At 40.6% G+C, this 487,587-nt stretch overlaps 2 protein-coding genes and 1 pseudogene across 11 annotated transcripts; 1 reads left to right on the top strand and 2 right to left on the bottom strand.

The window, feature by feature from the left end:
- Window positions 1-1,869: 1,869 nt before the first annotated feature.
- LAMA1 (laminin subunit alpha 1) lies at window positions 1,870-155,769 on the top strand. Its single transcript, XM_073331559.1, is given in 64 exon segments — window positions 1,870-1,917; window positions 1,920-2,154; window positions 40,491-40,661; window positions 41,001-41,113; window positions 52,469-52,711; window positions 54,779-54,958; window positions 57,621-57,710; window positions 58,985-59,102; window positions 60,241-60,419; window positions 61,472-61,577; window positions 62,062-62,222; window positions 66,958-67,098; window positions 68,192-68,365; window positions 71,151-71,252; window positions 75,417-75,628; window positions 77,013-77,124; window positions 78,065-78,175; window positions 78,996-79,123; window positions 79,687-79,773; window positions 80,034-80,245; window positions 81,658-81,764; window positions 82,861-83,041; window positions 84,751-84,887; window positions 88,670-88,906; window positions 92,787-92,930; window positions 93,316-93,495; window positions 94,075-94,260; window positions 94,941-95,068; window positions 96,883-97,003; window positions 97,126-97,263; window positions 99,355-99,476; window positions 100,761-100,847; window positions 101,131-101,324; window positions 101,881-102,023; window positions 108,387-108,485; window positions 109,594-109,705; window positions 109,877-110,039; window positions 114,740-114,950; window positions 115,194-115,310; window positions 115,396-115,559; window positions 116,722-116,860; window positions 118,358-118,451; window positions 118,994-119,110; window positions 123,218-123,400; window positions 123,731-123,885; window positions 125,476-125,619; window positions 127,208-127,341; window positions 127,653-127,803; window positions 128,356-128,480; window positions 131,351-131,501; window positions 132,383-132,527; window positions 136,790-136,931; window positions 138,511-138,625; window positions 138,837-139,007; window positions 140,192-140,343; window positions 141,047-141,232; window positions 141,750-141,954; window positions 143,176-143,288; window positions 144,222-144,411; window positions 146,325-146,483; window positions 147,182-147,335; window positions 149,075-149,208; window positions 151,790-152,012; window positions 155,328-155,769. Coding segments are annotated over 64 exon segments (9,522 nt in total). The 5' UTR covers window positions 1,870-1,884; the 3' UTR covers window positions 155,489-155,769.
- LOC140908045 (U2 spliceosomal RNA) lies at window positions 90,485-90,614 on the bottom strand (annotated as a pseudogene).
- Window positions 155,770-156,336: 567 nt separating the features above from the next.
- ARHGAP28 (Rho GTPase activating protein 28) lies at window positions 156,337-247,981 on the bottom strand. 10 transcript variants are annotated; one of them, XM_073331552.1, is made up of 16 exons: window positions 247,710-247,794; window positions 215,064-215,178; window positions 197,932-198,029; window positions 195,593-195,795; window positions 191,006-191,223; window positions 185,534-185,621; window positions 183,944-184,101; window positions 179,981-180,146; window positions 179,776-179,867; window positions 177,991-178,068; window positions 173,100-173,262; window positions 171,064-171,146; window positions 169,171-169,368; window positions 167,869-168,012; window positions 164,163-164,287; window positions 156,337-160,375 (listed from the first exon to the last, which is right to left on the bottom strand). In XM_073331552.1, the coding sequence occupies exons 3-16, from the start codon at window positions 197,943-197,945 to the stop codon at window positions 160,192-160,194; spliced, it is 1,914 nt and encodes a 637-aa protein (XP_073187653.1). In that variant the 5' UTR covers window positions 197,946-198,029; window positions 215,064-215,178; window positions 247,710-247,794; the 3' UTR covers window positions 156,337-160,191. The 10 variants fall into 10 exon arrangements, with proteins under 10 accessions (XP_073187653.1, XP_073187654.1, XP_073187655.1 ...); XM_073331553.1 differs by lacking the exon at window positions 247,710-247,794 and adding an exon at window positions 215,258-215,615; XM_073331554.1 differs by lacking the exon at window positions 215,064-215,178 and having other exon boundaries at window positions 247,710-247,759.
- Window positions 247,982-487,587: the final 239,606 nt, after the last annotated feature.

Raw genomic sequence — 487,587 nt, 5'->3', positions numbered from 1 at the left:
TGAATGAATGAAAGACAGGGTCTTAGAATGGAACTGCTCTAGCAACCTTAACTCTGTGCTGTTACTGTGTCCTAGCTCTAATAAACACTTAAGACCATTTAAATGTCCCAAATTAAGAACATCAGAAAAATATTAATTTATAAACTCTTTAAAAATCAGCAGAATAAAGGTGTATAGTAAAATATTTAAAATATTGTTCTGTCCTTCAAATTACTTCCATCGCCACATAAATGTTAGGAATTATTATTAATAATGATAATAATAAAGGCATCTTTGTTACATTTTATGTTAATGTTGTTTAAAGAGTTTATTTAAATGTCCTATTGTTAATGACCTGTTGTATCTTGATACTAAGCTGAATATTTCTGTAGTTAAACCACTGAAGTCCTAATTACTGATTTGACATCTCAATATAGAAAAACATATCTTGTGAAAAAATAAGTAGTGAAAAGAAAACAAGTCACAATGTTAGGAGCTCCACTGTACTGTAAGTCAAAGAGTCAGACACATTTTTGATGGAAAAGATCACTTCCTTTGAGTGCAGGATTGATCTCCACTGTGTATTCTTCCTTGCATTGCCCAGTCTATATAACCTCATTATAGTGTGTATGATAACACCCATTGTTTCATGTTCTCTCTCTGTGTGCGTTTGTGTGTATATAATCTTCCTACTGTATTTTTCCACTCCATGCATCCGATGAAGTGGGTTTTAGCCCACGAAAGCTCAAATAAATTTGTTAGTTTCTAAGGTGCCACAAGTACTCCTGTTCTTTCTGCGGATACAAACTAATACATCTGCTATTCTGAAACCAGTCTATTTTTACATGTGGAAAACAACGGGGTTTCCACCATTTCCTGTTCCTTAGATTTCATTGCCAGAAAGCTTTCTCTGATATTCAGCTTTAATGACCCCTTTCTTAACTTTATTACTCTACTCCTTGTTACACACTTATTACATATATTTTACTAGCAATCACTTGTTGACTACATGAGTAAAATGATATATTTTTTTTAAAGGGGATGCTGAGCTTAAATAGTTAGAGGCTTACAGACACTTTTATTAAGATGTTGAAGTAAAAAGAAAACGGTACAGAGTTTAAGCATAGACGCTTCTGGTTATCAGGGAATAAGGTACAGATTATCAAGGGGTGTGAAGTTTCGTTTAGGAACAGGTGGCGTAAGGAATACATAATCTGCAATCTCCCCCATTGAGGGTAAAAGGTTAATGGGTCAAAGTACAGACATTGAGATATGGGGGTATGTTGTTCATATAATGGCTATGTTCAGGTGTGGAGTATAACCAGTGGGTAGGATGAGGAAGATGGATTTACCCTCATTTGGTGGGATTTAATGTTCAGTGAGTTTATGGTTCCAGTTCATATGGTCCAATGGAAAAAGTCTCTCTGTCCCTTTCTCGTAGTCGATGCACGATGTCGGACCGGCTCACACCTCCTGGTACTGTCGGTGGCTGGGGATGTGTTCGATGTAGATGTCCCTGGACCATCGGATGGCGTCGGAGACCATAAGGCGCCCCATTGAGCCCTGCCTAGTGCTACCCTATTTCACCCTCTCAGGAGCTGGGCAACCTTTCCCCACATGGAACTTACACCCCGCCCCCCAACTCAGCGTCTCCTGCTACCACAGCTACTGGTGGAGCAAACCAAAGAGAGGGGGGTTCCAGACACAGTATTAGCTCGGAGAATCAATTCCGAAGCAACGCTGGATCGGAGCTTCACGCCGGGGAGGCTTTGGAGTTTGGGTGCAAGGAACGTGCCCCTTTTACAGCCACCAGCACTGGCCCGCTCCCTCCCTTGAAGCCCAGGGCTCTGCCGTAGCCTCCCCTCTCGGAGAGGTTTGTGCCACGCCCTCTCTCCGCGCCTGGCTATGGAAGGCTCACTCGCTGTGCAGCCTTGGGGGGGGGGGGGGGGGAGATAAGAAAGGGTGAGAAGGGAAGGGGAGAGGTGGGTTTTCCTGGAGCGGGAGGGAAAAGCGTAAAAGAAGCATTTGCTCCCCAGGGCAAACACAGCCGCCTGAGGTACCGCTGCTGCTGCATGAGCCGCGGGGGGGAGATGCCCTGCTGCTGCTGCTGCTGCTCCTGCCGATGGCTGCTGCTGGCGTCTCTGCTGTGGGCGGCAGGGGAGTGCCAGCTTCGAGGTGAGAGCCCGGCAACCCCCAGCCTGGGAGATCAGAGCGCAGACCGGGGGGCGCTTGGCGGAAGCCGCTGAAGGGAACTTGTTGCACGCGGGGGCTGTTTGCGCTGGCTTTGGCCGGGCCACGCTTCCGCGGTGGCTGCGCCGCTGGCTTTCGGGGGAGGGGGACGGGACGGGCTCGGAATTGCTTTCTTGAATACTGTTCTGCAGCTCTGCTGCCAATATCCCGAAAATCGGAAGCTACCCCGGCCCCTAGGAGGGTTGGCCTCGGCTGGGGACGGAGCAGTAAAGCTCCCCGCCAGGGTTTAGCGTGATCGGCTCCGGACTAAAATGCAACTTGCCCTTGTCTACACCCGCATCGTGAAATGTATCAGACTCGCACTTCGGAGCACACGGTGTTTGGCCTCGCCTAGAGTCCGACAGACCCGAAATGAGGGGCCTGAAGAAGAGCATGGTTCAGTGTCTCTTGTTTTCTCCTTCAGTCCTTGATCTCTCTCCCTCCCCATTCCCGTGAGCTTTTTGTCCTCTTCGCCCTTTTTTCCCATCGCCCCATCTCTCCCCAGCCTCTGTAAATCACAACCCCCGCCCCGGTAGCTCTTTTATCTCCTCATCTGCTGGCACTGGGGGTGGGGGCTGCCCGGCCTCGCTGCTGCCGTGGCAAAGGGGCCGCCCCGCGGCTTTGCAGCACCAAGGGGCTCTTTGAAGTGAGGCGCGATCCGAGGGCAAGGCGCCCTGCCTCCCTCCCTCCCCCGCCGCCGGGGCGACTCGCCCCCTCTCGGGACGGGCCATCGCGGGTTCCTGGAGCACTTTTTAAACTTCTGTTGGAAAGCCCGGCTGCTGCCCCATCCCCCTCGGAGCAGTGACACGCGGGCTGGGCGCTGGGAATGAATGGGGCGGACACTCTCTCCGCAAAGCCCGCTTTGCATTGTCTCCTAGGAGAGGCAGCCAGCCAGAACCAGGCTCCTCTCTCTCCCTGCCCCCCACTCGCCACTCGGCTGCTTGGGGCTCCGGGGGCTATTGTGAGCCTGCCTAGCCCCTGGGGCCCGCCTTTTCCCCTCCTCCCGCTCCGCCGGCTGGAAAGGGGACGGGGCAGCCGGCTCTGGGCTGCCAGTGAATCAGCCCGTGTCCCCTGGAAAGGATGGCCTTTAGCAAAGTCAGAGGCTCGGCTAGGCATTGCTATTGCCGAGGGGAAGCGTTTAGGGGACCAAGCCGGTATACCAGGGTGGCTTTGCGATTATTAATTTATCTTTACCTTTATAAGGAGCCTATCGTGGTATCTGGGAAACTACACACCCTTTAGATGAGGACACAAATACTTATGTGCCGCTGCTGTTGACTGGGTGGGTGCAGAGATTAACCACGGTGCTTTACTCCCCCGGGGTCTGAATTCCTTATCATTTTAGGCGTAATATTTGCCACTCCTATAATCCCCCTCCCCCCTTGAGCATCACTGCAGTCGATGTTTGACAGATAAGACGCGGTCCCTGCCCCCAGGTACTCTTAGTTGGAGGAAGAGGGTCCGGCACAAAGATTTCCTCACTTTTCCTGGTGTAAATCAGAAGTAGCTAACTCCATGTATAAGTGGAGCTGAGCGCATAAGAGGAGGTCAAATATTAGCTGGCAGTGAAATAAGCTAGTGCTGGTCAATTTCAAAAATGGCTTTTGCAATGATTCTTTAAAAAGCATTTTAATAGTGAATAACTCTGCCCAGAGTTGTAGTAGGTTTGGTTGCTTGTGGCATCTCCTTCTGTTACTTTTGAAGTGTTGCTTGGCAGGTCATGCCCAGAGGCTGCTGTCTGGTCTAGGTCCCATCCCAGAGGGAAGTAAGACCTATAGACTGTTTGCTTGCTTTGCCCTTCCCAAGAGTTGCAGCCTGTTTACTGCTTTGCCCAGCCCAGGGGGCCAATTCCCCAAGTGCAACTGCCTGCCCCAGCCAGGAGGTTGCAGGGCTCTAGACTATTTGCTTGCTTTGCCCTTCCCTGTTAGTGGTTGGAATCACTGCCTTTATGAAGGATGCATGCTGCTTTAGATCTATATTAAAGCCTTTTTTTAACATCTGGAGATCAATCTAGTCTCCAGTCCCAGTTTCCATCTCTTGATTAGACACTGGGGACCTTAATAGGAGAAAACTTAGCTGGAATAGTCTCTGTATCTCTACCGTGTCCCCTCATTGAGGAAAGTGACCAAAGGATCTTCCTATTCCTGATTCTCTTACCATGCCCTCACCTCAGCCCAGCCTTTGGCCTACCCCAAACTCCTTTTGCCTTTTGTTGAGCTGGGAGAACATGGATCCCTCTCCATGATCCGTATTAGTTTTAACCTCCACACCCACCATCCCCTTTACACATCAGAACTGCACTGGTTTTGCTGGCAGGGATCCTACAAATTCATGGTGGAAAGGGCCGTTGTTCCCTAGTGACTAATGTTAAATGCTTTGGTAGTCCATGGGAGCAGGGTTTATTTACATAAACTAGACAATTGCTATATGAAGAATGAGGACTGAAGTCTTTTACACATGTAAATTGGAGTAATTATTCAGCATTATACTCTTAAGCTTACTGGAGTCATCTGTTAGAAGTCTTTGTTTTTCTAATAACTTTCTCATACTCTTTCTTTAGGTCTAAGCTCACCAGTGAAGATTTTTTTCCCCTTTAGAAAGTTAGAGAGAAAGTTACAGAGCCACTATTATTTCTCGAGTTCTGGGGACTGTTTTGCAATGGTGTTAGTTATGGACCAGAAACTCTCATCTGGGGCTTGATCCAGCTCCCAGTGAAGTGAGCGGCAAAACTCTGATTGATTTTAGTGGTCATAATTAAGTCTCTACTGAAGAAATTAATTAGAAATGCTGGCTACATGCTGGATATATGTAGGACTTAATTTTCCTAAATGAAATCAGTAAGCTGAAGTATGGCATTCAAGATAGACATATGTTGGCATCTGGAAGTTTACACATTGCAGATGTGTTTATTACCATGATTGTACATTCAAAACTTCTGTTGCCTGAGTAAGGCATGCAGGATTGAGCCCAAATATATGTTGTCAAATTCTGAATCCATGTATATGTGAGAGCATTGAGTAAATTTACCTGTACTTCTTTAGATGACCAGTCTATTTAAAAACAAACAAACCAGTACAAGGCAAGGCAAAATCTATAGCTATGTTATGGACATTTAGGTAGAATATATAAGTGCAATTCATCAGGACATTTAAAATGTCAAAGTCTTTCAGTATTAACTGCCATTTAAAGTATATTAGCATATAGTTTTAACAGCATAAACAGTAATAAAAATATTACACTTTTACAAGAGGGCAAGTAACTGTGAACGTGGAAACCCTAAGTTTCACACACACAAATTCTCAAGGGTCAGATTGCAAAAACTTCTGTAAATTAATGCAACGGGTATATTATTAATATTTCAAATAATGTTTTACACAGTAATCTGAAGACTTGCTGATGAAATGTATCTTGACTTTATGTTGGAGATTACACATTCCATCAAATTTGATTGTAGCTAAACCTCATCTTGTCAGTTTTATTTAGTGGTTACTGTACTCTTCTTTCTTTCGCTTGGTTGTTTCTGTGTTTCTTTTTCAAAGATTGGGTCAGAAAATCATTCTTTCCATTAGCTTACAGATTTCTTTGCATGTTGATATGGATGATACCATTAAAGTGGTGAATATCAGAACCCATCTGGTGGATAATGGTCTTACAAAAGTTTAACATTCCATTATTTATCTCATGATACTAATCCAAAAAAATGCAAGGAATGTTATGGCAATACAAATGATTGTATTACTTTTGGAGAAAGTAAAAACAGCTGAAGTTCAGAATATCTATACTTTTTAATATCAAGGGAATCTTAAAACCTGGTTTGTTGCACTGCTGGAAAGGTTTGAAAGACTAGACCACAGTTGGTGCTGAGATCACAAAACAAAAATTAGCTTAGAATGCCCATGAAAATACCATTGATAAAATTATCTCTTCAGCATTTCCTGCTTTTCAGTACATGTCTGCATATTTCCTGACAGCAAATCAGGAAACTATAGAATACAATAGTTGTGTTGGTTTGTCAGAAGATTCTATTGTCTCCTGTGTAAAAAAGAAACACAGCATGGTAAAGAAAATTCTGTGGTATAGTCTTTCAATCAGTAATCTAAACACTGTTATGTGTAAATTTGAAAGGTTTCTTCCATATAAGATGGATATTTTACATACACATTAAATTTATTAGGTATTTTGGTAGCATATCTATCCTAATTTTTCCTCTTGGTTATTGAATGGCAAACACTGATTATAGAGACAAGGTGGGTGAGGTAATATCTTTTATTAGACCATCTGCTGTTGGTGAGAGAGATAAGGTTTCAAGCTCTTACCAACAGAAGTTGGTCCAATATAGTATGTTACCTCACCCACCTTGTCTCTCTAATATCCTGGGATCAACATTGCTACAACAACACTGCATACAAACATTGATTAGGTAATTAATGGACCTAATTCTTTTTATTGAATTGGATTTCCCACTACTTGTCAAACTGTTGTAGTGTTACTTCTGTAGATTCAACACCCAATCTCTCAATAAAGAAAGCAGCTTTTTTATAGGCAGGTAGCAGTGGTGACTTCCAATGTGATTACATTGTAGATTGCAGCTTTATTCAGCTGCATGTCAGTGGGTCATACCTCAACTCATTTTTATGAGTCAGAGTGTGTTGCAGTAACCTTGCTGTCCATGGACCTGGGAATTTGGAATCAGTAATTTAGGCCTTTTCTCCATTCACAATCATCTGTGCCAAATGAGGGAAGTCTCTGTATGCTATCTAGCACACACGTATAGGCACATACTCTTCCTTGTGCATAACTACATGCTAGTCAAATGCATGTTTTATATGATGACAGGGTCACTTTCAGACCTTCACAAAATTGTGAATTTTATGTTTTAATTTGGAATTAATTTAAACCAACTTTTGTAACACTTTCAAAAAAGTCAATTTGAACTTTCAAGATGTGCTGGACAATATGTCCCTAAATATTGCATGGTGCAGAATGAAAAAGCATGTCATAAGAATTTAGGAATTGCTATACTGGCTCAAACTAGTAATCCTTCTAATCTCGTATTTTGTTTCCAGCAGTGGTAAGTACCAGATGTTTCACAAGCAGGTATAAGAAACCTTGTGTTATTTGATGATGGACTCCTAGGGAAAGTTTCTTTCTGAATGCCAGTAGTTGGCTTATGCTCTCCAACAGGAGAAATTATATCTCTTCCAATGCTCTTGTTTATTTTTTAACATTTATTATTGTAACTCTAGATATGGTAATTCTGGATATGCTTTTATCCATATAAATATTATATACTTTTAAAAATCCTGTTAAGATAATACTAAAAGAAGCTGTAAATCCCTTGACATCTGGAAAAGAAACTGAGTGCTCTGTTTCAATCTATATGGGAATCTCAGAAAGGCAGTAGTGCAAGCAAACTGCAGTTAAGAACAGTGAAATGATGAGCTAAAAAGGTGCGATAAGTCAGGGACAGAATGACAGGTTTCAGAGTAGCAGCCGTGTTAGTTCTGTATTCGCAAAAAGAAAAGGAGTACTTGTGGCACCTTAGAGACTAACCAATTTATTTGAGTTAATCGATGTTCCATGATAAGACTGAAAACCCATGTATCTTCTTACAATAAAAAACAGTTGGGCAGAAGTATCTGATGTACAGCGGTCTACAATGCTCAGTGCCCCTCATTATCACTGGTCTCAGAGCGTCAAGTACAAACTGGGACACTGTGTGTGTGTGTGTGTGTGTGTGCGTGCACCTGGGAGAAAGAGGGCCACAACAGCAACCTCAAGTTCTGGTGTTAAGGGCTGTGCACTTTCTTTTACAGAAAATGGGCAGGTAAGGCCTTTGTATAGTGAGCTTTTTAGTCGTGCATACTACACAAGTCCCACTTTAATCTGCCTACCTATCAGGTAGTCTGATGTAGTGCTGCTTCACTGTACTGTACATCCCTTCGGAATGTTGCCTCCATGTGTGCAATAAAAATATATGGCCCATAGACTGATATTAAGCAGCATTCTAATATTTTGGGATGAAAAAGAGCACTGGTTTGTAAATCTCAATTAACTGCCAATTTTTATCACTCAGATGTTCAGTTTAGGGGGGAAAAGAATCAGGAGATACTTCAGCTATCCACGGTGACTGAAATAGAACAAGATACACTCCTGGATGAGAAACTTTCTAAAATAAAACATTAAATGCGAGCCCTAATCAGTGTATCCTTAAATGTCAAATTTTGCTCATATTATTTCTTTTACATTTTCCTTCTATTTTATTTTAAAAGAAAGCCAAAGCTAAAGAGCAACATGGTCTTTGTTCTACCCACAGAGTACAAAGGTATGTGAAGGAGAAAAATCTTGTGAATGCATTCTAAGTAGGCTGAAGATTAAGATAAAAACCCACTTGTCTGCCATAAATATTTTTTTTCATGCCCTAAAGGCTGAAAAGTGTATCTCCTGTAAATTATCAGCATATCTTGATTAGTTGTTGGTATTTACAGCACTTTCACACAAAGCAAGGATCTTCAGACAGAGCCTGTCTCCTTTTTTCTATGTCTTTGTTTATAAAGGGATAAAAGGCTGAGTCATTCCATGCTGAGATGGCCTTCCTGATGGGACAAAGAACTATAGTATCTATAGAAAGAAAAGGAGTACTTGTGGCACCTTAGAGACTAACAAATTTATTTGAGCATAAGCTTTCATGAGCTACAGCTCACTTCATCGGAATGCATCCGATGAAGTGGGCTGTAGCTCACGAAAACTTATGCTCAAATAAATTGGTTAGTCTCTAAGGTGCCACAAGTACTCCTTTTCTTTCTGCGAATACAGACTAACATGGCTGCTACTCTGAAACCTGTCATTACGTATACTATCTATGTTAGAGAGAAGCTCTGCAAAATGAGAGAGCCTAGTTCTTCTTTGATTTAGAAGAGTTTTCATTAGTTTATAGTAACCTGTAGCACAGTTGCGTGAATACTCTCAAACTATGTGTGTTTGAGGTCCATTAGTGATCACCTTACATCTTACTGTAGCGGCTCATGTGGCGCCTCATGGTCTCGGACACCATCTGATGGTCCAGGGACATCTACATTGAACACCTTCCCGGCCACCGACAGTACCAGGAGGTGTGAGCCGGTATGATATCGTGCACCAACTATGGGAAAGGGACTGAGAGACTTTTTCCATTGGACCATATGAACTGGAACCATAAACTCACTGAACGTTAAATCCCACCAAATGAGAGTAAATCCATCCTCATCATCGTATCCACTCATTATACTCCACACCTGAAAATAGCCATTATATGAACAACATACCCCTATATCTCAATGTCTGTACTTTGACCTGTTAAACTTTTACCCCCAATTGGGGAGATTGCAGATTATGTATTCCTTACGCCACCCGTTCCTAAACCGAATTTTGCACCCCTTGATAGTCTGTACCTTATTCCCTCATAACCAGAAACTTCTATGCTTAAACTCTGTACTGTTTTCTTTTTACTTCAACATCATCTTAATAAAATTACATCTGTAAGCAATTCTCTACTTTTGTGAGCTGCCCTAGAATGCTGATACATGCAGGTACCATAGAATGGGCACTGAATTTTGGTCTTTTAATTTCCAGTTCTTTTCAGTGGGACTATTTATGGGGTACTAGTTCATATTATAAAGAGCAGGCAGCTCTGTCTTAGTGTATAATGACTAATGCTCCTGCTACAGTAATTACTTATACTATTTCTTTTTAATTAAATGTTGTATTTGTATGCTTTTGCAATAATGCTGCTCTGTTGAGAAAAAAATGGCATATTTCCACTTAAATCAAAGTTCATGATACATTATTGTCAGGCATTAAAAATAAGTATGAATGTAAAATTTTACAGGAATTAGATTTAGGAAATTAGAATTAGGAAATAGATTTATTTTATAGTTAAATTGATTACACTTAAAATTTTACATGAAAACCAGAAGCCATGTAGGAGCATAGCTATGTTGATATAATACCATCAAAACATAAGCCTTCAACCCCCCCTTTGCAAATGGGTAGATGCAGAAAATGTAGGGGCCAATCCCTCTATAAGATTTTGTTTTTCCCATGAGGAGCCCCCAGTGTGTGGGCAGACCCCTATAATTTTTTTCCTGTTTGCCCCTGACAGGACAATGTGGGTAGGTCTCTCTGAGTCATGGTTTTTATCAAAGGAGAAGATGATCTGGTTTTTATAGTATTTCCTGTAAAACCCTGCTGGTTTAATCTCTGCTTGATTCGATGAGACTTTTCTATAAGTGCATGCACACTGACTCATTCTGTCTTTACCCACTTTCACTCCTGGCCTAAGCCTTCCAAGAGTGGCAAAAGCCTATAAGACACCCACAGAGGACACCTACTGAGTTGAGGAAAAAGGAGCATGCCACAGAGTTGATATTTCTCTTTCCCTTCTATGCTTCTCCCAACAGCCATGTTCCATATTGGTTCTGCTACTTTCTTCTTAGACTCAGACTTTAAGGTCAGAAGGGACCATTATGATCGTCTAGTCTGACCTCCTGCACAACGCAGGCCACAGAATCTCACCCACCCACTCCTGTAACAAAACTCTAACCTATGTCTGAGCTATTGAAGTCCTCAAATTGTGGTTTAAAGACTTCACGGTTCAGAGAATCCTCCAGCAAGTGACCTGTGCCCCACGCTGCAGAGGAAGGCAAAAAACCCCTTCCTCTGCCGATCTGTCCTGGAGGAAAATTCCTTCCCGACCCCAATATGGCGATCAGCTAAACCCTGAGCATGTGGGCAAGACTCACCAGCAGACACCCAGGAAAGAATTGTCTGTAGTAACTCAGATCCCAACCCATTTAACATTCCATCACAGGCCATTGGGCATATCTACTGCTAATAGTTGAAGATCAATTAATTGCCAAAATTAGGCTATCCCATCATATCATCCCTTCCATAAAATTTATCAAGCTTAGTCTTGAAGCCAGATATGTCTTTTGCCCCCACTGCTTCACTTGGAAGGCTGTTCCAGAACTTCACTCCTCTGATGGTTAGAAACCTTCATCTAATTTCAAGTCTAAACTTCCTGATGGCCAGGTTATATCCATTTGTTCTTGTGTTCACATTGGTACTGAGCTTAAATAATTCTTCTCCCTCTGTGGTATTTATCCCTCTGATATATTTATAGAGTGCAATCATATCTCCCCATAGCCATCTTCTGGTTAGGCTAAACAAGCCAAGCTCTTTGAGTCTCCTTTCATAAGACAGGTTTTGATTCCTTGGATCATCCTAGTAGCCCTTCTCTGAACCTGTTCCAGTCTGAATTCATCTTTCTTAAATATGGGAGACCAGAACTGCACACAATATTCCAGATGAGATCTCACCAGTGCCTTGTATAATGGTACTAATGCCTCCTTATCCCTACTGGAAATACCTCGCCTGATGCATCTCAAGACCGCATTAGCTCTTTTCACTGCCATATCACATTGGCGGCTCATAGTCATCCTGTGATCAACCAATATTGCGAGATCCTTCTCCTTCTCTGTTACTTCCAAGTGATGCGTCCCCAGTTTATAACAAAAATTCTTGTTATTAATCCCTAAATGCATGACCTTGCACTTTTCACTATTAAATTTCATCCTATTACTATTATTTCAGTTTACAAGGTCATCCAGATCTTCCTGTATGATATCCTCGTCCTTCTCTGTATTGGCAGTACCTCTTTGAGTCATCCGCAAACTTTATTAGCACATTCCCGCTTTTTGTGCCAAGGTCAGTAATAAAAAGATTGGTCCCAAAACTGATCCCTGAGGAACTCCACTAGTAACCTCCTTTCAGCCTGACAGTTCACCTTTCAGTGTGACCTGTTGTAGTCTCCCCTTTAACCAGTTCCTTATCCACCTTTCAATTTTCATATTGATCCCCATCTTTTCCAGTTTAGCTAATAATTCCCCATGTGGAACCGTATCAAATGCCTTACTGAAATTGAGGTAAATTAGATCCATTGCGTTTCCTTTGTCTAAAAAGTCTGTTACCTTCTCAAAGAAGGAGATCAGGTTGGTTTGACATGATCTACCTTTTGTAAAGCCATGTTATATTTTGTCCCAATTACCATTGACCTCAATGTCCTTAACTACTTTCTCCTTCAACATTTTTTCCAAGATCTTGCATACTACAGATGTCAAACTAACAGGCCTGTAGTTACCCGGATCTCTTTTTTCCCCTTTCTTAAAAATAGGAACTATGTTAGTAATTCTGCAGTCATTCGGTCCAACCCTTGAGTTTACAGATTCATTAACAATTTTTGCTAATGGGCTTGCAATTTCATGTGCCAATTGCTTTAATATTCTTGGATGAAAATTATCTGGCCCCCCTGATTTAGTCCCATTAAGCTGTTCAAGTTTGGCTTCTACTTTGGATGTGGTAATATATACATCCATATCCTCCTTCCTATTTGTCATCCTACCATTATCCCTAAGCTCCTCGTTAGCCTCATTAAAGAGTGAGGCAAAGTATTTGTTTAAATATTGGACCATTCCTAGATTATCCTTAACATCCACTCCATCCTCAGTGTTTAGCGGTCCCACTTCTTCTTTCTTTGTTTCCTTCTTATTTATATGGCTGTAGAACCTTTTACTATTGGTTTTAATTCCCTTTGCAAGGTCCAACTCCACATGGCTTTTGGCCTTTCTCACTTTATCCCTACAAGTTCTGACCTCAATAAGGTAGCTTTCCTTGCTAATCCCTCCCATCTTCCACACGTTGTAGGCTTTCTGCTTTTTCTTAATCACCTCTCTGAGATGCTTGCTCATCCAGTTTGGTCTACAACTCCTACCTATGAATTTTTCCCCCTTTCTTGGGATGCAGGCTTCTCATAGTTTCTGCAACTTTGACTTGAAGTAATTCCAGGCCTCCGCCTTTAGATCTGCAAGTTCTTCAGTCCAATCCACTTCCTGAACTAATTTCCTTAATTTGTTAATGTTAGTTCTTTTGAAATCAAAAACCTTAGTCACAGATCTATTTTTGTTTATCCTTCCATTTAGTTTGAACTGAATTAGCTCATGATCGCTCGAACCAAGCTTGTCCCCTACAACCATTTCTTCTATGAGGTCCTCACTACTCACCAAAACCAAATCTAAAATGGCATCCCCTCTTGTTGATTCAGCAACTACTTGGTGAAGGAATCCATCAGTTATCGCATCCAGGAAAATCTGAGTCCTATTATTATTACTAGCACTTGCCCTCCAGTCTATATCTGAGAAGTTAAAGTCTCCCATGATCACACAATTCCCATTAGTATTTACTTCATTAAAAACATTAAAGAGGTCTCATATCCAGATCGGATCCCGGCGGTCTATAGCACACCCCAATCACTATCCCAGGGGAGGCTCTAGTAGCTTTCTTCCCCAATGTGATTTTTGCCCGGACAGACTCTGTCTTATCCATTCCATCACTTATTTCTTTACCGTCTACCTCATCATTGATATACAATGCTACTCCACCACCTTTGCCTTTATTTCTGTCTTTCCTAAACATCACATGCTCTTCAATACCTGTAGTTCAGTCATGACTACCATTCCACCATGTTTCTGTTATCCCTATAGTGTCTGGTTTCACTTTCTGCACCAGTAGCTCTAGTTCCTCCATTTTGTTACCTAGGCTCCTCACATTGGTGTGCAAACATCTTAATTTTTGCTGTTTGGCCTCGCTCACATTCTTTACCCAATTAGGCACAGACATTCTACTGCCAGTATCACCTATTAGACTGGTATGTACACTGCTCTTCCTCCTTATGTCCATTCTGCTACCCACGGCTGTATCCTTTTTTACTTTGTTTTCTTCCCTCTCAATGTTAAAATCCGGCGTGGAGATTACCTGGACATCTCCCAACCATCTCCCCCAGATTCCTAGTTTAAAGCTCTCTTGATCAGTTATGCCATCCTAGAAGTCTATTTCCCTCCTTACTCAGGTGAAGTCCATCCCAAGAGAACAGTCCTCTGTCCATGAATGCTTCCCAGTGGCCATAAATCCCAGCCAGGCATATTCTCCCTTGATACATTCCAGCGAGAATCCAGCCGTATCATTTGTTCCCACATGAAGGACAATCAGTGGATTCTTTCCCACTCCCGTTAGGATCCTCTTCAGCCTCAGGTCCACGTCTTGTATCTTAGCACCTGGCAGACAGCACACCCTTCTGTTCTCTGGATCAGCTCTTGTTACAGGCCTGTTGTTCCTCTCAGCCTGTCATTCCTCTCAGGAGTCCCCAGTCACGTAGACATGCCTTTTCCTGGTGGTGGTGCGATTCTCCAGTCTATCTCCTGTTCCCTCTGGCTGCAAGTCCTCTCGATTCCGATTGTCCCTTGCAATCCTCTGCAACCCATCCCGTATCCTCCTGGGGCTCATATTTGGTGTTATCTCCATTGACTCTTGCCCTGTTCCGATAGGACTAGCTGCTCTTCTCTTCTTCCTTGCCCTCTCACCTTCAGTGACCACCTGCTGTGCCCCTTCTTCATTTTCCAACTCCGCAAACCTGTTCCTGAGCTCTGTTTCTCCTTCACTAGCCCCTCTTTTCCTCTGCCTGGTTCTCTTAGTCACATGCTTCCACTGTCCACTTTCCTCACCCAGCAGTCTCCCCTCAGAGTTCTTCGGTCCTGCTTCCATCTGCAAGTCTGAGCTTTTCCCTTCAGTCTCCTCATGTCTTTGCTCCATCATCCACTCGAACCCCCTTCTAAACTCAACCAGAGTCTCCACCTGCATCTCCAATCTTCGGATCTTTTCTTCCATCACCTCTATCAGGCGGCACTTCATGCAGATGGAACTCTTTTCAGGAACCCCCTCCAGGATCATGTACATGCTTCAGCTTCTACATCCAGTCATCTTCATTGTGTCTTCCACTACTTGGGTCACTCCCACTGCTGCCTCTGTATTTGTCATCACCTTCTCACCCAAGTCCTGTTAGTAAATACCTTCTCCTCCAACAGAACTCCCACTCAAACTCCTCCGTTTACAGCTCTGTTTGCTGGCTCCTGTGCCGCTGCAGCTGTCTGTCTGTCATTCTGTCTTTACCCAGTTTCACTCCTGGCCTAAGCCGAGTGGCAAAAGCCTGTAAGACACCCACAGAGGACACCTACTGAGTTGAGGAAAAAGGAGCATGCCACAGAGTTGATATTTCTATTCCCCTTCTGTGCTTCCCCCAACAGCCATGTTCCATATTGGTTCTGCTACTTTCTTCTTGTGCAGACAGTGGGTAGAACTGAGTTTCTGCAGTGGTTTTATGAGCTTTAACATATTAAGATTTTTTTAATGGTTTATTAAACAGTAAAGGTCCTTGTCAAGGACATTCCCTGACCAATTTCCGGTAAATTCAATTAAAGCTTTGTGTTTGAAGACAGTTTTACAAATATAAGATATATCATTTTGTTGAGCTCTTTCATTGTTCTGCGAGACCCAGCCCACCTTTTGATTCCCACATGAGAAGTCATCATAGTTAAGCAACTGCCTTCCTGAAATGAAGGCTTTATTTCCCCCTCAATTCTGTCTTTGTTTTTACTGTTAGCTGTAAGTGACCTTGGAGATAGACTCTAGAGGATGCAGAGAATGTGTGTCTATCGTATTTGTTTAAGCTTTTCTTTGCTATCAGTCTGCAGTGATTTAGGCTGGCTTGGTGGGAAGGAAACAGGATGAGAAGAGAGTCTCCCGTGGTCAGTGTATCCAGTTAATAAATTGAAAAGGCCTTTTCTCAGAGGTTGAATGAAATTGTCTTCATCTCTAAAAGCTTTGAGTGGCCTGTGGATTTTTTATTTTATATAGGGTACTAACTGTATCAGCACCTTTATCAAACATTGTACTAATATATAGATCCCTTGAGTCCGATTCACCACTGCATTAACCTCCTTTTACTCCCTGTGCAACTACATTGCACTTACAACAGTGTAAAATTGGAGTAATTAAGAAATGAATTGAGCTTTTAGTCTTCATATATTGAAATTAGGTGTTCCCTGTATCCTACTTCTTTTCTCTAATGCTGAGAAAATGACAGTGATTTTAGGAATTGGGAGATATTCTGCATAAATTAGAAGCACACATTTAAAAATATACAGTGTTGGAGACTTACCAGTTGTTTCATCCAGTAGTTTCATTTTGTTTGAAGAAGTCTAGACAATATATTAATAAGTCTACTGTTATCCAGTGCTTCAGTAACTGACAGAATGGTGGCTACTAGAGAACAGATATAATGAAGTTTGCAAAGCACAAAGTGTGAAGTATTGCATATTTTTGTTCCTTTTCTTAAAAGAAAAAAGTCCTATCAGACCTTACAATTCCTATTTTATTACTCACCTTAGAAGATGCAGCCCAATGACTTATACTGGAAATTTCACCAGTGCCAAAAGACATTTAAGAATAATTTCACTGTAGAGTTAATTCCATAAAGACTTCAAGGGGTCTGGTTTTTGAATTGTGATTGATCTGTATAACACAAGTCAGACACTGGATGGAAAAAAATACAGATTTCTTGAAAAAGGAAAATCTTGGGTGAAGAATGTTTCAATTTTTCCAAAGTATATTAGTTTGTTAATATGACACATTAGGAAAATATGTGTGACGTTTTAAAAATATAAAGACAGATGAAGAGTAGTATAGAAGATCAGCATAATTCAAAAGAGCTTCCATACTTTAGGTTTGATCATTAACACATTTTGTCGTTGGACTGTACAAGTAATAGACTTAATGGGCAAAATCCTGGCTCTAATGACATCAATGGGAAAAGTCCCATTGACTTCTCTGGGACAGGAATTCACCCAAGGAACATAAATGCAGATAAAATTAACATGAAAAGTTTTAATGTTCTCTTTAGATTTATACTGTTGGAGATTTTAGTTTATTTACATTTATGAAAGCCTCCATGCAGAGTTCTGGGGATTGTGCCACAGCTGAAAACATAATTCAACAGATCAAATAAACATTTTAAAAGACCTGTGTGTAAATCAGCCGTTGGCCTTTTCATTGTGATGGAATTGCCCAGGAGTCCAGCTCTTTCAGGAATAATTGGCATGGAGCTGTTTGATTTTAAGCTTTTCTGTACTAGTCAATGGGCCTGAATATGAACTCATTTACACATTTACTCATTAAATCAGGACTTACTTAATGGAATGACATTGGTACAAAGACAGAATTAGGCTCACTTCTGGTTTTATATGACTATACTTTCATTGACTTCAGTAGAGTTACTACAGATTTGCACTAGTGTACGTGTATCAAGACAAAAATTACTTGACCTGAGGTAGTTAGTGAGCATTAAACAACAGTAGTGGACCATTATTTGTGCTTCTTTACTGACATATACATTATGGCAGCCAAGTGGTGGAAATTCTACCATTCTTGTGTTAGCAGTTGGTTTGTGTGAAGTGTAAAGTATTTTGTTCATGGAAAAACTTACTAATATAAAACATGGAAAAATAACATACTTTGCTATCTGGCTTTCTCTTGTTAACTCTCCTTATTTTAACATATAAGAAGTTGATACACCTAGTTTATCTCTTGTACCAGACTGTAACATTTAAAAATTAACTTGTTCTCCTCATAACTCTTATTGTCACTCACTTGTTTCTATTGTATTCTTTAGCTGTAAGTGTAATGCTATGTGGAGTTTTTTCTTTACTGTGAGTTGTATGTGTGTGTATACACACGAGCGCACACACACACAGTATTCGTCTTTTAAAGACAAATGTAATACATTTAATTGTACTGTATCCTAATGTCTCTAGTGATCCTGGTGTTTCTACTTATCAGGATTAGAAGAGCTAGATGAGGGAAGTTTAAAATGGAGGTTGTTTGAGTTGTGTTAGGATATACAGAAAACCTGGTTAAATCAGAGTTGTGAAATCTATGCTGTTTAAAATTCTAGGATTCCATTAATTTGCCTATGCTGATTGCAAACTGCCTATCATATTACCACTATCTGAAAATACTTTTCAAAGAACATTGAAGAGCCCAGAGTTTGATTTTTTTTTAAATCAGTGTAACTCTGTTGATTTCAGGGGAGTTACTCTGGGTTTGCCAATCTGTAATTACTGAATAATTGTTCATATCTTCCTCCACCCCCCCTCCACAAAATAAATAAATAAATATAAACCACTAAGTTCACGATTCAGTAAAGTACTTAGGCACATAACCTAGATTTAAGCATATGTAGGCTTGTGGACTTTAGTGGGACAATTTATGTGCTTAATTTAAAGAGTAAGAAATATTTTTTAAAATCACTTGAAATCTAATAAGCCTGTGCCTGTTAATGGGTTAGTGAAAATATCAGTATTCCATCATGCTTTGTGACAAAAAATGAAATGTTTTTATCAAAAGTTATGAATGTAAATTTTTAGAGCCATTAGAGTTTGACAAAGAACTGTTAATCTCTTAGCCAGAAAATGCAAAAAATACTAATTCAAAAATCAGAGTAACGTGTAGGTGCTTGGAAATAAACACTCATAATTTTTATCAAGATTCATAAAAATCAAAATCTGAATCTTTTCAAGCCTAATCATAGTTTGTCTTATTTGAAGTATGCTTATAGTGTGCCTGCCAATAGCCTACTGAATGAGTCTGTCACTGCCAAAGGCACATTTGGGTCAAATTAATCCCCGGTGACTTCAGAGTGATTACACCAGGGATGACTTTGGTCTCCTGTATATTGCATCAGAATTGTAATGAGGGAAAATGATTATTCTATGCAGTGTATTGTGCAGATTTCCTGTGATGTTTTCTAGAGGCACAACAGGCCATTCTCTAACCACTAGTGATCAGAAGTAGGTCTTGATGGGAGCAAATTGCCCTACATCTACATGCTGGGAGGTTTCTTGGGCTTTTCTCTGAGTCAACTGTCCACTGTCAGAAACAGACACTGGATTAGATGTTTGTCAGCGTTCCCTCCCCACTCTGAACTCTAGGGTACAGATGTGGGGATCCGCATGAAAGCCCCCTAAGCTTATTTCTACGAGCTTAGGTTAAAAACTTCCCCAAGGCACAAATCCTTTGTCCTTGGATGGTATGCTGCCACCACCAAGTGATTTCGACAAAGAATCAGGGAAAGGTCCACCTGGAATTCTAATTCCCCCAAATTATCCCCCCAAGCCCTACACCCCCTTCCAGAGAAGGCTTGAGAATAATATACCAGCCAAATAGGTAAACCAGATTCTTAAAAAACAGAACTTTATTATAAAGAAAAAAAAATAAAAGAAGCACCTCTGTAAAATCAGGATGGAAGGTAACTTTACAGGGTTATCAGATTCAAAACACAGAGGATTCCCCTCTAGGCAAAACTTTAAAGTTACAGAAAACAGGGATAAACCTCCCTCTTAGCACAGGGAAAATTCACAAGTTGAAAACAAAAGGTAATCTAACACACCCTGCCTTATTTACTTACTCTTTTTGCAATATTGAGACTCACTTTAGAACGGTTTATTGGAGAAGGAGTTTTCTGACCTGATGCTTCTCTGCTTCCCAAGAGAACACAAAAACAAAGAGCACAAACAAAGCCTCCCCAGATTTGAAAGTATCTTCTTTCCCCATTGGTACTTTTGGTCAGGTGCCAACCAGGTTATTTGAGCTTCTTAACCCCTTATAGGTAAGGAGGAATTCTAGACTACCCTTAGCTGTATGGTTATGACAGTGTTCTACAGGTGTGATCCACTACCACAATTCCTATGCGAGACTTGTTTCAGTTTCTCTTTTTTTTCAGTCAAAATCTATTGGTGAAAGCTGGACTTGTTTACTCGGTAGTTCAGAAGACAGAAATCTCAATGAATAATATTTTACATATCACATTCTCCTATCCTTCTCCCCACAAAGAGAAACTTTAAATGGAGAGTGTTTATTATTGTGCCTTTCTGTGTGGAAAAGAAGCCTACTCACCCAGCACTCAAACAGGAATTTTTTGATTTTTAAAAGTAGAGGTTTGGGTCAGTGGATGAATGGTGAACTTTAAGCCAAGCTGTATTATGATTAAAGGGTGAATAGACCCCAAGTCCCTGGAAGTGGCACAGTATTATCTGATTTTAAGGGAGTAACTAAGTAACACATAGCAACTGATGCAACATGTGACATTTGATGACAATCTTTGTGGGTAAAGTTGTATATCCTGTACTTTGGTAGGGAGGAAGCGTTGATCTAGTGACAGGGAAGGGATTAGAGGGCTTCATCAGTGATGTAAAGATGACCCCCAGAATGATGTAGTGGACTGTAATCCCCCTGTCTGAGAGAAAAGCAGTTTGGAATATGACCGAACAAAGAAGAAATTCAGTGTACCATAGAGCAGGAATTGATATTTTCCTCCTATTAAACATGTGTAACCTTAAGGGTACTGTTCAGTCCTTGATAAGCGTTTGAAATCGCTATACAAAAAATGTTCACAAAGTGACTTGTAACTATATTTTTTTAAATGTACAGAGATGCCGAGCTCTCTCTATATGCACAAGATCATGTGCAATTAATTTATGCAACTCCAGCAGGAACTAAACCAGTATACAATTCTACTTTAAAGTAAAGTGCGAAAATGTAAATGTACATTTTATTTTGGAAACTTAGCCATTTTCCTGCTCTTCTCTAGTCACTGTTGTTTTAAGAAAATAGGAGAAAATAGTTGAGCAAAAAAGGGGCAGGACATATTTTACTTTCTACAACCAAGAACAGAAGGAGGCTATGTGTAATATATATGCTAACTGGTACCTTTGAAAAACAATTCACGGGCATGATTTGTGGTGTCCTACTCTCTCGCTTTTTGCCCAATTATTAGCTTCTTTCTAAGAGGGGAGATTTTGACATCAAAGATAAGGGAATGATGCAGTGATTTCATATACTATTAAATTTTATTTTATTTTACAGTTCTCTGGGCCAGGTCCTGAGCTGTGCCCATTTATACCCACTGAGGCTCTTGCCCTCTGTCTCAGCGCTTATACAGACTTACTGCTGCTTGAAGGAAAACTTTATTCTTCTTTTACATCTGTAGAGAACATGTTTCAAAAAACACCGATCTACAAGATGATTTATCGTTTTATAGCGTCATGCAGAGACACTACCACTTGAAACAGTTACTGATTCTTATGAGATTTTCCACTTATTTTAAAACTTAAATTTAATTTACACTGATTATTTAGTGTCGTGTTCTCGAAAGTAGTAAGTTGAAATTAGAAAAGTTCAAAATATTGTATACACAAAATATGCATTTACATTGTTACGTATGACTGTTTAATAACTCGTTTACATGAATCTGATAAAGAACATTACATGTTTTATGATCCCTCTGAAGTACTGTCACTTTTTGTCAGCCCTGGGTTCTCCTCCCAGGGAGATGCCAATAGGTTTGAGGGTTACAAATACCTTCCCATTCCTTATGGATAAATGAGAGGAGATATCCCGATTTTTTTTTTTTACCCTGTGGTAATATGGAGTCACGGTACAGGAGAGGTTGGAAACTACTACTTTAAACCTTTAAAATTCTTGTCAAAACTCTTGTTTTCAAGTCTTTGTGGTCCTTATTTCTGTGTGTTTGCAGAATCAGGCATAGAGAGGGAGATTTGCATCGACTTCAGTAGAAACAGGTTCAAGCACAGACTGTTGTACCAATAAAATAAAAGCCAGCAGGATCTTATTAAAGGGAAAAAGGCAAAATACCACATTTATTGTGAATACAGAAAGAATCATAGTAAGCAGTTACTTATAGTTATAACATTCCATTCAATCTCATATTTATTCACACACACACACACACACACACACACACACACACACACACACACAGGTTCTGCAAGGTTGTTATCATAGTTACCAGCCTTAGAGTTGCTCATGCCAAGCCACTGGCCAGGTGGCCTGGACATGAGGAGGGAGCAGGGCCTTGTCAGATGCTCGTCTGATGCTCCTGGAAGTTGGTTTGCAGAATCAGACCCCAAAGTTCTCACTTTTTAGAGTCCATTTTTATAGGAATTTCTTCCTATGCCAGTCTATGGGAATTGCTTCATCATGCTGTTGCTGAATCAATCAGCAGATGGCACATTTCTGACGGCTCCGTGTTGCTAGATGTTATCTTGTTCTTTGGTTCTCCCATTCTTGAGGCTGTTGGGTGGATTGCAGTCTGCCCTCCGGGGGTCCTCTGGTTATTTCCACTTGATGCCTTCTTCAGCAGATGGACACTGGATTCTTAGGCTGGCACCTCCCTGATCATTCAGTTATTATCCACACCAAGCATCCATCCACATCCATCCTCTATCTCTATTTTAATCACAATTGTTAATACAACAAAAGGGCGGGGAGTCTCTGGGTGCTGTTTCTGTTGTTAGAGTATTGCTTTGAGTCTCTCTCTCTGTGAATTGCTTTGAGAACAGACTCTGTCTTAGAACGTACTAACACAATTAGCAGCTTGCAAGTTTCACACATAGAGGGAGAGAAACAGTACCAAAAACCAAGAGACCTCTTAATTAATAATACCCTGGAATTTAAACTATGGGGAATCAAACTCATTTGTGATTTTAATACAGAACTTCTTTAATATGATCCAACAAGACAGGATTTTCAGGATATAGAGAAGACGGTTGCCCCTTGGGTTGAAGACCAATAGCAGAAAACAATGTGTGCGGTAGGATAAATGATGCCTTCCCCAGAGCAGTAAGCATAGGGGAGTCTCTGTGGGTGAACCTCTAATATTTCAATGTATTTATATTTAACATAAAAAACTAATTCCAATATTTTCAAACTTCTGTGCCTAATAGGCATGGGATGTGAATGCTTAGCACCTTTGAAAGTCAGGCTGCTTTTTTAGAGGCCTAATTATTGAGATGCCTAAGTTTATGGCATCCAAGTTTTAAAAAGCTGGCCTAAAACAGGTCTGGCAATATGGTCAGTAAGTTTCCTATTGTTCAAAGTCTCATAATTCAATGGTAATATAGAATGAATTGTTAGGTAAGACCCCTTCACACCCAGAATGTAAGGAGAAACTGACAAACCGTTCAGTAAAATGTTTTAATAGCCAGATATCACGTTTACTAGTAGTTTTGTAGTGAAAGACGTTCTGGAGTTTAAGGTGACTTCAGGGATGGGGGGGCGGGGAGAAAAAGCTAGTGCTATTGTAAAAAGAATCGGAAGATATACGCTCCTCAGCATGTGGAAAAATAAGCAAAAACTAATTTCATGGTCTAGCAGGTTTGTTGTTCCCTGGCAAGTTGCCTGTCCATCATCCTTTGGCTCTTCTACTTTGGTTTAAATACTATTACTACTTTGGTTTAAATACCAGAGAAACCATTTCCAGGCAGATTCTTGAACAGTGCTCATGGTCTAAGAATCAGTACTTACAAGAAATGAATTAAGAGTAGTTTGAGGGAAGGAATACTGAAATGATACTTTGTAAATGCATGGCAGCTGTTAAAATTGTACCTGCAAATTAGCTAACTTTTACGTCCGATCAGATTATCTGATTTTGCTTAAATGCTGACTTTTTGTTCTTGTTTCTTCCTTCGCATATTCCCCCCTAATGTGTTACTGAATTGTTGTGCATCCAAAAAAGGAATTTAAAGGGTTTCTTTTAAATTAATAATTTCTAAATGCTGCTCACTGTGTACCTTATGACAGGTTTCAGAGTAACAGCCGTGTTAGTCTGTATTCGCAAAAAGAAAAGGAGTACTTGTGGCACCTTAGAGACTAACCAATTTATTAGAGCATAAGCTTTCGTGAGCTACAGCTCACTTCCTCAGATGCATATCGTGGAAACTGCAGCAGGCTTTATATATACACAGAGTGAGAAAACCTGGATTTGTGCTGGAAATGGCCCACCTGATGATCACTTTAGATAAGCTATTACCAGCAGGACAGTGGGGTGGGAATAGGTATTGTTTCATATTCTCTGTGTATATATAAAGCCTGCTGCAGTTTCCACGATATGCATCTGAGGAAGTGAGCTGTAGCTCACGAAAGCTTATGCTCTAATAAATTGGTTAGTCTCTAAGGTGCCACAAGTACTCCTTTTCTTTTTGTGTACCTTATATAGCTCTTTTAGATGCACTGATTTTATTACAGAAATAGCACCAAATATGCCTTCCCCACATTTTAGTGGCTTGCTAACAGACTTTTCCAAAATTAGATTTACAGATGGAGCAGTTTGTTGTCAGTGATAGAACAAGTCCAGAAAAGAATCTGAACTACTTGTTAACACCCAAACTTGCCCATGTGCTGCAATGCTATTGATGCAGTATGATTGATGGGAGAAAGAGGGAAATGGATGATATTGAGATAATAAGCAATGAAGGTTTTCCCTTGACTTCAGCGGGTATTGGAGTAATTCCCATATGACTAACTTAGAGGGAGGAACACTGACTAGCTAATTTAAAAAAAAAAGGAGTACTTGTGGCACCTTAGACTAACAAATTTATTTGAGCATAAGGTTTTGTGAGCTACAGCTCACTTCATCGGATGCATGAAGCTGTAGCTCACAAAAGCTTATGCTCAAATAAATTTGTTACTCTCTAAGGTGCCACAAGTGCTCCTTTTCTTTTTGCGAATACAGACTAACACGGCTGCTACTCTGAAACCTATCTAATTTTTGCATGGCATCCATCAGTGTAGTATCTGAACCATCTTGTAGAGTATCTGAGTATCCTGGCTAGAAAGACAATTAGGGAGGCCACAAAGTCTTATTAGAGGGTTTGAATGTAATTTGTCATTTTAAGTACATTCATATCATTTATTTTAAAAAAGCCCTAGCTGTATTCACATTTAAAAGCTAGACTTCAAATTGGACTTTGATATGTACAATTGATTTACATATCTGAAATGTTTGTTCATCACCAACAGAATCATCAATTTCTTGGCTAAGATTTCATCAGAGAATGAGTCATTCTCCAGATTTATCTTTTCTTCCCCATTCCCACGTCTGCCTTATTGCCCAACCATTCTCTTTTTAATATGTTCATTGTATCTCTTACTAGGCACATCTGCAAATTCTTCTTTAAGATGATAAAGGGATCTGGCACTGGTAGCAGCTCCAATATTTAAGTTGCCTAACAGTTCCCATCATAAAAGAATCTTGCCACCTTTTTTCTGTTTTGTTTTGAGAAACTCTTAATACTTTCACTGCTGTTTGATCAGGCCTTTGAAATTTGGAAAAAGCCTTGAGGCTACAGATGCATTTTGTTTTCTCTGTTCAGGGCAGAGCTATACATTGTTTAAAAACTCTGCTTTTTCCTCTTTCTTTATTCCATCCCTGAAAAATGTTTGGGCATTTTTCTAAAAACCTGGGCCGAAGCTGCTGTCTTAGCTGTGGCACACACTGCACTGAGAAAGCCTTATACCTCTAGTGGTAGATGTTTGTGCTGAGGTCCCATGTTCAAATGTTGATTTGAATTGAAACAAGGCAATGGGGGGGGGGGGGGGGGAGGTGAAGTACATTTCATCTAACAAATGACAGAAAGTTAGAGGCAAAAGAATAGATTAGACTATTTTCCCTTAATTGTGAAGTGTTGGGTCTCCCCTTCTTGCAATAAATACTGTGGGAGGGAACTAAAGAGGAGGACCTCTATGCAAGGATCTACCTATGAAATTCTTCCCTGGGCATTCCATCATGAGGATGAGATTTGCCCTTGCTCCCACACTTGTAGTCTCCCCAAGCATCTGCGCAGATCCTGGGGAATCAACGATGTGTCAGGACTTTCCTTTCCTGCCCCCCCACCCCCGACAGCCTTCTCTACTGCCTGGCAAGGAAAGAGCACCCCCAGCAGGGGATTTTGAGGTGGAGGGGTGCTCAGCAAGGAAGGCACTACAGCCTCAGGTTATATGACCTTTCCTGGGGAATCCCAAAAAATCCAGAGTGGGGATAGGGGCTGCCCACCACTGCCAACCCCCAGACAGCCCAGTGCCCATGTTTCTCCCTTTGCAGATCTCAACACCTTCTGTGGGGTTCTATAGTGAGGAGGATATTGTGGCAGAGGCAGCTAAGCAGGAGTCACACCCTCCCATGCATGGATTTTTGGGGTACAGTCTGACCCCAATGGAATAAAACTCTATTTTCCACCTGCTGTAGAGCGCCCCTTTTAAAAATAAGGTCATGTTCTATTGTTTTCTGCTTTGAAATGTGGTAGGGGAAGAGACTCTCAAATAACGTTTGCATTTTACACCAGGGAAGAACAGGTTGTTTTCCTTTAGTAAACTTCACCAATAAACAATTAAAGCTTAATTAATATAATTTATTATTTTCCATTAGTTTTCTGTCATTTGTGATGTCAAGTTCACTTTTTAGCCCACCGACTTGTTTAAAAGAATTTCACAGTGTTTTGGACAAATTTACTTTTTTCTATAGTCTTTGTTATATTCTAACTTTGAAATAGTTGGCTGGCGTTTGAGAGTTTGAAAGAAGGCATGTTGTGAACGGCATAACTGTTGCCTTGAATGTAGAGAAAAAGCTTAACCTTCATGACCCATATATATATGTGGGGGGGGGGGGGAGAAATGGTAAAGCTGACTAGGATCATTCTTGAACAAACAACATCGTTGCTAACTTCACTTTCTATTTTCAGCTTGAATTTGAGATAACGCTTTTTCTCTGTTATGTTGCAACGTTCAATTGCTTTCAAATGCATTTCCAAACACTGTGGCATTATTCAGCATGTCGTCTAACCCAGTTCAGAGCATGTCTAGACAACACCAGTAGCTGCCAATGCCTTGTCTACATTAGCTCCCTTTGTTGCTGCTAGGGATGGAACTGAACTGTTGGTAGCAACAGTGTGACATTTTTGGCAAAAAAGCCTTTTTTGTCACTTACATTGGAGTTGGGGAAGAGGGAGGGAGAGACCTAGGTCTTCTGAGGTTTGTTGGTATTCTAGCAGATTGCAGAATTCAAATTAAAGTGTTTTTGGCATAACTAATGTGGTGAATTCTCTGCAGTTCCCTTTGAAATGCCTATCAAATTATTACAATGCAACCTGCAAAACCTTTTACAAATCTGAGAACCATAAAGCTGTCTGCAGAATGTACTAAAAAACATCCTGCCTGGGTCTGAATGGAAGCTAACCCTGCATACAACTAACTTTGGTCAACTGACATTATACTAGCCAGATCTGTTCTATGATATTAGAAAGAACTACACTGGAACAATGTAGCCATCTTCAGGGGATGGTCATGGTCTGGTTTGGGGTTTTTATTTTATATATAAAGTTTTAAAACTCTACTATGTATTAAAACCAACCCCTTATCTGAGCCTCTGTGGGGCTCTCTCTGTTTAGGGTGACCATATTTCCCAAAGTAAAAATGGGACACTGTGTGGGGCTGGCCTGAACTGCCTGGCATCACTGCTTGCCCGAGCGTACACTCTGCCCGCACGGGGCTGGCCTGAGCACACCCCTCAAGGATCCCCTGCCCCCATGCCGACCGGGGGTGCCTGAGCCCCACGCTACCTGAGGTGACAGCCTGAGCCCTGCTGGGCTGATGATCAGTTGGCAAGAGCAAATGGGACAAATGCCCATTTTTGCCAAAAAAGTTGAGATTTCCGGGACAGGGCTTAAAAGGGGACTGTCCTGGCCAAAATGGGATGTGTGGTCACCCTATCTCTGTTGCTCTAATGGAGATTCAGTTAGCTGTAATGTTACAGCAGAGCAGTCAACTTGTGTCATGTCAAGACTATTACTTTTTATTAAACTGGTTGAATATAATTGGTTACTTGCTGTTTTAAGCACAGTGTGAATATTGTGGTTTGAAAATAGGTTAAAGCCACCTTTGATGCAAATGTTTGTGCAGTGGCTGTACAAACTGGAGAATAAGGTAGACCAGACATTATAGCATGAAGCTCTTGCTTTGTATTGCTGTAGAAAAAGTACAGAGGATTATTTTTTGCAATTATCTGCTGTTACAATTACCAAATTTCTGTGATTTTCACCATTCCAAGGGGCAGTTCTGCAAAGCTTCACATCTCTGAGTCAGGATTACTCACATGAATAAATGTTACAAAATTGGGCCCTTAACTACTCAATAAGAAACTACTCAATAAAAAAGGTCTGGGGAACCTATGTCACTGCTGGCATAAATGATATAATTTTACTAACTACAATGGGGGAATCTAGCATCCAGACTCATAGGTTCAATACTTCTCTTGAACTTAGTAAGTTAGAAATTGGAGCAAGGAAGAACAATTAAAGCTAAGAGCTGTACTTTGGAAAATTGTCTTTGAGAATTGTATAAGGAATGTGACCTCAGCTTGTGAAGTATAATACTGTTCCACATTTTATACATTTTAGTGGTCTTTAACATTTGATTGCTTTTTGCCCTTTATAATCCTTTGTTTTCCTCCAGTGCTTGAAAGTCTCTGGAACAACTGCTGCTGTGTATTCTGTGTAAATGTTTTCAATAAATGAAAGATCTACTGCTGGTGAACAACTTGAACATCGCCTCTTTCTTATAAATTGCTGACTGTTTTACATTTTTAGAACACTAATTTGTGAATGAAATTAGACCCCTTCATGTATTTTTGTGCTCTGAAAACTGAATCTGTAAAAAAGGCCCATTGTTACTGCTGATATCAGTTCCCTATGTTTTTCCAAGTCACATTTGCTTTATTCATTGGCAAATTCTCTCTTTGTTACTGACAGCACAGAAAGGGCAAAACAATTGTGGGGAAGGGGAAAGGAATCAACTGGCTACCCCGCAGTATGAATCAGTAAAATTCCTGGCAAAGATCTGCTTTGAATCTTTATTGTATGTGTTGATATACAGTCCAGAAAATATTATGTCATTCTCTTGATCTAATTCCTGACTGACTGCAGATAATTGCCGTTGTCTTCATGTCCCAACAATTCTTTGTTTTCTAATTCTGGGATGCATAGGTTTTGTCTTCCCTAAACCACTCAAGCTTTCCTGGAATATAGGACAGAGGCCTCAAATCAATTATCCCTGTCTTGAGAGAAGCTATCTAAGACTTAAATGGTCCCTATTACCATAGAATCTGAAAAGTTAATATATTTATCCTCACAAGACATCTGTTAGGTAGGGAACTACTATTATTCCCATTTCACAGATAAGGACAGAAAGAGTTGTCCAAGCTAAAAAGTCCCAATCTTATTAATCTCTCCTCATACGGAAGCTGTTCCATACCCCTAATCATTTTTGTTGCCCTTTTCTGAACCTTTTCCAATTCCAATATATATTTTTTGAGATGGGGTGACCACATCTGCACACGGTATTCGAGATGTGGCATACCATAGATTTATATAGAGGCAACATGATATTTTCTGTCCTATTATCTATCCCTTTCTTAATTAGTCCCAGCATTCTGTTTGCTTTTTTGACTGCTGCTGTACATTGAGTGGATGTTTTCAGAGAACTATCCACAATGACTCCAAGATCTCTTTCTTGAGTGGCAACAGCTAATTTAGACCCCACCATTTAATATGTATAGTTGGGAGTATGGTTTCCAATGTGCATTACTTTGCATTTATCAAGATTATATTTCATCTGTCAGTTTGTTGCCGTCACCCAGTTTTGAGAGATCCTTTTGTAGCTCTTCGCAGTCTGCCTGGGTCTTAACTATCTTTAGTAATTTTGTATCATCTGCAAATTTTGCCATCTCACTGTTTACCCCTTTTTCCAGATCATTTATGAATATGTTGAATAGGACTTGTCCCAGAACAGAGCCCCATCCTTCCTGTATAGGCTCCCCCTTTCCCAAAAGTTTCCCCAGTTCCTAATAAATGTAAACCCCTCCTCCCTACACCATCATCTCATCTGCACATTGAGACTCTGCAGTTCTGCCTGTCTAATTGGCCCTGTGCATGGAATTGGGAGCATCTCAGAGAATGCTATGAGTGTTACAGTAACTGAGCCATATAATATATTTGCAAACTTGCCTTGTGTATCTGAGCCCTGCCTACCTGGAAAGAAACTGCTTGTAACATGAAAAAATAATTAATACTATAGTGGTATACTTTATGCAAAATGGCGCACAATTTATAAGACTTAAGACATTTATAAAGTACATGGTATTCAGGGCTTGGTTTTCAGAAGTGCTTAGCACCCATAATTACAGCTGGAGTTAATGGACGCTGTGGTGGCCAGCATCTACAAAAAGTCTGGTCCTTATGTGACAGAAAAATGCATATAACAGTACACTGAAGAGCCACTAAGATCTATCGGAAAACTTTGAAAATTCTTCTAATTAGGCATAATTCTACCTATATATTGTATTTTCTACACCATATATCCCTGTCCTGTTTTTATTAGTAGGAAAATAGTAGGAAGACCTACTAACATTCTTTATTCTCTTGATGTCATACCTTTCATTTCCATGTCAATGAAATGTGAAATTGCAAAATAGAGAATTATGACAAACAAAAGGACCACCAAAAGAAAGTGTGCTTTTAAGAAATACATATCCTGTTCTTGTACAAGAGCCCTTAAAATAATATTAATAATTAATAGTAATAATCATAATTAATAACATAATTAACGTGACCGATATTAATCCTTTCTATTAGAATAACGTTTTAAATTTTTACATATAGTAATCATAAGGTCTTGGAAATGGATGCTTGCACTCTTGTCAGTAAAACTTTTGTCAGTCAGGAGTGTGAAGAAACACATACTCCTGACTGACATAAATTATGCTGACAGAAGTGCCGGTGAAGACAGTGCTGTCGGTGGGAGATGCTGTCCCGCCGCTATAGTTACCGCTGCTCATTAGCAACGGTTTAATTATGCCAATGGAAGAGAGCTCTCCTGTCTGCATAGAGCAGCTGCATGGGAGGTCTTAAGCTGCACAGGTGCATCGATACAGCTGTGCTGCTGTTGAGTCTCTAGTGTAAACATAGCCTAAATAATATTACATAATCTGTGTTTTACAAGATGTGTGATATTACTGCCAGGCATCATTTTGGAAAGAACTGTAATACTGGTGGAAACTAGATGAGCATTTTCAAAGAATACTTGTGCAGTCCAGGCATTAGCAGGCTTCTATAAAAATCAGTATTTACAGCTGGCATTTATTTTGAAGGATAGTGAATACATAATGAGTACTGATAAATCTTTACCGAGGAATGTGAATGAAATCAAGACTCTCTAAGGCTATGTCTACACTACGCAGCTTTTAGCGACATGGCTGTGCTGCTACTGACGTGTCACTAAAGGGCACGCAGTGTAGCTGTTGTATGCCTGCTGACAAAAAAACTTGCAACCCCAACAAGCAGCAGTGGCTTTGTCGGCAGGAGAGTGCTCCTGCCGACAAAGCGCTGTTCACACCAGTGCTTGTCGTGGACCAAACTTTTGTCTTTTGGGGGTGTGTGTTTTTTTTAACACCTCTGAATGACAAAAGTTTGTCTTTCACTTGCCAGTGTGGAAAAAGCATAAATTGAAGTGTAGCATTAGCATTAGAACACAGTATTAGGAAATTAATGTTGAATTTTTCAGAGCTAACTAGGAAATGTAGACCCATATCTCATTGAAATGAATGCGAGTTGCTTGACTAAATCTCCTAGTCAATGTTGAAAATCTTAACATAAAGGTTTAATTATTTTGTCTGTTATAAAACTGACTAGATGCAAAAGAGATGAGGCTCTATCTGAGATGAATACTTTGTATGTGGAAGGTGCTCAGATACTATGATGAAAAGTGGCAGTATCAAACCTCTAAGATAGATGCGGTTTCCTAGACCAGTTTGGGTCTATAAGGCTGTATGGAGTTATGCTATTTTGCCAGCAGGGGGAGGCAGGTGAAACTGAAGTTTAGAATTCCAGGGCGCTCAATCCTCTTTAACCTTGTTTTTCTCTTGGCAGCAGCAGGCTTGGACCCATTCTTGCTTCTTGGATCTAAAGAGAGCTTTAAAACAACGCTGACTATGAGTATAATGTAGGCTTTATACACTGCTCAGTTAAGCCCACTTTCTGTGAGGCTGTATGCACAGACAACTGAATGGGAAGTCTCCTGTTGAAGCGCTGTGGGTTTTTGAGACTCCGCCTTTTTGTCCTGGCTATCTCTCAACACAATGAATAAAACAGCGAAGTTTAAAAAAAACCTGATATTTTTTCTGATTTATTTTGATTTTCTAAATTAAACTTAACTAAAATGGGAAATTACAACCATCTGTCCAAAGAGCTAAATTCCCTTAAATCAAATAAAACCAATACATTCATTGTGTCTTGCGCTGCAAGCTGAGAAGGAACGGGGATTTTTCATTCTGTGAAAACTTCTGAAATTTTGAACCTTTTTTGTTCCTCAGTGGAATGGGGAAAAAAACCTCACAATTTTGTATAGAATGGTCCTCCAACTGGCCAGGTGGGAAACTGCTGCCCAGCTCCCCAGGGACTCCTGCCTGATTTCCATTGGAATTTTGGTATGATCTCTCGGAATATTTTGATGAATCAGCATTTTCCGATCTGTAATATCTATACAGTAGTTACTCTATTGGGACTTGTGACAAAGGGGTTTCATGTAAGGTAGTGGTGCCCAACCTTATTACACAGGAGGGCCACATAAACCTAAGAACAACCTTGTGTGGGTCAAATAGATTCTACATATTTTAATAAGATTTAAAGTTACCTTTATTGACTTATATTTTAAGTTCAGCTTGTTGTGTATGTATTCAGACAGGTAGTTTCTATGTATAGTATTGTCTATTTACCCACTTGTGAAAACTAAAATGATGAAAACATGACAACAAAATGCTAATGAATTGGCTATTTGTATATTGTGTTGAACCAGTATATGGCCCACAGGCTGTAGGCTGGGCGCTCCTGATTTAAGGGGAATGTGGAGTACTACTACCTGGGTAGCCTAATAAATATACCTTCTGGGTACTGGGGAGTGCGGCAAGGAGTGCCCTTTGCTACACCCATAGAATAGGTACATTCACCTTCCATGCTCCATCCTTCCATGCTCCACCCCTACCTTGTTCCAGGCACACATGCTCAACCTGTGCTCGGAACTTAAAACCTATATAGCGGCCTCCTGAGCTGGATGCACTGAGGAGAGAGGGCTACGTGTTTGCTCCCTGGGCATTTTTCTTCTCTCCCCAGTGCTCCCATACAGGAAAGGTTATAACCTTGTAGTGCACTGAACTGTGTAAGTAAAACAGATCATTTCTATCCTGGGTGCCTGAGGCTGCAGGTTTTAGTTGAGTTTCAATACTTTTGAGTTTCCTCTTTGCTAGAATGAAAGCATGTTTCACGTTAATATTGAGTATTTTTTCTGTTATTGCCTTGCTCAGCTCCTTTTGTTCTCGAGAGAGGAACAAGACAAAGCTGTTCTTTATTTCTCTACCTCTTAGTCATTGATGCTGAGCCTGGGGGCATGAAACAGTAAAACAATTGGAGGAGCATTTGGTTGACCCCACTGGTGGCTCAAAACACAAGGGAAATTTTCAAAGCAGTGTGTGGGCAGTGCATGTTCTTTGAAAATATAATCTCCTCAATGGGCGCCCAAACTGCCTGGATGCTCAGGTTTTATTAGGCATCCAGCCACTGGCACTTTCTGACTTCTGTATGCTCTCCAGGTGCTACTGTTTCCTTATTTTCAGTTCTCTGCCTGGTCCTAGGTCACTGCAGACACTTCAGTGATCGTCTCATAGGACACCTGTGGCATCCAGAGTCACATTATAAGGATTAAAGAAACAAACAAAAATTGGAATAGATTTAATACCTCATACTTCAGGGAATAAGTCAACTTCTAATTATTGGGGTTAGTAATTTATTCTATTATGCCCACTGCAGAGTTTATTGTGCCTTCATCTGAATAATCTGGCACTGCCCATTGTTGAGGCCAGGATCAGTACATTGATCCAATATGGCAATTCCTGTGTTCCTAGGCATACAATTCCTGAATAATTTGGTGTGGGGTGTGCATATCTATATGAAAATGATTTGTAGTCTGTAATCCTGTGGATCATGGCATTTTAATAGTGCTCGAGGCACAAAGACATCTGATTGGCTAACATTAGTTGTGTTCCTGACAATTCTCTGAAATGATTTGGGGGCAAGAATGGCAAGTGCAGTGGTGACCCTGACTGGTGTAGTGGAATGGGGGTGGCACTGCAGGAAAAAAGGGATCAAGATTTGGTGACCCCATTCGAGGGATCCGCTACCTCTGAGTGCTGTGGAGCTGTTCTTTCTGTGCCACAGCAGGCAAGGGTTTAGAGCGGTGAGAAAGAAGCAAGGGCAGTGTCATAAATATAAAGGGAAGGGTAACCACCTTTCTGTATACAGTGCTATAAAATCCCTCCTGGCCAGAGGCAAAACCCTTTCACCTGTAAAGGGTTAAGAAGCTAAGGTAACCTCACTGGCACCTGACCCAAAATGAGCAATGAGGGGACAAGATACTTTCAAATCTGGACGGGGGGGAGGGGGGAACAAAGGGTTCTGTTTGTTTGTGTGTGTGATGCTTTTCCCGGCAACAGATAGAAATGCAAGCCTTCCAACTCCTGTTAAATTAGTAAGTAATCTAGCTAGAAAATGCATTAGATTTTCTTTTGTTTAATGGCTGGTAAAATAAACTGTGCTGGAGGGAATGTATATTCCTGTTTTTGTGTCTTTTTGTAAATTAAGGTTTTGCCTAGAGGGATTCTCTATGTTTTGAATCTGATTATCCTGTAAGGTGTTTACCATCCTGATTTTACAGAGGTGATTCTTTTACCTTTTCTTTAATTAAAATTCTTCTTTTAAGAACCTGATTGATTTTTTCATTGTTCTTAAGATCCAAGGGTTTGGGTCTGTGCTCACATCTACCAATTCGTGAGGATTATTATCAAGCCTTCTCCAGGGCTTGGCGGGGGGGCGTATTTTGGGGAAGACGTCTCCAAGTGGTCTCTTTCCCTGTTCTTTGTTTAAAACGCTTGGTGGTGGCAGCATACTGTTAAGGACTGTTAAGGACAAGACAAAGTTTGTACCTTGGGGAAGTTTTAACCTAAGCTGGTAAGAATAAGCTTAGGGGGTCTTTCATGCAGGTCCCCACATCTGTACCCTAGAGTTCAGAGTGGGGAAGGAACCTTGATGTAGCATGAGTGGATTTGCTGCTCCATAGGTTTATTGGCCATGTTCCACTGTGGAAGGGAAGTGCATTTACTGAGGGGCCCTGTGGCAGTGTTGCCACACAGCAATCTCTGTGTGTGTGTGTGTGTGGGTGGATTCCTTCTTTCCTCTAGTCCCTGAAGAAAACCACTTGGGCTGTGTGCTGAGTTAAGTATTTGATTCTTAATTCTTCTCTGTTATTCAGCCAAGTCATCCAGCATTTTTATGGGTCAAGCATTAATGTGAAAAGCTCTCCCACATCCAGATTGCAATCCTTGCTACTAGGGACATCTAGTTCTCTTTTCTTGCTTGGTAACACCATTTTGGTATCAGCTGCTCATTTCTTTAGCCTCCTTGTGCTAACTTTTATTGATGGGCATGAACAAAGGCAAAGTCATTACGAACAAGAGTGGTAGGCTTCAAAACTGCCACCGTCTGAATATTTAGAGTAAGAAGTACATTTCAGTTTGGTATTAACTTAGTATTCCAGGTGTAGATCTTATTCAAGGTCAAATTGGTGTATTTTGAACACTATTCATTTCCTGATACTGCACAGTGTTTTGCTGTGGGAACCTCTCTTGTTATGGACAAGTGGGCAGCTGAGTAACTGAAGGAGAACAAATGAAAGACAAAATTTGTGTTATTATGTAAAGGGCTGGACAATGATCAGAAGAACCATGTATGCTTGTTTAGGTTAACAGCAGGGTCTCTTTCTTCCTTGTTTTCTCATAGTTGTCACTTTTAATGTGGTGGGCACTAACTCCTGCAGCTGTAAAGCAGAAAGGGGGGAAAGGAAAAAAAAGAACAGACAGCATTATTAAATAAAGATATTCATTTCTATGTGGGATGTTTGTCTACAATTGGGAAATAGACACAATCCCTCGTTAATTATTTTAGCAAATGAAATTCAGTCAACCAATTTAAATTGTATAGCTGGGAAATTCATCCTGCAAAATATACACAAGTCAACGATATAATGGACTCTAATCGAATAGGATAAAACAACAAGAATTGCATATGTGAAACTTCCTTTCTTCCTGAGGAGAATATATTTGATAGATCTAATTCAGTCTATTGTGCTGGATTTTAGTGAGAAAAGGTTAAGTTAGATCAATGTCTTTCATAATCTAGACACAGTTGCAGACTGGTTTACTTTTATGAAACACAGTATCTTTATCCAGACGGTCAGTTATCTTATGGTGCCTTAGATGCTGTAGAGTGATGTGACTTCAAAGTTACCCTTTTGCCTTTATTGGGCTCTCTAGTTCTGACAGCATCTACCTGCCCCCAAGACTGTAAACAATGGCATATTTCACTGATTCTTTTTGGCAGAGTAGGGGTGGGAGAGAGTCCTTGAACTCATCACACTGAGTAGCACAAGAACACTTTAACTTAGAACGGAACATTCTAATATAAAGCTGTGAAACTCATATCTGGTTTTGATTGATTTGTACTCATGGAGGGCTTGACCTTGCTGACTACGGAGCAATTCCTAAACTCCTTCAACTCCCACCAAATTGCCAGTGGCCAAACGTATCTATAGTTTAACTTCATTGGTTTGAAGGATAACCAGAGATTAATTTGGCCCATTGGGAGTTGCGAATACTCAGCATTGCAGGATCAAACCCTGGGTCATTTGCTAAACAACAACTTTAGCTCTGTTACTCTGTTTGTATCTTCAGAAAGACCCACCATGTGATCAACTGTCACAGGTTTCATTATCAGTGTAATTATGGCTCTGAAACCAGTGAAATGTTTGCTTAGGAGGAATGGGGGAGGGCTGGAAGAGGTTCAGCTGACGCACTACTTTGCTACAGTTTTTGAACTCAATCCTAATGTGACTTGAGGTTTTGGAATGAAATTTTCACACAGCACCTCTCTTTAGTGCCTTACTTTTTCCTTGGCACAAATCCATGGATTTAAGCTGTGGATGGAGGTCATTGAGGGTAGGTTGTGTCACATGTAATTGTAGCCAGTGTAATGAATGACCCTGGAGGTGACAGAAAGCTGATGAAGGCTGGCTGATATTGGGAAGCCTAAGTGATTGACAGCAAATACTGAATGCTAGAGACTTCTGATTACTGGAAAATGATGTAAATGAGGAATATTTGTCTAATCCTCTTGCCTCATCCATATAGGCGCCATCTATATTTCTCAGAAAAAAAATAAAAGGAAGGGCAAATTCTTCTTATGCTTATACCAGTAACTCAGGAGTAAAAGCAGAGTAAGTGAGAGGAGGATCAGGACCATATTCAGCACATGGCATGCAAAGATATCAATGAGACTGACAAATTTTCAGTGTTACAGAAATGCCCATCTGCTGCTGATTAAAACATCTAATGAGAACAAGAAATAAGGACTATGTTTGATTCAGCTTATAGCTTCTCTCCCTCCTGTCCTCTTTAATGTTTTGAATACAATACAGTTGAAAACACATTGATCACTGTTCAGATTGTGTTTCAATACATTAGGATTTTGCCACATTTTGAGCTGAAGTTAAGATTTAAACTGAACTAAAATAGTTCCTTCAGGCTTTTCATGGGAGTGTAATTACCATACAAAGACTCTTTGGTTAAATTGCAGTCATATTTAGCTCTGCCTTAGAAAACCAAAACACTGCTATTAAAAGCTTTCCTCATACGTGCTGAAGAAACTTGAGAAACTAATGAAAGAAGGCATATGTTATTGGGAATACAATTGAAATTATTTTTATTGAAATAATCATGAATTTAATTCTTTATAACTGGAAAAAATAATCCCTTCAGGACCAGCCTCAGAAATAGCCTCTCTGGTACAGCAGTAAAGACATGATTGCTTCTGGCACTTTTAATATGCCATATCTGATCTGGGAGTAGGGTCTTAGTTGTGGCCCATCATTTTTAATCTTTAAACACAGCCTTGAACTCCAGAATTGTTTCTCTTTCCCAAAGTTACTTCTGATTTTAACGTCTGCAGGGGAAAGGGAGCAACTTGCAAATCTCAGCCTGATAAACACAAACAGTATTATCACAAACGGTATTATCACCTTGAAGTGAGTTTAGTTTGCTTGAGTACATTTTATAGAGAAAAGTTGGAAAACAGAAAAAAGGAACTAAGGGGCTGTAACAGTGACTTACCTTCTCTCTGTCAGATGTAGCTACTTTTTCAGTTTTCTTGCTGGGAGTGTAGTTTAACCCTCCAGCTACACCAAAAATCTACTTCTGCCAGTCTAACAAGAGTTCAGATCCTTCACCCTGTCTTTTTCCAAGGTCATAGGCATTCCCCAAGGGTCTATCTATTTTCCCCATTCCTAGGGTACAAAAGCAATACCCCTCAGAATCCAAAGGGGTGTTAAACCATCTAAACTCCAGCCTTAGGGCCCTCAGCCATGAAATAGCATCAGGTCTAGTCACCAACTCTCTGCCACTTTTCTTCCACCAAGGCTCTTTTCTAACTCTGCCAAAGTCCCTTAATTGCCCTCTAAAGAGTTAGCTCTTTCTGGCCTTCAGGTTCTAGCCAAAATAATACCTCCTCCTCATGGTATCATATTCAACCATCTGTCTGCATGTCCAGTCCCTCTCCCTAGGTTTTCCCAAGCCATTTCCCTAGTGCTCCAAACTCTTTCCTAGTCTCTCAGTAAAAAAGCTCATGGCAGATCCCAGTACCCACCTGGTGGCTTAGTTCTTATACAAATAAGCACCCTGTTCTTATATCTGCACTCTTCCCAGCATTGTTCATTGTAGTGTCCTATTATTCTCGTTCTCAAATTCTCATACATTTTACATTGCCTCTGGGAATTATAAACCCCCAAATGCTTTGGTTCTGTGCTGAACAGGGAATAGGGTCATGACATTGTAGCCTGCCTTAAAGGGACAGCATGCCTGTTACAAGGATAATTGTGCTATAACAGCAGAGGTTAGATTTCGCCACCCACCCCCATACCAGCACTACTGTAGTGACCTTTGGTTTTCTGTAGAGTTTAAGATTTCATTAGAAAAAAATTTATTAGCTATTAATTTGGGGATGGTAACTTTTCAAATATCAGTTATTACACTGTTTTGCTGTGTACGAAGTTGGTCTCTGTCCCCCTCTAGTGATTGGATTATGGTTAATGATCCTCTATTACCTTCAAACTAACAATTACTCCTTTATCTCACACAGACAACTTGTCCAGGGGCCTTGTTCTGAGTGGAAGCAATAAATGAGTGGTGCAAACTGTCCCCATTCATATCAATGGTTTGTTCTGAAGCAAGATGGTGACAGTATAAACCATTGTTTACCACTCATTTACAATTTCTTGGGCCCAGAATAGCTGGAGCTCACTGCATTCCAGCTCATACCTTCTCTCTTTCCAAACACGTGCCATTCTACTACTATGCCACAAACTGCAGAAGATGGGAGGCAACATATGAAGAATCCTCCTTATGCTTTATAGGGCTGCAGAAGAGCAGAGAACCAGGGCCTAAAATTCAATCTTTAGGGGGATGTACAGGAGCTCAAATAAAGCTTCGAGGTTCAAAGTACATTGCCCAAGTCATTAGTATTTCTGCATCTGTGAATTCCAATTAAAAGTCACCTTCCACAGAAATGGGGTACCAGTTATGTAAGTCTTATACCTAGGCACTTTAAATTTGCCTCTTGGATTTCATTTGTTTATACTGTGAAAATAGGTTTCAGTTTCTGCCCTTAAAAATAACTATTCTTCAGTGGTGGTCCAGATATGACATGGAATGATAATGCTATTGCACTCTTACACTATCTGTAAGACAATGCAGAATTCATTTCATAAAGGTAACTTATTCTCAGCATATCTTTTCCATTTTCCAAACTCTCTAGGACAGGGATTCTCAAACTTCATTGCACCATGACCCCCTTCTGACAAGAAAAATTATGAGACGACCCCAGGAGGGGGGACCGAAGCCTGAGTCTGCCTGATTTCCATTGCCATGGGTGGGGAAGCCAAAGCCAAAGCCCGAGCCCCACTGCCCTGGGTGGGGAAGGGATAAAGCCAAAGCCTAAGGGCTTCAGCCCCAGCCAGGGGGCCTGTAACCTGAGCCCCACCGCCTGGGGCTGAATCCCTCAGGCTTTGGCCCTGGGCGGTGGGTCTCGGGCTTCAGCCCCAAGCCCAGCAAGTCTAAGCTAGTTAGCTAGTTGCACCCACTTTGGAGTCCTGACCCACACTCTTGAGAACCACTGCTCTAGGACATACATGGTGAGGCAGACATTTGCTGTGAAACCCCATATGACCGCATGTGTAGCCAACAATTTTTGTTTTAATCAATCGTCTTATTATATGATTGGTATTCATTTTTGTTTTTTAAGGTTTGTTTCCTGCTATTTTAAATCTGGCTAGCCATGCTCATATCAACACCAATGCCACCTGTGGTGAGAAGGGACCAGAGATGTTCTGCAAACTTGTGGAACATGTGCCGGGCCGACCTCTACGCAATGCACAGTGCAGGGTGTGCGACCACAACAGTGCTAACCCCAAAGGCAAGTTTATGATGTTATATCTTTTTGGTCCCTTTCCACACTTTCACAGGTCTGTGTGTAAGGTACATATCTGCCATGAATACCTATTAATGTTGGTCTGTATCATTGTGGATGGAATTGACTTTTGTGCAGAGTGCCAGCATGAGGCTGAAGTACCACTTTAGCCTTGAGGATAGGCCTAATAGTGATTTTCTGCACAGGGGTCAATTTCACCCTAAACATGCTTTATGGATGATTGTTATGAGGAGAAAAATATTCAGCATGCAGCTTAAAAATACTAAGAAAAAATAAGATAATGACATTTATTCTTAAGAGAATTTTTCTGTTATTTAAAAACAGAACAGCACCCTATCTCCAATGCTATAGATGGTACGAATAACTGGTGGCAAAGTCCCAGCATTCAGAATGGGAGGGAATACCACTGGGTCACCATCACCCTGGATCTAAGACAGGTGAGTAATACCAGATGTGTAAAAGAATTTATTTTCTATGTGACATAAGCCTAATAAAATGATTGCAGCTGTACTTGATAGTTTTTAGGGACCCAGACAATTTACAATTAATTATAAATAGGTACTATACAGTCATTACAGCCTTTAGATGAAGGTAAGATCTGATGGATCAGTCTATTTAATTTAAACAACCATGTTTTGTCAGTCAATCAATTTGTTTAAAAGCATATTACTTTGACAATGATGCTGTTGGAAATTTTAGTTGGGGTTGAAATGGGAATTAAATTGTCTGTTTACCAAAACACATACTCTCCCTTGATGAACATGGGATATTTTAATAAAGAGAGTAAACGTTTTGGAGTAAGATCTAGCCAAAAAGTGCTTGGAGGCAATTGTAAGATAACAGAGTGCAGTACGCAGCCTTTGATCTGCAGTAAGTACGATAATCAAGGTACTGGATTTTGGAGGAAGTAAGTAAGTTAGAGAGTGACTTTGGCTTTGAGAATAACTGAACATAAGTCAATCATTGTTTAATAGTTCTCAGAATGTAAACTTTTCAGTTAGTTTTACATTATCTAATTTATGAAAACTTTTTCATATTGTTTCTGTCTTTGAGCTTATTTACATTAAATACAAAAATGTGGTAATACAATGTAATTGTTAACAAGAAGTTCAAAGTCATGTTTCCCAGAGCAACTAAACATGCAAGTACACAACTTTTCATGGATGAATTCTCAGGAATAAAAAATGATACACACATGCGATGGGACTGAGATAACACTGCTGTCAGAACAGTAGCTTTTGGATTAATTGACTGTGGTCTTACTTTGCAACTTAATATTTCACTAACATAGCTTATGGCAATTTTTTTGCCTGCCTGCTCCTCCTCTCCCCCGTTTTTTTTTTTTTGGTAAAAAAAATTGCCTACCCTTAACTTTAGCCTTTAAATGATCCCATTAAGCTCTGATGCTGAACCATAGGGTAAAAGAAGGCTTATTTTCCACTTTTTGCTGCTTCTACTGGTATTGGTTTTGATCATCTTCTACTCAGGAGGGAACTCCAGAGAAGAAAACTCTGGGAGAGTCCATTGTGGAGTTTCCCCCCAAATTGTTCTAGGGCCTAGGGCTTATACCCCTGATTAATGAGCAATAGTCCTGTGCCCACCTAACCAAACTCAGAATCTGGGGAAATCACAGGAGACCAGGTCTATCTGTGGTGAAGATAGTTCCTTGGCACTGGCTCGGTGGTTTTCTTACAATGCAGCTTGGAGTCATGCTGCCAGGTTCCCCCCCGCTCGGGCTGGCTCTAGGCACCAGCAAAACAAGCAGGTGCTTGGGGTGGCCTATTTCTAGGGGCGGCATTCCAGCGCCGGCCATGCTGCCCCTAGAAATGTGCCCCCGCCGCCGCAGCTCGCCTCCGTCTGCTCCCCCGAGCACGCTGCCGCTGCCACCCCACTTCTCCCTCCTCCCTCCCAGGGTTGCCATTTCGCGTGGCAAGCCTGGGAGGGAGGGAGGAGAAGCCAAGCGGCGGCGTGCTCGGGGGAGGCGGCGGTGGTGGAGCGGAGGCGAGCTGGGGCGGGGAGTGGTTCCTCTACCCCCCACCATTACTTCCTGCGTTCCCCCCCACCCTCACCCACCTCCGCTCCGCCTGCTCCCCTGAACGCGCTGCCCCGCCCTCTCCTGAGAGGGAGGGGGGAGAAGCGGAGTGGCGGCGTGTTCAGGGGAGAAGGTGGAGTGGAGGTTAGCGAGGGCAAGGGGTTGCGCGGGGCTGGGAGCTGCAGGAAGCAATGCGTGGGGGGGGAAATGCGGCATGCCCGGGGGGGAGGTGGTGCCAGGGATTTGGGGAAGGGGTTGGGAAGGGGCGGAGTTGGGGCGGAGCTGGGGGTGGGAGGGTGGCACAAAAAAAACCGGGGGCGGTCAAAATTTTTTTAGCTTGGGGTGGCAAAAATCCTAGAGCCGGCCCTGTCTCCTGCACCTCTCCTAGGTCTGAGGCTCGATGAACCTTTTGCCAGCTTGTCCAGAGGGCTTGGATTGCATGACAGGTCTCCACAAAAAAGATGAGAAAACCAATTTCAAGGAACAGTTGGTTATTTTTTAAAAAATGTGCTTCTGAGAGTGTGTGTAAAATGTCAGGTTTCAGAGTAACAGCCGTGTTAGTCTGTATTCGCAAAAAGAAAAGGAGTACTTGTGGCACCTTAGAGACTAACCAATTTATTTGAGCATGAGCTTTCGTGAGCTACAGCTCACTTCATCGGATGCATACCGTGGAAACTGCAGCAGACTTTATATACACACAGAGAATATGAAACAATACCTCCTCCCACCAGCAGGACAGTGGGGTGGGAGGAGGTATTGTTTCATATTCTCTGTGTGTATATAAAGTCTGCTGCAGTTTCCACGGTATGCATCCGATGAAGTGAGCTGTAGCTCACGAAAGCTCATGCTCAAATAAATTGGTTAGTCTCTAAGGTGCCACAAGTACTCCTTTTCTTTTTGTGTAAAATGTATCAGTCTTCAATGAACCTTTTCATTGCCCAGCATAAGTTCTTTGAAAATCAGGGCTCACTGATCCTTAACACCACAAGGTGGGTTGGTAACACTAGAACACGTCTAAAATCATGGAGAAATTCTGCTCATTGACAAAATGCAGATTTGTGAATTACAGTTGTTAACAAGGTTTTGCCAGGACTCTCTGGACCATTATGCAATGCAGTTTTGAAATAGAAAGCTTTGAAATAGAAGCTTTGTCTGAGATGCTTTAAAAAGAAGCAAGGGCTGAGCTAGAATTTAGTTTTCTGTTTAATTAGGAAGCAGCACAGTATTGTGGAAACATAATCACAGAATATCTTTTGTCAGCTACAGAGTATTTAGATGGGAATTTCTTGTTATTTGCCTAGTTTGCATTGTATTTGGTTTGTAAACAGGAAGGAAGTAGCAGAAGGGGGCCTTAGCTTTTTGTCCTCCCATAATACTCTGCCAAATGGCTTTCCCATAATATTTGTACTCTGAAAACAGACCAGCTGACCTGCCCTCTTACTCCTTTATTCTCCCTGGTCTATGCACTATTGATGGTGCCTCAAATACATATCTTTTCTCTTCTGATACATGCTCAGATTCGTTAATTTGGTTTGAGAAGTTTCTCCTCTGAGAAGCCTTTCCTCTGTGTTTCCTTAGAGCAATGGAAACAGAAAAGACATTTAGGGCTATGTAACATGCATGTAAATTACTACTCCACAAGGAAGGATTTTGGTTAATAAAGATTGCTTGGGGTCAATGAGTTATTAGAGCACTGATTTGTTCATTTGCTCGAATGTTAATACTGAGCAAGTCGGTGCAAGTAAAGGGTAACAAAGGAAACTTAATGCATGCATGAATAATTTTAGGGATTTTTGGTAAATGTTTATTTCTAAAGGTTGATTGTGAATGGATTAGAAATATTCTCTAGTAGTATTTTGAATTTTCTATTTTAATGAATATTTCAGAGTTTTATGAGGAATCAATGTCTGTAACTATGTACATTGCTCTCTGTGGTTAGTATCAGTACTGTCAGTTACTTTCTTTAGATTCCAAGATTTGTGCCATATATCTCCCATATCTTAAATTAGTTTCAGTTTATTTTTGTTTACAAAACTTAAGTGTTTTGTGATGTGAATAACTGTTATTTATCATCCATTCTGTTATTTTATAAACCTTAATAAAGGCAATTAGGGTACAGGGAGCAGGGAGGGTTGGATAGGGGGTGGGATCCCGGGGGGAGCAGTTTGGGGTGGGGGGTCCCAGGAGGGGGCAGTCAGGGGACAAGGAGCAGGGGAGCTGGATGGGTCAAGGGTTCTGAGGGGGGAAGTTAGGGGGCAGGAAGTGGGAGGGGGCGGATAGGGGGTGGGGACCAGGCTGTCTGGGGAGGCACAGACTTCCCTACCCGCCCCTCAGGCCAAAAAGTTTGCCCACCCCTGGTGTATAGCTTAGTGTTGAGGCATGCTATACACCACTCTGCCTCAACGCTGGGGCAGCTGATGTAAATTGTGATCAGTCCACTGAGGTCAGTTGACACCAGCTGAGGATTTGCTGCCATGTGTTCACTGGGTTCTATTGGTGGGAGCTTCCAGGAAGCAGAAATAAAAATCAACTATGTTCTAGCTTTCACCTGTGTTTTTGTAGTCCAGACACAGCTGGGCAGAACAGCAGGGTGACAAATGCTAGTTAAAAGAAGAGTGCTGGCTAATAAGATGGTTATATTGTTCGTTAGGTCTTTGCCTTTTTGGAATCTCTTTTTTACATGCAGAAAAAGTTAAGCATTTTGTAGAGCTAGCCAAGTGGGTACTTTATAAAACATCAGTACGCAACATGGATCATAAAACTAGGTACACAGTATTATGGCATATCTCTCAGCCTGTCAGGACCCAGCTGTATGATGCTTTATATGTCTATAGATATATACATATGTATGGCTATTCTCGTAGCTGAAGTTGTGTATCTTAGATTGATTCCCTCCCCCCTGTGTAGACCAGGCCATAGTTACCAGCCTTAAAGTTGCTCATGCCAAGCCACTGGCCAGGTGGCCTGGACATGAGGAGGGAGCAGGGCCTTGTCAGATGCTCATCTGATGCTCCTGGAAGTTGGTTTGCAGAATCAGACCCCAAAGTTCTCACTTTCTAGAGTCAATTTTTATAGGAATTTCTTCCTATGCCAGTCTACGGGAATTGCTTCATCATGCTGTTGCTGAATCAATCAGCAGATGGCACATTTCTGACAGCTCCGTGCTGCCAGATGTTATCTTGTTCTTTGGTTCTCCCATCCTTGAGGCTGTTGGGTGGATTGCAGTCTGCCCTCCAGGGGTCCTCTGGTTATTTCCACTTGACGCCTTCTTCGGCTGATGGACACTGGATTCTTAGGCTGGCACCTCCCTGATCATTCAGTTATTATCCACACCAAGCATCCATCCACATACATCCTCTGTCTCTATTTTAATCACAATTGTTAACAAAGCGAGATAAATACAACAAAAGGGCGGGGAATCTCTGTGTGCTGTTTCTGTTGTTACAAAAACAGAATGCATCAGATGAAGTGAGCTGTAGCTCACAAAAGCTTATGCTCAAATAAATTGGTTAGTCTCTAAGGTGCCACAAGTACTCCTTTTCTTTTTGCGAATACAGACTAACACGGCTGTTACTCTGAAACCTGTTGTTACAAAGTATTACTTTAAGAACAGACTCTGTTTTAGGATGTAATAACACAATTAGCAGCTTGCAAGTTTCACACAGAGAGGGAGAGAAACAGTACCAAAAACCAAGAGACCTCTTGAATCTTTATGTTGCTTTAAAACTGGTGGACTCTTTTAACAGATGTGTGGTGTTCGCCCTTATCATTATTTAGAACATTTGTTGATTGAAATCAACCGAAGGATCAATATTGTAAAACAAAGCTAATTCAGGAATTTAGAATCTTTTTTTGGATTGAGATTACATCGTGCTATAATGTCACTTTAACTTCTTTGAGTAAAAAGCAGAAAGCACTCCTTCATGGGTTTCTGAGTTTCTTATAGGAGCCTGAAACGATCATAGTTTCTGAAACAAATATTGAAGGGTACAGGCTGATGCTAGGAATGTCTCCCAGCACTTTCTGTTTGTTAAAAGTTTGCATAAATTTAGTTTAGATTTTTTTGCAAGTAAAGTCTGAATCTTAAGCATAACAGACTTTTCTGGTAACAAGGTTTAGTTGTACTTACAACGTTAAGAAGAGTGGATTTTGCCATGTATTAAAAAGGCATAGCATTGTTACCCTTTGTATATCTTTTAACCACAAGCCTTTTCAAGGCATTTTGAAAAATATACTATTCTCTTTTCTAAATTCCCTTTTTTGGAGTTTCAAGGTACATGTTTCTGTGCTCTTACCCTGAAGGGAAGATTTAAAATAACTTATTAAGACTAGTAGGAACCAGTCTGCAAAATCGAGTGCATACTTCAGGGCTCATTTATTGTGCAGTCTTGTGCATTATGTGGTAGGCATCACACTACTGTGGTTTTAGCAGGATATGCAAAAGGACAGTTAATAAGATCCTGAAATTCAGTAGAGTGTCTTAATATTCACTTTTTGGGAGTGAATTGGCACAATCTGGTGAAGTTTGGATTAGGAAGTAGATTTGAACTTTCCAACTGGTCCCTGTTTATATAACCAATAGAAGACTCCTGAAATTTGGGGACATCAGAATTGCCCAGGTTAGGTTAATCTTTTATACTAGTCTTTCATTTCTGGTTTGTGGGGCTCAAGTACTTTTGGTTACAAAAGAAATAGGGCTTTGTGGCCTCGTTTTGCAGTAGTCTCCATTTATGCAAATCAGAAAACTACTGCACCACTGGGAGTTCTTATGCAATAGAGGCCTGGAGCTAAACTTGCAGAGAAAGGAACAAGTCAGGATTTTAGAGCAAAAATCTCTGGAGGAAGTTCAAATAGCATCTGCTGCATTGGCTATTGCCAGTCCAATTAGTCTCTCGCTCTCCTGAGCTGTGGAATGTGCAAAATTGCATGAGGATTAGGTTGGTAAAAGTTTACTTTTTAGTTTAAAAATGGCAATAATTCTGTTTAAAGAATGAAAATGCACCTCATCCAGCTGGGTCTGTGTTTAGGGAAACAAATAATACCAACAGTTGCTGGCAATTTTGGAGAATTGCTAAGCAAAACAGAAATTAGTGATAAGGTCCTTAGGGCTTATTGCATCTACAAACTTGTGACTCTTTTTAGTACAAGGTTATTTGTTTGGTCTTTGCCCTGGGTCCTGAATGCATGTAAAATGACACTTTCCAATCCATAGTTGCCTGGGGATCACTAAGTTGCTTTGGCTTGCCCTTTTTACCCTTGTAGTCCAGTGAGGAAATCAGTTCTGGGAAAGTTGCAAAGTCAAATTAAAATGCGCAAATGATTAGCTCTCACAGCACAGCTGTGCAAACTAGTTTATCATGAGACATTAGTAGACACAGAATGATTGAAAGGGTATGTGCGGAAGCTTGTAAATCACCAGCAGTGTTGTTAACCTTAAGAGTTAATAAAATAAAAAAATCTTGCTGGAAAATATTCTGAGAATTGTATAAAATTATTTTCATTTTACAGGTTTCAGAGTAACAGCTGTGTTAGTCTGTATTCACAAAAAGAAAAGGAGTACTTGTGGCACCTTAGAGACTAACCAATTTATTTGAGTATAAGCTTTCGTGAGCTCAAATAAATTGGTTAGTCTCTAAAGTGCCACAAGTACTCCTTTTCTTTTTTCATTTTACAGAGTTTGCAGTATAGTAGCCACTCAAGTTGGGAGTGGGGAGTGTTTGCAGAGACTAGAGAGCCTCAGGCCTCACAAGCCTCTGGATGTTGAGGTTCTGCAGGGATGGGACCACACACATCTGTGGACACTGAAGATGTCCATATAGATGAATGTGTCTGTGTGATGCTTCATTCATGCTTCTCCCTGGCAGCACAGCCTCTATAGGAACTATGCGGCAATGACTGGATGTCTCATGACTGCTCAATAGCAGCTGGATCTGTATTAACTCTCAGATTTCAAATCTGGGTGGTGGTTCAGAGTGTGGCCGGTCCCCTGAGCCAGCCTTAACTTGAAAAATTTGTGTCGTCCCTTCTCTATGAATCCCCAGTGGAGAGGCATCCACAGAGTTTCAGTGAGGGGGAAACAGTGCTATGGAGGCAGCCTCTCGATGCAGACAGGGGTAGCAGGAGCACTCCTGCCCTTGGTTATCATATTTTAAGAAGCAAAGATATATAAATATCAAGATGGTATAAAAATGTACAGTATGGCATTGCATTCTGTTACGATATTTAATACAAATATTTCTCATTAAGAATTCAGTTAAAAATCTTTTTTTAAAAAGCGGCCAAGTTTTCCTGTGTTGTTGATGTTTTGTGTCCTCTGAATTCACTTAGGAAGACAGAATAGAGGTGAGGGCAGGGCAGGGGACAGGCCATAGAATTATTTATTTGAGTGCTATGGTAACACCGACAGACCCCGGTCATCGGCGGTAGGGATCGAACCTGGGGCCTCTGGAGCTAACTGGCTGTTAGGTAAGGCTGTAGAACAGACTCACTTTATCTCTCTTGCTAAGTGGTCTCTGTGCCACTAGATGGGGCAGAACACCACACCCAGGAGATGTGTGGGTTACATACTTCCCGTAGCTGAGGAAGCACGCCCTGAGCTTCAGAGACTTCCCAGTTGAAATCCTGGATGAGCCCACACTTGTAATACCGACAGACCGTGGTCGTTGGCAGGCGGGCTCAAACCTGGGACCTCCGGAGCTTAGTGCATGAGCCTCTACCACGTGAGCTGAAAGTCAACTGCCTCTTAGCTAAGGCTGTAGAGCAGACCCATTTTCTCTCTCTCTCTCTCAGGGGTCTCGGTGCCACTAGTTAGGGCAGAACACCACACCCAGAAGGTATGTGGATTACACTATGTGTTTACATGGAGTGAAACCCATACGCTCCAATGGAGAAAGATTGGGAGAGGAACACATAGGCTGACTCTGCATATGCAACCACATTTTCAAAACCATCCAGTTTTTTTGTGGTACTTCCATTTTTGGATGCCCAACTTTAGATGTCTTGTGCCTGATTTTCAGAGGTGTCAAACATCCTAAGCTCTTATGGAGGTCAACTGGACTTCTGGGCACTCAGGACCTGTGAAAAGCAGGCCCCTGAGGTCTCAAGTATGGCACCCAAAATCAGCTGCCACGTTTCAAAGTGTTGACTTTAAATAACATGCACTTTATTACAGTGAACAATATAAGTTCATAACCCCTGTGAAAATTCCTTTGCTTGACTGAGCCCCCTCAAGAAACTTCATAATCAAAATAGATTAAACTTGCATATTCTTGTAATATTATTTATTTGCATTCCCATTGCAGTGACTGTAGTTAGTGTGATGAAGGGTAACTTGTTATTGTTGCTTGTTGAAACTGGATTTAAAACTAGCCACATCAGCTGCAGTTTGGCGAGACTATAACAGGTTTAGAAAAAACCCTGTGTAATCAAAAGTAGCTCATTTGTTGTTCAGCCAACCGTGTAATAAGCAAAGAGGCAGTTTAGTTGACTATAGCCAACAGTGAGTAAAAAGAAAAGTATAATGGGTTTCAAGTAAAGCAAAGGGAGTGAATATCATTTTTTATAGTTACAAACAAATTTGGGGTCCAATCTACAGCCTTTACTCATTGGAGCAACTTAATTGACTTCAAAGGGAGTTGTGGATGTTCTGCAACTCTCAGGATAAGTCCACAAAACCCTTGAAGTTTTGTTTGTCTTCTAAAGTGATCAAAAATTCCCTTTCAGGGACTTATACTGTACCCACTGAAATAAATGGCAAAACTCCTATGGACTTAAGTTGGAGCAGACAAGGACTTAAGTGCTAATACCCCTGATTCTCCTTTTACATACACCAGGTGTAACTCCATTGATGTCCATTATATCAGGATAAAATCAGTGTATGATCAGAATCAGGCTGCTGTGTATGGAACACTGAAGTTGCCCAATTCAGCTTCTGCTCAATTTCCGTTCCCTTGCAAGCTGAAAGGAGATGTTAGTATATGATTTTCACTGCAGGAGCCTGTTGGTAGCAAATAACATTTTCAAATGGGACCCTTCAATGGACTAGGAGCCTTATATTCTTATATAGAGCCTTATATTCTTGGTAATCACTGACTTTGTTTGGTTTTTAAAACTGTACTGTAGGAGAGAGGGTTTAAAACTCTGTAGATTTTTCTCTTACTAATTATGAGCCATGATCATGGTTCTCTTCTTGCTGACACCAATGCAAATCACAATTAACTCCACTGAAGTCAGTGGTCCAGATTCTTTGTTGGCGCAAAATAGCATCTTAAGCTCCACTGAAGCCAGTGAAAGTACGCTTATTTACACCTGATGAGTATCTGGCCCAAAGAGTAAAACCGGTGTGCAGGAGAAAAGAATCCGGTCCAGTGGGTATCAAGGTATAAGAAGATATTCACACCCAAAGCAAACCTGATCAAATTTGTTTTATTACTAGTTTAGCATTGGCGGGTATGAACTGCTCCATTTTGGCCAAAATTATTTTCTCTCCCACACCCCCCACTCCAACCAAATATAGATATATGAGAGAGAGGCACCTGAAAAACAGTTTGGGAGTGGGGGCAGTGTTCAAAAGCAGTTGACTAAATTGCCCACATAGTGATTAAATAACGGGTTTTTTTTCTGTCTTACTGTGACTTTGTAACATAGAGAGAACATTAAACTATTGGCAACTATCTTATCAACCTTCAAAAACTTAATTTATGCATTAATGCATTTAGGCTGTATTCTGGAGTGGAAGAGGGGTGATGGAAGTACTGTGGTGTGAGCAGGGTGCGGTGGAACTAGACCCGATGTACTTAGTGATCCTGGCTGACGGAGTGGATCCTTTGGAGCCGTTATCCATTGGCACAAGTTAGCTGTAAGCCTGCTCTAACTTGCACTTGGGACTGGTTTGGCTCCTGGCAGTCCACAGGATTGAGGGCTGGAAAGGTGGTATAAAAAGCCGCCTCTCCCCTTCCCCTCCTTTCTCTCAAGTGTGCTGAATGCTGCTGTAGTGCATCTGAGGATCTGGCTTTGAGTATAAACCCGTAAGAAATAGTTCAAACTAAGATGCAAAATCTATAACGATTTGCCATTCTTAGTCTGAGTAGGGGCATGATGCCATATGTGTATTGCTCATCTTGTACTTTACAATCTTATTTATTTACCTTTCAGTGCTTCTGTTTAGATAAGGATATTGCATAAATGACTTCACATCTACTGTAATATATCTGCAGATGCACCATAGGATGAAAATATTTGGGAGGAAATGCACAGAAGAGCTTCCATACAGGGCTTTAAAAACTGAACAGAGTGTAAACACTTTTTACTGAGTGGATTAATGTCACCAGACAAATTTAAAATAATGGTGTCCCATCTGCATATGCTCAGAAAAATTCACTGTAGAGAGTGGATGCCACCAAAGCTGTGAGAAACATATCCAGCTATTCCTGAGCTACTATGGATCAAAAAAATATTTCAACTCAGTATCATAAAATGATGCAATAAATATATCTGGTCACTTTCTGCATGGGTCAGATATTAGAATTTTGCAACAAAGTGATTCGCACTTCTCGTAAAACCAATGACAAATTGTGTTGATTTTTGTCAAATATTTGTACTGAAAGCTTTATTCAAAGTTGCTCCTAGCAAATGTTACTGAATTCCCAGGCAAAATACATAAACTTCTTAAAATGTTCATTTCACAACCAAATTGACCACTTGGTGCTTATTTTTTATGGTAGTATCAAGTGTTAAAAGTTTCTGCTTGAATTTTGTTTAGATCTTTCAAGTTGCATATGTCATAATCAAAGCTGCTAATGCTCCCCGACCTGGAAACTGGATTTTGGAACGTTCAGTGGATGGCACGGAGTTCAAACCATGGCAGTATTATGCAATTAGTGACACAGAGTGCTTAACTCGTTATAATGTAACACCAAGACTTGGGCCTCCTACTTACAAGAGAGATGACGAAGTGATCTGCACCTCTTATTATTCCAGGCTAGTTCCATTAGAACATGGAGAGGTATGCTGTCTGTTTTTGCACTTGTCATTTGTGAGCATGAATGAGGACTAATTGCAAGTTTCAGAAATTTTAAATTACAGTTGCACAATTTATGCCTTCCAACATTGTCAGATGCTTTGGATTGTTATGATGCCTTTAATGATAGTATCTCTGTTTCATTTACCAATATAACAACTTAAAACAATGTGAGGAAAAAATATCTTTGGCTCTGCGTATTCTAGTTATAAACTCTTTGATGTCTCTCTTCACATAATTTGATTATGGCTACTAATTGTGAATTAGGTACTTTATCTTGAAAGAATAAAGCATAGAGACTTTATGTACATCCAGGTGTTTAATTTAAAAAAGAACATCTCTTATTTAGGAGCACCTGGTTTTGTAAGATAAAGCTGCAAATGCTGTCTGAAATGCTCTGCTCTGCACAGCTGGAATTGGAAAACAAGCCCTGGCATTGTTTCAGGGACAGAGCATAATTAAAAGAGCTGTGCATTGTGCAGGCTCACTGTTGATTGTTCTTTCTTTAACCAAGACTATTCATGGTACTTATGTAATTTATTTCAGAGAGGCAGCAACATAATGAAATGATGCATTAAAATCGGTGGTTAGTCTATTGTGACAAGTCCTCCTTATGTGGTAATAAACCCAGTCTTGGCCTATGGAGGTTGCTAATAACCCTTTGTTTAGTAGAAACCAGTAAATTCTCTTCTAATCTTCTAGATTAAAATAAAATTGGAGTACGCACAATTAAGGATTGAAGTTTTACAAACATTGCCTTTTTCACATTTGAAATCCCAGTTTTGGCCCCCACAGTGAAAGAAAACCTGATGAGCCTTGGGTGATTTTAAGTCAAGCATATTTGAATCAAGTATTTATCATAGGGCTGTCCAGAATGGGTGAAACTGGACACACCGAAAAAAGAAAAGGAGTACTTGTGGCATCTTAGAGACTAACCAATTTAGTTTTGTCTAATGCAGCAAAAAATGTTTCAACAGAAAAAAAAAATTAAATAATATTTTAAAAAAATATTACTTCTGTAATAAGGGAATATATGGGCTTTCTGATGACCTAGCCCACCAATTAAAGTTTCTCGGTGTGTCCAGAGTAACAGCCGTGTTAGTCTGTATTCGCAAAAAGAAAAGGAGTACTTGTGGCACCTTAGAGACTAAGCAATTTATTTGAGCATAAGCTTTCGTGTAAGGAGTACTTGTGGCACCTTAGAGACTAACCAATTTATTTGAGCATAAGCTTTCGTGTAGCTCTTGAAAGCTTATGCTCAAATAAATTGGTTAGTCTCTAAGGTGCCACAAGTACTCCTTTTCTTTTTGCGAATACAGACTAACACGGCTGTTACTCTGGACACACCGAGAAACTTTAATTGGTGGGCTAGGTTATCAGAAAGCCCATATATTCCCTTATTACAGAATTAATATTTTTTTAAAAAAATTTTTCTGTTGAAACATTTTTTGCTGCATTAGACAAAACTAAAAATATAACTAAAAGAGAAAATATAGGAGAAAAAACCTCTGTGTATGAGGAAATATACATATAAAGAGAACACAGCTAATAAACCAAATTAGTTATGAAAAAGTGAACAGCTAGTTTTACATCTTACCATATAAATCTTTACAAATTGCACAAGAGACATTCTGTGAGGGATAAATTCTGTACTCCTTTCTCATTGTCAGAGTGTCTTCCACATCTGTGAGCAGAAGGGTCCCAGATCTAGTAGATCCAGACTAGTGCATAGAAGGCAAGGAATGATCTTCAGCATGCTCCTTCTCCCACCCCTTTCTTTTGACCCTGCAGAAGTCCCACCAAAAGTGCCCTATAGACATTGGATTCTGGGAATGGTGGTTCCAGGAGGATGTGACTCATAAATCAGGCAGTTAATATTATTAATACTGAAATTGCGAACAGTATGCAGAATTGATTTGATATCTCTGATACATTGTACCCAATAACCCCATTTTGTTTGTGGGTTTTTAAGTCTTGACAGAAAGATGTTTTTTTTTTTTATCATAACTGGGTTATAATTAAGCATATAGTGAAGTCAGTCCCTCTCTCTAGATTCACACTTCATTGATCAATGGTAGACCTAGTGCTGATGATCCTTCGCAAACGCTGTTGGAATTTACCTCTGCACGATACATCCGTCTTCGCCTGCAACGTATTAGAACCCTTAATGCTGACCTCATGACTCTTAGCCACCATGATCCTAAAGACCTTGATCCCATTGTTACCAGAAGGGTAAGCTGATCTTTTGTATCTATGGTTCACCACACCGGACAGTAAAGGCTAAATACTGTCCGTCTTGATGAAGGACTTGAACCTCAACATTCACGATAAGTAAGATTTCATGAGGTTGTTAAGTAAACGTTGCCTTCTCTGTAATGTTACTACATTGCCTGCAGGGGACAGCTATTCCCAAGAAAGATTTTTCAAAGCTGTTTTTTTCCTTCAGATGAATTGCCATTTAGCTACTAACCATGAGGTAGCATTGCTAACATTTCATCAGCAAAGGTAAATATGTGATTTATTTGATGAAAATGTCACTTTAGGCAAAAAGTAAATATATGAGTTACATTTCATGTTAGTGTACAGTAATTTTTGGTGTATTAAGTATTTCAGTTGCTAATGTGTTGATACATGAAATATATTACTAGAAAACAGAACCCGGTGTGAATTACAGTGCTGTCTAGTGGATGGATCCTTTTGCCAACTTGTCTTTAAGCCCAAGGGTATTTATTAATATTAATATATACCATTTATATAGAACTTGGAAATATTATCTGATCCTCACAACATCCCTATTTTACACTTCCCTGAGACACAAAGAGGTTGAAGTGACTTGCTCAAGACCTCACAGGGAGTCAGGGACGCAGCCAAGAGTAAGTTCACTGACTAGGGCACGCTGCCTGTGAAGTTTAACTGGATGCAGTAGTATACAAATTAACTAGTGAGTCCCTTTCTTCTTTATAATTTAGTTGTTTGTTCCCCTTCTTTATTTGACCATGACACATTGGGTAAAACATCAATGATTTAATGTATTCACTTGCTAAAGTCTTTTGATTGTTTGTGTGACTATACAGCATGGAGGGCCTCATCTGTTGAGGGGAGGGGAATGTGGAGAGTATCTCCAATAAACATTTGTACTGTGCAAACAGAATCAAGTCTAGACCAGTAATACATATACTTGGTGCTTTAATGGGGCCAATTTCACAAAGGTGAAAACAATTATGAGTCAAGCTGGGAAGAAGAATTTAATCAGGAAAATGTGAATGATAATTGAGAACCATTTAAGAACACTTTATTAGATGCCCAAAAAGCTACAATCCCACAGGTTGTAGCGAGAGAAAAGGCAGTGCCACTAATTTTTAGTTCTGTTCCTCTTTATCTTAGGACAAGGTCTAACAGAGCATTCCACCATGTTGGCTGCAATACTTTCTGAGTTAGGAAATTGTCATTTATAATGTTTAGAAATTCCCAGGGTGTTTAGTACTCGCAGCTTGAGACCTCCAGCATATGTCACTCCAGATGAAGTCTGCTATGATCTCATACTCTTTTTCCCCTACACATTATAAATAGGCGCATAAGGAGCGGTCATCCCGTTCCCAAGTATGATTTGGTGGTCTTTAGCAGATACCACCTAATATCTTTGCGCTTTAGCTGTTAAGATATTGATCCATACTCATTCAACATTATTTTTTTTGAGTGATCAGTGACTCAGAAACAGGTAATGCTATTTTTGACTAAAAGCCCCCGCCTTTTGCTCACTCAATACTCCCTAAACAGTTACAACCATTGATTTTAACATACCAATTGTGTGAATCATCTCATCAGATTTCAGTAATACCAATTAGATCGAATTTAAGATAATAAATGAGCAATTCCAATTCCTCTTGTTTATTACCCAGGCTCCTAGCGTTGGTATTTAGGCAATAGACTATAGAGGTATACTGTCCCCTTATAGTGTAAGGAGTCTCTGTTCAACTGAAGTCACTGAGGCCTTTCTGCAGATCAGACCAAAGAAAGAAAGAAGAAAAGGAGCTAGCTTGCTCCAGCTCCTTTCAGAGAATCAAAAAAACCTGTCAGTAAACTGGTCTGTACACACAGAGCACCTACTGCGTCTGTCCCAGCAGCCTCTAGGGGCCTTAGACTTGAGTGTCTTGAACCCTTTCCCCAGAACTCTTGGAAAGACCTTATTCACAATCCCTGTGAAGTGCCTGCCAAACGTGCTTACACTGAAGCTGTAATTGAACCCAGCTGCATCATATCCTGCCTCTTTCTTGTTCTGAAAATTAATTCCTTCCCTGCTGTCCAGATACATGGGGCTTATACACATCATCACACACAGCATCTGGTACTTCGCTGTCCTACTGTTCCTTAAGCTAAACATTTGAGCAGAGCAATACAGTACATCAAAACTAGCAGCTCAGAGCTTGTGTGAGGGAAGTTCATGAGTAGGTTTTGAATGAAAGTTGGGAATCCCCAGTTTTGAGAACATACAATGCCAGGATTTAAATTAAATTAAAATTCAAGTCTACAGGTTGTTATGTTGCTACCCAGAAAACATTCTGTTAGGTCATCTGACATCCCTCATGGCAAAAGTGGATTTTTGAAGTCATATTCTGGCTAAGGCACAAGTGCAAAGAACCATTGAAATCAAGGAGTTGTGCATGCTTATCCATAATTAGAATTTGTCTCTTAATTTAATAAAGACTACAGGGAAAAAGATCTAAAAATTTGCAAAATGGCAAGCTTGCCCAGGTTTCAGATATCCAATGTCAAATTGTTTGGAACATATCTGTTCTCAGATCAATACAATATTGATATTTTATTGTCCTTTAGAATTTAAGAGAAACCTGAAATGTTTCCAACTCACTTCCTTTTCAAACTTATTTTTGTCCAGTATTACTATTCAATAAAGGATATCTCTGTTGGTGGCATGTGTATTTGCTATGGCCATGCTCGAAGCTGCCCACTGGATGAAACCACAAAGGTATGCTTTAATTATTTTTATTTTCACAAAACAGTCTTTTGAATAAAAAGTTTAGTTCTTTGCACAGAGAGAGAGAGAGAAAGATATTGTGGGGAAAATCGAAGGGAACATATATAAATTCTGGCCTCGATTCAGCAGGTATTTAAAGCAGGTTCCTAACTTTAAGCATGCCCTCACTTAAAGCCGTGAATTGTCCGATTGACATCAATGGGAGTAATAGTCTGATTAAAGTTAGGCACACACTTAAGTACCTTGCAGAAATGAGGCCTAAAAGCTTGATCCTGCAAATACTTATGCACTTTACACATGTAAGTAGTCTCATGATTTTGATGGGAATACTCACATGAGTAAAATTGCGCAGGTTAAATCTTTGCAGGATTGAACCCTTAATGTTTGATCCTTTAAATACTTTGTGGGTGGAACTCTCATTGACTTCAGTGGGAGTTCAATGAAAGGAACACTTACAGAATCCAGCCTCAGGTACATATGGGGAAGGACACTCCAGTTAATAACTTTTGAACAAATGAGGGGCAGAATTGCCCTCCAGCACAGTTCTCTTGTTTCATATTTTCTACAGAAAATTTGAATTGGTGTTAATATCATAAGTGCAGATATAGATGTTTTCCCTTTTGTCCTCTTCTTCCGCTCACTTTTTGATACAGCTGGATAATCACATATATGGAATTTCAACAGAGAAAATGTTCACTGATAATATTACTTCATATTTAATCTTAAGGTTCCTTTGAGTAAAGCTATATATATATATATATATATATATATGCTACAGGCCAAGTTTTGCAATCTTTACTCATGCTGAACTCTGTAGAACTACTCCTCTGAGTAAAGGGCTGTAAATTCAGGCCTATAATATGTTCTTTTATTCTTCATTCTGTCTACGTGCTGTAATTTTCTTCCCTTCGCTATCTAAACTTACTGTTCTCAGGTAATGCACTTTGTTTGGAAGTGAACTCTTTTTGTCTTAGAGCCTAAATTTAAACAATGCTTTTGAGTGTAGCAAAGGCACTAAAGACATGATCCTGCAGCTCTCACATGGCAGAGTGATAGGACTTGCTCCGATAGGATAAATACCTGAGGAAGGGCCTCTCACATCAATAAAGGTAGCCGGACTGGGTTCTAGCATGTCTATAAAATTGCAAAACAGTTGTGGTATTTAAAATTCTGTGGTAGAGTAGATTTGATATTAGTCACTCGGTTGAGTTTTCAGGACCTTGGTAAATGGCCTATTTTTTTAATTTCTACAATTTCTTTTTTAGAAACTGCAATGCCAGTGTGAACATAATACATGCGGAGAGAGCTGTAATGAGTGTTGCCCTGGTTACCATCAAAATCAATGGAGACCAGGAACTATTTCTGCTGGCAACAAATGTGAGAGTAAGTAGTTACAAAAGTTGGGGTGCTTAATGGGTCCGTAAATGTTGACAGTTTTGTTCAATAAGGACCTAATCCAGTTCCCACTGAAATCAATGGAATGACTAGATCAGGTACTAGAAATAGTAGTTTTCTTAAAGTGAAAAAACAAACAAACCACACACTAGAAGTGGAAGGTATGGTCAAAAATCATAAGATGATAATAATTTGGATTTCCTTTGAAATAATAATATTTTATTAGATACGATAGATCAATAATAATGTTGAGGCTGCGGAAATGACATTCGTAGATGATCAGACAGAAGAGACTTAGTGTTTGACTGTGCTACAATGAAATTTAACACTTTCACATTGGTAATTATGGCTGCTGCTTGTTGCTTAAATATTGTTACATTCCTAATTCAGTCTTAGTTAAACATAGTCATTCTTACAACATGAAGACTCTGAAAAAGCAATCTAAATGGCCAATAAATTGCAAACTATGCTGAATGTCTGATAAAATGGCATAGGCTCTCCCAATAGTTGCCTATTGGCACACATTGCTAAGATTTGTTAGCCACATTTTCTTACTTCACATCTTTAATGCCTGGAGCAAGCCACAGACATTTAGGAGCCTATTAGGCATAGTTCATTTTCCAGTTGAAGCAGCCCGGCTAGTAGAACCTTTAGAGACTAACTGCATTTAGAGATGTAGAATATTTTATTAGTATACAGGCCCAAGTCTCCTCTCACTTAAATATGTTTTACACTGGTGTAGCTCTAGTGACTTCAGTGGCATTAGTCACTGGTATAAGTGAGGAGAGGAATTAAGCTGATAGTCTTCAGTAAAGTAGAATGCTAAAGATGTAAGAACACTTACTAGTAATTACACATGTCACTGAGGGGTGATAAGGTTGGGTTAACGTGAGCTACAGAACACCATTAAAAAAAAATGTTGCTAACACTGTGATTGTTTTAAAAGTTACCTGGCCAGGAATGAGATAAATGGGTATTACTGTTTTTGTACAGCACAGCCAAGGCAAAGCATCTGACATGGATTGCTTTACTGTTCTACTTGTATTTTTTACTCTTTTTATTTTGGATGTGCTGTAACTGTTAGAAAATGTAAATAAAAATGTATTTCTTTGCAATTTCTTTTTAGAGTGCAACTGTCATAACAAGGCAGAAGATTGTTATTATAACCAGGGTGTGGCAGATCAGAATAGGAGCATAAATATTCATGGACAGTTCATAGGAGGTGGAGTCTGTATAAACTGCACTCAACACACTACTGGAATCAACTGTGAGATCTGTGCTGATGGATACTATCGGCCATATAAAGTAAGATTTCTCAAACTACAGCTGATTGCTTTGATTAATAATAAATGTCGTCATATGCGTATTTCAATCCATTGAATGTTATTAAATTTAATTTCCACACTTAGAGTGTGACTAAAAATTGTAAAGTCTTAACTTCGTAGCTCAGATACCAGTCTTGCAGTTTCCGAGTAAATTTAGGCTGATTCTCTAGCATGTTGAAAGGATAGTCCCAATTCCTTTGTAATTAAAGATAACTCTTATAGTCATATGTGATTCTTGTAGAAGTGATGAGCTATTGCAATAAACAGTATTCTTCTCAATATTTCATTTAGTAAGTATGTATAGCATATGCTCTTTTTGGGCCCATCTACATCTTATATCTTATAGTGACTTTCCAGTCAGTTGTATTAAAGTAGAAATTCTGTCCCTGCCCTCATTCATCAGATACATAGATACATTTGTTACAATCTGGCTAAAAAGGATAAACATCACTAGAAAATTAATTTTGTTTTACTTCCAGCAATCTAGGTAGGTTTCCTTACGTCTGGACGTACTGTGGCCAAGTGAGTAACCTCCTGTAGCAAGGACATTTACTCTTCTCAGTATGGAATTTTCTGTTTTCCAGATAAGGCATTGATTCAGCAAGTTCATCCACGGGGCACATTAGGGAGCTCAGGTCTATGTTCTCAAGCACAGGTGTGAGTGGAGGCCATGTATAGTTCAAGTATAGTTAGGTAGTAGGCACAGTCCTTCACAGAGAGAAGTAAGTCTCATGTTGCATGTACCCCTGCTTCCTTATTCTAAAGAGCATTGAAGAGATACCGGCTTAAGTCTGATTCTTAGCCAGTAAATGACTTGTGTGCTTATGGTTCCAGATTGCCTTAGTCTGGCCCTGAGCCACCTTGAAGCAAGGGGATGGCTCTCAAAGAGAAATTTAACCTCCATTAAAGAGAAAATCTCATTGTTATATGAAGCTTTAGTTTAGTTTCAGTGGCAAGAAACAGTGATGAATGTTTACTATTTCCACTAATTAGTTTACAAATATGACAGTTAAAATGTACCATTTGTTTCAGATTTCTCCCTATGAAGATAACCCTTGCCATCCTTGTGACTGTGACCCATTTGGGTCTCTGAGTTCTGACTGCATTAAGGATGATGATCATTCTGATCTTCAGCATGGTAAGGGACAATGAAATGCTTTTTCTGTAAACTTCAGGTGCCCAAGGGTGAGGAAACATTGTGCTGTTAAGGTATCACATTAAAATGCCAGTAAATACCCAAAAAGGGAGGGAAGACAGGAAATAAAACATGCTACAGGAGTATAAGATGCCTTGATCCTGCAACTTCTTGTGCATGGGTAGAGGCCTCTGCTCATTAATAACAAGTTACAGGATTGGAGCCTAATACTGTTACATATATTAGTTCAAACAGTGAATTGATACAGTGGATTTTTTTCCTGGCAGAGGTTCTGTGGGTCTAGTACTCTAACACGAAAAAAATATGTACGGGGTTGGTAATATCCCAGCTATCTGTGCAAAATGTGACTAGAGCTGTATAGCTTGATAAAAGAGACAGTTACATTGCTTCTCCCACTATTCCATATTTCACCCCCAGTTTTCTATTAATCCTTCTTTTTTTTTCATTATCATTTTTATATTTCAAGGGACTCAGCCAGGTCAGTGTCAATGCAAAGAAGGTTACACAGGAGAAAAATGTGATCGCTGTGCATTTGGCTACAAGGGCTACCCAAGCTGTGTGCACTGTAACTGCAGCCTGGTTGGAAGCATTAGCGATGACCCTTGCACAGAACCTTGTCTTTGCAAGGTAAGTGACCTGCTGAGTCTCACTTTGATTTACTGTGAAATCGGTAGCTGGGTTTGTAAGTGCAGTTTTAATAAAGGAAATTACTTCATACTTTTGTCGTATATTATGTCATACTTTCATAGCAAGTAACTGCGATTTAAACATTGTCCTTCTGACAGAGATTCGAATGAGAATTAGCAGCATATTTCTGTTATCGTAGAGAAGCTGTGATAAGCTGTGTAGCATGACTCTGTATATTCCAGATAGAAAGTTCCATATAAAAGCAAATGCCAGACTGCATAAGAACAACGTGTGTGTGTTTTGTGGATAGGTTGGTGGTGGTCTTTAAAGTACATCATTCTTATTAAAAAGAAAAGGAGGACTTGTAGCACTTTAGAGACTAACAAATTTATTTGAGCGTAGGCTTTCATGGGCTACAGCTCACTTCATTGGATGCTGTAGCTCACGAAAGCTTATGCTCAAATAAATTTGTTAGTCTCTAAGGTGCCACAAGTCCTCCTTTTCCTTTTGCGGATATAGACTAACACGGCTGCTACTCTGAAACCTATCATTCTTATTGAGCAGTTAAAGGATATATTGAAAACATTTAATTTATACTATGTATTTCTATATATTTGAAAAAAAATTGTAATAGTTCTGAAAAATTAAATTGAGACCTATACCTAAAAACTAATTTTATTTTAATTATTTAATTACAAAACATAAACTGTAAAATGATGTTTAAAAATTAGAGACCTGGTTTGCAGACTATTTTCTTGGGCAAATGCAAATTTGTAATATCAGTGAATGTAACTTCCCATTAAATTTCATGCACATGTGGTTTCTGCAAAACTTTGATGTGAAAGTTTTTATATTTGAAGACGTTACACTTAATTTTCAGCAAGCAAAGGTAGCAAATTGTTTCTTTTGGCCAGGTATGACACTAGCCAAAAAACAAGCAAACAACAAAACAGTGGTTGACATGACAATTTTTGTAAAGCTGCTCTGACCTCTTGCATAATTTATCTGATCTAAAACATTGAACACATGAACAAACAGAAAGTCAGATTGCAAATAGGAAGCAGCTTTAGTGGCCAAGTTAAATAAGAAACACTAATGGCTGCTTTACTCTGGTATAAATCAGAAGTAAAACATATGTAGTCAATGAAGTCAACTGGTTCAAATTTGGACAAGAATCAGGTGTGTTTTCTGTGCATTGGTGGAATGGACTTAACATGTGGCCTTCGGAAAGTTAGATCACTGAGAGCAGCAGACAACTAGCCAAAGGGCACTGGGAGTAGCAGGGGTCCAGAACTGGGTGAGAGGAACGAGTTTTCTGCCCCAGAAAACAAGTAGAGATGAGGAGGGCCACTGCATTCTAACTCCCCGGAGACTGAAAACACAGTATTGACAAACTCCTCCAGTTTTAGCAGGAGCTTTGTGATATTTTGTATTTTTCTTGACAGCCCAGCTCTTGGAGTCATGTAAATAGATAAGTATCACAGCTTTCATTTTAAAAAACAAAATGTCTAGCCCTCGTGCTTATAGAGAAAAACTTGAAAATGTGACCCAAATGTACCCAAAAGACTCAGAAACCAGATGGAAACCCAATGTAAAAACCAGAATTTATTATTTTGTACAAAAAAAATCATGATTTTGAAGCCAGTCTCATGATTTTTCAGCACTTGTGTTTGGCAATTTTACAGACAGTAAGAAGGTAGTTGCACATTTGGATCAAAGTAATGGCCTGAAAATCACCCTGGGTTTTCCTAAGGTTTGCAAAACTCAGCAGTGGCATAGGTTAGTAACAAAAGCATGCAGCATGCCTTTTTAGAATGTTTGTTATGAAAACTTCACACAACTAATTCATATCCATGGGAATTTACAGGTGGTGATCTGGCCAACAGGAGGCTCAGGCATTTTGCTGAGGGTTGTGAGTGACTAAATACCGACTACAAAGGGTCATATTCTGTTCTCAGTTATACCATGGTAATTCTGGAATCAGGAGTGACTCCACTGACAGAAATGGAGTTAATCTGGATTTAACTAGCGTAGCTGAGGGCAGAGTTACTTAATACTCTTTATTTGTTTCTTCAACAAAAATTGTCTGTCTATGGTGAATAAATTGCTCAGCAGTGTTTTTTTAGGGTCTATAGGAATTTAGTTGAAGGGAGGAAAATGGGTCCTCTGTTCCACAAATACAATAGGAATACATTAAGGAATTAAAATAAAAATATTTAATATAAAATCAAGTAGGATTTCACTTTCAAAGCTATATCCTAGTTTACAGTATACCAGTATCTGTGTATATGACACCTCATGCATATCAAACTGGATTTACTGCAGTCGTCTTCCTTGACAAATAGTAGGGAGTGAAGGGAGAAGAATGCGAACAAGAATCTTCCATATTTTCACTATTGGAAGCATGTTTCCATCAGTAGGATGTATAAAAATGACTTTTTCATATGACAAGTCTGTGCAAACAGTAGAAATAAAAGCCCAGATCCAGTTCTTGAGCTTTGACTAAACTACATGTGCTGCATGTTGAGAAAGTGGTGTGCTAAGGTAGCTGTAAGGCAGCTGTATGCTACCTGGGTCCTGGAGTGGTGTGACTGCTGGGATAATCAATGGTATAATCAATCAGTCTCAGGGCTGCTCTACTTTATGCTAACTGCCAACATATCAATGCAGATATTTAAATGATTCTCCAAAGGGCAGTTCCGGTGCCTGGGGATCATTGAGATATAGGGGTGCCCTGACAAATAGACCTTTTGCCATAGCTGCACCACCTATGCTGTGAGGAGAGCTTATGTATAAGCAACTCTGGCAGCTCTACACCACTCAAGCTAAGTTCCCTCTAAGCTGCGTGGCTGCGTAGCAGCCTATTAAGCGCTGCTTAAGGCTGCAGCAGGAGAGATGCCTCTCCCACAGCCCAGGACTTGCTGTGGCTGGGGGAGAGGCGCCCTGGCCCCAGCCCAGCCCTGGCCCGGACCTGTCAGGGGAGAGGTGCCTATCCTGAAGCCCCAGCCCTGGATCTGCCGCGGCAGGGAGTGGCTCCTCTCCCCCCTAGCCCAGGTGCTGCTGTGGGGAGAGAGAGCTGGGGAGAGTCCTCTCTCCTGGTTGTAGCCCTGGGGCAACCTTCACCCCAAACCCCTCATCCCTGGCCCCAGCCCCGAGCCCACACCCCCAGCTGGAGCCCTCACCCCTCCACTCCCCCCCGCATCCCAACCCTCTGTCTCATCCCTGAGCCCCCTCCCGCACTCCAAACTCCTCGGCTCACCCCGCCACATGAATTTTATGTGAACCAATATGGAGGTGATGTGTCATTCCGCACATCTGTGGGAAAAATTAGAGGGAACACTGTACCCAAGGATTTCTTTAGGCAGCTGAGTACCCGGCCCAATGTGTCAACACTTGCAATTATCAGTGCAATACCCCAGATGTCTTGTAAGGTTCAGTGCTGTTGCTATGGTACTGAAAAAGTTCTTGTTTTAAACTGGCTTTTTCTACTGTGGCCCAAAATCACAACCTTTTTATAGCTTGTGCATAGTATGGTCCGACTTTGTAAATCTTTGGGCCTTATCCAAAGTCCACTGACGTCTGTGGGAGTCTTTCCATTGACTTCACTGGGCTCTGGATCAGGCCCCAAATCCTGTGCTGCAGGTGTGAGATGCTCATTCTCATACCATACATACCATATTTCTTTTCCTACATCAGTAATGCCAAAATTCAATTACACTGCATTTCTTGACTGAATACCGAATGAATTCTATGCTGATTATTTCAAATCCCGACTGCTCCAGATGTTTTAAGTAGAACTGGACAGAGATACTCTATTTCGTCTAAAATTTGGTTTCATTCTGATTCAGAATGTAAACCGAAATGTCTAAAATTCTGTAAAAAAGAGGATGAAGCAGACATTCCAAACCAGCGGAAAAGACATAGAAATTGGGCTTGTTTTGGCTTAATCGGCTTGTGAATTGCTTATTGGCTAGTTTTTGGCTGGTAGCTTGTTGCTTGGTTGGCGTGTAGCTTGTTGCTTCTTTTTTTTTGATAGGCTCCTGGCAAGCAGGGGCAAGGGGCAAGCAGGGGCAAGGGGTGGAGAGAGTCAGGGTTGCACAGCGGGCCTACCACAGTCACAGACTGCATGCTGGGGAGGGCGGGGGGATCTAGTCACATAGAGTGTTGAGGTTCTTAGGGATTGGCTTGTTTTGGCCTTGTTTTGAAATGTGATTAGCTTGATTTTTGACTTATTGTGAAAGTCGGGATGTTTATTTAGCACATGAAATTTGGCAATGGTGGGATGGATCCTGGCTCTGGGGCAGTCCATGCGGTGTGCTTTCCTGGAACCATGGCTCCTGAAAGCCCTGGGGTTCCCGACTCAAGGGCAGTCTACCTGGTGGGCTGCCTGGAGGCTCAAACCCTGGAAACCTGGACTTCCAAGGAGCCAGATGGGTGAGCTGGTGGGGAGATTTCAAAACCTGTCTGGGTTCTCTCGCAACTTAGCTGAAATTGAATCATCTGTGTGGAATGTTTTGATTTAGATAAATCAGGAAATTCCAGCAAAACAGTGTTTTGTTGGAATTTTTCTGACCAGCTCTCGTTTTAAGCTCAGTGAGACTTATTCAACATATGCCTAGTGTGCTGAAGTCTGCTTTGTTTTATATCTTCCTGAATGCTGTTATACCTAAATTCCATCTAATCTACAATATTTACTACCAATGTAGTGCTGATATAAAACAAATGTTATTCACAGGAAAATGTAGACGGCGAAAACTGTGACCGCTGCAAACCAGGATTCTACAATTTGCAAGAAAGGAATCCTCAGGGCTGTACGGAGTGCTTCTGCTTTGGGGTTTCTGATGTCTGTGACAGCCTTGCATGGCCCATCAGTCAGGTAGACTACTATGACGGTGACCTAATGTTCCATAAGATTCCCTCAGGCAGTTGCAGAAATGTGTTTCTGATTTCCTCTTAACATACAGCCCATCTCACTGAAAATTCTGGAATCCACACAGAGGACTGGACTGTGGCTGTAAAATCACAATCCTGAGGTCTGCTGACTATAAAGGAGCCCAGCCCCCATTGGAGCTGCTGGAGTCATTATACCCTACTCAATCCCAGTGCTTTTGGAACTACTGGCTATTGTAGTGCCTGCTACACCCTTTGAAAGAGAGCAGTGTTCACTCTCCTTGCAGTGGAAAAGCTTGTCCGGGCGGTGAAGAGGGGAGCCAAAACCATGCCCTGACACTCCTGCTGATTGGAGCCTACTGCAACTGCAGATGTCAGTCTCATGCAGTCTTTTTGCTAAGGGAATAAAAGGACTATAAATGCCACTAGCTCCCGTGCAGAAGTGCAACGAGAGGAACAACTTCCTTGGGCACTCTTTTCCCCACCTTCATCCCTTGCGTAGTTTGCAGGATTAGTCAAAATCTAGCACCAAAAGTTTTGTGTACTAAAAAAACAGTAGAAGAAAATACATCATATTCTTTTTAACTCTCTCCACATCTCTCTGTCTTTCTACTGACCGAAATTCTAATGTGTGTGTATAACTCTTCCCCTCAGTAGAACTGGTTCCTATTCCTGACTCTTCCTCTGTGTCCTTGGACAAGTAGCTTTTGGTACCTCAGCTATCTGTTTGTAAAATGGGGGAAATGGACCTGTATTTAACTGTGGGTGCAGTACTTGTCAAGTGTTAATGAGATCTTTGAATGCAAGGTGCTACATCAGTGAAAAGTATTATCATTTGTTCATTCAGTTTATACTCTTAATACAGTGAACTTGCTTCTGCACTCAGTTACGCTGATGTAATTCTGTCCCAATCCAAATGAAGTCTGCGGCTTAACACTGGCTAGAAACCCCTTTAGCTAAGAGCAGAATCAGGCCCTTCATATTTGTATTACTGTCACAAGTGAAGTTTTACATATAGTGATGACTTACCCAGTGATGTAGGTCTGACTTCATTAATTTAGCTTTCTTCTTTTTCTAAGGTGTCAGATATGGCTGGGTGGCTGGTGACTGATCTGTACACTGAAAAGAGGTTGGAGCCCCAACAAGGCCAGTTTGCTGGACCCCATCAAATAAGTGTCAACAACACGGCAGCTGTGAAAATACTGAAATCCACTTATTACTGGTCAGCACCTGAGCCATACTTAGGAAATAAAGTAAGTTCCCAAGTAAAAAGAAGCTGACTTCTAGTCCAGACTCTTCATATTTTTTTTCTTGCCGTATTGCTCTAAAAAGCTCTGTGTAGCTCATTAACAGTAGTTGTAAACTATCAATACTGAAAAGAAAGTTTTCACCTTTAATGAACACTGAATACACAGTAAATTCACCTAAATATGTTCAACAACTTTTTTTTAGTTTCTCCATTTTTTTTTAATATGGAACGTTATTATTTTTCAATTGTAATGTTTGTTTAATAAACATTGTCACCTGTAGTTTGTCATTTCATGCAATCTGTAATTGTTCTATAGACACTTTGTTTGCAGTGTTGTTGCAGCCGTCAGGGTCCCAGGTTATGAGAAAGACAAGGTGGGTGAGGTAACAACATCTTTCATTAGATTAACCTTTGTTGGTGAAGGAGAAGAGCTCTGTGTAGCATGAAAGCTTCTCTCTTTCACCTACAGAAATTGGTCCAGTAAAAGATATTACCTCACCCACCTTCCCTCTCCCAAAGAGACTTTGTCATGTAATGTAAAACAATTGAAAATTACATGTTAGAGGTCAGTGAAGTGGATCTAAAGGTTCCTGCCGATGAATCGTGTACATTTGGAAGTATTACATTTTTATCTGTAAATGTTGATTTACTGCGCGCGTGTACACACGCACACCAATGAAAAAAATTTCCATTGATAATAATCAAAATTTACATATAGGCTCAGTAAGCAAAATACTGCTTGAGAGCTGATTATAGTTCGATTTAAGATTTTTTTACTTTGTGTATTTTGACATGTGATGTTGACAATTTGTGTTTTAATGATCATAAAGCTTTAACTTTTAAAATCTCATTGTTGCCATCATTAAATAATTACGGTCTCTGACCCCCCCAATTACCCAACTGTGAAAATTTAAATCTATAAAAATAAAAAATGCTTAAAAAGAAACATCAATATTATCAGTCAAAATTATTTATGTATGTATGTATATATATACACACACACATTTTGCCAAACCTAATCATGAATATCATTTTGGTTCCACATGATGAAATTTCTGTTTTTTCAGTTTGCTTTTTAAAAACCTAAGCAATCACAAACAAAAATATATTAAAAGAATGTTATTAAGGTTGCAAAGTCAAGCACTCATGCAAGAGGTCTTGTGAAGACAATAGGAATTAAAAATTGCATACACACAAGGGGCCAAATTAAGTTTGCACAGGGAACCTTGATCCTGGCATTTCCTAACTTTTGAGTGTTTGACTTTGCAACCTTAATAATATGTACTTTTTATCTAATTTTTTGTGTGGGTAATTTATAACTAGAGTAGGTATAAGACATTGAGACCAAAATTGCAATTTTCATGATAAATATCAAGTCCCAGCTCCAGTGCATGGGGATGTTATAGCTCCTCAAATGAAAGGACTCCAGAACTGATGTAGGCAAAATGGCATATTTTTCCCTCGCCTCATTCTTGGAAACAGCTGAAGTGTTTTGACTGAAATAAAAAAAGGCAACCTGATGCAGATGTCTAACATGTAAAATTTCTGCCTAAACAGATAAAGTTTGGCAAAATTATCAGCAACTAAAAACAGAGTCTTATAATGGGAAGTGTCAGGCAACCTTTATAACAGATGTTGCTATCAGTCCCACCTGTAATAACAACATAAGATTTCTAAAACTGAAATAAATCAGTGATGGGGAAACAAAGAAAAAGAAAGAAAGCTAAAGAAAGAGGAAACGAAAAACCAACAAAACCCCACTGTTTTGACTGCATTTTGTGTGTAGGCAGTTTCCTTGTTTCCTGTGTATAGGCAGTTTCTCTGTTGCTGAAAAGACACTTTTATACCTAAAAACAAAATAACAGAAAAAAACACCTTACTAATATTTAAAAAATGGAATTGGAAACAAATTATGGACATACTATTTGAAAGTGTCTCTGTCAGAAACTGGAATTTTTATAAATTATTAAAAAACCAAAATAAAAAAACCTCTCACAATATATCTTTTTAAGTAATTAAACCAGACACATACATCTATTTGATATTTTATTTTATTAAACTATGGCAAGTACACCCAGTCATCCATATTAAAACAATGGTTTTGTGTGCCTCGACCTTATTACGTTCTTCATACAGCGATGAAATAAATGGCTATACTACACAGTGCCTGTGCATAATGACCCAAAAGTGCCTAGCTGGAAGATACATTTTGTCTAATTCAATGGTTGGTGAAATTCTGGTCTCACACCAGTCTTCTACTGATGAAACTCCATTTACTTCAGTGGGGCTATTCTCCGTTTCTACTGGTGTATGTGACAGCAGAATCAGGGCTAAAAGGTCCAAATGTTGTTTAAAAAAGAAATAGGAATGCTGAAGATCTATCAGAGAGAATGTTTCAAAAAGTTTGAATAACTTCAGTACACTGTGCCCATTTGCTAAAAAGTAGTCTGAACTTGTGATGTTTTTTGGAATTCATACTGGAGGCTTTACAATGCACTGTTTAATGCATCACTGCAGTTCTATAGAACCTGCTGCTAGCTTTCACAAATTGCACAGCAGGGATCCAAGACTTCTGTAGATATGGGGACATGCCACGTTACACTTCCAGTGACTTTCACTGTTGTGAGATGGGGATCAAACCCTTTCTGTGTAAACACTGCTGAAGTGATCAAAAGAACATGCCATATCCTCTGTTTAGTTTGCTGCATGTGTGTTGTCCTTGTCAGCAGCTATCCTCCCACACTGATTGCTGTTAATTTTCTTTTAAGATTTGGATTTTATAATTTCAGCTCACTGCCTTTGGTGGGTACTTGAAGTACACTGTGTCTTATGATATTCCAATGGAAAGTGTGGACAGTGATATGGTATCTAATGTGGATGTTATCATTGCGGTAAGTTTTTTATTTAACTGGGCTTTCCCCAAAAATATAGAGGAATGATGGTATGCAATGCTAGATTAAAAAAAAGAAAATAATGTTTACACCAGTTTTTACCTTAATTATTAAAGGTCAACAAAATGTTATTGCTCAACTTCCTAATCTTTCCAATCATTTATTTTTAATCCTGGGCACTCAGTCTCTGACTACCTTTAAATAAGTACATGTTAACATAAAATTTATGGAGCTGAGCAAAAGTGGTGATTACTACATGTACAGAGCTCTGTTTACACCAGGAATTAAAATAGGTTGTTTTCTTATTTATAAAAGAGATTTATTTGTTTATTGGTTTAGATTTATGTAATAATTAACAAGATGCCTACACAAGATCTCTAGGCACTCACACACTGAATCTTAGAGCATAATGCAGTGGAGCTGGGCAGGGAAAGTTAATTCCGTTTTGCAGAGGATTTTGATATTTAAATTTTGGTTTCGTTTTGATTCAGAATGGAAACCAAACAGTTCTAAATTGTCTGAAAGGGAATGGCACTCCAGCTATGAGACAGTCCACATGGTGCTGGAAGCCCTGACAACCCTGACTCCAAGGCAGTCCATGTGGACCTTGGGAGTCCAGGCTGCCAAGGAGCCACAAGTCCGGCAGCTGGGACTCGCAGGGCTTCCAGGCTCTTGGCTGTCCAACAGCCCTCAAGGTAGGCAGCCAAGGAAACCTGATAGACAGTGTTCCATCGGCTTCCTGCACAGGTTCTGTCAGAACTTCACTGAAATCCAGGCATCTGCATGAAACTCTTTGATTTTGACAAATCAGCAAATTCTTATGGAAAAAATGGTTCATTGGAATTTTTCCAACCAGCTCTACTCAGCAGTGCTAAAATAAATCGTGCTTTCCATCCCCCATCATTCTTGAAACATACCTTCAGCTCTTTCCAAAAACCCTATCAAGCTGATGGCTCTTCCAAGCCTGCTTGGAAGTTCACCAAATTTGGGTTATTTTGAATGAAGGAGAGGAGCAAGTTCCAGAGCTCTAAAGTCCTTATAGAGAATGCCCTGTGAGCAGCTCCATCTCCTTTACAATATAAGATATCCAGCTGAAGCACCTCAGTTGTTCTCAGTTGTGGATTTATATTGTGGGAAGTAAAGCAGTCTTTCAGGCAAGTCCCAGTCCATTTAAAGCTTTCTAGGTCATAATCAACACTTTAAACTCTACCCAGAAACTAGTAGGTAGCCAGTTGAGATCTTGAGCCACTGGTGATAAATGTTTGCAGCGAAGTGCTCCACTCAGTAAGTGAGCTGCAGTCTCTAAGTGAACATCTACACAGCAAGGAGAAGCCCGTGGCAGTGAGCCTTAGAGCCTGGGTCTACAGTCGCACTTCTATGTTAAAAATAACGGAGTAGATGTTCAGGCTTGGGCTCTGAAGCCTAGCGAAGGGGGTGAGCTTCAGAGTCCAACCTCCAGCCCAAGCCTGAACATCTACACATCTATTTTTAGCGCCGTAGCACAAGCCTAGTGAGCCCAAGTCTGCTGCTTGCTGTATAGATGCCCCGTGTGGATACAGATTTATACCTGTGGATGCAGATATCTGCGGATATAAATTGGTGTCCACGGAAGCGCAGGGCTTTCCCAGGAGTCACAGCAGCAAAAGTAGCAGAACTGTACTACCCCCCAGCCCCACCCACTGGGGCGGGCTCCACGTTCACTGGCAGCTGTCTCTGGTTGCACGCTTGTGTTAAGACAGGAGTCGCAGACAGCTGCGTGGAAGGGACAGGGGCAGGGCTGGGGCGCTGGGGATGGTACAGCTGCACCAGAGAAGCTGCCAGCGCAGGGCACTGGCTCCTGTGAGCAGCAGCCCCATGTTCTGTTCCTTTCACCGCTGTGGTTCCTGGGAGAGCCCTGCGGTTGTGGATACTGATTTATAGTCAGGGATATCCTCATCCACGGATATAAATTTGTATCTGTGTTGGGCTCTATGTATAGACATACCGTAACTGGCTTAAAGATGTATCTCCATGTAAAGCACATTGCAATAGTCATTTCAATTTAGCTACATTTTTGATTGTGTAAAACCTGAGATAAGAATGGAATAAGCTTCTTTAAAATTGTCCACAGGATCTGCTGCAGAGGGTTGAATGTGTCATGGTCAGTTGTTGAGAATGGCAAATCTGTGGCTTTTTGCTGGCTTATATGCACGAATTGTAGTGTGTGCGTGGACAGATGCATGCCCATCATGTCACATAGGGTGATCAGACGTCCTGTTTTTATAGAGCCAGTCCCTTATTTAAGCCCTCCTGCAGGTGTCCTGTCTTTTTCTTAAAAACAGGCAAATTGTCCTGTATTTTCATCTCTCCCCCATCAGTACTGGCGGGTCCTGCTACTCGCTGGATCCCTGTTTGCCAACCGCCCGCCCTCCAGCAGTGAGTGGGGGGGTCCAGTGGCTGACTATGGGGGTGGGTGTGCAAGGCTGGTGGCGAGGCAAAGATGCAGTGCATGGGGATGGCCGCTCTCTCTGCTGGTCCATCAGCAGAGCTCTTGCTGTGTGTCGTCTCTCAGCCAGCAGGCCCCTGCCTGCCATCCTGCTTCTGGCCAACGCTGACTGCGCACTGCGAGCTGCAGTGGCTGGTGTGTGTGGACAGGCACCAGGGAGTGGCCAGTTATGTGTCTCCTTTGCTGCCCACCCATCGGCCCTTTACGTGCTCCCCCTCTTGCTGTCCTCTCCCTGCTTTGCCCCTTCACCCCCACCAAACCCCGCTGTACCTCCATACCCCCCGGGTGGGGCGTATCCTGCTCCCAGTGCTGTGAGGAGAACCAGCCCATGGTCAGAGTGCTCAGCTCACCAGCAGCCTGGCCAGTAGGTTCCTTCCTTCCCCCACTGCTTCTGGCTGGGCTGACGCCCTGGAAAAGCCCAAGACCCTCTGACCTGGGGCGCTGGCCAGGAGGAGTGGAGCCCTGTGCGTGTCAAAGCCCCGCACAGCGCTGGCATGGGGAAGCCTCTCTGCTCATCAGCTAAGCTCTGGAGTGGAGAGGGGAAGCAATTTACAGCCTGTTCACCCCCCGACCCTGCAAGCATCACAGCAGCCCCACAGGCGGAGGCTTAGCACCCTCTTCTCTTACCCCCCAGCCCTGGGTCCTGACCCTAGGGAGTATGGGGCTGTGCTGTCCCCTAGGTACCCTCGCCTGGCTGGTTTGCTGAAGCCCCTGCAGTCAGGTTCCCTGGGCCCTGGTGCACAATGCATCCTTAGAGCTTAACCCCTTCCTCCCCGTGCTGTAGCTGGGGGACAGGAGGCGGCTGGGTTATGTCAGTGGCCAGAAGCAGCCTGGAGGTGTTAGCTGCCTTTCCACACTGTGTGGGCAGGAAGGGACAAGCTACTTCCAGTGGGGGGAAGGAGGGGGAGAGAAAAAGAAGAGATGAGCTCAGCAAAGACATGGGCCAGGTCATCCCTCTCCCCTGTGTCTGGAAGCATCTTCTGTTCCTTCCCTCCCGTAGAGTGCCAAAAGCTGCTGCTGGCCACATTCTGGTGTGAACCCTGGCAGAAATCTGGGCACACATTACCCACCGCCCCACACACACACGTGTTGTGTCAGGAAGACATGGTGCCAGGTACCAGGAGAGGCAGGTCGGTCCTGGGGTCCCAGCATGGAAGGTGGAGAGTGCCGGGCAGGGAGGGTTGGTCGCTTCTCTCCCCTGCCACCCTGTGAGAGAGGGGTGTGTGTGTGTGTGTGTGTGTGCTCTCCTTGTGTGAACCCTAAAGCCTTAAAGATAAGGTAAATAAAAATAATCCAGCTACGCAGTATTTCTTTTCAGTCAACTTGATGGTAATGTGAACATTTGTACTGCACAGTTCCATTTGATTGCCATTGAACTCACTTGAATACAAATAATTTTACCAGGTGACCCGTATTCAGTATAGGGAAATATGGTCACCCTAATCATGTCATACTGTCAGGCATCTCTACAGAGACCTTGCAGTTTATGAATGTTTACCTGTGAAGTGAGCAGTGAAAAAGTTTAAAAAACAGTTACTTTACAGGGTTTTTTGGAGTGCATGGAAAGTAGTAGCTTATTGTGTGGACTGAAAATAAACATCATTGTTAACTAACACTTACACCCTAGCACCTAAACTTAAACCTATCCCTGTCCGTTAATGTATCTGTTTTGATTTCAGGGCAATGGACAGATTTTGAGCACCAGATCTGAGGGGCTGTCATTGCAACCCTATGAGGAGTACTCTAATACAGTGAAGCTTGTGTCTGAGAACTTAATAGACTTTAATACAAAAAAGGCTATAGATCGGGACAGGCTGATGACTGTTTTAGCAAATGTGACTCATCTTCTGATCAGGGCCAATTACAACGTTGCAAAAAGAGCCGTATACAGGTGAGTGAAGAGAGAAAATTCAGATTCATTCATATGCCTTTGATAATTTTAGGTATATTAAACATCATTGACTTTGGCACTATTCCTAAGGTGTTGGCAAAAGATATTCCATTTGAAACCTGATTTTAATTTCCTCCCAAAGAATTCCTTGTGAGCTGAATTGTCTCATGGTTGGTCTCATCCCAAAATAAATATTTCTGTCATGTGTTTAAAAAAAAATATGCAGTTGATTCTGAGTTATCCTGTAGTGGAAACGTTTTCAGTGTAATAAAGAATAGCCTACAGCATCACTGCAGTGACACTTGTCTCTAGGAGGGAGGGTGTTTTGTTAGAAGGAAACACCTTCTGAACACTCAATAGAGTTGTTTTATTTTGGGATGTAGGAAGCAAGCCCAACATTGGCTGATTTAAGGTGCTGGCATGGCATGGCATCTGAAGGGATGTTAAAGGAGACCCATCTGCAAGGTAGCACTTGCTTCTTTCCCTGGGCCCAGCCAATGGCCTTCCTCCCTCCTACCTTAATATGGTAGTATTTTTGAGTCACCAAATTTGGGTTTGCTAGTTGTGCATGAAGCAGGCCAAGCTGTTTTGGCACCCGCTCTTGTGGAGTGGTAGTAAATGTGTTCAAGGCTTGGCCTACTCATGATTCTGGATTGGCTACACAAGGTTGTTCTGATCACCCTGTTTGTGGTTGGGAAGGAGTGCCTCCCTGTGGCAGAATGCCTTTGTTTGCATTAGGGGGTTGTGCCTTCCTCTTTACACATTGGTTGGAATCAGCGGGCAAGGCTGATACTACATTAGTGATGTGTAAATACTTGAGGCATGGTCTAATAGATCGAACATACAAATGTTGGGTTTTTTTGTTTCAACTCTGTGATGAAGCCATTATTTTAGCCTTACATCCCAGATTCCTGGGTTAGTTTGGAAAAATGGGGCAGGTTAAAGTTATTAACACTGGAAGAGGATTATCTTAATTACTGGGCAAAAATCTGAGACTACCCAAACAGTTGTGCCTGGTTTTCCTGAGCAAAGAAGAAACAGAAATGCAAATATTCAGTTAAGGATACCGTTTCCCCACAACAGAGGGCAATGAGGTGCAGTATTCATGCTAGGATAACACAGATAATGGGACCACTGCGGGGGCTTTGGCCACTGTGTTTCAGTTAACAGCTCTTATTCCCATCTTGAAGTTATTCGATTTATAAATAAAGTTCTTGTCTGAGTCTTTAAAAACAGGGATTTTTGTCTGGTCTTTATTTGACATCATCCTGAAACAGCACTTAGCAATGTTCTCTCCAAAAGATTTATTGATCAGAGCAAACCCTTCTGTTTATAATGAACATTGGGGAAGCAAGTGCTGTGATGGCTTTCTGTTTGGTCACAGGCTGGACTCTGTCACTCTGGATACAGCAAACGCTAATGCTATCGATCTGTCATCAGCAGCAGAGGTGGAACAGTGTGAATGTCCTCAAGGTTACACAGGGATTTCCTGCGAGGTAACATCTCAGACTGTTTTATGTGTGCCCAAAGTGTGCACATTTTAAAACCATCTAATTATTACAAATTGTCTTTAATTACACTGTCATGGAAAAATGTGTTTTTGGCAAAACGTTATATATCCAGTTTGACATACATACTGTATTTTAACTTCTCACATGGGGTCAGCAGCCTACTCTATATACATCATAAGTGTTAGTGTCTAGAGGCACTATATGGCATCATAATGCATTTCCTTAATTTTATTTGGAAACACTAAAGGTTAATGATGTACCGGAGAACATCAATGATGGAGCTGAAAGTAGCTGTATAAGCTTCCCTAAGTTTGCTATGGTGCGGTAATTGAGCCTGCAGTTATACAAAATTCCATTTTCATTTTGTGACATTGAATTGTCAGCGCTGAGTTTATTGGAGAGCATTATGTGATGAGGGAGGCAGCTTGGTGACTAGGCATGGTGAGAACATTCCAAGCATGTGATGAATCATATAAGAAGGCATGGACATACCGCCTGGGAACAGGAGACTATTGAGGATGGCATCAGTGGCAGAGCAGAGGGGAACTTTTTAGCAAGTAATGCCAGTGCGAAGCACTGGTCTTTTTGAAAAGCACCACTGGAACTTCAATGACTATGCAAAGCAGACAGAACGTCTGTTTCGATTGTCTCATAAGAAAGAGTCTTACATATGTAACTGCACAGAACTTATTTTACCTCCTTCAAGTGGATGAAGGGCTGAATCAATGTTTTATAGACCTGATTCTTATCTTCTTTACACCAGTGCAAATCAGTGATATCAGTGGAGTTACAACCATATACAGTACCACAGTACTTCCAGTGTAAGTGAGAGCAGAAGCAGGCTGTATGTTTTCAGAAGGGGTTTCTTTAATAATTCTTTAACATGTTCTTTAACACATACTATGCTGTATTTTTTTTTCTTCAGTCCTGTCTCTCTGGGTACTACCGTGTGGGTGGAATACTCTTTGGAGGTATTTGTCAACCCTGTGAATGCAATGGCCATGCATCTGAATGTGATATTCATGGTGTTTGCTTTGTAAGTCATCTTTCAATGTGTTTGTGTTTTGAGCATCTTTTTAGGAATTATGAGAGCATTTGGCTATGGCAGAATGTGCAGTTTTACAGTATATTTAGATAGAGCAATGGTCACAAGAACATTCTCATTGCAGAATTTACTTCATTGTTTATTGAATGGTGCTCTCAATGGGTGTAGTTACATAGTCCATTCCAGTCTTATACTTGAAATGAAGAATATCGGTGGAACTGGTAATAGCTTTAGAATCATAACTAAGATAAAGAAATCCTTTCCCCCTGTGTGTTAGCTAACAAGAGATCAGTCCCTCCCCCATTCATGTCAATGGTAAAACTCCTATTGAACTGAATGGGAATAGAATTATGCCACAATGTAGGGCAGATTCTGCCCTCAGATATATTTGCAAGTCCACTGAGTGACATTAGTGGGAGTTAAGCATTTCCTTGTAGGGGGAGGATTTAGCATTCAGAAGTTTTTCTGAATTTTAAACCAAAAAATATATAATGGCTATAAACAAGAATGAAATATGTAATAGGCTTGTTGTTGCACATGTATACATTTATCAGAATAGATTTAGTTTTGTGTATAAGTAATGCTTTTGTCTAATGAGATCTAGGGCATTCTAAAATGTTGGAGGGGGTTTAGTTAGAAATTGTTGTTATTGATGTGGACAAACTAACTTTGTTTTCAATGGTCTGCTCTGTTCTTCATGTCCTCTCCTTGAATCTTAATGCAATGTTGCATAAAGACTTATGCCGAGATCCCTCTGGGGATGAAAAACCATCAAGAACAAATATGAAAAGATTTCTTCCATGTCTCACAGGCTTGTCAACACAACACTACAGGACTTTCCTGTAATCAGTGCTTGCCAGGGTTCTATGGAACTCCATCCCGAGGAATGCCAGAGGACTGCCAGCCATGTGCCTGCCCACTAAGAACTGATACAAACAAGTAAGCTGCTTGCCTAAGATTTTCAATTGCATCTTCAGCAACATCAGCTGGATGGTGGACACAGAAAGGAGGATAAAGAAAAGGAGGATGAAATCCAAAGGGGAGGAAGAAAGACATGAAAGTAGAGGAAAAATGTATCCCATTAGAAATACCTTGTGTCAGGCAGACAGAGGAAGGCCAAATTCATAGGTGAAGCTCGGAGAATCTATGTTGGTGTAATTTACACATTGAGGGGACTGGAAGAAGATGCAAGTTACACGGGCTTAGATTTATACTGGATTGTGGCAGGAAGGCCCTGGTTCTTGTTTACGTTTGGGCCACATTACTCCATTCTGGCAGAGTAAAGAGGCCTTAGTATAAATGAGAATCAGGACAAAATCAGTGTTGAGAATCAGTGTTGCATCGGAAAAGTTACGTGAGGTGAAGGGACATGATAGGTTTAATAAGGAAAGGGCCAGACTTTAGGAAGCTAAAAATCGTAAATCTTATTCATTTGAAAACAAATTAGAGAGTTTTGAAACTCTTTGCATTGATAATGACCCCCCTCAAAATATTCTTGATAGTTTCAGTCCCACCTGCCACATGGACAATAGAGGTGAAGTTATCTGTGACAAGTGTCTACCAGGCTATGCAGGATCACGGTGTGAAAGGTATGTACTGCAATGTTGGGAAAAATCTGTATCATTGTTATCCTCAGACAGATATCTATCTATCTGGGGAAGAAGTGTTTACATCAAGTGTATGAGAATACTCCTGAGAAAATATGGATTTTCCCCTCTCATTATATCTCCATTTGGTTTTATTCAGAGGATCTTTGGATAAATATTGATCAATAGTAAAACTTGCTAGGTGGGGTAACTATTTGACATGCCTGCATTCAGTCTGATACAGCTTTCAACCTATTGTACAGATGTGCTAATGGTTACTACGGAAATCCACTGGTGCCTGGAGAGTCATGTGTTCCTTGTGACTGCAATGGCAATATAGATCCAACAGAAGATGGCCACTGTGATGCACTCACAGGAGAGTGTCTGAAATGCGTGAGAAACACTCAGGGCCATCACTGTGAAAAGTGTGCTGATGGGTACTATGGGGATGCCGTGATTGCTAAAAGCTGTCATGGTAAGTTCTTACTATTATGGTTATAATTGAAAGCATCCAGAAATGTAGCAGGCGCCTCACAGAACAGACAGAAAAACATTATCCCTGTTTTGAAGAGCTTATAGTCTAGCATAAGATGTGTGATTTGACGAGTCAGGGTAACAAAGCGTAGAGAGGGCTTGAGTGAGCAAGTATTACAGCAGTGAGGTTACATTGTTACCCAGTTTACACTTAAGCTTGTGCATGTCTGGCTGATTCACTGCTGGGGGTCATCACATAAGAATTTGATGAAATGGGCAGTGCCAAAATGTATTAGGTGCACCTGACCTTGTGCTGTTGTTTGTATTCAGTTAGTGGGCCACTCAGCACTGACATTCAAGATACCCGTACCAGACACTTCCTGTCTTGGTGTGTTGCTTGTGGAACTGGAAGAGCTGTAGAGGTGGCATACTTCTTTCCTAGAGATGGGAGACACTCACGTTGCTAAACAGTAACGGCTCCGGCTGATTTAAGAACAGCAGTGACTGGATCAGAGAGACACTTGTGGACAGTGGTATTCCTCTGTCACAAGAATGCTGGCCATGACAGACACCTGGCCAGAATGCTGTGGGTGTACAGCAAGGGGGAGTGTTTAAAAAAGTAATGTCCACTTTCAAAGCAATAATGTTAAAACTATAGCTTGAATACTGTATGTAAACTACAGTAAAGTAATAAGAGATCTGACTACAAAGCAAGTTACACACATCTAAAATTTCCAAGCAGAGATAAACTGCCCCTACCCTGTAAGAAAAAATAGTATCAGAAAAATATTTTTTGCAACATGTAAGTGTGCAAAGTCTATGTTCTTTCTGATTATGAATGCAGATTCATTGCATACATTCCATACATGTCAAATATATCTTTGTGTTCACAGAGCTCAATACAGGCACCAACATAACTCAACTGTGTAAACTGGGAATCATAAAGCCAGATTTTGCTGTTGGTTACCCAAGTGTAAATCCAGAATAACCTCACTGAAATCAGTGTTAAACTGAATTTACACTGGTATAATAGAAGGCAGAATTTAACTCAAAGAAATTTGAAATGTACATGATCTGATAGGCCATCCCTTGCAAATGTAGGATTATGTGTTCCGTACAATATATTCCTGGTGTGGGGAGAAGAGAGCAAATGTAAATGAGCACAAAGTTGTAATTTTATGTCTAGTATTTGGGTTCTTCAATAGGGTACATCTCTCTGGTTTACTTTGTGCATCTCTGCTCAATACTACACAACTTTTTCTGTTTAGTTTGACCCATGTGCACATAAATGTATTAACCCATGGGAGACAACAGTCGGATTTGTCCATTATATAGAGATATGTTGTTCTGTATAATAATGAATTCATATCCATAGGCATTAATACACTTTTATTCTTCTTTCTTTAACATAAGTCTGTGAGTGCCATGTGAATAGCTCCCTTTCAAACATTTGCCATCGTGAGACTGGCCGATGTCACTGCAAACCAAATGTGATTGGACCAAGATGTGATACATGCGTGGTAAGAAATGAAACCCCCTATCACCAATATACATTTTTTAACATCAGGTTCAAAATGCAATGGCAAAGAGGAAATTTTTGGCCTAGTTAAATGCAAAGTGAATAATATCATTGCATATAAAGGAGGTCAGAAGGGGAAGGTGATGTCTTTGTCAAAAGTTGAATTGAATTTCAGCCAGCTAGCTGTTTACAGTGTTGTATTTAGCTCACACACTCTGATTTCCTTCCCCACCCCTGAAGAAGAATTCTGTGTAACTTGAAAGCTTGTGCCTTCCAGCAACAGAAATTGGTCCAATAAAAGCAATTACCTCAACTACCTTGTCTCAGCCAACTAGCTCTCATTCATGCTGTGATGCTGGAAGAGATGTCTGCATTCTCTAGGCTGGATGACATAGAAATATAAAGTTGAGCATTGTCAACATACTAAAAACACTTCAGCCCATTTCTTCTTATTAAGTCTCATAACAGCCTCACATACCCACTGAATAAGAGTGGTGACAGCAAAGAATCCTGTGGCATTCCACCTAAGAGAGTCCTACCTAATGAGAGAACTTTAATCTTAATTTACTTGTCACCTTTTATGTTGTTCATTCACTGTTTGCATTTTTACAGCTTGGACAGTGAACCAGGAGTGGGCCATTTCACTGTATAGTCCTGATGCATTAACAAAATTGTGCTATGACTGGACTTTCACCACTTCAGGGAAATGTTTAAATGAAAAAAAAAAAATCCAAAACTGTACACTGAAAAACCTTGGGAATATCTCTTTAACAGATGAGGTTAGAAGATATTAGAGCATTTCTGGCCCTGAGCATACTATGATAGGCCTTGTGTCCTCTAAGGTAAAGAATCTTTCCCTCCTCTGGGTCTTCTGAAGGACGTGGGATCATTGAACATTCCTACATATAGAGGAACAGTAAATGAGTAATGTTGGGGATTCTTCTACCCCCTCTCGCAGCCAAACAAAGCCTGCAAACGTTCATGCAGGTCAAGCGGCAGGAGTGGATAATATGAAGTGATCAAAGGGAGAGAATACTTTTGCATTTTCAGTGTGTTTGGAAATTTAGCTGAAACGTGGTTTCCTTCCTGTCCAACAGAATGGTTATTATGGCTTGAATACTGGACTTGGCTGCCTTCCCTGCAATTGCAGTCAATATGGCTCAGTCTCCGAGGATTGTAATGATGAAGGACAGTGTCACTGTGTACCAGGAGTGGCTGGGGAGAAGTGTGATCACTGTGCTCATGGCTTTTATGCATTCCAGGATGGTGGCTGTACACGTAAGCAGTAATCTGTGTTCTCCTCAGAGTTTGTTTCACTTTGAGGATTTCTTTCAACACAGTATTTTATGTTACACTTCAGAAAAGGTCAGTTTAAGAAATATTCACAAATCCTTGACAATGGAATGGTCCCCTCATACTTCTGCTAAACAGATTTTAAAAAAACCCTTTTTGGAGTCTTTGTAAGAAGAGATGACTTTTAAATATCAAGAAATAATAATAATAAAAAAAATTGCTAGAGAAATGTACAGTTTTAAACTATTCGGCAATCTCTTGCCAAAATGTCTCCATTCCTCCAGAGAAAACAGAAAGCAACAATCCCCTTTTCCCTCTTTGCCCCCAAAATGTAAACGCTAAAAGTGAATAATGTTATATAGTTGTTTGCACTTCTTCTCTTCCCCTAATTTTTTTCTGCATTTCCTGTGTTACACAACTTGAGGCTACATCACTCATTATATTTCCAATATCACCACCTGGTTGTAAAACAACTTTTAGCCATAGTACGATGATAAAATGTTAATCCAAAAGTAAGCAAATCCTATTGCAGACCAGTATGCTAGACGGTTCATTTCATACACACCATAACCAAAGGAAAGTCTCCTTGTATCTGACTGAAAATAGCACCATTGTGTCTCACAGAATACAATAGTGGGTAATATGTAATGTGAGGAGATAGTGTAGCTGTATATATTTTAGGAATTAAAGCTGGAATTTTCAAAGGGACCTAACTCTCTTTGAAAATTCCAGACTTAAATCTTTGTATATTAAAAGACCCACAAACATTCAAACGGATCTCTTAAACTCTGTATTTTTTGTAGTTTGAATTTACATTTTTCATAATATTTAGGATAGTTAATATATGCAAGTAACCTATCCTGATACTAATTTTTTCTAAAAAAAAAAAAAATCCCATTATTATAGTCCCTTAAATTATGCATGTCTAACAGTCCCTCCAATTTTTATAGTATGTTTTCAAACATTACCCTACCTCCTGATAATCTACAATTTTCTATCTGTCAGTCCAGGTTCTTCTGTTGATGCCTATCACTGTAATATTTTAATAACCTAGGGCAGATTTACTGGGCCACATTCTGATTTCCATTCCACACCACACAGATCAGAATCTAGCAGCAGCAGGCCACTGGAGAATTCTCCGAGTGGAGTGGAACACTGCACTGGTGTACAGCTGGCAGCGCCAGCTGCTCTGCATTGGAGATCAGGGGGTTGCGCTGGGCGTGGGGAGTTGTTCCACACCACTCCATTCTACCAATCGTCTACTAGCATATAGTCCTTTAGGGACCATATGCCCATGATGTGAGTCAGAACAGCCCCTAGGACTGGTGCAGACCTGCCCACAGTCTAACTGGCTCACTGATGCTTCCCCTCCACCCCCTCTTCCCCTTCCCTGCACCAAGCAGAACTCTGATACAGAAGAGAATCTGGCCCATTATTTAAAAATTTATTCATAGGAAATTCTATAGGGTTCATCATTGTATCTGAGCGCTTAAGCAGATGAAGGAAAAGAGTTGAAAAAGTAAAGGCTATGGAGTCTATTCTGCTGTCAACACTCCTATGAATAGTATTATTCATGTGCATCAAGAAGAGTATCACTGTAGTCACAGCAGCTGGAACTCACCTTGTTGCCCAGCTGTGGTGAGAAGAGCCCAATGAATGGCAAAACTAATCATTTGGGCCTATTTCTCTTGCAGCTTGTGATTGTGCTCATACTCAGAACAACTGTAATGAGGATTCTGGTCAGTGCATCTGTCCCCCTCACACGCAAGGACCAAAATGTGAACTCTGCGAGGACAATTACTGGGGTCTTGATCCTAAACATGGCTGTATGGTATTGTATGCTTCCTAAAATCCTGCAATTATTTTAAGAAATTCACATTGCAGTAAGGGATTTGCCAGTAAGTAAGTTGGTCAGAAGTGGCCTCAAGTTTTGAATGCCTCATTCCTGGTTGCCTGATTTGAGTGGAAACTGCTGGGCACTCAACAATTTAAATCGGTAAATAGGCACCTACATATGGATTTAGAACCCTAAGCTTTAGGCATCCATCTTTGAAAATCTTGGTCAGAGTGTGTGCTTTGGACTACAGCACAGGCCCTATTAAAAGTATGCCGTATGCTTTTTGTCTCTAGCCAATGGTGCCGTAGCTTTGGAATCTACAATAGTTACTGTCAGTAGGAAATCTGGTTACTGTGCTATAGAATAGACATGATATTGTGCTTCTAAGAACAATCAAATCTAGTACGTCTGACCTCATTCATTTTTAAAATAGCTAATGTATATTGTGTGTTTCACACTCAGGTCATTATATAAATATTATTGTCTGTTAACGAATTATTTAAGCATTAATAATTTGCTTAGAGGTCTCTGTTGCCGAGTTAGTCCAGTGACCAGTGCAGACTGACTAATGTCATTACTGCCATCATAAAATTAGATTAACATTCTATTTAAATCAATGTTATGGGATGATTCCTGTTTCATGCCTGGAGAAGTAACTCATTCCAAGTGCTATGGTGATGATTAGCTTGAATGGCACAGCATGGAATGTTGAGCTCAGAAGATTTTAGTCTTTTTATTGCTCCAGGAAGGACCTCTTCTCAACGGACCAATAATGTAAGCTAAAAATTTATAATGAAGCAGTGCAAATGCTAGCTCAGGGCAGTTCCCGTGGAGCAGTAACCAACTGGGAGAGTATTCATTTTTAGGCAATTAACCTCAACCAGTTAATTCCCTCCACCCCTCGGAAAAGGCACTGGGCCAAGCTTTAATGTAATCATAACATGTCTGGGATTTCAGTAAACACAGTCCCATAATTTTGTACTAGTTGACTTCAGTGGTGATTCTTGTGGATGAATTGCAAGGACAATAAACCTGAAAAGTACTTCCAGAATTTAGTACTTCATAGAATTTATGGACAGTACAGCAGTCAGTCCAATTGTTGCATTTATTTAATTTAAATTTTTTAAAAATCAGGATTGTAACAAATTACTGTAATCTTTCAGGTTTCAGAGTAGCAGCCGTGTTAGTCTGTATCTGCAAAAAGAAAAGGAGTACTTGTGGCACCTTAGAGACACAAATTTATTTGAGCATAAGCTTTCGTGAGCTACAGCTCACTTCGTCAGATGCATTCAGTGAGAAATACAGTGGGGAGATTTATATACATAGAGAGCATGAAACAATGGGTGTTACCATACACACTGTAACGAGAGTGATCACTTAAGGTGAGCTATTACCGGCGGGGTGGGGGGAGACCTTTTGTAGTGATAATCAAGGTGGGCCATTTCCAGTTGACAAGAATGTCTGAGGAACGGTGGGGGGTGGGGCAGGGTGGGAAATAAACAAGGGGGAATAGTTTTACTTTGTGTAATGACCCATCCACTCCCAGTCTCTATTCAAGCCTATGTTAATTATATCCAGTTTGCAAATTCAGCAGTCTCTTGTTGGAGTCTGGTTTTGAAGTTTTTTTGTTGAAGAATTGCCACTTTTAGGTCTGTAATCGAGTGACCAAAGAGATTGAAGTGTTCTCCAACTGGTTTTTGAATGTTATAATTCTTGACGTCTGATTTGTGTCCATTTATTCTTTTACGTAGAAACTGTCCACTTTGACCAATGTACATGGCAGAGGGGCATTGCTGGCACATGATGGTATATATCAAATTGGTAGATGTGCAGGTGAACGAGCCTCTGATAGTGTGGCTGATGTGATTAGGCCCGATGATGGTGTCCCCTGAATAGATATGTGGACACAGTTGGCAACGGGCTTTGTTGCAAGAATAGGTTCCTGGGTTAGTGGTTCTGTTGTGTGGTTTGTGGTTGCTGGTGAGTATTTGCTTCAGGTTGGGGGGCTGTCTGTAAGCAAGGACTGGCCTGTCTCCCAAGATCTGTGAGAGTGATGGGTCATCCTTCAGGATAGGTTGTAGATCCTTGATGATGCCTTGGAGAGGTTTTAGTTGGGGGCTGAAGGTAATGGCTAGTGGCGTTCTGTTATTTTCTTTGTTGGGCCTGTCCTGTAGGAGGTGACTTCTGGGTACTCTTCTGGCTCTATCAATCTGTTTCTTCACTTCAGCAGGTGGGTATTGTAGTTGTAAGAATGCTTGATAGAGATCTTGTAGGTGTTTGTCTCTGTCTGAGGGGCCCTCAGGTTCCCCCTCAGGTTCCCCTCTGCCCGTCCCCCCTTTCCCCCCCGAATCTCCTGCTGGTAATAGTTCACCTTAAGTGATCACTCTCGTTACAGTGTGTATGGTAACACCCATTGTTTCATGTTCTTTGTGTATATAAATCTCCCCACTGTATTTTCCACTAATGCATCCGATGAAGTGAGCTGTAGCTCATGAAAGCTTATGCTCAAATAAATTTGTTAGTCTCTAAGATGCCACAAGTACTCCTTTTCTTTTGTAATCTCTCAATAAAGCCTGCAATCTCATTGATTTATAACAAGTTCTTGCTTGCTTGTTTGGCAACCAAGTTTTAAATCTCTACATCGTCAGCTAATATTCTGAATATTTGGTGCAGGATTGTGCCTCACCTCTGTGTGTGTTTGCTGAGCCACAGGAGGAGTTGGGAGGCACAGACCCTCTGGGGTCTCCCCGTCGAGCGGTGTGACTTCACACCCCGCCAAATGGGCCAGTGCCTTATTGATACAGTTGAACACATAGCAAACCCTGGAAGTTTTCTAACTGACTTCCCAGGCTACAAAAATGGAATGTTGCCTTTTCATAGAACCATCACAGAAATTATGCACTCCTTTCTGCTAAACTCTTTGCATTTCTCTTTCTTCTATTTTATAAATTACTTTAGTCCTGGCACCAAGCAATACACTCTGGGCTCAATCCTCAGCAGCAGTGAGTTTACACATGGCACAGCTAAGCTGTAAAGCACCTTTCTGCTCCCCATTGTAGGCCAGCCTGGGCCTAAAATGGCCCCTGGTATAATTTAGTGCAAGCTAAATTACATCAGCTGCAGGTAGTCACTGCTCCAGGCCAGGATCTGGTGCAATGCCATTCACTCCTCCTGGTCCCTTCCAACCTCAGGTAAACTCCAACGCACCCCTGAGGTGGAATAAGGGAGTGAAGGCCATCCAGCCAGCGCTGGCTTTGTCCTACCCCAGGAATCCCCTATATTAGGGGGAAATCTTCATTTGCCCCTTCAGGGCAGCTTTCCGCAGTGGTCAGCGGCACTAAACAGCCAGAAGAGGGGTCAAGGATTGAGTAAAAGCATAGTCAAGTTATAAGAGTACAGTGTGTTTCTCTTTCCTACAGTGTAGTGATTTATACCTTAGCTTCCTTTTCTTATACTTTTGCCATACAGGTAGAGGTTGAAGTAAATGCAAATTGGTGCCTGTATTTAAAAAACTTAGTGGTTGTATTTAAACACAACTTTTCTCAATTTTTACCATATATTATTAGAAATATCAGGTTTTTTCTTTTCACTGCTCCCCATTTAGGAACCCTTGCTTTATATCAGATATCATTGTGTAATAACTGTTGGCAAATGTTGCTTTCTTTATATTTGCCACTGTAAACTGACCATGCAGTTTGTTATAACAAAATTGTTTCTAAATATCTACTGTACATGAGCTATGAGAACTTAAAATTCTTTCTTATTTTTCTTTTTAGGCCTGTGACTGCAGTGATGTCGGTTCAACCAGTCTCCAGTGTGACTTACAGACAGGTCAATGCCAATGTAAAGATGAATTTGGAGGAGAAGATTGTTCTAAGTGTGCCTTAGGCTATAGGGACTATCCAGATTGTGTTTCCTGTGACTGTGACTTGAGTGGCACCAAAGCAGACAAATGTGATGAGAGTCAAGGAGTCTGTAGTTGTGAAGAAGAAACTGGCATTTGTGCCTGCAAGGTATAATATTCAACAGGAGTGAGAGATTGCTGTCTTTTGTTTGTTCCATTGTTTTAAATTGCCCTATAACTTTATTTTTAGCTTATTAGACATGATCCTGCAGTCCTTTGCATAGGCAAACCTCTCAAAGAAATAAATGGGGATTTTTCTGTATTAGGAATCCAGGATCAGGTCCATATGTATGGTCACCCATAAAAGGTAGATTCTAGCTAGCTGGAATGAGGAATCCTTGATAAGCTTAAAAACTCCCACAGTACATTCCGACAGAACAATGATTGGATTCTTTATAGTCTTGCATAGGATTTTGAATTTTTCACAACTGCAGTAAAATTGCAGTACTGAATTCACATACACAGACACAGGTTTGTTCTCTTTATTTATTGCAACTGGGTGAATGGCAAATCCATGTGTTCTAAAAATAAATTTTACAATGTGGGTCAAGAAGATTTCGGTGACAATCTTTTTTATGGTGCACAGTGCCCTCTGGGACATCAGCTAGTATTGCAGATCAGAAATGAATGATGGTACATTTGTTTTATTTTCATATTTCATTAATAGGCTCCTCTCTATTTCATAATGGGTACAAAAGCCCATTATCATAAGACAGAAGGCTGGCTATGAGTTCTGAGAATGTTTGTTTGTAGGTCTTATTAAGCTTATAGTAGTTTTGCCACTGACTTCAATGGGGACCAGGATTTCACCTGTTATCTATGTAATGAGCTTTTCAATAGCAAGAATATCACACCAAAAAGTTTTAATTATGCAAGTTCCTTGTATTCCATTTTTATTTAATGTTTTATTTCCTGTGTGATTTTTGCCTCATCAATAGCATAAATAATAACAATTTTTACCCAATAACTGAAAATAATTTTTTATTCCATATTTTGTCAGAGCATCTCTGGGAGGTGTATTACACAAGAGAGAACCAATTCAGTACAGAAAAATTGTTCTAACCTCATTAGTAGTGCAGAGATAGCATTTCAACCCAAGGCCAGAGAAAAATACATTGTCTCATTCCAAGACACTCTAGGGAGTTTGTGCTATTGGTATGAAACCTTCAGAATGCATCATCTGAATGGATATAGTTGGGAGAACAATTTCTGATGAAGGTGATGGTTTAGTAATATACAAGTACATCCCCCCCTCCATTCTCCATTTTGGCAGATAATTATTGCTTTACCCACTTTGTAGAGATAGCTATTGCATAGAAAGCATTTATACATACAAGCCTGAATCAAAAATAACTTATTTTGATTAACAAATTAGTCTAATAAAATAAAAACTGTTATTAAAACTAACGTTTAAAATCAAAGTTTACACAAGTTAAGAAGGAAGATATTATACATCTGGGGTCAGGCTTGGGTTATGAGAGATTACAAGTATTGGTTACAAGGTTCACAAGATACATACATAGTATATAACCAGCATAGACCCAGATTGGGGTGCAAGAGTTTTTAAAGTGTCACTGAGTACGTGATCTCGGGTATGCTACCCATAGAATATATTTAGAGTGCAAGTCAGTACTGGTGTAATGAATTCAACTGATTCTATTTTTTAACCACAATAGTCTCCCCCGAGGGAAGACGCACCATTCCTGGAGGTACTGCAATACCAGGTCGATGAGTGGAATGGATGGAGCAAGCTCCTATTCCATATCCTTGTTCCAAAAATCCATTTAATATATAGTCCTCTATTATGACTTTGCAATTCTACAACTTCCTTCCATCCAAGGATATCAAAGCACATAAAAAAATTAATTAGTTAAGCATCACAAAATACCTGTGAGATAGGTGTCTTAAGTAGTATTATCCTCCTTGTACAGATGGAAAAATTGAAGCACAGAAACATTATATTACTTGTACACAGGAAGTTTTTATTGGAGATGGGACTACAACAAAGATTCTGACTACTAGACCTGTTTTATTACCATAAAAGCTTTCCCCCTCAGAAATAGATCAAAAAAGCTTTATAAAGATTGGGAGAAACTGACTAATGTAAACCCAAATCCTTTCATATGATGTAAAGCTACTAGGCAAATGTAAAACTTTAAGCTTTCTCCATTGCAACCAAATGCACTCCTTAAAAGATATGTTTAAATACAGTGGAGTCGCATCTTACGTGGGGATTAGGTTCTAAAGTCAGCGTGTAGGGTGAAAATCGCGTATAGTCAAAATTACCCTTGAAAATCCTTTAAATAGCAAACCGGAGTGCTGCAACATGGCCAGGAGCATTGTCTACGATCAGCAACACTTTAAAGTAAAGTCCTTTCTCTTCAAGGTACCGCTTGACCTCCGGAGTGAAACACTTGTGGAACCAATCCAGAAATAATGCTGCCGTCACCCAAGCCTTTTTATTTGATTGCCAGAACACAGGCAGGAGATTTTTGTTCTTGCCTTTTAGGGCACGGGGCTTTGCAGCCCTGTAGAGCAAGCCCGGCTTTATTAAATGCCCAGCTGCATTGCCACAAAACCACATAGTCACACGGTCTTTAGCTGCTTTGAAGCCAGGGACTTGTTTTTCTGATTTTGAACTGTAAGTGTGGTTGGGCATTTTGGGCATTTTTTTCCAGAAGAGCCCAGTCTAGTCAGCATTAAAAACTTGTTCTGGAAGGTAGCCCTTTTCTTCTATGATTTTCTTTAATTTTTCGGGGTAGGCTTTTGCTGCCTCTTCATTGTCAGATGCAGCTTTACCAGTAGTCTGCACGTTTTTGAGGTTGAAGCGGTTCCTAAAACTGTTAAGCCAACCTTGGCTGGCTTTGAATTCCTTCTCATCACAAGGCTGTCCCTCTTCAGTGGGAGGTTTGAATAGTGCGTAGAGGCTGTCTACACTACCTGCTCGATCGGCAGGCAGCGATCGATCCAGCGGGGATCGATTTATCGCTTCTAGTCTAGACGCGATAAATCGACCCCCAAGTGCTCTCCCGTCGACTCCTGTACTCCACTGCCGCGAGAGGCGCAGGCAGAGTCGACGGGGGAGCGGCAGCAGTCAACTCACTGTAGTGAAGACACCGCGCTGAATAGATCTAAGTACTGTACGTCGACTTCAGCTTCGTTGTTCACGTAGCTGAAGTTGCATAACTTAGATTGATCCCCCCACGAGCGCGTATAGTTGAATTCACGTAAGTTAAATGTGCGTACGATGCGGCTCACCTGTACATAGATATTAGTGAGATCTATGATATCACCCTGTATCCCCAAAATGTTAAAGATGTGCCTGTGCCAGTAGAATTAGGGATATAAATATGCCGAGGAGGTGAACATCTACATCTAAAAGTCAGTAAAGATAGAAAAAAGTTTTTCTCCATATAAGTGAAAGTGGCCACACTCAAAAGAGTTGTAGAAATGGGTAGAAGGCCTCTCTCTTAAGGCTGCTGTGAAGGGGGCTGATCAGTGCCAACTGTAAGTTGTGTTGGTTTTTATTTTTAAAGTGAACTCTATCCGTTAGGAAGCAGATTGACCCCACTAGTTCATTTCACAGAAGCACATCCAGGGTCAGATTCTGCCATCCTAACTCACACTGAGCAATACTCTTCTCTGTGAGTCATCCCATTTATTAGAAACAAAAAATTAACTGAGAGTCAGTTTTTTTCCATCTTTTTCTAAACTTGTGGCTGCTAATTTTTACTAGAATATTCCAATGTTTTATTTTTGCTTGAAAATAAATTAGCTGTGTTTAAAAAAATGTCAGTAATGTATAGCAATGGAAAAATTGCATCTACTGCACAACTGCTACTGTCAAGTAACACTGAACAGTCACAATACTTGTTATAAACTTGTTGCTACACCATTTGTATAGCAGGGAAGCATTGCCTTTCTTAAAAGATCATCTTTCATTCAACTTGCAGAGCAATAAAATGTAAACATATGTATTTTTTCTCCAGGAAAATGTATTTGGGTTTCACTGCAGTGAATGCAAGACTGGAACCTTTGCTCTCCGTGCTAGCAACCCTTTAGGATGCACTCCATGTTTCTGTTTTGGGCTGTCAGAGTTTTGCTCAGAATTAGAAGACCATGTGAGAATTCCGGTAAGTAAAGCAATTTAAACTTTTGGGTCCAATTTTCTTCCACCACAGTGACTTGAATTAAATTGCATAGTTCTGTCATTCTGAGCTGAATTTGGTTCACTCTCTCATGTATGTAAAAGGTGTGGGGAGAGTATGGAAGAAGAAAAAGTTTAGTTAAGAAAGCTAAGCATTGGTATTCCTATTTCTAAAAGCACATATTAAACTTCTGCAAAAATTTAAAAGATAATTATAAAGATTGTGTCTCCATTTTTGTAACATGGCTATAGTATTTTTATTCCTCCTAAACAGAGTTTTAAAAATCTCACATAAGCTGAAACTGTTTATAGTACATTAAATTTAGATGAAATAATATTGTGGGGTGCTTCTATTGTTCCTGGTGTTGTAGGTAACCTTAACTCCAGATCAGTCCATTCTGCATGTGGTTTCTCAAAGTAACCTCACTGGAACAGTTGAGGGTGTGTTTTCTCAGTTTTCTGATGTTTTACTGGATGCCACAACTGTCAGAGAACACTTGAAAACTGAGCCATTTTATTGGAGGTTACCAGACCAGTTCCAGGGAGACCAGGTGAGATATTTCAGCTAAGAACATGAGTAAGTGTCATTTTATCATAATGGTGTCTTATCCTGATTGCACATGTTTCTGAGTTAAATCAACTATTGCAATTAAAGAGTTGAAACATTCTGAATTTAAAGTTGTCAGATTTGTAGCATATATAACTATCAATTCACACTGTACATCTTCCCATGGGGTTTTACTTGTCTCTTAAGTCTGGGGGCATCAATACTTTATCACTGTGGTATTTTTCAGGGTTAGTATGGGGAAGAAATGTTGCTGATAAATAACCTGAAAGAGACTTCAACCATGACATTTTATAGAGAAAATAGATTCTATAAACTTTTAAAACTGAGGAATTAAATGAAATTTCATGGCACACCTTGAAACAGCGGAAGCCTAACAAAGACACATATGACTACTTTTTAGAAATGCGTATTTAATTTTGTTGCAGGATTTTTGAGTTTAAGTTTATAGGTTTTATAGCAAATTCTTCAAAGAACTGACAGATTTAAGTCTTCTGATGGCAGTGATCTATTTTCAACCGGTATCCTTAGAGAGAATAAATTCAGTAATGTATCATCCAAACAGCTCATGGCCTATGGAGGAAAACTGAAGTATATTGTTGCCTTTTATGCTTTGGATGGCTTTGGCACGTCAAACTTTGAACCACAGATTCTGATAAAGGGGGGTCGCACCAGTAAATTGGTCATCTATGTGGATATCTCTGCCCCACAAAATGGAGTAAGAAGTGAGGAGGAAGTAGAAATGAAGGAGGTGAGCTAAAACAATTTGAACAAAGATGGCGTGATATAGGGGTGATTATATAGGTGAATAAAGATGGCCTTTTCCAGAAAAAAATATTTATGTTGGTGTTTTGATAAATGAATATCTGACTTAAAATGAAACAGTGAATAAAGCCCTTGAAGTAAAATGCACATTAAGAGAAAAATGGCTGACTAATGTCACTTCATGAAAATAAATGGGGAATTAAACTGAAAGTTAGTTTCTTCACTTGTTTATTTAATGCTTTGAAAATGCTGATTATGGGAAGCTTTTGAAAATTAGATTGAGATCTGCATTAGCAAATGAAATGCCCTTGAATGTTGTTTTCCTGGGCCAGTGTGGCAGTTTAGTGTTATTGTGTTGCTCTGTCAGAAAGGTTATCAACATTTGGGTTTGACTCATAGCCTGGCAGGGACTAGGAATGTGTTGGGACCAGTATGCCAAGTCCAAAGGGAGGAAAGGAACACCTCATATTGCTCTCTGGCAATCTCTTGCTGCATACGTGTTCTAGAATGAGATGCACTCAGCTTCCTTCGACCAGATCACCGCGATTAATGACTGTATTTCTCAAAGGGTGGAGGGATGAAGGGGAGAGATTGTTGCCTTTAAACAAGTATGTGGCCATGAATATTTCTGATTTAATTAATGTAAATTAATTCTCTTCCTCCTAGCATGTGTGGAAATACTTTAACTCTGTGTCTGAGCAATCTGTCACACGTTCTGACTTCATGTCAGTGCTTAGCAACGTTGAGTATATCCTTATCAAGGCATCATATGGCCAAGGATTACAGCAAAGCAGGTAAAGCATCCTCTGAACCGGCTGTATTAATTTTAGCTTACCCTAGGAATAGCCCTAACTAGGCTTGTCAGATTTCAATTTTTATTTTTCTATGGAGAACATCGATGTATAATTTTACACTTTTTATCAAATTAAAATTTTCACAGTTGTGTAAACTGATGGGTTTAAAACACTTCTTTAAAATGTCATTGATTACAATTTTACTAGTTTGTGGGAAATTATGGTGGGGTCAGACTGTGAGTGGTCGTGGTCAGACATTAATTATTCAATAACAGTAGACAATGAGATTCAAAAAGTTAAAGCTTTAACATAAAGCATAAGCACCTATTGCCTTGAATAGAAGCAGGATCTCTTCTAAATTCCTTCATTTTCTGTGAAGTGCTAAGTGTCACTGTTGCTTGTATTAGTACGAAAGCTCATAAAGAAGCACAATGACTTGTCTACTTGGACAGCAGAGGCACTTATATATCCCCTAAATCAGGGGTGGGCAAACTACAGCCCGTGGGCCGGATCCGGCCCATCAGGGCTTTGGATCTGGCCCGCGGGATTGCCCCTCTGTGGTGCCGCAGGCCCCGTGCTGTGCTCAGAAGCGGCCGGCAGCACATCCCTGGGGTCCCGGGTTTGTGTGAGAGGAGAGGCCAGAGGGCTCCGTGCGTTGCCCTTGCCTCCAGGCACTGCCCCCCGCAGCTTCCATTGGCTGGAAACGGGGAACTGTGGCCAATTGGAGCTTCGGGGGAGGTACCTGGAGGTGTGGCAAGGACAGTTCATGTAGCCCTGTGCCCCCCCTCTCCCAGGAGTTGCGCAGGGACGTGGTTCCGGCCACTTCCCGGAGCGGCGCAGTGTGGGACCAGGGCAGGCATGCAGGGAGCCTGCCCTGGCCCCGGTGCACGCCACTGCCATCCTGGAGCTGCTTTAGGTAAGTGGCGCCGGGCTGAAGCCCGAACCCCTCCTGCACCCTGTCCCCCAACTCCCTGCCCTGAGCCCTCTGCTGCACCTTGCACCCCCAAGTACCCCAATTCTCTGCACTGAGCCCCCTGTCGCACCCCACACCCTTCCTGCACCCCGACCCCCTGCCCTGAGCCTCCTCCTGCACCCCAACGCTCTGTCCTGAGCCCCCTCATACACCCTGCACCCCTCCTCTGCCCCAGTCCCTTGCCCCGAACCCGTTCCTGCACACCACACCCCCTCCCACCTCCCGCACCCCAACCCCCTGTCCTGGCCCTGCATACAATTTCCCCACCCAGAGGTGGTCCTTGGCCCAAAAAGTTTGCCCATCCCTATCCTAAATGAACTGTCTCCCATCTTACTCTTATGGTTATTGACTGACTCACTGCAGTACTGATGCATTTCTATACTTTTAATTTTCAAATGAAAAACAAGCCCTTCCACGAGAAAATAAAACATGAGTTTTATTGAATGTGAAAACGCTGGGCCTGATTGTACGCTGCCCCACTACCAGTGTAAAACACGTCCAAATCAGAATGATAGCATTTTACCCCCTAGGCTTTGCATTCACTTTGAACTAAAAATGGTAGAGAGATGATATTTTACCACATGCATTTGTCTGCTAGGAAATAAGAGCATACTTAACAGAGATGGGCCTTAACCAAACCCCCACATCAGTACATTCCTGAATTTTGAAAAAAATTATCTCTGCATCAAAACTCTGTGGCTTTGACGTGCCGAACCAAAATATCTGATCCAAACACCCTTGAACTTTACAAAAGTTTGGATCTGAACTTTATAGCTAGGGTTCAGCTTTATTCACTAATATATTCATGTTCTCTTACTCTTCATCTAAACATTTCCTGTAGAATTGCAAATATCTCAATGGAAATTGCAGTGAAGGCTGAGGAGATGCATTTGGGCAGAGAAACAGCACATCTCATAGAGCAATGTGAGTGTCCTACTGGCTATGCTGGACTCTCATGTCAGGTACGCAGCTGCTTATCAAACAAAGTACCTTTCGGTGTGTCTGTATTTCTGATAAAACATCTTAAAAGATATCCCCATATTTTTTTCTTATTCACTGCTCCACCCCACATCTGCCCATGCAGAGCTGTGCGTCGGGGTACTACAGGGCGAAACATGTAGATCTGAATGTAAAAGAGCCTCGCCAAATGATTGCACCTTGTGTGCCATGTCAGTGCAACAACCACAGTGAGACCTGTAATCTGGAAACAGGAAAGTGCCTGGTACGTACATTTCCATTGCTCTGTTGGTTTTGCCAGAACATCCAACGTCCATAGTCTATCCACTCAGGAAAGAATTTCTAAAGCATATGAGGCTGTGACACTCCAGTGGGATACATACATTTAAAGGTAATAATGGAAAATATCAGAGGACTTGTCTTCACTATGGGGCTAAGTCGACCTAAGTTACGCTACTCCAGCTACGTGGATAATATACCTGCAGTCGATGCAGCTTAGGCTGACTTACCCTGGAGTCTTCACTCTGCTGCGTCGACGCTCTCCGGTTGACTTCCCTTACTCTTCTCGGACTACTGGGGTCTACCGGAGAGTGCTCTGCTGTCGAATTAGTGGGTCTTCACTAGACCTGCTAAATCGATCCCTGCTGCATCGATTGCAGCAGTGCGATCTACCTGTAGTGAAGACCAGCCCTCAGTAATACTACTTGTTTCCTTCAGTGAAATCACTGAATGTCCTCAAAATTATGAAATTCCTATTATATGTTATTGTCTTGTTTTTTAGTATGTCCCAGACAGTTGTTTACCTATTTTCTCTTTTGCTGCTGAGATTTAAAGGTCCAGTCCTTGGGTCTTGCTGAGCTGAGCATAGGCACCTAACGGTGGAAGATGAAAAGTAGCAATATACTGGCCCTCACCCCCAAAACTGTACAAGGGGCAGACGGTCTTTTGTAAGAATTATAATTTTCTCTGTTATGTTTGGTTTTGAAGTAACTTGTGCTTTCTTTTCAAGGCTGGCTTACTTTCTTTGAATTGCATGTTAAATTCACATTTACAAAAAATATTTCCTACAGTCCCTCAGGCTTGTTAGCAGTTCTTCTTTGCCAGGCCTAACCCAACTCTAAAGCTTGAGTCAGAAAGCACCTTGGGGTTCACCGTCTTTTTAGTCTAAGACCACAAATTATAGGTCCAAAGTTTGTTACTCCAGTAAATGTCAGCCATTCCTACCCTCAACCTCCGGTTGTGTGTACAAGTAACCCTCTTGGAAGATTAATGTTAATTGAGTTTCAGTCAGAAGGAGAAATTAAAAAAAGGCACTCATTTTCTTTCTGAAGCCCAAGCAATTCACTTCTTTAAAACACCTGATCTCCACTGGCCCAAGCAGCAAGATCCCTAAGGCCATTTCTGACCTCTGCTGGTCTCAGACTGAGGGGTATCTTGAATTACTACTGTTCACTAGCCTCAACTAGTCTTCTAGCTAGTCTTTTACTAGACAATGCTAGTCCTCCAGCCTCAGAGGATTTTGAATTGTAAAAGTGGGATAGAATAAGTCAGTTAAGTTGCTTGCTAGATCCAGCTCTGTCAAACTCAAGTTGCAGTGGGGGAGGTTTAGGTTGGATATTAGGAAAAACTTTTTCACTAGGAGGGTGGTGAAACACTGGAATGCGTTACCTAAGGAGGTGGTAGAATCTCCTTCCTTACAAGTTTTTAAGGTCAGGCTTGACAAAGCCCTGGCTGGGATGATTTAATTGGGGATTGGTCCTGCTTTGAGCAGGGGGTTGGACTAGATGACCTCCTGAGGTCCCTTCCAACCCTGATATTCTATGATTCTATGAAATAGAAGGGTTTGTCTAGCATTGCCTAGTAGAAGAAGACACTATATAATTTATAATAATATATTTTCTTTGCTATCTAATTATGTATGGACTAATTAAACAGTGGGTGTGCAGGCTTCATTTATGAATATTTTGTCATTCACAGTTATCATGATTATTGAAACTTTGTTTTAGTTCTAGGTAAGCCAGTTGAATTTTCCATCAGGTGCTCATTTATTTTAATAGCTTTTTCCCCTAGTACCGTCATTTCCTGGCCCTAATTGAATTAATAGTAGTTTATATCAAAAACGTCTGAGGATCAGGAAATAAATTAGGTCAGCATGGTTGGCAGGGCACTGAGGGGAAATAAAGCATGCTTGTGATCGACTCATTTGTGGAAATACAAAATGATCTTCAGCACAGAAAATGCTGGCTAACGGTGATATTAAAGATGATTAGTAAAGACTGCACCAATTTATTGATTGGAGAGATGATAAAATTCCTGTTGCTGTTTTAAACTGTGTGAATTTCTTGTTGTGTACCAGAACTGCAGAGATAACACAGCTGGTGAGCACTGTAGTGTTTGTGCCCCAGGCTACTATGGGAAAGTAATTGGATCTGTCAATGACTGCTCTCTTTGTGCCTGTCCCAGAACCAACCTGACGAGGTAACCAAACATTTTGAACTCTGATGTGCATTTGATCACTACACTGATGCTTGCTAGCACCCTGACAATAAAGGGACCTGTCTTTATTATATCTCCTTGCTTGCAGGGGTTTGTATGTCATCTATTTTTTTCCTTGTATAGGGCTGAACCTTGTACTTGGGGTTATCCAGCCTCAGAGGATTTTGAATTGTTAAAGTGGGATAGAATAAGTCAGTTAAGTTTTTTGCTAGATCCATGCTCTGTCAAATAGAAGGGTTTGTTGGAGAGGTCTTGTTTCTGACATGCACTAATTTAAGCCTAGTCCCACTTGGTACTTTAAGCTTCTAAATGTGAATGAATGCCTTTTGTGTGAGGTTTCCCCATTATCTGTTTTACAGAGGGACAATTCATCTTATTTTGAAAGAGAAATTACTGTGTATACACACAAGCTCTTTTTCCAGAAACCTCAAGCTTGAAAGGCAATATGTACGGATGACTGAGCTCAAGCCTGGGACCTAGGAACTACTGAAATCTAATCCTAGTCCGTGTGAGGCTTTGGCTATGACAATCAACCTCCTACCTCACTTTCCCCACCTGTAAAATGGGCAGGGATAATGGTCCAAAATGACTTATGATCTGCACATCAATGTGTGCTGGCACAGATCCTGGCAGAAGGCCCACAGTGGCACAGAGTATCCCTTCTTGTTAGGGAGCCTGCAGCATATTATCTCTGCCTAAGAAGAGAGCAGCTAGTGTGGTCTGGCTCAAGAAGACAGGATAGGTACCGATTTAGAGCTTCCCTTTGGCGTCTGTCATCAGCATGGCTCCAATGAAGCCCTGATCACAACTTAAACATGTCTTTCCACAGCAGAACAACTGAGGGAGGATGACAGCAGAAACACTGTCCTCCCTCAAGCAGGGATGAAATTCCTCTGGGGGGACAAGAGGCAAGATTTAAGCAGCTCCATCACGGTGAACTGAGCTTAATATCGGGCTGTTTGAGTGAGCTTCTTTTATATTGAATACATAACACGGGCTTTAACCTTTTAGTGAAGTATATAGGTTGAGACTCTAACGTAGTACACAGTTACCAAAGAGCAATGAATTTATAAATATTTCCAAGATACACAAAGATTTCACAGCACAAACTCTATTACACTACATCACAGTGAATGAACGACACTGCAGCGTACAATATTTTGTGTTTTAAATGTCGTGTTCACCTGGTAAGACTGCAGATGTCTGAACTTGTATGGTCTTGCATTTGGGTTGTATCTGTTATTTAGCAACTCTTTCTTCCTCTAGCTTTAGTCCCACTTGTGTTCTGAAAGATGGTCATGATTTCCACTGCGATGCTTGTCTCACTGGATATGAAGGGCAATACTGTGAAAGGTGAGATACATTTACGCTCCAGGAGGTTTTTGACAAGCCCTACACGTGTCTGTACCTTTAATGGAGTACTCAATTTGCATGTGATGCTTTTTTATAAAAAATGGAATTGCTTAGAGTGATTTGTAGATTATTATACATAGACTGATAATTACAAATATATTATGTGCCTCAATCACCTATACATGATCTTAAATCAGCTAGTGTTAATGAAAAAGAGAGGGTTTTTTTGCTAATAGATTTTAAAATAATTTTCAGTATCCCTTGTCCCCCTTGTCCCTTGTAGGTGTTCTCTAGGTTATTATGGTAATCCTGAAATGCCTGGTGGCAGCTGTCAACAATGTCAATGCAATCCAAGTGGCTCGAGTCACAATAATTGTGATCACATATCTGGACAATGCCTTTGTAAGCAGGGTGTGACAGGACAACTGTGCGATGCATGTGAACCCAGACACATCCTTGTGGAAAACGAATGTGTTTGTAGGTGTTTTTTCTTGTCTCTCACTGGGTTTGTGGTGGTCAGGTGGCATTTGTGTGGGTGTGAAGTGCTTGGTAGTAAAAAAAAGAGAGATCAGGCTTGCACGTTAACCTACTTTTACGCTGAATTACTAATGTAAGGTCAGTTTCTGCCTGACTTTTACATGACTGGTCAGTGGAGCAGAGGGGTGCAAGGAGCCAATGAAATTACAGCAGCATAGAATATGTTTCGTTGGGCCAGATTCTCTCTCCAAAGCAGTATGAATGCATCAACTTCAATGGTATTAGTCTGGATTTACACCAATGTAAGTGAGGGGATCTGACCCCTCAGACTTACACTAGTGTTAAACTGGTGTGGTGGGGGTGGTGTGGTCAGAATCAGATGCTATGTTTTTAAAACATACTACAGAATGTACAATATTGCATACTATCAATATTATTTGTAGGCTTTCTTAACACACAAAGTAAATGTATGTTATATGTAAATTAATGTTTCCTTTTCAACGAATGCCTTTTTATCGTAACATTACTCCCTTTTTTTTTAAAATGATTTCTTCAGCTTGCAATGATGACTGCACAGGTGTTTTATTAAATGACTTGGATCACCTTGACAAAGCCATATTTTCGGTAAACTTCACTGGTGTTACCTTTGCACCATATGGGATATTGGCAGATGTGGAGAATGTAACAAAATACCTGAAGGTAAACAATAAATAATGGAAATATTTACTGATACTTTGTAAGCAAAACTTAGGGCTGGTTCTGATCTCACTTACTTTGGGGTAAGTCAGGAGTAACATTCTTAAAGTTAATGGCTTTAGAATGGTGTCTGGTATAAAACTGGTGTACATCAGATCAGAATAGGACCATAAATTTGCCTTCAGAATGTCAAACTTTATTCCCTGAGCCTCCCCAGATGTCTATATAACATTGTACCAGTTTTCTTGTGTCTAATATTTAATAAATTAGAGTATTTAATATATATTATTGTACCACATTACCATGCCCATGTTTCACCTTTATATTTTTAGCCAGATCCTCAGCTGAAGTCTATGGAGCTACATTGATTTACTCCAGCTGAAGACAGGCCATTTGTTTTCAGTAGAACAGGGATAACCTTGAGGGACCTGTACACTACAGGAAAGTAGAAAATCAAGTCATGAACTGGTTTCTCCGTTGGTCCCATTGCTGAAGGTAGTAAGGGATCTGGCAGTGAGTTGTTTCTTCCCTAATGAGCCCTGCTGCTGAAGAGGGTAATATGACCTGCCTGTCCATTACAGAGCTTGCATGGGACACGTTGGCTGCTTGCTTTGCTTATGCTTGCCTGACAGTAATAGGTGCTTTCCTCCGTGACCTATACCAGGAAACAAATACAAGATAGGATTTTTCAGAATGTCAAAAGATTTCAGTCCCAGAACTGCATGTTATTTGGGCTTCCCTTAATCCTCCCCACCATTGAACTGAATATACCAGGGGCTGGCAAACTTTTTGGCCTGAGGGCCGCATCGGGTTTTGGAAATTGTATGGAGGGCCGGTTAGAGGAGGCTGTGCCTCCCCAAACTGCCAGGCTTGGCCCGGCCCGCCCCTCCCCCCCCCCCCCCGAGACTCCTGCCCCATCCATCCCCCTCCCGCTCCCTGTCCCCTGATCTCCCCCGGAACCTCCGCCCCTGACTGCCCACCACCACCCCATCCAACTCCTCCTCTCCTTCCTGACTGCCCCCCCGGAACCCCTGCCCCATCCAACCACCCCTTCTCCCTATCCCCTGACTGCCCCCTGCTGCCCCATCCAATCTCCCTCTACTTCCTGACTGCCCCCACCGGGACCCCTGCCTTCATTCAAGCCCCCTGTTCCTCGCCCTCTGACTGCCCTGACCCCTATCCACACCCCCTCCCCCTGATAACCCGCCCCCTCGAACTCACCCGCCCTCTATCCAACCTCACCACCAGCCAGACTTTGGGAACTACAGACCTTCACCACAAACAGGGCGATTGTTTTAAAGGAAGAATTTGATTGTAAGTAATAGTAATGACGCAGAAAAGAAAACAAGAAGGTTGCTGAGTCAGAAGAATGTAATAGAGATGGGACACCAAAGCCCATGTTTATGGAGTGCACTCATGAAACAACCTGTCTTAAACTTACCTACATATCTAGTCATCTGCTTCCAATCCAATCTCCTACCAGCTTAATAAAGCAATTGTTCTTACTGCGCTGCCTGGAGCACTGGTGGCTGGTGGTGCTTCAGCCGCACCGCCTGGCTGGAGCCAGCCATGCACCGCGCAGCACAGAGCACCGGGTCAGGCCAGGCTCTGCAGCTGTGCTGCCCCAGGAGCTCGCAGCCCCGCTGCCCAGAGCATTGTGCCGGCGGTGCAGTGAGCTGAGGCTGCGGGGGAGGGGGAACAGTAAGGGAGGGGCCGGGGGCTAGCCTCCTGGGCCAGGAGCTCAGGGGCTAGGCAGGAGGGTCCTGGTGGCTGGATCTGGCCTGTCGGCCGTAGTTGCCCACCTCTGGAATATACTATCGAACAATTGCTTTATTACATTCTTCTGACTCAGCAACCTTCTTGTTTTCTTTTCTGCGTCATTACTATTACTAGAAATAATATTACCATAATGCCTCGGAGCTCTAGTTGTTGGCCAGTAATCCATTGTGCTAAGCGCTGTGCAAACACAGAACAAAAGACAATCTCTGCCCCACAGAACTTACAATCAAATTCTTCCTTTAAAACAATCGCCCTGTTTGTGGTGGAGGTCTGTAGTTCCCAAAGTCTGGCTGCAGAGATGCTGCCAACAAGCTGTCATGGTAGCCTAAGTTCCTTCTAAGCTGTGTGGCCGTGCAGCAGGCTATCAAGGGCTGCCCAGGCAGGGAGAGGTGCCACTCCCCTGGCCTGGCCCAGCCCAGTCCAGACTTGCCAGAGCTGCCACAGCCAGGGAGAGGCGCCCCTCCTCTGGCCCGGTCCAGCCCAGCCCCACTGGAGCTGCCGTGGCCAGGGAGAGGCGCTTCTTATCCAGCCCCGAGTTGCTGGGGTGAGAGAAGGCTAGGGGGAGTCCTCTCTCCCTGCCGCAGCCCCGGGGCAGCCTGCCCCTCAAACCCCTCATCCCCGACCACACCCCAGAGCCTTCCCCTGCAGCTGGAGCCCCTCACCCCCTGCACCCCAATCCTCTACCCCAGCCCTGAGCCCTCTCCTGCACCCTGATCCCCTCATCCCTGGCCCCACCCTAGAGCCCGCACCCCCAGTCAAAGCCCTCACCACCCCACACCCCAACCCTCTGCCCTAGCCCTGAGCCCCTTCCTACGCTCCAATCCCCTCATCCCTGGCCCCATCCCAGAGCCCGTACCCCCCAGCCAGAGCCCACACCTCCCCACACCCCAACCCTTTGCCCCAGCCTTGAGCCCCCTCCCACACTCTGAACCTCTTGGCCCCACCCCCGCCACACATCACCTCCATATTGGTGCACATAACAAAATTCATTCTGCACGTGGACGTAAAAAATTAGAGGGAACACTGATGGTAGCTGGTGCAAAGCATTTTGGGGAACATTTAGGAACAACAATTCTTGCTACACATGACTGAACAGGAACAGATACGCTCTTCTAGAATGGAGGGGTTGGGCTGGGTGGGAAGAAACTTAGCAGCTGAAAAAAAGCACTACAGGACTGACTCTTTGGTGAATTTCTACCATTGCCCTGTCACAGTTCTGGTGTCCCTTGCCTTTGGTGTGGCACTTTTTTTGTGTGTGCAAACTTAACCTGTGCCTAAATGTTTGAGGCTAAATTTTCTCCATGGATCCCTGAAATGTGTGTTAACAGTAAAGAGTTTGAGGCACGAACAGCCTAATCCTCATTAAGGAGAAGCTCAACTGCTCCATCTTAACTCACTTATATTGTATTTCCATCTGTGATACTCCATGTATTCACGTGCTTGGTGCTTTACAACTTCGTGAATTCAGTTAAAATATTGTAGGGGCACATTAAAAACTAGGTTCATGTAGCCCAGTCTTTGTCCCTGCACAAAGCCAGTGTAAAAGGCATGCAGATTGCTGGAACAGAATCTTCCGTGCTTCACGGCTGCTAAAATAAGAGTGTGTAGTGAAAAGTACCTACTCAGCAATAACTGTAGTGAGACAAAAAGAAAAGGAGTACTTGTGGCACCTTAGAGACTAACCCATTTATTTGAGCATAAGCTTTCGTGAGCTACAGCTCACTTCATCGGATGCATACTGTGGAAACTGCAGAAGACATTATCTACACAGAGACCATGAAACAATACCTCCTCCCACCCCACTCTCCTGCTATGAGTGGGGTGGGAGGGGGTATTGTTTCATGGTCTCTGTGTATATATAATGTCTTCTGCAGTTTCCACAGTATGCATCCGATGAAGTGAGCTGTAGCTCACGAAAGCTTATGCTCAAATAAATTGGTTAGTCTCTAAGGTGCCACAAGTACTCCTTTTCTTTTTGCGAATACAGACTAACACGGCTGTTATTCTGAAACCTGTAGTGAGACAAACTCTAAAGTATAAGTAAAACCACATTTTTCTTTGTATTCTGTCATATCTTGACAAATCCATGATAAAGTGAGACTTCTAGTGCTGATGGATGCTGCAAATTAAAATGAAATTGAGTTAGAAGAATAATATTTTCTTTTATAAATGATATCCAGATTGAACACTTAAGGATGTAATTTAATATTTTTATGTGTATGATATTAGAGGATCACTTTGATTCAATTACAGCTTTATGCTTGGTCAGAGATCATCTTACCCTTTCGTTTTAATCATGTTGCCATTGTTTTATGTACCAACTCTATAGAAATATTGTACTATTTGAATACTTGTGTAATAATAGAATTAGCTTTTACTTTGTAATTGTTTCTGTATTCTTGTAGGAAAATAATCTCTTTTGGCATATACTTTTAAAACCATATAATATGTTTAGCACTTTACTGCTAAAATGAAAACAGAGTTTTTGTGAAAATAACATCAGCTTCAATTTCGCCTTCAGTGCACATATTTGGCATTTAAGTCAAATGATCTAAACCAGCTGTCACTGCACTGATAACTGAGATGCTCAAGGAATTTCAAAAAAATTGTAAGAAACCTCTATGGAATTTTGGACTCTGGGATAGTTGCCAGGGTTATGGCTATAGTACAGATTGTCATGTTCATGTTGTGCCATAATAATTCCGAACCATTGCTTCTAAAGAAATTATTTGGTAACTTTAGAGAATAAAATGGTAACAACTGCTTACCTTCCCTTTGAGTGATGTCAGACATACCTGTTTCTTTCTCTTTCTGGCTAACCTAAAAATTGCACCCCTTCTGAGATAAACAAAAGTAAATCCAACTGAAAACAAAATTTTAAAAATATCCAGTCTTTTTCAGGTTTCAGAGTAACAGCCATGTTAGTCACAAGGTCTGTCAATCTTGTCTCCTCTCCATTGTATTGCATCAAAGCCCCTTGTTAGTCCCTTAGAGTCAAAGAGAGGGACCTCTTCCATCCTCCTTCTTCCATATGTGTCAGTTTTGGGACTCTCAACAATGAAGTAGAGACCACCAGCTCTGCTGCTTCTCTTCTTCCAATGCTAAACTTACTCTGCTCTGCCATAGTCCTTAGTTTCTCCTCTCAGGATGTGGATATCTCTGTCTCTCTAGCTAAAATATCACTCCTGTCCCAGTCAGGGGTGAAAGTAACTTAAAGGACTTACCGTTACGCCGGAGTCCTGAGCAGGGGGCATGGCCTCAACTGGAAGAGGCGTGGCCTCAACTGGAAAGGGGGGGCCTTTAAATACCCGGGCCCTTTAAATCAATTTTAAAGGCCCCAGGGCTCTGGCTGTGCTAGCAGTGGCTAGGAGCCCCGGGCCCTTTAAATAACCCCTGAGCTACCAGCTGCAGAGGCGGCTGGGAGCCGCGGGGCTTAGGGTTGATTTAAATCACTGCCGGAGCTCTGCCGCCGCTACCCCAGGGCTCCAGCAGCAGGGCTCGGGAGGTGATTTAAAGGGCCCGGGTCTCCAGCCGCTGCAGGGAGCCCCAGGCCCTTTAAATCTCCAGCCTGGGGAAGCCAGTCTGATCCAGCACAGTGTACCAGCTCTTGCCGGTATGCCATACCGTACCGTACCAGCTTACTTTCACCTCTGGTCCCAGTTGACTTACCTCACCACCAAGCTGGCTGTTTTTAGGCTTCTTCTTGAGCTGTTTCACTAGCTTCTTCAAAAGCTACCGCCAGGATTTCCAAGGGCCTTGCCCTGGAGAAACCCAGAGGTACTGCTTCCGGCCCATTCCCAGTGAGTAAGTGTCTGTCTGTCTGCTTAGCAAGAATCATAGCAGGTCTTGGTCTTTCCCTAGCCTTTCCCTGTTCTGAGGGAGGGGACACTTATGTCCCCTGATATGTCTTCCCAGCGTTCCTTGCTATAAGGCTTACTGCTTTCATCAGTTTTGGGAACTATATATTTGAAACCGGAACTGGACCATACTGGCCATACGCTAACTTAAAGAGACATTGAGGTGTTGACTCTCACACCTGTCTAGAAATCCACACTTTGCTCAAGTGTGTATACCTTTTATATCTTACATCTCTTAATACCTTTTGAGAAGCAATATTTTGTGACACCCATGTTTGTACTAAATATGAAGGGACAAGGTGGATGTGAGGTAACATCTTTTATTGGATCAACTTCTGTTGGTGAAAGAGACAAGCTTTCGAGCTACAAAGACCTCTTCTTCAGGTCATTTTGTATACATTTACAGTAATTCTAGATATGCAGAGTAAGTTAGCAAACTATACATAGAGAAGTGCCTGTCCTGGAATTCCAGGACTAGTGAACATCCTCAGACTTGGATGGATCCAGAGAACTGGCCCTTAATTTTAAAAATGGCCTACCTTTGTGCACCAGCAATACTTCTGAGCTTAGTTTATGTCGCAGCAGATTCAGGTGTTTAAACGTAAACACCTAAATTGTGCACATAGTTATTTGCATCCACAATTTTCTGCACACAAAAATGGTGGTGACCTCATGAAGGCTGGACTAAAAAGCCCCCAGACCTTAAATGTCAATCCGTTACTCTTTTTAGGAGTCTTTATTGTCTAGAGAGGATCCAATCTATTCACTGGAGATGGCAAAAGAAGGTCTTGTGAATATATCAGGAGGCACAGATCGACTGCACAAAGAGGCAAGTACCCTGCACTTTCATTCCTAGCCAAACAGAGTGATCTTTCGGAACCCCTTATGGAAAAGTTTTATAGAATGTAACAGAGCTGAAGCAACAGGATTCTATAGAAAGGTAATAGGGTTGTATAGAAGTTACTCTAAAAACTATTAAAAATTAATAAAGGATACAATAGGTTTTTGTGCTATTCTGTATAAATCTGTAGCAGAGATATAATGTTCTCTTAAATTCTACAGAATAATTAAAAATCCTATAGAAGGGTTATAGTTTTTCTGTTAGAAGACTTTTCAGTAAGGTGCTCTTTTTGTATCATAATCCTTCAGTGGTTCATGTTGTAAGAAATGGAAATATTTTCTTTTCATTGGTTTTGACCCAGAAGGCTTATTTAACCTTTTGTCATTGTTGGACACTTTCCAAGAAGTCTTACACTTCAATTTCGCTGTAGTATTTTGTTACAAAATGATTTCAGTGTAAATTGAACAAATTTTAAATAAATGGGCAAATCCTAAAGTCTGTATTAAGTCTTTACACAGGCAAAATTCCCAGTGAAGTAAGACGATTTACTTGAGTAAGATTTTGTCTCCTAAAGAATAAAAATATAGAATAAAAAAGAATAGAAATATCCTTCAGTGGACATATCTGATGTCATTTGTTGACCACATATACCCTCCTAAATCTCTAATTTCATTCAACAGCTGCAGTGGTGACCATATTGCTATAATTACCAGAGATGCCATGTCTTGAAAGTAGTTTTCTTAAGATAGCATTGATGTCAAAGGGAAAAAACATCAAAGTATTCCTTTTGGGGGTAATAATATTCATTGTGACAACAACTTTGATAACAGTTTTTCACTGATATTTGAGTTTGGGACTGGCAGAATACTTAATGAAGGTGTCTCATCACATCTGCTTGGCAGATACTAGAAATCCACCAAACCAATTTGTTCTGTCTCCTCAAGAACTTCTAATCATTTTCTCATGCAATTCAATGATAACCTTAGAAATGTTTTTCCTTCAGTGGAAAAGCTATCAGAGGGCAATAATCAGTCTTAAAATTGCTTTTTTTTTAAAATGTTTATCATAAACGTTCATTTATTTATTTTTATGCTAGTTAACTAGAATATTGGAGAGAGGATGGCAGCTCAACAATGCAACTCAAAGAACCATGAATGAGAGTCAACATTTGACTGTATTTATTGACACCATGTATACAACCATCAAAGGTAATGTGTCTGATTGTAAGCTACGGCCACTTACATTATTGAATTAAAAATGTATTCACTTTGTAAATCTGTGAGAACTGTTTGCAAAGAGAGGGTGTTTATGCTGTTTGGGTAAGGGATTCATCTTATTTTGTCTCATGGAGTTGACTGAATTGTTTCCTTCCCACTTAGTACTTGCTGAAGTGGCCACATCTTTAAATGAGACTCTGGCTCTGAATTTCCAGTTGTCAAACAGTACATCTCAAAGTCTGCAGGAAGATATCTCCACCATGCTGGAAGCAATGCGCAGAAGACATTTCATGCAGCAGGATCAAAATGTCACCACTGTACTAAAGTAAACCTACTGTCTTATTGATATTTCTCTATTCGTGGACAATCTATCGTTCATGTAGGGATCTATGAGAGGAAAAAATGGTCCAGTGTCTCCTTAGTATTGGCAAAATTTTATGAAGCTCTGTCATGAGGGGAAGTGGAAACTGAAATGCCTGGAGTTGGCCATAGTTTAAATAGAGTCTCAATGCACAGTTGGGACCTGATCCAAAGACTCCCATTGATTTCAATGGGCTCCAGACTAGGGTCTTGATGCACATACTATGGAATTGTGTTACAGGGGAAAGTGTCTATTTGCTTTTGAGATAGATTTACTATCTCTGACCAAAGTTCTGCTCCCTCTTCCATAGCTCTGTAGGGCCCCAAATGCAGCATGACTGGGGTGTTCTGCTGCACTGGAGGGTGCGTGATCAAATCTCTGAAACACATGTAAGAATTCCATAATCTCTAAGCACCACCATTCCCAGTTCCACAGGGGTTCTTCCCACATTCAAGCACAGCAGGATTCTGAGCACAGCCCTGGACAGGGACAGGTTTATATGCCATCGTGCAGCTCCACAGCTCACTGTCCCCTAGTGGGATTGCAGCAGAAACAGGGGTTACGGTAGCCTGAGGGCTGTAGTAATTTGTGTGTGTGTGTATGTATGTAGGGACATTTCTTCCCCCAGGCCTCCAGTCAACCTCCTGTTGCAAGCCCAGCTGGGGAAGGAATTAGTCTTTTGCTGGTATGGATGCACATGTGGCATATGTTTTGTAGGTGAAACCTCAGCATTTATTTTGAGCATTCAGCTTTTATTCTAAGTCATAACTTTGATTTCACATTGCTTTCTCCTTATTTGTTTCTTCTTGAAGACAGCTTTAGATTCTTTATTGCCAGAGTTGGGAAATCTAACCACCAAATTTTTCAGAATTTGAGTGTGGTTTTCAAAAATGCCCTTTATTGCTTTAACTCTGTTCCCACTGATGTCAATAAGAATTGACCCTGGACTTTAATGGGTACAGAAGTAGACCAGTTTGAAATGCTTTTGAATATCCCACCCTTTGTTTTAAAATATTTTGGATTGGGAAGAATGTTTGTCTATACTTGTCAGGGCTTGTCTAAATGGAGAGTTAGTGCCCGGCAAGCTAGGGTGTAAATATACAGTGCACTAGCGTGTTGTGCATGAACTGTCTGTGTGGACCCTGCTACTGCCCATTAGAAGTTCCCTCGTGGACTTGGACCTACTTCTGTGTCATATTCCCATTGAATAGTTATATTTTCATATGTTAATGTGAATATAAGAACAAAAGAATGGCCATACTGGGTCAGACCAAAGGTCCATCTAGCCCAGTATCCTGTCTTCCGACAGTGGCCAATGCCAGGTGCCCCAAAGGGAATGAACAGAACAGGTAATCATCAAGTGATCCATCCCCTGTTGCCCATTCCCAGCTTCTGACAAACGGAGGCTAGGAAATCCATCTCTATACATCCTAACCAATAACAATTGATGGGCCTATCTTCCATGAAATTATCTAGTTCTTTTTTTAATCCTGTTATAGTCTTGGCCTTCACAACATCCTCTGGCAAAAATTTCCACAGACTGACTGTGCATTGTATGAAAAAATACTTCCTTTTGCTTGTTTTAAACCTGCTGCCTATTAATTTCATGTGGTGACTTCTTGTTCTTGTGTTTTTATAGACCTCAGTCATATCCCTCCTTCGTTGTCTCTTTTCCAAGCTGAAAAGTCCCAGTCTTATTAATCTCTCCTCATACGGAATCCATTCTATACCCCTAATCATTTTTTGTTGCCATTTTCTAAACCTTTTCCAATTCCAATTGTGACAAAGCTCTGTCCTTGCCTCCGTGGGTCTCGCGTTTCCTGGCAGATTTCGCTAACCTCAGAGGCTCACTGTGACCCTGCACATAACCCTTCTCTCTCTAGAGACAAGGGTCACAGTCTACTGAGCCATTTTCATCATAAGCCAGCGAGGGAGGTGAGGAGAAGTTATTGTTCCTTGCATAGTCTCTGTTGTCTCCCAGTCTCAGGATTAATTAAGGATTAATTAATTAAGGATTAATCAGGGGGCAAAGGTGGGGGGGGAAGCCCAGGCCCACCCTCTACTCTGGGCTCCAGCCCAGGGACCCTAATAGTATCAGCTATGGTAGCTGACCTTATAGACACCTTACATGTACAATTCCCTGGGCTACTTCCCCCACAGCAGCTCTCACTTCTTCAAGCTCCACTTCACCCTCCTCCTTCCTTGTCCCTGATATGGTGTGTACTACTCAGCCTCTCCAACAGCGCAACTTCCTCCCACAGCTCCTGACATGCACACCCACCTGACTGGCTGGGAGACTTTTAACTAGTTTCAGCCAGCCCCTGATTGGCTTCAGGTGTCCCAATCAACCTAGTCTTATCCCTGTCTTCTGGAAAGTTCTTAATTGGCCCCAGGTGTCTTAATTGACCTGGAGCAGCTGCCATTTCACTTATCCTGGTACCAGGGATTTGTTTAGCCTGGAGCTAATACATCGATCTCCCACTACTTTTCTATAGCCATCTGGCCTTGCACTGTCACACAATATATATATATATATATATATTTTGAGATGGGGCAACCACATCTGTACGCAGTATTCAAGATGTGGGCATACCATGGATTTATATATGTGATCCCCAAATATAGTGTTGCTCACCTGTCTCTCATGCTTGGTCCTGTCTATTAATTTCTGTAAGAGCCAGATGGCCATGAAAATGGACTACAAATAAAACCTGGTTATAGTTATAATGAATTAGGACTTGGAATAGCTTCCTGGCCTTATGAAAGTGTTTGAGAACACACCATTAAATAACAAAATATTTCTGACTTTTACAGCAGTTTGGGCTGTTAAACAAAGGCATTTGTAAGTTAACTTTTTCAATTGTAGGCTTTCAGCAGAAATTTCTGAAAGTTCTCTGATAAGTGTCCTTTCACACACTAAGAAGAGAATTAATAAGATTTATGCTAGCAGCATGAGAGTTTGCTTTACAGAATTTATAATGCTCTAGAGCTACAAATTCAAAGCTAATTTAAATAAGCAGTTGGACAATGCATTTGTCAGGCAGCAGATAGTTATCCCATGGCACTTGGTAAATTTTGTTTATGATGATATATCATTAAACAATATCTAACTTAAGCGTCTCTAAGGGCTTGTCTACAGTACCTGCTGGATCAATGGGCAGAGATCGATCCAGCGGGGGTAGTCTAGACACGATAAATCAACTGCCAAGCGCTTTCCCGTCGACTCTGGTACTCCACCAGGGCAAGAGGCGCAGGCGGAGTCGACAAAAGAGCGTCAGCTGTCGACTTACTGCAGTGAAGACACCACGTTAAGTAGATCTAACTACTTTGACAACTACGTTATTCAGATAGCTGAAGTTGCGTAACTTAGATCGATTTCCCCTCTTGCCCCCCTCCAGTGTAGACCAGGCCTGAATTTACTACATAAGACAAAATTCCTGAACTACAGTATAACCTTTTTACGGTACACTCAAGTGTTGGGGGAATACTGCCTTGTAAAATACTGCATTGTAGCTTCATTCTACCAGTTCCTGTATTTTGTTATAATTTGAAACAACGATTTTTGAGGGTATGGACCGTGGATCAGTAGTATGAAAATATAAATGCATATCCATATCTAGTATTAGTAGGAAAGAGTCAGTGTATTTCTTCTTTTGTTTGTGATAACACTGTAAACCAGGCTTGGTTTGCTATAATTGGAAATGTACAAACAGTTGAAAGCAGATTAAAGGATAAAACTGTGAATCAGAATTATTTGTGTATGTGTCATAGCAGGGACTACACTGTGCATTTTACATAGGAATTGCCATTCAGGATCACACCAATTTAGGTTCAGTATCCTCCCTTTGATAGTGGGCAGTATCAAATGCTTCTGGGTAAAGTACAAAAATCCCAGTAATGGATTATCATGGAATAATTGCAAGCAGTTAGCTGTTGGCTAATTCCCTGGGTCTGGGCTGTAGTTCCAAAATCACACCTAGCACCATTTTTTGAAGATAGGCACAATACTTACTTCCCTCCAGTGGGATAGCTGATTTTCATAAGAGATTGCATTTTTTTTTATTATTATTATTTTTATTTTTTTAGCAGTTCAGCCACTTTATTTTTAAATTCCTTCAGAACCCTGGGATGTATCCATTCTGTCACGGTGATTTGTTGCTGCTCAGATTATCAATAAATTCCAGTGCTGCCTCCTATACCATGGCATGATGATCCTAGATTAAAAATGTTTAAACTGCAAATGTCTGAGGTAGGACATGGAACCTTTCCAGATGCATAAAATCCATGCAGGCTTTCAAATCAGAGGTATCCCAAATGGAGCTTTTGAACCAAATGCAGTCCAAAGGGTCCTCAGAAGTGGCTTACTGTACTCATTTCTCTGTAACTACAGGGCAAGGACGAAGCTGATAAGCCACAAGGTTGTATTGTTTGCAAACGCAAACCAGTAATTTCTCGTCTTCTATCAGTGGTGAGACAAGTATAATAAATATTATGGTTGTAAGTATTGTTGATGAAAAAAATTGGTATAAGGTTATGTGCAAGCTAGTTGCAATTGTTAGTGTTGCAAAGTTTGGGTAATCCTGTTTTCAGTTCTTCCTTCCTTAAGAAAATACACCTAAATTTCTCTTCCTACATTTATTTACTATTTGCTCTCTGTTTATCAGCACTGCAGAGAGGTTGCTGTTACGGGTTCAGAAAGAGTATCTCAAACCCCAGCAGGAACTTGCAGAACTAAAAAAAGCTGCAAGCCATCTCTTAACAAACCACATCATCAGACTACAAGAAGCCCAGGACCTGGTGAATGAGGCTTGTACTAACACCAATGAAACCAACCGTCTGCTTTTTCTTATCTACAGCAACCTGGCAGAGTTAAATGTAAGACTGGAGATTCCGCATTGTTGTGTAATAAGTATCAGATACATAACATGTTTTAAATACCTCACTTTTCACACTGAAATGAATCCATAGACTTCTACAAATATTAATATTTGTAATATTCAAGTACATCAAATAGAAACAATGCAATGTGTTCAAAGCGGGAAGGGTTAAGTAGTAGATGAGTTCATCTGCACCAGCTGACATTACAAAGTACCATAAAACAATTGATTTATGCTACAGGATAAAAAGCTAAACATACAAGAAAACAAGGACCTTTCCATCATGCTAATTAAAGAAGGGAAAATGTTGATGGATGTTGCTGCTGCCCTTGCCACAGATGTAAACAACTCTACGTCAGTAAGTTACTAAATTGTCTAACGTTCATTTGATATAGTGAATTGCATTTTGATTAATTGATAAAGGAAATAATTTCAATGTTTAGAATCTAGAGATCCATCGAGATGGACTGGACCTCTGGAATGCCAAACTAAGGCATCATGTAGATGACCTGGTCATGCAGATGTCCACGAGGGGAGCACTTGATCTAGTCTACAGAGCAGAGGATCATGCAGCTGAATGTCAAAAACTTGCAGAAGCGCTAGACAGGTGAGCGCACCAAGATATATGAACTCAATAGATGCTTCATCTAATTTACTGCCAGATTTAATTTAAATAGATAATAGGTTAGTCCGCTAAGGGAGCAGGTCATTTTTTTAATTTAAAACTGCAATAAATTTAATTACTTTTACTTTTCATGAAGTGAATGGTATTTTTATTAATGATGCAGAATAGGTTGATTTAGTCTTACAATTCACATGAATGATCATTTGTGAAGTGATTAGTTTTTAAGTTAATAAATGTTCAGTGAATACCATGTGATCTAGCTTCTTTATATATCAGTCAGTGGTGAAAAATACTCAAATGTTTAAGAAAGAAAAATTACTTTTATCATGAAAAGGTTATGTCCATTATATAAATACTTCTTTGTCAACACATTCAAGAACTCCATCAAAACACTATGATGATTGTTAGGCTTCCCATCTCATAGCATCATAATCCTCAGAAATGGGCAGGTTACACTTTCAAGGTTACATATAGAAGCACTTTTAAAAACTTCCTTATATTCTCAGAGCTCATCCAATACCAACACCAAGAGTTATTAGCTGGAAAGACATTCTGATTGTTGATATGAAAATAAAGACACCAGACATCCCCATTTTCTTCTACGGTTCTCACAGCCCTACCTTTTAAAACTAGCACATAAGTTTTTAAAGTGAAGCCAGATCACAAAGCACAAGTGTATTGTAAGTCTGAAAGCAGAGAATTGTGCTTGTAGCTAAAACTTGTACAACTCTGTTGGCTTCAGTGTGTCTGCACAACTGTAAGCAGGGAGAATTTGACCTAGAATATCTTTCAGTTCTATCCTGAAATCTATGTTGCTGTACACTGAATCTGTAATCCCCTCTTTCTGTTTTGTTTTTGTTTAGTGTGTGTAATTTGCTTTTTTTTAACGGAAACTAGTACATTTGATCATAAGGTTTTAAAAATGCAAAACGCACTAAAGACAAAGAGTAAAAAACAAACAAACCCTGAAGTAGGCCAGAACTTCAGCCAGAAAAAATCAAGTGAAACACATTGTGTAATTTGCTCATCTCTCAAAATGCCTTATGTATTCTGAAAACATGTACACATGATAACTCAAAACCTGGAAACATGCTGCCTGGTTAAGACACTTGCGTAAAGGATGGATAATATTTTTCTACTGCAGTGGTCTCTCAAATGTAAGAAATGTATCTCTGAATGCAACAAATGCTGTCCATGCCCACTCCAGTATTACAAATCTGATTGAAAGAACAGAAAATCTGGCAGATGATGCTTCTAGAGTTATAACTAACCCCTTGGACTCAGTAAGTATCCATGTTGGGATTTTAAGTTACCTTCTGCTTCTGATTCTTTTTTGAATACCTGTTTATATGCTGCTACCTCCCTGCAACCATTGAAATCTGTTTCCTTGTTTGACACTTCTGAAGCAGCCAGTCTCACCAACTCTCACACACCCTACTCTGAGTCATCTCCATGGATGCCACCCTCAGTCTCTCCCTCTGTACTCTTCCCACTCCTCTTCCACTTTAGAACAGTGCTGTACTGGATATTCTTTCCCTCCATGTATCCATCATCAGTCATTACTCTAACTCATCTTCCTGCCTAACACCTGACTCTCTTCCTCTTATCACAGCTTCCTACTCTTATCTTTTGATTACTTCAGCTTCAGGGCTCTGATGTCTGAGTTGCTGATCTCCTCCCCTCTTCTCCTTGCATGACCTTCATTTCTGGACCAGCTCCCCATTCACTCCCACTAACTTCACTAAACTCTGCTCCCAGTCCAATCTCTCAATATCAGGATTCTCTCTCTCTCTCTTCTTTTCTCTCTTCAAACACCAGCTTATTTAATTCAGCATCACCCACTAGTCCCATACATCCTTGCCTTTCTCATATTTGCAGCCCTCAAATACCCATCACTTCTCTACTTCAGTCAGTCCTTCCCTCAGCCCTTTTTTTTTTCTTACCTCCACTGATGCATTTGTTGATTTCCCCTGGTTCAGCCTCTTGTCCAACCCTGACCCCTTTGCCCAGCTCTGCCATCTCAAAGTTTATTCCACATTTAGAAAAAGCATAGCACATTGTGAGCACTGCTGGAAACAAGTAAATAATGTTCATCATGCTGAGATTCATTATAATATCTGATTAATTCTTTTTGTATTATTATTATGACATAAGTTGTTGCCTTCTGTAGTCAGTTTGTGAAATTGGATTTTCTATTCACTCTTAGACAAATAATATATTTTAAAAAGCAATAGAACATAAAGTGAATGAGTCATTTTCTCCATTCTCTGAGAATAATTAGGATTTCTTCTAAGGGGGGACTGGAACACATGACTTATGAGGAGAGGCTGAGGGAACTGGGATTGTTTAGTCTACAGAAGAGAAGAATGAGGGAGGATTTGATAGCTGCTTTCAACTACCTGAAAGGTGGTTCCAAAGAGGATGGATCTAGACTATTCTCAGTGGTAGCGGATGACAGGACAAGGTGTAATGGTCTCAAGTTGCAGTGGGGGAGATTTAGGTTGGATATTAGGAAAAACTTTTTCACTAGGAGGGTGGTGAAACACTGGAATTTGTTACCTAGGGAGGTGGTGGAATCTCCTTCCTTACAAGTTTTTAAGGTCAGGCTTGACAAAGCCGTGGCTGGGATGATTTAATTGGGGATCGGTCCTGCTTTGCGCAGGGGGTTGGACTAGATGACCTCCTGAGGTCCCTTCCAACCCTGATATTCTATGATTCTATGATTCTTTCAGTTGAACCTATTCTCTTCACATATAGTAAATGTTGTTTGGTTTTTTCAGCCAGAGGAATCTCTTGATTCTCTTGGGAAAGAAGCTTTACAGCTTAGTTCTAAATTTCTAAATGAAACAAAAAATCTGAAGAGGAAAAATGAAGGTCAGTTTCATAAATGTACAATTTTAATGGTATTTGATAGAATTATTCCTGTACTGTTAACAAAGTTATAATTTTTTTTAAATGAACGTAAGTTAAAGTTAAACATTTTATATAGTCAGGTATATACAGTAAAAGACTAAAACAATGTATCACAGATACATTTAGTTATTGTTCTATTGTGCTGGCAAATGAAGAAAGTAATTTTCCTTTGCAATTATTTAAAGTCAACCTTCTCTTCCCTACATCTCTTCTCCCACCAAAACTGATTGACCTGACCAAGAAGGACAATTCTGAGTGAATCCTCACGGACTTGTGATAGAGTAACTGAGGATATGATCAACATGCAGTGTGAAGCATATACCGTACTCATATTGCACTTCTGTGCATTTGCTGAAATATCTGTTCTGTTTAAGAAAACAAAAAAGCTCCCTTGGATCAATTATTGAATTTATTAAATATTTTTAAATTTTAGGGTTAGTCTGGACTGTATGATCCTAATGTTTGTATGTGCATAGAACAATCACAGCTATTTATTCCAACAGGCCTTGTGTCTAGATTGAATGGATTGAAAAAAAAAGTGGAAAAGATTCAGGAGAGTGCTCATAAAATTACTAACCAGCTTAATGATTCATGGCTGGCACTGCGAGCATTGCCTAATGGTAAGTAAAATTTATCTTGACATACATGTCCTTAATTCAACGCCATCTGATACAAACACAATACAGTCCTTCCTGAAGTCCGGTAGAGCAGCCTAGCAATAAATCAGACTGGAGGCTGATTTAGCCTCTTGCCTTAACAGGAATTTGAATTAGATGTTTTCCATTTGTTTAATTAACATGGAAAACAGTGAAACTGCATTGTGATGTAAAGATTATAGCCTGATTCTCCTCTCACACAGGTGTAAATAAGGAGTAACTCTGAAGGCAACAGAACTATATTGGTGCAAAACTATACTGTGTCAAAAAGAGAATCGGGTCCTAAAATTCTTAATCGGCTTTAAATGGAAAAAACTGTACTGGAGATTAATTTTTTTGCTTTCTCACAACAACAGTCTGTTTGAAAAATCAGCTGCACTGCACCATCTATCTTAACTGTTAAATCTAAATGTTTTTGACAATATAAATGCTGGACTCATTTAACTTTAAAGGTCCCTTGCTCTCTTACTTTCCATGTTGTTCAAAGGCCATTCAAGAATTATAATTTTTTTTTAAAATGGTCAATATTTTCAACTAAGAACAACCCCAAAGTTCATAGAAGCTCACAGGTAGAATTGAAAATGAAATGAAATAAAATAAAATATGATACTTCTCCTAATGTTTCTTCAGTTATGGGAATTATCTGTAAGGCTTCCAGAGCTGGTGCCAGATTTGCACTGTTTGTCAAGATTTAGAGCACTATTTTTTCTCTCAGGCTTTAAAACATCCTGTTTCACAATACGGGATCTTAAACTGCATCGAAATGCAACACTAATGAAAATAAAAAGCTATGTTTAAATGGTAGGGTTGAGTTACTAATTGACACAAGAACATAAGCGTGACCACACTGGGTCAAACCAATGGGCCATCTTGCCCAGTATCCTGTCTTCTGAGAGTTGCTAGTGCCACCTTTTTCAGAGGGAATGAACAGAACAGAACAATTTCAAGTGATCCATCCCTTGCAATCCTATTCCATCTTCTGGCAGTCCGCGGTTTAGGGACACCCAGAGCATGGAGTTGCATCCCTGACTATGGCTAATAGCCATTAATGGACTTATCTTCCATAAAGTTATCCAATTCTTCTTTGAACCCAGTTATACTTTTGGCCTTCACAAAATCTCCTTTCTAAGATGAACAGTCCCAGTCTTTTTAATCTCTCCTCATATGGAAGCTGTTCCGTACTCCTAATCATTTTTTTTTTTGCCCTTCTCCATACCTTTTCCAGTTCTAATATATATTTTTTGAGAGGGTTGACCAGAACTTTATGCAGTATTCAAGGTGTAGTAATACCATGGATTTATATAATGGAATTACAATATTTTCTGTCATTTTATATGTCCCTTTCCTAATGGTTCCTAACATTCTGTTAGCTTTTTGATTGCTGCCGTACAATGAGCTGATATTTTCAGAGAACTATCCAAAATGATTCCAAGATCCCTTCCTTGAGTGGTAACAACTTATTTAGACCCCATCATTTTGTATTTATATCTGGGATTATGTTTTCCAATGTGCATTGCTTTGCACTTGTCAACACCAAATTTCATCTGCTATTTTGTTGCCCAGTCACCCAATTGAGTGAGATCCCTTTGTAACTCTTCACGGTCAGCTTTGGATTTAACTATCCTCACTGTTCACCCCCTTTTCCAGATCATTTATGAATATGTTGAACAGCACAGGTCCCAGTACAGATCTTTGGGGGAACCCTGCTATTTCCCTCTCTACATTGTGAAAATAGATTGTCTACTCCAACTCTTTGTTTCCTATCTTTTAACCAACTATTCATCCATCAGAGGACTTTTCCTCTTACCCCAGACTGCTTACTTTGCTTAAGAGCCTTTAGTGTGGGACCTTGTCAAAAGCTTTCTGAAAGTTCAAGTACATTGTATCAACTGGATTACCCTTGTCCACTGCATAGAGAGAATCCCTGCTACAGGCATAGAGGTGACACAGCTGCCTATTATGTCAGCTTCTACCCCAGCCCTGGCCTGAAGGGGAGAAAGGCATGCTGGAGATGGGTGGTGAAGCTGGGCTCCACTCCGTCTGATTTGCCATTGGTGTAAGTTACACCAGTCAGAAGCAGAAGTTAAGAGTAGGGTTTCTCCAGGGCTTGATGGCCCAGGATGAGAGATCCGGAAGCGTTTCTCTGTGGCTGCATCCATCCACTACTTCTGAGCATAGCAGAGATGTAATGGAGAATCAAGCTGTTTTAAAAGCAATGAGCATGGGGTTCTGATCTGAACAGTTACCATCTAGATCAAACCTTTGAAAAGCTGGTGCTTGGATCCTACATAATAGAGAGATAACCTTGTGATGGGTTCCTGCCCGGGTGCCACCTGGAACTGAGGTACCACTGAGCTCTCTGACCCACCAGCCTGGGCTCCCTCTCCACAGCTGTGTTGCTGTGACAAGCTGCAGAGCCACCCCTGGTCCTACACCTCCACCAGCATTCACACATGTAGGGACACACACAACTGCAATTACATCCTGGCTCTCTGACCAGCCACTGCATGAACCAACAATACAGAGGCTACAGTCAAAATAACCACCAGCTTCCCAGCCTAGGACCCCAAAGCTCTACTGTCCTGCCCTTGTCCAAACACCAATCAGTATGAATTTATTATCCAGTTCGTCTCCCCCCTCAATGTGGAGAGGAAATGCAATAGCCACTTGAACTAAGATTCCTAAGCACTTCACTTCAAATTTATTGGTTTAGATTAAAACATAAAATAGATTTTAAGTGATTATAACTGATAGCAAACAGATCAAAGCAGATTACCTAGTAATAAACAAAAATGCATACTAAGTTTAACATACTAGAAAGATAGGATTTGCATTAATAATCTCTCACCCTGACTAATGGTCAACAAGCAGGCTGCTGATTCTCAAAGTACAAACTGCACTTGCTTTACAGCTTGGAATCCCCAGGTTTTTCATACACAACCTAGAAATCCCTTTAGCCTGGGTCCAGCACTTCCCACAGTTCAGTCTTTGTTCCTCAGGTGTTTCCAGGAGTCTTTGTGTGTGGGGAGTGAAGAACCATAGATAATGTCACACCCTGCCTTATATAGCTTTAGCATATTTTTCTGGAACCCTTTTTCCGAAACTCAGTTTGTGGAAAAACACTGACATCCCAAGATGGAGTCGAGAGTCATGTGGCCTGGTCACATGCCCTTGCATATCTTGCTGAGTCATAGCAGCCATTACTTACAGGCTGTCTGGAATGTTCACAGGAAGGTTAAGTTCTTCCAGGGTTCATTGTCTTTGCTGAGGGGCCATCAGCACTGTCTGGCTTCTTCATTGTTGTACCAGAAAGGCTAGTTGTGGATGTCACCCAGAGTAAGCACATTTGAAATACAGATTCATAGTCAATATTCCTTTAGGTACAAAAATGATATATGCATACAAATAGGATAACCATATCAGCAAATTATAACTTTTCCAGTAATACCTCACATGACCCGTCTTGTACAAAATGCATCGTAATTATGCCATAATAATCTCATATAATAATATTGCTGTGAAGAATATGGGGTGCAGAGTCACAAATGTCTTTTTTTTTTTTTAAAGTGTCATACGGACAGAATGAAGTCTACCATTTATTAGTTCTGTGCTGGTTGAAATGTTGAAGAAAAAAATAATTGAAAAATCTAAATAAGAAAATACTGACCAGCTCTAACCATTTGACTTGAGCTTTCTTAATGCCCTGAGAGTTGTTGCATATCATGAATCTGGCCCTATGCTTATTTATGTGTTTTGTTTTAAATTGTTCATTCTAGAGGATTATATTTACATATAAGGGCTCAGCCAGGAAATAACTTTTTTCAGCCAATTTATAAATCTTTGAAAATGTAACTTCTGCCATCAATTACAATCATTATAAAGCTTTGAACATGTGAGTATAACACTACAGACTAGAATGCCAAGAATGATTCCTTTTTGTCAAGCCTGAAATACTTGTTATGAACCTGGCCCTGCCGTCTCTACTTATGTGACTCTGTGAAACCTCTAAGAAAAATGACTTTTCTGATAATTGGGATATATAAATAATCCTTAAATGTAAATATGTTCCAGATACCAGTGACACATTTTTTGAAGCAAAAGAGCTGGCTGTGTCTGCTAACACAAGTGCTGTTGCTGGTTTAAACCACATTGTGGATTTCAATCAAAAGCTGCTAAACACTTCTTCTGAATTGTCCAAGGTTAATGACACGTTGAGGAAAACCAATGAACTTATAATGGACTCCTCAAAAGCTGGTAAGTTAGCTGCTTCATTGCACAGTAGAAATGTCATTGCATGTAGAAATTATGCTAATATTAAAACTTAATTAGTATTAAAATAAGGATAATGTGATGGACTGAAAGTTTTTGCCTGACTAAATAAAAATGCACTAGCTGTAGACTTCCTTTTTAAACAGAATACATAGAAATCACATAAGCTTTTTATACATGTATATTTTTTCTCTCAGATGTTTAAAGCTACTGAAATAAATGACTCCAAATATCCCATTTTGGCCAATGCATTCCAGGAATGAATAGTGAATTTCCCTCTCAATCTGTCTGAACGTCTCATTCTTATTTTGGCAGCAGCCTCAGCTGAAAGACAAGTTAAAGAAGTGGAAGCACAAGCCAATCTTTTATTTGACAGGCTGAAACCTCTGAAAATGTTGGAAGAGAACCTGAGCAGAAATCTGTCTGAAATTAAAGAGCTCATCAGTCAAGCCCGCAAACAGGCAGCATCTGTAAGTACATCTTTCCCAAAATTTCTAGCTTCAGGTTCATTGGTTTCTCTTGTGCCTCCTCAACAAAAAAATATTTTAAAGGCAAAAAGCCTTATACTCCTTCTTTAACCCACCCATCCTTTGTTCTTTGGTGTAACAGAAGTTATTGGTGTTCTCAATATCATATATACTGCAATATTGAGGCATTTGGTGTGAATTCAGACTTTGAGCTATGATCTCTTTGCCTTCTGGTTTGTCAGAGCACTGAGCTTTTGAGGTTTTATTTCCCTGTTCTTTTTTCCCCATTGCCTCTTATTTTTAAGGGAGTATTTCCAGGGCATCTCCAGGGCTTTGGAAGGAAGTTGGTGTGAGAGGCTGGAATGGATTTATCAGTGATATAAAGGATTATGATGAGATTCAATTAAACCACATTATGAACTATATCTTGTTATCATGAGAACACAAAGAGAGTTTTTGAAACCAGTAACATTTCCCCATACATTTGATTTAAGCCTGGGCATATCATTTTAAGGCAGAGGAAAATTTAGATTTAAAAGACAAAAATTATCCAGGCTTTTGGTGCTTTCAATAAAACCCAGCATACACATGAATGCTTCTTTTTCACAATCTACTGATCATGGAAAGTTAATGAGTCTGGTATAGAACAATGGAAGTAGTATTTCCTGGTGTATCATAGACTACAGAGGTTTCTAAGGGAAAAAAGTATAACTTTTATGAGTAAAATCCTCTCTTGCTGTTTTAAAGACTCATATTATTCCCTTTATTTTTGTGAGAATTTGGTGAAGATAAGGGTTTTCTCTCATTGCAACTTATTTCTAGAGGTAATATTGAATTGAGCATTGAAGATGAGCTACCCTGTTCTCTTGCACCTCAATCTGATTTCGCTTTTACTAGAAATAGAGATGGGCTAGAGATCATGCAAACTCTCATATATGTGAGTCAACAGAACTACTAAAGTTACCAGAGTGCACAAAGGTTTGCAGCAATGAGCCCAATATTTGTAACAACGATAATCTGAGTCAGAAATCTGCCATGTAAGTGCTTCTTTATTAAATTAAACTTTTAAATGGCTCCTAAACAGATTTTCTAAAGAATTACTTAATTTGAAATTCTGTGATTGCTATTTCTTGCAGATGCTTTGACTATTTGATTTTTAGCTACGTTGTTTTTGTCTGTAAACCCAAAGGTTTGTTGTATTTTGTTTGTTTTTATTACCCTGAGACCTTTCACATTTTCTCAAGACTTCCAGTCTTTTTTGTTATTAATATAGTGTTTTTCCTCATATGTGCCCTCAAGCTCAAGGTTTATTATTGGATGATGAATTTCTGGCTCTAAATCCCATGATTAGACCAGTAGTTTCTGAGGCACCTCTTTCTTCCCTATTCTATATAGTCTAAACCACTACTCTTTTTCAACTCATATCCAGCCAGTCAATAGTTGTGTGTGTTTGTAGCTAATCCTACTGCCAAATATTTAGAATCATATGAAGTTGTCTCAACACGTGGCTTGAATTTAGCTAGACAAAGGCTAAATCTGTATTCCAGGGCTAAGTGCTGTGTACACAGAGTGTACCTTTTTTTTTTTTTCCAGATTAAAGTTGCAATCTCAGCAGATAGAGACTGTATTCGTGCCTACTCACCGCAAATTTCTTCTGCTAACTACAACATCTTAACGTTAAATGTGAAAACAACTGAACCTGACAACCTCCTCTTCTACCTGGGTAGCAGTGGCAATGTAAGTTCAGTGTTGTGGAGATACACTAAGTGTTCACAAAAAGAAAAGGAGTACTTGTGGCACCTTAGAGACTAACAAATTTATTTGAGCATAAACTTTCTTGAGCTACAGCTCACTTCATCAAAGTGTTGTGGAGATTCACTAAAAGTATACTCTGAATATATAATATATTTGACTTTCATTCTTATTTATACCAAGTAGCCAGACTAGGGACTGGGCAGATGTATATGGGAGAAGGAGGGAAATGATCCCCTGCCCCAGACCATGGTAGGGCTGATGTAATCCCCAGAGATCCTTACATGCCACCCACCTCAGCCTTCAGGAAAGAGGATAAGAGCAGAAGATCCAGCAAGCCTGCCTTTTCCCCTCACTCTGCACCACACACCCACTCAGTGCACTGGTTTTGCTGCCAGGGTCATCCCCTGCTCTTCCAGAGGAATCAAGATTTGGCTCTGTTGGTCATATGCTGAGGTCCTTGCTCAATGTATGGGATAATACTCACACAAGATAAAAGTGATCTTGTGCACATTATCTTGCATGGAATCCTTCTTCCACAAGGTGGACTCACCATTTGTCAGGGTGCTTGATCTGGTATCAGGCAGGACTCCCATGACAGCACATTGGCAAGTTCCCCACCATCCCAGTAGATGCACGGTTTACATAGCTCCAGTGCTTCATGTTCCTGTTATTTCTGCATTGACCTTTTGAGGTCATTCCAGGTGTAAGAGGGGGGAGAAGGTGAAGTGGGGCGGGCAGCCCGGATGGGGGATGGGCGGCGGCACACAGCCCAGAACCCCCACTGGTGCTGGGGGGGCGGGGCTGGCAGGCTCCCTACCTCGATCCGTGCCTCCCCCCCACTCCCAGCAGCAGCAGCAGAGTTTGGGTGTGGGAAGGGGTAGGGGGTTGGGACATGGGACAGGGTGAGGCAGGATCTGGACAGTGCTTACCTGGGTGGCTCCCCGGAAGCAGCGACATCCTCCTCACTCAGCTCATGGCGGAGGTGTGGCCCGGCAGTTCTGCATGCTGCCTCTGCCCAGAGTGCTGGCTTCACAGTTCCCATTGGCTAGGAACCGCAGCCAATGGGAGCTGCGGGGGCAGTGCCTGCAGGTGGAGACCGCATGCAGAGCTGCTACCTGGCCACGCCTCCACATAGGAGCTGAATAAGGGGGATGTCGTTGCTTCTTGGGAGCCCCCCAGGGAAGAGCCACTCAGAGCTCGCCTCACTCATCCCAGGCCCCAACCCCCTGCCCTCTCCCACACCCAAACTCTGCTGCTGAGGTGTGGAGGGGTGGTGGCCCAAGACTGCCCCAGCAGCAGCCGGTGCGACTGGCGCAGGGGCTGCCCGAGCTGCTCCTGAGCCAGGCACACTGGCCACTGCAAAGTCATGGAATCTGTGACCTCCGTGACAAACTCGCAGCCTTAGGCATGATTTGGCTCATCGTACAAATCCATGAAGGTAGGATATAAAGGAAAAGTTTTAGAAACAGATATGAGATTTTATAGTCATCCAGTTGGAAAGAAATTTGTTAAACAAAACAAAATGACATACCCTATGTAATGCGTTAAAGCAAGAATCATCATTTTCCAGAGTGACTTCATGGCCGTAGAGATGCGACGTGGTAAGGTGGCCTTCCTTTGGGATGTGGGCTCAGGAGCAACAAGACTGGAATATCCAAATTTTCAAATTGACAACAACAAATGGCACAGAATACATATAACCAGGTAACAGAGGTTTCATTCATTCATTCTTTATTTGTATTGCCATAGCACCTAGGCGTCCTCTTGATAGACCAGGACACATTAATGTGAGTAACATAAATATTTTATTCTGTAAACTGGATTAAAATGAAAGTTCAATTTCTGCTAGTAATTCAAATGAATTTTTACCTAATGTGGAAGTGTGGTTCAGGGCAGCGTAGAAGAGTAACGGCGATTTAGTTACTCAGTGCAAGAAATAGTTCAGCAGTAGTAAGCGGGGACCGTGCACGGAAACTTCTGAAAGCGTTTAATCCATTTGTATTTGTGATTGTCAGGTTTGGGAAAACTGGTACATTGAGTATAGAGGACACGAGCTCTAATCAGAAGTCCTTAAGTAAAACTGCAACTGCTCCTGGGACAGCTACTGTACTGGATGTAAACAAATCAACACTAATATTTGTTGGAGGACTTGGAGGGCAAATCAAGGTGAAAATCTGAAAATGCTATACTGTAAAAGGTTTTTATCGTGCTAGAAATACTTTTTCAATTAGAAATAATCGCTCCAATTGGATACTCCAAAGAGATAATTGTCAGGTATGCTGCACAAAAGGCAAGGGTGCAAAATGGTATCCAGAGCTATCATCTCATTATAAAAATCCCCAGGAAACTGTGTTTAAAATGGTAATTCTGAAGTGCTGAGTGTGAGTGCATAGGAGGTGTTAATTCATACTAAGTAGTTTCCTTTCTCCTCTGTTTCTCCTCATTTCCTATCCTCCATGACTTGTTATAATTTGTCATTGTTATCCATGTAATTGAATATAAATGGGTCAGGACTTTTTATTTTCTTTTTTACTTATTGCAAAACTCTTCCACCGCAATGTAAAGTCTGATTATTAATAATAATGCTAAAACATTTTTTTGTTCTTCTGTTATGATTTTCCCCTAACATGAATTAGAACTGAATGGAGAAGTTGGATAGAGAAGTTCCAAAGTATTTAACATTAATTTTATTCATTTAATATGTTTCCTTTCTAATAGAAATCTCCTGCTGTTAAGGTGACTCATTTTAAAGGATGCATGGGAGAGGCATCCTTGAACGGAAAATCTATTGGTCTTTGGAACTACATTAAAAGAGAGGGTGCATGCAATGGATGCTTTGGAAGGTAGTGATTTGACCACTGTTTTCCTGAAAAGCATAGAGTGGGAGTGTCTGTATATAGTCATAACCTTTTATATATGTTTGTATGTTAGTTTAAAAGTGTGGTGAACTCGTGCAAATTGTAGTACTGCATTGATTATTAGAGGAATTTTAAGGTGGTAAAAACTAAATTCAAATTTAGTTACCACGTGTTTTTTCTGTTCATGATATGGTTCTTCAATTGATCACATGGCTCCACAACTTGCCACATATATTTTCACATTGGTTGTGTGTGTTTGTCCATTGAAACTAATGACTACCAATGTACATCTATATTTTTGGAATATTTGGTTTATGTAATCATTTCAAACAAGGCATATTTATTCCTTCCCAGTGAAAGAAAGAGGTCTAAAGCATTATTTTAAAAGTCCACTCCGAATTTGTGGCTATTATATTTATTACCACTCTCACAGTTATTCTGGAAAGGGGTTGTGGACTTGTGATGGGGGGTACAAACTGTACACTGGAGAACAAGGGGTTAAGGAGTAGCTCTGGCCCAGGTGACTCTGCCCTGCTATTCCTGCAAAGCCTATACAAGCTGGAGGTGAGTTTAAAAAGGAAGCAGAGCCACTTATTGGGAGCCAGGCAGTGGAAGGGAGCAGACCTCTTCTCTGAGCTCTGGGGAAGTATAGCCCAGGAACTCTACAGCTAGAGACCTGGCATCACCGACCTGACAAAGCCTGCAAAGGAGAGACTGGTGACTGATTGCAAAGGGCAGAAACTTTCATTTGATTCTTGAATTTACCTTGTGGGGAAGAAGAGAACTTAGGTAGAAAGTGATCTAAGAGGACATTCGAGGTAGTGAGACAAGTGGGATCAGTCAGCTAAGAAATCTGGCACCCAGGGAAGAAAAAGGAAACTCAAGTATACCACACCAACATTCTGAAGGCCTGTAAAGACCAAGACGTACTCCTCATAACACCCTATCCACTTGAACTAGGCCCTCAAGCACCAGAGACCCCAGAATCCCAAGCCATAGCTTCAACCAAAGCAGGAGGCCCAAATGCAGAAACTAATTGAATCCTTCCATTCCATATTTTCAACCTTGCCACGTTGAACGGACTCACCTTGTGTATCGTCACGTAGCCATTAAACCAGGACAACAGGTCCATGAGAACCTGTGACCACTCCCATGAAAGATGTGGGACACCATGGAAGAGGACATATGACATGTCACCTACAGGCCCTTGAGAGTTCTGGACTCACTGTGAACCTGGCCATATGTAAGATGGCAAACCGGGAAGTTACATATTTCGGTTACACTGTGGGGAGGGGCAAGTTATGGACACTAATTGGCAAAGTACAGGCCTTAGCAGCCTGCTTCATCTTGACAACAGAAAAACAGAGACGATGCTTGTTGGACACAGCAGACTATTATAGACAACTCATACCTGACTTTGTCACAACTGCAGCACCCTTCACAGCCCTCGTGAGGGATACCAGTCCTAAGAAAATCGTTTGGTCAGAGGCCTGCGACAGGGCATTTAGGACTCTAAAAGATTTTCTGTGTCAAGAACCAGTACTTTTTCATGCAGACTTTTCCAAAAAGTTCACACTACAAACAGATGCTTCTGATGTAGGACTTGGAGTAGTCCTTTCCTAGGATGTTGAGGGAGAGGAACCACCAGTCCTCTATATAAATAGAAAACTATTCCCATTGGAGGTGGCCTATTCAGTCATAGAAAAGGAAGCCTGAGCTGAGAAATGGGCTGTAGATGCCCTAAGATACTGTTTGCTGGGAAACCCCTTTTTGTTAGTAACAGACCATGCCTGTCTTTGCTGGTTGAACAACATGAAGAATGCCAACCCCGGAATTATGCAGTTTTCACGAGAGGGTGGGGACCTGGGTGCAGAAGACAAGACCTGGGGAAGGGTATGCAGTGGGGTATACAAATCCCATGCTGGAAAACAAGACATTAAGGAATAGTTTTGGGCCCTTTATACTGGTGAGGAATCCAGCAGGGGAAAACCCTGAATGCTCAAGAGTCCAAACTCCAAGTCCCTGGACTAAGGAGAAAGCCCTGAAGCTGTTGCAGGCACTGAAAGACTTCCCCGATATCAGACTTCCTTTTGTATATCCCCGCAAAGGGTGGACTGGAATGTGTGATCTGGCTGGGGAGGGAGCTGAGCCACAAAAGCAGGGACAGACCTCACAAGACAGAATTGTAATGGAAAAGGGATATATCCTGCCATATCCCTGCTTCACCAGTAGATAACGCTGGTGGTCAGTGTACCATTTTACAAGAGTGTTTTCTGCTTACATCTCTAAATGTTTGCAGACTTAATAGGTTTGAAATGAAATAGGTTTGGCAACAACTTTTTGTAGAATTTTCCATTTAGAACCAGCAGAGGGTGTTGCATGATTATGTATAAAAATGTGTTTTTTTAAGAAACATTGCAAGGAAAAAAGGATAACAGAATATTTGCTGTAATGTAAATCCAGTTATTCAAGGAATTTGGGAAAATACATGGTATTCTTTAAGTTTGAGAGTCAGAGTGGTAGCAATTAATTATTTCCTTTGGGAACTGTTTTGTTTTTTCTATTATGAAGAGGGGTAAAGAGAGGTTTTTCTATCTTGTGTAAATTCTCCCCCAAAGCTAAACTAGATATTCAGAGATTCAATAATAAAAGTGGCCCTTGGCTGGAATCCTTTAATTATTCATGGCATACAAGATTCAAGTCTCCTTCTATGGTTTCACTTCCTAATTATGTTGCTAGTGGCTGCCCCAACTGATTTCATTTTCCGAGGTTGCATATGAAATACTGTGTTTGGAAAAATGCAAATCTGTCTTGTGGTATTCAGCATTTCAGCTACTTCTTTTTCATTTGTATAGCCCACAGGATGAAGATACTTCTTTTCATTTTGACGGCAGTGGATATTCAGTTGTAGAGAGGGCCCTCCGCTCCACTGTGACTCAGATAATCATGTTTTTCAGCACCTTCTCACCTAATGGGCTCCTGCTGTATCTTGCTTCTAATGGCACCGTAAGAAAACTGTTGAGATTTTACACTGATCAAAATTGTATTTGGAAACTAACCTTGTAAAGGTTTGATTTTCCCCATCTTTCTACTTCTCTGTCTTGGAACCAATTACCACTGTGTATTGTGACATAGATATCTTATATGATTTTGACCTCTGAGAATCTCTTAGAAGCAATAGAATTAAAATACAAATATTCTCCATGGAGTATTAGTCCATGATGATAATTCAAAATATGTTAAAAAAGGGTGGTAATCTGAGGAGATATTATCAAGGGGCCCCAAATCAACAAAGGAAATGTATATGTGACATTTATTATTGAAACCTGCTTCAGCAAATGGGGTAACCAATCCTGATGGTGGGTCAGACCACCCTTCATAGTGATGGGGTAAAAACAGAAGGAATCCAAACATGGGGATAGCCTTCCAGAGTATTATTACCAGGGATCCTAGTTTTCCCGTGATAAAAAATGCAAAATTATCCGATTAAAAAAACCTAAAATCCACATTTTTCTGCAATTGAAATGAAACGGGTCCCTGGGGCTTGGACTCTCTGCCCCAGATGGCAGTAGTAAAAACTAGATTCTCTGTAAAAATGCAAATTGTGTGTTTTTCCGTGGCAAACAGGGTTCTAGCTTCGCTGATTGTTGCTCACTTAATGTTAGTACTAGTATTATTATTATTATTTATTATTATTATTATTATTAAAATGGTATTAAAGAGATTAGATTTTCTGAACATAGGAAAAGTAGGTGCCCTGAATACAAGATATTCTGTATACATTAGTCACTTGCAATTTTTAATAAGGATATCCCAAGATCTTTGAAGTATTCATTATTACATATGTTTTTTTTTTACTCAGTGTATCTGTATATTTTTTTCTGCAGAGAGATTTCCTGTCCCTAGAGCTCGTGGATGGCAAAGTTAGATTAACTGTTGATCTTGGTTCAGGACCTCTTACACTTAAAACTGAAAATCGTTACAATAATGGAACATGGTACAAAATCTCATTCAGTCGTAACAAGAAGCAAGGTAGGACACAGACTAAAAAGTAAAAGTTTATCATTTTACAAATGAGTGTCGGAAGTCATTAGGAATGTCACCATTCCATGCCAGTTTTGTCTGGTAATTCCCACTGCACATTCATTCTTTGACAGCCATTTTTGTGGTGCTCTCTTGTTGAAAGTAATGGCAATGCCAGTTAGTTGCATGGCATATGAGCACTCTGATGCGTGAATGAAGCTTGACCTTGATATTATTCCCTTTGTTAGGTTTTTTTTATGTGTGATGTGTAGGAAGAAAGGAAAACACATTTAAACAGTCTTTAAACACTGGAACATGGTTATATTTTTCATAGTCAATTGTTTCCTCCACAGCCCCATTATAAGTGCACAAGAGGAGTACATAAGGGTTAATAGCAGATCTTTCTCTCTGACCTATCATTAGCTTTACATCCCATCCCTGTCTTGATTGATATTCATTACTCTATGCATTGCAGTCCAACTCTTTGGTCATAGACCATCATTTTGTTCAGTGTTTGTGCAGCTCTGAGCACAATGGGGTTCTAGTCCATGACTGGACTTCTACGTGCTACTGTAATAATAATAATAATTAATAAATAAATAAAAAAAACATAAAGCTATGATTTAGGGTGGCTAAATGTGCATTGGTGTTTGTAAAGAATAAGTGGTACAGTCAGATGACATACAAGTTAACGAAGGTACTATCCAAGATATTTCTCAGCATGGCCTCTAAATACCTTGGAATCTGGGAACTGTTGAGTTACAACATGAAGAAGTTAAAGAAGAAGTGAGGAAAGAATACTACAGACAAATAAGAATGGCTCTAAGGATAAAACCCACATAGAAGAATTTAATCCGAATTAATATGTGGTGATTTCAGTAGTACCATACACTGCTGGAGCAATCCAGTGGAATCCAGAGAAGAAAAAATTTGACATCCAAACAAGAAAGCTCCTGGTGATGCACGGAGTAATGAATCTCAGTCAGGAGGTGGATAGGATGTACGTCTGATGATATGATAGAGAAAAAGGTTTGCTACAGACAATGAAAAATATAACTGCAAATTAAATGAGGAATCAACCAGAGTGAAGATCCTCTGATCGCAATAACAAGCAGTGGCTGAAAGTATGTGTCCCAGCCCAAGAAAGCACAAAAGAAAAGAGAAAGCAAATTGCCCAAGAAAAACTTGAAAGATTTACACAGAAATCAGCAAACAGAGAGTGATGAAGAGAGATCGAACCCTTTAATGATCAAAGATTAGCAAACTCATGGCTTGTAGCAGGCGTGACAGTGTGACAGATATGACAACTTCCTGCAATATGCTGGACAAACCTTACTGAATTAAGTTAAACCTTGTTAAGTTTAAGTATTTTAGGAGCTCACTGTATTAAAAATGTAAATGTTTATGTGTTACTGTGGAATTGTGTGTAATTTGTCTGGGAGACATGATTAATGGGAAGCAGAAGTGTTATGTGCTTCAAAGGATTCTTTTCAACAAAGGGCTAAGACAAGAATGATCTCTGAGTTGAGCAAGCTTCCTAGGAAATACTTGCAAGGAGGGAAATGAAAAAGCCCACATCTGGACTGGATCTTTTGAAGCTTTATCATGGGGAGTGGTCCATTTTCTCTGAATTACCTATTCCCACGATCAAAAGGCAATAACAGCCTAAAGGAGTAACTCCCAGATTCATGAGGGGGCTTGTTCTGAGCTAACAGCTGATGAACTTGTGACCACAGAAAAACCTCTTGTTGGGTGTGAATGGGCTCCCTTTTCCTCTCCAGGAAAACCCTGGCTGGTAAATCTTCTGGGTGAATTAATCAGCACACAGGTCCACCAATGTACCTTCACCACATGTGTTTATTGTTTGTCTCTTTCTTAAGCTCCAGGTACAATACAACCATATAGCCTCAGTTATGAGGAGCCCCTTCCTCCCTAAGAGTGGGTGCCCTTGCTGGATCATAAGAGGGAAATGCAGGTGCAGTTTCCCTGAACTGTGGTAAAAGGATACCTCGAGAGAGACAGAGAACCTCATTCTAAGTGCACCCTTAAAGGTTAATTACATTGGAAACAAAACGGACCGACATAACTATTCTCCAAACTGCAGAATATGTTCCAAACAGGACGTGTTGAGCTCCTGTGGGAGCTGGGAGGGAATATATGACCAGACACAGTGAGATCATCAAGTGGCTTCATTGGAGCCTCTGAGCCAAATAACAGATTTAAATAAACCATGTGGTATTCTGATCACCACATTTTAAAGAGCTCTAGAGAATGAAGAGGTTAAGATTTTATGGGATCTGGCAATTTTCACAGACCAAACGGTGCAGGCAAAGAGGCTGGAAACAGTTTTTGTAGAAAAGACAAACAAGAACATGGCAATTAATATTGTCATACTAGCAGCCAGAAACATTAAAAAAAAAAAACACAAGAAGAGAAGATGGTGAAGTATGAAGAACTCTGCCACAAAGTGGAATAATTATGGGAGACCAAATACAGAGAACAAATACAATCCCAGTGATTACTGAAGTACTTGGAGCAATCCCTAAGCGTACGAATGAAAAATTCAAGAACACATTAGGATACAAGACATCATGATCAGTGACCTCCAGAAGACAGCGCTCTTAGGCACTGTGAGAATGTTAAGGAAAGCCAAAGGAGAACAAGTGCATTTGAGCACCTAAAATGCAGGAATTCTATGGAGGGTTTAGCAAAACTCCTAACTACCCAAACCTACGGAGTCAATTTGTGGTCAGGATTTATTGGTGACTCATGGGGATACATTTTAGACAATAGCTTTTCCCTTTTTATGTTTAAAGATTTTGTGAAGGTGTGGGGGAGCAGGGGCTCCACTTCTGTTCATTTATAATATCCTACTTCTGTTCATTTATAATGTCCTTCCCCCACAGTTTGTAGCACATGAAGGGTTTTCTTAGTAAAACAAACAGCCAAAAGAAAGGTCCTCTCCTCTCTCTTTCCCTTAGAGAGGGAAATCTGGATGAAAACAAAGAAAGGCAAGGCAATCAGGCAGTCTTTCTGGATTCAACCCTTTGGGCTTCTTCTGTCAACACATTTATTGCCTTTTAATGGGCTCAATCTCTGGCCCCTCCTCTTGGGGCATACTGCTTTGTAGTTGGGCCGTGCAGTTTTGGGAGGGGTGAGGCCTGCTGCTGTCTCTCTCTCAGTTGGCCTGTCTCTGCTGTCAGCAGTCTCTGAGGCAGAGCAGCCCTCCTCCTGTTCACTGCTCCTTTCTGTAGGACAGTTTTCCCTATTAAAACTCCACCCACTCCAGGCAAAAAAAGCATTGCAGTGCCCCTTGTTGGTGTTGAACAGGGCAGAAGAGCTTGTTAGTCTCCTCCCCAGAAGAGTGAAGGCGTGCCCATTCACAGAGGGGCTATTTTGTTTTAAATCCCCATGATGGAAGACTGAGGGATAATAACAATAAATGTAGTTTATCATTAAGGTTAAGATTTTGTCATGAGTGTTTTTAATAAAAGTCCCAGACAGGACCCAGGCAATAAATTAAAATTCATGGAAGCCCATGACCTGTCTGTGAGGGAAGGACTACAGTGGGAACCCCATCGGGTCTGACCACTGGCCTTTGCTCCAGTCCTGACACTGCTCCTGCGGTGGTGGTTGACCCAGCCCGGCTCCGTCTCTGGCTGCTGCTCCGGCTGCTGCTCTGGCATCCCCTTGGGCTGCTGCTCTGGCTGCTGCTCTGGTGTCCTCAGGCCACTTCTTGAGCTGCTGCCCAGGTCAGTGCTGTGGGCCACTGCTCTAGCAGCTCCAGACAGCTGCTCTGGCTCCTGCGGGCTGACCCAGTGGCCACTGGCCACTGCTTCTGTGGCCCAGAGCCATTGCTTCTGCAGTGGCAGCCCGCTGTTCCTGCAGCTTTGGGCCACTGCTCCTGCAGCGGGGCTAACCACCAGCCGCTGCTCCAGTCCTGCTGCTCCTGGGCAGGGGCTGACAGCTGCTCCAGCCCCGCTGCTGCAGCAGGCTGTAGCTGAAGAAGTCATGAATGACAGAATCGTATCTTTATTTATTATACATAGATACTTTTCTGTTGGTTTCTCCAAAATCTGTTTGTTTTTGGTAAAAGAACTGGCTAGCTTATCTAAAATCTTGAGAGTAAAATAGGTTAAACTTTTATAATGAAAAAATGACTATACATGTACTCATTTCACTTGGAAAATTATTGTACATTTCATACAAAAATATTGCCACGCTAGAAAATCATGTCTTATTTTGCTGATCTTTACTTTCTTTCTTTGCAGGAGTTTTGGCTGTCATGGATGCATATAATCTTAATTATAAAGAAACCAAGCAAGGAGAATCCCCTGGCGTAGCCTCAGACCTCAATCGCTCAGATAAGGACCCAATTTACATTGGTGGACTGCCAAGATCTAGGGCTGTGAGGTACAGTTAGGGTGACCAGACAGCAAATGTGAAAAATCGGAACAGGGGGTGGGGGTGTAATAGGAGCCTATATAAGAAAAAGACCCCAAAACTGGGACTGTCTCTATAAAATCGGACATCTGGTCACCCTTGGTACAGTGTTCTTTCTTCCTTCTGTTTTTTCCTCTGCTTACGTGTTTGTAAGTATTGGGGAGGATCTTCAGCTTGTGTAAATGTATAGTTCCATTGAAGGTACTAAGTTATGACAGTTTACCCCAGCTGAGGAGCTGGCCATTATTATTATTTATTCTTAACTGTTTTCATCAGTGGATCTCAAAGTGCTTTACAAAGGGAGGTAAACATCATTGTCACCATTTTACTGATGGGGAAACTGAAGCAGAGAGGTGACATTACCCTCCTCACCCCCAAGTCACAAACAGACCAAGTCTCCTGGGTCTGGGTCCGAGTCCAGTGCTCTATCCTCTAGACCACACTACCTAATTTAAACCACTAAGTGCCAGGGATTAACTGACCATATACTAGATGTAGTCCATGCTGATGTCTTTATACTTTACTCCTCTTATTTAAATAACAATTGTCATTACTCCAGTGCTGTTTATAATGTTTATGGTTTTAACATACCATATAGATAGAGTAGTGAGGGCCTTGTTTCCTTTTAAAATAGCCAAATCAGTCTGTGTTCCTGAAGTGTAAAATCAAATCAAATAAAACCATAGTCTGAATGCATGCAAACTTTATGTAGACACCATGGTTTCCAACTAGTGTTAATGGAAAAAAACCTGTTCTTCAGCATACATTTTAAAAACTCTTAAAATGGAATTTTTGCAACTCTTTCTCATTACTTGGACTATAGGAAGACCAAAAATAAAATATCCCAATAGGAGCCATTTAAAAAAAATAATTTGTGGATGTCTCCAGTTTACAACATATGCTTTCTCTATTACACACCCACACTGGTCAATTCTTCAAGCTGACTCAATTCAGCCTGAATATAATGGCTCTAAAGTTTATATCTGATTTTTCCTGCAAATAAGGTAGTTAGATTTTTACATGGCATCTCTGTGCCTGGATAATTAGTGCCCACAGCTGAACCCCTAGGAAGCCACAATGAGCCAGTGCAAGTTAGACCAGGTCTTAGATTGTTCTAACTTGCACCAGACAGCTCTAATAAGAAGGAAGGGGTGGGATAGGTGGTATAGAGCGCCTTTACCTCCTCCCTCACTGAGCTGTGTCATTGCAGCTGAGGATTTACCCCCAAGCTTTGGAAATGAGTCATACTTTGGTTTTGCAGTGCATTGTTGTACATTTGTGTGTTCCAGCTTTTAATGCCGTCTCCTCTGGATTTGGTAGTTCAGATAAGATTTAATGTATGTTGTGTGGCTACATTTTGGCTCTAGTGTGCTCCGATTAAAAACAATGAGAAAACTAACCCTGATTTCAAAGAGCAGGATCAGCCCTTTAAATCAATCTCTCCTTTTCCTGTTGAATAATGTAACTTTACATTTTCCTCAATAAATCCCAATTAAAATTATTAAACCAGTGTTTTGTTTTTACCATGGAAACTAATTTTTTCTTTCAGGAAAGGGCTTAACAGCAGAACATATGTGGGATGCATTAAGAACCTAGAAATATCCCGCTCTACCTTTGACTTGCTAAAAAACTCATATGGTGTGAGAAAAGGGTGCATACTGGAGGTAGGAAACTGGCAGCTCTCTTAGGGTGTTATAATCTGATTATTGCTGTGGATTAAACAATGAATCAGTGTTTTGTGATGCAATGTAGAGAGTAGAAGTGAATTGCTTTGTTGATAAATTATCAATTAGTCCACTATTGCTATTGTTCTTTCACATTCAACATCTCATAGGGGACAAAAATATCAATTATCTCTCTCCTTTTACAAAACAGCCTATCCGTAGTGTTAGCATCTTGAATGATGGCTACATTGAGTTGCTACCTAAGTCCCTGTCTCCAGAATCAGAACTGATGGTAACTTTTGCTACTAAGAACAGTAGTGGCATCATCTTGGCTGGTCTCAGCAAAGGAATGGAGAAGCGACGACGAAGACAAGCACATTTGGTCAGTACTGACTGCTTTTAAACCTTAAATACTTTTTCACAACTTTGCTTCTACGTGTCTGATCACCTGCTTAGTTTAAGAATATAAACTGGATAGCACTGCTAGAAAATAATCCACTGGGGAGTGAATAGGAAGTTTTTCTCAAGCAAATGATATCAACTCTTTCAGAATGTAAACTTGCATTACAAATTAAAAAAATATATCTAGCCCTGATGGTTGCAAAGAAATATGAGCCAAATATCAGCCAAAGGTAAACAAGTGCAGTGTTGTGTTCCTGAATCTGCAGACAGACAACTCCAGTACCTCTGCTGCTGCTCATGGTTTTGCAGAATTGAAGCAGAGTGAAAACTGACCAGAGCATTGCTGATTTTGCTGCTGCTATGTGGAGAGGTTGAAGCTGAAAAGAATCAAGTCAGTTTCATCCTGCTACTACTTAGAAAAGCTATGAACAGCAACAGAGGCAGGCAGTGGGGAGGAAGACTCAAACACAGAGATTGGGTAGGAAGTAGAGTGGTGAAGGCACCCCAGATATCTGATTGTAGCAGCCAGGAGGCTGGTAGAAGGGTAGGATAGTAGACACCCACTCAACTTACAACATTCAAGAGGCTCTGGAATGAGAGGGGGAACAGAGGGAGAGACAATGCTCCTTTCCCTTTCCAGCAGAAGGTGGTGGTTGTTGGCTTCAAATTTATCGAATATCTGCTATCTGGAGGCTGGTGTGAAAGATAGAGCTCCCAAGCAGCGTCCAAGGATGGCATCCCAGCATCCTTTCCTTTAGCACTATCTTATGGGGATATAAAGGGATTGCGTTTTTACCTGAGCTTTTACCATGGACAGAGGGACTCCCAGCTTTCATGTCTCTTTAGTTAGAAGGCTTAGTTCTCTAGCTGTTATCTGTTCTCATTCACTGTCACAGTGTTCCAGTATTTGACTGCAGGGGCCAGTTTATATTTTGATATTTTATTTTTGATTTGTTTCCACTGAAATTTTAAAAATAAACAAAACAAATAAATAAAATAAATGATGGATGTTTCCTTCTGGTTGTGGAGTTCATCGGAGTTTGTCTATAACACCTACATTTGGTGGCAGATTTGACCACATCACCCTTTTAAGTATTATTTATAGGGTATGAAAGAAAACAAAGTTGCAGTAAAAAAATTAATTGAATGATTAAATCTCCACAGCCCTTCTTTTCCATCATGCTGATTGATGGTCATCTTGCAGTGTATATTAATGCAGGAGACAGAGCAAGTACTAGAAAAATCATCCTCCAGCCTGCAAATGGAACATACAGTGATGGGCAAGAACATTCTGTTATCCTGATCCGGAATAAGAGGTACATGTGACTGTGAACAGTATCACTCGTTTAATTACTGTATGTCATTTTCAGTTCACCATGTTCCCTGAAGAACTGGCTTGGCTAGCTCATTTCAGTGGAATAATCAGGGTTGTGTGTTTCTGTTGTTATTGAAAGAGTCCTGATTTATATGGTAATTGCATACAGCCACTGATTAAGTTGTGCATGAAAGCTCTCTTGAAAGCTTTAGACAGTCTGGACCACCTGAATAAAATTTACTAAATATTGCTAGAAAAAGTAGACAGTTAATTGACTATTTATTTGACTAAGAAACATACATGTCCAATTTACTCCTGTAACAGGATTAGTCGTCACATTTCTAAAGCTACTCAACAAATTCATCCTACTAAATATTAAAATATTATTCAAAGAACCTCTTTAGTTGTAAATAGTTTAGGTGGATTATCAAAAGCACTGAATCTTTAAATCGGCGTGGGAACTAGGGTGTGGGGGGTGCTGCACTTATCTGCTCCCAACTCTAGGGGATGGGAGAGGGGTGCAGATGAGCGGGGGAGGACAAGGTAAAAAATTTGGGGACCATTGCTTTACAGTTTTGCTGGCTCTCAGCACCCCCACTATAAAAAGTGTTCTAGAGCCACTGAATCTTTATTTCTTAGCACCTGGCATTCCTGACATTGAAATTAAGTTCCTTGTTGAATGATTTTCCGCTTCACCCTTTCAGGATGATAACAGTACAAGTGGATGAAAGTAATCCTGCAGAACTGAGACTTGGCTTGTTGGCAGAAATGAGCCCCATGAATATTTCCAACTTCTACGCTGGTGGGGTTCCAGCAGGAGAGGGCATTTCTGGGTTCAAGATGACAGAATCTTTTTACGGCTGTATTAGAAATCTGATCTTTAACATGCAGTAAGTCCGAATGAATGGCAGCACTCTTTTGGAGAATGGAACTGCAGGCCTGTGTATATAAAATGTAAACTGTTGCTTTTGACTATAAGATCTCCAGGGCATGGACCATATCTCTCTTTTTTGTGTGTGTGTGCTGTGGGCAAGCATTCTGCCAGCACTCTGTAATAAATAGGAAAATGCAAAAGAGATTAGTATCAAACTTGCATCAATGAGTATTGCTGGCCACATTTTCAGATATTCAGTCAGCCTCAGAAGTGCCTTTAATGCATACAGATACATTGCACAAACCCACATAGTTGGGTTCCCAGTGATCCGATTTGCATGCACAAATAAGATAGCTGGCCAAGAAAACTGTTGCATGAACATTGTTGTGTAGAATTAGAGGATACTCTTTAATGATTTTCTCCCACTGTGCTTAACCCTTTTGAAACATTTTCCACTGATGTGCAAATCTTCACCCATTGACAACTTGGTAAGTTCTTGTAAAGTACTGTCATCTACTCCTTTGTAAACCCAGGCTTCTGGATTTCACCACTGCGGTGAGGTACGAGCATGTGGATATGGACAGCTGCTTGCTTTCAGAGAAGCCTAAATCTGCCATACAAGCAGAGGATATTGAGATTCAACCAGAACTGCAGCCATTGCCAATTCCTCTGCGGCCTCTTACCGAAATTAAGAGAGTACATACTACAAACTTAGTGCATGCTGCCCCTGTCGGCAAAGTGAGTATTGAGGGGGGAGCAAGGTCTATCCTAGCTGTGTTTTTCTTAGCCCCAAATACAGAGCCATATGCTTACCTCCGTTCTTTGTCATGGAGAGATAGAGCTGAATGTAAATGACATGAACAAGGGCTTGAAAAGATGGTTTGTAAGGGAAAAAGCAATGGTATATCATACTATACCTCTGTACAGCAGTCACTTCTGGGCCTTACACCTTGAAGGCCATGAGGAAGGGAAATGCAGTTAAGTGTGCCAATGATCAGCCACCTGTACACTTGCAACTGAGGAGTTCTGCATAAAAAAGGGGGATATAGACCTCAAGGCAGGTGACGTTAGAGAGTAGTTGCTATTATTGGCATGTTCTCCTGCCAAAGTGGATCTATGCCGAGATTTGCAGTGCAAATTAAAGTTGATTGAATCAATGTTATGTCACCATGCAAAACTCAGTGGTCATGTGCATACAGTTGCAAGTCCCTGCCATGCTTTCATTGCTGAGGATCAAACCCGGACCATTGAGGGGGCAGAGGATCAATAATAGTATCACAGTCTTTACCTGTGGGTCTTGGGCCTCTGTGTAGTTCACACAATACCTGTGTGGGCTATATTCCCCAGGACATGATGCAGCATTACTTTTCTCTTTCTGGAGCTGTATATCTTTATGACTGAGTGTTTTCTGAGTGTCTGGTAATCGTTTTTATGTGGGACGGGGACATAGGTTTTGTGGATTTTATACCACATGCCTATAAAAAGAAATGCTAAGCCGTCTGAGACCTGTAGTATAATTTTGTTTCATACTCTGATTCAGAGCTATTGATGCTCTGAATAGATGAGAATATATCTCCACCAAGAGTAGGTAAGGAATTTCACACCAACGTTCTACTCTGACCTCCCCGTGATAAAGGCCGAGAGACTAATGAACAAATAAACTGGAAGTAAATTAATAAATCAAAAGCTAGAACACCTAACTAGCAGAGACTTTTGTGTTAGTGCTGTGAAGCATGGTCTAGTCATTATAACTCATTTTTTTTGTGCCTGCCAAATGTCCCAACTGTCTGAGAGTTCAGGCGATTGCTGTTACAGTACACTTCACATTTTTCCAGTGTGTCAGTTGCACATGGAGCAAACAGCACAGCTATGTCACCATAAAAGAGTACTCCTTAAGCAACAACATATTTTAATATCTCTTGTGGAATATTCTCTTTAATGAAGCTCTTTCATTAACAGGGACAGTGTGCACAGGATTCAATACCAGATCATGTTCCCAGTGCCCACCAGTTTGGCCTTGCTAAAGGCAGCCACATAGTACTGCCTTTTAATCAGTCTACCGTCAGAAGGAAGTAGGTACATCTTGAATGACACATAACACATTTATGCAGCTAAATGCAAGACAAAGAGAACAATTTTTATGAAGGAATGGTGTATGAAGGAGTGGTGTCTCTCCCCAAACCCAGCATCAGACCTTGCCTCTGCCTCAGTTTCTTTACTCTGCCATTATCAACTAAAGCACCGCACCTGGTGGATTGTAACTACGCTCCTCTCCCAGGATCTTCTTTATTGACATAAATTAATAGTTTAACTCAAAATCAGAGTCTCCCAAACTTTCTCTTCAGGCATAGCAGTCCTTTGTGCCCCTTGTGGGCTTCTAAATCTCTCACAGGGTTTTCCTTCCCAGTACAAAAATACTCCAGCCAGGTCTTATTCCAGAAACTTCTTCCCCAATTCCCTCTGGATCCCCTGCAGGAGCTCCCTTCTGCACTCACTCCTCAGACCACCTGTCCTGAGAGCTAAAGAGAGTCCACCTGCTCAGTTTTTCCTCCAGTGGGCTGGTATCCAACCTTCCCACCCTGCTCTTATACACTCCCTAGATATCTGTCTGTGTGCTAAGAAGCATCTCCCTGATCTTTTCAGTCTCTCCCTGAACTCAGGCTTCTCTATATATCCCAGCAGGCCTGGCTATGAGTCACAGGCTTCTACCAGGTTAGCCCAGGGCTCATTTCCCTCACCTGGAGAGGTGGCCTGAGCCTTTCACAAGGTGCAGCTGAATCCAACCCCCTTAAAGAGCCCACTCACCCTGTGACAAGCTGTTCGTGTGTTTCTGATATATGGTATTATTTTTTATTGTGGAAACTCTATTGGTCATGCTTTCAAACATATACAGTGGGTTATAATTTACTTTGATCCTTTTTTAAACCAATAACTTTTAGTCTTAAGGGAAGTTTTCTATCACGACAGAACAAGGATTTGAAAAATATTCTATTTTTACTGTCTAGACTTTCTGTCCAGCTGAATCTGAGAACCTATGCCTCTAGTGGCCTGATTTACTACCTGGCTCACCAGAACCAGATTGATTATGCAGCCCTTCAGCTTCATGGGGGACAACTCTATTTCTTATTTGATCTTGGAAAAGGAAAAGCAGTAGCCTTTCACCCTGCTGCCATCAGTGATGGCAAATGGCACACGGTAGGTACCCAAGAGGCTTGAACTCACCTGCAGTCATTGGATCAATTTTGCTTGCCTTTCCCACACATTAGCGAGAGTGTTTGCATGCAGGACTTGGCCACTGTTCTGAAATAATTCAAATACCTGAATAATGAACTTCTCTTTTTTTATTCTTATTAACTGTGAAGTGAGTCCTTCACTTAATAGCCTATAAAGTACTTCAGCTTATTAAGAGACAATTATTTAATGAAAAGAGGACTAATAAGCCAAAGCAGCAATCACCCCTTCTATGAGAAAATCCTTCGGAGTGGCCTGGAAACTCTGAGTTGTAACTATTAGGGCTGCTCAGGGCTGGAATACACCGAACCGCTAAGATGCCAGTAGTGTGCTAGGTGTACCATGATTTGGAGGCAAACATCATAGATGCTTCAGTAGCTAGGCCTTCTGGTGCTAGCCTTTGTGGATCCCAATGATCACCGAGACATGTGGTTAAGGGAAAGGGGTATTTAACTAGGTCTGGAAGGAAGGGAAAGGTTGCAAATACCATAGGTACAGAGGCTTAAACAGCTACAGTTCAAAGAAACCTGTAGCGGTTCTTGTTAGAGCCCTGGGACAATCCAGTCGAGTCAGGGATCTTCATGCCTAGTGCCTGGGGCTCCCTCTCCAGTCCAGTCCCTAGTTAAGCAAATAAGAGTTTGCAGGTTTCCAGGGCAGGCTCAGTTAGTGTCTCTCATTGGGGCCTTGCTGCACTGGCTCGCTCTCCAGCCATTGTTGCTCCCCTGTAAGCCCTACACAGATCTACGCCCAGCTGTAGTGTCTGGCAGACGCAGCTTGTTCCACACACGGCTCTGCCCATAATTCCTGGGGGTTCCTATCTGCACCCAACTTCTCTGCAGATCCTCGCTAGGCACTGCTGCTTCTCAAAGATGCCTAGTCATTTCCTTGTTCAGGATCCTTCCTCCTACCTGGCCGGGAGGAAGGGAATGTGCAGTGGGGAGGGAGCTGATAGGAAATGTAGTCCCTGCTCTGCAGATTTCTCCATCAAGGGGTAGGGGTTGGTGCAATGTCGAGAAAGCATATGTGTTGGCCACAGATGTCAGAGAATCCAATGGAGGCCAGGGCCTTCAGTGCAGAGGCCCTGTATCTCTGTACCTTGCCTCTCTCTGGTTCCCTGCCAGCAGAGCTCCACTGGACCCCCTTGTCTCTGGGAGGCTCCTCCCTTTGTGAGGAGGTTGGGTTTCACGCTGCACCGGAGCTACGCACAAAGGTTAGGACTAAGTCTGTCAGCATTAACTTAAGCGTGAATTTTCCTTGAGGCTGGTGGAGAAGACAATATACATCCCATTAGTCCTTGCCCTTCTTCTCCGTGCCTGGAGACCTGAGGGGGCATCTGTGGGGATGGATGGCACAGAGGTGCCACCTTCCACGTCCATCCTGGAAGTCCTCAGAATATTGTCTTGCATGCCTAATACAAGTAGAGCAAAAAACAACATAAACTACCACACAAAGAAAGTAAAGATGCACTACAGTCAGAGACACCACAGACGAGCTCTAGTGTATGTTGAGGGGCAGAATATTCCAGAATTATGGTCCCCACCAACAGTTTTGAAGCTGCCTTAAATATAACTAAAATAGACTAGTTCTTTTATTTAATGCGTTAAATACTAATAGCAAGACCTTGAAATGCACTCACAGGACAATAGGCAATCAGTGCAGGCCATGGAGTGTTTGAATGTCAGTGATTTGGGGATGAAGGCCCTTGAGCATTAACGCTGTTGCGTTCTGAAATAACCTCAACTTGTGGAGGACTTCTCAGAGTAACTCCAAATACAGTATGCTAATGCAAGCTAGCCTCTGAAATCATCTTCAGAAATGGATCTTGCCTACTCTTATTGTGGGCAGCAGGTTGATACAAACTTTGCTATTTCTTTTAGGTAAAGACAGAGTATGTTAAACGAAAGGGCATAATCACCGTCGATGGACAGGAATCTGCAGCAGTTAATGCTCTGGGAGATGGTAACACGTTGGATGTGGAAGGGAAGCTCTATCTGGGAGGGCTTCCTTTAGATTATACAGCTAGAAATACTGGAAATGTAAGATTTCTTTTGAAAATATCTTAGTTAAAAATGTATAAGAGATAACCCAGATGGTTCACAGCATAAACTAAGCCCCAACTGTCTGGGGTTAGGAAGCATAATTTTCCAGTACAGGTTTCTTTCACCTTTCTCTATAGCATCTGGTACTGGTCACTGACTGGGGTAGGATACTGGACTAGATGGTCTGTTTCTATGGCAATTCTGCTGCCCTGTGTATTGTGTAACTGTGTAACTTGACACTTACCTCTTTCATAATTGGATTTAATGTATTACAGGCTAACAAAGATGTTAACATTTTGAATCTATAATTTAATGAAAACAGTGGTTAGAAAAATACTAGTGATTTTCATAATAACGTACTGAAGCAAATTCAAGCGCCTTTAATTTATGGGCTTGTTCTCTGTTCCCATTAATGGCAATGGCAAACCCCTGGAGCAGGCCTCTCAAGCATGTGTTTTTGACTATTAGCACTTCTAGGCAGGGATTGTTTTCTGTTTTGATTATACTCTATTTATTTTTACTGCTATAAGGCATCATGTACATTTGCGGCACTGTATAAATAATTATGTTGGGGCTTTAAATCCCTGAATGTTGTCTTCAGAGAATCCTTAATTTACAGTGATGTCAGGCATTGCTGTGAGAGATCAGCCTGCAATTTGCCTTATGTATTAACTGTTATATCTCACTACACTTAGGTCACTCACAGTATCCCTGCATGCATTGGCAGTGTGATGATTAACAACAAGCAACTTGACAAAGAGAGCCCTGTCTCCATCCTTGCTGTGAATAAATGCTATGCAACAGCACAGGAAGGCACTTTCTTTGATGGAAGTGGGTTTGCTGCTCTAGGTAAGTGTCATTAATGGAATCAATAGCTTATTGAATTAGTGCTAATGAAAACCCATCAAGTTTATGCTTAGATGCAATGAACATAATTAAATGACACTTCATTCAACTATTGTATATTCTGGGTATGTATTTCTAACTAACTCCTTCCCCCTTTACGTCCAAGACTTCCCTCTTCCCACTTGCCAATGACTGGCAGTCTGCAAAGGAGTCTCTGACACAAGTGAAAGACCTAACTCTTCTCCAACTAAGGGGAAAAAAAAAGTTCTGTGTGTGTGTGTGTGTGTGTGTGTGTGTGTAAAAGAGTTTAAACTGGTGTAATTTAAAGGCTGAGGAATCAGAAGGTATAAGGGAGTGAATTTGAAAAAGGATGGGGTCACTTTACACTTTTTCCATAGGTGCTAGAACTGGAGGTGCTGCGAGACCTCCTGGCTTGAAGTGGTTTCCATCATACGCAGGGTTTACAGTTTGGTTCAGTGGCTCTCAGCACCCCCATTATGCAAATTGTTCCAGCACCTCTGACTTTTTCTGTTTCGTCAACATATTGAACTACACCAATGTAAACTCCCTTAGATCTGCTTAAGCCCAGGGTACTGATGTAAGAGTCTAAATGAGTGAAAGGGAACTTCACCGCATGTAAGGGAATTTTAACTCTCACCACTTTACACATAGTTTCTGAATTTGAATTATAGTCTACAAACAGCTTTCCAAAGACTCAGCAAAAACCCTGTCCATTCAGGTTAGTTATCGTGCCTATTAATTATCACATGTACTATTGATTACTTGTCACAGTTCAGAGCAACTGCACTTGTATTCCCCCTCCATGCAATGGCACCCTCTCTTAGGGTATGTCTACACTGCACTCTCCTTACACCAGTATATAGAGTACATGCACTGCATGTCCCCCTAGGAGGGGTATAAATAGCAGGGTAGATGGTGAGGTACTGCTTATAGGAGGAAAGACATGCTTAAACCCAGTGGATATGTACCCTATACATCTCTCTACACACCCAAGGAGTGCTGTTTTTAGCAGTATGGTGTCTTGTGCCACTGATGGAATCTTTCCTCACTGCAGGGAAAAGCTCAGGCAGTGGGGAAAGGCTTCCCCGCTGCCGGAGCTTTTCCATGCTGCCTCCCTGCTGCCAGTCTTTCATAAACAGCTTAATTGCTCACAGTGATAAGTTACCAAACAGTTTTATCTAAGCAAATACATTTATTCTTAGGGTAAAAGCATTACAGCAAAATAACATATTAAAAATAATAAAGAACCTACACACACACTAATAAGTTTACCAGAGATCACTCCCACCATTTCCATAAGGATTCTGGCCAGTGTCAGTCCTTTGAACCCTTCCCTAAGGATTGGACACCCCCCACCCCCATTTGGACAGAGGGTTCTATCTGTTTGCTACATCAGAAAGAAGGCCTTGGATCAGTTTAAACTCTGGCTTTTTATTCAAAAGTCCTTTATTTGTCTGTTGGCTTCTGGAGAATCCACTTTGAACTAGTATAGGCAAGCTTGCCACAGGCTGCCACTCTCTGGGGGGGTGTTTCAACCTGAGAGAATTTGCCCACTGTTCTTAGTTCCTGGAGGGGCTGTGGTTACTCTCTCCCATGGAATTACATACAATCCCTGGCCCACAATGATACATAAACTCAATACGATACAAAGATATTGGAGAACATTGCCATATCTGTCACATTCCTAATCTTTTACTTTATGCTTATCGTTTATTTTTCAGTCAAAGAAGGTTATAAAGTCCGATCTGATGTGAACGTTACGTTTGAGTTCCGCACCATGGCTATGAATGGAGTTCTTCTTGGAATCAGTAGTGCTAAAGTAGATGCCATTGGACTGGAGATTGTGAATGGCAAGGTGGGTTGCATATGTAGGGGACACTCACTAGGGGAGTTGAATTTAGGGATAGTTCTCCAAGGCTTGTGCAAAATGGGAAAGTCGGAAGTGTTGAGCATTACATCAGTAATAAGTGATTAAACCGAAAGACCAGGAGGCAATGTGATAGAAACAAAGATGTTGCTGTGATTCATAAATACAACACATAATCTGGGGCAAACATTTGGTCACAAGGAAGGTGGGCTCACATCGTGAGGTTCACCACAATGTGAAGCAGCACGGAGACTCCTCATCCTATAATTACTGACCATAGTACTTATGTCAGCCTGAAGAGTTTGTGCTTTCCTTTCTAGTTGGACTCGCTACTATACTGTATATGCTGTTTGCTGGACCAGCAAAATACCTTTCATATATGTTGGTACCCTTTTCAATTAAGCTAAACTTGCCCTTACCCAAGCATGCTCTTGCAGAAAGTGTTTAGCTGCTGTGTCTTAGCAAGAATTTTGTTAGCATAGGTGAAAGTCCTATTGTTATTCTGAGATGAGAAATTGCCAGGAAATGGAATGAGTCACCATTCAGTATTCAATCATTTTCTTTTAAAATGAGGCTGAAGAGCTTAGAGGAAAATATATGTAAGAATGTTGGATTAAGTTTCCCTGTTTCTTTTGCTAGAAGTCTTAGTTATTTATAAAGCTGATTTAGAAATCCATCAGTTTAATTTTACTTAGGAAAAGAAAATAGTACAAGATTTAGTCCCTTTTTTGGTTACAGTTAAAACAAAGGAGAACTGTAAATCTCTAAAACAGGATTAATGTAAACAGATGAGGCCTTTTAATTGAATTAAAAACAAATTCTGTGATTACTTTTCAAATATAAATTATATTTTGGAATTTATATTTCTTTCTGTATACAACTGACAAAGCTAAAAGCTAACAACATTATTTATTTAAAACTTTTCAGTGAGTCTGCCTAATTATACTTCAGCAGTGAAGAGAAGCATGAACCAGCTCAGACTAACAGAACCCAAAGAAAACACAATGGCTGTTTGAACCAAGCCATCTCATAAGCACTATTGTAATTTACAGGGAATGTTTTTCCATTAAGTGATTTTTTTATGGAGGTGGAGGCTTTTATGCCTTTATCTGAGACGTGTGCGCTGGTGGGAGTGTCCACCACTATTTCCCCCCATACATACCCTCAACCTTAAGGCTTCATGTCCCAACTATCATCTCTTCAGTTGTAATGGAATGGACACTGCATCCTTGGACACCTTAATGAATATGGAAAGTGGTAGCATTACCAAAGTATCGTTAGGTTTTTGAGAGTCCCAAAGCTAGTGGGAACATTGCAGGGAAGAATCAGGGGATATGCATATAAAAACATCTCTTTATTTCAGTAGATTAAAAAAGGGAAATATTTGCCAACTACAAAAATGACATAATTTAAGGAGTTAATCTGCTAATTTGTACCATGAATAAATAAGTAGTCTAAACTCACTGCAAGAGCCAGGCTTCTGCCTCCTCATGTTAATTGCAATAGTCCTCGGGTTCTCTTGAGAGGGAGCCTGTGGCTGTTCAGCTCAGCCCTCTGTACATCAGGAAATTTCTCAGTATCTGCTACCCAGACAATTTAAAATCTTCTTCATCCCAAAAAAAAAGAACCAATTTACATGTAATGCCATTGACTAGGGAGCTCATTACCCTATTACCATAGAATAACAATTCCTTATCCCACACCCTAATTTATCCGTTTGCAGACAATGCCAACAAAATTGCTTATCTAAATATTGAAGATTTCCTAGAGCTGGCTATGTCTGAGGTCAGAGTTCCCATCTTTTTTACAGGTACAAAATTGACCAGCTGCTAGCCATGCCTCCATTATAGGGAACTGCAATCTTTATGGTTAGTACTCCGGGTAATTAATTGTGTTCTAGGTCTCACTGGTCATTATGATTCAGCAAGTTACACAGAAAGTACCTTGTAGCAATTAGTACTTAATTCCCCACTCCAGTACAAAATAAATAAGTAAATAATACATTGCTTTTAAATATTTTTCCCAATTTGCCCTTGTTTTTGGGTAATATTTACATGTTTGAAGGTCAACACAAAAATTTTGTCTTTTAGCCTGTTTAAACCAAAAAGAAAAAAAAGAGAAATAGAAGCACACATTCATACATCTGTATCCATGCACATATTGGCACTGACCTAGTGGTTTCTCATCCTGTACATAACTGCTGCCATATTGAAGCAATTACTGGACATGATGGTCTTAGTACTCCAGTGTAAGTCAGGTGTAATGCCTATTAAGTCAGTGGAAGTATACTAGCGTAGAAGAACCAGTCCCCATATTTATACCAAACATTTATATCTCAGATAAAGAATTCCTAGCTTGTTGAATGTATCATGGTTAGGTTTAGAAAATACTTTAATAAGGATTTAAACACCATCTATTAAATTGGTTATTGGGCTTTGGTCACTCATTAGTCATTTATTTTAAAAAAAAAAGGACTCTTTGCAGCAGCATGACTGTGCTTTTATTCAATCAGATTGCTCCACGTGTTCTTACTGTCTGTGTCATTATTGGCATCCGGTTATTTGTTCAGGTTTTGTTCCATGTCAACAATGGAGCTGGCAGAATAACAGCCACATATGAACCACAAGGTGCAAATAGCTTATGTGATGGAAAGTGGCACAAGCTTCAAGCAAACAAAAGCAAGCATCGCATTGCTCTGATGATTGATGGGAATTTGGTTCAGGCTGATAATCCCCACATCCAGTCAACATCTGCAGATACAAACAATCCCATTTATGTTGGAGGCTTTCCAGGTATGTACAGTAGTATTTCTCTCTGACTAAATAGCTAACAGTTCACAAACTGCATAGACCATAATAATTTAGTGAATGTAATGTGAGATCAGCTATGCTAAGATCCTACTAACATTTTTGAGTCTCCAGAACTTACTTTGTGGGGGATGGGTTAACTCCGGTCATGAAAAATTGATTCTGCCAGAAATTCTTTTGATTTATTGAACGAGATCTATTGAATTTGGCACAAGATGGTGTCAATTTACACTGGCCCTGCCAAGTCTCAACCCTAACACTGGAGGAGAGTTGTACCCTGTGAAATACTTCCCTTCCTTGGGGTTTCCATGGAACGGGGCCACTTTTCAATCTGAGGCGACACAGGATCCTCACGTGCGGAGCATCCTGTGAGGGTGTGCTGTATCAACGGGCATATCAAGGCATTCCCCCTCCCCCTCCCACCATCTGTGTAGGCATTTATACCATGCTCACCCGCACTTGTTGTGGCCACACCCGCTACATGGCTAGCACGATGCATTATGGGGCTGTGCTTGTCCTCTGAGATCCCTCCTTCTCTGCAGCGGAGGGGAGGGTGCCAACTACTTGGTGTGACATTTACTGCGGGTGACTGTGTTACCCCTCTGCCTTAGTAAGAGAGAGATTTGCTGATGCTAAGCTGAGTGACAGCTCCCTGTCATCCCCACTTGTTAGGCACCCCAGACAGATTTCTCAGGAGTCTGCCAGCCCTTACTTTGCCTTACAGGTAAAGCTTGGTACACCCCAGACCCCTTGAAGAATGCTCCTCCATGGTATCCAGCCCCATCACTGGACACTCTCAGTAATTACCAAGTCTGCTGCCTCCAAAGAGACAGTGTACACACCAGGTTACACACCAGCATTCACGCTTTGCTGAATGTTACAGCACTGAGATTTACTTAGGATAAAACAAAGTGAAGTCTATTAACAAAGATAGGGGCCAGCAGCAGCAGTAGTTTGGGTTTGTGGGAGAGGGCTCAGGGCTAGGGGCAGGGGGCTCCCAAATGCATGGCCCTGCAGCTTCTGGGTGGCAGAGGGGCCGGGGGGGAGCTCTGCGTTGCCCGCACCCACAGGCCCTACCCCCTTCGGTTCCTGGCCAATGGGAGCTGCGGCAGCCAGCACTTGTGCCCTCCGCCACCTAGGAACTGCAGGGACACAGAGCCAAGTAGGGAACCCTGCCAGCACCCCCGCCCCGCCCCCTCATCAGCAGGCATCCTGGGCAGTGCACCGTGGCCCAGCCCTCTCCCCCAGCACCAGCAGGGTGCCCGGCCACCTCCCCCAGCACCCGTGGCACCCTCTGGACTGCCCCCCCTCCCATTTTAGTTACAGGTATTTTTAGTAAACGTCACAGACAGGTCACAGGCCGTGAACTTTTGTTTACTTCCCGTGACCCGTCCGTGACGTTTACTAAATATACCTCTGACTAAAATGTAACCTTACTTATGATGACCAGTATGGTATAAACTTTTATTTGATACCTTACATGACATTTTTGATAGATAAATACTATGACAACGTGTTAGATGTAGTGAGTTAGGAGTTGCTCTTACAAACGACAGTGAAACCTTTACAGTTGTCATTGAGAGGGTCATACTTGGGTCTGCGAGGGACTGTTTCTACAGGCCAAGATAGACGCCAGGTGTAAATTTATCATTAGGTCTCATTTGCTCTGCACAATTTTCTTTTTCATATAAATATTTGTCATTAAATTATAATAATGCCAAGAAAAATAGAGTTTAGTGCTTTTAAGATTAAACTGTTCTGTAGGCCATAATTAAACTGTACTGTAGGCCATTAAAAAGATTGCATTTGTAACATCAGAAAATTGGCTACTTTGCAAGCAGGGTGAATATATTTATTTGCAGCTTTTTAATACCTATACTTCTATTGAGCCTGAATAGACATCAGACGATGATGAATTATTAAACAAAGTGTGAAACGCCCACATACATTTTTCTTTGAAACAGCAGTTATTATTAGAACACCTAGGCCTGTGATGGGTTGAACCCCTTTGTCTTCCAGTGGAAAAACACTGGCATTCGGGGGGGGGGGGGGGTCCAGTACCGGGTGGCTCAGTCACATGTCTTGGCAGGGTCCTAGCAGCCAATACTTGTAGGCTGTCTGGAGCGTCCACAGGAAGACTAAACTCTTCCACAGTCCTTTGTCTTTTGCTGATGGGCCATCAGCCCTGTCTGGCTTTGCATTGTTGTACCTGAAAGGTTAGTTGTGGGTGACACCCAAAGTAGCACATTTGAAATATAGATACATGGTCAGTGTTCCTAACTTCAGATACAGAAATGAGAAATGGGCATGCAAATTGGATAATCACATTCAGTAAATCATAACCTTTCCAATGATATCTTACATGAGCCATCTTGCACAAAGTATATCTTTTATGCCCTATCCATATTATAAGCATATTTCCATAAAGAATATGGAGTGTAATGTCACAAGGCCTACTTGTTATGAAGAGCTTAGATTGATGAAATCTACAGAGCAAACATGACTTTTAAGCATTTGGAAAGCTTTGGAATAATACTTTGCAGTGTTGGAGCTCAAGATAGTTTACAGCTACTAATGAATGATTCCATCAAGCATGGCTACTGCTTGATCTCCTAGGATTCCATTGAAGGTTTTATGGGGGTTATGTTTGTTTAAATGGTGCTAATGCAATAGTAATTGTTCCTCTAGCAAGATTCCTCTTGGAAATATGTATCATAGGTGCAGACAAGGGAGATACTCACCTACCATAATAAGTGGTGCAGAAAGCATTCAGTGCACTGTTTCACCTCTTGCATCATGCAATAGAGCTGATCTCTGTAAACAGTTCCATGTAGTTCAGCATGAAGGGATGGACTGGGGGAGCAACTAAGGCCAAAAGAGTACAAGGTATTGCAGATCTAGCAGCTGTAATGTCCTGGTAGAAGATAGACTGGGCTCAGACCAGCTTGTTCTCTAACAGTGATTGCGGCATGGCTATCACCTCCCTTCCCTCAGGCTGAGGTGGATTTCTTTCCCCTACTGCTGTCTGAATTGCCCATCTAGTTTGGCTGGTGCAAGCCACCTGGCAGTTTTTGAAAACTCTGAGTCTGAGCCTGCAAGCACTGAGCACTTCCTGAGTGGTCTGAGCATTCTCAATTCCCACTGATGCTGGTAGTGGCTGGTGCTCTGCTGGCTCTCTTTTTATGTCCAATGATTTTTATGAATAATTTGTAAGCCTGGCACTTGCTATCATTCTCACATGCAGCTTCCATCCCCTTCCAAAAGAAGCACATTCTAGCTATTTCATATTTTCTTTTTCAGCTGATATGAAGCAAAACTGTCTGACAAGCAAGAACTCGTTCCATGGATGTTTGAGAAACCTTAAGCTGATTAAGGGCCAACTGGTAGAATCCTATGACTTCAGCAAAGCCTTTGACCTGCATGGCGTGTTTCCTCATTCGTGCCCTGGGTCTGAGCACTAAACTTCAGGGAAGGATTTGGGGATCGAGATAGGTTTTTAAATTTCTTAATGAAGAGGTGATTGATTTTTTTTTAAATGAGAACCCCATGTCTCTCAGTTACTTTCCAACTCAGGACAAATATATTTAGAAGTTCTATGCTTACATTTTTAACTAAAACCATTTTGTACAACCAATACCTCTACTAAAATGTTAACAGCTATTAATTGGGTATTTTTCTTTTTTGGAAACTTTGATTAATCAGTGTTTACAAGGCATGTTCTGTTTGCTTGACAGTATTTTGTTGTATTGTATATTGGTCTTTTATAATAAAAATAAAATTGGACCAGACAATGAAAATACAATAGAATGTGCATTATTTCATGTGCTGTAGTAGTTGTCCATTTTAATTGTAAGAAAAGAACCAGATACTATGAAGTGCATAATTGTGACAATATAAAGCAAATAATGCTACTATACGGAGGGCAACTTAACAGATGACTGGAATCCTCCTATCTGTTTTCTCTTTCATATTTGTTTTCTCTGTTAGCTTTTATTCCATTCCATTTTGCTCTATACCAAAATTTAATACTCCCGCCATCCCTTAGTCAGTATAGAAGACCCTTTATTATTGTACTATAAATTTATATAGTATATATTAGTACTATAAATATATATATAATAATTTATATTTATATATATATAATATAGTACTATAAAACTGTAAATTTGTCCATGCACTTCCCTAAGTGCTCTCACAAAGGGGCTGCTTTTAAAATAAAATGGACTCATTTCCCAGGTAACCATGTATTAAAAATGCAGTGAGAATTTTAATGAGACGGTTAGTTTACATTGTTTTTATTTTTGTCATGGATAAAATACAATGTACATGTTCTACATTACAAATACACTACTATGCAGAGAGTGGAATTTATTGTAACAAAACAGTCAACATTCTAACAAGGAGAGGTAAGGAAAAACATACATACAAACATTTGATTTACCTAATGGCATCATATTATTTTCCAAGGCAATGACCTATTATGGAAAACTGTTTTTGTTTTGGTTTGGTTTTTTTGCATAGTTAGGGTTTCTAAAAACGGATCTCTTACCTAACATTCAACCCCCCCATGATTCACTACAGTTGTTTTGAATATGACCAGGTATAAGATCAAGGAGTGAGGCAACGCATCCAGTGTGCAATTTCTTTCTTAGCAAGAAATATGTCATTCTGGTTTTTAAAACTGGCTGATTTCCAGATCTTGCCCACTGAAAGGAAACATTGTTAATGCAGCATCATCAAAGGCTGTGAGGCAAGTAGAAGTAGGCAATGCTACTACTAAGGACGCTTTGGAATAAAATGCTTCTAAGCCAGAATGTTTTTTCCTGGCAAATGCAGTGAGGTAGTTTACAGTGTATATACACATTATAAAGACATTAGCAATATGAAAAGGAGTTGGATTGTTCCAATATGTTTCTAACTACTTCTTACATACTTCTCTATAGCTAGTGTGTTGATGCAGAAAATGATCTTTTTGCAGCCAATGGAGCGTGTAAACACTTAAGGCATCTCTGGAGGTTGTTGAATAGGTTCTACTCCTAAACATGTTCAGTCCCTTATTAATATTTCACTGCACAATTTTGTTACCTAACAAACCAACATGTAACAACTTTGAATGAAACTGCTGCTAATGGAAGCGGAAATCCAGAAACCTAAGCCAACCTTTTCAAACTGGTAGGCCTAATGTCAAGACCCCATGTTTGAACATTTTGACTGTAATATTTGTTTTCCTGTTAGCCAATGTGGCCAATGTAAAACATAAGTAACAACTCCAACTACAATAAGTATGACTTAGGCAATTAGTTCCTTCTCTCCTTCATGTCTATTGGAATTTTACTTTTTAATTCAATGACAGCAAGATTTTGGCCCTATATTACCAGTCTGTATACTGTTCGAAGAATCTATTCAAACTGCTCATATTTATGTGGATTAAAGTGACAGACAGTTTTAATTAAAAAAGTAACATTCCAGTATCAAAGGATGGATTTACTTAAATCAAATTTGGCTTTCTTCTGTCCCTGTGCAAAGAGGGGAAGTGGCTAAGGTATTCCAAGCAGCCTTCCTTCATTTGTAACACACAGCGGTATTTATTTTAGGAAGATGTCCAGTGGAATCTACGTTTGAGAGTCCAAAACGTATAGAGTAAGTTACAGTCTGAATGCTTGGGGACAAGGTGGAGAAGTTGAAGGCATTTGAATATACTTTAGAAAATGTTATCTTGGGTTCTACATTTTAAATTATTTAGCAGATGTGCGGGATTTCTGTGAAATCATAGAAACCCTTTCAATGGTAATAAATATAATATTACTTAGTACTTCTATCCTGCTCTTCACATTCAAGGGGGATTTTCCACATAAAATCCCTAGGAGCTGTTTATCCTTTTATAAGATATCTTTACAACTCCTGTTCAGCTCACAGGGTTTGCACGCACATATCTGAGAGCAGAATTTGACCTGACCTCATTCTTATGCTCCCCTCCTGAGAAGAGTATTATTAGTCCTATTTTATAGTTCAGAACATGGGGGCAGAGGGATTAAGTGACTTGATCACAGCAGGAACCAGTGTAAAAATTAGTACTAGAACAGTTGAGCTATTAGTCTTGGGACAAACCACTGGCCCACATCTCTCAAAGACACGTGACTAAAGAGTTGTGAAAACAAGAAACACGTTGTTTTTATTACAGCTGTACTAGAACTATCCTAGCTAGAATTGGGCAGAGATTCATATTATGCCCTGGAGCTGAAGAAAAGCAATTTTGCAAAATTTAGGTGAGGGTACCGAATGTTGTTAAATTTCATCCTACCCTGTAGCTTGAAGAAAGGAAACCAAATTCTGCCCCCTAGATGCTCAACTCAAAAAGTGAAATATTCCATATGCCACAGGTTGGCTTCGCTTACTAAGTACCACCAATAAGGTTGCACGGGTGTAGCGGAGGGCATGCTATATAGTAATCTGCGGCCTAAAGTAAGGTTTCAAAATATATAACAATAGTAATTACACAGATGTAGCAAACCATCACAAGTTACATGCTCTGTCATCAAGATAACATATTTTACATTTATTTGTGGGACACAGCTCGTAACAGTTATCGATTGCTACCTCATAAATGAAAGATTCTTTCTCTCCATATTCCTGTGGCCAATTCATGGAGGGAAAAAACCACCAAAGTGATTGTACAGGTCATACCACAGATGAATTTATCATACAGTAAATATATATCATTCAAATTTAACAAAGGATATTTCTGACAACTTCCTGTTTTTGCAGCATGAGAAAGAAATTTGTGATTTCTAGAGCATCCCCACATCTCTTGCAAGCATATGTCTATGCATGCAGTAGAGTACAGCCTGATCATGCCTAGCCAGCTGGAGAGCTCTGAGCACTGCTACTGACTGGCTAAGAATGGAGCATATTCTAGTAAATAAATTTGTTATACTGTCTCCCCAACCCCATCCCAGCCTGTGTTTGTCTGTCTTGACCAATTAAATCTCATCTTTTAGACTGCATGCAATTTGCAGCAGAGTTAGCTATTTATTACTTGTTTGTACAATGCCTAGCACAGTGGGGCCCAACCTGGTTGTGGCCTTTAGGCACTACAACAAGGGCAATGTTAAATAATAATAAATCCTACTTCTCATCAGAAACTCTTCTTCTCCATCTCTATGAACAGGAAAACCTAAAACCCCTGCCATAGGACACAGGTGTCAGGCAAGATCTTTCTTCTGAACACTGCTGACAAGACTAAAAACTACGTTCATATTAAACTAAAATAGACTAAGGAAAAACAATTAGCCTAAAAATGAGAAAAGACTAGGTTCTGGAGAAAGGGTAATGTCTGTAACTGGCCCTTAAGACATTCAGCACACATATTAAGACAATTAAGCAGAAAACATTTTAAAGCCATGACTAGTCAGTGAAAACTGGAGTGGCAAGACTAGTGGCTGTCTCAGAGCCCCATCACTTTTACATGTGTGTGTAGGGGAGGGAGGGAGGGAGGGAGAAGGAAGTGTTGTTTAATTTGTGAGGCAGTGGTGCTACAAATACATGGGTACGCGGTCAACGCCGGAGAGAGATGTATCAGAAGGCTGATAGTAGTAACATATACAGTACAACATACATAAACAGTATGTTTGTCTTTACACAGTAGTTCTTTCTCCTCAGTATCAGCTACTAATGAGGAGTGAGTCAGCCGCACAGATATTGGAACAATGGACGTTTTACTTTATAAACTGGTTTGCTTTTGAAAGAAGGGTTCGAGTTTATCACATAAACACATTGTGGCACTGCTGTCAGTCCAGCTCCCACAGTCCATGTTTAATCGATACGTTTCCCTTCTTGCATACCGTGGTGATTCTTTTGCATTACCTTGCAGTCGGTAGCGTTCACTACATTCTAGGATGTCACCTGTTTATAGAAATGTGTCTTCTCAGCATCAAGTCAAGAAGTGAAAAAAATACTCAGGTCCACAAGCTGTTTCTAAGTACCTCTGCTCCTTCCTCATTCATGTCTATTGAAGAACTGGCACAAATATAAGCCATGTGACTGTCACCGTTGTATAATGTTCCATAACTTGGAGTAACAGCTCTCATTACCTATCTGGGATATGAAAAGGCTCAATGGTAAAGTACTTGGGAGGAAAATATATAAAATAAAAAATGCTTTGGTTTCATCTGTGGCCAGGTCGTCTTGAGATGGAAAGCATCGTTGCCATCTTTTTGGCTTTTTCCAAATCACTGAGATGTGATATCTTTGCAAGCTTCAACTTGATTTTGGTTTTATCACCCATTCTGCTTGAGGATTTGCATGGTAAACATCTAACATGTATGCATCTGGGTCCAAACAATGCAGTCCTGAAACAAAAATGAAGAATAATTGTTCATATATTGTTCTCAGTATGCTGATAAATCCAACAGATCTAGATTTTCAGACGTGTGCTTGAGCAAGTTTCCAAACTGTACAGAAGCAAGTCAGGTTTTGTGAGTGCACCTTCCAACTTGAATGTGCATTTAACAGGTGGCTTGGAGGGCTGGGTTGCCTAGTGGCTAGAGCACACGGCACTCAGCCCCACTGCTTGGTTGAGGAGGTACAGTCTTTAAGGCCAGGGGAATAGGGGCACCCAGGTCCACCCTCTCCACCAGGTCCCAGCCCAGGGTCCTGTGTAGATCAACCCCTAAATGGCAGGGGACCCTCACAGTAGGGAGTCAAAATCCGCTGTCCTGGGCTACTTGCCACCAGTCTGTTCAGTTTGGGGCATGGCCCCTCTAGTCCAGTTTGCTGGGCAGCCTCCTTCCTGTAGTGTCCTCTCTTGGGTGGTGCCTTGCCACAGTCCCAGGCTTCCTTAGGTGGGGCAGCTGCATGTTGGTGAGGGCAAGCCCCACAATGTCTCTGGGGGTTCTCTCGCTCAGTTACCTCAGGTGCTGGAGGCTCCTAGGTCTCCTTTGCAGTCTCCCTTGGCTGGGGAGACAGTGCTTACTCCCTGCTGTCTGCCTTGTCTGGCTGGCTAGTGCTCCTTCCCCTCAGACAGGGAAGCAGCTACCTTCTGCCTCTTCCTCAGTCAGCCCTGAACTGAGCTACATTCTTCTTTTCTCCCCCTCAGGCCTGCCACCAGGACCAGCTCTAGGCACCAGCAAAGCAAGCACGTGCTTGGGGTGGCACAATTCCAGGGGCGGCATTCCGGCCACACCCCCCCCCCCTTTTTTTTCCCCTTAGGCAGTTGCGCTCTTGGAGCTTGGGGCGGTAAATTTTTTGCTTGGGGAGGCAAAAAACCTCGAGCTGGCCTGCCTGCCACTGGCAGCAGGTCTAAATGGACGGGGCTAGCTGGGCCCAAAGGCTCTCTTTAACCTTTGCTGTGCTGGCTGGCAGTTTCTCTGCTTTATCATAGTACAGAAAAGGGTGTTTCTGAAAATCTGCTCTACATTGTTTCTAATTAATGATCAATCTCCTGTCAGTTGCTGGTGATCCTGGAAAATTCTTTGCACTCCATGTAGTTATAGACTCAGTGCACCAGCATTGTGGCTTCACTATAAACAGGGATCATATTGTTGCCATGAACATAATTGCAGGTGTCCTTACTCTGCATAGCTCTCTTAGCTTAGGACTGTAACCAATAACCTTCCTTCTTATGCCTATATGTATATACTGTTTCTTACTGGCATTGATCAAAAATAAACTCTACGGTGCAGATATACTCCCATCCGGGCATGCACTGCCCAAGCAAAGATTTAAAACTTAGTCCAAAATAATCTTTAGTAAGAAGGGAAAAAGGAAAACAACTTAGTTGTATAATATTGAATTAAAAGCTTTGTTTCTTGGCCTTTTGGGTAAGGTCACATTTAATTTCAATGCATTCTTACTATCCTATTTATTCCAAAGGTTGCTCAGCACTATACAGAACTTGGATATAGTCCTGCCCCAAGGAACTACAGTCTAAATAAACACAGGCACCACTGTGTTTCTATCTCAAGCTTTGGGGAGGGTCTCACTGAAAGGTATCAAGGGAGAAAAGAGATTTGAGAAAATATTTAAATGTAGGGAGGGAATTTGCTGGCAAGCAAGGAGAAGAAGGGTGCTCTAACTATTGGGATTACATGGAGGAAGGCATGAAGAAGGTGGGAGAGAAGCAAGCAAAAGGTCAGGTGAACTTGACAGAAACACAGATATTGACTATGGGTCCTGTGGCAATGTCTTTATCAGGTTGTTATAAGCTGAACTTGGTCACTGAACCTTTTCTGAAGCCCTTGAAGTCAACAGGAATCTTTCCATTGACTACTGGGCTTTGGATTAGACCCTATATCTTGCCCTTCATTCTGCAGATGGACTGCAGTATAGAAGATTCTACTCTGTAAAGATATCAAACAAATGGAGTTATTTCAGAAGAATTTAGAATTGAATTTTAAGAATAATGTTTACCTATGTTTCCTCCAATTTCATATAAACGTTGGATCTGGACTTTCGTGTTCTTTGATGATGCATGGCTATCATGGAGAAGAAATTGAGTTTTAGTCTTTTATAGTATAATTGTGATTGCATACATTGAAAATGACCATTATACCATAATCAAACAAGGAATTCTATATGTCTTGTTCCAGTAGTAACAAATTTATGTACTGAATATAAGCATTTATATCTCATTCAGCACTATAGAATATTGTCTACAGAATGGAAAGTATATTATAATAGCAGAATTAGCTATAGCCTCTAACAGTGGTTCTCAACCAGGGGGATGTGTACCCCTGGGAGTACAGAGAGGTCTTCTAGGGGGTACATCAAGTTTCAACTCATCTAGATATTGCCTAGTTTTACAACAGGCTACATAAAAAGCATTAGCGAAGTCAGTTCAAACTAAAATTTCACACAATGACTTCTTTATAGTGCTCAATATACTATACATTAAAATGTTGTAAGTACAATATTGATATTCCTATTGATTTATTTTCAATTATATGGTAAAAATGAGAACATCAGCAATTTTTCAGTAATAGTAGGCTGTGACACCTTTGTATTTTTATGTTTGATTTTGTAAGTAAGTAGTTTTTAAGTGAGGTGAAACTTGGGGTACGCAAGACAAATCAGACTCCTGAAAGGGGTACAGTAGTCTGGAAGGGTTGAGAGCCATTGGCCTATAATAGGCCAGGTTCTGCACCAATTTTTACCTTGTTAAGTTTCCACTGAACTGATTAGGATTCTACGGGGTGTAAATTAGTGTAGGAACTAGTTTATCTGTGACTGGTGGTATATAGAATGTCAGGCTGATGGTATAGTTATTCTGTTATTAAAAGTGGTTTTAAAAGGACTCTGTAAAATAAAAATGGTGGTTTGGAGCAACAAATACATTAAAACGATGGCAGAACTCAGAATATACTGCTATTTTAGTTTATTTTTTTCTCCTACATAAAGCCTTTTGGCCAATTCTGCCCTCAGACATATGTGCATAAGTGCCATTGAAGGCAATGGAATTCGCACATCCAATTGATCTCTTATTTTGCATTCTGTTTCTGTGATTACTTTTAGAAGTCTTAATATATCAACAGAGTAACAAGGACAATTGCCATGTCACATTATTATGATGGAGAGGGTTGTTATCATCTTAGAACTGTCGTTGTAGAGTTGTTATGCTAGCTATAACTAGTAAACCTGTATTATCAATACAACAAAGGATTACTGCAGGCAATTTATGCCAGATTTATTTTAAGAACAGAACTATGTAATAGCACCAAAGGACTTTGCTAAAGGACTTTCAGAATAGGGCTCGCAGACTTCCTTTTTACCTCTTATAAATACTAACACTGGTATTCATTTGCACAAATAACAAAAGCATTAACATTTGCATTAGGGTTTAAGACAATCTTTCCAGCTTATGACTGGAGAAAGCCTAGAAAAATATATTTTTCAGCACAGGCATAACAGAAGCCAGATTGATTCTGTAAAGGTGCCAGTTATTAAGTAGAATTTGAAGAGCAGAAATCAATCAGAATTTTTTATGGACTGACATTACCATAATTACTGTTGCCAGTGTAAAAAGAAAGCATTCTAACAACACAATGGGGCCTCTGAAAAGGGACAGCCTATTCTTTAATGACTGTGAAGATATTACTCCAGAAAAATAGAATGTTTTGATGTCCTCCTGCTTTTACCCACCTGTTTGCACAGTGAAATCGAGCCAGGATGTCTCTGGCTTTTGTTTGACTGTTCAGTTGAATTGCCATAGACACTTTTGAATGCAGTGGAGCATAAACTCTTATCACCCCCTCTGGTATGTGGGTCTGCAGACACAGGGAAAAAAAATGACAGTTCCCTCATGTCAATATTCAGCAGAGTAAATTTAGTTATATATTGTCATAGCTCAGCTCCGGGGCAGTTATTCAAGCACTTTCAAGTTTACTTTTAAAAATTAATTACATGGATTGCCTGAATCGTTAGAGCAATAAATCTATGAGCTACAAATCATATATTTCATATACTCACATAGTTATATATTTTATCTAACAAGGTAGTTCACAAAGGTTATGTTTACACTGCAGCGTACGCCCAGAGTTCGAAGAACTCAAATTAGCAGACCCTGGGTTTGTTAACCTAGTGCTTGATTGTCTACACTCATTTGTAACCCCAAGTTAGGAAATCTTGAAACCTGGCTCCCAACCTGGGGCTCCAGCATTTACATCCATATCCCAGACTTCCTAGCGCCCCGCTACAACATGGCTGCTCTAGCCCTTTATTCGGGGAACAGCATGGGAAAACATGACAGTCCACCAAACTTTACTGTCCAGAGGACAAGAAAATTGACCCCATGGGACTATGGGGATACTTTTGGTAGATTCCTAAAGCACAAGTTCAGTGAGACAGTGTCTACGCTGCAAAAGCAACAGGGCTTGAACCCTGGGTTCCAGCTTGACTCGGGCTTAGACCCTTCATTCCCCTGGGGTCCTGGCTCTGAACCCTGATTTAGTATAATTTGTATGTAGACGGAAGGGGGACTAATGACACCCAAAAAAATCAAATACTGTGGCATGCTTTATGTAAATACATATGGAACATACTATAATCTCTGATTTTTAATTGCAGCCAGAAATAAATCCAGAAGTTAACTGGGATCCCTATAGCACAAACCAGTGGACAGGCAATTGTTTAAAAACTATATTATATACTTGAAAATATCCTTTCTTCCTTTCTAAAGAAGAAATTCCCCACAGGCAAGGAGACCAAGTTCACTCTTTGCCCTCTCCACCACCTCAACAAGATCCAAGTTTATACACAGCAAAATAATAAAATCCCATATGGTTCCTCTTAATTGATATATGACCTTGTACAGAGTTCAGACCATCAACTATAAAAGTTTACTCATTCTTCCATGGTTAATGGCAGGATAAATCAATTAGTAAAGCTTGCTTCCTAATTCTAATCTAGTTAATACCACCCTGAGTAGAGAACAATAGCAGTCTCTCGGCCACTTTTATCATTGCATAATTTAGAACATCTGAAAGATGCTGGTTACATTAAATGCTTTGAAATTTAACTCACTTATTCAACCATTATTCACCCCCAATTTTCCTCCCCTATTCCAATTACTTGGGAATGCCTATTCCCTTACTTGTCAGATACAAAGACTTTTGCCATCTGCTGACCAGCTTGTATTTCAGAATGCTAAAGGTATCTGGATGACTTATAATTTTTCTCTCCCAGAATAAACTGGTTTTGTCCCATCACTTATAGTATGAACATAAGTCTAAAATGCAGTATCTTGTACCAACATTTAAAACAGATATTCACCACACATACATGTATATGCCATTCACAAAACACCTGTGTTAGCTCTCCAAACATCTGAGTGGGTAAAGGCTAATCAATGACTCATACATAAAGCACTTCCTCATCTCTCTTCCCCAATGTCTACTCTCTCTGTTTCCCATATTCTTTTAGCATATGGCTATACTACAAAAATACCCTCGTGGCAGCGAGTCTCAGACTTACAAGGCTGAATAGAGCAGGTGCTTGGACCCTGGGCTACAGCCTGAGACTGAACATTTACACAAAAGTCTTTTTAGCCCCATGTTGTGAGTCCTGCAAACCCCAGTCAGTTGACCCACTCTGAGACTGGCTGCTGTCAGTCTTCTTCTGCGGTGTGAACAGCTCCTTGACGTCTTTCCCTCAAACCCTAATCTCCTCTCTTGTTCTTCAAGTCTATGCCAGGGCTGTAGAGCCCTGGACCAGCTCCCCAATTCCTCCTCTGACAAAGGTCCATGGAGGAAAGCAGCTCCTCATTCTCCCATCTTCTAAATAGCAATGGAGGAGGCCCAAAGGATCCCTGGCCACGTAGGTTACTACACGAACAGCAACAGGTTGCTGCGTGCAAAGCACCAGGACAGCATGACTACTTTGCTCAATGGCTTGTCACCAAGCAGCAGAACCATAGCCAACCAGACAAATGCATGGGTACATGGCAACCTAGCCCAGATCCAGGTAAAGCTGATCTATTCTAAAGCAGGCCCACCACTTAATCTATTGTAATTCCATGAATTTGCTGACTCTCATCAGAACACTCGGCATTTTGTTGTAAAGAGCAGCCCTCGTTTTCTTTCAGAACACATACTGTAAAACACCACTGGAGGAATTGGCCAAAAGGGGGTACTTTAGACCAATTCAGTTAATATCCTCCCTTGCAGAACTCAAGCACAGAACTAAGGCTAGTCAGAAAACAAGAATTCAACTTCATGAAAGATTCTGGGGGTTTGGAATTTGCTTTCATTCTATATCAGAACAAAAAATAGACCTTTTGAGATTTTCCATGAAAAAACATATGAGAAGAGAGAACCAATAGTCCTCTGACTAGGGCACTCACCCGGAATATAAGAGATGCAGTTCAATTCCATGCCCTGCTCTCCTACATTTGTAGTGAGTGCTTTAGCCACTAGGATATAGACCCAGTGTCTGTCTCTCCCACTCTTGCCCTATTGAAGCTGTCCTTATTTGGAGCTCTTATTCACTGAACCTGGACCTCCCACATCTTAGGTGAATGTCCTAACCACCAGGTTATTCTGGAGTGAGTCGGTTTCTCTCTGTTTTGACCAGAAATTTCATCCTGGACCTGAGGAAACCTTCCAGAGAAAATGGCACTTTCCAAGAAAAAACATTTTGTTGAATAATTCCCAACCAGTTCCACACAAAATCTCTGTTATTTGTCTTAGCAACATGTCAAGCCCCAGGAGCACAAGTCCCAAAACAGCTTCTCGCGCATGAAAATCCAATTTGCTTCAGGCTTGTCAGATTCTAAAGTTAAGTTTCCAAATCAAGGGTGTTTTTATTTTAAATGAAAACATTTTTCTGTAAATATAAAGCTTACTATTCTAACATCTTAACTCACGTTGCTCCTCTCTGGTAAAACTTATTTGCCTCACAAACCCCTATATTATTTGTTGTTATTATTATTTATTTGTATTACAGTAGGGCCTGAAAACCCCATAGGAAGTGTCCTGTTGTACTAGGCACTGTACAGAAAAGAGCAAAGACAGTCCCTGCCCTAGAGACCTCTCAGTCTCTGCCAGACAGGATGTAATAGTCAGATGGGGAAGGGGTGGGTGGAAGATGAGGTAGAAAATAAACAGTTTAATTGAAGGAAAAAAGTGAGAGCTTGCCACTTGCCTAATCCAATGCCAGAGCGGAGTGATTTGTTAGTATTGCAACAGAGGTAGATTTCAAGGAAGGATTTAAATTGGATGAGGTAGCAGCTTTATGAAATTTGACAGGAGATTTTTCCCATGCACGGGAGAAAGCACCAGGGGGATTGAAAAGACATGGCGACATGATGGAACTCAAAGCTACCATTTAAAAATGTTATGTCTTAATGCACCTCTGATCTTTCAGGTCTCTCTCGTTCCATGGTCTTTCTCCTCAGCAATCTTCTCACACCCTTGTCAAACATCATCTGTCTCTTGGTGTTGTTCATTGTAGCCTCATTCATCTTTCTCACTTGAGAAATCAGGAAGGATGGGACCTAGAGAGAGGAAGCCAAGGCTGAGTGTATGCAAAAGGATGGGAGGGAAAACCTTCCCCCTGTGCTCTCTTTTCCCCTTCCCCGCCAAGTGACTTCAGTGATTGTGAGAGATGATAAATTAAAAGCACTGGAAATTGAGTCCTGTTTATTCCCAGAAGAAGTACAGCATGGGCAAATTTCCCCAGTATCACTCAGACACCACGAGGGATGAAATGATCATTCATTTTCCATGCCCATTCAATCTATGACCTCTCTGCTGAAGCAGTCAATAAGGATGCTTACCAATGCCAATTGCAATAGTATCTTTTAGATCTATCTTGGGGACTTACATGTCCTCCATTACCATAGTTCCTGAGCACCTCAAATCTGTAATGCCATCCTAACATCATCCTGTGAGGAGCAGAAGTACTATTATCCTTGTTTGACAGATGGGGAACTGAGGCACACATAGACTAAATGTTTTCCCAAGGTCAGACAAGCAGTCTATGGCACAGCAGGGACTTCCTGGGTCCAACACTGGTGCCTTAACCACTGGGCCATCCTTTGTCTCCTAGAAAAGGAAGTGAGACTGCCAGCACATTCACATAGACCACCAAAAGCCACCAGATGGTAACGACTTCTGATCAATATTGACATGGACTGGATTTGAGTGAGTAGCCTTGAAATGAATGACTCCATCCAGTCCTCAAAAAGGTTAAGGAAAGAATGACAAGCCAATGAGTAAAGCTGACCTCTATTTTCACGTCCTCCCTTTAGTAATACAATAAAAGTGAAGAGTCTCACACTTGCTATGTAGAAGTAAAAACACAATGTCACACTGCACATACATGGATGTAAATAAAAGAACTACCAAGTTTGAAGACATGAAACAACCCCTTCTGAAAATGGCTTACAAACAGAATTTTGGACTGACTTAAAGCTAGCTGGTGGTTACATTAATCGAATCACAGTATATTAATGCTCTCTCAAGCTTGCATAGCAGGCGACCACAAGGCTAATGGACCAAAGCATTGTACAGAGATTAATTTCACCATTGTCAGTTGGGTGTTCCAGGCAGATATTGCTGCATGTTTCCTTGTGGCTGCTGCATTCAGCTCTGAAACCTAGAAAAACAAATATGGGAACCAAAACACATATACTGTAGTCAGCATTACTCACTGTCCACAGGATGTCCTGGTACTTAATTAAAAGTCTCACTATGTGTGCCGTGGTGGCTGCTGCTTGCATCTCTTCTTGGTTTGCATGTTTGCCCTTGTAGATGAAGACGTTTGGTGCAACAATCATGGAAACATTCCATAAGTTCATTTTGTTTTTCCCTTCATTAGCCACTATCTTCTTCAGGAACTGCAGAAAGGCCTGGGAAAAGCAGTGCCACTCATAATGCATCATGAAATACAACATCAATACAATATTTTCAAATTCACCGTGCACCTGGCTAGAAAGCTGCAATCTCTCCTCTTGGATGCGGTACTTAGGAAAGCTATCTATGCCTTTGTGTTGTCCAGATTGGACTACTACAATGTGCTGTACATGGGTCAGTCCCTGAAGACCACTCAGCCATCTCTCATATATCAAGTATATATCATGAATAGATCTCATCCAGAGTCATTAAAGTCTCATTAAAGCCAATTGGAGGCCTTCCATTGACTTCAATGGGCTGTGGATTTGGCCCTTACTTAGCAGTGCTTCCTGGAGAGAGCATATTGCATCTCTGCTCTATAAATTATGCTATTTACTATCTGGTCTCCACATACAATTCAAGATGTTGATTTTGATCTATATGCCTTACATTGTTTGGGTCCTGACTACCTTAAGAAGTACCTCTCTGCTTAAGTACCAACCCTTCACTTCCGCCTGGGGAACTTCTGCCAACAGGCCCAGGATGTTATCTCTCGCATGATAGAAGTAAGGAGTTCTCAGCAGTGGGCTTCAACTCTAGAAATCACTGCTGCATGTCAGTGCCAATATCAAGGGCAGTTTGTTGCCCTTTTGGGCGCAGTGCAAGAATCATCCGTTTTTTCAGGCTTTCACTTGAATAAGTGCACTTGAGTAGGCTGAGCTTTTGTTGTTGTTATTGGGGAGTTTTTCGGGGGATTAATTCTGCCAGTTTGTTATTTTAGAACAGTATATAAACAACTGCCCGTGTATGATAAACACATTTTTAGAAACTCAGAAATGACACAACAGAAATTATGTTGAAGACATTTCTAAATTAAAACAATGCTTTGTTACAAGTGGGTAGATAGGAACATTCATTTTTTACCTTTAGTATTTCTAATTCTATTTCATTTAAGAACTTATCATCAGTAATTATTAGCATTATTGGCCCATAGACTGCCCTGTGAAACATTGCTCATGGATATGGATTTTGGCCAAAAACTACTATTAATATTATCTATTTCTTATATAGTACTTTTCATCAGTAGAAATCAAAGTGCTTCACAAAGGAGGTCACTGTCATGATCCCCATTTTGCTGACAAAGAAACAGAGGGACAGGGAGATGAAATATCTTGTCTGAGGTCACCCAGTAGGACAAGGTGACAGTTCCAAGAATGGAGCCCTACTCAGCTGCCTATGGAGCCCTACTAATATGTAGTATTGGGAACACATGATTATAAACGATCATAAAAGAAATCCACACAAATCAACATGCAATAAAACTGGAAATAAATGGATACATGACATACGCAATTAGCGAACCGTCAAAGAGAACACTGCAAAAGCCCGTAGTTTGAATGTTATTGACCCAAACTATCTGGCAAATACCTGCCAATAATTAATACATTAAAAAAAAACATGTTTGTGAATCATTCACTATTAAGCAAGGGGCTATATCCATAACAGATATTATTCCTAATAAATATCATAACCAGCTGTGTTCCATTAGATGTTCCCCAGAGAACTGGAGAACTTTTCAGAATGATGATAACAAACCAACATGGATATTTTTGCGGATGAGGATTCTGATCATTTGCTGTTACGAACAAACCCTGACTCTCATTTAAAAGTCAAAGAATACAGATGCAGGAATCATCAAACAAAGCACCTACCTTGGCTGTATCCCTGTTGGCATCAGGCAACAACATGATCAACAGATGCAAAGCTTGTAACTGTAACTTGACCTTGGAGACTTCTAAGAATATAATAATTAATATTTTAAAAGTCATAATTACCATTAGATCTGTGCTAGAAAGAACTCTGAAATGCATGGTGAGGCTACTTTGCAACTACACCAACAGTGTAACCAGGGCATAGAGCTCCTCTATCAAACCCCTCCCTTCTGTTGATTTAGGGCAATGCTGTTCGGGAATGGATGGCATATAGTTACCACAGGATCAGGGAGGTAGTAAGGTCACTTTTTCACCCACCCTCTTGAGTTACCCTGTAGCTGTGCATCTGGAACTTTATCTCTGCTTTCATCTTCAACTACTACAGGGCCATAAAGACAAACTATAGGATTACATTTAAAGGGGAAAGGTTATACTGAGAAATGATGCAGAGACTTCTTTTGTAGATGGCAAGGGTCCTTGCTGCAGTAAGTGCTGAGAATCACAGATGCTGCTCTGATACATGGCATTCATTTCTTTTTCTAAATTAAATGTTGGCTTTTCACCAGAAATGTCCTAAGTTTAATGGGTATTTTTTTCCTTACATGTCGTGGACCTGTAATTATATTTGACTAATCTGGGCAAATAGGAAGGAAGACATTTAATGATACTAATACACAGAACTTAGTTTTTAATCTCCAATTCTGGATTTACAGGGTGCAGGGATCTTTAGAAAAATCTCTCCTTTTTGGGGAGACATTCCCCTAATAACCTATTCTCCGGGTCACTTAAGGCTTAAATCCTTCGGTGCTGGTTACTGGCCAATTCCTCTTTGATGTCACTGTGGGATTGCCTTGTATATCAGATCACACTTCTATAATATAGAACTTCTCAGTTTCAAGATGATATGGCAAAATTTATTTTCAGAATAGTTTCAGACTAACTTTGTTAAGTGATTTACTGGACCCATCTGCCATTAGATTGTAGATTCATTGTTTATCCTTCTTTTATTTTAATTTCACTCTTGTGCCTAGTCCCAAATCTGGCTCTCTATAAAAATGTATAGCATGAGTGTAGGTTTCTAAGGGCCATCGTGCCTTAAAGGCACAAGCCTATTCTGAGTGCAGTATGTGACTCTTGGAAGCATAAGGACTCCTGGAGCTCCCTAACATGAAGAGTGGATGGGTGAGTAGGGGGAAGAAGAGGAAATGTTGTTGCTGCTTTACTACTTATGGGGTGAAGAGTGCAGTCATTTCTCGTCAATCTCACCTCCTTCATACTCTCACCCAGGAGGTCCTAGCTCCATGCACTCAAGTGAGCCTCATGACCAGCCTGTGTGCAGTTTGCAAGATGGAGTAAACTGCTAGAACTTCCCTCCTTCTTTGAACATACACAGACTGCTTGGTCACAATCTGACTTTATAAGAACATAGGGTCTATTACCATTTTGCCCAATAAAGGCACCATTCTGCTCTTCTCATTCAGCCCTAACCCAAACAAGTCTTGTACTGAAGTCAACAGGAATTCACTAAGTAAAATCTGCACTACTGCATTCTTATAACTGAAAATAGAAAAAGTGGCTCAGAATCAGAATGCACAGGAAAATTAGGACCCAAAACTTAGTTACCTGCAGCCTTCCGCAAGTTAATAAATTTCTTACACAAAGATCCTGATAAAAATAATCTTTCATGAAAGAAAACAAAATCTAATAAAATAATAACTATAGTGTGGTGATTGGATTTTACACTGGAGAGAATTTTTATTCACTAAATGTATAGTTCGTGTGAATGAAATATGGTAAAATCTATGTACAAAAGCCAGTTTTCAACCACTATGTGCTTGCAATGTTTACCACAGCCTGCTTTAAATAGCTATTTAACTGGTACTTCTATATGTTTAGTCAAATATGCCAAGTACCATTTGAAAAGAAAGCTTACAGGAAACCAAAATAGTTATGACATACTGGCACTCTCTTTTCTCTTCTTTAGCAATTTTGTATTTTTCATATGTATCCATTTACACTAATTTCTTTCTACTTACTTTCCACTAGTGTGATGAAGGCAGGCAGATATTCTACAGTGAAGAGGGGGCTCGGGAGTTCTCTTATAAACATCTTCAGCAGTCCTGCTGCGTCATTGTTTCGTACTTGGTCCCAGTCAAATGTGTCTTCATGAAATTTTATTTCAATTTCTTGACGGAGATACTACAAGACAAAAGAAAGTGACTGATTTTAATTACAGCTTCTGATTGGTGAGCTTTATTTCATCTCACAAATGCCATGAGCAACAAAGAAAGCTTTGTGAAGTATAGAATTTGAAATGGAACAGTTATTTGAACAAACATTTCTACACCATTGTTTGTTTTCTTTATTTAAAACACACGAAAGAGGTTTTAACCCTTACACACAAGGGACTAGGATATTCATCCTCAAAGTCATTTAATCTGCACGTGTTTTGTATATGCCAGTAGTTCCCATTAGAGAGACCAGTGGGTGAGGTAATATCTTTTATTGGACCAATTTCTGTTGGTGAGGGAGACAAGCTTTTGAGCTATATAGAGCTCTGCTTCCGGTAGCCCCCCAGTAGCTTTCTCATGTGTGGTCACAATTAGGCTGCTTTTTGGAAGACAGAAGTCCTTGCTTTTCTTCTCTAGGCTTATTTTTCAGACAAGTGCCAACTTGTTTGATCAATTTTAAAGACCTCTATGGTACCAGTTCAGTACTCTGACACAACTCTGGCCAAAACCTGCAGGCAGGTAAAATAGTTATTGTATTATCCTGGCTTCCCACTTAAACCAATTGTTTTCTGGCATCTGTGCTCTAGAACTAGGGTCCAATCAGCTTTGAAGTGTAAGTAGTTAAAAACCCCACATGTGTGTGGATGGTGAACATAAAGAGAGCAGGTTTCAGAGTAGCAGCCGTGTTAGTCTGTATTCGCAAAAAGAAAAGGAGTACTAGTGGCACCTTAGAGACTAACCAATTTATTTGAGCATAAGCTTTCGTGAGCTACAGCTCACTTCATCGGATGCATCCGATGAAGTGAGCTGTAGCTCACAAAAGCTTATGCTCAAATAAATTGGTTAGTCTCTAAGGTGCCACTAGTACTCCTTTTCTTTTTATAAAGAGAGCAGGGTACCACATGAGAACAGAATTTGGCCCAAACTCTGGATTACAGTTTGGAAAGTCCAATCTCCCCGCAAAAACAAACAAACAAACAACCCCATCTGATATGTTAATAAGATTCAGGGATTGGGACGTTAACACCTTACATTGATATTCTCCACTGATAGCCTGAATGTGAAGAAGTTCTAAGTGAAGAGGAACATTTCCCTGTCTGATAGTGCTGAAGACAGCAACACAAAGAACTGCTAAATTGCTGCCTCTTAAGAGGACAAAAATCGCCAATATAAATTAAGAAAAAAAGCTTGTGTGTTATAGGAGGGCCAGTACTAGCCTAGGCAAAAGATACTAACTTAATTTTCATTTAAACAGATTGTTGCTCTACTAGGAAGCTAGAAAGGAAAGCTTCTTTAAATTGATATTCCAAAGACGACCGTACAAACGGCAGTCTGGTTTGTACCTTTATCTCTTGAAAAATGGCCTTGTCTGGCTGTAAGAGTTTCACTATTTGTCTTCTCATTCATAATCATCACATTTAAAATTAAGTATCTTTTCTAATCACTCCTAGCTGCTTTTGCCTTACTGACACAAAGAATGTCATTGATTTCAACGGGACTGTTTAACTGAGCAGGATTTGGCTCTATATTTCATGTGCTGGTTTTTAATCATGTTTTCATCAAATCTGCATTAGCAATCGGCAAGAAAATATTCAGAAAGAAGAGTTGTTAAAAATAAATAGTGTGCTTAACATGCCTCACATCAATGGAAGGAAATTGTACATCAAATGCCACTACATGTAATGAAGTGAAACTGTTGGCACAAACGGAAATATAAAGTCATTCAGGATTTGGTGTATAGTGTTACAATACCATTCTTACTAGCACGCTGTTTTGGCTGCATTCTCTGCTATCTCAACCTCCTTTACAGTCACATCTCTTGCACCTAATCCATTCAAACATCAGGATTAACTACCCTGACTGCGAAATATAGAGCAAGGCCCATCACTTCACTATAACCACAAGGGAAGAGAAAGAGCTTTCAAGATTTTGCTGTTTAGTTTTTCAAGAATGGAAGGAAGGTCCCAGAAACAGAGAGAACTGAGAAGAGAGACATCGACTTTCTACATATACACTTCATTTGTGTGTAATTAGTTTTTAGAAATATATTCTTGTAACAGTCTTTTTTGTTTGTTTTTTCATTTTGTTTCTGAGCTTACAAGAGGGTAGCTTAACATACATTTTGGTTCAGTGCATACCACACATCTTAGAGGCAGAGGAAAATTTGTATTTATTTCTTTTATATTTTTTGTTATTTAAAAAAAGTAACTTTTAAGCACGTCCATATGCTTTTGATTTTTAAAAACAAGAACTAATGTTGAGTTGGAATGCCCTCAAATATTCATGTCATAATAATATACGATGGCTTTGAAGGATGAAATCTGGAACTGCTTAGGAAAAGCTTTCCCTCTATCCCCTACTGGTTGACTTTGTTGGACACACTTAAATGAATAAAGACTCAAATAAAACACATGAGATCGTTCATGTGGATGTTTGACTTACCACCCAGTACAGGAAAGTCAGACGCATAGCACCAAGTGATGCTCTGGGTACAGGTCGGAACAGCAGAACGAGATAGCGTGTAGTATGTGCACAGACTACAAAAGCTAACTAACAAAAGATACAAAGCAGCCCTGTCACATAAACCCCACAGAAAGTCTACATTATGTACAGAAAAAGTGAAAGAATAAAAAAATATGTATAGTGATGGCAATTGAAATCAGGAAGCTGGAGAGTCTCGGGGCTCAATCCTGGAAGGTGCTGAGTGTGCTGAACACCTAATGAAGTCAGGAGGAGTTGAGGTGCTCAGCACGAAAAAGTGCTCAGTACCTTGCAGGATCAAGCCCTCCTATGGCATTAGTTATCTTCAGACATAAATTTGCAGGGCCCTCTCCAAAGTAAATATCATGAGGCCCCATCTGATTCCCTCTACACCCATGAATGGCCCATCCCTCATCTGCATAGCTCCAACAAACATATTTACCTTCTGCAAACTCCTCACTTGTTTTTTTAAACGTGAAATGAACTGCTCAGTGTGGAAGCGTCATAGAAGCATATCATTATTATACAGGTCTCTCACACAAAGCCTCCTCTTGTCACATATTTTATTAGCTATTACTAATCACGTGACCAAACCAGCTAAAGAACATGCAGGATTCTCCAAGTTTCTGAAGCACTCTTGTTTTACACTGTGCAGATGTCACAGTACTGGGAAGCCTAACTGATTATATGTAGGAAGGTTATTTTTCTTGCTGGTGGAATATTCAGTTATAGCCAGGGGAGCAGGAATCATTTTAAAATGTATAAACCAAAGGAAAAAATACAAAGATACTGAGTTATTAATGCCAGGCAAAAGCGAATGATTGTAAGTGAATGAGAACCAACTATTGGAGATTTTTTTATGGTCTAGACCTGTTCTCTCATTTAATGGTCTGAGTGCCAGAGCTACTAAGCATTGCTTTGTAGTCATCTCACCAGACATGCCAAACCTGTGAAAAAAAAACACAGAAATTGGGCTTGTTTTTGGCTGAATTGGCTTGTGAGTTGCTTGTTGGCTAGTTTTTGGCTTGTAGCTTGTTTGGCCTGTTGCTTGTTATAGTTTGTTGCTTCCTTTTCTTTGATTGGTTCCCAGCAAAAAAAGGGGAGGCAAAGTGGGGAGAGAGTCAGGGATTGCACAGCGGGCCCACCACAGTCCCAGACTACACGCCGGGGGGGCGGGGGAAATAGGAATGTTGGGGTTCTTAGGGACTAGCTTGTTTTGGCCTTGTTTTGAAATGGGATTAGCTTGATTTTCGGCCTATTGTGAAAGTTGGGGTGCTTATTTACCGCATGAAAGTTGGCAACTGTGAATCTCATCTGTAACAATAGGTTACTTGCAGTATATTATTCAGTCACTAGAAAGATGTCTTTGTATATTGTATAGAGTTCCAGGCAGGTGGGGCCTCTGGTAAACAAGGAAGACAAAGCTAGAACTTAAGCTGTGTGAAAGGCTGTTTGTCTCTTTAGTTTGTTGCTACTTTCTTTAATAATGGCCTCGTGTTTAAGATGAACTGAGAGTCCACATATCATGACATCACTCTCGTCACTCAGAGAAAACCTCATTTTTCATACCATAAGATGGATGTATTAATTTACAATAAGCATTACAGGAAGGCATGTATTACTATAGTCTACTTGCTAATAATATGGTACGTATTGGGGGGGCAAACAAAGCCACTGACTGTTACAAGCACAGGCCAGTGGGCCCAATCCTATTCATATGTGCTATGAAAATGGAGTACTTCATTTCATCAAACTGAGCAGCAGGACATACTTCTCACAGTTCCAAATGTGGGACCCCAAAACTCCAATCAAAGGACAAATGAGTAATAATATTACAAGAAGCTTAAAATTACATGGAGTCAGATCTTTAGCTTAAATTCCTTGATAACCTCAGTCTAGTGACTCAGTATTTCTGAAATAAGCTAAAATAAAAGAAGTGAGATCACAGCAGTTCTGAGTGACCAGGAGGTCAGATAAATTCTAAACTGAGGGGCCTTCCTCACAGGTTTAGTGGAGGAGAGCTGCACTTCTGAGTCCATGTATCCTCTAAATAAAACATTAGACCATGCCAAGTTATGGTCCTCAGTTTCAGGAAGCAAATGACAAGCCACTGTTTTTGCTGGTAATAATGGGACTGAGAATCTCTCTATACAACCTTTGCCACTTTGTACAGACTCTACTGGTTACAAGAAGGTGAATGAGAAAACACAGGTACCTTAACTCTTGAGGCAGATCCAGGAACTCGAAGAATTCCTTCCGTTTCTAAACCCGTTTCCTCAAGCTTGAGCAACAGCTAAAATGCAACAGCAGCATTTTAAAAATACTATTTACCTTTTAGCAACCTGCCTCCCCTAAAAACCATTTGATGATCTAGTTTATCATCAAGAATAATAAATACCCATATTAGCAAATCAATCAGAACTTGCTCTGTGTTCCTAAAACTGTGAATTTTCAGAGAAGAAACCATGTTTTCCTATGTGTTTGTACAACTCCTAGTACAACAAGAGCCCCCTAACTTGGGACTCTTGGAACTTCTGTAGTTCTAATAATAAATTAATAATAATGGGGCCATCCTTACATTGCACAGTATCTTTCTTAGCAAGAAGTCACACTGATTTCCCTACCACACAATGGAGCTATGAGGATACTTTCCTTCATGTTTGTGAGATGCTCAACTATTATGGTGATGAGCACCATAGAAAAGCCTATTAATAAATGTGTAGTCAGAACTGAGAACTTAGACAAGAAAATAATCTTAGGAAAGTTCTTTCGCAATGTGAATAGACCTCTCTGGTCTCAGCATTTCTTCTTTACAAACATTCAGTGCAGAGTATTTTTGTTTTGACAAAATGCAAAAGTGGGAAAAGACTAATTTTGTTACATTTATTCACATGGCTCTGGATTTTCATTACGAACTGCCCTCCTCCAGCTCTATCACTAACATTCTTTAACACAGTATCAGATTTACAGCAGGACAAAATGTTTTAAACAAAACTTTTTTTCACCAAAAATACAGCTTTGGGTTGATGAAAACATGTCATGAATTTATGTCAGATTTGCCAAATTGTTTTGGCTGAAAAAAAAAGAAAAACATTTTGTCATTTGCAAAATGAAACATTTTGATTTTTTGATTCAAAATGACTTTTTGTTTTAAATTTCACTTCAATTTTATTTTTGAATAAAGGTAAAAATCCTCAGAACTTAAATGAAAGATTTTGTTTAGGGTCAAATTGAACCATTTTGTTTGGCCCCAAATAATTTTTTTTTTTTTTGGTCAGCCAACATATCAAAAAATCAATAATTTGCATGGCTCTATAACTTCCCAAAGTGAAATTATCGAGGAATGAAGTGAAGTTGATTGCTGGCAATACAGAGATTAATAACAAATGTGCCAAATTGACTATCTAAATTAATTGATACTAGCTCTTTGTTTTCTTTCAGGAGGTATTTACAGTTAAATGTGACTTTAATCTTAAAACTGGATGTCCATATAAATGTGTGTGTGTATGCAGGTGTGTGTCTAACTGAGCCATACACTGGATGTCACTGTAGCGTCATACTATTTCAGTTGAATGACCATCTTCTTGGCTCTATGCACCTCATTCAGATGACACTAGTTCACTTCTGATAATCTCAGATAAATCAACAGGTCTGCAATTTGAAATAATGTGAAATTATAAATGCTCCCCATTCAAAAACATTTCATTGATCTACATGTCAAATGAAAAGGGGAGCAGAATCCTATCCAGTTGGTTCTGTACATTTCCTGTGCAATATATTATAAATATACTCCCCAAATTGAAAAACTCCCAGCATGCATGATATTCAAGAACAGTTTTTTGATCTAAGTCTCATAAGATGTTTAAATCACAACATATGGACAGAAATAAATTGCCAACACCCTGAAGCCATTAAAGTCTGTCTTCTTTTATCTGATGTCTGTTTGAGTGTCAATGCTAATGAGGAAAATTCAAGCCACACATGATTTTGTTCTACTCACTTTTTGAAAGATGAGAGGAATTTTTATTCCAGGCACCTTCTTTTGATCGTTTTCCAACAGGATCGTGAGAGGGACTCCAAAAAGGCCATTTTCTTTTTGAAAACGATGTAAAAAGAAAGAGAGAAAGTGGAGCCTAATAAGCATCTTCTTACTAAGTACTACAAATCACAAGACACCTGTCAGCCAGCTACCACTGCACGTTTACCTCGTCCTTTGATTCTTTCTGTTCGGTTCCTCTTTAGTTCTATTCCCAAAGCATCATAGAAGGCTGTTAATTCAATCAGAGAGAGATTGCGAATTTTCTTCATGTCTTCAAGAGATAGGTCTCCAACCTCTGTCAGGCCAAATTGGCTTTTTCGAATAATAAATTTCTACAAGAAGTATATGTAAATAGGGTTTTATTTTACATGCTTGAGAAATGTTTAGTTTTTAAAATTACTCTTTGTGAAAAAGGCATTTTTAAAAAAAATAAAAATAAAAGATATGTCCTGGTGCTACAAGAAGTCACATGGTGGTGATTTGATGGGTGAGCTAACTCAGAGCTGAACCCATGCTCCTGCATGTTGTCTGGACCTTGTGCTAATGACTACTTTAATTTGAAATGTACAACTGAGCACCTGATCCTTTGTGCTCAGTTATAGATCTCTTGGCAATTTTCACAAAAGCAGGCATGTTAACCCTGATGTCCTGGACATATTCCAATTTTCAACAATTAGCTACACTATATTCTAACTAAACTTTCCTCTCTAGTTCCAACAGAATTTAATAATCCACCTCTCTCCCCTTAAATTCTTCCTTAATATTGCTTGGTGCTATTAAACAGCAGCAACATTTCATCACAGAAATGGCTGCATATCAGTGATGGAGGAAGTAGCTCTATATGTTGTTTGCACTTTGAAGGAAGCACGGTCTGATGTTCTGAGCACATTACTCAAAGACAGAACACTTAAATCCTAATTCCATCTCGATGTAACTCATGCCTGCTTGTTGTGGCACTCTATCCCCCCCTAGTGGCACTTAGGCCAGCTAGAGCTTGATAAGCTTGTTACAGCCTTGGCTAAAAGAGAGGTGTCTTTTAGCTCATGCGGAAGTGGCTTATGCATTAAGCTCCAGAGGTCCCAAGTTTGACCCTGGCCAGTGATGACTGGGGTCTGCTGGTGTTACATAGGCACTGACTTTGACTTATTATACAGGACTGCTTTAGGGTGAGTACTATGAAACATAAATGTTAAAAGGCCAAGGAACACTTATGAAAGTAGAATCCATGGATCATTTGCATGAATTGAATGCTACTTTGCAACTTCTGGGACATGAAAATAGAATATTGCTGCATCAGGATATGTGATGTTTCCTGCTGTCAAGCTATTAAAAAAAAGTGAAAAAGGGCTCTATTCATATGTTTTGATGTCATTATCATTGTTAATATTATAAAAACTTGTGCTGTGCATAGCTCTGTGGAACCTTGGCATCATTATGTAATCCAAACCAGTCATAAGCACTAACTAAATAAATAGTGCTACAAGCCATCTCTACTTTTGGGGATCCAACTTGGAACTAAAACCTTCTAGGGATGTGAATCCATCCCTCCCTTTTAATTAAAATGTATTCAGGGTTTTATGGTTTTAACTCATCTCTCAATAAAAGCCATCAAACAGAGAAACAATAGTCAAGGAAAAGGCAAACAAAAATGATACATCTTGCATTGTGCTCTAAAAGCAACAGAGGACAAAGCTCCAACTGACCACAGAGGAAGTGAGTTCCAGAGGCCAGGATCTCCAACACTCCATTCCCAGTGTTCTTTAAAGCAGGTAATGATCCTAAACAGAGGGAAATAGGAAGCACTGCAAGATACCATCATCCTCTGGCCAAATAGGGAAGATTGGGAAGTATAGAAAATGACCCCCAAAATCTAAAAGTTCTATTATTTCATTCATAGAACATATGATAAGAGTCTTTGTAATGACAAACCAGTGAAGCAAAGTAAAACTGCTGATGTACCTAAAGTGTGAAACACAGGGCAATCTCATTTGCAGTGTTTCAACAGGTGAAAAGAAACCTCAAACAGAGCATATTAAATCACTCTGAAAATGTGAAAAAATTATATATATATATATATATATATATATATATATATATATATATATATATATATATATATATATATATATAGGGACATAAGGGAGGAATAGGGAACGAGAGGGCCTCTTTGCAAGCCTCATTTGCTAAAGGAAAGACTAAGTATTTTTAAAAAAATCACTACTGTGATTTTCCTTGGTGGGTTGTTATCTCCTAGAGGTGTTTTGATGTGATGTAGTCTTAACATGAGGTTTGGGCCTGTCTCTCTTTGTAAGAGCAGCGCTGGGAATCTATGGCATAGAGCACAGCAAACCACAGAGTTAGAGAACTATACAGTATTAAAGTTGTAATAAATTTTGAATGTACTTAATCTCTGTGGTTTTTAGAAATTAGATTCCTGGCATTTGGCTCCAGATCCTACGTTGCGTCAGTTTACTATCTGACACATCGACTGTGTGGGGGACTATGTACTGTATTTGGATGGACTCGATGTGCTAATAGTGTTTTACTTCTCCAACATCTAGGATTACATTCCATTTATCAGTGGGCTAGATTGTGCAGTTTGAACGTAGTCCTGTGTAGGGGTGGTGTGGTGGTGTATCATCCCTGCGGGAGCATTGGAAGAGATTGTATTTAAGGAGGCAATCTTTCTCCCAGAGTTGCTTAGTTCTATGTATGTGTGTGCACAGACACTACATGCTTTCCACAAAACCCACAGTTTTGCATGCAAAATTGTCCACTTGAAACACGTCTGTGAACGTCTCTGAAACTATTCAGTTGCGTACCCATCAGTACAAGGCCGCCTTCTGTATACTACTTGCCCCAGATTGCTCTGCCATGCCAGTTAGGAGGTCCATACTTATGGTTGGAGGAGGGTGCAGGATAGGTAACATCTCTAAAATTGAGGGCGGAATGTCACTGTGAGGGTTAGGGGAAGGGTAGAGGTTTTCTAGTAACAGGACCAAGGAGGAAAGTTCAGTATGCCAGGACCATGATAACTAGGGAGACAGTCTGATTCCCCAAAGTTGCTCAAATTATTATCACCACAGAGCAATCAGACTGTACTCCATGACATATGTAATCTACTTGATACTTATCACCCTACTGCAATATGGAAATTTGAGGTTCCTTAGGTCTTCTCCATTGGTGGTGCTAGACACACACAAACTGATTGTTCTTGGTGAATTCAGCATCCATGCAGACGACAACTAGTCCGGATCAATTTAGGATCTCATGGCCAATGTGACATTTGTGGGACTCTCCCACTGAGTTAATGGCTTGACTCTTACGTCTGGCTAATGTCTGGAGCCAGAGTTTAGGCTTTTATTGGATGGCGGGATGGTGGTTGTGATTACTTCCTTGTCACAGACTGATCATGAAACCCTCAAGTTTGGGGGTCAGGGCACACATTTCCTCTCAAGATGATGGACTTGTTTTAATGGTCCACCCTTAGAGGCTGATGGAATCAATAAATTGCCAGCTGGCTCGGAGGGAGAATGCCATCTAACTGATAGACTACACTATGTATACCTGGCTGGACAATAATCTTTTGTCCCTGACTACTGATTTGGTATCTCCTATGCTGTACCTGCATCAAATACTAATCTGAGATAATCTGTGCTACTAGTGAACAGAACCAATGTTCACTCTTCCTCTCATGTCTGAGTCTAACAGATTTCAGACACAGAAATTTAAAACCCGTGTCAAGAAAGGTAAAGGGAGTAGTTCAAGTAATAAAGATGGATTGCCACTCTCAGTGCCAGATCTTTGTTTTTATGCGAAAGGTTTGTGGGCGACACAATGCAATACAATTTTTAAATATTGGGGTATTTAAATTGCTAAATTGCGTTGGGTAGAAGATGTGTCCATGACTAAGCACACGCTTTGGCTTTGGTGCCTCATTGGGAATGCTGCATGGTCGGCGACAGACAAACACAGCAGGAAGCCTTTACAAATATATAAAGTATTAAAACACATATATTGAAGGAAATCCAATATATCTTAAGAGACTTCACTGTAGTGGGGGAAATTAAGCAGGAAATGAATTGGGTAAAGAAGAACTATTGAGTAAATACGAGGGGTTTAAACTTACAGGCAAAGCAGAATCATCCTTTTTGAATCTCAGGTTGTTCTGCCGTTCTCTGTTTTTTGGGACCACGGAGATGGATTCTGAGAAAGAAACCTCATAGGATAGCTCTTCTGTTACTGATGGGCTGTCTTTATCTAGTCCACAGTCTAGACAGCTATTAGCTGAAAACAAGGGAGACTATATATGAATACTGAAGGTTTGTTTGTGTTTGGTGCAGAGACATTAAAAATGGTAAAAACAAAACAAAAAGCTTGTGGAAGTGTTAAGGGAAGAGCTTCCCAGGGGAATTTCAGCATAACAATAATGCGTGTTCCTGTTTTGTATGGAGGAAATAAGCCCTTGTACTTTCTGAAATCAAAGCCCTATTTTTATTTTAGATTTTTTGCTGTTAATATTTGTGCAGAAGGTGATTAAACTGTAATTTTCTGTTGGTCAGCAGAAGAATCATCCTCATTATCACATTTGTGCATAACGATCTGGTCTATCCTGGCTAGGGAAACTATTTCTGCATTTGTTCAGTGAAAAATCTTTTTTTCCTTTTAAAGTTCTGGATAGAAAAGTGCTGCTAACACTGTTTCTCTGGTCATCATAGTTTACACTGGGTTTTTTTTTTTTCCCTTACAGTTTCCCATTACTGCTGCTCTTGGTGCATAAAAAACATAGAACAGGCACAACCTGTGCAGACGAGGCTCAGCATGCTACCATCTGGTTTGCAAAGCCATGCCAGCCCCAGTGGAATTTTTAATAGAATCCAGGAACCAAAAGACAAGATGATCTATTGCTCTGTTCCAGAAATTAGTTGCCCACTAGAATTAGGAGGCATGAGAGGGAAATTTCTACTATAGAAATGCCCTGTCCCCATAGACTGCAAAGTGTATTAGCCTGAATGAATTCTAGTGTTGCCAACTTTCATGATTTTATCATGAGTCTCATGATACTTAAAGTCCCAGCTCCTGGATTTGTGCAACTAGGTAGGAATCTCAGCTTTTATTCAAATAAAAAGTAAGTTTTTAGCCCTCAAGGTTTCAAAGGCAGCTTAGAAACGTGACCCAAGTGCACCCTAAAGGCTTAGACACAAGATGAATAAAGTGAGCCCAAAATGTATTATCATCATGATTTCAATTTTAGGATTTTTAAGCCAATGTTATGGTTATTGGGGACCCGACTCATGATTTTTGAACACTTGGGGTTGGCAGTACCAGAGGTTCAAACATCATTCTTGCCATACAGGTGCTATCGCTCTTTCCAATTATCGGATAGACAGAGCGAACTGTGTTATGAAACACTTTACAAAACACTATTATGGCAGTAGGTCCCAGGAATTGACTTACATATTTTGAATTGTACTGCAGACTGGGCCACAGATCAGAGACTACAGGCCCTGTTCTATGTTTGTAAAGCATCCAGCACAACAGGGGACTTTGAGCACTACCATGATATAAATGTTTATTAATAATAGTAATAATCTTAAAGAAAAGCATGTAGTGTGTCTCAGCACCTAAAATAGTGGCTTAACCAGATGACCCCCAAAGGTACTTTCTCGCTCTCATTTCTATGAACAAATGAATATTGGTTACAGGTTGGCATACTTACAACTCACTGATTTCCAAACTGGCTTCTGTCCCGGAAGCTGGATACCATTAGAAGGAACTGGTGACGCTGGTGCTGTCTCAAACGTGGGCTGAGGGGCAAGGAAATATGATCAGACTGCAATGAAATTAAAGGCATGTGGACAGACACTTCTACAACTCAATCAACAGTGTATCAATCCCAGCTTACGTTTTTGCCACTAAATTTAAACAATCCATTCTGATTTGCCAGAGAGATTTTCATTACCCAGCCTGGGCAGGTAATCTTCTTCAGGCTGGAGATGTGGATCATGTTGAGGTCAGTGAGTATCGCCACAGCTTTACACAGCTAATGAGTTCTCCCCTATGTAATGACTGAAATTAACTAATGAAATTGCTTCAGATACTTGCAGCAAGTTAAAGGTTCCTATCAATGTGTAATTCATCTTGCTTTTAATCACCGTGGTCACATTCTGCAAGGTGCTGTGCACCTCCTGAAAAGTGCTGAACAGAACACCCTCAACTCCCAGTGAGGGGCTGCAGAAACTGAAGGCACTCAGTACCCTGCAGGATTGGAAATGTAACAAGTAAATAAACGGATGGCCAAAACCAGCTGAAAATGCACTGCAACATTTTCCTCCCCTTGGCTACAGCGTGTGGAAACCGGGGTTACATGAATGACACAGGTTCTTTATCAGAGAGCAGCAAACAATTAAAAAAAAATCTCTTTCCTATTGCTTAGTTTTGTTTGGTTTTGCCCAGAAAATTGTTTTGCACTGTGTAAAAATGGTGTGTGTGTGTGTGAGAGAGAGAGAGAGAGCGAGACACACACACACAAAACCAGCAGCTGAAAGTCAAAGGGTAACTTTCACTTGGTGTGACACATTTTTATGTGCTGAATTTGCCCTTGTGATTAGCAGCTTTGGAATAGATCATGAGATAGTACTTAGTCCTGCCATGAGTGCAGGGGACTGGACTAGATGACCTCTTGAGGTCCCTTCCAGTCCCATGATTCTATGCAGTTGTTTTATACAATCTTATCCTTTGAGTTATTTGGATAACAAAGTCAAATGTAAGATGAATAAAATCTCTCCTGAGAGAGTCCATTTAATAGGCTACCAACCTGATAGCAAACAGGATTTGAGTCACAAGCTTTCCTTTGAACAATAATCCATTAAAAAGCAAGGACTATGTAATAAAAGAAATGAAATATGGTAGCATGATTTTATGATTTTTAAAAGCCCAGCATTAAAAGAAATGTTTTATGACAAGCTGTGTGAAATGCAAAAAGTAGGCAAATAAAAGAAATGGTGAACATGAATTAGATTTGTAAAATCCTTCCAGCCTTGATAACATAAGGTGTTATACACAGGGAAAGCTGACAGGGCACTGTCTCTGTTGCATCCCGTTTCTGCTGGGCATACAATTCGGGAAAGGGCGATTATTATGGACCCAGCTATGGATCAATTACTCTCTGCCTCAACCTCAGTGTGGTTTAGAGCAGCTTGCAAGATGCTCTAATATGAGTCCGTTGGGTGCAATCCCCTATAAACAATGCTGGGAATAACTAAAATGCATCACATTCCAGCCTCTTGCCTCCTCACCAGTAAAGGCAGGGGCATGTAGGAGTCAACTCCAAAGGCTCTGTGTGAGCAGGGGACTGTACCATGATAGGGGATCTACAGGAGGTTTCTGCTTGTTATACCACCTAAGCAAGAAAAAGGGAGCAGATTGGGACAGAGAATCTCCTCCATTTTTGTTAGTACATGATTTGTATGTATTGATAGTGTCCCTTAAAAACAAAAGATTAGAAAGCTCATTTTCCAATAAATGTACTAAACCTAGTGAGCCAAAATCTGCCCCCCCCCGTTACGTGTGTGCAATGCCATTGACTTGGATGCGGTTCCATGAAGGCAGGATTTGGTTCAGAGCAGGTATCCTGATTCTGGCCCCCAGTTAGTTGTCCATCAAGTCATTACTGATGTTAAAAATGCCTCCAGTGTTTACTTGCACTATGTGCACAGGAAGAGGAAATCTCACTAGCAAGAAAAAGGTGGAGCTGGAAGTGCTCATTTCCTTTAAACGCTTTCCACTGTACAGAAGATGTAAAAACAAAATCATCAGAGCATCACAAAGGCAACATTTTAATGTCAGCGCTGCAGCCAAGACACATAAACACTAAAGAGATGTTAGTGTGAAAGCTCTGTTCATGCTGCTAGCTGCCTTTGCTTTTTGATAGATTCATAGTTCCAAGCATTGTAAGGGCAAATGCCTTTTCATGCAAATGCCTCTAGTTTAGTTAGGGATTTATTTTTTAAATTAGATCCTGGTCCTTCATTCACTACTCTGAGCAACACTCCTCTGACAATCAAGAGGAGTTTTACTTATCAAAGGGTGCAGGGTCAGGTCCTTCGTTAGTCTGGAGCTTAACTTGCTTCCCACTTTTGGACTTTACTGACAGGTGGCCTGATTGCCTGATTTTCAGATCTGTTGAGCGCTTGCAGCTCCTAGAGCCCTTAATGGAAGCTGTTGGCGTTCAACACCCATGAGAATCTGGGCACAGTGACTGACGTGCCACAGCATTTGACCAGTTGTGCCTGATGTGCACAGCTCTGTTTTAGAGGTGGGACAGAGTTGCCTTATCCAGGGGAGAGTGAGATTGCTTCAAGGGAGCACTATTCTCCTTGAAGCTTCAGGGAGTTCCTGGATGGCACACCCATTGCACCCTGCCCTAGAAGGATGTAGCATGTTTCCCATTTCTAACCAGGTTAGCTGTTCTGGCTCGACGGGAGGCAGAACAGGGCTGTGAACAGGGCAGAACAGAGTTACACTTTCTTGCCACTAACTTTGGGGTGGTTTGTGCTCTTTTGGGAGTAGTCCTGTGCTCAGCAGCGTGAAGGATCTGTAACTGTGGCTAGCCTCTAAGCATGGATACAAGGACTCCTTGTGCCATATTCCCCTCCTTGTGCACCCACCCAGGGATCATTCATAATCTGGCTTTATGCCTGTTTTTGGCTGGATAACCCTGGTGTTAAGATCTCCAACTCATTATGCAAGTGACTGAGGCAACAGGTTTCAAATGAGTCTAAAAATCCAGTTTTTCCTTCTCTATGTAGTGTGGAAAACTTCACTAAACCTGGCAATTTGCCTAGGATGCTTTCCTCACCCTGGTGCCTGTTGTCTCTGCTTGCTGACAACGAAGTAAATTAAAAATAGAAAAAGAAAGGCAGAATGCTGTTTGTAGCTATTTATGCAGCCCAAATGCTAACCATTTGTATTCTTCTCCTTTTGCCACTGGCCAAAGCTAAGGTGAGTCACGCTCATAAAAAGAAATCTCACCTTGTGGTTTAATCACCCTTTTCATCATCATTAAGAGTAGACGATAATTATCCATTCTGTATCCCGCTCCTCTGGGCAGCTGTAGTGTTTATGATGCCTAGAGGACTGGATGAAGACTGCATCTTTTCTTTTAATGTAGAGGGTACACAAATTGTTATGTGGAGAGATTAACTCTTTATGTGGCATTATGTGGCAGAGGTGATTAAAAATCCTGCATGGATTTTCAGACTAGTATGCAAACACTTGCAGAAAAGATGATTTTTCTGATACCAGTGATTCAGCCAAGGTACATCAGTCGTGCACTAAACTGCCAACATTCATTCCCTACATGTCTCCTAATCACCGGAGAAGTGATAAATAAGTCTTTCAAAATCCCATAGCAGCTAGTCACACAGAGGGAGATTTTCAATGTCACAGCAGTTGAGAGCCCAACTCATATTGACTTTCAATGGGAGTTTGCTGCCTGGCTGTCCTTCAGATCTCTCCCCTATAGTAATGAAGATGAATGTGCGAACTATGGCTGCGACTACAATAAGTGTGTAGCAATATAGGTTGAATTCTGTAGAACTGAACAATTTCATGGGAAGAAAGAATGAGAAATCCTAAGACTGCCATAACAGTTCCTTTTTTAAATCTTATATTCGACTTTCACAATGCAGAACAATTAGATGGGCTCAGTTTTTAAAACGGTAATTGTACAATGAAAACTTGAAGACCATGCCTTTAACATAGTTCTGGGACTTCCAGTTCATTAGTGAGACACAAGAAAAAGACCAGCAGATCAACAGAAGATCATCAGATTCAACACTCTGTGCAACAAAAAGCACTAGTGTAACTTTTTTTTCTGGTGACTGCTTTTTATTAGAGTAATTAAAGTTCATTTTGCTGCAGGAACTGCACATTCTGCCCATACATATTGTATCTAAGATGTTTCATAGGGTGATTAACATTCCAATACCTCATTGAAAAAAGTGACAAGAAACCCAGAACTTTAAGACAGATAATAGATATTTCTCCTAAGGAGAATGCCTAATCTTACAAAAATTGCCATGAGATCTTTAATGTCTGGGCAAAGTAGTCTGGGATTTTGGAGTCTTAACCAAGAGAAACCATGGTACTTGGAGGATGTGGTGCTGTGCCAATCTTGCTGGGATATGAACCTGTGGTTCCAGGGAGGCTATTTTAAACTGGAGACTGCGACCACTAAGCTAATTCTCGATGTTTTACTTTTGAACTCCTATTTGAAGGTTAAGCAGCTGTACTTTGTTTAATGGACTTTTGCAGGTTATTAGCATGAACCTTCTGGAAAAAATAAACAAATGAGAAGGACTGAATAATTTCATGGAACAAGACAGTTTTTTACAATTTTTCAACAATATAAGCTTCACTATACATTTTTAAAACAGGGCTTGGCAGTTTAACTATGATCCGCATTAAGGACAACAGGAGTTACTCATTTAAATTCATGCATGCTGCTTTTGCGTTTTTAGTATGTAGACTTAGGGCACATGATCAACTAAATCCATGTAGATACAATGCATGGGGATAAGCAATGGTAATTCTATATCTGTCCTCAGGGACAAGTGGATGAGACCCTACAGAAGAAAAGTTCATTCCCGAACAAATGAATCATGAATGGGCTTCTATTTGCTTTATTAGGGAAATAAGGTTCCCAATGAAACAATCACAAAGAAGCCTGCAGGTGTTTAACTGCTTATGCATACTTGCTCCCTATTGTTTCATTACACTTCACTGCTAAGATTGCTGAGTAAATAGCATGTGTCCTCAGAAGCCAGCAAAAATTTGCACAACTGCCAAAAGTAACTCACTGATATCCAAAATATGAGGGAGTAAATGTTAGTCTTGATAGTGGATTGCAGAATGAAGGTTGGCAACAGACACAGCATTACATTATAAGTTAGTTGCAAAACTTTGCACCAGCTATTTTAGCCAGTTTTATTGTTCCTTTTAGAAGGTAGCACTTCTGCTTATACAACATCAAAAAGGTCCAGACTTGGCTCTTTGGGGCAGGAACCATCATTTACTACTTCTACAATGCCTAGCACAGTTAGATCCCTGGTTGAAGCATTAATATGCTATAGAAATATAAAGAAGAATAAAGTTCAAAACCCTCCATTACCAAGTATTTGCCACTTACAGAAGAGTCATTAACTCCAAAGATGTCTCGGACATCCCTGACACTGTGTTTGTTCTTCTTCCTCATAGTCTGTGTGTAGGTGTTGTACCTTCTTTGTACTGCAGCAGCTTGTGTGCGGGTCAGTGTGGACAGCAGGGCTTGCCCATCCTCTTCTTCAGCCCCAGAAATCAACGTAGATAGGCCCACATCTTGCAGCCATTCAGCTTCAAGTTCCCCCTCTGTGAAGGAGTGAGAGTGTTAATATGTCTTGTATGGGGTGGGTTGGAGGTAGCACCGTTGGTTTAGTGTGCCAGCCTTTCCCTCAGGAAGACTCCATTTCCAATCTGTCTTAGGCCACACAAGTAAGTAAAATTTAGTTTTGTCAACATTTTGTCAGTCTTGAACACAATCCTCAGTTTGGCTGTCTCTGCACAGATGATATTTAGGAGAAGAACAGCAGAAGAGTGGTAACTCAAGCCCATTAATTCAAGGTGCATTAATACAGCCTTGTGAAGAAGATAGCATAGTGCCTGCCCATAATTGCCTAGAAATTTCACGAAACAATAGCCCTCATTAAAGAAGATGAATGAAACCCCTTTCAGTCCCACATATGTCCTGTATGGATGATGTCATTTGACAAAGGAAGGCTGGCAGTAATCCCCTCCAGTTTCAAGATATCCTTTTGAGATGCAGTGACCAGTACTGCACTGGATATTCCAGGTGAGGCCGCACCCTTGATTCATAAACAGGCAATACAAACAAATACGTCAAAGAGGAAATGGATTAATATTCTCTTTCAGAGTAAAAAAGCTAGTCAGGGAGCTCTGTCTTAACATATTATTTTCTTAATAGCACACTTGCGTTTCCACATTTGCTCTAATTTTCCTTCCTGATGTACCAGAACCTGTACAATTGTGTCTATCAATCTGTAGACAGATTGATAGACACAATTTATTGCACTTTGGCAGTGAGATGCACAAAGAAACAATTAAATTGCTGGAGTTTATGTAAGAGCCATTGACCTTGTTGCTTAACTTGCTTACCTTTCCACAAACCTCCAGAAACATATCTAACGTAATCTCCTGGCTGTGTGTGTATGGCAGAGCGACCAATTTATTGATCCACTCCCTTTATCTGGTGTAACAGCTTACTTCCACAAATAGGACTAATAACTGCACCTTTCCCTCCTGCCTGAGTTTGGAGCTGATGAATCTCATGCTGTTCTCACTCCTCCTTTTGACAGTCTCTATTTTCATCTGCATACATTGCTGCTCCATCTACATCCTCTCCTGTTCCAGTTTCATGATTAAATTCATCTTGGCTCGGGACCTGAAATGTTCTTTCCAAGAAAACGTTTGTAAACCAAACTTGACTTTCACAGTGCCAATGAAAAAATAGTAGGGCTGTCAAGGGATTAAAAAAATTAATCGTGATTAATCGCACAATTAAAGAAATTAATCGCACGATTAATTCCACTGTTAAACAAAAAAGCATACCATTTATTTAAATATTTTTGTATGTTTTCTACGTTTTAAAATATATTGATTTCAATTACAACAGAGAATACAACGTGTACAGTGTTCACTTTATATTTATATTTGATTACAAGTATTTGCACTGTAAAAAAACAAAAGAAATAGTATTTTTCAATTCACTTAATACAAGTACTGTAGTGCAATCTCTTTACCATGAAAGTTGAACTTACAAATATAGAATTATGTACAAAAAAACTGCACTAAAAATAAAACAATGTAAAATTGTAGAGCCTGCAGGTCAACGCCGGCTACAAAAATGCCATGCAAATGCCTATTCTCACTTTCTGGTGACATTGTAAATAATAAGCAGGCAGCATTATCTCCTGTAAATGTAAACAAAGTTGTTCGTCTTAGCGATTGGCTGAACAAGAAGTAGGACTGAGTGCACTTGTAGGCTCTGAAGTTTTACATTGTTTTGTTTTTGAGTGCAGTTATATAACAAAAATAATCTACATTTGTAAATTGCACTTTCATGACAAAGAGATTGCACTACAGTACTTGTATGAGGTGAATTGAAAAATACTATTTCTTTTGTTTATCATTTTTACAGTGCAAATATTTATAATAAAAAATAATATACACAATATATTTGAAAATGTAGAAAAACATCAAAAATGTGTAATAAATTTCAATTGGTATTCTATTGTTTAACAGTGCAATTAAAACTGCGATTAATCGTGATTAATTTTTGATCACGATTAATTCTTTTGAGTTAATCGTGTGAGTTAACTGCGATTAATTGACAGGCCTAAAAAATAGTAAAATGGAGTGTGAGCATAGTCAAAAAGATATTCTGCTTAGATGTCACCAAGAGGTTGGTGGATAGTTTTCCTCATCATTTGTCCAGCTGTAGCACGTACAAACAACAGCGAAGTAGGAATGACAAAACCATGATAGGGAGCCAGAATCCTCAATGTACAACTTCCTTTTTCTTTCAGAGACTATTAGGAAAGAGATGTTTCTTCTTAAGGCTCATGAGAATTTTCGCCTCAACTTTTCCTAAATTCTCATACCACTCTTTAAGGATTCAGCTTTGCCCAAGTGTCTCTGCTCAGCTCAGGGTGCAGGTCTGAAATGAACCTCTAGCAGTCGCCCCAGTTCTCCAAAATGCAAAGAACCTACATTTTGGAGCCTCCGGTGATTCCATGCTTTCAAATTCCATGGTACACAGCCATATGTCTAAATACCTCATGCCTTATTGCTGACGGGATGACAAACCTGCAGCCAGGGGCCTCCATGTACCTGTTGGTGAGGCTACTGCTTAGCCCTCTGTGATGTCACTAATTGTATTGTGTTCATTGTACGCCCCACTTCTTCAGCCCTGTATCTCTCAAGATGAACTATCTTGCCCTTGGTTACTAATGTCAATAGTATGAAAGTTCTCTGATCTTTCTGAAAACATATAATCATGAGAGAAGGATTATTTTGTCTCTAATATTATTATCTACGTTGGACACTATTTCCCCTTCACTTCCTCCTCAAACCATCTGTTTCTCTTCCTCTCCCATTTTCCTCAAAAAGGTATCAAAAGATTTTTACTCTTTTTAACAGATTTCCACATTGGGTTTCTTGTGTTTTGGTCATTAGTAAGCAGTACTGGTATTATCGAAATTTGATTTATAATTATAACTGAGTATTCCAAAGACTTTTGGTCCAATACCAAATATTTTCCTCATGCTCAGTAGTTAGAACGAGCACTTCCTCACTGAATATATTTCTGAAAGCAACAATATTCAGGACACAGAGAGGTAAGTGTAGAGTAGAAATGTATTGGATTTTACCCTGCAATTTCATTTTTAATTCAGAGCAGAGAGAACAAAAAATAATCTATGAGACAGGAACGTAATCAGACAAACGATAAACCTGAGAATGCAGAATAATCTATATAGTTGTGAACATTTCAGTTAACAGCAGTGTACTGTGATGTTTCTGAGAATGAGGATAATTGGAAACAGCTCGGATATTGCCTAGACTCCACAAAGGTTCAGGTACCTAAAGAGTGCAATTAAATTGCATTGAATGTGGCGGTAAGCCAGTAACATCCTAATTCTCAAAAAGAATTGAAAGAACACGGTACAGTGCTTTTAAAATATAACCCTAGATGTTATGTCAGCTTAGGCTTCTGATAAAGTAGTACAGTTTGCTTCTGGATTGTGACAGACTTGTGTAATAATAACAGATGTAAAATATCAAACGCCCCATCTCAAATGTCAATTTTCAAATATATTAGGAAAAAGACCAGGGGTAATTTATTTTGAGATGGCATAGAAAAGTGGTAACACATTCAGTATGGTTCATATTAGCGATGGGTGAATTTCAAAAAAGTTTTGATGTTTGGGTGACATGAGTATCCAAAAATACAGATCCAAACAATCGCTCTTTGGTTTAGATATTGGTTTGGAAGTCATAAAAACAGGCCCACACATCTGAATGATATCCAGACTGAAAATGCTTAAATAAACCCCTTTTTCTGGGTGTTGCACAACTTCCTCTTCAGGTCATAGCTAAAACAAGGAAGAGGACACACACAAGAAATTAAAAGAAAACCAAAAAAAGATTAATTGGACTTCTTCTATTCCTCAGATGGATTCAGTTTTGGTTTGTTTCATGTTTGGGATGAAGTTATGTTTAAATTCCTCTCAGCTGCACCATTTCACTTATTTCTTATTGAAACATGGGTAAGATCAATTCAGAAAAATCTGCTCCAGAAATCAGAGTGTCAAATTTCTGAAAACACAACATTAAGTAAGTCTCTCTCTATATCTATATCAAGAACTTACTTTGTGTTGACGTTAAATTCAGAAATGGAGCTACTTTGGACACAGTATCATTTTGGAACATTTGTGATTCTTGATTAATATGATGGATGGGTGGGTCCAAGCCAACCCTCCAGATGTGAATCCCTCTGATTTTAAAGGAAATCAAAGTTCCAATCCGCATTTTGTGGCTCAAGCCCATCTGTACATTCATTACATCAATGCTGGGAGTTTGGAGGAGTGGAGATCTGGACATCAGTGAAAGAATTTATTCAAAGTAAAATATGGGAGGGCAAGTTTGGAATTTGTACGCTCACCATCAGCTGGTTTGACTTCTAATAGTGTTTGTTCTTCTTGTCCTTGTTCACTGTTTTCTTTGATACTTTCCACTTCACACCAGAAATCCTCCATTGAGGTGCTATCCACAGAGGCCTGAGAATTGGAACGGCTGAACATGGGAGGATGTAAGGACTCATTGGAAAGCATCCTGTTAATTCTTCGGCACTGAGGGAGGGATTTTCTGGAAGAAGATAATGATAAAAAATGGAAACACTGTATCTTTGTGTTAGAAGATAGAACTTCAGAAAAAAGACAAAGATGAAGCTTACAGTCAATGCATCAACTCATTCTGTTTTGAGGTGGGCTGTGGACATAATGGTGGAAATGAAGGACAGAATGAAGGTAGTCTTCACTCTGAATTTTCTCATTTCGCAGTTTCAGTCACAATCTTAGGGTTACTTTTGTCATCGTTTTGGTTTTTTGATTTAATAAAAATATATTTTTTAAATTGTGAAGTGCTGATTATTAGCACTGGATTGGGCACTGGACAGGGACTCAGGAGACCTGGCTTCTCTTCCCAACTCTGTCACTGCTCTACTGTGTGACCTTGAGCAAGTTATTTTACTTCTTTGTGTTTCAATTTCCCCTTCCCGCTTTACTCAGTCTAGTCTGGTCTGCTCCTAAATTCTTCCAGGCAAAGACTGTCTTATACTATGTGTGTATATGTTCTGTATGTCTACTATATGTCCAACGAATGTTTGATCTTAGTTGGGCCTTTTTGCATGACTGTAATACACACAATAAATACTAAGTGTGCAATGGAATTTGGAGAGAGGGTCCTAGTGGCAGGCAGAAGTGGCCCAGGAACTGGAGAAGAAGGTTCTGTCACAGGGCCATCCAGTCCTCACCTACTTGAATTGATAGAAATGCAATTTCCCTTTCTCTTCCTTTTCAGTGTGTCATGATCTTGCCAACAACCCCTTATTCAAACCCACAAATATTTCACTCCATAAAAGTGTATTTCCCTTTTCAGGGTTCCCCCTCCCATCACTGTTTTCATGGTGGATTTACAGACAAAATGTGTTAATGCCAAATAATTAACTTATTCTTCCCCTCTTGTGTAGTTATTCTGAGCTGGGGTGCTGGCTGTTTCTCTGAGAATGCCGGAGCACTCCTTGATCATTTGGGTGGTCTAAGCCGATTAGTGCTGCAGCCCAGACCTGAGCTCAAGGCTAGGGATCAGCAGTGGAAACAGTGGAACAACAAATTCCAGCTGTGGACATGATATGTGCTTCTACAAGGTAAAGCAGAGCTGCTGTCCCATGCCTCTCTTTGATTATGGGATGTACATTACAAATAGTATGCTTGCCAAACATGACCATTTGCCACTAGCCAGATGATAAGGAAGGAATTTAAGCTTTCAGATGGGTGAAGAAAATATTTCCAAAAAGCAGAAAAAAGTTATTATTCTGATAAATGCTCTTTTGGAAGAGCAAAGTTGTAGTCAGTGTTTCCACATATTTTCTCATGAACTGCTAGTGGTTTAAACAAACAGTGACCATTATTGTTTTAATAAGGGCAAGACACAATCAAGAAAATACAAGGGGCATTCATGACATCAAAGTGGTTAAAGCTATTTGAGTGATTTCCATGAAGTTTGTCCATTGGTGAGACCAGAGCATCTCAATTGGCTTCAGGTCATAAAACCTCAGATGTCTGAGTCACCAGTGAAATCATCATACGGCTCTGTGTGGAAACTGTTATCCCTGTTATTTCCAAATTCACCCTCTCCTCCCCCGGCCCCATGCATTGGCAAGAAACACAAAAATGTAAATAAATCCCAGAGTCTTTAAAAAACATGTGGCAATAGCTCACAGAGGGCTCTAATAAAGTTTTAGTTATTAAAATAAAACACACCATAGGCAATCCAAGTATCCCCAATTCTTTAACTCTGAAGGGGAGGCAGTGTTTGCTAGCCAAATCAATACAACTACTAATGTTTCTGATCTGATGTTCTGGAAGTTAATACAGAACATAAAGCAGATGGAAGGTGCACTTCTATAGTGACTAAACCAAGACTGGGGCCCCGTTGTACTTGGCACTGCAGAGTTGTGCTCCAAAGAGCTTATGAGATAGCAGTTGTTCTTAGCCAGGTGCTACAATGCTCAGGGGGGTGTTAGGAAGCTATGACCACTTTACCCAACCCATAGTGTTAAATAGGAGAGGGTTCCCAGCTGAATGAGGGGAGAGGTCCCAGCATAGAAAAATTTGAGAACAACTGATCTAAATAGACAAGATAGACAAAGATTAGGAGAAATCATTATTGTCTCAATTTTACAGATGGGCAACTGAGGTCAGGAGAGATTAAGTGACTTGCCTAGGGTCACACATGAAGTCTGTAGCAGAGCCAGGAACTGAAACCAGATGTTAAGAATCCCAGTCTAGCATCTTTATTACAAGACATCTTTCCCTTCTCTGTAATTAAAATGCAAGTGAAGATTCTTGTTTAAAAAGAGCTTCTGCATGACATCATTTCAAAGAACAGTATCTTTGTTATAAACCTTTGTCAAAAAATCAAGCACACATCAGGTCAGAATTCCTTTAACTATCATTTAAATGAATACTCCTTTCATTCTTGCAATCAAATCTATGTTGAAGAGGCAGCAGAACATGTTCCCAGATAACATAACTGACTGGATTGGATTGTCTTTTAGTCATTGTCAGGGAATTCAAACATTTCCTGCCTTCCCAGTATGTGGAATACTGACCATGACCCTTGCACTTCTGGAGCACCACACCAGTCTGATCTCTGGGCTCTGACTCCTTCAACACTCAGCTAACTCAAACTGAGGCCTTACATCACCATATTAGGAAGAATCTGTACAGAGTTGGTGGTTTCAACAGCAGCTAATATGGTATTTTGTAACATTCCATACAAAAAAACTAAATGCAAAACAGATGAGTAGCACGGCAACATCTAATGTGACAACCAACATTTACCAAATGCATCCAAGATTACGGAGTAATTAACAGATATTCAGAACAACATGAAAAGTACAGAACAAATTTTGAAAATCAGAAGAACAGTCTCCCAGGAGTTGCATATTTGAGGTTTGTTATCTCATTTCAGATTAAATCATGCTGTGTAAGATTCACATCACAAGAAAGATTAGGCAGTGACACATGCATCTTATTGGTATACAACAGAAGTTTGCAGGTTTGCACATTATTCTGATGCTTGCTATTAAGAGCATGTGTATTCAAGTAGACTTTCAGCTGCCTTACTGACCCATATACGTGGACCTTTGGTCCTGGAGGAAGTGTTTTTGCCTGTAAGTGACAGCAGTGCTTGTCTGCATTTCCTTCTAGCAAATGTTTTTCAAAACAGTTTCAGAAAAAATATCCCAGGAGAAGCAAAGCAGGTCTATATTCTCCATCACTTTTAACTCACTCTTGAAAGACACTGACTCAGCACACTGGATGTGAGTGTTCCTAGAGTAACAGCTCAGCTGAGGCTAAGTCACCAGAGAACAATGGAAGCAGTCAGTTCTACCCTTCAGCCAATCCATGGGGTAGGTTTTTTATTTTTCTTGCTGGCTATTAGGCAACTAAACTACTGATCTGATCCTGTTGCTCTTTAAGAAACAATTGAAAAGAAGTAATGACACATGAGTAGCAATAGTAAAGTTTAAGCTTAGCCTACCGTAGTTACCCTCTCTTCCTTTCCCACTTTTTTTTTTACAGGCAGGCATGAGTTGATCAGATAACAGTCTGACCAAAAATTAAGAGGAGAAGCTCATGATCTTCTGGACAGAAGTAAAGACAACGCAGAAAATGCTGGGAGAGAGAAACGAGGCTGCAAACATCAAACACACACTACAGTGTCGTGACTAAAATGGATGAAATAGTTTTCAGGGTTGGGATTTACAAAACTTGCAAAAGGCACTGAAGAAGGTAAAAGAACTGGCTGCAAGGCCGCGCTCTCACTCATCATTGATTACAGAAGAAAGGGTTAATTGCCAGTAATGAAAAATACAACAGTATCATGTTAAGTTTCCCACTGAAAACACTTTTGCAAGGAAACAGGATATTTCCATAGAATACGGGGGAACTGACAGAGTTACCTTCTAACAATGAAGTAATGTAATGGTGAATCAGACCTTCTATACATTTTATTTTCTCTCTGTAGGAAACCAATAAACAATTTAGAACTTAATCACACACATTGATTTTGATACTGCTCAGCCAATCCAATAAGCAGCTCTTTTCACATACCCCTGGAAAAGATTAATCAAACCACACACAAAGGGCTAGTTTTGGTGACACCTAATTATTGTTCAGCGGCTGAGAAATGATAGGTCAATGTTTGTGTTTTCAATTTAATTAAGTGATGGGTGGTGAAAAAAATCTATAAAACAGAAGGAGAGCAATGAAAACACCTTGTACTCAAAAGTTCCATTTAAACCCTATTCAGCCAGCAAAGACAGGGGACATCCTTCTTGTGTGGTTGTAAAGATTCATTTCATATGACCACTGAGTATGCTGCACCACAATTAGTCTGCATAAATGCTGATGGGAAAAGGTCATTGGAAGATGAAGAGTAAAAGTTCTCACAATTACTGTAGCATCAGGATCTCTTGTCACGTGCAGTATTCATCAATGTTGTGTCTGAGTAGCTAGATTATCTACTGAGCATTAGCATGCCTTCAATGGCACAGAAAATTGTGTAGGGTAATGTTGAATCTGGCCCCAAACCTCTTAATTCCTGAATTTCTGACACATGCACAAAAAATGCACTTCTGCCCCCTCAGCCCTCTCTAGCTGCCAGGTTGTTTTTTTAAAAAAGCTTTGTAGTGGGCACTTAAAAATCATATAAGAGACTTTCCCCTGTGAATTGTGAACCAACTTCATTATAAGCTGTTAGAAAGCTGACATTTCTTTACCAGTTTCATTTAAAATCTACTTTGAGATACATGTATTGTTTTCCAAGAGAACAACTGATACCAAATGTCTCTCAGACCTACGATACAGATATCCAGTGTAAAGCAATAAGTTGGCCTATGTGACTACTGTTATGTCTTTTGAGCCTAATATTTTAGGTCTTAAAATGGATGAGTCAGCTATTTATTTGATGTAATCCTGTTTATTTACAAAGTGTACACAAAGTCCTGTTTCCTGGAACATAATAGGAATTAAACAATAGACGGCAGTTTCTTTGGCCATAGTTCCAAGCCTCTTTCCAGCTAGTATTCTGCCTACACAGCTCTCTTTACCTTCTCTCAGGGCCTTGCTTTCAATGCTCTAATAAATCGGTTAGTCTCTAAGGTGCCACAAGTCCTCCTTTTCTTTTTACTATCTTTCTTGTTGTCTACTAGGATATTTGGCTGCTTGTCTTTGTTCCTGGTTGCTTTACAGACACATAAACTTCCATCAGACAAATGACCAGTTAAACCCCTCTGCCCACATAGCTCTATTTCTGACAAGCCTTACATGTGGCCTGTGCTTTGTGTGGTGGCTCCTATTGTTTCAGAAGCCTTTACTCCAAAAAAGGAGCTTATCTGCTGCTTACATTTATCCTGACTGAGGGGCATCCATCTTGCCCACCAACTTCAATGAAACTTCACCCAATCACCAATGTAACATTACCATGCAGATGACAAACAACATGAGAGTACACAACAGACACTGCAAGAACATTGCTCATACTGGATTTCACTATTGATTTTCACAAAGGGTCCAGTCCAAGACCTTGTAAGAACTGGGCCCACAAAATCACATTCACTCTTTTCAGCAAAGTGCCATTGTACTTGATATTTTATTACAAAACACACAATATGTCAGCGTTGCACATTTACTAGTGAGCTATGAAGTATTCTAATAAATACTGTAACTAATACTTTTATCTTTCAAGACCTTTCTTCCCACCTCCAAAATACATTTGGTCATGTTGTATTCTTGATTTTTTGATATTATGCTCATTTGCTAAATCATAAAACATCTACCTATTCTCTCAGTCATTAATAGGAATTAGTAAGGATCTGCTATAATGTTTGTGCCCAAATGTTACCTGCCACCAGTTAATAAAAACATTTTACTCTATAACTATAACTAGCTTTTATATGACATGTTCAGAAAGAGGAATTGAGATCTTGCTAATATATTAATAAGGAATACCCTGTGCCTGGCCTGTACAAAGCAGTAGAGAATGGTCATGAATCTTCCTCTGTTAATAAGCATTCAATGTGAAGGCCATTCACAATCAGAGTCCTTGAACTTGGGAGAGCATAAAGACTTCTAAGTGCTCCCTGGGGTGGATAATGACCCAGAAGGACAGGGAGTGACAGGAAGGAGGTGGCACACAGACCCAACTCTGTCTTAAACTAGCTTTCTCACCAAACCTATAGGCCCAATGTACCAGGAGTAGCATATAACACTCCCTGCAAGCTCTGGAAAGTATTTGATTCCTCCTCACCCCCAAAACAAAGCTTTCCCTCAGTGGTATGCCTGAATCCTAAATGATTCAGAATAAGAAGCCTGTGTATTATCAATAATAAGAATGCACTCTGACAACTTTCCTTTTTGCTTTGGTGGGTTGGAAAAGGATGCTTTCTACAAACATATTAAGAAGCATCTTTACTTAGTAGAATTTATATTTAAAAGCCAAATGTGCTAGTTTAAAAGTTTTATGAAATTCAGATGTGAACAAGTTTTAGGACTGTACCTTAGGCCTAGATCTAAAGGGATATAGTTAAAATAACAATTAGTTATCATAGTTAATGAAGCCTTCCCTAGGCATCACTTCCAACTTGCAAAATCCTGTCTTATGTGAACACTTTAAATATCCTCAACAGTTTCCAAGATCATAAATGCAAGGGAAGTAAGTTCTTTTGGCCCCTGGGTGTTTGCATACAGGCGTTTGCATACAGGTTTCACTGTAAATGAAACCCGCACATAACATTAGATTATCAAAGTGTCTTACAAGCATTAGTTTATTAGGTCTCTATATGTGAAGAATGTACATTTTATTTGGAATGGGGATAAATTCAGGCACACAGCTAAGTGGCTTGCTCAAGGTCACACAGTGAATCTGTGGTGGAGCCAGGAACGGAATCTAGGAGCCCCCACTCCCAGTCTTCTGCTCTGACCACTAGATAACACTCTCTTCCTGTGTTTATTTATTATAGTCTCATTTATGCATGGTATTGCACAAATGGTAAGGAGGGGAAGGAGCCTTCCCCAACACCGTGCTTTTGTGCATAGGCGAGTCACAATCTGATCTCTTAGTAAATAGTAAAAGCCATTTATTCATGTCTGAATATTGGTGACATTGTAGCAGAATTTTCAGAAGCCTTCTCTATGCATTGCTAGCTTCAAACACTCAGCAGCTGACCTCCCAGTGATCTGAGCACACTATCTATCCATCTCCTCACTGGCTGTCAATTACCCTGTTACGATGGTCCACCACCATTCCTTTCATTATAACTTTCTTGAGGTTATTTCCATCCCTACGCCTGATGTGACTAAAGTACATAGGTTTGCACCTGTTGATTTTTGACAGCAGGGTCTGCTTCTCTCCGATAATATTTCTAACCCAAGCATTTATCATCTTTTCGGTCCAGGAGATAAGTAAAAGTCTTTGCCAGCACTACATCTCAAAGGCTTCAGTTTTCTTCTTGTCAGCACCATTAATTTCCCATGATTCACATCCATAAATTGCTTTGGTAAAAATTAAGCTTTTCACCAATCAAATTTTGAGATGGCACAGTTTTTCCAAGCTTTCATAAAGGATGCCACGGCTGAGCGAACCATTCTTAATCTTCTGATTTCTTTGGAACTGTCTCCTTGGGTGGATATATATGATCCCAGATAACTGAATTCATCTACTTGACTTAACTTGACTGTTAATTGGAATGTCTACTTGCATCTTGTTTTCGTTAATCATATCAGCATGCATGTATTTTGTTTTTGCCTCATTCAGGAATAGTCCATATTCCTCACTAAATGGTTTAACAGATGCCAACATTCATTGTATTACATTAGTGGCTGTAGCAAAGAGCATCGTGTCATCAACATATCTGAGGTCAGTTAAGAGGTGTGCATCTGGAAATCCCAGGTCCATTTGCTTTGTCAAAACCTTCCAGGGTTTGTCTCATAATAAATTCTGTATACATGTTGAAAAGGCTTGGGGATAGATTACACTCTTGCCTCACACCCTGTTGGAAAACCACACTGTCATCTGAGGCTGTTTGCAGCATGGTCTGTTGTGGACAGTAGAGACTTATACTAAGTTTAATGAGATGCTTTACAATCCTCACGTCTGCCAGTACCCTCCAAAGAGGGTCATGTTGGACGGTGTTGAAGGCTTTTAAGTAGTCAGTGAAACTCAGGATCAAAGAGTGATTATAGTTCCTGAATTTTTCAATGATGTGATGGATGTTCATTATTATGCCTCATCCCTCTCTGAAACCAGCTTGTTTTGGGGGTAGTTCTGCTTATATCATTTGCTTAATCTGATCCTGGATTATGTAGAGCAGAAATGTGCTAGCGTGAAATATCAGGGTAAGAATAAATTGTTACTATGCTCTGGAGTCTCCTTTCTTTGGTAAGGGCAGAAAGATTCCCTTTGTCCCATCATCCAGCCAATTTCTAGTCATCCATACATCATTACATATTGTCCACATGAGAACAACATCACAGTCACCAATCGCCTTTAATAATTCTGCTGGTATGTTACCTATCCCTGATGCTTCTCCAGTCTTCATTTTCATAATAGCACTAGGCTGACCAGATGTCCCTATTTTATAGGGACAGTCCCGATATTGGGGGGTATTTTCTCTATAGGCGCCTATTACCCTGCACCCCCTGTCCTGATTTTTCACACTTGTTGTCTGGTCACCCTAAATAGCACGCACCACTTCCTCTTGCAACATTGATAGCTCCAGCTCTGTACTGCCCTTTCTGTTGTTGTCCTGTATTGTAAGTAGCTGTGATGAGCTAGACACAGTAATTTCTCCACCAGTGTATGATATTACCTTTAGTGAGGACTCTGTCACTATAATCTTTTATTATGCTGATTGCAGGGAAATCTTTTCGTGAAGTAGGGCAGTCGATTAATCGCAGTTAACTCATGCGGTTAACTAGAAAAAATTAATCATGATTAATTGCACTTTTAATTGCACTGTTAAACAATAGAATACTAATTGAAATTTATTAAATATTTTGGATGTTTTTCTACATTTTCAAATATATTGATTTCAATTACAACCCAGAATACAAAGTGTACAGTGCTCACTTTATATTATTTTTGATTACAAATATTTGCACTGTAAAAATGATAAACAAAAGAAATAGTATTTTTCAATTCACCTCATACAAGTACTGTAGTGCAATCTCTGTCGTGAAAGTGCAATTTACAAATGTAGATTATTTTTGTTATATAACTGCACTCAAAAACAAAACAATGTAAAACTTCAGAGCCTACAAGTGCACTCAGTCCTACTTCGTGTTCAGCCATTTGCTAAGATGAACAACTTTGTTTACATTTACAGGAGATAATGCTGCCTGCTTATTATTTACAATGTCACCAGAAAGTGAGAACAGGCATTTGCATGGCACTTTTGTAGCCAGCATTGCAAGGTATTTACATGCCAGATATGCTAAACATTTGTATGCCCCATCATGCTTCAGCTACCATTCAAGAGGACATGCTTCCATGCTGATGATGCTCATTAAAAAAAATAATGCATTAATTAAATTTGTGACTGAACTCCTTGGGGGAGAATTGTATGTCCCCTGCTCTGTTTTACCCGCATTCTGCCATATATTTCATGTTATAGCAGTCTCGGATGACGACCCAGTACATGTTGTTCATTTTAAGAATGCGTTCACTGCAGATTTGTCAAAGTGAAAAGAAGGTACCAATGTGAGATTTCTAAAGATAGCTACAGCACTCAACCCAAGGTTTAAGAATCTGAAGTGCCTTTCAAAATCTGAGAGGGATGAGGTGTGGAGCATGCTTTCAGAAGTCTCAAAAGAGCAACACTCCCAGGTGGAAACTACAGAACCTGGACCACCAAAAAAAGAAAATCAACCTTCTGCTGGTAGCATCTGACTCAGATGATGAAAACGAACATGTGTCTGTCCACACTGCTTTGAATCGTTATTGAGCAGAACCTGTCATCAGCATGGATGCATATCCTCTGGAATGGTGGTTGAAGCATGAAAAAACATATGAATCTTTAGCGCATCTGGCACAAATATCTTGCGACGCCAGCTACCAAAGTGCCATGCGAATGCCTGTTTTCACTTTCAGGTGATATTGTAAACAAGAAGTGGGCAGTATTATCTCCTGCAAATGTAAACAAACTTGTTTGTCTGAGTGATTGGCTGAACAAGAAGTAGGACTGATTGGACTTGTAGGCTCTAAAGTTTTACATTGTTTCATTTTTGAATACAGTTGTTTTTTTGTACATAATTCTACATTTGTAAGTTCAACTTGCATGATAAAGCTATTGCACTACAGTACTTGTATTAGGTGAATTGAAAAATACTATTTCTTTTGTTTTTTACAGGGAAAATATTTGTAATAAAAATAATATAAAGTGAGCACTGTACACTTTGTATTCTGTGTTGTAATTGAAATCAATATGTTTGAAAATGTAGAAAAACATCCAAAAATATTTAAATAAATGTAAAATTTTTTAATCATGATTGCATTTTTTTATTTGCTTGAAAGCCCTCCTAAGAAGTCTGACTATCGTGAACTCACCTTTTGTATAATTACTGTCCTTGTAATCCTCAGTTTCGAACATTTTGCCTTAATGTATTCCCCTACACGTAGGATAAAAGGTCACACTGAACCTTTCTGAAAGGCAGTGCATCAGCCACTCATTGCTTCCCAGAGCTCTGGGAGGCATCAAATCTGAGGAAAGCAAAAAACCTATGGAAGCACAAGCACCCATTGGATGGTTAGCCTCTGCACTACCTATAGGTGGTCACACTGCATTATAGACACAGCATAGCAATGTGTGTGCATTTGTATGCAATTATAAACATGAACAAGATTAGAAAGAGTGGGCTAACTTGCAGACTGATCCAGAATCTATTCACACCACATAATATGGGATGGAAAGGCCTTTGCCAGCAGCTCACATTTAGACAGACTTATTATTTAAAACATATACGCAATACAGCTACAAACTGCAACAAATCTAGTGAGTCTAGAGAACAGATGAAGTTTAAATAATTCAACAAGCAAAGAAGGAGACTAAGTAAAACCCGAATGGGCTTGTGCACTGGAGGTTGTTAAAAATTTGTTTTGCCACTAGAATCACCAGCTAGTTTGCACAAGAAAGGAGAAACATGGAAATATTAAACACATAAAATGGTGGCAAAATCACAGTTAGGGGCAAATTTTCCATCATCCTCAATACAGCCTCTAATTTTGTTCAGGCAAATATGGTAATTTGCACTTAATTACTGTATTTGCATGCAGAAATACTTGTTTGCAAGTGCAAGATTATCTAGGTACCTATTCATCATACTTGAGGTACTTCTAATGCAGCTATCCCTTTAGCACTGAAACACTATTATTACTGTCATTAGATAGTAACTGAGAAAAGAATTTGGCCCTAAGAAACACTGAAAAGCAAGGGTATTTCACCCCTAATTCAACCCTTTAGGACTCTAAGGTTTGATATGGTTTTACAATGTGATCCTTTGTACTTCTCAACTGCTGGGCCTCACATATAGGTGGTGTGTAGGGGGCAACAGCACAATTTTCCATGAGTCTGACTTTTAAGTGTGACAGACTTGGTTTGTGATGACCTGCTCACACACGGTAGGCAGTCCCTATGACAGCTTTAAAAATGTAATTTTGTTTACAAAAATCCATTTAGAGCATCCCTTGATCCATTCACTTCAAATCTCAGGGCTCCATAACCATTCACTTCTCACCTTTACTTTTAATTCTGGCAATTGCAATTGCAACTTTCACAGTAATATATTTCAAGTAAGGGGCTAAGCACTAGAATTCACCATATATTAACTACTAATCACATTGCATGATTCCTATCAGATACCCTGCATTACATTAGCAAGCATTATGGTCAGTACTGTTTGCAGGGTCGGCCTGAAAGAATGTAAAATAATCAAAAAGGAATTTCTGAAGACGTCTAAAAAAATTCTTTGGTGGGGAACTTCTTGTTAAATATTTCCACAAAGGAGGAGACAACATTGACTGTTGCAATAAAAATCCTGGGCCAGATTCTCAGATAATTGTAGAGTGTCATAGAACCATTGACTTTAATTGATCTTATATGTAAAAACCAAAAATGCCCTTATTCATTGTATTAATTACACATCAGATTATTACAATTGGGAAGAAGTTTAAGAACAGATGTACTTCTCACCATTTCTCTCTGCTATCCAACAGCTTTGGGTTTGCCATAGAACAATTTTTAACCCATAGGCTCTCTGTTCCATGGTGTACTGTAATTTATGGCATATTGGGTCGCTGTGATGGAATGAAAACTTGGTTGGAAAGTTTTTTACCCAAATAAACATACGAGCATAGTTCTATTATATGTTACACAAGTACACTCGTAGGGATTATAGAGTACTTTGGAAAGAGTCCCAAATCAGCCGAGTAGAATATACAGTACTAGTGCTGGTAATACTACTTAACAAAAAACAATGTAGCTATGATGTCTAGAAGAACTACCTCATTGCAATCTGCTTCTGTTTTTGCCTACAGAAAAACAATCATCTAACATGGTAACTGCAGAAGAATGGATTATTAGCTCTTTATCTCTCTGTATTTCTAGGTACTTAATGTGGACCTTATCCCCAAAGTATCTAAAGCATTTTACGTGCCAAAAAGTCAAGATACAAAACAAACAGCTCAGCCATATAAAGATACAGATTGAAATCCTGACCCTATTGAAGTCAATGGGACCTTTTCGATTGACTTCAGTGGGGCCAAGATTTCATCCACAGTCTATATATAAACAGCCAAATTAGAACTGAGATAAACTGGAAACAATGAGGGCTGACTTGTTTATGCTCCTAAATGTCAGATTTTTAGGTTTTATTAAATGTAATTTAATTTAGAATGAAATAAAGTAAGTAAAAATTAACCACATCTACCACTCAAGCCATCATTAATTGGCATTTTTTGTAGGTATAGGGCAGAGATTGGTCTTGAGGAGATATTTAAAGGAGAAGATGGGGTAGACTCACATAGAAGTGCAGGGAGGGTGTTCAATTTATAACATACGCATATTTGTTTGTGCCAGAAGTTGTCAAATGGGTCGTTGGGGCTGATATCAGACAGAATGATGGTGGGTGGAGTGACACAATAGGAGACAAAGCCAGGTAAGCAGGGAGGAGTAGAGTTGAAGATGATGATTGAACTTGATGCAGGGAAACAGGGGAGCCAAGAAAAATGGAGTTTAAGGTCATAGAGTTCCAACAAATTACACTCCCTGGTTCCTGTGTGTGTAAAATGTCAAGAGAATCAGACTTCCCTTATTGTGTGTTTCCATTTTCAACAGAGGTGTGAAGAAAAAGATAGAAAACAAGCATTTCTTACATTTTGGCTACCCATTTCTCATAAACTGGGAACTTATCAAAATAAATGATCATCTGTGGTGTTAAAGTGATTACTCAGCCTGTGCAAAACTACCATAAGAATTGCTTCTGCGTGTGGTATTGTCAAGGCAACACCCTAAATTCCAAATGTTATTTTTCTAACTTGGGCTTGAATCATTCATACTGAGTTTCTCAGCATAAAATGGGCTTGATTTAAAGAGCCAACAGATTCAGCAATGGCTCCAAACCACTTGGATTCCAACATGGGCCGGAACTACTTGGCCATATTACCCTTCTTTATAACATCCATAAAAGGATAAAATCATAGTAAGCAAAATATTTTAAATGGGAACATAGGAAACCATATACCAAAGGGTTATCCACAGCCTTCCAGTTTCTCTCAGCTACCTTAATAGTGGTCACATCCCACAACCTTTTGGCTAGGTATTTTTTCTACTTATTTTCTTTAAAGATCTACCAAAAACATTTCATGCTGAAGGGCTCTGAAGGCTACAGTATGCAGCATGCATAGTTCATGCATAGTTCAAAGCAAACTATTTACCCTGTCTCCAGATTCTTTGAAGGTTCTGTAGCTGGAGAGAATGCTAATCTTTATAAAAAAATGATCACTTTAAGGGTCTGATCTTGCAATCCTTTACTCATGTGAGCAGTCCTAACTCATAGATGTAACCCTATGTAGTCAGCAGAAATATTCTCATGAGGAAGTATTATATCTTTACGGTGCAATTCTGCTTCTGTTGAAGTTTTTTTTTTAATCATTGACTTCAATGGACGTAGGATCTAGCTCTTAGAAATTTGTGAGGGGAGTGGGCTTTTGTTCCAAGAGAAGTATTCAAGATTCTAATACTAGATTGAGATCCAGACATGTTATTTTAGCTTTAAACATTTTTAAATATACAAAATACCAATTTGAAGTATTCTGGGAAATGGAATCCTTCTAATGGCATAGAAACCCTCTACACTACCCATCCCAGGCATCAATGTCCTGGGTGAGCTCCGGCTGCTATGACAGCCTGTAGAAAGCTTCAGATTGTTCACAGCAGTACTGGGAGACTAGCTTGGCATGGATCAGTTCTAATATTGATGGGAGTGCAAAAGGGACCTTTGAATATTCCCTCTTCGGCTGTGCTGAGTGTTCCTCCACTACAACTGAAAATCGGACCCTAAACGTCAACAATTCTGTTTTGGTGCTTGCTGGATTAGTGCAGCAATATCACTGAAACAGTAATAACTAAAATATCATCCTAGCCATAATCAGGAGCACTTCACATCTTTAAAGCGCTGTACTAGAGCTAATTAATCGTCACTGTACACGGAAAGTTGGGTAAGTAAGCATTATTATCCCTGTATTATAGGTATAGAGGAATAAAGTGACTTGTCCAAGGTTACACAGCAATTCGGTCACAAAACTAGGATTAAAATACAAGAGTTCCTGGCTCCCCGTCCCATGCTTAGCCCTATAGAGCAAGGAATCACTAGTCTGTGGTTTAAAAGTGCCGTAGACCATGGAATAGAGCTCTTTCTGCTTTTAGAGTGTTGCCTGGTTGGAGCTTCTAACTGAGCTTTGTTAACCCACCACATATTCTTGACTAGATGTTCCATAAAAAATAATTAATATCACTATGCAAACATAGTAGATCATGTCCAAATGCTCAAATGTAAACTGACTGGTAAAACTAAGTTGTTGTTGCTCTCCCTATCATCACAAATCCATGTTTCTCTTTCCATTCTTGTCTAGGTAAGTGCCATGATGCATGCTAGGGGTGAACATTCTCAGGGTGTTCATCCATCTTTTAATGATCATATCAGCTCAGTGACTATGCAGGTGCTCTATGAATGTTACAAATCTGCAATGCTATCCTCCCATGAGGACACTGTATTGCTTATCCATGCCATTGTTATAATACACCTTGGCTGAACTGTTATAACACTCTCTCCTTTGGAGAATTTCCAGGCAAGGGCTATATTTATGTCAGTTACAATGGATTCAAAATGCCTCTGCCAGGATTTTTAAAACAGACTAACACATCCTCCTCTATTTCACTCAAATTGAGGTCACTACTCTGCCTTCCTGTAAACATATTAGGTTGATTGTGAGTTTTGTTGTTTCAGATATTTAGGCATCAAAATCAATGGGAGTTAGGCGTCTAACTAGCTTTGAAGATCTGGGCCTTACTTCTTTTATTTCAGCTACTATTGCTACAGTCTACAATTTGCTGTTGATGGGTCACTGCCTGTTCCTGGAATCCCAGACAAGACTGTAGACTAGGGGTAAAAATTTCAAAAGTGCTTAAGTGACTTAGGAGTCTAAGTCCCATTTTCAAAAGTGACTTAAGCACTTGGGAGCCTAAGGCTCACCTGTGGTATTCAGTGATCACTCAGTGTGCAAGGTGCTTGTAAGAGATCTAATTTATTCTGTATCTGGTTCTAACTGGCTGTGCATAATAAAAGCTTAATAGTGCCTTGCTCAGACTCTGTGACTGGGAAGCTCAGCTCTTAAAGGCACAGACTGCAATACAGCAGCACCAAGAGTCAAAAAGACATATGTGCCTGAGTCATTTTGAAAATGGGATGTAAGCTCCTAAAATCACTGGCCCACTTTGGAAAATTTTACCCTAAAGCTTTAAACTGCAGTGTGCATTCTATTTGAAATTCCTACTCAGTGGACATTAAGCTTGCCATTTTGTGGGTATTTTCATATCTAAATTCTAGCCTTATCTTTTAAAACTTCCCTTTGATTAGCACAGCTGTTATTTATTCTTTTTACTTGGCTGGGATTTCTGCAAGGGCTCTGCAGAGTAAGGCTGTTTGCATTTTATTGTGCTGTTAATCTTTTTTTTCTTAAGAAATACATGAACAATGTCCTAAGGGGAAGATTATTACATCTATATGAATACATAACATAGATCAGAACAAAATAACTGGGGGAAGGAATATTTTCATAATCTTCCGTGAGCCTTATGAAGAAGTCTAGATAACATGTATGCAGAGACATAAGACATATCTCAGGGGACCAACAGAAATTGGTTGTTTAATGGCAGTAGTCTTTAAAATAAAGATGGAGCAGAACTATATTTAATATATTCAATATACTTGGGAATCAATTTGGGGGGTGGCATACGTCTCAAAACAGGAGGTTGCCTCATAACTACATTCTCTTGAATAGGTTTCACTCTGTAGAGTTTTCCAAAATAATTGACAAGTTTTTACATGGTTCTAAGATAAAAGCAGAGGCTTTCTAATACAGGATAATTAAAATGTTTGAATAAAATATTGTGTCACCTTATTCTTAATGTTGCTATGCCCATTTACAAAATCTAAGGATCTGGCCATTATGTTCAAACAATGTATCACTAAACACCAGAGAATTTCTATAAGTCTATGCCTCTCTCATGACAGTGCCAAAGGAATCCTACTTTTCTTCCTCATTGAGGCAGCAAGGCTAAACCATGCAAAATGTTGCTGAACCATAAATCACTTTGAAAACCTGAACCGCCTCCACTTAGCCCCAGAGCACAGCAACTCCTGTTATAAGGAAGTCTAACCTTAAATGTCCTTCTGGGACGTAAGGAGTGTTATACATTAGACACAGGAGGCAACTGTTCCATTTATGTGGCACTGGTGAGGCACGAGCTGGAGTAATGTGTCCAGTTTTAGGCATCTTTTAAGAAAGATGTGAACAAATTGGAGCTACATTGACAAGAGGTTTGGAAAGCATGACCTACGAGGAAAGGTTGTAAGAACTGGGGATGTGAGTATTGAGAAAAGAAGGGCGAGGGGGGACATGATCACAGACTTCAATTATAAAGAGGACAGTGATACACTGAAGTGAGCATAAGTAGTTATAGGCTTAGTTTTCAGCAAGGGAAACTTAGATATTAGGAAAATAATTCTAACTATAAGGATAGTTAAGCAACTATAAGGATAGTTGGAGGTTTTTAAGAACAGGTTTGACAAACACCTTTCAGGGATGATCTAAGTATATTTAATTCTGCCTCAGCGCAGGGGGATGGGCTAGATGAAGTTCACCAACATCTGTGATGGCTTCATAGACCATTGAAAGGAAGCCTAAAACATAACCAGAGGGAAAAAATGTCCTTTCTTTCTAAGAATTCATCCACACATTACATCCACACATGTAATAGTCACGGAAGCACAGAGGGCAATCAGAACCCCCTCTGGTGACTGACCCCGGCACATGTTTCTAGCAGTGAGCTCTTGGAACCTCTAACAACAATTTTTGAACCCCTCCTTTCATGCGGGGAAACCACTACTCATCTTAAAACATGCAATAATCTGACTGGTACTAAGGAAACCACTGCTCACCAGAGACATCGCAAAGTTCTATGCAGTGTCTAATCTCTCTCCCTTTTCTAAGCAATTTAATCAAGAAACTAGCTAGCAAAAGTCAGCTGCTCCAGTGTGGTCAGCTGCCTGGATCTTTCACAGTCAAATGTCAGGCCTGGGCACAGTACAGAGAAAGTGTCTCCTGCTGCAACTTCCTGAGCATAGACAACTGAAATACATTAATACTCACCCTGTTGGAGTTCTCTGCAGTATTGGGTACCACTGATGGCACTGGCCTCCAGTGGATTCCCAGTAAACTGCCAGGTTTGGGGCCAGGTCCTGTGGCTATTCGATGGGTGGGCACAACCTTTTCCACATACAGGATAATAGGGGAAGAACTCCTCAAGGAGCTCCCCGGATAAAGTATCTACCATGAATATTTATGTGGCAGGTAATGATCCAGGCTCAGGGGATTCTGGAGAAGGGATGGTTGTGTTGACCATTTTATCATGTGCATGTACACCTGTGGCCATTAGAGCTGTTAAAAGACACTTTTCCCATGGCTCCAAAGCTGTGCTCTTAAAGAGAAATGGTACCAGAGCTGTGCAAGCTAGCCAATCGGTGTGATAGAAATCAAAAGGAATGTTGAAATAAAAGATGAATGTGGGGAGCATGGCAATGGGGAAGAATGGGTATATTTTTATATTTGTTTACTTAATTTTATAAATACATTTTTCAATTCCTTTTCTTTTAAAATATTGTATTCGTTCAAAAAAGACATATGTCATCTGAGTTACATTTCCCCAGAACGAGGAGATTTACAGTGACAAGGACATATGATAGTTTATAGGTCCCTTGAAAATTTCACATTGTACTAATGAGAAACTTTTTTTTAACTGATCTTCAACATATGTTTCTGGAGTTCACCTAGTTGTTATCAGATTTAAATTCCTTTAGGTAAAAAAAGTCCTTTAGAGAATAGTCTGCAATATTTGAAAATCCTGACTTCCAAGTACTCAGAGCTGAACTACATTTTAGATAAGTTCAGATTCAATGAACATTTGGAAATTGTAGATCTGGATAATTCATCTGTGAATTTAAAATGTGTTGTTTCTCATCTAGCTGTGTAACTTGTGATATTGTGGTCCATTCAAGACTCAGGGCCTAATTCTTTTCTCCCTGATACTGGTGTAAATGAGGAATAACTCCCCTGAAATAAACAGAGTGTGAAACTGGTGTAAACGAAATCAGAATCAGGTCACAACATTCAGAAATACCTCAGTGTCATATATGTCACATATTACAATATAACATAAAATTCAAGAAAGTGAATTTCTGTTACACAATAGGGAAATTTTTGTGTAATTTTATGTGAAGCAAAAATTCTGTTCCAAGAAGTAAATCAGGAGGCAGTTACTGAAACTTGTATTGTAGGTAAACAATTGTCATAAACAGTACAGTAATTGTAGAAGCTACATGCAATATTAATAGGATCTTTAAAAGTTTCATGACATTAGACCTTCAAGTAATTTTGTTTTTCTTTACATTCAGTCAACACTTTTGGAAACACAAAACACACACTTATGCCTGTCTTCAATCACTTTCACTTACAATGCATCCAATTGTTTTTCTACAGTGGATCATTCTGTCCCCCCTTTCCTTTCCTGTGTAGCTGGAAAATTCCACTAGTTATATCTTTGACAGCTTTCTCCCCGTCCCGTCATTGCTTGTTGAAGAAAAACAAGAAAGGAGAGAACATTGAAAGGTTGAAAAATTATTGATTTAGTAAATGCTGTAAACCTTACCTTGGAGCCGAATAAAGTCTCACTTATGATATTCTTAAAGGAACAGAGCAAAATATATTTGAAACCAAGTTTCTTCATGCCTCCAGTGGCAGTAAATCCTTTCCCAGCCTACAGTCACAAACATGCACACTCTGAAAGCTATCTGAACACACTGTGATAGGATAAAGCTTTATGCCTCTAGTCATACAACGACTAGAGACACAAAGAGCAGTGGAGCTTTTGGCCCTTGTGAGAAACAGAGTCACACTACTCTGTAGCTATTTAAAGAGTTGATGCCTTCAGGATAAATGCTCATAGTGTGTTTTCCTGTTTGTGTCAGAACTTAAACCTTTCATCCATTTCCTAAGAGGAGAAATAAAAGCACAATCTGTTGGTAGTAGCTCTGTGATTCATGAGATACACTGTAGTGTGAGTGAAATAGAAAGGCGGGGCTAATTTATTTGTTTTCCATTGAAAGGATGTAAGGCATTTCCCATTAATGTTATTTTAAAAAATCATAAATAAGTGACCACATCGAACGTAATGAAGAGTTCTATCTGTATTGATATTGCAACCCCACCCAATCCAAAACTTCAGTACAAAATGCCATCTGGGAAAGAAAAGTGAGCCAAAAACATGGATTACAGGAAAATCTAACATTTATGCGAAAGCCTTTCTGCTTCAGGAAAGCGTCCAAGAGAGTAGATCAGCCGAACACTTAGAACACAAGGAAGCTTTTAGAGAACATGCAACAGGTTTCACATTAAGAAAACAACAGAGCTGGGTTTGTATCACAACATTTGCATCCAGATCCAAAACTTCTGAAGTTTGTGCATGATTGGATCCGGGTTTTGGCTTGGGTCCACCTCTAGAAAATACACCATGGAAACAATTCCTTACTGAAGTCTGTCAACTTGCCGAAAGGAGAACCAATAAATAGCTTTCAAACAAGATAAGTACTCCAAATGTTCAAACATATTTAAGAAAAACAGCTTTACTAGTCTGTTTAATTATCTAAACAGGTCTGTCTAAGACACATTTCCTCTACCCTTTCCACCCCCAAGTTGTAGGAGGAAGAGCTGAAACTCTGGTTACAGCCTCATGTGAAATCTCTGTTCAGGGCCTCCAGCGACCTTGTTAAAGTCATCCAACAAAGTAAGGAAGACAGAACCTGATATTTCTAATGTAAAAACCAACCCAACACCAGCAGAAAAAAAATAAAGAAATAGGAGGAAACAATCTCTGTGATGGCCATTATACATCTGCAGGGGCAGAAAAGGGGAAAAAATGGGATTTTGTTTTGCAATTCACCTTTCAGTTTAAATTGTTTTCTTGTAAATTTTTATACAGGAAATCAAAACTCTTCTCAGTCTCATCTCATAAAATGTTGTGTTTATGTGGCCTTTTGATTTCATAAATCTTTTTGGATTTTAAAGATTATTGTCCATGGGATCAAGAATGCAGCTTGCTTGTCACCGTTTGTGATTATGGACTGGCTAGTCATGCTTTAGTTTAAAGGATGAGCTGCAGGGACCTGGATGGCTCAGAAGATTGGCAATGAGCTTTCATGCTATGAATTCAGCTTGAGTTGGTAATGACTGAAATAATGCAGTGGTCCCACCTAGACAGGTACCCAGATTACAATACCATCACCACAGGCACTAACTGAGAAGCTCAAGGCTGAAGGTCATGGAGACAGACCTACTCCCCCATCCTTAGAGGATTTCTCTCACCAGTTAAGTGGTGGGATAAAAGGACTAGAAAGCTAGCAATGCTGCCGCTTGTGTGGGACCTGTTGTGTGGATAAACGATGACATTAAAAGGACACTGTCAGGTCATTTTAAACCCAGTTCTAGGTTTTGTATTGATAACTTTTAACAAGATCAAATATTAGGAGAAATGTTTTCATGATTGTTTTTCAAAATTCAGTGAAAACAGTATTTGTTTGAACATTTCAACATTCTCGACAGTGTGCGTACAATAATCTAAGGTGTTATTAGTAACAAATTACGGTTGTAAGAACGTGGCCCATGCACTTTAACCTAATACTGTCCCTTTAACAATTTCCAGGGCCACAATCATGGCAGCAGCTCACATATGGGTGCTTAGAATCTCCAGGGCAGGGATTGTCTCTTACTATGTGCTTGTACAATGCCCAGCAAAATGGGGACATGGCATCTTTTGGGGCCTTTAGGCACATATAATAAATAGAAATAAGTAATAATGGACGACTATACCACTTGGAGCCCCACTGAAGCCAGTGGCTCTCTGCACGTCACAGAGGTCTGCCTGCCAACATTCTTTGCAGAATCAAGGCCTTCATTGGTCAGTCCAGGAAAAGTTGTTTTAAGGAACTGTCATTTTTCACGCCATGTGCCCAAGAAGCTCTGAGCTGATTTTGAAGATTGTTTATACAGGGAAAAAAGGGTGTAATATTTCAGAAGCAGTAATGCTGAGCATTTAATAGGTATCAATGACCAGTGAATCTGGTCTTGCAGTATGATTTTCCTCAGAATTAAACAAAATGAGACACATAATAGAAATGTAATTGACACAAACCTTTAAAAAACATCATCTATTTTATTGCTGCGTACATAGATGACCTGCTCCTCTGCTTAAAGTTAGGTATGTACTTTAGTACGCTGATGAATCTGGGCAATAAACAGTAATTAAGAGCTCCCACTTTAACAGGCAAAGGTTACTGTGATATTGCTTAAAGCAGTGGTTTTCAAACAGCGGGTTGTGACACAGTACTGGGTTGTGAAATGTAAGGCACTGGGTCGCGGCGGCGCTGGTCAGCACCGCCGACCGGGCCGTTAAAAGTCTCATGAGCGGTGCTGCCTGGCTAAGGCAGGCTAGTTCCTTCCTGTTCTGATACCGTGCTGCACCCCAGAAGCATCCACCAGCAAGTCCAGCTCCTAGGTGGAGGGGCCCCCACCATGAGGACCAGCTCTGCACTCCCATTGGCTGGGAACAGGTCAATGGGAACTGTGGGAGCGGTGCCTGCGGGTGAGAGCCGTGCGGAGCTGCTTGTGCACCTCTGCCTAGGAGCCGGACCTGCTGTTGGCCGCTTCTGGGGTGCGGAGTGGTCCGCGGTGCCAGGACAGGCAGGAAGCCTGCCTTAGCACCCCTGCTGCACTGCTGACTGGGAGCCAGCTGATTTAAGCCCGCACCCCAATCCCTTGCCCCAGCCCTGAGCCTTCCCTCAAACCCAGAGCCCCTTCCTGCACCCCAAAACCCACATCCCCTGACCCAGCCCAGAGTCCCCTCCCACACCCTGAACCCCTCATTCCCGGCCCCACCCTACAGCCCTCACCCCTGCGCCCCAACCCTCTGCCCCAGCCCTGAGCCCCTCCCATACCCCAAACCCCTCATCCCCAGCTCCGTTGGGTTGTGGGTATCAATTTTCTTCAACTGGGTTGACAGAAAAAGAGTTTGAAAACCACTGGCTTAAAGGACTCTGCTAAACTTTCATATATAGGTTGACAACTTCCAAAGCTAGCAGGAACCATTGTGTTATATAGTCTGACCTCCTGCATAATGCAGGTCATAGAACTTCTTCCAAAATAATTCCTAGAGCAGATCATATCTGAAGAGCATGAAAATGAAGCTCCAGAAAGGATGTGGAAGAGTCTTAGTTTCACTAATTATTCTGCAAAAAATGAAGCCGGCACAATCATAAACTTATATGGCAGCTTGCACTGAAACATAACTACAGCTTCCTTTACAGAGGCTCAACATATTCTATCTATCTATTCCAGCTCACAACAGGCAGAAATCAGAGACTCTTGCATAACAGAATTTTACACTAACTCTGGGATCCATTAACCACACAGGCTCCAGATCTGCTTTCATTCGAGTGAAAGAACATTGTCCCAAAACTTAAAGATAAGTGAAACACCTCAAGATACGCCTTTAGAGGAAATAAAGAGGAAGAAATGATGGCCAAAATATTAATAGGTGACTGTGACAGGGTGGTAAGCAGAAAACTGCTTAGCCAACCCTCTATCACCCCAGCTCCAATTAAGGGAGGTGAATTGGAGCTGGGTAGGCCACCTGGCCCTGATCGGGGAAGCTTGAACAGCTGTTGCCTCATCAGGCCGGAGCTGGATAAGAGCCCCAGGGGAAGGAAGCCAGGGTTTGGGGGCGGGGAGCTGGAAAGAGGAAAGGCAGTGAGGGGAAGCAGAGAGCGAGCCCCCCCCCCTTCTGGTGGACTGCAAGAAGGGGACTATGTATATGGAGGAAAGGTGGTGGGAGCACAGCTTGTAAATAAAAGCACCAGGCGGGCACTGCACCTAAAGGTCTCGGTTTGATTTTCTCAGCCCAGTGGGGGCAGGAGCCAAGGGGGGCTCTGCAGGGACACTGTTACAGTGACATATGTTAAAGTAACTATTGTGATAGAACATAGAAATACATCACTTGCTTCCCCAGCCCTTACTTAGGCAAACCTCCCACGGATGCCACTGGGGTCCTGCAGGACTGAGCCCTCCATTACTATGATTCCAAAGATCTAACTCATCCAATGGGCTTTGCAGGAGGACTTTTGCAAACATCTTAACAGGAATTTGTGATTAACAGGAAACTGCTAAACTTGAATTATAGTCCCAGCTCTGACTAGGAAAGCCAATCACTGTACTATTATACAGTGTATGAAATAGGGATTTTAAAAGTATTTAACCCACAAGCCGGTTTAAACATAAAAGTGAGCTGTAGCTCACGAACGCTTATGCTCAAATAAATTGGTTAGTCTCTAAGCTGCCACAAGTACTCCTTTTCTTTTTAGTCATGCAACAGGAGAAGATTTACAGAGCATGACAAAAGAGAGGAAAGACTGAGGAATATGTAGTGCCAGCAGATGAAGACTAGTGGAAAACAAAATTCACATTGATTGTAGGAGTAATTTTTCTTTTGCCATGCTGCTGTGTTTTATAGAAGGGCTGCTGCCTGCTCACTTAGCTGAATTTCATAATCAAGCTGAAATGGCATTCTTTATCTGGAGTAAAAATGTTGGCTCTGAAGGTCACCTTGACGAATTAATTTGCTTGTTGGATACACCTTCTTCAAGAGTAAATTAACTATGAGAGTACTGAGCTTGCCTTCAGTGGGCATTGAAATAGGGACGGATGGATGTTGAAACAACTTAAGGAGCTGTACAAACTGGGAGATTTTCACACATTAGGCAAACAAAATATCCTTTAAGTCAATCTAGAACTTTTAAAAACAAAATATGCATGCATCTTAACATTTAGAGGAAAACATCAATGACCTTAGCAATTCAGAACTAATGTTTCTCTTGTTCACGATCTTCCGATAATATTCTCTCATTAGATTTCTATAATGAGGGGTTATCTTTCTTCATTTTGCTTTAAGCCATGTCATGGAGAAACTGGCTACCCTAATCCATAGTATTTATATAGTAAGATTCACAAAGCAAAGTCAGATGGGGAAAATTACTTTCCCTACAAGCCATACATTTCTTTAAAAACTGAACAAGTAACACTCTGGGCCCAAGTGAGAAGAAAGACAACAGAGTGATGGAAACAAACCATAAAATAAGGAGGAAATGAATGAAAGCTTGATACCATCAGTCAGTTGGCAAGACGATGGAAAGGCAGTATTATTTGTCAGCATTTCTGAATTCAGATGTGTTTTTCATTGTGTGAAATGAGACTGAGCTAAAAACTACACATATGGATCCAGAGCTAGAATTACCCAAACTCACAAATGATTTTTGGGTTGGGTTCATCTGCAGCAATAGTCTAACAGCCATAACTGATGTGTGATCCTGAAAAGGTTTGCAGGTACAATTTGCATAAATTCCCAAAAGTTAATGAGCAAGAGCCTGGCTGTATTGAAATCAATGGTAAAATGCCCATTAATATCAATAGGACCAGGGTTTCATTCTAGATGATTATCCAGAGCTTAGCTGGATCTTCTTCCTATCCCTTCTCTGTTTCCCATCATGTTCCTTACTTCCCCAACCCATCCAGATCTTTCTCCTTTGCCCTAATGCTGCTCACTAAACATCTGATCTTTGGTGGCTTTGCAAAAAGCGTGTGGAGTTCAGTCAGGTCTGGAAGTCTGTATGTTGGGCTCTGGTCATCTGGGCTCTGGTCAAACATTGTGCGCTAGTTGGAATTACCCCACTGGACTGACCAGTGCCCACCTCTGTTCCCTGGGAGAACCCACTCACAAGATGTGATGACAGCTGCTGGACCAAAACCAGTTCTCAGACTTAGTGAGAATCCACACACTATTTCAGCAAAGTCTGGAAGACTGTCAGGGTTTGAGCAGGGAAATGGGAACTTTGTCTCAATCCAAACAAACCCAGGAGTAAAATAATGGCCCCACTGACATCAGTGGAAAAATATCAGTTGGATTTGACAGGGTTGCACTCACTTGGCACTCAGCGTTTCAAGAATTGGCTAGTTTCATGATTTATCAAAGAATTTGCCCCTCCATATGGTGAATATTTAATTTGAACTAAGTAATGTATAATTTTTTCCATTAGATGTTAACTTAATCAGCTAAGCTACTGCAATATACCCAAGGGATTTTTTTTCCCAATACATCATGAAATGTGCTTTGCTAAAGTGGCTTCTCAAAGTCCTTGGCTAAAGTCAGGAAATTTTGACAAGGAGGGAAGAAAGTTTAATATTTTGGTATAAGCTTCAGAGATAGTTTTTAAGGTGAAAAATAGTATATATAATATTTTCTGAAAATGTTCATTATTTTTAATATTTAATCTTCAGGACTCCTTAAGAAATTTCCTTAAGAAAAAAATATAAGGCAAATGGCTGCCATATGAAGTTAGTGTGTAATGAGCAGAGATTCAGTGTGCCTAAAATTTTATTCATTACTTGACATAGGCCAAACAGTAGACATGCACTTGGAAGCCATTCAGAATGTGGGTTTTGTTTTTGTTTTCATTTTATTTTACAAAAGAGTGTTCAGCAGCACATTTGAAAACTACCTAAGGAAACAATCTGCCCCACAACAAAACATCACAAGTAATGAAAGGATATTTAACAAGATAAAAAATGAAAGGTGGAAACTTATACACACACAGCCATACAACAGTGCTGTCAGTTAAGTCAATGGAGTTACACGAGTTGAGGATCTAGCTCATAAGGCCTAATTCTCCACTGTCTTGCACCTTATTTATTCGTTGAATTCTTAGAGGCCAGAGCCCCACTGTGCTAGGCACAACACAGACTTTTTGCAGTCAATTACAGTTGCCAGTTAACAGATCAGAATGGCAATATTTTACACCCGCTTTGCCCAATGGAGAAATGGGCCCATTGAATGCACTTGGTTATCTGTAACATTTAAAACATAGGTTTCAGAGTAGCAGCCACGTTAGTCTGTATTCACAAAAAGAAAAGGAGTACTTGTGGCACCTTAGAGACTAACAAATTTATTTGAGCATAAGCTTTTGTGAGCTACAGCCCACTTCATTGGATGCATTCAGTGGAAAAATACAGTGGGGAGATTTATATACATAGAGAACTTGGAACAATGGGTGTTACCATACACACTGTAAGGAGAGCAATCACTTAAGGTGAGCTATTACCAGCAGGAGTGTGGGGTCATGGCGGACCTTTTGTAGTGATAATCAAGGTGGGCCATTTCCAGCAGTTGACAAGAACGTCTGAGGAACAGTGGGGGGTGACGTCTGATTTGTGTCCATTTATTCTTTTACATAGAGACTGTCCAGTTTGACCAATGTATATGGCAGAGGGGCATGTCAAGAATTATAACATTCAAAAGCCAGTTGGAGAACACTTCAATCTCTTTGGTCACTCGATTACAGACCTACAAGTGGCAATTCTTCAACAAAAAACTTCAAAAACAGACTCCAACGAGAGACTGCTGAATTGGAATTAATTTGCAAACTGGATATAATTAACTTAGGCTTGAATAGAGACTGGGAGTGGATGGGTCATTACACAAAGTAAAACTATTTCCCCATGTTTATTTCCCCGCGCCCCACTGTTCCTCAGACGTTCTTGTCAACTGCTGGAAATGGCCCACCTTGATTATCACTACAAAAGGTCCCGCCCACGCTCCTGCTGGTAATAGCTCACCTTAAGTGATCACTCTCCTTACAGTGTGTATGGTAACACCCATTGTTTCATGTTCTCTATGTATATAAATCTCCCCACTGTATTTTCCACTGAATGCATCGGATGAAGTGAGCTGTAGCTCACGAAAGCTTATGCTCAAATAAATTTTTTAGTCTCTAGGGTGCCACAAGTACTCCTGTTCTATTTAAAACATAGACCAAAATGGGAATTTTGCATGCTTACAAGATCAAGCCAATCATTAAGATTTATAAACCGTTATTAAACCAAGAGAATCACTACAATTTCAGGTCTAACATAACTGTATCTTTGGGATTTTCAGTATCAGTTCCTGACATTCACTTTAAATCAAACTGCGATGCCTGGGAAAACCAATCAAATGGTAATGTTATTGCTCTTATATATTCCTTATGCTGGATACATGATTATCTGAATCTGCAGCTGTTCCCCTGGCAACGTTCCTTCTGATATCAAACCACTCTTGAATACTGGCATGTGTTTGTGCAATGATTTTCAACAATGCAAGCACGGAATATAAGAAAGTGGTGGGTGCACAACCAGTGCTTTTGTAAGAAAAAGCTGCTGAACAAAACTTTTAGAAAGTGCAGTGAAAGTAGTGGATCAAAGGAAGGCAAAATGCATGAGATGTGATAAGACATAAATTTTCAGATGGGGGTGGGGGCCGGGGATTCTGGAAGCACTTCCATAATTGCAGTGGCAGCCTCATTAACCAATCACTGTAATTGCAGACAACATTCTCCAGACTTTATAATGTACTAATGTTTCATATAGTCTGCTTTTTGTTTTTGTGTAGATAAAATTGGTGAGACTGTGTGAGCTGGTATCCATGTGGCTGCCATAACTCAAGATAACAACCAGCTTTTGTTTATAGCAGATGTGAAAACATCCATATTAGAAGCAATGGTAGGTGCCAACCCTGGCAAGATCACATATTAAGCATAATATACATAAATATTCCCTTCAGAATCAAAATGTAATGAAGCCAGGACTAAATGCTAAACTATCCCTTTGATTTGGCTTTCCTTCCATAAGGTACACATACAGCATTACCATCAAAAATAATCACACTATTCCTCTCTCTTGGAAAGAGAAATATACTCCTGTAGTTTCAAGTTTTTAGAACACTTGGGATATGCTCAATCACTACATTGATAGTGGAAACAACAAGGAGTCCTTGTGGCACCTTAGAGACTAACCAATTTATTTGGGCATAAGCTTTCGTGGGCTAGAACCCACTTCATCATTCTAGCCCACAAAAGCTTATGCCCAAATAAATTGGTTAGTCTCTAAGGTGCCACAAGGACTCCTCGTTGTTTTTGCTGATACAGACTAACACGGCTACCACCCTGAAACCTGTTACATTGATAGTGGGTATATGTAGAGAGAAAGCCAAATACTCAGGTACAGCTGAGAAACAATTGACACACATGGCGGGGTTTCCATCACCTGTCTGCCCCTTATCTCAGTACTGCGTAATGAGGGCCAGTTCACCCTTAGGGATCCTGTAACTCGTGCCATCAGCAATGACTCACCCCTTGGGGGATGTTTCACTGTCACAGAATCACTTTAACAAACAGGCTCTTGCGATACAAGAGTGTAGTGCTTTCCAACCCTACTACATCACCCAGAATACCCCCTATGCCACAGGAGGAAATCAGAAGGCAGTATGGGCTGGGCTACACTGGCTTTCTGACACTCAGGCCTATCCCACACAAAGAAATCCCCAGTTGGTTTTGTAAGCTGGTTTTTCATTGCCAGGGCAGCTGGGTGATTGGGCATGGCTGGAGGAAAGGCAATCTATCAGAACTACCAGGCAACTGGGACTATCCCCAACAAGGTTGTGACATTGAACAGACTGGAATGGCTGCTTTCATTGGGAGCCTATACACCTACCTTAGGTTCTAATCAGGTAACCCTAACTTGTGGATTGGCTGGACCCTTAGGACTTGCAGGGAATTATTTCCGATGATCCATTAGGTTCAGTGATGGCTCATCAGGCTCAGAACACTCATCACATCCATCCCCTTTGCCTTCTTAGAGCAATGCAAAGAGAATGCAACAGAGGCTAGGATCTGACCACAATATTCATGCTAGTTCCCACTGCAATTGATAGCTATTGCTGTATTAAGTTTTGACTGGGTGCAACAGGAGTTACACTCTAATAGGTACATATAACAAAACAGGCCCAAACTTCTGGTCATTACTGTCACACCCAAATGGTTTCAATTTTATATTGTAGAGACCAGACTGCTAATAAAAGCAAAAAGACACGTTCATTTTCAAACACACACATTTATACAAAGCCGAAGAAACAACATGTATAAGCACTTCTAAGGTGGGCTGTCAAAGTGGAAGCTCCTCTTAATCCCAGATCCCCAAGACTATGAGCATCATTTACTAACGAAAGAGTCATGAAATACTGAAATGTGTCAATCTGGAATGAGAAGGGCAAAGGTGAGCACAATGCACAACTCTGCACTCTGGCACAGGAGGAGAAAGAAATCAGCCTTGCTCCAAATGTTAAAACCATCGAAGCACTTCTGTGAAGCAGTACAACAGCTAACGTCTGCAGCCCTCACATCTGAGGATGTGAAATTGTGAAACTAAGTAGGGGACGCCAAGGTAAGTACTTGGAAGGAAGACCTGCAAGGAAATCTTAACATGTGCTGGTGACTCAGGAGGTAGCACTCTTCTCTCAGAGCTAGTAGTCAATCAATATGCCAGCATGATGGTAGGCCAGGTCCTATACTGTTGGAGGTCCCCTTTTACAGATGGTATATTCAATTAGGGGCCCAAGTCTTTACAATTTTGTTAAGATATCATGGTAATTTTTGCAGGAATATCAGTGTTACTCCTGAGACAAGGCAGGTGAGGTAATATTTTTTATTGGACCATCTTCTGTTGGTGAGAGATACAAGCTTGCAAGCTTACAAAGAGCTCTTCTTCATCTTGTGTCTCTAATATCCTGGGACCAACACAGCAACAATACTGCAGTGTTATTCCTGGTGTTTTGGCCAAATTTCAGTATAAGTAGCTGCCTAGTGCCTATTTAAATTGCCCCTGTTGTTTCAATCAACTGTTATATACTACTTCCTTGCTCTATATATTTTTTGTTGTGTGCTGCTAAATTATTATTTATTGTATTCTGATAACACCTAGAGTTCTCAATCAGAGATCAGAACCTCATTTGTACTATTCAGAGTACATACATGTATCAAAAAGATGGTCCCTGCCTTAAAGAATTTGCAGCCTAAGTAAGCAGTCATCTTTCACTCCAGGCAGACCTGCATTTCAGAGATGGATGAAATAATTCCTTTTCAAACTGCACAAATCTCCAAGACAGAAAGAAATTGCAACTAATAAAACGTTAAGTTACAAACTTCTGCAAAATATCTAAAGTGCCTTTGCCATAAGCAAAAATGTAGCGGTTTTTAAAAATTTGGTATCTTGGGCCCTTCTACGTATATAAGAAGTGTCGTGTCCCAGTTAGGAATTTCCAGTAACACAAAGCTCCCATTTCGAATGCTTCTGGATCCTGAGATATCACACCTTAAACTTGTCACTGGCCCAGGACAATATACGGTCTTTCCTGGGCTTCAGACCAATGTAATTTTATAAGCAGGGAAGTGGAGGTTGAAGAAGGAAAGATTTTTTTCCTTTTAAAAAAACAACTGCTGTTTGAGGATGGTCAGCTATTTGGATTGTTAGAATAAATCTTGGTGAGTAGACTAGCAGGCAGAGTGCAGGTAAGGTAAGGTAATCAAAGGTGCATGATGACTGCAATTTATCACCTGAGTGCCATAAATAATTACCTATCCCTTCTCTCCCCCTCCAAGAGGGAAGGTGGGAGGGAATTGTGACTGAGGCATTGTCTCTGAGGCACAGCCGCTGTTGGGGCCATTCCTGGGATGGTGCAGTTTCCTTGACTCTTGTTCAGGGCATGGCCTAAAGGCACAACCTAGTCTTTGGAGAGTGAAAGGGTTCAGAAGTGAAATGTGTGTTTTCCAGTTGGTAGTGTGGGTTATTCAGTCCAACCACAAAAAAAAATGATCTGTACCAAGATATTTTCCCACAAATCTTTATTCTTGAGCTTTAGGAGTTTTCAATTCTAATACAAGTAACAAGGATTTTTAGAAACAGGAAAAACTTCAGCTCAGGCTACAGTCTAGTCCTCTAGAAACCAGGGCCTAGATTTTGTGATTTATACACAGACCAGTGTTGGGGGAAACGTTTTTAACCAGTGGCATTGGCAACCCATGGTTTGACTCTGCTTGGTCCTGACCATTAAGGGGCCAATCTGAAATACGAATAAAATATTGAAAAATAACACAGCAATTTTTGTCAAAATCAAAGCATTACACTGCATGTTGACCAGAGCTTTTCTGCAAATCAGAAAAACAAAACAAGGATTCAATCCTGCAAGGTGCTGAGCGCTCTGACACTGACTCAATAAAGCGCTTAAAGCTAAGCACGTGCTTGGCAGTGCTTTACATGATTGGCGCCAGAATGCAGGACCGATAAAACTGATTGATTAAAAATGTCTCAAAAAACTCTCTCCATATTTTGCTTTATGCAGCCTTTTCAAGTGCATGCAACTGTGAGGTGCCAGACTGAAAGCTCTGCTAACTGAAGCCCTTTCTCTATAGAGATGGGATAGCCTGGGCAGCAGACAACTCCACGTGCTCCCACCAGTGGGCCTCCACAATGAGCATCCTAAGAAAGGGACTTTTTTTAGTAATAGCTGAGCTTCTGCGCTTTGACAAAGCTCTGTTTCCCATTACACTGAGTCAACCAGCTCATCCCCCCATTCAGCTTAGGGAATACATATATCTTCCAAGTAGACTGTAGCACCACTTTGCTTACTAGACTGAGCAATCATGTGAGTTACACAGTGGGGCTTCTGAACAAGTTTCTGGAGTACATTTCAACATTTGTGAAACTGGAATTGAACTGGCGAGGGCCCACGGCCATTCCTTTCATGACTGTGTTAATGCTAGCCCAGCCTTGGGGAGAAATCTTAAATGAATTTAACACACAAAAGGAAAGAGAGCTGATGTTTTTAACGTTTGGAGATCCTGCATTCATGAATGTTCCTGTGAAACAGCTTATGCAAGTTAGACATTATTCAAGGATAACATGAGACAACCAATTTAGAGGCACATGTCTGATAACACATTATGATTTACAGGGTTTAAGGTGAGTGCCTTGCCACTGAGCCTTTTAAACATCATGTGTACCTTTTCATGTAACTAAAAAAAAATAAATAAAAAGGAATAACTCTTTTTCCATAGGTTTCAGAGTAGCAGCCATGTTAGTTTGTATTCGCAAAAAGAAAAGGATCTCAGCTTCTTTATTTATTTGAGCATAAGCTTTCGCATCCAATGAAGTGAGCTGTAGATCACGAAAGCTTATGCTCAAATAAATTGGTTAGTCTCTAAGGTGCCACGAGTACTCCTTTTCTTTTTCTATATTCACTGTATATTCCAAGAAAAAGACTTTCTTAAGCACAGTTGCTGAGTCCCTTTTAGCTGAGAAGAAAGAATTTCAATTAAATCTCATTCCAACAGACCAGAGATAGTTTGGAAATGTCTGCACATCTGTAAATACATGGGGGTTTGTTAAGGATGTGCTAATAGTTTCATATAAAATAAGAACCAAAGCAAAGCTCAGCCATTTTCTCGCAATAAGCTGCATTTTGAAGCACTTCTCCCTGCTTTGTCATGTACAAGACACCTAGCATGAAAAATACTTATGGTTCCAGCAGGTATGAAGTCTACAGGTCAACCATTCTATTCATTTTTCCTACAATCATCTATTCTATCCAATTATGCAGTTCTACACATTCCTCCCTGGCCACACAGGGCATTTGCTTTATGCCCTGAAGCATGAGACTGTAGAACATGTATCATTATCTTTGCTGTTGTTATTTATTATTTGTATTCTAGAAGTCCTCATGGCCAACTGAGAATGGGTCCCAATTGTGCTAAGCCCTGGACAAAACACAGAAAAAGAGATGGTCTCTACCCTGAAGAGTTTACAAGCTAAACAGACAAGACAGATAAAGGGTAAAGGAAAATGGATAGAAAAAACTTTGCTTGCATAACTACAGATATTGAGCCAGGCTCTAATGCCCTTTCTCATGCAGAATAGCACTTTGCTCCACTAGTGGTCGCTTTGAGGTCCCATGGGAACACTCATAGACTAAGGTGTTATTCACCATGAGTATGGGTGTCTGAATCTGGCCCATTGTCAGTAGCCAGAAAATTGTGGGCCAGATCCAGCCCCTTGTACTTACATGGAATAGCACCTTACTACATAAGCATTCCCATTGAAACAAAAAAATGTGACTAATTGTGGAGTAAGGTACTATTCAACATGAGTAAGGGGATCAGAATCTGGCTCTAAGTTTGGAAAGTAGTTCTGGTTACTGTGCATGTGGCAGATTGTCAAAGATATGCAGGCACCTAGAAATCTGGATAATTTCTTCCCTGCTTAATCAAATCCTGATGGTTCCAGCTTGGGAGCATTGCTGTATCTTCTATGAACTCTGTTTTCTACAATACCCTTCTGCCAGATTCTGCTGTTCTTACTTAGGGAGATTTACTCTCTGAATACTGCCATTGGTTTCAGTGCCACTACTCACAGAGTAAAATACTATTCTCTGTGAGTAAAGGGTGGCAGAATCTGGCCCTGAATTACTTCCACTATCCTGTTCCTAGCCAGAAGGCAGATTGTAACTCTACAAGTCTCTGCTCCGGGGCAGCACAGCATAGCACAGCAAAGTCACGCTTCAGCTCCTTATGAATTAAAAGCACCTTGTGGCTCACTCATTCCAAGTAGGTACTGCAGGGAATGTGGGATACATCACCAGGATTAAATTTGGGCCCAGTCCAGCCATAATGTAAATCAATATAGTTCCACTAACTTCCATGGCACTACATTAGTTTACCCCTGCTGAGGATCTGGGCTTTAACGTTCACAAAAACTCTGAGAAGTTGCTTAGAATAAAGTATTTCAGAAGATCTTCTGTAATAGTGTTTACGTAAACAACGTCTATCCAAGAAAGTACCTGATCCTTTTCTTCATGCAAAATAACCTCATTTCAGCTAAGTAAACATTGGCACTTAGCACGAGAGCTCTGCTAACTGAGAAGCTGTCAGCAGAAATTCTATGGAAGCAGGACTTTCCTATTTTAATACCATCTGGTTTGAGAGATCTCAAATACAGTGTAATAAATCATTTCTCTCCCTGGCCATTAAAGGACTGTATAGGCTGACCCTTTTATAAGTAGTTCTTCCATCAAACACTGTTTTTTTTTCTTTGTATGATTTGTTGGGAAACCCAGTTATACCCATAAGCTTCAGCCACGTGTTTAGATTTCCATATAACATTACCTAATATTCTAGACACAAATAAGGTTGCCAGTTTTGGTTGGACGTATTCCTAGAGGTTTCATCACATGACATAATCTTTAATTAAAGATTAATCTTTAATTCCTCAAGACTCCATGACAGTCCTGGAGGGTTGGCAACCCAAACCACAAACAAGCTTTTTCATGTAATTCAGTATTACATCCTTTTCAACTGTTTGGATTTTGAAAAGTGCATTATCCATTCATTGATTAAATCAATCATTAGATCAAAACTGGTTACTGTAGGTGAAATCTATTACAAACACATCTTGATTACAATGATTTGTATGAGCATTCGTTTATCAACCTCATACCTCTTTAGTTTGCTCCTCACTTCATTGCTCACTAGTGTAGCCTTTCACAAGACTATATTTAGCCAGAAAGATCTACTCCACAGATATCAAATGCAGCTCACTGTGCTAAATGTTGGCTAGTTTACCTTGTGCTGGTGTCATTAAAAATACACTTCATAACCCTCACCTGCTTAATACCATCATCCAAATGTATAAAATAACAGTTACAAAAATGGCCTTTCAGTAAGTTATTATTCCATTTGTAAATTCATGTTTAAACTAACCAATAGCAAATATCCTTTACAAGAGATTTTTCTTTGCTCTTACTTTTATATTCGTTCACTGATTGCAAAGTCCTCATTTTATTTTATACAAGACATATATCCAAGAAAACATCATTAGGATGGCATAGCTCCTCACCAAATCAGTGCAAACTCCGAATCCATTGTCTTCTCACCTTAGTCACTCAGCAACTATATTCTCATTACAGTAAATTATTGCCTACGATCAGAAACACTTGAACGATCAGTATCCCTATGAGTTATAGTGGCAGTTTGAAGGAGTGAAACTCTATTTCTACATCCTCTTAAAGTCCTAAGTAAAGGGTTTAATTTCAATAACAGAAAAGAGGCATTCATAAAGCAGTCAGGGAGTGAGAGGCAAAAGGAGCTATTACAGGTACAGAATAAAATATTAAACACATAATTTGATGAAAACAATACTCACATACTTTCTTAAAACTTAGCCACCTCTTTCCAGCAGCCTGCCAGGGGTCAGATGTGTGGGAAGCGGAGACATTTCCAAGTTTGAAACAGCAAATCTTTTGTTACCTCTCCACACCTCTAATCAAACAGGAGTGAAGCATGGTAAGTCACCAAAGAGCAAACCCATGAACAGTGACAAAATGACAGCAAGGAAAGCAGATACATGATTGCGCTTCAGTTCCTTTGCCTTCTGAACAATGATTCCCTTGAGGATGGCGATGCAGATTTCTCGTTGTTATATTTGTTCACTTTGGGCTTTTATGGCTGCTTGGAGCTACACTTCATTGTATTTGATTTCAGTTAATCAAGCATACAAATGAACAGGAATGCAGACACACAACACTGTGAGAGACACATAAGGAAGTTTTTAAAACAAAATGCCTTTATTAGCCAGTGATGCAATCAGAATAGGAAGGAAAGCATGTGTTGCTTCATTGTTTTATTTGGATATCTAAATCCAGTGCTAACTTGCGATAATATTGAGAGAGAGAGAGAGAGAGAGATACTATATATATATAGTCTGTATGTTGAACCTAACAGAAAAAAAATATCATGGAAATCTGCTTTTTCCTTCCTGACCCTTACAGAAGAGTCCCAGTGAATTTAATACAGAATGATAAACTTTCTATAGAATTTTTAAACCAATCTATAGTATTATACAGAAAAGACAGAATTCTCTATTAAATCAGATAAAATCTTTGCATGAATTCAATAAAAACCTACTTAATTTTTTACAGATAATGGAATGAATAATATAAAGCATTAAACAAATTTTGTAATACATACCAAGGATAAGGAGATATTAGCAGCAATTTTAACAGAGCTAAAGTTAGGCCATTAGGGACCAATATAGAAAACCCTGGAAATCTGCGGCTATCCACTTTATATCTGCGAACCCATTTTTACGGCTTGCGGTTACAAATTTTGTATCTGTGTACGGCTCTACTGATCCAAAGCCCACTGAAGTCAATGAGAGTTTTCACACTGATTTTAAATGATTTTTGGATCTGGCCTTAAATGTTGTTTGATGGCAATCAAATTTGTAATCCAAAGATTAAACTATAATCTAATCAGTTCAATAGTTAAAGCATAGAACAAAACCACGTCTATTCTACAAACAGAACCCGTGTGATCTGCTGATCACATGTTACGATTCTGAATAGGATTTTCCAGGTTTTGTCAACTGAAATGTTTATCTTGTGTTCGGGCTTTAGATGTTGTTTAGATGTTTTAATGTGGGAGCAGCTCATCATCGGGAATATTGCCTTAAACAATGAGGGCTGCTTTGTTTACACTTTCTAAAGGACAATTCATTACAGCAATCTTGCAAGCTTATAAAATTCTTGTCTTCGAATGAAAAGTGGAAACTGAGGGTTAAAAATTTTCATCCCTCACATCCATCTAGTTATCATAAGAATATGATAGTTCTCTTCAATGTACATAAAAGGCTACATGTTATGTATTACTTACTCTTGATGCCTACCCAGTTGCTTCTGCAATAGCTTTAGAGTATATTTCATTGAATCTATTTTACTGGATTATGGAACAGGATTCTTGTTTTATAGATTGCCCTATGTATTGAATATTCATGTTCTGAGATTTCAAATAAAAGGGGTATCACAGCAAAACAGGAGAAGTAAATGCTATGCCTATCATCTTCCCACCAGGGGAGTGACTATGCTAATGAGACAACGTTATATTTGTATAAGAGTTGCTTAAGTAATATTTATATTAAGCCGCTGTGAGGACGCACAGTGTAAAGCAATAATTTTCAGAAACCAGAACAGATACAGACTAAGCAGGATGCTCAAACTCATTAACAGTGTCTTCATTCCAGGAAGCCTGACAATCTAGTCTATTATATGGAAACAGCCAAATCACAAACCAATTTCCCACAAAGTAATTCAATAATATATCAGTTTTTGCAAGTGAAAATTCAAGTGGCAAACATCAGCAGAAGTATGAAAACATCTTCTCTATGAAGACCTCAGAAAAAGCATTCTCTGCTACCACATCTCTGTATGCAGTTATCAGTGCCTGGTGTAAACTGCTTCAATTAATTTAAAGTTCTACAAACGTAATTTTTTTAACAGCTTTCAAGCATATTCATCAAGTGTTGTTTTTACTATATCCAGTGAAGCTCTGTCATGGGATGTAGTTAGATACAGGATTTAGTGTATCTTCAAATATGTATCTTCACAGCACACCCACAAATATGTATCTTCACAGCATTTGATTTATTGACATTAAAACAGTTGCACAGCCTGAGGTCCCATTTTGGACTGGATACATTGTGAATTCTACCCAGTGATGGGAACTCATCAGGGATAGTCTCAAAGGCAATAAATGAATCTTGCCCTCCCCTGTGCTGATACAACTAGGAATGTACTTTGTCAGCCTTTGCGGCTTTAACTACAGCTGGCTGGGTTTGAGGCAGGCTCAAAAATCCAATCTGTTCTTAGTAACGCTACCGCCTCCATAGAATTACAGGCATGCTTTCAATGGGTATGCCCCTGTAACTGAAGAGTGAGGATTTGCCATCCGTATTTACAGTAGTCAATGTCTTTTTTGTTTTTTGCATAGTTGCAGCACAGTATCAACTCCATTGAATCATGTAGAAACCAAGGAGTTAAATGATAGTACAAGAATAAAGTTTATGGGCCCTCATTTTGGGATTCAATAGAGTTACATAAGGGCTGAATTTGGCTTACAGCTTTATCTAAATGTCATTGTACTCCTCCATTAATGATACTTAATTAGAAAATAGATTTTGTTAGACATGATGGAGGTGACCACAATTAATGTACACATGCATCCTAAGGTTGTTTAAAAATCATAGAAATTTTAGGAACTATTTCTTAGGGAAATCAAAATTCTACTCTTTACATGACACAGAAAATGCAAAAACAATCTAACCAAAAGATTTTATATATATTATTATAGGTATACGTATAGCCAACAGTTCTGATTCTGACCTCAGATACCACCATTGTTAATCCAGAAGAACTTCACTGGAGTTTTACACTAGTTCAGAATCTGGCCCTCAGGTAATATTAAGACATCGATCAACTGAGACGCTCCAAAACAAAAGAGAAAGATCAATCACTAACATCCTGTTTTAAAAGTAATGATATAGAGGGCCACATTTCCAGTCAGCCTCCAAACTTTTGCCAACAAATTTTGTAAATGCAGTCAGTCGCCGGCATTAAATCCACTTTTGTGCATTCAGATCAGGTAGTTAGCTCTCTAACTGCCCAGTTTGCACAGCTAAATGAGAATGTTTTGTGCAGGTGAAATTTTGGAGACTGTGTTACAAGGTGGATGTTGATTTACCACATAAGTTCTCAAAAGTTTAAGACAAATATAATTCGGGTCCTTTTTTGAATACATAAATAATAAGTTCTCTTTTTGTTTGCAGTGTTTCCTTCATTTGCTTGTTTCTTTCCCACTCATTTCAATATGAAATAAAAATGCCACATAAAAGAATATGTAAAACTATCTTGGAGTTTTATAAAAGTTTGGTATTTCTTTATATATAGCTTTACATATACATATAACTGTACCACTGAAAATTAGTAAAACATTACAAACAATTCAAAAAGCATACTCAGGGACTTTACCTTGAGCCATATTTACATACTCAAATATGCTTTAAGTAAATTCCAAATAGCAACTAATCAACTATTTCAATATAAAATTAGAATTTTCGTAACCTCTTCATTAAGTTATAGTCCCATTTTCATCCCCAAACATTAAGATAATGTTTAGATCGATTTATTTTAAAAGTCCCTGAATATATTTTATCTGGATTCGGTTTAAAATCTGCATCCCTAAAGTCTGGGTTTAAATTTCCAGTTAATAATAAAAAAAGACTAAATAGTGTATTTGGCACTAGGTTTACAGACATCATCCATGATTTCACACAAAACGTATAATAAATTACCATGATTATTGATCTACGGTACTAGAAAACAGCACTACATGAAAGCATACAAAGGAACATTTAATGAGCACCAGCAGGGTCTTCATGGACCAATTAATGTGAAACATGTTAGTATTCTTAAAAAAAAAAATCACACCCCCATAGTGCTCATTACCTCACTGTGCAGACAAGCCCTTAGTTTAAAAAAGTATCCTTTGATTGTAACTCGTTACCAAATTTTCAAGTATGAAAGCAGGACTTATATATCCAACTAACTCTGTAATCTTCTGAATAGTTTAATGAGACACCTAATTGTGTGTGCATGAGTGTGCACATGGGAATCACTGATCTCTGTTGGATGGAATCAGAACTGCTTAACTGTGTGTCAGAGGCTACATCTACACTATGAGCTAGGGGTGTGATTCCCAGCTTGTGTACACATACTTGGGCCGGCTTGATCAGAGTGAGCAAGAGTGTAAATAGTAGTGTAGCCACAGTAGCATGGGCAGTGTCAGCGTGGCTTAGACATACTGAATATGTACCTCTGAGGTTCAGGCAGGTTCATGCTTGGCATGGCTAATCCATAAAGCCGCTGCTATTGCAGCTACACTACGATTTATATAATTGAATACCTGCAAGTCTGTATACACACGCTGAGAATCACACCCCTAGCTTGCAGTGTAGACGCAGCCATAGGCTCTACCCAGCTAACAAGAAACTCTCCTTTAGCTCAAGGGATGGGAGCCTGTGCTTTTGGAACAGGGAGATTTGAGTCATCCCACTGTTGTTGTGCAACCTAGTGATAACAAACATGGAGTCTGCAGTGGCCACAGATTTATTGCTATTAATAAAGTGCTTGGTATGCGATTGCACATTTTTGTGTTTTTTACTGCTTTGTTTGACACTTTTTTGCCTGTTCTATATATTTCAAAATGATCTAGGAATATAGGAATCACCATACTGAATTAGATATATGCTCCATCTAGTCCAGTATCATGTCTCTGACACTGGCAAGGGAAAAGTGAAAGAAACCTTACATTAGGCATCCATGGGATAATCTTTCCCACAAATTAGTTCAGATCCTAATTCCTAATAATAGAGATTAGCATAAACTCTGAGGCAAGAGATTTAATATCTTTTCTAGAATTTTTATTAGTGTGAGCTGTTCTGACGTTGGATATTCTTGTTATTCAGATGAATGTCCAAACCTATTTTTATATCTTGCGAGGTTATTGGCCCCAATGGCATCCTGTGGTAAATAGCTTACTTTCAATTTCTTGATTGCTAAAACTATGTACACTCATTACAATACAGAGTATGACAGAATTAACTTCAGATGTGCACAGTATAGAGTGAAACAAGCTGCTTTGGCTTGTTTAAGTGAGAAGTATTATCTCACTTCATCCAAGTGTGACAGAGTTAACCTCAAGCATGCCTTGCCAGGGTCCTCCTTTTAAAATTATACAGTTACAAAAATCATAGGATGTGGAGTCCATGAGGGAAAAGCTTTCTGTGATGAAACAGAGCTCAGATCACAGCAATCAGCTGCAGAGTCAACCCTGTAATCTTTTACCTTATGATTAAAAATAGAGAGAGTTTTTTATTTGTGGTATTTTCAAGACACAGGACATCTTCTATTATTGAAGGAAAACTGTATAGAAGTATACATACTGTTTGTTTGTTTTTTAAAATTGCAACAATTCACCCATGTCAGCAGATGGTTTTAAGAAAGTTCCAAATGTGCTTCAAGAATCTTCAGGTTAACAATTTTGCTTTGTTAGCAGAACAGTTGTGATCTCTGTCATGTGTTATGTGAATTGAGGAGGACCTGGGTCCAAAATGGCCAAAAGAGTCAAGTCTCAGAAAAATCTACTGAGAATGCATTCAGTTCCGTTCCACTCCCCCCCTTCTCCCCCACCGAATTTTAATAAAGATTTTCCACTACCAGTAGCATTACTTCTCTGCTTCTGGAAGATTGCCAACTTTCTAATTGCACAAAATTGAACACCCTAGCCCCACCTCTTCCCCGAGGCTCCGCCCCGATCATTACATTCTCCTCCCTCAGTGGCTCGCTCTCCCCCACCCTCACTCACTTTCACTGGGCTGGGGGAGGGGGTTGGGGTGCAGAAGGGTTGAGGGCTCTATTGGGGGTGCAGGCTCTGGGGTGGGGCCAGAAATGAGGGGCTCAGGGTGAGGGAGGGGGCTCCAAGCTGGGGCAAGGAGTTGGGGTGCGGGAAGGGATGAGGGCTCTGGCTCGGTGTGTAGGCTCTGGGGATGAGGGTTTGGGTGCAGGAGGAGGCTCCAGGCTGGGGGGTGGGGCCGAGGGATTCAGAGTATGGGAGGGGGCTGCAGGTTGAGGCAGGGGGCTGGGTGTGTGGGGGGGTACAGGCTTTGGGCTGGGGGTGCAGGCTCTGGGGTGGGACCAGGGATGAGATGTTTGGGGTCCAGGAGGGGGCTCCAGACTGGGGGTGGGGCCGAGGGATTCAGAGTGTGGGAGGGGGCTGCGGGTTGGGACTGTGGATGGGGTTTGGGAGGAGGTGTGGGCTCTAGGCTAGGGCCAGGCATGAGGGATTCAGGGTGTGGGAGGGACTCTGGGCTGGGGCAGGGGGTTGGAGTGCAAGGGGTGAGGACTCTGGCTGGGGGTGCAGGCTCTGGGGCACTGTAGGGGGCTCAGTTTGGGGGGGGGGGGCTCAGGGCTAGGGCAGGTGGTTGGGGCTTGGGTTGGGGTGCGAGCTTAACTTGGGTGGCTCCCGATCAGCAGCACAGCAGGGCTAAGACAGGCTAGTCCCTATCTGTCCTGGCACCACACTGAACCCGGAAGCCGCCAGCAGGTTCAGCTCCTAGGCAGGAGAGTGGGGGAGGCAGGAGGCTCTGCTCACTGCTCTCGCCCGCAGACGCTGCCTCCCCCAGCTCCCATTGGCCACGGTTCCTGGCCAATGGGAGTGTGGAGCTGGTGCTCGGGCTGGGGGCAGCACTATACCAGTGCCCTGTGGCCCCCTGCCTAGGAGTTGGACCTGCTGGCTGCTTCTGGGGTGCAGCGCGGTTCCAGGACAGGTAGGGACTAGCCTGCCTCTGACACGCAGCACTGCCGACCGGATTTTTAAGAGAAGGTCCCTTTTCGACCAAGCATTCTGGTTGAAAACTGGACACCTGGCAACCCTTGCTCCTGTGCTACATCACATTTTAAAACTTGGGTATTTGATAATTAAATACATAGGAGGAAAGTAGGGGGAAAGGAGAAAGGCCTACTTATACATTTTTAAAATGTCCTATTACCTAAGCCTCATATTGGAGTCCTTGTTCAGCAAGACTTCTGTTGAAGTCAGTGGGAGTTTTCGCTAAGTACTGGATAAGAACGTAGGTATTTAAGAGTAATGCTTACATACCTTTAAAAATCTGGGCCTAAGTGCCTACATCACTTTTGAAAATGCGACTTAGGCTTCTAAGTCAATTAGGCATTTCAATGTTGAACATAGCAATGCGTAAATTCCTATGAAAATCTGGGCCTCAAGGATTTAGGGCACCATAGGAGTTAGGTACGTGGGCACTATTAAAAATCCCACCAGGTGTTTATCCACATCTTTAGGCATCTAAATACCCTTATAAAATCTGGTCCTTATCTTCCAAGGGAACAAAACAATTCAAGGACTTGATCCTCTTGCCATTGAATTCAATGACAAAACTTCCATTGATTTCTATGGTGGAAAATCAGGGCCCACATCCCATTTTATCTTCCACTCTACCATCTGTTAAGTATTAGATCAAACAGCGAACTGGGCATTTCAAGTCGAGGTAGGACTTCATCCCTACTGAACTCATTCTGCCATTAATTTTTAAACTAACATGAGTTAAAAATGAAATCTCAGCCTTAACTTTGAATTCCCCAGTTTTTGGAAGTTTCTGAAGAGCGATTCTGCTTTTGTCATAAAAGAAGACATAGCGGGTTATAGTTGTGCCTCTTTGCTTCTCAACATTAAAGTCATTCCAAGCATTAGAGGAGTCTCATTCCAACATCACATGATAGTTCCTTATATTTACTCTAAGGTGCTCTTAAAAAAAATATCCATACAAATAAAGGACACTAGTCTTTGTGCAACTATTGTTTCTAGTAACTGCAGATTTACTCCCTACCAGTGATTCTTGTCCAGGCCTGACAGCATCCCTCTCAGTTTCTCTTAAATTCTTTTAAATTCCTTCCTGCCCTTAGGCCTTCCATCATGACCGTCATCTGTCCAGGAAAGGAAACTGGATGAAATTTCCTTCAGATCCCTTAATTGGTCAGAGAGGTTGATGTTGACTGACACGCGCACTCTATCTCCTCCCCCGGGGTTTGAGCACACTACCCTTGTGGCCTAGGTAATAGCATGGTTATTGATGCCTGCTAAATGCATAAAGAAGCAGGTCAGGAAAACATCACTCAGTGGGTCAAATTCAGACCTGGTGTAAATGAGTTCTTTCCCGTCCAAAATTCATGTGCTGACAAGACAGTGTTTTTTATTATCGTCACTAAAATGTGAAGAGTCAGGCTTTATGCCTGAATGACCCCCCTAAAGCTGTGTAGTCAACTATACCAGTGGCCCAATGTGTTCGGTTGGGCATAAAGTCATTTAAAAACACAACTTTCCAGGAAGCCTCTTGCTTCTGTTAGGTTTGACCTGGTAAGTGACATCCATTCCAGATAGATTCACGGGTCCTTTTTCCTCCTATATCTAGCAAAACTCTTCTCTGTGCCCCAAATTCTGTAGACCTCAGTAAACCTAGTACTGGTCCAGCATCAGCAAAAGGATTTGTGCTTGTTATATTTGTAAAAATCAGTCATGTGCCAAGACCGATTTTCTACAGTAAGGGATTTTACAGCCAATTTATAAAGTCTCAGATAAAGTCTATATGAAAATGCCCATAGGCCTTTCGCTACAGCAATGTAACTTTTCCCCTTCTCTCCCCCTCTGTCCCTCTCCCTCTCCTAAACACTGAGTAAATTCCCATGCCAAGCACTGACTGGCTTTACACATATTAAAATCCTACAACCTCAAAGTGTTTGAATGTCATACATCACACAAACATGAAAATCCTCCTCAGAACAGATATGTCAGTAACCCCCCAATGACTGTTCACCCCACCTTCCTCCTTCAACAGTAGAGAGAAAAGACAGGCTCTGTGGATGAGAGAAGAAGTGAATTCCTGAGTTGAGGAGATACCCCCACCCCCAGAGGATAGGAATCTTTTCCTAATGTTAAGGACAAGGGAGCTCAAGTTTGAGTGCTGCTTCTGACCTCAACTGTAGCAGCAGTGCATTGGGAAAGGAACTGTGTTTCAAATAATCTGGTATTAAATCACCTGGGAACTCACAGGCAATCCATGGAACGTCAGTGTTAATTGCAAATGGTATCTCTGTAGCAAACACAGTACTAGTGCAAATTCCTGTTGAGGTATATGGTCTCCTCCCTCAACAATATTCCTGAGAGCTATAAGTGCCCATGGAGAGGAGAATTGATTAGGGAGGTACCCTGTTCGGGAGAGTTGTTAGCACAAATAAAGGGAAACTTCACTTCCCACCATCAGTGGCTGCTCCCCATTTCCCAGCTACCATCTTGTCCCTCCTCTGGTTGCTCAAACTCCTGCTGTTTCTTCTCTAAGGGGCCTTGGCAGCTGTAGCAGATCTAGAAGCAGTTCCATGAGAGCTGCTGCAGCATAGTCACAAGGCAAAGAGGAAGGGAGGCAGATTGATGGGCCAGCTGCTTTGCCAGTCTTTCATACTACCTGGATCTTATATGGTTCTCATCACTATGGTATCTGAAATGCAGGATAATGGCAGCTATTCCCACTGCTACGCTAACTTCCATCAGTTTTGCTTCACTCCCCAGTTGAGAAGTCTGGCCAATCAGAGCATAAAACTGCCAGGGTAAAACTGGTAGCTGCTAATTCTACAAGAAGTCAGAATCCAGGACATTTGTCAATTTATCAGGCACTTGAAACAGATTGTGGAAAACAAGTGCTGCATTGGAAAAGATTGGTGCCATTGGTCTGGGACTCATTCACTTCACTGGGAATGCTCAGCACTATTTAGGATCTGGCCCTGTGTTTGTATAATTAAAATATTAATTAGATTCTGTTTCATATACTGAACCTTGCCCCAACTTTAACTAGTAATTCTTTAGCAAGTTTTTTTTTTAAAAGAAATAATATATTGTAATTTCATTCCTACATAATTTTCACACCTTACAGCATTCACACTGAACCTTTATGAACTGTCTTGCAAAAACCAATACAGCAATCTTCTTAATTTCTTACTCTTTGTTATGCTGTCTCTAAACTATGTCAGACTCAATATAAAGGTGCCTACATAGGGCTTTCAGACCTCAGCATTTTTGCAGGCAACTCCAACCATCATGTAATCAGAGATAAGTGACTTAGTTAAAAATGAATGGGGCAGCTGGCCAAATGCTCAACCAAACAAAATGATCAAAGGGACAGTGCCAGATGTTTTCCATCAGCTTTGCACATGGAGGTACCAGGGAGATCAGCAGGAGCACTACACTAAAAAGAAACCAGAGAAGCCAACTCTAGTTTCAACCATAACATGAAGAATTGACTATAAATACCACATTCCTTAGTGAGAGTCCCAGAGGACATTCCGTAGGTATTTCTAAAGCCTACAGGAAAAACGTGTCTACTATTGTCTGGCTTATTTATATGCATCCTCCTGCTAAATGTTTTAATAATAGTGCATAGCAACATGCTGAAATATATATTAAAACCCATTTTAGGAAGCTGCTAGTAACTGTGAGTCAGTGGAATATGTCAAAAGCTGCTGTTTTCCTATAAAGTATGTGTTCCCCCAACCTTTGCTCATTTAACTTTAATGTTTCCCAGTTCCTACCCCTATTTCTTTTACTATTTTTGATTACTGCAGTTTTAAATTTTGATTTTATAGGCTTGGGACTTTAATTCCTGTGAAAGGCCCAGAAATCTGTTTCAAGATTTGTTCTTGAAAAAGAGACTGTTTCATATTTTTTTTCAATTTTTGTCTTCTGAGAAAGTTTACGGTACAATGAGATAAATGTCTAAAATAGTTAAGGTTGCTTACGCTGCACCTAAGCAAAAGACGTTCTTGACATCATTTGTATACAACTCCAAAAAGTAGGCCCCTCAATCAGTGCTGCCAGACATCCAGCCACAGGGCCTCCACCCTCAGGACATGCACAGCCCACCAATAATAGTGTAACGCTAAGTGCTTCTGTTGTCGTGGAAAATGCACGGCTTCATATAGTTCTGTGGTGAGAAAAACTAGAGCTCCCCCACCCCCATCACAACCCTGGTTTACACCCATTACAGGCTCCTCCTTCTGTTTAACAGAAACCTCCATTCACTATCTCACTAATTACCACCGGGGTCACATGCATCATTTCAGGCTACAATACCTATCCCTCATCCGAGTCACATCACATAGGAGGTTGGGGCAGAGAAGTGAGGGGGAAGAACATTGCATGAAAATTTTGTGCCATGCAGAACCCCTCCCCCCAATGTAATGGTTTTGCAGGGGCCCCCACATCTGTTTGAAGAGGTCCTGCTGAGCAAGAATCTTGGAAACTGCTGCCAAGTATCTTGAGACAACTGCATAACTTAAGTCATTTTTCAGGTTCTTTTTTGACTCTCCTGTTTAGTGCTGCCTGTCTGACAGTGGGAGGAGGAGATATGCTGAGCCTGAAGAAAATGAGAAGGATTTTTTTCCCTGAAACAGTTGAAAGATCTCAGAACTTTCTTCTTGACTAAAATGCAAACTAATCAGATTGCTAAGAGGGTGCTGCTGAACATCATTTCTCATTTCATTTTGTTCTTTTCTTGCATAGTATATTCATAAAGTCAGTAGTTATGGATTTGTCACCCAAATGCTTATTTGTTATAGGGATGTTCAATGAATGTATAACACGGTGATTCCATCTCTAGAAACTGTTTTAAATTCATTTTACGGCGATACACCACTTTGGTCTGATTTTGATCTCATATCCATTCATTTTAGTGGAGTTACTTCTGATTTACACTGGTGTAATTGTCAGCACAATCGGGTCCTTCACTGGCAGCCATGCTAGCAATGAGGGAATAAACCACAGTCTAGCCATTACAGTTGAGTTTAAATACAGCAAGCTTAACCTTTAACCTGACCCAGTTAGGACTGCTTTGAATCCGGCTGCTGCATGGATGACTGCTGGAACGTCCCTCTTTGCATCACATACATAGCAGCTGTGCATGGGCACAATCCTTGTGCTCCTTTGAGTCCAGGGGCTGTCTCCTAGCACCCTCCTGTGTACAGGCAGTGACAAATAGGACAGAGAGGATGAGGTGGAAGCAGGGCTATAACCATTCTGCTCCTTCACCTTATCCAGCATAGGCGGCTGAGCAAAATGAGAAAATCTCCCTACATTACTCCCAGGAAGGGTGTTGTGGGTGCCCTCCCTCTACTGGAACTGAAACACTGAAATCAGTACATTTATCTTTGGAAACACTTTTCTAATGAGACTTCATGGAGGTTACTATTTTCACTTCCCTTTTTCCCCTTAAGAAAATCTGCATGCATTTCATGTACAGAACTTCCACAGATGTCAAAGGGAAGTTCTGCAGATGAAATAAAAGGAAGAAAGTGTGCAATTCAAATGAATGGTATGGATAGGTGAGGAGCATTTTCTTTACCTTATAGGGACCATATTCTGACATCAATTTTTTCAGTTGACTTCTGTGGGAGGTATGGCACCCAGGATCCAATCATGCAGTCCTTATTAAAGGCCTGGAGGAGGTAGGCCAAGGGCAGGAGTGGTAGTTTAGGGGAGTAAGTTCAGATCCTCCACATTCTCTCCCTTCAGACCCATGGGCGATGCAGAGCAATATGAGGCTGTATTAACTTTCACTGCTTTGCCTTCTGTGCTGTGAAACTTGTAGTTAGAAGGTGTCCTGGGGGCCTGTGTTTGGGACAGGCCCTGAAAATGTCCAAACCTGGGCAGGATAAGTAGGGTTGGACAGCAACACACCTATGTGGAGGCCTGTTTCCTCTGATGGATTGTTGAAATCTGCATCACTCTGATGAGCAGTGGGTTCAAGGCTACTTCCCTAGGGGAGCAAACCATAGCTCTCTGACTGAACAACTGTACATGCATCCGATGAAGTGAGCTGTAGCTCACAAAAGCTTATGCTCAAATAAATTTGTTAGTCTCTAAGGTGCCACAAGTACTCCTTTTCTTTTTGCAGATACAGACTAACATGGCTGCTACTCTGAAACCTGAAAAACTGAGTTACTCTGGCATAGGGGGGAATGGGACTGCCAGGGAGAACTACCATTTAAGTCAACAGGAATTTTTCATGGGGAAGGGCAGTAGGCCGAGATTATTCAACGATGCCTACTGAGTCCTGATTTACAGAGGTGCTGAGTAACGACAACTGTAAAATCTTTAAAGTAAAATATTTGGGCCTTATTTTTCTCTCACACAAATTTTACAGTGGTGTAACTCCATTAACGTCAAAGGAATTACTCCTGATTTACACTCATGTAAAGAAGAGCAGGAACAAGCTCCTTATCTCTGTATCAAACCATTAATTTTGGACCCTTTTAGCAACTTGTTCTTTCTTTTGAAAGGCAGACATAAAGCTATAAAACTGTGCAATTATGCATTCCTTCACTCATGCTGGGCTCATTTGGGCTGATTTTCTGATAAAAGCAACACGTCATCTCTCCAAGGCAAGAAAAGTGCTGGATATTTTCATTTCCATTTTTATAGCAATGGAAATGAAACATCCCAATTCCCAAGATAATAGGATTTACTGCTCAATAGCCAATAAGTCAAAGGGTAGTAATCAGGGACCTTATTCTGTTCTCACTTACACCAGTGTAAATCTTGACTTACTCCACTCTTCCTTTCATTGGGTTTATACAGGTGGATAGAGGGGACTCAAGGCCTAAGCTCCTGATTATTTTTTGTTATCAAACACAAGATATGTGGTGGCCTCTGACTCTGTAGATACAGTCTGTAAATACTTTTACAGATTGCTGTCCTCAGGAATCATGGAATTCGCACACTGGAGTCAGGGAAGTTAGACTGTGAATCAACAAAACCAGAAATATTCTATACTAGAGAATCTCATGCTACAGGATAGCAACCGAGCTCTCCATTTAGAAGCTGAAATGCAGTACAGAACTCTCAGAAGTTGAAGCAGGAATTAAGCTAGAGACTATTCTACCATTTGCTGAAACGTTCAGTGCATTTGCCTTCATGCCTTCTGCATTCCACAGGGCTGCATGCTGAGTTAATAAAACCTCTCTTGGAAAATGCTTTGGAAACATGGATGGAGTCCCTGACTGGCCATATGGCAGAATCTGGCTATTGCTCCCAGACAGCTGCAGGAAGTGAAAGACGAGAAATGGGAGACTGTATCACAAAGTCATATATACAATTTTGGCTAATGGCAACAGCTTCCAAAATATTCAAAAGCACCAATATCGTCTTTCTTTTCAGGAACTCTAAGTGATGTATATGTGATTTGGATTCAGACACATTACCAGCTGAACTTTCAACAAGTTTTGAAACAATTAACACAAGTATGTGACATGATAAGAGACAACCACTTTTTCATTGCTCGGCTCACAAATCAAAATTGAGATTCCAATTAACTTGCTCTTTTTTAAAACAAACAACATTATCACCACTAACTGAATACCAAACCATCATTCTATGATTTGAATACCAAAACAATACGGTAAGTTTCTTTTCTTAAAATGAAATTGTGTATTTATTACTGCTGTGAGGCAACATTTAAATTGAACAAAGAAGTTATCCGCATCAGATAACTAGGGACAGTAAAAACAAAGAACAGAAGGATGCTTGAAATGTTCATCTTTTCATGTACATTTAAACTAAATGATAAATTTGAAACTGAATAGCATCTTGTAAAATTCACAATATGAAGTACTTAGCAGCATTCTTGTTAAGAACGCACAGAGCTCATTCTTAAATGAAAAATATTGATCTGTGACTCTAAACAACTCTAAACTACATCAAAATGACAATAAACGACATCCACTATTTCCTCATATTTTAGTTTTCATTTTATTCAGTTAAGCCATAAAATAACTTTGCATTTCTAATGCTAGTGTTCCCTAAACTTTTGTCTGACAATAGAAACATTCATAAATTTTAATGTTTAGAAAGTAGTGTAAATCTATACACCTATATTTAAGAGAAAGGTCAGATTTACCAAAATAAAAGCATCTCTATTGAAATTGTCAGGACTGTCTTGCTATGTCAGAACTGTACACATAGGTGGACAAGTGCACAGTATGTAACTAAACAAATTAATCTGTATGAAATACCTGTTTTATCGCAATACAACCTTTTAAAACAAATATCCTCATTTAGATGACATCTTTAAAGAAGTAGCCTCACTTTGTGTGCCTGTCTGCATGAGAATCAGCAACTGCAACGTCCCAAGAAAAGCAAGACGTGATCCTCATCTTTTTTTTTGGGGGGGGGGGAGGGGGAAAGCATAGGAAGTATTTTTTTAAACCAACATGGAATCCAAAAGTGGATTGAATTTTCTGATGAATTGTCTCACCTAACACGAACCCTTCTAACTGTTCATAGCATGGTAAAAGATAAACTGAGAAGAAGATAGATTTATGTATTGTTTATAAGGGAATATTTTGCTGCTAATCTTGGATAGCAAGTAAACTTGGTCTCTCTCTTGTACAAAAAAACTTAATAAGCACTTGCGTTTTCTATTTCTAAACGAGAACACCACAAGTGAATTGCATAAGTTCCCTACGGCAGGAAAGTAATCATAATGCATAATAATAAAGTGATGATTACATGGCAAAGTGATCTGAAAACATCAACACACTGCCTCACATACTAGCAGGAAACATGACTGCAAAACAAAATCAGCTCAGACAAAACTTAATGGCACAGTACCCGTTATAATCCTTCGTGCTTTACCTGCTGATTGGAGAATGGCTGGAGGAAATCTCTGGCACAAAGCTCTGTTCGATTATTGGTATCCTAGATGGAGTGTAGGAGTGGTAGGCTGTCAGAACCACGCTGCCCGAGTCCTTTATCTCCATTATCCCAGGCACATGTCTTCCCTACTGTCTGGTGACAAAGACAACGACCAGCATTTACTCACTTGCTGGATCAAGTGACCCCGTCACAAAAGCAAATGCATGACCTTACACTGTAATAGCCTCTTACTACCATTTGCTGTGAGGAGAACTGTGTAAGTGAGATGGCTCTTTCTCCTGTCAGGACAGCTAAATTAGCATAAATTCAAAACCACCGCCCACAAACAAAACTCTGTGGGGGAAGTATCCCTGTTTCTTAGGAAACCAGAAACCCGAGGTAATCCTACATGGCTCAGGGCAGCTGCTCTGGACACGTTCTTCTTGGGTTATTTCTTTTTTCGTTTCTTCTCAACTAAGGGCAGACTTATTAGGATTTCTCATACGATAGCAAGGAGCAAAATGAAATGAAATCATTCTTCAGCTAAGCAACGTGGGAATGAAGCAGTGTTTTAAAAGAAAACGTGCCCTAGGAAGGAGAGGGGGAATGCAATTTATAATGCCTACATGAAAGATTCATAAACTAAATGGACTATTTGTGGCACCTTAGAGACTAACCAATTTATTTGAGCATAAGCGCAAATTGGTTAGTCTCTAAGGTGCCACAAGTACTCCTTTTCTTTTTGCGAATACAGACTAACACGGCTGTTACTCAAACCTAAATGGACTATGTGTCTGTTTAAATAACCAGGGAAGAATAAACCTGATTTATTTAGGTCAGTTTAATTCTACAATCTGTCTGCAAAGAGTTGTCTTTACTTTCCACTGAATACGTATTAGACTTTCAACAATCTTTTTAATAGTTGCTGGATGGATAATTAAAAGAGCAGTAGGAAAATAATAAAGATTTTTCCACAAAATTTTACAGAAAAGAGCTATTATTATGGCCCCCCCAATTTCACTGATAATGAAGGTTTTGTGAAATGGCAGTTTATCATAAATACATGCACCAGTCTGATATTTCTCATTTTTCAAAATTTGACCGCTGTTGGAATGAAAATTTAAAATGTCTCTATTTACACTCAAAAATAGAATCATGGCCTTATTTTGGAGCAACTACCCCAGAAAACTTCGCAGCTCTTTTGTGAAGCTGAAATGCAATGTGAAAACTCTGATTTCACACAGCCCTAATATTTTATGAAAAATAAAATAAACACTTACTCTTATAGTAATCAGCACCACCAGTTGAATTCAATTGAATGACTCTCTTTGATTTCTAAGTATCATGGGTGAGACCCTCAGCCCTGCGCCTTCTTTTATTTTGTGTAAAAGGGCTGGAGTGGCATGCATGACTGGCTTGAAAAGCCCCAGTTCCAGCTGGGGGAGAATTTGCCCAGTATAGGCACTGCGTAAGACAGCCATAAGAGTGCCTTTTGACTTTGAGGAACCCTGGTGCAGGATTGTTTAAATGACATTGGTGGGCCTCTTCTGCACCCAGAGCAGACAAGGATGGGGATGGCACCTTAATATCCCTGCCCCCTTCCTGCAATGGGCTATGAATTCTGTGCTGTGCTTCTTAGTGGCACAGCATAGAATCTCAACCCAGAAAACCAATGGAGGACCTTGAAAGTAAGCACAGAAACCTTTAACTATCCTGTTTTGAGTCAGATTGAGTCAAAATGCCTCATCCTCTGATAAGAGTGAATTGTCAAAACATCTCATCCTCTGGTATGAGTGAGTTGTGCTTGTCACAAGTCCTGAGTAGGATGGGTGGGATAAGGTGGCTATAAAGCCACATTTATGCTCCTTGATCTCTGGGCTGTGGAGGGGTATCAACTAGGCTGATTCATGAATGAGCCATATGGATCACTGACTGTACCTTAAGCTGGTATCCCCTAGCAGAACTTTTTGGGAGAGTGGTCATATAATCACTACCTTTTGGGCTCCCAGATTTATCCTGCATAGATTTAGGTTCCCTTGTTGGTACATGAGGTGAAATTTGCATTTCCTTGTCCCAGCAGGAGTAAATTGAGCCCAGTGTCATAATTTGAAAGGCATCCTCTAAAATTCACTTTGAGATGCTAACATTGCAGCTGACAGTTGGGAAATACTGAAAGTAGCAGGAGCCAAATGGGAAGCTGTAGTTGAGACAGCATTGGCCCTCTCTGTGGAGACCAGACCTGAGAATTCAAAACTGAAACAGGTTTATTTTACTGACTACAACCCCAGAAAAACTACCCTTACGCCCCTTCCCATCACCCATAGCACTTTGTGTAATTTACATTATGCCTGGATGAAAGTCACCCTATAAATGCAATATACTTGTATTATTATTTCTAGTGCCTTCTGCTTTAGTATATCTGCTTTAAATAAACATTTCATATTTAATAACATTTAATAAAGGAAACAGGATCTTACAGACAACATAAAAAGAAGCACATGTTTAATAAATGGGATTTTCTCCTTGCGCAAAACAAACAGTAGATTTGACTGAGATTTATAGTGTGTTGGTGCACAAGTTAGTCTGTCACTTCTAAGCAAACATCTATTTGGCTTAGGTACAAATAGATATTTGACATATTAATCAGTCAATGCACATTCATAAAACAGAGATAGAAAATGTTTATATCCACGATGGCTCTTGAGGACAGATGAATATATATTATCAAACCCCCTAAAAACTCTGCTCAGATTTAAAACAACTAAAGATATAAATCAGCCATTAAACAAAGTTTTAACTGATCTAGTAATATGGCAATAATAAAAGAGTACAGTATATAGAGGGCCAAATTCTCCCCTCACTGACAACTCTGCAGACTTTTAAGCAAAGTAAGAGTATAGTTCTGATGCCCACAATTCAAGAAGGATGTTGATAAATAGGAAAGGGTTCAAATAAGAGCCACAAGAATGATTAAAGGATTAGAAAATATGACCTATTGTGATAAATAGATTGAGTTCTTTGAGTCTACATTGACAAAGAAAAGGTTAAGGGGTGGCTTGATTACAGTCTGTAGGTATCTGCATGGGGAACAAATATTTAATAATTGTCTCTTCAATCTAGAAGCGAAAGGTATAACATAATCCAATGGCTGGAAGTTGAAGCTAGATAAATTCAGACGGGAAATAAGGTGTAAGTTTTTTAATGCTGAGTGTATTTAACCATTGGAATAATTTACCAAGACTTGTGCTGGCTTCTCCATCACTGAATTTTAAAATCGAGATTGGATGTTTTTCTAAAAGTATGCTCTAGGAATTATTTTGGGGGACGTTCTATGGCCTGTGCTATACAGGAAGTCAGACTAGATAATCAGAATGGTCTCATCTGGCCTTGGAATCTATGAATCCATTGAGTTCTAAAAAAATTAAATCCTGTTTGAATCAAAAACATGATTGTACTCATATAGTAGCAGTGAGATTTAAAAATAGCAATGCTTGCAATCAGTTGTCAGTTGCAAATAATCAATTGTACCACAGAGTTTGCAAATACTCATAGTAATCTTAATTAGGCAAAAGATAAGATTGTGAGGATTTTATTAATGGTGACCACTGTATGACTGGAGTCACAGCAAATCAGAAACTATAGAAATCCTGGAGGCCAGATCCTCATACTGTACATTAACATTGATGGAAGTAAGTCAATTTGCACCAGTTAAGGATCTGGCCTTGAGTTTTAAAATTTATTTTGTTTTTAGGTCAAAATTGACAAACTTGGCTTCCCAGGGAGTCTTCCAATGGGGAAACGACTTCCAGTACTCTGTTTCTTTGAAAATCAAGCCAGTTCGTTATGTGGCTAAATATGGAGTTAGGGGCCCAACATTTGAGAACTTGGCTTGAAAGTGTTGGGACTAAAGTGAAGGCTAGTTCTTATATTTTCACAACCAGTCTGCCCATCTTGAGTCCTTATATGAATGCAACAGTTTGCTCAAGCTGTAAACTTTTGTGCAGCAGTGTCTCTATATAGGTTCTATACATAAAGTACAAGTGCACAGAAGGAAAGTAAAAGCCGTTCAGTAACTGTTAACATGAAATTATGACATAGTCCAACAGACTTTTAAAATCTAAATGTATAGGTACTTTTATTTCTTCTGGTCAAAATTCCTTTTAAGCAGAGAACAGACAAAAGAATGTTTATTGTCTAAATTATACTGTAAGCTTCTTGGAGTATGGATCTTGTCCTCATAGATCTGTAAGTCATGGTGATACAATGGTATTATTGCCGTTAATCATATGAATAAGGATGTATTATGGAAAAAATGATATATGTTGCTTATAAAAACTATTCTGCAGCAATTTGTTTCTAAACAGAAATTTCATATAAAGTTTTTCACCGAATAGAATTAGTGCAGGTTTAGGGAGACCTCATTTTCACAAGAGGCTTAATCCTCTTACCTGTAAAGTCAATAAGAGTTTTCCATGGAGTACTGTCAAGGTTCCTCCCCCACTCTGAACTCTAGGGTACAGATGTGGGGACCTGCATGAAAAAAACCTCCTAAGCTTATCTTTACCAGCTTAGGTCAAAACTTCCCCAAGGTACAAAATATTCCCCCCGTTGTCCTTGGACTGGCCGCTACCACCACCAAACTAATACTGGTTACTGGGGAAGAGCTGTTTGGACGCGTCTTTCCCCCCAAAATACTTCCCAAAACCTTGCACCCCACTTCCTGGACAAGGTTTGGTAAAAAGCCTCACCAATTTGCCTAGGTGACTACAGACCCAGACCCTTGGATCTTAAGAACAATGAACAATCCTCCCAACACTTGCACCCCCCCTTTCCTGGGAAATGTTGGATAAAAAGCCTCACCAATTTGCATAGGTGACCACAAACCCAAACTCTTGGATCTGAGAACAATGAAAAAGCATTCAGTGTTTTACAAGAAGACTTTTAATAAAAAATAGAAGTAAATAGAAATAAAGAAATCCCCCCTGTAAAATCAGGATGGTAGATATCTTACAGGGTAATTAGATTCAAAAACATAGAGAACCCCTCTAGGCAAAACCTTAAGTTACAAAAAAGATACACAGACAGAAATAGTTATTCTATTCAGCACAATTCTTTTCTCAGCCATTTAAAGAAATCATAATCTAACACATACCTAGCTAGATTACTTACTAAAAGTTCTAAGACTCCATTCCTGGTCTATCCCCGGCAGAAACCAGCATATAGACAGACTATAGACAGACACACAGACCCTTTGTTTCTCTCCCTCCTCCCAGCTTTTGAAAGTATCTTGTCTCCTCATTGGTCATTTTGGTCAGGTGCCAGCGAGGTTACCTTTAGCTTCTTAACCCTTTACAGGTGAGAGGAGCTTTCCCCTGGCCAGGAGGGATTTCAAAGGGGTTTACCCTTCCCTTTATATTTATGACAAGTACTGTGGGGAATTTCTGTGTAAGGCCCTGACCCTGCGAAGACTTGTACATGTGCTATTTAAGGATGTGGAACAGTCCCATTCAGCACATTTATGAATCTCTGAAGGATCAGGGTCTAGAAAGGAGTACAGGTGTGAAAAGTTGTCATTTAAACCACCAACCATGGGAAACTTGCCTCATATTAAGTTTCATTGCTAACTTTCAACTCAGAGCAGCCTTGACAAACAGTTTGCTACATTTTGCATAACTTTTGGAACAGTTTATGCAAACTTCGGCTAGATTCAGTTTTAATGGGAAACCAGATAACACTCAGCACTTTTAAGTGGTTAAGTCAAAAGAATGAAGGAGGATACACAAATTAAAATCCTGGAATTGGTTCCCCCACATTTCGCCTGTCCTCAAGCCAGCAATGACATATGAAAAAAGTGGTTTTGCTGCATTGCAAAAAAAGGTGAAACTTCTGTCATTTGCCTTGAATTTTTCACTAAGATGAAAAGCAGCTTTTGGAGGCAGAAAGTGTCATCCTTATATGTCATACCAAAACAATCTGGTCATTTCAAACAGTCCCATGAGTCTGTTATGGCTTGGAATGCTATTAAGCTATAGCAATGTCCACAGCTCTCTGGTAGGAGTTGAGGACTATGGAAGATAAATGTTCCACCATTCAGTAGTGATACCTGCTGGCTGATTCAGAGAAGCATTAAAATAGCTCTGAACAGAGGTCAACTGAGTCTTTCTGTCCAGAAAATTGCCAATATGATCTCAGCCTTTAACCCTGAATAAGTATGTTATATAATAGGAAAAGAGAGGTCTTCAGTAAGGTAAGACTAATTTCTGACCCCTTGCTCCCTATTACTGAGGTGTCATGATAAATATATTCGTTTGTCCTGAGAGGGTGAGCAATTGTGCACCTGACTCTGTGTGTATAGGGAAAAGGAGGTGTGGCCACTGCTGGTAGAAGACAGCAAAATTTTCAGAAGCAAAAACCAACCAACCAAACCAGAAGCAAACAAGCTTTACTAATTTTTTTATTTTTGACATTTTTAAATTGAGTTAAAAACAACGGGAAAGAACAGAGCTCGGACTTTACAACTGCTAAAGCAGCGAAGCTATTTATGTGAAGCATTTAGAAGTTAAACGTCATAACATCTGGTGATGCTTCAAAGACTTTCAATTAGATTCTAAAATGAAAAACTAATCTTTGTTAAATTATAATGCCACAGTTTTCAGTCCAAGTCCCAACAAGGAACTTAATCAGGCATCATACTTCAGTGAACTCCAACATGGACATATTTTATTTATTGGATAATCATGTACTCTTTTATCTTAAAACAACATCAATAGTTGTAGTTTCATGAATAAAATGAAGTACTTAAAGAGCAAGTTGCAAAGCTGTTTGCTTAGAGACTATTCATGTTTATTTTCTAGGAGTTCAAAAGTTGCTTCTCCTTAGGACATATTAATCTACTCATGTAGCATTGTTCACATATTGACTATATACCGAAAATACTTTAATCTGTCTCCTGGAGCAGGGCTTTCTGTAGGCATAGTTTAAAAAGGGCTTATATCCTTCCATTCATCCATTAAACTCATCTCCTTCAGGCCATGTTGATCTAACTGCTTCATCTGGGACAGCTGACATCACCACTGAATGCTGTGGTTGGTTTTTTTTCTGAAGCAGTAAAATTACCCAGAAGGAGTGGTAGGGTGTTCAGCTTGGGGAAAAAAAAAACAAAAACCACTTGTGGGAGTGGTTGGCTTCTCCTCTCAAATATTTCTGAAGCTGAAAATGGGAATCTGGTATAGGACTCTGAAGTTGGAAAGGCAAGACATAGCAAGTAGCTGATACTTATTTTAAAACATACATTTCTATTCATTCTGAAGTCCCCCCCCCAAAAAAAGAAACAAAAACAAGATCAGGGTAGGAATTTGTGTACAGCAGGGGAAGGAAAAGTAAAACAGTCAGACAGGCATTTTTGCCAAGCTGTAGCCTCAAACATGGGAGAGGTGCCCTTGTCCGGCAACGTGCAGCCCAGGAGCTCTGCAAGAAACTTTGCCATATACAAGCAGGGAGGAAGGGGTCTTTCTAAGATCTTGTCAGGGTGCCAGGTAAATATCCTTTGGCATTTTTGTGACTTAAAATATAGAATAAGAGAGGACCAAATTAACACAAAGACAGTCACGAATGCTGGCATTGTTGAATTTGTATTTATTTGGGGCTGAATACAGGAGTTCATAGAGTTCATAGAACCAAAAAGAGAAGAATAAAAGGAAAACAACAGGCCAGATTCTGCTTTTAGTTGTACTAGTGTAAGACTGAGTAATTCCATTCATTGCAATGGACTTACTTCCAGAGTATACTGGTGTAACTTACAACATAACTTAGTCCAATATGCTTTAAATGTGTTGTTTTAAAATAGGCTCTGAACAACTGACAGTAACACAAATGAAATTTAATTAAAGTCTTCTTAGGGCCAGGGACATTTATAAAGTAAAATAAGGAGAGGGTTAGTTTACCATATAGGTGTATCCAAATGCTAACAGCCCTACATATTTATCACTATTTTGTATAATTATCACTATCTTTCATGGTACCAGAATCATCAACAATCAAACATAATGGTCAGGCATGATGAACATGCAGGTGTATATATAATACACTGCATGATGTCAGGGCAGTAATAAAACAAAAATTCAGACTAAAAGAGGATATGTCCCATTTTCTTGTATTAAGCTACGGCCACGTAGTTGTGATGTTATAATTAACCTTTAAATGTTACCATTTTCCAACACCCCACCAAATCAATGCTTAAACAGATTTACAAATATGTTCAGCTAAACATAATAAGTTAAGTCCTTTTACAGGCATTTTGAACTAGAATATATAGTGTTCTGAAGACTGTATGAGTTAGCTATCCATCTGTGGTATTTGTACCTCATCTGTCACTTTGGCAGTGTATTAAGTACCTAATAAAATAGTGAACATGGCAAAAGTGTCAAGAAGAAAGTGTTCTCTCTCTCTGTCTAGTTACAGGGATGTCTGAATCAATAGAATCAGGATTTATTTTTTAAATTGTTTACAACTGTTATTCCTTGGGGAGGGGTTTATATAAGGTATAGCTTAGACTTCACTCTAAATCTGTCAGGAGTGGGCTCCATCTGATTTCTTCCAACAAGTAGATCCATAGTCAGGGGTCTTGTTGCTCATAAAACTCAGTCCCAAAAGGCTAATAGTCTAACCTGAATCTCTCCTGTTGTATTGGAAAGCTGTACAAGATTGGGCAGTCTCTAATCTATGATTGGACCCTGACCAGGACTTTAAAGTGAATGTGTAACCAGTTAAGTTAGGGTAGTGGTTGTTTAAGTCAGGAGGAGACAAAAGCATTGACCACTGTGACTAAGTCCTTCACCCAAAAGGAAAGGCCACAAAGTCTCCTGGCCAGTCAAAAACAGAAGACGACATTTCTCACCACTGCTAAAATCTCCATGCCCAGGAGCACTGAAGAGCCCATCGTGATCTGAATCTTCATATAGCTTTGACAATCTGTGGTCTGATGTCCCGAGTCTTGAGTTTCTGAAGGTGTTTCCCAATAAGTTCACTTCTGTCATTCTTAGGCTGAATTTGAGTGAATTACTCCTCGTATGAGGTGGCATCTTGGTGATGATGGTAGCTTCATGGGTGGAGAAGGAGACATACTGTTGAGTGTCATCCACATATTGCTTGCATACAAGTCCGTGGCATCTCACAATCTTTCTGAGACAGCTCTTGTAGATGTCAGAGAGGAGTGAAGAGAAAATTAAGCCTTGTGGTCTCTGCATGATAAGAAGCAGTTGTCCAAGTCATGACTCTGCACTCTAGCTGATAGGAATGAGTGGATTCAGCTGAGTGCTTCCTCATTCACTCCTACACCTTTCTGTATGCTTGCCGCCATCAGCATTCAGACACTGGTGTTGAAAGCTGAAGAGAAATCTAGCCACGCTCCCACAATAGAGGTTTGTTTTCTTAATCCAAATGTCTGTTTTAAAGAAAACCATAACTTGATGAAAATTTTGGGGAAGTTATATGGCCTGTCCTAGACAGGAGTTCAGCCTAGAGGATCACATGGTCCCTTCTGGCCTTAGACGCTATGGATTTTTGAAAATTGGCACAGGCTTGACAAAAGGCCTGTGAACTTTCGTGCATCTTATCTGGGTTATGGGGTTGTAACAGAACTGCAAATGAAGTGAGATTTAGAATGCAAGTTTCTTATAACCCATGTGTATAATCCCTACACCAAAGGTTCTTCCAACATCTAATATTCCTATTTTCATAATGCCAATTTCGTACCATGTCAATATAACATTCCAGGGCATTTGCTAATGAATCAAACTTAGTTCTGTTGCAAGTGCAACTGGATTTCTGCTGGCTTAAATCAGGTCTGAAGATGGCCCATTAAAAGCATGAAGTAAAAGTTGTGTGAATACAAAACTATAATTTGATCTGCAAAGTTTGTTAATTATGTAAACTAAATTCAGCAGTTTATATGGGCTACGAATGACAAGAGGAGAATGCTCTCAAATTAAATACTGAACAGCTTCAATATACCTATACAAATTACTGTGGTTGCTCTCTAATATACAGAGCATACTATGGTTGCTCTCTAATATATAGAGCATTCAAAGCACTGAAATATTATAACAACAACAACAAAAACAATAAAATAATTTTCACTTTTGCCGCACCATTTATTCAACAATTTCCAAGTGCTTTACAATATTGTTGAATTAAGCCTCTCAACACATTTGTGAAATAGGGATGCTTTATTAACCCCATTTTAGAGATGAAGAAATTTAGGAACAAAGAAGTTAAATGACATTCCCCAAGAAAACACAGGAAATCTGTGGCACAGCCAGAGAGAGACCCCATGCTGCCTGACTCACAGTCCTGTGCTCTAACCACAAGACTTTTTCAGGAAACAGATGAATTATATGCTGTTGGCAGTGGGCAAGATTTTTTTGTAAGAGATGAAGGGGCGAATACATTGTCTGACCTACAATAGACTGTAAATATAAATGGCAAATCTTCATTTCACATAGCTATTGATCATTCTGCTCTCTGCACACTATGAGTATTAACAGAAGGTTTAGGGACGAGCAGAAAAAGTGCTGCTTAATAATTGGCAAGCCACACAGGCTTTTTCATTGGAAACAAATACATGTGACGTATCTTTGCTAAGCAGACATATGTTTCCAGGTTAGCTCAAAGACACAGTGTTGAACCCTGTTAACTGAAATACCTTAACAAACACTAAAAATAACCTTTGCCACAGCTCCAGCTGGATGGCTGCCTCACAACCATGGGTTAAACATGTAATGATAGACTGATAGCAGAAAGTTCAGCAGTGGATGGTATCATTGAATCATAGGCTTGGAAGTCTGAGAGGAACATTACCAATTTGTCTGGAAGAGGTCAAGCAGAAGGCATTGCTTTTATGCCAGTTAGTGCCAGGAATTTTGCTTCAGACTGGATAGATACATCAATGTCTGGGGGCATTGGAAATTCACTGTTAAAATTTGCACTGCCTTGCATATTGCCGATAGAAAATTATGCTGTTCTAAGGATGAATCTGCCAATTATGCAACTGTAACTCTCTAACCCTTATAACACTATTCAAAAATCTGCTCTTCGGCCATTACAAAGACATTTTTGCTAGTAACTATGTGTCAATCTTTTCTCTATTTGTTTAATTTTCTTTTGTTTTTCCTCACATTCTCTTTGTCTTTAGGCTCAGTGGATTAAAATCATCCTTGGTACGTAACTCCACTGAGGCAAAATAAGGTCACACGAAGGATTAATTTCTTCAGTTTCCTCATATTAATCTATCAGTGGAATATTTCCCATAATGAAGATGCCAAATCTCCAGGTGACTCATTTTTGTCTTGGGACATTAGGAAAAAGAGGTGTAAGTGGCTGCCTTAGCATATAACAATGGATCCATATAACAGCATTAGTTGTTTGGCTTCATTGATAGCTTTGGTTGCAGTAAATATATGCCTTGATGAGTAACCGCATGATCTTATTGGAAATCTCTTGCATCTCCTTACTTTATCCCTTTTTTTCTACTTTCAACTTTTGTGTCATGTCTGACTATAGACTGCAATCTCTTCAGGATACTGACTGTGTCTAATTGTTTCTGTGAATCGCCTAACACACTTCTGGGTGCTCAAAATCAACCACAGCAATAGCATTAACAATTATAATAATAATTATAATTGACTGTCATGGAGAGGAAATATGAGTGGGATTATGGAATTGGGGGCTGCATGGCTAGACTTCCTGATCCAATAGGATTGTTTACTAAAGTACTTGGGTTAGGATTGCCAACTTTGGTTGGACAAATTCCTGGAGATTTCATCACATAACATAATCTTTAATTAAAGATTAATCTTTAATTCTTGGAGACTCCAGGACAATCCTGGAGGCTTGGCAACCCTGACTTGGGTGTACCACAGAGTTTTAGATAATGGGCACAGATACAGTCAACTACAAAAATATTTAGCACTGTAACAGAGCCAGCCACCTCCTGAACACCCCTTTGTGGCCGGGGGTACCGCTCTAGTGCCCTGCCTCTGTTTTCCCCTTCTTTAGGGCTCCTTAAACTCCACACCGTCTCATCCATCCAATCACAGCTTTTCTTGGGGGTCTGGTTTTTTATTCAATTAACAACTTTCCAGAAAAACAGATACACAAAAAATCTTCCACCCAGTCCTAAGTTGGGCACAGCTGCTCCTCCCTGAGGTTCTGTCCCTTCCTTTCTCTCTGAGCAGCTGGAGGAGATGCAAGGGCTGGCCTGACTTTCTTTGCCTTCACCCAAAGGAAAAACAAGACTTTCCACCAGGTCTTCTTACCCATCATGAACTACGTTCCCTCTTTCCCTATAGTTTCACTCTGTTCCTCCTTCTAGCTCTGCCCTCACTGAAACGTCCTCCGACCCTTTATAGCCGAGGTGCAACTCCACCCTTTTAATTGGCTCAACTCAGAGCGCCTGCTCTGGCCCAAGGAAGCTGGACTTATTTTAATCACAGGGGCCAGGCACCTTGTGACAAGCACTACCAGTATATAGGAAAGGAGGATGAGAAAAATCAGCGACATCAACAAGCTGTATATCCCTTATTAAACTCTGTACAAACCCTGCTGACAGGAGTGACTGTGTGTGGTTACAACACTTTTAAGGACTGGAACATTCTGGGAAGGTACAGCGCCAACCATTTGTCACTGGAGTACTGGAGAATGAAATGGGCCTGGATGTAGCTTATCAACAAGGATCCTCTCACTGTGGTAACTAATTTATTTTTGTTGTTACTATACTTTTCTTGTTACTATTTTGATCCAACAAGTCATTGTAGTTAAACAGAAAGATATAACTGGCTTCTCTGATCTGGGGTCATAACATTTTACTAACCCCATATATTTCAAAGGTCATCAACAGTAACCAGCATTAGAACTTTGGTACTCGGATTCTGTAAATGGGTCTACCTGTCATTTTGCCCTGGCATTCAGAAAGGACAGGTGGTTTAATAAGAGAGGTGAGTTCTGTCCATGAGCATATCTCAGGCTCACCTTCCACATTTTTAATAACCTGGCAAAGAGAAGTTTACATTTGCTAGTGGCTGTCCAAAAGTGCACTCCCACAGAGAGATTTTTCTTATATTTCACCAGGACAGTATGTACCAATATTGCACTTCGTGCCACTACCGTTGTAGAATACACCAGGTAACAGCATAGTGTAACTCCCACGTGGTGCAGAGCTTTGCATGTTACATTTAAAGAACCTCTGTATTGCTACATTCATGATGTGGCTATTTCCTTCTCTTCTGGGGGTCTCTTCTGAACACCATGTGCAGACTTTCCTTCTCCTCCGGTTATTTGTGAACACAGCTGTTTCATTACACCACTGCAATTGGTTTTGCTTCTGACATTTCAAACTGCCTCATCTTTACCAGGCCCAAAAAAACAAATTTAGGACTTTTCCTAAGAGGAGCTTGGAAAGGAAGAGGGGAGCCAAAAACCCATTAAGATTTGGCAAATAAAAGGGATGTGCATCAAATCTGTATACTTCAGCATATATCAAGTTAGTATTTTTCATTCACTTATGAGGAGGCAGATCAAAAATGATCAGATACCAGTAAATTAGAAATCTTTAATCCTAATCAAAGAAACAATCTGATGAGTGAGATGCTTCAGGTCAGGTCAGGTCTATTATATTGCCACATCTCTTGTGTCATCGGGCTAAATGTTATGCTACATGTCTCAGCAAAGATGTAGATGCATAGATATAGGGATATACCTAAATTACAGAAATCATGGGCTTTTTCTTTAGGCACATATAAAACTGCCATGTTTTCAGCTACAGGCCTAACTGTTATATGTACAAAAATGGGCAGGCACCTGTAAAATCTGGTATTTGCATACCTCAGTTAAGTAGCCAATCTGACTCTTTGTTTTCATGCGCAGTGACCAAATCTGGTAATGCAAATGCAGGCTTTCATATGCAACAAACTTATGTTCCCACAGCTCAACACGTGGCTCACTGTTAAAACAAGAAACATAAATATGCTAACACTTATGTGCCGTTCAACACTGGGTATTATACATTGCAGGAACTTCATCCTTTCAGCTGATTATTTTTACTTTCATTTGTTGTGCCAGACTAACTGAGCCTTGCCCACTCATATACCACCTACGCCCTGAGAGACAAATCAAGGAAAATAATCAAAGATCAGACAAGGGGCTCCAACTAGAAACAAAGAGGAAAGGATGCAGGAAGCTATACAAGAGAGTTGGGTCTGAATGAAGAAAACCTTTTAAAAAAAGATGAACTTCTGCTTCAAAAAAACCCCTGACTTTTCTCATTTGGTTTTAAATTCCTGTCCTTAATAATTAATGTCACAAGAGTCAGGAAGGATGAGGGTGAATTTTTCATACAAAAATCAGGGACCTTCCTGAAAAACATTGAGACATTTGTTATGTATGGCCCCCTACATCCATTCGCATCTGGCACTCAGAAAGCCAGTCATTTCCCCTACACATTGTTGTGAAACACTAAGAGTGATGTGGAACATTAACATCCATTACATACAAAGTTTCTGTTCATGTGTGGTTTATTCCTTCTACCATGTGAAGACACATTTTTAATGTGGTACACAGGGAATTGCTCTCACAGTATTAGCTTTAATAATACAGGCCCCAATCTTGCAAACACAGATCTACTGTAGGGATTGGGACGTTGGCTGTCATGCCTAATGGTTAAATCAGGAGCCAGTGTCAGAGTCAGGTGACAAGCCAAAGGTCAGAACCAGGGCCAGAGTCAGCCATCAAGCCAAGAGTCACAGATGGAATCAGAGTAGGGTAGAGTCAGGGTAGGAACAGGGAGCTAGAGTGAGGCAGGAAAGTGGATCAGCCGGGGGTCTGGGATAAGGAGGACAGGAACCAGGAACAGGCTTGGAGGCAGGAACAGGCAGAGGGGCATGGCTCAGGAGTCAGGCAAGTACGCATGGTCCATAGTAGCAGCTAGCCAGGAATTCACCTAGTTGTTCGGACAACTTCTTGTACCTAGTTGGGGCTGGACATCAACCCCTCTCAGGAGCTTTGTAGGCCTGGCCCTTCAAGAGTAGAGCTTCACTAGCCCCCCTCTCAAAGGGTTTAGGGAGCTGCTAGGTGGTCGCCATGGTCTGAGCAGTGCCCGAGTACCCCGTGGGGGGTTCAGGTTTGAGGCCCATGATCCCTCACGTCTGCTAGCAAAAACTCATGCACACAGCCCCACTGATGTCAAGAGTATTCCACCGTGGCTGATATGTTCATGTTACTGGATTCCAATGCAAGACCAAGGCCCTACCTTTCATGTATTTAGTGTCCTTCATCAGAGGATTTAATTAATTAACATTCATTAAAGGAGGGGTGGGAGGCCAGTTAAGGTGTTATAAATATTTTATAGATTGACAATCTGAGACCCAAATGACTCATTTTAATGTCATATAACTTATTTGACAATAGTAAAGTTACTCCTTGTTTACCCTAGTGCAATTAAGATCAGAATCAGGCTCAAAGTGATTTCTCCAAGATCACTCTGAAGCATACAGAACAGAATCTAGGAGTTCTAAGTTTTGTGCCCTGCTCTAATCACTAGAAGGGCTGGAGAGCTCACCAGAAAGCCCATTCTCACAATAAGAAAAGGAGTACTTGTGGCACCTTAGAGACTAACCAATTTATTTGAGCATAAGCTTCCGTGAGCTACAGCTCACTTCATCCGATGTGATGAAGCTGTAGCTCACGAAAGCTTATGCTCAAATAAATTGGTTAGTCTCTAAGGTGCCACAAGTACTCCTTTTCTTTTTGCGAATACAGACTAACATGGCTGTTACTCTGAAACCATTCTCACCAGTTTTGCAAACTCAGGAGTTTGGATAAAGCTTGGATGAACATACAAAACTTCTGGATCCTTATTCCAACTGAACACCTAAAGCTCCTGAGGTTCATCCATCTCCTTATTAATTCTTTGTGTCTTGAAGGAATAGGATTGGAGCTCAATTTGATGCACTGCTCTCTTTCTACCTGTCTCATGTTTTGATTTTGTCATATCCCACAAGACAAACAGGATTGGACCAGGTCAGTGCTTGGATGAAAGAGCTCCAAAGAACACTCATATACAGGGAGTGATGATTTACTAGGTGGCACTCTTCTATCTGAGTCAGGTACTAAAAAATGCTTAAGAGTTAGAGAATGCTCTGTGCTGCTGGTCACATTCCAGTAATGGATAAATTCACCGGGTGCCATCAATTTGTGCATTACTATGTATTTGTATATGGATACTGGTATCTGTGCATACAGTAGTTAGGTGAACAGGTATCCAACTTTAAAGTATAAATGCTCTTTTCTGTACCACAAATACAGGGTTTTGTGTGCACAGACAGATATACCCTGAATGTGGCAGACTCCATTAAGAATGTTTGTAGGTAATTTGTCCCTTACTACGTAATCTTACTCCTATGTCAATTGTGTGTACCAGCATTCTTTGCTTAATTGAATGTTTGGAGTTGCAGGCTGTGTACTGCAAACTGTTAAAAAAAGGTAAAAACTACCATGAAACAAATTCCTCTGCAATTTTTAATGATTATCAAGATTTTTGTGCTTTTGCAATTACAGTACCAAACAATAGAGATACCATCTCTAATAAGTCACTCATAAAGTAGCCTTTGGTTAATAGGAACTTGATCACTAAACTTTTCTTTATATTATTACACACACAGGAGATAAAACAGATAAACTTCTGACTTCTCAGTGAAAGAGCTGCATGGAATGTATTGGAACTTGTGTAAATACAGTACAATATGTAATATTATAAATGTAATTCACATATGCCATGAATGATCTAAAAATAATACTTTGCTCCACAGTTCACTGAACAAAAAAAGTGCAAAGATGGATTATGATCCCATAGATCAATATTCTGTAACTCATTTTCATGACCAATAGCTTCAGGTAAATAAATTGCTTTCCCTGATAAATTGTTTGTTGTTCCTTTAGGCTCAGAAATTGCTAACTTACTCTTTAGGAAAGGCAGAGAGCAGCAACAGTAGTTATCATACTTATGGAAAGAAAAACACCAGAACTAGGTGTGCCCTTTCAAGTGAAGTACATGATTAGAGAGCAGACTAGGAAGCATATGAACATTTTAGGAACTGTGACAGGAAAAGGCTGTCCAACTCAATATGCCTGGTCTTGTTTTTGTTTACTGTTTGTTTTATCTTAAACCTACTTCCTTCCTTCATTGTACTCCTCAATTCACTTCTCCTCTAATAACAGGTCTAGATGTCTCTTGAACCCAGTTTTTGCTTCAAATACCCTTCCCAGTAACATTGCATAGCTTTCTTAACTTTAGCAAAAGTTCTGATATATTTCCCTATTATGTCCCCTAAATTTTGAATTCCATACTGAAGTTCTAATGTATTTGCCTCCAGTTTTAAAAGATAGGGTCCAGCCAATCCACAGAGTGCTGCTCAGGAATGTGTGCACGTGTGTAAAGCTGGCCTGGCTTTACCCTCCCTTGATCCTGGCTCCTATGCCAAGCTAGAGCAGCCCAACAGCTGTTCTAATTTATGTTATCAGTGGCCACAGGAGACTGTAACTAGAGCTAAGTGTGAAATGTATTTCCCATCTGTCAAAACTTTCAAAAATGTTCCTGTTGAACACCTCCAAAAGAAAATAGAGTGACCTCCCCTGAATATCCCAGGTGACTGCCCCAACCACTGGGATATTGGCTTTTCTAGAGTGGACTCTCTCTCTCTGTGTCCCTGAGCAAAGATCCTATCCTGGACCTAAGACACCTACCTAATGAACATTTAGTTAAAACCAACCCTTTCCCACAAATTTAAACTTTTCTGATTAGCTGTAGTTGTTACTACTGTTGAGGATCAGCATAGTACCGGGACATTCCAGCCATGCTTCCTTTTCCTTGTTATGCAGCAGCAGGAAGAGGGAGTGGCATAAAAACGCCACAGGTCAGAGTAAACCATCAGAGCATCACCTGGGAATGGGATGGCTAAACAAGTTTAATGATTTAAACAAATTTATGCTGGCAGTGTGGCACAACATGGCCACACTGCCCTGAAGAATCTAACCCTTTTGTTAATACTTTCATCCAAATTACTTACAACTCAGTATCTCCCTAGAGGTCTTAAAATGGACCCCGCAGGTACTTCTCTTATAAACTGTTACCTCATCCCACTTGAAGAATTCCCATGTGTTGCTAGCCTATGTTGTCTCCTTCTTGAGACAATTTTCTCTAGCGCATCCTTCTTTAGCTCTTATCCATTGCTCTGTACCTTCTCCATTAATCTCAGGTGTGGAACTGTGTTAAATACCTTTTGAAAAGGTAATTAAATTACATCCACTTAATTTCCCTTATTTATCCTGGCAGCAATATAGTCAAAGAATCCCAACAGGTTGGTTAGAGTGACCTCCCTTGCTTGAATACACACTGATTTTCTCAAGATGTTATCTCCACTACCTGCCTTAAAATAGTTCCCAATAATTTCTTTACAGCCACTGGGCTATTGTCTCTTCCCCACCCCCATCTCTGCTTCTCCTTAAAAAAAAAAAAAGAAAAGAAAAAGTCTTTATCCTGATCGTTCCTGAATTTAGTGATTTTTTTTTAATTATGTCTTTCAAAAGGTTCATTGGTTCCTTCTCTCTCTCCCATTCAATGCTCACGGGTGGATATTTTCTTAACTTGGTGCGCTGTTTGTTTTAAGCAAATTTTTCTCTAACTAATTCTATTATCTGTACAATACTAAATATTGCTTCTTTTCTGTCCTTGCACGAAGACTGATTCCTAGCTCAAGCAGTGCTCTACCCATTTCCTCTGTAAAGACAGAAACAAAGTCATGATTGAACAATTCTTCCATTTTCTGTCTCTCATATAATCTTTCTAGTCTCTATTTAAGTGCTCCAGTTGATTATTTTGTCTTTAATTTGTTGTATATTTGGCTAGATCCTCAGCTAGTGTAAATCAGCATCACTATGACTATTTAACTCAGCTAAGGAGGTGTCCCATATATTAATATATATTGTATTATTTTATATTGTTTTAATTTTATTTTTAAGATCCTAATTTGGCTTTGGAGGAGTTTTTATACCTTTCCCATTCTCCTCCTTCCCAACTTCTCTTTAACATCCAAAAGCTTACTACAGAGCATTCAGAGTCTGCTGTAGCAATTTCACTTTCTGATACATACTTTTTCTGTTAAGATGCAGGGCTTACTCAGCACTTAACTCCTACTCAGCTAAAGCTCCTTTGTATTGACTCTGTTGCTGCCTCTGACTGGCCTCTCACAGCTCATGATACACTTTCACTTCCTTTTTGGGCTTTCTTTGCTTACAGTAAGTCTCTCAATCCTCCACGAGAAATGGTATGATCAGTCAGCACAATCATTACCATTTATATGTATTCAACGGCCACTCTGATCCTGCCCAGCCCCCTGTGGAGGGCCCCCAACAGCACAATTGCACAAAGTATAGGTGTGAGAACATGGTATTTTGGAGTGCATGCTAGTGTGGAATGGCACCAGAAGATCTACTTCTGCTCACTTGCATTGCATTCATTTGGAAGAGAGATGCATTGGGACCACAGAATAGTAATAGAGAAAAATAAGGACCAGGTTAGCTAGTATAGTCCAGCTGATTTGCACCATTCCAGCAGTGCTAAGGAACTGTAAATCCAAACTTCAGAACCAGTTACTGCGGGATAACCACATTTCCTGATCTGGGAATTCACAATTCAGCTGAATTTAAGAATCAGGGCCATGGTGGTGCAACACTAAAAACTCATCATTTGCCACTCCTTCATGCTTGCTGTACAGCAATTATTTCCAGTTCCAAGTACAGGAAGATAAAGTGGTCACTGTAGGTGCTGGGGCAGTGAATATTCAATTTTTAATGTCCCCCATTGTGAAAATTAAGTTAAAGGCCAATATCTAAAATTGTAATTATTTTCTACTTGAGCCTTTTGAGCAATTTTAATGTTACTATTTTTTAATGATGCTCTAAATCATTTGTATTAACTAAACAAATCATATATATGAAAAAATTAAACAGAACAGAACACCCATTTTTGAGGCGAATGTCTGATTTGTTCTAGAAAGACATCCTTTTTGGCAGCTTTACAAGCATGTGTCAGACAAATGTTTTACAACAAAAACATTTTGCTATAATCACAGGCTGATAGAATGACTGATTATAATTTAAGAGCTCTTTTGTTCTGACTCCTCAGTGGTCTCTTCATGTGCTTCCAGTATGAGATTCATTTCTAGCTGAAATTGAATCCATATGTGCTAGAGAAAAATCTATCCATTTTTCTACTCTGATGTCTTTTTTTAACATGACATTTTCACAGCACAAGATAATTGTTTTAGAATTTTAGCAAATTCAGCAGAAAATTAAGTTTAACTCCTGAATGCCCAAGATATACACAGTATCTTCAGAAAGGACCTATTAAAATGTATTGCACATCTTTCCTATGCATTAAAATAGTATCTTAAAAGACAAAGACTTTTATTCAAGGAGATATTGAAAGAGTTGATAGCTAAAGGGAAGAAGCCAGCATTCTATCTATTTATATGCTCCAAACCCTTTACCACAATACTCAGGCACCTCACAATCACTAAATAACAGCAGTTCTCTTAGGTAGTGACATATTATACCCATTTTAGAGATTAAGACTTGACTAGTGTTATAGTCTTTGGCAGAACTAGGAACTGAACCCAATCTCAAAGTTCCAGTCTGGTGCTTTTACCACAAGATCATCCTTCCTTCACATGATTAAACTGTTGACCTCTGGAAAAAGGCTGATATTTATATCTGTTCATATTTTGGTTTAGTTTTTTGCTCCAAAACAGCCTTGAATCCTTTGCAACTAAAAGGTCCCTGAAATTCTTTGGTAGACTGGTGGGACCTCTTGCGCTACAATCCACAGTTAAAAATCCTTAAATTTAAAATAAAGAGGTTGTGCTCAGTACCATAATGGCATTTGTCCACACCAACACACCATGGGTAAAGAGGCCCCGGTATTCCCTCATGCCACATGATAATGTTCAGGGACAGTTCCTAGGCAGCTTCTAGCTAGAAGGATACCAAGGACAGCTGAATTTGGCAGCCAGAGGGCTTCTTATGACTAGCAGGACCCACCTTAGGGATGAAGAGTAAGTGGAACTTTAGATGGGAGGGACAGAAGTCACTAGGAAACTTATTTCAGGTTTCAGAGTAACAGCTGTGTTAGTCTGTATTCGCAAAAAGAAAAGGAGTACTTGTGGCACCTTAGAGACTAAATCTTTCACACAAATTTTGGATTTTTATGCTATTTGCTTGGACCCACAAAATATACCACTAATTTTCATATTATATATTCAGATTAGATTCATATCCAGGACTGAATATACATCACCGTTGATCTATATTTCCATACATATTTATTTAAAACGACCACTGCTGCAGGGCCAATCTTGCTCTGAAGAAATGCCCTCCCCACAGTTATACATTCCCACCCATCTTTTACTTTGAAATACCATTTCTCTAAACCAGAGGTGGCCAAACTCTGGCCCATGGGCCACATCCAACCCGCAGGACTGTCCTGCCCGGCCCCTGAGCTCCTGGCCGGGGAGACTTGTCCCGGGCCCCTCCCCTGCAGCCATGCCCCTGCGCGGGCAGCACTCTGGGAGGCGGGGCTGCATGCTCATGCAGGGCAGCCTGGCAGGCTCCGGCCGGGTGGCATGGTGGCCAGACATGCTGCTCTGAGCGGCATGGTAAGGGGGCCGGGCCTGGGGGGTTGGATAAGGGGCAGAGGGTCCCAGGGGGCAGTCAGGGGACAGGGGGCGGTAGGATAGGGCAGAGGTTCTGTGTGTGTGTGGGGGTTCTTAGTGCTCACAAATGCTCAGAGGCTAAGTTGGTTAAATTGTTTACCTCTCAGGCTTTTTCTTTATGTGCCTTTATGTGCATAGTACATACACCTGGGGTCAATTCACTGTTTTGTCCCCAGTGTAGAGTGAATAGTGATTCAAAGCTGACAAGATGGCAACACCCCAAAGTCACAAAAAATAGAGTGAGAGGGCTCCCTCCTGGAAAATAGTTTAACTTACTCTGTTTTGGACAGAATTGACATCCCCTGAGTTATTAGCTTTTATGGTTCCACGCAATAAGCATCTCACACAGGCTCTAAAACTGAGGTAACAGTTTACAGCTTCACTGAGGCTAGTATACTAATCAGGCTAACCATCCATAAGAATCAGCATAGCTCACCTACTGTGAATTCAAGTAGACTGCTTCCCTATTACCTTTACAACACACAGAAAAGAAAGAGGGTCTTTTTATACTTAATTCAGCTACAGGATAAATAACAGAATACATTAGCCCAGCATGTGGCAAGTGTAACATGAGAAAATAGACGCTGTTTTTTTTAAGACCTAGGAATGTAACAGAACCAAACTCTATATGCTTCCTGTGGATCTCTCCTAACCTGAATGTCACTCTTATTACAGTAAACACTGCTCATCATCATAATACACATTATTACAGGTTTGTAACAGAAAAAAAATCTCAGTTTTCCTGAATAATTTTAATTGACCATATGGTGAACGAGGACTTTATAGAAGTAAAACCTTCTTCTGAGGCTATTACTTAGTTGTCCTGTTCAATAACATTTGTAAAATGTTTAATTTATTAATGCAAACAATTTTAAGTAATTTCACTGATGTTATTAGTGCCTCTCTTAGTATACTGTACACCTTCCGAAGACTCAGCCCGATTCACCCACGAGTTAGGGCAGCTTAGCAGCTGGAAGAAATCTGCCCTCAAGCAGACTCAGTTGGCCACAGAAATATCAGAAATACCATTGTTGGGGTATTTCCAGGTAACCCGGAGATGCTGTAGTGGCGCCTAGATAACCCACCTCCCTGCATGGAACGTAGGGAGTTTGGCTGGGGGAAGGAGATTTGGCCAGGATATTAATGCACGCCAGCAATCTCTGGGTCTCTTGGGGCCATTAGAAGCCTGTGTAACTTACAGTAGCTCTTTAAAAAGGTGAGGCCCAGGGTGTAAGCGGAAGAGTGACATACAAACAAAAGGCTTAAATTTGAGAATGTGGATAGTCAGAAGAAAGTTACTTGCAGGTAATTGGCAAGGACTTTTTATTTGACTCTGAGAGGAGATAATATTATACACACTTTCCCATGTCTTCTGGATGACATGTTGCTTTACCTTCATGTTGTTGTAAAGTATTACATTGAAGAATTTGACAATTGACAGAAAGTTTCAATTCTTTCCAAGCCTTTCAGTACATGTTTAGTTAAAGATTATCAGGTTTTCAGTACATATCTAGTATCAAGACTTAAATGACTGTCTGGAGTGGTTACAGGGTTCATGGTCCTACATAGTTACCAAAGAGGACCAGGATGTGTTGCAGAGGGAGCTGAATAAAGAGAGGAGACTTCCCAGTCAGGGAGTTCTGTAGATACTGCTTGTGGCATGGTTCTTTGTATTTATGTCCTTGCACTACAAGATATGAGAAGTGAGTAAATCCTTCTCTGTAAAGAAGGAGTAAAGGAAAGAATAGAGACTCCCAGTGCTGAGTGAGTGGAAACAGCTGAAAATCAGGGAGGAGACCTGTGAAAGCTGCACAAGAAGGAGGCATAGTCCTGTCTCAGTGCAGTAATGGAGTCCATAGTGCATAGGCTCTGTTAGAGAAATTTAATTTTGGTAACTGAACCATCTGTCCTTGCTGGATCCGGAGATTTGAGTGGTTCAACATGGCTTCAGGTTTAACAGAGAAAGGTACCCTGAGATTTGCCATGGGAGATGCAAATGATGGTATCCTGTGTGCTGTACCCGGCACTGATGAGGAAAAGATAGAATACACCAAAGTGAAAGATGCTTTTGATGCCCATTTCCTAGACAGACAAAATATTGTATATGAAAGGACCAAATTTAACCAGAGCTGGAAGAAACATGGGGAAACAGCTGAGACTTTGATTATTGCAGTTCATAGTCACACTGAACATTGCAAATATGGAACTTCAAAAGAAAAACTAATAAATGACAGGATAGTTGTTGGCATACAAAACTATTATATTACTAGTTTATTAGCACAGCTTCAGTTAGACCCAGATGTCACAAAATGAGAATGCAAGAAACAATAAAGAAACAGCAATGTGACATAGCAACATAGGGAAGACTGCATCAGGCAACGTTGACCTAGTAAAGAGAAATGTGAAAGGAACAGTCAGACCAAATGTACAACGTAAGAACAGCACACAACTAGATACTAGCAGACCAAACAACATTAATAGGAGGGAAACTTGGAAAAGCTGTGGAAAATGTGGCAAGACATCAACCCACAACTGACAGCAATGTCCAGCAAAGGACATAGAATGTAGGATAGGTCACAAAATGGGACATTTTGCAATAGTATGCAGGTCACCAAGAATAGTGGAAACAATCCAAGGAGGAGTGTTATCAGATGATAATGAGTCCATACTACTAGGGAATATATCCTCAATAGAACAGACAACACTTTGGTCCACAAGCATGAAACTAAACAGTTGAAACCTTAAATTTAAAATTGATATGGGGAAGCAGTCATTGCAGTTAAAAAAAATTATAATTGATCCCGGGATGGAGATCTGCAAAATTCAAATAAGACTGTAAGTGGAGCTAGTAACAATATATTGGAAGTTTGTGGCCAGTTCATTGGGAAACTGGAGAAAGGACAAAAGGTTCTTTAACAAATAATATATAATACAAGAACTGGTAACCTCCCTTCTAAGGTTTCCGGCAATATAAGGACTTCACTTAGTAGAGAAACTGGAATTCATTGCAGAAAGCAAACTATATAGAAGATGTATCCAACTATCTTCACATAGCTAGGAAAGCTGTCAGGGGAATACAAAATAAAACTGATACCATCAGTGACTCCCTTTGCTCTCACAGCCCCACAATGCTTCCCTATACTCTGGGGAGGGAAAGTCAAAGAAGAATTAAGGAGAATAAAAGATCTGGGGTTTATTTCCCAGACAGAAGAATCTACTGACTGGTGTGTGTGGATGGTTGTAGTACCGAAGCCCAATGGCAAAACCTGGATTTGTGTGGACATTACACAACTTAATAAAAAACATGTGTAGAGAAAGACACATGCTTCCCACAGTTGACCAGATATCAGTTCAGTTATCAGAGCCAAAAGTCTTCTCAAAGTTAGATGCTACAGCATCAGGCTTCTGGGAAATCCCCCTTGATACAAAAAAAAATAAAAAATAAAAAAAAATGTGTACCATTAACTATCATCCTGTTTGGAAGGTATAATTTCAATCATCTTCCATCCAGTGTGTCTTCAGCACCAGAATATGTCCAAAAAAAGAATCTCTCAGATCGTGTCAGGTTTGCTGGGCATCTTTTGCCATGCAGCTCATTTTTTGGTTTGTTGTTGTATGGCAGAGATAAAAATGAACATGATGAACAACTACATGCAGTGTTGATGTGCTTCCAACAAGCCACTCTTACTCTGACTGGGATATGTGAATGTGAAAAGGCACAGCTAAAAATTGTAAGACACATAATTAGCAAACAGGGAATTCAGCTGGACACAGAAAAACTGAAGGTATTACTCTCTTTACCAAAACCTTGAGATGTTTCTGCTACAAAAAGATTCCTGGCATGGTAAATCATTTTGGGAAATTCTTATCAAATATCTCTCATTATCAAAACTTGTAAGAGATTTCCTTTTTGGTCACAATATGTGGCCCTGAGGGAGTACACAACAGAACACATTTAGTAAAATAAAACTACTGACATCTCTCATAGGGGTTAGGATCCGTGCTCACACAATAGCAGCCAGAAGGAAACCAGAAACTGTTGCATTCATATCTAGAAAACGGAGCAGCAGTATGCTCAAGTGGAAAAGGAAGTGCTAACAGTCATTTGAGCCTGTGAATGGTTCAGGGCATATCTTTTCGGGTTGGATTTTAACATAGGAACAAACCACAAGCCCTTAGTATCATTATTGGTTTAAAAACCACTGGATGACCTTCCACCTAGGATTCAAAGATTTTGACTATGGCTGGTAAGATTGTCCATCAGTACTGAACCCGTACCAGGGAAAGCACTCATAGCAGCAGACACTCCATCTAGATCCCCAGTTAAACCACCACCAATGGAAGAAGAAAAGGCTTTAGAAAAAGTTGTCAAGGTCTATATTGACCTTGTGCTGGCTGCAACTCCACTGTCTGCCAGTTGACTTCAGAAAACTAGAGATAAACAGCTTGAGGAGGACACTTGCCAGAAACTGACTCAATTCTGCCAAAGAGGGTGGGGCAAAGACATCAACTTCCAGTAGAATTAATGCCATATTGTCAGGACCAAAATGACCTTCACATGGCTGATGGCCTGCTTCTGAAAGGACAATGCATTCTTAATCCCTATAGTACTTCAGAAAGAGATGCTTTCCAAAATCCACGAGGGACACCAAGGTATAAATAAGTGCAGGTCATGTGCTCAACAAACTACATGGTAGCCAGGTCTGAGTAGGCAAATTCAGACATTAGTAGAGGGCAGCCAGGTTTGTAACAAGGGAAAACTAAAAACAATCACAAACCTGTTACTTTCTACAAAGCCTCACAGACCTTGGCAGTGGGAAGCAATAGCTCTGTTTTTCTGGAAAGAACACACATACATTATTGTAGTCAATTATTTCTCCAGATATACGTAGGTATATTTATACAGACTTCATTGGCATAGTTGATCCAAAAACTAAAGTCAATATCTGCTAGAAATGGAGTTCCTGAAGTCCTCAGATATGATAGTGGGCCTCAATTTACCTTTGAAACAATCATACGCACAGAGCCATGGAGAGGTGGAGAGAGTACTGCAGGCTTTAAAAAGACTTCTGCAAAAATCAGTGGATCCATATAAAGCATTTCTGGAATATCAGTGAACACTCCTTGTGACTGGACTATCTCCACCAGGACTTCTGATGGGAAGACGACTAAGGATACTTTTACCTGTGGCACTGATGCAGCCTGACCTGAAGGAATTTCAAAAATGAGATGCTGAAATAAAAGTTTGGCAACAACAAATTCAGCGTTTGGCAGAGAACAAAAGCAAAAGAAACAAATAGAGAATTGGGAACCTGCACTTCTCTGTCAGGAAGTGAGCTCCCTCCACAGGGAACTCCACACACAAATACAACAGAAGTGAGAACGGGTCTGAAAGGCTGATCAGATCCCCTCAAAGATTTGATCTTTAGCATACTACTTAGGACTATTTAAATGCAGTTGATAAGGGAGCATAGTAGTGCAAATAGTTTTAGTTGATGTTTATTATGAATCGTTGTGTGTATATACATTATAACTTAAATTCTAAACCAATCTTTTATTATAAAGAAAGGGAGATGTGGAGAAGTTATAGTGTTCCTGGTCCATCACAGTTATCAGAGATGTGTTGTGGCAGGGAGTCTAAGAAAGGTAGGAATTTCCTGCTTTGTGAATTCTGATTGCTACTGAAAGCACGGTTCTTTGAGTTTATGTAACAGGGTGCAGACTCACTACAGTGGCGCCTCCTGCTGGTTGGCTAGGAAATTAGCTCTTTCAGCAGGGTACCTTCACTAATGGTGTCTCGCCCTCCGTTCCTTTCTCAGTCTCCACCACCCTCACAGTCGGACCCACGTCACTTCCAGACCGTGGCATCCACTTCTGGACACTGCCCTCTGGCTGTGCCCACTCCGCTGGGTCAACCCCCCTTCCAGGGGACCAGCAGCTTCTGTTTCTATCACTCGCCTCAGTGGCTGACTGCAGTTCTCAGACTAGCCCCTTCCTCCAAGGGCAAACTGCAGTCTGGCTTAGCCCCTCTCATCACTAGCAAGTGAGGGGAAAGCGGGAGTGGGAGGGGGGCAGGCCCACCTGTTACTCTGGGCCCCAACCTAGGACCCTCTAGCGGCAGCCACTTACTGCCCTCCTCCACTGCCAGCTTCCCTGGGCCACTTCCCCCTATTCCCAGCACCTTCTCTGCCTCTTTGTGTCAGGGCCCCAGTCTGACAGCGTCAGCCTAGAGCTCCCCCAGCCTTTGCTGACCCTGCCCAGCTCTGCTCTGCTCTGCTCTGTCTTAGGTGCTTCTCTAAGAGCCAGTTCTTCTCCCTTTACCCTCCAGGGAGAGACTCTGCTCCTCTCTGGCCTGCAGCCTTCTTATAGGGCCAAGCCTGGCCCTGATAGGCTGCTTTCAAGCCTCCACTTGAGTGGCTCCCAGTAAGCCCTTCCATGATTGGCTGGGGCTCTGCGCAGCCTCTCTGGCTTGCTTTAACCCCTTCCATGCCAGAGTGGGGCAGCTGCCCCACTATAGAAATGAATAATCCTTTGCATTCTGGAAAATTGATTAGTTCACACAAATGAGAGCAGCAGTGATAAAATTCAACATTTCTACTTGACAACCCCTTCACTAACACACTGTGGACAGAATGCTGTCCTACTCTCTCTCTCTGCTCCATTCTGTAAGTAAGAAGGGTTTTGCTGTACTCAAAACAGCATGGCTCTGCATTTTTCTGTAGTTCACCTGCTCAGAAGAATGGAACAAATGAGTTGTACACCAAAACACAGCTGGTAGGTCTAATTTTAGGCCTATTTGCCTTGACAGTGTTCTTTTAATAATCTCTCTCTATTTGGGAATTCATAGAATCACTTGGGACGAATCCTCAAGTGATCTAACTAGTCCTTGAAACTACTGCTCATGTATTATTAGTCTGATTTTAGCAATGTATCATCAGATTGCACTTGTAAACAATGGTTTGACCATGAGTTCTTCCTCTTGTGTAGCTGCAAAACTAGAAGACTTCACACTGCTGTAACATCATTGAGAGCATAAACCTCACAGAGAGCTCCCATAAAAACTAAATGATCTCAGAGTCGTAGAAATTAGAGATGGAAAGAACCAAATCCAGCTTGTGATGTTTCAGTGAAAATAAATGTGTTATGAGCTTCTGAACAAGACCAAGGTCCTGTGACAAGAAAACTGTTAAAGCCAAAGTGAAAATACACACAGGCGTCTTTCCAGCTTTTTTTTTCAGAAAGGAAAAATTCCACAATAAAATTAAAATGTCTTAGAGTTTTCAGTAGATAAATGGAGTTTCCAGCACAATATTTTACTGGAACTTTACTTCAGTAATTGGGTATTTAATACCATCTTGAGCAGGCATGGGTGAACCGCAAGGAATTTAGATTTTACGAACATCTCATTCCATCTTTTGTGTTCGTAAAGTTACTTTGAATTTTCAAAATCTTTTATTCCTTTTACATGAAAACTTCCCCCACGATAAATCACTTGCAAACCCCCCCTCCCCCACAAAGTTTTGCTAGTTAAAGAGAAGCCTGTGCTATTCAATAAAGAATACAGGAACTCTCCAAAAGCCAGGGTGGCACAGGTGCATCACTATCTATTGTATACATACAGTATATATATATATATATCTTTTATTCCCTATATGTGGTATTATGTATCCTGTACTGATGTGGAACCACTGCAACAAATGAATGCTGTCTGCCACAAACCTTCTAATTTATGCTGGGAGGATGGGACAAAAACACAGGAGCACAAGGGGAGTGCAAAGGTGAGCTCTATGCTACCTTTAACCCCAATTTATCCTGTGTGCATACCTCTGCTGGAGTTAAAAATCTCACCCCTTAAATGTTATTCCAATGCCTTTCACATGGCTAGTGAACATAAATGAAAGCTATTCCACTGTGATTCCGTATCAGAGGAAAATCCAACTGTAAAATTCATTGCAAATCAATTTCTACATCACAAATACTGTTCTGTGCACTTTTCCCCCAGCTGCCTAATTTTATTTCAGAATAAAAACGATTCCCAAATGTTCTTGGTTAGTTCATATAAAGGTTAAACATAAACCAGAAACCAACAATGATTATCGTTAAGCATTCCTGTGTCAAATATCTCACTGATGTAAAATGATAAAACCCCAGAATGTCATTCTTTTCAGGTATGGATGAACCTTTAATACTTTTACAACTATTCATATTTTACCACGTTCCTGTGAACATTTCTTTCATCCATATTACTTCATTTTTTTTGGGTCTTCATCTGCTTATCTCTGGTAAAAATCAGTGTCACATACTGCAAAAAACTCAGCAAACTGTTCACGGCGCATTACTACTACAAGAGGCAATGAACACTATAGAGCTAATGTGATACTATTTGGCTTGGCTAACTGATAACGTGAAATTTAACTCTGAAAGGTGATTAAATAAACTGGCACCTTCTTACTCTCACTTTCTCCCTCTTGGCCAGATCCTGCAAGAGGAGAGTGTCACCTTTCCTCCTCCCCAAGCCACTCCCAGGTCTCTCTCTGTTAGGACAGACTCTTCCCCTCAGAGGAGTCCACGTCAAGCACATTTGCAGTGGTCATCCTCCTAAGTACAGGGACTGATCTCTTCCGACTGTCCCCAGGGGTTCAATCCACTCCAAAAATGGGATGGGAAGGAAAAGGAACAAATGATGGCACAGCCCCATTATCTTTTGTACTGCTAGCACCATTTATGTACTCTTTTAAGGGGTGGCGGGACATGGACATCTTGTGAGGCAGGCTGAAGTTGCTTTGCCCTCCCTGGAGTCCAATGCCTCACAGGCAAAATTTGGCCCAATGTGTATTCATTCATATTTTCTTACATTACTAAGTTTTTACTAGTTTTTATTCCTGTTAGCTCTGCCAAGCCAACACAGCTACAGGACATAGAGCTGGATTCTCTTCTGCCTGGTGTTAACCAAGTTACGATTACAGAATATTTGTTGTTAGTGGTGCCAGAGAGAACTCACCTTGATTTTCAGAGTTCAGCCTTAGTCTGCATTTGAGTTAAAACTTATAAAGAAAGCAAATATGAACTGGAAATCATGAAGAGACAGTACACATCGAATCCCATAATGCCAATCTTAAAAAAGTGAAACCACATTGTAAATGTTATATGGCCTGCTCTTCCGTGTATTCTTCATATTATAGCTAAGGTTTATGTATGTTACACATGTGAAAATTGGAAAGTGGCTCCATCATGTACAAACATTAACACACTCCATTGTTCAGAAAGCGGCAGACATTTCTGGCTTTTTCTCAATTCTGCTTCTCCAAAATTAGATCAAAATGAAAATGCTATGGTACATAAAGTGCCTCACTGTGCGATCTATTCATATTCTCATCCCACCAGTATCATGTACTCATAATCCAATCTGTTCTATGTAAGTGATAAGTCCCACTATCATATCAGTTCATTTTTTTAGTCCAATAAGGATTGTAGCTCTTCCCCATGGACTGCACCTTGATAGGGTGAGAAGGCTTGTGTGCTCCTGTGACCCAGAGAGCTATGCTGGTGGGAACATAACTCCTGGTAGGGTCATCTCAGCTAGACAGGTGGAAATATAGGACCCAGACTAAAGGCAGTCCATTGGCCCTCCTTGTCGGGGTGGTTGGGTGTGGGCTAATGACTCACTCCTGTAAAAATGCCATTATAGAAACCTACACTACTGCTCAGCTTTAAAAATGTCACTCACATTAAATCAATTGTATTAGATCGCGTATGGCATAGGTCTTTTGCAAAAACAAAAAAGAAAAACATACACAATTAAAACCAAACACCAATGTCCATGTAATACTTATAATACATTAAAATGACAATTGGAATTTAATAAAAACTCTCTTCTATGGCACAATGCTAAAATGGCAAAAATTGCCACTGATGTGATTAGTACCAGGGATTGAGAAAATACTAAAAACATAATCTTTTGAGATGGCAATAAAGTTTTTTTTTTTTTTTATACAAAAGAGGTAAAATCCAGCATGCTCACACAGACTGGAAAATTCTACAATCCAAATGATAATGAGGTATGTCTTTCAGTGCTCCAGATTTACATGGGCAAACACAAAGGTGTGAAGGAAGTTGCCCATATCCACCTTTAAGGACATCAGTTTCCATGGTTTGGAATCTTAACTGAGTACATGCCTTACGTAAAAGAGGATTTGACAACGCATTCAAATATGGTTCACAAACATGGGCCATCTTCAAAGTAGAAAACCGAAAAGCAAACGTAGAATCGGGAATCATAGCCAAATTGTTTTGTTGGGTAATACCTGTCACTTTGCTTGAATAGTCGATTATGCTGATTCAAAGATATTGATAGCCAGTGAGTAACAGAAAAAAACAACCTAGCTATAATAAATTCTCCATCTTCTGAAGGCAAAGATAGGGCAATATATAATCTGGAAGAGTACAGATCTTAGACCAAAATTTAAGAAAACCAATACAAGCTTTACAACTTACAACAAGACAGGGGTAGAATTTGGAATAATAATCCTCAAAAAATTATTTTGAACAATCTAAGGCCAGAATTTGGGCCCTAAACAAAATTTCAGACCCATAGAGCATCTGCAATATTATTTTAGCATTAAAAATTCTTAGTGCTGGGGTAACCCTATTCCCACCAGATAAGTGGATAAAACAGAGTATCCCTTGAGCAGAACTAAGGACCTTGTGTTTGAAGTCTTTATGATAAGAGGACCAATGCCCCAAATAATGAAACTTTATCCCTAAATAAGTAAAAGCAGAGACTTGTTCTACAAAGTAGCCTTCTATCTTCCACTCGGTTTGCACAGGCTTCTCTCCCAAAATCATTATCTTGGTCTTATTATAATTGAGAACCAGGTCTTGAGAATCATAATAAGAGGAAAAACAAGATAACTGGTGGCGGCCTCTTGGAGTTTGTGATAAACAGCCATGTCAGCGACATATAACAACACCGGTCTAGATCTACCCTTTATTTGAGAAATTATCTTCCTTTTAAACATTCCCCACATTATTAATATATAAATCAAAAAGAAGAGGCTCTAGAAGGTAACCCTGGTGTGCTCCTCAAAAGTAGGGAAAGCATTAACACATTCTCTATTGACTTTAGTTCTTACCCTAGCCAGATTGCCCTGGTGTAGAGTCTCCAAAATATGCAAAAGCCTTAGATCAATACCCATACTTCTTAATTCCCCCCCAAAGTTTATCTTGGTTAATAGAATCAAATGCCATCTTTAGATATATAAAAGCAGCATACAATTTAGTACCCTTAACAGTTTATTTATACACATATAAAATTAAATAAACCCTTCAATTGTGTCTCTACCAGCCCAGAAACCAAACTGCTCTTTGTGTAGTTGATTAGCCTATACTTTACATTTTTTCCTAATCTCTAAATTTTTAGTAGTAAATGTTTACTTCCCCCTCCCTCACCCCCATATCCTCCGCATTTTATTTTGAGTCTCTGTGGGAATGCCTGGATGAGCAAATTCATGTGGTAGTTTTCAGTTCTCAATGGCTCATCTAATTATTTTGGGAGATTTTAATGCTTGATTAGGTCCTTAAATGAACGCAGTATCAACGAGTAAAACATTGAGGAGATTTTGGAACTTCCCTCTCTAAACTCCAGTGATGAGGTGGTTAACACCTCCAGACAAAAAAATAAAGTCTTTATTAGATAAATTTAATCTGATACCTGCAAATGGAAGAAATGATGGGGATAAAGGAGGATATTTTACCCGTACAACTTAATTTAGTTGGGATTGGTCCTGCTTTGACCACGGGGTTGGACTAGATGGCCTCTTGAGGTCCCTTCCAACCCTGATATTCTATGATTCTATGTTTCTATGATACAGTAGAACCTCAGAGTTAAACACCAGAGTTATGAACTGACCAGTCAATCACACACTGCATTTGGAATCAGAAGTACGCAATCAGGCAGCAGAGACCAAAAAACAAAAAAGGCAAATAATGTACAGTACAGTGCTGTTTTAAACAGTTAAACATAAACTATTAAAAATAAAGGGAAAGTTTAATTTTTTTTGGCAAGGTAAGGAAACTGTTTCTGTGCTTGTTTTATTTAAATTAAGATGGTTAAAAGCTGCATTTTTCTTTTTCATAGTAAAAGTTTCAAAGCTATATTAAATTCCAATGTTCAGTTGTAAACTTTTAAAAGAACAACCATAACATTTTGTTCAGAGTTACGAACATTTCAGAGAACAACCTCTATTCCCAAGGTGTTCATAACTCTTAGGTTCTATTTTATTACATTGACTGGTGGTAATGTTATAGATTATATTTTTATCCCTATCATTAATCGGTCTTTCTACAGGGATTGTTCTTTACTTTCTTGTCAGATAATGACCACCAACTTCTCTCTATAATTATGAATGATGTGCCCTTTTATTTCTAATGGGTGAAGATGCCTTAATTACTCCTTTGGAGTAATGTGCTTGTAAAAGACTAAAATGGACCCCTGCCATTCATAAGAAATTATTTAGAGGAGGAAGACGCTGATGTTAGAGTTCCCAGAGACACAATTATTAAGTCCAAAAATTCCTTTCAAATTTGTGAATCATAGTAGTTGCTGGTGAAGTCCTTACAACCACTTGTCTATAAACAAATAGATTTTGGTTTTAATAATCCCCCAAATTCTTTCAAAAATAAGCACTCTTGGTGTGATGTGGACGGTGTGAAGGAAAAGTCTTCTCTAGTGCTCATAGCTAAGGCTATGTCTAGGAAGTCACATCCCTGACATTTTCTGCTTCAGCCCTGGAGCCAGGGGACTGGAGCTGGCAGCTCCCAGGGCCCCGGCAGGGTTCCAGTGACAGGCGACAGCCTCGCATGAGGGGGTGAGGATTGGGGGGAATCCGGCAGCTCCCAGCCACCATGGCAGAAGGAGAAACCATGGAGCTGCAGCAGCAAATGTCACAGACAGGTCATGGCTTCCGTGAATTTTTGTTTATTGCCCAGGACCTGTCTGTGACTTACTAAAAATAACCATGACAAAATCTTAGCCTTACTCATAGCTAATAGAATAAGATAAAAGCTCTCACCTAATATACTTCAGAATTTAGTAGCCTCCACAAGAAGTTATAAAGGTTTATTATATCATAAAAACCAAAAACATGTTAGATCAGTGCACAATGATTTTGAAGTAGCAGCAAAAACTAAAAATTCTTCCATATTTTGGAAGATGGCGGCCTCTGCTCTGGTAGGTATACTCCAGTTTAGGAGCCCCATATTAATGATGAATCCTGGATAGCATATTTTGGCCAGGTTTTTTAAAAAAAAAAACTGGCTGGGGAATCATTAATCTAATTCTACCATAGTTGATGCAATGAGGAATTCTCTCCTTGATTTACCACTTTCGCCTTCAGCAACAGACAGTGAAATCCAGTCATTTATTTTAGCCCAATAATAAGGAAAAGCTCCAGAGGAAGATTTTTCTCTCCATTGAAGTTGTTCAGGAGACTCTTGATTGGTGATCCCCAATCTTGGCTAAATTATTTACTGTCATGAATCATTCTGGATGGATTCTATCTGTCTGGAAGTCTAGTGTCATAGTTCCTATTTTAAAAAAAGGGGACAAAAAATCCTGCTTTGTATAGACCTATTAGATGTGGCAGGAAAAATGTATTCTAGATTTTTACTACCTAAACTTGAAACTCGGTTTACCTTAATTCAATTAGATCTAGAAGACAGAAGATGATAAAAAGTAGCCAAATCCACAAGCAAGCTACTCCTCTGATGAATTTGTTCTCTCCTAAATTCATAATCAAAATTGATATGTGGAACATGTGGACACTATATGAGCCTGATAAAATGGTCCAAATAACAAAATAAATAGACAGATATAAATTAGGTATACTAAGCCCAAGTAAAATGAGATGTGTAACATCAGGAGAAATAACTTTGTCAACTGGGCACATTGTACTATAGTCTGTGCTACTGAATGATTCACACAGAGATGGCATGGGTCTGATACTATAACGGAGAGCAGATAAAAGCCTGATAGACTGAGCACCAGTTTCAGAAAGGATTATAACAGTATGATTTAAATCAAAGTTCCAGAAAGTGTCCACTGTTCAATGCTATATTCCAAAGAAATCAAGCTAGTCAGGGGAAAAAAGAAAACTTCTACAAACTGCTACAGAGCATAATAGCAGGGTCATGCAAAGAATAAATGGAAACATGAATGCTAAAGTAGGGAACAACAATACTGCTAGAGATGTAATTATGGAGCAATAAGACCTCAGTGAAATGACCAAAAATGGTGACATGTTCGCTGATTTTTATGGAATGAATTATCTGGTCACTGGAGGAGCTATTATCCCTCATTGTACTTTTCACAACGCAATTTAGAGGTCACCAGACCACAGAACAGGCAATCAAACTGATCACTTTACAATTTGGTGCAAATGGAGATGAACTTGAGAAAATGTACGTAATAGGGATAGGGAACATGTAGGAATGGGACCACACACTAGTGGCAAGCAAACTGAGAATAAAAATAAGAACAAAAAAGGGAATTGAACAACAGAGATTCCCATGTTATAACAGCAGCAGGCTAAAACAGACAACATAACAAGAGTTTAGAATTGTGCTAGCGAATATATACCAAGCCCCAGAAGATGAAAATGATGGAACAGTAGAAGGCAAATGGAAACATGTAAAGGAAACTCACCAAAACCTGTGAAGAAATGCCGAGATTTAGAAAGAAATACCACTGTAGAAAATAAAAGAAAGCTGCAAAATCAAATAAACTAAATCAAGCAAGAACAAGAACTCAGAAACAGAAACTGAACAGGGAATATGCTGTAATGAACAGAGGTCAGAAAAATTGCTAGGAAACACAAACAAGATTTTACAGACAAAATGACAACAGATGCACAGGTCGCCACAGTACAAAACAATATAAAGACACTGTACAATGTTACTAGACAGTTGTCCAGAAGAAAAAACAAACAGTAACCAGCCAGTCTAAGACAACAAGGGTAACTTAATAATGAAGACAGCAGAACAATAAAATATATGGAGGCAGTACTTTAGCCAACTAGTGAGAGGTGAGCCAGTGGTCAAGCACCCAGATATGGAGGAAGAAGCAGATTGGGATGTCAAATTAGGACCTGTCATCACAGTTGCCAACTTTCACGTGGTAAATAAGCACCACAACTTTCACAATAAGCCAAAAATCAAGCTAATCCCATTTCAAAACAAGGCCAAAACAAGCCAATCCCTAAGAACTGAAACACTCTATATGACTAGATTCCCCCACCACCAGCGTGCAGTCTGGGACTGTGGTGGGCCTGTTGTGTACCCCTGACTCTCTCCCCCGCCTTGCCCCTGTTTGCTGAGAGCCGATCAAAAAAGAAGCTGCAACAAGCCAAACAAGAAACACGCTGGCCATCTACAAAACACAGGCCATCTACAAAATTCATTTTCAATATACAATTAACATCCATAATGAGAGGTGTGCATGCAAATTTTATATGGTGCAATCTAGGCAGACTGTTTTGAAAATGTAGTCCATCTGATGCATATTTAATCTGTTTACATCGTGAATATTTGTATGTTCATAGGGAAGTGTCATCTTACTAGCCCATTGCTACATTTGCTCATAGGCTTCTCATTACATCCTTCTTCTCCAAAATGGGGCTGGGGGTACCACACCAAAAATAGTTTGACATCCTTTTCTTTTTCTGTCCAATAAGCTTTGAGGTAAAGAGAAGGAAGGACTTCCAGCTCTTGCAGGAGCAGAGTGCTTTAGAGGGGATTATTGTCCAGTAGTCATTAGCCTGAATGATAGTGGTTGTGATATGGTATGGTATAAGAAGAGGGGGATTTTGAAATAGAGGAAAATCAGAGGAGAATGTGAGTTCTAGAAAAGTGAACAGAATTGCAAATCCTTTTCTCTTCCCCACCACACCCAGACAAAATGCATGGATATGTGCAGTAGGCTCATCTAAAAGACAACTTGGAGTATGTGCTTATAAAAGTGCTAGAACACAATACAACAACAACTACAACTGATAATATATTTGGCTCTTATATAGTACTTTTTCATGTGATGCATGATTCTTTCAGGCTTTCAACTGTGCGGCCAAAGTTACTTGCTGTAGTTGCGATAAAACAATGAGACATGCTAAGCCTGGAATTCATGCTGGCAAACCTTCACTCAGACACTATCTAACGTACAAGTCGTGCATTGCTAGCAATATGCTGCTGTTTGCCTATATGAGGAAAAATAGCAATGATTGCCCATTGAACAACACATTCCTAGTTTCTCTCCCTTCTCCGCAGTCACTAAACAAACTGTGAAAGCACTAGGACTTTAGTAGAGCAAATAATTCTGGAACATTTGCCACAGATGAGACAATTTGATCCTGTCATTCCAGCTCCAACAATCTTCCTTCCATTTTTAGAGAATGTAGTGGAGATTCACACTTGGAGTATGGATTTGGCAGGAGTAGCAGCTGTGGCCCAAGTAATGAACTTATTACAAAGGAGTATGATTACTATTAATGCCAGTAGAGAGTTCTCTCTGTTTCTATGAAGCAGATGTGGGATATTCCCAAGAACATCTGTCTGGTTCTTGGCGGGTTGCAGATTGAAATACCTAATGTGCCAGATATGAGGATCTGTTTATGAGCCGCTGCTAATCCATCTGCCATATTAGACACTTGACACTGTGAGAGGAAGCTCCACATTGTAGCAGACAATACCATGAAACAAAGGCACAGTATATACTCGTGTATGCTTTTCCCGCCACTTCAAACTTCCTCAGCAATAGAAATGTGTAAATACTCAAAAGGTTTAGTGATAAAATAAAAGCTGCCAGTTCACTGTAAAGATAGCATGACCTCTTTTATTCACTAACTTACTGAGTTTCATCAAATTCTGAACCACTTAGTTTCCCCTAGTTTGTCAAAAGCATGACAAACAATGAATTCACCTACATATGAAAACGTAAACTGGCCTGATTTTGTTTGAAAGGTACACACACATTTGTGAATCTTTTAGCAAACCTGGGTTTTGTTTCCAGTTTCTAATGAAAACTGAAACCAGTCAAGTTGAGTATGATTCTCCACACCTCTGGGCCCATTAGCTCAGCCAGCAGAAGGACCCTCTTAAGTATTTGTGCAGGTCTGATATATTGCATTAGGTAGAGGGCAGCGGTACATACAAAGCAGCTTCTCAGCATGGAAGGAGGTCACTAAGAACCTAACATTTTCCATTCCAAATGCCAGCAGTAGTTCAAGCCATGTTATGCTAATGTTCATGACAAGGTAGTCAGGCAATCAAGATAGAAAGCATTAGACCCAGGAGAGAACCTAAACAAACACAATAATGGACATTACTCTGAGCAGTTATGTTATGAACTGTAAACAAACTGTGACTGATTAAACACAGCAACAGAGAAATAAACCAAAACATAGCATGCTATCACCAGCTACAGCACCCACAATGATCAGACCTGGCTGGCAAGTCTACAATAAGTAGTTTTGAAAAGCCCTAGTCTGATGCTATCTCTTCTGGATATATATCAAAGATGGACTCATAGTCTGCGAGAGGCAATCAGATGCCTGGAATTAGACTATAAAATTATCCAATCCAAGAGGTATTGTTTAGCTCCATTAACTACCATGTATCAAAAATCAATGCTCTTTACAGAGCTCCAGAATGGCCATCTCGGTGATTCTGCTCGGTAACCCAATGCAACATATTTTTACCAGGTTTGTGGAGATGAAGCTGACACTAAAGTGACAACCTTTACTAAGGCTTATGAAGGGACCTGCAAATTGAAAATAGAATGGAAATAAGATGGGTACCCCTCAGGAGAACCTACAGAATGTTATGGGGGGAGGGTAATCAAATGCAAAACATTTCAATCCTTTAAAGCCATACCCCTTTTTCCTCCCACTTTGTGGGTCTATTAGTAGCTTTCAACTAATGGCATCTATCTGGTAAGGAAGGTCACTCGAGAAAGGCAACAACAGGTGCTAATCTGAGCAAACAAGAAAAACAGTCAGTGGTATTTATAGTAGTTACAAAAGTATGAGCCACAACCTCTACATACTCAAGGAAAATGGAAGGCACAAGTCTGGAGGAAGTCTAATGGTAGCAGGTCTTCTAATACAGCCAACATGATATGCCCACTACTCTGAATGGCCACCCCAGCAAAGGTATTTACTGAGCCTCAAGTGACCTAGTACAAGCCTAGACAGTCCTATGCTTCCACCCCAACTTGTCATAGTAGTTCATAGATTCATAGATACTAAGGTCAGAAGGGACCATTATGATAATCTAGTCCGACCTCCTGCACGACGCTGGGCACAGAATCTCACCCCACCCACTCCTGCGAAAAACCCCTCACCTATGTCTGAGCTATTGAAGTCCTCAAATCGTGGTTTAAAGACTTCAAGAAGCAGAGAATCCTCTAGCAAGTGACGTGTGCCCCATGCTACAGAGGAAGGTGAAAAACCTCCAGGGCCTCTTCCAATCTGCCCTGGAGGAAAATTCCTTCCCGACCTCAAATATGGCGATCAGCTAAACCCTGAGCATATGGGCAAGATTCACCAGCCAGATACCCAGGAAAGAATTGTCTGTAGTAAGTCAGATCCCACCCCATCTAACATCCCATCACAGGCCGTTGGGCCTATTACCATGAATATTTAAAGATCAATTAATTACCAAAATCATGTTATCCCATCATACCATCTCCTCCATAAACTTATTGAATTTAATCTTAAAGCCAGATAGGTCTTTTGCCCCCACTGCTTCCCTTGGAAGGCTATTCCAAAAGTTTACTCCTCTGACGGTTAGAAACCTTCACCTCACTTCAAGTCTAAACTTCCCAATGACCAGTTTATATCCATTTGTTCTTGTGTCCACATTGGTACTGAGCTTAAATAATTCCTCTCCCTCTCCGGTATTTATCCCTCTGATATATTTATAGAGAGTAATCATATCTCCCCTCAACCTTCTTTTAATTAGGCTAAACAAGCCAAGCTCCTTGAGTCTCCTTTCATAAGACAGGTTTTCCATTCCTTGGATCATCCTAGTAGCTCTTCTCTGTACCTGTTCCAGTTTGAATTCATCCTTCTTAAACATGGGAGACCAGAACTGCACACAGTATTCCAGGTGAGGTCTCACCAGTGCCTTGTATAATGGTACTAAAACCTCCTTCTCTCTACTGGAAATACCTCGCCTGATGCATCCCAAGACCGCATTAGCTTTTTTCATGGCCATATCACATCGGCGGCTCAGTCATCCTATGATCAACCAATACTCCAAGATCCTTCTCCTCCTCCGTTACTTCTAATTGATGTGTCCCCATCTTCTAACTAAAATTCTTGTTATTAATCCCTAAATGCATGACCTTACACTTCTCACTATTAAATTTCATCCTATTACTATTTCTCCAGTTTACAAGGTCATCCAAATCTTCCTATATGATTTCCCAGTCTCTCTCTAAATTGGCAATACCTCCCAGCTTTGTACCATCCACAAACTTTATTAGCACACTCCCACTTTTTTGTGCCGAGGTCAGTAATAAAAAGATTAAATAAGATTGGTCCCAAAACTGATCCCTGAGGAACTCCACTGGTAACCTCCCTCCAGCCTGACAGTTCACCTTTCAGTAGGACTCGCTGTAGTCTCCCTGTTAACCAATTCCTTATCCACCTTTCAGTTTTCATATTGATCCCCATCTTTTCCTATTTAGCTAATAATTCCCCATGTGGCATGGTATCAAATGCTTTACTGAAATCTAGGTAAATTAGATCCACTGCGTTTCCTTTGTCTAAAAAATCTGTTACTTTCTCAAAGAAGGAGATCAGGTTGGTTTGGCACGATCTACCTTTTGTAAAACAATGTTGTATTTTGTCCCATGTACCACTGACCTCAATGTCCTTAACTACTTTCTCCTTCAAAATTTTTTCCAAGACTTTGCATACTACAGATGTCAAACTAACAGGCCTGTAGTTACCTGGATCACTTTTTTTCCCTTTCTTAAAAATAGGAACTATGTTAGCAATTCTCCAATCATACGGTACAACCCCTGAGTTTCAGATTTATTGAAAATTCTTGCAAATGGGCTTGCAATTTCATGTGCCAATTCCTTTAATATTCTTGGATGAAGATTATCTGGGCCCCCCGATTTAGTCCCATTAAGCTGTTGGAGTTTCGCTTCTACCTCAGATATGGTAATATCTACATCCATAGCCTCATTCCCATTTGTTATGCTACCATTATCCCTAAGATCCTTATTAAAGAGTGAGGCAAAGTATTTGTTTAGATATTGGGCCATGCCTAGATTATCCTTGACCACCACTCCATCTTCAGTGTTTAGCGGTCCCACTTCTTTTTTTGTTTTCTTCTTATTTATATGACTATAGAACCTTTTACTACTGGTTTTAATTCCCTTTGCAAGGTCCAACTCTACTTGACTAATAGCCTGTCTCACTTTATCCCTACATGTTCTGACCTCAATAAGGTAGCTTTCCTTGCTGATCCCTCCCTTCTTCCACTCCCTATATTCTTTCTGCTTTTTCTTAATCACCTCTCTGAGATGCTTGCTCATCCAGCTTGGTCTACAACTCCTGCCTATGAATTTTTTGCCCTATCTTGGTATCCAGGCAATCAAAAGCTTCTGCAGCTTTGATTTAAAGTAATCCCAGGCCTCCTCTGCCTTTAGATCCATAAATTCTTCTGTCCAATCCACTTCCTTAACTAATTTCCTTAATTTCTGAAAGTCAGCCCTTTTGAAATCAAAAACCCTAGTTGCAGATTTATTTTTGTTAATCCTTCTGTTCAGTTTGAACTGAATTAGCTTATGATCACTTGAACCAAGATTGTCCCCTACAACCATTTCTTCTATGAGGTCCTCACTACACACCAAAACCAAATCTAAAATGGCATCCCCTCTTGTTGGTTCAGCAACTACTTGATGAAGGAATCCATCAGCTATCGCATCTACGAAAATCTGAGCCCTATTATTATTACTAGCACTCGTCCTCCAGTCTATATCTGGGAAGTTAAAGTCTCCCATGATCACGCAGTTTCCATTAGTATTTATTTCATTAAAAACATTAAAGAGGACTCTATCCATATCCAAATTAGATCCCGGTGGTCTATAGCACACCTCAAGCACTATCCCAGGAGAGGCTCTAGTAGTTTTCTTCCACAATGTAATTTTTACCCAGACGGACTCTGTCTTATCCATTCCATTGCTTCTTATTTCTTTATATTCTACCTCATCATTGATATACAATGCTACTCCACCACCTTTACCTTTATTTCTGTCTTTCCTAAACAGCACATACCCTTCAATACCTGTAGTCCAGTCATGACTACTATTCCACCATGTTTCTGTTATCCCTATAATATTTGGTTTCACTTCCTGCACCAGTAGCTCTAGTTCCTCCATTTTGTTATCTAGGCTCCTCGCATTGGTGTACAAACATCTTAATTTTTGCTGTTTGGCCTCACTCACATTCTGTACCCTATTAGGCATGGTCATTCTACAGCCAGTATAACCTATTAGAATGGTATCCACACTGCTCTTCCTCCTTATATACATTCTTCTACCTATGACTGTATCCTTTCTTACTTCGTTTTCTTCCCTCTCAATGCTAAAATCCGGCGTGGAGATTACCTGGACATCTCCCAACCATCTCCCCCAAATTCCTAGTTTAAAGCTCTCTGAATCAGTTGTGCCAGCCTCCATCCTAGAAGTCTATTTCCTTCCCTACTCAGATGAAGTCCATCCCAAGAGAACTGTCCTCTGTCCATGAATGCCTCCCAGTGGCCATACATCCCAAAGCCCTCCTTATAGCACCACTGCCTAAGCCATCTGTTGATAGTCATAATCTTGTCACACCTTTGTTGCCCTTCTCTAGGAACAGGCAAAATCCCATTAAAGATTACCTGAGCCTCGATTTCCTTAAACGTCTTCCCCAGCCTAGCATAGTCTCCCTTAATACTTTCCAGCGAGAATCTAGCAGTATCATTTGTTCCCACATGAAGGATAATTAGGGGATTCTTTCCTGCTCCCTTTAGGATCCTTTTCAACCTCACGTCTACATCCCGTATCTTAGCACCTGGAAGACAGCACACCCTTCTATTCTCTGGATCAGCTCTGGTTACAGGCCTGTCTATTCTTCTCAGTAAAGAGTCCCCGATCACATAGACCTGCCTTTTCCTGGTGACGGTGCTATTCTCAGTCTATCCCCTGTTCCCTCTGGCTGCAAGTTCTTTCCATTCCTATTCTCCCTTGTAATCCTCTTCAACCCACCCTGTATCCTCCTGGAGCTCATATTTGGTGTAGTTCCATTGACTCTTCCCCTTTTCCTATAGGACTAGTCTCTCTTCTCTTCTTTCTTGCCCTTCCACCTTCAGTGACTACCTGCTGAGCCCCGTCTTCATTTTCCAACTCTGCAAACCTGTTCTTGAACTCTATTTCTCCTTCACTAGCCCATCTTTTCCTCTGCCTGGTTCTTTTAGTCACATGCTTCCACTGACCACTTTCCTCACCCAGTCTCCCCTCAGAATTCCTCAGTCCTGCTTCCATCTGTAAGTCTGAGCTTTTCCCTTCAGATACCTCATGTCTTTGCTCCATAATCTGCTCGAACCCCTTTCTAAACTCAACCAGACTTTCCACTTGCATCTCCAAACCTCGGATCTTTTCCTCCATCAGCTCTATCAGATGGCACTTCATGCAGACAAAACTCTTACCAGGTACCCCCTCCAGGATCATGTACATACCACAGCTTCCACATCCAGTCATCTTCATTGTGTCTTCCGCTACATGGTTCACTCCCTCTGCTACCTCTGTATCTGTCATAGCCTTCCCACCTAAATCCTGTTAATCTGGGAAACACAAACCACACCAAACCACCACCACCCACAGCAAAAACAAACCCCAAACAAGCACCACAATACAAATTCCCACTGAAACTCCCCTGTTTAAAGCTCTGTTCGCTAGCTCCTGTGCCGCTATAGCTGTCTGGAGTTAAGGGAGCAACTGTTAAAGAAATATTATTTTTATTTATTATTTATATTGCTCCAATGCCCCAAACATAACAGGTGCTTTCCAAATGGAGGGGAAGATGCAGTCCCTGCACCAAAGAAAAGACAATAATACTTTGCACATCTATAGTGCTTTCTGAGAACCTCAAATCTCTTTACAAACAAAAGTTAATGGCCTAACAATGACTTTGTGAGGTAGGTACATTTTTTTTTTAATCCCTGCTGTACAGATTGGGCAATTGAGGCCCAGAGTAGTTAAGCAACTTACCCAGGACCACACACAATAATTTGTGGCAGAGCAGAGGGTAGACCCTTGATCTTCCGACTCCCTGCTAAAATAAATAATCTAAAAGTTTTGAAGGTTTATAAATGGCTCATGCTTCAGGCCATAAATTAGCCTCTGGGTGATGAGAGCTATTGGCTATGAACAGGTTATTCCAGAACAATCTACTGCAGAGTTTCTTGCACCGTCTCCTGAAGCATTCTGGCCACTCTCAGAAAAAGAATATTGGATTAGATGAACCACTGGTCTGATCCAATATGGCAATCCCTATGTTCCTATGTCCCTTGCATTGAATGTAGGTCCCATATTACAAATGACTCCTGTGAAGTAGGACTGTGCTATTCAAACCTTTCATTTCTAATTGCTAAGGTTTGTTGGTGTCAGTTCTTGCACTGAATTTTTGCTAACAAATAGCTTGTTTTTCATTAAGAAAATGCCACTGCTTGATAAATGGTATTTTTGACTCTGACTGTCCTGGCTGCCAACTGGTTCTGAAGAGCTGGCTTAATCATATTTTGTTTCCCTTAGATTCATTGTCTAGCACTAACCACATGTTTGGCTGAGCGACTGGTGGGTAGTGTTATTGTGTCTTGATTCTTTGGCCTGTGCAAAGTTATGGTTCTTTCAGCATGTTCCATCATGAATCCTCTTTTTTCAGTAAGTTTCCAATTAGTCTATAAAAGCTGCTCCATCCTGAAGCTTAACCTATAAAGAGCACAACTCTGCTTTCAATTACACAAGAGTCAATCCAGGGTAGTTAATGGAGTTATTCCAGATTTATGCTGGTGAGATCAGAATCTGGCTTCAAGTTCCTACCCAAGAATACATTTTCATCTGTTTTGGGGAAATAAATTATTTGAGCTATTTTTGTGTTACAACTGGCAAGAAAATAGCAATTTTCTGGATAAAGATGATTCCCCCCCTTTACATTGACTTTATTCTTGCAAAAGGCTGCTCTCCTTGACACATGAATTGAGCCTGATTGTGATACGTTGATCCATGCATGGTGATGGTCCTTTAGGCATGGGTCTCTTCTCTCTGCAGCCATAGCTGATCAACTTCCTTCACAAAACTATACCCGGGAGGGTGTGGCCTGAGGACAGGAAGGGGTCAGACACATTGTCCCTTTAGTCTCTTCATAAGGAATCCAAAGCAAAGTTATTAGAGCATGGCACTTTTGACAGAACCCCTCTAAACTGTGGGATCTGTTTTTTAAATTGTGTGGCCAGGGACAGCTGTGGGGGATACCATTGGAGCTATGCTTCCAGGGAGCTGAGGTGGCAGAATGGAGCTCAAGAGCTGGTTCAAGTCATAAGGTCTCTGTGTCATAGCTCTGACTTCTAGTGGACCCCTGAGATGTGTGTGGCTCATCAAGCGTTTGTAAGGTAAACACTTGGCTTCTTGCATGGGAGGGAACAAAAAAATTCAGAGGAAAATCAAGTTCTCTGTCTTCCTTCCCAAGTGTCCTCTTCTGCACCTCCCTCTGGATTTTCCATGGGGAGGGGAAATCTGGGCCTTTATTTCCTCAAACTGAATTGATCTGGTGACTTTGGCCACATTAAGGAAAAAATGCCCACAGACATGTTATGCCTTCTGACACAGTAAAACCATAGGGACCTTTCATGGTCAAGTCACTCTTGTACAGAATTTGACTTCAGTTTGCTTGAAATAGAGCAATTTTTCTTTTCATTAATCAGTGTAACTAGATTCTCAGCAATCAATCTCTCCCCAAGGATTTATTATTTTTAAATTGCTTGATTTGATTTAATCTTTTATATTTCAATATCAATTTATTATGAATCTGCTTTTATTTTCTGTGTCCCAATTTTTCTCACTTAGGACACGATCTCCCATCACAGATGTCAGTGGGAGTTTTGCCACTGAGGTCAATATCTATGAAAACTGTGTGTGTAAAGGCATTTTTGAGCAAACACTTTTGTGGAGCACATCTTAGCATTACGTTTTAATGCCAGAGTACTCTATACTGTTTGTTTCCTGACAATCCTTTCTTGCTGCCACTAAAACGGCTGGTTACCATTACAGTTAATTAGAAATGGTAACTATTAATGACACACATAAAAGTCTGGTTCTTAGTGGCCAATGGCTGTTGTGCATGCTGTAACTAATTGGAGGAAAGATCAGGAGAGTGCTGAGCATTTGTAAATATGGAGGTGAATAAGGGTGGTGGGGAAGAATGAAGCGCTACAATAGGTGTTGGCAAACCCAGGGCTTAATCTTTAACTGTGATGAGTGTGGTCTGGGCCTTAAGCCATATTTTACTTCCACTGATCCAGGGATTGGTTGGGGACCAAGCAATAGGGCTGTTCCAACTTATGGTCATTGAAATGGTCCCTTAGGAGAAATTGGCTCAACATGGCCAGCAGGATTTGGGAAGGGGGCGGGGGATGGTAGGGAGATAGCAAGGTAGATGCTTATTGGTCAGGTCATTCCTTTCATTGAAGGAGCTCTGAAATAGGCAGCCTCTTCAGTTGTAGTGGAGATTTTGAATTCTTGGGGTGTCAAACTTAATAAATTGGTATGTCATTTGGGTTCATACTATACTTTACCATCTCAGTTCAAGCACTTATTTTTACAGTAAAGATGTGCTGCTTCTGTAGAATCATGGATATGCCTGTGTCAAATTAATTTGAAACTGGCATTAAGATATTAGACAGAGAAAAACAGAGTGGAGAGCTCGAGGCAATTCAAGCTACTAGATTGTTTTTAAAAAGAACTGCAAAAAGTGGGCTGATTAAATGATTCAGCCTGTAGAAATACCAGAGTTCAGAAGACACAATGGATCCCAGACTGCACTGAACATAACAGCACATTACTGCAAGGAATTTGCTGACAAATTAACAAAGGATGGTCTCAAGCTATCCTGGCTCCAAACTCCATCAATGTTTCCATCCCACTGAAGGTGGATGAGGTTTGAGAAGAAAATGTATGGAATCATTCTTGAAACCATAGTGGTGCCTTTAGCAAGGAAGCAGGCTGATGTGGCAGGCTGTGTTCAAAACTCTTCATGGAGACAGTTGTTCAATTGAAAAAGCTCTTATTTCTCTGCAAACTCATAGGAGGACGATCAGGCAATTTGTAAAGTGGGCATGTTCACAAAATCACTTCTGCTTGATGTTTACCCTTCAGACAAGCAAGCCAAACAGGATAATCAGCCAAATAAATAATCATTATCAGTAAAATCAATTGTGTTGGGGAAAAAAGCACATATGAGTTATTTCCCACTAGGATGTGTTGAAAAAAATATAACATAGGTGTTTTCTCTCTTTCCCAAAATTCTGATACCCAGACTGTAGGCATTTCAGATTGTACAGGGTCTCCATTTCATTGCTTTAATTTAGATAGAGGCATTTCTCTGGAGCTCATCACTAGAGAATCTGAGAGGCTATAATTCTGTGGTCATTGTAATGACATTTTGCAAAAAGTTTCACAGAGCAAAGGTACAAGCTTAGTGGATGAAGTGCCTGCCTTATAGCTCAGATTAGAATTTGTGGTTGTGTTTTAGTTTACAACTATGTGATGTGGGAACAGATTTGTTTAGCTCCCATTTAGCTCACAGGAAGTGAGTGATTTTCATGTGCCAAACTCCCAGCATCCCTTTCAAAAATCTGGCCCCTTAAAGTGCCCAATGGGGAACTGTGTTGGTTGTTCGGATCCTTTCAGATCTGGATGTGAGTACAGAAGTTCTCAAACTGAAGTCCACCATCCTTTGAAGCCTTTTAAAGGGGTACGAGGAGAGCATTTGGGATTGTTTTAGTTGATTTTCATAAGAATATCAGGGTTGGAAGGGACCTCAGGAGGTCATCTAGTCCAACCCCCTGCTCAAAGCAGGACCAATCCCCAATTTTTGCCCCAGATCCTAAATGGCCCCCTCAAGGATTGAACTCACAACCCTGGGTTTAGCAGGCCAATGCTCAAACCACTGAGCTATCCTTCCACCCCCATATTATGCACAGTTGTGCTTAATTTCACTCCTGAAGTTCTTTCCCTCCCACCCGCATATTAGAAAAGAGGTTCTTAGCTTCAGCATGTTTCAGAACTGTTGTCCTACAGTTAACAAAATATTGACTTCAGAGGTAAGGGACTCAATGGAGCTGCACCAGGGTTCACTTTGTTCACATGTCTGTTATGGTTGTATTCTATATTTGGAACAACATACTATTAAAGAATTAAACTATTTCCCACAACACATTAATGAAAACAGTATAGCAAGAGTTAAAAAGGGATAAGACTCTTATATGAAAAAGAGTAAGATCTATAGTTACACTAGCAAGGATATAAATTGCAAGGGTCTCCAGTCATCAGGCTACTGATAATAAATGGAGCATGAGCTGGAATAAATCTCTACTTAATGTGTGGTGTTTCCAGTGGAAGGTTTCCATTCTGGAGTTAGATTCCCCCATTGGCCAGACACAGCCAGAATTTGTGGAACTTTAGAGTATGGTGTAAAACCCTTTTCTCAGGTTTTACCTGTGGGTCTGGGGGAAGGGAGAGTGTGAAATCTTTACCTCTGGTTAACTAGCTTAGTGATTTAGTACTTAACGTAATTCATTTATTCAGACGATGGTGATAGGCATGTCAATTATAAATCAATGAAATAAATATTTCAGTTTCCTCCCCAGCACTATTTTCCCTCATCGTCTAGCAAGATGATGTTGGACAGATTTCAAAAAGCCTTTTCATGTTTCACTTGCCAGATGGAGAAACACACTGAATGGTATGAAAGAAGGTGGTGGTTTGTTTTTCACTTCCAAAACGCTGCATACAAATCCTGCAGCACGTAAGATTATTATTATGCCACAGAACAAGGGGAATACATCTTTCTCTATGGATGGACCGATATGCCTCCAGATCAAATTGACTATGTCTTTCATTTGTCACTGGACATTCCTTAAATTTGATTTTTGTTTCCTGGGCACCAGGAGGACTACAATTCTTAAAATAATATACCTTGTGGAAGACAATCCCATAAATTTAAAACCTGGATTGCTGAAAAACAAAGCTGCTTAAAGGTTAGAGAAAATCAAATTAAAACCAAAATAAATTCTCTGCATAATATTCATGTTCTTAAATGCAGCAAACCACTAGGAGTAGATTCAGTATTAAAACAAAATTGTACATTTGCAGAGAAAGCAACAAAAGTGTATGCAATGACATTTCTCCATGTGATAGGTTAGCAGCTGCAGGTATATAGTATAGTGCTGTAATAATATGTATATAGTATACACTGAAGAGACAACTTGGCACAGATTATGGATATATAGGACAGGCATTGCTGATCCAAAAATATGTTACATAGAGACATTAGGAGACTTATATTTGTAAATTAAAGGCAATAAAACCCACTGATATGTTTGTGCATATGTGAACTCAGAGCACTATGTGACTTGTATAATAAAAGGCAGGTTTACAGCTGGTTGAAAAATAGAGATCTTTTTGAAAAAGCGTTATAAAATTTGTCCCTATTTTTAGTGAAAATTTTTGAATTGGAATTTTTTCCAACCACCTTTAGGTAGATTGGTTCTGCTAATTTCACTAACCTAGATTAAGATTAAATAAATTAGCATTATTTTGTGATCTGTATACCATTTTTAGAGAGAGAAATTAATGAAATGCAAACCAGAGCTTTAAGTGAGTTGGTATAGAAGGAGAAGCTAGACATAATTTCAAAAAGGGAAATTTAGAAACGAAAGTTACCAAAATAAAAATCAAAATAGACATAAAAGATTCTCTGACAGGCAATATTTCTTGCATATTCGATAGTTCAAGAAATGAGCAATGATATCACTCAACTTTTGTTCAAATATGAATTTGTTCATAAATGAAATGGATAACAATATTTTTGAAAGTTCTATCTCACAGGTAAAGCTGAGAGAACAGCAAAGCAGTGACTCAAATTGGAGAGGGTTCAGCAAAGACTCACGAGAATGATTAAAGAATTAGAAGACATTTCTTATTGTGATAGACTGAAGGAGGAGTTGTGATAATTGGGCCCTAAAAATTTACCCTAATTGTGAGCTCAGCTGTAAAAAGTGTGTGAGTTCATTAAATGTCACAATAACATATAAAAACAAATGTTGATGGGAAAAGGTGCGATTGAATTAATCCAAACAAAAAGGCCTACTGATACAACCCAAGGACTGTGGTCAGAGCATGCTTGACAAACAAGACAATTGTGGAGCCAAAACTCAATGAACCAAAATTGAGGTGTTGAAAATTAGGCCTAACAGGTGGACAAAATAATGAGGGGATAAGGTAGTTTACCCTACTCCCTTTTGGAACCTTAAAGAAAGAGACTTTGGGGAGAAAAATTGGCTACTGGAGCAAACTTCACCATCATGGTCTCCATCATCACCATCTCCTGGGACCCGGACATTCTTCATCCTATTCCTGAGAAGTGTCCTGCCAGAGAGAGGGACCCAGATGACACTGCCACCTCTACCAGCTCCAGCTGAATCCCAACCACCACCTGGGATGGGAGACTTGTGTGTTCTTCCCTTTTCTCACCTTATTTCTTCTCTTTCCTATTCCTCTCCTTTTTCCTGCTGTCTAAGACTTAGCTGGCCAAGACAGTGTATTTTGCTGCACTGCTGTAAGTGGGGTTGCTGGAACAATTTGCATAGTGAGGGTGCTGAGAACCACTGAACCAATCTGTAAACCCTGTATATGATGAAAACCACTTCAAGACTGTTGGGGCGGCAGCATCCCCAGCACCCCTAGTTCCAGTACACATGGCTGTAAGCCTGTGACCAGAAAGAGTCATCGAAAAGCAATGCCCCAAACAGTCCAATTCTGATACAAGTTTGCCAGGTCTCTGAGTGGCTGATAAGACAGTGTGCCATGCCTGTGTTTTTCTATCGGTAAGGTTGCAAGTGAAAGTCAACACCAGAGACAGAAGCTGCATTTTCTATCTTTGCTATTCTTTGATCTCCCTTTTGGTCATGTTTTGTCTTCTAGGAAATGGGATTGGACTTTATAACAACAACAACGACAGCTTCTGCTCACCTCACCTAACTTCTTCCCTTTTCCCTCTGATGCCATCTAAGAGACTGTCAAACAAGGGGCTTTCCTTCAAAAAAACCCTCTCCAACTAAAGGAAAAGGGAACAAGAAATGTTGTTAAATAGAAGCCTTGTTTAATACTTTGCATTTCAAATGCTCTGCTTTTCCTTCTTTTTCTGTATCTTCAATAAAAGATTACAAAGAATTTTCAATGGTGTGTTTGCCATGGTCCAAAGCAGGCTGATTCTGTATACCAAACCCCGAAACTTGTTTAAAACTGTTTAATGTTGGACAGTGGCTGGATTATGTTAACGCCTTTGACTGTTTGGACCTATACATTCTATCTACATTAATACAACAGAGCTCAAGCTACTTAACTTAACAAAGAGAAGGTTAAGGAGTCACTTGATCACAGTTAATAAGTATTGACACGAAATGGGCTCTTCAGTCTAGAAGACAAAAGTAGAACACAATCCAATGACTAGAAGTTGAAGCTAGACAAATTCAGACGGTAAATTAGCTATAATATTTTAACAGTGAGGCTAGTTAACCTTTGGAACAATTTATCAAGTGCTGTGGGAGATTCTGTATCAGTGGCAATTTTTAAACCAAGATTAGATGTTTTTCTAAAAGATATGCTGTAGGAATTATTTTGGGGAAGTTCTATGGCCTGTATTATAGAAGAGATCAGACTGGATGATCACAATGATTCGTTCTGAGATCTATGAATCTGTAGGTACAATGTCAGCAGAGTGAACGGCTTCAGATTGGCAAATATAGACAAACAATTGCAAAAACACATGTTTTTAAAATGGATACACAAGCACAGTGTTATATTATTCCAAGGAAAATATGTAATATTGTACAGAAGTTTAAAGCAAAGCTTGTTTCATGTTCAGAACTAAAACAACAATAAAATCTCTTGAAGTAGCAGCAGCTAAACTCTCAGAAGCAAATTTTCTTCAATATTAACTGCAAGACATGTACTTAGCAAACAGATTGAGATGTATCATGCTCTCATTTGGCTATATGGATGTTATAAATTTAAGCAAATGCCAGTTATTAGTGCTTTTCCCAAGATATTTTGAAGAGTAATTGCACAGTTTTACTAGAGGATGTTTTAATTCGAGCGAGGGACCTTTGAGAACACAACAAAAGGACTTAGGCAGATTTTTCAGTGAGGAAGGAAAAGACAAGTTTCAAAAGTAAAAAAGCCGATTCACAGAACTGATCTGTTATGGCCATAAATTGAGCAACTGCAGATAAAGTAATAGAGTTAAAGCCGTGGGAGATGTAACTGAGGCATCCCTGACATCCACTGATGCAATAAAAAAAGGTAAAATCTTATTTCTGCAAAGGACAGATAAGAGCATGAGAGAACATGCATCAGTGCCAGGAAAATCATTATAGGCTCCAGCACGGAATAGTCACCAAATGCAGAATCGTTGCAGGCACCAACATCACCAAAATTGCCAAGTCCAACCAGCACATGACTGAAGCAAAAAGCTAATCAGTATGATGGCCAATATGCTAGTGCACTTTAATCAGTGAGGGTGGGATTTAAAATGCAAACACTTAGCTATGCCTACTGGAAACTACATGTTCCCAGAAGCCAGAGCAGACTTAAATTCAAGTGAATGTCTGAGGATTTCATAAGATTGACATGCCTCCTGGCAAACCTGACTACTGAGTGCTTATTAAACAATATACTGTCCACATACAATTGTCTACAGTACATGCTACTATGCTTGGCCACCTCTGCTGTAGCATAAACAGGGCTCAATATGTTGCGACATATTAGTGTATTGTACCATTATGGCATGAGCATTAACACAGAGCATGTCATGCCACAGGTGATGGGTGAACTTCAAATAATTCAGATGTAACAAGCAGGTATACTTCTTATTCTAATTTGTATAAACTTCTCCATGCTGAAGATTAATTAGAAAATTCCACAGAAAGGAGCTTTTTCAAAGAATGTTAGATGCCTATTTGTTTGGGCAGAGCTGGTAATACTGTGAGAACAGCCTTTTTTGCACTATTTTAATATGTCTGCATCCAGTCTTAGGTGAAATCAGAAAGTGCAGAAGTGCATGAAAATGGCGGGCGGAGGGCAAATAAACATTAACAAAACTGTTTTTGAACTTGAAAAACAACATTCAGAAGGATTTACCAGTCTTTATGGCCTGCTGTAACTTCCCGGGACAGCATATCAGGTTTTCTTTAAATGACTGGAACATGTGCTCCCTTTGTGCATATAAAGTTTGCTACAGTAGAGCTTGTAAATGTGAAAGGTACAATTGCTATTGTTAGGGGACGTTCTCTGGAAACTGAAAGGCATATTGGATGCCTCTAGTTTACTTAAAACATATTTTTATATCGCTCTCTCTCTTCTCCTTACGTCTATAATTGTGCAATACACTATACAGCTCTCTATATAAAACTACTCAAGGATGTTCACTTTAAATACTTTGGTACAAGCTGCACTCCAAGCATTTCATTGTCAATATTTACCTTTGCAGAAAGGAAATATGTCACTATGATGGCCATTTAGCAGCCAAACAGAATGCTGTTGGAATATTTTGACTTCTACTACTGAATTTGGAGCAGCAGCAGTAACTAGAAAGAACAAATTGTCTTGCAGCTGCAAATCAATCTTGTTCCAAAGCTAAAAGTAACAATGTTTTTGTCATAATAGCAGCTTTGTTTGTATGTGTGTGTTTTATCAGACTACATATCTGAACATCTGCACCCAGGCTAAGACCTCTCATGCAGCATTTCACTCTGCCTCAAATGGTATTTGTTTAAACATCCATATTAAAACTTCCCTGAAAATAAGGGTGGGGGACCAAATTCTGACAGATGCTGTTTGCAGACACATGCCTGAGAGCCCAACAACAGTCAAGTGAGTTGGAAACTGACCACTCATGTTATGGCTCCCACATAACTCATAACTGTGGGAGGCAGCTCCACATGCTATCCATAACAGGAGCCATGGAGGGCTATTTTTGGTATGGCATAATGCAATCTTATGACATTGCATGTAATTAACAGGAAGAGCAGAGGCGAGAGGAAGTAGGCTCGAAAGAGTCTGGAGACTGTCAAAGTTTAGGGATTCTCTGAGTGAGACAGTATTAATGGTATATTGTGAATGATAAATTAAAGCCTTTCACTGAAACCTGAGTACTAAATCTGAGATGGGGATATGGGTTGCGGGGGGGAGCTCATATGTTTATATACATATGCCTCTGGCTTACCATTGGTCTATGCATATTCTCCTCATATAGACTATGCCAATGTGTGACTCACATTGGCTGCTTCACACATGTTTTCTCATTGTGCATAGTACATGCACTGAACACATAGGTTTGCTAATTTGGGAGATCAATATATGTAGGTACAGAATTTAGCCTTTAGACTGGGAAGGCGGACAAAACTTTCACTGAAGTAGCATCAAAATGTGATATTTACTGCAATAGTGACTGGAGGATTATTTACAGACTCACTATTTATGTTTTAAACTACACAAATGATGCTGTCTAATCCCTGGTGTAGTTCATCACTAAATATAGAAATTATTCATGAGTTAAAAGTAAGTATAGGATCCATTAGAAAGACATGAACAATATAAGCATTGTGACTGGCAATGCTGACAACAAGGGTACGCACATTCTTTCAAAGGAAGACAGTGGGGCAGCTTTGAGGTCTAAATTTTTCTCTTAGAAAAAAGAAACCAGGAAAGATCCTGAAAGCAGATAATGTGTCTGATGAGTAATTTAGGGCTAGCCACAAATAATCATCTCTTTGTTTCTACCAAGTTGCAACATTAAATATTATCCTTAAAATGCAGAACGGAATAACCGCACCTTATAACTGAAATGTCAAGGAAATAGAGTCAGCACTGCATGCTTGTTGTCTTCGCTCTTGCAACTCGAAACAATATTGATTAAAAACAAAAACAAAAATCTATGAAGGTCTCAACTTCAGCTCAAATCAAATATCAATTGGTCATGTAAAACATTCTTGGGAAGTTACATTTTGGAATTTTTACAGTAATTATTCTCAAGTGTTCAGTTTAGATAAATGGGATTTTTTAAAAAAAGTAGACCACAAATAGCACAGTATATCTCTATAGAAATCATTCTAGCTACAACCGCTGAGCATCATTACACTGTGTAAACCTATGAGGTACCTGTTCCTGTAATTTTGTATTAAACCCATTAACACTAAGAAAGGGATTCTGTCCTTCAACCCTGAGTCCTACCGTACAGCACTGAGGCCTATCATACTTGCTCTGTTTGATCTCCTTTTCCAGGAAGGGAGGAGGGGGAAGGGAATTTCATGTTGCCAGTGGTCAAAGTAAACAAAGGGATAAGAGGGAAGACAGGCATATTGATAGGCTTCTCTTCTGGAGGCTGATTCAAAGCCAATAGTTCAGGCCCTTAGTCTCCTTCCAGGAAAACCACACATTCAGTATATTAATATTAAGAGACTCCTGCAATGTTCATAAACATAAATAGCTAAATGGACTGGATAGCAACACTGAAATGGAATCAGTGGCAACGTGTTAGTACTAGAACAGATGTTAATGACCATCGTGAACTGGCATAAATCAGTCAGCCCAGTCCAACAACAAAAATCTTACCTGAGAAAACTTTTTTCCTGAGTGGTTATTGACTCAACAGTGTGAGCTAAGGAGGTTTTAGCAGCAGCACGACCACAAAAGCAAAAGGGGAAAATGCTCACAAGGGTATAAAACAGAAAACAAAAAGAATCCCTTATAACCCAATGTCATTCTCTAACTCCTTGTTTAATTTGCTCTATACTAACCCTTCCCTATGGCTCTCAGGGAATTGTATTTATAAGATTCCCTGATGAAAGCCCTTAGCTCCTCATTATCATCAGCCAGGAGTCCTGTTTTATTCTCTAACTCTTTCTACAGAGTAGTCTTCTGGAGGCTTGAGAAGGGAGTTAACTGCTTGTTTGCCAAACCCAAAATAGGGTTTCTGTGCCCTGTCACAGTCAGTAATGTTTAAAGAATTATTTAGGCCAAAAAAAGTTCTGAATAGAACGGAAAAAAATATTTTAGAAAAAGCTAAATTTTAATACCAATTGCAGTTTAAAATACTCACAAGGGGCAAAAAGCAGAGTGAGAAAGAAATGAATGTATTAATCTAATGCATAGACTTTCCTCTTGACTTTGGGTTACCTGGTTAGAAATATCTAAACTGGTAGGACTGGGAATCTCAGCTGGCATAAATCAGATTCAGTGTAGTTGAACCAGTTCACTCCAGCATTTGGCTTGTAATCTGAAAAAGGAGAAATCCAGAACATCACTGCCTCCTGAGATGATTACTTTTAATGTAGAACTCTTGGAGCTAGATTCCAATTTCTTGAAAATTGCTTCAGAAGGATTCTTTTATGTATTTTATTTGTGTTGTGCACCAACAGCTTGTTTTCCGTTCAAATAAGTTTTAAAATGTTAGACAAACATAGTGATGATCTGGTTTGTTTAAACTGGCATGAAGATAAATAAACAGACATAAGACAATAGCTAATTAAGCAAAGAGGAGGTAGGGACAGGGGAAGTTATGGAGAAAGAGATTAAGGAAAACATAGTTCCATGTTTAAGCCCAATACACAGCCAATCTCCCCTCTAAATTCCACTCAGTAGGAAATTGCTAACTTCCCTATCAAGTATGAGGGAAGAAAACTGAGCAACCAGTAAAAAACCCCTACAATCAATAGATTGCAATAATATTTAACTAACTTTTAATCATACAAAATGTGTAGAAATGCAGTGCTACAAAATTCTCTGCCCTTACACAGCACAAAAGGGAAAGTGATCACAGCTGCTAAGTTGAGAATTCCCACACTGCAGAAGAATTCTCAGCTGGTGGAAAGACAGCTTCAGTGCCTCACCATTGCTGTGATAGGAAGCATGCTGGGGGAGAGAGGCGGTATGGTGGGGGTGGGGAGGCTATGCCAAGTCACAGCTGGCATTTGGTCCCTTAGGGTATGTCTATACGGCATCTGGGAGTGAGCCTTCCTGCCTGGATCCACAGACTTCTCTTAGTGAGGCTTCCGCTAGCACACTAAAGATAGCTGTGTAGACACTGTGGCTTGGGTTGTGACGCCTCCCTCCCCACTGACTTTAGAGTCTAAACTCCAGCCTGCGCCCAACATTTACACAGCTATTTTTAGCATGCTAGCATTAGCCTTGCTAGCACAAGTCTGTGGACTCGGGCTAGGAATGTAATTTTTTAGAATACCAGAACCATGAGACTAGAAGGTGCCTGTACAAGCCAACCTGTACAGACCAATAAGTACTATATAGCGTCTGGAACCAGATATCCTGATGAGGACAACAAAGTCTTTCCATCCCAAAGGCTTGTCTTTGTTGCTTTTATAGGGTTCTTTATTGTTCTTAACTCAAGAATAGAATTCACAATTAAGCCATTAGACCCATGTTTAATTTTTAATCTGAGCATTAATTTAATCTTTAAGAATGCAAAAATCTTGCTTTTGGTGCAAAAGATTACGAATATGTATTACATGAACATGAGCCATGTAAGATCCACCCCACAGCTCTGTCCAGGGTGACCAGATGTCCCGATTTTAAAGGGACAATCCTGAGATTTGGAACTTTGTCTTACATAGGCACCTATTACACCACCCCTGTCCCGATTTTTCACACTTGCTGTACTGGTCACCCTAGCTCGTGAGTGCACAGTGCAGCCTTAGTTACACCCTCTCTACTTCTCCAGTTCAGGGCGTCTCAAGTTGCATGCTGTGTTTTTGGACTAGATTGAAAACTACCAAACATTTCTGCACACACATTAGCGTCCATTTTTCCATTAATCTCTCCTGGTCGATCTCTTTCTGCTCCTAGAGTTTGTTTCCTCACAGCTGCATCACGTAATAGTGCTCAGTTTATAGAACAGCACTGTCCATGTGTAGAAACAGAGAGACCAAAATCACATCTGTTCCCACAGCACTAACTTCTTGTAGGCTGAGAACAACATGACTTTTAAAAAAAAACTAGTCTGAACTTAAATCTCTCTCTTTAAAGTGAGTTACTTACAATTAGTGGAATTATTCAGATTTTTCCTGTGTCTGAGTTTGGTAATAGAGTGTACTCCACAGTCCATTCCATGGCTGCTTAATCTGGGCCAGGAAATGGCCAGACCTGGTGTGACACTATGCAGCCCAAATTGTGTCCCTCATTCTGCAAGGTGGAGAGCCAGTGAGATGCATGACGTGTGTCTTCCAGCAGCCTCGGTGTTGAATCCCCCTTGTGCATACAGCTGAGTCTCTGTCACAAGAAATGTTACCCCAATCATCATTGATTTACAGAGCTCCTCAGTACTGTCCTATATTTTAAAACACAACAAACCAACACAACAGTTTAGGCCCTGATTCTGTAATGAGCTTTAGGTGAGCAGATCCCTGTGCCTTTGGAGTCCCACTGGCTTCAGTGGGATGCCATGTGTATGCACAGGACGCCCGCACACAATTTATTGCGGGATCAGGGCCATAAAACCCAAACCATAAGAATACAGAAAACAAAATATCACAAAATCCCTCCTAACAAATAAGAACAGATATATCATAGCCATATTGAAATGACAAGTGGGCCTTGGTTGTTATGTTATAGCATGGTATGGTAAGAACGTAAAGACAACAACATATCAAGGAAAGTAAATTAAAAATCAAGCTGTAATCAAGTGTGTGACTTAGCATGCTTTGACTATTTTGAGTCTCTCCCTCTGTCACACTCTAATAACCTTCAGTTATTATCTTTATCTCATCTTTGTATCTGACTGGGTGTATCTTTTTTTTTGAAGGTCCCTAGTTACCATAGCTATGATTTCATACTTTCGTCAGCCTTAGTTTCAGATTTTTTTTCTTCAAAATTCATGCAATTATTATTCTGAACTGACCTTGAAGTTATTTGCACATCATCAGCTAGTGTGGAGTAATACACACACAGTGTTTGTTGTGACTGTGGGTTGTTTCAGATGTTCTGTCCTAACAACCGGTTCTACTGCGCATTCTGATGAAGCATTGGAGGCTCTGTTTATCTGACCTGCTGTGGAATGTACAAGTTCTGAATCACATGATACACTTTAACAATGAACAAGCTACTGGGTTTTTAAGGCTGGTATTTAGGCACCTAAGTACCTTTGTTGATCTGGGCTTTGGTGCCTATCTTTTCATGCAGACAAATTCAAATTAGAAACAAGGCACAAGGCACAAATTTTTAACAGTGAGGGTGATTCACCACTGGAACAAAGTACTCAGGGAAGTGGTGGATTCTCCATCTGTTGGTGGCTTCAAAGAAAGAGTGGATGTCTTTTTGGAAAATATGCTTTAATCAAACACGAATTATTGGGCTCAATGCAGGGGTAACTAGACAAAATTCTATGGCCCTTTGTGACCCAGGGACCTGTTTGGTGCCATCTGGCAGAGGACAAACTGGGTGCATAGGATTCTACAGGGATCCCCTGGGTTGGATATCTGTATAGTAGTTCACCAAAGGCCCAGGGTGGAATGAGAGGTCCCTACCAAGAATCAGAAGTCCACTGGTCATCATAATCATTGTGAAATGTGTGTGCAAATAATATTTAAGGAATTATATTATACTGAAAAGTATATTCTCAAGGTTTTAGAGTTAAGGCAGGAAACCAGGGTGACATACCTAAGATATCCACTTGTGAGGTAACTCCCTTCTCTTCATGTGTCATACCTAAGATATGTTCCTTTCAGGCAGGAGGTTATCTCCCTGTCTGGCCATTTGTGTATTGTGCATTACATGCCTCGCAATGTATTTGCATACTGAGCCAGGTGCCAGTTAAGAGATTGTGAAATCTACAAGAGATGAAATCTACCAGAAGGAACAAATGGCAGGGGGTATCCTGTTTATGAATAAAGACAAGGGATTGTTCTGGTATATCTTGAAGTGCAAAGGGACACACTGGATCCTTCACTGAGGAGGCAAACTAACACCTTGATTGTCTCAAGAAAGAAGCACTGCAAGGATTTGGGGTGAGCAACACTCTACAACACATGAAAATATTTTGCAAACTAAGTCTAAGGATTAAGCTTTGAAACACGTTATGATTTTATATGTAACCATGTGTCCAATACTTCTACTTGCTACTATTTGAATCTCTATGCTTTGCTAAATAAACGTATACTTGATTTTATTGTAAACATATATAAATGGTGTGCGTTAAGCTGAGCGGTGATCTGAGGTGGAACTGTTTCTTTGGAAGCATGAGTCTGACTACAGTGGGTGTCCAGTGGACCAGTGGCTGGACACTCCAGGAAGATGTTCAGGGGGTTCAAACATTGAGATGTGCCAATTGCTAATCTATAGAGTAGCAGCAGGGCCTGTGAGGCCTAGAAGGGAGTGTTTAATAAAAAGGCATCTTTTAAAAAGAGGAAGTCAAATCCTAGTGAGGTAAATAGAAAGGAGCATAAACACTGCCAAATTAAATGTAAAAATGTAATAAGAAAAGCCAAAAAGGAGTTTGAAGAACAGCTAGCCAAAAACTCAAAAGATAATGATAAAATGTTTTTTAAGTACATCAGAAGAAGGAAGCCTGCTAAACAAGCAGTGGGGCCCCTGGTGATCAAGATACAAAAGGAGCACTTAAAGACGATAAAGTCATCGGAGAGAAACTAAATGAATCTTTGCTTCAGTCTTCACGGCTGAGCATGTTAGGGAGATTCTCAAACCTGAGCCGTCTTTTGTAGGTGACAAATCTGAGGAATTGCCAGATTGAAGTGTCACTGGAGGAGGTTTTGGAATTAATTGAGAAACTTAACAGTAACAAGTCACCGGGACCAGATGGCATTCACCCAAGAGTTCTGAAAGAACTCAAATGTAAAATTGCAGAACTATTAACTATGGTTTGTAACCTGTCCTTTAAATCAGCTACTGTACCCAATGACTGGAAGATAGCTAATGTAACACCAATATTTAAGAAGGGCTCTAGAGGTGATCCTGGCAATTACAGACTGGTAAGTCTAACGTCAGTACCGGGCAAATTAGTTGAAACAACAGTAAAGAATAAAATTGTCAGACACATAGAAGAACATAAACTGTTGCGCAAAAGTCAACATGGTTTCTGTAAAGGGAGATCATGTCTTACTAATCTATTAGAGTTCTTTGAGGGGGTCAACAAACATGTGGACAAGGGGGATCCAGTAGACATAGTGTACTTAGATTTCCAGAAAGCCTTTGACAAGGTCCCTCACCGAAGGCTCTTACATAAATTAAGTTCTCATGGGATGAAAGGGAAGATCCTTTCATGGATTGAGAACTGGTTAAAAGACAGAGAACAAAGGGTAGGAATAAATGGTAAATTTTCAGGATAGAGAGGGGTAACTAGTGGTGTTCACCAAGGGTCAGTCACAGGACTTTTTCATAAATGATCTGGAGAAAGGGGTAAAGAGTGAGGTGGCAAAGTTTGCAGATGATACTAAACTGCTCAAGATAGTTAAGACCAAAGCAGACTGTGAAGAACTTCAAAAAGATCTCACAAAACTAAGTGATTGGGCAACAAAATGGCAAATGAAATTCAATGTGGATAAATGTAAAGTAATGCACATTGGAAAAAAATAACCTCAGCTATACATACAATATGATGGGGGCTAATTTAGCCACAACTAATCAGGAAAAAGATCTTGGAGTCGTTGTGGATAGTTCTCTGAAGATGTCCATGCAGTGTGCAGCGCAGTCAAAAAAGCAAATGGGATGTTAGGAATAATTAAAAAAGGGAAAGAGAATAAGACAGAGAATATCTTATTGCCCTTATATAAATCCATGGTACACCCACATCTTGAATACTGTGTACAGATGTGGTCCCCTCATCTTAAAAAAGATATATTGGCATTAGAAAAGGTTCAGAAAAGGGCAACTAAAATAATTAGGGGTTTGGAACAGGTCTCATATGAGGAGAGATTAAAGAGGCTAGGACTTTTCAGCTTGGAAAAGAGGAGACTAAGGGGGGATATGATAGAGGTATATAAAAACATGAGTAGTGTGGAGAAAGTGAATAAGGAAAAGTTATTTACTTGTTCCCATAATATAACGACTAGGGGCCACCAAATGAAATTAATGGGTAGCAGGTTTGAAACAAATAAAAGGAAGTTCTTCTTCACTCGGTGCAAAGTCAATCCGTGCAACTCCTTGCCTGAGGAGGTTGTGAAGGCTAGGACTATAACAGGGTTTAAGAGAAAACTGGATAAATTCATGGAGGTTAAGTCCATAAATGGCTACTAGCCAGGATGGGCAAGGTCCAAGGAATGGTGTCCCTAGCCTCTGTTTGTGAGAGGATGGAGATGGATGGCAGGAGAGAGATCACTTGATTGTTACCTGTTAGGTTTACTCCCTCTGGGGCACCTGGCATTGGCCACTGTCGGTAGACAGGATACTGGGCTGGATGGAACTTTGGTCTAACCCAGTATGGCCATTCTTATGTTTCTCGTGCCGATGTCTGGTGCAGTCAGGGAGCTGATCCCTAGCTGGCACAGAGAAGGCTTCCTCACACTAAGAGGCAGATGGTAGCGAGGTTCCTCACAACCCTGGTACCCCTGGGAAGTGGCACACCTGTATTATACAGGAGGTCAGAGAAGATCTTAACATCTGTAAATATACCCATCTATTTCCCTTATTAGTTTAGTTTAATTCCTCTAAGACAGTGAATTTAAATTTGTAATAAAATATAACAAGTCAATAGATTTTGAAATATTTTACAAAGTCACTCAACTAGTAAATTATAGTTTATTTCAGTCTGGCTGGTTTTCTCAGGATTCAGCTACTAATTTGTGTAATTCCAGGCTGATTATCTCAGTTGATTGAAATTTGACAATATATATATTTTGTAATTGGGGTTTCAATTCAATGTGAATAAAATGTTTAATTTTTAATGAATTTTGAATGAAATTTTAAATTTTTTTTCCTATTGGAGAAGAAAATGTATGTGTGTTTGTGTGGGTGGGGGGAACAAAAATTCAAAACAATTTTTTTTCCTGAAGAAAACAGAAATATTCCTTTTGAATAAAAAGTTTCAGTTTTGTCAAAAAGAAGGAAAATCATTGTGAAAAGTTTGAACAAAATGAAAACAATTTTTCCAACATTTTCTATGACTAAACAAACACATTTTGTCCAGCTCTAATAATTGTGTTATTGCTTCAAGTAGATGTTATATGCACTTTGCAACGTTGTGATAACTCTGGTGGCACTGACAGTATTTTCCTTTTCTATTATGCAAGAAATCAAATATTCATCTTTTTCTGTGCTATCAGCATGGATCTTTCATGTATCAGGCATTCCAAGTAAATATGGAAGATTTCTCCAGTGTCTCTCCCTCTCCACAATATAGGATCATGGTCTTGCTGTGGTAGTAACAATTATGACTGACTTCCAGCTATTGTAGTCTGTTCAGCTACAGAGTGGTTGCCCAACTGTCTGTACAGTAGTTTTTTTTAAACTGCTCAAAGGTCTGTTGAAAATTCCGCAGTGTAAGGCAGCTCAGACTTCTAGAAAACACCTAGTTCACATTGGCCGTACTCCAGGGTGTAACACAGTTATTAGCATAGTAACTCTGCTGTTAGTATATTATCTGATTCTTGCAGTCCTTCTCATACACATAGTTTGATATTTTTTCCTTATAGGTAGCATGGTGATTAGAGAAGGAAGTGGGTTTCAACTATCTGAGGGATGTCGATATATAGCACCACCTCAGTTCATTGACTCTTAATTCATGCACCTACATTGTAGTTCTTATCCCTATTCTTTCTTACGGTGTGTAGCACTCTATTCTTACTGCTTGGCCCATCTCCTTCCTTTGTCCTTGTTAAAATTTGGCAGCAATGGGAGCAAACAGAAACTGCTGATTATATGCACAGCTGCTGTGCTGTGGTTGCTATGAAGAAACCAAACTATTACATTTTTAATACAGTGCAGAGTATTGTGCAAGCTTGTGCCGGGTATGCTGGCAGTTACTTTCTCCCACAGTCTGCATTATGACTACTTCATATACATAACCAGAATTAAATTGTCAATTAGAGACACAAAGGAAAGATTGTTGAACTCCTTACTCATAGTGGCAAATCAAAGTGACTCTCCATCAGGTTGAAAGAGTTCATAACCTATCCCTAAATTAGTGAATATCATCACTAGCAGCTCAAGATCAAAATTCTAGCAAGGACCCAGCTACTTGTCTTATTTTCTCATTTGTTCACTAATGAAGACCCTTTTGAAAGTGCTCCCAAGTGCTCCATTGTGGCTCCCATGGTGATCAGTGAAATCCTGCATCTGCAGCTTTGGGGCACCCTATGAAGTGTATACTATGCAGGCAGGACTGGCCTTACCATGAGGTGAACTGAGGCGGCTGCCTCAGGTGCCAGACTGTGTGTGTGTGTGGGGGGCCACTAGGACCCAGAGTTTAAAGTTTTGGCCCAAGCAAGGGGGCATCATTTGAGCTCCCCGCCTCAGGTGCCAAAATGTTTTGGGCTGGCCCTGTATGCAGGCTGGAGCACCAGTCTGACTTGGATCATTCATTTGGAAGTGCTAATCTGTTAAATTAAGAGCTGTGTGGGGCACACAGGAGTGGAATGACTGTAAATACATTTTACATGAATTTTAAATGTCTAAATATTGTAGGACAGTGCCCCAGATTCCTCAAAGAAAGAGCTGTAACTGCATGATAATATACTCTATTTAGAAAATTGCTGGCACTACGAGAGATCAGTATAGTCACATACTCCCTGTTGCTACTTGTGACTATGCTGAACTTGTCTTTTTCCATTATAATAATTTTTAATATTCATGTGATTTTATTTTTAAAGGGTGTGTGTCTGTGTGTGCACTACTCCTGTTCTAAAGTGCCCTCACTTTGTATTTTTCCTTGCTTTTTGTACTGTCAGCACAGTGTGGGGTTTAATCTGAGAAACTGATGCCATAGGTGCTGCACCTTTAAATTTTTAAGCACCACTCCTACGTCAGCTTTGTTTTTCCTCATAGCTCAATGCAGATTGTCAGTGAAGACAAATGCTGTGTATTCTTTCATAGGGACTTTACATTTCTTCTTTCTTGCTTCATTGTTCTTTTACCTGAAAAAGTCAGGGGATAACAGTATTGTTAACCCCAAACAATCAAAAGTAATGTCAGGCACCCAAAATCAGGAGACTTTTTTTTAAAAAAATCTCATTTTAAAACCATAGTGTTGGTGTTTCTTGTCATTCCTTCTGGCTTTTGAACCATTATGATTCACATTTTCAAGATTTTCTCTGAAGGCATGAAGACAAGAAACTTAATTTTTTTTAAAAAAAATGGAAGCTCACATTCTCATAATTACATGTATCCAGGAGCTGGGACTTTAAGAAAAACAACAAGACACTAGATAAAATTGTGAGAGTTATCAACACAGCAAAAATATACAAAGAAAATCAGCACTTGGTTTTTGGTTGCCCAAAATCAAAATATTTTTGTTTTTCAGTGTTTGATGAAAATGCAAAAAGAAAGAAAGAAACCCCTCCATTTTTCATTGAAAAAGAACATTTTGAATGAAAAATTTTGGCCAGCTCTGGCTTCTTATTCACTTTCATGAAGGGACAGGTTTTATCTTCCTCCCCAAAAAACAAAGGATTAATCACTTCTGCACACAGATTTCTCCAATATACTGACCTCAAAACTATTTTCACTTATTTAGGTACCTAAAGACCTGATATTGCAGTGTTGAGTACTCTTGCCTCAGTCCAGCAACCCATTTAACCACCAGCTCAGTTTTAAGTACATGAATAGCTTCATTGACTTTAATGAGACTATTCACAAACTTAAAGTGAAGCAATGTTTAATTGCTTTGCTACAGCGGGACCAGAGTTCTCAGCACCTTATAGGATCAACCCCTAAAATATAGGGTTAGGAGTCTACGCTCTCATTTTAGAAAATCTTGGCTTTTTTTTTTTTTTTTTAAATAGCCTTAGGTTGTTGGTTTGGCACAGAAAAGTCCTAGAGGCTCTAATTTTTTCTTCTCTCAACCTTCCCTCCTCTCATGGATTTCAGTAGATTGTTTCTCTCCTGGTTACACTTGTGTATCAATACATCTTCTTATAATTGCAATAGAAACAGTCAGTACAAATCATACTGGGCAAAAATTATAATTGATTTTAGACAAAAGACACAGTGGTGAACTTACTTTTCAAGCCTTCCAGAGCTCTTTCGTCTGTGGATTGTAACTTGAACGTGTCTCACAGCTTGAAATCTCTGACCTTTTAGTGACTTCTACAAACTACTTATTGCAGGCTCGTTTTTTTCCTGACATCAGATAAAGTGCTGATAGGAGGGTTCTCATGGAATTTGTCAATAGTTTAATGTGCTATACACATAAATCCTGTGCTAATAAACTGATTGGAAATTTCATAATTGAATATAGTATTAAGACACAACAAATTGCATATTATTGGATTAGTAAATACATGCCTTGGGTGCTCTCAACTTGGGAGCTATGTATTAATGCTCATCTTCAAATACACCTGGGCATGTTCAAATGCTACTATTCTAGGGACTTTTTAATGTTAGCTAATTAAAACTATTCTATATACTGAATAGGGCCTGTTTCCCCTCCCACTTACATCAATGTAAATCAAGAATAGCTCCTCTGAAGTCAATGGACCTGGTTCCTTAAATCTGGTATAAGGGGCTGGGGCAATATCCTTGCTCTGTTGAAGTCAGTGAGAATTCTGCCATTGATTTCAATGGAGCCAGGATTTCACCTTGCAGTCTTTTCACTGATTGCAGTGAGCTTTGGATCAAGACCTAAGTGAGAGAGGAATCAGACCCACACTTTACTACTTTTCCTCTTAGATACTGTTTATAGTGGAAGGATAGAAAAGAATAGTCCATAGTGCATAAAGACTCTTCCACTGGTTGTAACATTTTTTTATTCCACGGAGTTTTGAAGCATAATCTTTATCTTCATGGACAACCATGAAGTGGGAGAAGAGAAAAACCCTCTTCCAAACAGGAACAATCAGGAGGGTTGTTCTGTAAAAAGAGGGGGTTGTGACAGATATGGCAATTTCCTGCTTTATCCTTGAAAGATCTCATGGTATTAAATGTAGGTATAATTGTATGCAACTTCTTTATAAGGGAAGGTGCGACAAATATTGCAGTGCCATGCGGTACGTTTAGGGTCCATTGTTTGAATGGTCTGCGTAAGATTGTTTTCTACTCTATGGGGAAGGGCTACCACAGTTCCTACAAGAACTAAAACCAGGAGAGGGTGATTAAGTTAAATCAGTCAGGTTGTAATCCCACCTAGACCGGCATGCATATACTACTTCAAACTAGATTTTCCAGAGACCAACAGACAAAGATAGGACTTTAGGCTATTTCCCCAAAGTTTACACTGACTCTGGGCCTTCTTTCTGGTTCAGCAAATGGACAGTACTTTCTCTCTAAGGGTGCTCCAATCCTTCTTGGGAAGGTTTGGAAGGACTTTGGTCTACTGAGGCCCTATAAGACTGAGGGGTGACCTCTGGTAAGCCTTTAGCATGGATATAGGAACTTTTATTGTTTTTATATGTTTTCTCTGTAATGCATTCACCTAAGGAATAAATGTGCTTGCTTATAAAGACCTGTGTGGTAACTCATAATTGCTGGCAATTAGGATGTTCATAGTCTTTGACGAGCAAGCAAAGCACAGATGCAGGCCTATTTAGGCAATCTGGCTTGCTGGATTTATAACAAGGTAGGTGGGTATAGCGAGGTGAGGACTCACTGGTGTGGCACTTCCTGCTGATCGTCTTGGGAAACTCTTTCCAGCCTTTGGAGCGCCCTCTGCAGGCTGGTGTCTCGCCTGCTGCTGGCATCCATTACCCTCCCAAACTCCAGTGCCCTTTAGCCTGGGGTTCTGCCCCAGCAGTACCCCCACACTCTGGGTCTCCCCTCCCTGGGAAACCCCCCACCCTCTAAACCCACCTTGCCTCAGTGGTTACTGCCAATCATCATCTAACCCCCACTCACTGGGGCAGACTGCAGTGTAACGGCCACTCTCATTGGCAAGCGGTTAGGACCTGCTGCCTTTGTCTATCCCCGGGCTGCCCCTCTGCAGCCCCAGTACCTTTTGGCCATAAACAAGGCCTGAAGCCCGGGGGTTTACCAGGCTGGAGCTCTCCAGCTCCCTTTGCCCTTCCCCAGCACTGCTCCACTTCATGTACTTTGCTCCAAGGCAGCTAGCCCTTCCACTCCAGGGCTAGAGTGAGACTCCTCCAGCTCCTGGCCCCCAGCCCTCTTATAAGGGCCAGCTGGGCCCTAATTGAGCTGGCCACAGCTGTGGCTGCTTCCCCAACCAGCCTAGCCTTTCCCAGCCACAGCCCGCCCCAGGGCTTCTTTAACCGTTCCGGGCCAGAGCGGGGTGACCACCCCGCTACAGTGGGGAACTGCGCAGCCTGGAAAAACCCTAGTCAGGAGGGAGAGAGAGAGAGACATGGGTCCCTGCCCAAGAGAGGTGATGACTGAGGAACCAGGAGCCTAGAGTTGGTGCCCTTGGTGGAGCACAAAGGGGGAATATGGGTGCAGTTGCCCTGAACAGTGATGAGGTTATCTGGTTCATAATCATTCCTATATACCTTGTATGACATCTCAAAGTACAGATCATACTTAACTGTAGAGAGCTGGGGAGTAGTAAGAGAAAATCTGATTTGCAAATAAAGGCACCGTGCTTAGTTTTGTGGGGCCATATTAATATTTACAATTATTCAGACAACTCCAGAGTATTTGTGAAAAGGTCTGAGAATCAGCGCCATGTGACATAAGTGATAAACCCAGCACAGCACAAATAACAAGTAATGAAAAGTCAGAGTGAACTCTGTGTGGACAACTCAGAGTGTTTAACTTATTCATACAAATTATTCAGTGAATTTTTACCCATAACAAACATTTTCAGGTATCAGAAGGGTAGCTGTGTTAGTCTGTATCCACAAAAACAATTAGGAGTCTGGTGGCACCTTGAAGACTAACAAATGTATTAGGGCATAAGCTTTCATGGGTAAAAAAATCCACTTCTTCAGATGCATGGAGTGAAAATTACAGATGCAGGCATTATTTTACATCTGTATTATTACATCTGTAATTTTCACTTGGTTTGATAACAAAAGAAAGGGCTACATTCATAACTCATATTATTTATGATATATAGTTTGACCAGTTCTGCTTGCCAGTGGGTCAGATTTTCTGCTGTCTGACACAAGTAGGTTGTGCAGCACATATTAATGACAAAAGGACATTTTAAAATATATCAGTAATTTAAGTGGTAATCATGAAATACCGGTAAAATGTGAATTTTAAAGTGGACATATTGTAAACAATAGTTTACATAAAAAGTTGAACTAATTTTGGCTTCCAGACCATTTTTTTTAAATACAAGCACATCCATGGAGGACATGTGTTAGATAAGATATAGAATCTATACTAGATAAGATTATCTTTCAAGGATGTTTTTCAGTTCCCACAGGAAATAATGGAAATTCAAGAAAGGCCTAAAGAAAGAGCTAAAACAATAGGATTTTGATGGATAAGTGCCTAATATTTTGTGTTCCTTGGGCATACATCCCTTAGACAACACTGAAATGAGGTAGTTACTTACATCTGAATCAAACCACTGTCTCTAATTATACAAAACTTCCACAGCCAAATTCTGTCTTCACTCATACGTATAACACCCTCCTGAATGCACAGGCATTGTTTGGGGATGAATTTGTACGTAATTTTATATCTATAAACACATTTATAATTATCTACCTCACAGTGTTTGAAAAAACAGACATTAGGAATTTCAATGACTAAGGATACATTTCATAGGTGGTTGCACAAAGGAAGGGCTATTCAGGTATAAACAATAAATTGATCTAAATAATATCAGTGAAACCTGAGTCAAGTATTTATTATATTGTTCAACTTGATGTACTAACCAAAATAAGAGTTCAAGTGCCTAATATTTAATGCCTGATCTAATGTCCATGGACTTTAATGAACTTTGGAGCAGGCTCTCAAATCACAAAGCAAACTGTAAGCCATATTAAACAGCATGACCCTATCTATAGCATTTTTTTTTCTGTTTTAAGCACTGAAAAAAATTACACATACTGCAAGAGTTTTTTCCTTCTGAGAAAAAAATATCGTTTGCAGGCAGTTTACAGGGCTTTAAGTATCTCTTAATGCCTTTGAATTATTAATCTTTTAAAATCCAAGATGCTTGACATTAAATATTAAAGAATAAGATACAGCATTGTAAACTACAACCAAATGGTGAAGATACATTAGTCGCTGGGATACCATCTGGACAATTCTATTAAATATCCATCTGCTCTCAGCATCTTCCACATGTGGTTGACAATAGGTTTTTCTTCCATAGAAAGAACTTTTTGATTTCTTGAGACATACCTCTGTATTGCACCATTCCTTTTTCTATGCCTACATAAGGGCAAATCTGCATTTATTGAAACACTGAGCATAATATATTGTCTAGAAAACTGGGTCCTAGGTAGTCTGGCTTAGGGGTCGAAGCAGGAATCAAGCTCAGAGGGTGGTGCAAAGGTCAGCACCAGAGTGAGAGTCTGAAGGCCAGAGCCAAGGGTCAAAACAGAGTCAAACTCAGGAATCGGAGTTGAAGGTCAGAACCAGATTACCTGGAGTCAGATAAGGCAGCAGCAGGGCTGGTTCCGAGGTGGAAGCATGGCTGGGACAGGACCGGAACAAGGCTGAGTCTATGCTGTAGCAGGGCAGGATCTATGCTGTAGCGAGTCTGGGTAAAGATAGCATCTAGGTTGGAGCAGGGTGGAAAGCAAGGTAAGCACAAGGAGACAGAATCTACAAATGTGAGAGCTGAGCAGGGCCAGCTCTAGGATTTTTGCCGGCCCAAGCAAAAAAATTTTTGGTCACCCCACTTTTTTTGTGTGCCCCCCTCCCTGCCCACGGCTCTGCCCCAACTGTGCCCCTTCCCAACCCCTTCCCCAAATCTCCAGCCCCGTTTCCTCCCCTGGGTGTGCCACATTCCCCCCCCATTGCTTCCTGCGGCTCCCCCCCGCAACCCTCTGCCCTAGCTCACCTCTGCTTCACCTGCTTCCCTGAACATGCTGCCGCTCTGCTTCTCCGCCCTCCCTCTCAGGCGAGGGAGAGGCAGCGCGTTCAGGGGAGCTGGCGGAGCGGAGGTGAGCAAGGGGGGGGATGCAGGAAGTAACGGGGGGGGTGTAGAGAAACCACTCTCCGCCCCAGCTCGCCTCCGCTCCACCACCGCCGCCTCCCCTGAGCACTCCACCGCTCGGCTTCTCCTCCCTCCCTCCCAGGCTTGCCGCGCCAAACAGCTGTTACGCGCGCAGCAACCCTGGGAGGGAGGAGGGAGAAGTGGGGTGGCAGCGGCGGCGTGCTCGGGGCAGCAGGTGGAGGCGGAGCGGAGGCGAGCTGGGGCGACGGGGGCACATTTCTAGGGGCAGCATGGCCGGCGCCGGAATGCCGCCCCAAGCACCTGCCTGTTTTGCTGGTGCCTAGAGCCGGCCCTGGTGCTGAGCAGCCTGTGAGCTGGGGCACTGGAACAATTTGTACAGTGGGGGTGCTGAGAGCCGTTGAACCAAACTGTAAACCCTGAATCTGACTGAAACCCCTTCAAACTAGGGGTGTGGCAGCACCCTCTATGCCCCCGAATTCCAGCACCTATGCGGTGAGCTACTGTTGCTGCTGGGCTTAAGATCTGTGCCTCAATCTTGATAATGCCCAGATATTGGTGGTCCAGTTTGGCCAAGAGGTGAGTTGATTTAAGATTTTGTGTGGTCAGCCAGATATTATCTCTTACGGCAAGGTCAGGGATGGTCTGGCAGTCCTGATCAGCATGATGTTTATATGCTTCCTTAGCTGCTTGTAATTTCACCTTGAGTTCCTTGTACTTGGTGGAGATGGGTAGCTAGATCTGCGACAGCAGGAACTGGGGAGTACATGGGGATGTCCTGTGAAAGCAAGGATGAAAACTGTAGCTGGCAAAACAACAACAACAAAAACCAACATGGGGAGAGGCTTTGCTAAGTAGAGGCATGAGGAACATTATTGTTAGCTAACTCAGCACGTGGAAGCAGAGACAACCAGTTATTCTGATAGTTAAAGAAGCATCACAGGTATTGCTTGAGAATCTGGTTGACCCACTCCATCTGTCCATTAGTGTGTGGATGGTAGGCAGATGGGAGGATTGCCTCAATCTCTAGAAGCTTTAGAAATTCCCACAAAAACTAGGAAACAAACAGCACCATGGTCTGACATGATGCATGTTGGCAATCCTTGGAGATGATGAAAGTTGTTCTCCTGGAAGACACAAACCATTTCCTGGGTGAAGCAAGGGATAAAATGTGCCATATTGGTTAGGAGATAGATGATGACTAAGATTGTTGTTGTATGCCACTGGTAACATGGCAGCTCCACAGTGAAGTAGACAGACATGGTAGCCCATAGCAGAGGTGGAATGGGCATGGGCTGGAGAAGGCCCCATGGTTTCAAGCAGGGATACATAGGCCCTGCCTAGTGCAATGGTTACAGGATCTTTTATAGCTCTTGACTGAGATGCTGAAACCCAGCCACCAGAAACTCCTTATAATTAAGTTCTAGATCTTGAAGTGGCCAAAGGGATATGCCATGACATAACTTAAGAACCTGCAGCATCATTTGCCGTTCCAGGATATAGATACAGCCCTCTTGGTAGAGAGGGGTTTGGGGCTCAGGAGGGGGCTCTGGGTTTGGGATGAAGGTTAGGGCAGGGGGTTGGGGTGCCATTTCAGTTTTAGGCCCTGATCCTGCAGATACTTATGTATATATGTACCTGTGGCAAAACCCCCACAATCCAATAAGTATGAAAACCACTGACTACAGTCAGTGGGCTAGTTCCTATTCCCCACCCACATTTTGATTGCTTTGCGCTACTCTGACATTTTATCTGGTTGACTGGAGATTCTCCTGGTGCAGAGGATTCAACAGGTGGCATAGAGTTGGCATAGGCCAAAAGATGAAGCTGATTTTCCATACTGGTAGTTGAGAAGAGGACCGGCAGAAGAACCCTCAAATGTGTTATATGGTGATTGCTATTACTACAGACTCAGCAAACCAGCTTTGAGTAATCTCTGAAACAATAACAATTTCTAACAAACCTTTGGTACTGTGTTTTATATTAGAATTGTTATGAAAACGTTACTAGGCAATGCTCAAAGTATGAACATTTAGTAATAATAAATTCTGCTCGAACCATGCAAAGTTCTTCTGCACACAGATTGCCTCTGTAGCGCCAGATGTGCAAGCTCTCATTCATGTGAAGTAAATGACTAGGCTTGATTTTCATTAACTCTTAGTTGTTTGATTCCTGAAGTGAAAGCTTAAAAAATGGATGCATATTTTAATAGAGTGTTAAACAGCTTATCGTATGGATGTAATTTTTATTTAACATTAATATATACATCAGCTATATATTGCAAAGAGCCTGTTTTAGTCCCTCATTAATAGAATGTGAAATGAACTTTGACATTAGTGTTTTTATTCATGAGCCTTTCCATTTTTATTATATATTTCCTCCTATACTTGCATGTAAAACAATGTCAATTCAATTGCTACAGAATGATAACACACTCTTCTAGAATTCCTTTTGCATGATAATATGTCTTCCTAGCTCATTTATTCATGTTATACACCATAATGCAATCTTCCTAGCAATGAATCATTCTAATTACAAGCAGGTGCATAATTATTTCATGTTAAGTAGTTTTAACAGCCTAGTGTTTCAGATCACAACAGTTTCAGTCTCTCTTTCTAGTTAACTGAAAGCTTTTCTATGATGCATAAAATGCTGTCTTTGGAATAATGGTTCATATATGAGTTTTTATTTCTTTTCAGCGCAGCCCCAAAACATCCTGGCTCTCATTTCCAAAGCCCAGACACAACATGAGATAGCCTCGCTCTCTCTCAGGGTGAAACTGCAGATTTCCTTCCTGGTTTAATTTCGGAAGTTAAACTCAGCAAGCCTGGCTTCGTGAACACTGCTGAACCCAAATAACCAATTTTTTAATTCAAACAATATGTGACATAGTTAGTCATATAAATATATTTCTCATGATCACAAAAGACTTATTAAACAAAATATCATCCTCCAAGAACTAGTATATTTACAATATAGCATCCAAGAAATATGCACTAGAGTATAATCTTAAGAAATATCTTTGCTTCTTGGCTTGATATGACAAAGGTTCTGGGGACTCCTCCATAATTCATATTTCTTGTCAAAAGAAAAATTGCTTCCCTCCTAGTCCATTCAAAAATGCATTTGCTAAGATCATCTTCCTTGCCCATCAGTCGGCAATATTTAGAACTCAAAGTCAGTACACCATGTAGAGACAAATCAGTAGAGCTCTGTGCAGGTACCAATTTATATCCATAGATGAGGATACAAATTGGTATCCACAGAGCTGCAGGGGTCTACCAGGAATCTCTGCAGTGAAAGGAGCAACATGTGTGGCTGCTGCTTCCAGGAGCCAGTGCCCCATGCTGGCAGCTCCTCCGGTGTGTCTGTACCGCACACAGCCTCAGCCCTAACCCTGCCCACTGGGGCAGGCACCAGGCTCACCAGCAGCTGTCCCTGGTCACACTCGTGTGTACAAGTGGCTTGCAAGTCCGCAGATAGGAGATGCAGACTGCTATGTGGAAGGGAGCAGCGGCCACACGTGGAGCCGTGGATATAAATTTGGATCTGCGCAGGGCTCTAAAAATCAGAAATGCTAAGGCACCAAATGAGTTACATCAAGCAAGAGACAGAAGGCAATTTGAGGTTCTTTAAATTCATTAGGAGCACCAGAAGGTTGAAGGAAACTGTAGGTCCTCTACTTAGTGGGCAAGGAGAGCTAATAACTGATGACATCAAGAAGGCTGAAGTGTTTAAAGCCTATTTTGCTTCTGTATTCACTAAAAAGGTTAGTGGTGACGAGATTCCAAACAGAAATAATATTATTAGCATAGGGGGAAGGAATATAAGCCAAAATAGGGTAAGAACAGGTTAAAGAATATTTAGATAAGTTAGATGAATTCAAGTCGGCAGGGCCTGATGAAATTCATCCTAGGGTACTTAAGGAGCTAGCTGAAGCAAGCTCTGAACCATTAGCAATTATCTTAGAGAATACATAGAGTACGGCTGAGGTCCCAGAGGACTGGAGAAAGGCAAACATAATACCTATCTTTAAAAGGGGGAACAAATGGGATCCAGAGAATTCAGACAAGTCAGTCTAATTTTGATACTTGGAAAGATACTGGAACAGTGAATTTCTAGGTTTTATTTATTATGTACTATTTAATTACAAAGGTGATTCACATTATTTTGTCCAATGTATACTTAAATACCAGCTTTCTACTAAAAGACTAAATTAAAGAATAATCAAAATAGAAACTTGAACTGCTTATATTAAAGCAAGATATGATGTAAAATGGAACACTTCTATTACTCTTGGCTCAGTAATATGTGATTATGATAATCTCCACCAGTATGTCCACTGCCTGTCTTTTGTGACAAAACAGAAGAGGCCCCTGCTTAGCTGGTTTTGTTCCATTAGAGATATGATGACTTAACCATTTTGAGTCAGAATAAAGACTCTCTGTCTCAGAGATGGTTTCTTCCTGTACTCAAGAAATGTATGAAACACATAGGGACTTTTGAAAGCAAAAGTATTATACCCCAAGGCACAATATATGTGCCTTGGGGTATAATATGTGAATATGTGGGGTACAAGGGTCATTACTATTCCCAAGTGGGAGAGATTTTCCTCAAATTGATGACTGGCTCTCTACTTATAAATCTGTCTTGTTGGATAGATGAGTGAAATTGCTAAAATTTTGCTAACAGTATCTGTGGGTCCAACAAAAAGTAGCAGATTTTGAGGCTCGTATACCACAGTAGGAGGAAAGGAAACTTAGCCCTGGTCTATACTGGGGGGGATCGATCTAAGTTATGCAACTTCAGCTACGTGAATAACGTAGCTGAAGTCGATGTACTCAGATCGACTTACCATGGTGTCTTCACCACGGTGAGTCGACTGCTACCGCTCCCCCGTCGACTCTGCCTGCGCCTCTCGCAGAGCTGGAGTACAGGAGTCGACGTGAGAGCGCTTGGGGGTCAATTTATCGTGTCTAGACTAGACACGATAAATTGATCCCTGCTGGATCGATCGCTGCCCACCTATCCGGCAGGTAGTGAAGACATACTCTTAGACAGATCCAGCACAGTATATTACATTGTATATTCTGCCACCTACAGATAATGACGAGAAGACTTTAAAAGGGAGTCCCTAACAATGAAATTATAGCTGGCCAGACAAAATGATATATACTGTTAGGAGGAACAATGCTTTAAAATATGTTATCTAGTTAAGGTCTTGATTCTGCAATGTAAGTTAAGCATGTGTCTAATTTTAACCATGTGAGTAGTCCCATTGAAGTAAAGGCTGCATAATGAAGGGAAAAGGGGGAAAAACACTTCCTTTTGAAAAATGATGATATTCTGTTGCTTTGGTGAGGAAAAAAGAAAGTCTGGTTCTGGGGGCATGTCTGAGCGTGGGAGGTGTCAGAGAGGTTATCTTTTGAGTTCTGGGATGGTGGAGAGAATTAAAAGGTGTAGCGTGGGGTGGAGGAACAGAGGAGCTAGGTGCACATTGTGGAGACAGGAAGATGAGAAATCGACTCTTTTAAAGTCATGGAGTCACCATCTAGGAACCCATGTGAAGAAAGCAAGAGACAGATCTTGGTATTGTATCCCCAATCCCTGTAAAGAGTGAGAAAGAAGAGTATTAGGCTTTGTTTTTAACCTACTAAAAGATAGTCAAAACAGAAGAAAGATGGTTGAGGCTAATTTCTTTGGAAGAACTCAGGGTCCTAGTTACATGGCAGTGGTATCTGAGTACTAACATTATCCCAATCTTGCAGGCATCTTTATACAGAGGAACTACAAATATATATCTCCTGAGTCATAATAATCACTAGTCAAAATTATATCTACTCAAAACTTTAAAACTCTTAATTATTTACTCTTTAAATTATTAATTATATTATTATTATTATTATTATTATTTTCTAGCACCCAAAAATATGTGACGCACTTTGCAGAAGGAAGTAGAAAGACATAATTCTTTTCCCAAAGCAATTAACAGTCTGAATTGTATATTACAATCTACATGAAGATACAATTCAAGTTAATGGAGAAACTGTCAGCTGCATTAGTTTATAAAAAGTAATCTACGACACATACTTGAGAAGGTCTGATATCCTACATAGCAGAGGGTGTGGTGTACACACACACACACACCACGACATCATGAATGACTAGAAGTATCTGAGAAACACAAGATGCAAGACAGACTATTAGTCATATCTTAAAATTCACCTCTCCTGGGGAACCTGGAAAAATTTTAAATTGTATGAAAAATATGTGATGAGCAATGGACTCATAAATTAGCAAGCATTTCTGGTTTTGTAAATAACCAAACCTTGCTGTTAAAAAGAGTAATGATTTAGCCATTGATCAGATACTAACCACATTACCAATGTGCAATTGCTAGACGGTTAAAGGACTGTTTAGTTTGTATTGTGCTTTCTAAAGATCCCTGTCATCATCATATTCTACATTATGATACTTTCATTGGGAGGAATGCACACTGCAACTTTAAGACAGAAATGAAACCTTATCGAGATTTCCTGATTGTGAATATTGTCAATTCAAAAGCTTTCTTTATGTCAGTATGTATTACGGATCACAACTCATCTCCTCACAGACACAGAATTAATCAGAAGGCAGAACAGTTTAGATGTGAAACATTCAAGGGTGCAAAGTTGAGTTATACAATTTAATGTCTATAAAAAAATCTCCAACTCTGTAGAATATTTAGACAAGGTTTCTGTCTGATCTTATTTGTAAAGTTGATTCCGTTCAGAGGAACACGACATTTTGCTTTCACATCTTAGCATAATTCTTTGCCCTGAAGTTCAAGATACATTGTCCCCAGACTCACAAGAAGTGACGAATTATGAGGTAGTGCTGCCAATTTTCCAGTACACAAGATGGGAGATGTAAACTATCACTTCCTCATAACAACAGCTTGAACTAAGCAGGGCTCAATTAGACTGAAACAAAATCTGCACAGTAGAACAGAACTCAGTTATTTCTACGTTTTAGAGTTCAGATTCTCTTTTGGGTCCTGTACTCTGGAGTCTGCAAGTACAACACTTAATTATATTGTATTTTATATATTACACACACACACACACACGCAAAAAGCAAGTGTAAGCAGAGTCAGGATGAGCTCTACCCTGACATCTGGTGGCGAGTCATGGTGGGTTGTGGAAAAGAACTTCAGGGGCTGATCTCATTTGCATAGGCACACCCACCCTGTCTAGATGGTCACTTTGGCTGCTGTAGGAGCCCCAGTTTCTCTGTTACTGGGGCAGAAATAAACAGTTATTATCCTGATTATGTGAATCAAGGACAATGGACTTGTACTTGGCCTTTTGTTATGATGGAGGGACTCACCATCAACTAAGCAGCACTCGCTAGGCAAGGGTTCCAAAACCCAGTGACTAGAGAGAGGTTGGGGATAGGTATTAATACTTGGTGGTATGGGCCTCTGGGTGAGGGCCTTACATGCTAATTGCACTTTCTCCTCTCTCCACTGTGGAATATCAGAGCTAATTTTGATTCCATTAGAAGTCTAGTTACAGGCTGCTGAGCTAAATTCACTTTGGGCTAACAGTGCACTAGCACTGAGGCTCCCCTACTACAAACTGAAGTCACAAAAGAGCTAAACTTACGAAGAGCTGAAATCACTGAGTGTTGTGTTAAGTAGTAGAGGAGCCTGAAGATATATCGCGGAGCAGTTTGCGGGACGGCTGGCAGAGCAGAGCGGCTCTTGGAGCACAGCCATTTGCAGGATGGCTGGCAGAGCAGAGCGGCTGGTGGAGCAGAGCAGTTTGTCGGATGCCTGGAGCAGCTCATGGGGGCAGCTGGCAAAGTGGAGTGATTCATGGGATGGCTGGTGAAGCGGAGCGGAGCAGAGCCCCATGGAGAAGTGGGGCAATCAGCTTTGGACCACGTAAGGTACCCCTTCACTCCCTCCCCCAATCTCCACCTAGGCTGGGAGGTAAAACTCTGAAGATAAACTTTTGAACTCTGGGGCTGCTCTGACCAGGGACAGAGACTTTTGGGTTGTTGGACTTTTGGGACTTTGGGTGATTTTGGGTTGCTGGACTCAAGAACCAAAGGGAAAGGATATGCCCCAATTTGCTTGGGGTGGGGTTTTTGCTCATGGGTTGTGTTATGAATCCTGTTGGTGGTGTTTCCCCAACATAATGCCACATTGTTTCTCTCTGTTATTAAAAAAGCTTTTGCTACACTCAGACTCTGTGCTTGCGAGAGGGGAAGTATTGCCTCTTGGAGGCGCCCAGCTGGGATGGTATATATTTGTTCCAGGTCACTGGGTGGGGGCTCGAGCCGGTTTTGCATTGTATTATTGGAATGGATCCCCTAGATACTGAACCCGGCCCTTGTTGCTGCCAACTCTGACAGGCCGAAGGGTTACACAAGTATCACTAATACTCCATAAAAATATCATTACACAAGGGTAACTTAGTTTTGAGCCAGTACGTTGGATTTCCTTCAGCCCTGAAACAGGGTTTCTCCTACAGCCAGCTTTCTCTACCCTGGATTTGAGTTTTGGCAGCTTTCTGGCTTGTATCTCTCCCGCCAACAGCCTTCCCTTGGCCCTGAGTTTGTGTTAAGCTGGAGTTTCCAGAAGCCTTGGCAACTTTCCCCTTGTCCTCGGGGACTTACCTCTGCATTTTATTTCTGATTTAACTATAAGAAAGCAGTTCATTAGCTGTAAAGATATTCTGGGGCCAGCGCCTGGTTCTCCTTCCTTTTTCCCAGTCACTCTACTGCAGCTATGATGTTCAAAGGACTTAGCCAATGGCTTCTACTTCTTTACACTGTGGAGTCAGGGCTCATCAGTACAGACTTCACCTCCATTGCCGCACTCTCCAAGACCTGAAAAATTTACTAGCCCAAGGAACAGTCTGAGTGGCTAAACAGCCAGGAACAAGATATTCACAAATAGATGGATAAGACATAATAAGACAAAACCTGTCATAATACCACTATATAAATCCACGGTATACCCACACCTGCAATACTGAGTGCAGTTCTGGTCACCCCATCTCAAAAAAGATATATTAGAAATGGAAAAGGTACAGAAAAGGTCAACAAAAATTATTAAGGGTATGGAACTGCTTCAGTATGAGGAGAGATTAAAAAGACTGGGATTTTTCAGCTTGGAAAAGAGACCACTAAGAGGGGATATGACAGAGGTCTATAAAATCGTGACTGGTGTGAATTAAGGAAGTATTATTTATTTACTCCTTCACATAACACAAGAACCAGGGGTCATCCAATGAAATTAATAGGTAGCAAACAAAAGAAAGTATTTCAGACAATGCACAGTCAACCTGTGGCACTCATTGCCAGGGGATGTTGTGAAGGCCAACAATATAATGGGGTTCAGAAAAGTTCATGGAGGATAGCCCTATCAATGACTAGTAGCCAGGAGAGGCAGGGAGGCAAAATCATTTTCTGAAGTGTCCCTAGCATCTGTTTGCCAGAAGCTGGGAATGGGCAACTTGACAATTACCTGTTCTGTTCATTCCCTCTGAAGCACTTGGCATTGGTCATTGTCAGAATGATGCTGGGATACTGGGCTAGATGGACCATTGGTCTGACCCAGTATGGCTGTTCTTATGTTCTTAATTCTCATATTTGCACATGGAAGTCTAAGGAGGGTCCATTTCATCAATACTTCTATTCCTTCCCTCAATACCCATCTAATTGGCTGTTCTTCAATAACAATTTTCCATGCTACACTTGACCACAACAAGTTAACATGTGTTAAAGAGTATTAGCTTGTGTCTACATACTACAGCAATGCTGTGGTTGACACAGTGTCAACCATGACCTCTTATTCCAGTCTACACAAAACCAAAGGGAGCTCTAAGGAGAAAGGATTGGGCAGTGCATTGGGCACAAGGGCAGGTATAAAAGAAAATGAACGCTGAGAAAGGTAAAGATGGAAGCCAAGATTTGAAGATGAAGACAAAAAAATTGCACTTTGTACAGAAGCTAGTGAAGGGATTCAAGGAGTGGGACATACTAGTATCAAAGTAGCAAGAAACAAAGATTTTTGGCTCCAGTGTCTTGGTTAGATTAAAGCGAAGAAATGATTGAAGAACTGAAAGGAAGAGATTGCAGACAGGAAAGCAGATTTTAGGTGAGAAAGTGACAGGACTTCGTGAAAACCTGTATCAGGGAGTGTGGAGAGAGGAGTTGCAAATCATGTTGAAGTTGGAAGTCTAGGAAACAGGGAAGGCAACGGAGTTGTACTAATCAGAGAGAAGACAGGAAAGAATAGGATTAAGAGGAAAGATATCTTTATTTAAATGAATCTTTCCATTTTAAGGAAGCTATTGTTAATACATCCATCAAAAATCTGGCTTTATAATTCATATAACAGTACAAGCTCACATTTAAGCAATGAACCCTCCCATATTTAACAAGGACTGAAGATGCACTAAATTCCATAGCAAGAAAATTAGTATACTATCAATGGACAAAAAGAAAAGGAGTACTTGTGGCACCTTAGAGACTAACAAATTTGTTTGAGCATAAGCTTTCGTGAGCTACAGCTCACTTCATCGGATGAAGTGAGCTGTAGCTCACGAAAGCTTATGATCAAATAAATTGGTTAGTCTCTAAGGTGCCACAAGTACTCCTTTTTCTTTTTGCGAATACAGACTAACACGGCTGCTACTCTGAAACCTATCAGTGGACATTGTAACAAGACAAAAGTATGCAGTATGAGCCAACAAGGCAAATACATTCCTGGTGTTACTCCATTTGCTTCGGTAGAATCATACCAGAGGAAAAATTTGACACGGCATGATTAACATTTTACTCTATTCAAAAGTGAACTCACAGTTATGTTGTGCAGCAGGCTGGCAGACTAAATATCCAGAAAACCCTCTGAAGCATTTTGCTAGCCTTGTCTATACAGATGACTGAGTGTATATATATTGTGCAGGCGATGTACATTAGTTCTTAGATATAGTGAAGCCTGTGTATCTGCTTATTTGATAAGAACTACAATAAACTTGAAATTCACTTGCTCTGCAGACCCTTTATTACTGAAATAGTTACAATTCATCATGGCCATGGGGTAAATCTATCAAATGGATTAAGAGCCACATCCACAGGGGCCTGATGCATGTAAAGAAGGAGCAAAAAGCAGCTTAAAAATTCCATGTCTAATGCATCATGAAGGGGAGATGGGGAGGGAAAGTAATGGGAAATCCATACTTCCATGCACACAACAGAGATCTCTCCTCAGCTCATTGTGTGGAAAGACATACCAGGGACAAGGCCAGTGAGCCTTTGTGCAAAACCCACACAGGAAGCAAGAAGTGGGCTATGTCTACCTTTCCTTCTCCCTAGCTCCAGAAGTAACTGTCCGCAGCCTCTATGTTTGGGTGTTCCGGACCCTGCTTTTGATTTGTGGGTAAGAATATTTCCGCTTCAAGCAAAGTCATTTTATTTGAGCCTTGCTTGCGGGATCAGAATGGATCCCATATACAGCTAGGCATTCATTAGAACAATGTATGATGAGATCAGAACACAAAAATGTATAAATACCCAGTAAAGAAACAAAGCTAGTGAAAGAACTTTGCTTTGTCACATAACTGTGCACATGAGATCTGAACTAGAACTGAAGAACTCTCTCTGATACATCCATTAGGTTTTCACACAATTCTATTTTAAGTGTTTTGTTCACTATTAGAGGCAGAGCTTTAATGTAGTGCAGAGAGAACAGCAAATATTGTTTCTTTTAAAAAGAACTGGGACCTCTAAATAGTGCAATAAAATAACGTTTGCTCAGATTCATAGAATTTCTGTCAAAATAAAACATCACCAACTTGGTTCTTCAATTTGAGCAGGTGGATAGGGGTGGGGCCAGCCAATTTCACTGCCTTGGTGATGATGGACTATCTTCCACAGACACTGCAAGAGGATGTTTACTAATCATGGCAGCAGCAAAATTGAAACTGGAGAGGCAGCAGAAAGGAATGTGCACAGAAAGAAAGAGAAGGGGTTGAGCCTCAACGTAATTAATATGGTGCTTTTCCAGCTCAAAAGAGCCTTCTAAACATCAATGGGGGAAAAGAAAAAAATCCTGATTATTTTCCCCAAAGAATATTTTTTAATTTAGGAAATACTAATAAAGAGACCCACTATCAGAAAACTGATTTTTTAAATTATCAAATTAAAAAAAGTTCAAGATGATAGTTTTCCTTTAAAAGGCTGATTTACATATTGCCTTTCTAATCTCAAATATATATCACGACCGCGTTTGCTATTAGAAAAAGAATTATTTATTGTCATCAGTAAAATATTAACTAGATTCCGCTCCCCTTTGTTTTTTCTCCACCAAACCTTCCGTTAGAGTCACTGGGAATTTTGCCTACGAAGGAAAGGCAGGTAGTCCACCCACGATTTAGAACTGGTACTAACGCCAAACAAATTCTCTCATGAGCCAGCAACCTCCCTTTGCCCCTCTACAAAAACACTATCATGGTTATTTATTTTTTTTCAAGTATCTGTGGTGCATCTCTGGTTTCATTAGTTCTGAAAAGGGCACATTCTTTAGCAATGACACATTGTTGGACATTGACACAAAATGGAGTGGACTGTACAGGATATGTTCTCTGCTCTATAACATGTAGACTGTAAATTAACTTATATCAGCCAGAAGACAAACATCTAAATTGAACACTTTCATACAGACTTACTTATTATTGATTATATCTCTATGTACCTATCTCATCTGTAATTAGTCTCATACGAGACATGACTAAATCAGTGCTGTCAAAACAAAGGAGGAGATTATGGACTGTACAGTGAAGGCACTTACATATCTAACTGTCAGAAAGAAGTTTGTCTTGCTGCATAATAAACAAATATCCCAAAGCATATATTGCAAGCAATTATGACTTATTTTAATGGGGTGTGTCTGTGTATATGCAGTATACACACAGACACACACACACACTTATACACCATTGGTAAGGGTAGATTCACAGCTTCTCAACAGGACCCTGCAGTTGGCTTTTGCCATGGAAGGGTTTGAGAAATCATATTTTAAATCTGTAATATTTCTAGGAATAGAAAGACAATTTTAAGTCACTTTTAGGGAGTTTTTTTATGGCTCCCTCTGAGTGCTGTACTGTTGGCTTCTAGTAACTAAAGCATTTGGACATGTATGGGTATATATCTAAAATACAAAATAGTTTATTCCATAACACTAAAATCCACAGAGGTAAATTTCAACCAAAACACATAAATAATGGAGTCCAGGAGAAAGAATAGCACCAGATTTTCTCTTGGGAAATTGTAAAGTTATTTCATCAGTACAGATCTCCATAAGTTATTAGAGTATGATCAAAACACCATATGTCTGTCCAATTTACAATATATATTTAAAAATTCCAATGCCATAATTCATAATGCGGATCTACCACCTGTCACAGTACTAAAGTGAGGTAGTATTCTATTACATTTATACATAGTATGGTCTCTCTTCAGCTCTCCAATGACAGGCCTTCATTATGTTTCATAGCAGTAATGAGAAATGCTGTCTATAAAATTGAAACTTAAAAAGAATATTGTGTTGCAAGGGTTCTCAACCTTTTTCTTTCTGAGGCCCCCCCAACATGCTATAAAAACTAGACGGCCCACCGGTGACATAACAGCTGGTTTTCTGCATATAAAAGCCAGGGCCGGCATTAGGGGTAGCAAGCAGGGCAATTTCCTGGGGCCCTGTGCCAGAGGGGCCCCCACAAAGTTACATTGTGGGGGCCCCTCTGGCACAGGGCCCCAGGCTTTGGCTTCAGCCCCAGGTGGCAGGACTCAAGGCCTCAGGCTTCAGCCCCATGCGGTGGGGCTTTGGCTTTCTGCCCTGAGCCTTCAGTGACTCTAATGCTGGTCCTGCTTGGTGGACCCCCTTAAAACCTGCTAGGGGTCCCCAGACCCCTGGATGAGAACCACTGTATTGCATCAGCAATACTATGATGACTGTTGCATCAGCAAACTCCAACAGTTAGTCACAAAATCCAAGTAACTGGAGATGTTTCTGTATTTAAAAAGCCTGTGGTGGCCTACTATTCTCTGTTACTTACAGTTGTTTATGTCTTTGAATTGAAAGGGATATTTCATAAATAATCAGGGCATTTTTGTATTATTCTAGAACAAGCTGTTTTGCAATGTGGATTATAGTGCTGCTTCATCTGGAAGCCTGAGATGTGTAGACTCTAGCCAAAAGTAATCGTCACATAGGCAAGCGCTATCTCACCTAATGTGTTTGTAAGTGTCCTTTAACATTCCCAATAGAGTCTTTTGATGTCGTATAACCTGTCTTGTGGTAGCGAACAGCCTTTGAACTGACGGGAGTGGAGAAGAATGTTGCTGTTGGCATTCTGTTGCCATGGTTACTTTTTGAGAGAGGATCGATAGATGCTAAGACATTGACCCTCATGGACCACAAAGCTAAATTGTTGCTGAATAGAGATGTAAGCAGGCCATGTAAAATGTGCTTTAATATGTGACTATGCAATATCTTTTGATGAGAGAGTGCAAAAACTCTTTCTTTCCTTGTACTCAATTATAGTCCAGAGGTCTTACTAAACCCCCCTCCCCCCCCACCCCGGCTCTCTCATCAGGCCCTAGTTGGGTATGAGTCCTGGGAAAAATCAGCCTTTATGGGCCCCCTTAACATTTTTTATACAGGTGAAATCTGGTGTGGGGAGGGGATACCAGTGCTGGTGGGGCGAGAGATGATGGAGAGTCACAGGATAGCACCTGTGCTGGGGAGTTCTGGAAAAGGGAGGGCTCTGGGGTGGAAGGGCAATGGATGGGGTCAGCCTAGTGCTGGCGTGGTCCGGTGGTGCTAGGACGCTGGTGACTGGTGAGGTGCTGGGTGATGCCAGGAGCCGGCGGGGTGGGATGGAGGGGGAGGCCTGGGGTTGCTGATGCCACTGCTGGAGACTGAGCCCGAGCCCTGCAATGCCGAGCAAGAAAAAGAAATACAACATGTGCTTCCCTGTGGTAAGTGCGGGGCCGACCCCCATGGCTGACACCAGGCCCCCTGCTGGCCCCCTGCTAGCTCCCCCAGGCCAGCTTGGCTCCCCAAACCCCAACCTCAACCCCCAGGCTGGCCTGGCCCCCCAGGCACCCCTAATCTCTCGCCCGGGCCAGCCTAGTGCCCTCTGCATGACACATGCCCACTGAAGCATGGGGCCCCTCAAAGCGCAGGGCCCGGAGCAGTCTCCCCAATTCGCCATACCCAAGGGATGGCTCTGTCTCTCATTTCTGTACCTTGTTATTTCATATCTCATTATTCATTCATATTCAAAAGAATTTACCTACAATTCTCCATCTTGAATTTCTGTTCAGTGCCTCCTATATATATGAGCCTACCTGATATGTGAATCTTGCATACCCTTCCTTGACTTTCTTTTTATTTATATTTCCCCTGTTCTTCCATTGGAAAAACCTCTAATATGTTTTCCTAGTCAATAGATCCTAAATAATAAATTTTTATAAGAGAAATATTCTCTTGCCATGCATGACTTCTAAACTATGAATTATTCAACCATTATACTTACAAATATTATCTATGTTTCAGTTCACAGCCATTTAAACACAGAAGTGACACCTTCTCTCTTCAAGTTTTATTGTGCTGTCCTTCTAAAATATACACAAACAAGATTTCAGCTGCAGATATGGTGGGCTATTTCCCTATGACTGCACAAAATTAGTCCATTATACAATAAAGTGCTGTAAAAAACAAACACTATGACATTTTTATAAAATCTGGTAAAAGTGATTTTTTTTGGCATGTTTTAAAAAAATCTGTGAATTTTCATTGACCTTGAAAATCTTGCTGAAGATACAAATTACATAGCCCCTATTACCAAATCACAATTCACCTCTAGTCAAACATGATCTTTTGGGTGGTAAAAACTGGTAATTATTTCATGGCAACTGTGAAAGCTGTGGGATGATGGATATTGAGAATATAGTTGAGATATCTTCCTTAAGCCAAGTTTGTTTGTCTGCTTCCCTATAAGTGAAAAGTGGAGGGTTGGCAAAAAATGTACGAGATTAAAATTAATATTAAATCCTCTGTTCAAATTATTTATCCTGATTTTGTAGCTGCATATTTGGTAGCTTATAAAAACAATCATAGCCTAGGTGCCAAAATACAAGGAGGAAAAAAACAAACAGCTAGGATTCAGAGTAGCAGCCGTGTTAGTCTGTATTCGCAAAAAGAAAAGGAGGACTTGTGGCACCTTAGAGACTAACCAATTTATTAGAGCATAAGCTTTCGTGAGCTACAGCTCACTTCCTCAGATGCATATCGTGGAGACTGCAGCAGGCTTTATATATACACAGAGAATATGAAACAATACCTATTCCCACCCCACTGTCCTGCTGGTAATAGCTTATCTAAAGTGATTTCCAGCACAAATCCAGGTTTTCTCACCCTCCACCCCCCCACACAAATTCACTCTCCTGCTGGTGATAGCCCATCCAAAGTGACAACTCTTTACACAATGTGCATGACAATCAAGCTGGGCTATTTCCTGCATAAATCCAGGTTCTCACATCCCCCCACCCCCATACACACACAAACTCACTCTCCTGCTGGTAATAGCTCATCCAAACTGACCACTCTTCAAGTTAAAATCCAAGTTAAACCAGAACATCTGGGGGGGGGTAGGAAAAAACAAGAGGAAACAGGCTACCTTGCATAATGACTTAGCCACTCCAAGTCTCTATTTAAGCCTAAATTAATAGTATCCAATTTGCAAATGAATTCCAATTCAGCAGTTTCTCGCTGGAGTCTGGATTTGAAGTTTTTTTGTTTTAAGATAGCGACCTTCATGTCTGTGATCGCGTGACCAGAGAGATTGAAGTGTTCTCCGACTGGTTTATGAATGTTACAATTCTTGACATCTGATTTGTGTCCATTTATTCTTTTACGTAGAGACTGTCCAGTTTGACCAATGTACATGGCAGAGTAACTTTTCCAAAACTACAGATACTGTGGATCCTGAAATAAATGGAAAAAAGAGACTTGTTATTGGCAGAACACAGAGGGCTTAATCTCAGGAAGAAAGGGGCAGATGTCAGACATTCACCAGCATTCAACACAATTGAATAGCATTTAGAAAAACAAGACACTTATGTCTTCCCAGGATGGATCATCTTTCAAGCAAACTTTGTAAGTGCAACAAAATTGGTAATTAACCTCAGAATGTTTTCCATGAGGGATGACACCACCAGCTGACATTATTTTCCTTTCCTTCAGCATTTTTCCCAGCATAGGCATTGTAGGAGATGTTGAGTCCTTGAAAAAAGAGAGAGATAATTAGAATAGAATTCATGATGTGTATATTGTATATTAGGAGAGCAAAAACTTTTACTCATCGGAGTGTCTTTGAGATTCTTTTTAGTCCTGGATACATATTGACTAGGTAGGCTTAATTGATTTTACTAGATCAGCTGAGTTTTAAAAGCATCCTCAGAGATCTAATGCAAATGTCTACTTTAGTGCATTAAGCCTCAATTATCTTGTGCTAGTAGCTTGAGTCACATCTGTTGAATACGGTTCTTAAGTTTATGGATGCTTGTTACACCAATTTGGGAGTGGGCTTAATTTTTGCACAAAGATGAAGGTGTTTGCCAGTCACATGAGGGTGGACTAAAAGCCATTAACAGGTTTCAGAGTAACAGCCGTGTTAGTCTGTATTCGCAAAAAGAAAAGGAGTACTTGTGGCACCTTAGAGACTAACCAATTTATTTGAGCATGAGCTTTCGTGAGCTACAGCTCACTTCATCGGATGCATGCCGTGGAAACTGCAGCAGACTTTATATACACACAGAGAATATGAAAAAATACCTCCTCCCACCCCACTGTCCTGCTGGTAATAGCTTATCTAAAGTGATTATCAGGTGGGCCATTTCCAGCACAAATCCAGGTTTTCTCACCCTCCACCCCCCCCACACAAATTCACTCTCCTGCTGGTGATAGCCCATCCAAAGTGACAACTCTTTACACAATGTGCAAGATAATAAAGTTGGGCCATTTCCTGCACAAATCCAGGTTCTCTCACCCCCTCACCCCCCTCCCAAAAACCACACACAAAAACTCACTATCCTGCTGGTAATAGCTCATCCAAAGTGACCATTCTCCCTACAATGTGCATAATTAAGGTGGGCCATTTCCAGCACAAATCCAGGTTTTCTCACATCCCCCCCACCCCCATACACACACAAACTCACTCTCCTGCTGGTAATAGCTCATCCAAACTGACCACTCTCCAAGTTTAAATCCAAGTTAAATCAGAACATCGGGGGGGGGGTAGGAAAAAACAAGAGGAAATAGGCTACCTTGCATAATGACTTAGCCACTCCCAGTCTCTATTTAAGCCTAAATTAATAGTATCCAATTTGCAAATGAATTCCAATTCAGCAGTTTCTCGCTGGAGTCTGGATTTGAAGTTTTTTTGTTTTAAGATAGCGACCTTCATGTCTGTGATTGCGTGACCAGAGAGATTGAAGTGTTCTCCGACTGGTTTATGAATGTTATAATTCTTGACATCTGATTTGTGTCCATTTATTCTTTTACGTAGAGACTGTCCAGTTTGACCAATGTACATGGCAGAGGGGCATTGCTGGCACATGATGGCATATATCACATTGGTGGATGTGCAGGTATACGAGCCTCTGATAGTGTGGCTGATGTTATTAGGCCCTGTGATGGTGTCCCCTGAATAGATATGTGGGCACAATTGGCAACGGGCTTTGTTGCAAGGATAAGTTCCTGGGTTAGTGGTTCTGTTGTGTGGTATGTGGTTGTTGGTGAGTATTTGCTTCAGGTTGCGGGGCTGTCTGTAGGCAAGGACTGGCCTGTCTCCCAAGATTTGTGAGAGTGTTGGGTCATCCTTTAGGATAGGTTGTAGATCCTTAATAATGCGTTGGAGGGGTTTTAGTTGGGGGCTGAAGGTGACGGCTAGTGGCGTTCTGTTATTTTCTTTGTTAGGCCTGTCCTGTAGTAGGTAACTTCTGGGAACTCTTCTGGCTCTATCAATCTGTTTCTTCACTTCTGCAGGTGGGTATTGTAGTTGTAAGAAAGCTTCATCGAATGCATTCAGATTCATTTTTTTCCACTGAATGCATCCGATGAAGTGAGCTGTAGCTCACAAAAGCTTATGCTCAAATAAATTTGTTAGTCTCTAAGGTGCCACAAGTCCTCCTTTTCTTTTTGCAGATACAGACTAACATGGCTGCTACTCTGAAATATGGTCCAGATGTAACTTTCTGCAGAAGAATCGCTTTTACAATAACAATTAATGATAATAGATAGAACCATCTCTCCAGATTTTCAGTTCTCTCTAATCCAGCTCTGCACTATGAAGGCAAAGCATCTTAAATCCATGCTTTTTTTAAGGACATGATCAAATGTTTATAGTCCTTTTTTATGGTAAAATGTACATTTTGTAACTAATGAACTCTTGAGCTAAAAAAACAAAAACATGTTTAAATTCTGTCTAAGCATCTGGTTCGCTGTGTGATCCTGGACAAATTATTTCATTTCCTCTTGTTCCAGTTCATCCATCTGTAAAACTCAGAGCTAGCTACTGCAGCAGCATGAGTTTGTATGTCTTTAGAAACTGCAAGGGGCTTCACGAAATGCCACCATGTATTTGAGCTTCTGGTACAGCAACAGTGTCACGTTAAAGACATGGAAAGGGAGTCATTTCCTTTGACATACACTTTATACAAATATGTACTTTTCCCAAACTCTCTGAATGCTGTGCTCAGTTAAAATTAGATATGTTCTTGATGCCCTGTGCAGTGGAGGACATCTCTAATTCTTTAATTGCTTCCACTTTAGTTTTTAAAATATTGGGTAATAAAATCAAGAACATGAGCTTATGACCACATACTGCCACAGATGCTATGGCTCAGAGGCATAAGAACATTACAGTGGCAATGCTACTTAGCGGTTGGCCAGTGACATCCAAAAAACAAGCATTATAGAACAGTCTTGAGAATTTGTTCAGTTTTTAACTTTAAAAATGCCCAATCCTTCAGAAGCTTCAGCAGCTGAAATTACAAATCTGTGAAAATGATCAATTGAAAGTCAGAATCTAAAAATTCTCATAGCTGTGATACATGTAAAAGGAGAAATGATAAGCGTTAATCTATAGACGAAAGGCTAGGGACAACTAAGAGAAGATGCTGGCAGTTTTTATTAATGAGACTAAACCCTTTTTGCATGTAGAAGAGTGATAAAGAGTAATGCCTGTTGTAGGAGGCTGAGGGTGAAACAATATTGCAATAAATGACTTCATAAAGGTTGAGATAATCTCCGTAGATATAAATATGATAACACCAGATTACAGAAATCTTGTCAAATAGAAGGTTTACACTGATCCATGCACGGGTTATGCACTGATTTAAAACCAGACATATTTCCTGGTTTTATGTAAGTGTTCTGGCCACTTGTAGACAAATTCATAAAACAATTACCTTCACCAGTCTGATCTACAAGACCTATCCCTACTGAAAAAAAGTAAATAAAACAATTGATCAAAAAAGAGGGGTTATTGTAACTCATTAATAGTTGCTAGCTGGCAAATTGTACAAGACTTGTTCTGAAGAATAACAAGGAAGACAAATTCAAAAGCCAACATAATTCTGAGCTACATACTCTATTTAAGGGTATCATGTCACAGGGAAAAGACACCTCTTTGCACTGTGACATGATACCCTTAAATAGAGTATGTAGTTGGGTTCGGTGAGACTGCATCTTTATTGTATTCATTTCAAGACAGCTCAATGGCCAGAAAGATGTAGACAAATTTTAGAGAATTCAGAGATGAGCAGCAACATTAATTAACTGATTGAAAAGACTGATCTATGGGTAAAGATTAAAGTGAATTCAGAACAGATTCTGATTCCTGATTCCTGTATGTCGTGTAGTACTGTATTCTGCCAGTAGTTCCACTGGAGAGACAAAAGGTGGCAAAGAGCAGCAAAGACCCTAGAAACTGTGAGACTATTAATGGATTAAGGCACTACTACTCAGCTAACTAAGGGTATTATAATATTGCTCTACTGTCTAAACTTTAGCTAAATGATGACTGGTTGGGGAAGTACAGAGAAGTACAGAGAATGAAAGAGGGGATATCTGTCCACAAATATTTGAAGGATGTAAACCAAATAAAGAACAATAGGTAGAGTAAAAAAAGGGAGGTACTGGAATGAAATTAAGAGCCTTTAATCTTAATATCAGCAGAATTTCCTAACTGTGAGATCTGTTATAACTTAAAGTAGTCCTCTAAGGTAAATGCTGGAAACCACCCCACTTGAGACAGTTAACAAAAGATGATAGGAAAAGGTGTTAGCAAACATTGTAGAGAATAACTCTGCGTTGGCCAGTAGAGATGGACCAATGTACATTTCCAGAAATGTCTATTTGATCTCAAATTTCAAAGATTCTTAAAGGAATGACCGGCTGTCCAGAAAACTGACCATTACAATTGTCCAGGTCAAACATAAGAAAACTTTCCAAATGGATATCTTGTTAACCTCACCTCTGACAGCACCCATCCTACGTTAATGTGCACCTGCTTAAATCTTCTGGTACTGCTTCTCAGTATGTAAATTTCACTCAAACTCCCTTGCATGCTGATACACAAAAGATGTAAGCGTAAGTAGGCCTAAAGTGTAAGTAGGCCTAAGGGAGAGTAAGTGGGTATAAGGTGCTTCACTACATCATCTTATGTGTCCCTTCCGAATCTGCTCCTGAATGTTTTTTTGGGAATCTATTTAACATGCTATATGAGGAAAATGCAGAGTTTCATCCTTTAACAACAATCCTTCAACAAGTAGTCTCTCCCTTTTTGTGTTCTGGATTACAAAGTAAAATTAAGTGATAAACTGCCACTGGTATCTTTAACTCTGCCTCTTCCTCAAGTGAACAGGGAAAGAACTGAAAATATTAGAGACGGATCCAAAACGAATCCCTGGGTCTGAAGACACCCAAGCTAATTCTATCATTGGTGTTACTGGAAATTGTGTTTTGAGTGAGGAGAGAATATGGTACTGATTGGACTCCACATTCTGTCATCATTACTCAGTTTGAATAGTCTGACTCTGCAAGTAGTTCCATTGATTTCACTCAGCATGAGTAGAGGTTACAGAATAAATTGCAGATTCTCCCCTCATTCCACACACAACTTCCAATAACACTATTAGGAGATATACACAGCAAGGTTATGTATCTTAGTGTGCACATATTTTTTAGCCAATATCTGCGGTTTTTAATTCCATGTACTGACACAAATTAGTCTACTGGTCAGCTAATTAGGAAGCTTCTGATCTCTTTGGTATGTTCTCCCAGGGTTGGTGAGTTTTGCTGAGCAAACCTTTCCTCTTTTCTTTTTCGTTAACAGAGCTGCTTGAGTTCTTTTCAGTACTCTTCCCATATTTATATATTTCCATTTATAAATTGCATTTATTCAATAAGGTGTACAGCTAGTGAGAAACAGAAAAGGTCATATATGACCAGATGACTTGCTTAGAACTTTTTTTCATGATATGATATGGAATTAATAAAATATTTTAAATCACTGACCCAGACTGTGGAACAACATGAAAAAAGAGCCAGATGGTTTCCTCTCTCTGGCAGCAAACTGTATTTTTTTTTCAAAGAGAATTTAGCCTTCCTTTGATTAAAGGAGCAAGAATTTTAGCCAACACACCTTGCCATGTGTTCCATGTGCTCAGGCCAGGCTAAACTTTTAGATATAATCCTTTAAATAACACACACACCTGAAAATCCAGAAATGATGGTAGATGTCAAGTAACACATCACTGTTTATTAAAAAGCTTCACATATGGAGTCATACTGGCACCTTATGAAATCCTATTTTCTCCGCCATCACTCCTAACCCATTTATATACCAAGACAACCCTTTGGCGCATAGAATCCTCTTGCTCCAGAATTATATATATCCTGTCTCTCATCCCGCGTGCCTGTAATCTACAACAAATTTGGCTTCAGATGTTGGCAGAATTTGTGATCTGGAATGGGAATGGCAATTATGCTTTCTTTGGGGTGAAGACTAGGTGAAGATCTTTTTTGTAATGCACAGTATGCAGTTCGTCAGGAGGAAAAATGCCAATGTTCCCATGTGCATTATAGGAGAAGAGGTCAACCTACCTTAAATCCTTGGAAAATCCCACAAGTCTGCAGGAACCAGTGCTATTTCCCAGTCCTTTCCTGAAAATGGAGGCCAGCATGCATGGTCAGTTCTTGCTCTTTGCTTAGAAAGAAAAGAATCTGCTCAAGCCTTTGAAGAGTTGCACGGTGATTGAGGCAGCTGCAACAGGGCAGTGGAGAGTGTTCTAGCAGGACCAATGGACAGCCAGAAAGCAAGACCAGCAGCTCTTGGAATTATTGCTGCAACAACTGTATACCTCCCACTTCTGGAGCTGTTGGATCCAGGCAATATTTTATGATGTTCACCATGTACAGTGCTGCTTTTGGGTCTGGACCATGACAACCTCAGCTGTTCTCTTGGATGAGCAGCAGCGATTGCATAACTTCAAAATGAGGAAGGAGTGTTTTCTGTACTATCCACCACTAAAATGCATCCACCTCAGAACTGAAGCATGGTAGCTATTTAGCAATGCACAACAATACCGCACGCTGGTATAGGCAAGAAGAAAAAAATATCTTCAGTATGGATAGTGTATACTCACAGAAGAGTGAAGGGGTTAAATATTTCTGGATCGTTTCTTATTAGTCCTCTGGATGGATCGAGATTCAGCTGTACTCACGTCAAGGCTATATTTTGAGTTTGGATGCTAAATCAATGCCATCTAGTGGTGGTGATAATTTTTGTACAGTTCTAAAGTAACTAGCCAGTTTAACAGCATCAAGGTTCTACTTAAAGAGTGGGGCTGTGATTTCTGTCTTGGTACTTTGTACAACTATTCTAAATTTACTCAGGATGAAAGAATGAAAGTCATAGAAATATAAGAGTAAAAAGAAGTGCAGTGTTATGGGTATTGTTTCTAACCCAATAATCCTTAAGTCTGTTCATGTCAAAGACTGAGATAAAAAAATTTTTATTGGCATTGCTTTATTGCAGATAATCAAGAACTCCAATTTTTAAAAACAATCTCCCTCTTCTATTTTTGATAAGGTGGGAAAGAGAAGCAAGACATTACTCCTTAGACACCTAAAGCCATCACTGAGAGTTCACCGGTCTGGCTGGACTAGATCCTCAGAGGTATTTAAGTGCCTGAGTCCCAGGAGTCTAAACACTTTTGAGAATCTCAGCTGTCACCAGTCTCACAGTAAGCTTGCTGCAGTAGCTCCTGCACGCTATTAACCTATTGCCATACTACTGTCATCTCAGGAGAGGATGTTAAACAACAGTTACTAAAGTCTGACCATTTTAGTTCAGCAGGTCCAGATAAGATGCCATCTGAGGAGCTTGCTGGACCATCAGTGTTGATTTTCAATAAGACATGGCACACTGGGGAAGTTCCAGAACGCTGGAAGAAAGGTAATGTGCAAATATAAAAAAAAAAAAAGATAAATGGGATGTCCCAGTTAATTATAGGCTTGTCAGTCTGACATTGATCCCAGGCAAGATAATGGAGCAGCTGATACAGGACTTGATTAAGAAAGAATAAAAGAAGGGTGATATAATTAATGCCAATCAATACGGGTTTACAGAAGAGAGTTCCTCTCAAACTAACATAATATTTTTGACAAGATTACAAGTTTGATTGATAAATGTAATAGAGATGATGTAATATACTTAGAGTTATGTAAGGGGTTTGACTTGGTACTGCATGCCATTTTGATTAAAAAGCTAGACTGATATATGACTAACATGGCACACATTAAAACAGTGGTGGGCAACCCACGGCGCACGGCAGATCCCATTGGCAGCAGTTCACCATTCCCGGCCAATGGGAGCTGAACAAGCCATGAACCAAGTTTGGGAACCCCTGGATGATTTAATGCCTGGACGTTGAAACTAGACAAAGTCAGACTGGAAATAAGGCGTACATTTTTAACAGTAAGAGTAATTAATCATCGGAACTGTTTACCAAAGGTTGTGGTGGATTCTCCATTACTGACAACTTTTAAATCAAGATTGGATGTTTTTCTATAAGAGATAGTCCAGGAATTATTTTGGGGAAGTTCTACGGCCTGTGCTATACAGGAAGTCAGACTAGATACTCATAATGGTCCCTTCTGCCTTGGGAATCTATGACTCTATTAACCGGTCCAGGTAGCCACAGCTACAACCACCACAGCCCTTAGTGAAATGTGTTTACTCATTTACCATCACATCTAGCCCTTCACACACAAAAATGCCAACAGCTGACTTGTATATGACAACATTAACTTTGGAGGAAAAAATAAAATAAATTAATGGAGCTTTGAATCTGTCATAAATATAAAGGGAAGGCTAACCACCTTTAAATCCCTCCTGGCCAGAGGAAAAACCCTTTCACCTGTAAATGGTTAAGAAGCTAAGATAACCTTGCTGGCACCTGACCAAAATGACCAATGAGGAGACAAGATACTTTCAAAGCTGGAGGGCGAGGAGGGGAGGGGAAACAAAGGGTCCTCTCTGTCTGTGTGATGCTTTTGCCGGGACCAGAGCAGGAATGCAGGTCAGAACTCCTGTAAAGGCTTAATAAGCAATCTAGTTAGATATGCGTTAGATTCTGTTTTGTTTAAATGGCTGATAAAATAAGTTGTGCTGAATGGAATGTATATTCCTGTTTTTGTGTCTTTTTGTAACTTAAGGTTTTGCCTAGAGGGATTCTCTATGTTTTGAATCTGATTACCCTGTAAGGTATTTACCATCCTGATTTTACAGAGGTGATTCTTTTACTTTTTCTTTAATTAAAATTCTTCTTTTAAGAACCTGATTGCTTTTTCATTGTTCTTACGATCCAAGGGTTTGGGTCTGTGTTCACCTATGCAAATTGGTGAGGATTTTTTATTAAGTCTTCCCCAGGAAAGGGGGTGTAGGTCTTGGGAGGATATTTTTGGGGGGAGACGTTTCCAAGTGGGCACTTCCCCTGTTCTTTGTGTAACACTTTGGTGGTGGCAGCTTTTAACCTAAGCTGGTAAGAATAGCTTAGGGGGTCTTTCATGCAGGTCCCCACATCTGTACCCTAGAGTTCAGAATGGGGAAGGAACCTTGTCAGACTCCTAGACATGTTCATGAGAAACAAGCTGCTTTAGAGGCTCTTCATTTTTCCTGTGGAGTACAAGGGTATCTACAACCCATACTTGATGGGATAACACTCTGAAATAAATTTTTCCTGACCCCTCCTCTTCTGGCCTTCAAACAATCCCCCAGTCTTGCCAAGCTCCCCACAGACCAGGACACACCAGCTCAAAGGAGCACCAGACCCTGCCATAATAACAGATCCAAACCCTGCCTTCGTAGCTCCACTGCTAAAATGATCAATACTCCCCACAATAAGCCTTCCAAGAGCCAGGGGTCCTACACATGACCATTACAACATGTGGTGTACCTCATCCAGTGTACTTAATGCCCTAATAACAACTATATAGATGAAACCAATCACTATGCTCTTGAATGAACTCACACAGAAAAAACGATAAAAGACCATATTTTCTGTTGGGAAGCAAACCTGCAGCCAGACCAGAGCTGTTCATTCAACTGCAATGACTGACTCCTCCAACAGAGCCTGCAGTGACTCATCACTCAGGTATTCTGCTTCCTGATGAGGGTCCCAGTCAGATGACCCTCAGGCATAGGTATTTCACTGACCCCGTAAGTTAGTCTGTGCAACTTCACTATTCAGTCAGGGCACTTCTGCTGTCTCGTGGTGTTATAGACTCCCCTAGGCTTCCAGCCTGTCCTCAGTCTCATTCCTGTTCCTGCCCAGCCTTGCCTGAGCCTTGTTCTAGCCCACTCCAGCCCTGTACGTGCCCTATTCTGTCCTTGCTCCAACCCTGTTACTGACCTGCTCCAGCCCTGCATCTGACTCCTGACCCCCAAGACCATTGGACTGACTCCAACCCAGCATCAACCTTTGGCCTGTATCTGGACTCCAGCTACAATACGGATGTTGCTTGTCTATGAACTCTGACCTCAGAGCCTGTCCCCCAGACTCCATTTTCAGTGAAGCCCTCAGCCCAGTCCTGATCCTCCATTCAGGTTTGAACACCACTCCAACTACCAGGCCTGGAACCAGAGCTTGACACATGAGGGCGAACACTTTTCACAAAACAATCTCTCCATATCTGACCTCTCAGTCCACGTCCTGAAAGGAAACCTGCACACCTTCAAACGATGAGCCTGGGAGCTTAAATTCATAACTTTACTAGACATTAAAAATCATGGTCTTAATAAAGACACTGGATTTATGGCTTATTACGGCAATCTGAAACCCATTAACTCCCTTTTTTTGTCCTATGACTGTCGGGGTGTTTACTGTCATGGCCCACTTTGCCTTGAATGGTCTGTTAGAATATGTGTTAGCTACTTATGCTAAACAATCTGTTCCATCTTTTATTTAGCTGTAGACCTGAAGAACTCTGTGTAGCTTGAAAGTTGGTCTCTTTTACCAACAGAAGTTGGTCCAGTAAAAGATATTACCTCACCCACCTTATTTCTCATCATCTTTTTTGCACTTTTACTAGCCACTTCAGGTCCAAATTTTGCCCTTGCTTACACCTTGTCTAGACATGTTAAGACATGTCTTCAGCTGTATAGCGGAAGTGTAACTGAAACCAGAATTTGGCCATCTATCTATAAATCAGATAGAGGTGTCTGGTTTTAGAAGGTCTAACACATACTATTTTGAACAAAAAGCAAACACAGGTCTCAAAGACAGGCTGGGCTGACATTACCAGACCATATGACAGCAAGGAGCGTGTGGGATGACAGGATGACTCATGTATGATTTTGAGCCAGCTACTGGAATGGGAGCTTGGTACTGAAGATGTCTGGCTGAGTTATGGGGCCTGTTTTAGGTTATTAAATCCAAGTGACTTTTATTTATGTTGCATCTCTAATGGTATACAGGTACTGTACAGTACTAAAGGAAAATATATTAAGCTCAATATTCAAAGAGTCTTGTCCTCACATGGCAAATAAAGGTTACAGGAATGTAAAAAAATAGTCTGGCTCTCACTCCCCACTGCATTTGCACTATTGTTAGCCATTTCAGCAGAGAGAGACCAAGGATTGAAAGGATATTAGTCGCAACCACCTAAAACTCTTTGAAGGTCACAGTGACCGAATTGGTTAAATAGCTTTGACTTTTTCTGAATGTGTGTGAGTTTGAAGATATTTGTCATTATGAAACCCCATTAAATAACCTGCATGTCTTCTTGGAAAATCTTGTCCAAGCAGATAGTAGGAATGCAGTATCTGGAAATTGCTAGTCTGAAGAACTTGTATTGCAACAACAACAAAAAGTGCAGGGTCTGCAGCTATGTCTGACTCCTCTGTGGACTGCAAAAAGGTAGGGGGACAGTTCATCCTCCCTTCTCTCCCACACCCTTGCCCACCAAGTCTTTAGGGTTTAATAACTTATGGAAAGTCAAAACAAAAGTGCAATAGAAATTACAGGATTTCAGTCACATCTGGTAGGTTGGCAATTATTGCATTTTTGGACATTTGAACTTTGAATTATAAAAATTAGTACCAAGGAGGAGAAACTCAGATCAATAAAAAAACTGAAGATGATGATGAAGAAGAAGAAGATGAAGAATATTAAATACGACTATGGATCTTTCATTCATTAGGGGCCAATCCACTTCCCAGAGAAGGCTCCTAAAGGAAAATTAATGGAAATTGAATCAAGCCATAAATGAACTCCTAACAGACTATGAGTCATATTTTAAAATGTATTTAGGTATGTAGGTGCTTTTGAAACTCTCTGTAAGCACCTATCTGCATCTCTAGGCTTCTAAATACCTTCATGATACTGCATGAGTTAGGTGAAATCTTTATTACTGCTGAGATGCAATGGTGGGATCACATTTCTGATTAGACTATATAGAGACAGCAGAATATACTTTCCTCAGAAATATAGCTGTGGATGAATACATATAACTTTTACATTCTAACTTGATTCCTTTTGAAAGGTGGAAGTTTGTGTGTTTGGGACACAATTTGCTATTCCAACTTCTCTTTAAACCTTCCTGCAGTGAATAATTAGCCTACAGAGACAGAAGTTGATAAGACAGATGGAAGGAAGAAATACATGAGATCAGGACAGACCCATTTTAAGAATTCCTGAAGAGTCAGTTATCAAGTAACAAGGAGTGTCCATTGGAGGACATACTTGGGTATCAGAGATGCAATTGTATTCATTTGGGAACATCCTCAGGAATCAGGGGGTCAAGCGTTTCCCTTTGGCAATAGGTCAGTTCCCTGATTTCTAAGAATATCCTGAAATAGAAACCAAACAACCTTTGTGGTGGAGTAACAGCCGTGCCGCCACCATGCCACATGCAGGGATGTTTGGGCCACTGATCTGCATAAACACATATATTGGCCAATGGAGAGTTTTGTGTGTATCCCTCAGAGGCTAAATTGCATTACACTTAAAAAAACAAACTGCCGACTCTCACTACTTTCCTGTTTAGAGCAGCTCAAGGACCAGTTCCTGGGTCTGGCCAACCTCCGTTCAGCACAGGGCCCAAAAGGGTGGGAGTTAAAGTGGCTGTAAAACATCCCGAGGCCATCTAGTCCTGTATCTATCCCTAGGCCATTTTCACCCACAATGAAACTTAAAGGGACCCCAGAGTCTCTTCATCTTAGAGCAGCCACAACAGGCTATTCTGACAGCTAGAGAGTGCAAATCCAGTACTGCCCCTTTCCCTCGTCACAATACCAAATTTTCCCCTCTGCTGGGGATTTGAGTGTGACATGGTGTAGGACTAGCTGTGCCACTGGAAAATTCCTCTGTGCAAGAAGAATCATCAAGTGGCCACATAGGCTAGCTTTAAATCTACTTTCTCCCCACATTTCCACCACTAGTGCCCTATGCAAAACTGGATTATTGGATATTTTTCTTTTAATGTAGGTGAAGTGAATTTTGCCTGAGAGTTTGATTTTATCCAGGCATTATTACCTAGGAGAGGTGATGGCAGGAGAGCCGGAAGCCTGAGAATGGGTGTCTTTGATGGACCATAGAGAGGAAATACAGGTGCAGTTGCCATCAACTGTGACACGGATTATGGGTGCGTGAACTGCAGACGGTACCAAAGTGGTGCGATCTAACTACCCCGTGTTGACACTGCTGGTGCAACTAAAAGATATCTAGTTTGCATTAACATAGTTCTGTTTAAAAGAAGACTACGTTAACAGAAAATAGATATCTTTTTGTTTGTGCCAGCAGCATCCACATGTGGCAATTAGATTGCAACACTTTGGTGTGCTCAGCAATTCACACCCCATAGTCCGCACTGTGGTGGGCAGTGTTAATAAGCCCTAAATCTCATTTTCAAAAGTGATTTAGGCATCTAGGAGTTTAAATCCCATCAACTGTCAATGGAATTTTGGCTCCTAAGTGTCCAAATCCCTTTTGAAAATGAGATCCAGGCTTCTAAATCAGTTAGATATTGCCATGCTGAGTGCAGCAATACCTAAATACTTTTAAAAATCTGAGCCTCAGTGAATGACTGTACACCATCACTAATTTATGGTTGCTTTTCTCTAGTTACAACCTGTTCAGTTTGGGAGAGTACTCTACTTCTTCTTTCAAAGGTCCTATTGTTTTAGATTTAAGATCTTGAAGGGCTAAATGAAATAGCTGATCTGGTCTCTGACTTTGTGCTTATCCTTTCTTACAATTTCCTGCCATGACCCCTTTACATTCATTGTTAAATAATCATCCCCCCCTTCAGTTCAACAAGAAGACAGGCTGAGAAAGTCCATTCTCACTTACTGCCTCAAAAGCTACATTTTGTTCAATGGTATCAAAGGCTGTGCACTCAACATTTGTAGGTCATCATACAAAAAAAAACAGTTCAGTTTGTTAACTATCCTGTTTATGCAGAACTTCATTACAATAACAGCCCTCTCAAACAATATGCTATTCTGTCAGTCTTTCCCCATTACCGTTGGTAAGTGACTTGTACAACATTCGTGAAAATGCCTTTTGGCTCTGTCTACTTGATTACAGTTTTAAAGTTCTTTATAATTTTATGGTGGCCTCAATGCTTATTAAATGAACAAAACTGATCATCCTCTATAAAAAAACCATCAATTTTGTGGTGCACTCCTTTGATGATATTATCTGAGAAATAACTTCAATCACCAAAAGGATAAGCACTGTGGATTAAATAAATAATGATAAAGGGATTAAAACCATGGTCTGATGCTCCATTCCATTCACTATAGCATGCTTACCTTGGGACCCAGCAAGTAATAGAGCAGATATATTGCTGGGTGAGTATTAGTAGCTGATGTCTATTAAGAGAAGAAACCAGTTTTTCCAATAGATGCCATATCTTTTATTGAAGATCCCATATAATAAACTAGACTTGTGACTCTCCATGCTGTGTACACAAGATAAATTAAAGACTGTGTATACTACAATAATTTATTATCATAATTTATTTGGTCTCCAATTTAATTGTTAGCTTCCTCTTTACCATTTAAACTGACTTTGAATACTGAAACTAAACAGCCAAACAGCTTGTATGAGCTCTGTTGTTTTCATGAGCAATGCTAAGCTTTAAGAAAGAAAACATTAAAAGGACAATATCACTCTAGAAAAAGACACTCTACCTCCATCTATAAATTGATGGGAGCAGTGGGAATAAGGACATAAAAGTAATTTAATTTTAGATGTTTTATTAAACATTTAAGATTATTTATTATTACAAGTGCTTTGGGGGATAGGATTAAAATTCAAAATGATCTGGACAAACTGGAGAAATATTCTGAAGTAAATAGGATGAAATTCAATAAGGACAAATGCAAAGTACTCCACACAGGAAGGAACAATCAGCTGAACACATACGAAATAGGAAATGACAGCTTAGGAAGAAGTACTCCGGAAAGAAATCTGGGGCTCATAGTGGACCACAAGCTAAATATGAGTCAACAGTGTAACACTGTTGTAAAAAAAGAAAACATCATTCTCGGATTAGGAGTGTTGTAAGGAAGACACAAGAAGTAATTCTTTTGCTCTACTCCATGCTGATTAGGCTGCAGCTGAAGTATTGTGTCTGGTTCTGAGCGGCACATTTCATTAAGGACATGGACAAATTGGAGAAAGTCCAGAGAAGGGAAACAAAAATGATTAAAGATCTAGAAAACATGACCTATGAGGGAAGATTGAAAAATTGGATTTGTTTAGTCTGGAGAAGAGAAGACTGAGGAGGAACATGAAAAACAGTTTCCAAGTACATAAAAGGCTGTTACAAGAAGGAGGGAGAAAAATTGTTCTTGTTAAGCTCTGAGGATAGGACAAGAAGCAATGGGCTTAAATTGCAGCAAGGGAGGTTTAGGTTAGACATTAGGAAAAACTTCTTGTCAGGGTAATTAACCACTGGGAATAAATTTCCCAGGGGGGTTGTGGAATCTCTATCACTGGAGATTTTTAAGAACAGGCAAACTTTTTGGCCTGAGGGCAACATTGGGATTGTGAAACTGTATGGAGGGCTGCGTAGGGAAGGCTGTGCCTCCCCAAACAGCCTGGCCCCTGCCCCCTATCCACCCCCTCCCACTTCCTGCCCCCTGACTGCTCCCCTCAGAAACCCTGACCCAGCCAATCCCCCCCTGCTCCTTGTCCTCTGACCACCCCCTCCTGGGACCTCCCCGGCTCCAACTGCCCTCTGGGACCACACCCCCTAACCAACCCCCTTTGCTCCCTGTCCCCTGACCCCATCCACACCTCCGCCCGCTGACAGGCCCCCCGGGACTCCCACACCTATCCAACCGCCCCCTGCTCCCTGTCCCCTGACCGCCCCCCCCCCGAACCTCCACCCCATCCAACCGCCCCCTGTCCCCTGACTGCCCCCCGGGACCCTTGCCCCTTATCCAGCCCCCCTGCTCCCCACCCCCTTACCATGCCTCTCAGAGTGGCAGGAGCTTCCAGCCACGTGGCCCAGCTGTAGCCAGCCACGCCGCCGTGCTGGTAGTGAATCGAGCTGAGGCTGCGGGGGAGGGGGGACATCAGGGGAGGGGCCGGGAGCTAGTCTCCCCAGACGGGAGCTCAAGGGCCAGGCAGGACGGTCCTGCAGGCTGGATGTAGCCCGCGGGCCATAGTTTGCCTACCTCTGGGTTAGACAAACACCTGTCAGAGGGATGTGGGGAAATGCTGTGGGAGGGGAGAACCCAGGCCAACCCCCACGGGGAGTGGAGAGGGAGCATCACGCAAGCCTGCTCTGTTCTCAGCTCTGCTCCGGTCCCACCCCCAGCCACATCCCTCAACCGGGGCTCTGCTCCCAGCCCTGGCCCCAGACCCCTGCAGTCCCAGCCTTGACCCCCTTACCCAGTCTGTGTTCCCCCCAGGGGAGCATGACCCTGAAAAGTTTGGGGACCACTGGTCTATCAGTGGTTCTCAGGCAGGGGTCCAGGACCGCCTGGGGGGTCCGTGAGCAAGTTTCTGGGGGTCCGCCAAGCAGCGACAACATTAGATTTGCTGGGGCCCAAGGCAGAAAGCCAAAGGCTGAAGCCCAGGGCCCTGAGCCCTGCCACCCGGGGCTGAAGCTGAAGCCTGAGCAATGTAACTTTGTGGGGGCTTCTGTGGCGTGGGGTCACAGGCAATTGCCCTGCTTGTTACACCCTAACGCCAGGCCTAGCTTTTATATGCAGAAAACCAGTTGTTGTGGCACGGGGGGGGGGGGGGGGGGCGTGCAGTTTTTATAGCATGTTGGGGGGGCCTCAGAAAGAAAAAGGGTGAGAACCCCTGGTCTATATAATAATTAGTCCTGCCTTGCAGAGGACTGGACTTGAAGACCTCTCAAGGGCCTTTCCAGTCCTACACTTCCATGATTCTATGATTAAGACCCTGCAGTAATTAACCCTCTAGATAAAACACAATAAATTTGTATTGATGACTGATATGAAGACCTCACGACTGTTCCCTCACAGTACAGATACTAATCATAAAAAGTCAGATTGTGACTCTCTTACTCATGCTGGTGAACAGTTACGCACCAATATTAAGAAGGGGTTCCCCATCTGGTGCACAGATAATGAAAGAAAAATTGTGACGCTGCAGCGCTGGAAAGTAGAGGATTGAATAGCTGGGTGATGAGTTATTTCCAGGCCCCAGCTCTTTCACTGGGCCCATTAGCCCAACCAATCAGCATAAGGTATGTCAAACAGGCAGATGATGGTACAGGGATCGGGCATTTTGGAACAGAAATGGGTGTGGTTTGGCAGAAGAGGTGGAGCCAAGTGAGACAAATAGAGGCAGAGGTGTAGCCAATGAGTTCTTGTTATTATAAAGTGTGATGTGAAGGAGTTACACATGCTCCCAAGCTCCTGGTTAGCTGCTGGTGGCAGCTGAGCTTTATTTGGGCCTTGAAGTGAAGGAGCAAGGGAGGAGTTACTCCAAACACACAGAGTCTATGTTCTTCATTACTAGCTGGCTCGTAATACTGGGGACACCTGATGACCAGTATCAAGGGCCTGGGGATCCGTGAAGCCTGGGCTCATGGATTCTGAATGAGATAGAAGGTGGCAAAGATGACCCATGAGAACCACAGTGGGTAAACAAATCAGGTATGAATTAGGATTGGCTTATATTATGGAGACTATACCAATATAGCAACGCTGACATAGCCCCACAGTGTAGATTCAGCCTACACCAACAGAAGGGGCTTTTCTGTCAGTGTAGGAACACCGATTTCCTCAACAAAGCTGCCTATGTTGACAGAAACCCTGTCATTACCCTCTCATTATTATCATCATTATTACCACGGGTAATAATGATAATAATAAAACATTATTTAAAAGAACACTTTGGAACCTATTTAAAAATTATTAGAACTATTCTAATCTATTATAGAGACAAGCCGGGTGAGGTAATATCTTTTATTGAAACAACTTCTATTGATGAAAGAGACACACTTTTGAGGTTACACACAGCTTGTCTTCAGGTCTCTTTCACCAACAGAGGTTGATCCAAAAAAAGATATTTCTTCATTCACCCCGTCTTGCTAATATCCTGGGACCAACATGGCTACAACACTGCAAACAATAATTTATTACGATAATATTGGTAGCAGTGCTATAGGAAGTTGAGAATATATTTCAACTTCAATCCCTGTTTCTGGAGGTTCATAACAATAAGAAATAAAATTCTTGTAGATTGAAATGTGATGTGAAGTCACAGTCTGGGAATTATTGGGATTATTTTGACAGAAAACATGGTTCACTCATTTTTCAAATTTACACGTTTCAGATTTTTCTTACCTTTCTATAAATGATGCAGGTAAAAAACAAACAAACAAGCGATTTAAAGTACTCAGTGAAGATGAATTGATTTGCTCATTTTTTGTGGGGGGGAAAAAAGACATTTTAAAATAAGGACCAGGATGTTTTTTTTCTAACATTTCCCTAATGTTTTACTTTACATCAAAACTGGCTGAAGGGCTAATTTTCAAATGGCAACTATCAGGGAGTCCTCTTTGAAACTTGTAAAAGGGACTATGATGGGGTCTATAGGTCCCATATTGAACCAGGGAGGGGAGTAGAGCAATATTGGTCTAGGGAATCTCTCCCCCCGCCTCCCCCCCGAACCAAACAGGTGCAAGGCATGTTCCCAGTGGAGGAGCAGTTTAAAAGGACACTGGTAGCCCAGGAGAGCGGGGAATGAGCTGTATGTGGCACCAAGAAGAAAAGCTGATGTTAAGAGCTGGGTAGGGAGTGGCAACAGCTTTTTGGAGCCTGCTTTAGCAGCAGAGCCTTGGATTCCACCCTCTTTGGGAGTTGAAAGCACTGGGAGAAACTGACTGACTGAACTGGACACTTAGGCCTGGTCTCCATGACAAAGTTAGGTTGATGTAAGCTGCCTTGTGTTGACCTAGTTGTGCGTGTGTCTACACCTAAATTTGTCTTCCACTGATGTAAGTTCTCCATTACGCTGACATAGTAACACCACCTCCACCACCAAGTGGTGTTGAGCCACGGTTGACGTACTGAGTTTGATACAGTGTGAATGTAGACATTGACCCTAACCATCCTCCAGCAGCTATCCCACAATACCTGACACTGACTGCTCTAGTCACAATTATGAACTCCACTGCCCAGGGGTCACAGAGACTGGAAAGGTGCCCCCTTAAAGCCCCATGATTTTTTGAGATGCCTTTTTCTGATTGTCCAGATTTGGACAGCGCACAGTAGCTCTCCATTATTGTGTGCAATTGCCCAGCAGACCATGCTGACTACATGCTCCAAAGGCATTCCGTCTTCGACTAGACAGGAGATATGGAGCTCCTGAGCCTGAGGGGAGAAGAGGATGTTAAAGCACAGCTACAGACCAGCCATAGAGATGTGCACATCCACAAGCAGATTGCAGGAGAAGGCGTATGACAGCAATTAGCAGCAGTGCAACATGAAAACAAAGGAACTGCTGCAAGCATACCAAAAGGTCAGGGAAGCCAACTATTGATCTGGTGCTGAGCTGCAGAACTGATGATTTTAGAAAGAGGAGCATCTCATACTTGGTGGAGACTCAACCACCATCCTGCACACCACCACAGGCCCCTGGCATGAACGGTGAGGGCAAGGAGGTGGATGAGGAGGAGGAAGAGGATGGGGAACAGGCAACCACGGGATCCAGCTGTCCTGTAAGCCAGGACTTCTTTGAGACTCCACCGCAGTCCACTCAGTCTTGGCAGTCAAGCACAGCCTTGTCTAATGTAGGGGAAGGAATCTTAGATAAGTGGGTAAATGTATTTCCCATTACAGTGATGGCACCCCCAACATAGCAGGACACAGTTGTCAACTTTTCATTAATTTACTTATACTAGCAGAAGTATCAGTACAACAAAGAGAGGTAGAGTTGTTATCTCCTTTTTATTGTCCCGTAGAGTTAGGCATCGAGGGGATGGAGCGGGGGACATGCAGAGCAGTTTGTTTATGTACGCAGGGAAGTCCCTGGAATCCTCCTGGGAGATCTCGATGAAACATTCAGGAAGGTCCTCTGCAATCCTCTTCCGAAGGTTTCCATGAACGGCAGCCTTGTTTCTTCCTCTACTGTAGGACACTTTCCCATGCCAGGTGGTGATAACTTTGACAGTCACCAGTGCAATAAATAGACTAGCAGCATACAGGCCCAGGGCAGCTTTGAGACCCCCAGCAGCAGCTGTGCTCTCTGTGCCTTTGTTACCCTCTGGTGTGAGGTATCAGCTAAAATCACCACTTCCTGGGGAAAACAGTGCCAGTATTCATTGCCATTGCCCATCACTCATAGTTTCATGCAACTGTGCAATTCCCTTCTCATTTCCCTCACCCCTGGCAGCCCACACTCACCATAGCTGGAGCTGTGAGGGGCATCATACATAAGGACTCTGAAGCAGAAGTGTCGATAAGCATGTTTTGTGTAAAACTTTAGGGGAGCTTGAGAAGGGAGTTCTGAATCTTAAAAGACACAGAGGGTACTATCCTCAGTATAGTCACAATGTAAAGTGGAAGTTATTTGTATCTGCTGCCATTGCAGCCTGGAGGCCCCCCCCCCGAACACATGTGGAACACCTGAGCCAGATAAGAAGAAGAAATAAGAGGACGCAGAGAGATCCTGCAAGCCAGTGCTGCATCAGACCATGATCTGGGGGCCTAGAGGATGAATATTGCACATTATATGGAGAAGGAAAAAGCAGACAGGAGAAAGGCCCAGGAGTCAGAGAGGAAGATGCACCAGGACATAATGAGGCTTCTTTGGCAGCAAGCAGATGCTGCAGACTCTTGTGAACATACAGGTTCAACAATCCTGGGCTCACCTACCTTTGCAGTCCATGGAGAACTGCAGTACAGCACCTCCCTATTACCCACCCGCCCTCAACATTCCATGTGGCATCTGGGGCCACATCCCTGCTCCTACCACTCCACACCAGGGGCCCTTAAGGCCAACCACAGCTTCATATACGCTGACCTCTGAGACCCACAGTTTATGTCTGTGTAGCTAAAATGGACATGAATGTTCCTTCCTTATCTTTAAGCTCTTTTCCATAAATGTGTTAAGGTTTTAATGCATTTGCGTTTATCTTGCACAGAATTTTTTGAAGTGATTTTGTTAGTCAATAAAATTCTGTTGTTTGGAAAATAATTCATCTGTATTAGTGCCCAATATATGCTGCAGAATGGCTGGCAATACTGAAAGCACCCAATTACTTGTGATTGTACACTTTGACACACCTTATAAGATCAGCTGCAAACACAGTGTAATAATCATAAATGTACAGCAAGCAACACAAAATTAGTAGGTGCATTGTCAGTGTTGTATTCATAGATGTGCATCAAGCACCACACAATTCCTAACAACCCCCAGACTGCAGGGCCAGGTAGAGCACCGTACACATTACTGTGGCTCACTGTTAAAGTACTCTTTCAAAGCCTCCCTGAGCCATACAGTTCCATGTTGAGCTCTTCTAATAGCCCATGGGTCTGGCTGTTCAAATTCAGCAGACAGCCACTCCACCCTGCTGGCAACTTTCCCCCCTTTGCTTCATAGATATTGTGCAGGAAACAGTAGACAGTTATAATTGTTGGGATATTTTTCTCACTGAAATCCAGTCTTGTGAGTTAACACCACCAATGCCCCTTCAATCTACTCAAAGCACGTTCAACTGCCATTCTGCACCTTGTGAGCCAGTTGTTGTCTCTTACCTTGGTGCTGTTGAGTGCCTGGTGTAAGGCTTCATGAGCCAGGGCAGTAAGAGGTAGGTTGGGTCCCCTAGGACCACTACTGGCAGGTCAATATCACCAGTGGTAATCTGCCAGTCAGGAAAGAAAGTCCCTGCTTGCAGCATTCTGACCAATCCCGTGTTCTTAAAGATGAGAGCACCATGTATCTTCCCTGACCAGCCCACTCTGATGTTGGGGAAGCATCCCCAGCGATCCACCAGTACTTGCATAACCATAGAAAAGTAGCTTTTTCTGTTGATGTGCTCCGTGGCAAGATGATCTGGTACCAACGTAGGGATATGTATACCATCTATCACCCCACTGCAGTTTGGGAACCCTACTGCTGCAAATCCATCCATTATGTCCTGCACATTGCCAAGAGTCACAGTCCTGCATAGCAGGAAACGATTTAAGTCCCTGTACACTTTGCATGACAATGCCCCCCACAGTGGACTTTCCAACTCCAAAATGATTTCCCACTGACTAGTAGCAATCTGGCACTGCAAATTTCCACAGTGCAATCACCATTCACTTCTCCACTGTCAATGCAGTTCTCATTCTGGTGTCCCTGCACTGGAGGTGGGGGTGAGCATAGCACACAAATCCAGGAAGGTGGTCTTGCACATCCAAAAGTTCTGCAGCCACTGCTCATCACCCAAGCCTGCATTATGGTGCAGTCTCACTAGTATGTGCTTGTTTCTCGATCCCTGGAGTGGTGCTCCACTGTTTGCAGCTGCTCTGTGAATGCCACCAGTAATCTTGAATTGGTTCTCACTATGTCACGCAGCAATCTGACCTAAAAGAAATCACCATGTTCTCTGCAGCACTTAAATGAGAAGCAGGTTGTCCTGGCAGTCAGACAAAAGCCATTGTTCTGAAATCAAGCCAAATTTCTGAATGGCTGTGCTAACTACCAAAATCATACAGAAAATTTACATTCCCAAACATATCTCAGATCAAGGTCCTGGTGAAGATGTCTCCCTGTTCTTAACTTATATCCTGTGCTGGTCCTTAACCTTCCCTTCATCCATTGTAGCAATTAATCTATTCTGTTCTACTGCATTTGTCAGGTGTGCTCTTTAAAATAAACAAACAAAAATCTTAAGCATCAGAAATATCTTTTATACAATTTTAACTCCTTAGAACTACTATGCAAGCATTAAATGTTGCTTTGGCAATAGTTCAGAAAGACTTAGAATATTACCTTAATAAAGGTGGATCACTAACTTTTTTGAAAAGTAAGTATTTTGTTCTAGAACTAGGGCATGGTTAGTGCATCAAAATGATTAGGAGACAGATTAGCTAGATGGATAGAAAGCTAAGGGATAGGCACTATTGTTAAAGATCCTTCTATTTTCATCAAGACATAGTGAGTGATATTACTAGAAATGTTAGTCTTTCAAACTGGAAGATATCTTTAAGGGTGCCCTGCCTAGAAAGATGGATGGATGATTTCTTGGAGCAACCCTCTTCTAAAAGTCATTGGTCCCAAACATAGCATTTTTTGTTATGAAGCAAGAATGCTTGTGCGAGTAAGTAATGGCTGGGTAGTGAAGCTAGTAACAATGGATAAAATCAATCCTATTTTTTAAATCAGTGGATTTACACCAGGGACAGAATCTCTAGTTTAATGAACACTTGTTAATAAGAGCCAAAGGAATCTTTCTGAATAGAGAATTAAGCTGATAACTAAATACAACCATTAGGGTTTGAGTCTGTAACAGGTCTTACCAAAGCCTCAGTCATGATATACAGGCTAATTTATGCTCACAGATTCAAATTGCTGAGCAAAAACAAAACTGACACTATTGACCCAAGATTTTGCAGTCCCAATTAATAGCACAATAGTGCAAACTATGGGCCATGTGGGCTATAAGCCGTTGCTATCACTAATAGTGTATTCCGCCAGTTAATTTCTTCTGCAATGTCTAACCTCAAGGGAGCAACCTGACTAGTCATCAGAAGGTAAGCAATATAATTCAGTCTCCCATGAGATATCAATCTGATGTGGCAAGGATATAGCCTTAGAAATCATTGTGCCCCCATTGTATTGTGTTTTCTTGCTTTTATAACCTGCTGAGAACAACACCACGCTTCCATTGTTTTCAGATTAAAGAGGCTGAGTGAGACTATATATAAGCATCTTTGACACAAAGATAACACAACCTGACAGTGCTATCAGTCTGTGAAAAGACAAATATTTCTTGGCTGACTCCATAATATCTGGTATAGACAGAAGCTTGGAACTGTTGGCAAAGAGACGATTTCATGATTTCAGTCAAGATCCTTAGATTAGATGGCTGCCTAAAAGGCAGAAAAAAATACATCTTGAAAGAAAAGCAAAAACTTATTCAAAGGATTGAGTAAGGTAAAAGTTCAAATAGATGTTACTCTCCAAGAACAGAAAGAAAGACTGAGAAAAGGGTGCATATGGATCAGTAATTTTGTTCTTGCTGTGATCATAAAGTAGGCCTTTTCCTGCCTCTTCATCAGAGAAATTCATCCCTTTTTCCTCAAGCCCACAACTAGCAATAATTTTATTAGGCTAAGGAAAACTAGATTGGACCACTGGTGTTTTTAGCAAAACCACAGGAACCACAGAAGAGAAATGCACCCTTACAAGGACCGTGTATGCTAGCTCTACAGTGCTTTCACCATCTGCTAAGCTGCTAAATTGGTGACAGGGCTAATAAATTGAATTTAGTTTCTAAGATAGCATGAAGTGGTGACCACAGGGCTACTGGGCCAATCATAAAGCAGAATTGTGTCTCTAATGTCAAAAAACTGTAATCCCAACTAGCCATGCTTAGTGCCAGATATACAGACGCTCCCTGGGTTACGCAAGACCCAGTGTACTCAAATCCGCACTCATAGAAAAAGTTCCGTAAGCTAGAAATAGGAAGCTTTTGTTGTTGTTGGTTTTTTTTGCATAATGGTCGGATATACGTTTCTGACTTATGCAAAATTCGAGTTACGCAAGGCATTCCGGAACAGAACAATTGCGTAAGTCAGGGAGCGTCTGTATTACTGGAGGTTTTCTAATTTTGTTTTTATATACAGTACAGGTAAAATGGTCATGCATAATAGCTAAACAATCTTCCAAGAAAAGCTCAAATAAGTTAATTACATTTAAAGATGTGCTTATCAAAGATATACTAATTTATGTACCAAGAAAAGTAGAATCAAACTTGAAAATGTATATTGTCATTAAAATATTACTTGTTAGTTATTCAGCAGTTGATGGCTAGTTAACAAAAACCTAGTGTTCCTGTTTCATGTTCATATTAACACAACTTTACACTGCTCTGGCATTGTAAAGGGTCCTTAAAGTGAGTGCAAATGTAAGGCTATGTCTACACTACAAAACTAACTTATATTGGCATACAGCCACTGCAGTTATAAAATTGCTTGTGTGTGTGCACACTTGGCTCATGCTGGCGGTGCGTGTCCTCTCCAGGAGAGGACCATTGTATCAGTTGTATTGTCAATGTGGGGCATTGTGTGACAGCTCCAGAAAGCCAGTAACAGTCGACATAAGCAATGCAATATCTACTTTGACACTGTGTTGATCTAATTACATCAACGTGACCCTACGCTGGTTGGAGAGCTGATGTTACTAAATCGGTGCAGAGAGGTACTTACATCAGCGGGAGCCAAATTTAAATGAAGACACTTCTACAGCTAGGTCAACACACATCGACCTAATCCTGAAGTGTAGACCAGGCCTAAATTTTAGCCACTTCAAGGCTACTTTACCCTGCTAGAGAGGTGTAAAGTGGCCTTGTAATAAATGTGAAAGGCCCTATAGATTTAATTTCGATTTCTATTTAGAACAAACTGTGCACTATATTGTATTGCACATACACAGCTAAAGTTATTTAACATGTTCCTTTGTACATAAATCAGAGAGGCATGCATTATAAAAAGTTGATAGAATACATCCACATAATGTAGATTTTTTGACAGTAGTCTAGGTATCACGTCTTTGAAAATATTAGCCAAATCAGTAATAAAAACAAACAAATTTAGAAAAAATCACAAACCACTGCCTAGTGACTAATCTCTCTTTTTGAAGCAATCTAATCCAGAATCTAGCAAGCAAAACAAAACAAGTCTCTAGTGACTGTTCTCAGTGCTAGTAACCTGGATCCTTCTCAGTCAAGCCTCAAACCAGGCCATAGTACAGACACAGCATTTGTTACTCAGATGGATCTCCTGTGCATAGACAAGGGAAATATAGGCACACTCATCCTGCTGGACCTTTCTGGAGAATTTGAAAGCAGTAATCACCCAGTACTTCTGTATCTCGCCTACACACACAGCACCAGAGCTGTTCTCAGCATGCCTTTGCTGACTCAGGGACAGGTAGACAGAGTGTGTTGATAAGGCTCCATTATTTTCTCTCTGAGAGGACTCAGAGTTTAGTATTGGGCAATTGCACATCTGTTGCAATGGCTCTGCCAGGTGGGGTGCAGCAGATTTCTGCTCTATCATCCTCTTGTTAAGTAGGGGAGATAGACAGACAGCCTGGGTGCAGTGTCTTCAGAATACCTAGCAGTATGCTTGGTAGTACGCAGCCCTACATCTCCATTCCATCAGCCCCTACCTTTTCTGATGTCTTGTCAAGAGTGTGATTTGGATGAAAGTAAGGTCAAGTTACGTTCTTTGTCACCTTCAGATTAGATTATCAGCAAAGTGCTTCACGTGGGGTTGCCCTTAAAGGTCTCTTGGAAACTTCAGCGAATGCCCAGTACAGCTGACTACTTACTCAGCCTTTTATGCATGGAGCGTATTACACATTGCACCATAGACTGCATGAGCTTTTAACAGGAATAAAGAAGAGTAAAACTTATTCAATGGGTAAAGTGAGAAAACATGACTCTGAATATTCAGGGAGAACATCTGATGAGTCAGAAGATGCCATGTATACACCAGCACTTTTCAAAGTAGTACAAAAATAAGCTTTGTCCCTTATGTTTCTTTTTTCCTGATGTAAGCAGTGTCAGGATGAGCTCCACCCTGACATCTGGTGGTGAGGTGTGGCAATGTAAGCAGTGTCAGGATGAGCTCCACCCTGACATCTGGTGGTGAGGTGTGGCAAGTTGTGGAAAAGAACTTCAGGGGCCGATCTCATTTGCATAGGCACACCCACCCTGCCTAGAATGAGACCATAGCTGCCCAAATGGTCACTTTGGCTGCTGTGGGATCCCCAGTGTCTCTGTTATTGGGGCAGGAAGAATAAATTGTTATTACCCTGATTATGGGAACTGTGCTTGGAACTGTACGTGGCCTTTTGTTATGATGGAGGGATTCACCATCAACTAAGTAGCACTTGCTAGGCAAGGGTCATGGGTTCCAAAACTCTGTGAATGGAGAGAGGTTGGGGACAAGTATTAATACTTGGTGGCATAGGCTCCTTAGTGAGGGTCTTACATGCTAATTGCACTTCCTCCTCTCTCCACTGTGGAATATCAGAGCTAATTTTGATTTCATTAGAAGTCTAGTTATAGGCTGCTGAGCTCACTTTGGGCTAACAGTGCACTAGCACTGGGGCTCCTCTACTACAAGCTGAATTCACCTAAGAGCTGAAATCACTGAGTGTTGTGTTAAGTAGTGGGGGAGCCTGAAGATATATTGTGGAGCAGTTTGCGGGACAGCTGGAGTGCCTTGTGGACAGGCTGGTGAAGCAGTTCGACGCGGAGCGGTTCATGGATGGCAGGAGCTGCTTGTGGGCCGCGGAGCGGAGCGCAGCTGAGCGAAGGAGTTCGTGGGGCGGCTGGCGGAGCGGAGCGCTGCTATGGAGCAGTCAGCTTCAGATCATGTAAGGTGCCTCTTATCCCCGTCCCATCTCCACCCAGGTTGGGAGGTAAAGCTCCGCCGATAAACTTTCGAACTCTGGGGCTGCCCTGACCAGGGACAGAGACTTTTGGGTCATTGGACTTTTGGGACTTTGGGTGATTTGGGGTTGCTGGACTCAAGAACCAAAGGGAAAAGGGCATGCCCCAATTTGCTTGGGGTGGGTTTTTTTTGCTCATGGGTTGTGTTATGAATCCTGTTGGTGGTGTTTCCCCAACATAATGCCACATTGTTTCTCTCTGTTATTAAAAGGCTTTTGCTACACTCAGACTATGTGCTTGCGAGAGGGGAAGTATTGCCTCTTGGAGGCGCCCAGCGGGGGTGGTATATATTTGTCCCAGGTCACTGGGTGGGGGCTCGAGCCGGTTTGCATTGTGTTATTGGAATGGATCCCCTAGATATTGAACCTGGCCTTGTTGCTGCCAACTCTGACGGGCAGAAGGGTTACACTTACAATTTCATTGACATGGAGGTAATCACCTTAAATCAATTTAATTGACATATTGGCTCAAAAAATAAAGTTTTGTGCCTTGGTGTCAGAGATGAAAACACTTTAAAAATTACAAGATATACACAAGTACTAAAGCAATTTACTTACAAGAGTTTTATGGGAAAACACTATAACAATAAGAAAAGGAGTACTTGTGGCACCTTAGAGACTAACAAATTTATTTGAGCATAAGCTTTTGTGAGCTACAGCTCACTTCCTTATGCCCAAATAAATTTGTTAGTCGCTAAGGTGCCACAAGTACTCCTTTTCTTTTTGCGAATACAGACTAACACGGCTGCTACTCTGAAACCACTGTAACAATGTAGCTTATTTTGTGATACATTTAGTTGTATTAGTTCTGAAATGGGTGGGATTGTTGATAAAACATTTAGGGTGACGTGCGTAGAGTATGAAGTCCTCCTTTTGTGTGGTTTAAAAACATATGTTTGTTGTATGTAACTTGTATTTTACTGGAATGAAATTTGGCTTTGTTTCACAGCTTTCTTTCTGCTGGAATAGCGGTTGTAAATATGCTTTCATTATTGTTCCTAGTCCTTTTGGTAGGTGTATATCCTAGTAGTACATAGACTTGTACTGCTGCACAGAGGGATAAGATCTTCAACATATTAATATTAATCTAAAGGTATTGAACATTAAAATGAAATTGTATTTTTATATATGAATGATATGACATGACTAGATGCAATATCTAATAAACACTGGCACTGTAAAAGGTTGAGTCTAATAATAATAATAAAAATGAGTACAGCTGACGCTAGACAGATCCAGACTAGAAATAAAGTGCATATTTTTAATAGTGAGGGCAATTGACCTTTGGCACAAATTTACCTTGGGATGTGGTGGATGATTTGAAGTAGTTAAATCAAGATTGGCTATCTTTCTAGCTCAGCCAGAAATGTTGGTCTTGATGCAAGAATTACTGGGTGAAATTCCATGGCCTGTGTTATATAGGAAGTCAGACTAGAAGTTCATAATGATCCGTTCTGTTCTTAAAAATCTATGAGTATATGGTTTGTATGGGAAAAATATCTAGAGTTGTTGACTTTTCAGATACAATCACAATCTTAGACCAAAATCATTGCAATCTTAACTGCAGGTCATAAAAATCACCACTGTATGTTTCAATGCAGAAGTTCTGGGCATAAACTGTATGTATGTGTGCATGTACTTATGTGTGCAATATTTTAAATTGGCCTTTGAGTCAAGTATGTGTGAGAAAATAGATACTATAGTAAATAAATATTTTGGTTCACCATTAGAATTCACAAGCTTGTAAAAGCCATTGAAGTTAACATGCATGTGATTAGTCTAGTTTTTTTATTGAATTAATCTGTTTCTTAATTCCAATTCCATTTTTAAGCCAGAAGATGATGAAGTTTCACAAGATGCTGATCCACTATGCCTGATCACTTTGCTCAACCCACCATTTACCCTTCCCCTAGCAATGGGAAATATTTGTGGAGCAGATTTCTCCTTCAGGGAACAACTGTTTGGCTTCCAATTCCTGCAAAATTCAGTTGGGCTTTTAGTTCAAGGAATTGTCCAGAAGTCATTCTTTTCTCTTTTTTGGGGGGCCAGAATGAGATTAGAAAGAGTAACCTCCAAGACACAAAGTAGGGAGAGCCACTCTTTAGTTTCCCTTAAAACCCTAATTCTCACTCTTAGGGAAAAAGTCCTATTGAATTTAATAGGGATATAATCTGTAGGGTTCTACAGAAATGTAATATATATATGTGTAGAGTACTTAAAATCCTGAAATTTGATAAAGAATTATATCTGTTTTGCAGATTTTTTGAAACAGCCTATAGAATTGGATAGCAGGGATATAATTCCCTATTACATGCTATAACACACAAAAACAATAAAAAGTATCATTTTCTGTTGGACTTTCCCATAAGGACATATCAATGGAGGGGACAGAGGGCTGTATTGCCTCTTCTCATGGTCATACCTGGTTTCCCCAAGAAGATTTCAGCGACAGAAAGAACCTTTTGGGGGAAGTTAGTCCATAGATGTGTAAAATTCAATCAAGCTTTGGGTAAACATCACACTGAATCAAACCCAAATCCTAAACATTGGGTTCACCCTTCACTAGCAATATTTTAGCTCAACTTAGAAAATAGTGTGATGATCATCACACACTGTTCCAGTTGTAGGACTGTTACAAGCAAACAGAGACTACTGAGGCAGCTAGTCATATTAGCCTATGCTTCCCTGAATCCACAAGGGATGATTTTAAGAAGAGGAGTTACTTTTGGAAACAGCTGAAGCAAAAGGTATGCATATATAGGTCAAGATATTAAAAAGTGAGTGGTGATTCTGGAGGCATTCATTTTGGGGTGCACAACCAGAAATACCTTAAAGGGGCCTGATTATCAGAAAGCGTTGAGCCCTCACCTTCTGAAAAGCGGGTCCCTTTAAGATGCCTTAAGGCACTCAAAATCACTAGTACTTTTGTTGTTGTTTAGTTATGCCTGGTTTTGTTTGTTTGTTTATTTTTTAATCATCACCATGATCTTTCTCTTTGGTAGACTATGTTACTTCTTCAGAAATACAGCTTCCAAAATATGCCCATTTCAGTACATGACAATTAGGGATACAGCTGAACAGAGAGTATTTGCATTCTGAGCTCCGTGCCAAAGTTTATGGGTTTTCATTTAGGCCCATTGCTAACTAAATGGAATTCCTGCACAAACAGGTTGCCTCAAGAATGCAAAGCAATTTCTGAGTTGCTGTGGTGTGGCCTATGGCAGTGATTTTCAAACTTTTTTTCTGGGTACCTAGTTCAAGAAAATTGTTGATGCCTGTGACCCAACAGAGCTGGGGATGAGGGGTTTGGGATGTGGGAGGGGCTCAGGGCTGGGGCAAAGGGTTGGGGTGTGGGGTGAGGGCTGTGGGGTGGGGCCAGGAATGAGGGGTTCAGAGTGTGGGAGGCGGCTCTGAGCTGGGGCAGGTGGTTGGGGTGCAGGAGGGGGTCAGGGCTTTGGACTGGGGGTGCAGGCTCTGGGGTGGGGCCAGGGATGAGGGGTTTGGGAGGCAGGAAGGGACTCCAGGTTTGTGGGGGGGGGCTCAGAGCTGGGGCAGGGGACTGGAGCGTGGGGTTGGGGCACGGACTTACCTCCGGCAGCTCCCGGTCAGCAGCGCAGCCAGAGTGCAGAGGCAGGCTTCCCGCCTGTCCTGGCACCTCAGACCGTGCAGCGCCTGAAGCATCCAGCAGCAGGTCCAGCTCCTAGGTGGAGGTACGCAAGCGGCTCCACATGGCTCTCACCCACAGGCACCGCCCCGCCCCCGCTCCCATTGGCCAGTGTGGAGCCGGTGCTTTGCGTAGGGGCAGCACGCAGAGTGCCATGGCCTTCCTGTCTAGAAGCTGGCCCTGCTGCTGGCTGCTTCCAGGGTGCAGCGTGGTGTTGGAATAGGTAGGCACTAGTCTGCCTTAGCCAGGCAGCACCGCTGATGGGATTTTTAACATCCCGGTTGGCGGTGCTGACCAGAGCGACCCAGTGCCTTACATGCCGTGACCCAGTCACGACCCAAACTTTGAAAAACGCTGAACTATGGAACACTTCTGTTGCATTCCCTCTGATACAGTTTGTATAGTGTGGGTGCTGAGAGCCATTGAACCAAACTGTAAATCCTGTATATAATGGAAATCACTTTAAGCCGGGGGTGCAGCAGCACCCCTAGTTTCAGCATCTATGCCCCTAGTGAAACTTTAGAAAAGCTGGTCCCTGATAACACACACCTTTAAAAATGATTACAAATTAACTGGTTCTACCTGAACAAAAAAACCTGTTGAAACATAAAATATTAATCTGTGCAGCTTTAAAGATGAAAAACAGCAATTTCTGCAGTTAGGTGGCACTGTTTCCTTTTTCTTAACAAAGCCTTGTTGTCAGCATGTTTCAAATGCAGTAAGAAGATGTGATTTAGCCCTTTCAGATTAAGTAGATAGAATCCAGTCCACATGCTGGAAAGGAACTGGATAAACGTTTCTCTGTTTTACAGGGTCTTTAATTATTTACCTCCCCACTTCACTCTGGAGCTAAGATTTACCCTCTACTGTGTATTTTGAATTGACCCTTCACCTTGTAAGGCACCATAATTGTGGTGTCTGCTGGCTGGGAGAAATTGCTTAAGGTGAAATGTTAGGTCTGTCCAGATGTCTTGCCTAAAGTCCTGTGCCCTACTTAAACTTCACATTAAGGGTGAATTTCACCCTCACCAGGAAATGGAGGGCATGCCCTCCAAGACCACTACAGTCTTAGATTGTGGCTGTGCAGCTACGTTGCTGGGGATCTTCACACTGGCCCGGGTGCAGGGAGAGTCCATGTTTATGTGGATGAAATGTCTCTGACGTACACATCACAAGTGGTTTGGAAGGGCCATGACTACGTAGGGTCGTGGGAGTGGTCAGATGGTCTCAGCTACACCCTGCCCCTGATTTGTTGAGGGATGGAGTTTACTTCCCAGCTCCACCCACATGCATGCACATTACACCTGTGTAAAGCCCAGTTACTCTGTCGTTGTGAAAAAATTAGGGCAGGTCTACACTACTGCTTAAATTGATCTAACATATGTTGCTCAGGGCGCTATGTCCACACTGGTGATCCTCCCAGCCCAGCTCAACAAACTCAGGGTAGCAAGGCTCCTGCTAGCCTGTAAAAATAGCTGTGTAAAAAGAGCTTTGAAGTTGGAGGTTGGGCTATGAAGCCCACTCTGCTCCCTAGGCTTCACTACCTGAACTCCAGCCCAAGATGCAACTTCAAAGCACCGTTGACACAGCTATTTTTAGAGTGTCTGTGTGAGCCCCACTACCCCAAGTCTCTCACCCCGGGCTGGGATGCTCATTGCCATGGGCTGTATCTAGCCTCAGAGACTTTGTCTAACAATGTAAAATGGCCAGCACAGGGCAATAATAGGGCCAACGCTCTCACTAACCCCTGCAGAACCAGTCTATATTCCATCACCCCTGGAATCTAGTAATGCTGATGATAGGGACAGTAGGGAATGGAGCAATTAGTATGAAAATGTCATAAAACCATGCTATTTGAGAAGTATGTATTGTAGTCCTGGCATCCACAAACTCCGGTGTTACCTTACTAATGTTCCAAAATTCCACATCAGTTTCATAAGGATTGTCTCAACTTGTAAGTTGCTCCATAACACAGGAATCAGTTCATATTAAGAATCAGACCATCACCACTACTGACCCAGTTGTTCAGGAATGTATTATTCTTCTGTATTATGGTAGTGGTAAGATTCCCAGTCTGTGCTGAACAAACAATAAATCAAAAAGAAAGTCTGAGAAGACGCAACAAGTGGTTGAAACTGCCAACACAGTTGGTAGAGTGTGTGTTGGGAGGACAACACGACCACAGAAAGCATAGTTTTGCATAATAAGCAGTAGTCCCAGGTAACACCCTACCATCCTGAATAAATGTGTCTTGATTTTCATAAATGCTGAGTAGTCACAACTCCATTTGAAGTCCACGGGAGCTGCTGGTGCTCAACACCTCTGAAGATCAGGCCCATATTTTATCTATTGCAGCCCACAGACTACTATTAATCTAGGTATGTGTCATGTAACTCAAAATAAAAGTTTTTTAAATTGTTTTATAGGCTATAGCAGTACTTCAGTAACAATTCCGTACTAGTGCCATGGATTTACTAATCCTCATATAACAGTCTCTAATAAACACTTGTACCCCTTTTAAAAATGTGTGTAGCCTAATGATTTTTTAACTAACAACTGGATTGGTTATGTGGATATCAACAGCTGCTTTAAACTGATTATCTTTGTAAAAAATCATCAGTATGACAAGCTTGACTGTTGTGAATCAGCCCCTTAGAATATTTGCCAACTCCTTTACAATGCTCTTTCAATCCATACAGTTTTGTAGTATTACATTTCAATAAATACTGCACCAGTGAGTCATTGTTCGTGCCTTTCTAAAATAAATCTGAACAGCTGCTTTTCTGGATGCAGTTTGTTCTTCTGCACTATATAATATAACATAATAATTTTTAAAGAATTAGCTAAATAAACCATGTTATTCGCCTCCACTGTAATATCTGGATCTTCTGTTAATTAATTCTCTCCTATCTGATATGCTTCATGTAGTTTACTTCTGTTCTTTAATTCACAATAGGCTATACAATCATTTGAGAGCTTATTAGCCTGAACAGTCCCAACTATAAATGCACTATAAATTACAATACAGCATCTCAGAATGCTTAGCTAGTCTAATGATTCTTTTTCAAAATACGATTTCAGCTCATGCTGTGGAGTTGCTAAAAGACTATTCACTGTTACTGTTATTTATGGAATGCATTCTCTCACATGAATTGGTTGGACAAAACCTTCTTCAAGGCTAGGAGCTGACCACATCTGCATAGGTGATGCAGCTGGTGACTCATCTTGATACTATAATTAATTTGTTGATAAAAATAATTGTTTACTTACACAGGAAAAACACGGAGGGTGCAGATGTGAGAATGTGTGTGCTATTTCTCAAGAGCTGTAGCAGGAAGCCAGGTCGGAGAGGCTGAGATCTGAACAGGAACTCTACAATGATGCAAAGATTCAGAGTAGCATCAGGGAGAACAGACATTTTTTATTCTAAAGAATGTTCGTTGTTCAGTGTTAGAACAAAATGGCTCCATCTGAGAGTCTTTACTGTTGTCACATAGAACACGGAGGCACAGAGCTTCTGTACTGATGGAACGGGTATCTGGGGATCTGCTGAGACTGATCTGTGGTTTGCAATGGCTGAATCCCCTCAGGTCTACAGTGTGACAAGGCTTGGTTATGTAACAGGGTGGAAACGCCACAAGTTAAACTCACGGAATTTTCTGCCCACTATGCAGGAATAATTTGTCCCTATATAATCAGAATGGGATCAATGCTTTCTCTGGTACTGCACTATTTTCTCACAAAACCCTAAATATATAAGTAGTACCTAAAAAGTCAACATTGCTCTGCAGAGAGGACACTGATGTGTAGTTGTGGTTAAATGAATACTATAACTACAAATGGTTCCCCTAAAAGTAACAGACTCTCGGTCAATTGAGTGTCAATCTCTACATGCACAAAAACATCTGCACTGAACACAATGTCTATTACTCTGTCTATTAAGAGCAGGTGTCTTCTGTGACAACTCTTGTTGGAGATCTACAAGTCAAGAGCAATTCTAAAGCATATTCATATATATATATATATATATATATATATATTCAGTTTTAACATAATTCAGATTTAGTCTGTTTATGAATACTAAACCATCTCTGTGATTCTCTTGAGCTCTCTATACCATTTTAATACATATATTGGCCTCCCCTCTTTCTCTGATCACAAAGTTCCTTTGGCTCAAGCTGTGCCTTGGGAAATTATACCATATATTCATATGACTATGTGAAGTGTCACCTGCCACAAAGAAGGTGAAAAAAATAATTGAAATAATTTATCAAAAAATTGGCAGTTCTTCTATGAATAGCTGTTAAAGTACTCTGATGCTGTTATGGATTTTTTTAGGGCTGTCAATTGGCGAAGCGATTAACTCAAAACAAATTAACTCAATTAAAAAAATTGCAATTAATTGCAGTTTTAATCGCACTGTTAAACAGTTACAGCACCAATTTAAACTTGCTATAAATATTTATGGATATTTTTCTACATTTTCAAATATATTGATTTCAATTACAACACATAATACAAAGGGCACAGTGCTCACTTTATATTATTTTTGATTACAAATATTTGCACTGTAAAAAGATGATAATAGTATTTTTCAATTCACCTCATAAAGCACTATAGTGCAATCTCTTTACCACGAAAGTGCAACTTACAAACGGAATGGTGGCTGAAGCATGAAGGGGCATAGAAATGTTTAGCATATCTTGAAGGGTTAATGTCTAGCTATTCCACCTGGAAGCAGGCGGGGCACACCCTGACTGTCTCCTAGGAGCAATGCACACATTGCTCTATCCAAGGACAAGGGCTAGATATGAACCCTGAGAACTTGATTGTTTGGACAGCAACTGTGGGAGGTTTTTTTAGCCTGGGCTCAAGGCCTGAGAACCAGGATTGTAGTAGATAGAGGATGGTAACTAAGCATATGAATCAACGTCATACATTCCTTTGTGTAGCAGTGTGTAATGCTTAGGGGGAGAAATATAATAAAAGGAGAAGGTGGAAGGCAGGGGGGGCAGAACAGCCCATCTCCGCTGACCAGCCTGCTTGCTTGCAAAAAGCTGTGTTCTGTCTCATCACTGAACCGCAACAATATCTGGCACGTAAAAACCTTGCAAAGCCAGCTACAACAGTGCCATACAAATGCCTTTTCTCACTTTCAGGTGACATTATAAATAAGAAGCGGGCAGCATTATCTCTTGTAAATGTAAACAAACTTGTTTGTCTTAGCGATTGGCTTAACAAGAAGTAGGACTGAATGGACTTATAAACGTTAACATATAACATTGTTTTGTTTTTGTGTGCAGTTATGTAACAAAAAAATTCTACATTTGTAAGTTGCACTTTCACGATAAAGAGATTGTGTAATTTGCAATAAAAAATAATATAAAGTGAGCACTGTACATTTTGTATTGTGTGTTTTAATGGAAAGCAATATATTTGAAAATGTAGAAAACATACAAAAATATTTAAATAAATGGTATTTTATTATTGTTTAACAGTATGATTAAAACTGCAATTAATCACAATTATTTTTTTTAAATCATTTGACAGCGCTAATTTTTTTTTACTTTGTTTGTATTTTGGTTTGAATCTGCTGCTATTTCTTGTGATCTGTGTATTCCTAAAATAAATGTGATGCACAACCAGGGGAGTTGAATTTTGGTTTTTTTTTTTTAAAAAATAGATATAAGAGACAGATGTCCATGTAAAAGAATAAGACTCTGTTCAGTTGTATCTTAAGTATCCAGGCTTTTTAGAAGTGTATTTTCTTAAGCTGCTAATTCTAGATTCATATAGCTATTGCAGTACGCATCCCTCAATTAAGCAATTTTTTTTGTTTTTTCCCCAACAATTAATTTCCTTTGAAATAACAACTTGAAGCTTTTCTGAAGTCAGGACAGCTTCCCAGTTTGACTTAATTTTATGTGGGTCATCAAAATGCCACAAGAGTTACTGCTATAAAAGCTAGGAAATGATGCCTATGTTATTGTTCTGCACCAAGTAAACCTACCTGCAGGGAGAGACCCAGAATCTGTTTTTATTATTTGAATCCATATGCTTCTGTACATCTTCATTTCAATAGGATATGTAAAAAATTTAACCAGTCATTCTATTTCACATATGGAAAATACAGTTTTCTGATTTCTGTCCTTAAATATGGATTTTTTTCCCCATAGCATTTTGTATTTGGGTTAATGTTGGGTTGTTGTGAAGAGAAATGGTTTTGAAGAAAACTACAATATTTTATTTAATTCAACTGTTTTTCAGTATTCAAGCATATGACATAGTTAACAACCTTATTGGTGTATTTTTGATAAATTTCCATGCCAGGACAAGTATGAAACTTCTCCTGCTGCCATTGAAGTCAACAGAAGCTTAACTATTTACTTCAGTGAGAAGTAATGAGCCTATGAAGCTGCTACAAAATACATCACTAGGCTTCCAACATCCTTTTCATTGTGCAGTGGAAACTGATGAACAAGCAATTAGATCACCTACAGGTTTGTTTTAAGTAACTCCTTTTCCCCATTTCCATTTCATTTTGCTTTCAGCAAAAGCAACACATCATGAACACAGCAGTGTTCATTGCTAAACCTGATTTTTTAAAGAATGTACTCTTTAGAAAGTTGCAGCTGTTAAACTTACCATGCTAAAGAATCCCAGCCAAACAAAAAACTGTATACCAAGAGCTGTAGTAAGTAAATAGTCTGATAGTAGGTTGAAAAATTAATTACAGGTTTACTTATGAAAGGAAAACAGTACTTTTCTTGCAAATTGTGCTTTTCAATTTTAAAACTGCTATCACTTAGGCATTTATGCAAAATACATTACTTTGGCTACTACATTGATTCTTGAGCAGATTAAAGTTCTGTAACAAAAAATATCAAAGGTTGGAAAAAAAGGTTTTCTATTAAAGATTCTGGCCATTCCCTTACATGACCTGCAACTTCATAATCAACCAGAATTAAATATATGCAGATATCACAATAATAATCAATGAAAGGAGCTTGAAAAATACATTCTATAGGAACTTGAAGAATAATTGCAGATTAATTTCTGTAATGCCCAAGATGAGATAAATTCCATTTTAGTTTCAACATTTTCCCTTGCCAAATGAAAATGCTAATCATGCTTATTCAAATATTTAAAGAAAGGATTGGGACTGTTTAGGGCAAATAAAGCATCTGCAAAGCTACATTCATACGTTCAACCTAGCCTAGCCTATCATGAATGAGGTCCTTTCCCTTAAATATTTGGGAAATGTCTAGTGTTAGCTGCAAACCAATATATGTGAAACCCATATTCATAGAGATAAGAGGACTGATGAGGACCAACTAGACTTTAATTACATTTACGATTAATCATTCTGAAGTTTTATTTTTTCAGTTCTGGATTGGCAAAATTTTATTTTTGACAGTGATAGATTGACAATACTGATCAATGTTTGATAGCTGTTTTCCCTAATACTATCATACAGGTACAGGGATGAATAAATACATTTATGACATGGGAACCCACTGGTTAGAGAAAGCTTAGTTTTAGACCAAAATTTAGATCTGTATCTGGATTGTGAATTATCCATATTTTAAGCATGGTTAGATCCGGGGCATATAGAGAGATAGGGAGCAGCTGTGAAATTTGGTTCCAGGTCCATATTCCTAACACTCCCCAAAATGGTGGTTTTCCAGTCTGAGTTTTGGTTGAAGCTCAGATCTCATAGATAACATCTAACTCTTGGCACCTCAAAGAATCTTTGTTTCAAATCCAAATCTTTGTTTGAGATACCAAAATAAGCACCCCCCACCTGCCCCAAAAAGAAGAAATAAAATATTCTAGGCCACACTTGCCTTTCCTTGTCTGAGTCTCTCTTCCCATTCTAAAAATCTGTCTCATTGCTTTTAGTGACACCTTAAAATTCGAGCCACTAGCTGTAAGGAACTAGTGCAACATTACTACACTCAAGTGCTTTCCTTGTGTAGAAAATAAACCAGTTAATTTCGTTCACAGCAGGCAGATGCCAAAGTTTAAACACTTCAGGACAGTCGTGCATTCTTTCGATTCCTATGCAGTTGGTAGTCTCATAGCAGGTGGTGCAAGTAATCTGGTACGGTGAGGTATGCCGTACCATTAAGACTTAACGCACATTTTCAAGAATGAATTATAAAGCCCTGCACAGATACAAATTTATACCCATGTTTACGGATATCCATGGATAGAAATCGGTATCCGCTGAACCGCATGGATCTCCCAGGAATCGCAGTAGCAAAAGGAGCAGAACATGGGGCCACTGCTCCCAGGAGCCAGCACCCCATGCCAGCAGCTCTTCCGTCGTGGCTGTACTGCTCCCAACCCCACCCCCAGCCCTTCCACACAGCTGTGTCTCCTGTCTAGGGTCTGTAAAGCGCCGACAGAAGACAGGTCTGGGGGTGGGGCTGGAAGGGGTACAGCCGCACTGGAGGACAGGGTTGGGGGTGGGGCGCTGGCTCCTGGGAGCGATGCCCCCATGTTCTGCTCCTTTCGCTGCTGCGGTTCCCAAGAGAGCCCTGAGGTTCAGCAGATACCAATTTCTATCCACGGATATCCACATCCATGGATATAAATTTTTATCCGCACAGGATTCTAGTCAAGGAACATTTTTTGTGAGGTTGGGGTCGGTACCATACCAGTAAGAGTTAAAATCTACTTGCACCACTTATCCTAGTCTTCTGGGAGGGACGATGACGTGATGCTCAATCTGCATCATAATTGCCTATTCAAAAATATTGATTTACATTTACTTACATAGAGCTTACCTACAATAGGTATAATAAATTATGACATTTTTCAACATGATAGTGGTCTGCAGTAGTATACTCAGAAATGCTGTGATCAGGGATTTAGCTGAAGCCTTCCTGAATTGTTGCATATAGCATTGTCTCTGTTCACAATCACATAACTTGCGGGTCTTAAATGAATGGCTGACACTTGACTAGATCTTAACATCACTAAACACACTGAACAGCTGCTATTAAGGAGAGGCAAGCCTGAAGAAGAGTGTGGATTCGTTTTGTGAAGGTGGGTGGAAATCATTGGTCTGTTCACTCAGATTGCACTTTTTCCTTTTGCAGCATCATGGCTGCCACAACCAAATTAAATTTATACTAAAAACATAGGGAATGCCATACACATGAAGATTACAGTGCTAATCTAAAAGCTACATGTGGTTTTTTTCCCCACTGCTTTTTCTTTTGTTATTTTTTTTTCTGTTCCATCTATCTTGCTCTCCTTCTTGGTCTCCTGCCTCCATTTTCTTCCTCTCCTTCTGTTCTGTTTTCTTTTGGCTATTTGTTGATTTTTTCTCCCCTTTTACTGTATTTCTACTTTTTTATTTCTTTGAGAGAAGAAAAAACTCTTTACCTTTTCTTCTCCCATTTATAGGATTTAGCAGCATTCTCTCCTCCACTTCCCCATATTTTGTTGTTTCCCCGCCTCTTTTCACCTGTTGCTGTTTTGATGCTTTCCCCCTTTTTATACTTCCCCTGCTATTCAGTAATGTCTCCTCTCACCTATCACTCTGCTTCTTCACCCACCTTTTCACCTCAGATTCTCCCCTACCTCTGCAGCTGAAGATCATGTTTCCTCACAATGGTGCACCATTCCATCTGACAGCGGGGCTGAACTATCTATCTCACAATGCCTTGCATAGAAAGAACTGTTGCCACTTACAGGCCTCAGTATTTTCTTGTGTTTATGAAGAGCTTTGAGATCCTCCAGTTAAAGGTGCTATACAAATGCAAAGATTATTTTCATTGGAACTTGTCCCTTTGGAAGCGAGAAGTTAGTAACTCACTGCATCACCCAGATTTCAAAGTTACTTGTTTTATAAAAGTCTGATTTTGCATTAGGTATTGTATTGATGTGACAGAGAATTACCTTTTAGTTGCCAACTTGTTATTAGTATGTCATACACTGGTTCTGAATTATCAACTCATTGTGAAGTAATTATTAAACAGTGAAAGAAAGAAAGACATAGTTGCAAAAATTACAAAGGTTCTGAGTCTTTGTCTTGTGCCTCTCACACTTCATGCACCTCAGTGCATCTGTATGTCAATGTGCTGAAGATACAATGTTTCTCAGATACTTAGAAAAGGAGCTCCAGAAACTTTCAGTACATACTTAAACATCTGGAGTTGCTGGCCAGGGTGATTTTCTTCAGCCATATGAAGAGTCTAGTAATTGAGAAATGGAATCACATATAAGAGTTTACTTCCTATGCTGACTTTTTATTAGCAATTTAAAAAAAAATCTGTCCGTAAAATTCCAGTTTTAAAAATGTAACATTAAAACTCATGGCTGTGAATATTTGATCCAAAGCCCACTTAAATCAATGGGAAGTTTTCCACTGGGTTGGAAAATTGTTGAAATCATGGTGGAATTCCTCAAGGGCTTCTTTTCCATGGGTCCAGATGATGAAGATGTCCTCAGTGTAGCACAAGTAGAGTAGGGGACGAGAGCTGAGGAAGCGTTGTTCATCCCACCATCAACCTCAGCTTGGACCAGTCCACACAAGAGATCCAATTCCTGGACACTACGGTGCTAATAAGCGACGGTCACATAAACACCACCCTATACCGGAAACCTACTGACCACTATACTTACCTACATGCCTCCAGCTTTCATCCAGACCACACCACACAATCCATTGTCTACAGCCAAGCTCTACAGCATTTGCTCCAACCCCTCAGACAGAGACAAACACCTACAAGATCTCTATCAAGCATTCTTACAACTACAATACCCACCTGCTGAAGTGAAGAAACAGATTGACAGAGCCAGAAGAGTACCCAGAAGTCACCTACTACAAGACAGACCCAACAAAGAAAATAACAGAATGCCACTAGCCATCACCTTCAGCCCCCAACTAAAACCTCTCCAGCACATCATCAAGGATCTACAACCTATCCTGAAGGACGACCCATCACTCTCACAGATCTTGGGAGGCAGGCCAGTCCTTGCTTACAGACAGCCCCCCAACCTGAAGCAAATACTCACCAGCAACCACACACCACACAACAGAACCACCAACCCAGGAACTTATCCTTGCAACAAAGCCCGTTGCCAACTGTGTCCACATATCTATTCAGGGGACACCATCACAAGGCCTAATCACATCAGCCACACTATCAGAGGCTCGTTCACCTGCACATCTACCAATGTGATATATGCCATCATGTGCCAGCAATGCCCCTCTGCCATGTACATTGGCCAAACTGGACAGTCTCTAAGTAAAAGAATAAATGGACACAAATCAGACGCCAAGATTTATAACATTCAAAAACCAGTTGGAGAACACTTCAATCTCTCTGGTCACTCGATTACAGACCTAAAAGTGGCAATTCTTCACAAAAAAACTTCAGAAACAGACTCCAAGGAGAGACTGCTGAATTGGAATTAATTTGCAAACTGGATACAATTAATTTAGGCTTGAATAGAGACTGGGAGTGGATGGGTCATTACACAAAGTAAAACTATTTCCCCATGTTTATTCCCCACCCTCCACCCACCACAGTTCCTCAGACATTCTTGTCAACTGCTAGAAATGGCCCATCTTGATTATCACTACAAAAGGTTCCGCTCCCCACCGCCCCCGCTCTCCTGCTGGTAATAGCTCACCTTAAGTGATCACTCTCATTACAGTGTGTATAGTAACACCCATTGTTTCATGTTCTCTATGTATATAAATCTCCCCACTGTATTTTCCACTGAATGCATCCGATGAAGTGAGCTGTAGCTCATGAAAGCTTATTTGTTAGTCTCTAAGGTGCCACAAGTACTCCTTTTCTTTTTGCGAATACAGACTAACACGGCTGCTACTCTGAAACCTGTCATTATTCACAAATATTTGCTAAATATTTTAGGTAAACAAATTTCAGCCTGTTTATTGTTCACAAACTTTACTTTGAGCATGACTGTTCACTGTTTATTTTATCTGGTTCATGGTATTTTTTCTACTTCCTGATTGGTGGTAGCCTCTCTCTTATTAGTTCATGAGTGGCCGGCCAGAGCACTCATGAACACAGCTGGGTGTGGCCCCTGCCTGTGGATGTTGGTGTGAGGGCAATCTTGGAGGGCTTTGCAGCTTGTCACAACGTCACAGTGTGACAGGGAACCCAGATTGGTAAAACAGAGGGCTCAGCTGTACCCCAGTTCCAGGTTGCATCCCAGGGGGGCATCACACTCCCCTCTTCTGGAAAGTGTTTATGAATATATTAGCTAACCCTTACCTAAACTCAACAACTTTTTCTAATAAAGACAAAGCTTTAGTGATATACCTGAGAGAGATAAAGTATTCAATGAACCTTGAGCCTTGTTAAAGTTATTCCATCCCAGTTATAGAGTATATTATTCAAAGTCTAAAAAATTCTTGGATGGCTAAAGGCTTAGCTTTGGAAACTGGCCTGATTGTCAGAGGGCCTGAGCACCTGTGACTCCCACAGACTTCAACACCCTCGTAATTCATTTAGGCATCTGAGGGTTGTGTGTGCAAAAGGAATTCTGTCTCCAGAAGAATTGAGGGTTCATTATATAAAGTACAGTATTTGGGCAAAGACGTACACACAGCCAGTAAAGTGATCTGTAAAGTAACAATTTATATTTATAAAAGGTTATAAAGGGCTCTTGATATCTTCAGGATTTGAGGAGACTTCTCTGTGTTGAAGCATAAAACTGTAGTTGCAAAATTTAATTATTTAATTTATTTTATTTCAAGGAGAATTTGTAAATTATTCTTTGTTGTACCGTCCTCATCAACACTTAACAAAGAAACTCATTGCTGGTTATTTCTCTGATATAATGGATTGGTGAAAGTATTTTGCCTTTTAATTTTATTTATTGATTTTAGACTGGGAAATAAAATGCCAAAAAAAATGTTAATAATTAGATGCAACTTTCAAACATTTACACGATTATCACCATGAATTACTGTTTGATAAACATGGATATTTTAGTGAATTTTAGCCAGTTCATGAGTGCAGCCCTTAAGCTTCATCTTATCATGGCCTAAAAATACTCTCATTTTCACAGTTGTGCATTTAAAACTTTAGAATGAACGCAAGCAATTAAAAAGAACATTTTAGTTCAGAATGAGTCATGATTCCATCCACAGTCCAATTCAGGGAAGGTTCACAAATAAAGGATATAAACCTGAAACAAACAGGACTGATCATCTGCCAGGTTTGGATCTGTATTTAACATGCTTAAGTTATTCTCTCTCATGCAGCCTGCAGAAAAAATAATTTGACCATATCAGTGTTCTTCCACGAAGACCTTTGAAGTAAAATAACATTTCCTGTAGGACCTTAGCACAGATGAGCTCCTAAAAATGTAGGTCCAGATCTTCAGCTGATATATGTCAGCATAGATCTACTGAATTCAACAGAGCCGTGCTGATTTATATGAGCTGAGGACCAGGCCTACAACCCGTTTCCTTTTAAATGAATCAGAGGGAAGAATCTGCGGGGAAGAATAGGGTTTTACAGGCCCTGCTTTTCCAAATGCTTGCTTGATTCATACAAACTCTTTTTGATGTGCTTGTGTGGAAATTGCCTGACTGTCAATTTCTTTTATGTAACTAGTTAATTTTGCACGTATGGTGGCATATAAGTTAGTCCAAACTATTATTATTCCTTTTTGTCAGAACAATATGTCCACCATTAGAGTATACCTCAATGTAGACAGTGTTTTGTTAACAAGTATATGTGGGATATATAAATAAGTTTCTAAAAGGGTAAGATTTATGTTTAAGTTAAATTAAATGTTTTCAGCCTTGGAAGAATCAGTTTGGAGTTTTTATTAGGGGCTGGAACTTCTTCTCACTGGTTCTTTATTCTTAGCTTTTAGAACTGCCACAGACCCACACAGAAGGACATGTCCCAGATGTAACAGATTGGTGACCAAGCTGTTTTCAGGAAAATAATTTGATAGTAAACCAAATATTCCTGTCTGTAATGTTCTGAGTTTGCATCTACAGCATTCTCAGCCTCGGTATATCAAAATTTGATGGCTACTTGAGCTAGGATCATCTTCCTTACCAGTTGCTCTGACTAGATCACCGCCTCTCTCTGAACCATTCCATTAGCTCCACTTCCTTCTCTCTATCAAGTTCTAGCTTCTTGTTCTGACTTTTCAGGCCCTTCATAACTGGGCCTTCCCAACTGCTCCAGCCTTGTCTCTTACCATATGTCCCTATTAGAGAGCTTATTCCTTCACTCTCCCACTTCGCTGGTTCTTCTCACATGAACAGAGAGCAACAATACCCGAAGTCCGACGGTGCAAACAATTCGATGTTTATTGGGGTGAACTTCCAGCAAGCTTAAATCCAAGTTCCTTTTTCCTTATTTTCGAATCCCAACTTACTTCCTGTTTGCCCCTAATTTACATATCAATATTCTTAGCTATACCTTAACCAATCATTCTACTGAAATTTAACTAACCAATCCTAACATATTGTAACATGGTTAGCTGACCAATTGTATCCCACCATCTTAATTAGTTTACACCCAGCAAAAATAATTATACAGCAGACAGAAACAATCACAGAACCAGACAGAGACCATGCAAATAAACAATAGCAAAGTGAGAACTATAACGACAAAACAATACAAAAGTGAGGATTTCACAACTACATCTATAAAGACATAAGGGTTTGTCTATTGATAAGTGAGTTCTTATCAGACAGAAAACTAACAGACTACATTTTCTTTTACATCTTCTAGGCTCTTCCCTTTCTCTGGAGGTGATAGATCGGATCACCTTCCTAACAGCCCTATTGACTAGTTTGGAATGTGAGGCTGTGACGATATGCTTCCCAGCTTATGGCTGCCTCTGCTGCTTAGCCAAAGGCATTGGCCTAAGAACAGGGCCTCAGACTGTCACAGTGAGAGAAGGCCCTTACACAGATTCTTTCTTGTATACCTCTATTACTAGCTAAATGATAAACATATACCTAAATTCTTAAAGTATAGGCCTTTACAGGCAGGCCTGAAAATCTATATCCTAACAGTCCCCAGCCACCTCTATTCCAGCAATGATTCTAGCCCCATCTCCCATCTTCATATCCAGTCATATTTGCCTTCTTCCACAATGCCTTGTTTATAAGGAACACCTTTCCTGACCTGATCTGTAGGTCTACAATTCTCTCCTGTTTGCCACAGTGCCTATAAAAAATAAAATAAAAAACATCAGACGTGTAATGATGACTAGTTTGAGGCCTAGATAATGGTAGCTGGCACTTCCTTTATACATTGCATATATGATACTTCTTGTAAGATACTAACTCTTTGGGGGAGGGACCATGTTTTAATTTTACAGTGTACAATGTCTAGCTAGCACAACTGGGCTCCAATCCACTTGATGCTACTGCACTATAAATATTGAGAATAATAATTCCTGTAATGTCCTCTTTGTCCTTCACAAGTAACATAGCTCCAGTAGACTAATTTTGAGATGATCTGATTTCAACCAGGTATGAGTGGAGAAACCTTGATTGTACTGAGAAAAATAAGAAAATACAGACTTTTGAAGAAATCTGTTCAAAATGATTTGAAATCGGAATGATTTATTTTCAAATGTACTGTCTCTTTAGTACACCTCAGCTTGTTAACGAGAGAGAAATAAAAGTCTGTCCTCACCAGGCAAGGAATTGAATGGCTTTTGCATGTGGAATGTTTACCAAAAATAGTAAATAGAATAGCACTTATGATTATCGTCAAACAAATATGCATAGCTCTTCACTATTGTAATCACTGTCTTTTGAAACCTGATGTTCCAGAACTGTCTCATAAACAATCAGTTATGTTCTAATTTTGGTTTTATTTAGTAAGTTTGTCAATGACAAACCTTTCTCCGAGCTCTAAAAGATAACTGTGTACAGAAGATATTTTAAGTGACAATTTTAAAGGGGGCAATGTTCCCTACTGAGAGGCTAAAGTGAACAAAGAAGGTCTTTTGAAAGGATTCTGTTCAGAAAGAGCAGGGGCCAGTCATATATACACACACAACAAAAACAATATTAAATTTAAATAATGCATTACTGAAGCAAACAAAAAATCAAAGCCTAACAAATATATTTATTTGCCTATGCTTTATAATACATGCTTCTAATGGGCTAGATTATACGCTTATAATTTCTTTTGAGTAAGGGGCAGTGTGCAGTTTTGTTGCTTCAGGAGCAGATTAGGTTGGGAATTGTGACTCTTGGAGGCCTGACCTCCCTTCCCCTCTTACACGGGGGGAAGTAATCTGCTACCTTCCTAAACCACTTGCAAATTCCATCCCCTGTCACACTGGCCCAACTGCACTGCTTATACCCTGCCCCTCCATACCTACCTGCATGGGAGAGGAGCATTTGGGTCTCTGGAAGCTTCTCTCCACCTTGCACTGCCAGGTGTGTAACCCCTGCAGGGAGGGAGTGTCATATTTCCTAACCTCAGTATGCAGGTATGTAGTGCAAGGAACAATCTTATCTTATATTCACTGTACCACTAAAATACCACTGAGACCATGAAAATGCATTCAAAAGGGTTGCAACATTGCAATTAGAGCTGTGTAAAACAGATCTTTTAAAGTGGTCATAGGCAAATACATACCATTGTCATTGGTAAAAAACCTTCCCGCACTTCCCACCATCAATAAACTGACAAATTTGTTCTGGGGAACAAGTAACATTTTTATATATTTATCTCAAGCAAACGTTCTGAATTGTCTTCGAGAAAGTTTGACATTTTCTGCAGAGAAAACCATTTATCCCCTATCAAAAATGACTTTTGGTTTTGTAGAAAAAGTTTAATGAGGCTTCACAAGGTTTAGCTTTATTGAAAATTGGCAGAAATACATTTTCCATTTGCTTTCACGTCTTCGCAATTTTTTTTTGCCCATCTCTGATTGCACAATTAAAGATAAAATGTCTACATTTATAATCAAGGCTCAACCTCTGAGTCAGCATGACTAAAGTATACCACATTAGCTGCTTAGTAGCTTTTTATACTTTGCTATGAATTTGCTGTGGTTGTTGCTTTTTATTTAAGCTTTGAGGAACAGAAGATACATGAAAGCTCCAAGAGACAATGTCAAAACTGATTAGATGCAGTGTCATCTCACCGCCCCTAATTTTAGGCATGTGATGAAGCTTTTTCTGCTAATGCAAAACCAACAGAGGACCACAGCAAAATACATTTGAGGAATTATGTTCAATAAAAAGAGACTTGAGACATTCAACAATATGGGATTCATGGTAACTTTTTCAGTAAATGCATGGCTAAGTGTGCAATACCACAGAACCTTTGTTGGGTTCTCAGTAGTACTTCTATACTGTGATTTCGGCTTGAGCTAAGGATGGTTTGGGGCTTGAACTAAGAAGTGGTGCTCTTCCACCATCACTAAAAAAAATAAGTGTGTGTATACCTATAAATATATGCTCAGTTACTGGTTTACTGGCTGCCCCAGCATGGGGATTGAAGTGGGGTAGGAGACGGGCAAAGGGAGCCCATTTTCTCACTCTTCTGCAACGGTACTTTGTAACATAAATATCATTACATTATGTGTGTGCGTTTATTTTCTTATATGAGTATTCATTTAGGTCCCAATTCAGCAAGTTACCCAAACACATGCCTAACTCTGAGCATGTGAGTGGAATCAGTGAACAGTCTTATTTCAAGACAATCATAAAAAAAGTTAGGCTCATATTTAAATACCTGGCTGAATCAGGAGTGTGAGGTCCAATACAATGCCCAGTGAAATAAATGGAAAGACTCGTTGATAGCAATGCGCTTTGGGTCAGGCCCACATATATTAGATAATGTTATGTTATTTGTGCTACAAATTGTTGTACAAAGAGAAGCAATTTTGTGATATTATCAGAGCACTGGGGACAGTCTGTACCTCTGTGTTCAGCCAGAAACTGTAATTTCTGAAGAATTAGAACAACAACTTGAGAATTAAAAGGATTTTGATTTTGTTTCACTTTGGTTAACAATGCAGCCATAGAAACAAAGAGTTATCCAGGGGTGAAAGGGCATCAGCATTCTAATAGACAATACTCTAACAATGACATTTTGACAGATGTTAAATAAGGTTATAGGCAACAAGGTTTCTGTCAAACAACTGTCCAAGTTTAAAGGACTTCTTTGAAGCTGAAGAAAATTGAAAGGCTCTCTTTCAACGAGCATCAGTGAATTTGTGTAGAAGGGTAATATTTGACAGCACAGGGAACAGGTTTACAAGCTCTCTCAAAAGGGCTGTGATTGAAAAATAGCATTGTCTCTAAATTGATCATAAAGAGATATAAATTGGTATAGTAATAAAGGATTCTGATACCCCAAACATTATTAGATAGACCTATTTTTATAAAGACAGCTCTTAATGAAATTCACCAACTCTCTTTAAATGAAAGCTTTTAACTAATCATTGTGTGTGTATATATATATATATTAGGGCTGTCAAGTGATTAAAAAAATTAATCACAATTAATCGCGCAGTTAAACATTAATAGAATACCATTTATTTAAATATTTTTGGATGTTTTCTACATTTTCAAATATATTGATTTCAGTTACAACACAGAATACAAAGTAAACAGTGCTTACTTTATATTTATTTTTTATTACAAATATCTGCACTGTAAATCTCCTGTAAATGTAAACAAACTTGAGTGATTGGCTGAATGAGAAGTAGAACTGAGTGGACTTGTGGGCTCTAAAGTTTTACATTGTTTTGTTTTTGAATGGGGTTTTTTTGTATATAATTCTACGTTTGTAAATTCAACTTTCATGATAAAGAGATTTCACTACAGTACTTGTATAAGGTGAATTGAAAAATACCATTTCTTTTATCATTTTTACAGTGAAAATATTTGTAATCAATAATAATAATAATATAAAGTGAGCACTGTGCACTTTGTATTCTGTGTTGTAATTGAAATCAATATATTTAAAAATGTAGAAAAACATCCAAAGATATTTAATAAATTTCAGTTGGTATTCTACTGATTAAAATGGCTGTTAATCACAATTAATTGTTTTAATCACGATTAATATTTGTGTTAATTGCATGAGTTAACTGTGATTAATCAACACAGCCCTAATATATATAAACTCTTTGGTCCAGTTATGACGGAAATTTTATTGTTGGTTTGAACTAAGGTATAGTTCCTGAAAATATGAAATATGCTAATATTTCAGTTAAGGAAGGATAAGAAAAACTCTAATTCCTACCTGCCTGTGATGGGTTGCAACTCACCATACTATCACCTCCTCCTGGTTTTCTTGCAGATCAGCTCCACAGGTTGGTGTCTTGACTGCCGTCACTTCTGCTACAGGAAGCATGTCACTCCAAGGGACTATGGTGTCCTCTTCTGGACACAGTCTTCCGGCTGTGCCACACTCCATGTTCCCACCCTTCCAGGGGAACTGCAGTCCTCTATCCACCAACTTCCCTCAGTGGCAACTGCAGCCAATTGTCTGGCCACTTCCTCAGTGGTGAGGAGGGGGGATCCAAGCCCACCCACTACTCCAGGTCCTGGCCCAGGGACCCTGTAGATAACAGGCGCGTGCTGTATCCCCTTCAACCTCTCAGTACCTTTTCCTGGGCCAGTTCCTGGCAGCCTCTGGCAGCTTCCAGCACTCTCTTCTCTTTTGCCTCATGGCCACTGCCTGAAAATTCCTGCAACCAACCCAGAGCCATCTTTAGTTTTCCCCCAATTGCTGCTAGCAGCACTGCACTGCCCAGGGTGCTGGCACTCCTTCCTCCCGCTAGGAGCCTGATCTTTCCACCTTGGGCTCCAGGCAGCTATTGAAGCCACTTTGCCCTGCAGCCCTTCTTCTATGGGCCAGCCCAGCCCTGATCGGCTGCTTCTTGCAGCCCCTCTCTAATTGGCTGCCTCTTGTACAGCCTCCCTATGGCCCCCTCTAATTGGCTAGTGTGCGGCTGGCAACCCACCATACTACCTCTCTTTAATTGAACATTAAAATATTGTGTAAAGCACTAGTTTTGGAGATTTGCTCCCTAATTTAATACACAGCGGCCAATTGTCTTTATTTAAAAAGGTACTTCTTCAATAACAGGAGAGCCCTTAATATTCTGCCATTTTGTCTGATCAAATAACATGTCGTTCTTTCCCCTGATGCAGAAAGATCTTTAGATGGGGCAGAACAAAGGTGTTTCCTACAAGTTTTTCTTTTTGGGGGTGTCATAAATATAAAGGGAAGGGTAAACCCCTTTGAAATCCCTCCTGGCCAGGGGAAAGCTCCTCTCACCTGTAAAGGGTTAAGAAGCTAAAGGTAACCTCGCTGACACCTGACCAAAATGACCAATGAGGAGACAAGATACTTTCAAAAGCTGGGAGGAGGGAGAGAAACAAAGGGTCTGGGTCTGTCTGTAGTCGTCTTGGCCGGGGACAGAACAGGAATGGAGTCTTAGAACTTTTAGTAAGTAATCTAGCTAGGTATGTGTTAGATTATGATTTCTTTAAATGGCTGAGAAAAGAATTGTGCTGAATAGAATAACTATTTCTGTCTGTGTATCTTTTTTGTAACTTAAGGTTTTGCCTAGAGGGGTTCTCTATGGTTTTGAATCTAATTACCCTGTAAGATATCTACCATCCTGATTTTACAGGGGGGATTTCTTTATTTCTATTTACTTCTATTTTTTATTAAAAGTCTTCTTGTAAAACACTGAATGCTTTTTCATTGTTCTCAGATCCAAGGGTTTGGGTTTGTGGTCACCTATGCAAATTGGTGAGGCTTTTTATCCAACATTTCCCAGGAAAGGGGGGGTGCAAGTGTTGGGAGGATTGTTCATTGTTCTTAAGATCCAAGGGTCTGGGTCTGTAGTCACCTAGACAAATTGGTGAGGCTTTTTACCAAACCTTGTCCAGGAAGTGGGGTGCAAGGTTTTGGGAAGTATTTTGGGGGGAAGGACGCGTCCAAACAGCTCTTCCCCAGTAACCAGTATTAGTTTGGTGGTGGTAGCGGCCTGTCCAAGGTGTAATATTTTGTACCTTGGGGAAGTTTTGACCTAAGCTGGTAAAGATAAGCTTAGGAGGTTTTTCATGCAGGTCCCCACATCTGTACCCTAGAGTTCAGAGTGGGGGAGGAACCTTGACATGGTGGCACAGTGGTGGGATTAACCTGAAATCATTTTGAGATCCAGTTGAGATTTTTTGAACTAGAAATACAGATTTTAAAAAGGAATTTTTAGGAAGTCCAGAAGGCAGCTTTGAAACTGAAAGCAGCTTGGTTTCTCTCTGCTTTGTGGCCAAGCAGAGACAAAAGGGGATTATCTTGGGAATTGCAGGTTTTCTTTGCCTGGAGGCAGGGTACTTAACTCCTGCAGGGAAATTCACAGTCTTCCAACCCAGAGGTTTTTTTTTTTTTTCTTTTCTTCCTAAAAGTAAATAGGGGGTGTGTGCTCTACCCATTTGCCTGGAGACAAAAGTGGCAGGGTTTTTTTTAGGATTTTGATTTTTTTTTTGTTTTACAAGGAGCACAGGTTTGAAAAGAAATTTTTTTTTCTTTGGGCTGGGTAAGCAGGTTTCCAAGTAGTTGGAGGTTTTTTGCTTTAATTTGGGCCCAGAGCAGAGACAAGGGAATTGTCTTTTTCTGTAGGCTGACAATCACTATCAGAGAATAGGTATTCTATTCCAGCACAGCAAAATTTTACAGCCAAGTTTTGTTTGTTTATTTCTAAACCTCGGGTGTAAAGTTAGTTAAAAACAGAGAGGTTAGAATGGCCAAATCCTCAGCTCGACTACAGCTGGAATTAGCCAAATTTCAGGCTGAGGAAAAACAAAGGGAACATGAAAGACAGATAGAACTCATGCGGCTGAAGGAGGAGGAGAAGGAAAAAGAGAGGAAGCATGTGGAGGAGATGGAGAGGATAAAGGCCCGGCAGAATATACCAACAAACCCTAGCAATCCTTCTCCAGGTACCACTTCCCATCCCAGAAAGTTCCCCACCTACAAGGCAGGTGATGATACTGAGGCCTTCTTAGAAAACTTCGAAAGGGCCTGCCTTGGGTACAACATCTCTACTGACCAATACATGGTAGAGCTGAGGCCGCAGCTCAGTGGACCCTTAGCTGAGGTGGCAGCTGAAATGCCTAAAGAACACATGAACAAGTATGAACTGTTTAAATCCAAGGCGAGAGTCAGAATGGGGATAACACCCGAGCAGTCTCGTCGGAGGTTCAGAGCCCTAAGGTGGAAACCAGACATGTCATTTACCCGACATGCCTACCACATTGTAAAACATTGGGATGCCTGGATATCAGGAGCAAGTGTTGAATCTCCAGTAAATTTGCCCTTCCTAATGCAAATGGAACAATTCTTAGAGGGTGTTCCTGAGGAAATAGAAAGATACATCCTAGATGGGAAACCCAAAACTGTAATTGAGGCAGGAGAGATTGGAGCCAGATGGGTGGAGGTGGCAGAGAAGAAGAAAACTGGTCGCAGTTGGAGCGGAGACCAGAAGGGACCACCCCAGACCACACCCTATTACCGGGGGCCGCCCAAAGCCCCACCTACCTCCCAAAGAACCCTCCAGACCCCTTATCGTCCCACCACCCCGTTCTCCAGCAACCCTCCTCGCCCCAGTGACCCGTCAGCTGGACGATGTTTTAAGTGTAACGAGCTGGGGCATGTAAAGGCCAACTGCCCCAAGAACCCCAACAGATTACAGTTCATTGCACCGGAATCACACCAGAGGTCCACAGGCCCAGATACCTCCCAGATACCCTTGGAGCGGAGGGAAACTGTGAGTGTGGGTGGGAAGAAGGTCACCGCGTGGAGGGACACCGGAGCACAAGTGTCAGCTATCCATGCTTCCTTAGTGGACCCCAATTTAATCAACCCAGAGATCCAAGTGACGATTCAACCCTTCAAGTCCAACTCTTTCAATTTGCCTACAGCCAAGTTGCCTGTCCAGTACAAGGGCTGGTCAGGAATGTGGACTTTTGCAGTCTATGATGATTATCCCATCCCCATGCTGTTGGGGGAAGACTTGGCCAATCATGTGAAGCAGGCCAAGAGGGTGGGAATGGTCACCCGCAACCAGGCTAAACAAGCCGTGAGGCCTAGCTCTGTTCCGGAAACTTCTATCAGGACCCAGTCAGAGGTGATGGACCTGGACCCCAGGCCAATGTCTGCAACAGCAGTAGTGGATCCAGTCCCAGAGACCCAGATGGAACCAGTCCCAGAACCGGAACCAGCCAAACAACCAACACCAGACCCCGTGTCAGCACTGAATCCAGTACTTGCAACCTCAACACCAGAGGGCCCCACCGAACCTGAACTGGCAGCAGCCGATAACCCTACACAAGAGGCTCAGCCGGAGCCTGAATCCCAACATAGTGCACCAGCGGAGAGCGGTTCACAGTCAACAGAAACAGCTCCATCCCCTATATCGCTTCCAGAGGGACCAAGCCTAGGTCCACAATCCCATGAGGAACTGATGTCTCCAGCATCAAGGGAACAGTTCCAGACCGAACAGGAAGCAGATGAAAGCCTCCAGAGAGCTTGGACGGCGGCACGGAGCAACCCACCGCCTCTCAGCTCTTCTAATCGATCCAGAGAATTAAAGGTTTGTCAGTTTACAGCCCAGGGAGGAGACGACGCTGAGTGGCCTGAAGGTGTCTACTACGAAGGGAAATGTGCTGGTGGTGTGGAAGAGGTGAACCTCTCCATGACCCTTGGGCGTATGCAGCGACAGCAGATCCAGGAGCTGTGCACTAGCTACGCGCCAACGTTCTCAGCCACCCCAGGACTGACTGAACGGGCATACCACTCCATTGACACAGGTAATGCTCACCCAATTAGGGTCCAACCTTACCGGGTGTCTCCTCAAGCTAAAACTGCTATAGAACGGGAGATCCAGGATATGTTACAGATGGGTGTAATCCGCCCCTCTGAAAGTGCATGGGCATCTCCAGTGGTTCTAGTTCCCAAACCAGATGGGGAAATACGTTTTTGCGTGGACTACCGTAAGCTAAATGCTGTAACTCGCCCAGACAACTATCCCATGCCACGCACAGATGAACTATTAGAGAAACTGGGAAGGGCCCAGTTCATCTCTACCTTGGACTTAACCAAGGGGTACTGGCAGGTACCGCTAGATGAATCTGCCAAGGAAAGGTCAGCCTTCATCACACATCTCGGGCTGTATGAATTTAATGTACTCCCTTTCGGGCTGCGAAATGCACCCGCCACTTTCCAAAGACTTGTAGATGGTCTCCTAGCGGGATTAGGAGAATATGCAGTCGCCTACCTTGACGATGTGGCCATATTTTCGGATTCCTGGGCAGACCACCTGGAACATCTACAAAAAGTCCTTGAGCGCATAAGGGAGGCAGGACTAACTGTTAAGGCTAAGAAGTGTCAAATAGGCCTAAACAGAGTGACTTACCTTGGACACCAGGTGGGTCAAGGAACTATCAGCCCCCTACAGGCCAAAGTGGATGCTATCCAAAAGTGGCCTGTCCCAAAGTCAAAGAAACAGGTTCAATCCTTCTTAGGCTTGGCCGGTTATTACAGACGATTTGTACCGCACTACAGCCAAATCGCTGCCCCACTGACAGACCTAACCAAAAAGAAACAGCCAAATGCTATTCAGTGGACCGGAAAGTGTCAGAAGGCCTTTAACAAGCTTAAAGCGACACTCATGTCTGACCCTGTACTAAGGGCCCCAGACTTTGACAAACCGTTCCTAGTAACCACAGATGCATCCGAGCGTGGTGTGGGAGCAGTTTTAATGCAGAAAGGACCTGATCAAGAATTCCACCCTGTAGTGTTTCTCAGCAAAAAACTGTCTGAGAGGGAAAGCAACTGGTCAGTCACTGAAAAAGAATGTTATGCCATTGTCTACGCTCTGGAAAAGCTACGCCCATATGTTTGGGGACGGCGTTTCCACCTGCAAACCGACCATGCTGCACTAAAGTGGCTTCACACCGTCAAAGAAACTAACAAAAAACTTCTTCGGTGGAGTTTAGCTCTCCAAGATTTTGATTTCGACATCCAACACATCTCAGGAGCTTCTAACAAAGTGGCTGATGCACTCTCCCGTGAAAGTTTCCCAGAATCAACCGGTTAAAATCGTCCTTGAGATGTGGAAAATATTGTTAGTCTTTATGTACTTGGTAGTATATTTAGAGATGCATGTGTCTTATTAACTCTGTTTTCCTAGAGCTCCAGGAAGAAATCCCAGCCAGTGTTTCACCCTAGCTGAGATTTGGGGGGCGTGTCATAAATATAAAGGGAAGGGTAAACCCCTTTGAAATCCCTCCTGGCCAGGGGAAAGCTCCTCTCACCTGTAAAGGGTTAAGAAGCTAAAGGTAACCTCGCTGGCACCTGACCAAAATGACCAATGAGGAGACAAGATACTTTCAAAAGCTGGGAGGAGGGAGAGAAACAAAGGGTCTGGGTCTGTCTGTAGTCGTCTTGGCTGGGGACAGAACAGGAATGGAGTCTTAGAACTTTTAGTAAGTAATCTAGCTAGGTATGTGTTAGATTATGATTTCTTTAAATGGCTGAGAAAAGAATTGTGCTGAATAGAATAACTATTTCTGTCTGTGTATCTTTTTTGTAACTTAAGGTTTTGCCTAGAGGGGTTCTCTATGGTTTTGAATCTAATTACCCTGTAAGATATCTACCATCCTGATTTTACAGGGGGGATTTCTTTATTTCTATTTACTTCTATTTTTTATTAAAAGTCTTCTTGTGAAACACTGAATGCTTTTTCATTGTTCTCAGATCCAAGGGTTTGGGTTTGTGGTCACCTATGCAAATTGGTGAGGCTTTTTATCCAACATTTCCCAGGAAAGGGGGGGTGCAAGTGTTGGGAGGATTGTTCATTGTTCTTAAGATCCAAGGGTCTGGGTCTGTAGTCACCTAGACAAATTGGTGAGGCTTTTTACCAAACCTTGTCCAGGAAGTGGGGTGCAAGGTTTTGGGAAGTATTTTGGGGGGAAGGACGCGTCCAAACAGCTCTTCCCCAGTAACCAGTATTAGTTTGGTGGTGGTAGCGGCCTGTCCAAGGTGTAATATTTTGTACCTTGGGGAAGTTTTGACCTAAGCTGGTAAAGATAAGCTTAGGAGGTTTTTCATGCAGGTCCCCACATCTGTACCCTAGAGTTCAGAGTGGGGGAGGAACCTTGACAGGGGGTGAGGGAGAGAGGAGAGGTATACAATAATTGACTGAAGTGCCTAGGCCTATTCTTACAAAGACTGCTAAGAGATTGTTAAATGGATCTGAATCACTGGCCTTTTGAATTCTACAGAGGTACCACCAAGTAGTGTTGCCTGTTTGCTATTTCTGTGGAAGCATTTATCCAAATAGTTCAAAATACTATGACATCCCAGATATTCAAACAGGCCATATTGAGCATAAAATTGCTCAGTATAAGAAGAATATGATTTATTTTTGGCTCCTCAATTCTATAATTTTTTTTGCCAAACTTAATAGAAATCTGTGATTTATTAGGTTCAGTCTCAAGGTTTAAAATAAACTGATACACTCTTAGCATCATAGGGTTAGAAGGGACCGCAAGAGTAATCAAATCTAACCCCCTGCCAAGATGCAGGATTTGTTGGGTCTAAACCGTCCAAGACACATGGCAACCCAGCCTCCTTTTCAAAACCTCTAGTGAAGAAGCTTCTCCCGACGCAATCTGTTCCATTGTCCTACTGTTCTTACAGTTAGGAAGTTTTTGCTGAAATGTAATCTAAATCCGCTATGCACTAGTTTGAACCCACTGCCTCTTGTCCTGACTTCTGTGGCAAGAGAGAACAACTTTTCTCCATCTTTTTTTGTGGCAGCCTTTCAAGTCTTTCTTAATTATACTACTATTATCCAAAATGGCTCTATGTTCAGAATTATTTCCTTATAAGTGACAAACATTTTATTCAATATTTAGTCATTAAAATCTCAGATAGGAGCCAGAACTTATTCAAACATCACACATATTCCGCAGCTAGATACAGTAATTTAGAAAATGGATAATTGAAAAATGCTCATATTTTCCTGGGTGGCTCAAATTAATACTCTGAAAATGCATAGTCCGCCTACTCTAAATTATTTGTTTGATATTCTCCCAGTAGCATGCTCTTCTTTATTCCTCAAGAGACTTCAAAATATTCCTCTAATTTTATTCAGGCTGATAGGATAAAATTTAACAGCATTTTGTTACAGAAAGATAGTTGGGATTAACCATATCCCACTTCTCCTATTACTTTTATTAGCCTAATTTAAAGTTCTTTCTTGGTTCCATGTTTATCCTCAGGAATATGTGTTGGAAATTGAAGTTTTTTGTATGTATCCTAAGGAATGGTATTCCAAATTATTTCTCTGACAACCAATTTTCCACTCAGCTCAGGCTACACAATTAAGATATTAAGATATGTGTTAAGATAGCTACATATGTTGGATGGGATGGGCTTTCCCTCCCCCCCTAACATAACACATTTTTTATCTTCCCAATACATTTAGAAAGTTTTAATATCTGGGCTAAAAACTGAATGACTCAAATATCCCAGCTAATCTACTCTAATAAAATCTTCACACTCAGACAATGATTTATGACATGTAAATTTAACTGCTCACCCAAATGGCAATATATTCTACTCAGGAAATACATTGTGCAAAATAATAATAAAGCATTATTACATTATCTTGGTAAACTGGAGATGCTTTTTCAGATAAATAGTGCTAAAGGCTTGTTGGCTAAAATATAAGTGGCTTATTAGTGAACAAAACCAAAATGGTTCAAACTGGGTCCTGGGAAAGAGATACTAATATATGTGCTCCCATATTTTGCTTTAAATTGTGTAAATATATGAATACACTTTCAAGTCCTATTTCTGAGTACCAAGTGTAATTCTGGATAGCTAACATAGGGATATATGTCAACTGGGTTCTACTCAAAATGAACACCTTGGAGGCACCGTGGGCAGCCGGGTTGTAAGTGATGTTTATTGTAGGGTGGAACTGCACAAATATTAAAGGGGTTTGTTTGCTTTGCAGAATGACAAATCAATCTAATTAAGAATAAGTCTTTGGCATTATCTCCTGCTCTAGCATTTCTAGGAGCAGATTATATTATTTCTAATAATCAAAACATACTGTTTTGCTTTTAGGGTTTGGTCATTTGAGGCACTGACCACCCTCAGTTTCCATTATGGTGAATGCTTTTGCAGTCAGTCAGGAGATGAAAGTGCTTAGCACCTCCCAGAATCTGGCCGTGTCTTATTAACTGCTCAGATTAACAGTTAACTGGAGAGAAACACTGGACAGATGGCTCGTCAGAACTGGGAAGTTTCAGCCATGGAAAAATGTCTAGCCTAAGAACTGATATATACAACTAATATTATGTTTGGAAACTGAACTACCCTTCATCACATATATAGTATTGAAAAAAAGTGGATTGGCAAGCCTCTCTCTTTATCAAATGTCTCTTCATAATGAAATTGTACTGCTTTTTTTTAGTCCATTTATTTCTTTTTTATATTTAAATAAACATTCAAAAATACTTTGCCTTTGACCCATATGACCTGCTTTTTGCCTTGATGTACTGTGTTCTTTGGAGACGTGGTTTACATTATTCATGGGAAATCTTATGAGAGGCAGTAACAAGGAGGAAATTTCACTCAGCTTTTCCTTCTGATGATTCCTCCTAAGTCCCTCTTCTCCCTAAGTGTAAGGAGAAAGGCAGAGCTTACATGGACAAACCCTGGGGCTCACTTACAAGCCCTGTGGATCCCCCAGGGTTCTGGGCCATCCATGTGAGGTCCTGAGTCTCTGCACAAGTTCTAGGTCTCTGGTATGGATACGATCCAGGCATGTGCACACACATACGCACACAGAGTCCCTGGCAGCATGGCTCCAATGCAATCATGTTAATAGGGCTTCCACAGTAGGCAGGGATCCTCAGGATCTCTCTTGTGAATCCTACAGTTTGGAGGCCACAGAAATATGTTACAGCCCCAGGTTATATAGTTTTTCCTTCCTGAGCTCTAGAACATTGCTTGGGAGGATAATATACATTCCCTAGCCTCATGGCTATCTTGCCTCCTCCTGTCCAATCCTGCCTACTGCTCACGTCTTCCCTGGTCAGAGATCCTGGACAAAAGTCCAGACCCTCTGCAGAGCTTAGGGGAAGGAAAGCTGCTCCTGTGGAAGCAATTTAGCCCTCATTCTTTGCAGGAGGGGGCAAGCTATGCGCAGAGAGTCTCTTTTGCACATGTTTTTCATTGATAGGATTGAGCCTATAACGCTTTATAATCTCCCCATTACTAAAAATTAAACTTTTCAGGCAGTGGGTACAGATTTTTAAAGATTTTTTAAAATGCAGATCAGTGTTTCTGAAAATCCCACTAGGTGCCAATCTCCATCTTTAGGTGCCTAAATATCTTTTTAAATCTGACCCTACGCAACTAGCTTAATAGGTGGACCATTACATTCTGTAAACAGTGGACTTTAAAAATACCATGTATCTGCATGCATGCATGTTGTGTGTATATTTCTAATGTGTCAATATAGCTGTTTAGCATGAACTGAGAGAGAATCAGAACATGGAAGAATCATAAAAAGCTGACGTGGTTCAAGATGAGCCAAGAAAACTCTAAGCAGCTGTGAGAGTTAAAAAAACAAGCAAGAGTTGCCAGGGGAGCTTTAAGGCATGGCTGATCTGTGTAAAAATACCCTTTTCTTTTAAAGTTGGCTAACTTTTATTGATTTCAGGGCAGGCAGATGAAATGTAATACCCACATAATTAGTGAAGTATCAGACATGGTATTATTAGTTCTCAGAATACTATTGATTTCAGAAGGTGTCTGTGCATTATAAAGACTTCAAATGTTAGAGCTGAAAAACAGAAATTCAAAGCAACAGGGGTATCAAATTGCAATTTCATACACTTTCTTCCATATAGTGAGTATAAGTAAATACTGGGCTTCGTATTTGACTTCCCTTTTCTGCATCAGTGAATCAGACTAAAAATGAGAAGAGTACTTTTCTATTTCCTGAAAGGAAACACTCATAACTACCACTATGGAAGAGGTTTTTCTTCAAAAATGGCTGACTGTATAGATCTTGCTCATATTTAAGAATCAAGCAAGGTCTGAAATCTGTGGCTTCTACTATAAGTTAGGGAAGACTCCCCCTACAATCCATGTTTATTCTATCAGTTTATCCAATCTTAAATTATGTTTCTTACAGTAGCTTTGAACTAGTTTTCTTTGTCTTATTTCATCAACTGGAATTCAGTAACGACCAAACCTGAAGCAGCAGGGAAGTTGTCTGGGCTTGCTGGAGGAAGGTAGCAGTACTTTATGCCGGGAGGGGAGCGGGGGAGGAGGTCAGAAACTGTTTCAAAAAGAGTGGGTGGTGGCCAGGTTGGCGAGGCTGACTCACTCTCTGGGAACGTAAGGGTGGAAGACTTCAAAAGGTGCAAGCTCTGGTGTTGAAAGCCCTTTCTGAACACAGCAGGCTGGGCAGTACCCACCCTTCCTCTCCTCAAGGTGCGAATATCAGGTTGGTTTAGGACCTGTTGTGGACATTGCACTAGTCACTCCTTTTTAGGGGAGGCTGGGAGGGAATTTTTCCCTCACTACCAGATTGGCTTTGGTGGAATGGGTTTTTTCGCCTTCCTCACAGCGGATGTCAGGTGGACCTATTATGGTGAGGAGGAAAGGAAGTTAAGCTATATGTTGCAACATATTTTGTTAGTGTGGGATGGACATCCCGTGCAGGTACTTCATAGGGAAGGGCATCCAGTGACCAGATAAATGGCCTCGTAAAGGACTTAAAAAGGGGGTGCTAGTTAAAGGAATGGAATGCGGGGAGAGGGTTTGAGGTCCTATCAGCAGGGAGCCAACCCCCATTTCTTATAGCCCACCTTAAATCTTCTACAAAGGGGTGTGGATGGTAAGGTCCCAGCTGGAAGATGGGGATGGAAAATGAAGGGGGGCTGGTGGAAGCCCCCGGACAACTATTGAATGAACGTGGAGTTTCCTTCACTGTACACTTTTATCTTCTGGGTGTCCCAGACATCTAATAATAAAGTTGCAGCCCGATTAAATCCATATCAAGAGTCTCCTGTCCTTCTTCTGATAGAGCTGGACAATAATTGTTTTCGACCTTTGCAATTCCTTTTTAATTTACCATTGTCACTGCCAACTATCAGCACCTCACGCTTCTCTTCTTGTGTTTGCCCATCACAGCCTGATGGAAACACAACTCCCTGGAGGCAGACAATTCCGTCCAGTCCCCTTGACTGAGGTGGAAAAAGTGGTGCAGGTTCCAGAACCCTTTACTATTCAGTATTGCTCCTTGCAGACAACACATTTATCTTCTCTTTAAAGAGGGACTGCAGAAGATTACTCATACAACAGCAATCTTAACAAAAGCAAGCTCTATTAAATAAAGAGAAAATGGAATTATAACTGACGACACTGTTTGCTTAACATAGCTAGATTTGCACTTGTCATAAACTAAAATAGAGAAGACATTTTCAGTTTAACTACAGAATTCAACAAGAAGGGTGAATTGTTTACATCCCTTGAAAGCATTCTCCTTCCTATGGCTTCTCTTTGGTCAGATTGTTAGCATCATTTTCTGACCACACACTCCCTTGCTGTGTTCTAGAAATCTCTTATCAAGTCCCTGCATCTGAATCTGCTTGCAGTATCCCAGCATGCAGCAATCATCCCTGCTTCCCAGACCAGTTTTTTTCCAGTTACCTCCACACATATGCAATAAGGTTTGGCTTCACTGCTTTCTCTAAGGGTATGTCTATACTACCTGCTGGATTGGCAGGCAGCGATCGATCCAGCGGGGGTTGATTTATCACGTCTAGTCTAGAAGTGCAGGCAGAGTCGATGGGGGAGCAGTAGCAGTCGACTCACTGCAGTGAAGACACCGCGGTGAGTAGGTCTAAGGATGTTGACTTCAGCTACGTTATTCACATAGCTGAAGTTGCGTAACTTAGATCGATCCCCCCACCCCCTCAAAGTGTAGACCAGGCCTCAAAGAGAGCTCGGTGAGATATGAAGACCCTTAAAAATGGTTAATAGCCATCGATTGGACAGACGAGATGGATGAGGTAGTATCTTTTATTGGACCAATTTATAGCCATCTATGAAATCCTTATTGACTTAGATTAGGTACTGCAGCTCACAAACCAGTCTGCACATCTCTGGCTCAGCCTGTTTCTGCATTCTCTTTTCAAACAGAAAGTTTGGCATTTTCCTTAATACCACACATTTTCTGTTGTGATGAACTAGGGGCAAAGGTCCAGATTCTGTCATAGCTTTTTAAAAGGACAAAAATTGGTCCTTGTATAACACTGGTAACCATTCTGGACATATTGTTCTTCATATTCTTCACATACATTCAGTCTTCAAAGAATTTAGATACCACTGAGCATGCTGAAAATGGCTTAGTCATAGTCTGTCACTTACTAAATGATGAAGGCCATATAGAAGGAAGGTCAGTACATAGGATAATTATACGACGTACTCTGGCCTACCCTGCACTCATTGAAGTCTATGGCAAAACTCCAGTTAAATGGTGCAGGATCACGCTCTGTGTAATTAATTTAAAGTTGTCTTTCGTACTCTTAAAGTGGCAGCATTTTTGGTTTTTCCTCTTTATTTCATTTATGCATGTTTTAGATCTATAGGGGAAAAGATACTGTGCATTACGCAGCCTTAAGAAAAGATAATTTGTAAGGAATAGTAGGTTGCTAGATGATTCTAGATCTCTTAGCTTACAAGTCAGAAAGAAAGTGAGATATTTATTTCTCAAGATGTTATGGGAGTGATTTTCTTTGTGTCAAGACAGTGAAGGCCTAGAGAAAGCTACGGTGTGTGTCATGTTTTTGGAAAAGACGTAGTTCCTTAGAAGGAAGGATGGTCCTGTGGTTAGGGCACATTATGCTATTCCATGCTCTGTTACAGTGTGTGTGTGTGTATCACTGGACACATCCCTTAACTTCTCTTTGCCTCGGTTTCCACAACTCTAAAATAGGATGATAGTAAGATTTGTCTGCTTCATGGGGATATTATGAAGGTTAACTTGTTAATGTTTGTAAAGCACTTTAAGACACTTTGGAAGAAAAGTGCAACAGAAATGAAAAGTAAAGTATTAGCCTTTAAAATATGCCTTAGTAGTCAGGCTGTGAGTAGCCCTTGCTTGGATCTGAGGGCAGGGAGGGCACATGTACCCCTTACAAACCCAGTCACATTCACAGTCTCTCCACAGAAGGGAGTATAGGGAGTACTTCTTCCATATACCTCCAAAGGCACGTATTGGCCCAAGTGGGTAGGCCGTGGCCTCATTTCCCCTCTGCACCAAGTTGTGGGATGGGACAAATGCACGGAAAGAGCAGATTGCACCATCCTAAAGGATGGCATGCAGCATATGACTCAGGGAGATAAGGGAAGGGCTGTGTCTTTTTGCGGCATAAAAAAAATGACACTTAAGTGTCCCATTAAGGGGAGAAACAGTTATCCTTTAAGGGACAAATCCTGCCCCACTGAATTCTGAGTCAACTAGGCTTCTGGGGTCCAGCCCAATGTATTCTATTGAAGTAAAGATTATCTATACAACAAACTGGCATCTGAATAAGCCCAACCTGATGCCCAGCTCTCTGGGCTCCTTAATGGCAACATCTTCCTCGGGAACCCAGCACTTGGAGTCCACACTGGTGGTATCTTCAAGAACAAGTTGGCACTGGGGCTTTCCACCAGCACAAACCAAAGCGGGTAAACTGAACATTGGAGAGGCTGGGTTGTTGTTTTGTAGTGTTATCAGTTGAAGCGTTGTATCGTCTAAAACATTGAGAGCAGTAAGGATTTATTTCTTGTTTCTGATTAAGCCCTCTGGGAGCTCTAAAGATTTCTAGCATGTCCTGAACACATTAGAAGGAGGGAGAGAGAGAGAGAGAGAAAACATGAACAAAAAGATTTGTTTTAGTGTGGCAACTTGTGAGGCACCATTTATCATTAAAAGTAAGGGAGGCATCAAGACAGCCCTTGTGATACATGGTCCAGAGCTGGTAATTATATGCCACAGGTGCAGGTTCTAAATTGTTCATTTTTACAGAAAGCCTGATTTTGATTAATTTTATTTATGTACTATGAAATGAATCTGTAGTCATTGAATTACATTTAGGACTGCCTTTTTGAGGCACTTAAGGCAAGAGATTATCAGCTGTAAATAACGATTTTAGGGTAAATAAATACAAAAGGAAAAAAAGGAGACTATTTTTGAACCATGAGCTTTCTGCTATCATATTTATTACTAAGCAACAGCATCACTGATGATTCATTTGACTCATAATCCCAATTCCCAGTGTTCTTTGTCTTCCTGATTAGGGGATTATATATATATATATATATATATATATTAGCATCAATATATTTTAGCTTTCATCACTATCAAAGCAGGTGGCTGCTACTTCAAGCAATCAAATGCGTTAAACAAAATACTACTGATGACTGCTTTTACAAAGCTCTCGCCTACCGCTATTTATAAGTACACCATGAGACTATGAAGAGGCATTGCTTTATTAAGGTACTTGCAATATTTTAGAGATTGCTAGGATATTAGCCAGAGCCCACAAATAGGCACAGGAAGGACATGAAAAGGGGGAAATCAGGCAAGGAGAGGGAGATTACAAGCAGGGGGAGAGCAAAGGGGGAAAGCAGGCAGTGAGAGGGAGAGAGAGATTGCTGTCCCTCTGCTTGTAAAGGTGCTAGGTATGCTGTGAAGGTGGTAGGACTCAATTATAAATAAACTGCACAGGGTGTTGAACCAGCACAAGGGTCTCTGTATGGTTTATTGACTGAGACAGAAGCAGGACCGAGGAGGCCCTGTTACAATACCCCTGAGAGATTTATGGAAAACCAACAGATTACTACACCTCTGCTACCATTTGGGTTTACGGACTCTGATTTGCCTGTAATGTATTTTACCTGCTTTAACCACAATAACATTTGATTTTCTTAACTAATAAATCTTTAGCTAAATTACTAGATGTCAAGGTTCCTCCCCCACTCTGAACTCTAGGGTACAGATGTGGGGACCTGCATGAAAAACCTCCTAAGCTTATCTTTACCAGCTTAGGTCAAAACTTCCCCAAGGTACAAAATATTCCACCCGTTGTCCTTGGACTGGCCGCTACCACCACCAAACTAATACTGGTTACTGGGGAAGAGCTGTTTGGACACGTCTTTCCCCCCAAAATACTTCCCAAAACCTTGCACCCCACTTCCTGGACAAGGTTTGGTAAAAAGCCTCACCAATTTGCCTAGGTGACTACAGACCCAGACCCTTGGATCTTAAGAACAATGAACAATCCTCCCAACACTTGCACCCCCCCTTTCCTGGGAAATGTTGGATAAAAAGCCTCACCAATTTGCATAGGTGACCACAGACCCAAACCCTTGGATCTGAGAACAAGTAAGAAACTGAATGCTTTTTCAAAGAAGACTTTTAATAAAAATAGAAGTAAATAGAAATAAAGAAATCCCCCCTGTAAAATCAGGATGGTAGATATCTTACAGGGTAATTAGATTCAAAAACATAGAGAACCCCTCTAGGCAAAACCTTAAGTTACAAAAAAGATACACAGACAGAAATAGTTATTCTATTCAGCACAGTTCTTTTCTCAGCCATTTAAAGAAATCATAATCTAACACATACCTAGCTAGATTACTTACTAAAAGTTCTAAGACTCCATTCCTGGTCTATCCCCGGCAGAAACCCCAGCATATAGACAGACACACAGACCCTTTGTTTCTCTCCCTCCTCCCAGCTTTTGAAAGTATCTTGTCTCCTCATTGGTCATTTTGGTCAGGTGCCAGCGAGGTTACCTTTAGCTTCTTAACCCTTTACAGGTGAGAGGAGCTTTCCCCTGGCCAGGAGGGATTTCAAAGGGGTTTACCCTTCCCTTTATATTTATGACACTAGAGAAACTGGCTACAGCATTGTGTTTGGTGTGAGATTAAGAGCATCCAACGATTTGGGGATAAGTGACTGGCCCTTTGGGGTCAGGAGTGACCTAATGTGTGGTGATTCTTGGGTTTTAATAATGTTTTATCACTTAGTCCAGTTCGCCTGGGTGCCAGGATGTACTGGAGAGACTAAAGCGGACTGTTTCTGACTCCGCGGTAAAACTAATATAGTAAGCTAGGACTGCACAGTTGTTACTTGTTTGGTGAAATCCAGTTATATAGTACACCACCAGTTTGGGGAGTCTGCCCTGTTTTCTGATCGTCTGACCTGAGACTGGCACTCTCAACTGTGAGCTACTACAGACAGTGTGACAATCATGTAATTAAAGACTGTAGCATAATGCCTGTGCCCAAGGGAGCCGAATTAAAGCTGCACAGGCAAACTTATGCTGAAATTTCCTAATTGTTGAGAAGTTGACTTTGCAAACTGAATGCTTTTTAACATAGCTTTTTGTGTGTAATAATAACTGTATCTTGTTAAGGTTGTAGGGTAAAAATAACTTAGGATGTATAATCAGCAAAATCAAGCAGCTATAGTAAGCAGGAAAACAAAAATTACATGATTGTAAGGTGCTCTCTCTTTGGTGCTGTACAGTTTATAAAGCTAACAGCAACTCCACTAATAATATGTAATTTATGCAGCTTAATTTTGTTCTTTCAGGGTGTAATTCACATATATACACAGTTCAAATGAAGGGGATTTACACAAGAAACTCTAGAGGGATTGAAGAGAACAGAATTAAATCTACAATTTGTAGGCAGGTTGCATAATCATGAATTCTGTGTCCCTTCCCATAGTCTGCCTCTGATCTCTCCTCGCCGTTGTGCTGATTTATCTGAGATCAGTGCAGACCCTCTCTGTGTTAATACTCCAGTGGTAACTCCACCAAGGGATTTTTGTTTGGAGAACCTTGCAACAGCCATCAGCACAAGGGGTGAACTTCATCCTTAATCTAATGGAGGGGAGTAGTACCAAAAATAGAAAGCTTCCAAAGTTTGTACACTTGAGTTAAAATGGCTCACCCCAATTCTAATCTGAAAGGAAATAATTTAGCCCTTGCAACTATACACAATTATTTATGATAAAAAATTGGATAAACCAGAAAAAATACACCATGTCATTGAATCTAGCACTTTCAGTTTTTGTGACACTTCCAATTTAAGGCGTGTGAAATTCAGTGTCTATTTTTCATTGCTTTGTTTATCAGCACTGCTGGCATGACTTGTAATTTTTAAAAGCTTTAATGAAATGTAAAGAAAAGTTTTGGGAGAGATATTCAAAGGCACTAATAGAAGTTAGTCACCTAACACCTGTGGACTTTCAATGGCAGTTAGGCACCTAACTGTAACTCGTGCCTTGGGAAAATCTCCCTTCTTTTCTTTTCTTTTCTTTTCTTTTCTTTTCTTTTCTTTTCTTTTCTTTTCTTTTCTGTTTATTCACCTTCCTCATCTCTGTGAGCTGACTGTTTTCTTTCCATGGATGAAGAATATGAAATAGAGCTGGGTCACTATTAACATTACCATAAATATCCATCTGGTCATATGAAAAGTTTAATTTGATTTACCCATGTCCCTGTCCTTTTTTCTATTTGCTTTTCATGAACATTGTAGTAAACAGAGTTACTGTCAAAATTTCCAGTCCCTTACATGGGTTCATCCTGTCAAGGGCATTATTTGTGTCATAGTTCTCAACTATCAACTGCAGGCTGATCCCGACAGGTACCGTATACCTTCTACTCTTGCTGAACCCCTATGGGAGTTCAGTGTGTTCTATGCATCTTGGATTTAGACCCTTAAACATGTGGATCCAGTAGGGTTCATTGGAATTTTTTTTAATATTCACCATGGGCAAAATCCTGGTTCTTCTGAAATTAGTGGGACCAAAACTGGCCCCACTCAATTAAAGCTACATGGATTTATACGATCTGACTTTACTTTTTATATACAAATAGAAAAATATTCAATAAAAATGCATATGATTGAAAAGCCTTCTGCAATATTGCATTATTTTATAGAATATCAGTGATTTATAATGTATCAAAGGGGCAATGAGGCAGTTTAACAACAAGAAGACAAGGCTGAATGTGGATTCAAAAGGACAACATAAGGATGACAAATACGGTAATGTTTTGGAATCCTGTCCTTTTGTGTGTGTGTTTAAATGCAGTATCACTGAATGGTGCCATGCAACAGTTAGCACTGTGTCTCTCAGTTGCTCCATAAAATACAGAAAATCTCAAGCAATTTGTATATAGCAGTGGAGAAATGGTAATCACTGTCTTTTTAAATATTGACAGTGCCAGCAAAACTGCATGTGGCCTCTTCCGAATGCAAAACACTACAGAAGGTACAAAAGGCTACAAAGGTGAACTGAAAAGCTCTTGTAAAAAATAATTAAGATCCCAGACCCTTATAAATTATGAGTTTAATATAGCCCTGGACGATGCCAGTTTCTGACAGCATAACCCTGGGTGCAGCTCTTCCAGTAATGGAGAGTCCCCTGTGTGAGCAATGTGACTTTAATTTCTGCCTTGCCACTGAGCCTGTGGCTGGCCAGCATAGCACAAAAGAAAGCCATGCTGGATGGGAAGTGAACAAGCCCGTTCAGCAGGGAAATGTACTGATTCAGCATATTCCTCCAGCAACCTCCACCAACAGAGTTCCTGTGGAGATCTAGCTGCAATTGAAAACTGCCTTCCTCAATCAGGATGCCTAGAGGAGAAAGGCAATGCAAACACTATCTACCTCATTCTGGTGAAAATCTCCCTTGTGGCACAGGAAATCCCCGTGGTCCACTGGGGTGCAATTTGCAGGGCCCCCAATCCTGCACAGGAGAGTCAAATCCTATGGGTAATCAGACAAATAAGCACATTTACATTTGAAAAGAAAATATCTGAAAAGTAGTTCCTCACTGTGGAGAAGTGCAAGGTAATAGCCACAATAATTTGAACTACTCATGCATGTCCTAAATTAACTATAATTACTGAGGAAAAGACCTGGGGACCCATTATGGGCAGCTAAATGAAAATCTCTGGTCATCGTGTCAAAGGAGCAAATAAAACATTTGGGTAAATGAGAAATGGGATGGAAAATTATACTGAACATATTATAATGCTGTTATGAAAGTTAATATTCACTCTCCCCATGTTCAGTTCTGGTCAGTATAGATCAGAAATAGAAGGCGGGTAGTTCAGAGATGGGTGATGAAAATAAAGTAGGGGCATGGAAATATTTCCTGATGAGAAGAGATTGAAAAGATTGGAACTATTTCTTTCAGACTGGAGCTTAATACTGTTGGACATGATAGAGCTATACAAAATAATAAACAGAATACAGAAACTACACTGGGTCCTTCCATTTACCTTTTGTCATAATACAAGTAAAAGGGAACATTCAATTGGGTTTACAGTTCACAAATTTAAAACAAATAAAACAGGTTTTAACAATGCTTTTAACCCTTGGAACTCATTGCTGCAAAATATTGAGAGGCCAACAGCTTAGTAAGGCTTAAAAATGATATTACTATGTGTGCTATGAACAGTCACAATTATAATACATAGGATATGTATGTATAAAGGTTATAAACCATCATGTTTCTAGGTATAAGACAAATGCTAACTGCTCAGGATTAGGAAGAGTTGTTGTAGCCATGCTGGTCCCAGGATATTAGAAACGCAAGGTCGTGAGGTAATATATCTTTTATTGGACCAATTTCTGTTGGTGAGAGAGACAAGCTTTCAAGCTTACACTCTCTGTCTGTAACAGTACATAAACTACTGTGATATTTTAAATATTATGCTTCCTTAATTATGGGGAAGCTTCTGCCACCTTTGTTCACAGTGGGTTGTACCTTATTTCTCAAGTAGTCCAATTAATTTAATGGAGGTTTCCCCTTTCTGAGCTCCCTCACATGGGTTTTCCAATGGGAGTGGGCAATTTTGGTCATCCTCTGGAATGCAATATACATATACTTTGTTAAAAAATGTATTTATGGTAGGGAGCTTGTGAAATTACCCAGGGTACAATCCGGATGGCTGGACAGCTGTGTCCCCTTAATTCTCCAATGCGGGGTGCCTTTTTACACTGCATCACTGTGAGAGCAACCATTCCTGGTCTGCCCACACACAGCCTCCAGCATGTAAATCACCCCTAGCTATGCTGTATGAGTCCTACAGCCAGCCAGCCATGAACTACATTACAGAGTAATACCAGAAAATTCCTAGTTCCAGACTTTCCCCCAGAAATGTGTGTCTTGTACTGCCCAGTACCCTGCTAGACAATACAAGTTCCTATAAAGTCCATCATTTTGTTGTTAGAAAATGATACGCACAAATCTTGTTATCCCAAATGAAGTTTCCCAAACATTTCAATCCACACACACTGGTTTAGATACAACAACAGAACAAGTTTACTAACTATAGAATGATAGATGTTAAGTGATTACAAATAATAAGACATAAAACTCAGAATTTGGTTACAAATAAATAAAGGTAAAATGCAACTAATACCATTCTTAATAAGCTAAATGAATTCAAAGCAAAGGTGTCTCTCACCACATGCTTTAGCAGTCTTACTGATTGGAATCCTTTTAGCTAGGACCCCTCTCCCAGTTCAATATTGATTTCCTTGTCCTTCAGGCATTGTTACTGCTGTGAGTAAAGATGAAGAGAAAGATAATCTGGGGAGTTTGCTCTCCTTTCTTATAGCATTTCTTTTCTTTGAGAATCACCTCCAGCTGGGGTTCGGGTGACAGAAAGTCTGTGGGATGGGAACTTTCAGCTGTTTTCTTTACCAAGATGTAAATTTCTCACGCACACTCCTTTTCCTACCAAAGAATGGCTGCTTAACTAGGTGATGGTCCATTTGATTTTGATGACTCCTGGCTGAGGCATCAGTTTGCCTTTTGTCTTTTATGAACTGGTTTGTGCCTGCTTTTCTCAATTAGGAATATGTCTCAGTAATGTTACAGAATAGAATTTTATAATTTTACATAGTGTTGCAACACATTTTGCCAGGACAATAATGAACAGCAAATTATGAGTTTTCAAATGAAACCTCACAAGGTATTCTTTGTATAAAATCCATTATAGTTTTATAAAAAGTGTGAACATAGAGATACAAACTGTCAAAGAGCCATAGCGCTTGCATTTGCAATTTTTCTGTATTGGTAACAGGAGCCAAGAACTTTTTCTTGGCATGAAACTCAGTTATTAAAGTTTATTTTTCTGTATTGGGGTGGCCAACCTGTGGCTCCGGAGCCACATGCAGCTCTTCAGAGGTTAATATGCAGCTCCTTGCATAGGCGCCAACTCCAGGGCTGGAGCTACAGGTGCCAACTTTCCAGTGTGCTACAGGGTGCTCACTGCTCAACCCCTGGCTCTGCCCCAGGCCTCAGCCCCACTCCACTTCTTCCCCCAAGACCCCTGCCCCTTCCCCTGAGTCTGCTGTGCACTTGCTCCTCCTCCTCCCACCCTCCAAGCCTCCTGCACACCACAAAACAGCTGATCATGGCAGGCGGGAGGCGCAGGAATGGCGGATTAGGTGCTGATCAGTGGTGCTGCTGGCAGGTGGGAAACACTGGGGGCAGAGGGGAGCTGACAGGGGGGCTGCTGATGTGTTACTGTGGCTCTCTGGCAATGCACATTGGTAAATTCTGGCTCCTTCTCAGGCTCAGGTTGACCACCCCTGTTCTATATAATAGGAATAACATCATTGATCATGCAGACTAATCACAATTCTGCTAATTATATAGCAAATGGATGAGACACTGCAACTTTGTTTCCTCTTATTCTTTGTTGAACATTTAAGTGCTTATGGAGAAGTGTGATGTTGATGGTACACACTAAAGCCAGGCATAGCAAAGGATGCTGCTAGGCAGACTTTTCTGTGCAGCACTAGCTGGCAACCCCAAAGGAAATTGGTGCACAGTTGGTCCTGATGCTAGCATAATTAAGGGGGGAAAGGGGGACATGGAGATAACCCTACTGAACTCTGCACTTAGGGCTGGACTGTGCATGGCTGGCACAATATTGAGTAGGGGATTGTGTGGAGCTGCATGATCCAGTGGGAGCTCAAGGAGAAGCTACATGATCCTCCTTTCCCTTCTCTGGGGCAACACAACTCCACACAATCCCCAAATTGTCCTTGGCCTTTCAGCAGGATAAGGACACACGTGAAAAATCTTCTTGCACCCTTCTCCCCACTTGCAAACTTGTGCAAGGGCCAGGGACAATTGGGTCTTTAAAAGCTTATTCCCTCTTTCCTTAGAGCTCTGGAGCTGCATGTGAATAAGTGCGTATGCATTTACGTGGTTGATTATTTGTATATAAATCAATTAATAAAGATATTTCTTAAGTTTTTGTACATCTCAGATCTGCCTTTAAAACAAGATAAGTTTAAATGACTGAATTTCAGAAGATATTACAAACTGACAGTAGCTATATATTACGCGATGTAAACTGGTGAATTCCCCAAGAATCCTGAGCTAAAATAACTGTTGGCATCCCTCTAAGTATATTATTTATAGCAACTACGTTAATTGACTGCATGAAATGGAACAATCAAAACACAGAGAATCTATAGATATTCTGTCTACAAATGAATAATATTATTACAATGTAGACCTGAAAATCTCAATATATTTTGTAAAGGAGTTAAGGGTGGGTACCATAAACCACATTTTATAGGCTAAGAAACTGAAGTACAGAGGTTAACTAATTTGTCCTGTATTACACAAGTCCGTGAAAGAGCCCAGACTGGAACTCTAGTTTTTTGACTCCCATTCTCATGCCCTACCCATAGAGCATTATTAATTCTACATTTATTTTTCACACAGCTATGAAATGTCACCAACTGTAAATATTGTGTCTTACAGGAACTAACTAAAGCAAAAAAGAAGCTGAGGAATGATATTGCCATTTCTTTCCTTGGTAATTATAACAATTCAAAAGTTTAATTGTTTTATGAGCCACAAAATCTCTTTGAAGAGAAACTAATCTGCTATGGCATGTTTTTGCTTTGGCTGTTAAATTCTTCCATGTAACATTTTCTGCTGAATATTCCCATGTTATTGTTAACAAGGACCATAAGGTATAGGAAATATTCCCATTTCAAACATTTCACTATTTTGCTTGGCCTGTTATATGTATATCTTTGTGTATGAGAAGAAGGGGAGGAGAGTATGTGTTGTAGTTTAAGATATTCTACCAAAATACGTTTTTAATTGCCATTTCAGTTTTCCATTTCAAATCCTAGTTACTTTGTTCCATTCAGTTTCTCTTGAAAATGCTCAACACTAAGAATTTGTTTCATGAAGAATTAATATATTTGATTATCCTATTTTTATTAGCATTCTGCCAAAAAGCTGAACTGTAGCATTATTGCTACTTGTTTAGTGACTGTATTATATGTGAAAAGCTTTTACAAATTTTCTTTTTTCCAAGAGAGAAAGAACATGTGGCATATAATGCATGATTCCTGTTATACTACCCAGACATATCAGATACTTCAAGATAATAATACGTCAGAGGAAGTTTTGCCATGTCTCTCAATGGGGACAGGATTTCACCCTGAATGTTAAAGATTATGGGTATATTTTCATGCCTTAATACATCGGGATTTACCCACATACCTAGAATGCTATGCACCTAGATTATATTATGCCTTACTGTATAGTTAGGTTAAACTATTTATCTCATGCCAAAAGATGGAGGATTTTCTCCAGAAGTAATTGTTTACAGCTTTAAAAATTTTAGCAGACCCACAGGAGAAATGACAATCTGTTGAGTGAGCTTAACTGAATCTCTAAGAGAACTATGATTCATATAACACTATTTTCATGCCTCTCCTACCACATAGATACACACTATGGAAGATCTGTGATCCTTCACCCTTTCCGAACAGGGGAGAAATACATGTTTTTTATTACAGGCAGAAAGCTAATACTTTAAGTAATTTGTTCCTACAAAAAGCTGTCACAGTTGCTAAAGGAGCATTCAGGGAAGACAAGGCCATTGCAAAGAAGCTATATGAATTATTTTCCTTGCAGAGGATGAGGAAGAGATCCTCACTCCTGAACCATTCTTTTTTAGGTGACAGATCTAAGGACCTATCACAGGTTGCGGTGTTGATAGAAATGGTTTTGGGGAAAAAATGATGAATTAAACAGTAATAAGTCACCAGGACCAGAGGGTATTCACCCAAGAGATCTGAAGGAACTTAAATGTGAAATTGCAGAACTACTAACCTATTGCTTAAGACAGTCTCTGTACCAGATGACTGGAAGGTAGCAATGTAACGCTATAACATGCTGCTGGGGATACCTAGAGCTGTGAACCACAGTGTTACCTCTCTCCCTCAGCAAGAGTGAGTTTTGCTGGTGATTAGACTGTATGTTAGCTCCATGCCACACCAGTCTGTCTTCCTCACCAGTAAACTCCTCAAGGCTCTTCTGGCCCAAGCCTCACGTAGCAGGTATGAATCAGTGAACTCCAGCCACCAAGCTTCTCAGAGATGTTTCTTTGCAATATACTTCCCCTAACACTGTGCTTTCACAGAAGATATTAAGTTCACTACTTTGTTAAAGGGTCTGTACATCACAGCTTATTAATATAACTGGGGTGGATACACCTTCCCCATGAAATGCAGTACTGAATGAGTTTATAGTAAAAGTAAAAAAAGCATGGATTAAGTGACATCAAGTAAAAGAGATAAAGGTAGAGATGGTTACAAGCAAATAAATGTGAAAACACTTATCTGAAAGTCTAAAACTAAATCTAGCAAGGCACAGTCTTTGTTCAACATGGTTTCTCTCACGCCGCCCCCTTTCCAGCTTTTTATTGGCCAGGACTCAACACAGAGATCAAACCACTTTACTTCTCTGTCTCTTAAGGTGAAGGATAAAGCTGGAGTCTCTCTCTGGTTCTTAAACCCCAAGAGGGATTGTCTTTGACTTACAAGGCAGGAATGCCTCCTGGGGATTCAGTCTCCTGTGTCTCTCTGGGGTCTCTCTGGTTAATTCTCTGTCTCTCAACTCAAGTAACAGGATAGCCCTTGCTGGTTAAGCTCAATGGCTCTGTGCACTGCTAATATGTAAATTGAAGTAAACCCACATTCCTTTCTTTAGGACAGACCTGTTTATTACCTTTACCTAGGCTGTCTGCAGCAGTGTGTAGGGTATAAATACAGGGGTCCCTAGGATCACAAACACCTATTTTTTAAAAAGACTCCAAAGGCTACCTGGCAATTACATGATAGTAAGCCTAATTTCAGGCAAATTGGTTGAAACTATAGTAAAGAACAAAATTACCAGACACATAAATGAACACAATATGTTGTGGAAAAGTCAACACAGCTTTTGTAAAGAGAAACCATGCCTCACCAATCTATTAGAATTCTTTAAGGGAGTCAACAAGTATGTGTACAAGGGAGATCCAGTCAATATAGTGTACTTGGACTTCCAGAAAGCCTTTGACAAGATTCCTAACCAAACACTCTTAAGCAAACTAAGCAGACATGGGATAAGAAGGAAGGTCCTCTTATGGATCATTAACTGGTCAAAAGAGCCGAACCAAAGTATAGGAATAAACGGTCAGTTTTCACAATGGAGAGAGGTAAATAGTGGAATCCCCCCAAAGATCTATCCTGGGACAAGTGCTGTTCAACATGTTCACAAATGATCTAGAAAAGGGAATGAACAGTGAGGTTGAAAAATCTGCAGACAATACCAAATTACTTAAGATAGTCAAGTCCAAAGCTGACAGCAAAGAGTTACAAAAGAATCTCACTAAATTAGGTGACTGGGCAACAAAATGGCAGATGAAATTTAAAGTTGATAGGTGCAAGGTAATGCACATTGAAAAAGTAATCTATACATACAACTGTACATAAAAAATGATGGGGTATAAATAAGCTTTTACCACTCAAGAAAGAGATCTTGGAGTCATCGTGGATAGTTCACTGAAAACATCTGCTCAAGGTCAAGCGGCAGTCAAGAGATCTAATAGAGTGTTAGGAATTATTAAGAAAGAAATAGAAAACATCATTGTCATAAATATAAAGGGAAGGGTGAACACCTTTAAATCCCTCCTGGCCAGAGGAAAAACCCTTTCACCTGTAAAGGGTTAAGAAGCTAAGACAACCTCGTGTCACCTGTCCAAAAGGACCAATGAGGAGACAAGATACTTTCAAAGCTGGAGGGGGGGAAATAAAGGGTTCTCTCTCTGTGTGTTGTCTTTTGCCAGGACCAGAGCAGGAATGCAGGTCAGAATTCCTGTAAAGGGTTAATAAGCAATCTAGTTAGATATGCATTAGATTCTGTTTCGTTTAAATGGCTGATAAAATAAGTTGTGCTGAATGGAATGTATATTCCTGTTTTTGTGTCTTTTTGTAACTTAAGGTTTTGCCTAGAGGGATTCTCTATGTTTTGAATCTGATTACCCTGTAAGGTATTTACCATCCTGATTTTATAGAGGTGATTCTTTTACTTTTTCTTTAATTAAAATTCTTCTTTTAAGAACCTGATTGCTTTTTCATTGTTCTTACGATCCAAGGGTTTGGGTCTGTGTTCACCTATGCAAATTGGTGAGGACTTTTATCAAGCCTTCCCCAGGAAAGGGGGTGTAGGGCTTGGGGGGATTTTTGGGGGAAAGACATTTCCAAGTGGGCTCTTTCCCTGTTATATTTGTTAGACGCTTGGTGATGGCAGCAATAAAGTCCAAGGACAAAAGGTAAAATAGTTTGGACCTTGGGGAAGTTTTAACCTAAGCTGGTAAAAATAAGCTTAGGAGGTTTTTCATGCAGGTCCCCACATCTGTACCCTCGAGTTCAGAGTGGGGAAGGAACCTTGACAATCATAATGCCCTATATAAATTGATGGTACATCCACACTTTTAATACTGTGTGCATTTGTGGTTCCCAGAGATCAGAAAAGAATTGGAAAAGATGCAATGAAAATGATTAGGGGGATTGAACAACTTCCATATGAGGAAAGATTAAAAAGTAGGGCTGTCAATTAATCGCAGTTAACTCATGCGATTAACTCAAAAAAATTAATCGTGATTAATCACACTTATAACAATAGAATACTGTGACAGGGTCAGGCCAGAAGGCTACAGTAGAGAGAGAGCAGATAGATATATTAGCCCCAGATTAAGCAGGTCCCTTTTCCCTGAGTAAGAGAATGGGCTGTTCCAGAACAATCAGGAAGTTGCTGGAACCAATTAAGGCAGGCTAATTAGGACACCTGGAGCCAATTAAGAAGCTACCAGAATCAATTAGGACAGGCAGGCTAATCAGGGCACCTGGTTTTAAAAAGGAGCTCACTTCAGTAAGTGAGGTGTGTGCAAGGAGCTGAGAGTGAGAAGGCATGCTGCTGGAGGTCTGAGGAGTACAAACGCTATCTGGCATCAGGAGGAAGGTCCTGTGGTGAGAATAAAGAAGGTGTTGGGAGGAGGCCATGGGGAAGTAGCTGTCACACAGCTGTTACAAGAAACACAGTAGACAGTTGTGATCCACAGGCCCATGGGCTGGAACCTGGAGTAGAGGGCAGACCCGGGTTCGCCCCATCCCCGTCCCCCCTATTGGATATAAGAGGAGTTGACTTGGACTGTGGGTCCCACCAGAGGGGAAGGTCCCTGGCCTATCTCCCGACCCACTAGGTGGATCAGCAGAGACTGCGGGGATTGTTCTTCCTTTTCCCCATGCTGGCCAGTGATGTTTACTGAGTGAATGGCAGGTTTGAGCCACTAGCAAAAGTGGCCAAACTGAGGGCTGTTGTGAACCTCTGAGGTGAGCAAATCCGCCAATAGGCGCAGGACCCACCAAGGCAAATGAGGAACTTTGTCACAGTACCAATTAATATTTATTAAATATTTGTGGATATTTTTCTACATTTTCAATATTGATTTCAATTACAACACAGAAACAAAGTGTACAGTGCTCACTTTATATTATTATTTTATTACAAATATATGCACTCTAAAAATGATAAACAAAAGAAATAGTATTTTTCAGTTCACCTCATAGAAGTACTAAAGTGCAATCTCTTTATTGTGAAAGTGTAACTTACAAATGCAGATTTTTTTTGTTATATAACTGCACTCAAAAACAAAACAGTGTAAAACTTTAGAGCCTACAAGTCCACTCAGTCCTACTTATTCTGCCAATTGCTAAGACAAACAAGTTTGTTTACATTGCTGGGAGATACTGCTTCCTGCTTCTTATTTACAATGTCACCTGAAAGTGAGAACAGGCGTTTGCATGGCACTTTTGTAGCCGGCGTTGCAAGGTATTTGCATGCCAACTATGCAACATGCTTCGGCCACCATTCCAGAGGACATGCTTCCATGCTGATGATGTTCATTAAAAAAAACCACGTCAAGTAAATTTGTGACTGTACTCCTTGTGGGGAGAATTGTATGTCCCCTGCTCTGTTTTACCCGCATTCTGCATATATTTCATGTTATTGCAGTCTCAGATGATGACCCAGCAAATGTTCATCTTAAGAACACTTTCACAGCAGACTTGATAAAACGCAAAGAAGGTACCAATTTGTGATTTCTAAAAGTAGCTACAGCACTCAACCCAAGGTTTAAGAATCTGAAGTGTCATCCAAAATCTGAGAGGGACGAGGTGTGGAAGCATGCTTTCACAAGTCTTAAAAGAGCACCATTCTGATGCGGAAACTACAGAACCCAAACCACCAAAAAAGAAAATCAAGCTTCTGCTGGTGGCATCTGGCTCAGATGATGAAAATGAACATGTGTCAGTCTGCACTGCTTTGGATCGTTATCATGTAGAACCCATCATCAGCATGGAAGCATATCCTCTGGAATGGTGGTTGAAGCATGAAGGGACATATGAATCTTTAGCACATCTGGCACGTAAATATCTTATGACACCGGTTACAACAGTGCCATGCAAACGCCTGTTCTCACTTTCATGTGACCTTGTAAACAAGAAGCAGGCAAAATTATCTCCTGCACATGTAAACAAACTTGTTTGTCTGAACAAGAAGTAGGACTGAGTGGACTTGTAGGCTCTAAAGTTTTACATTGTTTTATTTTTGAATACAGGAAATCTGGCCTAGCTCAAATAAAACATATTTAGCGAGTTCACAACCCAGAATTGTGTTTGCCATCTGTAGGTGTATTTTCTCATTAAAACATTTTCCTGCTATTAATATAATATTTTTGGTGGTGTTCTGGAATCCTTCCTCTTCAGTCTTCTCCTAAATCTTCACATGGCTATGACCCAAGTTGAGCAAGTCACATGAGGATATGACAATAATGCTTTCTAGAGCTCCTAACACCTGCTGAGCACGGAATAGAGGGGACTATACTTTAAACCTGGACTTGGATGCCCATGAGCTGCCACTAAATTAGCCCAATCATATAGTCTTTTTAAAAGCTTTCATTTATTATACCCTAAGATCAAGTGCAATCAAAAGGTATAGCTTTTGTTAAATGGAATGTATGTTATCTGGGAAATGAATCAATGTGGGGCATTTAAAAATATAATTGGGAGTATTCCCAAAAATTGATAAAGGGATATATTACCTTTTACATCCCGATTTCTGTCTCAAATCCAGTCTGAGTTGCTAGTGGTCAAAAGTTATCATACATAAATTAATGGTCTCAGCCGAGGGAAGACGTGTCCTCACCACATGGGAAAAAAAACCCATCACATTTTTTGTCATTAATGCATATCTTTGCTGGTAGTCTCATCAAAGAAACAAAAGGACTGTATAGGCCTGGAGACTAATTTATACCTTTACTACTAAAGGTGGGCAATGTGAAGTAGGTTGTACTACAGCGGCCCTTGTGTGGAAGTTTTCATCCCTAATTACTGTAAATTTGGCACTGTACATAACCACTAAATTCACATGAACATTTTTTTAAAAGAGAGGAGAGAAGATCATTAACATGGTGAAATGAGGCTAACTTTCAAGGCCTTGATAAAACAAAATATTTAAGCACATGCCTAGCTTTAAGCACGCGAGTAGTTCCCATTGACTTCCATTGGAGTACTCACAAGCTTAAAGTTAGGCACATATTTAAGTACATTACTGACTCAAGGCCCAGGCTGAGAAACAACTCTTCTCAGCAGCTGAACCAAAATCTTGGAGCTGTTTAACATTGTGGGGGAAAAACAAATTTATTTATTTGGAGTAACAAGTCTGTTCCCCGCCCCTCAAAAGATAATTAAAAATAGAACAATAGTTTAAAAAAACTGGCTTTTTCATACCAGAATCAAAGATAATAAAATCTACAATCTTAAAGAAAAATGGTCATGATTACTTTTCTATGCCCCCTATAGTAACAGGGGGGAGAGATAGCTCAGTGGTTTGCGCACTGGCCTGCTAAACCCAGGGTTGTGAGTTCAATCCTTGAGGGGGCTGTTAGGATATAGATATTCAGGCCTGTTTGTAAAGGCCTATACTCTAAGAATTTAGGTGTATTCTTATCACTTGGCTAATTATAGAGGTATAAAAGAAAGAATCAAAATCACTGTCTGCTGGTGTAAGGGCCTTCTCTTACTGTGACAGTCTGAGGCCCTGTTCTTAGGCTAAGGCCTTTGGCTAAGAAGCAGAGGCAGCCATAAGCTGGGAAGCGAACAGTCACATCCTCACATTCCAAACTAGTCACATTGAAATAAGGTGCTATTGGGCTGTTAGGCACTATCAGGACAGAATTGTATTCCTATCACCTCCAGAGAAAGGGAAGTGCCTAGAAAATGTAAAAGGAAACTTAGTTTGATAGCATCCTGTCTGGCAAGAACTCACTTATCAATAGCTGGGATGTGAAATCCTCACTTCTGTATTGTCTTGTCATTATAGTTCCCACTTTGCTATTGTTTATCTGTATAATCTCTGTCTGGTTCTGTGATTGTTCCTGTCTGCTGTATAATTAATTTTGCTGGGTGTAAACTAATTAAGGTGGTGGGATATAATTGGTTACATAATCATGTTACAATATGTTAGGATTGGTTAGTTAAATTTCAGGAAAATGATTGGTTAAGGTATAGCTAAGCAGAACTCAAGTTTTACTATATAATCTGTAGTCAATGAGGAAGTGGGTGTGGGGGGGAGTGGGGGTGGGTGTGGGTGATGGGAACAGGGAATGGGGGTAAGGAAATTGCAATCATGTTTGGCTAAGGGCAGGAATGGGAACAGGGACACAGGTGTAAGGCTCTGTGGTGTCAGAGCTGGGAAGGAGGATACTAAGGAAGGAAACTGGAATCATGCTTGCTGGAAGTTCACCCCAATAAACATCGAATTGTTTGCACCTTTGGACTTCGGGTATTGTTGCTCTCTGTTCATGCGAGAAGGACCAGGGAAGTAAGTGGGTGAAGGAATAAGCCCCCTAACAGGGGCCATTTAGGGATATGGGGCAAAAATTGGGGATTGGTCCTGCTTTGAGCAGGGGGTTAGACTAGATGACCTCCTGAGGTCCCTTCCAACCCTGTTATTCTATGATTCTAACATCACATTAGAGCAGAAAAGACATGGAAAGCATGCTTGTTCTATCCAGTGAAGTACACCACTGAACCCAGCAAGAGGAATTAATTGATTACTAAATACAAAGTATTCTCAAGCATTTCACACATAATTCAAGCAACCATATTCTCACACACTCAATTCCTAAGTGGAGCTGTGACTCTTCTAGATGTGATGTCTGTGGAGGAGGGAGCAGCCTAATTTGGATCAATTAAAGAACAAAACCAACAGCGTTTTGGGTTCCAGAGAAACTTTGTGTTGTCTGTCAGGACAGAGGATGGTTTCCCCTGTCCTGCCAGTTAGCCTTTATGGAGGAATGGGATTGCTTCTATTGAATCAACAGAAATTGTAGTGCTGAACAGGGATATTTATTAGTCAGTGGAAGAAATGAGAGCAAAGACAGCCCCATTCACTCAAAACTCAGCAACCCAAATCAAAAGCCTATCATACCCCTTTCCTTAGTCTATCCAGTAGGAATTGTGGAAACCTTTTTCTTTAACAGTAACTAGTTCTGAAAAAAAACTGTGTCTGTGAGTGTGTCGGGGGAGGGGAAGAGAGATACTTATTTAAAATGTAGAATTCCAAATGCACATTCCATATTTATTCAGGGGACACCATCCTTGGGCCTAATCACATCAGCCACACTATCAGAGGCTCGTTCACCTGCACATCTACCAATGTGATATATGCCATTATGTGCCAGCAATGCCCCTCTGCCATGTACATTGGCCAAACTGGACAGTCTCTACGTAAAAGAATAAATGGACACAAATCAGACGTCAAGAATTATAACATTCAAAAACCAGTCGGAGAACACTTCAATCTCTTTGGTCACTCGATTACAGACCTAAAAGTGGCAATTCTTCAACAAAAAAACTTCAGAACCAGACTCCAACGAGAGACTGCTGAATTGGAATTAATTTGCAAACTGGATACAATTAACTTAGGCTTGAATAAAGACTGGGAGTGGATGGGTCATTACATAAAGTAAAACTATTTCCCCATGTTTATTCCCCCCCCCCCCACTGTTCCTCACACGTTCTTGTCAACTGCTGGAAATGGCCCACCTTGATTATCACTACAAAAGGTTTTTTCCCCCTGCTCTCCTGCTGGTAATAGCTATCTTACCTGATCACTCTTGTTACAGTGTGTGGTAACACCCATTGTTTTATGTTCTCTGTGTATATAAATTTCCCCACTGTATTTTCCACTGAATGCATCTGATGAAGTGAGCTGTAGCTCACGAAAGCTTATGCTCAAATAAATTTGTTAGTCTCTAAGGTGCCACAAGTACTCCTTTTCTTTTTGTGGATACAGACTAACATGGCTGCTACTCTGAAACCTCTGATTCCCATTTGAGTTCTTCCTTTCTGAAAGTTTTCTGTACCTGTATTTTCAGGGTTTCTTGGCGAGGGAACAGCAGATGTGTTCTTTTTATTGAATTTAAAAAGATCAGTGGATCAGTCTGTTCTTTGAAACAGAAAAATTATTATGAACTGTCACCAGTGCTTATCGAACTTTAATTTACATTCCTTCTCTTCCTTCTTTTTGCAGGACATACCTCTGAATCCATACATCACTGAGGAGAACCAGGTTTGTATCCTGTTGTGCTTGACCTGTTTAGTGCATTCCAGGGAACCCCATCCAAAGTCATCTAGTCTTCTTCCGAAGATAATGATGCATAATAGATAGATGAAGAAAGACATACGGGAATATGTTCCCTCCTTTCTTGCACGTTAGCTTGTGTGGAAGAATTAAGAGATGTGGAATGAAGACAGCTATTTTATAATAGATGTTCAATGACAGATTTTAACACAGAAAACTCTTTGGTAAATATGTTCAAAGAGCTCAGTCTTTAAAAAGGAGTTCCCCAGTTACAGCTCAAATTAAGATATTTTGAGCAGAAAGGTCATTAGTTTCTTCAATTATAGGCTTACACTTATCCACTGAAATGCTTAACAGTCATATTCTCAATCACACAATCAAGGTGTTACCATCACTACCATCATTGACTTTTTTGTCCAGAAGCTTGGTTTTCTTTGGGTTTATACATATGTAAGAAAGACTGGGTCAATTCACTGAGATCCTCATGAGGTAAAGCATGGCATTACAAAGATGTAGCATCATATTCTTATCTTGGGGGGGGGGGGAGATCTAATCAGTGTACAAACTGATCTTGAAATTTTGGAACAGCAAGATGTCAGAAGCACTGGCTACTTCTAGTTCTCTCTCTTCTGAGCCTGTCTCACTGTCACATGCCACCTCAACTCAATAGGCAGTTTGGGGTGCAGATGCTTACTTGGATAATTCTGTCATCTAAATGAGCGAGAATCAGGACTGTGTAATTTAGCTGACACCAAGAATGAGCCACAATGAGACTGAGGATTGAAACATTCAGTAAATTCCAGCTATTCAGTACAAATTCTAGATCTCTCCCTTGTTTTAATCTTGGTATCTCATTACCAGAGAAATTTACAGTCATTTGTTTGTCATGACTGCAATTAATGCCTAAGCACCCAAATTCAATATTTGCAGGAATACCACTGGGTAATCCACACTCCTCAGTTTACTAGGAAAACAATCCATCTTCTTGTCCAGAGTCACAGGGCAACTCCTGCATGCCATCAAACATTTGTTTATATTCATTTAGGAACATTTTTGGGTTGAACTTCATTCAGGCAACTAGCAAAGTCATTCATCTTAATTTATCATGTCTTAAATTGTTAACATGTTGTGAACACATTTCTTGTAAAACCATGTATTGTTCCATCACCTTATAAATTACCTGATTGTTTTATAGCTCTTGAGTGAAAGCTATCACCAGTCAGCTCTGGGATTCTCCTCCCCTTCTTTCTTTGCTCTCAAAAGCAGCAACCTCTAGTATGACAAAGTGACTTACCAGCCAAAGCGCTGCCTTGTTGCTGGGTGCAGTTTTGCCACATTTTCCCACTCTGTAGCCTCACTCACCTGCTGTTCGGGTCTGCTGGTGGCCCCCTTTATCTTGTAATTCACCCATCCATCGAGCTCACTTTAAGTCTCACCCCTTTTGGAGTGTTAGTCAAGTCTAATAACAGTCCAGTCACCTTGTGCCAGGGGCTCCAGCCCACCTCTAGGGTCACTAGGATTTATGATGCTTGTCCCAGGTCTTTCCTTAGTGGTTTGTAAGGGAACTCAGTCCCTCCCTCTATCCTGGGTTCCAGTCCAGGACTCCTGTAGCAGCAGATAAGTTCTGCTTCTTCAGACCTCCTGCTTCTTCCCTGGGCTCTTCCTCCCCATCTCTCTTCAGGCCTCAGAGGAAAAGTAACACAGGAAAGGCACAACACAAAAATAATTAAGGCTGTCGATTAATCGCAGTTAACTCACAGATTAATCACAGTTTTAATCGCACTGTTAAACAATAGAATACCAATTGAACTTTATTAAATATTTTTAGATGTTTTCCTACATTTTTAAATATATTGACTTCAATTACAACAGAGTGTACAGTGCTCACTTTATATTATTATTTTTATTGCAAATATTTGCACTGTAAATATGATAAAATAAATGGTATTTTTCAGTTCACCTCATATAAGTACAGTAGTGCAATCTCTTCAGCTACGGTATTTACATGCCAGATCTGCTAAACATTCTTATGCCCCTTCATCCTTTGGCCACCATTCCAGAGGACACTGTTCCATGCTGATGATGCTCGTTAAAAAAATAATGCATTAATTAAATTAGTGACTAAACTCCTTGGGGGAGAATTGTATGTCTTATGCTCTGTTTGACCCACATTGTGCCATATATTTCATGTTATAGCAGTCTCAGATGACGACCCAGCACATGTTGTTCATTTTAAGAACAGTTTCACTGCAGATTTGACAAAATGCAAAGAAGGGACCAATGTGAGATTTCTAAAGATAGCTACAGTACTTGAATCAAGATTTAAGAATCTGAAGTGCCTGAGAGGGAATCTGAGAGGAATGAGGTGTGGAGCATGCTTTCAAAAGTCTTAAAAGAGCAACACTCCCATGTGGAAACTATAGAATCTGAACCACCGAAAAAGAAAATCAACCTTCTGCAGGAGGCATCTGACTCAGACTATGAAAATGAACATGTCAATCCGCACAGCTTTGGATCATTATCAAGCAGAACCTGTCAACAGCATGGATGCATGTCCTCTGGAATGGTGGTTGAAGCATGAAGAGGCATATGAATCTTTAGCACATCTGGCACGTAAATATCTTGTGACACTGGTTACAACAGTGCCATGCAAACACCTGTTCTCACTTTCACGTGACATTGTAAACAAGAAGCAGGCGGAATTATCTCCTGCACATATAAACAAACTTGTTTGTCTGAACAAGAAGTAGGACTGAGTGGACTTGTATGTGCTAAAGTTTTACATTGTTTTGTTTTTGAATGCAGGTTTTTTTGTACATAATTCTATGTTTGTAAGTTCAACTTTCATGATAAAGAGATTGCACTATAGTATTTGTATTAGGTGAATTGAAAAATACTATTTCTTTTGTTTTTACAGTGCAAATATTTGTAATAAAAATAAATATAAAGTGAGCACTATACATTTTCTATTCTGTGTTTTAATTGAAATCAATATATTTGAAAATATAGAAAATATCCAAAATATTTAAATAAATGGTATTCTTTTATTAACAGTAAAAAGAAAAGGAGTACTTGTGGCACCTTAGAGACTAACCAATTTATTTGAGCATGAGCTTTCGTGAGCTACAGCTCACTTCATCGGATGCTGTAGCTCACGAAAGCTCATGCTCAAATAAATTGGTTAGTCTCTAAGGATCCTTTTCTTTTTGCGAATACAGACTAACACGGCTGTTACTCTGAAACCTGTCTTTATTAACAGTGCGATTAATTGCATGATTACATTTTTTAATCACTTGACAGCCCTAAAAATAATCCAAACACTTCCCTGACCTCCTTCTTTTCAGGAGATGCCTGACAAGCTGTAGGCTGGTGTCACAGTTCAGGGCAACTGCAGTGGTATTCCCCCTCCATGGTCCCTTGAGGGCACCCACTCTTGGCTCCCAGGTCTTCAGCTCTCACCTCTTGGGCGGAAACCTTCATATCTCTGCCTCTGGAACAGGGGTTTATCCAGGTTGGACAGTTCCCTGCCCATACTGCAAACCAGCAAGCCAGACTGCCTGAAGAGGGCAGAGTCTGTGCTTTGCTTTCTCTCTGAAGGCTACAAACAGCTATAATTGCCAGCAGTTACACGTTACCACAGAGCTCTTTATAAGCAATCACATGTATTCGTAAGGTAAAGCACTACAGAGGAATCATTAAAAACAACAAAAGAACCCACACATGTGCTAATGAGCTTAATAGAGATCACCCCCCAACTCCAATAATGGCTGTAATAGGAGTCCGTCCTTCAAACCCCACCAAAGTGTTTTCCTGTAGTTACCAGTTCATAACAGCCTGAGCTCAGAACTAGCACAAGCCTGACTAATTCAGTCTTTCCTTCACAGGGCTTGGGCCTTTATCTGTTCCTGGAGTCTCAAGATCAATCAAGAAATAAAGGTCCTCTCCTCAGGGACTAGCTTAAAAAGACTGGGTTTTTGCATAACTGGAGTTAGGGAATTTGCATTAACCTTTCCCAAGAGATTCCCCAGGCAAACTGTGTGACCCTGTTTGTTCCCAAAGTCCATTCTTGAGTGGCACATTTCTCAACAGAGTCCTCTGAAGATCCTAACATGCCACCCTACAGAGTTTACATACTCACTCACATCACATCTCCCCCATACAGCCGTGGCCCGTAATAATATATAACCTTTGCATTTAATCCAATGCATTCCAAAGATACTAAAACTTAATTCCACAAGGTTTTTCAAGGATAACTGCAGGAAACTGCCATATCTGTCCCCCCGGATCAGTGCCATCTGGGTTATCATTCAGGGTTCACAGAAACTCTTAATCAGCTGTTTGCTGCATGGTGCCCCTTCCTGAGAGCTACCAAGAAGAGGTCTCTCCACCTCCCAGGCCTGGCCCATTCTGAACTGGGCTTCTCCCTTTTAAGGCTCCTCCTCCAAGAACAGCATGCTTTGCAAGATTCAACAGGCTGCCCAAGCCCAAAGCTGCTTTTTAACTCCTTCTTGCCTGGTGTGGATTTGTACACTCTATCACAACAGACAGACTGGACGAATAAATTACAGAGGACATCTTGAGGAACCGACAGAAGTTCTGACATAAGAAAGGATGATGCACAATCTCATAGTCCTTTTGGACTTCTCACTGCTCATGGACACCCAGATGGTAGCAGTGGCCAAAAATAAATTTTCACCTTTGGTTGGCCAGGAAGCCTTACTTCTCAGATGTGGAGCAACCCACAGTAATCAAGGCTTTTTCTCTGCAGTGCCTGTCATCAACAACTCAGTAAATAGCATGATGCAATCTTAATTCTGTGTGTGGTTACTGCTGGTAATCAATGAGCTGTAAGTGCCAAATAACTGCATTACTGCTTGAAAAAATATTCCTGCCTTAATGATTATTTAAGCATTTCTATATCAGCCATCACCATAATAAGTGTTTTATGTGAGAAGCTACCAGATGGAAGCTTGAAATTCATGTACTCAGCTATTAGATTTGCATAATGCCCTACTCATCTGTTTTTGTGGATTGCTTAATGTGCTGTTCATCTACTTGACATCCGGCTTCCTGATGCCCCTTTCAGACATGCCAGTGAGATAGCAGAAAATTGATAAAAATCACTGGCATACTGTGAGAGAAGAAAAAAATGTGGGAATTTCAAGCTACTGGAAAGAGGTTGAATCCTGAGTGTAACGGATTTAGATTGTACTGAGCATACTGAAAGAACACATCAGCGATGTACTGCAATGTCAGGATTAAGATTTTGCAGAACAGATCTCAGGGTTTGAGCAGGACATTGAACTTCTTTCATGCCCTGATTATTTCCACTGTAAGAAATATTGACTCTGAATAAACTTGAATGACAACCCCAGAGTACTAGTCAAGATGCAGAAAAATAAAAGAATAAGTCCTCAAATAATAAAAGAGAATAGCTTATGTAGGCCTGGCATAAGTAACTTGCCTCATTTCTTAGTGGGCATAATTGGGAAGGTGAATGGAAGGTTAAGTTGTAAATGGGAGCTTGACAAACAGTATGCTGGAGTCAGGATGTTTGTGCTAACTAAGATAAGCAGCAACACCCTGATGCTAGGGACTATGGACAATAAACCCAGAATGTAAAGCTCAAGTTCCACGTGAACAGCACATGGACAGAGCATGCTGTATAGGGATTGGTTCCTGCAAAGTAACCAATCCAATCCAAAAATGTGTGACTTAATGTATAGCAAATGCAATCTAATGTGTAAAAGTATATAAAGGAAGAGATTGTCTGTGTAACTTTGGATGTGTGGTATGCCCTATACCCACCCCCTATGCTTGAGTCTGATCAACTCAGCACAGCTTTGCTGTATGCCAAATACAGGAACCTGAATGATGAGAGCCAGAGTCAAACTGAGTGTTTTGGATTCCAGAGAACTGGATGAAGTGTTCTCCCAGAACTGGACACGGTGTTCTGGATAAGCCAAGTGGAAAAGGTCTCAGAGGGAATCCCAACACCCTATGCAAATTCACATATCTCCCATAAGTGTGGGCTTTGAAAAAGTTAGCTTAGTTGGAACATATTCCCTCTGAGTGTTTACCAAATCAGAATATTGACATCTAAAATAATAGACAAAGGCAGGTTTAAAATAATTTAGTATGTAAACATATTACAAAGGTTTCTAATTCATACAGGAGTGTGACGTATTAATGAGTGCACATAAGTCTCAATCCAAAGTCTATTGAAGTCAGGGGAATATTTCCATGCATTTCAGTGGGCTACAGATGAAGCACAGCATTGGTGCAGTTTATTCCTTCCACAGGAAATGTCTACTGGACTATGCTCCTGGGAAACCTTAACAAGAGGCTGTGTATGTCTATGTAGGGAAAGGGAACATAAGGTGTGCTAGACAACCAGCAGCAAACAGGAAAGGTCTCGGTCTTTCCTGACAAAAAAGAAGTTCTGCAAATGTACAAAACACCATAACTCAGATGAGGTAGATATGCTTTAACCATTCCAGAGGACATGGGTCCATGCTGATGACAGGTTCTGCTCAATAACGATCCAAAGCAGTGCGGATCGATTCATGTCCATTTTCATCATCTGAGTCAGATGCCACCTGCAAAAGGTTGATTTTCTTTTCTGGTGGTTTGGGTTCTGTAGTTTCCACACTGGAGTGTTGTACTTTTAAGATTTCTGAAAGTATGCTCCACACCTTATCCCTCTCAGATTTTGGAAGGTACTTCAGATTCTTAAACCTTGGATCGAGTGCTGTAGCTGTAGAAAACTCACATTGGTAGCTTCTTTGCGTTTTTTCACATCTGCAGTGAAAGTGTTCTTAAAACAAACAGCATGTGCTGGATCATCATCTGAGACTGCTATAACAATAAGTATCTGGCAGAATGCAAGTAAAACAAAGCAAGAGACATACAGGTCTCCTCCAAGGAGTTCAGTCACAAATTTAATTAACGCATTATTTTTTTTAAAGAAAGTCAGCAGCATGGAAGCATGTCCAATATGCTAGAATGGTGGCCAAAGCATGATGGGGCATACAAATGTTTAGCATATCTGGCACATAAATACCTTGCATTGCCAGCTACAAAAGTGACAAGCGAACGCCTGTTCTGACTTTCAGGTGACGTAAATAAGAAGCAGGCAGCATTATCTCCCATACTTCTTGTTTGTCTTCACGATTGGCTGAACAAGAAGTAGGACTGAGTGGACTTATAGGCTCTAAAGTTTTACATTGTTTTATTTTGAGTGCAGTTATGTAACAAAAAAACCCTACATTTGTAAGTTGCATTTTCACAAAAAAGAGATTGCACTACAGTACTTGTATGAGGTGAATAGAAAAATACTATTTATTTTATCATGTGGAGCAACTGTACAAGAAGATAGATATGGCTCCTTCAAGAGTCTTCTCCCATTTGTGACCACATACAGGATAACTATTTACCATCTGATCCCCTCCGCACCTTCATGGATATCAGCCACCACACAGCATCCAATTCTGTACCGGCATGGATGCCATCATCGTCCACGAGTGTCAATTCCACAACCACGACAACACAGAGCACACAGTCCACTCCTGTGGCTGCTGAATACATACCAACACCAAGGCCATCATCAGTTAGCAACTCACTTGTGCTGTCCAGTTCTGTGACTGATGATCATCTACCTACATTCCTTCCCACTGAGCCATCTGGGAAATCCTATAATTCCCCAGTAGCTGATCTTCCCAGAGATGAACTGGAGTACATCAGCCCAGAGCTGGATGATAGATTATTACAGAGGGCAAATGGAAGTTTAGCATCTTATGCTCTGGAGATTTTTAAACATAGCATGCCAGAGGCCTACTATACACGCTGGTGGAGGGAAGATAATGCTGGTGGCAACTGGCACAGGGCTGAGAACTTGGAGGGGGTGGCACTAGCAGCAGTGAGGAGGCACTTCTCTGTCTTCACACAAGCCACTTACAAATATGTGAAAATTAAAATTAATGACGTTATGTACAGCAACCTCTGCAAAAAAAGGCCATTGTGACTCTTTTTGACAGAAAACATTTTGTTTAAATAGCTCCATGGCATTAAGCCTTGGAAACACCTCCTCCAGCGCACAGCTGAGATAAGAACTAGAGAGCTTAGTCCACAGGAACTGCAGGTTTAGTGGCAGTCTGAAAGTGGTAACAGTCTATTTTCCAACATTGTCTTTGTTTTTTCGAAATCAGTTATTTTTCTGGTTTATTATGAGAGCTATCTACAGCTACCGACTTAAGAACGTGTTCAAGGTCCTCATTTAAAAACTGCTTGAACAATACATTTTCTAAACAATGTTGCCTCTATCATTGCTTGTAAAGCACAGTATGTCGGTGACACTGTATGGGAATTCTGGGGACTGTATAGTTCAGTAAAAGCACTCTGTACATTAGTTGCAGATTGTCTTTCAGCCATCAAGACAGTTAAGGGTTCGTGAAATTCTTAGGTTGTATGCTCCTGGAGCAGAGTAAAGTTTATCTCTATGTTCTGTATAGCTCTGAGAATGCTCTTGGGGCTCAAATGCTATTACATGTTATTATGGAGCTTCCTTTAGAGAACAGAAGCATCTTAGATCACCAAAGGGCTCTCAAGGTGTGACTTGAGCATTTTCATCACTATCCAGCTCCTTTTGGTTCCCAATACCAGTGGTGAAAAATCAACATTACCTTAACTGGGCCATTAAACTTCAGAGGAGAGACTGGGGTGGAACAAGACACTCAAAGAATAGCACAGATTTTGTGTAGGCCTGCTGAACCAAGACTTGAGTAGTTCCATCACCATTCAGTTCTGCTTGCATTGTGGTAGCCATAACCATTAGATCATCCATTAACACTGTCCCTCATCAGGACAATCAAACAGTTGTTGATTTGAGCTATCATGTACTGTCCGAGGGGCCACTCCTCTGAAAGGCCATTAAGTTTAAAGCTCATTCACACAAAGAAATAAGTGACTACAATGTTAAACATAGAAGTCACTGTCATATTTGTGTTTATATATTAAAAATGTAACCAGACCAGAGGACCATTGCAATTGTCCAGACTGGCGAGTTTTATTAACCATAACTCAGCCAACTATATCTACACCAGCAGTTCTCAACTGGGCATCCGTGGCCCCAGGGGGCCACGAGCCCTTTCAGGGGGGCCGCAGGACCCTGCGGCTGAAACCCAGAGCCCAGGCCCCAGCACCCACTGTCGTGGGACTAAAACCGCGAGCCCCAAAGTTCCTCGACACGGGGCTGAAACCCCAGCTCTGGGCTGAAACCTGAACACTGGTTGCCCCCCACCACTGCAGTGCCAGAGTGGGGCAGTTCCAGGGGCAGCTCCACACACCCTCCTTCCTTCTCTTCCTTCCCACGCTCTGGCCAGAGGAAGGAAGCCGGAGTTGGGCAGTGCAGGGCAGCTGCTGCTCTGGCTGGTGTCATGGAACAGGCAGCCACGGCATTCCCTCATCTGCTCCTCAGCTCACATAGCTGGTGAGAGCCGCCCGGGCCGGGGGACCTGGCTCTGTGGCCAGCAGAGCCCTTGGGGAGCAGTGACCACAGGGGAGTCCTCCTGGCACACAGCCCCTAGCTACTCCCTTCCTGCACCCTGAGCTACCCCCCTGCCCACACATAGCCCCTAGATACCCACTCCCTGTACCCTGAGCTACCCACCTGCCGGCACAGCCCCTAGCTACTCCCTCCCTGCACCCTGAGCAGTTTTTAAACTTTTTGAGCTGAACCCACACCACACACAACCCAGACAGGCTGGGTGGCCTGCTTAGGTGAATTGGGGGTGGAGGTTGTGCTGCTTTCCTGGACCCTGCTGTGCCGGCTCCTGCCCCACAAATCGAAGTCAAAACTATGCCTATGCCCAAGGGCCCACCCCACATACTAGGCCCTGGAGTTTTTATAGCATGTTGAGGGGGGCCTCAGAAAGAAAAAGGTTGAGAACCCCTGTTCTACACCATATATGGCTATTATGCAAGCCTCATTATCAATATCTTCACTAACACCTATTTATTAAAGCTACAGCATACCTGTGGAACAGTGCATTATCTTCTCCTTTAGAATAAACCAACAAGGGTAATGAACTGAACAACGTTAAACCAAACTTTTTCCAGTTAATTTTAGCTCAGTTTTTGAACCCGGATGACTTGCTTATTATGCTGATGCTGCATGTTGTAGACATGTCCTTGTCACATTTCCAGTTGGTTCATTAAAGCTATAATGATCAGTCTGTGCAAGAGACTTAGGCCTGAATACCCAAAAAATGAGTTAGGTGCCTAAGTCCCAGTTTTGGGACCATTGCAATGCACAGAACTCCTGTGGAAACCAATAGGTGCATAAACTCAATTTTTTCAGTAAAAAGTTCCCTAGACACCTATGTTTGTGCTCCTGAGCATGCGCACTGCTGTATCTCTCTCGGCATTCGGGAGCCTGCCTCCCAAAGTGATTCACAAAGAGCTGTCACATAAAAATCCCTGATGACAACCAGCACCTTGAATCACACCCCGAAAGAAAAAAGAAAGCCAGTGCTGTCTCTTGGCCACAGTTGTCACATGGTAAATTCCCTGCAGGAAATCCCTCTATGCAGTTCAGCTGCCAATCTGTAATAATTGAACTTCCAAATGGTAGTCAGGTGTAGTCCCAGGAGGGGCCATTCCAGTAATTCAGTCAGGCATTATGCAGTACCTTTGACATTAGTTTCTTAAAGCCACAGCATCCATACGTAATGCTATATCATGGATGATGTCTGGTAAAACAGTATCAGGCAAATACACAGCAAAATTCAACTCAGCTTCTCATAGATGAGCAGAGGAAAGATTTTACCTGTGTATCATGTTTTTATCAGACTCAGTCAGTTCTATAAACCCATGCTTATGCTTGGCCCAAACATTTCTTGGAGCCTGGACTTTCCATTAGTCCTCTCAAGTTTACATGGTTGGTTCACAATTTGTAGGTTCAGCAGAATAATATCTTTTACCAGATTTTACTTTCTGCCAGGTTCTCTGAAAGCTCAATCTCCTGAATTAGCTCGACATATTGAGTACTGATGTCTGGCAGCAGCACTGCTGGAGAAGTTTTACCAGTGTTGGTGGCTCACCTTCTATCCCGTCAATTTCAGGGCACATAACACTTTAAGAACACCAGACAGTTCCATGAGTTAAGTGGGGAAACCATCCCCATCTCTTACAGCAGCCCCAGGAACCTAAAAGAAGCCAGAGTGAACGTGCTTCAGAGCGGATACTGGATAATTTAGAAGTATTTTACCACAGAAGGCTGAATTAAAACTGCCTAACTTTAAGCATGTGAATAGTTCCAAGGCGATCAATGGGACAATTCATGTGCTTAAAGCTAAGCATATGCTTTAGTGCTTTGCTGAATAGGGTAGGAAATATCCCATGGTTTTCAGGAGTGCATCACTAGTATGCCTTTCCCCTCAGGAGTCCAGAGAATGAACTCCACACAATGATATCAATTTTCAAACAGATTCTGTTCACAAGGTCACCTATATAAATCTTTTGACATGTAATTCAAAAAACCACCAACATGGCAGCAACCACAAGCTAAGCTGCAACGAAGGCACTATCCTAGCTCCTACCTGTCATGCACAGGCTGTCCCTAGGTAGCTTCCTTGCTAGCAGCTAGGATGCCAGTAGGTACTTGATTGCTACCCAGTAGATACTAAGTTCAAAATCTTTCATAATAGATTAGCAGCACTGAGAGGTATCAAAGCAATAAGAGGAAAGAATACATCTTCTGTGGCATCCTGCTGGTACTCCCTCCAATGAATGCTGGTGTGTGCTTGGGCCTATGCACGTGTGTTGACTATTGTACCTTGGGCCAACCAAGAGCATGACTGTCACCCAGAAACTCCATCTGGTTCAAAATGTGGTAGCCTGCCTGTAGACAGGGCAGACCAATGTGGGCACATAACTCTAGTGGCAAATACTGGAACTATTTCATGAGCCAACTCCTTAATTTTTAAAGCCATATACATTCTAGAGTTGAGATGTCTGAGAGAGAGGCTCTTGCTGTATGGCTAGTCACTGCAGCTGCATTTGGGGAAAATGAGGCCAAGCGGCCTTGCAGGAACCAGGGCCAGGGGCTTTCAGCTGACAGCCACAGTTGGGTTAATCACTACTTGCAGAGATCAAGCTAAACCTTGCCATCTTTACACCATGAGGCAAGACATCCTGTTTGTACACCACATGCAAGCTTTCCTCTTAGAACTGAATTGTGGAATGGCCCCAACTGTTTTATTCTAAAAAATAAATGAGATAACTATGTTGTCTGTAGGAGAGAGAAAGGGGAGCTTTTCTCCTTTTCCTTGAAAGACCTGGTGTCCAATATCTATGTAACAACACTCTTCAAAATTCATATACTAACAAGAATTCTTTTGAATATTCAGCAGGTTGAAGATTTGCAAGAATCTAGTGATTCTGAGGACCTTAGTTTTGAGTGCCCAACTTTAGATAGAAGAAAGGAGGTGGTTTTCAGAAAGTGCTAAAATTCCACCTTCTGAAAATTAGGCCCCTTTTTCAAGCTGGGGACCCAAAAATGGAGGCAATCAGAATCACTACTCGCTTTTGACAATCTTGGTCCTGGTTCTTCTGTAATCAAGTTTGACACAGCTGGTCTTTTTCTGGAACTCAAGGCACTCAACAAACACAACATGATAGCACAAAGCAAATTAGCACTAATCTAATAGTCAAAATGTAGAAACACACACGCTGTCTCACCATGAACTCAAGTGAATGCTCTAAAATTATTCATTTAAGGTAAAGGAGTAGAAATGAGATTTAATCCACCACTGCCACCTGGTTTTGCTTCTACCCTTTCTAATAGATCATTCTCCAACTGAGATTTTTCTGTGAAAATGCCTTCTGCTGCTCTTTACATTCAGTATGTTTCTATTACTGCATACCCACTGAGCCAGTTACAATAACTTCAGCTGACATTTGTGTCATGTAAGATTTTATATACTTCATTCAAATCCTCTTTTTTGTTAGGTTATGAACATTAATACTTTAGCCTGTCTCCCTCAGTCATACCTATTCAATCCCGAAATCAACCTTTATCTTTCCATGTCTTATATTTAGAACAATGTCCATCAAAATTAATCAGGCCCAACCCTATAAACCTGATCCCTGTAAGGTCCTGAATACCCTCATTTCCTATTAACTTGGAGCTGAAGGTGCTTGGCACCTTACAGGAGATACTAATTTTCTAAGGATTGGGGCTTTTATCATCTCTAGATTATTAAGAGACACCACAATGAAATCTTCGTCTCCACATTTTAATACACTTTAAGTAGTTTTTCTTATAAAATCATATCCTACTTCTCAGTCATCCTTATTTTCAGTACATATATTTGTACTGTCAGCAATTCTCAGTTTGTTTCTGTTTTATTTTTTACTTTCATTGTTATTTTATATTTACCAGCATATTTCATTTCTAATGTTAGCTTGCTTAAAATAAATCCATAGCCCTATGAATTAAATGAGTTGCTTGCTGTATGTTCACTATTATTTCAATTACAGTGTGCATCACAGTATATATATATTAAGCTTATGGTTGGTCCCTGGATGTAAGTCATTTATGTAGATTAGAAAGTGCAATGGTCTGAGCAATGATTTCTAAGGGCCTTACCTGATTCTTAGCCCCAATGTATCTAACTCTCCTAGCAAATATGGTCTGTTTTCTCTCATTACCATACCCCCATGCATAGCAAGAATGATCCCTCTTAGGACACATTATAAAAAAAATCTATAAATACACATTTAAAAATTCAAATAATCTTCAATACAACATATTGTTTCAGGTTTGGGAGACTGAATAAGAGATTGAGTTACTGTAAGAAGGAAGATAAGCCACATATAGCCCATATCCAGTATACACGAAGGATGAAATTCACTAAGCTCTACACATATTTTAAACTAAAAAAATGGCTTACATAAGATTCTGTGCTTAAGAGTTTGACCTTCTGTTCCAGCTAAAATTTAGCACCTCGGTGCCTGCTGTCAACCAACTTGGACAATGGTTCAGTACTGTCTCTGAGGGGAGAGTCCCTCCTAATGAATCATTAACACTTTCTGTATCATTTAGGAAGTTACCTACAGAAGTGATCAGTCACAACCTTGCTTGTCTTACGAGAGCACAATCCAAGGATGGGCTATGAGAGTCTGACACATTGTGAGAAGGTGTTTGACAGTGGGAATACAGACATAGGTGCTGGAACTATGCGTGTGGGGGGTGCTCCCATACGCCTTGGCTGGAAGTGGTTTCCATTGTGCTTACAGTTTGGTTCAATGGCTCTCAGCACCCTCACTACACAAATTGTTCCAGCACCCCTGAATACAGATGGTATGTGATGCAATCAGACATATCTCTGTCAAAAGATGGTCTACAGTGATGGATGGAAGCAATGCTCTGTGCTCAGAGCTTGTGGAAAATTCAGACAAGCAAAACCATCATGACTTTTTTCCTTACATATTACTGGTATCAATATGAATTAAGGGGATAAACCTGCAGGGCATAACCCTGCTCCCATGTTACATACTATTTAAAGAGCAACTAGAGGCAACTCTCCTTGGGGCTATGGCCACTTGGATGGACCAGCACCAAGCTCCAGAACTCTCATCAGAAGCCAAGCTTAATAGGTAACTACATTTACTAAGAAGGATTACAATTCATAAAGAGGTTGTTTGGTTTGGTCTGACTGACTGAATATTAGAGGTTAAATTGGACAAGATTATGGTGGTTTGGGGAACTGATATGTTTTCCTTGGAGGTGGTGATGTTGTTCTCCAAGATCTAGGCTTTCACTGAAAAAGAACCCAAACACTTTAGAGAGTACTACCCTAATAGTAGTGAATATAGCCTTCAAAATGTGAAATGAGTGCAAAACAGAGGTGCAGTGATGTCTGACAAAAACCAGACACAGAGGCTCTGAGAGGTCTGAACTGTCCCTTCATTGCAAATGGGTATGAACTCTGATAACTGAAATGTCCACATTAGTAGCTATCTCACGACAGAGCAGAGATGCAAGAAAGAATAGGGACAATGCTCAGCTGACCCAGAGAATGCTGGAAAGAAAAGGGATGACCATAAGAGGAAGATTGATGTCATGTACAGAACAGTGAGCAATTTTAGCATCTCCGGTGAATTGGGCTTAGTATGAGGGTATGTCTACACTACGAAATTAGGTTGAATTTATAGAAGTCGTTTTTTTAGAAATCGGTTTTATATATTCAAGTGTGTGTGTCCCCACAGAAAATGCTCTAAGTGCATTAAGTGCATTAACTCGGCGGAGCGCTTCCACAGTACCGAGGCAAGCGTCGACTTCTGGAGCGTTGCACTGTGGGTAGCTATCCCACAGTTCCCGCAGTCTCCGCTGCCCATTGGAATTCTGGGTTGAGATCCCAATGCCTGATGGGGCTAAAACATTGTCACGGGTGGTTCTGGGTACATATCGTCAGGCCCCCGTTCCCTCCCTCCCCCCATGAAAGCAAGGGCAGACAATCATTTCGCGCCTTTTTTCCTGAGTTACCTGTGCAGACACCATACCACGGCAAGCATGGAGCCCGCTCAGGTAACCGTCACCCTATGTCTCCTGGGTGCTGGCAGACGCGGTACGGCATTGCTACACAGTAGCAGCAACCCCTTGCCTTGTGGCAGCAGACGGTACAGTACGACTGGTAGCCGTCATCGTCATGTCTGAGGTGCTCCTGGTCGCCTCTGTGAGGTCGATCAGGAGCGCCTGGGCAGACATGGGCGCAGGGACTAAATTTGGAGTGACTTGAGCAGGTCATTCTCTTTAGTCCTGCAGTCAGTCCTATTGAACAGTCTTATGGTGAGCAGGCAGGCGATACGGACTGCTAGCAGTTGTACTGTACCATCTTCTGCCGAGCAGCCATGAGATGTGGATGGCATGCAGTCCTTCTGCACCGTCTGCTGCCAGCCAAAGATGTAAAAGATAGATGGAGTGGATCAAAACAAGAAATAGACCAGATTTGTTTTGTACTCATTTGCCTCCTCCCCCGTCTAGGGGACTCATTCCTCTCGGTCACACTGCAGTCACTCACAGAGAAGGTGCAGCGAGGTAAATCTAGCCATGTATCAATCAGAGGCCAGGCTAACCTCCTTGTTCCAATAACAACGATAACTTAGGTGCACCATTTCTTATTGGAACCCTCCGTGCAGTCCTGCCTGAAATACTCCTTGATGTACAGACACACCCTTTGTTGATTTTAGCTCCCTGAAGCCAACCCTGTAAGCCGTGTCGTCAGTCGCCCCTCCCTCCATCAGAGCAACGGCAGACAATCGTTCCGCGCCTTTTTTCTGTGCGGACGCCATACCAAGGCAAGCATGGAGGCCGCTGAGCTCATTTTGGCAATTAGGAGCACATTAACCACCACACGCATTATCCAGCAGTATATGCAGCACCAGAACATGGCAACACGATACCGGGCGAGGAGGCGACGTCAGCACGGTCCCGTGAGTGATCAGGACATGGACACAGATTTCTCTGAAAGCATGGGCCCTGACAATGCATGCATCATGGTGCTAATGGGGCAGGTTCGTGCTGTGGAACGCCAATTCTGGGCTCGGGAAACAAGCACAGACTGGTGGGACCACATAGTGTTGCAGGTCTGGGACGATTCCCAGTGGCTGCGAAACTTTCGCATGCGTAAGGGCACTTTCATGGAACTTTGTGACTTGCTTTCCCCTGCCCTGAAGCGCATGAATACCAAGATGAGAGCAGCCCTCACAGTTGAGAAGCGAGTGGCGATAGCCCTGTGGAAGCTTGCAACGCCAGACAGCTACTGGTCAGTTGGGAATCAATTTGGAGTGGGCAAATCTACTGTGGGGGCTGCTGTTATGCAAGTAGCTCACGCAATCAAAGATCTGCTGATATCAAGGGTAGTGACCCTGGGAAATGTGCAGGTCATAGTGGATGGCTTTGCTGCAATGGGATTCCCTAACTGTGGTGGGGCTATAGACGGAACCCATATCCCTATCTTGGCACTGGAGCACCAAGCCGCCGAGTACATAAACCGCAAGGGGTACTTTTCGATAGTGCTGCAAGCTCTGGTGGATCACAAGGGACGTTTCACCAACATCAACGTGGGATGGCCGGGAAAGGTGCATGATGCTCGCATCTTCAGGAACTCTGGTCTGTTTCAAAAGCTGCAGGAAGGGACTTTATTCCCAGACCAGAAAATAACTGTTGGGGATGTTGAAATGCCTATATGTATCCTTGGGGACCCAGCCTACCCCTTAATGCCATGGCTCATGAAGCCGTACACAGGCAGCCTGGACAGTAGTCAGGAGCTGTTCAACTACAGGCTGAGCAAGTGCAGAATGGTGGTAGAATGTGCATTTGGACGTTTAAAGGCGCGCTGGCGCAGTTTACTGACTCGCTTAGACCTCAGCGAAACCAATATTCCCACTGTTATTACTGCTTGCTGTGTGCTCCACAATATCTGTGAGAGTAAGGGGGAGACGTTTATGGCGGGGTGGGAGGCTGAGGCAAATCGCCTAGCTGCTGGTTACGCGCAGCCAGACACCAGGGCGGTTAGAAGAGCACAGGAGGGCGCGGTACGCATCAGAGAAGCTTTGAAAACCAGTTTCATGACTGGCCAGGCTATGGTGTGAAAGTTCTGTTTGTTTCTCCTTGATGAAACCCCCCGCCCCTTGGTTCACTCTACTTCCCTGTAAGCTAACCACCCTCCCCTCCTCCCTTTAATCACCACTTGCAGAGGCAATAAAGTCATTGCTGCTTCACAGTCATGCATTCGTTATTCACTCATCACACAAATAGGGAGATGACTACCAAGGTATCCCAGGAGGGGTGGTGGAGGAGGGAAGGAAAATGCCACACAGCACTTTAAGCACAGCACTTTAAAAGTTTACAACTTTAAAATTTATTGAATGACAGCCTTCTTTTTTTGGGGCAATCCTCTGTGGTGGAGTGGCTGGTTGGCCGGAGGCCCCCCCACCGCGTTCTTGGGCGTCTGGGTGTGGAGGCTATGGAACTTGGGGAGGAGGGCGGTTGGTTACAGAGGGGCAGCAGTGGCAGTCTGTGCTCCAGCTGCCTTTGCTGCAGCTCAACCATACACTGGAGCATACTGGTTTGGTCCTGCAGCAGCCTCAGCATTGAATCCTGCCTCCTCTCATCACGCTGCCGCCACATTTGAGCTTCAGCCCTGTCTTCAGCCCGCCACTTACTCTCTTCAGCCCGCCACTTACTCTCTTCAGCCCTCCACCTCTCCTCCCAGTCATTTTGTACTTTCCTGCACTCTGACATTATTTGCCTCCACGCATTCGTCTGTGCTCTGTCAGTGTGGGAGGACAGCATGAGCTCGGAGAACATTTCATCGCGAGTGTGTTTTTTTTTCTTTCTAAGCTTCATTAGCCTCTGGGAAGGAGAAGATCCTGTGATCATTGAAACACATGCAGCTGTTGGAGAAAAAAAAAGGGACAGCGGTATTTAAAAAGACACATTTTATAAAACAGTCGCTACACTCTTTCAGGGTAAACCTTGCTGTTAACATTACATACATAGCACATGTGCTTTCGTTACAAGGTCGCATTTTGCCTCCTCCCACCGCATGACTACCCCCTCAACCTTCCCCCCTCCCTATGGCTAACAGCGGGGAACATTTCTGTTTAGCCACAGGCAAACAGCCCAGCAGGAATGGGCTCCTCTGAGTGTCCCCTGAAGAAAAGCACTCTATTTCAACCAGGTGACCATGAATTATATCTCACTCTCCTGAGGATAACACAGAGAGATAAAGAACGGATTTTGGTTGAATGCCAGCAAACATACACTGCAATGCTTTGTTCTACAGTGATTCCCGAGTACGTGTTACTGGCCTGGAGTGGTAAAGTGTCCTACCATGAAGGACGAAATAAGGCTGCCCTCCCCAGAAACCTTTTGCAAAGGCTTTAGGACTACATCTAGGAGAACCGCAAATGCCAGGGCAAAGTAATCCTTTCACATGCTTGCTTTTAAACCATGTATAGCATTTTAAAAGGTACACTCACCAGAGGTCCCTTCTCCGCCTGCTGGGTCCAGGAGGCAGCCTTGGGTGGGTTCGGGGGGTACTGGCTCCAGGTCTAGGGTGAGAAACAGTTCCTGGCTGTCGGGAAAACCGGTTTCTCAGCTTGCTTGCTGTGAGCTATCTACAACCTCCTCCTCCTCATCATCTTCTTCGTCCCCAAAACCTGCTTCCGTATTGCCTCCATCTCCATTGAAGGAGTCAAACAACACGGCTGGGGTAGTGGTGGCTGAACCCCCTAAAATGGCATGCAGCTCATCATAGAAGCGGCATGTTTGGGGCTCTGACCCAGAATGGCTGTTCGCCTCTCTGGTTTTCTGGTAGGCTTGCCTCAGCTCCTTCAGTTTCACGCGGCACTGCTTCGGGTCCCTGTTATGGCCTCTGTCCTTCATGCCCTGGGAGATTTTCACAAAGGTTTTGGCATTTCGAAAACTGGAACGGAGTTCTGATAGCACGGATTCCTCTCCCCAAACAGCGATCAGATCCCGTACCTCCCGTTCGGTCCATGCTGGAGCTCTTTTGTGATTCTGGGACTCCATCATGGTCACCTGTGCTGATGAGCTCTGCATGGTCACCTGCAGCTTGCCACGCTGGCCAAACAGGAAATGAGATTCAAAAGTTTGCGGTTCTTTTCCTGTCTACCTGGCCAGTGCATCTGAGTTGAGAGTGCTGTCCAGAGCGGTCAGAATGGAGCACTCTGGGATAGCTCCCGGAGGCCAATACCATCGAATTGTGTCCACAGTACCCCAAATTCAAGCCGGGAACGTCGATTTAAGCGCTAATCCACATGTCAGGGGTGGAGTAAGGAAATCGATTTTAAGAGCCCTTTAAGTCGAAATAAAGGGCTTCACTGTGTGGACGGGTGCAGGTTTAAATCGATTTAACGCTGCTAAATTCGACCTAAAGTCCTAGTGTAGACCAGGGCTGAGAGTAGGTCTTGGTTTCTGCATGGAGTTTGGTAGAGTGGCACTCCCCTCCATGCCTTGTGGATGGAGGACGGTTGGAGTATGAACCCAACTACCAAAGGCAAAGTCGTGTATATTGATTTTAGAATGATCTATGCAGATACTACTTTAAAAGAAAGGCGTGGGTATGGGCAGAGGGAGGGAGAAAGGACAAAGAGCGGCTCTAAGGTGTAAAGTATACTTGAGGTCTGATTTAACAGTTCTGAGGGATCATATACTGTTCTTGCCTTTTTAATACTGTATCAGAACGTAAGAATGGCATACTGGGTCAGACCAATGGTCTGTATAGCCCAGTATCCTGTGTTCCATCAGTGGCTAGTGCCAGATTCAGAGGAAATGAACAAAACAAGGAAATTTTGAGTGATCTATCCCCTGTCGTCCAGTCCCAGCTTCTTGCAGTTGGAGATCTAGGGAACCCGAAGCATAGGGTTGCACCCCGGACCATCCTGACTAATAGCCATTGATGGACTTATCCTCCATGAACTTATCTAATTCTTTTTTGAACCCCATTATACTTCTGACCTTCACAACATCCCATGACAATGAGTTCCCCAGCTTGACTGTGCATTGTATGAAGTAGTACTTCCTTTTGTTTGTTTTAAACCTGTGTTTTAAATCATATGGCATATGTTCAAACCACCTTATTTATTTCATTCCAGTAAACCCAGAGGTTCTGTTAGATTTGCCATTTGAACAATGTTTTGTTTCCCAGGAGATTACTACTACCTGATGGGTAGTAGTTTCCCTGAGGCATAGTTTTTTATATAATTTGTAAGAATTACAGTTTCCTGGATTAATTTTATCTCATTTTTGAACAATATAAGTAGATATTAGGACTAGTAATGAATAAGAAGACATATATTATAGCCTGAAACATATATACAATAAATTCATATACAGTTACGTGCTCTGTCGAGCTACCAGTTGTTTCTTGAATTTGGAGGGGGGGGAGAAAGTGGTGTGATATTAAACTCCTTTGTCGTGTTTTACTGGAAACACTTTGATTGAGAAGGCTCCTGTAAATGCTGCACATTTTTTAAACCAACCCCCTCACCCCCGTCCAAGCTCCTTTTTCATATGAAACTAAACAATTATTCACAGTTCAGATCCAAGGAGGATATGTTAGCCATTTCCAAGGGAGAAAGCCTCCTACCAGGGCTAAGAAGAGCAGCTTTCAAATGCTGTTAACAGAGGAGTCCTAGGAGGATGGCCTGACCTCAAGGGAGTTAGGTCTTCATAAGTATGGACCTTTTGAAAGACAGACACACAAAGATACATTGCTGAAAGCTTTTCTTGCATTAATACAAAATTTTTGTGAGCAGAATCTTTTATAATATTTTGAAAACCTTTAAAAGAGGGTCTCCGATGTCCTAAAGATGTTCGGATGAGGACCCTTCCCTGCTGTCATAATTTCTACAGAGAAGACCTCATCACTGGATCCTTTTTAGTCTCCAAGCATTAGGACAGCTATTGAAGTAGGGGAAGGGAGGATGAGGGGAATGATATGACAATATTGTATGGAAATCAGCTCTTTATATTGACATAAAAATGTACTAAGATGTAACTTTACCAATTACTAGAAAGAGGTGGAGGTCTTCCAAGAGGATGGGTAGGAGAAGCAGTTATATATAGTGGAAAACCAGAAGCCTGAGAAATTTCAGAGGTGGCAACTCACTTAAATGTGAGAACATCAATAAATTACTCCGAAAAAGCCCTCATTGGTCTCCTCCCATAGTAGCCACAGTGCACAAGGTTTAAAGTGTCTGACAGTTAGTGATAATAAATAAATAACAATGAATGAAAATGTTAAATTATTTTTATTGTGGTAGTTCTAAGGACCCCAATCAAGGGTCAGGTCCCATCATTCCAGGCACTGAACAGAAATAAAGTAAAAAAAGACTGTCTCTAGCCAGAGAGTTCACAGTGTTCATGACAGACAGGATGCAACAGGAGGACAAAAGGTATGTCTACAGTTGAGCTGAGAAGCATGATTTCCACTTGCGTAGATGTACCCACGTTAGCTCTAAAATATAGCAATGTGCCTGTGGCTGCTTGGTGAGCCACTTGGACTGGCTGCCCTGAATACAATCCCGCCCAACCCCTTGAGGACATAATCAGGCAGTCAGCCCAAGCTGCTGCCCATAATGCCTCAGCCAGACAGCTATTTTTAAGTGCTAGCTTGAGCAGAGCTAGTGCAGATATGTCTAGTCGAGCTGGGAATCACACCTCCCAGCTCACATGCAGACATACCCAAAAGAGTGGAGAAGGGTGGGAAACTGAGGTAATACAGTAAAGGGAGTTGAGCAGAAAAGCAGCTGTCACAGCTTGCCAAGGCCAATCTAGGCAGCAGTGATTTCTAGGCCTCATGGAAGAGCTGTGGTTTGAAGAAGCATTTAAAAGAGGATAAGGTATCGGTTTTATGGGTATTGATGAGAAGAGTTGCTTATGAATGAGGGCAGCATGTGAGGGAGTGTGGAGTATGTGACATTTTTGTCAAGGCAATCCTACCCACAATGTTATCAGTTCTCTCAAAGATGTGATCAAGGAGGAAACACTCTTCCCCACAGAGAGAGAAAAAATAGAACGGGAAATGTCACCCCTCAGAAACTGAACATGTCAAAGAATAGCTGGAGTAATGTCGGTGAGACTGCATTTCAGTGCTAATATTCTGGATTTAGTTTAGACCTAAGCTTTGATTATATAGTCACAGAGAACATTTAATTATAATATTCTGCCCAGGAAAAATATACCTGAAAGTCAGGAGAAAAGAAGAAAGTAATTCAGGTGACAGTTTGGATGGTGATAGAATTGCAGTAAACTCCTGGTGATAATATAAGGAAGACAAGTCAATATATATCAAAATAAACCAATTTTAAATTATTACTCTTTTCTTTGTGATTCATTATTTGTATAGCACTAACTGTTTTCAGGTCTGTTACAGACTGTTAAGAAGATAATGCCCATGCTCACAAACAGTTTGCAGTCTAATCCCCTGATTCTGCAATCAAATCTGTTAGTGTAAACTCTTTTGCCCCCACGGAGGCCCATTGGCTCTCTGCGGGTACAAGGGTCTGCATTAGTGATCTAATTGCAGGGTCAGGGCCTTAGTAGACAATATGCAAATATGAAAAAGTGGGACTAAAAGCACTGTTAACAAATAATGACTTTGGCAGGCATCTTGTCAGACCCATGATTTTACTTTGGAATTTTAAAAAGATTGTACGTCATTTAGTCGAACGTTCCTCAGAAGGGATGCATGTTGACATGAACTTAGATTGTAACACAAGTGGATTCACAGTACAAGAGAGATTCAGAAACAACCTTCATGGAAGTAAAAGATAAAAAATTAACAGTAAAGTAAAATGTAATGGACTACATTAGCAGACGTACTTATTTTTCTTTGGGTGTCACCTAATATCACCTTTATCCTCAATAAGAATTAAGTCTAGATCAAAGTTCAGCTTGATACTCCCCAGCATGGAACCCATAGATTTTCACTGCTGCATTACGCTGGAATTATCAGAATTAGTTAGTACTCCTGCTTTGCCCTTTGGAAACAGTAATACTACATTTCAGTGGACTTCTCTGACAGACTCACTGAGAAGGGACAAGGACAGGCTGATAAGCAGTGTAGTCTTCTCCTGGGCTTTAACGTTCCAAGTATACAATGAACAGGATACGCTGCCACTCTTATGCAATATGAAATATTTTACAACCTTAAAAAAACCCTCTTTCCCCACTAAAGAGTATTATTTTGTCATTCACCAAAAAGCATCAATAAAACTATTGAGTTGCTGCGGCACAGTTTGTCTTTAAATCTTTTCAGGCCTTCAGGTTTAAAAGGCAATGCACAGCAATTGTAGCATTTCACCATTATACACTGTCCTAACATGGTTTCTTTCTGTGAAGGTCACAGAGAGTTCAGTTTCACCAAGGAAGGTCTTTGTGGATTAATGGCAAAAGCTTCTGTCACCGTCCTCTGTTTAATTGGACAGAATTATGCTTTACAGAAAGTGTTTAATTTCCTGAGTGGTTTTTTTCTCTCTCTATTTTTGCCTATATGACAAAACTTAACTCTCCACTGTTGCTGGAATGCAAGGAATTCCTTGTGTTCAGTGTAGTTTACATTTAATTTTAAGCAGCACTCAAGCATCACTTTTTTTATACAAAAATAGCACATTTCCATTAAGTGTAACTGTCACCAATACTTAAATAATGCATCTAATATCACAATTTGTTTATAATGAGGGGGGAATTTTATATTGTTTTATTCATGCCATATGTAATAGCAAAACAGTTTTTGGTAAAAGGATTTTTTTTAAAAAAACAAAAATAGTTAAGGACAGTTAGTCCTGCATCATGCAAAGAAGAGTTGGCTTTAAATTTTTATTGACAGAAAGTCTAAAGCAGCATGTTAGTAATTCAAATAGGAACCACATTAGCCATCTGGATGTTTTTCCAAATCTGATTGTGTGTGAAAGGAGGTCAAGGTGAGTTTAATATTTGCTTAATATGCATGTAGTGGAAAGTTTAAAAAAAAACTATTACAGCAAGACCCACTTTGATGTTCAACCTTGGAGAATAGTTATATTTATAACTTTCATGCAATGCTGACTCTTTCCTCACTTCAGAGGGGCGTTCACATCGTAGCAATAATCTCATGAGAACATCAGATTAACTTTATGGAGACCCTATTATGATATTGGTACAATGTGAGACAATGAATATGCATTGGTAACATTATTTCAGTTGAAGCCTGTCACAGCTTCCGTTCCAATGGCATTGGAAGGTCATCTGTGAGATTTTGATTGGTGTAATGGTTTCAGTTCAAGACTAAGGAGCCCACTAGAGGTTTCTATTGCAATGCTATGCTGGTGTGATGACTCTAGGAAAATTATTCCATTTCAAACCTGAACCATTAGGGGAATCATTACACATTATGGCCCATTACAATGTTATATGATGGCACTACAGTTATTTCAATATCATATTCACAATAAAATAATGGGAAACTAGCAAGGCTAAGAGGAATTTTGAACAGTATATTGTCAAAGGCATAAAACCAAATAACAAGAAATTCTTTAAGTATATCAGGAAGCCTCTGAGAGAAGATCAGTGGAATAAAGCAAACCAGGGAATAAAGCAAACAATTGAGGATAAGGAAACTATAGAGAAGCTAAATGAATTCTTTGCATCAGTGTTCACCACACAGGTTGTTGGAAACACATCTAACCCGGAACTATTCTTTTTAGATAACAAAGATGGTGTACTATGAAAGACTGAAGTGACAAAAGAGGAGATGCAGGAAGAAACTGATAAGAGCAAACCTGGTTTGGTAAGTGTCCATGACAACCTTTTTAATACCTCCACCACATAACAATGCACAGCATTTCAATACATGTTAGTGATAGTGAAATCCTCTTACAAAACACCAGGATAGTCTTGTTATGGTTAACAGTATTTTCTTACAACTTCCACTGATTACTTTTTTCCTTTGCTGAACTTGCAATACTTCAATAGCAACCTTATTCTAGATTTAAGATATTTTTATGTAGCACCTTTCATTCTGAAGTACTACAAAGCACATTTCAAACTATGGCCTTGATCCTGCAGTCTGATCTGTGCAGACAGACTCCTCCACCTGAGTGGGCCCACACTGCCCTCGCAGAGTACTGGGGGTGTGGTGTGCTCCTGGCAAGATACCATTCTTAATAAATAAGTTGCTGCATTCTGTACTAGCTTCAGTTTCTGGATTGATTTATGATTTAGTGCCACACAAGGCTCCCCAGTCGTGAAATATTAAAATGACAAAAGTATGTGTTAAAGTAGCAAGGCCTGCCTGCTTCTGAAATAAATGTTCATATTCTCCTGGTCTGACAGAGAAGGAAAAGAGCCTTTCTAGATACTGAACATCTAACAGCAGGTGAGGATATAAAAATACCTCCAGATGGAGAACTCTAGCAACAAGCTGCTGGAAAACACTTGCAATATAAAGAGGCAGATATAATTTTTGATACAACTTCTCTCAAACTACCACTCTCACCTATGTCTTGTGTACATTGAGACTGCTGTCATCCATGCCCCAATCTCAGCCACTCACTCACTAAGACATTCAACAACACCTGCAAATTAGGAGGAGAGAGAGCACACGCAAACCCACACATGCATGATAGATGTCATTAGCACACCGAAAGCATTACATCCCATGCCTCCTAAACTTTCCCAGCTGCTCCCTATACATACTGATCAAGAGACGATACCACTGGCTGAAGCCAAAGGTCTCCTTCCACCATTTCAAAATGATAAAACTTGAACACTTATATCAACAAGGTAGTCCATATAGTTTTCAGGAACAAAATGTACTTTTTTCAAGCACAGTGTACTATATTATTATTATACTTGATAAATATATTGCCTTGCTCTGGCTAAACTACTGGAAGAACATCACTGCTGTGTGGTGTTACTTCTTTGTCTTGTATATAATTTTAGCAGTTTATTTATGGGTTTTCTGTATTGATGCAGCAGAGCTCAATTATCTTCTGGCTAATTCCACTTCATGACAGAACATTAGTACAGTATTTATAAATTCCTGGTTTGAAGATTGTGTTTCAACTTCACCTTCATATATCTTTCAACCAACAAAAACTACATTTAATGGAAGTTAAGGTAATGGCAGGAAGTGCAGCCTTACAACAATGGAAATAAGGTAAGTGGGAGATGTGTGCATTGCTTTCTACTTCATACTGCCTACAATGCTATCGATATCACAGCCTATCACTCCATAAAGCTGTCACTTCTATCTCCACCGGATACTCAGAAGTAATACTATCATGCGCCTACGACCATTAGTAGTCTGACTGCTTCACACTTGTTAGTAAGGGTATGACTTACTAAACACCCATGGCTGGTCTGTGTCAGCTGACTCAGGCTTTGGGGGCTTGGATTGTGGAGCTATTGAATTGAAATGTAGATATTCTGGCTTGGGCTGGAGCCCAACCTCTGGGACCCTCCCTCCTCGCAGTGTCCCAGAGCCTGGGGTACAGCCCAAATGTCTACATTGCAATTGTATAGCTCTGCAGCTTGAATCTTCTGACAGGGTTGTTTTCCTGCAGTGCAGGTATACCTTAGGGTATGTCTACATCCACAGTACAGCCATGGCTGATCCATATCAGCTGACTTGGGCTTGTGGGACTTGGGCTCTGGGGCTAAAAAATTGCTGTGTAGACCTTCAGGCTTGAGCTGGAGCCCAGGCTTCGGGATGCTCCCCTGCTCACGGGGTCCCAAAGTTTGGGCTCCAGCCTGAGCCTGAATATCTACACAGCAATTTTACAGCCCCACAGTCTGACTGCACAAACCTGTGTCATTTGGCCTGGGCCAGCCACGGGTGTTTAATTGCTGTGTAGATGTACCCTTAGTGTCTTAAAAAAAATCAGACCCTGTGTTCTCACTTTGATTGTGACTTCAATTCTAATAGACATTTAACAAAATCTAAAGAGAAAGCTCTTTCTCTTACTATATTTTTCAATTTGATATCATGTCTTGCATTACATAAAACAGGTATCATCAGTAAAATGGATGAGAATACCTTATTTCTATTGGGATGTTTCAACTAACTCTTCCTTGGAAACTGACTAGTACTCATTGTCCATCCATGCCACAAGAAAAACAGGAAGCCGAGGATGTGGTTAATTAGGCCGCAACTTGATTCAATTATATCTGAGAGTAGCCAGCAACAAATTGGATAGTGGAGGGAGGGGGGAGTCACCTCTTCACCGTGCCAGACATAGGAGACCCAAACCCTCTGACTCAGTTCCCTAAAAGGGGGCCAGGAAAAGGAGAGGTCAATCCCCACTGACAAGATGTATGAGGCTGTGATGGGGCATCTGCTCCACACTGGCCCATAAAAGGTTAATAGAGCCCTAGAGAGGATGTGCAGGAGGCAGCTAATCAGAGAGGGGCTGCGAGGAGCAGCCAATCAGGGCTGGGCTGACCCATATAAGAAGGGCAGCTTCAGTAGCTGCCTGGAGCTTCAGGAGAGAAAACCAGGCTCCTAGCAGGAGGAAGGAGTGCCAGGACTCTGGACAGAGCAGTGCTGCCAGCAGGGACTGGGGAAGCTGGAGAGAACTTCAGAGTAGCCACTAAGACTGGCAGGCTGAAGTCCTGAGGTAAGGGTGAAGAAGGTCCTGGGGGCCATGGAAAAGTGGCCCAGGGAAATGAATTGAGTTGGAGGGGACGCAGCAAGTGGTAGCCATCTACAGGATCCCTGGGCTGGGACCTGGGGTAGTGGGTAGACCCGGTCCCCTCCCATCCCCACTTGCCCTGGAGGAAGTGGCTGTACAGAGGGACTGTAATACTGTTACCCAGAAGTGGGGCGCACAGAGTGTGGCACAGCTGGAGGGCTGTGTCTGCAAGAGCTCGCTACGGTCCTTGGAGTGACGTGGGTCCTGGAGCAGAAGTGACAGCAGCACTTTCAACTTGTGGGACAGAGACCAACTCACTTAAAGGTTACAGTGGGCACCAAATAAGTTCCTTGTTCATTGATATATCCCCTCTCTCTAGTTAGTAAGTTCCATCATGAAATCCACCACACACTGTTTAGTTGGGGGTATTTGTGGATTTAGGGGACCTGCTAATTGCAGAAGCCAATTCATTCAGAGTCAATTGAGGCAAACAGGACACAGCTGAGCTGAAATGTTAAGAAGTAATGTTTGCGAAAGCTGAAATTGGTTAATTGCTAAGAATCATCAGTGTGACTTTGTGTGAACTTAGTGTCAGCCTCAAATATTTTAGAATTGTAACATAACCAGATGTTTCCATTTTAAGTTACCTGATTAGTGTTAATTAACAGGCATGCATTGTAAGGCTAAGAAATTTTACCAAATTAATATATTGCTCAATTTTTTTTGAATATGCAGGTTTGTTGGCACAACTGGTACAATTCATTTGGATTTAACTAATAAACAAATATGCTAAAATTAGGAAGTGTATATTCTCATAATCGACAGGAGGTAGCTTGCTTGTGCTGCATTTTGAATAGTCATGTCTCTAGACAAGACTCCATTCTTTCAGATGTTTATTATATTTTCCTCATGGTTATATGACTGTAGTTAAAACTTTAAGTGTCAGACAAGATAAGGTAGCACAGATATAATATTGTCTTGACAGTTTTGCTACAGCACTTTATTATTATTATTGCAAAATATCGAACTGCAACAGTCACATATAGGACAATGATTAATACAACTCAATCTTAAGTCAATAATTTTGATGCTTTAACTCTTTCTGGTTTTCATTAAGAACATTTGATAAACCTGCTCTTACTGCAGCTGATTTAAAAATAAATAGAAGATTTTAAGGCTTTGAACATTTGAGTGTTCCAAGCAAAACCTTTGCTTTTGGATAATTTAACTGGATCCTAGTTCAAGATCAAGCATGACAAAGTGTAGGGGCAGATGAAAGAAGAGGTCATTATTTGTGCTGCTTTACAAAAGTTTGTAGGACAAAAGGCTCTGAGCACACTGATGTCAGCCTCAAAGGAGGTTAAGAAAGCTGCTGTGATGGCCACAGGAAGTGTGCTGTCCACAGGCGGGGTCTATTATTTTCTTGAGACGTGCATGTAACTGACTATACTAATATCAATGGAAATTACATATGCATATGGAGAAGAGCGTACAAACTTCAGATACTAAGGGATCATGTCATTATTGGCCTATATGCAGTTGCATTGGGTGAGTAGAAGGGCACAAGGAACCATCCACATCCCTCCCTCTGCCCTTGGTCATCTGCACAAGGTCTAGAGATTTTTGATTAAATCAAAAAGAGGACATGTCCCTCTGTTTTGCCCTGGGGGTGCACAACAAGGCAGAGCCATGGTCCTTACCTCTGCACACCAGCCTGCTCCACATGCTGAGCACATTACGGGGAGCAGGCTGCACTATCCTCTAGGATCCCCGTGTACTTGGGGGCTCAGGGAGGGCTTGTGGGGCACAGTGTCTTCCCGAGCTCCTCCCAGTGAGGTGAAGTTCCACCTCACCTTCTGTGCAGTGCTGGGATTAAATGGCAGAATTTAGCCCCAAGTGATGAAAAATGCATGGCTCTTCCCCCTTTGGATTGTACTTCTTTGGCTTGGATTTCTATTTCTTAACTAGCATCATTGGGTAAATGAAACTGAACAAGATAAATAGATTGCAAATCTGGACCCTTGCATTAACCGTCCAGAACAGAGCAGTTTAAGATGCCTTTATAGATTGGGTAAGGCCAGTGATGTGTCACTGAAGATATCTGCCTGTGTGAAAAGAATTATCTTTATATTAGGTGATTTGGAGCTTCACAGGTTAGCACCAATTAAATATTTCTGAGCACTGATTTCATCTAGTGTATTTCTTCTCCTGAGAACTGAAAAGACTAAACCATGAACTCTTTAAATATCCTACCTAGAGAGATAAATTATTAACCTCCTTGGGGAATTTGAAATTTATCTGACCTGCCAAAGCTTACAGAATACATCTTAAGCTTACAAATTATTTGCCAGTGTGGGGACAGGCCCATTCACGGCAATGGAGTTGTAACCCTTTACAGCAACAGAATTTAGCTCAGTGCCTCTATATTGTTTCAATTTAATTTTAATATTAAAAGGCTACAAAAGTTTCCACTCTAGATACTTTTTATTCATTGGCAACTCTGAAAGTCATTTTTTCTTACTCTACCATTCTTTCTAGGATCCTAGAATATCTAGGATTAGATATTCACAGAAACAATGGGAAAAGTAGCTATTATGAAGATTGAGGGTTTACTGGGGTAATCCCCTTGAAGTTAATGAATAGAGTGGCATAAGTGAGTTCTTTGGAAGATACTGCCTTCCCATGCCAATACACCACAGGAAGAACAGTTACTATTTAGTCAGTATTAGAACTGGGTAAACAGTGAACAAAAATTAGACACAACTATTTCATATATATAAATAAAATTGTATGTTGACTGTGCTGACGCCCTTTAGTATTCAGTCTTCGCCAGCCCTTGTGTAAGTGAAGGTTTGTTTAGGCCCAGACCCAAGATTCATTTCATTACAAAAACACATTTATTTTGTGACTGAACAAAATTCAACTGGGGTAAATCCAAAGTTTTTTTTTATAAAACGTTAGTCTTGGGAAAGAAACACTTCTCTGTGCCCAATCAGTTGTGATTCAATATCTGAGCACTCCATCAAAAGGAAACACTGACCATTAAATAATCCTTGGGCTGGAATTTGTTCACACAAAATCATTTTTTGACCAAATTCATAAAAGTTGTGGTGAGTTTAGTTAGTTCAGAAAAAAAAAGAAAAAAAACCGTATTCAGTGAAATTACCCTTATTTCTTGCAAATTATTCACCCAGCTCTATTCAGTAACACCATTTATTCTAGAACTACATTAACATAGTACTACTTATCCATACGTCATGTTGTAGAATTTATGGTGGAAATGCATCACAGGATTTTTTGTTGTTGTTGACTTTTGGTGACTAATGCTATCCAACTCACAGATGAACTCTTCTGTTTTGCCTTTCCAGTACATATTTCTTTGATAGATACATATACTCTTGCATGAATTCACATGGGGAAGATCCAAAGCTCACTGAAGACAAGGGAAAGCATTTCCATTGACTTCACTGGGATTTGGATAATGCCCATTCTGAAAAATGTGGCTCAGAATCCTTTAGGCCAGATTAGCTTCGTGCATGCATGGCTGCACAAAGGCATGGGAGGGTGCAGGGACCCTCTCCTATCCTGTGCCCTCTTGTCAGAAACAGGGCACCACTGTGTTCACTGCTTTCCTAATCTGAACTGCCCCCTCATATGTTAGCCACCACATAGGGGGCAGGGTGGAAATGGGATCCTGCCACCATCTTCATTCTGCAAGATTCAGAAGAGCTGGTCCACCTTGGAGGAGAGCAGATGGTTTATCCTCATTAGGATCCTCATTATCCTGATCAGTGCACATCCGACACAATTTGGCCTATTCTTTATAGGTTAGCAAGTCTGAATTGTGTTTTTCTTAACTATTTTATGCAAATCCTTAAAAAAACTGCTTTGATTTTACTGGTGAAACTTAACAGCTTAGTTTCTGGCTGAAGAGTTGCTGCTACTCTCTTCATATACAAATAAACTGCTCCCAGGGGAACCATGTTGCTCTTTTATATTTAATGCCTGCCATTGTTTCTGCTAAGACTTCTAAAAAATCTACTGTCGTGGTTTCTGATGCTGCCAATTTCCATTCCATTTTTACTGATTTGATTCTCTCTCCGTTCTTCAAATTGTGTTTTACAGAGGCATGACAGAGTACATTTTTAAGCAGTGGAAAGTTGATGGCCACACAAATCCTGTTAAAGAAAACCTGCTGGCTAGCAGAGCTATAGTCAAGATGGCTGGGAGACTTGGGCATGTGTTTGTTTTTTTCCACAGACAGAAATGGCTCTTTGCACTGGCCCTGCCTTTGCATTTCATGGTTTTGTAATATTTAAATAATATTCTGAATTAAAAAAGAGAGTTTAGTGGATATGTGTACTTCTTTTCTCTTTGATTATGTCAAACGATAGTGCTTTGGAAAAAAAACCAACCCTGTAAGCTATTTAATTCTGACAATATCAACATAGCTGAGCAACAAAACAAACAAAACCAAAAACAATGAGTATGTCTTAGTGTGACTGCCCGCTCCCTGGCACTCATGATCCCATGCTCAGCACTGATTTGTAATTTGGAAGTATATGTCATCTAATTCACATTATATGCTACTTAGTGATTTATTAGATGTGGAAAACTTAACACACCATGTGAGAGCCTTCAAAGGAGTACTTAGTTGTGACAGTGCCTTGATTGATGATAAACCCACAAGAAAGCAAGGAGTTTACAGTTGGACACCTGCAGTACATGACTAGTTTGTATAGGTCCAATCCTTCCCCAATCATAAAATGGTTTTCCAAGTTTGTATGGCATCCCTACATGTTCTGTGTGCTTGCTGTAGCAGAGATAAGAAGGAATTTATTTTCATTGGTTGAAATTTACTTCAGCCACATTAAGGCCATGTGTTCTACATTTGAACCAGATGCTCATAAGTGAGGTCAGATACTGTGTGCACTTTTGCACATACAGTTACAGTAATGGCTTATGCAAATTGGATGTTTGTGATTGTGAATAGGTATTGAGCCATCTAAATGCTCAAAATATCACCCACAGAAATGTACAAAAGTGCATGCCAACCTTGGGCCTTACTTTGGCCTGAATTCTACAAGTCCTTGCACTGAAACATTGTCCACCAACATTTCTCACCCCTGTATGTAATTTTACGTTTTTTATCTTTCCATTCTCTTCCATTCATAACTCTCTACAGTTTAGTGCATCTTGAATTTCATTAAGATTTTTATCCCTTCCAAATTTGAAACATAACCCTGTTGGAAAGTTTGAGGGGTTGGTTCACATATAGGTTTGATGGCCATCATCTTGGCCACCATAGCAAGGTTTGAACCAGGACTTCAAGAGCTGAAAACCTGGGTCTCCTTCAACTTATACTGAAGAGCAAGGGTCTCCAGCTAGGGGCTGTAACAGATTCATATCCTTTTGATGACACAAATAGACACTGACCAATGAGTTACATAAGTACTAAGATATCATAGTAAACATGCTAGGTACTCAGTGATGGGCATAGTGTAAGTACCGGAATAGAACATACTATGATAGAAGATAACAATTAGTGTCTAAGTTCAGATCCAGCTCCAGGTTTGGATTCTGACACCTCTTCACCAAAATTCCATGTGAGTACAAGTGGGTCTGGCATTTTGTGGGTCTGAGTTTAAACTAGAGTATTCTCTAGTATAAGAATAGAAAAAGCTAACAAGGCCTGTACATTTTTGGGCTGTGAAGGATCTCATCACTGAGCAGAGAAGTAATAATCCCTCTCTAAAATGGACTACTGTGACTTCACCCGTAATAGTTTTGTTCAGTTCAACGTACCTGCTTACTGAAAAGATATTGACTGATTGGAAGGAGTGCAGAGAAGAGCAACAAAGATGATTAAGAGGCTGGCAGGACAGATTATAAGAAGTAAATATGCACAGCTTGGCTAAGCGGTGATGAAAGGAAGAAATTATAGGAGCCTATGTACATTTGAAGACTGTAAACCCGAGGGGAAGAAGTATTGTTTAGGGTAGTACACCAGGATATAATTAGGGGTAATGGGTTGAATGTGAAAGAATGTGAAAATTACATAGCATATGTAAAACAGTGCTAGCCATGAGCTCTCTTACATTTCCCAAGGAATGAGTGGGAGTCCCTTCCTTTGGTATGCTTAGAAACAGGCTATACAATATACTGGAAGTTGTAACAACATCCAACAATAGTCATAACAACACTTTGCACTTATATCATGGTAAAGACCAATGCTGCATCAACAAGGGAAAGACTGAATACTCTAGTCCTTTCTCATTCTAATTTCTATACTTCTGTATAAAAAGCAAAAACCTCCTAGCACCAGGTGTTTAACGAAGATACGGAGACAAATTATGCTCTCACGATCACTAGTTCAGTGGTGGTGCATGTACCTAACAGCTGATTTGACTCACAGATCTGTGTACAAGTAGAAAAAAGCAGCGTTTGAGCATTATAAAAGAAACTAATGAGGCCACATTTGGTATGCTATAGGCATTTCGGGTCACCTTATCATATGAAGGCTGTTGTAGAAATGAAGTTACAGCAGAGGGCAACCAGTATTGTATAATACAGAGACCTGATGATCTCAGTTTTCAAAAAGGTTTGAGAAACTAGGTCTGTATTAATGGAAGAGAGGAGATTTAGAGGGGACGTCATTGAAGTATGCAGCATCTGATGGGAATTGAAAGGATTCATGCTATAAGACTATTTGAAGTAAAGTCAGAAATAGGAACAAAGGTTCATCATTAACTAATGGTAAGGAAGGGCTTACTAGCAAAGGTATTACAGAGAATTTCTTTAGAGTATAGCTAATAAATACACTAATCAGTTTTAATGTGAAAGACAAATGACTGAATGGAACAGTAAAAGCTAAACGGTCAGAGCATCACCTACTGAAGAGGTAATTCAACTATTTCAACTCAAAGGGCAGGGGCTTTTTTTGTTTTGTTTTGGCTTGGTTTTTTGAAGTGTCATTTTAAAATGAGTAACTGTTTAAGATCAATGGGACTGAAATCTAGTTTAGGTCCCACTCTTTCACAATTCTCACATCTATAAAGTGCTTTAAGATGAACAAGAATTTTTTCTGTGTGTAGATCTCCAGGATCATGTAGCTCCTGGCCTAGTCTTGGTTCTCCTCCATTCACAGAAAGAACCAACACAGAAATTGATCCTTGTGATATCCAGTAATCTAGATTTATACTATGCTTGAAACCTAAATCCCATAGGAAAGGATCTTTTTTGTGTGTGTTAACCACAGAACAATTATGCATGGATGAAACATTTCCCTCCCCCCCCCCGTGTATTGTATATTACTGTTAAGAAATGAAGTTTTTAATTGTAAAATGTTACACAAAGTAATTTGTGTTGTGGTTTCAAAACATTTCCCCATTCCCCCAGCATGGGCCTCTGAATGGTCAACTGCTTCACCAAATACCCTGTTGTCAGTATTCAGTATTCAGTAGAGGACTGAAACTGTACCATATATATATGGTCCTCTACTCTTTCTTTGTATCTCACACTATTCTTTCTTTTCCTCCAATATACAAACATACATATGTGCCACATTTGAGTATAAGCAAGGTGAGAGGTATTGAGATAAGAAAGAAAACACAAAAGGACCTAAGTATAATGCAACTTCAGTGAAGTAAGTCTGGCTGAGCATCTGGCCTGGAACATTTGGCCAAGACCCAAAAATAAGGGACAAAACAATTATTCATGCTGGAAACTAAAAAGCACGGGAAGTTTATTGTTTAGTGTAAAGAACCCTTTCTGTACTGTCTTTATTCCTGATGTAAATATTTTTAACGATAAAAATGAAGGCATGCCAAATTTATGTGGAATGTAGATAGCTGGGGTTAAAACTAACAATATCCCTTGAAAGGAGGTACATTTGAGAGGTACATTGTCAGATATCCATTTTTGATGTGTGTTGCAGTACAGCAAGATTCATCATTATGATGAGATGACACATTTATTTCTTCTAACTGAAAAGAAATAATAACCATATTTTAACCTGGCACCATTTGTAGATTGCTACTATATTTAATTCAGTTTAAAAACTCTAACACAGTAATCTATGTATCTCAAATCAATATGTTTCACCTTGCAGTCTACTCTTTATGGTACTTAGTTAAAGTTTTGCAAACTGAAGTTTCTTTACTCAAACATGAAGGTTTTGGCTTCTTTTTTTTTAAATTTTTACATCAAATTGTACATTATGGCTTCAATTACATCATTGTTAGAAAAACATATATTTAGTTTATCAGGCAGAGCAGATAGCTAATTGCTCTTTTGAGAGCAATTAAAGCACTTGAAACTAGAACAGCATGTGCTGGGCCATGCAGCTGCCCCAAGTGTATATACTGAAATTCTTTGAGATTCCAAATAAAGGAGAGGGGGGAGGAGGGAGGTATGAGAGGGGGGGTAGACATGTGAAAAAAATAATTTTCTAGTAAACTATAATACAAAGATGCTTTTTATTTATGCAAATTGCTATCAAGCAATTTCTTCTGTGGTGATTTCTATGTTAATAAACATTTCATTTGAAAGATTTGAAAAAAGGTGCTCGGATTAAACAGTTGAAAGCTGGGGAAGATACAGAAATATATTCAATTATACATTGAATCATAGGTTAGATATTGTTATTACTGTGGCTACGTTTAATTTTGCTTTTTATATTTGGTTGAGTTGTGTATTATCTGTATTTGATTGCTAAAAGTTGATATGTATTTCCATAATTAAAAATCCTGCCTGTAACTGGAAACAAGGAAATATGCATATTTTACCATTGCCCTTTTCTAGATAGCTCTAAGTCGTTCAGCTTTATTTTCTAATTAAATAGAACAAGAGAAAAAAGTTTGTTAAAAGGGAGTTTCTGATACAATATATGATTATTGAACTCACCATTTCTAACTACATCAAAATGGATTATCAATATTCCATTATACAATTTTGGGCCAGATTCTGATACTCACTCAGGTTGAGTAGCACCTTGCTCTGTGAGCTGCCTGACTGTGTTAAAGCAACTGCTCATGCAGCAATCCACCATTCAAATTCAGTAAGACAAATATCAGGCTGGTCTTCTATCAAGCAAATTCCTTGCAACCCAAGAACAGTTTAAGAAAAGCTGTATTTTATATGCTTCTAATACTATGCATTGAAACTCATCTCATATTCTGATGAACGCCTTAAACAACTTTACACCATAAAGCAAATCAAAATGATTGACCTTCTGCTATCCTTGGATGTTTCAGTGTTTAATTTGCATGGATCCATTGGCATGGATCACTTGATGATAACCTGTCTGTTTATTCCTTTTGGGGCACCTGCCATTAGCCACTGTCAGAGGACAGGATACTGGGCTTGATGGACCTTTGGTCTGACGCAGTATGGCCGTTCTTATGTTATGTTCTTAATAATAAATTAAAAACATTTATGTTTGTGTTGAATAACTCCAACTGCCAGCAGTGGATCCATGCAAATGGATCCATGCAATTTAAACACTGAAACATGCAAGGATAGCAGAAAGTCAATCATTTTGGTTTGCTTTATGGTGTGAAGTTGTTTAAGGAGAGTTCATCAGAGCATGAGAAGCAACTGGCATGCTGATGGAAACTATGAAAGGAAACAGACTTTATATGACATTTCTAATATGTAAGCTGCACTAAGAACAGTACAACCAATTGTATAATCCTGCATAGTACCATGGGAGGGAAAAATTCTTCCTGACCTTTGCTCTCTATCACTTTGTGCCTGGAAGCACAAGAGTTAATAATAACTTTGTGTTTATACTAGCTACTCTAAATTAACAAGTTTTGTTTTGACTCTTCAGTGAATGCAAAAGCCCCATTGACCTTAGCTGTGGAAAGCAGGTTAATGTTATTTCAATCTATATCAACCAAAGACATTTTCACAAATTCTGTGAGGAATTAAAGACACAGTAGCAAAAAGTACAGCATAAATACAGTAACATCAACTTTTATTAATGGAAACGTGTCTTTTCAGCATCAGGAAAAAATTGGGATGTTGCTTTAAATAGCATAATGTTGCCTCCCACAGAATCTGTGGTTGCAGGGGGGAAAAAAAAGAGTTTATACTTTCCCTCTTATTAGAAAATGCTGACAGACCTATACAAAATGGAACAACATTTTATATGCTGCTTAACTACTCTGAAACAATTGATTTAAGTTGAAGACGATGAGAGAAACATGCAGATTTACAGTGTGTGTTGATACTTATGCTGTAGGCCAAGAGACACAGCTAACTGGTTTTGTATGATTTTGCATAGAGTATTTTTGCAGAAGAGTATGCATGGTATATTTCCTATTTATAGTGGTGTACGTACATCATTAAGGAATGAGGGAACCAAGATTTATAATGTCAATTTTTTAAAAATTAGAATATCCTTTTTAATTATGGCTCTCTTTCTATGAGGTTTTTTTGGTGGAGGACAGAGCTTTAGTGGTAATTGGGGATTACAGCAGAGAGAGGAATGAAGTGTTCTCTTCCTATAGGTGCAGCACATTTACCTCAATGAAACTTCTATTTTAAGGAGTTTAAAAGTTTGGATGTAATCACCAGACCAGGAGGATGAGGTAGATGAGGCTTTCTTTGGACAGCTAACAGAAGTTACCAGATCACAGACCCTGGTTCTCATGGGGGATTTCAATCACCCTGACATCTGCTGGGAGAGCAATACAGCAGTGCACAGACAATCCAGGAAGTTTCTAGAGAGTGTTGGGGACAACTTCCTGGCAAAAGTGCTGGGGGAGCCAACTAGGGGCCATGCTTCTTTTGACCTGCTGGTCACAAACAGGGAAGAATTGGTAGGGGAAATAGAAGTGGGTGGCAACCTGAGCATCAGTAACCATGAAATGGTCACGTTCAGGATCCTGACACAAGGAAGAAAGGAGAGCAGCAGAATACAGACCCTGGACTTCAGAAAAGCAGACTTTGACTCCCTCAGGGAACTGATGCACAGGATCCCCTGGGAGGTTAATATGAAGGGGAAAGGAGTCCAGGAGAGCTGGCTGTATTTTAAAGAAGCCTTATTGAGAGCACAGGCACAAACCATCCCGATGTGCAGAAAGAATAGCAAATATGGCAGGCGACCAGTTTGGCTAAACAGAGAAATCTTCAGTGAGCTGAAACACAAAAAGGAAGCTTACAAGAAGTGGAAACTTGGACAAATGACTAGGGAGGAGTATAAAAGTATTGCTTGAGCATGCAGGGGTGTAATCAAGAAGACCAAAGCAAAATTGGAGTTGCAGCTAGCAAGGGATGTGAAGGGTAACAAGAAGGGCTTCTACAGGTATGTTAGCAACAAGAGGGTGGTTAGGGAAAGTGTGGGACCCTTACTGAATGGGGGAGGCAACCTAGTGACAGAGGTTGTGGAAAAAGCTGAAGTACTCAATGCTTATTTTGCCTCAGTCTTCACAGACAAGGTCAGCTCCCAGACTGCTGCACTAGGCAGCACAGTAGGGGGAGGAGGTGAGCAGCCCTCAGTGGCGAAAGAACAGGTGCCAGACATCCACAAGTCCATGGGGCAGATCTAATGCATCCGAGGGTGCTGAGGGAGTTGGCTGACGTGACTGCAGAGCCGTTGGCCATATCTTTGAAAACTCGTGGGGATTGTGGGAGGTCCTGGAAGACTGGAAAAAGGCAAATATAGTGCCCATCTTTAAAAAGGGGAAGAAGGAGAGTCTGGGGAACTACAGACTGGTCAGCCTCACCTCAGTCCCTGGAAAAATCATGACACAGGTCCTCAAGGAATCCATTTTGTAACACTTGGAGGAGAGGAAGGTGACCGGGAACAGTCAACATGGATTCACCAAGGGCAAGTCATGCCTGACCAACCTGATTGCCTTCTATGATGAGATAACTGGCTCTGTGGATATGGAGAAAGCAGTGGACATGATATATCTTGACTTTAGCAAAGCTTTTGATATAGTCTCTCACAGTATTCTTTCCAGCAAGTTAAAAAAGTATGGATTGGATGAATGGAATATAAGGTGGATAGAAAGCTGGGTAGATAATTGGACTCAATGGGTAGTGATCAACAGCTCGATGTCTAGTTGGCAGCCGGTATCAAGTGGAGTGCTGCAGGGGTTGGTCCTGGGGCCAGTTTTGTTCAACATCTTCATTAATGATCTGCATGATGGGATGGATTGCACCCTCAGCAAGTTCGTGGATGACACTAAACTGGAGGGAGAGGTAGATATGCTGGAGGATAGGGATAGGCCTAGACCTAGACATTGGAGGATTGGGCCAAAAGAAACCTGATGAGGTTCAACAAGGACAAGTGCAGAGTCCTGCACTTAGGACGGAAGAATCCCATGCATTGCTACAGGCTGGGGACTGACGGGCTAAGCGGCAGTTCTGCAGAAAAGGACCTAGGGATTACAGTGGATGAGAAGCTGGATATAAGTCAACAGTGTGCCCTTCTTGCCAAGAAGGTTAATGGCATATTGGGCTGCACTGGTAGGAGCATTGCCAGCAGATCGAGGGAAGTGATTATTCCCCTCTATTCGGCACTGGTGAGGCCACATCTGGAGTACTGCATCCAGTTTTGGGCCCCACAACAGAAAGGATGTGGAAAAATTGGAGAGAGTCCAGCAGAGGGCAATGAAAATTATTAGGAGGCTGGAGCACATGACTTATGAGGAGAGGCTGAGGGAACTTGGTTTATTTAGTCTGCAGAAGAGAAGAGTGAGGGGAGATTTGATAGCAGCCTTCAACTACCTGAAGGGGGGTCCCAAAGAGGATGGATCTAGGCTGTTGTCAGTGGTGGCAGATGACAGAACAAGAAGCAATGGTCTCAAGTTGCAGTCGGGGAGGTCTAGGTTGGATATTAGGAAAAACTATTTCACTAGGAGGCTGGTGAAGCACTGGAATGGGTTACAAAGGGAGGTGGTGGAATCTCCATCCTTAGAGGTTTTTAAGGCACAACTTGACAAAGGCCTGACTGGGATGATTTAGTTGGGGTTGGTCCTGCGTTAAGCAGGACGTTGGACTAGATGACCTCCTCAGGTCTCTTCCAACCCTAATCTTCTATGATTCTGTGATTCTCTGTTAGTCATCATTTCAGACTCATCAGCACTAAGGAACATTTGCTTTAAAGGTATGATTGAAGCCTACTAACTTACTTTGCAAGTTTTCTTGTACCACCTATTAAAGTTGGTCACAAGATTGTGAAATTTTGTTGCAAATATTTGTAGTCAGAATTTCAATCATTTACAATGAGCTATACTATCATATAAATGCTTATATATATTATGTGAGTGACTCACAAATGTTAATGAATTTGTCCTCATAACAAGGTGAGAGGTGGTTAATGTTACAGATGGGGAGCTGAGGCACACAGAAATTAAGTGACATGTTCAATGTCATAGAGGAAGTCTGTAGCAGAGATCAGACCAGATAATCCAGATTTCATTATTCTAAGTCTAGTTCGTTACTCACAAGACCATCCTTCCCCCTGATTAGCCAAGTTTTTAGAATCTTATAAAACACCAGATGTAACATGAATTTGTGAACTGTGGTTTGAAGAGGGTTAAGGACAGCATTTATAGATACATCTAAGACATACAGCATGTGTGTCTACTGGGAAATTGACATTTTAAACACAACTAAGCACTGTATAGGTACAGGGCATATTGAGTGGAATATACCTACACAGAATGCTCTGTATGCTCTGACTTTTGATTTGCTTTCTGAATGCAGTTAATGGTGTTTATATTAATCTATGGAGTTATGCATATTCTGGTTATTTTAGGTACTCTCCAAACAACTGAGTTCAGCTGAAAGAAAGGCTTGTAACAGTCCTTAGTAATGCTACTGGGGATCAAAGGACAGGCCTTCTCTGCAAAGTGTCCTTTACCTTGGAACTCGCTCTTCTAGTTCTTTTGTAAGAGACCAAGCTGTTGACCTTCACAGTACAGCATATAAAGTCCACCTATTTGCTCCTTTTCTTGCCTGAGGTAAGCCGGATGTGAAGAGTGTTTCCTGTTATTGTCACATCACAGGCCACTCCCTAAATCCTCTGCTGTCCAACCTGGCTGCCTACAGTCTCTTGGAAAGTGGAGCTGGTGAGTCAGTGAGGCAGGCTGGCAGTGATGGAAAATGGAATTTGCTGATGAAAGAGATCTGTCAGCTAATCTTTGTGTGACTCAGTTAGGCGACCCTGAATAAGGAGAACAACTCTGTATTTTATTTTAAAAGTTGTCTGTGCATATGAGAGAGAAAGAGGAGTTTGGTTTTTAGCTAGAGAAACCAAAAAATGTGAGGAAAAACAGGATCAACTTTCAAAGAGGGACCATTTTAAAAAGCATCATCTGTAAAAGTTAATGTTTTACAAAAGAAAAGACAAAATTCATTATTCTTAAGAGTCAGTGTGATCAATTTGGAGACTAAATTTGTTCATTAAAGTGTGAAAGAGGGGAGTTCTGTTTTAAGTCCAACTCTCCACACATCGTTAACTGTGGAGCTACCATCAGTGCCTCCATTCTAGGGCACGTACTCTGTAAATCTTCACCAAAGGTAATTCTCTCAATCTTTGGCAGTTTGAGTTGCATGTGTTTCAGGAGCCCACAGATGGGTGGAATCTACAGCACACCACTGTATTTAGCAGAATGCACAGCCTGCTACTGACCTTGCCATGCCACACCTCCAAATCTCACTCACTGCTGTCTAGCTAAGATAGCTTCCTGTGGGATGGAAGCTTATTTAAATGGCTTCCTGCCTCTTGCATTTCTCAGCTACGAATCCTCTGGACTTACTCTGCACATTTGTGCACAATCACAACCTTAAATTATGCAACCAGCAGGAGTTATTACAGCTGACATCCAAAATGGAGCGGTGAACAAGGCTGAAATTCTGGCTGGGAAAACTTTACAATCCTACTGATATTCAGTCAGCTGGGAAATAACCTGCCTCTATTATAGAGCACTGGATGCACCCTAAGAGGACAACTGTGATTGAATAGGAGGGGGAATTAAACCTACCTACCCAGGAAGTGAAAGAATTTAGAAAGCCTAGTCTGTGTTACTGCCCAGGGAGTCTCCCCCTTCAGGTCATAACTTATGTGAGCCCGAATCCATGGACTCATTTTGCCCAATCAGGACCTTATTAGATTTTAGACATTACCTTTCCCTTGAGGTGGTATGAAAATTAAGGAAAATGTTTTATACTGACAAATTCAATCATGTAACACTGTACAAATGCCACAGTCAAGTGTTAAAATGTCTATTCAGGACAGGCACAGGTTTCCCTTTATAGCCTTTGATTTTAGATTCACGTGCCTTTTCTTTAACCAGTTTGGTATGGAAGACTGAAAATATATTCCACTGCAAATGCACATCTCATGGTAGTGGCAATGATCATGAACTGTGCATCTGTGTAATATGTACTGGGTGGAAATGGGAACTGATAAGATTCCAATCTCATTTACACAATTGTAAATCCATAGGGGTTTCTCCAGACTTGTCTGGATTTACCATGCAGGATAGCAACCTCAAGCATTTTCAGTTGCTGGCAGTGTTATAAGTGAGATCATAATGTGGGCTATTGATTAAGAATGAAAATTTAGAGAATTGATTTTTTTTTGCCCTAGCCCTAACATTTATTATTAAATATTTGGAGAAATTAAAGATTTTATATTATTTCATGTTTTTCATACTAGACATGTGCAATTGATAAAATTGTTCAGAACACTGAAGTTACTTAAATTTTCAGAAAATAGGATAAAAGGGAAAAAACCCAAGAAATATGAAGCGTAGTTATTAGACCTTGAAGAAAGCCTGACATTTAAATTTAAACCTATAAGAGATATCCGGGCGGGGGGCTGGGGGGAGGGGAATACTGTGCCACACTAGAGTTGGGTGGGAAATTGTTTTCCCATCCTACCCAAAAAAAAAAAAAAAAAGATTTCAAGAGTTTCCTGTTCCACATCAATGTGAAATCAAGACCATTTGAAGTTGACACACACACACGAAATAAACTAGTGATTAGGGCACTTAACTGGGAGATCCAGACACAGGTTTGATTCCCTGGTGCCAACAGCTCTGTGGCGCTCCAGTGACTCCACCTGGATAAAAAGGGATGGCTTCCTCCTTGCCATGTCATTTTTAGTTTTCAATCTAAATGTCCTGTATTGACCTGTTCCTTCCATAGGTTTGGAATGAAGTTTTTGTGCTTTGTTTTGCTCTTTTGGCATTTGCCAGAGACATCTGATTGCACTGAGGTTTGATTTCTTTGTAACCAGTGTTAGACAACGTTACCTGGTTTTGCTGAGTCTTCTGGAAAGTTGATCGATGTACATGATTTCCAGATGTCAATTGGTAAAGAAAGGGTTACTGCAAAATATAATCCCAATCCACCAAATGTACCTTTGGCCTAATGAGGTGTGAAACGTTTTTGATAGTGACCACTTTTGTGGAAGGTCTGCCTGGATAGTGAAAATTTAGTCAGAAACCAGAAGATCAACCACCAACCAAAATCTCGACAAGGGGAGTTGTGGAATTGCTCATAGAAATGAGTCCTTCTCCTGCTGTACACAATCTCCTCTATGCTCAGCTGATCCAACCTTCCACCCTTGCTGAGATAATACAGCGGGTCCTGGTAACTTTGGGGAAAAGATGACTGATTTTCACAGGGTTCTGATGGGGGAGAGGGAGGCATAAATGTGGGAGGCTGTGGGGGAAGAGGTGGAACACCTTGGAAAAGTCATGGAGCAAGATTATTTAAACACAATCATGCCTGGGAGGGATAGGAGATTTCCTGAATCCACACCATCTCATTTGGATGGATGAGATTCACACCTGATTGCTCTGTTTTGGAAAATTAGGGAAAGGGGGAAGTTCTGGGTTCAAAACTCCACTTGTGGTGTTGTCCCTCTTCTTCCTTCCCTTGATTGGAATACATATAATCTCCAGGCAGCACGTCCCCTTTGTCCTTCTCCCCAACTCATTTTTGAAACAGCCAACTCCTTTAAATTCTTCCATGTTTGGCTGACGTTAAATGAGGCAATAAGACAAAAATAATCACCAATGTCATTCCACTGGAAACAAGTGCATATAGGTGAACAAACAGGGTAAATGCGCAGACTTATTCACTTGGAAAGAACTGGCAATTATGAAGAGGATTATGAAACAGCTCTTGCAGATACATAACTCAGGAAGCCAGCCAGCACTACTTCCTTGAAGCAGAAGCCAGTCTTTCAGCTGACTAAGGCCTTTTGAATATTGCAAGTTTCCCCTAGCAGATTAAAGATTCTGAATTATAAATTTCCTTTAGTATAAATATTTATAAGGTACAGCCACCAATGTTTCTCTTATTCAATTTAGCGCTGGTTATTACATTTCATAATTATTCTTTGCTTTAGTTACACAACGTATGTTCTTTAACCTGAAAGCCTGCCTCATTTCTGCCTGGAACCATAGCAGAACTTTATTATCTATTGCTACTGATTGGAACATTTTGAAATTTAGTCATTATTTGGCAATATTTGTTGTTGTGCAAACAAACACATTGGACAGACTTACAACAAATTAATATTTAATAAATGACTGCCTTATGGGAAAGGCATCTCAACTGTAAAGTTAATAATAAATGTGTTTCAAATAGATGCTTTTCAGCATACAGCCTGTTGAATCATTTATAAATTGAGTCGCTTCACTAAGGCTTTTCATATTTAATGCCTTAACTGCATGTATTTATTGCATTTCTGAAATGAACTAAGAATATTACATTCAGGAGAAGCCAGTAAGGAATATTTAGATGAAAATGGGGGGGGGGGAAAGGGGGACCATGCATTACTGTACTTTAGGTCAAAGACGTAACTAATTAGGGCTAGGATTGTGCCTTTAGGAAAGGGCAGTGACCAATCAATACACTGCCTCAGAAATACAGCAAGGGTTCCCCTGTCACATGAAAGTAGAAGTTTACTTACAGCCCTTAAAAGGTTGCAGCATTCCCCTTTCATTTGCCAGTGTCATGGTGCTGCCTTATTCCTGCCTATTCCTTACCCATTTGCTCCTATGAGGAGCCTTTGGTGCACAATTCCAGTGCTCCTCACAGCCTGGTCATTGTCATGTGAGGTTTCAGAGTAACAGCTGTGTTAGTCTGTATTCGCAAAAAGAAAAGGAGGACTTGTGGCACCTTAGAGACTAACCAATTTATTTGAGCATGAGCTTTCGTGAGCTACAGCTCACTTCATCGGATGCATACCATGGAAACTGCAGCAGACTTTATCTGCTGCAGTTTCCACGGTATGCATCCGATGAAGTGAGCTGTAGCTCACAAAAGCTCATGCTCAAATAAATTGGTTAGTCTCTAAGGTGCCACAAGTCCTCCTTTTCTTATTGTCATGTGAGTAGTTCTAATATATCTCACAAGCGGGAATCTTTCCCACAAACCCAGCGATTGGAGCAGGTGTCTAGCTCTCTGAGGAGGCTACTTCAGGTATGGATTTAGTGCTCATGAAGTCCTAGGGAAAGAAGGCACCTGTTTATCTACAGGGCATGCTTCCTACACACACTGCCCTGTGGGCACACCTCAACTCTAAGACTTCCTTTGGGGATAACAGGGATAGTTCAGTCACCATGGCCCATGAAATTCTTGGCCTCTCTGCAGAGTCAGTTTGTAGAAAGCGTGGTAATGAATTTGTGATGTGGGAGTTGCAGCTGAGATCCTCCAAAATCACCTCATGTAGATTCATAGATTTTAAGGCCAGAAGGGACCGTTATGATTATTTCGCCTGATCTCTAGATAGAACGCCCTCAACATCCATTAGACGGGAACACAAATGTGTAATCCCTACTGAGTTAGGCTGGATTCAAACTAATTGCCAACAGGCAAAAGGTTATGAAGCTCTCTAGCAATGTCCTGTGGCATCCTGTCCCCAATAAGTGCTAAAGTTACACCTTCTAGAGTGTTACACAAGCCTAATGAAGAAACATCCTTAGAATAATATATTCAGCTTTGGGCACCATGTTGAAATATACAAACGAGGCATACAGATTGGAAAGAATTTTTTAAAAAAGATAAAAGTTTTAGAAAATAAAAGTTATCATGAGGAAAAAGTAAACTGAATATGCAACATATGCAAATAAGTCAAGAAATGCTATAACAAAGATAGGGGTGAAAAATTCTCACTAGTCAACAAGAGCAAAAAAGGAATGAGTTAAAGCTGAAGCAAGAAAAACCGGAAATGGAACAAACTGAGAAGGCAAGTCATGAAATTGCTATCATGGGATGTATTCATCTATTTGGGATGGTTTAGGAACAACTAATTCTATCTGGCCATAAAGCAGAGGGGTGGAAATGACTACATGTCCCTGCCAATTCAATATTCTCTTAAATATGTCATTCCCATATGCTGTCTCATTTTCTCTCCCTGGACTGCAAATTACATTTTTTTCATAGACCAATATCATGCTACTTTGTGTCAAATCTGACACCCACCTTTTTCATTCACATAAGTGACACCTGTCTTGTTTTTAATCCAGAATTTATCTACAAGAATCTGAACACAAAGTTGTATTTTTAAATTATGCAATTTGAAGTCCTCACCCAGCTCTAGTTTTGATCAATTACTCTTGTTTATCAATTGACATGAAACAGACTTTGATCCATCTGAAAGTGTTCAAATGTTGTACGACTCCCTAGGAATCAGGGGCATAAATAAAGTTCTCCAATACAATTGAATCTATCATTATTTATTAATTATTACCTAGGTTAGTGCCCAGAACATGTTAAGGCCGTCCCTGCTCCAAAGACCTTGAAGTCTAAACCTAGTTATTTCGGATAGCTGAATCGAGTGATGATATGGTGTGGGATAAAGGTTTTATTAGCCTGAATTAATCAAGAGTGGCAAAAGGTAAACATCAGTTATTCCAAATGAGCACTGATGAAGTCTTTATATCACCCCTCATTGCCAGGCAAAGTATATGCCATGTCATGGAGGAATTTGCCACATTTTATAAAGAAACCCCGTAACTGATAAATGTTTTAGAGATTTCTCAAAAAAGTTTCCATTTCCTATGTCCCTCCGCCTAAGTTACCATTGAACCAATTGTACAGGCCTCAGAGGGAGGAAAAAAATTGAAGCTAATAAAAATATTCCCAGAAATTACCTAAAATAGATTTGCTGTATATAAAACAGCCATGACTTTAAAGTCCACTGTCTTGTAATATTCCAGTGCTAGCAGCAGAATGTTGTGTCCCCCATTATGAAACCAGGAATCTCCCTCTCCAATGATATAGAGCTTCCAGTTTCTAACTCAGATTCTGAAATAGTTATGCACATTGCCCCAAATTCATCTGGAGTTAGAGGGTGCAGCTCAGGGGAGCTGAAACTCAACTGAGTTACATCTATTTACGTGTTACATGTTATTGTGAGGGAGTCTCCACTGAGAACTTATTAGCCTTTTTAATGTGAATACTACCACAACCTTAAATGTTTTAATGATGTGTTTGTAGTTAATTTCCTTTGGATTTGTTTTTAACTTTTAAAAACAATATACCAAAGACCAGATGTCCCAGTGTAACATCACTGAGATCCATCAGCAGAAAAGACTTTGGCTCCATGATTCTGTGTGTGGGTTTGGGTTTTAAGCTTTGCTTCATAACTCAGTTTTTAAGCAATGGAAGCAAGATCTGAATGTCTCTAACACCACCATGATGCTGAACTTCTAGTATTTCTCAGTACACCTTGACACATTAGCAAAGCAAATACTCTAGCATTGCCTAAAGTAAAGCAGGTAGTGTGTGGATTATTGAAATGATGCATCATTTCATTATGTATAACTCCATTAATGCGTTGATCATTGACACAGTCTAACATGGCACTGTTAGAATGCCAATGTGTTGCATATTATAGAGCTATTATGCTAATCATCCATACTGAAATCCATAGGATCTGGTGTATTACCATTGTAATATATTCATAATGTACAATAAATGTCAAGCTACTTTATGAAAAGCAATAATTGTTGCCAATTTGCTAACATTCATAACATTCCTTTTCATATAAAGTTTAAAGTGAGTCAAAAATCTAGGCTTTGATGACCTAACAAATATTTTTTAAAATAGAAAGCATTCTTTTTCTAAGGCCTCATCCTTAGAACGGCTCAGAGGCCTCAGCTCTCATTGAATTCCTTGGAACTGAGGGGTGAAATCCTGACTCCAATGAAGTCAATGAAAATTTTGCAGTTGATTTGTGGAAGGCCAGGATTTCACATGAGGATTCTAATAACCTCTAAGGAGAGCGCAGTATCTTAGTTTGGTATTTTTACACATTTCAATCTAATATAAAAAAAATATTTCTCCAACTTACAAATAGCCAACAAAGTATAAATCTAATTTTGCTAAAAACACACTCTAGAAGCATAAAACCAAATCATGTTAGACAAGAAGTTTGAGTTATAAACTCCTCTAAAAGGGGCTTTCAATGAAAATTCCACCACCGCCTTAAATAAAACACTATGCTTGATACAACACAATCCGGGACTGCGTGCACAGTGACACTATGTCAAGGGGCGGGGGGCGGTGGTGGTGGAAGAGAGGTTAAAGATCTCACTCCTGCAAATGCTTATTGCACAAGCTTGACTGATTCAACAATAGCACTTAAGCATATGTGTAGCTTTATGCATGCGCTTAAGTGTTTTGCTGAAAAGTGATTGACTTAAGCATGTTCTTAAAAGTGTTGCTAGACAGGGTCTGTGAGTAGTCCCAAGTAACCCAGTGCACATATTTAATGTTATATGCTTTGAGTAGTCACATGACCATGGACTTTGCAAATACTAAATAACTTCAATGGGATTGCTGATGTTTCAAATATTATTAAATATTTTATAGCCTTTGAGATATTGAATGATATTTTGGGAGCTATGCAAAGCTTGAACCCCATCCTTCAAATAGACTTACCCAATCCCTGTTGACCAGCTCAAATTTCCAGCAGGGTTTCTTGATTGATGGGACAGCACCAACAGAGTATGTGCTGATGCATCACTGAAGCTCCAGTTCAAGAAGCCATCCTTTTTTAGGAAAACTTAAGCCTGTTCTTTTGTTCCATTGTGATGTCAATAGGACTTAATCATGTACTGTAGGGCCCAACTCACAACCCACTGATCTCACTGGAAGGACGCCCATTGATTATAGTGGGCTTTAGGCCATATCTTAAGTGCTTCCTTAAATAGTTATGGACTAATGCACATCTGGACACCTATGGTAGAGATGGGTGTCACAGGACCAAAATAAAAGGTAGGTGGGTAGGGAAAGGAAGTTTTGGGATATGCCCCTCTTAGCTTACCCTTCTGGAACATTTACACAATTCTAAGGCTACTGATTGATAAAGTAATTGATTAAAATAAATCTATTTGCAGGTCACCTTTTGAGATCCACTTCAGCTATTGTTCAGATGTGGGAGCTGCAAAGAGACCTGAATACTGATAAAACAAAAGGTGATGAAAGAATGTATTGCTTTTCTTGTTTATGTACTATAACTGCATTTTATGTTAAGCCTTTTAAAATATTCACTCTGTGTGTACATCCTTTATCATGTGCTTGCACATCACACAAGCTTCTCAAAAGCACATTAAAGTAGAATGATATCTTATTTACTGACCCACTGATGTCAGTACATTTACATTTGAAGTGTCACAATTATGACTAATTAAAAAATGAAATAGTGAGTTGCAGTTTATTTTGTTATAGTGTGTGATTATGTATTATAAGCAGTAGGCAATTAAGGGTCACAAATACTCAAGTATCTAACTATTGCCTTATGTCATATGTGTGTATGTATATATATACACATACATATACATATATGAAGTACAGAATATAATTTGTTCAATCCATTGTGTCAATGTAGCTGTATATGCCCTGAACCTATTAGTATCTAGATACCAAAATAGTAGGAAGGTGTGTTAAGTAGCAGCGCTTTTGACTCACTTAATACTCAACTCCCCAACATAGAATCTGGCATTACTATGTTGCTGGAGAAGTATCTTTTGGTTGGTATGTTCCACCAAATTCTGGACCTGGTGTACTCATTAAAATGCCCTTGACAGCGTTTGTACGAGTAAAGGAATTAATGTTCCAACCTGGGTGAAAATTCTAACATAGATAAAGATTCTGAGACCTTGTATAAATGTGAAACATATTCCCACATATCCTGGACCCTGGGCAATAGAACCTTCTACACTTGAGATCTGAAAGCCTAAATTATGTCATGTTTATGGGACTATGCAAGATTCCTCCTATAGGAGGATGACAAAGGGCCAGCAAGATAGCCACAGATGGGTAAAATATTAGAGGCATGGAGGTTTTAAATCTTACCTGAGATAGAATTTGTTGTTAATATGAACTACATAAATGGCTTCTCGGTGCTTCAGTGATGCATTTTTATTTACATTACCATAGACATTGATTTTTGAGATATCTACCAAACTGGGGAGTAAATGACTGTGCCTGGAAATCCGAATCAAAAGGCAGGATGACTCTCCAGATACTGAAACTCAGAATATCACTAATTGTATCACTTATGGTTATTTATAGTTTGTGAATTTCCATTAAGACCAGACAAAGCCCACTGAAGTTACTGAAAGTTTTTCCAATTGATTCCAATGGGCTATTTAATGTGGACTTCCTGTTGTTGGCAAGTTAGTTAATTTTCTCTATAATTTCTTTTTATTTTCATTAGCATATTAATTCCTTTTTGGGGAGCCAAAATCTGACAGGAATTATTTAATCACATAATTACTACAGTACATAGAAAGAGACACTTATAATCAGCTTATTAGGGAAGCACATGATTAAGATAGGGGACTAATGGCAAAACAGCACAATGTCATTTGTAGATATGGAGGTCACTGTTTTTACAGTTTAATTTCACAGCTGCTTGCAATATATTTTTATTAGATGCTTCAAAGGCTCATCTACAATTTGAATACAGGGCCAGCAAATGTTCATTTTCAAAGCCCCTAAGTTTTTCGAATAAATTTTTGCTACAACCTGCAGAGGCAGCCCAGAGTTATACAAATTTCAGTGTTATGCTCTATAGATATAAAGCTAAACCCTGTGCCATTTTGAGATATTAGATAGTGGGATGTAATAAATAAATAGGATGTTTATTTTTTAAATCAAGCCAGTTTTATAAACAAGACATTTGAATGTGAGGGGGAAAAAACACCTGTCCCTGGTCTGAGAACTTGTGCAGCTAACCTAGAGTACAATATTCCCCTGCTCACTGAAGAGAAGATAGGCCCTCATCCTGCAATTGATAGCAAGCAGACAAAGCACTGTATAGATGCAGCAGTATCCTCATAAGGATCACAATGCAGAATTGGAGTCTTAGTGGAAGTACTGATACAATCTTAAACACACAAAAAAAGGAACTGGAGTTGATGATTGAGTAGACTGCAGTCTCCCCTTTGAAGAAGTACAGAACGTGTATCCTACCATGGCAATTGGGGACAGGCTCTATGCTGATGGAGATTTTACTGCAACAAATGCTTGTCCGCAAATAATGGATGTCATTAATGCTATCTATGCACAACACATTTACTTGGGGTGCTTTGAATACAACCCTTGTTCTTCGGATCCAAAACCAGACATCTACTATTTGAGCTTGGAGAGATACGAAGGAGGGGCCAGGAACCTATATATTCAAGTGGTTTTGTATCTTGGTGAATTAAAACAAGATACATGCATTACATAACATTGCTATGTAAAGCTACTCAAAGAGTGTTTGGATTCCTAGTTATGGTGATAGTCACATTACAAATAGAGAGCGATCTGATGGTGAGGGCAACATAATTCTATACACAGTTGCATGAATTAGAGTTAATGTGATTAGGCATAGACAGCATTTACCATGGTTGTTCTATGTGACTTACATCAGGAGGGAGGAAAATGATTGATTCTGAAGTCTTCCAGAGAGATGACCACTCATTCCATAATTAGGTAGCTCCTGAGTTTTGTGATTTAACATTGCATCCTTAACCTAGTTCTATTTCTAGTGTTGATATGGTGTATCATCAATTACTTCCACCCCTGACTAAAGTTGCTCCATGAATAGCTGAGTTCTAATGCAGTCACTGCAATCACCTGTTTACATAGGTGTTGCAAGCAACATTTAAAACTAAGATGATAAAACATTACAAGAAGCATGACATTTGATTTTGCAGCATAGCTCATTTCTGGGATTTTGTTTCTTATATGGAGAGTTTGATTTTCAGATGTTGTGTCCCGGAAGGTCATAAAAGATAAGCCTCTGTGTCTATTCAGTAGAGTGTATTAGACAGCTACAGTGCTGGAACAAATACATGGAAAAAAAGACCTATTCGTTTATTTAATTTGTATACACTAGTTTCAGAAAAGACACTTCCTTACTATTGTAATTCATTGCAAAAAAGTGTGGTAAAAATGTTTTTACATAGGTCCAGATTTTCCCTTTGAAAGATATGGGTATGGAATGCATTCACTCTTGAATTGGTTTGATAACTAATTTGGTATTTGGGGATTTCTGAATCCAAATCTTATTGGGGTGGTTTCAGGGAATGGAAGAAAAGAGGTTGGAAGTCAGCAATAGCAGGAAGGTAGTTTAAGGATACTAGAGAGGGAGGAAACAGCAGAGGTAACAGGAAGCAGCTGCAGTGCCCTTAAAATGGCTGCAGGCAGTGGCCATTTAAGGGCCCGATCCCGAAAACCCTTACTTATGAAAATAGTCCCTTTGGAACTTATGATACTATTTAATTATGTGAGTGATTGCAATATCAGGCTGTCTGTATGCTGTATTGCTATTTGATTTCAGATTTGTATTCACCCAAATAGAAATTATGCAGATACCTAATTTGAAAAGAATATTCATTCACCACACCCTGAAAATTCAATAATTCAGGCAATTATACCTAGGATGTCTTCCAGCAATGTTTAAAATTAATGATGAGCTAAGTTTCAGAAGTTCACTTTGGATAATCATCCTATTAAAATGTTAAACCTTTTGATGCTGATGTTCCAATATTCATGTTGAATTTGTTATTTTTTTCCACTCTAAAAGTTATTTAAACATAGCTTTGGAATGTTAGTTTACTTCAGTACCTGATAACTTCATTAGCCAACTGGAATACAAACAAACATACTAGTACCATTTTACTATTGGCCCTCCTGATCAGGAGTGAAATATTGTGTGAAATATTGAGACATCAGAGGCAACTAATAATATACTACAGAAGTAATAGATTACTTCAATCACCAGCATATTATCTAGTCAAATGTCTTCACATTTTATCTGAGACAAGCTAATTAAGCACAGCTGGATAAACACAAAAATTGGTAATGGGGTTCATATAAGTACCTGAGGTAGATAGTTCTAGGGCATAAGAGAAGTGGGTACTGAAGTAACATTTAGGAATTGGCTCAAGTAGTAACCATAGATCAGCCATGGAATGACAGTAACCACAACATAATTAAGTTCATTATCTTTGGGAAAAAGGAGTCTGCCAAAACTAGAAGTGTATTAAGTTTTAGAAAGGGTAAATTAAGAAAATATTAGAAGATAGACAGAGACCCTAAAGTCAAAAGTAGAATATTAAAATCCTTAGACTGTACCAGGCTATTTCACCAGGCCAGTCACGGAAGGCATATACACACACAGAAAAAGGAACCCGCAAAGCAAGAAAGAGAAAAATGCAGTGGTGAATATTTTTAAACTTTGAAACCTAAACTTAGGGACCTCAGTCCACGTTTAGGCACCCAAATAAAGGGGCTGATTTTCAGAGGTGTTGAATCACCAGAGTTCCTGTTGAAATGAGGCATACCCAAGCACAGCTCCTATAGGCTTTGAACAAGATTTCCCACATATTTCTGCTAAAGGACCTTAATCTTGTCCTAAAAATCACTGCTCTGGCTGTCTCTTAAGTAAAGATTGCCTAGTGGTAGTGAATTATGACATTATTGGCGCTAGAATTAGACCAAACTCAATTTCATACACATATGTATTACATTAAAAATGCAAAAAAATCAAACACTCCTGAGCTAGGAAACACCAGAAGAAAATTTGTCCTTGCCTCAATTCAGCTCCTTGTGCATATATTTTGAATGCAATTTTCTACTTTAAAATATATATGTACAGAGAGAGAGAGAGAGAGAGAGAAACATAGATACTCTGTTTAGAATCATATTGACTCCAAACTTGGTCGTTAGCAGGTTTTGGATCTTTACACTGTTAAGGAAAAGTTAGCATATGTGACTCCATTTTGGTTTGGGGCCCACCATTGTCTAAAAGCAAGCACATTATGCACCAGGAGGAGTGTTCCTTAGATACTGCATTCCTGTGAACCCCTCCCCCCCTTGTTTCCAGCCTGTCTCGACTCCCGGTTTCTGTTCTTTGTCTGTTCCTAACTCCCTGCCTCCTGGCCTTGATGTGAGTCTCCCATCCTGATAAGAAAGGCTACTGGTGCATTGCTTTAGGGCCATGTTGTGTAGTTGAAGTAGTAGTTTAACATGGGGAATGTACCTAGCAGGATAGGTGGTAGATAAGGGAAGGGTTTGTCTATTGGCTAAGGTTTCCGATGCACGAGGGCAACATGCTTTGCTAAAAGGTATATAATCTTTGTATAACCTGCATTCGGGGTTCCCTTCTGACTAGCAGGGGGGCACCACGCTCGAGCGTAATAAACTTAATATCTTTGGGAACTCTGCAGTTGTGGACTTTATTCGTGTACCTCAGCCTAGACTCAAACTGCGCATGACCTATCAGGTATAATTCAGAACAACATTTACACCAGAGATCTCTACCAGATGAGCTAACAGAGTAACTGGTAGTAGAACTATGTGGAACAGCCACTAGAAGTGGATAAGACACACAGTTCACACAGTAAATAGCTCTGAAAGTGACTGCAAAGGAATGTAAAAACTAAGGACTCGGGTTCAATTCCAGATTCTAGGGAGCAGTGTACACTAATGGTTATAAACCCTTCTGCCCCATATTCTCTGCCTGTCCTTATCCCTCTCTCCTCCAATTGACTTGAATGAGCTTTGGTTCAGTCTCTGTATTTGATACAGGCTAACAAATTACTTTGCAATATTATCTGTATAAGTTTGTTCACATCTATAAAAACTTTCCTTTGCTTCTTATGTGTTATTTTTATAGCTGGAATAAGAAATATGGTCATTAGATTTTGAAACACTACCTACTTACACAATAATATAGTATTTCAGGACAGGATAACTATCAGAACCACCACAGAACAGACAGTGTTTTTAATTTTTTTAAAAATAAACATACATGCTCAGGCTCATACTACATACCTACGCTCTTTGCTGTCATCAATATTGGAGGAAGTGTGAAAAAAATCTCCATACGTTCACAGAGTGTAGAAATGAAATAGGGTTTAACTACATTTGAATCCCTTTTTATCTGCTTTCTGTGAGCATTTAGGCAAGTGAAGTTTTACTGACACATTTTCAGAGGGGGAAGTGTGCATTTGTGTGAAGGATATTCACACTTTAAGTGCTCACACAACCAGCCTAGGTTCGCTTTGTTGTTTCAGGAGTTCAGATTTTAGGAGGCAAATAGTTGGGATTGAGAAATTACACTCATGTACACACACGTGTGACAGTGATTATGAGGAGTGGTACTAGAGCACAGGAATAGCATTCTATATGGGTTGGGACACTTAGCATAGTGGTGGATAGTGTTCCTGAAACTCCTAAGGAGGCAACTGACACAGAGACAATTCATTAAATAGAAGGGGGGGAAAGGATGTGGCTGCATTCTTTACAGCTGGGACAAAGCAAGCGATTACTAAGCTGTGTGTGGCTATTACTGTGGTGAATGTTGTTAAGTGCTACAAAATGGATGACCAGTAAATGCAATCAAGGCATTATTAGAAATATTGCGGTATATGGGATGTATCACAATGCTTTAAAAAGCCACATGATGGAGAAGGTCTCCTAATTACCAGGGATAAAAAGCTCTGCCCTTAATGCAGTTAATTAAGTGAGATGAAGAAGGATAGGATAGGATCTGCTCTAACAGCAATTAGGTTCACAGATAAGAGTCTGGCCTTCTCCTTCATAGTTTAGGTAATACCTCAGCATGCCACAAACAATTCATCTGATGGTGACCACATAGAAACTCCGGATCTTATCCCAGCCAATAATATTACAATAACCCATTTTTTCTAGCAGTGATAGCAGGCAATGCCTGTGTGGCTCAGAAAGGAAAAAAATATTAAGTCCCAAAGTTCTGTAATCCTGCCTTCAACCCTACCTCTGTGTAAATTGCACCCTATCTCCCCATGAGTGATTTAAACCCTCATTACCTTACTGAGTCCTTCTTCCTTGTTATCCAGTTAGAACAGAAACAAGAACGTTATTTAAGTGACTGCTTACACAGGTATATCAGTAAATCAAGAATATGAAATCCTCACAACCAACACACTTTGAGTGATAGACTGAAATATGTTCATGCAAAAAAGTCAAATATAGACTAAGAAACAAATGTGAGAGTCCCTCAATTTCTTTATGGACCATTTACAATAGGAAAAAAAGGATATATTTGATGAGTCAGTAATTGACTATGAATAGTTAACCCATCTCTAATTAGCACTTTGCTTCAGTCCTCAGCAGGGTTTTTCTCTGAGAGATGGAGTGAATGTGGGGTAGTGTGATTACTCTTAGTGGCCAGCTGCATAGAACATTATCAATCTTTGTTAATTCTAATGTCAGCAGTTATTGCCATCTCTCTCCCTACTTGAACTTCAAGTAGGTTATTCACAGCTCAGAGCTCTCTGACCTTGAATCCAAGATGTTTACCTCTATGCCTGGGCAGCTTTTTTGATCTGATTGTGCTGTCATAACTGGCAACTAGTTCCATGCACATAAAAATATTTCTGCTCTTCAGCTGTGAAAGCAGCACATTGCTCTGTTAGTAGAAAAAATCTAAGGTTCAGATCATATTAGAGATATGAGACTGCAAGACTAATAAAAATGACTGTATTCCACACAAGATTCACTGAGGACTTGTAAGGGAAGAGGTATGGCCCAGTGATTAGGGTGCTCACCTGGGATTCAGGTGATCTGGGTTCAAGTTTCTTAGGCCTAGATCCTCAAAGGTAATTAGATATTTGAAAACAAGGGGAGTTAGGCACATGAATACTTGAGGATCTAGGCTTTAGCCTAGTTCTTCAAGAATATGTAGGTGCCTAACTCCCATTGATTTAATATTGCTAAATACTTTTGAGGTGAGTTCCTCCCCTCCTCTCCTGCCCCACCACCCCCAATTTACAAATGGAGGAATAGTATTTCCCTACTTCCAGGAGTGTTGATATATATACCTTAAAATTATGAGGCATTCTGGTAACAGGTGCCATATAAGTATGATAGACAGTCATATTAGAAGTGCTAATATTACTTTTCAATATTATCTGCTGTTTAGGAAAATCTGACGATATCAGCTCTGGAAGAAATACTGGTTTATAAACTAATGGCAAGGTCTTTGATAGCACAGCTACTGGCAGGATGGAAATAGCTGAAGGGCAAAAAAGTTGCTTTACTGGGATGAAGAGAGTAAAACTTTTCATGTGTAATGATAATAGTAAGCATGTAGCAGGATAATGAGTATTTTATAAATTATCTAAGAACCCAGATCCAGCCTCCTTCAGCAAACTTAATCCCAATCAAGAACTGAGATCTGTAATTTCTTGTTTTCCTGCATTTGTAAAGTAGGCTAAACCCAATATCAGAACACTTCAACATAGGTTTTGAGAAGAAATTTACCACCAAAAACCCCCAAGTCCCTCCTAACTTTCCGGTTCAGCTCCACTTCTGTTTGAAAACCAGAAAGACCTAGATTCTCCTGTCCAGCCACAGACAGCCTGGTGCAAGTCCCGAAGTAGGGGAAGGTATATTTAAGCCACTTTTTCAGCCCCATACTTCTTCAGTTACTCATATTGTGGGCCAAACCTAGGCCTAAAAGACTACCTTCTCTGATCTATGCTGCTTACCAGGAGCCCTGAAGGCCAGTCTAGCAGCCATGGTTCAGATGGGCAGAGCAAAGCCCTGACCATGTCCTCTTTTCTTTGGACATGCTTTTTTGGCTGGTGGGTCAGGAATGAGGTGGGGTAGGAGATGCTGTTGTTGCTTTGCTCCAGTGGATAAGATCTCTAGATGGAGAGGATCTTTCAGAGGCCATGTAAGGCTCATTTTGCAGTAGCTTACACCACCATTGTTGCTCAAAGCAGCTGTAATGTACAAATGAATCAGACCCCAGAAAACCAAAGTGTTAGTGCTTTCAAATCTTGAATAGCAGTACAGTAAGAGCAAAATAACTTATTTTATAAGAAGAGACGTTTAGGTTGTTAGATCTCATTCATTTGCAGAAATAAGGATATCTGTGGAACAGACATATTAATTTTTTCCCCTGTAACTCCAAAATGTACTTAACCTGTTTGCTTCTAAGAAATATCCATTTGTCTATTAAAAATCCTAATTATTTAAAAAGCTCAAACTGTTTATTGTCCATTAGAATGATTATCTTTTAAAATATGATCAGTTAATTACTTCTGACAACTAAATGCTTTGGAAAAATAGTACAGTCTCTCTTGCCGCACCTCTAATTTCCAGCAAATAAATAATTGCATCTTAATTTAATCACCAGGACAAATCTGGGTTAGCTATTCCCGGTAAATTGTCAACACTCACGCCAGGATGTAGTAGTAAGGCATAATAACAACACACAAGTGCAAAATGCCCTTCTCTCACACACACTACTTGTTCATTCCACACGCTTGTACTCTACATTACTGGTTGTGTTTGTAGCCACATCTACATCAGATCATGTCTTATTTCAGTTTAGTAAGATGATAAACCTGCTGGCATAGTACAATAAACTGGAATTACTCTAAAACAGATTTTCAAAATTCTTGGGCAGACAGGCTATAGAAGGTATTTTAGGAAATAAAAATGACAACCTTTAGGAAGCCAGTCTGATGCTAATTGTAATAACACATTGAGTACTGTTCATCATGTTAGTTGCTAGCTCTGGTATGCAAGTCAGGAAACTAAATCATTTTCTTCTGAATGGCCTCACAATGAACAGCCTCAGAACTTGACAGTTTTTTACCCCAATCCTGCAAAAAGAACCAAGTCTGTAGGCCCATGTGTCCATGCACAGCCCCACGTAGGGCTTTGTGCAGTTCTCTTGCTGGATCAGGACCTTGTAATGGTGTCCCGTTTGCAAATTAATTCCAATTCAGCAGTCTCTCGCTGGAGTCTGTTTTTGAAGTTTTTTTGTTGTAATATTGCGATGTTTAGGTCTGTAATCGAGTGACCAGAGAGATTGAAGTGTTCTCTGGAGCTCACAAAAGCTTATGCTCAAATAAATTTGTTAGTCTCTAAGGTGCCACAAGTACTCCTCTTCTTTTTGTGGATACAGACATTACAGATATTACAATACAAATATTAAAAAAATATACTTTGGGATATTTCATAGCATACAGAGCCCTAGAGTCACATAGTCAAAATTGTATTTAATATTTTAAACATTGATCAAGATTTTTTCAAAATGTTAATTCTATTCCTGTCTACTTTCTGATGCAACCAAGACCAGTATTGATAACTTCTCCAAGTCTTTTTGTTTTAATGGAAACCTCTGAGAAACTATCTGTGATTGCATATGAGGAACTGGCTAGTATTGTAAGTCACTTAAAAAGGTGCTTGAAGTGCTTTGATGAATATAGATTAACTTAATCATATACATAGGTTCCTGTTTAAATCTAATTGAAGTCAATGGAGAAAAAGATACTTTAGTGATTAGGGCGTTTGTTTGGGAACCCAGCTACATGGGTTCAATTCCCTGCTTGAAAACAAACTTCCTGGATGAACTTGCACAGGGCAGGCCCAAATTTTTAAAAGTATGGTTTTAAAAGTGAGTTTTTAAAAATCTGGCCCTCAATCTTTCTGTGCTTCAGTTTCTGAGCTGTAAAATGAGAACAATGGCATGTTCCTACCTTCCAAGGTTTTTGCAAGGATAAGTAGATTAAAGATTGTGCTGTTCCAGGAGTCACATATCTATTTGAGATAGATGCAAGTGCTTTGCTAAGTACACAGTTGGTTTGCTAAATCAGGGACCTAGGCAAATGCTTAAGTTCCATGGAAGGTGCTTAAATGCTCTGCTGAATCACAACTGTAGTTCCCAGACTGTCAACCCTCCACAACCTCATTAAAAGCAAAAAACATGTCCAGGAATTCTCTTTTGCTAGCCCCATCCACAACAATTTTTGTATCATTCATCAATATCTAGTAAGTACACTGACAACATCATCCAAAACCAGGGGCAGATTTACCATGAGACATACCGTGCCCTAGCACTGGGCCTCCCAATGACAGGGAGCCCCAGGGCTGGGCACTCAGGTAGCCTGCTTCATGTGGGGCGGGATGACTGTGGGGGCAGAAGCTATAGGGGGCAGGAGAGCAGGGAGCAGGCAGGAGGTATGGGTGGCGGCAAGCAGCACGAACGCAGAACAGAGGATGCGGGAGGAGCACAGTGCGGCCGCGCAGCTGGACAGAGAGAAGAGGTGCTTTGAAGGGGAAACCGCCACTTCTCTCCAGCTGCCAGCTGTGTGGCTGCCCCCTGCTCCTCCTGAGTCCTCCAGCCCACCGTTCGTGCCACCCGTACCTCCTGCCTGCTCCCCTGAGGCTGCAGGTGAGCCTCCCTCCCTGCTCTCCTGCCTGGTGAGTGGCAGCTGGGTGCAGCCCACAGGGGGACGGGGGGGCAGGGCTGGCTGCAGGAGCCAGTGCAGAGCCCACAGGCAGGGAGGGGGGTGTCTAGGGAAGGTGAGCAGAGATGAGTGTGTGGAGGCAGCAGGGTACTCAGGTGGCCACCGATGGAACCGTGCGCCCCCCTCACCTTCAGGTGGGTGTTAAGCCCACACGGGTCTCTGCCAGCTTCTCCAGGCCAGCCAGTGTGGGGCCACTGGGGTGCCCAAAGCTGTCCTCAGTGGCCATGGAGATCTTGCTGTCACCTCTCCTGTCTCCTTCTCCAGCTCCATGGCGGCTCTGCTCATGCGCTGGACCCCCAGCCCCGCCCCTTCTACCTGATGCTCCGCTCCTTCTGGGGACCCAGAGCTGGCCCTCCCACCTTGCCCAGGGGCCAGGAAATTCTGTCAGCAGCCCTGCCCGCACCCCTAGTTCCTGTGCCTATGGTCCTGGCTGCCGCCCTGCGGCCCACACCCAGGTCTGGACCCGCATCAGGGAGGGACAGTGGCTCGCTTTCAGCACCCCACCATTAAAAACGTTTCAGTGCCACTGGCATTAAACCTAATTGTGTGGTCCACAGTCCACTCAGGCCCGTCACTACGCCCCTGCTCTTTCAGACATTTTTAATCTGCCTAAAATCAGTGTCAGTTTTTTAGCAATAAGGAAGCGACACTGAGTCTGGCAGTCAAAAACGCAAAAAAAGAAGGTGAAACAAGAAGACAAAGCTAAGCAAAAAGACAGTTTGTCATCTTATTTTAAAAAGCTTGACGTATTGAATAGTGGACATTCATCAAAAAGTATGATGATCTGAATTATCTGATCACTTGCTGAGTTGTGGGGATACCACAACGACTGCAAAAGTTGAACAAGTGGACTCTGAAGTGTCAATGGGAATATAAAATATTGGTAATTTTGTCAAAGTAAGGGAAGAAACCTACCCTGAAGACATTGCATTATGGCCAAAATCTATTTAAATTGGATATGAAATAATTTTTCTTAGTAAATAAACCAAAAATCATCAGTAATATGGAAAATTTGAGAAAAGAGTATGAGGTTGGAGGATGAAAGCAAATTAGAGGTCTTCATGAGTCCCATTTTCTGAGGATGAAGAAAAATGGGATGACAGAAATGAGGAATTGGTTGATTTTTTCGGAAACCACCAAGGCAGTCTACTGTTATGTTTGCAAATTATTCCCTGACCATAGTAAAGGAAAACAAACATTTGTCGATGGGCACTCTAATTGGAGAAACATTGCAAGACATTCTGCTGATCATGAAACTTCCAAAGCTCATATTAATGCTATGTGTAAGTTCATTCAAAGGTGTATCTGGAAGAATTGATTCTGTGTTATTGGCTAAATTTGAAAAGGAGTGTTCTTATTGGAGGAAAGTACTGAGACGTGTTGTTGCCACAGTCAAACTGCAGTCTTCTTTGGGACTACCTCTAAGAGGACATGATAAGTCATCATTGTTAAATCAAAAAGGTAATTTTTTAACCTGCCTTGAATATCTTAGTGAATTTGACAATTTTCTCAATGAACATTTGAAAAATTATCAGTATTGTGTCTCATGGAAGATCAGCTTTTTAACGTAGCAAACCTATAATGAATTCATCACTGTAATGGCAGAGCAGCTCAGAAACCAATTCACTGATGAAGTAAAGGATACCAAGTACTATTCCATAATAGTCGATTCAACACCGGATGTGAGTCATGTAAACCAATTAACATTAATTTTGAGATATGTGACCAGCAATGGGGAAGTTGTAGAGCGATTTCTTTGTTTTCTCCTGCTAAAATCCTACACTTCTGAATGTCTAGAACCAACTGTTTTGGAAATCATTGCAAATTTAGGTTTGGACATCAAAAATTGTAGTGGGCAGAGCTTTGATAACGCCACAAATATGGCAGGAAAACATTCAGGTCTACAGGCAAGACTGAACAATGCAAATTAATGCCATCAGCAAATCACTGCAAAAGGTTGATACAAATTTATTGAATGCTGCACAGTTGTTAGCCTCAGTTACAAGTTTTTTCATGGAAGTTCGAAATGACTATAGCATGGTGGAAGAAGAGGCACTAACATTAACAGAAAATATAGGTTCCTCTGATATATCTGATGAGAAGCGTCAAAAAACAAACAGGAAGTTATTTTTGGATGAAACTAGAGACAATTACATCAATTTAAAAGGGAAAGAGAAGATCATCATTGAGAGAGTCAGTGATATCTGTGACACAATAATAGTGTATTATTATATACAATTGTATGCAATTGCAGAGTAGATGTGATCTCTAAAGAAAACTGTTGATTTATTTTGCATGTGTTTTGACAGAAGTATGGATGAAAATGCTAAAAGCCACTTCAGTAAAAAGTTAAGTGAATGCTACCGAGAGGACATAGACATAAATATTTTTGAAGATGAAATGAAACATTTCATTCATTTTATCGAAAATGATGAGGTCTGTGCTTTGAGATCACCAGTTGATTTGTATAAATTTGTACATGATGGTTTGCAGGCAACCTTTCCAAACGTAGAAACCATTTTGAAAATATTTTCAACAATACCTGTCACAAATGCTTCTGGTGAGTGTTCTTTTTCTGTATTGAAATAAGTTAAAAATTATTTGTGAAATACAAGTCAGGAGCATTTGACAAGTTCAGCAATATTGGCAATTGAAAGTGCCTCTTTACAAAATATTACTTATGATGACTTAACTGATGATTTTGTAAAGAAAAAGTGTAGAAAAAAAGCTATCTGAATAAATATTTTTTTAAAATTGAATAAGTTTCTTCAGAGGAAGTTAACTTTTATTTTTCCATTCATGCATCATCTATACTTTTTATTTTTACACATTTTTCACGTTAGTGTAATGCAAATACAAACTTTCATCTAGACCAGAAGTTCTCAAACTGTGGTCTGAGAACTCCATTCAGGCGGACTGAGGAAAGATTATTATGTTTTTTTAATAAAGCGTTCTTAACCAAAGCACTTTACAATAATTAGCGAACAGTACAAACACTATTTGGAAAGATCATGAGGTGGTCCGCCGAGACCCTCAGCACTTTTCAGGTTGTCTATGAAAAAAAAGTTAGACTACAAAAACAATCAAGAAGGTACCTCACTTTGTTTTCATTTACTTCCTATTACTTATAATATAGGAGGAGGATGAAGAAAAAAAGAATGAAAAAACGGAGGGGGGGGAAGCGCGGGGGAGATAAGCGAGAATGTTCTTTTTCTTGGCTGGGCCCTGTGTGGGGGTCCAAAAGATGAAGCTGAGCACAGGGCCCCACTAACTCTAAATCTGCCACCGTCCAAAACTATTTGACTGTTAAATGGAGCTCTGTAGCTAATTGTATTTACTAATAATGGGCCAAATGGTCTTTTCCTCTGCACAAATATAGAACGATCACATTAAAGAGGAGAACCTGTCCCTTAGAACGTATATTAAGGCTGCAATGTGCAATTGGGTTTTTAAATAGGAATCCCCGTTTTTCAAAGTTGATGGCACAACAGGATTTTATGTATTATTTTAATGTTCTGTTTGTAATTTTGAGAGAGAAAAATAAAGGACAAATGTGACTACATCTTGAAAGCAGCTATCAACATAAGCATTGCCGGAGAAAGTGGAATAACGAACTATAAGTTCATTGTTTCTCCTGGAAATTCCTTTTTAACAAAAATATTCCAGCCACACTTTACAAAAAAAAAAAAAAAGGAAATCTTTTGTTCTTAAATAAAATGGACGAATCAATATATAACAGGCCAGACAGTACATACCAGGGAGACTGGAGTGAAATATCAGAATACTTAATAGTCTCTCAGTGGACACCATGTGATGTTCTCTGGAGCAATCCCCAGTGCAATGTGACTATCACATCACATTAGGATACCTTAACAGTTTCTGATG

Source organism: Lepidochelys kempii, chromosome 2 (genome assembly GCF_965140265.1).
Source record: "Lepidochelys kempii isolate rLepKem1 chromosome 2, rLepKem1.hap2, whole genome shotgun sequence".
NCBI lineage: Eukaryota > Metazoa > Chordata > Testudines > Cheloniidae > Lepidochelys > Lepidochelys kempii.
This window is presented reverse-complemented; position numbering and strand designations above follow the sequence as displayed.

Excerpts from the sequence above, each read along its gene's own strand:
- ARHGAP28 (XM_073331548.1), bottom strand. The coding sequence starts at position 247,834 with ATGGAGATAAAGGACTCGGGCAGCGTGGTTCTGACAGCCTACCACTCC. Across the intron at positions 185,622-191,005 it reads TTGGAGTTAATGACTCTTCT|CCCACGTTTGAGACAGCACC; the intron begins GTAAGTGGCAAA and ends CTTGCCCCTCAG. Across the intron at positions 179,868-179,980 it reads AGAAAGAATCAAAGGACGAG|AAAATGGCCTTTTTGGAGTC; the intron begins GTAAACGTGCAG and ends GTTTTCAAAAAG.